This window comes from Equus caballus, chromosome 13, assembly GCF_041296265.1.
Source record: "Equus caballus isolate H_3958 breed thoroughbred chromosome 13, TB-T2T, whole genome shotgun sequence".
In the NCBI taxonomy this organism is placed as follows: domain Eukaryota; kingdom Metazoa; phylum Chordata; class Mammalia; order Perissodactyla; family Equidae; genus Equus; species Equus caballus.
The window spans coordinates 39,948,524-40,485,973 of NC_091696.1; the positions used below are offsets into that span (position 1 = coordinate 39,948,524).

Consider the following 537,450-nt stretch of genomic DNA (forward strand, 5'->3'; position numbering starts at 1 on the left):
AGGTTGGAAATCACTTTCCTCAAAATTTTAAAGACATCACTCTGCCATCTTCCAGCTTTTTGAGTTGCTACTGGGAATTCTGAAGCCGCTCTATTCTTACTCTTTGCATAGGACCTACCTTTTCTCTCGACCTTGTAAAATTTCTTTGAACTAGCTTTCTGAAATTCCGTGGCCATGTGCCGAGGTCATGGTGCGGGCGTTTTGAAGCTGGAAACACATGCTCCTCGCTTCTGGAGAATTTCCTTAAATTATTTAATGGATAATTTCTTCTCCTCCATTTTTTTTCTGTTTTTTTCTTTCTAAAACTCTTGTTATCCAAATGTAGGTTTTCTATTTTTAAAAAAATTTCTTCTTTCCTATTTTGCGTTCCTTTGTGTTTTCACTCTGTTCTGGAAATTTTTGTCAGTTTAAACTTCCAACCCTTTCACCAGAGAATTTCTTGGTGCTGTTTTATCTTTGACTTCTGAGGGATTTTTATTGCTCTCCAAATGCTCATGTTTTTAATAGCAGGTAGGACGGTCAGTGCAATGCCCTAAATATGTTAGAGTGACACCAAGGAGTAACAACACGCCTGGAACAAAGTGAACAAGGGTCAGTGTGGGACCCAAAAGGTCAGAAAGGTAATGGAGGGGAGGGGGCACACCTCATGTAGGGTCTCGTGGAGCCCTGACTTGAGGTCATGAAAGCTGGTGTCTAAGCCTAGCTTTGTCCCTTATTTGGAAAACTCGCTCAGCCTCTCTGAGCCTCAGTTTCCCCATCTGTAAAACGGGCTGTTAGAATCTCTGAGGAAACTTCCAACTCTAATAGTCTCATGGATCTTTAGCTGCATCAATAATCTTTCCTCACGGGAGAAAGATCACAATACTTCAGCTTGGAGGTATACACTGTATGCTTTTCTAAATGCTCATGTGTGTCTGAGCTCCACCCAGCAGAACAGAACTTTGACCTCTGAGGAAACTGTCAATTTGTGCTTAAGTGACTTGCCCAAGGTCACACAAGGAGTCAAAGGCAGGGTCAAATTAGAATGAGGGTCTCTGGTCTCCCAAGTTGAACTTTGATGCAGAAGCCATGAGCAAGTCAACCCTCTTGGCCATGACCAAGAAGCAGCTAACTCATCAGAAGGAAAATGCTGAGCCTGCCATCAAAGTCCTTCAAAGTCAACCTGCTGCACAATTAGCTGAAAGAAGGGGCCGTGCTGGGAGTCAGTGCACCAGAAATACATCATTACTTAGCAGCTCCTGGAGTGGATCCCATGAGCAAGGAGCCCACTCAGCTGGCGCGACTTTGCAGCCATCACGATTCTGGAGGACTGGACATCTGGACTTGAGCGGTTCAGCTTTCTCTGCTGTTTGAGATGGATTTGCCCTACCAGGGACCAGCCTTTGCTGGGTCCTCTCTGCTTTAAAGGACTGTCCTCTCTAAATTTACCTAGTTGATAATGAGAGGGAAGAGGGTCACATTGATGGCACCCAAGCCCATTCATTGGAGGGAGATCAGAAAGTGCCAGGAACACCATAATTGGCATAATTAGCAAGTATTGTCTTTAGGGAACAAGGATCAGGTTTTTCCATTTCAGAGTTGAAAATGCCCCATGATTAATTTCCTCCAGGCTGTTCCTTAATGATATGAAAAGCAATTAAAATAAGTAATCAAGAAAATCAAAGTGTCCTAAGTACTTTAAGATGGTAATGACAATAATGCCCAATAACGACAATAACCAGAGTTATATTTTATTTTTGCATTTTTTGATTATGTGCCAGACACTGTGCTAAGCATGTCAAAGCTTTATTTTATTCCATACCCATAAAGCCTCATGAGGTAGGAACAATTATTCTCACCGTTTTAGAGACAACTTCAGGTGAGTTGGTTAGCGCTCAGCTAGGTGCCCAAAGACACAAAGCATGGAAGGAGCAGAGACGGAATTTGAACCTCAGCTGTTAACCCTCTTAACTGTTGGGCTATGTTGCTTCTTAAAGAAAGCCTTCTTGACTATTGTCAGCTCTGAAGGACGTATTGAATACAAGAGAGGAAGTTTATCTTTTCTTTCCCAGTCAGTAAGAGAAGTCATTTCTTTTGCAATTTTTAAAATGTGGTAAGATATACATAACATAAAATTTACCATCTTGACTATTCTGAAGTGTGCAATTCAGTGGCGTTAAACACATTCACAATGATGTGCCATTGCCTAACCATTATCCATTCCTGGAAATTTTCATCATCCTAGACAGAAACTCTCTACCCGTTAAATGCTATCTCTCCATTCTCTCTCTCCCACGCCCTGATAACCTCTGTTCTACTTCCTGTCTCTGTGAATTTGCCTGTTCTAGGTACCTCATAAGTGGAATCATACAGTATTTGTCCTTTTGTGTCTGGCTTATTTCATTTAGCAGAATGTTTTCAAGATTTGTCCACGTTATAGCATGTATCAGAATTTCATTCCTTTTTATGATGAATAATATTTCATTGTATGTATAGATCACATTTTGCTTATCCATTCATCTGTTGTTAAGTATTTGGGTTGTTTCTATCTTTTCGCTTCTACAAACAATGCTGCTATGAATATTGGTGAAGAGATATTTCTTTGAGTCTCTGCTTTCAATTTTTGGATACATACCTAGAAGCAGAATTACTAGATCATATGGTAATTCTACGTTTGACTTTTTGAGTATCCACTAAACTATTTTCCACAGTGGCTGCACCATTTTACATTCTCTCCAGCAATGCACCAGAGTTCCAATTTCTCCACATCCTTGTTATTTTTGGGTTTTTGATAACAGTCATTCTAATAGGTGTGAAATGGTATCTCACTGTCTTTAGATTTGAATTTCCTTAACGACTGATGATGTTGTGTATCTCTTCACGTGCTTCTTGGTTATTCATATATCTTCTTTGGAGAAATGTCTGCTCAAGTCTTTGCCCATTTTGAATTGGATTGTTTGTTTTTTTGTTGTTGAGTTGTAGGAGGTTTTTTTTTTCCCGCATGTTCTGGATATTATTCCTTTATCAGATATATGATTTGCAAGTATTTTCTTTCATTCTGTGGGTTGCCTTTTGCTCTCTTGATAGTGTCCTCTGATGCACGAAAGTTTTTAATTTTATGAAGTTCAGTTCACAAATTTTTTTCTTTTGTTGCCTGTGCTGTTGGTGTCATATCCATGAAATTGTTAGCAAATTCAGTGTCATAAGATTTTCCCCTATGTTTTCTTCTAGAGTTTTATAGTTTTAGCTCTTACATTTAGGTCTTTGATCAATTTTGAGTTAATTTTTGTATATAGTGTAAAATAAGGGTCCAACTTTATTCTTTTGCATGTGGATATCCAGTTTTCCCAGCACCATTCGTTGAAAAGACCATCTTTCCTCATTGAATGCAATTGGCACCCTTGTCATTTTACTGTATACACAAAGGTTTTTTTCTGGGCTCTCTATTCTATTCCATTAGGCTCTATGTCTATCCTTACGCCAGTAACACACAATTTTGATTACTGTGGCTTTGTAGACAGTTTTGAAGTCAGGAACTGTGAGTTCTCCAGGAAAAATCACCTTACGTCACATGAGATGAAAATTACAATGTGGATTTGTCTCAGATCCATTAATGCCGAGGAGAGAGCCATCGAGCCAGTTTGAAGACTAAAGTTCCTGTTAGCATCATCCAAGCTGCAGACTTCCTCAGAGGCTTGTGCCTACCACTCTTTCTTTAGTCTTATAGATGGAGGAAGCGGTCAGGGATGGAGACCAAGGGGTGCTGGCAGGGGTGCGCCTTGGTCCAATCTTTTTGAGGGGGCATTTGGAAATAAGAATCCTAACCCTTGACAATGGGCTACCATTTGACCCAGGAACAGGGTTTTCAGGTAGAGTAAAAAAAATGGACTCACACAAAAATTTGCCTGCAAAGATGTTGTCAGGTAGAGGGGAATTCTCACCCCTTCCCCTCTTGAGTTCTTATGGCTGGATTAATAATAAAATGGACACCAGACCAGATTAACAGGATAAAAACCAACTTAATACGTACCTGTGGGAGATGGTAAAAAAATGATGCTCAGAGAGTGAACAAAGCAGGCAGTTTATATATATTTTTTTACACAAAGAAACAATAAATGTGTGAGCATCTGGCAGGACAAAGAAACTTGGGTTCAGGGTACGTAATTAGGTGAGGAATTTTTTTTTTAAACTGATCTTTATTATTATTATTATTTTTTCCTTTTTCTCCCCAAAGCCCCCCGGTACATAGTTGTATATTCTTAGTTGTGGGTCCTTCTAGTTGTGGCATGTGGGACACCGCCTCAGCGTGGTTTGGTGAGCAATGCCACGTCCGCGCCCAGGATTCGAACCAACGAAACACTGGGTGGCCCGCAGCAGAGCGCGCGAACCCAACCACTCGGCCACGGGGCCAGCCCTTAGGTGAGGAATTTGAGTGAAGTTTAGGCTTGAGGTAGTAAATTAGTAAAAATAACAAGGTTTTTTTAATGCAGGCTTCTTGGACCCAAATTCCCCAGCTCTGGTGATAAGGATGTCTCTGTCTCCTGGTGAAGGGAGGGTACCTTTCACATGGGCAATTTATTTCCTGTCTTCAAGGGGAACAGAGAGAGGAGGGTCAACATTTTACTAAGTCAAGTAAGTAACTTTAATTCAAAATAATCAATATGCCATTGTGGGATGTTTTGGGGCAGACTACCCTGGGCCCCAACAATGTTCAACCTAGCCTTGTTACCATAGCAATAAACAGCAAACACTTTTGAATGGCACTGGTTAAATTACAGTACAACCATACAATGGGATGCCAGGTGGTTGTCAGAAATGTGTTGCTGAAGCATTTTTGTAGATATGAAAAGAGATTAATGATAACAAAATTTAAAAACAATTATATGTACTGTGCAATTTCACAATCGTCATGTTTGGAGATCATAAAATATCCCAGCACACACGCACACATCCTGGAAGGATAGACACTGTTATTAATAGTGGTTATGTTAGGTCTGGCTCTCCAGGAGCAGATTCTGAGATGAGGATTTGTGTGCATAGATTTCTTAGGGGAGTGCTGCAAGGAGAGACTGGTAAGGGAAGGGGGAGCAGGACAAAAGAAGGGAGGAAGCTAAGCAAGGATGCATTTCCAGCCCAGTCCCACAGAAGGCAACTCCAGCCTGATCCTAGAGAAACTCTAGGGTGTAAATTACACCGCAGATTTGTTCTAACCTAAAGCAAGGAAGCTCAGCTTTCAAACTCCCTCACCTGGCGGTCTTTGGCCAAAGGCCATCTTGGGGGAATGGAAACTCCCAGGCACTCTGGATAAAGTCGCTCCAGTAGCCTGAGGGTGGTCCCCCGAGGTAAGCCCCAACCAAAGTTGAGGAAGAGGTGTGCAGAGATGGGAAAAGGGATCCTAGTGGGTCTGGGTGGAGCACCCCATTCAGCATTCTTTAAATTTTTGTAGACAAGGAAAAGGCAGTCTTTTTGTAATAACAACATGCTATTTAAAAAACTTTTATGTAGAGGGGCCAGCCCCATGGCCTAGTGGTTAAGTTCAGTGCACTCCCGGGTTCAGTTCCCAGGTGTGGACCTACACCACTCATCGGTGGCCATGCTGTGGCAGTGTCCCACATACAAAAGAGAGGAAGATTGGCACAGATGTTAGCACAGGGCAAATCTTCCTCAGCAAAAAAAAAAAAAAAAATTATGTGGAAACAAATACTTTTCAAAGTCCCCTGCAATCTCACATCTATTTCACAGAATTATGCTTAGTGTTCTGTGAAAAAGGCTCTTTCTCATGACTACGCTGCCCTGGCTGTTCTGGCAATATTCTAATCAAGCTCTGAAGCTTTAAAATCCTCATTCCAGGGAGAAAATATTTGCAAATGATGTTTCTGATAAGGGGTTAATATGCACTATATATGGAACTCATGCAACTCCATATCAAAAAAGCCCAAAAATTACAATTGAAAAACGGGCAAAGGGCCTGAAAAGACATTTTTCCAAAGAAGACATACAAAGCCAGCAAGTACATGCAAAGGTGCTCAAGGTCACTAATTGTCAGGAAAACGCAAATCGAAGCCACAATGAGCTATCACCTCACCTGTTAGAATGGCCATCATCAAAAAGACAAGAGATAGCAATTGTTGGTGAGGTTGTGGAGAAAAGGGAACCCTTGTGCACTGTTGGTGGGAATGTAAATTGATGCAGTCACCATGGAAAACAGTATGGAGGTTCCTCAAAAAATTAGAAATAAAACTAGCAAAGGATCCAGCAATCTCACTTCTGGGTATTTATCAGAAGGAAAGGAAATCTATCTTGTAGACACAGCTGCACCCATGTTCAGTGAAGCGTTATTTACAATGACCAAGACGTGGAAACAACCTGTCTATTGACAGATGAATAGACAAAGAAAATGTGGTACATATACACACATAATGGAATATTATTCAGCCATAAAAAAGAAGGAAATCCTGCCATTTGCAACAACATGGATGGACCTTGAGGGCATTGTGCTGAGTGACATGAGCCTGACAGAGAAAGACAAATACTGTATGATATACTTACATGTGGAATCTAAAAAAACCGAACTCATAGGAACAGAGAGTAGATTAGTGGTTGCTAAGGGCCAGAGGGTGGGGGAAATGAGGAGATGTTGGTCAGAGGGTACAAACTTCCAGTTATAGGATGAATAGTTTCTGGGAATCGAATGTACAGCTTGGTGACTTTAGTTAGTAATACCGTATTGTATATTTGAAGGTTGCTGCGAGCGTAGGTCTTAGGTGTTCTTACCATAACAGCAACAACAGATGGTAACTATGTGAGGTGAAGGATGTGCTAACTGACCTTATTGTGGTAAATACTTTGCAATATATATGTGTATCAAATCATCATGTTGTACATCTTAAATATATGCAACGTTATATGACATATTTCATAAAGCTGGAAAAAAATCCTGACTCCAGGGACTAATATATGTCATTAATAGCAATTAATACAATGAAAACAGTAATAATGGCGTGTGGAACCATCCTGTACATTAATGTTAGTAATAACAGTGACATATGTTGGAGCTCTCTATGGGCTTGGTTCTGGCTAACGCACTTTACATGCATCATCTCAATAAGCCCTCATAATAACCTTATGAATGGGTACAATGATTATCCCCATTTCCCAGATGGGAAAACCAAGGCCAAAAGAAGTTAAATAATTTGCTCCAACAAAGCCAGTAAAAGGCAGAGCTTGGACTCCACCCAGCTTTGCCTGGTACCAAAACTCACGTTCAGTATCATTGAACTGTGTTAGACCCCAATTCAATATGCTTCTCCTCTTATATTTTAAGAAACATAAGTCTTGAATTCTGATCATGGGCCAGGTCTTCTGTGGTTAAATTGTGCTCCTTCTTTTTATATGTAACCCCGAGAATATTTCTCTGCTGGTTTTCCCAGCCTCTTTGGACAAGCCATTTTAGCTTCTTTCTGTTCATAATCTCTTGAGAGAAGGGCTGATGTATTTGTAAAATAATGAACAAAGCCATCATTGTCTATGGACAATGCTTCCCCAGTGCATGCTGGGTTGAGCATTTTCTAATATTTAAACTTCAATCATCGCCTTCCCTAAATGACAGCTTTCTCTGATCGAAGGGGAAACCTTACCTCTTGGCTGCAAATATACATGGTAAAAATGGACAGAGGCCAAGAGGCTTATTATAATGTGAGAAAAGCATTTTCTAGGACATTAGAATAAGGATGATAATTTTAGAAATTGCCAAATAGGATAAAGGGGTGGCTTCCTTCTTCTTCAGAACGATTTTCCTTTCATTGTCAGCTTAAGTCTGAATTCCTGGCATGGAACTCTACATGACACAGGCTGAAAGAAACAGAAACAAACAGAGAGTCCAAAAGAAAGGCAGAGGATTTAGATAACTTCCACAGGTTAAATTTCTACCCAAAGATTAATTTGCTCGCCCCACACTCATAACTTTTCAGATTTCTGTTTGCTTATGTATGAGGAAAAAAAAAAAAACAATCTCGGCTAGGCTGAATCTAGCGATTAGTGAAATTACTCAGACATCCATCATTGAAAAACCTCCATTCCACTCAGAGTTGGGGTCTGTTCAGTGCCACCTGATAATAACTTTCTGCTTGACTGATGGCTACTAATTCTGAGAGCAGTGTATGAATGTCAATCACGAATGGAAACAGACACACAAACTCTGGGACCCATTAAGCCGGTTGCCATGATGGCATTCCCCAATATGTGTTGATTCAAAATATGGACTAAAGAGATTTAATTGCTGTTCTGGATGGGAAACATTGATGCTGCAAATTTGCTCTGTTTGGGGCACGCAGAAGAGAAAAGGGAGGAAATGAAGCAGAAGGACCTCGGGGGGAGGGTGAGAGCATCATGTCCCACTGACAGGTGCAGAGAACAGACCTAACATCTGTGAAAGGAAAGTCAAGTACTTAGGCACAAGGTGGTAGGAAATTAAAGCACCGAGAGATAGTTAAGTTGCTCAAAGAAGTAGGCTGGGAAAGCGGTTGTGTTGTCTCCATCAAGAAGCGGCTGCAGCTAAAAATATAGAGCCTACCAGACTTCCTTTTTCCCTCCTGTTTCAGCCCATTGGTGTCGGTTTGGTCTTAGAGCGTGGAAGGAGGTCTCACGGAGCCCAGTTACACTGTCTTGCACTGAAAATGAGCACTTAAAACTGAAACAGTTTTCCCAATGCATGTCTTCAGGGCAAATAGGTTTGGAAGAATTTCCCTCACTGTTCTCGTGGAGGGGTGGGGTACCTCTGCGACCAACCAGGCTAGAGTTTCGCTTGGTTTGTTTTCTGTTTAATTTTTCGGATAAGCAAACTGAGGCTTAGAAAGGACAGAGACCCTGAGTGGCAGTCTAATGTTATGCTCAGAAAAGTGGGCTCAAATTCTGAATCCGCCACTTGACAAATCACCAAGTGGTTTGGGCGGGTTTCCACCTCCCTAAGCCTCTGCTTGTTTTTTCTGTAACTGAGGATGAAGATGAGAATATTAACGACGTAGCATTTACGATTAGGACTGCCTGGGATGACGCATGTAAAATGCACTATATTTATTTAACGTAGATTTATTGAGCAACTTCTATGTCCCACATAATGTTCTGGGTGCTACGGAACCTTGCTTTTCGCCCTTGAGTGACAAACATAGCTGATAGTGGCAGCCACTGACCTTTACTGAGCATCTACTTTGCGCCAAGGTCCTGTGCTCACCTTTTACACACGCATCTCATTCTGTCCATCAGCCACCTGAGAGGCAGGCATTAATTTTTATCTCCATCATGTAGATGAGAAAACAGAGGCTTAAAGAGGGAAATGGAGGAACCTGCTCGAGGTCACACACGTAGCGGGTGGCTGAGCTGGGATTTGTTCCATTTTCTTTCCATGTATGTTTACAGAGCACCTCCTCTGGGTCATGCACTGTGCGACAGGCAGGGGATGCAGCGATGAATAAATAGGACAGGCTCTCTGTCCTGATGGTGTTTATATTCTAGTCGGGAGGCAAGCAACAGCGAATTGTACCAACAACGATTTCGTTCTGACCCTGACGACTTTTAGGAAGGAGATGTATGAGGGCTAAGCCTGGGATCTGACCTGGTTTTGGGGAGTGACATTTAAACTGAGACCTGAAGGACCAGCAGGAATCAGAGCGGAAGGGCAGCTGTGAAGAATGTTCCAGGCTGGAGGCCATTTTCACGCTGCAGTTGTTCTTCAGGCCTGTCCCTCCAGTCTATTAAAAAACCGTGCTGGCTCCAACCCCAGGTGTGGACGACTCCTTTTAGGGGCTTTGCCAGCTCCGCTGACAGCCCTGAGCCCTGACAGATGCATTTTCTCTGTAAGAGGGCTTTTGACATCTTTTCCTAGAATGAGTCTTTTTCCCGACCAGAAGCTTGGGATTGGCCGTTGGCTAATTGCGAGACTAAACTCATCATGTGTGCACGCGCGCGTGTGTCTTGTAGGTGTAAAAATGCCATTTTCAATTATATCTCTTAATCACCCCAATTCTCAGCCCCTTCTCAGGAGACGGGAAGTGAAGATGGATGTCTGGAGTGATAGAGAAGCTGGTGAGCTCCTGGCACTGAAACCTGAGTAACCTCCCTTTCCTCTCGACCACAGACAGAGAAACGCCCTCGACCTCGGGGCGGAGGAACTCCAAGTTGTCAGACACAGCCAGGAGAAGAAGGGGGCGGTTTTCATGTTTTCCCTTGGGAAAAGGAGGACGGCAGCATTCTCAGGCCTGCAAGACTGAATTAAAAATGAGAGGAGTGCGTGCATTCTTCTCACCTCTTTTCCCATTCAATTCTATTAAACTTCTTGTGACCCTTGGCTAGGAACTAGGGACTCAGACACTAAACGGGAAGGGGTCTCCTCCCCGTCCCCTAGCCTTCCGGGAGCTCTTAAGCGAATGCAGGAAACATATGCGTTTAAATAAGCAACTTTAACATGAAAAGGACTGTGCTCAGCGCCCACCCACCACAGTCCCTGCCTGTAATGGGCACTTGATAAAGTTTTGTTGAATGATTGAGCGCCTACGCGAATGAATGAATGAATGAATGAATGAAAGTCTATGAGAAAGCGCCAGATGCCCGTATGCGATTCACAAAGTATATGGTCAAAGTTTGCCCTGAGGATTGGGAGTTGATGTATATAGGACTTGACTAGATAAAGAAGAAAAGAGAAAAGAGAGAGATGGAGTTGTGGGAAACCCTGAGATTCAGCTAGGAGGCCCGATTTTAAGCTTGACTGTGTCTCTAGCTGCCTCAGACTGTTGTGGTGGGTGGTATAGCATTCTGCAGTGGTCCTCAAACTTGAGCATGCGTTGGAATCACCTTGGGAACCTGTTAAAACCCACATTCTGGGGCTCTACCCACAGTTTCTGACTCCGTATGTCTGGGGTGGATCCTGAGAGCTTGCATTTCTAGCCATTTCCCTGATGATGGGGACAGTGTTGGTCCCGGGACCACCCTCTGAGAACCACAGGCAGAGTGGTGTATAATAAGAGTTCTGGATTCAAACCACTTGAGTTTAGGGTTGCCAGCTAAAAACAAGACTCTCAGTTAAACTGGAATTTCATATAAACAACAAATAATTTTTTAATGTAAGTATGTCCCAGGCCAGAGGCGTCCCGTACTTTTATATGCTACATCTGGCAACTCCGTTGGGTTTAACCTCCCCCATTGCTGCTCTGGAGCCATGTTATTTAAGGCAAGTCATTTAACCTCTTTGAGCTTCAGTATCTCCATATACAAAATGGGGACGGTAATAATACCACCTGTCTCCTAAAGTGCTTAAGACGATGAAATGACCATCTAAAGGACTTCCCACAGAGCTTTGCCTGTAGCAAGCACTCAGTAAATGTCAGCTGTTATTACTCACCATTACCTCAGGTGAGTAACTTTAGGGAGTGGGGGGAAAGAAATATTATGCAGAGAGTGCTTTGTGAAAGGACTCTGTGATTCAGGCTTTTTTAAATTTTAAACCAGGAAATATTTCTCTTCTTAGAAAAGGTCCTTTTACCCACCCCCTCCCATTTCTTTAATAATAGATTATAAAAAATAGATCAGCTGATTAAATCTAAAAACTCTTTTTCCAACAACTCCCACTCTGGCCCAGGGCAGGATTTGGCTGTCCTGTCTGTGTTGTGCCTGAGTGTTAAATTTCTGAGGAGCTGGCAAAGGCAGGTCCCCCGGGGGTTAGACCTAATGCCTGTCCCTGAGAAATAGACACAGCCCCTCTCGACCTGCTGCTTGTTATTAAGAAGAGAGAGGAGGGGAGAGAAAGAGGGAGAGAGAATGCTTTCAATGTAGAATCAATTTGAGTGTGACTTGATCCATTGGAATTAAACTTTTCCCCTTAATTATTCCATATTTATTTCTACCTGGTTAAAAACTACTGTCTTAGCATCACCAAATCACAAAGTTGGAAGGGGTCTCAGATATTTCCTATTCTCAGGACTTCCATGTAAATATGTGTGTATTTATATTTATTATGTGTATACGTATGTATCAAAAGCTGGGAAAAGGGTGGGATGCGGATTTCCCCTGCATTGCCTGGAATCTCGGTCCATTTTGGAGGTTGGAGAGCTGTATCAGCCTGAAACACTCACTGGTAGGCTGAGTGATGCCGTGGGCCCAGGGTGGGACTGAAATGTCTGGACATTTCTTTAATCCTTGGTAAAATAAAGTTGACTAGATCAGTATTTTCCAACCCATAGGTTATGACCTATAAGTGGGTCATGAAATCAGTTTAAAGGGTCATAACCAGTATTTTTTCTTTTTGGAAGATAAACAGAATACAAAACAACAGAACTGAAAATAGAGTGCATTTCACTGTACACAGTAAGGGTCTATATCATACTGTGAAACTCTTGATACTGTTGGGGAAGAAGAAATTCCCCCTCTACCCCTCTTGAGTTCTTACGACTGGACTAAGAAAAATTGACATAGACCAGATTAACAGGAGAAAAACAAATTTAATATGTGCACACTGGAGATCACAAAAAAGACGCTTAGAGGGTGAACAAAGCAGGCAGTTTATATATATTTTTTACACAAAGAAACAATAAATTCGTGAGGATTTGAAGGGACAAAGAAAGTTAGGTTTGAGTGCTTAAATTACTATGGAATTTAAGCAGAGTTTGGGTTTGGGGTAATAAATTAGTAAAAAAGTAACAAGGTTTGTTTATACAGCTTTCTTGGCCCTGAATTCCCCAGCTCTGGTGATAAGGATGTCTCGATATCTCCTCGTACAGGGAGGGTACCTTTCATAAGGCAGATTTATTTCCTGCTTTCAGGGGGAACGGAGAGAGGAGGGTCAAAATGCCCTTTTTGCATTGGCTGCTTCTCAAGTAATTTCGATTCAAAATGTTCACTATGCCATTGGGGCATATTTGGGGCCAGCCTGCCCTGGGCCCCAATAATACATATGTGTATGTATGATACACATATGAGTCAAGGAATGCAGGTGGCTTCTAGAAGCTGGAAAAAGCCGGAGAAGGAATCTCCAGAAAGAACACAGGCCTACGGACGCTTTGCTTTTAGCCCAGTAAAACATGTTTCAGACTTCTGCCCTCCAGAACTGTAAGACGATAACTTTGGGTTGATTTAGGCCACTGAGTTTGTGGTAATTTGTTGCAGCATCCATAGCGAACTAATTCATACACCTACATATGATCCAGCCATCCCATTTGTAGTTTTCTACCCCAGAGGAAAATATGCACATTTGTATATGAAAGTTCTTAAATCTTTTAAAATCTATAAGTTGCCTCTCCATCTTTGATTTCTGCCATTTGTAGCAAACATCTATTGAGTGCCTACCACATCCCTGATCCTATTCCTTAGAGATATGCAGTCAATAACACTTATTTATCTTTCTTTATGGGGTATCTGATTGGTGCTCACAGGTCCTGGAGTTCCCTCACTGGATCCTAATTTAAAGAAGCTCTGTTCTTCCACGTTTAATTTGCGTGAAGTCCCTCGTAAGGGACCGTGATACCATGATCTGTCCTCAGAAACCCAGTGTGGTGTGCTCAGGACAGTTCAGGATAGTATGTGTAGTGAACATCTGCTCTCTTGCCTTCCCAGGATCCTTCAACTTCTTTGGGCAAAGACACCCCGATTTTCATTTGGGGCATCATCCTTCTTCACTTTCTAGATCATGTGGCTTTGCTGTGGTGGTGACTGACCTCACTCTGTGGCAACATGGCAGCCACATGTCCTGGGCCTGGCTAAATGGAGAACTCCATCTCCCTGGCCAGAGGGACTGGTTCAGGAATGGGCTGTCAGCCCAAGTCTTTGTGAGTCAGTGTGGAGATGTCTGGGCTGTCAAATCACTCATCAACAGGTTTCTGGGTGAACACAAAATCAGAGTAAAAGGAATTAGGTTATCTTCCAGGATGTTAACTCAGGCTAAGGGACAAGTTGGCTGGGGATTATTCTCAAGGGACATGGGTGATGTGTTTCTCATTGGGGGACATTTCTGGATACTGCTGGGAAAAGTCTGGCAATGTCAATGACTTTGCTCATCCATTTGGTCAGTGCATCACATCAGCCTCGGTGTATCAGCCGGCCAGGTCACTGGCAATGAGTTGGGATTGACTGTCAGCTCTCTGCAGGTCCCCTGCTTAGATTTCCAAGCTTTGGAATCTGACCCTACTTTACCTCTCCAACGACCTCTTCCATCCTTTCTATTCCCTTGAATAGGTATCTCTCTGCCTTACCAAATCCAACCACCATTCAAGCCCCTGCTCAACTTTTCCTTCTCCATTAAGAATTCTCGGGACCGGCCGGTGGCACAGCGGTTAAGTGTGCACGTTCTGATTCTCGGCGACCTGGGGTTTGCCAGTTCGGATCCTGGGTGCGGACATGGCACCGCTTGGCGTGTCATGCTGTGGTAGGCATCCCACATATAAAGTAGAGGAAGGTGGGCACCGATGTTAGCTCAGGGCCAGGCTTCTTCAGTAAAAAGAGGAGGCTTGGCAGCAGATGTTAGCTCAGGGCTAATCTTCCTCAAAAAAAAAAAAAAAGAATTCTCTGATTCTTCCACCTCCAGTGGCTTCTTCAGTCTTCTAACTGGATTGCAATTAAAGACAAACTCACGACAAACACTTGGTCCTGTTTTCTGTTATGTTACCCTGGTCTATCTAACCAGATTTCAAGAATTTTGAGGTCAGATGTACCTCTTGTTTGTATAGAGGGCCCGGCAGTCCTCTGATAAATATTTACTGTGTACTGAACGTTCAAGATAGACAAGGTCCCTGTCTTCAAGGAAGTTGTAATATAGTAGCTGGGAAAAGATAATAAAAAAGCGAAGAAATAAGAATGTGTCATAGAATGATGAAAATCAAACAAAATAATGGGATAATGAGTGTGATATTGTGATTGATAATAAGAAAGATATAATTAGTCTTTGTTCCATTTCTGGTACATAGCTCCTAAAATTCTTGGAATTTCCTAAGTGGTGAGAGGCAGCAAAGGTGTCTTTTGTTATGTTAATGAGGTTACTTTTGGAAAAGCACCTAAGAATGGGAGCTGGTTGCCAGGGGAGCCAAGCATGTGATTGGAGGGTGGGAACTTTCCATCCCGCCACCCAACCTCCAGGGAGGGGAGAGGGGCTGGAGGTTGAATCAATCACCAACAACCAATGAGTTAATCCATTGTGCCTATGTAATGAAGCCTCCATGAAAACCCAAAAGGATGGGGATCAAGAGCTTCTGGGTTGGTCAACACGTGGCGATCTGGGGAGACTTGGAGAGAACGTGGAAACTCCCTACCCTTTCCCCATACCTCTCCTTATGTATTTCCTCAGCTGGCTCTTGATTCATATCCTTTAATATTTTTGTAATAAACCAGTAATTTAGTGAGTAAACAGACTTCCTGAGTTCTATGAGCCACTCTAGCGAATTAATCAAACCCATGGAGGGGGTCGTGGGAACCTCTGATTTATAGCCAGTTGGTCAGAAGCACAGATGACAACCTGGGCTTGTGATTTGAAGGGCAGGGGTTGGGGGCAGTTTTGTGGGACTGATCCCTTAACCTATGGGATCTGATGCTATTTCTAGGTAGATAGTGTTAGAATTGAGTTGAATGGTGGGACACACAGCTGGTGTCAGACCATTGCTTGATGGTATGGGGAGACCCCCCCCCTGCAAACACACATTGGAATTGGGCTCAGAACCCAAAAGAATGAGCAACAGGAGACAACACTAATTAGGTGGCAAAGGAGGCTCCTTTGAAAAGGTGGCATTTGAGTGGACACTTGACTAATGGATTGATTGACTTCTTTTCCTCTTTTTGGTTTTACCTTGGTGGTTTGTGATAAGAACGCTGGTCAGGAGAATTTCTAACTTCCTTCCTACCTTTTCTTTTGCCAAAACCTTCCAAATAGCCTGAAATGATCCAACAGAGTGTGGTAGACAGCCTGTAAGGGGGCCCCCAGTGATTCCTACATGCTGGTATTCACGCCCTTGTGTAATCCCCACCCTTTGAGTGTTGGCTGGACTCACTGACTCACTTCTAACAAACAGAACATGGCAGAAGTGATGGAAGGTCACTTCCAAGGTTAGGTAATAAAATCTCTATGGCATCTACCTTGGTTTCCCTCTTTCTTTCTCTTAGGTCACTTACTCTGGGTGAGGCCAGCTTCCATCTCATTTGGCAGCTCACGCAGAGATCCACATGGCAAAGACCAAGGGCTGTGGCCTGCCAATATCCACCTGAGTGACCTTGGACGTGGATCCCCCAAGTCGAGTCTTCAGGTGAAGTTGTAGTCTCCTGGCTGACAGCTTAACAGCAACCACAGAAGCATGCTTGAGCCAGAGGCACTCAGCCAACCTACATCCAGGTTCCTGAGCAACAGAAACCATGAGGGGGTAAATATTTGTCATTTTAAGCCGCTAACTTTTCGGGGATTTGTTATGCAGCAACAGATAACTAGCCGAGCCAACAGCTGTGGTCACCTATGGGTCAGTATGCCGTTGCCTCTCTCTACTGATGAGTGAGGCAGATACCATTGTGTCCAGGCAAATATTCTTCATTAGACTAAATAGAAATCCCGAGGAACTCCTCTTATGGCCATTTGGGCATTTTCACACTGGATTGTAATTGTCTACTTAGTGGATTATTTACATTACTAGAATGTAAGCTTCACAAGGAAACTTGAATATTTTCTTTCTTTCCTTACTCCCAGTACCTTATTATCACAATTAACATGCTGAGAATTGAGACTGCTGCACATTCACTAACTCCCTTTATCTTTATAACAACCTTGTGAGAAAAGCATTATTATATCATAATTTTGTAGACATAAAACTGAGACAGAAAAGAGTTAAATTGCCCAAAGTGATGCCACATGTCAGTGGAGGAGCTGGATTTCAACCCTGGCAGTCTGGCTTCAGAGTTCTTAATGAACATTTAAGTAAGTGGGTGAGTGAAACTGATGTGTGACTTCTGATTACTGCCCCTAGGAGCTGGGTACCTCTCTGTCACTCTATTTTTTCATCTATGTTTTTATAATCCCTTTGTAGGGGAGGAAGACATTTCGTCTACCCACTGTGGGTTCTTCTGGCCAGAGAATGAATTAAATTCGCATAAGACAGAATAACAGGAGAAAATTAAACAAAGCTTTATAATATGTATACAAGGGAGAGGCTCAGAGAAGCTGAGCAACTCGCCAAAATGGTGGAAGCCCCTACCTTAAATATCATCTTCAGCTAAAGACAAAGGAGGATGTTGGGCGTGGGGGAGTCAGTTTCAGGAGGTTACCAGACAAGCACAGTAAACAGGAATAAGATTATTATGCAGATTTAAGTCCTTGCCTTCTGCATTGATAAGAGTTTCTAGAGATAAGGTCGTCCCCCCTTCTTCCTCGTACAGAGAGGGAGACACCTTTACAGATGGAGATTTCCTTTACAATGTAAACATCTCTTAACAAAGGGTAAGTAAATTCCACTTTTCAGTTGCTTTCCTGTCTGCAGTTTTTAAAAGTAACCAGCCCCACATAATCCTCATGCCAAAGAGACATATCTTGGGGTGGTTGATTCCAGTCCCCCACACCTTGAATGGTATTTGTTGTTAACATCATACAGTCTAACTTTGTTGGGCCATTTGTACGTATTCTAGAAGCATCCTATTTCCTTTTCCATCTCCCTATTCACTCTGCTAAGCCCTTCATAGAAGACTAGGCTTTCCTCTATCTTTTGGAATCTTTTATATTTAAAGATACTCTCCACCAGGCCTGTCAACATGTGAGTTGCAAGCAAGGCTGCTCAGAGGCAAAATTTTGACCAATTATCAGTTTAGGGAATCATGTAACAATAAACTTCTCTTTAAACAAATCAGAAGGTCCCAGAGCAAAATCTTTAAGCTCATCGCTTTGTCTGAGACTCTCAAGGGAACTCTGCCTCCGGGTTCCCACACCAAGACATTTCAAACAGACTCTCATCACTTTGTCTGGTTGCTGAGGCCCAGATGTCTTCAGAATAGATAACGTGGCTTCATTTGAGTTCTGCGAGATTGTACCCTGAAAACGATGATCACATTTCTTTCAAAAAATGTGGGCATTTTTTCCCCCAGTGGCTTCATTTGGGTTGTGATATAAGAGAAGCGTGGAACAAAACTTTCAATAAAAAAATTTGACTCACTCTCCATACTGTCATCCAGGCTTGGTTCGGCCTTGATGAATTCAGCACTTTAAAGGGTATGTCAACACAGTAAATTTTATGCCCTCAATAAAACTTGTGAGTGAGCTCAGTGAGAAATTCCAAGGTCTGGGAAGGCAATTAACGTTTGAAATATATATTGAGTTGTTTACTGCGACATATTATGTGGCCGCAGAGCTGTATCTGGGATGTCACCGGGGGAGAATTTCCCTAGGAAATGCAAAGTTTGCTTTTCAAATAACATTGACATGTCAGATTGCTGCCTGAATGTGGAGGAATGTAAGAAATGGCTACTAATGAAAATCCTTTTCTCTAACCACAACACCCATTCTCCTTGTTTTCCATTCCAACTGGCAATAACCTCCTGGAGGGTACTTGTTAACATTTTAGCAACTTAATTTCATTGGACCATTTATATCACTGTTGGTTGTCATTCTGTATGCGTGGGGGGTGTTTTCTTAATTGCTTTGACTTGAGTTCAAGCCCTAGCCCTACCTCTTAGTCTGTATGAGACCTTATTTGAGTCACATTACCTCTCTGGACTTCATTTTCTGTTATGAGAATTAAAATGAAGCAGCATGTTAAAAACTACTCTGTTAATTATAATGCGGTTTTTAATTTAGGAAGTCACTATTACTTCTTTGTGTAGCATGAACAAGCTGTTCTCAAGAATGGTGCTAACACATAGAGTGTGGGAAAATCCAAAAACGTAAGCTATATACATAATAGCCAGTTATTGCTGTATCAATGCTGTATAACAAACAACCTCAGAATCTCATTGGTTTACAACAATATTTATTAATTATATACTATTTTATTATATGGGTTTGTTTATTTTTTTGCTCATTGGTCTGTGGGTTGGCTGGGACGGCTCTGCTTCAGGATGCAAATTGAGTTTAGTCCTACTCTGTGTATGCCGTCTCATGACGATGACAGGAATGCAAGAGAGGTGATCAGAAACATAGGATGCCTTTTCAGTCCTAGGCTCTCAGTTCATACACCGTCACATTTGCCCACATTCCCTTGCCCAATATTAGCCGTGTTAATGGCCCCAACATCAATCCAATGACAGTGACCCATGGCAAGAGAGAAGGGAGACTTGAGGAGAAATAATAACACCTACATACAATATTGGTGTAATTAAAAAGAAGCTAAGGATCTGAGATGTTTATGTAAACAGGAAACATCTAAGAAACATATAGTTTTCTCTCTTTTATATTCAAGCCTCAAATAACTTGAATTGACCTTCCATTCTCTAATTCAAATAAGGATTGAGTTCTTTCTTTTCCTTGGATCTGATGAAATCATAGATTCTGGTTCCATCAATGACTCATTTCTCCTTTCAGAAATTCAGGGACTTGTTATTCAAGGGCTCCAAAAACTCTTTGGTGAACTGTGAAATGTCTATTTTATCGGCTCATCTTTAAAGGTCGATGACCAGTCAAGATGGTAAAAGAGTTAAGTATTGACTCATGTATTCAAATCAAGTGATCCTATGGTGTGTATGAGACGGGGAATCAGGAAGAAAGCCAGGGTTCCAGTCTCAGCTCTGCCACCAAATCTGGACAAGTCGGTGATGTTCTCTGAGGAATAATCTATGAGAAAAGAAGCCGACGAAGCTCCAGGGCAAATCATTCAAGGATGCTAACCACGCTCGGTGATCTCTCGGTGCAGAAGTCATTGTCTAAATAAGCATTCCCTTCCAAATTCAGTCGAGTCATTTTGCCTAAAAGTTGGCAGATGCAACTTGCCCCCGGGTGTGAACATTTTAAGGAAGATGTTTTAAATGTAGTGTTTAAAAAATCTATAACAATTATGCAGGGGTTTTTAAAGTTCATATAACAATTTCACTGCTTTTTGCTCATTAAGTATTTCTGTTTTTCTCATTGTTGATCCAGTAATTTCACTTCTAAGGAAATAATCAGAGATGAGGAGAAAGGTTTATGTACAAAAATGTTCTCTGGGGCACTTTTAAAAAATTAAAGTGAAAAATTGGGCAGAACCTAAATGTGTAATAATAAAGGACTGATTGGGTAAATTATTGTAAATCTACTTAATGGACTATAATGCAGATGTTAAAATAATGTTTTAAACAATTTTAACGACTTGAAAACATTCTCATGATATAATATTAGATGAAACATGTAAAATAAGGGAATGGGGATGGGCAAAATGGGTAAAGGAACACACGTATATAGTGACAAATGGAAACTAGACTTTCGGTGGTGAACACAATGCAGTCTAATCAGAAGCCAAGATATAATGATATACACCTGAAATTTACATAATGTTATAAACCAATGTGACCTCAATAAAAAAAAAAGAAACTTAACATTCCCCAGTACTCTCCTTTAAAAGGACCTATCTGGGGAACTTCTTGAAAAATAAAGATCTTTATAAGTAAAAAAAAAAAACACAGCAAAACCCCATAATATTGTGTAACCATCAGTTCTTTAAAAATGCATGTAATAAGATTATAAGGAAATTCAGAAAAATGTGAATAGTGGTTATCTCAGGCTTGTAAGGTTGTTAGTGCTTTGCATTCTCTTCTTACATTTTTCTGTATTTTCTGATTTTGACAACAAACATTACATTGAAATTTTTCATATTTATTAAAGTAATACAAGTACATAGTTAAGAATCAAAAAATCTGGGGCCGGCCCAGTGGCACAGCAGTTAAGTGTGCACGTTCCGCTTCAGCGGCCCGGGGTTCGCTGGTTCCGATCCCGGGTACGGATGTGGCACCACTTGGCACACCATGCTGTGGTAGGCATCCCACATAGAAAGTAGAGGAAGATGGGCACGGATGTTAGCTCAGGGCCAGTCTTCCTCAGCAAAAAGAGGAGGATTGGCAGCAGATGTTAGCTCAGGGCAAATCTTCCTCAAAAAAAAAAAAAAAAAAAGATAAAAAAATCTTCAAAAGCCCATATAGAAAAGGATCAAGTCTAGCTCCCCAGAAATAACTGTTCATACTTCCTCAGCAATTTATATGGGTATTTCCTTCCATATGCCTTTTTTTTTTTTTTCTGAAAGATTGGCACCTGAGCTAACATCTGTTGCCAATCTTTTTCTTCTTTTTCTCCCCAAAGCCCCCCAGTGCATAGTTGTATATCCTAGTTGCAGGTCCTTCTAGTTGTGGCATGTAGGATGCCGCCTCAACGTGGCCTGACGAGTGGTGCCATGTCCAAACCCAGGATCCGAACCAGCGAAACCCTGGGCCGCAGAAGCGGGAGCGCGCACGCGCACGCGCGAAGTTAACCACCTGGCTACCGGGCGGCCCCCATATGTCTTTCTAATATGCTTTCACCTCTATTCCTGCAGTCATGAGTTTCAGAAATTCCCCGCTGGCTTCTGCTTACAGTGGTTGAAGGCTTAACTCTCTTTAATCAACTTCCCCAGTTTCTCTTCCCACCTTTCATTGTCTCAACTTACTATGTCTCAGTTTGATTATATGAAAATCCTTAAATCAATCAATAATAACATTTACATAATTGTGACTACATCAATATTGTTCATGGCTGAACTATGTCTAGTTTCCTCTATATTTTCTCTGAATTCTCTAACTACTCAGTCAACCACCAGTAAACAATTTTCCAAACGTTCAGTCCCAAACATTCCATATTGTTGACCTTAAATAGCCAGTTATTTCTCCAGTAAAAATGGCTTAGTCAGAATAAGCAAAGAATTGCAGTTGAAGGTCGGCAATCACGGCAGCCACGTGCAAGTCCTCCAGCAGCAAGGGAGGAGAAACTCTTTTATAGAGAGGAAGAGGAAGTTGGGAGGGCTATTGTGAACCGGGTTCAAGGTGTAGTGGCTTTTCATTGGCTGAGCTGTGACAGTCTCTCATTGGCTGAGCTTCCTGCCAATCAAGAAGAGGAAGTCTCTCTTCTTCCTGTTGGGCTCTGCTATTGTTGGGTGTGAGAGCTTCCCCTTTTGGCCTCCTTCAATTGACTAAGGTGTCTGTTTATTAATTTGATAGTATGTTCTATCCATTTTCCCCTACGACGTCTCCCTGATCTCTCTTATTGGATGGTTTGCTCCTTAAGTTTATGGCTCTATCTTGTTTGGGACTTACTTTTGCTGGTCTGCCATATTGGATTCCTCAGATTCTGCTTGTTTCTTTCTTTACTCCTTCCTCTTGCTGGAGTACATCCATTTAGAAGCTTCCCAAGAAAGAATGCACGGGAGATAAATATTTTGGATCTTTCCATGTGGTGAAACGACTTCTGATTGACACAAACAGGCAGCGCTCCTGGGACCCAGGCAGAAGCCCAGAACTTGGTCTTGGCTAAGGCATTACAAAAGCACTCTGTCTCTCTCCCTCTTTCCAGCAACCTCTTCTTGAATTCCAGTTGGAGAAAAAAACGCTGGCTTTAGACCCAAGGCTTCCTGCAGACTCCAGATCCGCTCACACTCTGCCACCAGCGTCCATAGGGAATAAAGTCAGCTCTGCAGGATTGCCGGTGGCAAGGGTTACACACACCCAGAAATCACCATTGTGATCTCCATTTAAACAGCGGTGCCCCCGGAACCTGTCTGTCTGGCCTTATTCTCACAGTGACATATGGGAGAGACAGACTTATAAATAGGTTTAGGTCTGAGGTCACGTGTGGTTTTCATACTGAAAGTCTTTTTAGTGGAGAGGAAACAGCTTAAAACCTCCCGATGCTCTTTTTCGTCTTCAAACAGCCTAGCCCAGACATGCGGGAAATACAAACCCCCCCTTCTAAAACACTCACCTTCTTTCAAACCAGTTTCCCCGAGAAGTTTGAACAAGGAATCAATGGGAAAAGAAAATGATTTGGGATCACAGTTGAACGGCGGGCAGTTTTTCAAAGTGTGTTATCGTCTTGTAAGGGTGGATACGCTTGACTAGAGTGAGCGCCTGTCTGCCAGGGAGGATTTCCAGCTCAAGAACTCAGCACTTCTGTCTTTCCAGGGTTTGAGCTGCTCTAACACCTTTGCCAAAGTCATTGCCTCTCTTTAGAAGATGATAAGACGATACAGTGCTTAAGGCAGACTTGCAAATAAGTTACCAGCCCACCGAAGAATTTCTTTTGGTAACCAACCCCAACTTCTTTTTAAGATACACTCAGGTACCAAAGTACAGTGCTGCCACGTTCCTTTGTTTCCTTAACGTGATGCTCACTTGTAAGGAGTGACTTTAGGACCATACGTTTTAATTCTACTAAGTCCCTATTATGGGCTAAATTGCTGAGACGGTTGTCGAGCCCTCCTAAGATGGTCTCAGATACTAGAAGCTTACAAGTGAGAGAATAAAGCTAGAAGAGAGTAGAAAATAGTACTGTTAGTACTACTACTACCACCACCATTACTACTACCACTACTACTACTACTGTTGTTGCTATTGCTGCCACTGTCACCACCACCACCACCGCTGCCTACTACTATGACTACTACTTTACTAGTATGAGTACTACGACTACTACCACCATTGCTACTATTGCTACTGTTATTACTATTTTACTAGTCTTACTACTACTGCTGCTGCTATTACTATCACCACCACTGTTGCTATTAATACTACCACTACTCTCTGCTGCTACTACTACTATTGTTGCTACCACTGCTATTGCCACTACCACCACAACTATTTTACTATTATGAGCACTATGACTATCACCATTACTATTACTACTGCTATTACTACTGTGCTACTCTTACTATTGCTGCTGCTCTTACTCCTACCACTACAATTAATACCACTACTCCTACTACTATTATTACTACTACTATTGCTGCAACTACAGCTCTTACTATTATGGGCACTATGACTATCACCACCACTACTACTGCTGTTACTACTTTAATATTCTTCCTACTACTGCTGCTTCTGCTGCTGCTATTACTACCACCACTACTACTATTGCTACTACCACCAATACTATTGTTACTACTGCCACTACTATAACAGCTACTGATCTTGCTGCTGCTACTGCTATGACTGCTACTATTACTACTGCCACTGTGGCTGCCTTCTTATTTTTAGCACTGTCTATGTGCATATCATTCTCTCCACGTGATGTTACTTAATACTCACAAAACCTACCGATGTAGGGAGTATTGACTCCGTCTTGTCGAAGAAGATCTTGAGATTCAAAGAGATTAAGATAAATTGTCCAACATGACCCAGAGTGAGTGGCAGGACGGGGTTTGAAGCCAGATCTCTTTGACTCTATTCTTTAACACAGATGCTCTGCTGAAAAAAACCAAACACAAAAGCAATCACGGAAGATTCGTGTGCCTGGTGATTGTAGTTCCCGCATGAGAAGACGTGACTAGAGTGGAATCCCACAGGGAGACTCCTGTAACAAGGACCTGGGCGCAGGGGAACCCTTCCTTCAAAGGTCCCCAGCTGGGTCTCTCCCTCCCTCTCTTCCTCTCACACACACTCACGCTCAGAAATGCACACAGGGTATCTTTGAGCACACAGTTCACTCAGCTGACCTATTTAACTTCAGAAAGGAAATGAGCTAATGCCCTAGATTTCAAAGACTGACACGTCTCCCTTTATCTTTCTGCTCAGTGTTCTTATTCCAAACCCCAAACTCAAGTTGACAATATTTCTTCTTAATAGGCCTGTGCAAAGGAAACCTGGGGGCTCCATCTGCCTTCCCCTCCCTCCTTCCCCATCCTGGCTTCCACACTTATGCACAATCCACTTACTGCCAGGCAGAGCCTACAGAAGGGAAGTCCATTAATTATTCCGTTTGATAAACACCCTGACTGAGCCCTAATAATGATACCTTATCCTTACCGCTCTCTTACCACAAACACTTTACACACACGGTGGCATCTCCTCCTCACCACGGCCCAGGAGCTGGTACCATTATCACCCCTCTATGGAGGGCAGACAGTGAAAGCTCAGCTGAAGTAACTTGCCCGAGATCACTCTGCTTTAGGGAGCAGAAATAGAACTTCTCTATACTGTGCAAAATAATAATTTGACGGGAATAGTTTCGTGTGTGCGTGGGAGAGGATATACAGATAAATAAGACTCAACCCCTCGCTTCAAAGTTGCTTAAAACACTATTAGGGCAGAAGACGGGGACACAGTAAACAAAAGCTTGGCCTCAGGGTCTCAACCCTGGGAAGAGGGAGTCTTTGAGTAGGAGATACTCAGAGAGACACATTGAGCGATTTCCAATTACAGCTGTCTTGTGCATACTTTTTTTTTTTTTTTAAACCACTTTACTGAGGTATGACAGTTCTGGAGATCTATTGTGAAACATAGGGCCTATACTTAAGAAGACTCTATTGTATACTTAAAAATTTGCTGAAAGGGTAGGACTTGCCACAAAAGAAAATATAATTTTAATAAATAAATAAAAAAAAAAAGAGGCAGGGGGAAATTTTGGAGGTGATGGATAAGTCTGTGCTTACTTTAAGTTTTTTGTTTTTCTTGGTGAGGAAGAGTGGCCCTGAGCTAACATCCGTGCCAATCTTCCCCTATTTTGTATGTGGGATGCTGCCACAGCATGGCTTGATGAATGGTGCCATGTCCATGCCGAGGATGGGAACCTGAGAACTCTGGGCCATTGAAGCGGAGTGTGAACTTAACCACCATGCCACCTGGCTGGCCCCAGTCTGTGCTTACTTTTGAGGTTTGAATAAGAGATAATCAAGTCAAGAGGGAATGCTGCATCTGGCTGAAGAAAGAATACCTCTTTTTCCCATTATTTCCCCGATCTAGGGAACAGTATCTTCCCTTCCTCTCCCCCTACGCCTACCGGCCCTGCATTATCCTCTCCGCCTCAGGGTTCTTTGAGGAAATGGAATGCTGGTTGCATCCATCAGAGCAGGAGATATTGTTTCCTAATTGGGGCGGGGGGGGGGGGGTAGGGACACTGTCATTAAAAGCTCAGACCCCAAAAAGTCAGACCAAGCTGTTTATTGCAATTTGGTCACAAAAGACCTGAGTGTGAAGGTCACTGAGGGTGAGGGCATCTTTCAGCCATGTAGAAGGTGGTGAAAATCCGGGTGCCAGATCAGGCGTAGGTGGGAAGAGGGGGCTCCCAGCCCAGCAGTGAGCTCCAAGGCAGCTTTATCAGAACTCTGCACTGAGGTCACATGGCCCAGTCATTGATAAAATCGTGTTCTGATGCTTATTTGCAAACCTTCATTTTCTAATCCTTCTGGGAACATTCTGGGGGTGATGAGGCTCTATGCTCAGCCGGTCGAGGTTCCTGTCCCTAGCACATTAAAATCTCACCTTGATTTTGAGCCCTCTGTGTATTCTCACCCCTGCAAATTTTCTTATTTTTCCTTTGCCCCGGTTGTCACTCTCTCTTCCCTGCGGGTCGAAATCTAGTCCAGCCTTCAAGGTTCAGCTCATCTACCATTTCTTCTTTTTTATTTTCTGCTTTATCTCTGCAAATCCCCTCTGGTATTCAGTTGTATATCTTAGTTGCAGGTCCTTCTAGTTGTGGCATACGCCGTTTCTTCTTTTTCTGATTCCGTCTAGGAAAAAAAAAAGGAAATTCCCCTCTTCTTACCTGTCCATTGTAATGGCACCCTTTTGTAGCTGTCTATGCTCTGGTCAGCTCCTTTACTGGTCTGTGGGTTCTTGAGAATAGATTGTGTGTATCTGATTCATCTATGTGTGTCCAGCGACTGCGTGTTAGTCAACAGACAGGTAGTAATTAATTAATTAAACAAACAAAAATTTCGGGGCTGTCTCCTGTTTGTCAGATGCTGTGTTAGCCTCTGGGAATGTGTCGACAAAACCCCTGTCCTCAGAAACCTACAATCTAGTGGGAGAGGCAGGTAGAATCACACAGATAAATCTATACGGACACTGGAGGCACGCAAGTCCTTGAGAGCATTTCATAAGGGAGCTGATCTTACAGGGAAGGTCGGTGAAGGCTCGGGATGAAGTGATGTCCTTGCTGAGGTCTGCGGGGTGAGTGTCCGGGCGGACATTCCAGGTAGAGGAAAAATTGTATGAAGGTAGAGAGGCAGTTAGTGTAGCATGTTGGGGAAAGTGAAAAAATAAAGGGCAGTGTGGCCAGAGCAGAGTGTGATAGGACCAAAGAAGGAGAGGGGAGGCTGAAGAAGCAGGTAGGGACTTCAAGTTGCGGGCCATGGCAAAGAGGCTGGTCTTTCTCCCATGATCATGTGCTGAGCACAACATAAGGGGCTCCCTGAGTCACGGAGAATTTGGTCCTCCACACAGGCAGACTGGCCCTCGCCGTCCTCACGGCGTGTGCACGGATGAAGCAGATGTGGATCATCTTTTTCACAAGTCAGGGATCTCTCTGTGATGCTGAGGAAGATAGGCTAGACAGAGAAAATTCAGTGATGATGTCTTTGTTCTGTAGGCTGCCTGCAAGGAGATAAAGGAAATACAGTCTAGAACTGGAATGTCTTTTAATTTCCGTAAGCAAATGGAAAGGAGCTTAATTGGGCCAGGACATCTTCTCTGCTGTGCCCACTTTTATGATAAATGCAGACTGTCTTGGCTGACTGGATCCCTGCCCACGAGCACAGGGTGTGCTGTTTGGCAGAGAAGGGAATTCACATATGGGGCCCTCTCCTGGGCAGAGCTCTGTAGCAAATTCTCCATACCTCCCCTCTAGGTGTTTTATGAAAAATTCTTGATCTCATTTCCAATCTAATATCAATGGGGCAAGAGTTGGGGCAAAAAGAGGCTGAGAGAGAGGGTAGAATGAGGGATGACCTCTTTGATTAATGTTAGGTGATTTGGTGGATGTTAATGTGACAAGCACAGGAAGAGGAGATGTGGAGAGAAATGGATGAATTCCATTTTGACTTGTTTGGTTTGAGAGTCGGAAGGACACCTGGTTGGACACCGAGAAGGTAGCTGGAAATACAGCCCCGAGCTTAAGAAAGTTGAAGATTCAGAAATGTGGAAGCAACGCCTTCTAGGAAGGCTGCTTCTTCTGGAAACTGTGCCCTTTCCCCTTGCCCTCCAAACTCTGTCCCAGCTCCACTTATAAGATAGCTCCAAGTGACATTTGTAGGCATTGCTTCCCCACCATCCTAAAGAAAAAGTCAAGCAGACTAGACAAAGGGAATCTTAACCACAGCCACACAACCCTTCTTGGTCCACCTTCCCCAACTGTGTCATCAAGCAAAGCAATGAATGATTTTTTTCCATGTACCATCATTGATTTCAATTTTCATAACTTCTTAAAAGTTCCTAATGGTTAACAGTTAAGGAGGCCTCCAACCATTTCATTCGTTCAGTACCGTGTGCTAGTCACTGATGGACAACACACGCAATATCTTAACCTTCTTAGAGCTTAGAGTTGAGTGGGAAAGGGAGACAGATATTGAACTAATAATGATCAAATAACCATTTTCTACTGGATTTGTCATAAATGTTATAAGAAAGAAGTACAGAGCCCTGGGCATGTAGCTCAGGCTGGTCTTAGTGCCTGGATGGAGTGCGGTGCCATTTTCTGAGATGAGAAACCCAGGAGGAGGCCCGGGTTTGGGTGTGGCTCTCAGGGGATAAATAAGACTCAAACACATTGGCGCTCACTATGTGCCAAGCACCGTTCTAAGCGGATTACAATCATCCACTCATATCATCCTCCCAGCAACCCTGTGAAGGAGGGACCGTCATTATCCCCATTTTATAGATGGAGGTCTGAGGCACAGAGGGTGAAGTGACTTTTTCCAGGATCATGTAACTAGTAAATGGCAGAGCCAGGATTTCAAACCCAGGCTGGCTGGCCCCAGGATCCACGCTCTTGACCACTCTGAGGATGCAGACTCTCTCATGAGGCTTTATTTAGACAAGTTCATTTGAAGATGCTAGAGGGACATCTAAGTGACGATTGGATAAATGATTTCCTTATCATTTTAAATCAGTCTGAGTTGAGATTTCTGTCATTGCTGGCAAAGCATCTTAACAGATACAGACATGAATGGATGTATGAAATTGTAAAATTCCAGAGAGAGGGCTGGGCTGGTTGTTCAGCCTGGGTGACACCTTAATGTTCTACTTACCAACAGTGCATTTTGGGCTATATGCCCCCATCTCAGGAATTTCTCACTCTTATGGAATTTGCATGGACTATAGCGTCTTCTGGGAGACAAAGACATATAGGAGATGATTTTTCTTTTTAAAGTTAAATCCAAAGAGAAAGTCTGCCTGCCATGTGGGTGACACCATCCAATCACAGATTCTGCCTTTCTGTCCCCGCCCATACACATCCAGATACGCCTTCAGACTCTCTGAAATGACTTTGTTCTATGTAAGCTGAGTTGCACATGGTGATGGATGTGAAAACTGGCAAGTCTGAAGAGCAGAAAAAACAAGTGGAGCGAAAATAGCTCTCAGGGCATCGGATGCAGACTGCTCAGTCTGCCTGTCTTGGGCATCTCACGTCCCACTTGTCTTGCTGCAAATATTGTCCTTCTACCTTGTTTGAGATTGACTAAGACTGATCAAAGTCCTTTAAATGGCTCTTGTTGACAAGATTTGCTACAGAACACTTTAATGACTAAACAAAATTATGGTGCAATTTCACTTGATTGAAGAAAACTAAAATTTGTGCGATTTCCAGTGTACACATTAAGATAGCAACTTAAAAACACCTTTAAAGAATCAGAGCCTGGATTCTTCTGGAGAAGAGCATGACAATGGGTGTAGTGGCATTGTTCCCGGATTGGCTTCCCTTGACCACGGCCTCCTGCGTGTGGTTTCAGTGGCTTGTCTGCTTTTTCTCAATTGTCTAGACTCTTTCCCAATTGTCTAGATAGCTTGAAGGTGGCCAAGAAAACCCAGATGCTATTTGCAAGTAGCGTTCCATTTCTAGATGTTCTCTGGACTTTATGTCAGATTTATTACATGTGTGTCACTTTCCTGTTCAAATTCCCTCTGTGGCTCCAGTCTGAAGCTTCAGCCTAATGTCACCGACTCACCCTGTTAATCAGACAAAGCTGAGTATATTGCTTACAGCGGTAAGGAAGAACTCCACCTCACAAAGCGATGGATTGCCATTGTCTCAGCAGGTAGAAGGCAGTCATAATTTAATGGGAATGAAAGTTTGCTTTAAGATGTGGTCTTTCGAAGTGGGGGCCTGGTTAGGATTGGGTAAGCATCATCACGCAAGAGTTCAGGATTGGTGGACACCCAAGGTATGGATTTTGAGGCAAAGGATTATTTAGAGTGTAGACTTTTAATGTTTTCCATTAAAGAGTTGATGGGTCGTCCTCAAGTTCTTGTAATGAATACCAGATCATTTGCCCAGGCAGGAGACTCCTGGAGAAAGAAAACCATGCTAAAGATGTCAGAGGAATAGAACAAAGTCATGTTCAAGTAGACAGTAAGATGTAGTTTTGGTGCGCAGTGTCCAGGCTGAGAGTAGATGCTTTCCCTTCTCGCTCCCGTGGATAAAGTTCAGGATGCCGGACACACTCATGGGTCCTGTGTGACCTACCCTTTGCCTATCTTTCCATCTCCATCATGTCTTACTCTCAGCTTGCACTCTGCAGTTCCGCTCCCTTGGCATCCTATTAGCTCCTTATTCCTTCTCACCTCAGGGCCTTTGCACATCCTGTATTCTCTGCCTTGAATGCCCACTCTCTCTTCTATTATTTGTTTAGTCAGCTAAGGGCTCAAATGTCACCTCTTGAGGGAAGTTCCTCCTATTCCCAGTCTGTGTTGGGTTCCCTCCTTTCCAACTCTTTTGACACTCCTTACACTCTTCAGAACCTGTATCACAATAGCATGTAAATAGCAATTTTAGAATTGATTATTTTATGCTTGCCTCTGTCTTCCTTGCTGCTGTATTCCTAGGTTTAGAAGAGGGATTTGCAGCTAATGGATGCTCAGTGCATATTTGTGGAATAAGTGTTTGAATATGGAATGTGTCTCCTTTGATTTACGGGGAAAGTTTTGGTTCCATGAAACTGGAATATGAGCATTTCTTATAGAAGCCTTCCATGATATCTGTGCTCACTGTTAGGGGCTGAATTGTGTGCCCCCCTAAACTCATATGTTAAAGTCCGGACCCCTAGTACCTCAGAATGTGACTGTATTTGGAAATAGGGTCTTTACAGAGATAATTAAATTATAGTAGCTCACTGGGCTGGGCTTTCATCCAATGTGACTAGTGTCGTTATAAGAAGAGGAGATTAGGACATAGGGAGAGACACCGGACACACGTGCACACACGGAGATGACCATGTGAACACACAGCAAGAAGGCGGCCGTCTGTGTGGCAAGGAGAGAGGCCTCAGAAGGAGCCAACCCTGCCGACACCTTGATCTTGGACTTCCAGACTCTGGAACTGGGAGAAAATAAATTTCTGTCATTTAAACCACCCAATCTACTGTATTTTCTTATGGCAGCCTAGCAAACTCACGCACCCACGTTAGGCGAGGTCAGGAGCCTCTCTTCTGGGCAGCCCTTCTGCTTCCTTCTATCACAGCACTCATTTCTCTGTACTGTAATCGGGCTGCATCCAACTCTGAGCTTCAGGACTGATGGAACTCAGGCACCACTTCCTTCCTGGGACCTAGCACAGTGCCTGCCATACCTTGGGGCCTATTTGTGTTTGTGAAGTGAAGGCATCAACAAACTGGAATAAAATCAGGCTGCTGAGTCTCAGCTCTAGTTAAGTATTGCCTGGCAGGAGTTCAGTCAATCATTGGTTAGTTGTGTGTTGCACACATGCTGTCCATCAGTGCATGAAGTAGATACAAATGCAGTGCATGAAGTAGATACAAACCCTCGCCCTCTGGGGCTTACGTTGTGCTGGAGGAAGATAAACAATAGCAAGGTGAATAAGTAAACGTACATAATAGTGCTAGGACTAGGCTGAGACAACTGAGGCTCTGATTTTGGTTGCAAAACTTAGGGGAGTGTGCCAAAACATTAAGTAATCAACATAAATTATATCTTAAAGCCATGTTTTTTTTAAAAAAAAATTAACGCAAAGATATCCATGATGAACAAAATATTAAAATTTTAAGCAAAGACAAGATGCTTACATAGCCTATTAAGTGCTAAGCAGAAAAAAATAAAATCGAGGAGAAGAATAGGAAATGTGGCAGGGGAGAGGTGTTGAAATTTTAGGTAGAGTGACCAGCAAAGACGCCTACCTAGAAGGTGATGCTTGAGTGAAGACCTGAAGGAAGTGAGGAGCAATCCATGCTAATATGCGGGCAAAACTTTCTAGGTAGAGGGAACAGCAGGTACAAAGGCCCTGAGGCAGGAGCACACCTGGAGAGGAACTAGTGTGAGTGGAGGGGAGTGAGCAGACAGGAGGAACTGATGGGGGAGGAGGGGGCAGGAGCACAGGAGATGGGTAACAGAGGCCAAGACAGAGAGGGAAGGGACAGAACCCAGTGTTGCCAACCCTTCCGCCAACTTTTCTTAGAGAGACGGGAAATTAGGATTTAAAGTGACATTCCTTAATTTTTAAAGATAGCCCACTAATTTGAAAAAAGAATTAAAGACTGCACAGGCTGAAACCAGTGGTTCCCTACTAGAAGCGACTTTCCCTCCCAGGGGACACTGACAATGTCTGGAGATATTTGTGGTTTCACATCGGGGGAGGGGTGCTACTGGTAGACAGCACACAGATGGAGAGAGAGGCTGAGGAGTCTGCTACAATTCTACAATGCACGGGACAGCCCCCGACAACAAGGCGGGATCCAGCCCCAAATGTCAATAACGCCGAGGTTGGAAAACCCTGTGAAAAATAGAACAGGCCCGTGGCTGGAATCTGTTAATGAGGTCAGCAAATTTCTAGAAAGGAGCAGATGGGCCAGAAGCTCAGGGATGGCCTTCTTCCCTCCAGGCCTCTCAGAATGCCTATCCCCTTCCTTTATGCGTCAGCAGAAATGATTTTCCATCGCAGGCTCAACGCTTTTCCTCGTTAAATAATCACCGCCCACAGGCCCTCATTTCCATGTCTGTAACCACCCCAGGTACAAAAGACGCCCTGTTCACGAGAGGCAGATGGCCGTCAGGCGATTACAAGGCTATTAGACTCAAACCCGGGAGCCCCCTTATCTCATCCCTGTGGGCTGCACGCTCCAGGTCGGTAGGTTTGTGTCTATCTGTTCCTTTAGTTGCCCAGCCTGTTTCTCTAATTCTTGCGGGTGGAGCACAATTTCCTATTCTAGACAGGAGTGGTTCCATCGATATGTTCTAAGCAGCAGCAACATCCACCCTTTTTTGCATCCTGTATCCATAGCTGATTATAGGAATCACATTTCAATAGTCTTTTCCTCATTCAAATAAGTGTAACGATAAATCCTTTGGGATAGAATTTTGTTGTTATGCAAGGGTCTGTCTAGAGCACCTGTTTTTGGTCAGAAAAACTAGAAAAGAAGTGGTAAACTCAAAAATGCCTACAGAGGCCAGGCGGGAAATGGGAAGAGGTGAAGCGGGTCATGAAAACGTAAGTGGTGGGAACTGGGGCAAGTTGGAGGGGGCTCGCCCAGGCTAGAACAAGCATCTGTTCCTCATGTCCAGCCAATGGTGCAGAATGGCAATAGGGCCCAGTGTGGCAAGATCTTTTGACGTTTCAATAGAAATGTGAAATTTTAAAGTCATTTATTAGTTTTAATATACCCTGCAAGATTTCTCTAAAACCATGTATGTGGCCCAGATGTGGTTTGTGTTATCAGATGGTGATCTTTATTTGGATTCTTGGGAGCCATCTGCTTTCTGAATACGAGGTCCAGAAAGTTAGAAATGGGCCAGGTTAGGGAGGAGGGGCTGGCGACTCCACAGTGTGGCCCATTCAGAAGAAATGGTTTTCCAACCCCCAATGCAAAGCCTCATCGACCACTTCAGCATCATAATGGCCATCTGCGTTCCAGGCATCGTACGAAGGGAAGGACCTGCTCAGGGTGGCCTCTTTGTTTCTTACAGCACCCTGGGAGATGCTGCCTCCATTTTGCAGCTAAGAAACCCAAGTCTCCGAGAAGAAACCGCTCATGATGACGTGACAGGAGTGAAGCCTGGGTTCACCTGAGCTTTTATCTGTACCCTCTATTGACCAGAGATGCGGTCGGGAGCTGAGGATGAGTGTTTCTGAACTTCAGAAAGGCATGTGGTAGTTCTTGACCGTATCCATGTGGGCGGAGTGGAGCAAAGTCGATTGGATGGTCAAATGAGAATTCTAGACTCCTGAAACGCAAGAGGACAGCAGGGGCCGAGTTGGCTAGTTTGTCATTTTCCCGAGCAGCTCTCAACCCGTAACTGAAGGAAGATGGACGGTCAATACCCCGGTTCCCTCCCTCTCTTATGTGCCTGTCTACACCCTTCTCCAGGGCTCCCCAGCAGGATTGAGCCTTGGTTGCCCATGGATGTAACTTGCTCGATACCCTGGATCGGCTTCTTGTCCTTCCCAATCTCACTACTTTACTGTGTTCGCCTCTCCAATCAACTCTGCTCATAGGAATCCTTGTCACAGGGTCTGCTTCTGGGAGAACCCACACCAACCCACAGGGAACCCCAAGGTCTTCGGGTTTTGCCAAACTTGGGTTATATTCACTTCCGTTGACACCAGTCATGTCACCAAGCTTTCGCCATCTACATTATTAGACCACGTCTTCTATTGTCATAAGCAGTAGATGATAACAGGATTGAGCACTAGTTTTAACTCAAACGTACTAGGAGAACGATTCAAAAACGAGAGAGGCGGGAAGATATAAGTCAAGAGGATTTGCTCACAGAGAAGATACGTGATCGCTGTGGTCTCTGCCACGTTCCCACTGGATAAAGCACCATTGATTGTCCTATCGTGCAGCATTACCATTGATAACAGGCTCTTTTCTTTCATCTTCCTGTTTAATTTTCCCTCTAGTGACTTGAGAGGAAGCATTCTTTGGCACTGAAGATTAACTTTGGATTGTAACAAAAAAGATCCAGAACTCTTTTTCTGTTTCTCTGAACAGTCATTCAGGGACACAGTGTAATTGAATTAAGACACTTCCAAGAGGTGAATTACAGTATAATAATTCAGATTTTTCTGTTTAATGGGAGCTGGCCTGTGGCCTTGGGGCCACTAGATTTGAAGGAGTGAATTACTGCTCCATAACTCACAAGGTCCCGTTGAAAGAGACCCCAGTTAAAGAGAATTAACATCAGAGCATCAGGCAAAGGCGACCCAGGGTCTAATCTTAAGAGCTGAGGGGAACACAGAAATGAATTTGGAAACTTGGCTCCTCACTTCAAAGTCACACATCAGAGAATGATGTCAGGCCCACAGTAAAGAGGAATGGCCTCTCAGCCCAGCAGAGCTCTGGGGAGTTTTCACCAAAGTCCTGAGACTCATGTGTGCAAGTCTTGAGCGTTCCACCCTTTCAGATCTGATAAAATAACTAACTGGGCTTTAAATCTAGCCGGGACCCGGGCAAGGTGTTCAGCAGCTACCTGCATCCTGGAGGCAGAAGGAACAGTGACATTTTAGGGCACCCCAGTGTTCCTCTTTCTGTCTTCCCCCAAGCATTTTTCTCACTGATGCCTGAAATTCCACCATTCACAATTCATTTGTTTGGACATCCTTCTATTTCCTCTTTTTGAAAAGGTGTCGACATTATACATAAGTAAATGTATGGCACTTAACTCACAGACAGATTTCAACTCCACAATTTACAATCTGTGAAATCTTGGGGGAAATTGCTTATCCTCTTTGGGTTTCAAGTTTCTCACCTGTAAAATGGGGATTATAGTAATACTAATTTATTGGCGCTGTCATGAAGATTAGATATAAGAATGGACGTAAACGCTTAGCAAAATGTCTGACAGAGAGTAAGACTTCGATAAAGAATAAACATTGCTATTCAAAAATATCCTTCACGGAGTGATAGACATGCCAAGAATCACATAACTGACTGCATTCTTCTTTTAAATTCTAGGTGTGAATGTCGTTCCACGTGAGAAAAAAGGATGACCAATTCAATATAGGTCATAGATACCTTTTTCTAATATGGCACCAATGGATAGTTGCCACCTCTGAGGTTAATCTGACTTTTGGAAATTTCTGGGAACTAGAGAAAACCACCTCCACTGCAAAGGTTGCCATCTAGTCTAGGAGGTCAGTACCAGCCGACAGGACCCATCCCGTCCTCACTCCCTCTGAGACCTCTTGCCTGTCATCTGCCAACCTTCTGTTATCTGTCCCAAACTTTCACCTAAAGATAAAAAGAAAGAGCTTGTAATTCATCACAGTTCATTAAAATGAAAATAAAATTTATTTTGCATCAAAATGAGAAAAAAAATGCGACTCATTTATTATTAGCATATAAATGGCATTTTTTAATGTCACTCTCCCTCAAAATCACTTACATTTTCAATGATCACAGCACACAAAATTAATTTTTGATAGCCTTTTGTGATTTGGCTGAAAATTCTTATTTCTTTTCGTGCTTTAAACAGCAAACTGTATCCACTGCTATTCATAGCAAATTTTAGATAATGAAGCAATTAAAAATACATGGATTTAAGATCTTATCTCATTTTTCCTTTGGCCCATTTCTGCTTCATTATTCATGAAGGGCTATGTTTAATTCAGAGTTCGTAATTGCAGATATATCTAGTATAAATTGTGCCTCGTATTCTTTACCCATTTCAATTTATTTTAGCAAATAGATCTCTTTTTGAAAAAAAGTAGTGGTGAGAGGAGAGAGTATGATAAAAATGCAGAAATCTCCGTATGTGTGTGTGTGCGTTTTGATCGGCATATCCAAACAAGATCTCAAAAATGGTAATAATTGCATTTCCTGAGGGTTTACCGAGAGCCAGGCACTGTGTGGAACAGTGATATCGGCATTTTGTTCAATCCTAAGAGTAATCTTGTAAGGGAGGTGCAGTGGGTGCTCCCATTTCTTAGCCATGGAGACTGAGGCTCAAAGTGGTCAGAAGTCACACAGTTAGAAATGACAGAGACCTGGGATCAGAATCTGGCTTGTTTTTCTCCAGAGCCTGGATCCAAACATCCATCACACTGTCCCTCATCTCCTGGGGCTACGCGCATCTGAATCTCGAAGAGATTGGTCAAAAGCCTTTCAAATCGCTTTGCTGCCCCTCCTGAGAGAGTCCCCACTTCATAAAGTTGCTGGCTCCAGGAGCCTGTCACTTATTTTCTATGAACCCTAAATACATTTTAGGAATTTATCCTAGGGAAATAACAGAACACATGGTTTCTTGTAGTGCGACTTGTCACAGGGCCCTATATACCAATAAAAAGGAGAAAAAGAAAAAAAAGAGAAGAAAAGAAAAAGAAAATACCCCAAAATAGTTTGATTACAGGTTAAATAAATTCTGACACATCTATTCAGTATTACACTCTGGAGCCATTAAAAAGGACGGTGAGAATCTCAGATGACGGACAGGCAAGAATGTTCCTGGTGAATGGTTTACATAAAAATAGCAGGTTTATATAACAATACGTGTAATATACTCCTATTTTAATACAAAAAATATATGTTTACATATCTATGTACGTAAGAGGAAAGAGAGCATCCAGAACTGTGCCGTCCGGTAGAAATATAATGCAAGTCCCATATGTAATTTAAGATTTTCTAACAGCCGCATTAAAAAAGTAAAGAAAACAGATGAAGTTAATTTGAATACCATATTTTATTTATCCCAAAATGTCCAAAATATGATCTTTTCCGACCTGTAACCAATCTGAAACTATTCATGAGATATTTTACAGTTTTTGAATAAATCTTTGTAATCTGGTGTGTCTTTTTTATTTACAGGACAACTCAATTCAGACCAGCCACGTAGGGACCACCCCACAGCACAGGCCAGTCTAGAAGGATAAACACGATCTTTTATACACGAATGGTTGATCTTCGGGTGGTGTGATTATGAGGTATTTTTCCTTGGTTCAATATCCTTTTTGGAATTTTCTGATTTTTTTAAAAACAAAGCAGATCATTGATAAAACAATAAAGTTCTTTCCAATTTGGGGAAGAGATGTCTCTCTGGATCAGATAAATAACTCATCCAAGGTCATACAGCTAAGATCGTGTGGACCGAGGTTTTAAATGCTGCAGACCCGTTCTAGAGGCCACGCTCTCTGCCACCACCTGTACCGTTTGCCAAGAGGAGTACGGGACTCAGGGAATCTTACTGGCCTTGGTCTTCCTCACAGGGCAGGACACTCATGCCTTCACATCGCATCTTCTGCTCTGATTGCCTAGGCTCGGCGTCCCGGGCCCCTCCCTCTGCAGGACGGTGCCCACCTCCCTTCTCAGGCCTGTTTGGATCCAGCCCAGATCGCAAGCTCTCCTCCAGTGTGACGCCGCCCAGGCTTTGCTTTCTCTGCAGTGGCAAAAGATCACCAGCCTCACTTGATTGTACTCTGAGGTGGTCATGTTGACGCGGCGCCTGGAAAGAGAAATTGAACGAAATGGAAAATGTCTTTATTGACTCTTTTGCCCCATCAACACATTGCATTGATCCCCACTGTGTGCTCCTCCCTTGTGGAGGCTGCAGATACAGCGGAGAGCGAAAACGGGCAAAATCGTCACCCTTACGGGGCAGGAGTTCTGGAATGGGAGAAAAAAAAATGCAAGCAAACAAATTTGTAACATGGCAGGTATTGATAAGAGCTATGGAGATGAATTAAGGGGGAAAAGGGAGACAAAGGTGATCTTTACGTGGGATGATCAGAAAGGTGTGTCTGATTAGGTGACATTGGGCAGCTATGATGGGAGGGATGGGGCAGTCCTGAGGGAATTTGAGAGACAGTCATCCAGCAAGTGCAAAGGCCCTGAGGCAGGGGTGAACTTGGCATGACTCAGGAACCATGAGGGGCCACAGTGGCTGGAGTGGAACTTATTCTGCCAGTTCTGGAATTACGAAATAGAGGCTGAGAGTAAGTCATCAAGTAGACTAGAAAGATGTAATACACAATTTTAAGGTATTGGCATTGCTGTGATGAAACCCTTCTCGGTCACCTCAAAGTGTTGACAATGACAAATATATTGAGGAACATCAGAAAAAGAGGCTGAGTTACCTTCTGGGTCTACACAGTGTGGAGGCAAGAGAACAAGCTTGAGGGAGAAAATGTGAGCGGGGGGGAGAGCAGCAGGAGAGCAGAAACTCGGAGGCAGACGTAACCAAGAGGAACACAAACCCTGAAGAATTCACAAAAGTCTTTGGAGGATGTTAGATTCATAGGACTTGGGAGAGGGGCCCAGGCCAAATTTACTTAAAACCCAAAGGAGGGGCCGGCCCAGTGGTGCAGCCATTAAGTGCGCATGTTCTGCTTTGGCGGCCCGGGGTTCACCGGTTCGGATCCTGGGTGCGGACATGGCACCGCTTGACAAAAGCCATGCTGTGGTAGGCATCCCACATATAAAGTGGAGGAAGATGGGCACGGATGTTAGCTCAGGGCCAATCTTCCTCAGCAAAAAGAGGAGGATTGGCGGCAGTTAGCTCAGGGCTAATCTTCCTCAAAAAAAAAAAAAAAAAAAAAACCCAAAGGAAGGGGTGACCCCAGCTTACATCTGGGTCAAACTTTTTTAGGACATCAAATATTTGGAGAATCATGTCATCTTGATTTGGCTTCTTCTTATTGGATGAGTCCTGTGATTTAAACCTGATTTTTCAAACTGGTTTTTCAAATCTACGCTTCATAATAGATAGATTTGTGGATGCAAAGCCAAAGGATGCCTCATGAATGGGCTTTGTTAAACAGCGCGTTTCCTTGGCACAGATAAAATGTTATTTGGGCTAGAAGAAAGCTTGATTCAGGAAAATCCTCTGTATGCTACAGAGATGGAGAAAAGGGATGTTGGCGCTGCCACCCCACACGCAAATGACCATTTCTAACAATTCTTTACAGCGCACGCTTCTCGGCTGCAGGGAGGACGGTTTCCAAAAAATAGGTAAGATCCACTCTGCATGCCAGTTGTTGTACTGCCAGAAAGCCCTGCCATCTGGATGTCATCCTAATGTACTCCCTCCTTCACCCGGAGTAAATCTCTGTCATTGTGCATAAGCATTATAACATAATCTCTGGGCTCCAGGCCTGGCTGGCCACTGACTAGCTTGGGAAGGTTACCATAAATCCTCACGGTCTCAGTTTCCCCTACTGGAAAGGGAAAATAATTATTAAAATGAGGATGGATCCCGTTGAACTGAGGCTCGAAAAAGAGAATGCTTAATAGAAAATCCAGCCAATGGCCAACTCTTAATAAAGTTAGTATTAGATAAATGAAAACATCTAGACCATTGGCAGAGAGCTACCTGTATTTTGTTTTATTTGTTTTCCTTTTTTTTCCCCCTAGAGAAAAATGACCGGGACTCACTTTCCAGGAAATTACACTATGTTCAATGACTTCCCATCAAGAGTAGGCAATGTTCCGTATCCCGCTGTCGGTAAGTGTCAAATGGGCCCGTGTCAGACAAGGCATGGCTTTTAATCTCCCTTTATTTGCCATGTCACCTGTCAGTGACCTTGACTGTTGCCGGCTGTCTCACGTTCTGCAATTTACTGATAAGTGTGTTTACGGCTTTTGAAGTCATGTCTGCCGAAAACCACATCTGGTTCACCGCCGCCTCCACAGACACGCAATGAAATACAAAGGCTGATTCTGCAGTATACACAATCCATGTCTGTTTTCCTGGAGGATTCCAGATGGAGTGAATGTAGCAGAGGCGGTTCTTTGTTGGCTGGCCATCCTGGTGGAGAATGTGAGGAGAGGACCACTGGGTGTGACTCGAAGCCCTCGCTGAACTGACCCGGGTACCGTGATCTCAGAACGGGGTGGGAGAGGGAGCTCCGGCCCCAAGGAGGGCTGTGATGCTTTGAAACGCTCCTCCCTCTCCGCTGAGTCCACCAGGAAGCTTGGCGCAGAGCCCGTTGAGATTTCTCAAATGAAGTAACGTTTTCCACTCTATCACTTGGTAAACATAACGCAAGTGTTGATGTGGGGAAGAAGTCTAATGCTGTGGGAGTGATGCAGGAGGCATTTTATAGTTTATTAGGTTATGAATGACAGCACCTTTATTCAAAAGTCAAATAAAAATAGTTACCATTTACTGAACATCTGCTGGATGCTAGTCGTAAGTGCTTTCCTTGCCTGCACGTGATTCTGTGAGCTGGCTCTAGGTGTTAATATGTCTAGTTTACAAATATGGAAATCAAAACTCCAAGAGATAAAGCAACTTGCCTGAAGATGGTCTGTCCTTAGAACTTGGGTTGTTTCACACTTTTCACTATTTACATATATGTCATTTATATTGAGTATATGCCTAGCAGCTTAATTGCTGTGTCGCAAGCTGTACATGTGTTCACAGTTAGATACTCCCAATTCATTTTCCACAGTCATTATATCAATCTCAGCAGCGGAGCCAAATTTGAGGCTGAGTCTGGCTGACTCTGGCTCTACTATTTGTAACCACTGTAAAATACCCCACCAAAGTGCCAGGTACAAATAATAGGGACTTTTCTTTCTTTTTTTTGAGGAAGATTAGCCCTGAGCTAACTGCCGCCAATCCTCCTCTTTGCTGAGGAAGACTGGCCCTGAGCTAACATCCGTGCCCATCATCTTCTACTTTATATGTGGGACGCCTACCACAGCATGGCTTGCCAAGCGGTGCCATGTCCACACTCGGGATCCAAACTGGCGAACCCTGGGCCACCAAAGCAGAACGTGCGCACTTAACTGCTGCACTACCGGGCTGGCCCCTAATAGTGACTTTTCCAGGGAACTTTGCTACTGGCAAGTAGAGAGTTTTTGTTGTGGAGGCTGTTTTGTTTTGTAAACATTTTTATTAACATAAAACACATACAGCAACATGCATAAATCTTAAAGGAACAGCTCATTGAATTTTTACAAAGTGATTACTCCCATGAGACCACCGCCTAATTGAGGTACAGAACATCACTAACCCTCCTGACGGCTTCCCTCCAACTTTGTTCTCATGCAAGATTGTCTTTACTCTATCGATACTTTGTATTTCCATATACATTTTAGAATCGTGTCGTTACTTTCCACAACAAAAAATCCTACTGGGATTTTAAAATGAGATTGTATTGCATTGATACATTAATTTGAGAATTTTGTTAGGTTGGTATTTCTTCCCTAAATGTTCAAAAGAATTCACTGGTAAAACCCTCTGAGCCTGGAGCCATTTTGTGTGGGGGGCGGGGTTGGGGAGGGGATGGATCATAACGCAGATTCAATGTGCTCATTAGCTACAGGGGTATTCACATTTTCTGATGTTCCTTGTGTCAGGTTTGCTAAGTTGTTTTTAAAGAGAAATTCTCATTTCATCTAAATTTTCAAATCTGTTGGCTTAAGACTGTTGTACAACGTATGAAGGAATTATCTCGTCTGATAGAAATGTTCTAAGTCTTGATTGTGGCAGTGTTTCCATGGGAATATTCATTTGTCAAGACTTATTTAACTGTATGCTTAAAAATGGGTACATTTTATTATTTCACCTATAATTTTGGAAAAAATTTAAAAGTCCAATAATACCAGGGGTTGGCAGTAAAATGGGATACACTGCAGGGGAGGGAACACATTGGCACAACCACTTGGGAAAACAATCTGGAGATATATCACTTAGAAATTCCACCTGTAGGTACACGTTTTAGGGAAATTCTCCCACACATGCTCAAGGAGAGAGTACAGCATTTATCACAGCTCCGCTTGTAAGAGAAAAAAAGTGAAAAGATGTTACCATCATTCTGAGGGTAAATGGTGGAAAATATGCACAGTAGACTAGTATATCACTTTTAAATATAATGACTTAGAACTACATGTTTCTAAATGAATAAATCCCTCAGACAAATGAGTAAAAAAAATTGCAAAAGGAAAACCATAGTGGATGCCATTTATGTAAAATTTTAAAAACCACTATTCTTCTGTTTCTCCTCCATGGTAATAAAAATTCGAGTTGGGCACCAGGAAACCAGAATAAAGATTTCCTTGCAAGGGGGCTGGCCCCGTGGCCGAGTGGTTAAGTTCGCACACTCCGCTGCAGGCGGCCCAGTGTTTCGTTTGTTCGAATCCTGGGCGTGGACATGGCACTGCTCATCAGACCACGCTGAGGCAGCGTCCCACATGCCACAACTAGAAGGACCCACAACGAAGAATATACAACTATGTACTGGGAGGCTTTGGGGAGAAAAAGGAAAAACAAAATCTTGAAAAAAAAAAAAAAAGATTTCCTTGCAAGGAGGTGTGACCACGTCTAACTAGGTGATATCAATGGGATACGAGCTCTATTACCTGGCAGTGTCCAGGAACCTTCCTGAAGCATAGCTGATAAGAGCCTTTTTACTCTTCCACTGTCCTTTCTCATCTTCTCCTCCCCTTGGCTTTCTGTACTGGTTTTCTAGGGCAGCCATAATGAAGTGTCATAAACTGAGTGGCTTTATTTATTTATTTTGGTGAGGAAGATTGTCCCTGAGCTAACATCTGTGCCAGTCTTCCTCTATTTATTTTGTATGTGGGATGCTGCCACAGCATGGCTTGATGAGTGGTGTGTAGGTCCATGCCCAGGATCCAAACCTATGAACCCTAGGCCATTGAAGCAGAGCATGAGAACTTAACCACTATGCCACCGGGCCAACCCCTAAGCTGAGTGGCTTTAAATAACAGAAACTTATTCTCTCATGGCTCTGGAGGCTGGAAGTACCATCAGCAGGCTGTGCTCTCTCGCTGCGGCTCTGCAGGAGGAGCTGTTCCAGGCCTCGCTCCCAGCTTCCGGTGTTTCTGGCAATCCTTGGCTTTCCTTGGCTTGTTGACACATCACTCCAATATCTGCCTGTGTCTTCACATGACATTCTTCCCTGTGTGTCCAGTCTGTGTCTCTCCTCTTCTTATGAGGACACTAGTCATATTGAATTAACACCCACACTAATTCAATATGACCTCATCTTAACTTGATGACATTTGCAAAAAGCCGATTTCCAAAGAAGGTCACATTGACAGATACTGGGGGTTAGCGCTTCAACATATCTTTTTGGGGGACACAATTCAACACAACCAACAATGCCTTCCTCCCCTCCTGCTCATATTTCTTCTCTACTCCTTCTATCTTTTCTGTTGGTTGGAATGTGGATGTGATGGTAGGAGCTAGAGCAGCCATCTGGGACCAGGAAGTAAATTTTGAAATGGACTCCATGCATGGAGGAGCTACAAGAATGCAGGAAGCTGGGTTCTTGAAATGATAAAGAAGCCACATCAGGTCTAGACTATCTACCAAGACCTTTAGATAAGAAAGAAAGAAATATTTATCTTTTAAAACCCCTCCTCCCTTTATTTTGGGGTTTCTTTTACTCGAGGCCAAACCTACTCTTAGCGCACACACACACATTTGTGTTTACAATTTATTGGAATGTAAGTGGGAATTTACCAAACACTAGAACACAGGAAGAGAGGGCAGAATGGGTAACGACAATCAAAGGACACTTTAACTTCCTCTGTACTGTTTTACTTATTTTATTCAAAGAAGATAAAGCAAATACAGCAAACAGTTAATAGTTACGAATTCTAGAAGGTGGGAACCATAGTCACAAGTAATGATAATGTTAATCTCTGAATTCTGAGTTTTTAAATGTATTCCCCCAAAGTCCCCTCCAGCAATGAGAGGAGTCGCTGCACCTTCTACTCCGGGCTCACGGATTGGCTGGATTTCCCTGAGCACACTGGCGGTTTTCTTCCCTCTGAACAGGCTCTTCCCTCCTAGACTGCCCCTCCCCTCTCTCTCACCTGGTTGACTCCTTCGTGGCCTCCAAATCTCAGAGTAGGGTTAAATAACCGGTGACGGGCCATCTGGGGAACTATTTAGAAAACCAACAGAAGGTACCTTCCTATCTATCGCGTTCCATAGAGAGCACCTTTTTCATAGTTGTTTCAGTTACAAAAGTAGTGCTTGCTCATTGTCCAAAATGCTAAGACCAGTGTCACAAAACATCTAAAAGTAAAAATTGAAAGCTGCCCTTTATCATCTCCATTGTCTCACGGAGGCAACTGATTTGAATCAAGATTTAAATATTTTAAAACCAAACTATAAAGTGTTAGCATAAACAATTAAGAGGCTATTTTTTAAATCTAATGGTGACAAAGGACTTTCTTATGTGAAACCAAAGACAGAAACTTAAAATAACCAGACTGATTTTTCTGCAAGAAAACCAGTTTTGAAAATCCTACGTGAATGAAAAACTGCGAAAATATTTGTAACATACCTGATGGGCCAGAATGACAATAGCCTTAATATATAAAGAGATGTTTCAAATTAATAAAGAAAGAAAGGAATAATATGAATTAATTAAGAAAATAAATAAGAATTAATAAAACAATTTAGCTTTATTACACAAACAAGTGATTTTGAAAGGCCAAAATAAATGTGACTGATATATATAAATAAATAATAATACCTCCTGACAGAGAGAATGTGGGAGAAATTGGCATAATCGTGTAGCGCTGGTGGAATTGAAAATTAGCAAAACCTTCTGGGAGAAAATCTGGCCCTGTGTATCTAAGGCCTTAAAAAGATACATGATTTTCACTCAATGATTTCACTGTTGGGAATTCATTCTGAGAAAATCAAGGGGGAGATGTACAAAAAATTAGCTGCAAACATATTCCTCGCTAAGTTGTTTATAATAGCAAGGAAAATTGTAAACAACCTAAATGTTCAAATTTAGAGTCTTCATTAAGCAAATTACGGTACATGCATTTAATAGGATAGTATGAAGATTATTAAGATGATTTAATTTCTTAGGAAGATACTCACAATATATTAAGTGAAAAATGAGCAGATTAAAAAAATAGCATATATTGCGTGATCCAGCTTTTTAAAAAGGGTTTACACATGAGTGTATCATGCAGAAAAAAGACTGGCAGGATAGACATCAGTATGTGTTGGTGTGTGTGTGTTTATGCGTGTGTGTTGGGGGTTGTTGCAGAGCAGTGGGATTATGGGTGGGTGTTTTCATTTTCTTTTCATTCATCTATATTTGCAATGAGGAAAACTTAAAACAGGTCTCCTTTGAAGCATCCTGTCCTTCGACAAGATTCCCTGTTCTCCAGTCCTTAGAAATGCTCTCCCCGCGTGCTTTCACGGTGCGTTCTCTCATGAGACCAGTGTGCTGACCTGAGTCTAGCCTGCATTCTGCCGCTCCCCTCTGGACTGTAGCTGCCTTGAGGAGAAGACGTGCATGTTGCTTCACCATTGTAATTTTGATCTGTAGCCTGAAAGCTGTTAGTTGAAGGGTGAATTAAGAATATTCTGTAGGGGCCAGCTCCATGGCAGAGTGGTTAAGTTCGTGTGCTCCGCTGCGGTGGACCAGGGTTAGGATCCTGGGCACGGACATGGCACTGCTCGTCAAGCCACGTTGAGGCGGCATCCCACATCCCACAGCTAGAAGGACCTGCAACTAAAAATATACAACTATGTACGGCGGGGTATGGGAAGATAAAGCAGAAAAGAAAAAAAAAAAAAAAGATTGGCAACAGTTGTTAGCTCAGGTGCCAATCTTTAAAAAAAAAAAAAAGAATATTCTGTAATTTCGACTTTTAAGTAACTGTTTCACCTGCCAAGTTGCCACTGCTTCATTCCTAATTTCTAAAATTGAACAATCACAAATTATCTGAACTGGAATGATGAATTTTTTCAAACCCTGATTAAACGGAAGGAAAACCCGAGGTTGGGAGAGATGAAATGACTTAACCAATGTCACACAGCAGGTCAGGGGCAGCCCGGGATGAGATCCACTCACTGAACTTTCCTTCTAGGGCTTTCTACCGTGCCAGTTTGCTAAGGAGGCCTCCTGATCTCCCTTTGTTATCTGAGGAAATCTGACACACAGAGAGCTTTGAAAGGGGGTGAATGTTTCTGGGCAGGGCTGGAATCGGGCAGTGAGAAAGGAAGAAATCTGGGTGCTAAGGGGAAATGATTCAAAGCTTGATATTATGATGGCCCATTCGGTCTCCAAGTCTGAAATCCAATGTGTGTGTGTGCGCGCGTGTGTGTATGTGTACTTTGTGGGGAAGAAGATGCAAGAAAATTTCGTTTCAGGCAGCACGGCGATTCTGCCTTTAAGACCACCACTCTCTGACATCGGCCCCGGGCCTGTCGATGTCTTTTCTCTTGTGCGTCTTGATCTTCTCCTTCCCAGCTCCAGAATTTGCTGGGTCATTGCCCTCGATTTCCACCTCACTTCATCTCAATAGCCGCAGTGTCAGTGAGTGAATTCAGACTCCCAACTGGGGGCCCTGGCGAGTTTATTTCTGGAAATGGACCTGTCTTCACACTTAATGCAGTCTCTGTATACACAGCCTCAACCAACCGCTGGAAAGCAAATTGAGTCAAACAAGCAGTTGATCTATACGGGGTTTTGTCTATACGACACATATGTTCTCATTTAATCCTCTCCACAGCTCTGTGAGGGAGTAGGAGTTACTATACCCATTTTACAGATGAGAACGCTGAGTCTCAGGGAGGAGAGGTGACTTGCCCAGCGCTGTACAGTTCCCTGTCTGGGAAGCTGAGTGTTCTGGTTACCAGGAAGTGAAATTTGCTGTCCTCTCTCTGGCATTCACAGCGAACTTCAGGGTGGCTGACTTTGAAAAAAGGGACTTTAGCGTTCCCATAACACTTAGGAATAAGTTACTAAAACTGACTCTGGCTCTCAGCCTTAGCCCACAAGATTTGATGAGAAATTCCATATCAGTCATTCTTAGGGGACCCTTGTCCCCTCTTGGGGTTATACAAGTATCTTGGGACTTTTGAGGTATTTAGAAAAGAGAAGTAGTACTTGGTTCTGAGTTTCCCAGGGATGTCATTGTTAATGGTCCTTTTCGGCTGTGCCACGGTGCTGCAGAGGGCTGGCCCTGCACCATTTGTTCTGGGCGACTCAGAGATGCCCCTCGGAGCATCGTCTCCATGGACCACAGACTCAGCCACAGAAAGCCACCCCAGAACTCTCAAGTCATTCCTTACACTCACGTACAGTCCCCACCGAGGCTTCCTTTCCTTGCAGAATCCCCATTCCCAGTCTTGCAGACGTGTGATCCAAGGGTGGACCACTTCTTCTCTGTGCTAACTCCAGAACTCGCCTCTGCTCCTGAGTGAGGGCGCCCAAACCTCTAGGACCCCAGAGCCCTGCTCGCCCTCTTAAGAGGCAGATACAACTTTTATCATCCTCTCTTAATTTTATTTATTTTTGTATATTTTGAGTCTTAGCTTATATACAGTAAAATGCACCAACCTTAAGCATCCAGCTCAGTGGATTTATGCATAGGGGATGCGCATCCAGATCAAGTTCTAGAACATTTTTAGCATCTCAGAAAAATCCCTCGTGACCTTTCCCAGTCAGCACCCCCACCCTTGGCGGTAACCGCTGTCTGACCTCCATCACTATAGGTCAGCTCTGTCAGTCTTTGCTATTCAAATAAATTGAATCACGCAGTGCCTTCTCTCATGTCTAGTTTCTTGTGTTCAACATACAGTTTTGAAAATCATCCACGTTATGTTTTTCCACATTTCATTCTTTTTTGTTGATGACTAGTATTACATACAAATATACCTCAATTATATATTTTCCTATTCATAGATCTTTGCTTTGTTTCCAACTGGGACTATTATGAATTAAGCTCCCGTGAACATGCATGTACCAATCTTTTTGTGGACATATGGACTCGTTTCTGTTGAGTACCATCCTAGGACTGAAACCGCAGGGTCACAGAGGAGGGCTGTATTTAATTTTATTAGAAAGTGCCAAATTGTTTTCCACGGTGATTGAAGCGTTTTACACTCCCACCAGCAATGCCTGGGAGTTCCAGTTGCTCCACAGCCTTGCCAGTGTTTCTATCATCCTTTTTTATTCTATCTCAGCCTACAGGAAAACAGGACACTGTTCATTTCTCCATCAGAGTCACTGCCACATTGCACTGATTGCTCCTCCTGGTGAAAGAGACCCCAAAATTTAAAGTAGTGATTTTTCCTTTCCACTCTGGATTTCTCCCAACTGCCATCTGTCTTTCCTTGTACCTGACCCCAAACCTGACTTCCTTTAAGACTGCTTGAAAAGGAATATAAATCAAGTAGCTATCTCCATGAAATTCAAAGTAGAATGTGTAATTGAGAAATAGGTACAAGAAGGGGCAGTTTGGTGTAATGGGAAATTATAGAATTCTGGACTCAGATGATCCTGACCTTTACTGACTATATGGCCTTAGACAAATCATTTAATGTCACTGAGTTTCAGACTCATTGACTATAAAATACGGATAATGAGAATAAATTCATATCGGATGTGAAAGGGCATTTCATAGACTAGATACTTACTCTTAAATACATTTCACGTTTTAGTTTGTATCAGTCAGGATGGGCTGGGTGGTGCTGTGGTGACAAGCAACCCCCCAGTGGCCTAGCACAACAGAAATGTGTTTCTTACTCATGCTGTATGTCTAACACCGGTTGTTGGAATTCTCTGATCAGTTACTTAGGAACCCAGGCCAATGGAGCTTCCACCTGGACACTAGTTTCCGTAAAAGACAGCAATGAATGCACGCTGGGATAAATTTAGGTTTTGAGTCATTTAGTCAGCAAATGTGTACTGAGAGAACTATTTTGTGATTAATGGAAATACAGAAACAGAAGATACTGTATCTGCTTCCAGGAGCCTTACAGTATAAAAATAATGATACAACAACCACAACAATAGTAACAGTAGCTGCAGTAGCCAAGAGTTATTAAGCCAGACACTGTATTAAGAGCTTATTTATGCAGCGGGTATTTCCTAGGTCACAAAACTCAGATAGGTGAAAATGGAACTTTATTTTCCTATAACTGAATTTAATTTCACTCTTAAGCATCGACTTCCACTAGGCACTGGAAAATTGAATTAGAGGAAATGAAGTCACTTCTGGCTAAAGATTCAGTCTCTCTTGGATACTACTGTGTTGACTCAAGTTTCTCTCTCCCTTGTATTCCTTTCTAGCCTTCTCCCCAGACACGCTTGAAGTTCCTGGTGTGAAGTGAAGGCTTAGTATTGGGACATGCCAGACCGTGGGGAGAAGTAACACCAATGGTCATCTCCACCTAGTGTAGCTGTGTATCCTCTGCTCCTACTGCTGCTGACCATGGTTCTACAATAGCCTTTGGTTTTCAGGTCAATGCGTCCACACCCCCAACCCTCAACCATGAGGTCCTTATAGCCACTTCTGGGCCCTTCTTAGGAGGTTGAGAGCTCCCAACTGCCTTGCCCACACCCTACTGATATGATCAGGCTGCCCTCACTCCTATCCACCCAGATAGTCTCCTTGGCCTCTCCTACTCTATGGCTTGGGCACCATGTTGGACAAAAAGCTTCTCTAACAATCTTACAGACTCCTGGGAAACGAGGCAGTGGCTCTTCTGCTTTGAGATTCCCCCGAACTCATCTATGGTTTCTTTCATCATCCTAGACCACATTTACCCTGTTTATCCAGGGTCACCATGTACAATCCTAATGGTTTCAGATGACTTAAAAAAAAAATCTTTTCTTAAAAGATAGGCCAATTGGTGTTCCAGCTGAAGACGAAAAACAATCAATGCTGCTTTGTAATATGGATAATAATTATGCAAGTTTAGGGTTGAAATAGAAGAAGAGATCTGAAGCTGGAGTCAATATGAATTAGGATTCTGTGTCCATTCGTCATTAGGACTAATCAGTTGTTGGCTTTCAACAGAAAAGTCATACCTTGATTAGAGCTGTCGGTGATAAGGAGTAAATTAAAATGTGCTTGTGTTCCACTAGTGTATTTGAATTTCAAATCATCTGAAATCCTGGTGTGGCCCAAACTGGAAGCTTTCTCATATGCAAAAGGAGGGAGTTGGAACAGATAGGCGATCTTGAAGTCCCCCTCCAGCTACGAAGTATTCTCTTTGATAATAAGGAAGGTAAACAGAATCTTAATTCATTCCTTTATGACTTCATTTTTCTGCATCAAGGAGGAGTAGCAGCCAGTGTTTGGCATTTAAGGAAAACACACATTTATAATTCATCTATATGCAGTCATACACATTATAAATGTGAGACCAAAAGATACCTCCCTTAATAAGCAAGTGAGAATTTATGAGCTTGTTCTCACCCACCTCACTATCATTATTTACCTTATATTAATGGCTTCTCTACCCAGTAGACTGCTCTGAGTCTATTAACTTTTATTTTTAATGGCATCTTTTGGATTTGGGGCAAGCCATTGGACTCTCGGCTCATTTGCAATCTCTCCATTGATCATGAATGCCCTGATTTATGTCAAGGAGATGCGGTGGTTCAGTTTGAGCCTAATTTTGGCTCCCACTTGGATCCAAGGCATCTGAGCATGTCTTATGGGCCCATCAAGCATCTATTTGAACGAGCTGATTTTAACGGTGAGGATAGAGTTGTAAGGGGCAATTGAGAAGGGGGTTATACACAGGGTACCTTGGGAGAACAACATAGTTAGAAAGACTGCTAGCCTTAGAGACAGACATTCTTGGTCCCACTTCCTAACTCAGTGATGTTGGGCCAGTTACTTAAACTTTTTGGGTTTCGTTTGCACATTTACAAGATGAGGACAATTACTACTAGCCTCCCATGGTCATTTTGAGGGTTCAGTGTGGCACTGCATGCCAAGGGGCTTAGCATACTGCCCTGCAGAGAGTAAGGTCAATAAACCTTGGCTTCTGTTGAAATGTCTGCCCTTCACCGGGCCCCATTAACTTGTTTCTGAACCTTCTGTCACGGAGAGCTATAGGGAGAAGCCAAAAGAGCTGTTTTCATGAGGGACCATGTGAAATGTTAAGGCAGGTCCAGAGCCAAGGAAATATGAATTATTACTGTTCACGACCTCATTTGTCCCTCAGGCTGACGAGGCTTCGGGGAACTCAGGGTACATTTATATTTGCCTTCCCATATCCACACCTTTCCATTTGTCTTGGTGTTTTTCATATCGACAGAGGCACAAACTGGCTGGAAGGCATCCTCATGGAAAACTATTTCTCTACTCACAGAACACGTCTGACATCAAGTGTGTGGGGATTTCCCCCACACCAACCAATTCTCCAGACACCAACTGGGTGTCCTACAATTCATTTCTGACACCAACTACCCAGAGTTGGAGCAGATCCTACAGGTAAAAGGTTCAGATCCACAAGACTGCCCAACCCGTGCCCCACTTTAGATGTCAATTGCAAGTTCCAGCTTGTCATCTGTACTTCTGCCCAATGGGCTATAAATTGGAGGCTCCCACAATGCCCTCCTTTATACAATGGCTCATGGAACTCAGAGAAACACTTTACTTATGTTTACCGGTTTATTATAAAGAATATGATAAAGGATACAGATGAAGAGGTATGTAGGGTGAGCTCTGGAAAGGTCCTGAGTTCAGGAGCTTCTGTTTCTATGGTAGGGATGTGCCACCCTCCCAACACATGGATGTGTTTACCAACCTGGAAGCTCTCCAAACCCCACTGTTTGGGGATTTTTACAGAGGCTTCATCATATAGGCAGGACACGTCATTAACTCAGTCTCTCTGGAGGATGGGGGATGGGACTGAAACCTTGGTCTTTCTGGTGACCGGTCTCCATCCTGAAGTTGTCCAGGATCCCACCAAGAGTTACCCCACTAGAACAAAAGAAAATTCCAAGGGATTTAGGAGTTCTGTGTCAGGAACCAGGAGCAGAGACCAAATATATATTTCTCATTATTTCACATTCTGCTACACACTCATCAGTAAGAATAATCGCTAACATTTGTGAGCATGTCAGGCTTATGTCAGGCACAATGCCATGTGTTTTGACATGAATACCTCATCGAATCCTCAAAATAATCTTCTAAGAGAGGTTATCATTTTATAGATGAAGGAATGGAGGTTCCGGGAAGTGAAGTCATTACCCAAGGTCACGCAGTCAATAAATGAGGGATCTGGGACTCCAACCTTGCCTGCCCAGAGCGCCCAAACTTAACCACCCCACTATCAACACAGTCCTACAGCCCTTTTCAGCAACTAGCGCTGCTCAATGAGTTCAATCCCCACGTGGTTGACGCTACCGTTTCAATACTCCAAATGTTGTCTCTTCGTAGACTGGGGCTGCTTAGATCATTCACACAAATATATCCACCCAAAATGCTGGAGGAACTCCGCCTTGCGGCTCCAAGTCCCTTCACTTCTCTCACTCAGCACAAAGGCTTCAGGTGAGAGAGGATTTGCAAATGATGCTCACATACACCCGCTGACACCCCTCATTTTTTTTTTTTTAAGATTTTATTTTTTCCTTTTTCTCCCCAAAGCCCCCCCGGTACATAGTTGTGTATTCTTCGTTGTGGGTTCTTCTAGTTGTGGCATGTGGGACGCTGCCTCAGCGTGGTCTGATGAGCAGTGCCATGTCCGCGCCCAGGATTCGAACCAACGAAGCACTGGGCCGCCTGCAGCGGAGCGCGCGAACTTAACCACTCGGCCACGGGGCCAGCCCTGACACCCCTCATTTTTAATCAAGACATCCTCTTCTGCTACCCAGTTTTGACACTCGGCTTATGCAGCCCTCTCTGGTATCCAGACAACAGCCCTTTTCTCTGTTAGCAATTACCCTTCACTGAAGGTTCCAGCATCCTCACGCCTGGAGGAAAAGTTGCTGGAGAAGGACATACTTTTCCCCAAGCCCAGATGGTGATGGATGGCGACCATGGTGCTGTGTGTTTACCTACACTGGGCGGATTTTCCTCTCCTGCTGGAAGAAGGGGTCTCATTCTGCAAATGCACTAATGATGTGTAATTATCATCGCCACAAGCCTTCTACACATCTGGGCTAATGGCTCCAGCTTCCATGATAATTCTCATATTTTACTCAATTCTGTCCTTGAACGCTTCTGTGCTGCCCCTGGTAGGAGTAACAGTCGGCTTCTAGGTAAATTTCAGCATCCTGGATTGACACACCTGGTTTACAACATATGATGATAATAGCCATCGCCACACAAGTTTCAATCATGTCTTTACTCACAGGAGGGAGATGCTCTTGGTGGAATATTATTTCCGTTTTGTTAAAATTCGAAGCCATCTTAAAACAGCCCTGCCCGGCAGAAATGCTAACATCAGGAATTCATGAGCGATTGGACCCCAAGGTCAAGAAAAGGGAATGTGTCGTCAAATCCAGCCAGCCTTGCTTGTCACAGCAGAGCGGGGCTTTGGGAATTATTAAGCAGACATGGGAAAAGCAAAGGGGATAATGTTCTTTTCATGCAAGTGATTTTTCTCCATGCAAAAGGCTCTTCAGAGTCCATACGAGGTAGCTTCCAGCCATTTCGTAGATAGGAGATAGGCGTCTAAATCCTCAGACTCAGGTGTGAAAGAAATATCACTCTTTATTTTCCTTATTTTAACTCAACTGCATTGCAAACCCTCAAACTGCAATATTGGTATTACAGTGAGGTTGGTAAAAAATAATAATAATAATAATAATAATTTCAGTCAATATTGAACTTCCTGACCCCTAGAGTTCATTTAGTATTCGTTGAGTTGAATATTTTTAGGAGACACACTGCTGAGAGACGCACATGGTCTGTGGACCTTCTGCTTCTATTTCAAGCTTAGAGCCCAAGACGTTTTGGTTGGGCTGAGGGTCCCTGAGCCCCGGGTTCAGCTTCCCAAGGGGGAGTTCTTCATAGCTTATCCTTCTGAGTTCTAATTTTCCTGGATGCTGCTCCTGCACGGGACCAAAGTCCCCACTCTTTGAAGGACCCTCATTCTCCATCTGCAACCCCCTTTCCCATCTCTGGAGAGAATCCCTGACTCCCTCTGCCGGTCTCCACGCCACCCCTCCCCACCCCACCCCGAATCTGCTGAATCCGGCTCATCTCTGTCTCCATGTGAAACTTTGACAGAATGCGCTGATTGAAAAGCCTCTGCAGCCTGCAAAAATTCCTGAGCTCTCTTTGGGATTGAGGACCAAACATACAGCAACGAAAACGCAGATTAATAATTCAAAAAGCTATCCGCCACAGGTAGGAGAAAACCAAACCAAACCATCAATTTCCCCCCACACTTTCTCCTGCAGCAGTGAATATTCTGCAGGGCTCCGAGTCTGTGGTAATTGGAACAAGGATCACAGGGCTGCATTCCATTTTCTAATTGGATCATTAGCACTGCTTCAACCATCTTATCTCATGGGTATCCACCCTGCCTTTTATGGGGAGGGTGGGTTTTTTTCCACTCTCCTCCCCCACCTCTTAGATCCTAATTTTGCAAATAAGGACTGAGAAGTGGCATTAAGATCAGCCTCATTATCACATTTCAATTTGGCACCAGATTCGTCTTTATTAGCAGAGGCTGTGATTCTTTAAGCTCATTTGCATAGTTCCTGACGTCCTGGGTGTATTCAGGAGTCCCTTTGATGAAGGCATGAAGACGATCCTCTCTACACCAAAGGGCTCTTCATTAAGACACCCTGGAACACAGCGCAAAGGACTGCAGACTCCGTAGGCAGCTGGACTGCCTAGATTTGAGTTCTGATCAGCCACTTCCTGGCTGTGTGACCCTCGGCAAGTTGCTTAACTGCTCTGGGACTCAGTTTCTCCATTTGCAAAAATGAAGGGTATGTGGCAATAGCAGCTACCTGATAGCACCTATTTCATGACCTGTCAATGTGAGTCCATGTAAAACACTTAGAACAGTGCCCGGGACATCCTCTTAGGCATTATTATAACTATTTTTCTCTTTGTTAATGTAAACATTTTATTGAAGGGTGACATACATACAGAAGTGCCAGAATAATGAAGGCAATGCTCAATGAGTTTTCAAAACATGAGACATCTAAGTAGGCAGCACCCCGATCAACAAACAAAGCATTAGCAGAACTCCAGAAGCTCTTTTCTGTTCCCTTCTGCCTCTCATGCCTTTCCCCCAAGGGGCAACCACTCTTTTGGCTTCTAACAACTGCAGGTTCGTTTTTGCCTGTTTTTGGATTTTCTATAAATGGAGTCATACAGGATGCACTTTTCTGGTCTGATTCATTTTGCTTAATATTTTTGTGAGATTCATTCCCTGTTTTACTGGATAGAAAGAATTCATTTTTCATTGCTGTGTAGTGTTCCCTTGTGGGACTATGCTACAATCTGTTTATCCATTTTACTTTCGGTGAACATTTAGGTTGTTTCTATTTTTGGGCTATGAGGTATAGCCATGCTGTTGATCGTACACTCAAATGCACGTCTTTTGCAGAATTTGCATATATATGCATTTTTATAGGCCTGTATTTCAGCATGAAATTGCTGAGTCATAGGAAATGGATCTGTTCAACCTTAGCAGACACTGTCAAATAGTTTTCTGAAGTGGTCATAACAATTTACACTCCCTCCAATAATGTAAGCGAGTTCCAGTTGCCCCACATCCTTACCAACACTTGGTGTTGTCCATCTGTTTGATTTTAGCCAACCTAGTGGGTGTGTAGTTGTATCACATTGTATTTTAATTACCAAATATCTGCTATTTTATTTTACTTTTCCAACTTTTCATTCCAAAATAATTTCAAACTTATGACAAGTTGCAAGACTGGTGCAAATTTTGTATAGTCTTCACCCATGTTCACCAACTGTTAATAATTTTCCACATTTGCTTTGTTATTTTCTATTTGTATATGCATATTCTTTTTTTAACAATATGAGATAAGTTTCATATATCATGCGTCATTTACCACAAAATGCTTCAGAGTGTGTTTGCCAAGAACCATCTCTTAAATAACCACAATACAATGATCAAAATCAGAAAAATTCAACATCTGTACAATATAATTATCAAATCTATAGACTTTATTAAAATTTTGCCAAATGTTCCTATAATACCCTTTATAGCATCTTTTTTTTTTTTTAGGCTCAGGATTCATCGTGCATTGCATTTCATTTTCCTCTTTCTGCAGTCTGTTTTAATCTGGAATGTTTGCTCAGTCTTTCAGGATATTGGCATATTTTGAAAAGTGTAAGGATGTCGGTAAATTTTTGTTTATCGATGTCTCCCGATTAGACTCAGCTTATACCTTCTGCCAGATTACATTACATTACATCACACAAGTGAGGCTGTTCCCTTCTCAGTGATCATTCGGCAGGTGTATGACATTGGCTTGTCCATCTCTACTGGTGTTAACTTTGATCTCTTGATTAAAGTGATGTATGCCAGGCTTTTCCATTATAAAATTACTTTTACCCTTTTGTGATCAATAAATAATTTTAAGGCATATGCTCTGAGGCTATGTAGGTATCCTGTACCTCATCAGACTTTCACCCACTCATTTTAACTTCTCTTGATGATTTTTGCCTGAATCAGTTATTACCACGATGGTTGCAAATGGTAATTTTCTAATTCCATGATTCCTTCTCCATTAATTAGTTTGCATTCCACAGTAAGTGCTTTTCCTTCCCTCCATTAATTAATTAATCATCACCGTGGAGAAATAAGGTCGTTAGACAAATCAGGGCAGCGCTGTGATATATCCTGGAATAGTGGGCATGGCAAAGGAAGGCTTTCCCAAAGAAGCAACCTGGGAGACCTAAAAGTGGCTGAAAGAGGACCAGAAAGAGTGAGGCAGTGGGGAAAGCAGGTGCAGAGGCTGGGAGTTGGAAGAGAGTCTGAGAGAAGTTCATCGTGGCTGGAGTGTCGTGTGTTGGGGAGAGGGGTTGAGAGGCTGGAAGACGTGCCTGGGGCAGTCGCTGAGATGAATTCATTCATTACCTGGCTTTCCTTACTTGGAAGGACTTCCTCACTGTGCTCGCCCCTATATTCAAAGTCCTATATTCACAGTTCCCACTGTTTCTTTTATCTATTGCTTCTCAACAAATAATGCCCAAAGTTAGTGGCTTAAAGCAACAATGATTTATTATTTTTCCTGTCTCTGTGTGTTCGGAATTCGGGCAGGTTCTGCAGGGTGATTCTCCTGCTCCATGTGGCACTGGTTGACATCTTACTTGGCTGTCTTCTTGGCTGGGATCGAAGGTTGGAGGAGCTTCCTTCCAATTTCTGGGACCTCAGTGCTCCTACACAAGACCTCTCTCCTTCCACGGGATATCTCCTCTTTCAAAACCTAGCCTGAGCATCTTTACATCGTGGTGGCTGCTTCTAAGAGCAAAAGTGGAGGGTGCCAGGCCTCATAAGGGCTAGTTCCAGAACTGATACAGTACCACTTCCACTTTCATTCTATCAGTAAGTCACCAGGCCAGCCTAGATGTCACTGGGGGGAGAAATGGATTCTAGCTCTCAACAGGTGGAGCGGCATGTCCATACAAGGAGGGAGGGAATTGGTGGTAGCCATCTTTGGAGACATTCATGCCACTTCTTCCAGAAAGTCTTTCCTGACCTCTCCAGGCCCCTTTCCCACCAATGCATAACTGTTGTTGTGGGCCTTAGTTAGGACCATTTTTACAGCGCTTCATGCCATTTCCAAATTGTTCCAAGTGTCAACATTGTAGCTTCTTTAATCCCCAAAGAAGGCTCTAATTTACTCGAGCATAGTAATAACCAATAAATTTAGGTAATAATAATAGCATGTCATTTCTTGAATGACAACCATATGCCAGGCCTATGCTAAATACTTTACATTAATTATCTAATTATATCCTTTGAGGAAGATCTAACAATCTCTATTTTTTAAAAGAAAGGAAACATAAATTGCCTCAGGTTGTCCACCGAATTAGGAGCCAAGTTGGCATTGAAACCCAGGTCTGGGTGCTTCTAGAATTATGTTGCAACCTCCCTACATCTAGAATAGTCATTTATTGAGCACATTCTATGTTCTAGACCGTTTGCCTGGTGCTAGGCACCCAGAAATGTGTAAATCCCTGCCCTTAGTGTAATGAAAAAGGAAGATATATAAACAAATAATGACAACCCAATATTTAAGGCCACAACATGTTGAATTCTGGAGCAGAGGCCTATCAGGGGTCATCAACTCTGCCAGAGAAAGGGGCTTGGGGTGGGAGTGTTCAAATGGCTCTTGACAGTGTCAGAGCCATTTGAACGACAACTTGAAGGATAAGCAGGAATTCACTAGGTAGAGGAGGACGGGTGGGAGATCGCCAGGAGCTGAAGTTGGAGAAATAGGTTTACATGGTGAAGAAAGGGCAGGAAGGGACATCAACACCATTGAGCATCCGCTATAAGCTATCACATGCCTTGCCCCCTTGAATCCTACAAACATCTCTGTAAAAGTTATTTTCATATTCTCATTCTTATAGATGGGGAACTGAAGTTCAGAGAGGTCAACACATACCCAAGGTCACATTAAATAGTTTAGACTTTATCTTGTAGGGACCAGGAAACCAACAGGCATTTTCAAACCCAGAGCGTGACCCGAGCTGAGGGAGACACGAACGCGGGTGCCATATTGAAGTGATAAATGGTGGTAGAGGCTGGCATGGATTTAGGAGGCCTAGTGCCAGCCGTGAATTGATGAGGACCTTGATGAATTCAATGACAACAGGGTGGAGAGGAGGGGCTGAGTTTAGGTCACGTTTATGAGATATAATTAATGGGATGGAAGGACTGATAGGACATAGAAAAGAAGGACGAAAAGTCAAGAACAATTCAAAGCTTCCAGTTTAGAAGATTGTGTGGTTGATATTTTCGTCAATGAAGATACGGAGGCAATACACAGCCCAGCAGTTAAGTACACTCAGCAGTTTGTACCCTGGTCCTGCCCCTTACTAGCTTCATGACTTACTCTCTCTGAATCTCACTTTTCCATACCTGAAAATGGGGATACCCACCTCTTTAGCTGCATTCAATAAGCTAACACACGAACAGTACTTAGCACAGAGCTTGGCTCCCAGTAAGCATTTCATGAACATCAACTATTACTCATTCATTCAGTGAATATCTATTGAACATCACCCCCAGACCAGGCATTCTCCTAGGTTCTGGGGATTCAGACCAGGAATAAGATGGTCAAATTCTTGTGCTCATGGAGATTCCATACTTGAGGGCAACATGACGACACATAATAATTCAAAAATTAACTGCAGAGAATGCTAGGCAGACGAAAGAAGCCAAAGGGGCTAAGTGATAAAACCCAGCTGTCAGGAGAAACTTTAGAGGGGGAATAGTTCTTAACTGAACGTGACTTGCTCCAACCTCTCTCTAGGGGACATTTGGCAATGTCTTGAGACATTGCTGCTGGTCACAACTTGGAGGGAAGGGCTACTGGCATCTAGCAGATAGAGGCCAAGGATGCTGCTAAACATCCTACAAGGCACAGGACAGCCCCCCACAACAGAGAATGATCTGGCCCCAAATGTCAATAGTGCCAAGGCTGAGAAACTCTGAGCCAGGGTCATGAAAACCTCTCCAAGGGGGAGAGTATATTTAAGTTGCAAGTTTAAGGATGAGAAAGAACTAGTCTTGAGAATGCTGATGGAAGAGCATTTTAGACAGAGGGAACAGCATTTGCAAAGCCCAGAGGAGGGAAAGGGCTTCATGCATTCCAGGATCAGAAAAGAGGCCGGGTGGCTGGCCAGATGTGAGGAGGGGGGGTAATTTCTGTCTAAACAGAGATTAGAGGAGAAGTCAGCAGCCACATCAAGCCAGATCTCACACGCCACATAAAGAGTTTGTCTTTTATTCTAAGAATCCTGGGAAACCATTGAAACAAGGGGCCCACCTCTTCTAAAAAGCTCCTGCTGGCTACCCCGTGGATGGCAGAGGGGCAGGGAAAGGAGGCCACAGCAGTGACTCATGCACGAGATGATGACATCTAGAGTTTTATCAGTGGCGGTGGAGAGAAAGGGACAGATTAGAGACAGCTTTCGAAGGCAGAGCAGATGGCACCTAAGAGATACATTGGATTTTAGGGGTAAGGGAGAGAGAGAGAAATTAAGGATGGCTCCTGGGTTTTTTGCTCGAGCACTGAGTGGGTGGCAGTGGTGTTAACCGAGTTGGAAAGACATCAGGAGGAACAGGATGGGGTGGTGAGAACTGGGGGGCTGTTTTGCACTTGCAGGTTTGAAAAGCTGCTTCTCCATCCAAGCGAAGATGCGGGTACACAGCTCGATGCACAGGAGGTAAGGGCTGGGCATGGAAGTTCTCCCAGCATTCCACGTTGTAACATAGCTGGTGGCGTGATTCCTTCTTGACGAAGTCTCCTCGGGCAGCCCCCTGCGTGGAGACGCCTGAAGTCTCGGGAAGACATTTTCTCAGAATCATTGCCAAGGCCAACGCTGCGATATTTTTAAAGTGTCACGTCCTCCATGCCCCTGGTTGAATCGAGCCACACTTCTAATTAAGTTTCCACTTACAACCTCAAGGAAAGGGGAAAAAAATATCCTAAGGAATTGATCCCTACCTGCAAAGCTCTGGAATTTTCCATGGCTATCCTTTCTGCTTCCCTCTGTCTCTTCTCTTGGTCTCCTAAATGCCAGGAACATTTTCCTTCTCCACTTCTGATTGGTTTCAGAAATGGGGGTCTTGTGGTAGAGAATGTCTAGGAAGTACTGTTCTCAAGAAGTGGGGTCCTCGCAGACAATATGATCTATTGTCTGGAAGGTGATCACTGGATGAGTATTCAGGAGGCCTGAGTCCTCAGCTGGATCTGACCACGTATTAGCTGTGTGACCTTGGGCTGCCACTCGGCTTTCCGTTCTTCATTTGTAAAAATGGGAGATGACAATTCCCCTGTTACGCCAGCCTTTGTCAAAATTGAACGAGATAATGTGTCTAAGGTCTGGAAAGTGCTTTGCACTCTTTACGAAATCCATCACTTCTCACCACGTCCGTGGATTGCACCGCAGCCCAAACCCCCGTTAGGCATCACCCCAAGGGCTGCACAGCCTCGTGACTGCTCTTCTCGCTTCTGCCCCTGCCCCCTCGCAGTCTATTCTTAACACAGCAGCCAGAATGACGTTATAAAAAGATAAGTCGCATCGCATCACTTCTCGGCTCAAAACCCTCCTACAGCTTCACATCCCACTCACGGTGCGATCCAGAGTCCCCACTGGGCCACTCCCCACTCTCTCTGTCTGATTTCATCCCCTGCTCACACCTCCTGCTCAATCCACTTCAGCCACCCGGCATTCCTGATATTCCTGGAACATGCCCGGCAGCATCCCACCCCAGGGCCTTTGCATTTGCTGTTTCCTCTGGCTGAAAAGCCCTTCTGTCAGACAGCCCCGGGCTTCCTCCCTCCTGCTCGTCAGTCAGATCTTTATTGAAATGCCTCCTTCTCAGGGGGCTTCACCTAATTACCCTGACACAGATCGCCCTCTGCCCCGTATCTCTGTTCATGCTCTAATTCAGTCTCTTACATACCAAACTTTTTCCATATTTCTTCTGTGTCTTGTCTATCTTCATCCAGCGGAAAGTCCGGCCAGTGAGAGGGGTTTTTCTGGAGGGGGAGGTCTGTCTTGTTCACTACTGTATTCCAGCCCTTAGCATGCAGCCTGACACATACGAATGCTTAATAGATATTTGTTGTTAGAACAATGGACAGATGAGAAAATGGAAAAGCAGAATCTTGAAATAATTTGCCTGAACTTACAGATCTAGTGGGTGGCAGCGTAGAATGAGGAGCCGGGCAGTTTAATGCAAGAGAGAAGACGTGTTACCATCTAGATGCCTCCATTTCCTCAACTGGACATTTTAGGGGATAACGTCTGGCCTGTTTTCCTCCCAGGTCATTGTGAGAAGCAGAGGAAACATATGCACACATCTTAGGCTATTTGGGCTGTTTTAACAGAACACCACAAACCAGGCGGCTCATAAAGGACAGAAATTTATTTCTCATCGTTCTGGAGGCTGGAAGTCCAAGGTCAAGCTACCTGCAGATTCGGTGTCTGGGGAGCATCTGCTTCCTGGTCAACAGACAGCTGTCTTCTTGCTGTGTCCTCACATGGCAAAGGGGGGAGGGAGCCCTCTGGGGTCCCTTTTATAAAGGCACTAATCCCATTCATGGGGGCCCCACCCTCATGACCTCATCACCTCCCAAAGGCCCCGCCTCCTAACACCATCATATCAGGCGCTAGGTTTCAACCTATGAGCTTTGAGCGGACATAAACATTCAGTCTACAGCAGCACCGTCCCCTCAGAAGGTGCAAACTTCAGTACAGGCCACCCGGGAATCCACCGACGCTGTGTGAGCAGGCACCGTTCACAGACACTCTCTGTGCCCAGAGCCCGGCTCCTTTGGCACACCTGGTTTCAGAGGTGGACAGCTGCATCCACGCTCCAGGTGTCTCACTTCAGGTACAAACTGCAGGTACCTCCTTGCTCTTCTAGCCCCGCCCAGGCTGTCTCTGATCGAGGCGGCTCAGTTGTGGGCAGAAGTTTCCCGGCTGTGTGCGGGAGGTGGTGTCTGGGGCATCCGTCCTCAAGCAATGGGGGTCGGTGGAGAAATGGCCAGATCCCAGCTTCCCGGGATGAAGGTGAGGCACAGACTCCATGGGTCCGCGGAGGGTCTTCACAGGACTGTGCCCTGCCTGCCCACCGTGGTAACGGCCCCGTGGCACATTCTTGCTGTCTTTCCCTCCTTCCCCATCTCACTTTCTCCTCTCTCTTACTCCTGGCTCCTGAGTCACCTCCCAAACCTATTACCTGCATCCATGCTCATGTCTCAGGCTCCCCATTCAGGGAAATCCATAAAGGGAAGCTCAGGAGTTGAAATCAGACAGAACTGGGTTTGAATCCAAGTGCTGCCGTTTGCCCCTGCACCTCTGGGCGTGGTCCTTAACGTGCTTGCACCTCCCCAGCCAGCAGAGATGCTAATATGCACCCCGCCCGCTTGCCGGGAGGGGGAAGGGATGCACGAATTGCCTATCCTAGTGTCTGGAACATCACAGGCCATTAGAAAATGGAAGCTAATACTGTAATGTGACTGGACACACTCTTATTACCCACCTTTGTCATTTGAAGTAAGAGGTGAGGACCAGTTAAGGGCAGGAGGAAGATATGTCCTTGGGAGGAGGATGAAGGACCCTTAGACTCCTCCTGCTCAGAAGCTGCCACGGTGGAAGGGAGACTTCTGTTTCTTTCCCTGGAAGCTGCAATTCTCATCCGTCCTTCGGTATCTACAGTTCTGACATGTTCCATCAGCCAGGGGTATAAATATGTCTCATATTTATAACTAACACTCACATGGAGCTTTCAATGTGGCAGAAACTGGTTTAAGCTCTTTGCACTGTTATCAGTTCTTTATCCCTATTTCACAGATGAGGAACGTGAAGCCCAGAGAGGCTGGCCTACCTTTCTAAGGTCACACAGCTAGGAAAGAGCAAAGCTGGGTTTGGACCTAGCTGGTCTGCTACATTGCCTCTTTGCACAAGATCAGCAGAAGGGCTAAGAAGTGATTGGCTGCCACTCCAGCAGACAGGAGGAAAAGAGAGGTCATGGTTGCTTTATTTGGTAACCTCATAAATGATGCATTTAGCATAAAGCGGCGCTCCAGAAGCCCTCGTGCTCTCTTCTCTCTGCAAATTCTCACAGAGGCTGGGTTTCCATTCCCCACCCAAGATTTCCGCCTCTGCTCAGCCACTCCAGCCTCCAGCTTCTTGCCCTCAGCCAGCCGAAGCTCCCTGGAAAGACCAAAATGTAGTTTTCCTGTTGAGGAGAAGAGCAGAGTGTTCTGAAGCTGAATGGCACGGAACCGTGGAACTTAATGATCAGGCTGCGATGGCCCCGCCCACCAGGCAGGTGGAGAGAGAACGCCAGATGGAAGAGGCCCACTTACAGTAGCTATTAAGGTCTCTTCCCCTTGTCAACACTGACTTGCATGGAAGATTTGAAGTGGAAAATGGGAATTCGAAAATTATAGACAAAGAACGGCAATTAGTTTAACTAAAGTAAAAAGATGGGATAGAAAAACCCACCATTTTGCTAAGTAAGTCAGTGCTGGGGAACAATTTTACCAGGAAGTAAAAATAAACTGGTTTGTATGCATTATGGAATATGATATGTTTGGTTTTTTTCCTGCGTGTTTATGGCTATGTGTCAGGGTGAGAGCTGTATCAGGACCAAATGGAGGCACCAGGTGGGGGTCGGGGATGCAGGAGGTGGAGTCACATGGCCTGAGTTCAAACTCCGGCTCTTACCAGCTGTGCGGTGTTGAGCAGGTTACAAATCCTCTGAAACCTCAGTTTCTGCATCTGATAAGTGGTTACTCAGCCTTTTACACGGGGTTCTACTCAGGATGAGGTGAGGTAATCCACGTATGTTTAGCACAGCACCGGGCACATGGCAAGCTCTCAGTAAGTGATAACTGTGATGATGACGACAAATTTATAAAATGGGCAAAATCCTATACCTGGTTTCAAAGTTGTAGACACACGGAAGGGATGACTGAATCGGGCTCTCTGATGTGACTTTAAAAAGTTGGTGACGGGGCCGGCCCGGTGGCAAAGTGGTTAAGTTCACATGCTCCACTTTGGCAGCCCGGGGTTCACAGGTTTGGATCCTGGGCATGGACCTAGCACTGCTTGTCAAGCCACACTGTGGCAGCATCCCACATAAAATAGAGGAAGATGAGCACAGATGTTAGCTCAGTGACAATCTTCCTCAAGCAAAAAGAGGAAGATTGGCGACAGATATTAGCTCAGGGCCAATCTTCCTCACCAAAAAAAAAGTTGATGAGAAAATGAAGAAATGATGAACAACAACAATGATAACAACCACATAGGAAAAAAGTGTAAATAGGAAGCCATGGAATTTACTAATTGTTTTTCCTACTGAAGATTTTTATCCTCTATAGGATCATTGTTAAAAACATTGATCTTGACGTCAGACAAACAAGACTTTAAATTTTCACTCTATTTACTACTGTTGGGTGGTCATGTAATCTTTCTGAAGCTCAGTTTTCTCATCTGTAAATTGGGAGTAATAATGGTACCAGACTCATGGGGTTGTTTGAGGATTAATTGAGATAATGTATAGATAGCACTTTGCACAAAAATCAATAATTTCCTTTTGGCAGTTATCAGTAATTATTATAAACATGGATATATGCATGTGTTCATAAATGCTCATAGCACATAAAAATATTATTTTTACCCAACAGAATCAATTTTACGAGTTCTTCTGAGTATCCGGATGATGGAAATCAATAAGCTAACTCCAATTGATTGGCAATGTCTGACTGGGTTAAAATGGTGTTGAGAAAGATTCTGAGGTCGCATTTTGGCTCAGTGGGAAAGAGTGCCCTGATTGATTAATGATGTCTGCCACTGGCATGGAAATGGAGACTGGTAGTGCGTATTGTTTTTAATCGCATATTGGTCTTACGGAGCCTAGACTGTGGCCTCTACTAATTTTCTCTAAGGAAGATTGCACTAACTTGAGCCTGTGATGCTATTTTCTTTCAATATCTCTCAGAAAGAATAAAACTACTCTACCAACACTTATTGAGGGCTAACTCTGTGACAAAGCATACACCAGGTGCCAGAGCTATAGAATTGATTAAGATATCACCCCTCGTCCTCAAGGAGTCACTCATGTCTGATAGAGGAGACATACAAATAAATAAGAAGCAGTACTGGAGATAAGTGGTCCCATTGAGGAGCTGATCAGAGGAGTTGCTATGATGCGTCAAGGACAGAGCAGGTCATTCTGTCTGAAGCTGGTTGGGACAATGACAGGTGTTGGAATTGGGGCTTGAAGAATGCATGGGAGTTGCCCGGGGTAAGGCTGGAAGGGCATGCCAGGCGGCAGCAGCGTGCACAGAAGTCACAGGATAACCTGAGGGTGCATTTGGGAAGGTGCCTGCTGGGTTGGGGTGGTGGCCGTGGCTGGAAATGAGGGGAAAGCCTCTTTGAAAGTGAGTCAAATGGGCCTTGGGTTCTGGACCAGAGAAGCATCTCCCCATGTCCTTATTTGATGGGCTCCAGGTGGCACCAGTGAGCAGAGTGGGTCTAACAAGATCTCTTGATGGTTTTCTTCTCCTCTGTGTTTCTGTTCTGATTCTAACCACCCTGCCCCCTCCAACCCCTCTCTGTCCCCACTTCTCCCTCTCTGTTCCTCCCTCCCCGTGGCTGCCTCTCTCGCCCTCCCCCCACACCTGGCTCTCACTCTCTCTCCATCTCTTGGTCTTGGGCATAGTGTTGGGATCTCTTTCTCCCTCTGACAAATTCTTCTTTGGCTCGGGGTTGTTTCATCTTCCTTAGCAGGTGGACTCCTGGCATTTCTAAGTCTATTTTAAACACTCTGTAAGGCTTGATTTAAAGGAAAATCTGATTTTCACAGTTGGTGCATTCGTGCCTCGGGGACTCTTAGTGGATTATGTCCTGGAAAAGTTGTGACACAGCCCAGGCTCTGGGAGCCCAGAGTAGGGTGGGCCAGTGGGCTTGTAGCTGCTTCCTGCTGGATCACAGAGGGGTTGTGGGGGCCCAAGGGTCCCCAGGCTCTTACTTCATAGTAGAGTGCCAGCCTTGTTATTTTGTCCAACCTTTAACTTCAATATAAATCACCTGGGTCTTGTTAAAATGCAGAATTGAAATCAGTAGATGTAGGATAGGATCTGAGATTCTGCATTTCCAACAAGCTCCCAGGTGATGCCAATGCTGTGGGTCCACGGACCACACATTGGGTAGCCAGGATGTAGCACATGTGTCCTTTGGAACGCCCCTTCTGCCACCAAGCGCTCTCATTTCCTTTTGGCAGATGGAGTTGCTCCTTCTCTGTGCTGCACAGAGCCTCCTGGAAGATTTCTCATGGGCCTTTTCCCACGTTCGAGTCTAACGATCTCTGTCCTTGTCATTCGTCCGTTAGACCAAAGGCCACTCCAGGGCTGGCTGTGGAAGAATGAAAAAGCAAAAGAGAACATTCCAGGCCGGTAACTCCAGTAAGACAGTTGCATGCCGTGCACAGTAACTGTCACCTTCCCCAGTCCAGCATTACATGCTGTTGTAAAAACCAGCAGCTTTGCATCGACAGACCACACTTCTGGCCTTGCCTGGCAGGAGTGTGCTGCTCTGGGAACCTCTAAAACCCTGGACCAGCCCCCACACGCAGGAGATGTGGAGTTTCCTCTCTCGACTTCACATGAGCGAAAGGTCTGTGCATCCTCCTCCATTTTCATAATCGATTTCCTGGTGCTCAGATACCGACTCCTGGCCTGGGTGTGGGCTGATGCCTGGGTCAAGAGCGTGAGAGATACTGATTTTGCATGGTTTTTTCACGTTAACTTGGCCTTGGCAAAAGAATCGGTCAACATTCCAAGCCCTCTCAGGGCAGTTGAACGCCTCTCTCCGGGACTCTTTCTCCTCCACCTTTTGAAGGTGGTGTCTGGGCTCATAAAGCAGTTCAGGTGTTTCAAAGCCAAGGTGAAATGGTCTCTGTCCACTGCTCTCCTCTGTCCTCCCTGCCTTCACTGTGGGATTCTGGGTCCTGTCTTGACCTTAGGTGTCCTGTGCTGGTGTCCACTGCAGAGTGACCACTGTGACAGTTAATTTTATGGTCAAGTTGACCGGGTAGGTAAGGGAGGCCCAGATAGCTGCTGAAGCATTGTGTCTGGGTGTGTCTGGGAGAGTGTTCCTGGAAGAGATTAGCCTCGGAATCGGTACACTGAGCAGAGATCACCCTCGCCAATGTGGGTGGGTCTTATCCAATCTGTTGAGGGCCTGAATAGAAAGGCAGAGGGAAGGGGAATTTGTTCTCTCTGCTTGAGCTGGCGCATCCATCTTCTTCTACCCTCAGACATCGGCTGGGGGATTGGCTTCAGATTTGGACTAGAACTTACACCATCAGCTCCCCTGGTCCTCAGGCCTTTGGACTCAGATGGAATTACACCACCAGCTTTCCTGGGTCTCCAGATGGCAGGTGGCTGGTGGTGGACTTCTGGGCCTCCATAGTCACATGAGCCAATTCCTATAATAAAGCTCTCTCCCTCTCTCTCTATATATGTATAGAGTTATCCAGAGAAACAAAACCAATAGGACATATATCTATATATGTAGCTATATCTCTTATTATAGGACATATATATAAGTTCTAGTTCTCTGGAGTGCCCTAATATGTCTCGAGAGAGACACTATTGTCTCCTGATGGGCAGTAAGAGCCTATTGTGGAAGTCAAAAGCTGGACGTTGCTCCTTTCTCTTTGTGTCTATGCCATAGCTACCCCAATCCTTCCCAAAGCAAGGGATGCTCTGGCTGAGGAGAGAGGACAGTCATACATCTCAAGAATGATTGTAATCATATCTGGTGCGGTACCCAGAACAGAGTAGCGAATCCGTAAACATCACCTCTTTCGATCACTGCAGAGGATACGAGAGAGAGCTTCAGCATCTAGAAACTTTGGTCGGACATAAAATCCATCCAACTGGGATGAGGTATTCTGAAGAACCATCCTTTGTGGCAGGAAATAAGTGCTGTCTTGGAGACCGAAACCTAGATCTTGAGAAAAGAACTAATGTCACGACATCCTGCAGATGTGGCCAAGCTGCTACGGGACCCCGGGGCAGCTCAGTTCACAGTGGCGCATTCCCGTCTTTCCTTTACATGATGTTCAACAGTTCGTTTGGGAAGAGCCTCCTTCGCTCACCACAACTGCAGTCACCATCCAGCACTCGTCTCTCGTTGAAATTAATCACTCTTTAGATTCCTATTTTGGATTCTTGCCTCCTGGAGGCAGAGCCAGCAGGCATCTCTCTTGGTTTCTCAATTCTCCAGCTGGAATTTCTGAAGGACCCCGTGAGGCCACTTCCATTTCCATTGCCTTCTAACCCTCTGCTAAGTTCATGGCTCACGAATGAACAAGCACCAGTATTTCCCTGACCGCGTGGGCTCCCCGCTGTCACTGGGCACTCACTGTCGACAGAGAGCAGGTGTTCAGAGAAGACTGGACGAGCTGTGGGTGGTGAGGCAGATGCTGGGTTTGGCTCTGGAAGCTCAGACTCAGAACACTGAGCCGAACCATCTGAGACTCCTCCAGGAAACAGGTTGTGCAAATTTCGCTTCCCCCTCTCTGGGCTCATGCATATTCATTAGTAGAAAAACTCCAGGCCTAAGATAATGATTCACGCAGGAAGCGCCATTCTGAACAATATTATCTGGGAGTGACAAATGAATTTCTAATTTAACATGTGTGTTACACAAATAGATCACAAGAACTTTAAAGTCAAAGCATCTTTGGGAGTCATGCAACTTCTGTTGTAATGTAGCCTAAAATGATAGAGGAAGAAAGTCTCTCCACTGGTGGGCTGTGCATAGCTGTTCCCTTCAAAGCAGAGGAGAAATGAAAGTGGGTGCGATTTCAAACACGGCATGAGTCTACAACAGAAGGCAATAACAATGACCAAGAGTGAAAGAACAATGACACCAACAAAGAGCCAGCCACTGGCACGAATAACACCATCGTTTCAAGTTATTACTTGGGCATGAGCAGAATCCTCTTCTTTTTCTCCTACTGACAACAAAAATGGAGTCGAGGCCAGTTAGGTTCTTTGGTTGCTCCCTGAGAATCAGAGGGCAATAATTGCCAGGCAAGACTGAAGAGGGCGTAGTGGAATTGATTTGAGCTGCATTTCAATACCAGTTTCATGTTGAAATGTTAATTTACAGCATGATAATGTGATAGCCACACTATCTGCCCGTCTGCCGAGATTGGCCACTTCCAGCTCGTCAAAGCTGACAGTCAAGCATAAAATGGCTACTGTTAAGGAGCGCAGCTCTTTGAAGACTAAGCCATTTCTTAAAGTTCTATATTCCTGTCATCACTGCCCCCTCCCCATCCCTTTTCTTTCTAGGTGCTAGCATAAACCGATTTCCCATTCCCCCACCTGCTGTAGCATTCGTCTGAAGCCCATGGAAAATGCATGGTCTTCTAGAGCCTGGCTATCTACTCTGGGTTTTTCTTTTTTGAGCTAATAATGACATTTTAGAATGTATACTAGAGACCAGGTACTGTGATAAAGCACATTACCTTCATGACATCATTAAATTCTCATAACAATCAATGACAAAAGTGCTGGGACCCCCAAATTACTGATGAGGAAACTGAGGCTCCGAGAGCTAAGTGACTTGCCCAAGTAGGCTGTGATTGGCAGAGGCAGGAGTGGAGACCAGATCTGCTTGACTTCAGAGACCACCTTCTTCCCTACTAAACAACATAGAGCTAATGTTGTGGGGGGTTATCTTTTCAAGGATGAATGCAAAATCTTGACCAAGTGCAACCCTGGTGAAGGATCTCCCTTAGACCTACACACGGTGTAGGTATACCCGCTACACCATGCTCTGGGAGAACCAGGCTTATACCCTCACCGCTCATGCCCAGCAGAAAAGCTTTTGCTCTTCTCTTAATAGCCTCAGCTCTGATTGGGTCACCTGTCCAAAATTCAACCAATCACTGAGACCTGAGGGTGTGGTGCTGTGATTGGCCAGGCTGAGTCACATGCTTCCTGGTGGCGTTATGGATGAAGTCATCACTACCAGCACGATGTGCTCTGAGCGCAGAAGAAAAGTGGTGGGTTCTCTTGGGACAGTTGGGGTGTTGTGACCAGAAGAGGAAAGAGAGGCTGACCAGACAAAACCAACAGTTGCCCACTAAGCTTGTGAAGCCTCCTGCCTCCCAGCTCCTCTGGATGCTGAGGGTTTAGGAGACAGAGTGATTTGAGGAGAGACACAGAAGGGAACAGAAGATAGGAGGGAAAGCTAGAGAGGTTTGCTCAGAAATGGAAACACAGAATTAGAGAAGAACCAGAAAGGTTTCCCTTCAGCTTCTTGAGAGAGAGACAGAACCCATAAGAAGAAATGATTTAACAGCCCAGCTCTGTCTGATTCCCACATTCCATACCACATGGGCCAGTGGTCTCCCAATTTTCTTTTACAAGTACCTGGAGCTCTGGGAGGATTCCTTAGGATCCTTTAGAGGGATTTGGGGAGTGGGATTCAGGAGGAATCTCAGGCAGGAGAGCTCAGACCCCCTCCTGGCTTCAACCAGAGGGTCCCCACTTTCGTGTGTCTTTTCAATGCATTTCTGCATAAGACCTTGTCTGGAAGCAAGGGTTCTTCTGCTAAACCCTGCTCTACACTGAGATATTCTCATGAATAAAGTCCTTTTGTTTACCTCTATCTCCCACATGCTTAGTGCAATCCTGGCATACAGCAGGTACCCAATAATTGTTGAACTGTCAAATGGAACTGAAGGTGCTGAATGACAACCAGGGAAAGGCAACAGAATAAAATTACAACTGGAAAATCTTAAATCATGGAAAGGAAGCTAAGGACTTTGGAGACACATGGAGAGCTGGTGATGTCCTGCATGACGGTAGGACCACAGACAAAGGCTTGTCTACAAAGGCAGCTGGCCAGTTACTGCTCCCCTTTTGGCTTAGACACAGCTCTAACTAAACAGGTAAAAAGTTTGTGATGGGACACTGGTTGGTAATATCATTCTTTTGACATTTACCAAGAGCCAGCTATTTGTGCATTATCTCATTTAACTCTCCTAATGGCCCCATGAGGTGGATGCTATAATCATGTTGCTCACTTCACAGGCTGGAGAGACTAAGTAACTTGGCCAAGGTCATGGCTCGAATAGGGCAAGGCCAGGGTATAAATCCATCTGTCGGATTCCATGGTCCCAGTACTTAAGCACTCTGCTATTTGCTCTCCACATGAGAGTGCATTTATGTTAGTTCTGCAAAAATATCTTATGGTTTCGAGTTCAGGCAACACAGTGAGAGCAGCATTGATGAACTGAAGCCTCTTAGGTGGCCAGGATGAAAAGGATGCAGAGATGGATGGAGAACCTTTGTAGGAAGTGAATCTCTTTATCAAGGAGAGAGAAAAGAGCTTGGAGAATGAGGAGACCCTTCAGATCTCTTGAGGGCCATTGGGAGAAGGAAGCGTTAAGTTTGCTTTGGGTAGTTTCAGGGATAGAACTAGAAACACCACATCTTCTTCAAGTTGACAGATTTCTGTGCAATATGCAGGACAAGTTTCTAGAACAGTGCTTCTGAAAGGTAAGTGTGCATGAGAATTACTTGGAGGGCTTCTTAGAACACAAATTCATGGCCCCACCCCCAGAGATTCTGATTCAGTAGGTCTGTGCATCCTATTTGCATTTCTAATAAGCTCCTGGATGCTGCTATTCCCCGGACCACACTTTGAGTGCCCATGCCCTAGGCCAAGGATCAGCAAATTCTGTAAAGGGCCAGAGAGTTTATATTTTAGGCTTTGTGAGCCAAACAGTCTGTGTGGCAGCTACTCAACTCTGCCATTGCAGTGCAAAAGCAGTTAAAGACAAAATGTAAATAAATGAGTATGTATTCCAATAAAACACAGGCAACCAAGTCCTCCTGCCTCAGTTAGGCCTCTTAGGTGACAGCACAGAAATCACTGGTTAGTTTAACGAGGCAAGGATGTTATTACCTCTTCTCTTTGTCAGGCCACCACTGAGCCTATTACCACTATGGGCCATGGCCTCGTCCAATGTCACTGATGCTTTAAGAACACCCAAGGTCTCCTTTCTCCCAAGACATCTCTGAAGCCTTATCTGCATCTTTGATCTCAGTTAGAAGAAAGCAAAAAGGGATGTGTTCCATCTCTGCTCATGTGATGTCTGACGCACTTGAGCCGCCCTCCTCTGAAGCTGGACGATGTCTACACACATGCAACTTATGAGTGACAAGGAAAGCTGGCAAGACATCCTCATCTGAGTGAGCTCCATCCTTGTACGTCACTCACATCAGCAAGAGCTGCCCTGTGTTAGAGTTGATAGATCCAGACAGATATGCAACATGCCTGGGGAAGGTTCGGGCTCGTCAGCCAAGTCATCAGTTCTACAGCAAGGAGCATATGATTGAGCCCAACTCAGCGTCAAGCTCAAGTTCCCTGGATTGAGAAAACCCTCATGTCCAAGAAGTGAGGCTTTTCCAAATTTGATTTAACTATTAGTTTGAGATCACGATGGCTGAGTAACACTCTGTTTGTTAGAGTGTCAAAAATAATCCCAAACGTGGTCTCTTGGATGAGAGCTAGGACCTGTTTCATGAGGGAACTGATGTATATTCTCTCTCCAAAGAATTCCTTGGGGCAGCCTCATTCTACTTCTAACCCCCAATAAGCTATATCAAACACACACATGTGTGCATGTGCACATGCGTGTATGCACACACACAAGCATGCACACAGATTTTATTAAAGGACACTTTATTATTCATTATTATTTATTCATGCACACTCACAGAATCTCCAGAGACCCTGGCTTAGAGGCCATGGATTCAGGAGCATCGCTGAAATGACACTGTAGCCTTGTGCAAGTGGAGTTCCCACTGTGGCTACCCTGGCCCAGACATCCTGGTCCAACTGCTGGCACTGGGCATGGGCTGCTATTGCAAGCATCTCTTCCCTTCTTGCCCCTGGGAGCTAAGCATTCCTGCTGCCCCTTTCTCCAGAGTGGATTCCTTGTGGCAACTAGCGTCCATTTCAAAGTCTTGCACGGGAATGCCTGGTTGGCGGAGTCTTTGCCATATGGCTGTGCCTTCATTGCAAGAGCTGCTGGAAAGAGAGTTGTAAGCTTCTGCCATAAAGTGGAGAAATCTCCCAACAAAGGAAGTCATGCAAAGGAGAAGAGTGGTCAAAAAGAATTTTAAAATGCCTACTATACTTCCTAAGACAGCTTTGTGGGGTTACATTCAATGCATCTAGGGCACCAATCCAGTGTTTCTTCTCCTGTTTTCCTCTTCCCAGGTTAACTTCAAGTTTCCACCCATGTCTTCTACGTTTTTAGCCGGCAACACAGATGCCATATTATCAACTGCTCCCCACCACTGGCCCCTCAGGAAGAGCTTAATTTCTCCTAAGAATGGAACCCATGTTACAGTAGGGCAAAATTTGCTTTCCTCTGAAGAGAAGGGAGTCTTCAATTTTTAAAAACACATGGCAGGAAGCAAAAAAAAAAGAGAGAGGATATGAGTTGAGCAATTCATATTATAACAGGTTGACTTCAGCTCATCTAAGAATCAAAATTGGAAACAAATTGCTTTAAATTGCAGCAAGACAACTTTCTGGTTTTCAGGCTTGTGGCGACATGGAATTCCCTTCCTGGAGGTCTTTAGAGAATTGGCTGGATCCCCCAAGTTGGCTGGCATAATTACATCGTTGGATATGGAGATAGAGAAATAGATCAAATGGCTTTCGCATGTCCCTGCTAGCCTCGCTTGCAGACTGTTAATGTGCAATACCATCCTATATGGGATGACGGTGCAAAATGAAACATTCCAGTGCGTACAGGCACACAAGTGCATGCGTGTCTGGTGGGGGAGGCAAAGTCAGCTGGAACCAGGAACAATGGGTTGATTCTTGGTGTCGGTTAACAACTGCCTATTATCCCCTCTCCAAACCAAATAAGTTTTGCGATTGTTAGAGAAATTGAAATTGCCAACGAGAGAAGTGGGGGAGGGGGGCTCTAATCCTTGCCCTGACTCTTACTTAAACGCTGGCAACTTTCCTGAGACTCTAAATATGCTTGGGGCCCAGCCATTTCTCTGTAGTCTATGAAAATTAACTCAGTCCACAGGGGCTGCAATCACCACCCAAAACCCCAAGTGTGGGCTCTTCCTCCACACTGACAAAAATAACAGTTAATTAGGCTGCAACACCCAGAGGAAAGTGAACTCACACCACCAATCGCAGGGCGGCATGCAAAGTGTCACCATGACAACCGGCATTTACAGCTCTTCAATTTTAATATATCAAAGGCAGGGGATAATTTCCCAGTGAGAGTACACCAGAGTGGATTTTTTCCCCCCTTCCTCATTCTTTCTGCCAGTCTTTTGCCAATACGGGAGCTCTATTCATGTGGCAACAGGTTTGAAAGGAAGAGAAGCCTGTGAAAGCATTGAACACCTGGCATGGTACTGCTGGAAATGCTTTATGCCTTGGGAGGCCCAGGGAGGATGGCACAGCATCCTTCTCTGAGTCTAGGCTGGGTGGAAAGAACTCAGGGGCAGGCGAAGTGTGAGCTGCGAACCTTTGCCCTCAATTCCAGGTGAATTTTCTGTTTTCACAAACTTCCTTCCTCCTTTCCTTTCTTCCTTCCAATTTCCTTCCTTCCTTCCTTCCTTCTTGTTTTATTGAGTACTTCCTTGATACCAGACACCTAATAGGCATCATCTCATTTATTCTTCATGCCTACACTCGAAGATAAGTATTATTCTTATTTTACAGATGAGGACACAGATAGCTTCAATGCCCTAATCACACAGCAAGTTGCAGAACCTGGATTCGAACCAAGTCAGACCTCACAACCCACGGCCCTTGTCCTTTCTGTGACTTCAATATTATTAAAATGAACTCTCTATAAACGGAAGTAGATACATTTATTATTATCATCATTGCCCTCATCATCATGCATCAGTCAGCTATTGCTGCATAACAAACATCTACAAAAATCTCAAAGGGATACAATCATACTCCACTTTAGGATAGGGTGGCTCTGATCCTCACGTGTTTATTCTGGGGCCCAGGCTGAAGGGGAAGTAGCTACCCAGGGGAAGCTCTCCTCAGGGTGATGGCAGAGACACAGAGGGTCTGCCCCACTACACAAGCGCATTTCAAGTCCATCCTGTGTCATGTCTGCTAATATCCCATTGGCCAAAGCAAGTCACATGGTTGAGCCCAAAGTCAAGGAGTAGAAAAATACACCCTCCCTTTTGTGAGAGGAATTGCAAAGTTTTATGGCAAGAGACATATGATATAGAGAGGAGTGAAGAACTGAGGCCCAAAAGGTCATTCTATACACTTATGTCATCATCATCATCATCGTCATCAACCTTACCACCTCTATGGACCAGGTCTCCCTTTACCTTGATCTATGTTAAGAATAAGTGATTTCTTTACAAAGCTCCCCCAGTGTGCAAGTCATTCCTGGAGCAGCTAGGCATTCAACTGGATGAAGTTTTCCATTAAAAAAATTCTTTTTAAAGAACCTCATATATTGGTTTATCCCAATTTTTAAAATTATTGTGATGATTACAGTGCAATTTAATGTTTCTTTTGAATTGCTATGTATTTCATTTGATGCATCTAAAAACCTAATTTTTCTGAGATGGGGTCCATAGGCTTCACCAGACAGCTGAAGATTTCCTTTGCACTAAAGTATTTAAGATGCCTTGTCTTCATATTTTTCTCTGGCATGAGACAACTACTTGTAATTCGTAATCACAGCCCTGCACATTTGTAGACAACTTTACTGTTTACAAAGTCTCTGTCTTCCATCCTTACATTTTATCTCTCTAGTTATGGGGACCCACAAGAGACATACCCAGGACTGAAGGTCAGGTTTTGAATAGCCATTCCTTTGGTAAATGAGGCATTTACCAGAAATTGTGATAATTTCAATATCTGAACCTAGTAAGTGAGGAGGGGTCAACGTTACCTTGAGAATAATCTGAAAATATAAGAAAGTAGACTCATTTTTTTAAGAAATAAAAACTATTATATGGGGCCGGCCTGGTGGTGTAGTGGTTAAGTTTGTGTGCTCTGCTTCGTTGGCCCAGGGTTCGTGGGTTCAGATCCCAGGCACACACCTATACATTGCTCATCAAGCCATGTTGCGGTGGTGTCCCACATAAAATAGAGAAAGATTGGGAGAGAAAGAGGAAGATTAGCAACAGATGTTAGTTCAGGGCCAATATTCCTCATCAAAGGAAAAAAAACAGAAATAAAAACTATTTAAATTTTCTGTGCATGCTCTAAATATCTACATGTGTAAACCTTAAAATGCTGAAAATACCTTACTTGTTGAGAAACAAATCAAGAATAAGGAAAATCTTGAACTATGAAATATATTGAAAATGCAGGACTGTTTTCTTGTTTGGTTCAACTAGGCACACTAGACTAATAGAATGTTGCCTGGGAGAGATCGTTAAAGGACCTGCTTTAGTGAACAGATCAAGGAGGAAACAGTGAAACTGGCGTATCAATTTTGCTGACAATTGAACAGCTATCAAGTGCTCTAAAAAAGTTTGCTTAAACGTTCCTTTAAATTTGTTTACATATTACTGTAATCTGAGGAAAACATTTATTTGCCTTTTTTTTCATACAGTCTTATTCCCCACTGTATCTCCAGCATTTAGCAAAAAACCCAGTACAGGTATACGCTGAATAAATATTAACTGAATGAATGGAAATTTCTAGAAGAGCAAATCCCAGCTCTGGAATAGCTCAGAGTGCTTCAGAGTCTCAATCCGTGAGTTTTTCCCTGTTTGGAGGTAGCCCTGCAGAGAGGTGGGGCAGATGGGGAGTAAACAGAAGAGCAGCAGATGAAAAGGCCATCCTTGTTGCTGTGGCGCATGGGCACCAGGCGATTATTTGTTTTCTCTAATATAATGTGAAAAGTGCTAATGAGATTAGCCTTTTGTGATGAATACTAATATGATATGAAAACAAATGCTAATATGCAATGTGAAATTGCTAACAAAGGAGAAAATCGCTCATAAAATTCAATGGGCCTCAATGACAAATGCTTCATACATCCCTCTGGTCTGGCCAAGGCTGTCGCGTAGCATGAGAGTGACAGTAGACTAGGGAGAAATCATAGCAGAGGAGTTGCTTGGCGATGGATGGGTTTCAGTCGCTTCCTCCAAAATTACCTCTGTGTGGGTGGAGATGTCAGAGAAGGCCCACACAGGATACATACAGACACACACAACTGGGCTCGCAGGGTCTGGAGGGTCCAGCAGGGAGGTCTCTGTGAGGAAGCTAGAACACGCCGCTTTCCACTTTTGTGACAGGCCCGTGAACTTTTCCGGAGTTCTCTCCCATCTGGTGTGCTCTTGGCCTCTCTACAACCTCCTGCAATTGGTCAAGCAGACACGCAAATGGAAAAGCAGACACAGAGAGAAGTGACTTGCCTACGGTCCCCGCAATAGCAGAGCAGAGACTGGATTCCTCTTCTAGGTCTTGCCCTCCTCCTCCACCTCCACACTCCCATCTCTCCTCCTTCCTTCTTCTCTTCTTCCTCCTCCTCCCTGGCCACCTTCTCCTCCATCTCTTCCCCTCTGCATCTCATCTCCCCCGTCGCCAGCTCCTTCCCTGACTCATCCACTCCCTCTCCATCCACTGTTCCCTTCCTTCTCTTTCTCTCTCTCCTCTCTTTCTCTCCTTACCTTCTCCATCCCTCTTATCCATCACCTTCCCCTCCTCTATTTTCCACCTTTCCCTCTTTCTTCTCCATCTCCTCTGGTCTCTGTTATTCTTATCCAAAGATCATTTGCACCAGCAAAAGTGAACAGTTATTCTGAAAGCAGACTTTGCTTTGGGAGAAGCCCATTTCAGAAGGAATGTTCGAGTGAAAACTTGGCTCAGCTACTCATAAAATCTGTGAAGATGCATAACTTCTCTGAGCCTCAGTTTCCACATCCATAAAATGGATTTCCTTAAAGCGTGGCTACAAATAGCCACCCTTTAACTGCAACTATAAATATAGTCATGCATCACTTAAAGGGGACAGGTTCTGAGAAATTCATCGTTAGGTGATTTCATCTTTGCGTGAACATCAGAGTGTACTTACACAGACCCAGATGGTATAGCCACCATCATACATGGGGTTTGTCGTTGACCGAAACGTCGTTATGTGGCACATGACAGTATGTAGTTATGAGAAGTGTAATAGCAACTATTCAAAACTGGGCATGTGTGGGCAAGACGACTGGGAAGGAATATTGAAAAACTGAAAATGGCTTACGAGGGTGATCTCTTCCGTCTTCAAAATTTTCTTTCATAATGTTGTTTCATTGTATTTCTATGGTTCTCAACCCTGTCAGACCCAATGCTCTCTTTTTATAACTAATCTTTTGTGACATCCCCTTTACTGTCTTGAAATAAAATTCATAGATTATGTAACTCACTCACACACATAATTTCATAAAATTTTAATATAACGCCCTAACTCTATTATCAAGGAGAATGAAAGGAAGTAATTGATATAAAATAATAGGTATTTCAGTATGTAACTGCTTGACTGTGAATACAGAAGACGTGATGAAGTAGGCAGATGCTTGCTCCTGAATAATCTAGAATAATCGTGAATGGGATGCCTCCAGAAGCCAACTGCCACAGACGTGACTTATGGAGGACTCAAATACTTTGAGGGGCATTGCCACCAGTGATGGGGTTTTCTGAAATGCCCAAGAAGTGCTGAATTAAATAAGGTGAGATTTACAATTTAGTTTATAGAAATTTCGATGTAAATTAAGACCGTGAAAAACAACTTTTGTTCATGGGGAAAATAGAGTTTACAAATAAGTTTTTCATCTATTTAGTGTCCAGAGGCACATTAGAAAGTCAAGCAGGAAGTGGGGCAATTCTGCATGGGCTGAAGTTGTCCTCTTCGCCGCATGGACCTCACCCTCTGAATATCCATCGTGCCCTGCCACCACTGTTGGGACAACACCATCACCATCCCATACCTTTCCAAAATGCCTCCCAGGAGGTAGAATCTCCCATGCTGAGACCGCAGCTCTATTTTAATTACAAAATAAAAAGCAAACACTTCTGGTTTGGGAGGGCTCTGCCAACCTCTGGGCTGGCATCACTCTCTCATTGAGTCTAAAAGCAAGTGAGAATAGGGGCACTGATCCCACATCTAGAAAATTGAAAGTGAACCAATTTTTTATCATCTAACCTGACAGCTTCGGCACGTCTCTCCTGTCACATTCCTGTCTGTCCTCAGAGTCGCTGACAGAATCTTTCCACAGATCCATGTTGTTGCTAATAGGATTTGTCTCAGGCTAAGCGTTCAGCTTCTTGTTTCCTGAGAACATCACGGACACTCTCCTCTCCTGCCTGAGCCCAACCCTCGTTGTATTTCAGCTAATAAAATAATTCCCTGCCAGATGGTGGGGGAAAACAGCCCCTGAGAGAAATGATGGTGTTGTCGAGAAAGGCTGGACTGGTCAGTACTAGTTTGGATTAAAGCCAGACATTCCTAAGGTGAAACTGACAGCTGGGTTTGCGATGAGCAGTCCCATCTGGGCAAAGCCGACATTCCAGCACGCTGGAACTCTCCACTGGCAAATGAGCTTTATGCCATGCGAGGGATCCGTGGAAGTCTTTTCTGACATCACTGTTCTGTCTATTCCAGAGATGGGGGACTTTAGTAGGGCTTGGGATTTCAAAAGGAAAAAGTTTGGCTCAAGTTGAGAATTTAAGTCTCCTGAGAAAAAAGCTCTCTATTCACCCCTGTAATTCCAGCACCATTCTGGAGGCTGAATCCCTCATTCTAAGCCTTTTTCCTGGGCTATATCATCTTCGGAGGTTCTTCCAATTGCTCATTTGAGACTTTGAAATGTTTTCTGTTCTTTAGGGTCTGAAAGGAAGTCTTGGACATTCCTCTTGCCTCAACCCCTCCAAAATACCGTCTTGCGATAGTTCCCTATGCTTAGTTCCATCCACCCACTCTGTTCGTCCAACAAGACAAACTCATTCCTCCCGCCAGACTTTGGTCTTGTGGTCTTTTGAGCCCAGGATGCCTTTTCCCCAAATGACTTATTGTCATTATTCAGGACTTAGCAGAATTGTCATCTCCTCAGAGAGGCCTTCCTTGACCACCTTGTCTGATATAGCCTATCACTCTGTGGTCACTAGTAAGGTGACAAAGTCATTTATTGTCCAATTCAGAGCACTTATAGGAACAGAAGGGGCTCGATAACAATCGAGCCAGCCTTTAAACGAGTTTAAAGCAGGATAGTCCTGGGTCAATCAAGATGTGAGATGACCCTTCCCATTGCTCACGCCCTCTCCGTCACATCGCTGTGATTTATCACCTTCATGGCCCTCGTTATTAACTGATATGATTTGTTTACATATTTATTACGTCTCTGCTTATTACAACGTAAAATCCAAGCGGATGGGGATGCTGTGTCTCTGGTTCACTGTGGCACCCTCATCCTCCTGGATACTGTTTAGCACATAGTAGGTGCTCTATAAATACGCATGGAATATAATGTGTTGAATGTAAGGCACTACAATTGCCGTGGGTTACGTAGCTATAGGTTAGTTTTATCTGGCTACTCTTCTCTCATCATTTTGAACAGTGAGTCATAAAACCCACCTTTCTGTGCTGACCGGGAATCACGTTCTCGTCCCTATCAGGAGATTCCAGCCGAAGCTGGCTTGGGATCACTCAGCAGTTGCTTAGTTACCCTTTGTGGCCTCCTTGTTGGAATGAGGTTTGATGAGCCCAGATCAGGAAATAGTGCCAGGAGTGAGAGCTACTTACTCAACCTGATTGGAAAACGTCATGCTTTTGCAACATTGGGGGCATAAAATAGACGCGGTCCCTGTTTCTTGATTGGAAATGCCAGAGAAGCAATGCTGGGAAATAACACGCTGGGTGCATTGAATTAATTAGTGTGGATACCGATTGTGTAAAATCCAGTTATTGTGGAGTGGGGATTGGATTGCATGTTAATTAATATTTAAGTCCTTTGGAAGTGGCACTGAAGGAAGAACCCTCCTCCCCCGACCCTTTGGGTCCTCCACAGCCCATCCCCCACGAGATAGGATTTCTTGGGGCCCCAAACAGAAATCCCCTTATCACATGCAGCACAGATCACAGGCACGGCTTGCACTTGCATGATTTGCATTTTCATAAAGGAAGTGCCCGGTATTATGTAACTGTGTGTGGGTTCTGAGGGCTTCTAATGGGCCTCCCTTTGTACAGTTTCTTAGCAACCAATTGAAGTTTGTAAGCTGAAACAAAGAGACTCAAGTCCATCACTCCTTGAGCACATTCCTCTGAGTCTGGTCTGCTTCTAAGAGAATGAGCCTGGGGGATGCGCGCCTTTTCTTCTTTGCCAAAGCTCAGCAACCCTGTTCAATCATTGTTTCACCTGGGAAGGAAGAGGAAATGGGAGGTGGGGAGATAAGCTGGGCACTAGCTGTGCTCTGTCTTTAGAACTTCAACTGCAGCCAGGGGAGGTCTTCAGAGGAGTCAACCTGCACTCATTCATGCTAAAGTGAGGTAATGCCGCTACATAGTCAAGAGTGTCCTTTAGGGTCAGTAGGAATCTGTCACTTATCAACTGTATGTCCTTGGACAAATTACGTTTCTGGGCTTCAGTCTCTTCATTTGTCACACAAGGGCACAAATGATACCTTCCTCATTGGTTTGCTGAGAACATTAAGGTACGTCTTGGATTTAACAAGTATTTATCCAGGGTCAGGGTTTCCTGTGTGTCAGACATGGTTCTTGGTTATAAAGGCACCAAAGTACATGAAACAGACAAAAATCCCAGCCCTCATGGAGATTATATTCTAGTAGGAAGAGACAGACAAGACAAACACAAAAGTTCTATATGTTTTATATATAAATGTCCCTTGGCTATTTTTTATTCATTAACTCATCAATTCTGTTAGTCATCCATCTATTCACCTACTCGTTCATTTAGTAATTCAATGACTAATTCTCAGTCACCATCCATCCATCCATCCTTCCATCCATCCATCTTTCCATCTGACATTTCCTGAAGAAGGACAAGAATGACATGATCCCGTATTCAATGTAATAAAAGCCACAATACAAGTGGGTATAGACAAGGTTTTATTGCAAAGTTTCTTAACCTCAGCACTACTGCCATTTGGGGCCATATAATCCTTTGTTGCGGGAGGCCGTCCTTTGAATTGTAGGGTGTTGAACAGCATCCATGGCTTCTAACCACTGGATTCCTATAGCACCTCCAGCTGTGACAACCAAATATGTCTCCAGATATTGCCACATGTCCCCTGAGGGGCAAAATTGCCCCAGTTAAGAATCTCTAGTTTATAGGAACACTGTCCTCAGGACGGGAAATTAATCCATTAATCCACCACATTTGTTTAGAAAGGAAATGAATGCAAGACTTTAATTTCAGAGCAATGGCAGCATTTCTAGACATTTTGTTTCCTGGCAGTATTTTCTTGTGCCCCAAAGCACAAGGGTCTTGCAGACTTCTTGGAATTAGAAATAGAATCTTACCCCCTAGAATCTCTCTCCATCGCTTCTGAGAATTGTGGCCCATTCAGAAAACATCTGCAAGTCTTACTGAAGAAGTAGTTATGATAGAGAAAGCTTCGCTACCCTGGAATGCAGGGCCAGGCTTAGTGCCTTTGGACTCCTGCCCCAATTGTATCAATGACTCCACAATTACAAAGTTCAGCTCAAGATTCCTCAGTGGGATAAGAGCCGAGTGAGGTCTTCTGTCTAAGGAATTCTATTGAAATCAGCCACGTTACTTGATCCCCCAGCTTGATCAAAAGGAACATGCCTCATAGGGTAGCAGGTCGAGGCCAGAGCAGCCATCTTGGTCCAAGGTCAGCTCCTTCCAAGGTCAGCTCCTGAATACTAGTAAGGGAACTCAGCTGCCTCATTCCTCACTGCCCAGCCTGTGTTCATTCCCAGAGACATCTGAGTCACAGGAGGATTGTCCAGGAATCTTGCGGTGTCTTAAATACCTCTTGAATCTTGCCATTTCTCTCCATTCTCACTGCATCCTCTTTTCCCTTCCCCTGCATCCTGTTCCAGCTATCATCATTCCTATCTGGACTATCACAATAGCTTAGTAACTGTTCACTTCACACCTACTCTTGCTCTCTTCCATCCATCCTTTGCCCAGCAGAGACCAAAGTCTTCCCATTGAACTTAGACTAAGATTCAATCTCCTGGCCCCAGGCTACAGGGTTGTGCAGGATCTAGCTTCCTCTCCAACTTCAACACCAACTGCTCTCTTCTGTGTTCACTCCACTCTTGCCCCATCAGGCTTCTTTGCTCATTCACGCCTCAAAACCCAAATACCATTGCATCATGCTCTCCTTTCAGGCCCCTCAATCCTTGCAAATCTTCTCTGGCATCCCATTGTTCTGAGGGTAAGAATCCCAACAAGGCTTCTGAGTCTGCCGCAGCCTGGTTTCTACCCAGCACTCTAGCATCATCTCCCACAGTCTCCCACATCTGTGGTCTAGCTGCTGCGTCCTTTCTGCTTCTCATGTATGCAGGGCCCTCCTCATCATAGGGCCTTTGCTCATGCTGTTGTCTTCACGCTAGAAGCTCTTCCCTCCTTTCATGCCAGTTAATCCCTCATCTTACATCACATCTGAGTTTCAGCATCATTTTCTCATGAAGACTTCTCTTACCTCCCCGACTAGTTCCAATCCTCTTATTACACATTCTCATTGCATAATATACTCTCATTGACTGCTTCCCAGTTGCAATTTTACATTTATTTACATGCTTATTATATTAACAGCCGTCTTCCATGTCAGACTCTGAGTGCCACAAGGAATGGGACCATGTCTGTTTTATTACTGTTTCAAGCCCAGTGTCCAGTTTATGGCCTGACTCATAGTATGTGCTAAATAAATATTAGTTGGGGGACTAAATAAATAGTACTTCAGCCACTCCTCAATTACAAAGCCTTTTGTCTGCAGGATGAGACCAATATGAGCTTTTCTGGAACCATGGGAGACGGGTTGAGGATGGGGCAGACTAAGGAATTTGCAATCCATGAGGCATTGGGGCAGGTCAAAGCATCAGGAAATTGTATTCCTTGACACTCTCTTACCCCTTCCTGCTCACTCCTTTATCCTATATCATCCTATGTTACAAGCCCCTTGAGGGTAGGCATAGAACCTTTAATTTTTGTATCACTAGCACCTAGCTCAGGGCCCAGTATACAGCAGGTGCTTATCAAAGCTGCATTGAATGAATGGACGTATGCAACGTGGATTTAATGCAGATCTTACTGCCCGAGCTGAGGTTCATTCAGGAGGAATTCAGGAAGGGAAGCAAAGGTTTGAGATGGTTATTTATCAGCAGAACATGGTGCATGGGAGTTTTTCATAAAATGTATGATAGAACCTGAATGGTTTTTTTAAAGCTAACATTTATTGAGAACATACTTTTTGCCAGGCTCTGTGAGAAATGCTTTCTATGCATTACCTTGTATAAAACCAAGAATTTAATTTGTGGATGCTTCTTAATTTGTAGATGAGGAAACTGAGACTTGGAGACAAGTAATCAGCCTAAGGTCAGAGAGGAACCAGAAAAGCTAGTATTCAAACTTGGGTCTGACTTCCAAATTCACGAGCTTAGGCAGTTAGGACTTCTTCATTAACTCTGGGTCCATAAGAGAGTCAGTGGATACCTTTTGCCTTCGTGCCCTCACCTATTAGATGGAAGAGTCCATCCCTGCTCACAGCTCAAGGTTGAGTGAGCAGATGTATGCGTGTGGAAGGCATCAGGAATGATCCAGCCAGAAGGGGCACCATGATTCATTCATTGAGCTCGGGCTCCGCAAAACCCTGAGAGGGCCTGTTATCACACGACCTCCCATTTCTCAAGCCTCTGATGATAGCAAGACAGCAGCTTGCATACAAGGTGACCTTGAACTGCTACCTGCTTTCCAATTTCCAATGTCAGACTCTGTTTTATTAAATTATTATTATAATAATAATAATTGGAAGGACCTGGAAGGACCCCTTATACCTTAGCAGCTAATAAGTCGGGAAGACGTATTTTACTCTGGTTTCCACTAATTTGTTCTGCTCTGTGAACTTCGGTGTCTGCTTGTCCAATTTCACGAAAATTGGATTAATGAGTGTTAATTGGTGCTGACTCAGCTAGTTTAAAGGGGATCACGTCAAATGGAAGAGGAGCGTACTGGTGTGATGGGTGGGTACGGAGGCTTCTGGGAATCGGACTTCTGCATGGACGCCGATATCACAGGTTGCTTGTGGCACCTTCTTCCAAGCTACTCTTGTGTAAGACGACATTACCTCTACAGATCTTTGAAAGGAGGAGGAACACTTCTCCCATTGGAACAAGGAGAAGATTTGCTTCAGATGCTGGTAAGCTTGAGGATTTGGCCAGGATGTTCATTTGTTCATTCATTCATTCATTCATAGAATCTTTTTCAAGCACCTGCTCTGTCAGGCTCTATTTTGGGCTCCGGAGAACTAGTGATGAATAAAACAAAGTTTCTGTCTTCATGAAGCTAACAGTTTAGCTGAGGTAGGTAAATAACAATCCAATAAATATATGATATAATGTCAAGCAGCATTTCCATCCAATGCATCTATATTCTCTATTAAGGGTGAGAAAAGGTCATCTTTTTTAAAAACAGCTTTACTGAAATATAATTCACATACCATAGAATTCACCCATTTAAAGCATATAGTTCAATGCTTTTTAGTATGTTCATAGATATGTATAGTCATTAGCACAGTCGATTTTAGAACATTTTTATCACATGAAAAAGAAACTCTATACTCTTTAGCAGTCACCCTCTTATACCCCAACCCCCACCTCCAGCCACAGGCAACCACTAATCTGCTTTCTGACTCTATACATTCGCCTGTCCTGGACAGAGAAAGGGTCATCTTTTGGGAATGAGGGTGCATGGAAAGAGCCATTATTGTCCTCACCTCCCAAATGAGGCCTCTTGGACTCAGTTTCCCTTGGAGTTCCCTCCAGGATCCAAATTTTCATTGCTTTACAAGCTTGGTTTCTGGTGGTGGCAGGGGCTGCTGGCCAGGGTCGTGACATAGAGTCACTCTTAGGATCTTACCTTCCACCTCTCAGCCCTCCCTGAGGTCCCATGCTCCCAGCCAGCCAGCCAATACCGAGCATAAATAAGAATGTGTGCACACAGAAGAGACTCCAGTCTCCTGTGCAGTCACGTCTCCAAGCAGTAATAGGCATGTCATGTTCACAGAGGCCCTGCCTTAGTCCAAGTTGTCATAATTTCTCCCCTGGATTGCTGCAGTGGTCTGCTCTCTGGTCCCCTCATCTCCCATCTTGCCTCCTTTCCAACCTGTTCTTCCCAAGATACCAGGATAAACGTTATAAAGCATGAATCTAAAACACATCCTTCTTGTGCTGAGGAAAATCCCACATGGTCCTCAGGAAAGTTGAGTTTCCTCTTCACGGCCCACGAGGCCCTTCATAGCCTGCCACGGCCAGCCTCTCCAGGTCATCATTCACCATTCCCCCTTCACTGTCTGAATCACTTGTAGTTCCTGCAAAGTACCACACACTCCCTGGGAGGCCTTTGCACGTGCTGTGGCCCCTCTGGAACCCCCTTGCCTGCCTGTATTGCCTGGCTAACTCCCACTCATCCTTCAGGTCTTAGCTAGAGATTATTTCCTTTTGAGGCCTTCCCTGTTTCTTCACGATGTGCCTGTATTAGTTCTCTATTGCTGCTTAACAAATTATCCCAAAACTTAGCACTTTATAGCAACAAACACTTATGATCTCATATTTTCTGTGGGTCAGGAATTCAGGAGTCGGTGGTTCCGGATCAGGGTCTCTCCTGAGTTGTAGTCATGATGTTGGCTGGGGCTGCAGTCATCTGAAAGCTTGACTGGGGCAGGAGGACCTTCTTTCAAGATGGCTCCCTCACATGGCTGTCGGGAGGAGGCCTCACTTCCTCACCCTGTGGGCTGCTTCATAGACTGTTGGATGTCCTTACAACTTGGCAGCCGGTTTCCCCCAGAGTGAGGGATCCGAGAGATCAGAGAGGAGCCTCCAATGCCTTTTATGTCTGCAACAGACTGAATGTCTGTGTCCCCCCAAATTCATATGGCGAAATCCTAATGTGATTGCATTAGGAAGATGAGCCTTTAGGAGGTGATTAGGTCATGAGGGTGGAGCCCTCACGAGTGGGATTACTGCCTTTATAAAAGGAGCCCCAGAGAGCTCTCTGTCTCTCTTTCTGCCATGGGAAGATAGAGTGAGAAGATGGCGGCCTGCAAACTGGAAGAGAGACGTTACCAAAACCTGAGCTGCTGGCACCCTGGTCTCGGACTTCCAGCCTCTAGAACTGTGAGAAATAACTGTTTGTTGTTTATCAGCCACCCAGTGTAAGGTATTCTGTTACAGCAGCTCGAACAGGCAATGACAGTGTCCTAGGTTCTGAAGTCACATCCTGCCACTCCTATCATATCCTATGTTAGAAGTGATTCATTAAGTCCAGCTCACATTTAAGGGGAGGGAATTACCTCTACCTCTTGAAAGGAGGAGTATCAATGAACTCGTGGGCACATTTTAAAACCACCCTCGCCTCTTGTCTGTGCTCCCACAGCGTGCTGCACTTAACCCTAAATGAGCACTGAGGAGGCTGAGTTGTCACAGTCTATCTCCCCCGCTACTCCCCCCTGAGTTCCTTAAGGATGGGGATGGGTTTCCATTCGCAATTATATTCCTAGATTCTCCCACAGTTCCTTGCACAGTGCTTGGTAATCATTTGTTTGAATCGACGACACGTAAAGAGTATAGAACAGTGCTTCTCAAACTTTAATGTGCACACATGCAGGTCACCTGGGGGTTTTGTTAAAGTGAGGATTCTGCTTCAGTAGGTCTCCGGTGGAGCCTGAGATGCTGTTTTCCTAACAAGCTCCCAGGTGATGCTGATGCTGTGCTCCATGGAGCACACTTCGAGGAAGGAAAGTCTAGAACACATGATTCTATTCCCAGACAAGCTTAATAACCCAGCTGGGAAGACACTTCATCTAGCAAGACAGCTGGGGGCCAGCCACAAAGGGGTGTCAGTCTAGTCGTGGGCACACCTGTGGCATGTTGGGCTCACTCTCCCTTCGCTGGCACATATCATTGAGGAGAGATCAGTAAAAGACAGGCAAGGAAGGGTCTGTGTGATATAGAAAGACTTCCAAGCTTGTGTGTGTTCTCAGTTGGCTCTGGAATGTGGAGCTGGGCAGGGGTCGCTCATGTGTGGGCAAAGGGGTTGTGTAGCGTGAGCAAGGGCCAGGGGGAAGCTGGCTTACCTGCCTGGGATGATCCGAAAGAGAGGTGGGGTTGGGCGGTAGTAGGTGATGGAGTCCCTACCTCCAACCCAGAGAATTCATCAAGCCCAGTCTTTCAGGTGTGGTTGAAGCACAACTTCTGTGGGAGGCGGGGGGATAGACTAGATGATCTATTTGCACTATTCTTCCAAGTTCTTGGGATGTGCAATTCTAAGGGTCACATTTTAAGGAACACTGCATTGATCCAGAACATTCGGATCTCACTGTTATCCTCGTAGCTCTGATTTTAACAACGTGGGGCGCTGATGTGTGTGTGTGAAATCTGTGGTCTCAAGCCAGGCGATTATCTTCTTACCACGTGATGGGCTGGTGTAGTGTAAGCATCTCGTAATAATGATAATCCCCAACATATGGGAAAGGGGCTCCCATCCATTCAATCCAGTGGTTCCCAGCCCTGACTGTACATTGGAATCACCTGGGAGCTTTAAAAATTACTGATGCCTGGGCCCCACCTCCAAGGATTCTGATTTAACGGGTCTGGGGTGTGGCTTGGGCATCAGCATTTTAAAAACTTCTCCAGGTGATTCTATTGTGTAGTCATGGTTGAGAGCTGCTGGTTTACTCTTACCCAGAACCTTTCACTCACAGGTAAGGCAGATAAGATTATCCCCTGCTTTCTTTCTTTTCTTTCTTTTTTTTTTTTGAGGAAGATTAGCCCTGAGCTAACATCTGCTGCCAATCCTCCTCTTTTTGCTGAGGAAGACTGGGCCTGAGCGAACATCCATGCCCATCTTCCTCTACTTTACATGTGGGACGCCCACCACAGCATGGCGTGCCAAGCGGTACCATGTCCGCACCCGGGATCCGAACCGGGGAACCCCAGGCTGCCGAAGCGGAACGTGTAAACTTTACCGCTGTGCCACCAGGCTGGCCCCTCTTTTCTTTTCTTTTTTTTTTTTTTTAACAAATGGAAAAACTGTATCACAAAGTTGAGTGACTGGATCAGGGTCACACGACCAATAAGAGGGAAGGTCAGAACTCCAACCCATGTTAGCTGCTTTGTGCTCGTCCATTGGCATCACCAGGACCTATATATACGTATACATACATATACATTCTATTGGTTCTATTTCTCTGGAGAATCCTGATGAACACATGGAGCGATGGAGCAATTAGGTTTCCAGATAAAGGTCAGACTTTGAGTCAGGGTGCAGTTAGGCAGGGTCCTCTGTTTCTTGTGTCCCTGGATGTTCCTTGCTCTTCAGTCTCCAGTCTTTGAAGTTGAGTTTGGGCCAATACCTGTATAAGATGAATAAACCCTAGCCTCCCTCACGACAAGGTCAATGTCAGCGTCCGTTGGTGCAGGCCATGAATAGTCAAGATCGGAAAATCAAAGTTGGCAGGAAGGACTGTACTTCATTAGACCCAACTCTAGAATGTCAGTGTTCTTGGTTTTGAGCAATTCTTGATCCTGGAGTTCATCCAAGTTCATCTTCGGACACTTGCAACCTACCCGCCCACCATCCAACCCAATGAACTCAGCAGTCATCCACGAGAGAACGGGACTGAGGCTGGAGATGCTGAAAGAATTCCTATGATGATGAGGGAGCCCCCAAGACTTTACAAAAAAATAAACAGCATTATCTAGGAAATGGAGCCAATGTGCTCAGACACCACTTGGCAGAAAGAGATTGTGTTAAATCAGAATAATCGGGGGGAAAGTATTTGTAGTAACTGTTATCATAGCTGGCACCGAGCTCCTCTTAGGAGAGAACGAAGTCTAGAACGTAGGAGAGAACTTTTCTTCAGGTGTGGAATGTGAGGCCCGAGGGATTGGACTGCGAAGAGGCAGTGGGATGACAAGAGCTAATCCAGCATTTTGGGGGGTGGAGGAGAGCAGTCAGCAGAAGAGAGAAGATCAGGGAATAAAGAGAGGGAGACGGAAATGTGCCTGGAATCTGGACACTGCAGAAAGGAGACGGATGAGAGATTTCTGGGGCTTTTGAGAACCAGAGTATCTAATATTAAATACCAAATCATTCAAAACGCTTTCACGTAATCCAGTACCTGAAGGCATTGGTGAAGTCGTCTGTCCATACAGGCTGGCAGTGGTATTATGGGGAGGGACGGGTTGGCGTGCTTATTAGGGAGAGTGATATGGTGCAGAAGAGAGGAAAAAACACCTGCAGAATAGAGGAATGATCTGTAAAATGAACCAATTCAGTGGAAGTGGAACCCAAGGCTGTAGCTGAACTTGAGTCTCGTCCAGAATCTCTAAAGAGATTGGGGGCAGTGCTGTGTTGCCCTTGGTTCAGGGCATGTGAGAAAATCTCACCTGAATCTCGGAAATCAAGGTGATAACACTTGGTCGTGAATAGAGGCTTAAGGAAGACATCAAGTCTTAAACAGAGAATGATTGTAGAGACCAGACTAAGTGGAACGCCCTTGAAGAAATTATGGAAGGTGCAGCAGTCCAGTTCATTCATTCACTCAATTACTCATTCAATCATCAAACACTGCACACCACTTTACGGGTCAAGCCGTTTAATATGTACTGAAAATAGAGACATTGTCCCTCCTTCAGGGAGCTTTCCCCTTTGGGGTGTGAAGGGAAGAGGAGCTGAGATTAATTGAGCTCCTCCTATGTGCACACAGTAGGCTATGTATTTCACATGAGCTGTCTTTCTAAGATTCTCCCAACAGCTTCATGAGTAAGTAACTATTCTCCCCAACATGCAGACAGGTAAGATGAGACCCAGAGAGGTTGGGGAACTCGACTCCAGCCTGACTCAGCTGATCCATAATGAAACCAGTGTTTGGACCTAGGATTATCTGACGCCAAAGCTGGAGGAGGCCAGAGGCACTGGAAAATTGGTGGCAAGGGGTTCAGCCTTGATAGTGTGATTGGAAAAGCATTCTCCATATTTCCCAAGTCCCACCCAGTCTGCCATGACGCCCATGAGCCTGTCGGCTATGAGTGCATCCTACCACTGGACTAACCATTGCTTTCCTCATCAACGCCACTTTTAGAAGCTTAACACGCTGACTCAGCAGGGCGTGGCCACCTCCCCGCGGATGAGTTTGGTAGCATGTGGTATCTGGGTGCCTGCTGAGGGGACGGAGAAGATCCTGGGATTCCGGGAGGAGGATGCTACAGAAACGTGGAGAGAGATGTTGTCCTTCTTTGAAGGTACACAGGCTCTGCTTTCTGCTGCGAGTTAGAATCACCCACTGGAATTAGCAAGGGGCGGTTACATGGCCTTTTTAATGAGTCCTGTGCCCAGCTACAAGGAGAAGATGAGAAAGCCATCCTGTTGTCTTGTAAGCGTAAATACTCCACAACTAATTCAGTGAAGGTGAAGTCCTCTGCTCCATCCATAAGATATTCATTCAAAATGATTTGCTTGAGATAGGCACAGAACCCTTCTCCTTAGGGAGATATCTGGAAGCTGGGCGGAGACGATTTGGGCATTTGAGGAGTAGAAACGAATTGGACTGGCAAGCCGAGAAGCCACCTGAGCCTGGAGTTGGCTGTGGCAAGTGGATGGACATCTGTTGTTTTTGTCTCTTCACCATCAGCCTCTCCTTGGGGGGAAAATGCCCCGCTTCACTCTGATCACGTGATTGGGATGGGGCTGCCAATCACAGTTTCTTATCCAATGCCCTGGCCCCAGGGGTGGGCGTGTGATTCAGATTCAGCCAATTACAGCACCTTGTTTGCCTGGCCCCAGTGATAGGTCCAGGGTTGGGCATGTGAGCCAAGCTTGTTTGAACTATCTCCTGTGGCAAAGAGCACCAGGGACATTGATGTGTTTGTGTTGTGTAGTTTGAAGGACAAGAAGTAGAGACTTCTGGGGCCTTTTTTCTCTATCACGTGGGATGAGCTGTCTGGAGGGGAGAACAGAATCAACCTGGGATGAGCAGAAATAGAGACAAAGGGGACCGTGAGCATTGAGGCTCCAGTCCCCATTCTGGAGTCCCCTACAGCTGCCCTCATTCTTGTACTTTGCATCTTAATTCTCTCTTCTGCAGTTTCATCATGTGATAGATTCCTTTCCTGATTAAACTTCTTTGAGTTGGGCCACTATTACCTGCCAGTGAAACAACTCTGGTTCTCAGGCAAGTACTTCCCATCGGGGTTGGGGCAGCACAGGGTTTCCCGGCAGAACAGTGGAACAGACCAACTAAATATGAATGCCCAGGGTCAAGAGTCTCTGACACTTGACCTCAGGCCAGCCACGCCTCCTTTTAGCCCTGACTCTTAAGCTTCCACCCTTCCGACTTTCTAAGACCAGGTGAGCAGTGAGTTACTCTTGGTTTGGTCTCTTAGAGACCAGGCCCAGAACCCAACTTTCAGCAAGGCCTCAAGCCGGCCCTACCAAAGGCCTAGATGCTTCCACCAGAGGTATGGCTTTCGAAGCAAGGCCATCTCCACATCCCCTGGAGGCACCAAAGGGGTTAGCTGGGTGGGGGTGCAGGGGAGGGAGGGAGACACTCTAAGGCAGAATTTCCATTCCCACTTCAACCAGAACAGGCCTCTCAACCCCCAATTTCTAAGTCTCTTTTATATATTGGGGTTTAATGTACAATTTTGTTTGAAAAAGAGTTCTCTTTAAAAGAAAGAGAAAAAACCCTTGAAACCAGTAATCTGATGAACTTCAACCAACCACTACTATTCTCTGAACAAAAGGTGACGTGTGACAGTTCAAATAAATCAGTAGGAAAGAAATTACAACCAACCCTTTCATGAAAAAGGGCCCAGAAACATCATTACTGAAGGGAAGAATTACTGTTTACTTTACAATAACCCAAGGTTTACGAAATATTATCAATCAAATGTTAGATGTAAAGACAGCACCTTGGACAAACGACCCCACGCACAGATGTTAATTAATTAAGAGAGATGGCCTCATTCATTAAAGACTCATTGAGTGCCCAGACTCTGGACGTGCTGTAAGTGCTGGGAACCCCACAGTGAACGAGACACACACACACACACACACACACACACACATATATATATATATATATATATATGATCCTTCTCCCTGGGGAGATTTGAGAAATTTGTCCTTCCCTTGCAATCAACCCCTCTTTTAGAGAACTTCTCTTTGGGCAGAGGAGGGGGGAGATTGGCTATAAGGTCAGAGTGGAAAAAGGCTTTTGCCAAATGGATCCGGGGTCCATCCATCTTTCCAAATACAGTCACTTACCTTCTCCAGCCTATTTTGTTCTAGCCATAAAGTCCCATCTGGGTCTTAGTACCACTCTTTGCCTTTGAGGATTTTGAAGAGTGAATTAAGGCATCTCCACAACCCAGCCACCTGGGTACCCTCTACCCATGGCCTTCAGGGGCCACATATAAACATCGTCATGAGACCAACTGAAGGATGGAGACCAAGTCCTCCTAATTACTTGAGAAGGTCTCACTGGGGATAGGAAACCTTGGTTCTAGTTCTAATGAGGATGCTACCATGATGCTACTATCTTGGTAGCTCTGGGCAAATCACTTGACCTATCCGAGTCTCCGAATCTTTACCTATGGAATAGCGGGGCTGAAATTTGGACTTTCCCACGAGAAATCTGAGTTTCCATTTCTGGATGTATTACTTAAGGTAAGGCTAGCTGCTGTAACAGATAAATTCTCAGTGGCATAAGACAATGTATGGTTATTTATTTTCATGTCATCATCAAATAGTGGCGAGTAGTCAGGTGGCCTTCCGTGTGGCTATCTGAGGGCCCGGCTCCTCCTATATTGTGGCTCTGCCTTCCTCTAAGTTGAGAGCTATGTGAGGTTTCAAGAAGAGCAGTAGAATAGATTAACTAATAAATGCCCCAAATCAAGATGATTCAAAACACTTGAGCTAGTAAACGGGGAAGGAGAAAGAGAGGAGGCTCTCATGGAACGTTTTTTGGGCCAGGTCTAGAAGTGCCTTCCATCCTTTCCACCCACATTCCATTGGCCATAAGTTGGTCACATGACCACCCCTAAGAGCCAGGAAGTCTGGGAAATGTAGTCTAACTGTGTGGTGAGGAGGCAGGGGAAACTGGTTTGCTACATAGTCAGCCGGCAGGGTGTATAAAACTGTCGACCACTTTGAATGGCAGTCCCTCCTCGCTATCCTCCATTTAAAAAAGGGTTTAAAACCATTTACGTCTTCCTCACCCAGGGGAATCTTTTACAGGAGGGTGTTGCAGTAGTCTAGTTGAGAGATGACAGCGGGCTTGATTAGGGCGTGTGTCCACACATCGGGTTTTCCCAGGAGAGGCTCAGTTTATGCCTGCGGTCTCAGCAATCCATCCACTTGATGCCCATTTATTCTCAAAAGTAACGCAGTTTGGACGACAAATTATATAGTCACTCTAACACTAGGGGACGGACAGGGCAGCGAAGGAAAGAGAATAGAAGATTGCGTGAAGACGCATGACGTTGCTGAAAAGAAGCCACAGGGCCACTGTTCCATAAAGACAGTATTTTTTTTTTTTTTATTTTAAAATTCTGCATCTGAAAACACAGTATGACAGAAAGCATTTATATACACCTGCCGTGTTTTTGGTATGATACAGTATTTAATACATCCACTGTTTTCTGCAAAAAATTTTGCTTTGTCAGACAGAAACAAACTCCCCTAGACAAAAAAATACAGCTAAGGCACAATTTCGTTGTTGTTTTTCTGCTAAATGAAAAGACAGAACAGGTGCAAAAATGGGCGGGTAGTGCAATTGTCCGAGACTCACATTTTCTACCGCGAGGAAAAGCATTCGGATGATTGGAATTTTTATTACTGGTCAATTTCAGATAGTTCAATATCTCTTAAAATACTCCTTTAAATAAATAGCAAAATATCTACATCTTTCAGTGTGTGCCGTTTGAATTCTCTCTTTTTTTTTTAAAACTTTATTTACAGATTCTCTCTTTTTTAAAATCAATACATTACAAAATATTTCTGTACAGCTTTATGCATATTATGATCTATAACAAAATAGTTATTTTTAAAAACTATATCACAACATGTCTTTGAAAAAAAATGAGGGGGACGGTAATAACTTATTGTGAGGCCTCTAACAAAAAATACCCAAACAAATGCTATTGACGACATAATATTAAAAAAAAAAAGATGGAAGGACTACAAGGACGATTGCGCTCGATTCCAGTGAATTTCCTATGAAAACCCTGGGGTTGTCTTTGGCCTCCATCAGCCCTGGAGCGATGGGAGGGAAAAGGCGGGCTCTGAAAATCGGGAACACGAGATCCCTTTGAAAACACTGCCCATCCGCTGGGAATAGTTAATGCTATCACTTTCCAGGCGGGAAGAATGAAGCGATAAATTGAGAAAGTCTCCTATTTACCCTTGAATGAAGTACAGAAAGTCACCAAGTCTTTGGGGGACGGGGCGGGTTGGAAAGCCGATGTGAGCACTCTGCCAGTAATTAAGCCAGCCCATTAGAGTTGCAAAGTGCTCTCGGAGTGTTTCAGGACCTGGCTGAGGTTTAGATGAGCACCCAAGCCATCATTTTACCCAGAGGTAAAATCTAAGAATATTTTTCTTGAAGACGACGCTTCTAAGCAATTTCTATCGCATCCGCAAACGACAGATGGGCAGCACCTCGCTTACGAGGTGGCCACCAAAGCTTCAGGATGCTCTTTCTTCTCGGATGTTGGCGGAAATGGGAGGCAGAGGGTGGTCAGCTTACCAAAAATAATTTTAAGGCCACATTTCATAAAGGAGGAACCTAAGGCTTTTATGGGGGAGGGGGAGGAGGATAAGGAAGTCAGAGGAACACGAGGAATGGAGAAGATGGAGTTAGGAATGGGGGTGGCAAGAGGCAGAACCTGCTTTCTGGTGGGGTCTGTGGGCCGTGGCAGCTGGAGTACTCGCAGCCCGGTGCAGGGGCAAGGGAGGGTCACGTTCTCCCCGCGTGGGGCTTGGTGAGGACAAAACCAAAGACAATGTGAGGGGTAGACACAGGTGGCGCCTGAAAGCCCGCCTCAGTCTTAAGAGGGGCCAATACAGTATCTTGTCTGCAAGGTAAAAAAAAATAATCTTCTGAGACAGAGACAGAGACAGAGAGAGAAAGAGAGGGAGAATTTGCATAGATCGTACATTCAGCTCAAGCACATTTTGGACCCCTTTATTTCCCACCCAGGTAAACTTCTCAGCAGACACAATGAGGTAGCGCCTGTGCCAGACCCATGGGCAAAGGAAGGTGACAGAGGCAGAAGCAAAGAGGACACCCCATGACCGCGCACAGCTCCAGGATGCTTCCAAACAGGCTTCCAGAGATGTGGCAAGGTGGCTGCTAAAACTTGGGATCTGGAGAGTCAGGCTGTTTGACACACCATCCCCTCTCCCTGGATCCTCCCCTTGACATCTCTGTCTGGACAGGATGGAATTCTGGAAGGCATGGACCCAGGCACTTGGACCCCCTTATGTCTACAGGGCAGCAGTCAGGGTCTCCAAATTCTGTTCCATGTTCCCTTTAGCACAACTGTGTTGGGACCAGGAAAGCTGAACAAGCCTGTTCTCACCGGAAGCTTCTCCTGTCTCTTTGGGTTGGGAATGACCCTTCAGAGTTCAACATGAGCTATTCTCTTTGCCCATTCTTTTCTCCTCCACCAGTGAGGGCAACGCCTAATCTCATTGTAAACCACCTCTGCAGAGAGCACAGGTTGCTGGCCGTGCACAGGCTCTTTGCCCATACTCAAAAAGAAAATCATTGCTGACACTTAAACAATCAAATTTCCTATAAAAATGTGGGTTTCTGGAAGATTCCGCTACACTGTGCCTGCATTCTTACCTGCAGTGACAGACTGGAGCTGAGTGGCAGCTGCTCTTTTGGGATGTGTCATGTGCACGCCAGCAGACCACAGACCCCACAACTCCCTATTGTCTTATACCAATATGTTAGTGTCCTGGACCCCACAGACATTTGTGACCCCTCCCACAGAGTGCGGCCTTTGCCAACAGCTGTTTCTGGTATACCTCCCTTGGATGCTGGGAGGGGGAGTGTGTGTCCTGAGTTCCCCGTGAACTTGGCTGTGAAAGGGGTCTTTGCTCACGCCCCACACCCAGCAGCTACTTCTCTCCTGTCCTCTGCATTCACTCGGCAATAAGATCAGTGTTCCAGCCAGTGTCCTCCTTGCACCTGTAAACTAGGGAACCAGAAGGAGGCATGATCCACACAACCCAGGCACGTGCCCAGAGTAGCTGTAATCCACCTCTCCTGGGGGCGCTTGTGTGGTCTTGCTCATCCTCTCTAAACTCCATTTGCATCTTAAAAATTAAACTAACAATGGGAAATGAAGTCAGAATGACTTCTGATCCGACCAGAAAGACTTTTGTCCATAAGGGAGGAATGGGTGCAACTGGTTAAAACATGGGGCCCTGGGAAATTGCTCCCGTCCTCCTTAGGGACACGCTGCTCTGTGCATGGCCCAGGAAGTGGCAATTGGGAAAGTCGTCTGCCTCCTGAGCTCCATTTCTGCCTAAATATCCCCGGGCTGGCTGGGAAATCGTACAGAGGGCCGCAGCCTACTGACTGCTTCTACTCCCCTGAAACGGACCCCCGAGTCCCCTCTGAGCCCTCCTGAGGTCCTGGGACCTGGTCAGTGACTCGGCCGCAGTCGCTATGCTTCTGCAGACCGTAACAGGGTTTCCAGAGAGCATGGTCTCAGGCTGCCTGACCCACGGCCTCTAACAAGTCAATCATTCTCTGGCAGATAAAAAAAAAAGAGAGAGGTAAACTATTTTCCCTGGGGAAACATTGCCTTTTTTTCAAATCATCCTGGGCTGTGTTTGGAGTTCTTTCTCTTGTTTTTTTAACGAATGTAACATCCACAAAGTTAATGTCTGGTCCAAAAACAGAGATCACAAAGGAACACCCTGTGTGACCGCTCAGCTTCCCGAGTTCCTTGCAGGGACTGGGGAGTGAAGCCCGGGACAGGAAGGGGTTGGGGATCTTCCCCAGAGGAAGCCAGCTCTGCCTCTTCTCCACTTGTTCCAGGATGAAGAAAAGTCAGCAGTGCCAGTGGGTGCAGGAGGGGTGCCATCTTGGAGTCTGTAGGCTCGCACTGTGCATGGGGACGTGCCAGGGCTGAGCCCCCAAAGCCACTGCAGATGACCCCGTGGAAAACACAGAGTCCTAGGGGTCTGGCGAGGAGGGTGAAAAGGGAGCCCCCTGGGCAGCTTCAGCAGGCTCAGGGAGATCCTGGCCAGAGGCAGAGGCTGAGGGCAGAGAGAGAGGATGTGGCTCGGGCCTCTTGGCTCCCACAGAGTTTGTAAATCCATTTAGAGAGCATAGGGGTTTTCTGAGAAAGCCACTCTGAAGTCACTGGGACCACTGCTGACGGTGGCTCTCTCCTGGGCTCTCCTGGCCAGGTAGGACACCCACCCTATTCCTAAAATGGGTCTCTCCTCCTCACGGGCTTGGAAGCAGCCCGTTTCCCTGGGTCACCTTGTCACGTCACATGGAGGCCCATGGTTAGACTGGCCATTGAGGGTCAGCAATGCAAGAAGCAGGGATGGCTCAGGAATCCCAACCCCCACCCCAAACTGGAGGGCCAGATGAGGCTAACAGCCTGCCTGAGGAAAAGCAAGGCTCCAATGTTCCCAAGGGCACCCCACTTTAAGCCAGTGGATGATGCTGGCCACAGCTTTCTCCTGTTGGTGTCACATCTGCTTTTCTCTGAGGACAAGGAGAATGTAGGGCAGAGACAGAGAGAAACAGAGAGAGAGATAGAAAGAAAGACAGACACGAGGGAATGGGGAGGGGGGGGAAGGGCTGGGGAGAGGGGGCCTTTTGTGAATAAAGGCAGCTTCAGTTAGTAAGATAACATAATTGACAAGCTGCAAAACAGCACCTACTAATTAGTCATTGACTAAAACATATAAATAATAAATATCTAAAGTGTCCCTTCTCTCTATCCTCCATTGCCCACAGGACATCCTGCCTTGCTGGGAGGGGCGGGGGCGGTTTAGGGGGCAACAGCTGTCAGGTCATCGGGAGTGGACTGCAGTACCTTCGAACCCACACTGGAGAGAAACATGAGGCCTGGCTCTCCACGGGAAGGACAGTATGCAACCAGGGTGGGACTTTGCCAAGGGAAACCTGTCCTTTGGGGGAGGGTGGGATCAGAGGAGGAAGAGGGGCCTCTGGCAGCGGGGCTGCCCGATGAGCAGGGGTAGCCCTCCAAGGGGCACATGGCAAGGACACCCTTCAGGTTTCCGGTCACTCAAGCAATTGGAATAATACTATCGTTTAGGTTGTAAAGAACCAGTTTCCCATTTTGACGCTGTAGGTCAGACGGGCCCGTTGGCACCTCGGATAAGGAAGGGCATGAATTTAAAAACCAAATCTGAAATGCTTTTTCCTGGATGTGAAAAGTCTGGTCCCTGCAGTTTGGTCACTCCCAACAGCACCGAGTGTGCATCTCACAAAGGTCGAGTGTGCACTCACAAAGGTCTGGAGTGCCCGACCTCGGAACGGAAGGGCTCAGGCAGGCGACGACGGGTATTGCTGTGTTGTCCAGCTCAGGAGGTTTGCTCCAAACAGTCTATGTGAGTTGCATGGCCATGGTCCCCCAAGTTCCCACTGTCCATGATCAAAGAAGTCATGGTCTTGGTCTCCTGGCCTGTGAACGGCTGGGAGACTGGACGCTCATGCTCATAAGCATCCTCTCATTTCTGCCTTGAGGGAGGGTGCCCTGGACATCTGGCAGTCACATTTTGGGTGGACGATGGCCATGTCACATCAAAAGGCTTTCCTGCTCATCTAGTTACTAAGGAGGACGGCTCAACCCGACAACCCGAGAAGGGCTGGTGGGAGGCTCAGAGCCCTCCGGAGCCTACGACCTGCCGGGGGAGGGGCCCATGCGCGTGACTGTCAGTGCCCTGTCCTTGAGGGCTGGCACAAGCGTTTCCTGGCCCAGAGAGGCAGGAAGATGAGCCGAAGGGCGGGGCTGAAGATAACCTACCACCTGGGCAGTGCTTTCCAACTGGGCTTTGCAGAGCCCTTGGGTTCTGACGAGGTACCTTAGGAGATGCCCTTGGCAAAGGGACCACCCGGTGGGCTGAGCTTTGAGAAAGAACCTCACACTCCCCAGCTTCAACCAGAGCAGCCTGGATATCATCTGCACCTCCAACTTTTACTTACGACTGCGCTTGGTAAACCAAGTTCTGCTGCTCAAAATAAAAGTTTGAGAATCTCTTGTCTGGGGGCGGGGGTCGGGTCATCGGACGGGGAAGACAAGGAACCTATAGGACTTGAGGATCAACCAGAAGAGGTAAGACCACCACGGCGCCGGGACTGAGCCATCCCCGCCCCCAGTGGCCAGATTGCCAAATGCAGGTCATTGGCAGACCCTGCTTTGGCCTCCAAATCTTCCTTCTCCATCATTCTATGGCCAGGAGGGCCCCCTCTCACAAAAGGCACCCCCGGGGGTTGGAGGCCAGGGTCCAGGCCCCACCAGCCCTCTGGCTGCTTTCCCTTTGAGATCCACCACGGCCCATGCGTGCCCGGTGCTACCTGAGCCGGCCATCTGGTTTGACCGCCCCCAGCTCTGACTTGGGGTCGGGGCTAAAGGAGCTCCAGGCTGTCTGGCTGCAGGTCTGCATGACTGGGCAGGCGGTGGGGCCTGTGGCACAGATGTCCATGGCGGTCCACATCCCGCCCACCAGCGAGTCCAGCCAGCGCTCCAGCACGGCGCCGGAGGAGGCCGCGTTCCTGCGAGCCTGCTCCACCTGCGCGGGGCTGACAGGCAGACTGAGCACAGGGTTCAGGCTCTGGAAGCTCTGCTCCATGTAGGCGCTGCGGGGGGGCCCGTTGTGCAGCTTCAACGCCTCCTCTGAAAGCCAAAGGGAACAATGACATTCTTAGAAGGGCCAGAACTGGGCACCCGCGGGGGGCCTGAGACCGCTGGGTGCTTGGCATCACCATTCAATTCACGCCACAATCTCGGGGGAAATCTTTCAGCAATCCATCCCATCGCACGGATGAAGGGACTGAGCCAGCGAGGGCATTCCTTCAACAGTTATGAGCCCACTTTGTGCAGGGCGTGGTTCATTCATATATTCATTCAACACACCCTTATGGAGCACTTCCAATAGTCCAGACATTCATTTATCCAATACACACTTTAAACACCCTTGTGCAAGACATGCATTCAACACATATTTTCTAGATATCTACCATCTGCAAGGCATTCATTCATTTATTTATTTGATAAAAGATTTACGAAGTGCTAGGCTCCATTCTGTGTGGGGGAGCGAACCAGACAGTCAAGGAGACCACACACCAGTGGGGGGAGACTGAGGACAATAAACAAATAAACCAGTAAATAAATAAGATCGTTTCACTCAGTGCTAAGTGTGATGAGGGGAATAAATAGGCTACTGAGTCAGTGCAGGGGGGTGGCAAACCTTGGGCCGAATCCGGCCCACCACCTGTTGTTGTAAATAAAGTTTTATTGGAATGTGACTATGCCCATTGGTGTACCTATTGCCTATGGCTGCTTGTGTGTTACCACAGCGAGCTGAGTAGTTGAGACAGACACTGCATGTGGCCCACAAAGCCCCAAATATTCACTATCTAGCCCTTTATGGTAAGAGCTTGCTGGCCCCTGGGTCAGAGAGTGATGAGGGTGCTTAGATGGGGTGAGTAGGGGAGACCTCTCCGAGGAGGTGACCTCTGAGCTGAGTGCTGATCAATGTGAAAGAAGAAGCCACATGCAGATCTTGGGGAAGAGAATCGCAGGCACAGGGAACAGTGAGCATGGGGCCTCATGAAGCACCTTCCCCAAGTCACCCAGATAGTGAGAGTGGGAGCCGGGGTCTGAGGTGGGTTCTGTTGACCTCAAAGCCTGTGAGGAGCCCTGCTCTTGGGTGCTGAGTGCCCACCATGAACTCTGCATAAGGCACGGATTTCGGCTTCCATCCACGACGTGGTGGGTGAAGGGACCTTAGCAAGGAGTCCTGGGATGCAGGCAGCTTGGACCAGAGTGGGTGGGTGGGAGGTCCAGCTGGCTCTCCTAACAGCTCCGCCCTGCTGAGCACCAGGGTGTCACACGACAGCACGGAGACTGTAGTCAGGGGTCCGCAAGTCCCACACACCAGGGGGGTGACTTCTGACTTCAATGCCCCTGCCTCAGTTTCCTCATCAATAAAACAGATGGAGTACTAATACCTTCCTCATAGTTCTGTTTGCAATGATGATACGTGTCGACTCATAGAAAGTGCTTAAAATGGCGCCCGGCATGTACCAAGGGCTGGGAAAAGCTGAGCTGGGATCGTTAATGTTGGTGTTAGTACACAATCCTCAAAACCATAGGCATATGCACACACAGAAAACTACAGGGCTGGTTTATCATCCCTATTTCCCAGATGGGGAAACAGAGGCAGCTCTTGTTAGAGACAGGTCTGGGGTGAAATCCAGGACTGGCTGAGTCCAAAGCCAGAACTTGTCATCACGATACTGTACCACAGGCTTGTCCGCCCGCTGGAAGCTAAAGCAATGGTTTTTCATTTTATTTTATTTTTTAATTTGGGAGGCAGTCTTTCAAAGACTTGGTTCCCCCCTCTGTAAAATGGGGATACTCATCCTTGCACCAGTTAGACCCACAAGGCTGGTGAGAGGCTGAGACAGAAGTTCACGTGCTTTGTAAACAGTAAAGTAATATACAAATGAGACAGACCGTGACTGTTTCTGGGGCTTAAAGATGGGGAAGGAGAAGGCGCAGACGTTTAGGCTGGAGGAAAGAAACTAGATGTTTCTATTTTGAAGAAGTTGCCACTCATTTTATTGCCAAATACAAGAATATATATATATATATATATATTTGGTGATATATATATATTGGTGAGGAAGATTGGCCCTGAGCTAACATCTGTGCCAATCTTTCTCTAGTTTGTATGCGAGATGCCTCCATACATGGCTTGATGAGCGGTGTGTAGGTCCACGCTGGGGATCTGAACCCGCGAACCCCAGGCCGCCAAAGCAGAGTACACAAACTTAACCACTATGCCACCGGGCCAGCCCCAAGAATGTATTTTTAAAAAAGACTGGCCAGTGGTTCTGGTGAGTTGCATTTTATCAAATCAGCTTTTGCTATACCGCAGATAGCTGGGGTTAGAAGAAACCTCTTTCTGAGACAATGCAGGGCTCAGAAGATGATGTCTCCTGTTTGCTTGATGGCAGCTGTCTCTCTCAGTGGCCACCAGGAGAGCCTGGATAATCAGCAGGCTATTTTCTAATTGGTATGGTCCTGAGAGGGGAAGTAGGAGGAAGAAAGAACGTATGCCTGCCCTTCTAAAAGCAATGGGAAAACTCAGTTGAATTGAAAGCATGCCTTGACTAACACAGCCAAGAAAGTCATTCCTTCAGCTCCCAAGGCCCAGGACGCTGAGGGCTCTAAGGCTCAGAGGGGAACAGGTGGGAGAAAGGAGACTAGCATGCGTGAGCACATATCCTGTCTTGCTATGATTTAGCAGAGCTCCTCTCTTTCAAGTTAGTTGGGACCGTATTTATAAATCTGGCCCCAGCCCACCTTTCCCTGATGCTAGCAGACAGGGTGGGCAGCGCTTGTACCATCTGCCAGGAGAAGAGTCTGTGCTTTCTTTGGTTCAGCTCTTGATTTCTCTACCAGAGCCTGTTGATGCCTCCATCTCTGCAGAGACAGGAGGCTGGGGAGTGGGGAGACATCCCAACTGACAAAAAGCAGGACGTTCCAAGTGAAAAGAGCAGCTAACAAACGTTTGAACACTGGGAACCAAATATTGTGGTTGATGCAGAAAACCCTTATGAAAAATGAGGTTAATGTGGGAAATGCTATTACAGCCTCAGCCCGCAATGCTCGCCTCTATAATTAAATTTTCCTCAATTCCACCTCATCAGATTTCTTGAGATTACTAGGGACGCATCAGTAGCAAATTAGTCTTGATGAATCATTTTACAAATTGCATCGCTTCCACCTTCGTGTTCCCTGTCATTGGGACATCGTTAACAGATACAATTACCGACGATAGGGGGGTTGCTTCCAGAGGGGTAAAGGGACCCCTGGCTCATCCTGGGCATGGGTGGGAAGAGCCTGCCATCCTTAGGAGCTCCAGGAGAAAAAACTGGAAAAATCAAGACCCAGTGAATGGGCCCAGGCTATTTTACTTGGGTGGGGGTGGATTTTGGACCACTCCTTTGTCTGTTTAACAGGTACATCTGAAGCAGAGAGAAGACCACCATTTCCATTCTTCTCTGCCACATCTGGCTTTGGGAACCCCTAAGGATGCCAAGGATGAAAACCTACTTAAGGTGACACTCAAGGGCCCTAAGTGGGTGGGCTCTGGCCCGGCTAGTTCTGTAGGGCCTGTCTTTTGCCTGTTTCATAGAGGAGTGGAGAAGCACACTTCCATCTTGAGAAAACGTGAGGTCTACATCTTTCTGCCTGCTCAGCACAGAGGGTAGCAGAAGCCGACGGAGCTCACTTCGACACTCCAGGCGCTCCCTCCCTATCTTACAGCCCCCTCTCCTTGTGTCACTGACTAAATAGCACCCAGCCCAGACCTCTTTTTAGCTAATGGAGGCTGTAATGCATTTCTGGCTTCTGGGTTTGTGATCTGTTATATGGAGATGAACAATTTGAAATACTGAGAGACCCGGAAATCCTGTTTCTAGGAATCTTATTTTATGGATGTCTGCGTGGGCACACACAACTTTAGGTTCAAGAATCTTCTTTACAGTGTTATCTGTAACAACAACAACAACAACCAGAAAAGCTATGTGTCCACCAATGGGGGGAGAGATAGATTGTGGGTCATTAACCCAGTGGAAAACTAAGCAGCTGGTCGTTTTTATGTATACTGACTAAAGAGAGTGAAAAAGGAAGTTTCACAGCAAAATGGATCACTCTCTTTTTGAAAAATGACAATGTGTTCATGATTTATTTTGTGTATTTATGTTGTAAAAGCATTGAGAAACTTCTAGAAGGATGCACACTAAACTCTTGGTAGTGGTTACTCCTGGAGCGAGGGAGCGTTGAGCAAGGAGGAAGAAGTTCCTCGTGACAGGAGGAGAAGAGGAGGAAATAGAAAAATAAAAGTAACCCTTTTGGATGAAAAATTAAAAAAAGGTAGGCATGTTAGGAGTCTGACACCCCTCTCTCCGCCCTCCATGCCCAGTGGAAACCACCATCCTGGATGTCGTGTTAATAATTCCTTTCATTTCCCCACAGCCTTCTACCAACACATAAATCTGGAAATAATACACTGTGCTATTAGGAATAATTCTGCTCCATTTCTGCACAAGTCTCCCGGGCATATACCTCGGAGAGGAATTTCTGTGCGGTAAGGTGTGTGTATGTTAAACTTTACTAGGAAATGCTAAACCATTTTCCAAACTCGTTTTCTCACTTTACCTTCCCACCAGCCCTAGATGGACGTTCATCATTCTCCATCCTTATCACCACACGATATTGTCTAACCTTTACACACCTCCCAACGTGGCGGGGATGAAGTGGAAATCTCTTTTTAAATGCTTTTAATTTGCATTTCTCTCTTTGTTCATGAAGCTGAGCATCTTTCTGTATGTGTGTGGGCCATTTATGTTCTCTCTCTTTCTTTTCTCTTTTCTATCAAGGATTGGCTATCTTTTTCTATCAAAGGACAGAGAGTAAATATTTTTGGCTTTTTAGGCCATGCAGTCTCCATGGCAACTACTCAACGCCTACAATGTAGTCCCAAAGCAACCACAGTCAACGTGTAAAGGAATGGGTGTGTTCCATTCAACTTTGTTCCAATAAAACTTTATTTACAAAAACAGGAAGTAGCTGGATTTGGCCTGTGACTCATGGTTTGCTCTGATTCATGAGATTTCTTTATCTATTCTGAACACAAGTACTTTTTTTTTTATGTGTGGCAAGTATTTTCCAATAGCAGGGGGTATTTCTTTTTATCTAATGTATCATATTTTTGATGAACAGAAATTCCTATTTTAATTATTATTTTTTAAACAGTTAAGATTTGCTGAAACTCAGTATCTGCTTGGGTTTATTTCCCTTCTTGTCTTAAATATGACAGGCCTTCTGGAAGTCCAATGGGAGAGCATCTAATAAAGAGGTATCTAATACACAGAGAGGTGACATCACTTCAGTGTGCAAAAACAAGTAGAAAACCAGAAAGGTAGAAAATTAGAAGGTTCTCTTTGGTGAATGAGCAGGAAAAAAAAATACCAAGGGCAGAGAGCACTATTCTCAAAGGTGGCCCACATGCCCCATGCCTGAGCAGCACTGCCTGGCCAGGCGAAGGACCCATCAGGTCCCGAGGGGTGGACTCTACCCCCGCAGAGACACTGGGAGTACTCACCCGGTTTGATGGGCTGTCTATTCGAGAAGGTCAGAGGTGCAACGAGGAACTTGGTCTCTGCAACCGGCACCCAGTGGTGGAGAATTTTCACCGTCCAGACCCCAGGCCTGAGGGGCAAGTTCAAAGGGGGCTTGTAGTGGGTGAATTCGGCAGTGGACTCAATCAGGATGTCGTAGGTGGCTGCGATGATGTTGACGGGATCCACCCAGATGACGGTCACGGTCACGTTGGGGCCTTTCCCCCACTTCTGCATGCCTACTGGCTCGTCCATGGGCCCCAGGAGACCTCCAAAGTTGCGGAAGAGCCGCTCCTTGGCATCCCAGTCGGTGCCGACCTGAAACAGGAGGGCAAATCCTGAAATCGCTAGGCTGGAACAAGGGCGCTGGGTCCCAGAGAGGCCTAGGATCCCGGTTATTGGGTGTCGTATACCCATTCTACAGATGAGGAAACTGAGGCTCCCACTAAATCACCTGCTCAAGATTGTACAAGTAGTAAGCAGAAGATCCAGGATTTAGACCCAGCCTGGGGGATGACAAGGCCTGTTCATTAAACCTTTGGGCCTCCTACACCCAGTATATGGTTTGTGCTTTAGAAACAAAACCAACCACGCGCAATGAATGAATAAATGTCCACTTGCAGGCCATTCCAAGGAAACACACACCCCGCCGCTCAACAGGTACAGCTGGTTTCCACTTTTGTCCTTGGTTTCCAAGATTACGTATCTCCATTTAGTGTAGTCATTGGGAACAACAGTGGAGCTCAGGCTTTGGAGCTGCCCTGTCATAAGCTAGGAAGAAGGAGAGCCCTCAGCGTCGCCTCTCACTGGCATGAGTTCAAATGGCTTTCGTAAGAAGAGACAGCTTCAGCCTCCCTAAAGCATTCTGAGCTGGACCCCAGGGATGGACCATGGCTGTACATCCATCCTTCCTGCCAGCCAGCTGGCTGTGGTGTGGCTTCGACCCCTCAGGAATCCACTCTTGGTTTCCCTCCTTCCACCTTTGCCGTGTGCAATTATTCTCCACCCAGTAGCCAGAAAGAACTTGTGACACATCCTCTCGCTGCTCAATGCTCCCGTGGCCTGGTCCACGGCTCGTTCTGGGTGCCTAAGCACTGTGTTAGCATACAGTAGGCGCTCAATCAATATCGGTCGAAGGAACGAGTGAATGACTTGACCCCAAAATGAATTAACTGGGTAGATCCGATACTGAGCTCTGTTACTATTTCCAATCAACTTAAATTAGGGGTCTTCTGCTCCCTTAGGAGGTTTAGTGTTTCTGAACGCACAGCACGTGGGCATACTGATAACAGACAGTGAGCCACTGTAAGGCTTGCACAGCTCCTTCCCATGACCAGCATCTCTGATATGGGTGCATGTGTAGGCTGGGGCGCAGGTGTGGGTATATATGTCTACCCCCTGAGAAGATTTCATATGCGCAGGGCAAATGGGAGTGGGTTTACTCTCCTGGTGTTCCAGCCACGAGTTACTCTGTCCATCCTTTACCCAGGACACAGAGCTCCATGGCTAATATTTACCCAGAGGTTCCAGTGCACCAGGCCTAATGCTAAGCGCTTGGATGCATCAATTCATTGAATACTCCCGACTCCATGAAGAGGAGACCTTTGTCATGATCCTCATTTCACAGATGAGGAAACAGGCTCAGAGCAGTTAGATAACTTGCTGTGGTCAGTGAGAGGGAGAGCCAGCCTGGGGACCCAGGAAGTCTGACCCCAGGGGCTGTGTTCTTATGCACTCTTCTATATATTACCTCCCATTCATTCACTCACGAACTCACTCATTCATTCATTCGTTCATCCAACACACACGTGCCGATGCCTACCACCTACCAGAGCACTTGTATACATTCATAGGCTCACACCTCGCTTCAAGTCTCTGTCTTTAGAACCAGAGCCTAAACGTTAGGATTGAGGAGCCATCCTAAGGGGATCAGAGGTAGCGATTGCTGTGACATTTCTGCAGGGGCGGCTGTCCCTCCTAGAATTATGAAATCCTGGCATTTTCTGCCACCCTGTGGATTAGCAGGGACTGGCTGCTCCTGAGGACCCCTGGTACCTGGCGCAGTAGCTGGAACACAGTAGGAATTAAAACAATACTATTTATTAAAGAAAGAAACGCATGAGGGAGCAGGATTCAAGCTAGGTCTCAAGTCTTAGAGATTTTTCTAAAGCAACCCGATCCTTTTACTTTACATACAATCTTTTTCGGCTCCTCATTGCTCCCAAGTCCAGTGTCTTACCGTGTCCTGCAAGGTCTGGTCCGTTTTGGTCCGACTCCAGCTTCGTCTCTAGCCTTATCCCTCCCCTCGACTCACCCCCTCTCCAGGCCACCCTGGATTACTCTCTGCGCCTCTGTGAGAAGGGCTCTCTCTTGACTCTGATCTGGTGTCCACGCCTGCCTCTCTATCTGGAACAATCTTCTTTCCTTTCCCCACCCTCCTCCTGGCCAACTCTTACTCATCACCTAGATATCGACTGAGGTGTCACCTCTACTTAGAAGCCTTCCCTGTTTACAGGCGCCACTGAGGTGCTGCTATCTGTGTTTGCCCGTCATAGCTTTATTTTTTGCAGAGTATCACAACTTCTAATTTTCATGTCTTTCTCCCTAGCTCAAGACCATCAACTCCATGAGGGCAGGGGTATCTCTAGTGCCTAAAACAGTGCTGAGCACACAGCAGGTGCTCAATATCTATCCATCCATCCTGTATCTATCCATTATCTATCTATCTCTCCATCACCTATCATCTATCTATCTATCCATTATCTATCTATCTCTCCATCACCTATCTATCTGTCTATCCTCTATCTATCCATTATCTATCTATCTCTCCATCACCTATCATCTATCTATCTATCCATTATCTATCTCTCTCTCCATCACCTATCTATCTGTCTATCCTCTATCTATCCACTTTCTATCTATCTCTCCATCACCTATCTATCTGTCTATCCATGCATCCATCCATCATCCATCCATCCATCACCTATCATCTATCTATCTATCCATCATCTATCTACCTATCCATCCATCCATCCATTATCTGTTTATCTATCCATTCATCATCTATCTATCCATCCATCTATCATCTACCTATCCATCTTCTCTATCTATCCATTATCTATCTCTCCATCACCTGTCTATCCATGCATCCCACCTATCATCTGTCTATCCATCTTCTATCTATCTATCCATCAATCCATCCATTATCTGTCTATCTGTCTATCCAACCATCCATCATCTCTCTCTATTCATCCATCATCTATCTATCTATCTATCTATCTATCCCTCCACCACCTATCTCTCTCTATCCGTGCATCTATCCATGCATCCATCCATCATCTATCTATCCATCCATCATCTGTCTACATCACGAATGACTACAGGCTCAGCACATGGACACCCCTACGCACCCAGGCCCACCACACACAGACCCTCTAACGGATACTAACAAATGGATTAATGGTTACAAAACTACTTTGGGGTCCTACTTAAGGAAGGGATTTTTGACCAGTTAGGGGAGTGTGGGGACATTCCAGAACATCATCCTTGGATCCTCTGAAGAAATGCGGATGAACAATTCTCTTAGGTCTGGGTTCTAAAACCAAGATAACCTGGCAGAAGAGTTGTGGAGCTGCTGACAGTGGGAAAACTCCATCTTGTTTCTAACCCTAGGAGAGGGAGGAGAAAGTCAGCTGTCCCCTCCAAACATAAGGGGAGGTGGGGCTGCCTGAGATGGAGCCCCGTTGCTGTCACATCCTCTGTTGCCTTCAACATCTTCTCACCTGGCCTCACTGTAGAGGTCCACAACCATTCACCACAAAATGATCAATCATTCAAATTTAAGTACATGTTCAAGTTCAAGCTTAATGTACTGCTCCCCAGCTTCAAACCCACCAAAGGCTTCCCACTGCATTTAAAATATAACCTGAACTTCTTTCCAGGGCCTGCAAGATCCCTCTCAATCTGGCCCCTGTCTCCTCTGAGATCTCCCTCCTACCACTTTCCCTACTGCTCACTGTGCTCTGGCCACACTGGCCTTGCTGCTCCTTGAGTATGCCAAGCTCCTTTCTGGAGCCTCAGGACCTTTGCACATGCTTCTTCTCTCTGCTCAGAATGCTCCGGATCTCCCCATGGAGGGCTCTTTTACAGGTTTCAGTTCCAAAGTTATCTCCTTAGAAAAGCTTTCCTGAATGAATCATGCCATCAAAAGTAGTCACCATCAGCCTCCTAAGTCCTCAGTCATGACATGAATAAACTTTTATTTTCTTTATAATACTTGTCATCAGCTGAAATTTTTCTGTTCGTTTATTTGCTCTCTCACTGGCTGGCTGCCCCACTACACTGCCATTCCATGAAAAAAAGGGTCTGGTTTGTGGTTCACCACTGTCCCCCCGGCACCTCACACGTCACAGGCACTCGGTGACTGTCGGCTGAAGGAACGAGCATCTTTTCTCTAAGTCACTAGCATGGGAGTCCCACGGGATGGAGAAATCTATCTGAGCTGCTCAAGGACGCTGGCCACCTGCTGTGAGCCAGGCACCATGCAAAGCCCTGGGACGCGCCAGCACCAGGGACAGTCTCAACAGTGCACCAAGGGGCCCTGTAGTTCTTCCCTTCCTTCCTGTTCCATTTTACACCATTTGCCTTAAAAACAACTAAGACTTTAGCAAAAAAGCCAAAACACAACATTCAGGGCTCCATGCATCACATGCTGTTACTCTGCCAGGGATCTCAGTGGTTCTGACACCCAGGGTACCGGTTCTACAGCAGGAACCCTCACAAATCACTAGCCACGGAGTGGCCGACATCATTTGTCGTGGCCAGAAGTGCCCAGTCACCCAGCGGCAGGCTGATAAACAGGGAGAGCCCAGCCACCAGGCATCCATCTCCTTAATGGGACATTAATGTCTTCAACTGGCCGCTGGGGCCCCCAGCACGGGATCCAACTGGGACAGCATCTAATTGCCCCCTGACACCAGTTATTTACGGAGTGGGCTCCCATGGCAGCTTGAATCCAGCCAATCTATTTGGAGCCTTAATTGGAAAATGGTGGCTTAACAAGGAACTCCCACCCATGTCTGTTCAGTGCTCATTAGCAGGGCACAGGTCAGCCAGGCCAGGCCAGGTGGCTGGAAAAGGACCTGCAAGGAAAACATACGAAGGTAGGACACTTGCCCCCACCCTACCCTCAGCCCCTCAAGATACTCCATATTCTAAAATTGGACTCTTCATCTCTAACCCAGGAGCCAAACTCGTCGGGAATGCTTCACCCCAGGGATGGGTCACCTCTTTAGCTACCTGCTGACATGGGGAAGGCAGAAATCGGGTGCTGGAGTTTTGTGTGGGCAGCCCTCATCATGCTTGATCACGCTTCCCCTTCCTTCCAGCGTCACTACCGAAGCGCGTGCACGCACTCATTCAGAAATCTTGGCATCTACAAATGCAACGTTCTATTCCACGTGCTGGGGATACAGCAGTGATACAGTCCCAGCTCTCTTGTGGACAATCAACAAGTGATCAGAGAAATCAACAGGACGGTTTTAGATAGCAAATGCTAAGAAAACACAGTAAAATAAAGACGTGTCGGGTGGAGGATGCAGCTATTGTGGCATAAGTGGTGGGCAGGGAAGGCTTCTCTGAAGTGGCGCCATTTGGATTTAGATCAGAATAACAAAAAAGAAAGGGTGAGCTATGTGAAAAACTAGGGGAAAGCATTCTAGGCAGGAGGATTAGCATGTGCCAAGCCTGAGGCAAGAACAGGCTTGACGCGTGTGACAAAGATGCAGGAAGTATGAGTGGGGAGGAGAGTGGTACTGGATGAGGCTGGAGAAGCAGACAGAGGACAGATCATGTAGGGTCTGACAGATCCAGAGGCAGGGTTGATGTTACAAGGGTGGTGCTGGGTAAATCCATCAGCCTGGGGAGAAAAATAACTAAAAGCTGATTGTACCGGAGGGAGGAAAACTGCATTTCATGGATCTGTGCATCCATGCATCAGTCCATCTGTCCATCCACTGACCCATCCACCTGTCCGTCCACCCATCCATGCATCCATCCATGCATCCATCCATGTATCCATGTGTCTGTCCATCCATCCATCCATCCATCCATCCATGTATACATCCATCCACCTGTCTGTCCATCCGTCCGTCCACCCATCCATGCATCCACGTATCCATCCATTCATGTGTCCATGTATCCATCTACCTACCCATTCACTCATCCATTCACTGACTGATCTGGTGCTTATTTTGAGCTAAACTCTCAAAAGAACTGGCAAGACAAAAGCACAATGAGGCATGGGATTTGTGGCCAAAGAGACCTGAGCTCAATTTTGAGCTCTTCTTCTTAGCTACGATCCAGATAATCATCAGATCTCTTACAGCTCAGTTCTCCAATATGTAAAATGGGACTAATGCCACTACTTCATTAGGAAACCGGTTTGTTACCGGTCTATTACTAACATAGGTTTAGGAGTCACTGGCTAGGATGAAAAATTAAGAGGAATAGAAATTCTACTATAAAAAGTAGATGAAGGCTCCAGGTTAGTTTGGTCCACAAATAGTGACCACCCCTCTATTCTTCTCCTCCTGCCCTGTTTAAGAGGCTGGTTCCACTGTTCAGGGCTGGAGAACCCTCTTCAGGCACAGGGTGAGCTCGCCTTCTGGGATCTTCAATTCCCCTCCTCTTCCATCTCCAACTGCCAGTGTCAGACTGTGGCATAGAACCCAACATGAGGGCTGTAAAGGGTGACAAATTGTGACAGTGTTGGGCCTCTTACCTCAGAAAACTGAAGCCTCCCAAAGTCGCTGGGCGGGCTTGCGATCTTGAAGACTTTCTTTGGCATCACCCATGTCTCCAAGGTCTCAAGTTTGCTCACAGCCAGATTGGTAGCGTGATGCTTGATCAGAAAGCCCTGGAAGCGGTCAGCAAGGAAGTAGAGGTGGACAGATGCTGGGTGGCCCATTGGGTAGTACCTGAAAAACAGGCACAGTCTCACACGAGCTCACTGCTTAGCGCCGAAGGTGAACAGGCTCGCAATGGAGCCCCCACACATCACGCTGGTCCTGTTCCTAAAAGAGTCCCCATTTTATACAATGCTTACCATATTCCTTTGCATCATCCTGAAAGCTACTCCCTGTGTAGCTACGATCTCAGTAACTATTAACGACTTTTTTGCTGATTATAAATGAAAAACATGCTGACTGCAGCGAAGTACAATGAAGAAAACAAAAAGTACTACTTCTGCTGCTTCTTCCCATAGATAACGTCAATTCGTGGACATTTACTGATCCTCTGGCACTAGGAACTGGGAAGCGACCCCGATGTCATACTCACGCGTCTCCTTCCAGACTTATTTTCTATGTATGTATTTGCATAAATCTTACATTGTTGGATAACACACATACTGGCTTTATCTCATTTTTGCCTCATAGCATTTCCTGAGCACTGTCACGTCTTTGAAAAGTCTCTGAAAACATGCTTTTTATGTGTGTGTGCATACCCATTATTCCATTGTATATAATACCACATTTTATAGAGCAAGTACGCCATTACTGAGTGTTCATCTGCCTTGTATTTTTTTTCTTTTTTTTCTGCCATTCTAAACAATGCCGCATTGTTTAGATGTTAGTTTAGATTGCTTAGGATGTTGATCCTCGAGCAAAAATGTTTTTCGGAACCTCTCTCTCTCTTTAATCTCCACGGGGCTCTTTACGTCTGCTGCCCAGCTTCATCAGGAAGGTTATACTGATTTACGCTCTCACTGTTCTCCTCACCAACAGCATTGCGTATTATCCCTAAAAATTATTGCCAATCCAAGATACCTACAGAGGAGCACAAACAGGTAGCTCGTTGTTTAAGATGTATGTCTTTGATCCACAAGGGCGGGCAGGCGGAAAGGGGCAGGGAAGCTATGCAGAGATGCCCGAGGAGGGGAGGGGGCACCGAGCGGAGGAGGGAGGTGCCATGGATGGGCTCTTTGTCCTTCCTCCTTGTGAAAAAAACAGCTTCTGCTTCTGCAATGTGTAAATTGCACAGCACTTAGAGGGGCCGGCGGCTCCTTAATGGCAGCGTTCCACAAATCACTGTCCCCGCTCAGCCTTCCTTCCCTCTTGTCCCGATCTGGAGTTTAAGTCTTTATGTCCAATTATAAAGGCGAGGAAGGCGTCTTCCTCTGCTTCCGCGTGTCTTGAAATCACTGCCTTGTTATCGGGATGCCCCCGGGCTCTGAGGAAAAAACGTGCACTGTGTTTGACTGCTTGCTGGGCATTCATGGCTCATACCAATCCGCTTTGGGGCTGGACTCGGGGAGCGGAAAACCCTCCTCCTGGCCCGTGCTACAGAACTTTCTGCAATGATGGAAACGTTGTATATCTGTGCTTGTCCATTACAGCACCCACTGGCCACTTGGGGCTCCTGAGCATTTGAAACGTGGCTGGTGTGACTGAGGAACCGAGTTTTTAATGTCAGTTAATTTACACTTAAATACTGGCTTGTGGATAATGGTGACTGCGGACAGCATCGAGAGAGTCGTGGAAGAGTCCTGTGGTCACCTGCGTTAATTGGGTTAATTGCCAGTTCTTCACCTCTCCTGTCCCCTTGCTCTTTTCCACGTGACTTTACAGGTTTCCTTGCACCAATGAGGCAGACTCTGTTTCCCGCCCCAAACCTGTTTGGCCATCAGAATGTGGGAGAAGGGGTGTCGTGCCTCAAGAAGGCTTGCACGTTTTGACTCGCCCCTTTGCTTTTGTGTCATCACCACGAGAGCAGGCCTGGGCCAGCCTGCTGGAGGATAAGACACTTGGAGCGGAGCAGAGCCACCCCAGATCCGGTAACAACTGCCAGCCAAGAACAACGGAGCCCCCCGGACGTGCAGCTGGCGGCAGACGCAGGAGAGAATGCCCGCTGAGACCAGGAAAACCGCCCCTCTGACCCAGAGACTCGTGTGCTACGTAAAGCTTATCATTTCAAGATGCTGATTTGGGGCTTGTTTGTCACATGGCATTATTGCACTAGGGGAGTAGTACACTGTCAGCGTTTGTTCTGCAAGGTGGGTGGGGCTGGTGAAGGTGGAAAAAAAAGGAGAGCGTGTTGTCACGGGAGTTGAAAGAAGAAAGTGTTTCCAGAAGGGAGCGGCCAATTGTACGGGGTGCTGCTAACGGGTCAAGAAATGAGCGATGGTCAAGCGCTCTAGAAATCTAAGAGTTAATCTTTGATTGCTTGCTCTCCGTCATCTTCTGTCCAGAAATCCTGAATCCACCCTTGACTCTCCTGGGCACTGCCAGCATCCTGTCCAAGCCACCAACACGCCTTATACCTGGGCCCTGGCAGGAGCTTCCTCACTCAACTCCCTCCTATTTCGTCTGCTGTAACCTACTGCTGTCACAGTAGCCATATCCTTTGTCCCCTGCTTAAATGCCACAAGTAGCTTCACTTCATGCTTGCGAGGAAACCCAAACTCTCCACCTGGTCTACAAAGTCCTGCCTCTCTCCCTAGCTTCATTTGGTTTCCCTCTGCCCCAACCCACCACTTTCTAGCCGCATGGATCTTATTTTGGATTCTTGAACATGCTAAGCTCATTTCCACCTCAGGGCCTTTGCACAGGACACTCTCTCTACTGGGAAGGCTCTTCTTCTCTTATAATTACATGGCCGTCTGTGTCTTACCATTTTGCTTAAATGTTACCACCTCAGAGAGATCTTCCTTGACTGCTGAATCAGAAGGCACCAGCTCATGGCTACCACATGACTACCTTCTTTCTCAGCAGAGCATTTATCCCTGTTGATCTTTTGTTCTTGTGTACGTGTGCTTAGGTGCTATCTGAATGGGAGGGCCTTGAGCTCGGCGGCCTGGTCTGTCTGGGTCATGGCTGAGTGCCCAGTGCCTAACAGAGCCTGGCACGTAGCAGATGCTCAATCAATACTTGTAGACTGAGTGAACATTCTAGAAGGATTTTCTCTTGAATCCCTTGCTTCTAAGGTCCATCTGGGGTACATATAACCCAGGACTGAACACAAAGCCCTCTGGCGCCTCATCTCGACTGTATACGGTACATAGTAATTAAAACTAAGAAGAGAGTGAGTTTTAATTAGATGTAATACGATATGCAAGATGCAATACAACAAAAAAAGGATGCCAGATGCATTCATTTGGCCCAAAGGTGTTTTATTTTCTTCTTTAAATAAGGTGGGCATTGAAAAAATTAGGAGACACATTAAAATCTGGATTTCTGATTTGTCTTGAAAAATCAGATTTGCTTGGCAACTCCAAGTCTGCATTCCCACAGGGCAAGAATGTGCTGCGGCTCAGCGCCAGGGGCTGCAGGGGCTCCAGGGTGGCATGGTCAGCCCACCCTGCAGGGGCCAGCACTGACTGACACCTGTCACCTCCCCAGCCCCGGAGGGCATCTGGATTTGAGAAATTGCAATGAAATCCTCACACACTTATTTCTGGATGGCGCCTCACAATCAAACTTTATTTTCTTGTTCTCTCAATCTGGCATTTCGAAAATTTCTGCAATGAATGTGTGTTATTTTATAATGAGAAAAAAAATCAATAAACATTATTTTTATGAAAGGTCCTCCTAGGGACTGGAAAGACACAATTTGCATGAAACACCCAGAGAAAATGAGACTCTTGAATTAAAGTTTTTCACTTGCTGTTTCCCCAGATACCCCAGAGGAAGGAATTCACTCCCTTCTGCCTTTTGGGATAAGGGTCCTTTGTCCTGATTGATTTGCAGGCCTATATTCATAAATACGGCGGCTCTGCCCGCAGCAAGGCACAATGGGTTCTATTCAATAAAAAATGAGATAGAGGCCAAAGAAATCCAGGCCCCAGGCAACTGATGGCTCGCTTAATCCCCAAACAAATACCAAGAGAAAATGTCAACAACCCTAAATAAATTGGGGGCATCTTTTGGAATTTCCCGGATCATTTACCTAATAAAGTCTATGAAGCCTGGGGTTAGCCCTATGCTTGGACAATATTTGTCTCCCAAGCATCTGGCACTGTGCTACCTACTCAGGATACATCCTGTGGTTCCATGCACAAGGGTTCTGTCCCCGGACTAGCAGGGGGAACAGACCTGCACCGATGACCTTGATTCGCGGCACTGCGGCCACCGCAATGGGAGTGTTGGAGGTACGCCCCTGAGCTGAGTCCTGCTCCGCAGAGGGAGGGGTGGGCTATCACGGGGAGCTCTTAACAAGCTTCGCAGGGGAAGTGGCACCTGAGGTGACCCTCGAAGACTGAGAAAGGGGAGCCTGTGCACGGACAGTGAGGGCAGTAAGCAAAGGAAAGCACAGAGGGAGCAATGAGAAGTTAGATACCCAGTTACGGAGCGCGCGGCTCACAACACAGGAAGCTCCCCGTTGACTGCTTTTGGCAGCCTCAAAATAGGGGCAACTAAGATACCAACAACGGCATCAACATCCACTGAGTACCTTGTACGGAAAACACTGTTCAGATGGCGAGAACAATAATACCTAACTCATAAGGTCGTTTTTGAGGATTATCTCTTTAAACCTCACGACAACGTAGGCTGTAAGGTTTCTTATTATTCCCATTTCACAGATGAGGAAACTGAGGACCAGGGAGGTTAAGGACTTGTCCAGGGTCAACAGCTAGTAAGCAGAGTTGAGTTCAAACTGCAGGTCTTGGGTTCCTAACCCACATTGGTCTCCCTTTCCACTAAATCAGAACCCACAGCGAGACGAGAGAGAAGGCAGAGGCTGTGAGAAGATAATGAAAAATCGTTGCAGCCCTGCGGAAACCCAGCTGGCTCCACACGAGGCCCCAGACAGGAAACTTTCCATGTTTTCAGAGTTCTAAGGCACAAAATCGTTCCTTTCTTCTCCTCCTTCCATCCCCGGGGGGAGGGACATACAGGGGAGGTCTCAGTGGAGAGACACTGATGTTCACACAATTTTCTTTTTTTTTTTGCTTTGTTGCTAAAAGGGAGAGGTGGGAGGAAGCAGAGAAGTTTGAATAAGAGAGAAGGAATGATTAGAAGCACTTCCGGGAATCCATCCTAAGGAAATAATTGGAAAAGAGAAGGAAAAAAAAAAAGAGGTTTTCTGCAAAAAGATATTCATCAGAACGTTATTTACCATGTTCTGTTACTGACAACAGCTACAGGAAAAGGCTGGATTAAGCAAACTCTGGGATTTTTACTCAATGGAATATTTGTGGCATGAAAAAGGGTCATTATCACTATGGAAGCTGCAGAACAGCACGGGGAAAAGGGGCTAACATCATAACGCCAAGCCAAAAAAAAAGGGACACCAAATTCTTGTTGCAATTATGTCACTATCTTCAATGCAAAATGTTAGAGAACAGACTAAAAGACAAAACGAAAAGGGTTGGTCGGCTGAGAGAAAGGCAGGCAGGGGAGGGGACCATGTTGAATTACTTTCTTACCTTCCCCTCTTCTTTCCATGTATTCTAGAACATTCTTTCCTCAAGTGTCCACTGGTACCCGCTAATGGTAGGTGAGCTGATTCTAAGGGGCACCTGAATGTTTTAAATAATAGTCCTGCGTTTTAACGATGTGTTTGGTTGTATTTTTAGGTGCGCTAATAGTACGGTTATGTTTTAAAAAGGAGGCTTCACTTTCCAGAGATATATATTAAAATATTTATGGCTGAAATGATATGATGTCTGGGATTGGCTTCAATTGAACTGATCTGGAAGGAGAGAGAAAGCGGGTGAAGCCGAAGAGGAAACAGCATGAGCTGGGGCTGGGGGTGGTGGGAGTGGTAATTGCTAGAGCTGGGTGTGGGAGCATGGGGTTACACTCTACTCTCTATTTTGTATATACTTGATATCTTTCACAATAAAAAGTAAAAAAACATAGTTCTGTATTTTCATGGTGACATTCCATTTGAGGTCAACAGAGCCAGATAATATGGTGACAAAAAGCTTCCTTCTAAAGTACATATAATTGGTATAAAGAATGAGTCCACCGGGGCTGGCCCCGTGGCCGAGTGGTTAAGTTCGCACGCTCCGCTGCAGGCGGCCCAGTGTTTCGCTGGTTCGAATCCTGGGCGCGGACATGGCACTGCTCATCAGACCACGCTGAGGCGGCGTCCCACATGCCACAACTGGAGGGACCCACAACAAAGAGTGTACAACTATGTACTGGGGGGCATTGGGGAGAAAAAGGAAAAAATAAAATCTTTAAAAAAAAAAAAAAAAGAATGAGTCCACCCAAGGGGAATAATTAGGCACACATTAGATCTGGTAGTCTGAAAAGCTAAGGTGATGATGCCTTAGACTGGTCATGCTCTGAATGGTGGGATGGTTCTAGACGGTTTGTAGGCAAAGGAAGAGAGGAGGAAAGCATGGAGTCGACTTGCAGCCTCCAACGAGGAGGAAGGTCCCTCCTTCACATCCTCCTCCTGGACCCCACCCCGCCCCTCCTGCACCCCCAGGGCTCACCCTCCCACGGGCTCACCGGCAGCTGTTGTCCCCCTCCGAGTGCAGCGATGTCTCGGCCCGTCGCAGCCCCAGGCGGGCGAAGGAGTGGTACAGGGTGAGCGCCACATCGCTCAGGCTGTGGACGCCGTCCGGCTCGTCGTACACGTTCTCCCAGTAGGAGCGGAGGCCCGGGGTCCCTGCGGGGTAGTTCCCGTACAGGTAATAGTCCAGCTGCCCGATGATTTCCTGATTCACCACCGCTTCGAACTTGCGGGCAAAGAAGGTGGGCCGGGCTGTCTGCTGTGCTCACGGGATAAACAGAGAGGCGTCAGCAAGAGGGGTGGGGATGGGGGTGGGGGTGGGGTGGGGGTGGCGGTGGGGGTGGGGGTGGGGGTGGGGGTGGGGTTGGGGATGGGGATGGGGGTGGCGGTGGGGTGGAGGAACAGGGCTCTGCAGCCAGCCTGCCTGGATCCAAATCCTAGCCCTGACCTCTCTGTTCTCAGTTTCCTCTTCTGTCAAATGGAGATAATAGTAAGGGTGTCAGGACTGAACGAGTTAATATTCGTAAGGTGTTTAAAGCAATGATGGGCACGTAGTAAGCATCATTTAAATGTTTGTTAAATACATTATATCCTAGGTGTTTACAGCTGGGGTGGATCTCAGAAATCATTTTGCTGGAGGTTGAGGGCAAATCTAGCCTACAGATATGTTAGTTGTCCAGCAGTGTTTTAAAACTGAATTGGCTGGCCATATTTAAAAAGTAGAAGAGTTCACAGAAACAACTTTTGGCTTCCCTTTAAAGAGATCTAGCAACTCCAGGCACAGGTTCTTACATGGTAACAACTGGGTAAAGCTGGACAGCAGCTGTCCCTTTAAACGGGCACCAGCTCTTCAGCTCACTACAGTCCCCACCACTCCCTATCGCCTCCCTGGCATTGCAGCTGACTCCAGACTCACAGGAACAGCCCAGATTTACTGATCAGAATCTCTGGTAGTGGGGCTTAGGAATCTGTATTCTTAACAGGCTTTCCAGGTGATTCATTTATTCACTAAGGTTTGAGGACAAGTGCGAATGACACCTAAGCTGGCTGCACAGTAACCTGAATAGCTTTAAAACATTCAGATTCTGGGGTCCTTCCCCAAACCTACTGAGTCAACATCTCTGGAGATGTGATTTCGGAATCTGTACCCCAAAACGCTTCCCAGGTGATTATGATGCAGTTTGAGAACCATTTATGTAAACCGAGTTGTTAAGGAACCAGAGAGAGAAAGGGACTTATCTAAGGTCACACAGCAAGGGAACGGCAGAGCCAGGATTAAGATCCAGGGTCAAGGATGAAAGAAATAAGATCCTGAGCACCTGTGATCTGCCAGGTCTTGCCCTATGGTCTGGGGCAGGGATCAACAAACTTTTTCAGTAAAGGGCCAGATCATAGATATTTCCAGCTTTGCCACTCCTCAAGCTCTGCTGCTGTAGTGTGGAAGCAGCCATAGACAACACAGTGAATGAGTGGGTGTGGCCGTGTTCCAAAAAACCTATGTACAAAAGCAGGCGGTGGGCTGGATTTGGCCCAGGGGCTGCGGTTTGCTGACCCCTGGCCTAGGGCTATGGCAACAATTAAACCACAGCACCCTGCTCTGAGGAGCTGATGGTCTGGTGTTACTATTGACCTTAATGTGGGTCTAGCGTGGATTAACAGCAGCAACAGTGATTATAAGAACTGCTGACCACACACTCTCTGGAGGGCATTGCGTTTACGCCACGCCCGCTAATCCTCCCAACGCGCCGCAAAGCAGGTATTTCGATCCCCATTTCACAGAGGAGGAAATCGAGCTCAAGAAGGGGAGTGATTTCTACAAATGCACAGTTGTAAGATTCGAACCCGGATCCCATGACTCTAAAACCCAAGCTCCTTCTGCTGCATCCTCCTAGGGTCAAACTGTTAATTGAGTAAACCGGAAACCCTCATAACAAAAACCCTTGGCCTCGTTCTGACCATCCCATCCCCTCTGTCCTTCATGAACCCTTGGGAGCCCCCTCTCTGTGGGGGAGGGGTCAGCTCAGTGACCCTTACAGTGGCATTGAAAAGAGCTAGTCCACCCGGGGTTCAAACCCTCACTCTGCTACTTTCTAGCTGCATCTGTCTTTGGACAAGTCACCCAGGGCCTCAGCTCCCTCATCCTTACAATGGGTCTAACAATATGGGTACTTAGCACAGAGTCTGGCACCCAGCTATTATGATGTGACTATCCCCACTACCTCCTTAAACCTGCTCCCAGGGGCTTCTGAGTCTGTGTTTTCTGGGGCCTGAGGACCAGACTCAAGGCAGGGCAGTCTCCCTTCTCTGCCTGTGATTCTTTGATCATAGCTGGATCTTCTAAAAGGGCATGTTTCTATATTTATCATTCTCTTCCTCAGAGTTCTTTGAACGAGAACTCCGAGTGCCTTACAGGCAGCAGTTTCTCGAGTCTAGATGTTGGGGGATATTCTTGATCTTTGTTTACTGTGAAATAAAGAGCTGCGAGCACAGGATGCGGTCTCTGTGTCAGCCGGTCTTTATCAGAGACCACGATGTCCCCAGGATGCTGGAGCTGGAATACAAAGGCTGCTGCCCAGGGGCAGCCTGCGTGGGGCAGCGCTCCCAAGAACCAACACGGCTGCCTGCTCTAAGTGATGAAGGTTCTTTCCAATCAGGGCAAGGACTACTTGCTCTACAAAAGCGGGAATTATTTTTTTTCCCTTTTGAATAGGTCAAATATTCCCCCTGCACCCCTCTTTCTGCTCAGCAGATCCTTTCTGCACGGACCGTGGAGCTAAAATGTCACCCAAGTTCATGCCTAAATTAACATAGGTTTGAGGAGGTCCCTGGGCAGCCCTCAATCTGCCACCAAGAACAGGCCTAAAAAAATACTTATTGCAGCACCCGCTTACGGATGCGAAAGACATTAGGTGGGAACCTTGAAGGAATACGAACGAGGAGATGAAAGCTGCTCTGTGTTCTGTGCCTGTGTGGGCGTGAAACCAGATGGCAGAGGGGTCTGCTGCAAGAAGCCCAGGTCTGGAACTGGAAACACCTGGGTGGGACTTCTAGCCTACCACTTCACTAACTGTGTGTCCATGGACAAGTAAGTTCGCCCCTCTGAGCCTTGATTTCCCCACCTGCACGATGGAGAGGATGCCTACCCCAGTGAGGCCAACGCCCACAGATGGCCTGGCACACAGCCCGGGACAGGGACAGACAGATCCCCTACCTCTGCACTTCTCAAGCATAAATAACCTCCAGTCACCAGATTCTGACTCAGCAGGTCTGGAGCCGTAGAGATTCTGCATTTCTAACAAGCACCTGGTGATGCTGATGCTGCTGGTCCACACCCACACTCTGAGAAGCCCGGCTAAGAGGCTGGAAGTTCCATGCGGGCAGCCCGTGCCTGCCACTAGATGTTTCAGTTACGTGCCACAGTGAGGCAGCAGGGGCACCTCGGACTCGGTCATCAGCCTGGCGTTGTTGTCCCTGCCCTCCGTCTACATTAGCCATTTGGGGAACAGCATCCCACCTCCACGGGGTGGCCCTAGGGACCTCAGAATGATTTGTTTAGCCATTCCGCAGCATTCTGTTTGTGCTCTTGGCAGCTGGGGCTTGCGGCAAGGGAGAGAAGAGGAAGAAGCTCAGGGTGCTGGCCTGGAGGGGGCAGGAGGGGTGCTGACGTAGAAAGGAGAGAGGCTGTCCTCCTGGAGAGGTCTGGGGGCCCAGGCACCCTTGGGGCTCAGGGGAAGCAGATGGAGCATTTATCACCCTCCTGCTTCTGCTTCCAAAACTGTAAGCTGCTGGGCCACACAGAGATGCTGTGGGGACAGTGACATCTCTACCTCTTGTTACTCCTTTAAGTGCGATGCATCCAGAGTGTGGCGATTTCCAAACCTGGCTGCCCGTGAGAACTCCCCAAAGGGCAATCTATTAAAAATACAAATTCCTGGACCTCCTGGAGGTCAGCAGTTCTCAACCGGGCGTGAGTTTGCCCCCAGTGGACATTTGGCAACATTGAAGTCATTTCTAGTTGTCAGGACTGCAGATGGCTACAGGGTCTAGTGGGTTGAAGCCAGGGATGCTGCTAACTATCCTACAGGGCACAGGACAGACGCACAACACAGAATGACCCGGCCACAGCGTTGAGAGTGCTGAAGTTGAGAAACTCCACCTAGACATACTCAAGTTTGTATCCAGAAATATGTTTTTAGCAAATATTTCAGGGGATTCTGACTGAAAGGCAGTATAGAGAAACGGATATGAGTATGGCCTTTCGAAACAGATACACTAGGCTGTGTGACCTTGAACAAGTTTTTTGACCTTTCTATGCCTCAGTTTCCCTATCTCTAAAATGGAATAATAATATCTGTATCCATCTATCTTGCTGTCTGTCTATCTATCACATAAATTTGTCATGGGGTTATGGAGTCAATATAGGCAAAGTGGTTAGAATGGTCCTGGCATGGAGTAAGTGATCAAGAGATGTTGGCTATTGTTGACGTTGTTATTATTATTATCCACAGCCAGGTTGGATACTGCAGGGCTGACAGGTCTGGCCCTGGATGCCTGCAGAGGTTTGCTGGGAAGGTGTGCTTCAGGGGGCTGGCAGGGCGCTGTGGGCTCACCTGGAAGCGATGGAAGTCCTGCGGCTTGAAGTCATTGGGGGAGCAGCCGCACCAGTCCACGATGTGCTTGTACTGGCACTTGCAGCCCAGTTTGCGGTTCCAGTTGGTGATACGCAGGTTGTTGTCTACCATGGTGTCACAGTGGGGGCTGTTCTCCAGGACTGTGTGGAAGAAGGACTGGAAGGGAGAGAGGGTCCAGCCTGAGACCTCTTCCAGCCTCCCTCGGATGGGCTGGGCTGGGGGCTCCTTCCCTGGGACCAACTGTGAAGGGACTCTCTTGGACACTTGTCTGTTCTCTCTGCAAACAGGGTCAGCGGCCAGTCTGCTGCAATTCAAGGTACACTGGGTGTTTTGTCCAGAGTGACCTAACTCTGTTTAGAAGTCTACTGCTCTGAGTGTTTCTCTAAATTGTCTTTCTTCAGCAGCCTAGAATCTGATTTCAAGACATTTCATCACCCAGGACATCTGTCCACTCAGCAGAGAGGAAAAATTCCTCAGGGTATGTCAGCACATGGGGACCAGAGGAAAAGATGGGGACAATTTTCCAGAACACCATGGGCCAAAAGGGCTCTTGCTTTGCAAACAGCCAGATCTGAAACCAAAGGGATTCAGGTCTGAGGTCTTGAGAACAAAGACTGATGCTCTGGAATTTCACCCCTGGGAGAGGGAGGCCAGATCAGGGATGCATATGGCCCGGGGCTGGAAGGTGTCCCGGTGCCCTCCTGCCTCATCCTCTGCAGTAGTGTGACTACAACCGGGGGAGGGCGGCGGCAGGCTGCCTGCTGTCCGTGGTGCTGAAGCAGGTGCCATGGGTTCCCCCTATTCCAAGGACTCTTGGCCAGCCTCTCCTAGGAATCTGAGAAGGAGGCAATGTTGAAAGTGAAAAGAGACATCAGACATGGTTGGAGCTGCTGAGAGACTTCTGGAGAGAGAGAGAGAGAGACAGAGACTGACTTCTATTTGGATACTGTTTTATAAGCACCCCAGATACCAGGCAGATACAGTCTCCTCTGCTCTCTGCTCCCTAGGGGAAGCTGTGGGGAATACGTGTCCACTTGTTACAAACTTACAGCACAGGCTTCAGGATTCTGCTACACCGCTCCCCTGGAGGAGGTCTGAGACAGGGGAGGGCAAGGCAGAGGTGCTGGAATGGAGGAGGTAGCATCTAACAGGGACCCTGAAGTGCACCGTGCTTGCATGTGCTGGGGCAGGGGTGAGACAGAGAGCCAGAATCAGGATGAGCATCTTGATCAAAACAACCAAAGCCCCAAACAGTCTCTCCTCAATGGGTGGGTGGGCAAAGTGAGGCTCCACCCACCACCCCCAGCTAAGCGTCCTGTGATGTTAAATGACATGTCCGTGAACTTTGATTTTAAGCTTGAATTGTCTGCACACCCAAAGAGGTGCATATTCTCCATCAAGTGATAGGGAAAAGTACCCAGTTACCAATTGCCCTGTGTCTGCTCACAACGATACAGAAATTCCCTGCAAGATAATGGATGAGGAGGTTATCGGAATTGAGAGAAAAGGTGATTTTCGCTGAAATAGAATTAAAACCTGATTACTTAACATGTGTGCAGAATTGCAAAACCCGGCCCAGTGATGACAAGCCCATCATACCTCTGGAGTGACGTGGGCAGTCAGCCCCACCCAGAGCCTGGCACCGCCCCAGATGTTGGCGAGGGATGTGGAAACCATCAAATGAGATGCACTGTCTTGTCCAGCCTAGAAACACACAACCTGAGTGGTCCAGAGATGGGGCACTGCCAGGAAGGAACGGTGGACCATTTACAGGAGGTGTTATGGGCTCAACAGAAGCAGAACAAGCTGTGGAGTCTTCTGAAGTTGGAAATTAGGATCAAAGTGAACTGGAGGTCAAGACACTGAATCCAAAACCCCTGGCTCAGGTCTGATAAGGAGGCTGCTGGCATGCCAGTGGCAACACTTCAGTACTGGCTTCCTACCCATTTCCCAATGGGGCTGGGGCTGTTTCACAACAGTTGGCAATCTTACACGAGAGGGCTTCTGAAATGGACTGAATGTTTGTGTCCACGGTTGAAATTTTAACTCCCAATGTGATAGTATTAAGAGGTGGGGCCTTTGATTAGGTCATGACGGTGGAGCTCTTATGAATGGGGATTAGTGCCCTTCTAAAAGGGACCCCAGAGAGACCCCTAACCCCTTCCACCATGTGAGGACACAGCGAGAACTGCTGGTAGACAGTGCAACCCAGAAGAGGGTCCTCACCCAACCATGCTGTCACCCTGATCTCGGACTTCCAGCCTCCAGAACTGTAAGAAGTGAATTTCTGTTGTTTATAAGCCACCCAGTCTATCGTACTTCCTTATGGCAGCCCGAACTACGACAGCTTCCCACCCTGAAGTCTGAAAAGGGGTGACAGGCTCCCTGGAGCTTTTCAAAGACTTCCAAAAGCCAACAGGAAATGCTGAGTCCCAAGCATTTGGCCACAGTGGCTGTCAATGCAGGGGGCTAGTGCCAGTCCAGCAGAAGCCCTGGCTGGCTGTCTTTGGGATCACTGGAATTTCTGGTTTGACCGATAAAACACTATTGTCTGTCAGGGAATAATAGAACAATACTCAAAATTAGAAATGGGATTCTTGGTGTTAAAAAAGTTGTTATTACAGGATTGGTGACTGTGAAGGATCTGTCAAAAGTTGATGTGGATGTGTCCCCAAAAGGCCAGCATATACAGTTGTGTGAATTATGCACTGCACAACTCTAGGGGGCACCCTCAACACTGTAGGTATGAGAGGTTTATATTTTTTTTATAACAGTTTTCTGGAAAATGGCAGTCAAGTGTCTTGCTCTAACAAAATCAGTAGATCAGGATGATTTGATGACCGGGGGAGCCAAGTGTCTGGTGGAAGGGCTCCTTTTTGTACTTTGCACAAAGATGCTGTGCGTCTAACTCAATACAGCCTCTGTGCAGACTGGAGGGGAACCAGGGGCCCTGCTGCGACAGCAAGGTCCCTGGGAGCCGATGCAGTTCCCATCTTCATCTGGATGTTTGGAGACTATGAATTGTTTGGACCCAGTATCGCTTAGCCAAAAATTCAGCATCCACTTTGCTCCAAAGGCTGGAGCCAGCCCCTTACCTTTCTCGGAGACTTTTTTCCTGGACACTCACCTCGGCAGGAAGCAGGGTGTAGGAGTAGAACTGCTTCATTTTGGTCACCAGATCATCTGTGGAGAACGTCACATACTCCACAAACTTCCGGTTCAGCAGGAACCAATCGGAGCCGCCATCCACTGCAATGCCCTCGGGGATCCGCCGGTCCCCCAGGCGCCACATGTGGGCATCGCACTCCAGGAAGAGCCGGTCCAGGCCCTGTTTCCGGATGAACCTGGGAGAGACAACATAGCCCTCAGCCCAAAGGTGCCCCGAAAGAGTCCACCCAGAGTCCAGATGAAATGGCACGATCGTAGGAACAAAAGCGTTCACTGAGCACTTGCTGTGAGCCAGGCGCTCCGTGTGTGGTTTGTCACTCGATCTCCACCAGTGAGTTTGGTCACTGCGTCCCAACGAGGCAAGTCCTTTTATTACGCCCATTTGACAGATGAGGACCCTGAAGCTTAGAGAGCTTAGGGGACCTGCCCGGCACAGTTAGATGACAATGACCATCTAACCATCATCTGATCCATCTACTTCTTCTTTAGAGAACTCTTGAAATCACCTTTTCACGCTGTGGACACCTTGGCGGCTTGGTGGACACAGCGTATGGACCCTCATCTCAGAATAATACCCTTAAATGCATACAGCAAAATATACAGGGTTACGAAATATTTTTTAAAAACACCAGAGTTATGATATAGTAATACACGTGCTTCCGGATTCACACATTAAATATAGGATCACAAGATATTTTTTAAAACACTAAATTTATGATGATCACGTTAAATAACAAGCTTTTGTGGCAGGTCTAATAGCTACTGTAATTCTGAAGAGGTGAGGATAAATGATATCTGGAGGTATATGCATCAACGATAATGTGACACGAAAATACGTGATTCCTAACAGTTACTGCGAATGCTACTGGGGTTTGTTATCCACATTTAGCTAGATTTCAGTTAGTGTTTAGTGAAAATAAACATCATATTCTTCTCATCCAAAGTCACAGAGCCCCTGAATTCTATCCATGAACCCCAGATGAGTAACTCCTGCTCTGGAGTGTGTGTATATACAACTTTTGGGGTGGAGATTTTGCAAGGGAGGCAGGGCAGAATGGCGGTTCCTATTCTGTAGATGCAGAAATCAAAAGCCAGAGAGCTGGTGAAGCGGGTGTGTTGGGAGGTCAGACAGAGCTAGTGTGAGGCCTCTGGCCCAAACTCTCGTTCATTTACAGTGAGCATTAACTGCACCCCTACTATGTGCCAAGCATTGTGCTGGCCCTAATGCAGGTCAAGGAGAAGGAAGGATGACTCCTGCTCCTCAGCAGCTGGTGATCTCGTCGGAAGCTTATAGTCTAGAGGCCTCCCGACCCAAGTGTCTTGATGCTCTTCTGGCTCATACGACATAAAACGAACCATTTGAAAGTGTACAATTCCACAGCCTTAGTTCATTCACAATGGTGTACAATTGTCACCTCTCCCTAGCTTCAAAATATTGCATCACTCTGAAATGAGACCCCATGCCCATAAGCAGTCACTCCCCATTCCCCCTTGCCTCCAGCCCCTGCAACCACTAACCTGCTTCCTGTCCCTATGGATTTACCTATTCTGGACATTTCATATAGATGGAATCAGATAATACGTGGCCTTTTGTATTGGATCCTTCTACCAAGATAGGTTTTCAAGGTTCATCCACATTGTAATGCATACATCGGTGCTTCATTCCTCGTTTTTCTGGGAACTGCATCTCGATTTCACTTTGGACAGTCACCTATCTTCAACTCTCAGTTCACTTGGGTTTGCATCCCACCCCCAGCAGCAAGGGTGGGGACAGGGCCCAGCTGGTCGATCAGAGTATTCCATCCGGCTGGCCACCATCATTGGTTCAGGGATGGATGAGCACCTCAGGCCAAGTCTGAGATTGGGTCCTGGATTTCTGCTGGAACTACTGGGAAGGAGGGCTTCTCTATGGGATTTTTGTCTGGGAGAATGTAAGCCTAGAGCTGGTGGCAGCCATTTTGTCACCATGAGTACAGAGGTTGCCTGATAGCAGGGGTAACACAGAAAGAAGAGAAGAGCAGAAGAGAAAAAAGAGAGAGAGAGAGAGAGAGACAGACAGACAGACAGACAGACAGGGATGGAGTCTTGATGACTCTGCTTGAGAGCCTGGATCTCAATGTGCCTGACTTGCCCCAGACTTGTCAGTAAATGTGCTTAAGGCATTTTGAGATGGGATTCTGTCACTTGCAATTGAAAAACTCCTGACCAACACATTCCTGAACGATTTCAACGTTATCGCTGCCATGATGGATGCGAATGTTCTTAGGCCCCAGAGAGGGCAGGTATCCATGGCTGTGGCACCTACATGGCACCTGTTCCACTGGGCTGGCCTGCACGCCCCATCGTGTGTCTAGAGGGCTTGGCACCTCTATGGCAGTGCTCATCACTGTCTTCTGATTAGAGGTACCTGTCTCCTCCCAGGGAGATGCTTTCTCACTAGGACTGCTCTCGGCTTCCTCCTTTCTGCCTCCCTTACCAGTCCTAGGACAGAGCGAGGCAGCTGCTCAGGGAAAGTCTACTGTGATGACCAGACTTCAGGGCATAAAAGCTGGAGACAGTCCTGTCCTAATGGTCACGCTGAATTCGAGAGAGAATCCCGCTGGGCCTCCCACAAATCCACTGGCATCCAGTGGGGGAAGCTCACTAAGAAACCCACAGCCCTGGCGCCTTCTTCTGCGTAAGCAGAGGGCCTGCTCTTAGATCACGGTCACTCACTGAGCACGATGATGTAGCCCACTTAATTCTTAACAAAATCGGCGATTGTATAATAAAAATGGTGGTGACAATGATGCTGGTGAACAGACTGAATTCCGCTGAAATGTGCTTCTCATCTATGTTGCAGTGGGGCTCCATCAGTAACCAGCCAAGTGACTTGGGAAGGTGATGACCTTGAATCTCAGTTTTCCTTTTGGTAAAAATGACAAAGTTGGGCTAGGTCTGGGTTGTAAAGTTAAATGCCTACAGGGGACAGGCCGGTAATGTAAGTATATGAAGTGGGCTGAGTATAAGACAGCAAGGTGGGTGGAGTCAGCAAAGAAGTGGAGGAAGCATTTTCCAAAAAGTACTCAAACTCCTTTTTTTTTTTAAAAAAAAAAAAAGCATTTCTGGCTAAATAAAACACATTCCTAGGCTGAACCCAGCTCATGGACCACCAGTCATAATAACCCTCGGCGAGGGAATCCCTAAGGTGCTTTCCAACTGTGGGGTTCTCTAAGTCACTCTGTTATACCAGGAAGAGGGGGTGGGGCAGGCATTACAGACAGATGCATGGGAGCCCAGAGAAGGTTGACGACTTCTCTAAGGACACACACAAGGACAGAACCAACCAGTAGACTCAGGTACCCAAGGACCTTGGTCATATTCTTTCCCTAACACACCTTCCCAATGGCAAAAGCCAAGCTCGTTAGCAAAGCCATGTTCTTGCTGGGGAATAATTTGGTAAGGCTTTTCATCTATTCACCGTATTACTCCAATGACACAAAATTCAGCTGTAACCGGTTCATTAACTTTTTATTTTTGTTAGTGCTGTTGAGTCAATTCTGACTCCTAGTGATTGTGTGGACAGCAGAGCAGAACCCTACCTGGTCTTTCTGCTCCATCCTCTCACCTTCCATCACTCTATCAGACAATGCTCCACTGCTAGACACAGGGTTCTCATGCCAATTTTTTGGGAAGTGCGTGGCCAGATCCTTCTTCATAGTCTGTCTAGTCTGGAAGCTCTGCTGAAACCTGTCCACCATGGGTGACCCTGCTGGTATTTGAAATACTGGTGGCATAGCTTTCAGCATCACAGCAACACACAGCTGCCACAATATGACAACCGACAGACAAGCAGTGTGGTTCCCTGACCGGGAAACGAACCCAAGCCATGGCAGTGAGAGCGCTGAATCTTAACCACTAGACCCCCAGGGCTGGCTTCATTGAGTTTAGGAAAATAAAATTCTACCTCGACTCTGGCTGGTGCTAATTATAGAATAGTGTCCAGCTGGTGCACTTCACCATGATTAAAACTTTAAATTTTAGATAACCTATATCAAAGTTTACATGGTAACAAAGACTAACTGAGACAGAGAGAGAGAGGGAGGGAGGGAGAGAGAAAAAGAAAGCGAAAGAGAAGGAGAGAGAGAGTGAAAGAGAGAGAGAGAGAAGAAATACAGGTGTGAGGACTTGCAATTTTCTTTCTATGGACCAGCTTTTTAATTTCATGTTCCACTATATGGGATAATAGCATCATCTTGCAATTTTAATGTGATGTCCCAGACCATAATATCCAAATACAATATTTATGCAGTAATCTCCCAAATGAAATGTTCATGGGGTTGGCAGATCGGTTGCTGTATTTACTGCATTCAAAAACTGATAAGCTGCAAATGCATGCTTTGGTTAATTATGAGTAAATAGAGACAACCGATTCCCCGCGTCACAGAAAAGTTCCTGGGTTGAGAGGGGCGACCAGGAACTTAGGTCTGGACTGGGAGGTGGTGGGAGAGTCGGAGTGTGGGCATCTAGCAGGTGAAGGGCATCAGCTGCTTAGGCAGTGATGTTTTTTCCTTCTCTGTGCATTTGCGATAGCCTGAAAAGGTAAAGATTGGAAATCAAGGTAAATCGGTAAACACCTGGGTGTGTCTTTTCGCAAAGGCTGGCTCACCAGTGGAGGGTGCATGGCTCCCTCACCAGAGGGATGGAGGACAGGTTTGCAGCAAGAGGCCCCATACACAGAAGGTGACCACTGACCCTCTCCTCCCCTTAGTTTCATTTCCCATTGATGTGGTTACCTGGGACAAGTGGGTCAACAGGTGGCACCATACAAGAACTGACGCCACGGGGACCTGGGTACCAATCCTGTCTCTGCTCTCACTGACTGAGAGATGGGGCTGGCTTAACCTCTTGAATGCCAGGTTCCTCATCTGTTGGATGAGCCTCATGACACCTGTGCTGACAACCTCCTGCATCAGCTGTGAAAGGGTGACGGATGATGCTGACAAAGGGCTCTGCAGAGATCCAACCGTCAGCCCCTTACATAGTGATAACATCCCTCCCCAACCTCGCACCCCTGGTCCTCCTTTCAAGCTTTATTTTTCTCCATAGCACTTTTCACCTTCTACTGTCATACACAAGGTGTTTGTTTAGTTTTTTGTCTATTTCTCCTTACTAGATGTCAGCCCCTTACGTCTACCCTACGAGGGTAGAGATTTTTGTCTATTTTTGCTCACTGCTGCATACCTAGTTCCCCGAACAGTGCCTAGCATACACCTGGTGCTCAATAAATACTTATTCAGCGAATGAACACAGGGAAGAGTAACAGCCACGCCTGTCGGGCCATCAGGAAGTAGCAACCCTTCGTTAACCAGGTATCAGATCCTTCTAACGCGCATTTGAGACGAAGGCACTGAATCACAGAAAGGTTAAGTAAACTCCCCAAGGTCACACAGCTAGCAGTCCTGGACTTGAAACCAGGTCTGGATGATTCCAATGCGAACTCTTAACTACTCTGCCATTCTTCACCTGTCTCAATTCACCAGGGTCCCTGCAAAAGGATCCCAGTGAAGGATCTGAGAACTTCCACTGCCTCAAAAAGACACTGCCCAGAAATGAGAGAACGAAGAAAAGAGGGCTCACTGCTGCTCTTCGAGGAGGCTTTCTGCCAGACCTCACGAGGGCTTCTGTCTTCAGAACAGCTACCTAAGGGCAAAGATGGAATCACTCGCATCGGTTTTACATCCTGGACTCTTGGGGATGGTTGGTTTGCGTTCCTCAGATTTTTTCTCTACTGGCACAATATGGGACAAAGTCACAGCTAAATATGATCCACTGGGATGTCACAGGGAACAAGTCTACTCAGCTGAGCATCAGAGGAAATCAGATGGGAGTGGCGAGGAGGCTTGATTCTCACCCGTGGGAGAAGAGGTCAGTTAAGAAAGCATCTGTAGCCTTCGGAAATCATCTCAGAAAAGGCAGACAGTGAAGAAGTCTCTCGTTTCAGTTAATTCCCTGGCTACAATCTCGGCATATTCATCAAGTATGGACTTATTCCAGAACTGTCTTGTCCTATAATGAGTTCTAAAAGGAAGAACTCTGCCCCTCAGATTTTACAGCATGCTTGAGCAAGAAGGAATCTTAGTAATCAGCTAATAAAACTAACTCTACAGATTAAGAGAAAACACACACACACACACTGATACCCAGAGAGGAGGTATACCTCAAAGTCGTCCCAAATTGCCTAACTTACAAAAAAAATCTTCCCTTCTTCTCTTTTCCTGTCCAGTGATCTGTCACTGAACCCAGACAACTCATTTAGCCTAAGTACAACCTAAGCATTTTAGTTAAAAATAAAGTCATGGAGCAAAAGCATGAGAACCCACAATGTACGAAATCGGCCAGCTATGCGAATGGGCTCACACGTGACAGCAATCTGATGCAGGGGCCGAGCTTTGCGCCTGGCAAGTTTGGAGCCAGACTACCTCATTCAAGTCCTGGGTCTGCCACCAACCTTGAGCGACCTGAACATATGATGGCTCACTTTCTCACGTGGAAAATGATCAGAATAATCCCACCCTCACAGAGTTGGGGTGAAGGTTTAAATGAGATTACACATGAAGCGAAGTGCTCAGCACACAGGAAGTGCTCCATAAACGTCCACCATGATGCTTAACATTTTTCCTCCATCAACCTAGACATTTTAAATGTCTCTCTCTCCACTTTTCTCTTCCAGGATTTGGCAGACAGGCATGTGTAGGGCACCGCCAGGCTAAGGAGAAACCCTCTAGGTCCTGAAGAGCAGCGACATTTCAGCACCAAGGACAGAAGCCTGAAGCCCCCATAAGGACCCCCATCTCCTACAATTGTTTCAGGCGAGCGATGCCCATGGATGTGATGGTAACGGTGACAAGTGTCACAGCCGTCCTTCTAATTCTGTCGGAGCACCATGAATACAGAACCCTCCCATCTTTCTGAGCTACGAGTCAGCGAGGATTCAGCTCACTGGGTTCTTAGCTTGGCAGCTTCATCGGGCTCTGCTGGCCATTTTTCTCAGGCCCCGGGTGGGCTGTGGCCCTTCTTGACTCGGGCTGAAGGGAGCTGTCATGCCTCTGCTCTGCAGTAGCTGGAGGAGCAAGGGGTGTTGGGGCACCTGCTCATTCACCAGCTCTAAAGGGCACCCTCAATCCTCCTGGTCTGTGTGGTGAGAACATGATCGTGAATGAGATGGACATCATTCCTTACCTCCTTCTCTCTCCTCTAGAGTGAGAGATAAAAACCCGAAATAACATCTACCATTTATTGAGCACTTGCTACTTTTTAGGCCCTATTCCTCGCACTTAACATATATTCTCTTACTAAGCGTTCACCACAGCCCTATGAGGGTTCATTTTACAAAAGGAATGGAGACAAGAGAGGTTAAGTCATTTTCCCAAGGCCACACAGTTGCTTAGTGGTTAATGGGATTCAAACCTCCGTAGTCAGGCTCCGGATTCCACACTCTTAGCTATAACACTGCTCTAATAAATAAGTAATTAGACATAAAGAACTACAGAACACATAAATGCATAATTAGATGTTTTTGAAAAGGGCTATACAGAACAACCCAGAGTGCAATGACAGAAAAATAAAGAAACAGGGACTTCCTTAGGTGAAGGTTGTTGAGGAAGGCTTCGCTGAGGAGAGGGCATTGAAGCTCGAGGAGAAGGGTAAGAAGGATTTAGTCCTGTGAAGAGTTGTGGGGAAGAGCTTTCTAAGAGACAGATACAGCACATGCAAGAGACCCAACGGATGAAGAGAGGCTGGAGTGAGAGCTCTGGGAATGCCACGCTTTCCTGCCTCACTCAACCACAGGCAAGGCAGACTCGGCCGTGACTGGTGGAAGGAGAGCATCATCCACATGTACACGTGGCCTGGACGTGGCAGGAAACCCCACAGTGCACATACTTAGGGAATCAGTGGGCACAGTGGCCAGGAGTGCAGACTCTGGACCCAGACTGCCCGGGGTCCAGTCTGTTTCCCTGTGTTCAAGCTGTGTGTTGTTTCATCTCTCTTGCCTCAGTGTCCCCATCTAGAAAACGGGCATGATGATGACTCACTTACATCAAGGGGTTATTGTGAAAACCGAAAGAATTAACATCTGTAAGGCATTTAGGGCACAGAATAAACCCTCCACATCTAACTATTATCACACACCCTGTGTGAAGAAAGCTGACTTGAGTTTGACATTCAAAGATGGAAGAAAAAGCAGCCTGAGCGGACATCGTAAGTCAGGGGCCCACTTCCCAGGACCCAGAGTCCCCACCTCGGTGGCCCATGCTCTTTGCAGCACTGGGGGCCCCCAGTCAGCCTGCACCCGCAAGAGTCTAAAGGTCCACTGAAGGCTAATTAGTTTTCCACATTTCACACATTGAAGAAAAAATGTTTACTGCCTTTTGTTCTGATTATAAAAGTAATGCACGTCCTTCATAGAAGGCTTGGAACATAAAAAGAAAGCAAAGAAGAAAATGACATTCATACTCTACTTCTCAGAGATGACACTGTGAACATATTTTCCTTCTAGTCTTTTGTCTAACTTCTACGTGTATTGTTTGGAAAAAATAGAAAAGTTCCAGAGCTGACCTGAAAATCCGTGCGGAGGCCGAGAGTGGGTATGCACACACAGCTTGGTGTGGGCGGCTGCACGATGCTGACCTTTATTTTGAGGTGGCTGCCATAACTGGATTAAATAAAGTGGACAGGCGAACAGTGATAAACTCACCAGTTGGGTTTAAGAAAAGCAAAAGGAAACACAATCTGCTTTCCCCCCTGGAGATGAGAGATTAATTATCTCCTTGCATCAGTCATGGTGCCCCCAGACAGCTGGGGAGAGAGCCCTTGTCTAGATAAGGAAGTTGGCACCAAAGGGCCTCCTGAAAGCAGATTTGCTTGGAGGAGGTTCCTGGCCAGGCTCTCGATGGATTTGCCAGCTTTTGGCTAAATAGTTGCCTGTTTATACATCCAGGGAAGTTTGGGCCTGAAGATTAGTTCAATGTCAGAGAGAAGGAGATGCCAAAGCTGCTGGAGCTGCCACTCTGGTACCTGAGGGGGGCGTGTAGCCTCCAGCAGGTGGCATCCAGACCTGGGAACAGGAAGACATTGGCTTATGTCACTTCGACCGGAGGGCTGGGACCCCTCCTAGCTTTCACTGATTTAATTTTCTTACATTTGAAATGCTAGTTGTTTCCCTAAGGTTGTAGAAAGTGTTTCTAAAATGTTCATCATTTGTATACCATCTTCAAGATTTTTCTCCATCATCACCACCAATCATTATCATCGTCGTCAGCGTCATCATCATCGACTTAATATGCACGACTAATAGTTCCAAGAGCTTATCCATAGTCACTCATTTAATCTTGCAACAACTCTGCGAGGTTGGTCTTATCATCATTCCCATTTTACAGATGCGGAAGCTGACGCACAGGTAATTCACGTAAGTCACCAAAGGTCACACACCTAGTATATTCCAAGCATAATATGCATGAAGTCATGGGTTAGATGGGCTAATTATATGAATTTTAGTTTCTACACATAAGATCCATACCTAACTTTCCCAGTATGCCCATTTATGAGCCACTCGAAATAATCATGAAGACGCTTTGGGATATGTTGACTGTAGGAAATAGGGGGGGGGGATCTGATGTCCCTCCCCCACTCATTTAAAAAATGATTCTGCTTAGAGTCAGCAGAATTTTGCCCTTTCATCTGTACATCCCAAGAACTTAAAACTACAGGTCCTCTCAGATGCAGTCACTAATCACGGGGTGACAAAGAACACAGGTTTTGAAGTTAGGCCGAACCAGATTCCAATCCGAGCTCTGCTGTTTATGAGCCATAGGACCTTGAGCAAGTTAAAGTAATCCTCCAAGCCTCAGTTGTACTCATCTCTGAAATGGGATACCTGCCAAGTGAGGCTGAAATGAGATAACGTACTTCAAAGTGCCTGGCTCGGTGCCTTCCCGTGGAAGGATACCCAGTGAGGATGCTCTGTCCCCTGTAATCCCAACATCACTGTCCGGATCTTATAAAGATGAGGACATGGAAGCATGGAGAGTCAAAGCCATTTGTTGAAGTCCCACGCTGCCACATGGCAGAGCTGGCCTTTCGACACAGGTGGCTGGACTCCAGTGCTCGTGTTTTCATCACTACGCCACACTGTCCCAGGGCTCAGCGCGGGGGCCCTGGTGACCTCGAATCAGGTGGAGAACTTAAACCACCGAGGCAGGAAAAGTCCTCGAGAAAACCCTATTCTGGCCAAGGGAAATGATTTTCCCTTTCCATCTCCCTGTAAGGGGCTGTCCCCACAGACTGAGACTTGAGTGGGCTGCAGAGATCTGGGGATCTTCTCCGACGCTCCCTGCAAGGAGCCAGGAGCTCCTGGGGATGTTTGCAAAGACCCTCTTCTTCAGGCTGCAAGGAGACTTCGGGGTCCTGTTTCTGCTAGCCCTGCCGAGGCCATCAGGGAAAACGCTAATTGTGCTACGTGTCTTTCAATAGATCTGGTTACTTTATTTCGGGAGGAAAGCAAGGAGAAACAGTGAACACAACACCCCCCCCCCATCATTTAATTACAGGAACAGTCAGGACCAATTTGGCAGCTACGAAAATACTAGTTTGCCTTTATGCCATCTCTTCACAGCAGGAGCTGGAAGTCCAAATTGGCAGCTAAAGGCTGGAGATGGGAACAGAAGGTCAACACTGCTATTAGGAACCACGTGGAATTAAAATCTGAGGCACCCCGTGGCCTATTTTGTATCTCACTGCTTGCTTTTGTCCCTCCACATCTTGTTATCTTTCAAGCTCTCTGCCTCTGTCACATTGCCGTCTATGAGGGCCGGTCCAGAGGCATGGAGCATCAGAATGGGGAGGGGTGTCAGAGACCATCTTGTTTAACCCCCTTGCTTTTCGATGGGAGAAAATGAAGCCCAGAGAAGCAGAGTGGCTGCCTCTAAGCCATCCGGCACATTGGAGGGAAGCAGGACCAGAACTCAGAGAGGCCCCACCACGCAGGGATTGTGAGCTTGGGCTGGGGACACACTCACCTGGGTTTGAGGCCCAGCCCTGCCCTTGTTGTGTGAACTTAGGGAAGCTACTTGACCTCTCTGGGTCTCAAGTCCCTTATCGGTAAAATGAGGCTAATAAGTTGTGAAGGGTCAGAATTTGGAGCCAGAAAATTAAACCAACACAAAGGAAAGCAGAATAACAGAAGATAATGGGGGAAGGGGATCAAAAGGTACAAACTTCCAGTTATAAAATAAATAAGTCCTGGAGATTTAATGTACAGCATGGTGACTACAGTTAACGATACCGTACTGCATATTTGAAAGTTGCTAACAGAGTAGATCTTAAAAAGTTCTCATCACAAGAAGAAAAAATTGTCAACTATGTATGATAATGGATGTTAACCAGACTTATTGTGGTGATCATTTTGCACTATATACATATATCGAATCATTATGCTGCACACCTGCAACTAATACAATATTATATGTCAACTTAAAAAAAAGATAAGATTCTGGCCAGTGAACCGAATGGCTATTTGCTGTGTTTATTTTACTTTAACACTCTCTCAGAATAATAAAAAATAATTAAACAGCCAAAGAAAAAGAACTAACTGAGTCTGGGTTGGACGAGACCATTTGAACTGCCTGACCCAGCCATACCTGAAGTCAGATCCTAATGTTTTAGTTGCATTATCCGACAACTTCCTTTACAGCTTACGCTAAGTTGAGCTGGGTCTTGGTCACCTGCCACCAAAAGAGTCCTTCCCAACACACCGCCAGTGCAAGAATCTGAGCTAAGCCATGCCCAGCTCCACACACTGGGGAGAGGCAATGGAAGATGGCAGTGGCCAGGCTTGTTCATGCAGCAGGTAAGGCCTCAGCTGACAAAGAGGAGACACGGCAGATGATGGTATGTTGGCTCATTTTACTATTAAATCAATACTAAATTACTGCCCTTAATCCATCTAAGTGAGAGAACCCCAGCCAAGGACTCATTCCTGGGTGTTGGAACTTGTGAGCTTCTCTTGTACCAAGAGCTCTGGGATTTAGGGTTTCGGAGCTGTAAGCACAATCTCCTTAGCCCGAGCCTTCATCCTGTCCTGTGCCATTTGGGTACCATCTGTCAGCCACCGATGCACATCAACTAGATAGGATGTACCCACATACCCAGAGGCACAACTCTGGCCCATATACTATCTATTTCTTTCTCCCACCAGCAATAGTTTAGTCCTATGCTTATCATGGCAATGGCATCATCATCACCATCACCATCATCATCACGGGGCATTTACTATATGCCAAATGCTTTATATGCAGCATCTCATTTAATCCTCCCAACAACCTCATGAGTGTATGTCTATCAATATTTCCTTTGTACAGGTAACGGAACAGGCTCAGAGAGGTTAAGTCACTTTTCAATGCAACACAGCAAGGACATGGTAGAGCAGAACACCAATCCAGGAAGAGTAACGTCAAAGCTCATGATTTTAACCCAGTTCCTAGCACAGTGCCTGGAAACAGTAGAGACAGAATAAATACTGACTAGGCTGAAACAATATTAGGGTGGATATCATTCAGACACAAGTCTATCAACTTACAATGGCTCCTTTCCCATGATGGAACTTTGTTTGCACAGAGCATGTATTACCAGGCTACCTGGAGGGGAAGAAGGGTCTTCATTCTCTGCCCAAGGGCACAGACGCCAATATCTGGGCCAGTTCTGATACCTAACCACCTCCATGGACTCTTGCTCAGCTCCACCTCATTCCCACGGGCTTTGGGGCCAGAGAATTAGGTTCAAATTCTAGCACTTCCCAGCTGTGTGACCTTGGGAAAATCATTTTAGGTTCCCCAAGACTTCCTTACTTCTCCTGACAAATGGAGATAATAATTCTTATTTTTGCATTGAGTGGCTGTAAGAATGAACTTGGAGCCTGCAGGCAAAGGGTCCAGCAGAGCAATGGGCACTTAGTAGGAACACAACACACGGTGGAAATAATTCTTCTTGTTTATCCGCCCAGGGCTCTCCACCCTTGGCAGCTGGAACATGCTATACCAATCTGTGCTCATTTACAGAGCATCTTCAAGTCTGGGGGCTCCTTTTAAAGGTAGAGAATGCAGGCTGTCAGTAGGACAGGAACAATCCAGAAATAGTCCGCTGGATGAAATCAAAGTTAAAAGGTAGCAAAATGATACAACAAAAGGATTCTGGGGCTCCCTCTTGAAAGCTCAGGAAATGGAACCCACTGCTTGTTTTTGTCCCATCCCTGCTGTGGATAACTGGGAAAAATGAGTTACAGAGCCAGCCAAAGTGACACCTCCATCGGCAGTGGCGGAGAACACTCACAGCAGAGACTGCAAACTGAAGTGCCAACGGGGCCAGGAAGGGAAAGCGGACAGGTGAGGGCCACAGTGATGGGGAGAACACGGGCTTTGTCTGAGAGCCAGATGGTGACGGCCGGGAAAAAATTCAGCCACAGAGTTAGTGGACATTCTGATCTTTGGAGATGAACTGGAAATCTGGATTTTCATGGAAAATATTGTTGTTTTTAAGTGGGGCTATTAATTTTCCCATGAAGCACCTGAATTAAAACAAAACAAAACCAGCACGAGGGCCAAACAAAACCCATTAACAAGGTAAAATCATGCTGGGAGCTGCCAGGTTAGGCTCTGAGATCAAAGGGAGGAAAAGGCCCCAGGGCGTCAGGGTGACCCTGGGCTGGCTTTGAATGGCATTTTCTCTTGGGATGGTGAAGCTGATCATGTGATCTCTGCTACACGGGGCGCTCAACACAGCAACCCTTCTAGCCAATCTCTGGCCACAGAGATGTGGACTCAGCTTGAAGCTGGACCATAGTGATGTTATTTGGCTTTGCTCATTTTAAGTGAGGGAGGTGCGATGGAGCCAGGTTGGGCTTCTGGGTGCCTCGATCCCTGTCACCATCTTAGGCAGCAAGAGTGAGGCAACGGGGAGGGCACCGAGTCAGGAGACGGGAGTTCAACTCTGCTTGTATGAGACACTCTCCCACCAGAAAGTAAATTCCACTAGAGTAAGGATGTTGTCTTGTTCACTGCTAGCAGGATGCCTGGCACACACTTGGCACTCAGTGACTATTTGTTGAATGACTGGCTGACTGAATGAATGATCTGGGACATCACTTAAAATAGAGGCCTCAGTCTTTCAACTAATAAAATGGGAATTAACAATGGCTGCCCTACCTACCTGGAAGGGTTGCCGTAATGAGACAACGGATGCATGAAAGTGCTTGGAAAAAAGGTGTAAAGGGCTATGATACGATGAGACACATCTATTTTATCTCTGTATTGGCTGACAAGAGAGACCACTTCAGACCCTCCACGGAAAGGGCCGAAGCCCGCCCGTGCCATGCCATTCTCTCCTCCTCAACTCTTCTCTGGCTGCACCAAACCAGCCTAGAAGGAAGCCCCCAAAACGACTGCTCAGACTTGCATTTCCATTTTGCACAAAGGCAGGGGGACGAGGTATTACCTTGCATTGTCCCGGCCGTGTGACTTCAGGAAGTTCATATCGCGGTATCGGGAGAGAAATGCCACCAGCTGGTCATTTGTCCTGTGAAAACAAACCAAGAGGAAAGTCAGGGTCCTCCAGAGACCATGGAGACTTTGAGTCCTGGCTCCATTCTTTGTCACAGAAACCAGGTACCCTCCTTTCACAGCACACGCACTGATAAGGCATCCTCTTTCACAGGTCACCATCACGGGGTGTATCACACTACATTAAAATGGACTGTTGGTGAGTTTGTCTCCTATAGACTCCTATATCCTGAGAACTCCTTGAGGATAAGCACAGTGTCTTATTTGTTTTGGAATCTCCAGTGCCAAGCACCAGGCTTGGCAAACAATAAGTCATCAGTGTGTGGTTCACTGCCAGATACAGAGCAACCTCAGGGCTTTTGCACTTGCTGTGCCTGGGAAATTGTGCCCTGTGTCTTCCATGTCTGGTTTGCTCTTGTTGTCCAGGTCTCCTTTCCAACGTCACCTCTTCAGAGAGGCCTTTTCTGGCCACCCAACCTAAACTAGCATCTGCCTCCTCAACCCCACCTTTCTCACATCACTCTGTTTACATCCCTATCTTATCACCATTTGAAAGTGTTAAATTTGCTTACTCTAGGATGTAAGCCCCCTGAGGACAGAACCTAGTCAGACTTGTTCATCACTGGCACATAGTAGGAACTACATTAATGTGTGCGATGAATGAATGACTCAAAGTGAGATGAGTTTGAACTGACTCCTTCAAATGCATTTTGAAGAATGAATGAATGAATGAATGAATGAATACCAAGTCTTCAATAACCATTGGGCTACCAATAGAGAGAGCTTTAAAAAATATGAAGTGCGATACAAATGGATGACGTTGGTCCTGGCATTGTTATCCCAAATTTATCGCCATCAATCTCAGCGCTAGCAGTGTAGTCACAGCTAATCAGCTTGTGCACACAGCTGTGACAGTATTTTAAAAGGCAGTCACACAGGTCTCCATCTGCCAGAAACGCAATCGCCTCGGCCTCTGAATAAACCTAAACAGGTAAATGGTGCTGAAGTGACAGCTCCTTTGTCATCAAGCCTCTGCTCAGGGATTTTGACTCAGACCAAAGGGTTACCGATTGTTTCAAATTTGGAGAGCTGGTGAAGGCAGAGGAAGGACATCTCTGGGAACAGAATGGAGGCTAGACCTTTGCAAGGCAGGTGGGTGCTGTAGAAAGCCACGCCTGGGCTCTAGAAGCAGACAGGTCTGGAGACAGACCTCCCTCCACTCCTGACCCAGCCATGTGTCCAAGTGGAAGTCATTTAACCTCGGAGTGGTGACCTTCTCTGAACTCACATGGCCGTCCTGCAGACATTAGGCTTTCCATGCATATATATTTAATGGATATCTGGGTGGATTTCAAGGGCATATAGTAGGTGCACAATAAATGCAAGTTGCTCTGCTTTTTCTGCCTACCACCATCTGGTTCGAGCCCCACCCCCACCCCGCCCCGCCCCCACCCGCTTCACCTCCCTGCAACTCCCTGCAGTGGTGCGACGCCGAGCCCCTGCTCTCTGATTGGATGACTCGTGTTGACCAACTCGTAATTCCAGCGGAGTGGGGCACAAAGCAGTTAAGAGATGCTGCAGCGCAAATGAGCACTGCCATGTCCCATCCCATTAGTGAAATAAACACCAATGCAAAACCCGCCGTTTTCGCAGCGGCAGACGCCAGCAGAGCCCCGTGTGTCTGCAGTGAGGTAAATCCGCACAGACGCAGAGAGCTAAGCCCCAGGGATGCGCGCGGAGGTGAATCCCAGGGACGCAGACAAAGGCTGACCCCACGTGTCTGCGCCCTGGTGCACCTCCCGCGTGGACAGCCCCGCCCCTCTGCTCCGCGGCAGATCCCACGCATGCCTCATCCCAAGGCCTGCGGAGCTCGTGGGCAGAGGGCCTCTTGAAGTTGCTGGGAGAGGTGGAAACTAAATCGGCTTAGAGAAAAAAAATTAAAGCCATCTCTCTTTTCCAACCATAACGAGGCCCATTCCATTTCCGCGTCTTAGCGGTTACTATTTACCAACCCCCTTGCTACTCTCTGCGACAGTTCATTATTGTCGTCCTGATGAATGCGGGGACAAGTTAACCTCTGAATGAGTCCCTGGCAGCAGGAATAATAATAAGGGCCTCTCAGCGGCCTCAGTGGGAGGACTGAAGGGGCCGGCCGGGGCTCTGGGCCCCCCTCGCGCGCAGCCCCGGGCCTCCCAGGGTCAGCGGCTGCAGCTCCACTGGGCAGCCCCAGAAAGCGCCTTTCAGGGCCCGGAGCTGGGGCCATTTTCACATTTACCGCTTCACCGAGTTCCCATCTGACGGGGATGAATAGGCATTTAGCGAATTTACTTAGCAATGCTTCCACATGAAATCGTCTCAAAAGATGACATCTTGGGGGAGGGGGCCGTGCATTCCAGGCCCAGAGCTTGCGCGTAAAGCCGCTTTTCAAAGCAAAGCAGCCGTGTGCTTGGCTTGACTGGACTGGACAGGCAGGGGACCCCTGCCTCCCCCCTCCCCGGGGGCCCCAGCCCCCTTGCTCTCCCTCTGAGTGAAAAGCCTGCTGTGCATGCCAAGCCTGTTTCCCCAGCCCTTCTCCACGCGGAGAAGGCATTCGGCTGGGGACCAAGTCTTCCTATTGTTGCTTTCAGACGCCTGTCGATAATTGCCTACATAATATTTAGTTCTCTCGGGATAATTAACAGCTTGCGATCTGTTGACATTCTCCCCAGCTCCAGTCTGCTCTCTCTGCTGCTCTCCTTCCCCTTACACACATTTCTCACTCCTCCTTTCTGGTGGAGTCATCTGCCAAGTGGCTCCTACAGTGCGCATCCCTTGTGTCTGACTCCTCACCCATTTCCTTCCACCTTTCGTGGAAATTATTAGAAGGCATGTCTTCGTCTGTGCCTGGTTCCTCTGATTCGTGATGGGGACTCTGGAGCCCGTCCCTGTAGCCTTTGGAGCCACTGGGACATCTTTGTAGAAAGATGTAAATAAATTTATTTACCTTAATGTATTGGAACCATGTAGGAATCTCAGTTGAAACGAATAAATAAATAAATCATAAAATAAGCTCCCGAATCATGACCACTTATGGAAAGTCCACCATGCTCCAGGCCCTGGGGCGGACTTTTGCCACATTTTATTGCATTTGATATTCACAAAGATGCTATATATAATGCGAGTTTTATTCCCATTTTACAGAGGAGCAACTGAGACTCAGCGAAGACGCCCATTTAGTAAAGTGCGGAACCAGGATTGGAACCTGCTTCTAAATGTCACAGCTCCTGCTCTTCATGACTAGACCCCTTCTGCAAATGAATGAATGAATGAATGAATGAATGAATTCCACCCCAGGTGCAGGAGAGAAGATACAGGTGGTCTAATGCTCCCTATTCAGAGCCTGGTCTTTGGACCAACAGAAATGCTGTAGCTCCGGCTCCACTCAGGACCCGTTGAGTTAAAATGTGCCTTTTAACAAGATTCCCAGGTGACGTGTGTGCCCTTTAAAGTTGAAGAAGCGCCGCTTCCAGTCAAGCATGAAGATTGGCAGCTAATTCTCTTCCTCTTTCCTTCTTCATCTTCTCCCCACCGCGGCCTCCTAAAAGCCCAGACTTGCAGCCAGATACTTTCATCTCAATAAGCCTCAGGTGTTGGGAGTACGAAATAAAATAATGCATGTAAGATCCATGCGGTAGCACATGGCAGAGGGTAAGCCCTTGATAAATGTTAGCTGTCACTTAATACTAATATTATTGCCATCTTGAACACCAGAAGCTTAAGACATTTTGAACTGGGGACAGCAAATCTAAAGACCCAACCTGATTTGAACTTGGAAGGCTGTCTGTGCATAATACTTATGGAATGTTCTGCAGTGCATGGTTTGGGATAATGCCCCCCAGAAGGGACTTGTCCGCAGTCTCCTAGCTGGTGTCAGAGTTGGGAACTGGCTCCCAGGGGGCCATCGCATCATCGTGTGTGTCTATAATGCACAATGGCTCTGGGCATGAAGATGCACAAGAAGAAGGGCCCTAGTGCAGCTCTCAGGTCCCCCCGGTGCCCAGGAGCTCAGTCACAGCCGAGCCTGTCTGCTGGCAGCGTGGGACAGGGAGAGGAGGGGATGGGGCCTGCTCAGCCTCCACTTGGAAGGAGGTTGAGAGAGAGCCAGCTGCATTTCTCTGGGTCCCTCGTGCCCCCGATGCTCTGGCCCAGAACCCCTTCCCTGATACAGGATGCGGAGAAGAACCTGCCAGAGGTGCTCACGACCAATGGGGAGGCCGACAGTGCGAACGCGAAAGTTAAGCACAGAGTTTTTGTGAATGTCAGGATTCGGGATTTCAAACTCCCGATGCTGCTAGGTATGTACAGACCCCAAAGAGCAGCAGATTTAGCCCTCCTGGAGGCAGTGGGCGAGCCATTTGTGGAGCAGAAATGGGCATGAAGGGCGGTGGATGGAGGACTGTGGAATCGGGCAAGCTGAGGATGATGAAGGAGGAGGCAATTCAATCTGAGCTCAGAATATCCCGTGCCAGTATTTCCCCAACTCCTTCCACTAGTGTATCATCCACACAGCTATTTCATACATATGTTCAATTTAAATACCACTTCAGCTTTATCCTATGCAACCATATTCCCGATCTCGGATGTATCTTTTTTTCTCAAATTTCAAATTGTGGCAAAATACACATCACATAAAATCTGCCATCTTAACCATTTTAAGTGTATACTTCGGTCTTATTAAGCACATTCATATTGCTGTGCAACCATTACCACCATCCGTCTCCAGAACTCTTTTCATTTTGCAAAACTGAAACTCTGAAACCGTTAAACAATAGCTCCCCATTCTCCCCGCCCTCCAGCCCCTGGCAACCGCCATCCCACTTTCTGTTTCTGTGAACAGTCAAATTCATAGACTAGTCAACTCTAGGTGCCTCATTTAAGTGGAATCTGACAGCATTTGTCCTTTTGTGACTGGTTTCTTAGCACAATGCTCTCCAGGTTCATCCCCATGGTAGCATGTGTCAGAACTTCCTTCCTTTTTAAGCCTGAATAATATCCCATTCTGAGGTACCATTTTTAGTTTTTCCGGTTACACGTAAAAAGCGATAATGACTTCTTGTCTGTATACCTCCTAAGGCAATGAGGCCACCAGGAGCATGTGGAGAACGGTCAACTGTCCTGGTTTGCCCAGGACCGAGGGGGTGCCCAGGACACAGAATTTTTAGTTTGAAAATCAGACAGTCCTGGGCAAACCAAGGCCAGTTGGTGATCCCAGGTGTGTGGATCTACCAAGGGCTGTGTGAACACAGGAGAAAGGTCACACTCCATCCTTCTATGATAAGCCCATGAGTACAGAAAACCATGATGGTGGAAGCACCAACTGGAACCCTTTCCTATGCTTTCAAAATTATTATTATGAACCTGAGACTACAGCAAGATAGAGAATTAAATAATAGCAATAGCGATGCTATAATATTTATATCCATTTTTATTACACAAAAGGGAATACCCATGTGCATGGCTTTTTAATGTAATGATATACCCTGCTGTTCCGTCTAATCGGCACCTACAGGTGGCTTCCATCCTTTTCACGGCTGCACAGAATCCTATGGAATGAGCAGAGCCAATCCTCTAGTGATGGACACTTAGGTTGTTACCTTTTCTCTCCTTCTTACAGATACTGCTCCAATGAACATCCTTGCACATTTATCTTTCCATGTGTGGGCATGATAGATTTCTGTAGGATTAACTTCCTAGAAGATTGTTCATGCAATGGGCACTTTTTAGTCTCTCTTTGCTTTTGGAAAGACACATGACATGGACTGGGTCTGCCCCAAGAGTCAGGGGCATGGCTGGGGCTCACAGCGTTGCACAGAAACCAAGCTGGCTGCCCCCAGGAGCGTCGGGAGGGAGAAGGAAATTGCAAAGATGATGGAGTGGAGGATGCCCTATAGGGGCTGGTGGGCTTCTTGGGCAGGCTGGCCAGGCCTGGGCAGGGGCCTTCTGGCTTCCCCATGGTACCAACAACCAGTGCAACCCAAGTGAGCCTTCTGTCAAGCAGCGAGGGCTGTGGGGGTGCACAGAACTATCCTCTCCAGTGCCCAGGGCAGCTGCTCCAGCTGGTGCCCATCTGTCTGCTAACAGTCCTGGGATTTTCCATTCAGGTACCTCGGACAACACTGTTCAGAAGCCTGGCTGGAGTCGTGAGATGAGCAAGCACTGGGTCTCATTCCATTCTGTTTCTCTGACACACAGTGGGTGCTCAACAAATATCCACCGGCTTGCTTAACAAATGCCCACGTGGAGCGCTGACACGCCAGGCTCATGGGTGCGGCTGCCGTGCCCGCTCAGCAAAGCGCCTGCCCCACCGGAGCAGGGGCTCAGCCCATGAAGGCAGAGAGCTCCATCGTCCACTTCTAGAGCTGTGCCTTTGCCCATTCCATTCCATCGGCCAGGAATGCTCTTCCCCATGTCTTTGCCCAGTGAGCAGGGCAGATGTGGGCAACGAACCCCAGGGCATGAGAAAATGCTGGATAACAATGATTGCAAACAACTTTCCCTGTGTTGCCTACAAGGTGCTAAGTCCTCCTTTCCCTGTAGTGTCACAATAACCTCCTCCAGCAGGTACTAGTTTACTCGTGAACAGAGTAGGACATGAAGAGATTTCACGGCTCGGCCAAAGTCTCACAAGGGGTGGAGTGGAGATTCAGACCTCGCACTCCAGGTCCCCAGTCCGGGTTCTTTTCAGTTCTGCTTTCCTCGTGGTGAATAAGCTTCAGGAGTGTGTTTTGTTTCTTTAGAAAGAGAGGCAGGAAAGAGCAGAGGAAACCGCAGCCGCCTTCTGAAGCCCCTGCTTCCTTTCCGGGGGACCGTGGTCGAACATACGTTGCACATCAGGAACTGACAGAGATAAAACCTTCTGTCCCCCGTGTGGGTCTTTCTGCTGTGCTTGGCTGAAGTCTGAGCCCCAGCCACTTGATTTCCTCTCACTGCGTTCCATCTCACGAATGGGTTCGGACCCATTTTTCCACATGGTTTATTTTTTTGTGGGTCAGGGGAGTGACTGCCATCGCTCTCTCCTCGACTCTCTGCATGGCTTATGCTTGGACCTTACTGGAGTCTTCTTATCTACTAGGAAATCTCTCAGGAAGCCAGAATTCCAGAACAACAAGAAGAAAGGCCAAGAGCAAAAACACTGGAGATAGAGAAGAGAAATCCCTGATTCGAATGCAGACAAGGCTTACAGTGAGACGCACGTTTGCTAAGATACAGGGGAAAATGTATGGAAAAGCCAGATACTGTATTTCTTCCTGGACCCTGAGGGCATAATTACAGCCACGGTTGGGCACCCGAGGAAAAGGGAACTGGATAAAATGCTGCCCCAGCTTCCAGACTCCGCTCTATTCATCGTCTGGCTAGGAGTCATATACGTGTGATCACGCCCCCTCTTCTATCCTCAATGGCTCTCCATCACCTGCAGGACAATGTCCCGACTGCTTAGCAAGGCATGCAGGGTGGTTCGTGAGCTGGCCCTCATGCTCAATCTTCAGAATTACTTGAAGTTTTCTAAATGTTCTGTGCTGTTTCATAACTCTAAGACTTTGCAAGCTCAGCTTGCTCTCCTGGGAAACAGGATTTCCCATTTCTTTGACAGGTCAGTTGCCAGACACCTGGAACAGCAGTGGATAAGGTGATTACGGTCCCTAACCTCAAGTGGCACACAGGACAGCAGGGAAGGGAGACAGAAAGGTAGAGTCTTGTGATATGGGTCAAACATCAGGGGAACTAAAGCACAAGTCATGCTGGGGACACCAGGGGACAGCTCTTCCCTCTACACAGGCAGATAGCAAACTTGAGAACCACCTGGATGATAAAACCTCATCACTTTTTTTTTTTTTTTTTTGGTGAGGAAGATTGGCCCTAAGCTAACATCTATTGCCAATCTTCCTCTTTTTGCTTGAGGAAGATTGTCACCAAGCTAACATCTGTGCCAATCTTCCTCTATTTTATGTGGGATGCCGCCACAGTGTGGGTTGGCAAGCAGTGCTAGTTCTGTGCCCGGGATCCAAACCTGCGAACCCTGGGCCGCCGAAGTGGAGCATGTGAACTTAACCACTACGCCACTGGCCTGGCCCCAAACCGTATCACTTTTAATTGGATTTATCTTTTTGTTACTGATGAAAATAATGCAGAATTAAAACATGTTGATCGCTTTTGCAGGAACTGGCAAACCGTTTCTCAAAGCCTTAGCTTTCACAGAGCGTTTGTTAAGACACACATTTTTCATTTTAAACGTACATAAGCTATTCTAAGAGGCAGTTTATCTGACATTCCATTGGGGGACCTCTTCACATGTCAGCCCTTCTTCTGGCCGGCTGTGCTGGAAAGTAACTGACAAGCAGCAGCACCCGGAGGCCAAGCCCGATCCTAGGACACCACTGGAATCACAAGTAAAGAACTCAACCACGTGCGTATGTGTGAGTGTGTGACGTCTACTGGATCATATTGGATCATAAAAAAAAGATCGGAAACAGAGCTTTTGTTTTTTAAAGATTGGCACCTGAGCTAACATCTGTTGCCAATCTTTTCTTTTTCTTCTTCTCCCCAAAGCCCCCCAGTACATAGTTGTATATTCTAGTTGTAGATCCGTCTAGCTGTGGTATGTGGGACGCCACCTCAGCATGACCTGATGAGCGGTGCCATGTCCGCACCCAGGATCGGAACCGGTGAAACCCTGGGCCGCCGAAGCGGAGTGCACAAACGCAACCACTCAGCAACGGGGCCAGCCCCCTGGATTGTATTTTAATTCTCCAGAATGTGGTTGTCCTCATATGTCATGGGACATCTCAAATGGGCAGAACATTTGGTTGACCAAATTATGCATCCCCTTACAATGACTGATTACAACGAGCTACTTGATTTGGTTTGGGGGGGACAAGACAAGGCCTGCTTTGGAGGACAGCAAAAGATTGAACCTTAAAAGTCAATTTGGGGCCAGCCCTGTGGCATAGTGGTAAGTTTAGCACATTCCGCTTTGGTGACCCAGGTTCATGGGTTCAGATCCTGGGCATGGACCTACACTATGTATCAGGCATGCTGTGGCGGCAACTCACATACAAAGTAGAGGAAGATTGGCACAGATGTTAGCTCTGGGCTAATCTTCCTCAGCAAAAAAAAAAAAAAAAAAAAGGTCGTGATTTAAGGGGGAATGCCAAAACTTAGCTACAATGAATGTTTTCAGAGAGGTGTTTGTAGAAATTTCTGTCTGATCTTTGCCACTTTGTTGCTGTTTGATTTTGAACAAGTTCCTCAGGTTTGCTGGGCCTTCCTTTTCTAATCTGTAAAATGGGGATACCAGTGGTCTCTGAGTTGCTGTGTGGTGTGGCTGTGGCAGACACAGTTCCTGGCCCATGGCAGGTGTTCAGTAAATGAAAGGAAGTTCCTAGATCCTTTGCTTAGAAGTGCCAGAGGAAAGGCACGCCCAGCGTCCTCCACCAAGCTGTGACATCATCTCACATGCTTGTGTCCCTAACGTTAGTATACGTTATGTATGTTGAGGTCCCTTGACTCTAAGCTACTCGAGGGCAGGACCCTTGTCTGATCCATCTATATTTCCCCACTGTCCAGCACAGGCCTGAAACAAGGCAGGTCCTAGCAACCCTATGCCTCTTTCTCTTGGGGTCCCCATGTCCATCTCAGAGTGGCCCACCGAAACTGCTCAGGACACGTGTGCTGCATGCCAGAATGAGGGCCTTCGTTCATACTCTCCTAGGCTGGGAACACGCTTCCTCCATCTCTGCCTGGTTAACTCCTGTTTGTCTTCACAAGAACCAGCTCAGTGTCAGTTCAGCTGGGAAGAGCTGGCGTATAAATGAGAATGAAACTAAATTCAACTGAATTGATAAGCTCAACTTTCCTTTTGTGTGTCTGAGAACAGATATTTTTTCCTTCCACCATTCTATACTCCCCTGGGTTTGTCCAAATGATGGCAATGACATAATAATAATCTGTCCATTCCAGCTTCACCAGACAGATGTCCCTAATGCGCCAACATGAACACATCAGAATTCGGAGCAGCTAAAGTAACACAGACATGAGACCAGAGAGACGTAGCTTCAAGTCCCAGTTCCATCACTTACGAGCTGTGTGGCCGTGGGCAGGTCAATTTGAAGCTCAGATTCCTCATCTTTAAGACTTGGGATGATAACAATGTTTACTCTGTAGGGTTGCAATGAGGATTAAATAAGAGGGCACTCACTGTCACTTGCAACTGAAAAATCCTGGCTGATGCAGAAACTGGTAGCAGAAGTGGGATAATGAACGGTGGGCAAGGGAAAGCAACATAGATCTACTATATAAAGGGAAAGGAACACAGATCTACCATATAAAGGGAAGCAACATACATCTACCATGTAAAGGGAAGCAACATAGATCTACCATAGAAAGGGAAAGTGACAAACATCTACCATGTAAAGGGAAAGCGACATACATCTACCATGTAAAGGGAAAGTGACGTACATCTACCATATAAAGGGAAAGTGACGTACATCTACCATGTAAAGGGAAAGCCACATAGATCCACTATAGGTTGGGCAGCCCAGCCCACAGAATCCTTGAATGTTAACTATTATTACTGTTGTTATTATTATTGCTTCTCTAGGGCTAGAGTCTACATTCTGCTGGGGGTAGGAGACAACGAAGATCTCCGCCTCCCAGAACTTCAGGGTCAGGCCAGCTCAGATTTCAGCCCTGGGGCGGGATTGAGTTCGAAGGACAGCTAACTGTCACCAACCACCTTGGGCAGGCTGCCAGGTTTACCAGCCTGTCTGTCCTGGAACAAGGTCAAAATGCGCTGCATCACAGAAGAGAAGGCACACACTCCTCCGCGGCAAACCAAACTCTGAGGCCACCTCTGCAAACCTCAAGCAGACACAGATTCTCGGCTTGAGAGAGACATTCTGGAGGATAAGGATGTGCTGCACCCAGTAGGTTCTTTACCCACAGATTTCCAAGGCTGTTTGTTTATTTCAGAGGGCTGATGAGAAATTCAAAAAGACGACATAGGCTCGGAGGTAGTAATTTGGCAGTTCTTGGAGACAATTTCTGAAACGTTTTAAAAGAGAATTCATCATGCAGATCGGCGATTCTCAAACTGTGTCTGGGGCAACCCTGGGTTCCGTGGGGCAGCTGGGGCCTTGGGATGGCTCACTGGAGGTTTCCGTAGAGAGGAGCCTCTGTCACCTATTTTCCACATTGGGGTCTGGGGTGAAGTTTCAATTGAGAAAAAAAAAGATTTAGTGGCTTAAAAATAAAAGTTCGAAAACCACTCAAGAAGACGGTCAATCCAGATTCCACTTCTTTCTTTGGGAGGAGGGCGGAATAGAGATCCTGACCGAACGTCTGTAGCACGACTGGCTGAGCTCCATCCTCACTGACCGTCCGACCCTAAGCAGAGGCAATCTCTCTGAACAGTGCTCTTGCCTTCTGAACAATCGGAATCCTAACAGGACACGTTTCCTACAGCTGTTTTGACGATAAAAAGACTGATGCACTCAGGTTAAGCACTTAGCATGGGTGCTTGGTACACAGTAAACACATAATAAATCTTAGCTGTGTTACTGTTGCGGCTGTGAATTACATTTCCTTTCTTCTTCCCTCCCTCTCTCCGTTCTTCCCTGCCTCTTTCCTTCCTTCAATCTCTCCCTCCTTCCTTCCTTTCCTTCTCTCTCTCTCCCTTTCTTCCTTTTTCCTTTTCCTTCTACAAATTTCTGAGCGTTTCTTAAGTGCCAAAAACTGTGTTGAGTTCTGACTTGAGACATGAATTCAGCTTTTTCAACTGCTGTTATCACTTTGAGTTGTAGGCACCCATTTCAAGGGGGGGTAACTTAAACCTGGTTTTAGCTGACTATACATAAGCTCATGCATCTTGCTCCTTGGGTAAAGGTTGTCTATTTACAGGTATTCCTGAGGCATTTACTCAGGAGCAATACCTGAGTTGTACTCCCCTGGCGTTCCTACAGTGACTGATACGATGTGTCTTAAAAAAAAAGATGTTTAACAAACGTCATCCGGGACTCTTCCGAAGACCTGCTCACATATCACTAGGCTGGAAAGACGCTGGTATAAGTTCACTGATCACTGAAGTATCTTCCGCTGGGTTCTTTGAATATTTAAATGGTTTGGATTGTGAAAGAGGATTGTATTGTAAAACGGGATGTGTGCTTGATGAGGGCAGGGGTCACATCTATCTTCTTCACGTCATTACATCCCCGTTCATTCATTCAGCAAATATTTGTCACACTGTGAATGTACTAAATGTCACTAATGGGAACTTTTTTGTTATATGTACTTCACTACAATCAAAAAATACCAGTGGGACCCCAAAACTTCAAACTGAAAAAACAGTCACCATAATATAGTTACAATAATAACCATGCTTGGCATGTCGTAAATCTTTCATAGACACTACCCCTTACTCCTCACAGCCACCCTACAAGGTAGGTGGCCTTAGCTCCGTTTTAAAAGTGAGATTCTCAAAGCTTGGGTAACTTATCTAAGAACACTGACGATGATGACAATGATGATAATACGTATTGGGGATTTAAGTCACGGGTTCCAGGCACTTGATATATATTGAGTCATTTTGCCTTCTCAACAACCTCGTCAGGTGGGTACTATTAGCATCACCCATTTTGCAGATGAAGAGGTACAGAGAGGTTAAACAACTTGTGCCGGGTTAGACTGTCTATGCATATCAAGGCAGGGATTAGCACCCAGGTCACCTGACCTCAGAGTCCAAGGGCTTTACCATGGAGGCGTGGTCATGGAAACTGGAGGGAACGTGGACAGCTGAGGTCCTGCCTCCCAGCCGCCTCTCAGGGAGGATGGGACAGACTCGTACATGCCACATGACATCAAGGAATCAAGTGGGATCCAGACCCTCTCCCAGATGGCGTGGAAGCCAGCATGTGGCCGGACAAGCAGGACATGTCAACATCCCTCGGCCTGCTGGGCTCCCAGATGGGGTCCTCTGTACCCGGGCCAGCACCTCCAGTTAAGTGGAGAAGTGGATGAGCCAACTTTCGGATTTCCGAGAAACCATCATGGCTAATGGTTCCTCTGAAATGGACTCTCCGGCTCTTTGGAATGTTTTCCATGTTCACGCAGAGAAATCAGAAAATGCCTCTAGCTGACAGAAATAAGCAGACACAAAACCTGTCCACTGGTCCTCAATCCAGGAATAAGCCCAGAGATGCTTTTGGTAATTGTGGAAATGAAAACCATGCAATGAAGCATCAGTGAGTCTCCTGCCACCTGGGAATAAATGACCACAGACCCTGCAGCCCCAGCGGCGGTGTGCGGGGTCACCGCCGACCACCCATCTGCTCCTCCATTCCTTACTCCAGTAATGACTTCCCGAGGTCCTGCCATGTGCCAGGCACTGTCCCAGGCACTAGAGACACAACCTAAAAGAGACATCACTTCGGCAATCGTGGAACTGTCAACTTAGTGTGGATTTGTCCCTCAGGGTCACCCTTATTGGCATCATTTATTGAGCACTTTCTCTGTGCCAGGCAAGGCACTTCACATTTCACAGCTAATCCCCAAACAAACGCTGAGGTAGGGAGCAGCGATGGTTCCCATTTTATAGATGAGAAACCCAAGGCACGGAGACGGGGAGCCACTTGCTCAAGGTTTTGTGGCCAGTAAATGGGACGGCTGGACTCAGACTCTGGGGACTCCCCACATGCACGCTTCGGATCCCTTTGCCACACTTCCCGACAGCCTGAGCCCTGGCCTGGAGAGTTGCTGCCAGAGGACAGGAGGGGGCTTCCGGGTCCAGCTCCAGCTTACAATGTCTCTCCAGGAAACCCAGGGGCATGGGGGCTAAAAACACCATGTGCTGCAGAAAGGCCCAACACAGAGAGAAAATAACAGCAAAGAAAGGACAACAAAGAAACTCAGCCTGGTGGAAAGGAATTACCTGAACTATAATGGACATATGCACTAGCAGGATGTGAGCTATCCGATTTCCCCTCTTCCAGCAGCCTGGTCAGTCTCTACTTTTTTTTTTTCCTTCCTTTTTTCCCACTGCCAAGCAACTGATTACAAACTAAAGCCATCTCATCATGGCACTTTCCAATAAAAAGCTTTTCAAAAGTAACCTGTTGCTTTCAGGATAAACTTGGGCTCCTTAACATGGCTCTCAGGGTGCCACACCATCTGGGTGTGCTTATCTCTCCAGCCTAATCCTATTGGCTTATCCCCTTGCCACATCCTGTCCACATAAGCCTCTCCTGACTTGCTGCATGGGCGGTGTTCCCTCGTGCCTCAGGGCCTTTGTACATGCAGCTCCCTCTGCCTGGAACACTCATCCCCTATTTTTTCACCCACTTAATTCCTCCTCTTCTTTCAAATCTCAGCTCAAGGCACTTCTCCAGGGAAGCTTTCTCTAACACCCTATGAGAGAAGAGGTTATATGCACGTCAGTTGACTGTATTATAAGCATGTAAACTTCCTTCCTAACAATGTCCTGAAGATGTAATTATTTAATGGCCTGATCTGTGAGGGCAGAGATGTTAACAATCCTATTGGTGGCTGTAACCCCAGATCCTAGCAAATATCTAGCACATAGTAGGTTTCCAATAAGCACGTGTTGACTGACTGACTGACTGTATGAATGAATGAATGAATCAATACTGAGATCCTACAGGTGACATTTCATTAGAATGCATTTCCTAGTCATCACCTTGGTTAAAATTTCTCTCTGTCTTCCCAAATTGACATTGCAACCTGTGGCAAACTCTTGAGACCAATTACAGGAAGGGAGCTCAGACAAGTCTAGGCAGAAAGATGGTGGAGAAGCAGACACACAGGATCAATCAGATTTACAGAAAGAACAACAGGAACATGTGTGTGGTCACTCTGGGAAATCTTTGAGAATTAGCTGCATTAAGGCATTAGTCAGCACCTTGCCTGGTCGGCCAAGGAAAGATAAACGAGTCTTGTTCTTTGAGCGGGGGCAGGAAGCTGGGGAAGTGCTGAAATCAATGAGTCTCGTGATTCAACGTCATTAACCTTTTTGATTCAGATTGAGGAAGGTGGCACAGGGTGAATTACATTGCTAATGAGCACCAGGTATTTCTGACGGGTTTGTGCAGAGAAGGCTGGGGGGTAAGAACATACAGTATGCTCTGGCTGACATATACTGTGGGGGGGTTGGATAGGCCTTCTTTCACAGTGGGTGCTGTCATGGAGGACCTGCTGTGAATAAACAGCCTGGCTCCTCTTGGCTGGCCCTGGTCAGGTAACACTGATGGGTGAGCCATATTTCACATGCTGCTTTCCAGCTCAAGCTCAGGACTGGTAAGCCATGTAGGTTGGGGGAAAATAAAGGAAAAAGGAGACTGTTGTTTTATGTCGAGTTCAGATACCCTGGGCTAGATGGGAGTCCAGGCCAAGGTCCAAGGGATGTTGACCAGAAGGCCTTGGCAATCTCTACCGCTCTGTCTCTATCCAGGGTCCTGAAATCGGAAGCATTGGAGTTGATCACAAGCTCGGTTGACGGAGTCGTCTGAGATAATGCAGGAAAGGCCACCATGCATGGGAAGACGGGTGGGTGGGTTGAGAATTAAATCCGCAAGGGCTAAGTCATGCATGTTCTAGGCAAGGCCATTATGTGAAATGTGGGAGATCTGGCAGAATGGTCTAGTGCAGGGATCTGCAAACTATGGCCCAGCACTTGCTTTTGTAAATAAAGTTTTATTGGAACACAGACACGCCCATTCGTGTACATATTATGTATGGCTGCCTTATTGCTATAGTGGTAGAAGTGCGTCATTGTGACACAGACCACCCTGCCTGCAAAACCTAAAATATTTACTATCTGGCCCTTTATAAGAAAGTTTGCTGACCCCTTATCCATTATAATTTTTCTCTCTTTTTGGTCATTAATACACTTCCTTACAACTTTTTCCATATCCACCTTGTCAAAGCATCTTCCTGGCTCACTGTCCATATTTTTCCCTGGACACATTCCACCTGATGTATTACCCTTTCCCTTATCTGCTGTCTCTATCCTTCACCAGCATGGGGGTGCCACAGTAGTAATATGCTTTCTTTACTGCTGTCTCCCAGCACCCAGACAAGTGCCTGACATGTAGTAGGCACTAAATAAATGTTTGCTGAGTGATTGAAAAGCCACTCACCCCTTGTATTATTGCTTTGTTAACATTTTCTTATTTAGAGCAAGTTTTTTTAAAGAAAACTCCAGCTTCAGAAATCTGGGGTGTGTTAGTTTTTCCTTCTATGTGTTAATATAAATAAATGTTGATATTTTCAGAAACTTGTCTGCATACCACTCTACATGACCGTGCACACTGCGAGTGGTCTGCGGATGAGAAGGACATGGTTGGGTTTAAGTGTGAGCTCCATCTCACCAGGTGGCTGGCAGATTAAATGAGACCATGGAAGCACTTAGCACAGCACCCAGCACACACTCATGGCTGGATGAATAGAGGCAGACATACTCAGGGGAGGAGGCCTCTCCTGATAGATTAATTACTGACAAAGCAGCGCCACTCGGTACAGCAGCCATCGCTCTCAATGAAGCCCATCTTGGACATTGCCCCAGACGCTGAACGGTTCCAGGCATCCCGGCAAAGCAATTTGGATTAATGGGACCATTTAGCTGTAGGTGTCCAGAGAATGCATTGTTTAAGTAACTGGTTAGAAACTTCCCCAGGGCCGCAAACTTTTAAACAAAGATTGACTCTGTAATCAAAAACTGTTTGGCCTTAAACCATATTCCAGCATCCCAAAAAGCACAATTACGTTGAGAAAGGGGTGGCAATGTTTGTGCCCCTGGCTGGGTTGGCCAAGTAATGTTGACTGATGGACACAATTAAATTGCACTGAGGAGAATCCTTCTCTGGAGGAGGAAAGGATGCAGGAGATGGGCAGTGGCTCTTGGGAGCACAATTTCCACTCCTCCTCCACAAGGGAACAGGACACTGATGCGGGATTCCACTTCGCCCCTCACCCTGGGAGAAATGGCCAGCACCACCAAATGGTCTTCTCTTCCCCATTCTCTACTTTCCCATTAAGCAATGCTATGGGCACTGGGCCAAGGCCAGAATCTGGGTCCAGACACTCAATCTGGACCTGGGTGGCACTGTTTCACTTCAGATGGATGGGAGTGGGAGGTGGCAGGAGGTGATCTGGGGACTTTGCTCTCTGCCTTGACTTCTAGTTCATGACTATCCCCCAGGCTGCAAAACCTGTCCAGATGTCCGAGCCGCTTTCTGACACTGCCTGGTGGCTTCGTAGTGGCCACCAGGTTGCTCAGAAGCAGACCACTTGAGCCTACGGGTGGGGTTAGGGGGTGAGGTTGGTGAGGAGGTCTATGGGTAGACCTTTGGAGGAAGTTTCCAACTTGAAACTTCAGGAGATTGCAGCTGCACCGATTCAAGGTAAGTGCACGGGAGAAGGACGGTGTGTGTCAGCCCATTGCGGCTGAGAAGGCTGATAAACACTAAGGCTCTCTTCAGACAGCCTTGCACCAGGGAGGGGAGGTGGGGCCGGGTGGCTCAATGACAGATGCATTCAAACTTGGCTCAACTCAAGGTACCACCTTCTTGACTCACATTACGATGGGATTCCTCAAAGGCGTGTGCACGCTCTCTCGATCTGCATTTCCGTATCAGTACAAGGGTACGGAGATATAAAATAGAAGAGAGAAGGAAGAAGGAGAGAATAAAGAAAGTGACCACAGAAAAGGCCAGACCTTGTTTTTGTCTAGAAGAAATAAGTGTCCAGGATTTTTAGTTATCCTAATAATAACCATAAGAAAACCATCTCCCCAGCGCTTGGCATAAATGACCAAGTCTGGATCAGGCCCTGTGTTTCAGTATCTCTCATCTTTATAATGACCCTGTAAAGACAGCGCTGGGGGCTCTGGCTTTGCTTCCCAGATCAAGCCCCCCTGCCCCAGGTTTACCCAGGGGGAGAAGGAACTGATGGCATGATTGCTCAGTGCCAGAGAGACTACTTAGGCACGGTTATTAGTGGGCTGGGTTATCATCTGGTGAAAGCCCCCACTGGGACTCTATTCCTTTTTCTCACGTTTCTTGCCTCAAACCTGGGCTGTGCCTAACACCTTGGGGCCAGGACCAGCCATACTATTCCCTTCTGCCTCTTCCCTCCACGCGACTGGGTGGATGTGGTACGCTAAGTGTCCCTGGCAGGCTCGGCCATTTCTCTCTTCTCTATACCCATCGGCACAACGGAGCATCCTGGTCCCAACATTTAGCTGGTGGGAGGGATGAACATGAGGTTGCACGTAACCAAGCCTGGGCCATTGTGTTCCAACCCGGCTGTTTATCAGACAGCTTGTGGAGATGAACGTAAGGCAGAGCGTGGATTGCCATTTGGCTACTGTTCCCTACATGGCACCCTGACAGGCACCCTTATCATCTCCTCTCTTACAGGTGAGAAAACTGAGACTCAGGAAGGTTTGGATTCATCTGTGTTGAGATCATACAGCTAGCAGGCGGTGAAGACAGGATTCAAATCCAGATCAGGCTGACACCACGTGGCCTCTCAGGTGCCCTCGTGGAGTGAGGGATGGTGCAGAAAATGCCACCGTCGTTTTGGTTTGGCTGTGGAACAACTGTGCATATTTGGGGAGACAGCAGCCATTCCTTCCTAATTATGCTTGCTTGAGGCTAATATTTAAATGGGTGAGAATTCCATCAGGCACCACAGTTAGGCAAGTGGGGGAGGGGCTGGAGAGTCTGAGATCAAGAGGAACAGGATTTAAAGGAATTTGAAAGCCAGGACTGTCCCAGCTAATGCAGGACAGCTGCTTCCTCGGTCCATGCTCAGAGTAAACATAATTGGTAAAGCCCCGACCTTCCATCAGCCAGAGAGAGAGAGAGCCCACGTGGAGATAGGAACACTCTGGCCACGTGTGGTGGCCATGTGCTGGGGGTTGTGCTCCTGTGTGACTGGCTTTTGACCTGGGGGTCAACTGCTTATACAACACACTGGCCGACCTTGCTTGTGACGCAGCTGGGTGGAGCACAAAGCTCGCTGCACTCGGGAGTCAGCTGAGCCCATGTTGTTCCAATCTCAGCTTGGCCCTGCCACGCGGTGTGACCTTGGGCAAGTCACGCGAACACACTGAGTCTCGAGGCCACCCCAGGGGATGCTGTGAGGACTAAAGCAGAAAGTGACAGCAGCTTAGCAGCTGGCTGAACCCTGGTGACGCTGGACTCAGGTTCTAATGTGCGCTGCTTCTCTCTTCATTCCTGGACATTTCTGCCTCCCAGATTCTCATCCAGATGGAGAGAATGAGGATTTAGACGAGGGAAGAATTAGTGGGAGAGCTTCGGTCCAGAACTCCCCAGGGGTGCAATAGGATCTGTTGGTGAAGAACCCAGGTCATCTTCTCTTTTTCCTTCTCAGTGATGAAGCAGCATGGGCTTGCATTCCGGTTCTGATCCCCACCAGTCGTGAGACACAGGGCAAATTCCTTAACATCTCTCAGCCTCAATTTCCTCATGTGTAAAATGGGATGCAGAGATAGTATCTACCTGCTGGGGTTGTTGGGACTTTTTATTTTTATTTATTTATATATATATATATATATATTTTTTTTTTTAAAGATTGGCACCTAGGTTAACAACTGTTGCCAATCTTTTTTTTTTTTTCCTTCTTCTGCTTTATTTCCCAAACCACCCCCCCTCCCCCCTCCCCGCCCTGGTACATAGTTGTATATCTTAGTTGCAGGTCCTTCTAGTTGTGGGGTGTGAGATGCCCCCTCAACGTGGCCTGATGAGTGGTGCCATGTCCGTGCCCAGGATCCAAACCCTGGGCCGCTGCAGCGGAGAGCGCGAACTTAACCACTCGGCCACGGAGCCAGCCCCTATTTATTTATATTTTTTGGTGAGGAAGATTGTCACTGAACTAACATCTGTGCCAGTCTTCCCCCACTTTGTGTGTGGGACGCAGCCACAGCATGGCTTGATGAGCGGTGTGTAGGTCCACACCCAGGATCTGAACCCACGAACCCCAAGCCACCAATGCAGAGCACGTAAACCTAACCACTATGCCACCGGGCTGGCCCTGTTGTGACTTTAGATAACGCGTGGAAATCATCTGGCCCAGGAGCCCACACATGCTAAGTACTCATGAAATGCTGTCTAATATTATTAGCTACTGGAGTCTGGCAAATCTTTGGAGGGCTTCCCCAGGAACCTACTTTGAGAGTCCATTACTGACTACTCTCCACGCTGGTCAGTGACTCAGAGTGGCAGCAAGGAGGAGGAAGGAAAATTAACAACAACAACAACAATGACAATAATAATAATAATAATAATAAAAAAATAATCCACAGAGTTTCCATCTATTCTCCCAATGACTAGACCTTAACCCTGTCCCTTGGGCCCGTGCTCATCCAAGCCTCTGCTATCATCAACAAAACGGGGTAGAAACACCCCTCCCTCATCCCACTTAATCTTTTAAGACATGTTTTTCCTCCAGAGTGCCCTTGACAATAATCTCCACCTGCAGTTAGATTGAGCGGGGAGGCAGGGGAAGAAAAACAGACTCCACAGTGGGGATCACACACCTTGTGGACCACCCTGGGCTCACATCCAGATTCCCAGGATGTGCTTGGAGCATCCCAGAATGCACACCATCCCTGCTCTTGGCCACTGGCAGACAAGGCACATAAATGAAGATTTTGCTTGGCCAAGAAGCAAACGTGCTCAGTGCACTGAGCAGGAAGATGCCCAGGGTTGGAAATGTCCCATCCATAGACACAGAGACAGCTGCTGCCAAGAGGAATAACGCTGAGATCCAGGGAGGGAAAAGTTAGAAAGAAAATACCTTGCACAATTCAACGCATGGTGGGTCTAGGATCGGGTGAGACCATCAAACTGGCAGAGGATGGAGACCCCCATTTGTTTCTGAACTGGTAGCATCCACTCTCTCTTACGTTGTTAACAGTGGTGTAATTCTCTCTAGTGGAAGAATTTCTGCCCCACGACACAAACGTAAGGTCCACGAGGCCAGGAGTTTTTAATTGGTTTTGCTCTCTATTCTATCTTGAGTATCTAGAACTGTGCTGTTCAATATGCCATTTGTTTACATTTAAGTTAAAATCCAATCACATTTAAAATTTAGTCTCTCAGCCCCACAGAGCACATTTGAAGCTCTCAACAGCCACACATGGCAAGTGGCTACCGCATCGGCTGGTACAGTTCCAGAACATTTCCATCACTACAGTGGGTTCTGTTGGACAGCACTGGCCTAGAACTCTGTCTGGATCTCAATAAGCATGAGTTGGATGAATGATCAGGGGCTTTACTCTGCTGGCTAAAGAATGGACATAGGACTCAAAATAAAACCATGCAACTCTTTCCCCCAGGACTTTGAATTTTTTTTTCAGTAATGGGAGAACGGGAAAACAAACAAAACAGCCAGCAAAAACACAATAAGGCTGGAATGTATTTCAGCCTGATAAATAAATGAAAAGTAATAGGATATATTAGAGTCTACTAGGAAGCCATTTGGTTTAAAACTAATTCGGCCTGACCTTATTTTTCCAAAAGGGCCTGACGTGGCCTGTTAAGCATGCATTGTACATTTGCTTTAAACACTTACAATGTCCCAAAGACAAGAATGATGCCCCGAAAAGTAGGGACGTAGCTTCCCCTCCCATTGGTATTTCCTTTAGGATAAGCATCTCTCCCTAAACTAAGGGTTAATTAGTGACCTGCTGTGCTCACCTTGTGACCACTGACCTGCTGTGTTCACTCACCTGCTGGGCCAGCAAGGCAATCTCGTGACTACTGTAAAAGGGATATTCCTATCATATGTGATGTACGCTCTTCATTCCAAGACGGTCTATAGCCACCCTGTATGCCCCACTTCTTTGGTGCCCTTCCTTCCTTGGGGGAGGAAGGCCCCAGCTAGTCCTCAGATCTGGCTCCTAATAAACTCACCCCAATTTTGATTTATAGATTGGTTATGGATCATTTGCATTGACAAGCCAAACGGCAGCATCCCTTGGGTGACACAGTCACGTCATTCCTGCCTTTTGTTCTGCTACCTTTCGCACCGATGATGTGGATCCCGCCATCCTTCCGGAACGTCCTTCCTTATCTATGTCAGCCAAGATGCTGTTCTAAACCGATATGACCACTTTTGGCTTCCTGAGGGCCTTGATGCTTTTCATCTGAGTCCCATGAGAACTCCAAGAATGCCAGCCTCACTCCGTTTGTCCAGGCGATGCTCTGCATCAGGCCTTGCCTCCAGACAGCCCGAAGAGCCGTCCAACCTAAAACATAGCTCAGGAGACCCAAAACTGCTGGCAGGAGGAAAGCAAACTGCATTTCTGCAAAGGCAGGAACGCGCTCCATCAGGCTGAAAAATAACAAGGCTGAGGAAATGATTATTTTCCTACTAGCCGCAAACAAAACTGTGAACGGCATAATTACGGGCGTGTTTTCCCAGTTCCCTCGTGACCACCAGCATGAGCAGTTACACCCTTTTGGACTCTCACATTATCTGGGTGGAGCTTTCCTTGGATGGTGTCACACCAGTGGTTTTGGGGTCTCAGGAAAGAGCGTATACGTCTCTGAACATCCAAAGAATAAAAGTGGTTGGATGCTGAGAAAGTGGCCAACAAGGGAGAGGGTCACACCCAAAGATCTGAGCATTGAGCCCCCAAGTACGACTTCCCGTGAAGTACTGAGGCTACCGTATTTTCCATCATAGCTTTTACCTTGCCATTTATTACCGTAATTAGATGATCACTGTCTATGTCTCCCGTGGACCAGTGGCTTTCATCCCTCACTATGTATTCCAATCATCTAGGAAGCTTTCAAAGATATATAGATCCTGCCTCCCACGGGAATTTATAGTCAACCAGTCTGGGGTGGACTCTTGATATTTTAAAGAGCCTGATATTTTAAAGTTATTAAGGAAAATTTTCAATAATCACGTGGAACCCTGATTTTCCCATTGAGAAAGATGTCACGGGATGCTGTACTCCCTGTGGCAGGGGCCCCATCTGTCTTGCTCCCAGCTGTACCCCCAGAGCCTGGCGCATGGCAGGTGCTCAGGAAACGACTGTTGAATGAAGGAACTGGAGAACACCAGCTCTGTCCCAACATGGAGGTGACAGGATGGAGTCTATGCAAGAACCGCCTTCAGAGTGGACTCCCAGCAATGCCCACTCCAGACGCTGCTGGAGACCCTAGGACAGCACCGCCCCTCCCACAGGGCAGCCGCGTCCTGTCTGGACCCAGCAAGCGATGCTGGCAGGCTGCACTGGGTTGAAAGGTGTCCCAAAATTCACATCCACTCAGAACCTCAGAAGATGACTTTATTTGGAAATAGGGCCTTTGTAGATGTAATTAGTTAAGACGAGATCACACCAGATTAGGGTGGGCCCTAAATCCGAAGGCTGCTGTCCTTATAAGAAGGTCACATGAAGAGAGACAGGCATATGAGAAAGAAGGCCAAATGAAGACGGAGGCAGAGATGGGGGTGATGTGTCTACAAGGCAAGGAATGCCAAGGATTGCCGGCAACCACCCGAAACTAGGAAGAGGCCAGGCAGGACCCTCCCCTAGAGCCTGCACAGGGAGCAGGGCCCTGCCGACACCTTGATTTCGAACGTCCAGCCCCCAGAGCTGTAAGAGAATAAATTTCTGTTGTGCTGAGCCACCCAGTTGGTGGGGCCCTGGTGGTGTCTCAAGACAGTGGTTTGGGTCCATGGTCAAGCGTAACTTACACATCCACACGGGGGGCCCTGCTGCATTAGACCTTGTTGCCATGGATCCCCAAAAGGCAAAATTAGTAGGGTTTAGCTTGAAAACTTTCAGTTCTGTTTCCCCTGCCATATGCATGCACGCACACACAAACACTGCAGACAGAATGTGAGCCTAAGAGGGGCCGTGGACAAACACACTCCTCCCTTTGCATCCGATCTGCCCTGGGAGACAGGGCCTTGTGAAGGATAGACCATGTGGGGTCTGTTACTATTAGCCCAAACCAGGCAACGGTGCAAAATGCTTTTGGTTTCATGCCTTCCAGTGGCCTAACTAAAATATGCTAGCACAGTTTCCTGCCTCAGTAAACAAGACGTGGAAGAAAACCATCATGTCTTTTGATGATGCAAGACCTGGCACGGTCTCAGTGTTTGAAAACATTCATTTGCATCCATGCACTGGACACATAACCAGCTCCAACCAGAACCCCGGGGGCCAGGCGGTCATGTCCATGGCAGAGCAAGACCTGGGTTCCTTAAGCACACGTAACTTGCATATTCCAAATGCGAGAACATTCTTCACGTTCACACACAAGTTGGTTCTATCCTGTTTTCCTAGAAACATGGTCTTCCCAGTCTAACTTCGCTTTTCCCATTTTTGAAAGAGATGTGAGTTCAAGAAATATTTTACTAGTTTTTTCACAAGTAAAGGGAAAAAGGAAAGCAACTCACAGGATGATTAACTCCCACCCGTGGTGCCCGCACTATCCCACCACTATAATAATAACGGCCTTCATTATCGGGCACTTTCTACGTACCAGGCACCACAGTAAGCCCTTGACATGCAATATTTCACTTAATCCTCCAAACAGCCCTAGGAAACAGGTGCTAATATTACACCCCTTTTTTAGGTGGAGACACATGCAGAAAGCTGAAGCAATTTGTGCTGACTCACGCAGCCAGTTGGTGGTGGCACCGAATCTGCAACCAGGCTGTCTGTGTCTGGGGTCTAAACCAGGCTGGTGGCCAGTCAACACCAGTGAGTCTTTACTACCTAAGAGGGGAGACTCTGGCCCCCCAGTTAGAGCTGGGCAGTGGACACAGGGAGGCAATGTCAAATCATGAACAGCTCAGAGTAGCCACCTTGGGTGGTCCCTGCCGTTGGAGATGCCCTAAGTTTTCCCAGACTCCTAGAAGCTTCTGTCTTGGGCTCTCCCGCCCCTTTGAGAAGGTTCCTAAGTTTGCTCATCCTTCCTGGGATGGGAGAAGTGGCGGTTTTGGAAGCTGCAGATGGCGCAGCAGATGGGAAGTGAAAGCCGATCAGAGTTGCCCAAGATAAAACCATTCATCTGCAAAATTCATATGTTTTTGTGTGGGGCGACTTCACGAAAACAACAGCAAGACGAACCAGCAGTGCTTGATGCATAAAGTGCCTCTGGCCGTGAGGCTGGTGAAGCAGAGTGGGCAGAAGAACTTGGTGCGGGGGCCGTGGAAACGAGAGCAGGGAGCGGTAGATAGGGAGAAAGACAGATGGACGGAGATGCAAAGACCTGGAGCATTAAAGCTAAAAAAGCCCTAAATATGATGACTCTCTCCTCTGAACCCCAAATAGGTTGGGCACATGGTCTGAGAAAGGATTTCTGGGCTCCTTGGAGATACGAGGTTCAGCCTTGGAAATAGCGCAGGAACTAACAGTTGATGTTTATCAAGTACTTCCTAAGTGCCCAAACTCGGCTAGGTTCTGTTTTAATATTTTGATTTTGCAAAGGTTGAATTTACTTGCTGATGGTCACCCTGCTAATGCAGTGGCAGAACTCAGACTTGAATCCTAAGCCTCTGAGAGTCTGAGCACTCATCCTCTTGGACGCTGGAATGCTAGAAATCCTGATACCCCGATGAAGCTGACCTGGTTAAGGGGCCATGGTTAAGGTTTCAACTTGCAAATCAACACAGGGTCTCTAGGGGGCAGCCTCGAGACCTGACATGATTCTCCTGGGATGGGCCATAGGCACCGGGCCCGCCCACCTGACCTCAAGGGGACCCTGGCTGAGTGCCACCAACTGACCTAGGCTGAGATGACCTTGGGGGCCTGCACTGGAGGTCTGGAGGAGGAAGAGTGTGGGAATCTTGACCACAGTTCATCAGACTCGGGGACAACAGATGACTTTCTCTCATGGCATTCCCTGCTGCCAGGGGGCGCAACCAGTACCCTGCCCAGCCATGAGCTTGAGGGGTGCCACCGTCTCCTGCTCTGCTCTCTCGGTGGCCTGAGGCCATCCCATCACTTTGGGCCAGTTGACCTCCCCAAGGGGCCAACTTCATGCAGAAAGAGCGCCAACCTTGGAACCAGACAGAACCACTTTTAAGCCTCACTCCGCCCTGTATTCCTGACACGGCCTGGGGCCTCAGCTCGCCCTTGAAGGAAGCGCGTGCCACATTAGCTGCTGCCCTCACCCAGCATTCTGGGCTATATCTGAACTCAGTCCTTTCTTGGAAGATGGAAGGACAATGTTCCACCTCACCCTTGTCCTGGATGTCTCTGAGCTCACCTGTCCTCATTCTTTTATTACACTCTCTCGATGTTCAAATTTCTCAAATGCAACTAGCTCATCTTTGCCCCCAGTCTTGCCCAGGCTGTGCTCTCCCTCTGGAACTGGAGAGTTCTCAGCTGGAGGCGATTCTGCCCCTTGGGGAGACATCTGGAGATATATGTGGTTGTCACAAGTTGGGGGAGAGGCATCTGCCAGCATCTAGTGGGTCCAGGCCAAGGATGCTGCTAAACACCCTACAATGCACAGGACAATCCCCACGACACAGAATGATCCAGCTCAAGACGTCAATAGTGCCCGGGTTGGGAAATCCTGGTCTAGAATGATCTTCTCCCTCATTTGCCTGCTAATCCCTTCTTACCCCTCAGGTCTCAAATCAAAACTGCATATTCAGAGGCCTTTCTGCTCCGACAATGCCCCTCCTCCGCTCACACCACCTTCCTCTCTTCCCAGTCCTTTCTCACCTTGCTTGATGCCTCTCTTGCATGATTATCTAGTTCCATCTTCCCAACTAGGATGTGTGGTCCACCAGGGAGGGGCTGTTGTCACTTTCGTTCACTAAATGCCCGAATTGTACCCAGCACAGTAGTTGCTTAATAAATGTTTGTGGAATGAATGTTTGAATGAATGAATGAAAGTAAATAAGTAAAAATCTGCCAACAAATTTTCATAATCACCCCCTTTATCCCTGCTATCCTACTAACAAGAGAAACGGGTACCTTTCTAACCGCCATCATTTTTCTCAGGTTCCAGGGTGTCAGGTGTATCCTGCCTCAACTGATCAAAGATTGTGCCTTCCCCGGATCCCCTCCAGGGTCCAGGGTCACCTGGCAGCTGACGGGATGCCACCAAGCCCAGGACTGAAGGAGGGCACCATGAGTCATATTGTGAAGGAGACAGAAGCCATTTCTAGCTTTAAACAGAGGCCTTCCCTTCATGCCTGTATCTTATTTGAATCCTGATTCAAAACCCAAACGCCTGGGACTATGTGACCTCGATATTTGATGACATTAAGAGTGAGTGTTAACATTTTAGGTGTGATAATCATATTGATGTTCTGTTCAAAGAGAGCCCTTATCTTTTTGAGATGTATACTGAAATATTTACAATCAGACGATGTCTTGGAAATGCCTCTTCAGGGCTGACGGAAGAGGGAGAGTAAAGATACAAGACTGGCCACGAATTGATCATAGTTGACGGATGATGTCCATGTGTGGGCTCACTATACACTTCTTGGTACTCTTGTGCCTGTTCAAAAATTGCCCTGAGAAAAGTGTAGGGTTTTTTTTTTAAAGACGCCTTCATCCAGCTCTTCTGAGAAAGCGGTACCCAGTGTCCTCATGCCACCAGGGGAAGGAAGGCCCCTCCTTCACCTCCCCCGGGCATTTCACTTCCACTTTTCAGCCTTGTCAATAAATCCGGATGGAAGACACAGTGGAGCAAAGAGCTGCCTTCTTGATAGCAAATGTAGTTCATTTCCTTGCTCTTTATTGTTTTTCGCCTTACGAGCTCTCTAAAGGGGTTTTCTTGGCTTATGGTCTTTTTTTAGAGCAGATCAGCGTTTGTGCCAAGGGACAGACCTTCCCTGTGGCATCTGAGTTTCTCACCACCTCGAGGCTGCTGGCTGGTCCACCAGCTCCACCCAATTGTGGCCAAGCAGGCTGCAGGCCCAGAGCGGGCAGATGGTTGCGAGAAGCTCGAACTCTGTAGTTTCATGTGAAATCTCCCAATTTTAAAATGTGGGCAATCGATGCATTTGTTAAAATTTGATAGGAGACCAAAACAACTCACCCGGGTACCTTGAACAGTCCAAAGGCACCTGCTGGTGATTCCGCCTGGGCTGCTGCAGCCGATCCGCCCCCCCTCCACTCCGCCCTTTTCGCTTTAACTCCTAAGTCAGACCTTGTCCTTCCTCTGCTCGAAACGTGCCAGTCGTTCCCATCTTGGTTCAAGTAACAGCCAAACTCTAGAACATCCATGATCTTGCCCCAATTTTCCTTCTGACCTGTCTCTTCCTACTGTACCCCTCACCTTCTCTGTTCCAGCCTCCCTGAGCCCCACTGTTCCTCCAACACACCAGGTGTATTCCCATCTCGGGGCTCAGCACCTGCTGGTCCCCCTGCCTGGACCACTTTCCCTGTCGGAGTGATTCATCCTTCATCTTCTTCCATTCTTCTCAGTAAGGATGTTCCTAGCCACTCATTAAAATTACAACTCTCCTTAGCCGCCTTCTCTCTGCTTTATTTTTCTGATGTACCATACTACTTATTTTGTTGGTTATTTGTCTCCCCCACTTGCATGGAAGCTCCTTATGGGCAGGGGTTTCAGCCACTTTAGTGTATCCTTGGACAGAACTGGGACAACCGTACACTCAATAAATATCTGTCGAATGAGTGAATGAATGAACGGATATGCGAATGACTCTCAGGTCCAACGTGGATCCTGTGCTGAGAGATCTCATGGAGAAATGTGTAAGTTCTCCATGGCATCTCGCTGAGGCAGAAACCCATCTCTGGACAGGAGGCAAATGGCCTCTGCTCTGGTTCCACAGCTGTGACCAGAGAGAGAGAGAGAGAGAGAGCAGGACCACAGAGGAGGCTGGCTGGGGGCCCCCGGCCATCTTACCTGATGGGGTAGTCGGCGGCGCTGAGGTTGATGAAGAAGTCCCAGGGCCAGTCGGTCATCTCCAGGAGGTCCCGCATGCTCTGCAGGTATGTGGACAGGAGGCTGGCTCCCCCCCAGATGGTGGCCATCCGCCAGGGGGTGACACGGACATTGCTGTACTGCTTGGCAAACTGGAGCACTTGCCGATGCAGGTAATTAGAGCGCTTTTGGCAGGAGAGAAAGAGTGACAGTCAGCAGCCCAGAAAACACCAGATATGCCTCTTGCCCCTTGTCCCCTCGCTGTCCCTTCTCTTCTAGTTGACAGGGCTTCTGCTTTGCCAAGTAATGGACTCAGGCCTTGGTGTCTTTCTGCATCGCTACTCGAACCTTTATGAGTTTTTAAAATTTTATGTTACCTATTTCAAATGCAGATTCCCTGGCCTTGCCTCTGAGCTACTGGCTTACTAGGTGTGGGCTGGTGCCCGGGACTCTGCATTTTAATACAAGACAGATGCATGTGGTCTGAGGATAACCAGCTAAGACACCAGCTGTATCTGAACCTGACGAGTACCCTGAGAGGGGGAATTTCTCCATGACCCTCTCACAGGCCTGCTAGAAGCAGACCTACGGGACCATGCATCCCCTTCGGCTTCTTGACTAAAGACGTAATCACGTCACGTCAGCAGACCTCGGGGTCAAGACGGCTCAGGGGTCCGCAAGCCTGCTGCAGATTTTCGTAAATCAATTTTACTGCAACTCCACCACACACGTTCATTTACGTATTTTTTACGGCTGCTTTCACACTACAATGGCAGTGGCGAGTAGCTGTGACAGAGAGCACATGGGCCACAAAGGCTGAAACATTTACAATTTTGCCCTTTACGGAAAAAGCGTGCCCACTCCTGGGACAGCTGTCCACGCAAAGTGGCAGGCAACGCATTGGGCAGTGGGACGTTGAGAAAAAGAGGCAAGAAAACAGTGTTTATGGAGAAAGTCTAAAGTCACAGCTGGGAACTTTGAAACCAACACACACACACAGCATGTCAAGACCCAATGCTTGGAGAAGAGGCAGCTGTTCGGCCTGCGAGCCTTCCAGAAAGGGTGGCCGGCTTGGAGAGGGGCAGACGGACCGGCAGAGATAGGCCAGCCTGGGGCGAGTGGAGGGGGCTCCTCACCTTGTCCACGTGAATGTAGTAGAAATGGTCCTTGTGGTAGATGGACTTGAACATGCGTTGCAGCTGCCGAGACGCGCGGCCGTGGACCACCAGGACGAAGGCGATTCTGACCGGGTTGGCCAGCATATACTCCACCGAATCCTCGTCCCACTGAACGTTCTTGTTGGCTTTGCCTGGGAAAAACCAAAGAGACCACAGCGGTGGGGTGAGGATCGGCGGTCCTCTGTTGGGGGGATGGGGAATTTCTCTGATGTTTCTTCTTGGGGACATTCGGAGGGCCACAGTAGTCATATTGGGCCCTGAAACCTGATTCAACTTAACCAAGCATGTCCTGGACCCTCACACTGTCCTGGTACAATGGGGGTGGGAGACCCTGAGATGCATAAACCCTCTGGTTTCCAGCCCCGAGGACATCAAAAAGCTGATGGACACGTGTACACATATTAAACTATCAAACAAGTCAGGAGGAAATGAGAGGCGTAAGCGATGTATTTCTGAACCACAGAGGAAGGAGCAGTCAATTCTGAGTTGGGAAAAAGAGGCAAGTGCTGTTTTTGCCTATCCTGAACCCATTCTCCCTTCTCCTAATAGCATCCCTTTTTTTAAATTATGGTAAGAACAGATAACATAAGATCTATCCTCTTAACATGTTTTTAAGTGTACAGTATAGTATTGGTGATTATAAAGACAATGTTATACAGTGGATCTCTAGAACTCATTCATCTTGCAAAACGGAAAATGTATCACCTGATATTTTGGGGGCATCACCCCCCTCCTCCATTCTCCAGTCCACATGGACGGGGACGATCTGCCTCTGTGGTCAATTTCAGGGGTGGTCACAGAGCTTAGGCTTGGCCCATCAGAACACTGCATCTCCCGGGCCACAGCAGGTATGGTTCAGAGGTGGACATGGGCCTAATGAAGCTATTTAGCCACGAAGATAGAATTCTAGACTTTTGTTGGAACCACTAGATAAGACAGGTTCTCTTTCTCGTATGCATGAAACTGGAAGATTTGAAGAGCCCTTTGTCCCCACGGGAAAGAGGCTGCCTGGGAGGAAAGCCCACACAGAGGGCAGCACTGTTGAGTGATGGAGAGGCTCTAGACCCTCAGGACCCCGCCTGCGAGTGACGGAGAGGCTCTAGACCCTCAGGACCCCGCCTGAGAGTGATGGAGAGGCTCTAGACCCTCAGGACCCCGCTTGAGAGTGACGGAGAGGGTCCAGATCCTCAGGACCCGCCTGAGAGTGATATACAGGGTCTAGATCCTCAGGACCCGCCTGAGAGTGATGGAGAGGCTCTAGACCCTCAGGACCCCGCCTGAGAGTGATGGAGAGGCTCTAGACCCTCAGGACCCGCCTGAGAGTGATGGAGAGGCTCTAGACCCTCAGGACCCGCCTGAGAGTGACGGAGAGGGTCCAGATCCTCAGGACCCCGCCTGAGAGTGATGGAGAGGGTCCAGATCCTCAGGACCCGCCTGAGAGTGATATACAGGGTCTAGATCCTCAGGACCCGCCTGAGAGTGATGGAGAGGCTCTAGACCCTCAGGACCCCGCCTGAGAGTGATGGAGAGGCTCTAGACCCTCAGGACCCCGCCTGAGAGTGATGGAGAGGCTCTAGACCCTCAGGACCCGCCTGAGAGTGACGGAGAGGGTCCAGATCCTCAGGACCCCGCCTGAGAGTGATGGAGAGGGTCCAGATCCTCAGGACCCGCCTGAGAGTGATATACAGGGTCTAGATCCTCAGGACCCGCCTGAGAGTGATGGAGAGGCTCTAGACCCTCAGGACCCCGCCTGAGAGTGATGGAGAGGCTCTAGACCCTCAGGACCCCACCTGAGAGTGATGGAGAGGCTCTAGACCCTCAGGACCCGCCTGAGAGTGACGGAGAGGGTCCAGATCCTCAGGACCCGCCTGAGAGTGATATACAGGGTCTAGATCCTCAGGACCCGCCTGCTCCCGGATCAGCCTGGCCAGATGGAGATCAGCCACCATCATATCTTATTTTTCTTTGAAAGCCCAGATCCTACACTAGATCTGCCTGGATCAATGGTTCCAGACGTCCCTTATCCTGGAATCAGCCTCAAGACTCCTTTCCTCCACCTTTCCCTTGCAAATGCTCCAGGGGCAAGCTTTCAGGGAGAAACACAGCTTCCTGATTCAGTTCATTAGAATTCCAACTAGAGATCTCGTGATTTTCCTCAACACGGTTTCCTTTGAGTCTCACCTGATTTCTTATGGGTTCTAAGTTTATGGGGCCCAGAATATTGTCAGCGTAGGAGCTGCAGGTGGCTCAGAACGTCGACTGGGAAAGCTGAGAATTCAGACTGTTTATCCTGCAGATTAGGAGACTGGGAGCCTGTCTGCTGTCATCGCAAAGCTGAACGGCTGCCAAACGAACAAGGCTCCTCCGTGTTGTTTCAGAGGCCAGGATGAGACTAATGTGGATAAAGGCCCAATCGCATGGCCCTGCCTCCACGGCCTGCCTGATCCGCCTCCTGCAGACCGGTCACCCTGATTGCCCCTACTATCTCCCTCGCCACCTGGCCTTCTTTCTTTTTCCCTTGAGCAAGCTCATTTCTGCCTCAGGACCTTTTCACTGGCTATTCCTGCTACCTGGAACACCCTCTCCCTAGATCTTTGCGTGACTGCATCTTCTTGTCCTTAGTTCAGAGGTCAAAAAAAGGCCACCAGCCCCCCACCAGTCACATCACTCTCTTTCACCTTGCCCTATTTCAATTGACTGCACAACATTTAACACCGTCTGAACTTTAGGTATATCTGTCTACTCGTTTATTGTCTGAACATCCACTAGGACACAAACTCCAAGATAAGGGACTATTTCAGTTTTGCTTGTCATTGAATACACACCACCACAACAATATCTGGCACATATCTGATTCTTGGTAAAAAAAAAAAAAAAAATTACAGGAGGGTACATTTTGGTTCGGCACCATAATATTAACAACACCTCTTATTGAGCATTGATCAGCCCTCACCATTCATTATTTCATTTAATCCTCAGAAAAACCCTGCAAGATAGTGCCATCATCCCCATTTTGCAAATCAGGAAATCACAGCTTAGAGAAGTCAAGGGCTTTCTTTGTTCAAGGTCACACTGTTCTAATTAGTTCAGCTGAGATTCAAACCCAGGTCTGTTTCCAAAGTCTGTGCCCTTAACCACTAGTATCCACGACATTACCATATCCAGGACTGGGAAAAGTTTAGAACAATTCTGCTGGTTAGTTAATGAAATGCCTTGTAATTTAGTTATGGTAGTTAAGTAGGCATGCATTTAAGGACTGTCAAGGGCATTGTGGAGAGGATTCCTGTATCACGTGGGAGGCAGACTCCAGTGGCCAATAAGGTTACATCTTTTCATCCATCCACCCACCCATCCATCCATCCACCCACCCAAATCTAACTGCCTATCCATCTATATCCAACCACCCATCCAGCAAACCATTCAACTACCCATCCAGCAAAGCACTCAACAGCCTATCATCCTTAAAACTAACCACCCATTCACCCATCCATCAAACCACTCATCACCTTTAAAGCCAACCAACCATCCACCCATCCATCTATGCACCCATGATCCTTAAAGCAAACGATCCATGCATCCACTCTTCCATCCATCTAACTATCAACTCGCAGATCCATGCAATATTAACTTAGCCTATACTGCATGCCAAGTACTGTGCTAGGTACTAGAAAAATAAAAGTTGGGGAAAAACCCTTGCCTTTGAGGAGCTCTTAGCCCACCGGGGAAAATGGAAGAGAATGCTCGCTTGTTTTATAATAGAAACGTATTCAGGTTGCTCCTGGAGAGTGGGGAGGGAAGAACAGTCTGCCTGCATGGACAGGGGAGACCTCTGAGAGTTTAGCCCAAAGCTTCTGAGCCCATTTCTTCAAGCTCTCCTGATGAATCCTAATGTCTCTGGCTCCTTGGCTGTGCAATCAGTAGCTGTGATCCTGGCGCTAATTGGCATCTTGGCTCTGGTTGATGACACACCGGGCAGCAAAAGCTGTCTTAACCACTCTCTAATTTTCTCTCCAAACCAATCACAAACACGCTGGGCTTTCTTGGTGATCAAGGAGAGGGGTCCGCGTAGTGAGATCACGTCCCTTTAAACACGCATATGACAATCCATCCATCCATCCATCCATCCAACCAACCACCCAGCATTCTTAAAACCTCCTACTTGCCAGCCCTGGACAAAGCCTAGAGCATGAAGACGTGGGACGGGAGCCTGTTTTCATAAATGGATTATGAATGGATTAAGGAATGTGAGAATCCAAGGTAAAAAGATTACAATGCACAAGAAAAGCTTATATTCTCTTCCCCATGACTGCAGCCCAAAGGCAGAGTACTGGTCTTCCCCATGCTGGCTGGGACCTGTCTGCCGTGCTCAGAGACTCTTCATCAAACAAAGGGAGGGATGTTTAAAAACGATGGCTGCTTGTGCTACTTTTTTCCACCTGGGTTTCACTGGGTGATTTTTCAAAGGTCTAGACATTGTCCACAATAATTCCACTCTGTAGGGGCTCCTGCTGGCACTCAGATAACGCTGCACATCCCTGCCCCAAGGTCTCTGGGTGACAACGACCTGGAGTTCTTAGCAGTGAGGCTTATGGGCCTCTGGATCAGTCCGTGCTCTCCAGCCATGGATATCTCTCGCCATGTTGTTGAATGAATGAGTGACGTGCATTCTGGAAAAAGGGGCTGCGCTGATCAGGAGGAGCTGATGTCGCCCGAGGGAGGGCCCGCTAAGCATCAGCACCGTGCTGGGGGCTCGGCGTCCCTCATTATTTGGTTCTAGGAGGAGTACATTGTCATGCTCTGAGGCTCAGAGAGGTCAGTGCATTTCCCCAGGTCACACAGTGAGGGAGGACAGCATCGCCAAGCTCAAAGCTGACCCTGCTACTTTTACCCGCCCTCTGCTGGAGAAGAGAGCAGAGAGATGGGAGGGTTGGTGTGAGGACTCTGTGCTGACCTTTAAAGCGACTTGCGTGCTGACATTGAGGAAAGCCTTTTGTAACTTTTCTTTAGGGTTTTAGAAAGGAGAACAGATGCACAGACAGACAGACAGACAGACACAGACATAGATGCTTTCCTTCAGGAGAAGCCCTGGGAATCCAATGCTACTACTGCAGCCACACAGCCTCCGGGGTCGAAATCCAAAGTCATCCTTGGGTCAGACGGTGAGCAGCAAGGAGAAGAGGGGACAAAACCCAGAGTTCTCCCAGAGAACAGCTATCTGGGGAGAGGGGTGGGTGGGAAGGAACAAAACCATCCAAAGAAAAGAGACACACACAGAGGGAGAGATGGAGATGGGGATGAGAGGCAGAGAGAGACAGAGACAGAGAGAGAGAAACCTAGAGACAGAGAGACAGAAAGACAGAGATGGAGATACACATAGACAGAGAGACGCAGAGAGAGAAGGAGCAGGCATTCAGAGAGGCCACACACACTGAGAGAAAAACAGAGAGAGACGCACAAACTGAGAGAAAGATGCCCCCCCCCCCGCCACTGCCACATCCGGAGAGAGAAACATATAGAGACCCACACAGCAACAGCGAGGAAGACAGACACACACACAGACATAAACAGAGACAAACACATATAGTCAGACACATACACGGAGACAGGAAGAGACACGGAGGACAGGAGGGAGCCTCACTGGAAAATTGGATCCGCTCAACCTCAAAACGCTGCAGCTGTCTTCAAAAGCAAAGGCAAAGGAAAGTTCCAGAATCTCAGAATCAAAAATGCCTCCAGGCCTGTTCGGCTCCCATGTACCTCAGTCCTTTACACGTCCCTTCCTCTCCCCCCTCACCAACTCCCGCCCCCTCATCAGCCAGGGGGATGGAGGAAGACACTGAGGCTCAGAGAGGTAAAGCAACTTGCCCAGGGACCCACAGAAGTGGCAGGTCACTCTCAGGCTGGCTCCAGAACCCACTGCACCCGCCCCCGAATCTGGCACACAGTAGGATCGGGATGTGGTTTACCGAATAAACAAGAGAGTGAATGAGCGGGTTTTCTGCCCCCCAGGTGCAGCAGGACGGGGGTGCTGCCAATAACCAGCTGCCTATTTTTGCTGCACTTCCTGGCTCCTGTAACGACCCTTCCGGCAAGCCGCCCTGACACGGGGGAGCTGGAGAGAACAATCAACCAGACCACAGATGTGGGCGGCGAGGTGCCCCGGGGTGGGGGCCTCCTCTGCACCCGGGCCACCATTTCCGGACTGCGGTCCTGAAAAGCCTCCTACACTAGGAGTGGGATCTGCGATGGACTGTGGCGAGGTCGCCAGCAAGGGCAGGAACTGGGGAAATGGACTCTCTCCTCTCGTGCTGGAGGGAGTGGGAGCTGGCAGAACTTTGCCAGAGGTGATGTGGCAACAAGTCTTATAATTTTAAATAGGCGTGCCCCTTGACCCAGTGACTCACTCCTAAGAATATATCCTAAGGGAAGGAGAAGGCAAAAACGTAAGTCCCTATGTATAGGATATTCTTTCCTTCATTTATTCATTCATTCTGTGTGTCCTATGTGCCAGGCACGGTTCTAGCCCTATCAGAGGACACAACAGCATCCTTCCCCAAATGCTGCTTAGTCTAATGGGGTGGAAAGCCTATAAAATGTAAGCAAATAGAAAACACCATTGCAGATAGTGATAAGGGCTATGAAGGAAGATAAATAAAGTGGGCTAAGGGATGGGATTTCTATGGGTATGGTGGCTAGGGAAGGCTGATGTGAAGCAGAGACAATCAAACAAGCTCTGAACGAAATGAGGGAATGAGCCATGTAATTATCAGAGGTTGGGGAGGATTATGGGAAGCTTGAGTAGCAAGTGCAAAGGTCCTGGGGCCTTGCCCTCAATAGAGTTTATAATGGTCTAAAATAGGAATCAACCCAAAGGTCTTATTAAGACTTACTGATATAGAACATTGCCTATAATATATTAAGCAAAAGAGAAGTCCTAAAATGTAATCCCTAACGATTTAAAAGATATTAACAGAGGTTCATACAGTGGCATGACAGCTTTTATTTCTTCTTTATACTTTTCTGCACTATCTGAATTTTGTAAAATGGATTACTATTATAATGGATTACTATTATAATCACAGTAAAGGTGATCAATAATTTTAACACCAACTATTTATGGTGTGCCTATAACGTGTTAATTTTTGTGCATGATTTTTAAAAAATTTCTATCCAAACCTCTACAAGAAAAGAGTTATTATCTTCCTATTACACAACTGAGGAAGCTGCAGTTCAGAGAAGCCCCAGGCAGGAGGTGGCTGAGCTGGGAACGGAGCAAGTCTGTGATGCCAGTGTCTTATCATGGCCACTACGCCCCATCAAATTGTCCCCAACACAGAAAGAGGGAAATCTGTTCTGAGAGAAAGCGTGTCAGTTGACATCCAGCTGGAGCACAGATAATAATGACACGCGGTCAGCGTTACGTGTGTCTTTGCAGACTGAAACTCAACCACTGCCCAGCTCCTAAAAAAACCCTACGAATTTAACAATGTCATCAGATTCTTGTGGCACAAAACCGAAAGTAAGTGGAAGAATCAGAGAGATTAGCGGCAGCGGGAGAAGCTGACTTCAGACACATGTTAAAAAGCCAAGTTCGAGGGGGAGAATATCAAGTATATTTTTGCGATGCAGGCATGAAGATCAAGGATGGGGAATCGTGGAGTAACTAGCTGTGCCGTGTCAGGCCTGTTACCCAGACCCTGTATTTCTCAGTATCATCACGGGTCAAATAAGGACCACGTAATCCTCGGGGCCCACAGAGATGCTGAAGGTGAAGGGGCTTTGCACGGGTCAACGTGCTGTATCAGTGTCACGATGTTGGCAATGACCATGCTTGTGGTACCTCGTAGGAGTTCGATCTGGGAGGAGAAAGCAAGGCGCCGGGGCTAAGAGCGTGTGTGGCCTCTGGTCAGGCAGATCTGCGTGACCTTAGACCGGTTATGCAAGAGCTCCAGATCTCAGTTTTCTCGTCTGTAAAACGGGTGTGTTACAATCACAGAATCTGCCTCACATGGACAGTCGTGTCCGGTCCAGAGCACAGGTCCTGGGGTGCAGACAATGCTGAATAAACTATAGCCGCCATCACCATCGGGGTGAGCGTCATCATTTCTGTTTGGCTGTTTCCCCGCAAGGGTCAGGATCCAGTTGGCTTAACCAATGGGCCCAGCTCCAGGGTTCTGCCCCAAGGCCGAACAGGCTCCCCGGGGGTGGAGTCTGCTGCCTGCAGATAAACATCCACGCTGGGAATCTCCCTCTGCAGCATTTGCCTCAGACCACAATTAATAACAAATGCAAAGCGAAGGAGCTGCTTGACAGGAATAGCTCTTCCACCAGCAAAGCCCTCGATCCTATTTACACTCTGAAAGGGCCTCTGCGACGGGAGCTTTCTGACTTGGTTCCAAGTAGGAGGCCTGGTTAGGTCTCGGGAAGGGAGAGAAGTGGAAGCGAGGTCGTGTGCAAACGGGGCCTAGGTCAGGAGCTCCGGGCGGGAGGGCTGCCCGCCTCCTGCCGCCTGGGAAGGCATGGGCGCTGCGACTGACAACTGGCGCCCAGCTCTGCCTCTTCCCTGTGGGGACTTCGGAAAGACACCGCTCCTCAGGTCCACTCTGACCGTTGGATCTTCATCTACAAAGTGGGATGATCCCAGCGTAGTTCTATTTTTAATTATCTGAGGAGCCTCCAGACCGTTTCCCATGGCAGCTGCACCACTGTGCATTTCCATCAGGGTGAATGTGGAGGACGTGATGCTAAGTGAGATAAGCCAGTCACAGAAAGACAAACAGTGTGTGATCCCACTCATGTGAGGCATCTAAAATGGTCAAACGCATAGAATGAAAGAGTGGAATGGTGGTTGCCAAGGGGCTAAGCAGTAAGGGGCAATGGGGAATTACTAACATTGGGCATCAAGTTCCAGGCAAAGGGGCTGGCCAGGTGGTGTAGTGGCTAAGATCGTGTGCTCTGCTCTGGCAGCCCGAGGTTTGCTGGTTCGGATCCTGGGCGTGGACCTACACACCACTCATCAAGCCATGCTGAGGCGGCCTCCCACACAGAAGAACTAGAAGGACTTACAACTAGGATGTACAACTGTGTACTGGGGCTTTGGGGAGGGCAAAAGTTGTTAGCTCAGGGCCAATCTTCCTCACCAAAAAAAAAAAAAAAAGGCCTAAAAAAGTTTCAGGCAAGCAGATGAAGCAGTTCTAGAGAGCTGCTGTCTACCATTGTCCCTACAGACAATGATATCATGCACTTAAAAATCTGTTAAGAGGATGGATCTCATGTTAAGTGTTCTTACCAAAATACAATAATATTTACAGAAAATAAAGAGGGATGAGCCATCTGTCCCGGGCCCCGCTGGGCTGTGTGGTGATTCAGGACTGTGGACAGAACGTGGTTTCACACTAGCGGCAGGCACACTGCAGGGAGACGGACGACTCCTGCCACCAGGAGAAGAAACGCCGACAGGTTCTAGGTTCTTGGTCAGACTTGGGTGAAGCTGCCTGTTAACCACCGGGAAATTTCAATGCAGAATTCTGGTGCCTGGAACTTGGGAAATGCCCGGTGCCCAGGAAGAGGCCCCTGCTCCTAGTGGGTTTAGAAAAGGTGGCACGGTGTGGTGGGAAGAACACAGAAGGCCACCAGTCTGGGTTCCCATCCTGCTTCTGCAGTGAACCAGCTGTGGGACCCCGGGCAGGTCATTTCCGCCCACGCCTTCCTTTCTTTTCAGCTTTATTGAGCTAGAACTGACGTATAAAGTTGTAAGATATCTAAAGTGTATATCGTGGTGATCTGATAGTCGTCCATACTGTGAAAGGACACCCCCATCCATCCAGGTCATTACCGCGTCCATCACCTCACATATTTACCTGTTTTTCTTTTTAGCCAGAACATTTAAGTTCTACTCAGCAAATTTCAAGGATAAAATCCAGGGTTATCAACTATAGTCACCATGCTGAATGTCAGATCCTCAGAGCTTCCTCATCTTATCACTGAGAGTCTGTTCTAACCCTTCACCAGCATCTCCCTGTCTCCCCCTCCCCCAGCCCCTGGCAACCACTTTCCTACTCGCTGTTTCTAGGAGTTTGGCTTTTATTTTTAGATTCCACATCTAAGTGAGATCAGGCAGTATTTTTCTTTCTCTGTCTGACTGACTTCACTCAGCATGATGCCCTCAAGGTCCATCCATGTTGTCACTAGATAGACCACATTTTGTTTATCCGGACATTCATCCCTCGGTGGACAGTTGGGTTGCTTCCATTTTTTGGCTCTTGTGGATAATGCTGCTATGAACAAGGCTGTCTAGATAGCTCTTCGAGATCCTGCTTTCAATTCTTTGGGGTATATACCCAGAAGTGGAATTGCTGGATCACAGGGCAATTATTTTTACTCATTTATTTTCAAGACCCCATCACGCACTTTTTTTTTTTTTAATTTTATTTTTCCTTTTTCTCCCCAAAGCCCCCCGGTACATAGTTGTATATTCTTCATTGTGGGTCCTTCTAGTCGCGGCATGTGGGACGCTGCCTCACCGTGGTTTGATGAGCAGTGCCATGTCCATGCCCAGGATTCGAACCAATGAAACAATGGGCCGCCTGCAGCGGAGCGCACGAACTTAACCACTCGGCCACGGGGCCAGCCCCGCCCCATCATGCACTTCTTAACTCAGCCATTCTGCCTAGGGGCTGAGCTGAGGTCTGCATCCTGACCTCACCATTTACTCACAGGTCACTCTGTGCCTCAGTTTCCTCATCTGTCAAAGAGTGCTCACCTCCAAGGGATGCTGTAAAGACTAAAAGCTATAACTTGGGTGAAATAAGGTCACAGAACTCAACAGTGGAGAAGCCAGCTGTCGAGCCCGTGGGGTGCAACCCTGGAGCCCTAGTCCGCTGCACTGACACTTGGTAACTGTTCACACGGCTGAGGACTGACGGGCCAGGACCTGGCCTTGAGGGCCTCAGAGCTGGTGCTCTCAAATGTGATGATAGAGTTCCCCAAGGGAAGACTGACATGGCCCCCAGACAGGACATCAAATGGCACTTAGAGGGGGACAGTGATTGTCTTTTCATTTCTCATCCGGTCCTTCTGATGAGCACAGCAGTGCAGTCTCAAGCCGATGCAAACATGTCCCCAACATCACTCGCTGCCTGAACTTCCTTTTCCAACCGGGAGCGCTCTGCCCACAGCACTGGCATCTTGCACAGGCAACAGGTGAGCCCGTCAGCATTGAATAACACAGTTTTGATGTCACTGATTCATTTGCATGGTTGCTGTCTCTTCACGGCAAGTGATAGCAAGATTGGCACTGACGGCAGCGAGGCAAAATTACTTTGAAAATAAAATTGACTTAAGTAAAAATGAAAGTGAGGCTATGGCACTGAAAACATTATGAGAATAATAGGGTAGGTGGAATGTGGCTACGGCAAAATCATTAAGATGAGAGAGAGGGGAAGAAAGCTTGGGGAATATTAATTAGGCTCCACAAGCTTGCTAACCAACTATGATGGGCTGAGTTATTAAACAAATGAGGGGAGGTGAAGGCCAGGTGCAGGGTGACGCCCAGGCAGCCCCATACGTCATGGAAGGGCTCGAAGGTCCAGACTATGTTTACTTTCCTGGCTTCAGGGGCCCAGGAGGGTTTTGTTGGGAGTTTTCTGGGGTAGGCTCTGGCTGGAGCAGGGGCATTTTCCTTCTAGAGAGAGCCAGAGGTCTGCTGAGAAACACTGTCCTTTTGACTTTTACTCTAATTTCTTGAGTACTTAACATTCATGAGGTTCTCTCATAGGTTTTTTTTTTTTTTACCTCTCATAGCTATGCTGCACATGTAAATTGTCTCCATTTATGGATAACTGGCCCAAGCTCAGAGAGGGTAAGGAATTTGCCCAATGTCACAGAGCCGGGAGGTGGAGAAGAGATTAGGAAATAAACTGATCTGACTTCAGCTACCATGCCCCATGACCAGACTTTGCCTAGTAAGAACCGGGCCATTCCTGACTCCACTCAGGCTCCCACTATTAAGCTCACCTGAACCCCAAGCATCGTATTCCCCGAATGGCTTCTAAACTGTCTCCTCTAGATGGGGATTTCGCAACTTTGGCATTATTGACATTTGGGGCCAGGTAAGTCTTTGCTGTGGGAGGTGAGGGCTGTCCCGTGCACTGTAGGATGTTTAGTTGCATCCCTGGCCCCACTCACGAAAGGCCAGCAGTACCCTCCCAGTTGGGACAAAACCAGAAATGTCTCCATTCATTGACAGATGTCCCCTGGGAGGAGGGGTACAGTGACTCTCAGTGGAGAAGCCCTGCTCTAAGGCAGAAGTTCTCAAAACGTGGTCTCTGACAGCAGCATCAGCATCATCTGGGATCCTGCTGGAAATGCAGAACCTCAGGTCCCAACCCGCACGCACTGAATCAGAAACTCTAGGATGGGGACCCAGCAAGCTGGTTTTACAAGCCCTCCAGGTGATTCTAATGCAAGCTGATGATCGAAACCACCTGTGCAGGCCAGTGATTCACAACCTTGGTTGCACACTGGGATGACCTGAGCATCTTTTAAAACCCAAACCCACGCCTTGGCCCCACCCCCAAGCAATTCTAACTGAATTCATTTGGGGGTTGCCAGTGATGGCAAATTTTTAAGGCTCCCCAGTGATCCAATGTGCAGTCCGGGTGGAGAATCACGCTTCTCAAACCCCTTTAATAAACTGCATCTCTCAAGGCGGAAAAAAAATCTACCCAATCCATCTCTGGGTGCCACCTCAAATCCTCACGGCCTCCTACTCCGGGAGAGACGGACGGCTAGCGCACTCGTTATTTTTCTCCCGCTCTTGAGAAAGTGTCTCCCTCCACCCCCGACCAAGCACTCAGGAAATTTTCCTGCTCACTGACTTTTTTCCCCCCATTCAAGTCTGGAGTTATTAAACCACGGCCCGTGGCTGAACCGTCTTATTGATTTTATTGTCGAGGGCCCCGGGATATTCTAATGATGTACTGCTCAATAAATGGAAACTGGTGGGATAGATATTGATGGCCTATGGTACATTTCACCGCAATTCACTGGGTCCCAGTCACTTCGCCTCTTCCGCATCATCTGTGAAAACGCTGTGCTGTGGCCCGCCAGCTCTGGTCCATCCTGCTGCTGTTACCTTTCCTGTGCATCAAGGATGCAAGAGTGGTTATGATAACAGCTAGTCCAGTGCGCCAGGCTCCAGGCTGAGTGTTTTCGAACAGACGTTATCTCATTTACTTCTCACAGCTGATCTTTAGGGAGATATTCTGATTAGTCCCATTTTACCGATAAGGAAGCTAAGACAGAGTGGTTACCTGACCCGGCCGGCTAATTGTGGAAGCGGGATTCGCATCTCCATTTGTCAGCTACTAAAATGAGGGCTCTTAACTCACGCTACGGTGTATGAATGTTTGTGTCTCCCAAAATTCATATGTTGAAAACCTAATGCTCAAGGTGATGGTTTTAGGAGGTGGCCTTTGGGAGGTGATTAGGTCATGAGGGTGGAGCCCTCAGGAATGGGATTAGCGCCCTTATAAAAGGGGCCCAACAGAGGTCCCTCGTCTTTACGCAGAGTGAGGACGCAGCTGGAAGATGGCCATCCATGAATCAGGAAGCAGGCTCTCACCAGACACCAGGGCAGCTGGCACCTTCATCTTGGACTTCCAGCCTCCACAAGTGTGAGAAATAAATTCTGTTGTTTATAAGCCACCCAGTCTGTGGTATTTTGTCACAGCAGCCCAAGTGGACAAAGACAACCCCATAGCTATACCACGCAAGGAAACAACAGCTCCGACGGCATTTGAGGAACCTTTCAGATAGTTTCAGTACAGATTAATATTTCACACATTTTCTCCCCCTTCTCAAGCAGTGTATGCCCACAGGGACTACTGGCATTTGGGGAGAGACAATTCGTTGTTGGCTGGGGCTGTCCCATGCCTTACAGGACATTTAACATCCCCAGCCCCCAAAAGAGACCCTTCCCCTTTACGTTTCCCAGCGCCCCCTAGGGGATCAATATGGTTGTTGCTTGAGAACCACTCATCTGGCTGGGTGGCGGGAGGTTCCCAGCCAAGATGGCTCCTGTGGTTTTGACAACATGGGCCATCGCTGGGAAGGCAAGATGGCAAGTGGAAAGAAGTTTGGCTTTGCAATCAGAGCAACCTGGGTCAAACCATAGCTCTGCACTCATGGACTCTCTGAGGTCGGGCAAGTTATATCTCTAAGACTCCAGTTCATCCTGGGTACAACAGAGGTGAATGTTGACCCCTACCTCCTCGGGAGGGATCCATGGAATCACGTGCTCAGAAAAGTGCCCAGTCCAGAGCCGTGGTTCCGGACCTGGGGCACTTCTGTCCCTCCCACCCCGTTTCTTATGTGCTCTTTCTAAATTCCTGACCCACAGAATCCAAGGGCATAAAACAAACGTTTGGCGTTCTGCACTGCTGAGTTTGGGGTAGTTTGTTACTCAGCAGTAGTAACTGGAACAGGCACCTGTGACATGCCAGGCAGGCAGCGTTCTGGGACTGAGTAAGAGAGTCAGGAACATGCCACAAAGAGCCTCTGCTTATGAGGAGCAGACTGTCCTGCAGGGGAAGGCAGACAAGAAACACAAACATCTCCAGGACCATTTCCATGACGTGAAGACAATCGTTACTATTACCTTAAACGACGACACAGGAGCGACCGCATTCTATTTCTCTTCTCCCCGTTCTAGCCTCATTTCCCACTGCACAAGCCCAGCTATTCTGTCCTTGAAGCTGCCACACAGTTTAATGTCCTCAGACCCCTGCTTCTGCTCCTAACGGTGCTGGGGCCCCCTTTCCTTTTCCTAAGGTACTACTCACTATAAAGAGAATTGTGCCGCCCACCCAAATTCCTGTGTTGAAGTCCTAACCCTCCTACTGGAGACAGGCCTTTAAGGAGGTGATTAAGATTCAATGAGGTCATGAGGGTGGGGCCCTGGTTGATGGGATTAGTGCCCTTATAAGAAGAGACACCCGAGCGCTGGCTCCCTCCACCATGTGAGGATACAGCAAGAAGGTGGCCATCTGCAAGCCAGGAAGATAGCCCTCACCAGAACTCGACCAGCTGGTGCCCTGATCTCAGACTTCCAGATTCCAAAATTGCGAAAAATCAATTTCTGTTGTTGACAGTGCCCAGTCTGTGGTATTTTGTCATGGCGGCCCGAGCTGACTAATATACTACTTAAATAGGTCAAGGGATGCATTCCTTGGGCTAAGAGCTACAGGTTGAGTAAGGAGTTAACTAGGTAAAAGGGGAGGGAAGTGGGTGCCTAGGCAGAGGCAACAGCATATGCAAAGGCCCTGTGGAGAGTGGGTGTAATAAATGAAAGGACATGAAGGAGGGCCAGCGTGGCTGGAGCATGAAGGCCAAGACAAAGACCAGGGTGAGATGGGGATGGAAAGACAGCAGGAGCCCCATGCAGGGTCTTCAGCACCATGTTTTTAAAGGCATGCTTTGTTAAAAATTTTTTTGGTGAGGAAGATTGGCTCTGAGATCTATCACCAATCTTCCTCTTTTTTTTTTTTTTCCTCCCTGAAGCCCCAGTACCTAGTTGTATATCCCAGTTGCAAGTCATTCTAGCTCTTCTATGTGGGATGCTGCCACAGCATGGCTTAGCGAACGGTGTGTAAGTCCGAACACAGGATCCAAACTGGCGAACCCTGGGCTGCTGTAGTAGAGTGCGTGAACTTAACCAATTACCCACGGGGCCAGCCCTTGAGCACCATTTCAAGGACTGCAGTGGAAAAGAGCGACAAGCCACCACAACTGGCTTGTTATCGATGGTTGAGGAGTGGATTGCAGGCAAGACACATTTTGCAATTTGCAGGGAGGGTGGCACGAGAGGCCCGGCTTCATGGTGCAGACTGGGGGACAGGTGGGAGGCAAGGAGCCCCGGGCCCTCCTGCAGTCTGGCTTGGGGTGTCGAGAATGCCTGCTCGGCCCCCCTCCCTACCTTTTTGACCCAAGGTTGCTGTGTGCAAGTTCTCCTAACAGCCTTCCAGTCGCCTGACGTTTTCATCTCTGTCCTCCTTCCCTCCTCTCCTGAACAGACTCGCAGACTCAATAAATACTGCCACGGAAAAACTCAGTGACTCATCTATTTTTATTACAAATGGAGCCGCTGGAGGAGGGAACAACGCTTATTTACTTCTCAGGGTAAGGGTTTTGACAACAGGTTTATTTTCTCCAACTCTCCAAGGACTAGAAGAGTAACACTCTAAAGAAACAGTACATTAATTAATGCCGAATTGGTTGGAATTTTCCTAATAAAAATCCTTATAGTAATCACATTATGGGCCATTAGCGCTGCCTCCTGATCATAAACCGTAAATATGTTCTGCAGGTGCCTTCTTTTTAAAAAGGGATGTTGCCCCAGATCGTTCCCTATTTGTCACGCTGACGCCGTCACGTCACATAATCCAGATGGGGGTAATTAACAGGCTCACATTTGTGCAGGGTTTATGGCATGCTGGTCCCTTGGCCAAGCCTTGTCCACGCCTCATCTCATTTAGCCCTTGCAGTAGACTTAGGAGGTAAGTGCCACTATCATCCCCATTTCACAGATGGGGAAACTGAGCCACAGAGGGAGCGGGTAATCTGCTCAGGGCCAAACAGCTAGGAAGTAAGGGAGCTGGGATTTGAATCCAGGCAATTTGATTCTAGAATATTCTGCCATCCTGCCTCCTGAGAAAAATAAGTACCAGGTGGATCTCTAAGCACAGTGGTCCTTTTGGTGGACCCCACTGCTAACGTGCTCCCTGGTTTATTTCAACAGCAATGACAGCAATAGCTAACCTATACAACATCAAGTTTTGCTCCTCGAGAGCAGGAAATGTTTTGTTTCCTTCTGCCTCCCCAGGGCCTAGCCAAATGCCTGGTGATGATGCCAGGAGCCTGGGACACACTGAGTAAACTCCTGTTGAAGGGAGAAATGGATATGGAAACACACGTGCAAGAGGGTTCATGGCAATGGGTAACAGGGGGCATCTCAGTGCGCCTGGGATCTGGAAAGATCCATTTCCTGCACTGGCGAGACGTGGGCGTGGCCTCAGAGTGGGGCCAGTGATAGACAGATGGGAGACTGCAGCGCTCTGGGATTAGACCAAGAAGGAGCTCATTCTCAGCCCTGTTTGGCTTTACTCCTTGGGTGCTTTGGGTGTTTCCTTGATTTCTCTGTCTACGTAGATGATATGTGCATACTGTAGAAAATTCAAGCATATAGAACAATACGAAGAAAGGAAAATAAAAGAAAAAAACCTGGCTATTAGAGCATCCAGATATCACCACTGCTAACATTTTCCAAATATTTCTACACACACACATCAGATATAATCACACACAGTCATGTGTCGCTTAACAACAGGGATGCGTTCTGAGAAATGTGTCATTGGGCAATTCCTCATTGTGCGAACATCATAGAGTGTGTGTGCACAAACCTAGGTGTATAGCCTATTACACACTTAGGCTCTATGGTACTGATCTTATGGGACCACCGTCATATATGCGGTCCATTGTTGACTGAAATGTCGTGATGTGGCGTGACTATACTTCCTGCGTTGTCATACACATACTATTTTCAACAATATGCCCTTGACATCTTTTCCACGTCAAGGAATACAGGTGTTCTTTCTTTCCTTCTTCTCTTCCTCCCTTCACAGATATTCGCTGAGCATCTACTATGAGCAGTTGCCCCACCAGGCACTGGGGATGCACAGAACAAAACAGATACTGAACTTGTCTTCAAGGAACTCACGGTCCAGCGGGGGCAGGGTGGGGAGGACAAACCTATGTCACAAAAGGTGTTAGATGCACTGAAGGAAAGGTACAGGGCACGAGCAGGAGATCTAATGCGGGCCAGGTCTTCAGACTTTTCTGAAGAAGCAACAGAGAAGCCAAGATCTTAAACATGAGGAGGAAAGAGCCAGGTAAAGAGGGTGTCGTTTCAGGCAAAAGGAGGGCCACGTGTCAAGGTCTCGGGGAGGTAAAAATTGTACTTTGAAAACTGTCTGTCTTTTTACTTTCCTTTTTCTGTAGTTTTGAAACTTCAGTACTGTAATGACAAACATGTTGCATACGTAATTAAGAGTCATTCAGTTCTTTCTTGAATGCCTCCAAAGACAGGAACCTCAGTGCCGTACACAGCAGCCAGCCATACTTGTGGACGGTGTTGATTGTGCGCTATCTTTTCTCAAAAGATGCCTGCCACAAGATTTCATCCATAAGTCCTAATTCTGCCTTCAGAGATAGCCCGCTGCCTCTGCTGTGGACCAACCTCTCCAATACGTGGACATTGTTATCATGCAGTTACTCTGCCCCCCAGTGCCCTCCACATCCAGGAAAGTATGACCCCTCGCTCATTTCAGTTTGTTCCTACTACATTTAGGGTGCCCGTTCCCTTTGTCATGGTCCCTCCTGAGAGTGACTAGAGGTCATCAGCCTACGGTTGACATCTCTCTTGATTAAGATGCTGCATTAGCACAGCCTAAGATCACTGCAAAAAAAAAAAAAAAAAAATGTTTTTAAGGCTCCCGGGCATTTGACAGCACAAATTCATTCATTCATTCGATAAGCGATTACGAATGCCTGAGAGAAACCGCTACACCCTGGGGGAAACCGCACTTTAATGGGACAGATATGTCACTTATTTGAGAAATAACTATCAACTACCTGCTATCGGGTGACACACTCGGGGGTCTGGCCGTGGACCAGATGGACACAGTCCCTCTTCTCGTGATTGAATGCAGAATGAATGAACGCTCTGTCTTGGTTTTCAGCATCAGAGCTTCTCGGTGGGGACAACTGCCATCTGCCGTGTGTCTGTATTATCAAATCCCCTAATGTGTAGGTTTGGGAGTTCTTGTCCCAGTTCACCTTCCACCCCTCCTTGGTTAGCCTGGAAGACCAAAGATCCTGATTTCTCAACCATGACTTGGAAGCTTTCTTTAAGCTCTGGGCGTCTAAGAATACCCTTTGCTAAATAAGAACCCCTATAAATAAACTGGCGAGCAAAGCTCATCTTAAACATGAGCTAGACATTAGACTAGAAAGCTCTGGGGAGAAGGGGGATCACAGATTTTGAGACAGGATGGGGTTAAGATACACCCTGAAGGAGACAGGACCCACACTACTGCAGCCTCAGAAGGCCACCGACAGTGACAATTTAAATTAAATTAAATTCAGTGGGCTCCAAAAAGAAACACGTGTAATGTTAATTTCATGGGTGTACCAATGTGTAAACTGAACAGATGATACTTAAATGAGAAAGGCAGAGAAATGACATTTGGTTAAATAATGCATCAGTGGGTAGAATTTGTTGAAACTGCCGTTTTAAAAAAAAAAAAGTATGAGCACAATTGAAAGTTAAGCAAGCTGTCACCCGGGCCAGGTCACCTAAGGGTTCTCAATCCAACATGCTTGAGAGGGGCCGTGGCAGCACGGGTTGGGGGCAGTCTGGATGCATTCAGGGACTCGGCCAACGTCCTGGTTGACTTCCGAGGCCCTCCTGTTGGCCCGGGCAGACACCATCATCTCCTTGTCCTTTCAACTATGAATGAAATCTCACCCTGGGCAGGAAATGTGCCCGTGCTTGTGTATTTCCTTTTCTTTCTTAAAAGCAATGCGTGACACAAGAATTAAGGCATGTGAAAATGTGAAAAGACGGACTTTCTTTTTAATCTCTGTCTCCTGGAACACAGTAGGGCATCAGGCAATAAATGTGGCATGCGTGAAGAATATGACTTTCCTGCCTTGTTTTCCACAGTTATAGCTTTGTGGTGGGCACGATCATTACAACGCTGTCAGTACCAATGACCTCCAATCCACACTATTCCTCCGACCTATTGGTTTGGGGGTCCTTGTCCCTGTCGACGTGCCATCACTCCTTTTTAATACTAACGGAAACTAGTCCTTTGGTCAATAAAGCTCCATATGCGAAGCTGATCTATTGGGAAAAAAACAGGACTCTGCTAAAGATATTGCCCCAGGAAACAACTCATACATTGAGCCTGCCAGAAATATAATATTGATAAAAGCTCACATTTTGTTGAGCGCTTATCACATGCCAGGCGTAGTGTCAAATATGTTTTTGTTTGTTCTATTATTTTGTTGCTTTTTTTTTTTTCCATTTCATCCTCACAAAGCACAGCGAGGCAGGTACCACCATCACCCTAACTTCACAGAGGAGGGACAGAGCGGGACGGAGAGAGGTCAAGTCACATGATCAAGACCACAGAGCTGGTGGCAGAGCTGGCATCGGAACCAAGGCTGACGGGATGTCAGAGCTACCACTCCACTCTGCTGGCAATGTGTGACGAGCCTGTTTCAGGCGGCGGATGAGGAAAGGAAGGCGAGCGTGTCTCTGCCTCGGAAGCCTCAGAACACCAGACCCTGAATTAGTCAGGGCCACGCAGGCTCTGCCACTGGACACAACCCAGGCTTTTTGCTCACTCCTGTCTGCCCCAGCTGCTCTCCTGCATGGCTGTCCTCCAGGAGGTGACCCAAGCAATTCACACTGCAACCGTCATCTCACTCAGGGTCCTCTTACAACACAGAGAGGGCACAGGGATCAGTATGACAAATTCACACCCACTCTTGACCACCTTGGCCAGAAAGGAACCATCACTTCTGCTCACATCCCTGTTAGGGACACCCAGTTACAGGACCCTACCTGGAGCAGGGGAGTGGGTAACAGAGAGAACGTGGGTCCCCGGGGAGCATTTACAGTCGATGACACAGAAGCATAGTGAGTAATACTCTCAACTAGAGCATCTCAACCGGGGGCAATTCTGCCCTCCAGGGGACATTTGGCAATGTCTGGAGACATTTTAAGTTTCCACAACTTGGGGAGAGGGTGCTACTGGTATCTAGTGGGTAGAGGCCAGGGGTGCTGGTAACATCCCCCTGATGCACAGGACAGCCCCGTACATCAAGGGATTTATCTGCTTCAAAGTATCAAGTGCCAACATTGAGAAACTCTGCTTAAAACCAGCGATCCTCAAAAAGATGCACTGGGGAGCTGATTAAAAACGCAGACACCTGGGCTCCTCCTCTTGGGAGTCTCTCCTAGTGGTTTTCACAGGGCCCCTCCGGGATTGCGGTGACCGCCATTCACGGACCACACCCAGGGAAATCTCGCTGGGAAGGCGACACGAGAACCCAGGGTAGGCGAGAAGACACACTGGTGCAACTGTACCGAGTCACTCCCCAGACGTTTCAGGGTCAGCATGAGGCAGCTGTGCCAGGAAAAGAAAAAAACAGCTGACATTTGTTAAGTGCCTGCCTCCGTCTCTCTCTCACAAGCCTTGAAATGTAAGGAACATATTCTAAGACTAACTTGTCAGCCAACGACAACTAAATTACCAACCTCACCTTCCCCTGTGCCCCGTATCCCTGTCAGCTACGCAGCCACATTAACAGAGGAATGCTTCCTGGAGATGTATTTCCAGCATCGGGGAAGGTGACCCTGCTGCCGGAAAAAAGCCCTGTGGTCACATGTACTCCAGAGGGGCCAGGGGACTGTGGCTTGGCTAGAAATAACCCAAAGGGGAGGGAATGGAGACCGGAGCAGTAGCAGAGCAGAGTGAGGGAGACTCTTCACCAAACCCATTTTTGCTTTTTCCTCCGCATCCATTGGAATCGACTTCCCAGCATCCTTTGCAGTTACCTCTGGCCAAAGGGCTATCCACTAACCCAATAAAATGTAAGTGTGAGTAACAAGCCCAAGTTTTAGGCTTGACCCATGGATGCCTCTTGCTCACACTCCTCCTTGCTTTTGCCCCCTCCACTGTCTGGGTGCAGAAGAGCATGGTGACCCTGGGTACTAGTGCTGAAGCTGGTGGAGCCACAAGACGGAAGGGGCCTGGGTCCCTGAATCACTGCTTGGAGGGGAGCCAATCAGGAACACCCATTTTGGATGCTATAGGATGGAGAAAGAGGCCTCCACGTTTGAGGCCCGATATCTTGCTGGGTCTGCTATAGAGCTAATGTTGCACTAAGACGGGGAGTGCACAATGGAGCTCTGAAGGCAGAAGGGTCTGGGGCCAGTGCCTGCTGGCTGCGTGATCTAGAGAAGTCACAAGAACCTCTCTGAGCCTAATTTCCTCAGACAGAAAATAGAATAATACACTCTGGAGGAATAACCTATATGTTTTAATTAAAGGGTGTGGCACACAGTACCCATCTAGTAACTGTTAGCTTCTGTGTTGTCAAGTGTCAGCATTGGCCACCCCATTGGCAACCAGATAGAGACACAAGGAACAGCAAGGCACCGAGATGGGCAAAGGTGCAATAGTTTAGTTGTTAGCATAAACTTTCTATGATGCCTTGAATGAACAAATGGACGAACGAATGAACCTTGAGCAGCGTCACCTTCTATGAAGGTCACGCCTGTGAAGACCAAGCTCCCATTGAGGGCAAGACCCATATGGGCCTCAACTCATTCTCCGGCCCCGTCTTAGCAGCAGAGTGCCCTGCGTAAAAGACGACTCTGCAAACGTCTGCTTGTCATCTGATGCAGGTAAGCTACGACAATTTAGAAAACACGTCCTTTATTTTAATTAATTAATTATACCTGGACAATTTACTCAATAGTAAACCCCAAATTTCTAGCCCAGGGCATGATACATGGTGTACGCTGACTTACTATTTATGGAATAAATTTACAATCTCTTTTTCGACATAAGCAGACTTCACTTTATTATATTTCACTCCAAAACTACGGTGTCAGTTCCTGGAATAAGACTGACGAATGGGAGAAGCTACATATTTATTTACGAAAGAGAGGAAAAGGGCGTGGGGGAAACAGACAAGGCACAGGCACGTGCCTTTACATCGGCTCAAAAAACACGTGTACTTTATTCTTGAAAGTCAGGCCGGCCTCTCTCTGTGCGCTGGCTCTGTCACTTACTGCTCTGTGGTCTCGAGCAAATGGCTTAAGCTCTTGAAGTTTCCTCAGTTTCCAAATCTGTAAAACGGGTGTGGCGGAGACAGTAACAGCCATCCACATCCATTCTCTTCTATACGATTATCAATGGGACGTGGCTGCCTGGCTGGGACAGTCCTTCTTGGCCCTTCTTATGGCCAGATGAATGAGGGTCTCCCTTGTTTAAGACAGGGGTCAGCAAACTTTCTCTGTAATGACCAGGTGGTTAACATTCTGGGCTTTGCAGGCCAAATGGTCTCTGTTGCAACTACGCAACTCTGTCGTTGACCGAGAAAGCAGCCACAGACCACACCTAAACAAACGCATGTGGATGCATTCCAGCAAAACTCGGCTCACGAAACAGGTGGTGGGCTGGTTTGGTCTGTGTGCCATAGGTGACCAAGCCCTGGTTTAAGAGAAGCTCAGCCTTCCAAATATCGTCACTAGCCTTCTAGAAAGAGCCATCGGATCAGACGTTCTGTCCTGCATGACCTCATAAGCCACCAGTTCTCATAATAGACACACACACACACACACAGATATGTATATATATTTTTCTAATTCATAGCTGGTGTGTGTCCCTGAAATTCTCACATTTCCTTTCATATCAACTCGAGCTCAACTCGTGTCTGCCCTTTCACCTCACCTCCGAGGGCTAGGTCACTCCCCTGTGCCTTCCTCTCTTGCAGGACCATCTCCGTAAGGTGCGTGGCTCAGTACAAATGGAAACGTGGGACCCTCTTGTCTGACAATTATTAAGAGCTTCCAGGAGCCGGCCCCATGGCCAAGTGGTTAAGTTCTCGCGCTCTGCTTCGGCAGCCCAGGGTTTTGTTGGTTCAGATCCTGGGCATGGACGTGGCACCGCTCATCAGGCCATGTTGAGGTGGCATCCCACATGCCACAACTAGAAGGACCCACAACTAAAACATACAACTATATATTGTGTGGATTTGGGGAGAAAAAGCAGGAAGAAAAAGAAAGCTTCCAGAGTGCAAAACCAGACCTCAAATCAAACACAGCCCTTGGAGGCGTAGTCTCTGTGCAGCTTCCCAGGTTGCGTATCCGTCCACGAAGCCAGCCCTGCACGTTTGTATTACCATCAGCCAGTCCAGAAAGTTTTCCAACTAACTTCCTGACAAGTCCAGAAACTTGCCACCTGCTCGCTGTCTGAAGGGTTGTGGGAGAGGTTTTTACACATCACAAGAAGGAGGAGAAGAAGGAGGAAAAAAAAAAGAAACCCAATTTTCTTTTAGTATATTACTTGTCAGACAGTGAAATGGGATATAATTATGGTGTGACATTTCCAACAGCAAATATGTTCCACTGTAAGCAATTAACACCGGTCCTTTTGGCAGGCTGAAAAAGATTACTCAGAGACTGTGCTAAGTTACAATGCCCCATGAATAATAAATAATACAGAATCGCGGCTAAGTTGCATCCTAGGACCGAAGTTCAAATTTCTTGATGAAAATGGATTGGGTGCTGCTAACCCTCTGCTGACTTCGTGTGGCTTAAGCAGCTTCGGATCATGGATTCTTCAGATTTATCTGTTACTTATTTACCTTGCTCCTAAGAGCGTCTGCCACCTCTCCCTCAAAAAATCTGCATGTATTTATTTCAGCTGCTGGAAATCTGCCCAAGGCGGTGGGTTTGGAGGTGACCCTCAAGGATGGACAGGCTGGGGAGACAGCTTGTACGGAGACCTATCATCTTTGGTGGTTGTCATAGTTTAATATCTTTTCTTGAAGTCCCAAGATTTAGAAGAATGTACACCTAGATGTGTCCCCATCTTCTCACCCAAGCTTGATATACTCAACGAGAGGGCAGCCCCTTCTAACTGTATTTTTGCAGCTTGTGGGTCTCAGCAATGAAAACACCAACAGTTAAAAGGTACACACATACATGGAGGTGTTCAAGGCCACGATTATGTGCAAAGGCTTAGGGACAGAGTTTCTTGCCCTTGACACTATTGACATTGTGGGCTGGGTCATTCTCTGTCGGGGGTGGCAGCTGCCCTGCGCACTATAGGATGTTTAGCAGCATCTCTGGACTCTGTCCACTAGATGCCAGGAGCACCCTCCATGCAATTGTGACAATCAAAAATTGTCTCCAGGGCCCGGCCCCGCGGCCGAAGGGTCAAGTTCGCACGCTCTGCTTTGGCGGCTCAGGGTTTCCCCGATTTGGCTCCTGGGCGTGGACCTAGCACCGCTCATCAGGCCATGCTGAGGCGGCGTCCCACATAGCACAACCAGAGGCACTCACAACTAGAATATACAAATATGCACTGGGGGTCTTTGGGGAGAAGAAGAAAAAAAAAAAGAAGAAGATTGGCAACAGACGTTCGCTCAGGTGCCAATCTTTAAAAAAAAAAAATGTCTCCAGACATTGCAAATGTTCCCTGGAGAACACTAGTCTAGACAGACCTGTGTCCTCTACTGTGTGGCCTTGAGCATGACTTAATCTCTCTAAGCCTCAGTTTTCTTACGCGTAAAATGGAAAATACCATGACCACCTCATAGAGATACCGTAAGGATGGAGTACGACCTTGCACGTAGAGTGCTTAGTCTCGTGTCTGGCATAAAACAAGTGTTCAATAAAAGTTAGATGCTATTTCTTCAACTATTTACTTGACAAACAGCTACTGATCACAGTAAAGCTGTGACAGGTGCTGGGGATACAAGATGCATAAGCCATTGTCCCTGTCCCCACTGTGTGAGCTAGAAAAACTAGTGGGTGGTCAGACATGCAAAACAACAACCCCAGTGCAATGGGGCAGGTGCTAAAATGGAGGCATGGGCACAGGGCAGCGGGGGTTTAAAGAAAAATGCCCAAATCTTTGGAATTCATAAAGATGACACTTGAGTGAAGTCAGAGCTTTCTAGGCAGACGTGGGTGAGGAAGGGCATTCCAGGTGAAACCAAGGACAAAGGAGTTAAAGTTTCCCCAGATTAGGGTGAATCTCTGCCTTGTACCCACAAGGCGAACATGGGAAACAAAATAACCAGACTTACTGAGCTTGCTTTGCAGGACAGCAAGAGGACCACTGGTAAGAGAGTAGCTTGCAGACAGCCCTCCACCTAACTCAGCATCACAAAGGAGCACTGAGAAGCTAAAATGACCTGCTGCAGGCTTTAGATGTCACAGACTAAAACTCCACCGCATGCAACAGACAGAACCCTCCGGAATTTGCACATGTGATGAATGAAGAAATATGAAAGACAGTCGTGGCTGTGCAGAGAACTCCTAGAACTTCAGCCCCCAAGGCCACATGCTCCCCCTCCCCTACCTAAAACCCCAGATTAAAACCCCTCCCTTTGTCCCTTTGAGGAGGTGGATCTGAGTTGTAACTCCCATCTCCTTGTCTGGCTGCCTTTCGATAACAAACCCCTTCTCTTGCCACTAGCCTGGCGTTCCAGTTATTGGCTCTCCTGTGCGGCAGGTAAATGAACCTGTGTCTGTGTTCAGTAACACGGGCAGAGGGAACTGCACGTGCAAAGGCACGGTGGCATGAGTTACTCATAACTATCCAGAGCTCAGGATTGCCAGGATGTGAATTCCACAGTAGAGGAAGGGGAAGAGAGGGAGCAGCAGATGACAAAGGACTCCAAAATACCAACGCCAATGAACTCATAGCAAAGCTCGGTCCAAATCCTGCTCAGTAGAAAACAGTGCAGTGATCGATTAGTAATGTCTGCTTGGGCCCAGGAAGGAAGAATAGACCCCAGTCCCAAGCGTGCAATGTATTTACTGGTTTTGTGATGGATGGACTTTCATCAGGGGAGTGATATGAGCAGAAGGACATTTAAAAAAACTCACTCCAGAAGCCCCTTTTTTTTTTTTAAAGAAAAGATTGCAGGGGCTGGCCTGCTGGCATAACGGTTAAGTTCACATGCTCTGCTTTGGTGGCCTGGGGTTCGCTGGTTCGAATCCTGGGCGCAGACCTAGCACCGCTCATCAAGCCATGCTGAGGCAGCGTCCCACATAGAAGAACTAGAAGGACATACAACTAGAATATACAACTAGGCGCTGAGCCTTCGGGGAGAAAAAAAGGAAAGAAGATTTGCAACAGATGTTAACTTAGGGCCAATCTTCCTAAAAAAAAAAAAGAAAAGAAAAGATTGCAGAGAGGCAGATATAGGGCAAGACGAAGAGTGGGGAAGTGACCGTAATACATTGGGGAGGAGGAGACGGATACAGAAGAGGTTTAGAAGTTAAAATTGAGAGTGACTTCATGGATTTAAGGGGGTAGAGGTAACACAGAGACTCCTGGGTTTCCGGCTTGGGTACCTGGATGTTGGTAGTATTATTATTCACCAAGGAAGAATGTGGAGGAGAATCTGGACACAGAAAGATGGTGGGTTCCTTGTGGCACCCTGAGAAGCCTGTGGGACCCCAGGGTAGAAACGTCCACTGACTGCTGGGTATTTGGATCAGGAATCCAGATGAGTGGTAGAGGCCAGAGTCACTGGCTTACACAGGGCAGCTGTCATCACCGGCCAATCACTTATCTACAGCTACCCTGCTCCCCGAACCCCCAGGGAGGCCCAACTGTAAATGAGAAAGACAGCTCCTTCCAGTAGGATTCTTTCCTAATCTAAAACTATTCCCGATTGACAGGATTAGCGAAGGACATGACTGAGTAATCCCCTGCACATTTCATAGTCAACACGGCATTCACAGGATCCCTGTAATCCAATTAGGCGAGGCAGGAAGCTACAGCTTAATTTCTGACTTCATTGTCACTTGCTGGGGGTGCAGGCAAACCATGTTTGATAAGGTGTCATCTAAACGTTGGATGGTACACACAAAATGAGCACAGAACATGAGTGGAGGTGGAGGATGAGGAAGGGGCCAGGTGGCTGCTGCTTAGACTTCCTGTTTCCAACAGCCAATGGGTGACTTAGAACCCCGTGGTCCTCCTTACTAAGGCTTCTGATTGGGAGAGCCTGATTCTTCCTTCCTCTCTGTCCGCTTCGCTCCTACCTGACCTGTGAATGCCATGTGCCATCTATCTGGTGACTGGAACTGACCTAAGAATAGGACTGGTAATAATTTGTACATGGTTGCCTTTATTGAGTGTCCGACTCATACATGGTACAGTTGGAGGCACATTACATATGTTATTTCTCATTCTCACAAAATCCTTGGGTTGCACGGATGGCATCCTCCTTCAAAGGCCATAGAGCTAGTTAGGGCTGAAGCTAGGATTCAAAGCCAGATCCGTTTAATTCCTACAGCTGGTGTCCTTTGCCTCCAGCATCATGCCCTTCCGAGGTGGGATTCGAGAACTACCGTGCAAATAATGCACAATGGGCCTCCTGGACTCTGGCCAGGGAAACACAGCAGGCCCAGCCAGTCCTAGCCCAGTGTACACAGTAGGGCCAGCGGGCGGCCTGCTTGTGGGGTCCCAGCTGTGTGCTTTGACCTGGATGGTTGAACACGACTGTGGTTAAACCTGGGAGCAGAGAGAACATCGGGGAATGGCGACATCTCCAATCTCCATCACACAGTCAGGAACTTAGAGAGCGAGGCCCCAGGGAGGAAGGGCATATGCCAGGCGTCTCAAACTCCAGTAAGCACAGGGGCCACCCATGCAACGTCAATGAGACAAGCAGGCTGGGTGGGGGCTGTAGCAAATTAGATCGAGCCCACGCACCCTGCCTAACACAAGTGATCACTTCTTAGCGCCAATGGTTTTGCCATGGGGAATGCAGTGCTGTGTTGATAAATCTTTCCAGAATATTCCAGAAGGACTGATTCTTATGTTCAATATCTCAATTTTTAAAATGGTTACTAAGTCAAATTTGTAAAAAATCTGTATGTGAGCGTACCGGGTTGAACAGTGTCTCCCCAAAATGCATGTCCACCTGGAACCTCAGAGGGTGACCTTTTTTGGAACTAGGGTCTTTGCAGATGTAATTAGTTAAATTAAGACGAGGTCATGCAGGATTAGGGTGGGCCCTAAATCCAAGGACTGGCGTCCTCATAAGAAGGCCATATGAAGACACACAGGGAGGAAGGCCGTGTGACCATGGAGGTGGAGACTGGAGTGGCTCATCTACAAGCCAAGGAAGCCAGAGGACTGCCAGTAACCGCCAGAAGCGAGGGAGCCACGGATCCTCTTTCAGGGCCCCCAGAAGGAACCAACTCTGCCAACAACCTGGTTCCGGACTTCTGCCTTCGAGAACTCTCATTCTCCAGAAGGAAAGAATAAATCCATGTTGTTTTAAGCCACCAAGTTGGCGGTAATTTGTAATGGCAGCCCCAGGAAACGAACTGTGAGCCAAACCCAACACGTCTGTGAGAGGAAAGTGCTCAACTGGCCTCCACTAGTCATAGGCTGATGTTCTTGATCCTTTCTCTGCCCACCTCCTCTTCTGGATCCTGATCAACTCACTTCCTCCATGACTTCTGGATCCTGATCAACTCACTTCCTCCATGACTTCTGGATCCTGATCAACCTGCTTCCTCCATGACTTCTGGATCCTGATCAACCCGCTTCCTCCACGACTTCTGGATCCTGATCAACTCACTTCCTCCATGACTTCTGGATCCTGATCAATCCACTTCCTCCATGACTTCTGGATCCTGATCAACTCACTTCCTCCATGACTTCTGGATCCTGATCAACCCACTTCCTCCATGACTTCTGGATCCTGATCAACCCATTTCCTCCATGACTTCTGGATCCTGATCAACCCACTTCCTCCATGACTTCTGGATCCTGATCAACCCACTTCCTCCATGACTTCTGGATCCTGATCAACCTGATTCCTCCATGACTTCTGGATCCTGATCAACCCGCTTCCTCCATGACTTCTGGATCCTGATCAACCCGCTTCCTCCATGACTTCTGGATCCTGATCAACCCACTTCCTCCATGACTTCTGGATCCTGATCAACCTGATTCCTCCATGACTTCTGGATCCTGATCAACCCGCTTCCTCCATGACTTCTGGATCCTGATCAACCTGCTTCCTCCATGACTTCTGGATCCTGATCAACTCACTTCCTCCATGTCTTCCTCTCCATCACGCCCTCCTTCTTCTTTCTCTGGACCACTCAGATTTTCTCATCCTAACATTTCCTGCTATGGGCTGCCCCAAGTCCTTCCATGAGCAGCGGAAGCTCTGCCTCTTGGCCCTGGAATCTGTCTGCTGCCTGTTGCTCGTTGGAGCTGCTTCCTCAAAGGAAGCCACTGAGAAAGCCAGGGGCTTGTTTTCTCCAGGTCCCCTTCTTCTCCACAGCTTTGACACCACTGGGGCCACCTGCTCTTCTGGGGACCCACGGCTCCCTTGGCAGCCCTGGTACTGCCTTTCTGAGATCGTCCGAGCTCTTTTTATTACTTCTCTTGGCTCAGCAGTACCCTTTTCTTCATGCTCCAGCCCCTTTAACGTAGGCATTTCTGGCCTCTTCTTTTTTATATTTTAGCTCTAAATAACCTAATCCAGTGGCCCTCAACTGGAAGTGATTTTGGCCCCCACGGGACATTAATCAATGTCTGGAAACATTTTTTTTTTTTTTTTTTGGTGAGAAAGATTGGCCCTGAGCTAACATCTGTGGCAATATTCCTCTGTTTTATATGTGGGATGCCACCACAGCATGGCTTGATGAGCAGTGTGTAGGTCTGTGCCTGGGATTCGAACCTGTGAACCCCGGGTTGCTGAAGCAGAGTGCACAAAATTAACCACTGCACCACCGGGCCAGACTCTGGAAACATTTTTGATTGTTACAATTTGGTGGCTGGGTCCTACCTGTATCTAGTGGGTCAAGGCCAAAGTACATCCAAAGAGCACAGGATGACCCCTGCCAATAAAGAATGACTCAACCCAACGTGTCCATAGTCCACAGTTGAGAAACCCTGAGCAAACTTAGCCCCACTTTGATGTTCTCGATCATTTATCTCATGACCTGTGTTTCTCAAGGAACCCTAATCTTGAATATATGCTCAGGAGGAGAAGGTTCCTGCATTGCTTCTTGGAGATTCCCAGTGTGTGTTCATACTTGAAAGGCTCTGACAAGTCCTGCAGCCAAATAAAAACTTACTTCCCTTTGTTTAATCCACCATTTCCTAATGTATTTGACTACAGAAACCCCTTGATTAGGGAAAGCCACTAACATTCTTCTGGAAGAATCTACGACATCTAACATTTACTGGGTACTTCCTATGGGCCAGCAGTGCCCCAAGCCCCTCACCCGTCCTACAGGGCAGGCCTCCCCTCCAGGCAGTGGTGTGCGGCAGGTAGTGAGGTGCACTGACTGAGTGCAGGTGCTGGACTCAGGCAGCTGGCTCTGAATCTGAGGCCACACTAACGACATGTGTGACCTTGGTAAATCCCTTCATTTTCCAACCCTCAATTTCCTCACCTTTAATTGAGACTACATTTAGTATCCATGTCAAAGAGTTGTGAGGCTCAAGTCAGATAAAACAAAGGGCTTTATGGTAAGTCCTCAGTAATGTTGGCTATTGATTCATTGATGTTGGCGAAGATGGTGGTGGTGGTGATGATGGTGAAGATGGCGGTCATGGTGATGGTGGTGGTGATGGTGAAGATGGGGGTGGTGGTGATGCTGGTAGTGATGGTGATGATGGTGAAGCTGGGGGTGGTGGTGGTGATGGTGAAGATGGGGGTGGTGGTGATGATGGTGAAGATAGGGGTCATGGTGATGATGGTGGTGATGGTGAAGATGGGGGTGGTGGTGACGGAGTGGTAATGGTAGTGTCAGTGGTGATGGTGGCAATGGTGGTAGAGATGGACATGGTGTAGGTAGTCATGTCAATGGTAGTGGTGATGATGGTGATGTTGGCAAAGGTGTTGGTGATGGCGATGGTGGCAATCATGGTGATAATAGTAGGTGATGACGGTGTTGGATGATGGCAGTATTGGTGCTGCTAGTGATGGTGGCAGTGTTCTGTCTGGATTCTCCTTCCTCTTCTCTCTTGATCTAGTGAAATTACATGCAAACCTACAGATTTAGCTCAAAGACTATGACACTTTCACTGATTGCCTCCTTTGGGCAAAATCCTTCTCACCTGTTTTCTGTAGCATTTCGTTAACGCTTCTAACATACCAGCATGCGCCATATGCTATCAAGATTCCTGTACCTACCTGTCTCCCCTGCTCTAGAGGGCCCCCCCTTCCTTCCCCTGGCACATGCAAAGAGTGGCCATTTAAATACATGATGATATCGAATGGGGTAGACTACTAAGGCACCAGAACTTTCCAACTTGTCTCTCCCAACCCCAAATAAACAATGAGAAGAGAAGCAACACAGGAATCTTGCATCCCTACCTGCTTCAAGGAGACCTCAAGGCAAGCCCATCGTCAGCTTCAAATCACTCCGAGAATGGGGCCAGTGCAGAAGACAAGCTTCATCACAGGCCCTGACCACCTTGCTTGAAAACAGTGAGTGACATGCGCTGGAGCTGAGCACAGCCAAAGAGAGCCTGGAAAAGCAGCAGCCTAGCTCCCTGCGGCCAGCCTGTGCTGGAGACTTCCCACTGCAGGGACCAGCGAGAGTCCTCCTAGGAGAAATTTACCCAGGAACGGATGCTGCAGGAGTGGCTCAGGAGACCAGGTGGCCTGCAGAGATGACTCGCTTCAAAGGAGAGCTTGCAGGCTGGCAGCTCCGGGTCTGCCTAACCTGCAGACAGGTTGTGTTGGGCTCACTTTGGGTTTCAAATTAAAATAGCTGTCAGTTAAACCAAGAGATTTCAGACAAAAATTCAAAGGTCTTACTTTGAAAAAAATTAGAAGAGTGAGCGAGACTGAGCCTGCCATCCACATGGTAAGATAGTCTTGGGCTTTAGACTGGACCTGTCCTGTTTCCATCGGCTCCATGCATTCACGTCTTGCCTGGCCCCTCGGGGTATTCTGCGACCCTTGCATTAAGCAACACTGATGCATGAAAAAGCCAACTTCATACTGGTGCAGAGCATGCACTGGGAGTCCAGCAGATGCAGCTCCAAATCCTCGTTCTGCCTCTGGCTGGCTGGGTGACCTCGAGCCATACCGACTCTCTCTAAATCCTAGTTTCCTCGTGGGCAAAGCAAGGATGGTAATGACATTGGTTCCTCCATACTGACGATTCAACAAAACCATACACAGGAAACACACTGCATCACCCCCATAACGGAACTGTCTCAGCAGCGAGGGGAGCCCTGTTATCACCCCCATCTTGCAGAGGAGAAACTTGCGGTTGGAGGAAGGAAGTGACTTGCCCAAGAACTCCTAGCTTGTGAGCGACGGAGTCTGGGTTCAAATGCAGACGGCCTGCCTCCTGCATCCACGTTCATCACCACTGCCCACTCTAGGTGCCTCACTCCTGAGGCCAGTTGCGTTCGGGGGCAAAACCCTCCCTCCATTTCTGCTATTACAGAAATACACTCTCCGCATCCCTCTGTGCCCGCGTAACGTAACTGTTCCATCATGCCCTTGCCTCTCCCACGAGGCTGTAAGCAACTTGAAGTCTTGTCAGGCGGATCTACGCACACGGCCAGGGCTTGGCGCTCTGCCATGCCCTACCACTTGTTTTCCTGCTGAATAATGAATGAGTGCCTAATGAATTAATAAGCACAGGAGAAATCAATCAAATCAGCTGGTGGGTATGCAGTAGATAAAAACAACCAAAGAAACTAACAAAATCAGCTCATTGACTACCTTTTTTGACATTTCTAAAATCTCTCTTGGATCCGTATAGATCTCACAGCAGCACGCCAAGCGCCGTCCACTTGGGAATCCAAGGAGCTACACCCTGCGATAAATACAAAGAAAATAAACCATCTTCTCCCCTCCCCAACCCAAAGGCTCAATTCCACCACGAGTGAAATGAACCCAGTATTCTTTGGTGCAGATCCACGGTAAATGATGACTGAGCCCACAGAAACGTCTGTCTGCAAGACTGTGTTAGCATCCTATCATAATAAAATAGATTATGCTAGAGTAATGAATACGACCGTAACAGTTTGCTGGCAATTTAATCAATGCGTTCCTCAACTGCAATTGAGCAAAAATAGGTAACAGAGGATCATTTGATCTACGTTTTTGTTAATTTGGTGCCATTTGTCTTCTGGTTATTTTAATGATCTCTCATTATGAGAAAATGGGGGAAGTCCCTGGGAAAAAAAAAATAAGTAGACTCATCTTGCTCCATTTTATTCACTGCTTTGTTTTAGTGCGGAAAATAGCTGATTCCAATTCAGTTTGGGAATGGAGGTTCCTGACGCCTAATTAAATCTAGTTTTGGATTTCAGGAAGAAAAACTCCCTTATCCCAGACAAATCAGACAAAGCCCTTCAAGTCACACGTGAGGTCAAGCGTGTGGAAGGTGGCCTGGAGTTTGCAGAGGCAAACCTCCATCATAATAATGTTTGGGGTTTTTGAGGACCTACTATGTGCTAAGCACAGTGCTGAGTTATCTGTAACCTTTCTTCCCAATCCTCCCACAGATCCGGCAAAGGGAGGTACCAGTATCTTCATTTACAAATGGGGCTCCGAGAGGTCAGTGGCCTGCCCAAGGTCACACAGCTAGAAAGTGGCAGCAGCAGGCTCTGAACTCTGAGGACCCCATCCCAGAGCCTCCTGAGATTCCTCATACACATGAGAGGGATCATTGTTTCTCTGTCTCCAAAGATGCGCTGAGTCATAGTAGAAATCACGAGTTTGGGATACTGAGTAGAAAATTATCACAGATGCTTTCACAGCAGTTCCTTTAAGAACCGTGTCTCTCTCTCGATCACAGGATTTTCAGGTTGAAAACACGTCTGCTTAGTGCCTGCACATGTTTACAGAAAATCCAATGTGTAGGCAACTTTGCATCCTGAGCATCCTCTAAGTAACAGCTTCTGTCCAAACCCAGGCACTACCATCCCTTCATCTTTAACCACATACATCATTCTGTGTTGTTTTATCAGAGACTGCACTGACAGGCAGAAGGAGGGACCAAAGTCAGTTACGGGGTAGGGGAGGTCCTGAGAGGAAACCAGGGGGCACACTGGTGGATGGGACCGTTTCATTTCTCCTCATCCTGGGAATTCTGGAAGTTTCTCCCCACTTATCCACTGTCCTCCTGTCAACTGCTGTAGTCAGAGGTTGGAAATACAAAGCCCATGGGGGCCAGCAGGAAACCTGCTGAATGAGGAGGGCCCGGGGTGAGACCAGACTGAGCGGTGGGGACCACGGAGGAGAGAATTTGCCTCCCATCAGAACGAGGTCCCTTCTCTCAGCACCAGGCCGACGTCGCTACGTGTGGCACTGAAGGATTGGGGTTCCCGTTAATTTCAAGGGAAGCTAGAAATCTGGACAATTAAGTGAGGATCTCCAATTTTTAATTCTTAGTGGCCAACTCTGAAAATTTCAACATCTAGCCCCACATGCCAGTTTGCCAGGCTAAGAGGGCAAGTTGGAGTGTGGAGGGTCTAAATGCCTCTCGCTCATTTCCGAGCCTAAGTGGCTATCAGGGAGCAAAGATGACACCTGAACTGTTTGTTAGTGTGACTGACTGGCCTTACCAATTGGAACAGAGAATACAAAAAGGCGGCTGGATTTGCTTGAGGGAGGAGGGTTGAAAAGCTGGCGTGGGTTTGAGATGTCACGTGGGCGTGGGACATCTGAGTGGTGACGTCTACACTATTAGTTTTCTGGGGCTGCTCTAACAAAGTACCACAAACTGAGTGGCTTCCTCAACAGAAATGTATTGTTTCACAGTTCTGGAGGCCAGAAGTTGACATCAAGGTGTCGGCAGGGTCGGTTCCCTCCGAGGGCTGTGAGGGACAGTCTGTTCCACGCCTCTCCCCTAGCTTCCGGTGGGTTGCTGGCAATCCTTGGCATTCCTTGGCTTGGAGATGCATCACCCCGCTCTCCACCGTCATGTTCCAGGGCACTCTCCCCGTGTGCGTCTGTCTCGGTATCCAAATTTCCCCTTTTTCTGAGAACATCAGTCATATCAGAGGCCCGTCCCAGTGACCTCATCTTCACTAGATCACCTGCAAAGACCCTACTTCCAAATAAGGTCACATCCACAGGCACTGGGTGTTGGGACCTCAACACCTTTTTGGGGAAACAATGCAACCCATCATATCTACCCAGCAATGGAGGGTAGAATTCTGGGACTCTGAGAAGAGGCCTCATTTGGAACTCACCACAATTTAAGTTACTGTTCAAGGCAGAAAGTGTGTCAGATGAAGAACCACCTTCAGGCGAATCTCATTCGGGGATTGAAAAGATTAAAGATCCAAGCATGTGTAAGAATGTTGTTTCACAATAAAGCTTGATGCTCCTCACCCTTTAATGTCTATAAGTAGAAATAATGGTACTCAATAAAAAACACTTCCCGTTATTATTACTATTATTTGGAGGAGCTCCAAGATCAGATCCATGTTTTTCAGTATTTTTTTCCTCCTTCTCAGTCCGGAAAGAAGCTGAAGATATATTAGAGAAATTATTCACTTTTTTTCCCAAATGGAAATTTCTCACCCCACAAGTTGGCGTGCCTTGCCGCAACTCCTGCCCTCCCCTCCCGAGGCCCGTGTCACAGCCATGAGTCCGGGTTGAAGGCACCAGGGAGGTTGGAGGTCTAAGATCAATGCCCTTTGTCCCGACAGGTGGTGAATCAGCTTTTCAGGACCTTTCTCACGGCTTCCGGAAGTGCACGTGTAATTAGAGCCGCGTTGGGTTTCAGATCAGCTGTGAAGCGTGCCTGTGGCTACGGGTCTCTTCCTTCCTGCGACACGCAGAGGTGTAATTAGAATCCGGAGACAGGAATCATCACCATCCCTCACCAGCATTTTACAGTGATGATCCAGTATTCATTTGGGCCCAATTCCGCTCCCTGTGAGACCATGGAAGTGTCAATGCTGTGTGCCGTCTGTTGGCAAAACTCAGGGGCTCCTCTGGTGTCACCTGGGTGACACTATATTTAGCCAGTTCTGGACAAGCTAGCTGATGGCCCAGGAAAAAGGCAGGAAAGTGCTGGCAAGTCTTTGCCCTTATTTCCAAGTCACTACTAAAGCATTGCAGGTGGGAGGCCAGCTCCAAACCCCTCTGAAGGTCATTGTTCATTCATTAGCCATTCAACAAACACTTATTGAGCATCTGTCATGTGTCAGGCATCCCGCCTCCATACAGCATCTTTCCAGCGAGTGTAGGTGTATCTGGGACACAGGCTGGAAGTTTTCTATGACGAGTTGAAATCAGAGCGTTTTTTCCTCTGACTTTTCTATGCATCCACCCCATCCCTGAAAGTCAACCAAAATGCTGCAGAAACAAGTCTTAGTCGTTCCTTGTTAAATTTGTAATTTATTCCTATTAATCAGTTTTGAAGGCTACGGCAAACCTGTAAAATGCTGGCAGACACACTGGGCATAGCAAGCAGGAGCTTGTCGTCGAACAGGGGTCAGCATTTTCCATAAAGGGACAGACTGTAAACAGCTGAGGTTTGGGGGCCAAACAGCGTCTGCTGCAAGGACTCACTCTGCTCTGGAGGTTGGAAAGAGGCCACAGACAATACCTAAACGATGGGTGTGGCCGTGGTTTTACAAAAGCAGGCTGCAGGCCCATTTGGATGGAGGACTCCTGTCTTAGAGAACTTAAGTGACCCATGACTTTGAGAAATCAGGCGTGGGTTTTGTGATACCGTTGGACCCCACTAATTTGGAAAATTCCAAATTCCTTGTCATGGCCTCCAAGGTCCCCGCATGGCCAGAGCCCCGCTCTCCTCTTTGTCTTCATGGCCCACTGCACCTGCCACTGCTTACTAAGCTTTGGCCGTCCACCTCTCCTTTCTGTTCTCGGTCACGCCAATTGCTTGGCTACCTCAGGACTTTTGCACAGCTGTTCTTCCTGTCTCCAAAGCTCCACCTGAACTGGACTCCAGTTCAGTTCGGAAACTTCCTAGTCTCGGCTTTTGCAAAATAGCCGAGGAGATTACATTCTCTTACTAACCTTCACAATAGTGAGGCGGGTACAGTCATCAGCCCTATTTTCCAGACGTGGTAAATGGTAAATTGTCCATTTCAAGTGGTCCTATCAACACCAGCCAGTCACTCTAATGAACGATCCAGGTGTCTCCTTTGATTCCTCTCCATCCGTCATCTCGACTGCCAACCAACTGCCAAGTTCTGACAAATTTGCCTCCTGAATTATTCTCAGATCCAAGCTTTCCTCTTTCTTAATTGAACTCATCCTCGTTTCTTACCTGGACTATCCCAAAAGCATGCTTAGTGGACTCTCCACCTGCAGATTTCAACTCCTATAGTCCATCCATCTATCCATCTATCTGTCTAATTCACTCATCTTTTCATCCGTTCATACGTCCACCCATTTTTTCATCCATCCATCAACCCAGCCATCCACCCATCCATCCACCCATTCATCCATCCACCCATCCATCCATCCATCCATCCATCCACCCATCCATCCATCCACCCATCCATCCACCCATCCATCCAGCCATCCATCCATCTATCCATCCATCCATCCATTTACCCATCTGTTCATCCATCCACCCATCCATCCACCCATCCATCCAGCCATCCACCCATCCATCCACCCATCCATCCACCCATCCACCCATCCATCCATCCATCTATCCATCCATCCATCCATTTACCCATCTGTTCATCCATCCATCCATCCATCCATCCATCCATCCTGGGCATCTATTCTGTGTAAGGTGGGATAAGTAGTGCATAAAAATACAGAACCTACCTTCCTGGATATTTTAGTCTAATTAGGAAAACAGATGCTAAACAAGCAACCACACAAATACACGTATGTTACAAACTTGAATAAATTCTGTAAAAGAAAAGTCAAGGTCCCCTAAGAAAACATAACTGGATTTAAGCTCAGATCCAAGGAAAGACGTGAGCTCGCCAAGAAAGACATGAGAACAGTGTCTGGACAGGGGGACCAGCATGTGGGAAAGCCTTAGGCTGAAGCCTACTTTTTCTAGAGGCTGCAGGATGCTGGGGATCCTTGGCACGGTGAGCCATGGTGGGAGGAGGGGCGAGAATGACAGAAAATGAGGCTGGAGAGAGAGGTCGGGCAGATCACAAGGCGCCCCAAAGGCCACTGTAAGGAGGTGGATTCGCACTTGGTGCCACGGGCAGTGTTTGGTGGGTTTTCAGCAGACGAGAAGCCACGTTCAAAGTCCATCTGAAGGAAAACACTCTGGATGCAGAATGGAGAATCACTTGGCAGACCCGGTGGGAGGTGGGAGCTGCGGCCGCATAGATGCGAGAAGACGTGTTAGGTACGTATCGGCACAATTCACACAAGAGATGTTGGCAACCTGGCCAGGGAGGTTGCAGAGAAGACAGAGAGAAATGGACCAGGGAGTGATATTCAGGAGATAGAACTGAAAGGTCTCAGTGCTGGGCGCGATGTGAAAATGAGAACTGACTTTTTTAATCTCTTCAAAAATAAGCCTGAGCCAGCCTCCGTCACCTGAGCTCCTCAGACGGGAACGTTAATCCGAAGGATGATGATGGAAACAAGACAGGTGACACTGAATGAGCGCCTACTCTGCACCTGTCAGGTACCTTGTTACGTGTTTTACACGCATCGTGTCATTTAACAGAACCCATGAGGCAGATGCCACCATGAGTCCCATTTTACATAAGGGAACAATGAGGCGTGAAGAGGTTTAACAGCACGCTTGCGGTTCCACAGCTATCCTCTGGTAGAAACAGGATTCATCTTCAGAATCCCAAAGGTTAGAACCCCGTGTCCTTGACCACCATCCAGGTGGCACCTAGCTGCAGTACCCTTTCTGCAACTCTCAGTTTCACTAGGATCCTGCCCAATGTAACACGAGTCAGCAAGCCCCAACATAGACGCCCCCGGGGGGAGGAGCCTCATAGGATTCCAGATGCATAAATAAAGGCTGGAGGCCCAGCTCTACTGATCTACTGGAGTCTTTATTGCTCTGCAAATGCATTATTAATCAGCCACTGGGGTCCTCCCCATAGAGCCTTTTAAATTACTGTTAAATTCCTTGATAGTGTTTTGTGCACCTTAATAGTGCATTTCCTGTGTTCACAGCAATAAACAAGGGGAGGGAGGGAGGCCTGGATAACAGGTTAATTGCCCTTTGAGGTCTAGGCTGAGAAAGCAATGGCAACAGTGCCTCTAAATTCTCTGGGTTCCCGGCTGCGATGCTCATAAAGTCTTGAAACAAACAACACTGTCAAACCGAGTAGCACAAGCCGAGGCCGCGGCTCCTTCATGCCTGGCCTGGCTGCAGCAGCTTTGCTGGGTCTCCAGGTCACCTTGTCAGGGTCCTCCCTCCTGGGAGTTTTCAGTGTGAGTTGAGGGGGGCAGAGGCTTCACCTAGGATGGGACCTATGGGCCACGGGTGGCGGGTGGCAGCTTCCTTAGGAGGCACTTACCAACTTCCAGGTTATGACATGGGTGATGCTTTTAGCCGCACGGTGCAGAAGAGGCAGGTTAAGTATTGTGCCTTCTGCAATTCTCTTCCTGACCTACCACAGCTGAAAGGGCACAGACAGCTCGCTTGGAAGCAGGGGTCAGCAAGCTACGGCCCTTGGGTCTGTTTTGTAAATAGTGTGGGGTTTTTTTTGGTGAGGAAGATTAGCCCTGAGCTAACATCCGTTGTCAGTCTTCCTCTACTCTGTATGTGGGATGCATGCACAGCATGGCAGACGAGTAGAGTGGGTCTGCGCTGGGGGTCCGAACTGGTGAACCTGGGCGGCAGAAGCGGAGTGCACGGAACTTTAACCACTCGGCCCCCAGGCCAGCCCCCTAAATGTTTTATTTAATGGCACAGCCATTCACATTAATCTACATATTCTTCGCAAATTGAGTTAAGTAGTTAAGACAGAGACCTTTTATGCCCTGCAAAGCCTAAGATATTTACTATCAGGCCTTTTATGGAAAGTTTGCCAATCCCTGTTACAAAGCACAAATCAGATCATGCCACTGTTCCTGCTCAAAACCCATCAATGGCTCCCTAGTACCCTAGGATAAGGATGAAACGCCTTATCCAGACCCCAAGACTCTTCTAACTGGGACCGTGCCTAAGGCGGCCAGTCTAATGAGCACTCTCTGTGTACCCTGGCTGTGTGTGTAGACCTTGGACAAATCACCCAGCCTTGCTTAGTCTTAGGATCCTCGTCGAGAAAACAGGGTGGATGAAGCTTACCTCACTGGGTTAGAGTGAGGCTAGCTTTTTATTTTTAATTGCGGTAAAATACACCTAGCATAAAATCGACCATCTTAGCCGCTTCTAAGTGTACAGCTCAGTAGTGTTAAGCATATTCACAACGTCGTGCACCCAGTCTCTAGAACTCTTTCATCTTGCAAAAGCGAAACTCCACCCAGTAAACAACAGCTTCCCCTCGTCCCTCCCCTCAGCCCCTGGCAGCCACCATTCTACTTTCTGTTTCTAATAATTTGACTGCTCCACAGACCCCATATAAGTGGAATCAGGAAGTATTTGTCTTCTTGTGACTGGCGTATTTCACTGAGCATAATGTCCTCTAGGCTCATCCACGTGATAGCACATGCCAAAATCTCCTTCTTTTTTTTTTTTTTTAAAGATTTTATTTTTTTCCTTTTTCTCCCCAAAGCCCGCTGGTACATAGTTGTATATCCTTCGTTGTGGGTCCTTCTAGTTGTGGCATGTGGGATGCTGCCTCAGCATGGTTTGATGAGCAGTGCCATGTCCGCGCCCAGGATTCGAACCAACGAAACACTGGGGCGCCTGCAGTGGAGTGCGCAAACCCAACCCCTAGGCCACGGGGCCAGCCCCTAAATCTCCTTCCTTTTTAAAGGCTGAATAATATCCCATTGTATGGATAGGACACATTTTGTTTATCCATTCACTGATGGACACTTGGGTCGCTTCCGTCTTTGGCTCTTACGGATAATGATGCTATGTACACGGGGGTTTAGATATCTCAAGATCCTGTTTTCACATCTTTTGGGTACACACCCAGAATGGAAGAGCTGACTTTTATCAAGCACTTCCTAGAGCCAGCCTCTGCATTAACACTAGTGATCCTGGCAGCCAGTCTCAACTCAGGGTCCCCAAGAGAATGAAGCTCTAATGTCCTGAGGCATGCATCATTGCAGCACATTCGCTTTTCACCGATGCCCCCAGAATGGTACCAGTTATGCCCTATCTTTGGGAGAACTGAGAAAATAGTCACTCAATATAGCAAAAAACTAGCAACAACCTACATGTTCAGCAATAGGGGAATAACTAGTTAAACGGTGGTGTAGCCATACTCCAGAGTAATGGTCAGCCATTACAAAGAATTATATCGGCAGTACAAAAGAATGGAAAAATAAACATTATATTGGAAAAAAACAGAATTCGAGACTTAGGTCTCTATCTCCTGATAAGGATGCAGGTCTAAGACCTAGATACATGTCCAAATGAAGAAAGCAATTTCCAGAACTATCTATCAGTTTCATATAATTTTTTAATTTTCCCATCCTCAAACCACATTCAATATTTTTGCAAGTTCCAGATTCATGCATCAGTTTCCTATAATATATAATAAACTCCCAGCACAAAACCAAGCTCTCTTGGTGCAGGTGTCGGTTTAAAGATCTAAAGGAAAACAAAAACACACTTGCGGTGATTGTCCCTCAGACGGGACTCGTCAAGGTGGATTTTCACTCTATCTGTAGTGTTTTTGCTTTTTTTAAAATAATGAGAATGTATAGCATCTTGTTTGAACAATTAAAGAGATTGTAGCAAGCACACTTTCTACAGTATTTGAGCAAGTTTGAAAAATTTTAAAAAAATTCTGCTTTTCCTCCCGCTGGCCTGTCTTCTAGGCATCTTTTCACTTTGGCCGCTTGGAACACGACCAGGGACGGGCTCCTGGCAGCCTCCCCGTTGCTCAGGTGGCTTTTCGCTCTAACCGAGCGGCGCTCTGAGGTGAGCGATTTAATTTGCACTTTGTGGCTCATCCTCGACTCTGATTTAGGGCAACATAAACCCTCCTCGAAATTCCGAAGAATAAATGAGTTTACTAATTTCACCATTAAGAATTTATCAAAGCGAGCACCATTTCAGCCCTCCCCTAATCAATCACCATTTTCCCTGTTTATCTCCTCTTCAATTTTTACCAAGCGTTCTATACACATCAATTTGCCTCATGTTCTTCCTACATATGTTTTAAATTACTTTATCATTGTATAAATTTCACAGCCATTAAAAGGCTCTAATACCAGAATGGCTGACATGGTGTTAAAAATTGGATTCAATTCCACGGGGTAATAAATTGTGTCCTAAACCCAATCTCTCATGGGTGACTGAAGGATACAATGAAAAATTATTGCTTTGTCATTTTTACACTAACACAAATATACCACAGCGACTAGAAACCAGCTGGGAAACGGGAGGCAACTGCAGCCAACTATTTTTCACCCAAGACGGCTTCGCAGGCGGGTCCTGAGGGTCTTGGATGCGATCAGCCCCCTCCAGAAGCGGGAGAATTACCTGGCTGCATGGATCTCTGCAACAGACAGAGAGAGCTCGAGGAAGAAGCTATACAAAGCTTCCTTCAGCCAAAAGGCAGCTACTGCTATGGGCAGCAAAGCGCAGTGGTTGAGCACTAGCCTTTGGCATCAAAGTCTCTGAGCTCAGAGCCTGGCTGTGCTGCCGATGAAATGTACGATTCTGTGCAGGTTTCTTCGCCCCCTGTGTGTCAGTTTCCTGGATTACAGAGTTGTTATAAGAATAAATGATCTAATATGGCTAAAATGCTTAGGATGATCTCGGGCACTTAGTAGCCCCTAGATAGCATAATGATTTAAGCACAAGTTCTTGTACGGGACCTCAGCGCCCTGTTCTTTTCGGGAGCAGGGCAGGAGAGGAATGAACAGCTGGAGAAAGGTGTTAACATTTGCTCTGCATTTCCCTTCGTCTTTGGCGAAACTCGATTAGTCACTCGACACATTACTAAAGGCGCGACACAGCAGAGACGCTAAAACATGGGTCTGAAAGTCAGGCAGAACTGGGTTTCAGTGCGAAGTCTGCCACTGGCAATTGTGACTCTGGACCAGCTACTTGACCTCTCCAAGGCTCCATTTCCCCATCTGTAAAATGGGGTTAGGGAACACACTTTTCTCCAGGACCGTGGGGGAGGCTCGATGAGATGACTCATGTTAGGTGCTGAGCTCTGTGCCGGGCATTAAGGACATGCCAACACACGTGCATGTCCCAGGCTCTGTGCAGGGGCTAGAGATACGACGGTGATGCCAGACTGGACGCGGCCTCGTGCCTGAGGGGGGGCTGCAGACGACTCTGGCAACTCCAGCATAATGTGATGTGCACGCCAGAGGGGAGCAGCTAAGGTGATTTGGGGGTACACAGTCTGGGCACCTCCTGGAGCCTTGGGGAGGTGGAGCGTGGGGAGGGAATCACAGAAGACTTCCAGAAGGAAGCGATGTTGAAAGGAACTCCTAACCCTTGACCATGAACAAATTTGAGAGAGGAGAAAGAGCAAGCTGGTTTCGCCGGTTTGTGCACAAAGGAGGGACTGGCTGGTCCTTTCCTTTAGCACTTCCATCCACAGGCCACTAGCAGGGCCATGCCTGGGCCCTCTCTTTCTGCACGAGGTCCGTTTTCAGGGCCCTGGGTGGCTGACACTTAACCAGCTGCACCCAAAAGAAGGAATGGCTCACAAGGCAAGAACTCTGTCCTCTGTGAGTCACCACTCTCTGCCTCATCCTGGGGCGGTTTCTGGGCAAGAACTCATGGAAGCTGAGGCAAGCATCGCAAACTGCCCTGCCGTGGAAGTGGGTCCCCCCTGCCCAGCCTGGAGGCTTCCAGAACCAGTAATCCATTGCTGATTTGTAACAGGTGGTTGGTAACGATTTGCTGGTCGAATAGAGAGAATAATTAAAGTATTCTCAAACACAGTATTTTCTTTAGCCTCCTCTCCTGAGCCTTGCCCTCTTTGGCCTGATCTCCCCTTGGCTCTCTGGAGACTTCAGTTTGGTTCCAAAAAACATCTCTGCTCCATTCCCCTCGCTCATGGCAAAGACCTGGATCATCTGAACCCAGCAATTTTAGGAATTAAAATCTGACAGGGAAGACAACAGACTGACCCTCCTGGTAAGACTCAGAGCTCCCCTGGTAGTCTTGTTAGTTCCTCAACCTCCCTACTCCTCCTCCTGCCTCAGGGCCTTTGCACAGGATGCACCCTTGTTCTGGAATGTTCCCCCTCCCGCCCTTCCCCTAGTTAACTCTCAGCTCAACTAAAATGCAACCACGTGTCTGCAGAAGCAGCTATTGCTGTTGCAATTCTGCATTTATTTCTGTGATCATTTGATACATGGGTCTCCATCTTTAACAGGCTGCACGCTCCATGAGGACAGGGATTCTGTCGGTCTTCCTCCCCAGGGAATACCCCAAACCTAGTGCCCGACTTTGACAGTGGATGCTTGATGAACACCTGTTGAGTGAGTGAATGTGGAAGGGAGCTGGGGTCATACATTTCAGCCCCCAGTTGGCGGCTGGGCCAAGCCAGAATGGCACCTGCACAGAGATTTCTAAATGCTCCATTCCCATCACTTTCCAGGGCATACAGGCCTCCTCCCAGGGGCGGGGAGGCTGAGCCACTGAAGCTCAAAACAACTGTGTTGTCCTCTCACCCAGTGACGCTAAGACTGAGGCCTATGACGTGCGGAGCACTGGGTACTTAAGGATGAGGGAGACGGAGCCCTGACATCCGAAGGGCGGGGATGGCACAGAGACCGAAAACAGCAGGGGGTGCTTCCTCGCGGGCCATGTGCCATCTGAGAGCACACGCTGTGGCCCTATGGAGGACAGCTCCGCCTGCTCGCTCCCACCCTCACCAGGGCTCCTGTATCAGAACAGCGGATTCCCAAGGGTTCTTCCCGCTTCTGTGCTCACCCTACATCCTACTATCAACACAGCAGCCAGGGAGATCCTACCAAACACGTCAGATCAGAACCCCCACCCTGACCCTTGTGAAACCCCTCCAGGGGCTCCCCCAAGTCACGCCAGTCAAGACAAAATCCCCACAGGTCTGCGAGGCCCCCATCCCCTGCTCCAGCCGCAGGGCCTCTTTGCGGGTCCCCATCACACCTGCCCCGTCCGGCATGGCCCTCCTTCCCGCTTGAGTTTGCTCCCGAACACCTATCAGCCTCAGATACAGGATATCTTTTACCTTTTTATGTGTCAATGACCTGTCATCCCCTTCTAGAATGTAAACTCCACGAAGACAGTTATCTGTTTTGTTCATTGCTGTTTCCGCGGCACCTAAAACAGTGCCTGGCACATAGGAGCTTCTCAATAAATGTTAGTTGAACGAATGAACGAATGAATGAATGAACTCAGTATATCCAAAGACTAGCAGCCATTCCATTTGGGGGCCGCATGAATACTTAGCACATTCTTCCATAACGAGACCGAATCCATCTCTGGATTTTTTTTACCCACTGCTCTTTGGGTCCCTTAGAGATGGCCCCGTGACTTCCTTGCTCTTCCTCCCTTCATGCATACGACAGTTTGCCAGCATCCTGCATCCTTGTGTTTGTTGCCTGCCCCTCCCGGGACTGTAAGCTCCATGAAGTCAGGTCTCGTCTCTCTTGCTCATCTATCCCAGTATGAGCACCACGCTTGGTGTGGGCTAGCTGCTCGACACGTATTTGTCAAACAAATGAAACAAATTTCACATATTTAAGTATGCTAAGGGGAAGAATGATGTTCACATTGAGGATGAGTTCCACGGGTATCCCCCGGGTTCTCCTAAATTGTCACTGAGATGCACAAAAGTGAGAGGATGTAACATCAGGGGTTCATTCATTCGCTCATCGAGCAGCAGATACTTACGAGTGTCTAGCACGATGCCAAGGTCTAGAAGAATAGGTGATTCTGCTCTGACTTATTAAAAAAGGAACTTGCCAAGGGTAGAACCTGAATGACGAGTAATCCCCAATTGCCTGCGACATTCCTGGCAATGAAGGCTGGCCTGCCAGTGTCTCCACGTGCTGCTTCAGGGAGGGAGGGAGGGAGGAGGCGGTGCTAAGGGGAGGGTCACCGGGGGAGCAGTGGGTACAGGCATCCATGAACTCCAGGGCTGGCCCAACACCCAGGCTCCACCCCGCCACCCGGAAACTCAGGAGCGTCACCCCTTTGCCCAAAGCTTCCTTCTAGCCTCGAACAAAAGGGAGGCCGATTAGTCAGGCTCTCCGCTGAGCTGCTCCAAGCAGTGGTTCCCGAATGCCGGGTTATCAACACGCTCCCAATCCCCTAGTCTATAGATGTCATTGTGAGCACATGAGAAGGAAAAAAATCCATCTAACCGTGATCCTCTTGTCTCAAATACACTCCGCCTGAGAAGTGCTTATTTACGCATGAAGTTTCCGAAAGGGTGTCCCGGATGAGGACCGGGAAAGGCGTTAATCACGCTCCTTCGGGGGCTCGTGTTTGCATCTTCTTTCCACCTAAACCTTTCAGCTTCACTTCCAGGCATGCCAGTCAGGGAACAAACACAGCCTAATGACAAGTGTTAAAGTGAATGGCAGAACCGTGCAGCTGGGAGAACACTCCTGGGGGAACAGGAGGGGCTGGGGAGGGAGGTGAAGGGGCATTTACGATACTTCCCAGAATTATAGAATTAGCCTCCTAAAAAGCCTTGTGGGTGGCAGCTGGCTTTCTTTATGATTCCAAGACTGCTGGGGGTGGGGACACACTGTAGCACTTTAGAAGGAAAAGGCAAAGTGGAATTGGCCCATTGGGACTCACCTCCCAGTGGAGGACCTTGGGTATCTATTGGCCACAGCTGCCTAGCACACAGCAGGCGCTCAATCAGTGTTTGCTGAAAGATCAGGTGTGAGTGGTCTTTGTGCCCAAAAGAAATCTCTGAGCTCTGAACACCAACTCATGGCCACCTCCATCCAGTTCATTGGCCAAGCCCAACAGTGTTTTCCTACGACCCCATCTTCTCACTGGGACCACTGTAAAAACTTCCCCACAATTCCCCTGTTTCTAGTCCTTCCCTAAAGCTAAATCAGATCAGAAGTGCGATTGCTGGATCAATGTCGTATCTACTTTTCATTTTTGGGGAAACCTCCATACTGTTTTCTGTAGTGGCTGTGCCATTTTGCATTCCCACCAACAGTACACAAGGGTTCCAATTTCTCCACATCCTTGCCCACACTTGTTGTCTTCTGGTTTTTTTTGATAACAGCCATCCTCATCAGTGGGAGGTGACAGCTCACTGGGGACAGGGTCAAAAGAACTGAAATCAGGATCTCAAAGAGGTACTTAGCACGCACACGTTCATTGCAGCACTATGCCTAATAGCCAAGATGCGAAAGCAACCTACATGTCCACTGATGGATGAAGAAATGGAAAATATGGTATAGACTTCCAATGGAATATTATTCAGCCTCAAATAGGAAGGAAATTCTGCAATGTGCAACAACATGGATGAAGCTGGAGGACATTATGCTGAGTGAACTAAGCCAGTCGGGGAGGGACAAGCACCGAATGGTTCCACTTACACAGGGGCATCAAAATAGTCACACTCACAGAAGCAGAGAGTAGAATGGTGGTCGCCAGGGGCTGGGGCAATGGGGAATGGGGTTCAATGAGTATAGACTTTCAGCTGAGCAAGATGAATAAGTTCTGGAGATCTGCGGCACAACACTGTGTCTATATATAGCAACGGTGTACTGTGCACTTAAAAATCCGTTAAGAGGGTAGATCTCATGTTAAGCTTTTTTACCACAACAAAATAAAAGAACACAAATTTTTTAAAAAGTAGCACAAAGTAAACAAAGTCCCCCAAAATGAAAACAGATGATGTTAAAACTCTGTTCAGTTCCTCCAATGGCTCCCTCATGTTTGGACTCCTCACCACGGCCTGCCTGTCCCCTCGGATCGGATCCCATCCCCTTCTGTTCTCCTCACTGCTCCCTCTGCTTCAGCCACACTGACCTGGATGCTTCTGGAACATGCCAGGCTGTTTGCTCGGACTGTTGCCTCTTCCCCTGTGACACTGCCATCACTCGCTCCTCAAAGACGCCATCTGTGGCTACCTACCTAAAAACGTCCCCCTCTTCTGTCCTCTCCCACTGCTGTGTTGTCTTCACAGCTCTTACCACACCCTGGACCATAGGTCTATTGGTTTGCTTGTCATCTCTGATGGCTCCTATTAGGCAGGAGCTCCTTGCAGGTGGAGCCATCGCCCTGCACACCTCCCGGAGTCACCGTCCATCTTATGTCAATGGACACCGCACACCAAGCTGCGCAGGGAGAGGCCCTGAGGGACAAAGCACCCTCCGATTTCCCTCACTACTACATCCTCCGGTTCTAGAACAAGGATCGGTAAACTCCAGTCCACGGCTGCCTGTTTTGGTACCCCCTGTGACCTAAAAGCACTGCTTTTACATTTTTAAACGGTTCAAAAAAAGCAAAAGAATACTGTTTCATGACCCACGAAAATTATGTGAAATTCCGATTTCAGTGATCATCAATAAAGGTTTATTGGAACACAGCCAGGCTGGGCATTTATTTAAGGATCGTCTGTGGCTGTTTTCAGGCAGAGTTGAGTAGCTGTGATGGAGACCATCTGGCCTGCAAAGCCTCCTATTTACTCTGCGGCCCTTTTACAGAAAATGTACACAGAGCCCTGGCCTTGGACGTTGCCTGGCACTTAATGGGTGACCAACGGATGGGGTCTGCTGATCTTGTCTGGAGTACCCACGGTCAGCCTCCTTCCCCCCTCCCTAGGAAGCTCAAGGAAGGTCTTTGGGGTTAGTTTACTCCAACCCCAACAAACCGTTACTGGAAACCTCTTTAGTGGGCTTTGCTCCTTCCTCAGCAGGAGATAAAAAGGGTCCGACTGGGTCCTCTGCAAAGCTGGCCTTTTGGAAAGCAAGGCAGCCCCACCGGCTTGGCCAAGCTGTGCGAGGATCAACTTGGCTTCATCGCGCCACCCCCATTAGTGCGGTGCCTTTTAGCTCTTCACAGCTGTTGCCTCATTTTCTCATCACGAGTGATACAGCAAAAGACCTGGGAAAAAGCAGTGTCTCTGGCTGATAGATAGGGAAACTGAGGCACATACCCTGGGGCACTCAGAGTGGCCGAGCTGACATCCACGTCTCCATTTTCCCTCCCTGCCAGGCTGCCAGCCATGCTTTCTGGAAGCCAGCTACTCGTGCCGTGTAGTCACCCCACTGCCCCTAGGGTGTGGAGACGTACAGGAGACAGCCCTTCTGCAGCTGGTGATGCCATCTGCCCGTCTCTCTCTGCAGCAGGCGGCCAGCCTCCCCCCAGCCACCCCTGTCCAGAAGCCCATTTGTCCAGAGCCTCTGGCCTCCTGCAAAGGCTGATGGGTAAAGATGGGTTGCCAGGTGCACGGACAGTTGCTCTTCTATCAGAAACCCCCTTGCTGTCCATCTTCACCCCGATACTTGAGCGGCTCCCCCAGTCTGTGCAAATGCTTGCAACCCTGCAGCTGGTCAGCTGACTTGAAAGACACAGCCCTTGTTCGCCACTCCTCGGAGAACCCTCACCTGACGCAGCTGCTCAGGCCCGAGTTCCCGCTCAAGTGCAGCCACCCCCTCCCAGCCGATGGCTTTCTCTGGACCTTCTCACACTTTTCATCTGTCATTCTTCACCTGGACATCAGGCTGCTGTCACTGTGCTGGCTTTACCTGGCGCAGCAACGGGAGAAGAAGTGTGAGGGGACCAGAGTAACCATGGGGTCTTCCTCGGGACATTTTAACTCAAGATGGAGGGAGGCTGGTGGCCCGTGAGAGCCGTTGGAGGTAGCTTCCTGACAGTTAGTTGTTCTAAAGGTAACGAGGCAGAAAAGTTGCAATAGCTAGCACCAGAATGCCTCTTACAGGTTGAACAGTCTTTATTGGGAAAGCTATGTTTGCCCCCCATCAGAGTCGGTGTCCCCTAAGGCCAGGGCTTCTGGGGAAGGTGTGGTCCTGGAAGGCTTCCCTGAGGAAGCAGCATTTAGGCTGAGATCTAGAGCTGGAAGAGGTGGTAGCCCAACAAGGTGGGGTGGAGTGGGGGGTGCAGGGCAACAGCGGAGGGCGCTGGGATGAGCATGAGAGAGTGCCTGAAGCACGAGGGGCCCCGTCTGAAGAACAGAGCAGAGAGACGTGGCTGGGCCACCGGAAGTCACCATCAAGGCAGGCTGTCTCCTGACCCCTCTTCTCAATGCCCCCTTGGTTTAGACCACCCCCACTGCTAACACTACTGCCATCAGCCAAACACGCCCACTCTCCTCTTCCTCCCCTCTGCACTGAGCGTTTTGTATTCGTGACCCCATTTCAGCCAATAGCTCTGTGAGGATAGGATATGAGTTATCTGTGCCCATTTTACAGAGGAGGAAGCTGAGGCACCGGAAGGTTAGGGTCACACAGCTAGCAAAGGCAGAACCAGGATTCAAAACCCAGCAGCTGGAGATCTCCAGATGGAAAGCATCTTTTTCCAGCCCAGGCCAGCCTTGGCTTTCCATTTCCATGAAACACTGGGAGGTCCAGCTGCAGGGACTGGAGGCTCTCTGATGCTGGAGCCCAAGGAAGGGACAGGAGGCCGAGGAAAACTGTACGGGGTGGGATGGGGGGGCGGGGCTGCCTGGGGGGGAATGGGGGAGGGGTGGGGGCTGGTGGCTTGGCAGTTGCAGTGAACGCAGGAGGCTGTGGGAGGAAGGAGAGGCTGCCTTGGGTTAGAAATGATCCTCCCGGAGGCCAGCCTTGGGGGCTGATGAGATAGAACGCCCCCAACCTCACTGCCCCTCATTCTTAGCAGTTGTCAGCGGATGGTGCGCAGATCCGTCCTTTTCTTGTGAGAACCAGTGTCACCTTCAGGCTGCTTTCTCCAGGAGGGGGAGTGTGAAGCAGACAGCAAGGAAAGTCTCCACAGGTAGCAAACCATCTCCTGTGCTTCTAGACTCTTCCTTCTCCTTGAGTGGTGCAGGGGCGAGGGGACAGGAGGGGTGGGAGAGGTAGGAAGCGCAGGAGCCGTTTACGAAAGTCAACATTTCAAATCTATTTCCTTCCTCTGCCTTTTTCAGACTTCACGCCATAAGGGATTATTTCCTTAATTATATCCAACTTCTGGCATCATATTGGCTGAAGTTTGGGTGATGTTGAGTTTGGCAAAATGACAAGCACAGCGCGTACATCTGTGTGTGTATGCATTTGTGTATATGTATATTTACGCACAGATTGAATTTCCCTCCCCTCCCGCCTCCATTTCCTCATTTAGCAGGAAATAAAAGGACCACGGGGCTGGAGCTCAAATTCCTCCTAAGCAGAAGGAAATCCGGGTGTCATGGTTTCCAGAAAGGGAACACAATCTCCGTATGGGGTGTAATTACATCTTAGCTTTCTGCAGAAGAATAGTTTATGGCTTAAATGCTATTAATTGTAAGCCGTTTTGTTCCACGGGAAGTTGTTCATTGATAACTACCCAATTAGGGTTATTTTGCAATTAGTCTATTCACAGTAAATTTATTGCAAAAGGGGGAGGCCGTGGTGCAGCAAATTAAAGCATTGCCAGGGCTGGGTGTGCAATGGCTCTTAAATGCCAATCTTATTAACCAGCTCAGAGGTCCTGGGAGGGTGCCCCACCTTGGCTGATGCAGCAAAGGCCACAGGGGGACGGACCCTCAGCACACTCACACTGCAGAACCATGCTGGAGGTGTTTCAGGATGACCAGGAGAAGCCTGGGAACCCCTGGCCTCCCCTGACAACATCAACTCTCTTGTTCCCCATTAACACCCTCCCTTCTCCTCGTGACTATACTGACAACAAGGAAACACAACCTACAGGCTGCAGGCCATCCTTGAGGTCTGACCATTTTCGCTACAGTGAAATCTTTTGCCTCCGGAAGAGGGAGAGGCTCACCGGAAAGGATGCGGGCTCCATAACCTGAGTTCCAATACCACCTCCGCCATCTACCAGCCATGCGTCTCTGGCCAAGTAGTGAACCTCTTTGAGCCTCGATTTCCTCATCAACAAAATGGGTTGACAACAGACCTGCCTCGTGGGGCTGTGGAAGGATTCACTGTGATACAAGGCACAGTGTTGTATATCCTAGGATGCAGGATTGACATCCAGCAGGGGTCAGCAAACTACGACCCGGGGGCCAAAGCCAGCCCACTGTCTGTTTTTATAAATACAGTTTTGTGGGAAGCTAACCAAGGGCATCTACGTATGCATTGTCGAGAGCTCTTTCGTGCCACGAGGGCAGAGGTAAGCGGTTGTGACAGAGAGTACAGGGCCTGCCAAGCCGCTAATATTTACTCTCTGGCCCTTTACAGAAAAAAGCTAGTTGACCCTCGGTATATAGCAAGTGCCCAATATCATTTTCATGGAAAGGCATTCAATTCAGGCCTCCAACACTTCTTTGCCAGGTCACCCCCTGGTAAACAAAAGATCGTGGAAAAATCTCCTTCCACTTACTCCTACACTCTGTCTGCGGAGCCCCATCAAGAATATGGATGAGAACCACTCAGACGGCTCCGATTAGGGTTAGATAAAGGAGAAATGAACCTTTTCTTTTCAAACCTTACTATTTAAAAGGAAGTATTGTATAGGTACACATTTGTTATGAAAAACTCAAACAATACAGATGAACTTGAATCAACAGCTGGAGTGGTCCCCATTGCACCCCACCGAGAGGGGGCCGTGTGGAAGGCTTCCCGCGCATCCTGCCAGCCCTCTCGCTACCCACGTAGCACACGTGGCCGCATCCCCCCGACCCAAATCCTCCATACTGGGACCAGCATCAACAGAGAGGCTCGCGTTTGAAGTGAAGAGAGCTGAATTTTAGCTCAAGTTCAGCCTCTAATTAATCGTGTGACCTTGGATAAGTCTCCTCCCCTCTCTGGGCCTCGCATTCTTATCTGTCCAGTGAACAAGTGGATTAAGATTTCCCTAGGGGTCTTTCTGGCCTACTTTTCTTAGGGAGCCATTCTCACCATGCCCTGCCCTTTTCCATCAAGAGAGACAGAAGAACAAAGGATCTGTTCAGTGTAAAGAGGACACTGGGCCAAGTGTCCCCTCCTGCCTTCTAAATCCACCAACTGAGAGCCCCCACCTTCCATCCTGCTGCCCTGGGCCAGCTCTGCAGCTGGCTTTTCTGCCGCTCTGACCTTATGTCTCGACACCACGGAGGACCCAGTACCCCTGTCACTGCTCTGATCCCTCACTGCCTCACAGGGAGAAATCTGATTTATCACTAGTCATCAGCACACAGAAGACTGTCCAGCACAGGGCAGGAGGGAGGGAGAGAGAGGGAGAAAAGAGAGAGGGAGGGAGGAAATAAAGAAACAAGGAAGAAAGGAAAGAGGGGAGGAAGGAAGAAATTTGAGATGGAGGAAAATGGCAAGGTTGTTTTTTCAGAGCCTCCAAAGTCAACGCAACCAATTAGAAACCTTTCCAATCGTATTCAATCACAACAACATTCATGTCAATTCTAATCCTGATATTCCGCTGAGAGAGAAAACAAACCATATCAATACAATCACCTCGCCTCTGACAACTTCCACATCAGCCCTGATTTCACCGTATTTTATCCTTTGCCATAAGGGCAATCGGTTAAAGCTATAACAGAAGGTAATTTGATTTGGTACAACTTTTTTTTTTATACAAGACTTCAGAACTCAGGGAGTACTGAAACAAATCAGATCTCCTGTCCCAATTTGGGGGCTGAAAAAGAGGGCGGTCATTCTCAGAAAGCCTGAGCATGTGGGCAGAATGGGACTGAGTAGGAGGAAGAACGGAGGAGGAGATGCCTCTGCGGCCTCAGGGGCTGCAACTTACCTTCCAGAGGGCAGAAGCGAGTGACCTTTTCGGGCATCAGCAGCCCAAGCTTGTGGCGGCAGTAGGTCTCTCCGATCTCCTGGCGGCAGTGTTTGGACTTCGAGCGGGACAGGGCAGAGATGGCCTCCTTGCCCGAGATGTCACACTTGGGAGGCTGGTCATACTTGATCTCCGGGGAGCTGCCCCCGCTCTTCCTGGCGTGGGGCTGTCTGGGGACATCCTTCCCTCGGCTACTGTTCACTGCAGCTCTCTCACCAGGAGGCAGCACTTCATTGGTGCCTTTCCCGGGCAACGAACGTCCCTTCCCCTTCTCCTCCTGCTCCAGCTTCCGTTTCAAAACCTCCTTCTGCCTGCTTGGGGGCTTCTTTGCCAACTCAGGCTGGTGCTTCTGCTTTTGAGTCCTGGGTGCGAAGTTGCTGTTGTCCACATTCTCAAAATCTTTGGGGACCGAGTTCTCATTGTTGCTGTCGGTCCGCACTTTCTCTTTCGGCCGGTGAGAGAAGTAGGCATCCTGGAGAAGACAGGAGAGAGACACAGATGAGAAACTTTAGTGAGGATCATGCTAAGGAGGCTGGCCCTTGGAGAGTGGGGCACGCAGGTTTGGAAGGCTGGACCCCGGCTTCACGCCCTACCTTTGCCACGAGCTTAACTTCAAGTTAGACTTCTCTCTCTGGACCTCAGCTTCCCCATCTGAAAATATGAGATGTTCCGACCAGAAGCTAAGGCTTTTACAAGCTCCAAGGTTCTATGACAATGATGTTCGATGCTCGTTATTAATCTCACCACCGCCCTTTCAAGGAAGTTTCCTTGATAGTCTCTGCCATTGGATTATGAACATTTTGTTCCAGCCTCCTGTTTAAACGCCAGCAGAGAACACTGTGATGATTTACTTACGGGCTGGAAATGTCATAATAAAGTTATAAGGGGAGAAAATATTGGTGGAATTATATACATCCCATTGCCTCTAGGATAGGCTTGTAGATCTACGCCCACAAGAGAAATCAGACCGAGCCATAGATAACTCTGAGGGAGAGACATCATGGGATGTTTTGGAGGGAAATTCACCCTTTGCAGAAGGATCCTTACAACAAATCCCAAGGGGATTGCAAATTTGTGACACCTTGTGCTTGAGGTTTGGCTCTTGATGTTTGTACCTGGAACAGAACTGATTAAGTCACCGAGGGTCAAGAGAAAGGCCAGGAGTTGTTCTAGAGACAATGCATGGCATGGGTCTTTCCAGGAAGGCAGGCACTCCAAACTCAGCTCCTCCATGGTGAGGTAGGCCCTAGCCATTCTGAGCTCGGATCAAACGCACCATTCAACTAACCCTGCCTCATTTCCAAAGCACGTTGCTTCTGCTTAGAGCCCATTACCAAGGCCTTAACCTGCAAGAGCATCCACTGTCCCAAAGCTGTCTTCCAAGGGGACCTCTGAAGCCACAGAGAATGGCTAACTGGCTCCCTAAATCTAGCCCCGTCACTATAGACACACATAGGCCATGAGTAGCAATTCTGAGGGAAGACTTCCTGGTTAGTTTTCCTAAATGTGCCCACTGGCAGCTCCTGAAGAAGAGAATGGCGGACAGAATAGCGGAGGCAGTGCTGGTGCCGGGGAGGGGCTGACACCATCTGTTTTTGTAAACAAAGTTTTATTGAAACACAGCTGCACCTGTTCGTTTGTGTATGGTCTATGGCTGCGTTCATATTACAACAGTAGAGGTGAGCAGTCATGACAGACACTGGCTTGCAAAGCCCAAAATATTTCTATCTGTCCCTTTAAGTGTGCAGACCCAGCTGTCCAGGAGTATGAGTTTAGAAGGGCCCCCCTCCCCTGGGCTTGGTTTAGCTGACCCTGTCCCCAGTGCCCCCATTTGGCCCAGGAATGGTCTGGAGAAGAAGCCCTATGTGGCTGGCCCCTTCTTGCCTTTGCTCCATCTCCCTGGGCATCAAGCACCAACTTCTATTGGGAGGAGGCTGTGAGAAGGAGAGCTGCCACTAAGATCCCTCATGGCCACTCCGTAAGTTGGAGATTGCTATTATTCTCATTTTGCAGGAGCATCAGTTAACAAGGGACTTGTTCAAGGTAATCCAGCTGGTTGGTGGAGAAGCTGGGTTTCAACCAGACCATAGACCCCAGGCCCCGGGCTGCCAGTCCTGCTACCCACTTTCCAGAAGCTGCAGAGCCCTTCTGACCCCCATTACCTGTCCCCTTACGCACTGCAGCCTGGCTTTGGACCACAACATCTGGCTCCCTTCCCATCCACTCCCACCCAGCCAAGTGGATCTGGGATACGCCAGTCACTTCCAAATAGCCATGTCAAGGGCTGGCTGGTGGTCATCAGGTGGCAGGGAGTCACAGAGAGGGAGAGGACAGTAAGTAGGGCCCAAGAAGCACCAGGAGCTTGAGGCAGCAGGAGCTGGAAGGCAGTGGGGTAGGAAGAAGGAAATGAGATGCCAAGAAGGGAGAGCTGGGTGTGTACTGGGCCACAGAGCGGCTGCTGGTCCCATACAGGAGTCGATATCACATCCTGCTTGGTGAAGGGAGACCTTCCAGTTCTGACACCTGTTTGCGGCCTTTCTCACCTCCCCACACAGACTTGCAAGAAATCCCCCTTAGTGAGGTGCCACGCCTCTGTTCTTGTAATCTAAATGAACCCACTGAGATTCCTCTTTTCCCTTCTTTCCGTGCAGATGCCATGACGAATCCTCAGCGCCTCTCAGATGCATCTTCTGAGCACTCGCCACCCTGTACCCTGACAGGTACTGCGTATTGCATACTGTCAACCACCCTCTAAGGAGGTCCTCTCCTCGCCGTTTTACAGAAAGAGGAGCCGAGGTGTTGTTAGAACATTCTCGAGCACGTTTCAGGTGCCAGGCACTGTGCCAAGCCCTCAGATGTGATATCTCATTTAACCTTCAGAAATAACTTCTAAGGCAGGCCCTCCTATTCTCCCATCTTACAAAAGAGAAGAAGAAAGTGTGGGATGTTCAGTAACTCGCCCAAGGCCATCTGGGGGAGGCAGTGAACTTGTCCGATTCTAAAACTTGCTACAGTCTAGAGCCTCTTCCGTTTGACTGAGAGGTAAACCAAGGAGCCTTTAGCTCCCTCCTCTCCCGTGGGGGACGAGGAGGGTATCGCCCTCTTTGCTCCTCTTAGCCGAGGCTAGGATGGAGCTGGATGGGGGGATAGTACTCAACAAAGCTCTTGACAAATACTCCAGTTGTCTTCCTTCCAGGCCCATCACAGGTTCGTACTCCTCATCCCCTGCAAGTTAGGCACAGCCAAGCAACTTGTTGTGGCCAAGACATGGGATTGGAGCCAGAGCAGAACGTGCCACATCTCTCTTTCCCCCACAGCATCCAACCACACTCCCGATGGTGAAGGTCCTGCATCCCTGAGTGAGGCCAACACGGAGCAGAGACTCCACCAACCCTCCCATGGGCAGAAAGAAACCTTTCCGTCACTGAGATTCAGGGATCTTTGTTACTGCAGCATGAACTAGCTCATCTTGGCTAATATAGAAGGCCAAGCTGATCGGTTTTCTTTCTTAGGTATGGAGCCGATTTTTTTTTTTTTTTTTTTTGCCTCTAACAGTCAGAAAATCAGTTTGATGACTCCTGCTGTCCGAGAACATGAATTTAAATTCTATCCCTAAACCCACTTTCTAGAAGTTAACGAGAGAGCAGAGATTAAGCAGAAGACCCTCTGTCCAGAACAGCCACCCATGTCCTCTCTCATCAGACGCATCCTAACCAGCATTCTTGGGCTGTTCTCTTTGCGCCTTAACTGAGGATGGCAAGATTGGTCTCTGGAGCAGAAAACCTCCATAAACCACCGATTTCAAGAGCTCACATTCTCTACCACTTTCTGGCAGAAGCTCACCGCGCAAAACCAGACACGGGAAATGCCGCCATCAATGAAGCTGGTCTGACCATCTGAGAAGGGCCGATTCTCTGGTTAATTTGTGACCTCAGGACCAGGCACCATCATCAACTCTAATGTGACTCTTGATTAATACGCATCGTCTACTCAGAGAGGTCCCCCCAATCGGGATGCTTAGCCCAGAGCGGCCCCGTGGCTTTTCGCCTGGCCCCAGACGCGACTCGGAAAATTAAAAGATTCGAGTGTAAGAAGGGAGGGGAATATTGTGTCTTCTGGACTGAAGAGCTCACAGGTTTTAGGCAGCTTCCAGAAAAGTCCGTGAGAGGCACAGTCAGGGAGAATCAGGCATCACTCAGAGGCCTGCGGACTCGGCACGCTGCATCAGTAGCGTTTTCTGCAGTAGGCGGTGAGTTCTTCCTCACCTCTGCCCAACTCTTTTCTTGAAATTTTATTTTATCGTGGTAAGAACATTTAACAAGAGATCTGCCCTCTTAACAAATCATTAAGTGCACATACAGTATTGCTGTCTATAGGCACAAAGATCTCTAGAACTTGTATAATATAACGTAAAATAATATAATATAATCTTGTATAATTAAGACTTTACGATTAGCAGCCCCCCGGCAATCACCATTCTACACTCTGATTCTCTGAGCTGGACTATGTTAGATTCCTCGTATAAGTGGGAGCACGAAGTATTTGTCCTTCTGTGCCTGGCTTATGTCACTTAGCGTCACATCCTCCAGGTTTATCCACGTGGCTGCGCGTGGCAGGATTTCCTTCCTTTCCAAAGCTGAATAATATCCCATGTATGTAGAGAGCACATCTTTCTTCGTCCATCCCTCGATGGACACGAGATGTCACCTCACCTGCCCTCTCGCTCTTCATCTGCTCGCCAGGAGGCAACCAGGCCTCAGCTTTTCTCTCCTTTCCCTGGAGAACCAAGATCCAGAAATCCAAACTCAGTTGCCTTCCCTATAAAAACCACCCTTGGGAGATTTCCAGGCAAATACACACAGGAAAACCGTCATAGTCTCAATACCCACGTGCCCCCAGACTCTGACTTTCACACACCTCATGTCCCTAACCCTTTCAAGCCCCCAGGGAAGCAGGCAGTCTTAGTCCTAATTAAGGGGAGGAAATGAAGGCCCAGAGAGGTTAAATAACTTGCCCAAGGTCACACTTCTAGAAATGAAGTGACTCTGACTCTCCAGGCCTCAGTTGCCTCATCTGGAAAATGGGGATGTTGATAGTAATACTTATCTCAGGGGTATTTTGGTGAGGACAAATTATGTAAAACTTCTGGAACGTGCCCACCACCCAAAGCAGGAGGAAAAAGGAGCAGTAGACCCAGATTAGGTTTGCTACCAATTAACACTGGACCTCAATGGTCTTGCCCCGATGGTCTCTGCCCGGAGGACAGACTGACTATTATTTCTCCATTATGATCGACTAGCTGGGTCCCCTTCACTCTTAACGAATCCAACACTCTCACCTTGGGTTATTTATGCAAATGTAACCCTTTGACTTATTTTATTTAAATGTACTTATTACAATGATTGCACATTCCAGCATTTGTGTGCGAGCTCCAAAATTCTAATTGCTCTGCTGTTGCCTTACCTCTAAGCTGCTGCTAGAATCCATTTTTATTCCGGAGAAATAATTAAATGCAATAATGTCCTCCATTCCCATTCAACCTTGGGCATGTTTAGAGCCGATTTCAATCAGGTAGAAATATGCTGAACACAAGATGGCTCTGAGAGGCAGGTTACGTGACCCAGGCTGCTGCTTCAGAGACACCTGGGGGTCTGCCTCTGCCTTTCCCCGGTTCTCTGACATTCAGACTTTAAGATGCATCTTGACTCACTCCATCAACTGAATCCGGACCCCTTCATCCCGTTTCAAAGGGTGGAGGTGAGTGGCTGTGTTTTTAAAGCTATCCACCCATTGAGACACCTTCGCTCCTATTTCTGTGTATAAAGAACGCTGGACAGGAAGGGAGAAAACTTAAGGACTCGTCCTGCTCTAGCGACTATCCGATTTTCTCATCTGTAAAGTGACAGGTCCTGCGTGTGCGTTACTCAACAGTGTCTGAAGGAGCCATTCATCAATACGATCGACTAACAAAGTTCTGCCATTTCAGCTCATTGAGAAATAATTTGATGGACTCTTAAGAAACCAGGGACTGAGGAACAGATGGATGCTCCAAGGATGCTCAGGTCTTCTCCCTGCTGCATCCTTTCGTCATCATCTCCAGCAGCTCTGTGACCCGGGACAGATCATTTCATCTCTCTGTGCCCCAATTTCCTCATCCATCCCAGGGGGCTGACACTGGCACCCACCTCCTGGGAACCGAGAGAATCGATGAAACATAGAATACGGTGCTTGACACATGCAAGCTGTGTAAGGAACACGCATCTATTAGAAAATAGACATACAGCGCTGAAATGTCCCAGGCTCTGTGCCAAGCCCTCTGTGCGCACTAATTCATTTAATCCTCATGACAACCCTATGAAGGAGATGCTATACTATTCTCTCCTTTTTTTCGGATGGGAGCATGGAGGTTCAGGGAAGTAAAGCGACTCAATCCAGATCTAGGAAGTGGAGGAGCCAGGATCTGAACCCAGGCAGTCAGGGTCTAGAGGCCATGCCCACCAACATCACACTGTCTCTCAGGACTGATCAGCAATAGGGATGGTGCCAAAGGGAAACCCTGGCCAGGTGAGCTGCTCAGACGTGAGGGCGCCTGTCTCACCTGCTTGCTCACTCATCACGACCAGTTTACGGCTTCCTTTTGTGCCATGTGGACGCGGAGCCAGCTGAGTAGCTGTTTGCTATTGAATTCAGTGTCCAAGTCTTCATTCCAATCACAAAGGTGACCGAGGCCATTGGGAAGGACACTGGGGGAGAAGAGGGCCTCGGTGCCAGGGCAGGAGAATGGTGGAGGCACGGTGCGCCTGGCTGTGCCCAATTAGGACACGCAGTTACCCAGGCTGCCAATGCAAATAGACCTAACACGGGCCCGTTGCCCAGCTCATTCACATGCACAGAACGTGGCTTCACTGGCCAGCACTTAGAAACCTGTGGGCCACGCTGGGCACAGGCAGGCCCTGAGTTAATAGAACCCTAAATAATAAGTCTGGCACAATTTAGCAGATTTAGTACCGCTAACGGGATGCCTAGCATGGGAAAGGGAGCAAAGGAGCCGGATTTATAGAGCTGGCTTGGGATCCAGCCCCTGCCCCTTAACCCTACGATAGAGGGAAAGAAGCTTAACCTCAGAGCCTCGATTTTCTCATCTACCAAAAAGGGGCAAGAAGACCTACTTTGCAAAGGTGGTACAGAGGAAATAACATGGCACACGTCCACATCATTCTCATCAACAAAAGAACATTTCGCAGGATGCTCGGCACTCAAGTGACGCTTTTGGCTGGTGCCTCGTCCCTTGATGAGCAGACCTAATTCCTTTGGAGAGGTGGGGTGGTGAGCTGTAGTGTGTTCGAATCCGACCTGTGCCACTTTGCTCACTGGGTGAACCTGGGCACAGCACCTAACTTTGCGAGCCTCAGTTTCCCGCTCTGTAAAATGTGCATAATAACTAGTACCTACCTACTGGAGCTTTTCTGAGAGTTAAAAGAGTTGATACACGTACAGCACTTAACCTAAAGTCTAGAACTTAATAGATGTTAGCTATAATTTATTAAAATGGAATCCACGCCTACAACGATGGCCTCATGTGCTGTTTCTCAAAGTGTGGTCTGGGGACTCCTGGGGGTCCCTGAGACCCTTTCAGGGGACGCTCAAGGTCGAACTCTTCTCATCATACTATGAAGGCATTATTTTTCTTTTTCACTCATTCTCTCACAAGCACAGAGTGGAATTTTCCAGCGGCTCCATCACGTGTGAAATCGCAACAGATTGAAAGCAGAAACAAATGTGAGAATCCAGCTGTCTTCCATTAAGCCAAATATTACAAAGATTTGCAAAAATGTAAAACAGTGCCCCTCTTCTCACGAAACTTGTTTTTGTTCTGGAAAGTATATGTATTTTTCATAAAAAGTTTTACTTCGACATGTAATGGGTTATTATTGTTACTTTAAGAAAATTAAGAGATGAACATTTTAAGAATGCCTTCGTTTAAATTTCAATATATAGCAAACGATTGATAGACAAGCGCTTTTTGGGGGTCTGCAATAGCACTTCAGAGTATATGGGGGTTCTGAGACCAACAAGTTTGAGAACTGCTGACATGATACATACTTGTAATCCTAAATATCTACTCATGAATGAAATGAAAAGTTTAGGACCATTTTATGTTGGGTGTTTGGCTATATGCCAAGCCTTCCAATTTATATTTTATTCACACACACAGCAAATACACACAGATAGAAATCTAGGTCAAGTGGAAATGGGTGCTGATAAATACTTTTATAGGGAAAGAGGCCACAGGACCCCAGGACCCTGAAGTCCTCAACTGTCCTCTGGGAGGGAGAGTGATCTGCTCACAAGATCTTCCTCTTGACAAAAACTCTGGCCAGCCCCTCTGAGCCCCTTCTCGCCCAGGCCCCAACGCTAGCCTGGAAAGACCTCAGCAAACACTCCCATGGTTTCTGCCAGCTCAAGGCCACGTCCCCAGGATGACTCCAGCTCCCTTGGAGTGCCTGCCTGAGAAAACTTGAGGCTTCCAGAAGAACTCGGTTTGTCCCAGCCAGCCCTGCACACAGGGCCCCCGTGCTCCAGCCTCTGTGCAAGGAGAGGAGTCGAACTTGAAGAAGGGCCAGTTAGCAGACTCAGATGGGCTCCACAAGGACCAACCCCCTCTTCCTGTTTCTTCATCATTCTTTCCTCCGCTGACTCCCCACTCAGCCCCTCTCTACTCCCTCATTCTCCCTTTAAAATGCCAAGTCACCTCGGTACAAGTCGCAGGGGAGTTCAGCCCACGCTGGACTCCTTCCCCGATTGCCACAGTTTATTACCAATTAAAATCCGTCCCCTAGCTTTGTTCATCTTTGACACTGCCCAAGGCCACACGGCCTGGACTTCCACCCCACAACGCTGTGTCCTTGGGGCCAGGAACCCAGCGGAAGCTGCTCAGATCCCACGGCAGGCCTTGACCCATGCATTCCTTCCAGCCACATCAGGCCGATGTGGCAGTGACAGTCAGGTGCTCAGAGCGCCCCATGACTGTGGGCAGGTGGGTGGCAGGGGAAGGTGTGAACCGGAGTCTTCTGGCTCTTTCCATGTCAGACAGCACCACAGACAGACATATGTGTGCAGAGACACAAGGAGGAAGAAATGATGGCAGGGGGGAACAGGAGAAGAGGAAAAGGCAGGATTCGAGAAAGAACGAGGGTGCAAGGAATAAAGACAGGAAGACCACATTTACTACGCGCTGATTACTCACCAGGCTGGTGCTAAGCTGTTTCCTGGGGGATGGCTTGTTCAGTCCTCAAAACCACCTCCAACAGTAGGTCAGGGGTCAGCCACTACAACCTGTCACTAGTCTTTGTCCACAAAGTCCTTCTGGAACACTGTCACACCGCGTGGGTGAGGAGTTGAGTCTTTGCGACACAGACTGCATGGCCCCCGAAGCCGAGATCTGGCCCCCTGCAGAAAAAGTGAGCTCCACTTTGCTTCAAATGAGGAAAGTGAGGCTGGGCCAGGATCACTCAGCTTGTAGGAGGAGGGGTCGGATTCCAGAGGCAATGTGAGGTTGGAAAGTCAGACGCAAGGACGGAGGGAGAGAGGAGAAGAGCTTTCCAGAAACAACTCCGACCATCGCTGTTTTGGAACTAACGGCCTAAACACAGAAGGGGTTTCAATGGGGAGGCCTCATGACTGTGTTAAAAAGTAACTGTCCCTAAGCTTGGCCTCTTCTGAAATACCCTTTGAACATGGTTTGCCTAGAACTGCAACATTCCGTTATTCCACATTTACGGCCACAATACTCAGAAATGGAGGGAGATAGAAGAAAAGAAGAGGAGACAGAGATAGAGAGGAGAGAGAGAGAGAGAGAGAATGAGCAACCCAGTCTTGCTTCCATAACAAAGGCTTCCGGAAACCTTAGGACACAGTTTCTCAACTATGATACTATGGACATGCTGGGCTGGACAACTCTTTGTTGCGGGGGACTGTCCTGGGCATCGTAGGGTGTTCAGCAGCATCTGTGACCTCTACCCATAGATGCCAGTAACACCCCGTTGTGAAAACCAAAAACATCTCTAGACATCGCCAAGTGTCCCTGGGGCGCAAAGTTGCCCTTGGTTGAGAACCACTGCTCTAGGGGCAGATGCCCTGGAGGCCGAAGCTGGCAGACCTCAGCCGCTCAATCCTGGTTCCCCTCCAGGAACAAGAGCCCCCAGTGACCAGCCAAAGTGGTCAGGACAGCAGAGCTAAGCCAGGAAGAAAGACGGCCGGAGAAAAGGCTCGACTAAACCAAGGACAGGGGCTCCAGAGGGGAGACAGGGAGGGGGCTGCAGGGGGTCAGGAGATGCAGCGATCACATGGGGAAAGCGGGAGGAGGGTTAGGGCCCCTGGCTGGAACAGGGGTGACCCCGAGGATGGGAGGGGCATTCTTTCAGGCACTGAATAGTCCCTGAGCTGACAGCACATCCCTTAATTTAAACCAGAGGTCACAACTGGGCTGGGGGCCCCATGGTTCCATCAAGCGCACAGACATTTGGTTTGCTCTAGAGTAGAGTGTTTTCATTCGTTTGGCTTTTGATCCCAGCCAACATTTCAAAATCTGCAGATTTCGTCTGATAACCTAGATTTCTGCCTCCTCTTGAAACATCAGAGGACCTGACAACACTGGGCTTGGATTCCAATGCGTGACACTCGTCCGGGGCTGGGTAGTGACCCAGTGGTCTCAAGAAGGGGATCTGCTCTAAAGATCAGCCCAGCTCCCATCCAGCCTGGCCCATGTCCCCTCACCCACCTGCAGGCCTTGAGCCTGGCAGGTGCGACTCTGCTTGAAACTAAGGATCCAGGTTCTTCAAGTAATTCTCTGTCTTCTGAGCCTTGCCTCAGAGATCTCAGACCCCTTAACAAAACAGTTTATACCACGGTCTTCGATGGAGGTGGGACTGCCCTTCACGGGGTGTTCTGAAAGCATGTGGCGGCATTTGTGGTTGCCGCAGTGACTGGCGGATGCCTGGCATTAGTGGGTGGAGGAGGCCAGAGGCCTGGCAATGCATGGGAACATGCACGCTGAGCAATGCAGAGATGTCCTACATCCTGCAGGACTTCTGGATGTCCCAGATGTCATGTGGCTGAACAATTCATTTTTAACTACTGGGGCCAGGACTTTAACTCAAATTTACATATGACACAAAGTACCTTTGAATGATTTTAATGTAACTGGATTTCTTTTAGGAAAGTCACTACTGTTTAATTCAAGGGAAGATTTCCCATCCTTCACAGTTTCTCCACGATTTCGGGACATCACATCCTCACCATCCCTGTGTGCTGTGGCTAGGTCACCAGCAAACACACCTGTCACCCACCGGCATTCGGAACTACTGAATTCGCGATGAGTCAGCATACCTGACCTCTTCATGTGTCTTCTCCCCCCTAGCTAGCCAAAGTGTGGACCGTCGGCCAGCAGCATCAGCATCCCCCGGGAGCTTGTTAGAAACGCAGGCTCTCAAGCCCCCACCTGCACGAACTGAATCCCAATCTGCATTTTAACAAGCTCCCATTCAAGTGGGAGAAGCGCCAGACTAGTATTGTTGTGCCTGATCAGTTACAGAATGAGATATACATTCTTTTCATTACAAATTACTTTCATATATTCTTCATATCATTATGAGGGCAGTATATTGATCTGTTTTAGAGTTGTGAGTCTAAGTAGGTTATCGTAAGTATGGATTTCGTTTCGGGATAGATAAAAGGAATATTCCGAAAGATCTGTTGCATTAAGAGGGACTAGATCTGACAGGGTTGAGAATCACTGATGTATTCATTCCACAAACTTTGATGGGGAGCCTCCGCCCCGCCAGGCACGGCAGAGGCAAAGGATAGGAAGGAGAATTAAGACTTGCTTCCTGCTGTCGGTGGAGCTGAGACACAGGAGAGGGGAATGGGCGTGGACACGCATTATTCCAATGCAGGATGAGAGGTGAGGGGGCGGAGGTGGAGACGGATGCGTGCCATGGGTTCCTTCAAGAATTGGAATGGTCTGGGGTCCAAGGAGAGTGGAAGAGGTTTTCACAGAGAAAGCAGTTTTCCTGCCCAATCTTGAGAAGAAAGAGCACGTTCATGAGGCAGACAAAGGTGTCAAGGGCAGGAGAGACCCACAAAACTCCAACTTAGAAAAAACAACTATCGGGGCTGACCCCATGGCCGAGGGGTTAAGTTCGCACGCTCCGCTTCGGCGGCCCAGGGTTCCTCTGGTTCAGATCCTGGGCGCGGACCTGGCACCACTCATCAGGCCACGCTGAGGCGGCGTCCCACATGCCACAACTAGAAGGACCCACAACTAATATATACAACTATGTACCAGGGGGCTTTGGGGAGAAAAAGGAAAAATAAAATCTTTAGAAAAAACCCAAACTATCATCGCTAACACTTATTAAAACACTGATTCTAAGGACTGTGCTAAACACTTGACACAGATTATCTTTAAAAATCTGTGTTAATTAGTTCAGTGGGAGGAATCCTTTCATAAGGTCTATGTACATCAAATCATCACCTTATACACTTTACGTATCTTACAATTTTATTTGTCAGTTATACCTCAATAAAGCTGGGAGGGGGAATTTCCAGAAAAACTCTATTGGCTGGGTACTATGAGTACCCACATTTTACAGATGAAAGTATGGAGGCATAGAGAGGTTCAGTAACATGCCTTAAATCACACAGCATGGCTATAAAACCTACATGCTACTCCCAGAAGCTGCTAACAACTAGCCTTTGCGGAGAGTTCCGTGGATTTCCAACATGACCCCCAGGGGGCGACGCCACCTCCACTGAAGACCCTGGGCTGAAATCTTGCAGGAGGAGGGGGTCAGCAGGTAGAGGCTTACACGGACAATCTGGGTTGTAAAGTCCTCTTGCCTCACTGCCTCTGCCTGCGTTCCTTGGGACTAACCCCAGCTGCGTACCCCCCAAACCCCAAGATGCTACTCGTGATGGTTCCATTTCCCTACACATCTCTGTTTCTCTTGCCTCGACTCCCCGGAAAGCCCTCCTTGTTCTGGCCATCACCCTCTTAACATTCTCCCATCCAGGTCCTCTGGGAAAGGGGCTCTTAAGGAGACAGACAGGCCTCCTGTTGATGGAAGACATCCATCCAGCTTTCAAACTCATCCTTCACATCTGCTGGGGCTCCCTTCCCCCACACCCTGCCACAAGTGGGTAATGAACGGCCCGCTTGTGAGCTCATTACTGGAGAGTCTCTAAAGAAATGTAAATGCTCCCGGAGCCTGCGATATAAATAAGGACAGCCACCCGTAAATAAATAATATATGCATGTGCACGCGCACACACACACACACAAACCCAATTAATTTCTATCGGCTGAAAGCCCACGCCATTTGGGGCAGGGAGAGAGAGAAAAGGAAAGGCACTAATATTGCTCTCCACGTGATTTCAGAACTGAGCTTCCCCGGCAGCTGCCAATAAATTATTTTTACTATGTAGAGGTACAAATGAATATGCTGCTGTCGCCCCCTAAATCTCCTTTATGAGCGTGTGTTTGCCTCGGCCCCCCTACCGGGGACAGGGGCTTCCCAGCAAGTTTGCCTTGGCCAAGTTCCCCAAGAAGGCTCCAGGCTTGCAGGCCTGCTCCTTGCAAACTGGAGGCGCCCCGTTTGGCACTTCCTGTTTACAGGTGAGCTTGGCGTGACTCAGAGGACATCCATCTCTCCCGGAGGGCCATGGGGATTACAGTGACAGCAACGCCCATGCCCAAGTGCTTGGAAAATGATTTCTGCATCCTGGACCGAGGGCTGCTCTTGGTGGTGGGACGGGATGTGCCGTTCTTGGCTGCACAGTTCACCAGACCCTGACATCTCTAGCAAGCTTCAGGGTGGACATGCAAAACCTCATCACGACCAACTTTTGTGTGTACTGCCATCACCCAAAAGGAAAGTTCTGGTCACTCCCTTCGGATGGAATGAGTCCGAGGTCCACCTCTCAAACAGTTCTCAGCAAGGAGGAGGCGATGGGCAATCACAGTCACCGTGACACGCTGGACACCGTGCGCTGGAGTGGGGTTACAAGTGCATGTTCTGGAGTTGCTCTTCTGGATTTGAAACCTGGCTCTGCCACCTCCTAGCTGTGTGACTTTGGGAAAGTCAGTTGACCTCTCTGAGCCTTAGTTTCTTCCTACGTAAAATGGGTATAACAATATCTAAGCTTCACAGGTTGATGAGAAGGTATGTTGACGTAACAAGTGTGAAAACACAGAGTTGAGCAGTCAGTAGAAGGGAGCTGTTATCAACATCGTTTCATCCAAACTTGTACAGTAACCTTGCACGCATTCATTCATGCGTATGTACTGAGTGCCAAGGACGTGCTAACCACTGTCTTGGGCAGGAAGGAAACATCTAGGAACCAGACAGACAGATGCTTGCTCTCGTGGAGCTCACATTTTAGTAGATGAGACAGACAACCAGCTTACTAACAGCTCGATAAAAACACAAAGAGTCAGAACGTGTTACGAACACACTGCGAAGCACCTGCTATCTATTTTCCTCCATCCATTTTAAAGACGAGGAAACTGAGGCTCGAGGAGGCTATCTGAGCAGGTTGGGGAGCCCGGCCTGTCCAGCCCCGGAGAGCTGGGAAAGCACGAAGAAGAACCGTGAAGAGGCAGGGTGCCCGGGTGACAGGTGGAAGGGCTATTTCTCTCTCCTCTTCTCCTCTTGTCCTGGAGAGTGACATCCTCTGCAAGAGCATGAGCCATCCAGGCTGGGGAGATGATTTGCTCCTGGACAAACTCCTGGCTCAAGGCGCCGATCTGGGCACCTTTCCTGGCCGGAGCATCCACGCCCTGACTTCCACAGTCTGGCTGGATGCGGACGAAGGAGCTCCCCTTTCTCCTCAAACCACCCAGACAGCGAACCCAGCAGACGGGGTTCCGGGAGCCCTGATGGACCACGGTTGTTCAGGCCACTAGATGGCTCTTTCTGTGAACTTCACTGCGTGCAAGCTGCTGGCTGCACCCAGGTTCCGAAGACGGGCTGCTTGCTCTCCCTAAGAAGTTCTGCCGAGTCCTCAGCTTCCGGGGGCCCTCCAGGGTCTCATCAGGTCCTCGTCTTTAGTGCCCAGGGCCAGTCACTTTCTTTTCCCTTAAGGCAGCATTCCCATTAGGACTGACACTTAAGTCAGCAAGGCGGGGACCCCCACACGGTCTGCTACTTGCAGGCCAAGTGCCACAGTCATGGCAGGCTCCGCCACACAGCAGGCTCTGCTCCCCTTCCCTGCTTCACAATGGATTCCATCACCTGTGAGTCTGGACGTCCACTTCACACCATCCCATCAGCCACAAGCTACATGGGAGAGTGCCTACTGTTTACCCAACACCGAGCAAAATTCCCTCCTCTGACCCTGACATTTATTTTTGATGTAGGGGATGTCGTTATCCTCACTTGATGTGTGAGTAAACTGAGGCTCAGAGAGGAGGCAACGTGGCCCACCCAAGGTCACATGGGTAGGAAGGCACCAACCCAGGACGGTCTGATCCCAAAGCTCGTGCTCCTAACTTCACAGGCTCATCTGTCAATGGAGCCTCGGAAGTGTCCGGACTTGGAGAGGGGGACCAAGGCCAGCTGTGAACTTTCCCCTCCTGGTCGGGCCTCAGGAAGAGAACAGAGATTCCTCTGTTGCATCGAGGTGGCTGAAGAGACCAGCAGAATCCCAGCCGAGAGCAGGAGCTCAGGATTTGATGAGACGGTCGGTCCCTCCCTCACAGACCCTCCATCACTGCCGCCCGGGCAGCAGAGTCTAACCATTCTCCTATGTAACCCTCAAAACAGCCCCTCGAAGAGGGTGTCGCCCAGTGGCCAGGGGCAGGAGCACCGAAGCAGGCAACCTGGGTCCACGCACCATTTAAAAGCTGTGCAACCTCGGGCAGGTCTCCCAGCTGTCATCAGCGCACAGAATTGAGATGAGGATTAAATAAATCCATGCTGGGAAAGCATTTAGGACAGTGCCTGGAGCACAAATCCCAGCTGTTAATAGTATTCCTATTAGTTGGTAGGATTCCCTTTTTGACGGATGAGTAAACAGAGGCTCAGAGAGGTAAAGACACCTGCTCAAGGCCACACAGATCAGGGACTGAAACCACAGCAACTGACTACGAATCCCAAGCTCAGATCCACTTCCCAACACAGCCCCTCAAGCCACAGACGGGGAACCAGCTGCCCCCTGTTAGGGGTGAAACACCTAGAAAAAGGGCTGGCAGTTTCTCTGGGGTCATCTTTAGCAAGCCTGCAACTTCAGATGTACCCTGGGCTCACTCTGTGCAGAGAACAGCTGAGGGGGTCTGCTTCCCAATGGGGTCAGCTTCATCCATTTCCAGGCCATTGATGGTTTCAGCAGGAAGGCCAAAGAAGATCATGAGGGTCAGGCTGGGCCTCCCTGTCTTCCCCCTGCCTATGTTAATTATCGCTCGTAGCCAAGACTTGATGTGTCCATGGCAGCAATTACCGGACAACAGGGCCCAGCAAGTCCTGTTAGGAGTCAGGCGGAGGGCACTCGGCCTCTGCCCGGCACAGCCTCCTGAGGCATTGTTGAGGACCTCAGCTTCATTCAGACCCCCAAGGGGTCAGCCTGTTTCCACCTCTGTCTCTGCTCTCTCTCTGTCCCTCTCTATCACCTCCTCTGTGGTCAAAAGCCTGCCCACAGTCTGGGACATTTAAAATGTTGTTAAACTTCTGAAGAATCAAGGCAGTAGTAAGATTTAGTGCTCTTTTCTATTGTTTTCTAAAACGGATCTAAATATTTTCCTAATACAAATGTTCATCAAATATAGAAATTTCCAATTTAAACTTTACTTATGAAATATTTCAAACCACCCTGAAAGTACAGAAAATAATGTAACCCCCTCCCATGTACCAGTTGTGCCAGGCTTTACTCACTTCTTCAAAGAAATCAAACTTTACAGATGCAGTTGAAGCATCTCTCATTTCTCCCCATCTCAGAGGCCACTTCTGCCCTTCGCTTCAACGTGTTTATGTTTTCAGTAAAATATGCACGCATCCACTCTCTGGATTCTGTTCCCCATCTGCAAACTGGGCATGTTGAGCGAGGATCGTACTACCTAATGCTTTTCCCATTTACTTAGTAATTTTAATTGGCTCACACTTAAACGTGTACACTGATACTGTGAAAAGAGAAGTTGATTGCCATGGTTCCTAAAATCTGAACCCACGGAAAGGGAGAAACATTATTCCACTCCAGCTAGATCAAGCTGCCCACCTATAGCTATGGGCCCAGGGAGCAGGCTCTTCGTCGTGAAGGGAGATGCACAAGGGTTAGGTGTTAAGATGCCCGAGCACCAAGCTGAGACGTTCTCCTTGGTGTCATCAAAGAGACTGAAGGAGTGTCAAAAAGGCACTCACTTTCTCCCTAGATGATTCAAGGTTATTTAATGTCCATGGAGCACGGCCCCAAATCATCTCGGGTGCCACAGTGCGCCACATACCCCTCTTGGAATAACATGGGACAGGTCGGTCCCTCTGGTTCCTCATCACACGGGTGCACTAGGATTCGACAGGTCAGTGGGCCACACCTGAGATTACAGAGGAAGAACCAGGAGTGAAACCAGGCTCCCTTCTCCCGGTCTCTCCCAGTACAGGGGTGGATCAGGAGACCACGGGCCAACGACACCCACTGCCCTCCTCCCCCGTGAGGATGGCTTCATGCCAGAACACTCCATGTGACTTCACTTTCTGCTTCCCAGTGATGACGATAGTAACAAGCAGCACTTACTGTATGCCAAGCACCGTGCATGGGGTAACTCACTTACACCTCACGCAGCCCTGGGAGGCAGACATTGTCAGCCTTCCCATCTTACAGAGGGGGAAACTGAGGCACAGGGAGACGAAGTGACTTGCTGAAGATGCTCACCCCAGCTCCCCGGCCCCGGCCCGTAAGAAGCCACTGGCCACTGCCCTGAAGCCCCCTCTCCAGCAGCCAGGGGCTGCCAGCTGTCCTGTCCTAATCGCTGTGCAGATGTGGCTGCTTTGGGGAACAGGGAAGGAGAAAGAGGGAAGACATTTTTAGAAATTATTTCCGACAGGCAGCCAGATACTAAAATAACAACATTTGGTTTGTCTTGCTAGCTGGAGGCAAAAATCAGCTCTCGGGGAGGAGGAGGCTGCAGGCTGAGGGCAGACGAGGCTGGCTGGCCCTGAGTTGGCCCCATTGTGTGAGGGGCCCGGCACCTCCAGACCCCACCATGAAATGAGGCACTGGGAGCCACCAACTTGGCGCTCTCTAAGGAAGGCGTGGGGGGAGAAGGGGCTGAGTTTTTACGGGTATAAATGGGAAACTGGAAACTTCCAGTGAGCTGAAAGACCTTGCCGTACACGGCGTCTGATGAGCCATTTTAAAAATGACGTGTAAGACTGTCGAAATAGGACGTGTAACATAGGCCAGGCGACAGGGTGAATATCTACCTGCATTGTATCATTTCAGCCTGGCAATGATCCTGAGTTGTAGCTACCGCTGTTGCAAACCCCATTTAACAGACAAAGAAACCGAGGCACAGAAATGACAAGCCACCTGCCCAAGGCCACACAGCTAGCAAGTAGCTGATCCAGGGTATGAACTCCAGAGGCCACTGCCTCCAGACTTCACGCATTTCCCGACCTTTCCAAAACACCGAAGTGGTGCCCGGTCCCACACGAGTGGATCAAAATGAACGGGTGTAGCCTGTCCTCGCTTGGAAGGAAGAGGAGCTGGCCCTGGAAACTGACAGGCTGGCACGTCTGGAGGCAAAGCCAAGCCAAGGGGAGCAGATGGAGTCCAGGCGGCAGATGTTAATGCAGTTTGCTTTTTCCATATGCTTTTCTCTTCAGCTGTAATAAGTGAATTGTTCTTTAATATCTGTCAGGAGCTTAAGCTCTGAAGGCCGGTGGCAGTTACAGTCACTCAGAAACACACAAAGGGAAGCTGGCTGGGCCGTCCCTTCACATCACAGAAGAAGGTACAGTGTCAAGAAAAATGCCAAGTACTGCGTGGTCCAGGCCTGTGTACGTGTGTGCGCGTGCATACACACATGCGTGCACACACACACACTCTCCTGGCTTGCCTTGACAGCTAGATTCTCACTTGACATTCTAGAGCCTTTGAAAGCCCGTGTCAGCATCCTTCCTACTCAGCAATAAGAATTAAGTGGAACTTCAGATTTTGCCTTTGGAGAAAGAAAAAACAAAAGCTCCAATCTAAAAATATAAAAATGGCTCAAACCGCTCTGCTGCGTGGGACTTGCGAAGCAACCGCAGGTCAGCTTCTTAAGGAAGTACAGCAAGAAAACTCTAGAACCCTGTCTTCTGGCCTGTCTCTGGATCCTTCACGTGTCTTGGGTCGGACACACAGCCCTGTCACCCCCGTCACATGGGGCGTGGGGTTTGATGGCGGCGTCTGTGGACAGTATTTTTCCATGGATATTTCCACTGGACAACCACTAACTGACTCTTGGAGAGAGTCTCGCCAACTTCAGTCTTTTTTCAAGGAGGCAGCTGTGACCCTGTGGACAGCAGTAGGACTCCCCCGTGCCCTGAAGCCAGAGGAGTGACCCCTTGTCCTCACTATTTCAGCTCAATACAGGTGGGGTTAAGACATGAACTGAAGCTCAGCATCACCCCTGGTAAGCCAGGTGGCCTTGCCCAAGTTACTTCTAGCACCTCCAAGCCTCAGTTTCCCCATCTGTAAAATGGGAGGAAACAGCAGCTACCTCAATAAGTTTGTTGTGAAGATCAAACAAGAAAATGAGGTCAAGTGCTTTTTAGCACAGCGACAGGCAAATCAAAGAGTACTAGCTATTTTTTAATTATTATTACTATTCTATCTATTTTATGCTTACTACTACTTGTTTGTTCATTCATCCCACCAATGCGTGAGCACCTTCCAGGCCACATCCATTGTCCTAGGAGCTGAGTAGTGAAGGACACAGATTCATGGAACGTACATCCTACAGGTGGAGAGACGACACAGCCACAGACAGTCATAAAATACGACGTGATATGGGGCTGGGTCCTTTAAAGAGAGACAAAGCAGGGGAGAGCTGGGGGACGACATTCAGATGGGGGGCAGCAAAGACCTCTCTGAGGAGGTGGCATTTGTGCTGTGGCCCGATGGCAAGGAGGAGCCGATACCGGAGGCGAGAGGCACCAGGCAGTGGGGACAGTGAAAGTTCCCGACACAGATTTGAACTTGGACTCTCTGGGTGGCAGGAAGCGGCCCGTGGGGCGGGCACGGGGACGCAGGGTCTGAGGGGTGACAGCAAAGGAAGGCATGGTCTGATGGGGCCGGGCCTTGCTGTCCACAGAGAGGAAAGGAGTCGGGATCTCATTCTCAGAGGCTGGGAAGCCAGCAGAGGCTTTTCAAGCAGGGGAGCGCACCCTGCTCTGACTTCTGTCTCAGAACCGTCCCCCTGGCTGCTGTGTGGAGGACGCACGGACTCGGGCGGAGAAGCGGGAGCAGGGACAACGCACAAGCAGCCCTCGCCACGTCCGTGACCATCAGAACATACCCTGGGTGCTGCTCCGGCTTCTCCCTGACTCTGGGTGCTGTTGGGGAGGGGCTGGGGGCAGACACAAAGAACACAGGAGGTGACGGGAATTTACCCACAGTCTCTGGCTGCAAGCTTGGATGACCAATGGAATCACCAGGACCCTGCTGTGTTCTCACACCAGTAAACGGGCCTAAATCAGAATTCTAAGGAGTCGCCAGCACCAGGGGGGACAGCCTACTCATCTGAAGGATCCCAGAAGCCCTGAGTACCTGTGTGGGTGGGGCTGCTTCCAAGCTACTCTCGGCAGTCCCTGGTGGCATCCTTCTGGTGACTCGGAAGCGGAATTAATGACTCTGGCGTTTTCCACCAGATCTGATCCCTCTTTTGACCTGCGGCAGCTCCTGTTCCTCGATGGGCTCAGAGAGGGAGGCGCCCGCCTGCCGGGAGGTAATGGGCACCGCCTTCTTGCCCAGAACCAAGAATCAACATTTAGGCCCCGATGCCTGGAAGTCCTGCCTTCTGCTGTTGCCGTGGCTGGGGATGCAGTTCACCGACAAGCCAGCATGCAAATGACTCCTGCTTCTGTCCCCGTCTGCTTCACAGCCGTGCCCTCAGCAGACACGCTCCTCCTCCACTCCTGCAGAACTCTGCTCTCACCTCCACTACAGATCTTCCCACAATGCATTTGGGTTACTTGTTAGCATGGGTGTAACTCCATCCAAATACGCCCTTCTGAGGAGCAGAACTTATTCGGGTTATAACCCCCAAGGGTCTAGCCCCAAACTTGGTGCGTGTGCGTGTGCACACACATGCCCGTGTGCACGAGTATGTGAGTTACACTAACTAGTAACACCAGCAGCAGCTAAAGTATGGAGCTGGGCATGTGCCTCTCCACGTGTGCTAAACACTGACTTGCGTTATCTCCCTTAATCCTCACAAAGAACCTGTGACATAGGATCCATTATTATTATTCCTATTTTACAGATGAAGAAACTGAGGCTTAAAGTGGCTAAGAAACTCGCCTAAGGTCACACAGCTAGTAAATGGTAGGACTGGGGATTTGAACCAGACTCCTTTAAGCCACTAAATCAAGCCCTTTCACCAGCACACTTATGTGAACGGGTGGACAGAGAGGGGGTTATGGGTGGGTGGTAGTGGGCGGGAGGGTAGGCAGGTACTCGTATTAGATCATCAAAGAAGAGGACAGCAGATGGAAAGAAGGAAAAACTACATGTCAGAGAATCTCTTCAGGGTCTTGCTCGAACAGCGCCAACGTCCATCTCGGCTTGCTAACGTACAAGCTGCTCTTTTGTGCCATCCCAAACCACCCACCCACCCTCAAGCATCCACGGGTGCTCATCCACAGCAAATTCTTTAGCCCAGACTAAACTGTCACCCACACGGATCCTGAGTCATCACAGCACTAAAAGTGGCTTACGCAGTCAGGCGTCACTTAACGACAAGGATACGTTCTGAGAAATGCGTCGTCAGGCGATTGCGTTGCTGTGCGAACATCACAGATCGCACACCTAGAGGGTACAGCCCGCTACACACCTAGGCTGTAGTCGTACTGATCTTATGGGACCACCATCATAGATTTGGTCTTTCATTGGCTGAATGTGGCGCACGGCTGTAGAGCTAATATTTATGTGCTAATGAAATAAGCACCTCACATATATTAACTCATTTAACCCACACAATGATCCCATGGGTAGTTATTATTATTATCATCCCAATTTTAAAGATAAATACATTGAGGCAGAGAGAGTTGAAGTAACCTGCCCCAGTTTTCACAGCTGGCAGGGTAGGATTTGAACCCAGGTCATCTGCCATCTTAACTCCTAGCCATAACCATTATTTACTGAGGCTTTACACTGTTCTGAGCATTTTACAAATATGTCATATATGCAAACGTATGACACTGGTGCTATTTTCAAGTCTATTTTATAGATGAAGAAACTGAGGGTCAGAGAGGTCAAACTCTCCCAATGCCACCTGGCCCAGGACACTGCTCGCTCATACTGAAGCTTTGTGAGAATTACATAAAAGACTCCCCTTACTCTGTGCAGTTACAGCCTTGAGTCTAGGTGCATGCCTAGATGACTAGAGTGTAAGCTAAATTTTAGCTCCTAATTGCTCCCTTGTGCAGTGCACATTCTGGACAACAGCATGCAGAAGTACTTTCCCAGTTACTAAATGGCAGAACTGAGATTCCAACCCAGGTCTGTCTTGGATCTGGTTTTTAATCACTGTAGATGCTCCATCACCCACCTCAGACATCACTCCTTTCTCTTTAAATCCAGTTCTAGATTCAACCTCATCCAAAGCTGCTCAGAAAATGCCCCGTCCAGTATCCTTGAGTGGGCAAAAGCTCAGTGAAGGTGTGCTGGCCGGGAAACATCCTTCCAGAACAGACCCTTCCATCCCTTGGGGCTGTGACCACTTCATCAGTCTCAGAAAGACTCTGGGTTCACAGAAGGCAGTTCTCCCCTGTGAGAAAACTGTTGAGTCCTGGCAGCGGGTACCATGGTGGCTCTATCTCCCCACCCCCATCAGCAGCCACTCTGCAGAGCAACCCTTCCTGACCTATGGTGTCAGGCTGCGAGTTAGCCATCGTGAGGACTCTGCTCCAGGCTCCGCAGCCAAGAGCTGGCTGCCGGGGGGGAGTGCTCCCAGGGCCCTAGACTCCCAGCAGATGCCACTTTGCACTGAGGGCCCATTGTGCTGGGCTCCCAGAGAGAGAGGACAACGGATCCCTGCTCAATGTCCTGGGAGATAAGTCAAATGAGAAAGGAGGGAAGGGTAAGAGAGAGAGAGAGAGGGAGAGAGAGGAGAGAAGGGTGGGGGGGGGGGCGGAGAGAGAGAGAGAGAGGCTGGGCATCTGAAGAAGGAAAACAGACTCCAGCCCCAAGTCTGTCTAGAATGGAGAGACTGGTACTTCCGACTGGTAGTGGAAATAATAACAATAACAACAATAATAATAATAGCTTACATTTATCAATCACTTAGTAACAAAGACTAACACTGAGTGAGACTTTAATACGTGCCAGCGCTATGTTAAGCACGACTCTTCAACTGGGGAGCGCTAACAGTTATCTGTCCCTCCCCAATATAAGATGGTGCCCTCTCCAAGCAGGGGGGCCACACGATCAACGAATTGCCAGCAAAACCCCTGGAGTCCAACCCTGGGAGGGCAGCCTCCCTCAGGGAGCAGCTGGGATTTCTTACGTGCCTCCTACATGTCAGGTGTCTTGTGTGACTCTTTTGTTCCCACGGGGGCTTGTCTTCTTATGAGGATAGCAGACGGCACTGATGGTCCCAAGCAATGGTCTGCTCATGGGGCGGGGGGGGGGGTTGCTTTGGCCAAAAGAGTGTGGTGGGACTGACACTGCTCCCGTTCTGCCTGGCTTACTTCCACTCTCTCGGAACCCCATCACCACCCTGGGGACAGGCCCAGGCTTATCTACCGGGGGATGAGAGACCATGTGGAGGGGAGTCCACATGTCCCAGCTGAGACAATCCTGGAGCAGCCTATAGCGAGCTGATCCCCAGACACGAAAGTCAGCCAAGATCAGCGGGGCCGCCACTGAGAGCAGAAGAACCATCAAACTGACCCAAAGACCCATAAGCAATAACAAATAACAAAAAACGCCTACTGTTTTACACCACTGAGTTTTGGGGTTCTCTGTTAAATTACCCCAGTGACACAAGGAGCATTATACAGACAGAGACCCTGAGCCTCAGAGACATGAAGTGACTATCTAAGGGCACCCAGACAATAAGTCATGAAGCAGGCATTGGGCTCCATTGTCAGAGTTTTTATCCATGATGATCTAGACCAGGGATCAGCAAACTATTTCCGTCAAGGGCCAGCTAATAAATAGTTTAGGCTTTGTGGGCCATATAGTCTCTGTGGCAACTACTCACCTCTGCCACTGTACAGTGAAAGCAGTCATAAACCGTTATGTTAATAAGTGGGCGTGGCTGTGTGCCAATAAAACTTTACTTACAAAAACAAATGGAGGGCCAGATTTGGCCCCTGAACGGTAGACTGCCACCTCCTGCTCTAGACCAATCCCTGCACGAACACCCTTTGTATCAGCCTTTCTTCCCTTTCCTTTCCCTGCTGTCTCACGTCTTCCTTTCTCTAGGATTTCCATGTAAAACCCTTCAATTATCTTCCACCATTTTTGTACTCTACTCCATGACATGTGACAACTAACTCTAAACTCAGCAGCTTTGATTCCCCCGCGAGCGTGCGACTCCACTACCCAATTTCACAAATCTCTGTCATTTCCAAAAATCAGTTTGACTGATATGTTTTCCCAACGTTAGGTTGATAGCTCTCTGGAATCCCCAGGTATAGGAACTTGAAAAAGTTATGATTGTGTTCTCAATCCACAATCCAACACCGTCACTTCGACAGCAGGCGACGTAAATTACTGCTGTTCAGAATATTTTTAAAAGTTTCAGTTCTGCAGCTATAGAAATCTGACTTGCTCCAAAACAATTTTCCCTCCCCCCAACAAAAAAAATCCAGAGTGACGGAGAAGTAACTCTGAAACACACCCGGTCTCTGGGGCAACCTCTCTCCAAGCAGGAAAGGCGTGTAACGACGACTTCTCGCAGAGAATAAAAATCGGGGTTGGGGCAAATGAAATCCAGTGATTTTCAGTTTTAAGGATGTAAATCTCATCCAGAAAATGAAGTGTTACAATAGCTTTCAGTTTTTCCACCTCTTTCTTGCCCTTTCCACGTCTTCGTTGTCCTACTTAGAATACAGAACATTGTTGGCAATTAAAGCGGACTCTGAGCTTTGGCTATTTTTCTCCCCCAAAGGCAAAAAAAAAAAAAAAAAAAATAGACTTGAGAGTTTAGCAAAGGAGTTCGTCCAATTTCGAGGCTGAGAGCCACGTCTTGAAAATTTCATCCAAGGTAACTGAGGGCTGGCGTCAAAGTTTCCATAATTTTAAATAACCTTCTAAGTAAAAATCAAGATGTCTATCTGGACTGATTTTGAGTTTTCAAATTCTGAAGCTAGAAAGGCAGAGAAGGGCCCATCTTGTTTTTCATTATGGATCAATTTCATTTCCAAGAAAGGCCGGCCTTGGGCCCAGCACCTGGCATTGAGCGGCCATTCTTGGAGCTGCCATTACCGCAAAGACTAAGAACACAGCGGAAGGAGACGCCTCAAGGGACAGTGGCCCTTGGCTGCATGGAGCTCCTAGTGCATCTCGTGTCCAGAATGCCCTACGTGGCTGGAGTGCCCCCGACAGTCTGATCCCCCCAGCCAAGAGCCCAAAGCCTGCCACAGAGCGTGCACTTGTCAACGCCCCCAAAAGACTGAGTTTGCTCTCTGCGGAGGCCATGTCAATCACTACTAGCAAAATTATCTCCATGATCCAGATGAAGAAACCGAGGCCGAGGCCCAAGGTTCGCAGCGAGGGAATGTCGGAGCCGAGATTCACAGCCAGCTCGTCTGATTTCAGAGGCTTCTCTTAATCAAGACAAAGTGACTGACTTCGTGACTGATCCTACTTGTGCGGGTGACCAGGTACAGGTGGTGACAATGTCCTGGTGTCGATCAACACCCCTGGATCCGCCGCCAAATCCCGATCATCCTCAGGCCGCCTGACAATTGTCTTGTTTTAAAAGGACTTTCATGTGATGAGCAGCATGTAAGATATGAGACCCAGGAGGTCAGCAGGCGGGGGTAATTATTTCCCATTACGCAGATGTGGAAACTGAGTCCCAGGGGACGGGAAAGTCCTGCCCATAGCCACCAGTCCATTAACGGCACAGTTAAGAACAGATCACAGGTCCTGGGCTTCCAGCCCAGAGCCGACAGAGGGGCGTGGGTTTGCCTGGGGTCGAGTGCGCCATCTTGATTTTGTCCAGCCCTTACCCACTCAAAGGCCAGGAATCCTGTGAGCCCTTTGATTTCCCAAAGCTTTGAAAACCAAAATGTGCCGCTGAGTGCCTCACATTTGGAGTAAGCCGAAAAGGGATTCGAGGTGAAAGATGCTTAAGTAAAAGACGTACACAAAACCAGATACAGCTGCAAACTGTATCTTTATCTCAATAACTATTTACCCCTGCTTTTCTGTGTTACAAGAAGCCTTAAGCAAAACACAGTTCCACCGACCAAAACTTAAACAGAGAAAACACACAGGAGGTAGCAGGAAGCAGAGAAGGGAATCAAGAGAAAAGAACCCTAAAGGAAATTTAATTTGCCACCAGAAGCATGACAAACATCCAGAAAATTACCATAGGTCCTGGGCCCTTGTGAGAGGTATCTCTGAGCTGCCTAGCAGGCAATGCAAAGAGGGAAACACAATTAGTTATTTGGTTCTGTGTCACAGATGGGATTCCTCATTTTATGAAAAAAAAAACTGTCACCCTGCATTTTTCAGGGTCATCAGCTCTGACTGTATTCTGTTTCCCACGTATTAGTCAGTCTCCGTATCTGTTGAGCTGAGCTGAAACGACCTGCTGCAAGCCTCTGCTGAAAAGCTTCTGAAATCAGATGAGCTGGCTGGTCTGCACCCCCACCTCCCTTGTCTAGTCAAGTGTTTATTTACGGAGCATCACCTGAACAGACGGGTGATGAAGAAGAAGTTTAAAACCACTTTAGTAGGAGGCTGTGCCACCAGAATAGCAATTGGAAACGAAGCAGAGAAAACTCTGACTTTAAAGGGGAAGTGAATGAGAAAATGCACGTTTGGGTTGACAGCATCTCCACTGGGCCACGCACGGTTTTCCTGAAACCCTCTTCTGTCCCAAGTGAGGCCCAGCAGAGGAAGGACACCCCCTCCCCAATTCTTTCCACGCCCTACCCAGTCCCGCCGGCAAAGGATGAGAAGCCCATCCAATTGCTCGCAGCCCCAAGCACTGAGTGGCCCACATGACCAATGGGCAGGGACCAGACCCCGGCATGGGCTGCACCGCTGGCTCCGTGCAATGGAAATGTAAACTCAGTCAGGCTCCCTGAAGACATGGGAGCATGCCAGGGCCGAAATTCAGATCTGCAGCTGCAAGCAAAGAAGAACGGAGAACGTACTTCAGCAACTCAGTCCCAGAGCAGCCTTTTACCAGAACTCTGCACGAGGACACAGGGCAGCGGATTCCCGTTTGCTACTCTAGCTGATGTCCAGAGATCTCAGGAAACCAGGAGGGGAGAGGGGCGATGGGCAGGACGGGGTATCTGGCATCCCTCAGGTGAACACCATCGGACAGCACTGGAAACCTCCCGTTAACACCCAAACACCTGGTATTTAATCTTTCATTCTGGGCATCTCCCTAATGCCACCACCACTTAGCAAAGCCACTGTAGTTCCCTTCAGAGAGTTGTACCAATTAAATAACGTGACACTTTAGAGGTGTAAAGCTATGTATTTGCTCCCAAGCCAGAGGCTTGAGGGTTCTTGCTTAAAGATTTTAAATGAGAAAAGAATCTCCCTCTTAGAGTCAACATTAGCGACCACTGTTTGTAATTCAGAAAGGCCAGCCCGGAGCAGGTGCAGGTGAGGACCCCTGGAGATATCCGGGGAACAGCACTCAAATTCCCGCAAGGGCAGAGGGCAGGATGGGACCATGCTCCCAGCATGGGCTTGGAGAGGAATGGGTTTGGATCCCCTCTCCATCTCTTACTGCTCATGCGCTGTGTGATCTTGAGCTAGTTACTTGATCTCTCTGTGCCTCATTGTCCTCATCTGTAAAATGGGGCAAAGATAGCTACCACCTGGTGCAGAAGATTAAAAGGGATCAAGTGTTCCAGTGTCATTAGGAATCCCCAAAGCAAGCTCACACTTGCAGGAGGAGCAACTACAGGATCAGCGGCTGCTCCCCGACAGGGGTTCCTCTCCTGCGCAGCAGCACAGCCTCAGCATTTGCTTCTGTCCCACTCTTTAGAAGCCTCTGACTAAGACGGGGGACAGAAGGGGAGGGTTCTGGAAAAACTGGTTGCCTGGGCCAGGCCCAACTTGGCGGGGGTCACTGACAGCTGAAGACGCCTGTCTGAGGATGGGGCACCTCGGAGGCCGTCTCAAGGCTGCCCCACACGAAGGAGGAAGGATGGCCTTGCTGCCCGCCCGACACATCGGAAGACGTGTTGCTGCTCGAAAGTACAGAATAAGCAGAGTGTGGGTAACTAAACACTATTTTTATCGCCCTTCCAACGCTCTCCTGCCTCAGGCAAAAGCTGCTGCATCAGGCAGGATGGCAGGGCGCTGTTTATTCAGAGCGCAGGGTGGCCTGAATATCAATGGGGCCAGCGGGAGGCTGCAGGCAAGGGCTTCCAGGGGATGAGCTCTGAGCTCCGGGGAGGCCAGGAGGGGCCCCCATCACGTGAGGTGCTGAGCAGGGCTGGCCCTGGCAGGAGAAACACCCTTCTCCCCAAACCCAGCCCTGCAGCCAGCTCCCAGGGGAGGGCCCTGTCTCATCTCTGCCTGCCCAGGAATCTCCATGCCCCTTTTCCCCTCCGCACCAGGGGCAAAACTTCTCCTCCAGCTCTGGGCAAGTGGAATCTGAATTCTGAGAGTTTTGAGCTCCTTCAGGGCAGGAAGTGATCTCCCCCCTCACCATTATATTCCTGTGTCCAGACAATGCCTGGTGCGTGTATACAGCAGGCACTGGATAAATGTGTCATGAAAGAAATGTGATCCAAGGGCCTGGAGGGCACCTGTGAACAAGGCAGACAAAACTCCTGGCCTCATGGAACTCTAATTCCAGCACAGGGAGACAGATGAGCTATAAGAATACCACTATGCACAACTAATGCACATAGTAGGGTGGAAGAGAGCGGGCAGCAGAATGCTCGTCAAGGTAGGCTGTGATGGAGAGGGTGGGATTCAAGTGAGACTTGAAGCAGTGAGTGGATATCTAGGGGAAAAACATTTCAGGCAGAGGGAACTGCAGTGCAAAGGCCCTGGGTGACAGTGTGCCCGGCGTGGCTCACCTTGTCAGTGAGGACCAGCAAGGAGGCCAATGTGACTAGAAACAAAGCAGGAAACTAAGTCAGGGTGAGAATGGGGGCTAGATTGTATAAAGCCTTCTAGAACTGTGGGGTTTTGTGTTTGTTTGTGGGGTTTTTTTTGCTGAGGAAGATTTGCCCTGAGCTAACATCCATGCCAATCTTCCCCTATTTTGTATGTGGGTCACCGCCACAGCACGGCTGTCAAGTGGTGTAGGTCTGCACCGGGGATCCGAACCTGTGAACCTGGGCCACCAAAGCAGACTGCGCCAAACCCAATCACTACGCCATGGGGCCGGCCCCAAGAACCACGGTTCTTAATGGGGGCAATGTTACCCCTCATGGAACATCTCAAATATCTGGAAACTATTTTGCTTGTCACAACTGGGGGTGCAGGGTACTGGTACCTGGTGGGTAGAGGCCAGGGATACCGCTAAACATGTTAGATGCACAAGACGGCCCCCCTTCTCCCTAACAAAGATTCATTTGGCCCCAATGTCAACAAGTACAGATCTAGACCATTGTAAAGACTCTGGAATTTGCGCTGAGTGAGTTGAGACTGTTTGTTGAATGAATGCAGCACTCTGAGCCTGCACCAATAATGCCACAGATCGTAAATGCGGAGGCGTTTCATCTTCTTTCGAGTCCTTTCTCCCATCAATAGAGCCAGGGAGAAAGAAAAGAGATTTCTCTTCCTGCCAGAAGCGCACGGCAGAACTCCTGGTTTTGAAATGTCCCACTTTATGTGCAGCCTAAAAGGGAGCCAACTGTCTCCTGGCCTGGTGACAACTGAAGTCACTTCTTAGAAAGCGGGCTGTGGTAACAGGGAGGTGGCGGAGGATGTGCCCAAGGGAAAACCCAAAATCGACAACGACAAACATGTTTATTGGGACCCGGGGGTGTGACAGTGGCCCCAAAGAGACAAGCTCAGCGTCCATTTCTCCCCACGCGAAGACTCGAGGGCATGGGCTTTGCTGGTGATTTCTCGACTGTTTTCACCTCCGATTTCCAAATCCTGGCCCAGCGACTTCCAGAAGCCCACGGCCTTGCCCGAGTTTCACGTGGGGGATTAGAGCAAGGAGGACCCGGTCTCCCCCTCCTGCCTCTGGGTTTGTGAATAATCAAAGGCTAATTAGCCACAGCCCCATGGGACGAGGAAGTCGTCGTGCAAGACATCTCAGAGGCTCTGGAAATAAACCGCGAGGTGGATCTGACAGAAGGCCAGCAGGGATGGCTGGGGATGAGGTCAGCTGGGGCCCAGAGCCCGGGGCCACTAGGGCTGCGTTTCTCCAGGGCCAGGCCGACCCTTCGGCTCACACCAAAGATGAGAAGGAGGAGTCGTCAAGGATCTGGCCTTCCCCTGTCGGCTCACGGCTCAAGCTAATCAAAGCATGAAGAATCCAGAGGGAGCTTCAAGATGGGGAGGGCACAGGAATGACCTCCAGGCTGGCGTCAAACCGTCAGGGCTCCAATCCTGGCCCCTTCACTTCCTGGCTGTGTTAAAGGGTCTAACCTTTTTGAGTCTCAGTTTCTGTATCTGTAAAATGGAATCAAATGCAAACCCTCAGGGATTCCCCCTGGAAATCATTGTGGGGGGGAAACGGAGGAACAGGGAAGAGAGCAGAAGTCCTATTTACTGATTCTGGTGCACCAGACACAGTGCAAAAATGTCTAGACTTATTAGCTTATTGAATTCTCCCAACAAGCCAGTGAGGTGTTGGGTATCCCGTTTTCATAGGAGAACGTGGCGACCGACAAGGATTAAACCAATTGCTTGGGCCAGAGAGTGGAACCCCTTTTCCCCATGTTGTATTAGTAACACCACAGCACACACAGCACTCTGAACTTCTCTGCTGCTTTGAGGCCCCTCAAAGTCTCTGTGAAGTGTGAGGATGGGAGAAGGGGGTCCTGAAAAATTGTTCTACCAGCAGCCGTGTGACCTTGGGACAGTCAGTTTCCCCTCTCTGGCCTCGGTCTTCATCTGACAGGGAAGGGGCTCGACTGAAGGTCCTTCAGCTCTGACCTCCTGTGGTGCTCTATAGAGACCCAAAGTAAATGAGTAAATGCTGCCACCTACCTCAGGGCCTTTGCACTGGCTGTTCTCTATGCCCAGATATCCTCCTCCCAGATATCCTCATGGTTTACTCCCCAGGCAACTGCTTAGAAGACATCTCCTCCAAAAGCTCCTTTGCCCACCCACAGGCATTCTTTATCCCTCTCACTATGTTCCTTCCCATGCTGCTTATCATATCTGGGATGTTATATATTGGCTTATCCTCCAACTAGAATGCAAGCTACTTTGTTATATCCCCCATGTATCCATAAACCCTACCTAGTACGTGACAGGGATCGGGTAGACATCTGTTGAATGGATGTCTAAATGCATTAAATCCATTTCTGTGCACCTACTGTGCTCCAGGGAGAGTGGGAAAGCATGGTTAACCCCATCACCACGATGAAATCCAGCAACACGCAATTATCAACCTGGCCGCCATGTTTAATCGGCAAATCTGAGCTTCCAGAATGGGCGTGGGGGCAGCCGTAAGCCACAGCCTGACTTCATCACCAGACAAAGTAGGCTGGTGGGTTCTATTTGCACAAAATACTGTTCAGGCCTCTCCATCCCATCAACCTGCTCTTCAAGGATCTTACAGAACCAACCACTGCCAAACACCATTGGGTTTAATGACTCAGATGATTTTAATGGTGCAGCAGTCTTTAATTACAGGCAGCACGCTGCAGAGAGGGGCTGACGGCACCCTTCCTGGGTTCCCAGGCCCTCTTCTGCCTCCAGCTTTTCCAGTTGAGGTCACAATTTAGCCTGGACTCAGCCACCGAGAATTTGCCAGCAAAGTCGAGGAGAAGCGATTTTAATTTGCCCCCTGCGGATACTGAACCACGGCCACTCACGCTGGATTTCCCGGACTGCTAAAAGCTTAACCCTTATGCATGAAGGCCAAGGAGAGTCTGCAGAATGAGATCCTGCTCTTGGAGAAATTTCAGAAAGACCAGCGAAATGGGAAGGATTCTCCTTCCTGCCAACCTGGTGGGTGTCAAGACTCGGGAGATGCCACGAGGTTGCTGTATCTGAGCCCTAAGCATGCACCCAGGCCGCAGGAACGAAAGCTGGCTGCCCGGGCTTTCTTTTAACGAGATGAGAATTGAACTTCAAAAGCAAACGGTGCAAAACCTCGTAGGGAAATACCGGATGACAAAAGGGGAATTTGGTAACCAAGTGCCTGGAAGGCGCAGGAGTGGGGAGCCTCGTCTAAGTCAATGAGCGGGTCCCATGGAATCTGGGGGTCAAAACAGTACCTTGGTTGTTAAGAAAGTGGTGCAAATCGACCTGGAATGGCTTGGTTAAGAATTTCAGCTCTGGGGAAATGTTTCCATGCTCCCAACAAAATGCTATCTTTTAGCAAGTGTGTGGTGATTCCGTTTCTAGGAATTTAACCTTCAAGCCTGCTGACACTTAAGTAAATGACACTTGTGGATGCAGGCCTGTGACAGCAGAGATTTTAATTGCCAAAGACTGGAAATAACCCAGCCTTCACTAACTGTGTCCTGGTGAAATAACTTACGCTATGCTGATACAGATGGAAAACAATGCAGCAATTAAAAAGAACAAGGCAATCCTATATGGATGAAACTGAAGAATCGACAAGATATATACCTAAGTGAAAAAAACAAGACACATTACAGAGGGCGCAGTTTGTTGCCATGAGCTACAAGGAGTGGCTGGAAGCACAGTCTAGAGCCAGGACTCTTGAAACTGAATTCCAATTCTCTCTCACTAGCTCTGTGACTTTGGGCAACTCGCTGTACCTCTCTGGGCCTCAGTTTCTTCATCCATCAAATGGATCACTAAGAAGAGTTAATTTATCTAAAGTATGCATTCTCAACGGGGGTGATGTTTTCCCCCCAGGGGGGCAAAAATTAGTTCAGAAGATGTGGTGGTAAAAAAATCTTAAGATATTACAATCATTTGTGGCCTTCCAAAGCTAAACCCTACCCGATAAATCTTATCCCTTAGTATTTAATTTCTCTCACCAGGGAGAATTGAAATTAAATTAAAGTTTTCTTCTTAGGAGGGTGATAATGAAAAAAAGGTCGAGAAACACTGATCTAAAGTATTCCGCAGCAGGAGGCGGATGGGGATGACATTTACCTTGCCAACGTGCTCAGAGCCTTAAACAAAACGATGGCTGTCGAGGCCACAGTGCTGTCTCGTTATCTGGGCCTCACCAAAACGCCAGGGGGGGGGGGGGGTCAATGCTGCTGTCAACCCGCAGTTCTCAATGAGGAGCTGGGGTCCAAAGAAAATGGGACTAGGCCAAAGGGCAGAAGCAGAGCCTGAATTTTCGCCTGGTCTCCCTGACTGAGAGCTTCCCCTTTATGCTCTAATGACATCTGAAGACCACAGGGCCCAGTTGTTCATGCAGCTGCCCTGAGTCCACTCCAAGTCATGACAGGTCAACGCAGATGTCCAGATGGGTCCTCACCATTAGAGCATGAGTACACGACGGCGAGTCTAGCCCATGGACCGTTGTAGCAAACAGCCGGGAACTCCTGTCACATCCACTAGGAGGAAGCTTAGAGCTGTTCCACTGCCCTCACAGTGTCTTCTTGGCAGGCCGTCTGGAGAAATTTCCACCTGCCCCGAGCACTAAGCATAGCCCCGCCTGCCATGAGCAATGGTCTGTGTCAGTCGTCTGGACACAGCGTGGTAGAAGGGAGCACACTGCTTTCCCCACTGGCTGCCAGAAAGCTCCAAGCCAGCTCTCAGGTGCCCTCCAGCAAGGTCTTCGTGGCCCGTGCTTTATGTCAATCCTGACTCCAAGTTATGGTCCCACCGTCACGTAGCCTTCCTTTGGCCTCAGTTTAATGTACGTGACCTTATTTTGTTTTGTAAACTGCCTCCACCCTTTCTAGAATAGGGAGAGGTGTCAAGAGATGAATCAATAAACAAACACACGGAACTCCAAGAAGTTCTAGAAAAAGCCACCACTGGCAGAAGAACCCATTGGGCCTCATCACCCAGTTCCCCAGGGACTTTCAAGCGAGGCTGGCAGGTGGGGGCTGGCCCTTTGGCCTGGAATGGGTGAGAAGGAGAGGAAGGAGGGAGAACGGCAGCTTTAGTCATGGTGGTCTCAACAGGCAGGTCACCAACTGATTCCTTGGGTTTCTTCATTCATTCATTCATTCATTCATTCAAGACCTGCCATGTGCAAAGCACCGTGCTTCCTGAGCAGGATACAATGATGAACAAAGAAAATGACATGGTCCTTGCCCTCAGGAAGATTCTATTCAGTTCAGGGGTCAGCAAACGGCACCTGATGGGCCACATCTGGCCTGCCAGCCTCTTTTTGTACAGTTTCATTGGAACCCGGCCATGCTCGTTCATTTACATATTATCTACAACTGCTTTATCGCCACACCGGCAGAAGTGAGTAGCTGTGACAGAGACGATATGCCCCACAAAGCCTCAATTATTTACTGTCAGGCCCGTTACAGAAAATTTGCCAACCCTGACTTTTATTTGTGAGTATATGAAAAATTTTCCAAATCAACAAAAAAGAAATTCTGATACCCTCTCGAGACCCCAGTTTTCTCATCTATTAAATTGACAGGATAAGCGTGTCATCGTGAGGGTGAAATGACAGGACACACGGGAAGCCCTCAGAAATGAGCCTAGAACACCCGCACCCGCGATCTTCTTTGATTCTCGTTATTACTGATATGACGACGGCTGGAGTCAGAAGAGGAATAATTTCAGCCCAACACGGCTTGAAAACACATTCAGCCTCCTCACACTGATTCTCGGAATACGTACGATTAGCTGATCGAAGTCATCCTGGCATTTTACCATTTCTCTTGATTTTGAGATGAATATATTTTTGTTCACGCTTTCAACATTTCTGAAAGTGAGGCTTACCCTGATAATCAATGTATACACATGATTTGTTAATTCATATTTGTTGAGCACCAATTATGTGGCAGGCACTCAGGTCTATGTAACAATTTGTGAACAATAAATATATGGATGTATGGATATGTGTGTGTATATCTATAGTTGATAAGGCATAAATGATGCTCACTTGGAACCTGCATTGGAATGGGGGAGGCCAACAGTAGTTGTATATAGCCTGTCAGGTGGTAATAACAGCTATGAAGAAAAATAAATCAGAAGGGAGGGAGAGAGAATGGTGGCAGTCCGAAATTTTAAAAGCGGTGGTCGGATGGCCTCCCCAGGAGATGACCGTTGAGCAAGGACCCGAGGGCAGCAGGTGACAGGGTGAGCGTGCCAGAATTTGGGAGCACAGGCTCCAGGCAGAGGGAAGGACAGGCACCAGCCCAGGTGCAAAGATGCGTATCTCTGGCAGCGTGTTTTTCTCCCCCTCTCCCCACCAACGCCGTTACTCCCGCTCTGCTATCCTCAGATTACGGAAATGCCCTATTTGTCCACCAAAGGCGTGGTGTGGAATAATGGCACCGGCTTCTGGACTTGGGACTCAGGTGAGGTGACGGTCACGTTTTATTTCAGCTTATTCCTCAAGCTCAGCTCCTCTGAAATTGCTGACATGTTTTCTTGGCCCGAAACCTGCTGTAAGCCTTTGGCCAAAAGCATCACCTGTCAACAACCTAGGAAATCCACAGGTAAGATTTTTTTTCAAAAAGTCTTGGGAACCAAATGGGATGTAATCAAAGTTCCAGGACCAGTTAAGCCAGTCTCAGTTCCTTCTTTGCACTTGGCGAGTGAAGCTGAAAGAGAAGGTGTTTGTTTTCACAGAATGTTCTTCTAGCGTACGCGGGAAATAAGTCTATTTGTATATATCCCCCAACTTTACAGATACGCTGTACAGACAGAAAAGAGTACGGGGGTGATGAGGTCGCGGCTGTGACATTCCTCCACCAGGATTCTCAGCAAACTCACCAAGAACAAAGCCACAGACCCAGAAAAGAAACGGCGACAGCCTCTGGGTGGCAAGGAAGACAGGACCCCAGCAGCCAGACTTCGTTCCACTGACAACTCACAGTGACCCCGAATATTCTCCGTTTTACAGAAGAGGGGACCCAGGCTCAGGGAGGAGCTGACTGGAAGCTCGTCCCAGGTCCCTACGTCAGGATGACCCTGGTCTTGACGCTCTAGAACAGGAGGCAAGTCATTCTCAGACTTGGGTTCAAGTTCATGCATCCATCGTGAGTATAAATCTACCGTTCCTAATCTAACGACCTTCTCTGATTTCCACGAAAACGTTCTTCTGGATTCGAGTGGATAGCAGGCTAGAATGTCTGTGTGTGTATGAGAAAGAGGAGAGGAGAGGGAGGCCGGAGAGGGGAGGGGAAGAGAGATAAGCAAGGCTTTTTAGAAGAAACTCACTGAGGATGATGCGGACGGGAAGGGAGTGGAGAACAGAATCGTAAGGGCCAGTGAGCGTAAGGGCAAATGGCTCCATCACACCTTCACGTCTCTATCAGGTATCACAAAATCACAGCACAGCATCACAGCCAAGGACAATGATGGTGCCGTCGAGAACATTTTGCATTTTGGTCTTCAGCCCCTGTCATATAGGGCAAGAAAGAGGTGACACATCTTCCACGAAGACATGTTAAATTTTGTGTGTGTGTGTGTGTGTGTGGCACTGACAGAGGTCAGCTTTAGTTTTCTGGAACCTTTACTTATAATACAGAATACCTTCTTTCTTAACAGCGCTGAACAGATGAAGTGTTTCTCCACTAAGCATTCATAACTGTAAGACCCCACAAGCCCCAGACTCTGGCTTCCGGAGAACTTTTCTTTCCAGACGAAAAGAGCCAGGTCTCGGGGCCCACACATGTGGGGAACAGCCACTCCTGTGTGCCGACCCCCCTTCCAGCAGACGCTCTGGCAGCCACAGGGAGCCCGGGGTGGCGGGGGGTGAGCGGTTTACTCACTGCTTCTAACCCAGCTGGGACTCACCCCTCACTCCTCTGGCCTCGGGGGAAAGGCTCGCCCTGGGAGATGGGGTGCCCTCTCCAGCTGAGGACAACTGTGCACTTCCTCACTTCCCCTACACACAGGGAGTGAAGTGCACCTGACATGGAACAGCAACTAGAAAGTCACCCCGAGAGCCTCTGAGCACCAGCAGCTGGAAGTTCTTGACCCTCCCCTGGCGCGTGGGGATCAATTTCCCAGTAACTTACCAGGCGCATCCTCCAGGATGAGATTAGGCGGCGGTGTTATAGACCGAACGTCTGTTTCCCCCCCAAAATTCACGTTAAAATCCTACCCCACCCCATGTGGTAGAATCAGGAGGCGGGGCCGTGGGGAGGTGATTAGGTCGTGAGGGTGGGGCCCTCAAGAATGGGATTAGTGCCCTTATAAAGGGGACCCCAGAGAGCTCCCTTGCCTTCTTTTTGCCTCGTGAGGATGCAACAAGAAGTCGGCAGTCTGCCGCTGGCACCCTGACCTCAGACTTCAGACCTCTGAGAAATCAATCCCTTTTGTTTTTAGCCACCCGGTCTATGGTCTTTCACAGCAGGCCCAGCAGGCTAAGACAGGTGGGGATCCACCACAAGTGTATCCAAATGAAGAGAATTCAAAGGTAGGTGGTTGGGGGAGGGAAAAAGAGTGAGAGTATGAGAAAAAGTGAGAGAACCGGAGAGAGAGAGAGACTATACAACAGACAACCAAAATTCAGACTTTTTCAGACACCAGATTTTTGCCCTACATGCTGACTTTCTTCCTCATTTTACAGAGGAAGGTTTTGAGGCCCAGAGAGGCAAAGTGACTTGCCCAAAGTCACGCAGCTGGAGTGAGTCAGAGCTGAGCCTTGAACGTGAGCATCTGGTCTCTTCGGCAGTGCATGTTCTGGCAGTTGCTTGCTTGTGCTGCCTGGAATAAGTGGGCCAGCGCCTGGGGCCTGGGAATCCGTTAGTTATTTGAGCCTGAAGTTTGAATGCTCTATTTTCTGGAAGTCCAAACTACCACACCAGGGTATTTCTCTTTTTCATTACAGGAGTCATCTCTATTTTATTTACATTTGGCAGTGGAATAGATTTGAATCAAATGTGCTTGGGCACAGAGGAAATTTGACCTGAAAGGCAGTTTTTGTGGCAGGAAGAAAGCCAAGAGATATTTCCTGCCTTTCCAAGGTCCGTAACGTCCTGGTACAAGGGGGTCCATGCATGCATCTTTCCTAAGGGCTTCTCCGCACAGTGAGGTGGAAAATCTTTCCAATGACTCTGGCCCATTTGTAACTTTGCCCTGAATAAAAGGAGGGATTGATCGGGGCTTGGGCTGCTTCCACGCCCAGGGGCCTTCCTGCGCCCTAGGAGGCAGAGTCCGTGGCACTAGGCTCTGGCACAGCGCCTGGCGCCATAGCTGATACTGAGGAAACAGTGGTGGATGGAGGCAAACATGGGTGACAAGAAGAAATGAAGTTCGTGGAAAAGCAAATGTCTCGCTCGGAGCCTAGCATGCAAAGAGAGCTCAGGAGATATCTGCCCAAAGGAGAGGAGGAAAGCAGGAGGTTCAGAGAAATGCAAGGGTCCACAACAGGAGCTGTTCAACTTCAGCATCACTGATATTGGGACCAGAGGGTTCTTTGCTGGGGGGCTGTCCTGTGCGCTGCAGGATGTTTAGCAGCATCCCTGGCCTCTAGCCACTAGACCCTCTGCATCCCAGTTGCGACAACCAAAAATGTCTCTGGATACTGCCAAATATCCCCTGGGGACACAACTGCCTCTGGTTGAGAACGACTTGTCTCAAAGTGTCTGACACCCAGCAGGCCCTCACTCAGCAAATACCTGTTGGAAGAAGGCAGGGCCGAAGGAGCGAGGCGACGAGGCTGACCCGCCACCCTGGCTTGCCTCCGCTCCTTCAGCCGGCTCTTAGTCATGATGGATGAGCAGAACAGAGGCGGTCCACAGGCAGACAACAGCTCGGTTCCCAGCTGCTGCTAGAATGTCCTGTTTGTGCTCTGCCTTGTTAAGAGGGCAACTGTTCTGAGAACCTATGTTCACAGCCCTGAAGATTGCATGTGGCTGTCGCAGGAAACATGCACACCCCTCCACCTGCCTCTTATTCCTCTTCCTTCACAGGAGTCTTTGGAAGTGCTTCTTGTCCCCAGTGGTTTAATGTTCCTCCTTTGTGGATGACCCACTGCAGTCAAGAAGACGAAGAGGTATGGAGTTCAGCTGTGTGTTTGTGACTTGAGCTTAGAGGTGGAGAAATTCATGCCTCTCTCCAGCGTCTGAACATACCCTTTGGTGGATACTGAGGGAGCTACACAGGGAGGCAGTAAAATGCAGAGGTCACAGGGGCACAGGTCGAGGAGCCACTGGGAATGGAGGTGGCAGGAAAGAGAGGTCACGTGAGTTCAAAGGCAGCTGGGCTTGGAGGCTGGTGCAGGAGCACATCACCCCTATAAAGATGGAATCAGATGGAAACTTCTAGGACTGCCTTAAGGAAGGAGCTACAACTGAGCTGAATTACCGGACACTTCCTTAACATCCTCCTCTTCCTCACACCCCGGCTCCCATCCTTCTCCAAGTCTTTCATCCACTCCTGTCCGGCTCCACCATCACCTGAACCTAGACAAGAGCGGCAGCTTCCTGTATAGAGGTGCCCCTGTATTTACCCTGCCCCCCGTTCTCCCCGTCTCCACCCAGCAGCCACAGTGACCCTTAGAGAAGGCAACTCAGATACCACTCCTTCGCTTAAAGTCCTTCTATTTCTTCCTATTTTTCTTAGGATAAAGATGGAATTTGCTCTGCAGCATGCAAGGCCCAGCTCCTGCCCACCCCCGGCTTCCCCCCTCCCCCTCTTTCTCTTGCTTCTTAGCATTCTCTCCAGCTATTACCAGGTTCTCACTCCGATCAGGACCTTTGCACATGCCACTTCCTCTTCCTAAAATCAGCCTTACCCACACTCCACTTCTTCGTTTCAGCTTAAATGTCATTTTCCCAGGGGAAGTCTGCTGACCCTCCCCTGCCAAATCCCACAGCTAAACAGCCTCAGGACACTGAGCTCATCACAGCCTGGCTCAGTGACTGACACCTGTCCCCACCACAAGATGACGCTGCCCGAGGGCAGGGCCCACGTTGGTTCTGCCCACGAATGTGTCTTCGTTCCTACTCAGTTCAGTAAACGTTTGGGGAATAAATAAATGCACTGGTGGGGAGGAGGAAGAAACAGGCTTGTGCCAAGTTTAAAAAGTGTTCCTTTCAGGGGTCACGTCCCATGGCTCCATTCCCAGACACCATTAGGGTAAACAAGGCAACAGGGAAGAGCGTGGCTTCTGGCCTGCCTGGGGCGGGGGGAATAGGTGGCCTGCCTCTTCCCCTCCCCCTTACAAGCTTCCTTTTCCCAGGACCAGCTAGAAGCCGGGGCCTCCCTGCCCTCCCCCTCCGCCGAGAGAAGACCGGCTCTCCTGTCCGGGATAATCAGCCTCTGCAAACGCACGCATCAGTTCAGCAGTAACAACAAATCGCCAAGTTCCACTCCTCTGGCAGGGCAGGAGATGTGGACCCTGGCCCTGAGGAAGCCAGCAGCAGCAGCAGCAGCAGCAGCACCGGGGGGCTTGCTGGAAATGCAGACTCCCGGGCCCCACCCCCAACACCTGCTGAATCAGAAGCTGCATGTGAACAAGATCCCAGGTGATCTGTCAGTGGGGGAGGTGCTGGGCCAGAGCAGGCTCATCAGAACCACCTGGAAGGGCTGGGAAAACTGCAGCTCACTGGTCCCCACCCCACCGCACCGCACCCCTAGGTGCTGAGTCAGGAGGGCTGGGGTGTGGCAGGAGAATTGGCATTTCTCTCCCGTTCTTCGTGCTGACGTTGCTGGTCCCAGATCACGCTTTGAGAACCACCGAGCGACAGCCTCATGGGGGTCCCGGCAGAGCTCAGAGGGGCCCACGAAGACGTTCTAGAAGAGGGAATGTGTGAGCTGGAAGGATGGAGGGGAGCTTGCCAGGTGACAAGGGTTAGGGGAGCATCTTAGAGCGCACCGCATGAGCAAAACTAAGCTGCATGGAGCAAGGGGTTCAGGGGTGTCACTTGTCGGCTGTGCCCGGAGCTTGGGCTAGGGCGGAGGGAGACGGGGGGAGAAGGGAGGGGAGGGAACCAGGAGGCCACAAAAGCTCTGCTTCCTCTTAACCTGCAAGTTGTCTCGTGGCACAGCACCGCAAAGGCTGGAATACACGTCCTCAAACCCCCCTCCTCCTGGTCATCATTGTCACAGCCAACTCTCATGGAATGCTTACCACACATCACGCCCTGTTTTAAGGCCTTACATACATTAACATTTCTTTCTTTCTTTCTTTTTCAACTTTTTCAAAGAAATAATTACAGACTCACAGGAAGTTGCTAAGACAGCACAGAGAGTTCCGTGTTCCTTCGCCCAGCTTCCGCCAATGGTGACATCTTATGTAACTGCGGTGCCATATGAAAGCCAGGCCCTTAACATCGGTACAAGACTATGAACCAGAGCACAGACCTCAACTGGTTTCACGTTTTCTATGCACTCGTGTGTGTGTGTGTCACTGCTGAGTCCTCACAACAACCCTATTATGAACCCATTTTGCAGATGAGGAAACAGAAGCGCAGGGAGCATCAAGGACTTGCATGAGGCGGGCTGGGAGCAGACAGTGAACTCCAGAAGTCTGGCTCAAAGCCACTCTTCAGTCTTGGGGCTCAAAGTCATTACTCACTTTTGCTTCTCTGGCAAGTTCTGGTATTTATGCAAACTCTTGTGGATCAGGGATGTTTCTGGGAACATCCACATCTGAAAAGGACTGCCGGGTGCCAAATGGAGGCTCCAGGCCCAACCTGAAGGACCGGGTTCTCTGGAAAAAGCCCCATGGGCAGGGGCCGAGCAGAGAAGCTGGGGAGAGAGCGCTGGCCACAGATGCCCTGTGCTGTTGGCTCCCAGGCCGCCTGGCTCCCAACTCCAAGGTGCGCCTGTCCACCGGGTCCACCCAGGTACCTGGTCTGGTGACGTTTGCAGGGCTGTCCCGGGCTGTCTGCCAACATCAGGACCAAATGAGAATCTGCTGTTTCACGTCCCAGCCTCTGCCCTGGCGCCTGGCAACCCACAGAGGCTGCTTGTGGGCCAGGAAGCAGGAAGCAGTGAGCTGCTCGGCCTTCCTCTCGGCCAACTCTCGGCCCCTGGCCGCAGGGGCTGGGGTGGGGTGGACCGGAGTGGGGAGAGAGGACACACAGAGAGGCCTTACAGCACCAGACAAGGGCCCCCTCATGAACAGGGCCTCCAGCCACACCGCCTTAGTGGCCAGCGACCTACCAGACAGGGCCCTCATTTTGCTGCTAACTTTTATGGCCTGTTGGGCTCCTTAGAAGGGACCGCTCCCTGTGCTTACAAATATGTCCAGGCAATCTAGGCATGTGGACAGGGACGCTCGGACCCAAGCACACTGCTTGACTTGTGGCCAGAGCGGTGGGGCCGTGGGTGAATTCTTTCCTTCTTCCACGTGGCCTTCCGTTCATGTTGCTATAATGCTGCCTGTGTAGTTAGGCAAAAAAGGTGTCCTTTCATGAGGGGGAAAAAAAAGTTCAAACCACGAAAAATTAACGTTTAAAAAAATCCACTCCGGCGCTGGGAGCCATTTTGCCTGGATGTAGAAACAAGAGTCTTCGGGGACTGATAAATAACCTCAGCTCTTAACCTCTCCGAGCCTCAGTTTCCTCAACTGGAAAGTGTGGGTCAGGCTCAAAGGATCCCCCCCCCAAACTGTTACCCTCCCTGCTCTGTATGGGAGAGAGTGGGATCGCAGGGGCAGAGGTAAGGGGGATCTTTCACTTCTGTTCTGCCCAGAGATTCCAAACGCAGCCTCGGACATCCATGGGTTGATCATCAAAGGTCGCATCAATGGGTCATGGTCATCAATTATCAGCCAATCCGCTCTGGGAGGGTCGGGGGCACTGGACAGGGCTTGTCCAGCCTCAAGAACATTCAAACCCAACAGTTTTAAAACATTCTGCAGGTCAAACCAGCCTGGAGAACCCCCTAGCGGCCAGTTTTGATTTTGAAAGTCAACCCTTGGGTCCAGGAATCATTTGAACAACTCTGAAATCTTTGGGTCTGGAGATTCTGGAGAAAGCTCTGAAGCGACAGGCCCTCCTCGGGGGATGAACTGTGGTCCAGGACTGTCCACACGGCCCCCCACTCTGGCCAGGAGCTCAATGGGGCTCTAACTCCCGGAGCCTCCAGGCTCATCCATCACCGCACACTAGCCCCCCTGGGTGCCACAGAGGAGGAGGACAAGGGCACTGTCAGTCCACCCCAGCTGCACGTGGCTGGGTCAAAGTCATTTTTAGTGCCTGGCAGAAACCACCAGCTTCTAGATCCCAGAGTATGCATTACAAGTTCCCCTCAGAGCACCAGAAGCTCCCCTCTCACCCTCATCAATGGCTTCACCTTGAATGACACTGACAGATCTGTGCTCCAAAAGAACTCATACTAGGAGGGGGAATGGACGCATAATTAGCTGAGAGCAGCATGTGAAACCAAACTACAATTTACACCCTCCCATTCCCTAAAAGGAAGGCCTGCAAGGGAAAACACAGAAACCAGAAAAACCACTACGCTAGAGAAAGAAAATCAATAACCACGGTGGGGGAGGGGAAACTTTAAACACTGAAGCAAACAGAAGGATTCCAATTGACATTAGATGAGGCTCTGAGCTTCCTGGTGGCCAAAGCAAAAAGGGATGCATTGTATTATAGAATTCATAACGTGACACCTGGAAACTTAGTCACAGAAAGGAGAAAGGCTGGGTCCTGGTGTGATGTGACCGGCAGGTATGAGTGAGGGGGAAGCAGTACGTAATGAGGTCCAGAGGTGAGTGGCAGCTGGGCTAAAGTTGGGCCTTGGCTTTACTCCAAATGGCATGAGGAGCCACCTGTCGGTTTTGTGCAGAGGCATGGCCTCATCTGACTCATGATTTAAAGAACAGCTCTGGCAGCTGCACTGAGAATAGCCTGCTGGGTGGCAAAGAGAGAAGGAGGGAGGCAGATGTGGAGGCTACGGGAAAACGCCAGCCAAGAGATGGTGCAAGCCCTTTGGATGACAGCCAGTCTGCTTCCTGGGTCTCCACTCAACCCAAACTCAAGCCTCTCTCCCTCCCTCCAGCCACCTCGATCTCTGTCCGTTTCTTGTTCTGTGCATTTGTCACCTTGGGCATCTGCACATCCTGTGCTCACCACCCCCCCCCCATCCTTTGCATCTCGGCTTAAATGTCAGCCCCCCGGGAGCCCTTTCTCAAGCCCCAATCATATGCAGGACCTCCCTCAATTCCAGACTCTTCTGCTTCTTTCCTCCATCAAGACAAGGGTATGTCTTCCATCGCCTTTCCTCCAGCACTGTAGCCCAGAACCAGACACATAACAGGTGCTTAACAAATGGGCGAACAAGTGACCTCGATGAGGTAGACACAGAATGATTCCTAGGTTAGGAAATGGAAGCGTAGAGACATCAGGCAACCTACAGGTGGATCCCAGGTCTGACTCCAAGGCCAGGGCCCCTGACCTTCCATCCACTTGCTCTGGACTCAAACCAGAAGATCTTGCCCTGATTTTACTCTGCAAGATTCTCACCATTGGATTAAATCACAATCTTTGTGCCTCGACACGGGGCCAACGAGAGTGTGATGACAATCCGCAAAGTTCCCAGAAGATGCCAGAAGACGGTTAGGAAATTGCGGCCGTCCCTGGGCCAGGCCCCAGCAGGGTGTGAGAGCAAAGAGGGATCAGGCAAGATGCCACCAGGCAGGCTGGCTGGCCTTACTGCCACCATGTTCCACCGCTTGCAACACAACTACCCTCCCCAAGGCACACAGCTTTGATCTGATCAGTTTTCTAGGCTGCAGCAATCAAACAGTGGAATCCACAGGAAATTAAGCTTATTGACTGAGCCTTTGGATAGCACATGGAGAAGATATTTACACGTGTCATCTGGGCCCGGGGCCGGAGGTTATTGGCAGCGGGTATTTACAGAGTTTCAAATGACAGCTGGGGGCGGAAGCGTGGGGGACCAGCCACCCTGCCTCCCTACTCTGTGCAGATTTCTGAGTCGGGGTCCCTTCTTCTGAGGCCCTGGTCTACCCCCATTTGGCTGCCTTGGATAGTGGAAGGATTTGGGGTGAACCCAATTGTCTGCAGCATGTGGGATCTGAAAAACTGACTTTTAAACCCCAAGCGGGCTTAATGGGGCTCTCTTCATTGACAAGGAGGAACTGCGAGCGATGCCATTTCTGGGTGTTTGCCTCGTGCCATCTCTTCACGGTTCTTTGAACTAGAACTTCTCCTTGCGTCCTTTATGACGGAGAGGGGAAAGGCAACCTTTGAGATCCATGACTGCTACCCCAGGGGCCTGGGGAAGGCGTGCCCAAAGAAAAAGGAACCGTAAGTAAATAGCGACATCAACAGCTGATATTTATGGAACCCAGCGCACGTGCCAGGCGCTGAGAGGATATTTACATGCAGGATCTCATTAATCTCACGTGTTCTTTTGTAATTAGAATGAAATCCAAGCTCCAGATTGTGGCCTGTGAGGCCTTATGGGATCCAGCGCCTGCCCACCTCTATAAACTCCTCTCTCCTCTCCTCACTCATCCCCAGTTTCAACCAGCAGGCCAAGCTCATTCCTGCCTCAGGACATTTGCACATGCCACTCCTCTGTATGGAGTACTCTTCCCTACATCCTTGAATTCCATCTGTCTGGCTTATTCTCATCATTCAAAGCTAAAAGCTGGGCTCAAATATCACCTACCCCACACCAGCCATTACCCATCTCATCACTCAGTTTAATCTTTTTCATAGCTCCTTTCCACGTCCTTGAAGTTTTCTCACTCACGTCTGTGCTGAGGTGTTTATAGTCTGTTTCATCTCGCTGGGCTCCATGAAGTCAGGGAGCTTGGATTCCTAGTATGGCTGACGCCTGGAGCGATGCTGGCACATAGCAGAGCCTGAATCAATACTCGAGGAAGGAAGGAAAGGGGACCCGGGAGCTGGCACCTGGGTTTAGTTGATCTTACTCTAAAGCCTGGGTTCCTAACCACTTGGCTACACTGCCCGAGCACAGGACACCCTGCTGAGTCGGCTTGACTTCCAAGGACAACACCAGCCCCCGGCGTTTGTGGGGAGGGGGAGATTTCCCCACAAGGCTGAGACTTTATTTTGTCCTATAAACCACTTGGCTCCTCCAGCAAGGGCAGGGTGGGGGCCCGGCTTGGTTCTCACATCTGGCCGCAGGTCTGCTCCCTGCACGCTAGGATCAGGTTGGCGCCTCCACAAAACGCGACGTCGTGCCGTGCGGGCGCCAATGATGCAGACCCCCGGCGCGCTGCACTGGGAACCCGGCCCCGTGAACTCGTTAACGATTCTACGAATGTGTGTGATGAACTTCCAGGCGCTCTGGACAACGCAGAGGCAAAGCAGAAAGGCGCGGCGGAAGAAAGAGTCGGCTGTTGTCAGGAGGTCTGCTTACACCCTTGCTGGGGAGCTCCCACTTTCCAGGCCTCGGTTTTCACGTATGTAAAATGGGGATAATGATGACACATCTATTGTAAAGAGCTTCCTCCCAATGACGCATCATTGGAATGAAAAATATCTGTTACAGAGCCGGCACTTCACAGGCAGCTGAGAAACGGCCGGGAAAGGTCTATGAAATGCCTACTACGTTCAAGGTCAGTGGGCGCCTCCCCTGAGTTCTCTCTACCTCTTCGATCTCAGAAGCTTGACAGGAGGAGCCCTGTCTTAATTGTATTTTCCAGACCCCACATCCGAACACAGAGGCCGATCAATGAGCAGAGGATGAAATGGGGGCCATGCTGGAACATTCCACGTCAAAGCCACACAGCCTGGATCTGAATTCAGGCTCTCACACGAGTGGCGGGACCCTGGGGGAAGGATACGCTTCCGCCCCGATTCTGGGCCTTAGTTTCCTCGGCCATCGAATGGGACAACGGCTTGTGCCACCCGGCCTCTTCCTTCCTCAAACTTTACGTCCTCATGCCCTGCCTGTGGGACGTCAGGTCTTCCATCGCTCCAAGCATGCTGAGTCGCGGGGAGTTTGCAGGTGCTGTTCCCCCTGCCTGGAACAGTCTTTCTTCCTTCCTTCAGCCACTGGCTGCTTCTCATCCATCTCTCAGCCTCTCCCGGCCACCCTGTATGAAACAGCCCACTCCGCTGGATTTGATAGCAGCTCCTTATTAATTTTCCTGTTGCCACCAACGTGCAGGTATAAATTAAGTGCTGTTTACTGGACTCCTGTCTGTGTCTTCCACAGACGGCGAGACTGTTAGGCTCCTGAGGAAAGGGCCCACGCCTGTTGTGGTCTGCAGTGTTTTTCCAGAACCCAGCACAGCAGGAGCTCAATAAAGATTCAATGAGAGAACGGAGGAAGGCTTGGCCTCTCCTCCAACCTGCATGCCCTAAGACCTTGCTCCAACCCACTCTGCAGAGCCTCGAACACACCACTCCCAATGCCCACGTCCACTTCTTCCTCCCGCCCCCTAAGGCAATGGGGCTTGGGCTCTTGACCACCTGACCTGAGTCGCATTCCTGGTTCCACCTCTTTTAGCTGTGTGATCTTGGAAAAGTTTCTTAACCACTCTGTGCCTGAGTTTCCTTACTGTTCAAATGGGGTTAATGCTAACAGTACCACGTGGCACATAAACATGAGGGCTCCCTGTGCCTACCTCACCTGTCACACAGGTCTGACAGCTGTTCAACGAGACAGCGGTTCCCAACCCTGGCAGCCCATCAGAATCACCTGGGGGCTTTCGACGATCATGATGCCCGGGCGGCGTCGAGAGCAACGACATCAGCGTCTCTGGTGGGGCTTGAGCGTTAGTTCTTTCATCGTCCTCGGTGCTTCCAACGTGGAGCCGAAATTGAGAATGGCTGTAAGCTCCTCCCCCTCGAAGGACCCCCTCCCTCCAGACTTCTCCGCCTGCATCCTAGCATCAGGTTGCAGCGTTCCCAGCTGCCAGCCAGTCTTACTTGCTCTGACTTTTCTCTAGAGCGGTGGTTCTCAGCGGGGGGCAATTTCGCTCCCTAGGGGTCACCTGGCAATGGCTGGAGACGTTCTGGATCCTGACCTGGGGGCAGGTGCTACTGGCATCCAGCAAATAGAGACCAGAGATGCTGCTGACCACCCCACAGTGCACAGGGCGGCCCCCGCGGGCGAGAACTACCCTGCCCCAAAGGGCAACAGTGGCGAGGCCGGGAAACCTGCCACAGAGTTCTCCCTTCTGGGAGTGTGGGGACAACGGGCCTGCTGGCAAGAGGAAGAAAGAAGGAAAAGCAAAAGGAACTTACCATTACTGAGCATCAGCCCCCAGCCATGGGCCAGGCAGATGTTTCTAGAATAGTGACAAGAGCTACTGTTCTCTGAGCGCCTCCAATAGGCTGCAGCAGGTCTGACAAATCTTCCTTAACCACCAGGCACTTCGGGGTTAGTGGATATTGTCCCCACTTCACAAGGTTCGGTAAGTAGGCCAAGGTCATGAAGCTTGCACACAGCAGATCTAGATTTCAGCCCATTTTCTTTGACTCCAAAGTCAAGGCTGCCCCACCTCCCACTTCCGGGGCCTCACCTGTGCCAGGCAACCTTCTGAATGCCTTACATGTATAAACTTAATCTCCACAGGACTCTGTGAACTAGATACTACTATTGTCATCAGCATCAGCATCCCCATTTTGCAGCCCGGGACACTGAGGCAGAGTGGTGAAAAGGCACTTGAAGAGTTACCCACAGCTGGTAAGCAGTGGAGATGGGATTTGAACTCATGGAGCCTAGATCCAGAATGTGGCACACTCCCCCCCAACACTCTACTGCCTGTAAGAGAAGGATGAAAAGGTAGGCCAGACTCCTCCCTGCCTCAGCACCTTTGCACAAGCTGCTCCCTCCGACTCACACACCCTTCGTGGGGCCTCTTTGTCCAGCTAACTCTTCTTCACCCGTCAGATCTCAGCTTATATTTCACTTTCCTGGGACACCCTCCCTGACCCTCAGACCAGATGAAGTACCTTTGTTAAACTCTCTCCTACCTGCCCTTCTAGGCTTTCACAATTTACAGTGAACTCATTGCTCGTGCAAGCGTTTGATTAATATCGGTCTCCTCCTCTAGACTCCAGACTCTGTGCGGACAGGGACTGCGCCTGCCTTGATGAGCACTGTATCCCTGGGCACCTGGCATGATGCCTGGCACAAAAGAAGCGCTCAGTCAAAGCTTGTGGTTGAATGCACGAAACAGAGGACCCGCAGCCAAGACAACAGCTGGTGTCAATCCAGGCCATTTCCCCGTCCCTGGTGAGGGCCAGAGCCATCCAGTGGGGCCCTGTCCAAACACCTGGGTGACAGGTCAAGGCTGCAGAGCTCTCCAGGCGAGGCGAGTGGGGGCCATAAACCAACTCCCCGGAGCCATCTCTTCTTCCTGGCGGCTGGTCTTTATCATTTTCCAATCAATGCTGGTTGGGTTCTAATTGATTTTCTGTGATATCCCTCTCCAGAAGGGAGAAAGGCTCTGTTTACTGGGGCAGCACATAGAGGACAGCCCTTTTCTTCCTGCTGTATTTAATGCTGTTGCTAATCACGGAGATTACACTGAAACAATTACAACAGCTAATTAAAGAACAATGCGGTTTTTGGCATCTTCGAGCAGACGGCACCATCGGGAATTCCTAACTCGGGCAAAGGAGGGATAATTAAAACCCCGGCTCAACTCTCCCCACTCCAGCAGCTGGATCACGCTGATTAAACTGCAAATAAAACACATGAAACCAACACTTTGTCGTCTATCCAATTTCACTTAAAAGGGCTTGTAACCGATTCATAACAGAGAAGCCGTAAACAGCAAATTATTTAACTAAAGCCAGTTATGTCGTCATTGCTGTTTGCTTCGTTCGCAGCACTGGACTTGTGCATGTGGCCCAGGGGACGTTAGGCTGATGGAGTCTGAGAAACCGCTCCGAAGCTGATGCCACTCGCTCCTGATCACCGGCCACGGGACGTCACCACCAACCCACTGTTTTCTCTGGGCTTTTGATTCTGCTGGAAAAAAGATCAGGTATCGCACAGGTCCCTGGAAATGCCCAGTTACCCTAGCTGCTGACTCTACGCCAAGGAGAGATGGCAGGGATCGTGACAATGCCAAAATAGAGCTAACATTAAAAAAATAACAGGTTTAAAACATATCTAAGTTATTCGGAGCTGGCCAACTTCAGATCTAACATGCAACCAGCATCTATGAGGTAAGAAAGAGCCTTCCTCTTGAGTTAGAGGAAGACAGGCCACAATAGCTGGATACACAAGCATGTCTGCCTTAGACAGAGACACTGAGACCCTAGCTCAGATCCTGTTGACACAGTTCCCAACTCACTCCAAAAAGCTTGGTTGTGTGGTTGGCTAGCTCCCTCCCTCCCTTGCTGCCAAGAGATAAGAAGGGGGGAAAGTGAGAAAAAAGACAGGTCAAGGGAGAAAGAAAAAGAAGGCAGAAGAAGAAAAGGGAGGAAAGAGGAAATGAGAGACACTCTCATTGAAAGCAGCAAGAAGGGAGGGAAAAATAAAAATACCACGAGAGAGCAGACAGAGGAATTTTAAAAGCCCCACACGACCCGTGTGGATAGGATCTGAGAGCAAGCTTCCACCCCTCCCTGTGCTGTGGCCCCAGATGCTGGTTGGGTTCCAGAGTAATGCTTCTCCGTCCAGCCAAGCTGAAAGGTCTTTTTCTCCCCTCTCTACCTCAGGCTGAGAGTTTTGTAAAATAAAACAAAAGATGAAGTATCAAAAAAAGAGGAAAAAAGGTCGACATGCTTGGATACCACGCAATGTCCAATTACTGTAAAAGTTTCTAAAAGCTTGCCCTCAATTTCTGAACTCGCTCGGCACAGAGAGGGGGAAGCACTCTGTGACTGGCGCTGATCCATGGAGCACACTTGGAGTGGCTCTTTCCTGAAACATCCCCCACGGGCACCGGGAACGCACTTAATCAGACTCATAATATTCTATTTAATGTTCACCACATGTTGTTTGGTGACAAAAAAATGTAGGCTTTCAAATGCATATAAATGCAAGAAACAAAGGCCAGAAAGGAAGTCACCAAAGATCTCACTTCGGGACAACGATTTTCCTTCTCTCTTTCAGTCTACTTTTTGCAAGCTTTTTTATAAAATGCCAACTTTTTTAACATAAAAAATAATGAAAGTTATTTTTTAAAGACTCTGCATCTATGATGGCCAAGAAACAAAAGATGTTTTATTGCGTCATGACTTAGAGTTATTTATATATAATTATTTATGTAAAACGTTATAAGAAGTATATTAATGATTATATTATAAAAACATAATAATTGTCTATCACCTGGTTCGATAAAAGTTGCATAAGTGCACGCAGCCACATGATGGAATTTTATAGAGACGATAAATAAGATGTTTACAAAGAATTCTCTACGATTTAAGGAGATGCTTCTGCAACTGCATTGAACAACATCAAATTGCCAAGACTCAACCCTTTCTGACCCACAAAAACAGCAATTTCACATGGTTTAATCTAACACAATAGTAAATGGAACATGAAAAGTTCACATGAATACACTTTGAGATCAACTACGTGAAAAACGCACACGCATGGAAAAGACGGCTGGAAAAAATACACAGAAAACATGTGGCATGGTGATTTGTTTTCTTCCTGGTCATTTTCCAAATTTCCAACCATGGGAACGTATCACTTCTATAAGTGGGGAAAAAAAAGCCATCCAATTTTTTTTTTTTTTTTGAGGAAGACGCCCTGAGCTAACATCTGTTGCCAATCTTCCTCTTTTGTTTTTTCTCCCCAAAGCCCCAGTGCATAGTTGTGTGTCCTAGCGGTAAGTTGTTCTAGTTTCTCTATATGGGGTGCCGCCTCAGCATACCTTGATGAGCAGGGTGTAGGTCCGAACCCGCAAACCCCAGGCTGCCAAAGTGGAGCGTGTGAACTTAACCATGCAGCCAGGGGGCCAGCCCCTCAAATTTTTAATTTAGGGAAATTGCTGGCATTTTTGAGAGATTTTTTTTTTTTACCACTAAGATGAATACCATTAGAATCAATAACCACTTTCGAATACTGCAGAGAAAACTGGTTAAACTTGTGTGCACGTTTGTTGGGGAAAGGGGGGGTGAAAAGCAAAATGAAATTCCTCAGTATTAACTACTTAGACCACTATTTATTAAACTCGCTCATCATCCCTCAGCATGAACTGAGCTGGAAGCAGTGTCTCTGTGGAGGAGGAAGAGGCTGTGATCAGGAGGGACCTCAAGATCAGAGCGTCCCACTTGTCTGAACCTACCATCCATCCTCCTGAGATGCCAAGGCACCATCCTCAAGCGAGTCAGTTCCAGTTTTTGGGGGGCCTCAGTTCCTCCACTTTTAAAATGAGGAGTTTTGAAAGGCTGATTTCTAAGGTCTTTCCACGTATGACGTGTCATGATGCCATTCCATGATGGTCAAGATCGGCTACGTAAGTTGCAGGGCCCAGGGCAAAACAAAAACACAGGGCCTCCTACTCAAAAATTATTAAGAATTTCAAACCAGTGACGGCAGAGCATGCAACCAAGCGCACGGCCCTGCTGAGCATGGAGCCCTGCATGGCTGCCCAGGACACACGGCCGTGAGGCTGGCCCGGCGGGTGGCAGAAGGTGAAATACAACCACCAACCAAAACAAAAGTGGGTTTAAAAGCATCTGGCAGGCCAAGCGTGTAGATTTAAATAAGAGCTACTCACAAGGTAGATAAAACACCTGTCAATAAAAATAGGTCACCACGCTCTGTGGAATGATTAGAAACAAACGACTATTGCCTTTTCACACTTGATTACAATCGGTTTCTATTTTAAAACCGCATCTCTGAATATGAAATTGTGCTTTGATTTCACAGGCAAGCCTGCCTTTCCCAAGTCTCAGATTCCACCACTGTGAACCGGACTCAAAGAACGCTGCCTCCACGAACACCTGTGATCAGGATTAAAGCAACTCACAGCGAGCTCTAGCTCCTCAAGCTGCAACCTGAGGTTAAGATCTGGTATTTGCAAAGCGCAAGGAGCCAGCCACACTCATCATCTGCTTCCAGGGCTTGCCGCACCCTTGGCTTCCACTGGTCTGAACCCTGCAACGACAGGGCCAGCAGGGAGAGGGGAACAGGCCGGGAGGAGACCCACACACACGTGTAACCTTGCTTCCCCAGACCTCAGCCACAGAGGACAGCCGAGGCTAGGAGGGAGAGGAGGTGTCGCAGGTTCTCCATCAGACCCTGCTTCCTCTGTGTGCACTTCGAAGGAGCTGGATGATTTCTAGAGTTGAGAAGCAAAGCCAGCTGTTGGTCACAATCAGGCACATTGAAAACGGTGAGAAATAACAGGGGGTCAGAAATGCAAGAAGAGGAAAAATGATCAAAAAGCAGACAGAAAGATTAAAAAAAGGACTGGGGGCACTGAGTTAAGAGCTAGTCTTTTTTTTTTTTTTTTTTTTTTTGCTGAGGAAGATTCACCCTGAGCTAACACTGTTGCCAATCTTTATCTTTTTTTTTTCTGCTCGAAGAAGATAGCACTGAGCTAACATCTGTGCCAACCTTGCTCCACTTTAGATGAGGGTTGCTGCCACAGCATGGCTGACGAGTGGTGTAGGTCCGTACTGGGGATCCAAACCTATGAACCCAGGCCGCCAGAGCAGAGTGTGCCAAACTTAACCACTACACCCCAGGCCAACCCAGTGAAGAGCTATTCCTGATGCCATTCTTGAAAACCAGAATTCAGAAAACCCCAGTGCTTGAAACGATGGTGAGATTTCTTCAAGGAAGGTTTAACACATGCCCAGCATATGATGTTTCAGAATGTAGGGAAATGGGTGACATAATTTAGAAAGATCCCCTAGGGGTAAAACTGAACTCTCTCGAAAATTAGGATTGTCTTACCCCCAAAGGGTGCAGTTGGCTGAAGTTTTGCTGTCCACGTGCGTATGTACAATATATGTGCATATTCACAATTTATAGCATTTCTATTTACGTATTTTAAAACATCTTTCTTATCACAGGCCTTAGAGTCTAGATCAGGGGTTTGTAAACTTTTCCAGTAAAGGGTCAGACAGTGGAGCCTTTAATCTTTGTGGGCCATATGGTCTCTGTCACAGTGGCTCAACTCCGCCTCTGCAGCTCAAAGCAGCCATGGACAGTCTGCCACAAATGGGAGTGGCTGTGTTCCTAAGGAAACTCCACTTACAGAAACAGACAGCTGGCCAAACTGGGCCAGTGAGCCAGAGTTTACCAATCCTGGGTCTAGAACAAAGAACACAGGCTCTGGACAGGGCCAGACTTGGATTCAGACCACGACTCTGCCATTTCGTTACTCTGAGACTCAGTTTCCCTCTCTTATAATACGGGGATAAAATACCCACTTTGCTGGGTTATTATGGGCATCAAATGGAAAACATAACAGAGAATCGATAAAAGTTAACTTTCTTCCCCCAATAGTTACTCTTTCTATCAATGTATTTTTTTCTTCCTTCATCCATATGATTCTCTTCAGTCCACAATGGCCTTTCTTGAACGTTATCTCATTGCCCCATACCCTCCCCCTGCTCATGTTCCTCTAGTCTGGTAGACAGACATCATCAAACACTTTACTGATAAGAAACAAAGTCTCATGGAAATAGATATTGTAGCCAGAGGGGTAAAGTATGTTCGCAAAACCAGCAACCCCTGGCTTTGGGTCCGATACTTGTACAAACATGGACACAGATGAGTTTTTAGACACATCCACTGAGGAATCTACCCATGGATGCAAAAGACGCAGTCGACCTTCATGGTTAGGGGCGCAAGCTATGAGTCCCAGCTTGGGACCTACTGGATGTCTACCCCCAGCTAAGGCGCCTGCCTGCTCAGCTCGCGTTTCCTCATTTGTGAAATGAGGTTAATAATAAGGTAAGTTCTAAAAGGTCCTACTTCTCGATGTTGAACACTTACTACAGCATCGAGCACATAGTAGGTGTTCCATCACTATGTGTTGAATGGACCTATGTGGTGGTGAGGATCGCATGGGAACAGTATTCTCAGCCCCAGAGCCTGACACGGAGGGAGTGCTCCATAAATGGTCACTGCGTCAGTGACCGATCTACACACACACACACACACACATATGCAAACACTCTTATGGACACACACACAAGGACACACACAAACCCGGTTGTGAACTCCACGAGGGTAGAAACCATACTGACGCAAGCATGTGCTCACAAAAGAACTGTTTGTTCATTTATGAACATACAAAAAACACACAGATAAACAGAGAATTGCAAACAGCTGAGAGCTGGGCTGGGCTGCCCAGGGTCCTTGCAATTCTCCATCCATATCCACTGGTCCCCCAGAAGGAGCTGAGGAACAAGTTGATCCAGACTTGGGATTATGAAATTTTGCTGGCTGGCTGCCGGATTCCAGAACACCACCACCCACCTTGCTCAAAGAACCACACCACTTCAATCCCCCGGAGCTGTTCAGCAAAGCCGTGACTCCAGGATGCCACGAGGTGCCCAAGGCTGGGCCTTCCGTGGAGAACATCCCCGCCAAGATGGGGGATGGGCAAGGAGCAGTGAAATCCCGACACACATACTAGATGGCATGGGAGCACTGGAGGAGCCTCGGAGACTGCCCCTTGATCTGCTGGGATGGGATGCTGTGGGAAAGCGCCAACAGATGCCCGCTGTCCTGCAGGAAGGCATGCTTATGCTCCACCGGGGCCTGGCCAGTCCGCGGGCAGAGCAGGTGGGCCGCCCTCCCGAGACCCCCTGGGCTCCATGCACAGGCGAGGCCGCCTCTAAGCCAAGAAGACAACAGTCGCCTCTGGAGGAGGCAGGGTGGCTCCAGCTGCATGCAGCACACAAGGCCCTCTGAGGGCTGCTGGCCACGTCCCTCGCTCCCAGGCCGCAGCCTTCACTAGCCAAGGTAAAACCCTTGAAACTTGGACATGGCGTCCGAACGAGGGTGGAGGCCGTGTCCTCCTAGCATTACATAAACCAACAGCCTGACTCCTTGGCCCCAAAACAGAATGAGCCAATGTCTGCCTCTGGCCATGCAAAACCAAACCCTCGGTTAGTCAGTGGAAAGCAGACATGGAGGGCCAGACGTAGCCTTTGGCTGGAGGAACTCGGTTTGCTCAACTGACACATCTGTTTTTCATTAAATGATGTTCTTGATTTGGTTGGGGTTGTATTGCTGTTTTTGGGGGGGGGGGGCGGGAATTAAACCACCCTTTTGGAAAGAAGAAATCTGTGTGTATCGAATATGTAGGTAGATAGACACACACACAAATGGTAGATGCTCACATCCCCATTTCACTGATGGGCTTATCAAGGATCCGTGACGGAACTGCTGATAAGTACGACAGCCAAGACTCAAACCGAGAAGGGATGACTCCACGCCGCCCGCTTTTCCCCACCACACAGTGGTGGAAGGGCTGAACTTCATATGAAGTGCAGCCTTATCATCTGTGGAAAACCAGGAGGCTCTCCCACGGCCTGAATGTAACTTCCCTGCCCACTTTGCTCCCTAGGATAAGGTCGCCAGGTCAAACCCTCCCTATCTCAGGGACCGGGCACAGTTCCTGCTCGGAATTATTCCAACGGGACAATCACATCCTCTGGTGGGAACCAGCAGCCACCTCACCTCTTGACCCTACAGAGTCTGCCTCCCACAGCCCCCCGCTGTTGACTCGTCGGCAGGAGACCCGGAGAAAGCATGAGCCACACCTAAGAGCAGAGCGCCCACGCACCTGGGGAGAGGTGACAGTGGCTGCAATTAGAGGCAAAACCCTGATTAACTGAACTCAACTAACCAGAACCATCCACTAACTGAAATCTCTTCCTGCTGCCTCGGAGGAGACTCTGAGCTCAGAATCGAGAAAATCACAATTTAAGAAGAAAAATTGTTTCCCGAGCTTTTCTCAGGTTCGGCTTGGCGCCAGCCCAGTGTCCATCATCGTGAGAGCCATCTGTGTAACCTGAAATTTTCTCGTAGCCATGTCTTTAGGAAAAGTCAAAAGAAATGGGAGAGATGGATTTCAAGAATCTATTATATGTAACCCAACACATTAAAAATATTATCATTTCATCATGTCATCAATGTGAAAAAGCATCAATGCAATATGTTACATTACCTGGTTCCTACCACGTCTTTCCTGCACCCAGAGCACAGCTCAGCTGGAACTGACCGCATTTCCAAGCTCGGTAGCCCCACTTGGCTGGTGGCCACCATATTGGACAGCATGGCTGTGGAGCTAAGGTGTGAAGTGCCTGTTTAGAATGCTGATTCTGGACATTCACAACAAACTGGTCATCAGTCAACAACCGCTTGCTAAACGTCTTCGCCCAACTGGTGCATCGTGATTGACAGGCTGATCTTGGGCTCAAAGGGGTCTATGAGGACCTGGAGCAGGGGCTGCCAAGCCTTTCTCCATAGTCAGGGCCTTTCCCAGCAGAAAGGTGGCTGCAGTGGGACCTGCCTGCCATGGCTGCCACCCCACTACCTGCCTCTTTCTTAGACTTGCAATATGCAAGTCTTCTCCCCATCTTTCACTTAAACTCATACTTTAGAGCAAAAAAGAGTAAATCCTTCTCTGAAAAGGCCTTTTTCCTGCTAACCACCTAGGCATGTGTAGAGTTTGATGGTGTCTACAAAAACCTTTTCCAAAGGAGCGTGGAGTCTAGCAGGGGCGGTGACATATCCCATGCTAAAAAATCAGTTAATTGTGGATGCAATACAAACCAGCTGCTGACTGCTTGGAATGACGGCTACCCAACACAGGGAGCAGGCACCACGAGGAGGAAACTGAGACCAGAAAATGAATGAACTACCCACCCGCTGCGGTGGGATTCCAGAAGAGGACAGAGGCCAGTCACCTGTCCCAGATTTCACTCATCTGCTAACTTTTCCATTTTTACCCTAATTCATGTGGCATCTGTAGTTTTCTTTATTTACCACTGCCCTCTAAATCAACTCATCGATTTTTTTAACAAACTAATTTAAAAAGGAAAGACTACCCATAAATTGGAGGAAAAACAAGTATAATTTGCCATAAACAGAATGCAACTAGAAATATAAACAGCTATTAATTTCTTTAAGGTTTGTTTATGCACCGCGTGAATTATCTTGTGCGCCGCCAGTTCACATTCATCTCTTTGGAAAAGGCTGCCGTGGAGAAGCTGAGGCCTGGGGAGGCTGTCTGTAGGAGGAGCGGGAGGGAAGACCCCAGGTGGGGGGCACAGTATGGAGAAAGGCGCAGAGGGGGCCGTGGCTGGAGCACGCAGCAGGTAACGCACAGAGGAAACTGACACCCATGTAATTGAATCACCATAAACAGATCCAGTTACAATGGATTTAACACCCCGGGAATGCGGACTGACACACTTTGGAAATATTTTAAAAGCAAGAACTGAAACAATAGCCTTCTCCTAACTCCCAGTTAACCAGAAAACAATTAACCCAAGCCTCAAGTGCAGCTCCCCAGCGCTTCCCAATCCTGTCGTCTGATTGCACTTTTCCAGTGGGGAAAAAAAATCTTATTTCCTGGTCGATGGTGAATCCTGAATGCAGGTGTCCAAGGTCGGGGGAAGGGATGGGGAAGGGACAAAAAGAGATGCGCATCCAATCACAGGATGTTGACACTGGAACCCCATCCCCCACTGGGGTGTTTGTGTGTGTGTGTGTGTGTGTGATTCTCCCAGGGCCAACCCAGGCCCTCAAAGAGACACACATACGCTGGAAAAGCTCAACTTCTAAATTGGTCAGGGCGAGTGTAGCCAGGCTGAATTCCACGGAGGAAGGACCAGCCTGACCTTTGACCTGGCTGAGCCGACATCTGCAAATTTGGGGGCTTTTGCACGTGTGACAGAGCAGCCCCTCTGCCTGCCAGTGGCTGCCTCCTCCGGGCAGGAAACCTTGACAGTGACGAGCAGTCCCAGAGAAGACTCTTGCCTGCTCTCTCGAAGGAAGCGCCGTGCGGCTTTCCTGCCTGCAAAGCCAGAGACGATGCTCTAAAAACCCCTCACAAAAGAAAATCGTATGCTCCGCAACACGATGCTCGTTCGATGCTAGCACGACATTTTATAAGGTCGTATATAACACCAGCGTGGCTGTAAAAAATGATCATTCAGCCCCAGAAAGCCATATAAATCCCTGCAAAGTGTAGGTTTATTCTTTTTAAAAGTGGTTTAATTCTTACTACCTTTTGCCTCTGTTCATCCCTGGGAGACAGCGGCCAGCCCTGAACTTGGAGTACTGCAATTGCACCCGAGCTCCGGGTGCACGAGGCCACATTGCTAAGTCCGAGGAAGCTCCCCCACGGCTTGATCTTCTGGGGAAACAGGTGTGGGAGGCTCCTTCAGATCTTCTGCGCTCCACCTGCCCCTTGACAACCTCCCAAGATAGTGCATGAACTCCCGTGTTCAAGGAGGATCTTGTTTAAGGAACGTCTTCCCTCCAAACTCGTCCTTTATTCTCGCGTTCCTATCTCAGTTTTTTCTGCGCCCTCCTCCCGCTTGCCAAAATCCTGTTCTGTCCACTGTACATATTAATGGCTCTCAGATTTGTCCCCTCCTCTCCTTCACCACCGTCACCGCCCCAGTTTGGGCCTTCATCATAGCTTTTCTGGATTGAATGTCCCTTTTCTGGACCTCCTGCCTCCAGGCTCACCTTTCCAATCCATTCCCCAAGCAGCAGCCAGAATGATCTTCTCAAACGGATCTTGGACCCTGGTTACTCTGCTGCTCAAACACCTCCAGTGGCTCCCCATTGCCTGCCCGATGAATCTCAAGCTCCCTGATGTGGTCCACGTTAAATGGGCCTGTGTCTACCTCATCAGTCCCACCTCTTGCCATTCTCTGCTCCTCACCTGTTCACTAATACCCTATTTCTTGTGATTTCCTGATAGGACCCATTATTTCATCTCTGTTCTCTCTGTCAGTAATGGCCTCCACGTCCCCTCGTTGCTGCCTCTCCTGGCCTACTCTTACTCACTCTTTAGGACATGGTGGGGGCAATGGCTCCTCCAGAAAGCCTTCCAGGATTGTTCTGGGTTGTACTGGGGTGCTTCTATATTATCATAGACCTGATAACACCCCACGACGAGAAATATCAAAAGCCCATTTATCTTACAACAATTCAACTATAAATGGTCAGGACAAACAAGAAAGGACAGAGAAAGACAGCAAGATGACGCATTTAAAGAATGTAGGTCACCCTGTTCACCTTTTCACTCCATGAGTCTACACCATCTTGCAATGATGTGTCTCTCCCTCTAGCCCAGGGGTCCTTGTCCAGGTCTCCATGGACTCGGGGGTCCATGGAGAGAATTCTGGAGGTCTTGAATATGTACATATTTATTTTCATAATCGTTTTCACTAACTCTAATGAAATTTAGCATGTCCTTCAGTTACGAATGTAGGCACCAGACTACAGAGGCCTCAGATAGTGTTACCTGAGACCCTGGTGCCAAAAGAAATTACAGAGATTTCCATATCACAGTGCTTTAGTGGCAGATGTCACCAAATATTATTTATACTTGTCACTACTACAAGATTACAGTAGTTCTGAGACCTGCTGCCAAATCTACTTCTCTAATGTGTTAATAAAGATGCAAATGCATTATTACTCCAAACATTTGTTATTTTTATAGATATTTGGATAGCTGTATTTCAATACAACTGCCTTCCTTTGTAATCCTATGCATTTATTTTTTGTATTTAAAAATATTATTCAGAAAAGGAGGCAATAGCTTTCACCAGATGCCAGAGGGGTCCATGACACAGAAAAAGTTAAAACACTGCTCTAGACGGGAGCTCCACGGGCGCAGACCACCAGGTCATTCATCTTCCGATCCCTGGTACGTGAAGCAGGCAGGGGTCAGTGCATTTTATATGAACTGAGATGTTCTATCTATCCATCTTTTAATCTATCCTCCCTTCTTTCTTTTCTTCTTTTATTCCATCCTTCCATCTGCCCGTCCATGGTCTTCCATCCCTCTCTCCATCTATCTGATCCGGTCTACAGTTCTGACTATGGGCACCTCTGCAGTCGGCCCCCAGAAGCACATCTGTAGCGTAGCTGGGGACCTGGGCAGGAGGAAATGTGACTCAGTGTGGAAAAGGTGACAGCGCTCCCTTGACCGGCCTTGGGCATGTCACTGAACGTGCCTGTGGCTCAGTCATCTTTCAGGCGCCTCGCACAGAGCTCTGCCTCCAGCGCTCACACCACAGGCTGGGGCGCCAAGCCTGGGTGCAGCCGCGTGCCTGGGTCCAGGCCACTCGCTCCCCAAAGCCAGGGAACGCTCTGGCTTTTCGTTTTCAAAATATGAGTCGTTGAGCCTTAAAGGAGAGTCACCAAATTCACCAATCTGTGTGGCACGGTGGCTAAGAGTTCTGTTTCCGTCCCAATACCAGCTCCCCACTCACTCACCACGTGACATCTGCCCTTGGGTGAGTGACTTAACTCGCTCCTCTCCCAGCCTCAGTTTCATGATCTGAACGTGAGGATACTCACCAGGCCTCCTTCACAGGGCTCACCGGAGCACAAAGCGAGTGAACACAGGTCAAGTACGTAGCACAGTGGCTGGCAGACAGTAAACACCCAGCACATCTCTAGGGAGGCGGAGTGTGGGGGCGCTGCCATCCGGCACCCAGAACGGAGCCAAGGAACTCATCCACACATACCACCCCTTAAAAAGGCTTCAACCCACTCATCTCTAAAATGCAAATCAAAACGGCAAGACACTGTTTTTACCCTTTGGTTTGACACACATTATACAGATTGATAATCACCTGTGTTTTTAAGGGGGAAACAGAAAGTCACTTTGATGGGCGATGCGAAGACACCTCCGTACACGACAACTCAGCTCTGCTTGTCAACATGCAGACTGAGCACGCCCTCCGAGCCAGCGATCGCAAATGCAGTCATCACCCTACGGATGATGTACACACGCAACTGTAACAACATATGTGTACAAGAATGGCAACAGTGTTTAAGATAGGGGAAAAAAAAAGAGAAACAATCTGAATGTCCACCAACAGGAAACCAGTTAAATAGATGATGGAATATTTAATTCAGTCAATTAATATTTACTGAGCAGTTACTACCTACCAGACACCACGCTGGGTGCTGAGAATAGAGCTGGACGAAAGAGAAGGCAATGAAACACAACGAGGGAGAGCGGCACGTGCTGCTGTGCAATGAGGTCTAAGACAGAAAGGAACAGCAAGTTATTATCAAATGTTTCATTCGATTCCACTTCAAGGAAACAGAATCCATGCCTATGCACACACCACACACACACATCGCATGTTAATATGCACAGAAAACTCTGCAAGGAGAAATGGGAAACCTGTTAATAGTAGTTACCTCTGAAGACTGGGGAAAGTGATACGGGAATTGACTTTTCCTTTGATACTTTTTGTATTATATAATTTCATTTCTTTTTTATCATGAGCTTGGACTGCTTTATAAGCTTCCGATCCACAGGAAGTCCAGTCGGCTGACCTCTCAGAACAGCCCCAGAATTAAACCACTTCTCTCGGCCTCCAGCGTTGACACCCTGGTCCAGTCACTACCACGGCCCTGGATGTTGCAACAGCCTCCTCTCTCACCCATTGCCCTGTTCCTGCCCTTGACCAGCTGCAGTGAATTTTCAGCAGGGCAGCCACTGATCCCATTTTCAAAAGTCAAGCCGTGTCCTCAAAATCCTCTGATGGCATCCCAGCACAGAGCGAAAGCAAAGTCCTTTCCAGCTTAGACAAGACCCTAATGATCTGGCCCCACCTCTGCTCCTCTCTCCCTTGCTCACTCTTGCTTTGGCCACACTGGCCTCTATTGTGCAATGAACATACCAAGCACATCCTACCTCAGGGCCTTTGCACTGACTGCTCCCCGTTCCTCCAGCTACCTACAGGGCTTGCCCACTCATGCTCTTCAGTTCTCTGCTCAAACTGCCTCATTTCCATGTGGCCCTCCCTGATCCCACCAAAGTCAAAGGGCAACCCCTCCTCAACTGACCAGGCCTGGCCCACCCCTCCCCTGCCTAACTTTTCTCCTTAGCACGTGTCACCATCTAATATGAAATCAACTCACGTCTCTCATTACCATCTATCTAGAATCTGAGTTCACAAGAGTGGGGACTTCTGCCCTGTTCACTGCTGTATCTCCAGCCCCTAAAACAGAATCTGGCACATAGCAGGCACTCCATAAATATCCACTGAATGAACGAATCAATAACATAATAATAACAGGATAAAACAATATACTACGGATAACAGCAACTAGGAAAAACAAATCCAGAAAAAGATCTCATGTCCCAGAAAGAAAATCAAAAAATAAATAAAAATTACAAAAACAAACAGGTTTCCAGCCATCGCCGCCCTCAGAGAACAGGGTGGAGGCACGCCCAAGGAGAAACCGAGACATGTAAACAGCTAACACCCAGCAGAGCACACAGCGGCCGCTTGTTCTGGGCTGATGCTCTGCACACAGGACCCTTTCACGAGCCGCAGGGTGAAGACCAGCCTGTGTGAACGCAGGTCAGGGAGTCCAGGAACCAGGGAATAAATACGAGCCGAGCTGAACACGGTACAGCGTCAGCCCCAAAGCCACAGACTATTTCCGGGTGTCGGGCCAGCCCACACCCTCCTGAGAGAGCCAAACCACAGCCAATCTGCCAGCCCCACGCCGGCGGCTTCTAGAGGACCAGGCTCCAGGCCACGCCTGGGACAGCCCTCTGGCCACCCGGCAAGGAGCCTGCCACCTAAAAGCGACTCAGCCATGGTTCACAGATGGCCCCAGGGTCTCCGTCCCCCAGGAGCTCAAGGGGCCCCTCCCCTCTCTGTGCCTCAGGGTGTGCTGTTTTAAAATGGGAAGAGGAACCTCAGAGCTTTCTTTGTATCTGTCTCACCCACGCGGCAAGGCTCGGCCTGCGCTAATCTGTTCACAACCCCGGCCCACATGGCGTCACTTGAGAGCAAAGACTTAAAACCCAGTGACATTTACAGGGAGGCGTCCAGCCAGCAGACCTCAACGCAGCCTCCCCAGTACGCTTTCATTACACGGTCCTTGCAAGCCACACTTGGTTAGGCCCGTGGCTCTCAGCCACGGGCGGTTTGGCCCCTAGGGCACACTTGGCAATGTCTGGAGACATATTTGGTTGTCACAACAGGAGGGACGTGGGTGCTCCTGGCATCTAGTCAGTAGAGGCCAGGGGTGCTGCTAAACCTCCTACGGTGCACAGGGCAGCCTCCACAGTGAAGAATGACCCAGTCCCAAATGTCAGGAGGACCGGGCTGAGCAACCGTGGTCAGCGGATCAGCAGGCCGAACGAGGTTGTCCTGGGGAAGGGAGCCTTCGGTGACATCAGGCTGGAGGCAGAACACGGTTCACGAGAGCTTGTCGCCCCACTGCCTGGGGGCTCCTGAGATGGGTCTTGGCAGCCAGCTGCCTAAGGAAGCTGAAGGACACTCTCGATCAAGGTTCCACTGGCTGGCCATGTCTGAACACACCCCCGGCCAGACCCGAGCTTCCGAGGCCTGTGGGAGAGGTGAGGCCCAGAGGCCAGCAGCTGATGTCTTTCTTCTAGAACTGTCCTTGACTCTGCCTTTCTGCTGAGTGCTTGGCTGGGCTTCACCGTGGTAACGACACAGGCGAATGTCCCAGCCCGCACACAGGACTCAGCGCCTGGCTCAGCCGCCAAAACCATCCTGGTATTTTAACTAACGCTACTCCCCTCTCTGCAAAGAGGGAACCAGCCAACCAAACAGAGAAGGAAGAATGTTCCAGAACAAACTCCTGCAGAGCTAGTACCAATGTCCTCATCCTGGCCAGCGCACAGGCTGGGGAGACAACGTAGCGAGCTGCAAGAGCTTTGCTCCCCAGGCCTGCTCCCAACACGAGAGAAAGAGGGGGGACTGGTGTTTACAAGTGACAATGGGGTGCCCTCAGTTCTTCCTCTAAAAGGCCCTAAGGAGGTAGGTGTTGCTGTGGGTGCTTTAACTAGTGGGGAAACTGAAGCCGGGGTGGCTGAGAATCTTCTGGAAGGGGATGCATTCAGTGAGTGAAGAGGCCAGGATTCGAACTCAGGGCTCTAAGAGTAACACTAAATGCTTATGACATGCCAGGCACTGTTCTGTTGCTTAATGCATATTAACACATTTGATCATCCCAAAACCTGGGAGGCAGGTCCTGCGGGTACCCTCACGTGTTGTAAAGAAATGGAGGCATGGAGAGATGAACTGGCATGGGGAAGGTCTCAGGGCAAGGAAGCCAGGTGGTCTGCTGCAAAGGCCACAAGACCTTTCCTGCCTCGCAAGTTGCCGCCTGGGGTGGCAAGGTCCGGGCTGCTCTTGTCCACGCTGCAGCTGAGACCCTAAGGGGACTCAGATGTTTGTCTGTCCAGGGGGTGCCACAAACACTATGCCCCAGGGGCCTGTTGGGGGAGGTGCTTGAATAAAGGAGGCCATGTGGGGACTTTTATGAACAGGGGACCCTGGTGACCTCGGCCAAAGGTGACATCTAGAGGCTCCATGTGGATTTACCCTCCAGTTTTTCAACACTCCTCCAACACTCTTCTTCCCCACAAAGAAAAAAAAAAATCCTATAAAAACTTCTGGAGGACCAACAGTACCCATGTGCTGTCGGGAGACAGCCACGAGGAAACCCCTGTACCATGACAAAGCCACCTCCTGCCTCCCATCACCCATGCCCAATTATCATTGGGGCAGCGAGCATCTGGCAAAGACGCCACTCCAGGCCTCTTGGACAGCTGGCGGTCCCTACTGCTAGCCCTGAGCTGGCTGGGTTTTTCCTTCTTGGGACAATAAAATTGTACGCTGTCCTCGGTCCCACCCCTCTGGCACCTGCACCATCGCTAACCTCAGTTTTCCATCCCATCTTCTTCCTTCCAGTGGAAAAATAAGAACTACGGTTCCCAGAAGAAAATTAGAAGGGGGTTATTATTATTAATAAGATGTTCCTTTCCAGAAAGGCAATCAAACTGGGCAAGGAGGGCTGCACTGGCGTTGGAACTGGGGCCGGTCCCACCTCTCCATCCCGCTGGGAGAGGACATCTCGGCCCCCCGGCCAGGACCACTTGAGTTGGAGAAATGGCAACATGCTGGCCCTCCCAGTGGTTCTCAGGGGCACGAGGAGAGGTGGTGGCACTTCTGAGAAATCAGATTCAAATGCTAGGATGGTGATATTTCCTGGAGTTGTGACAGAGAATAAGAAAAGAAGAGTTTAGGAAGGCCTTGTTTGCCGGCAGAAATCATCTCTCCTCTCTGTCTGTCTGTCTGCTCTGGGGCTGCCGGGAGGAGCCGACGGCCTGCCCTGTGCCCCTTCTCATCACAGCCCTCGGTCCGTCCCCAGGTAAAGAGCCCTGCACTGCCTTGAAGCCGTGACAGCCAGAAAGGGTGCGAGTGAGAGAGAAGACTCAGAGCCTCCCGTCCTCTGCCTGGGGCATCTCTTCTCACTTACGTGGGCTCCCTGACGCTTTATTTAGCACAGTGGTGTTTAGAATATCTGTGTCTTGGCTTGGTTTTGGGGAGAGGTTGCCACAACAGAATGAGAGCTATGATTCTCTGCCCAGAAAAATGCTTATACACCCACAATTGGGTATTCAGTGTCAGGAGCTTCACCTCGCATCCATTTGGGGACCTCTCCTCAGTTTGAAGACCCCCTACTTTATCAAAACAGGACACGAGACGACAGTGACTCACCCTGGGAAATCCCAGGGGCAGTGCTGTGTTAGCAAGGGGCTGGAGGCAGGCCTACTGCCCAGGTCAGGGTCCCCTGAAGGAAACAGATGCCACTCTCCTAAGGGGCTAACCACAGAGACTTTACAGAGGGACGTGTGCAAAGGGAAACCAACAAAGGACGGCTGTGCAGCAGGGCTAGCCAAGGCGGGGAGCTGTCACCACCCCTGGCGTGATGTTATCAGATCCTGGAGAGAGAAGCTGTAGCTATGCGACAGGGTGGCCCAGCAGGAGCTGTGGCCCTGACAGGTAGATACAGCCAACCTACGGAAAATGACCCCCATCATGCTGCCTTCCCACCCGCCCATCTCCTGCCAGTGCCTCCGCTTGGCCGAAGCAATGAGAAGTCCCCGCTGATGAAATCCATCAAGGTGAGCCTCTGGGGGCCCAGAGAAAGGTGGACAGTGGATCTGCTGGTGGGCAGGGGTGGATAGAAGACACTCAACATGCTTCATCTCCCCCGAGACCTCTCTAAGACCCAAGATGGAATCGGCAAGAGGATGTGAGAAGAAGACGTGGGGCTGTTGGTCCTCCACGCTGAGCCTGACCCTCCCGTTGCCAGGAACCACGTTTCATATCGGACTAGCCCTGGAGGAGGAGGAGCTGAGGGATCCTGGTCTGCCACGAGGATGCTGAGCAAGTTGTTGAACCACTCTGGGCTGCCTCACGTGCCAAGAACAAAGGCAGACCCCAGTGGGCCCTGAGAAACCCCACGGGGGTGGGAGGCACAGCAAACGCGGCAGGAGATGAAGGCCTGGGCGGGGTTCCTCCCTTGTCACTCAGAAGCGCATGGTGTTGGACCAAACACTTAACCTCTCAATGCCTGGGTGTCTTCACCTGCAAAGGAGGGGGACCAGCCCCTTCCCCAGGCACTGCTGTCATGATTACACGACATCACGCATCAAGAGTGCTCAGCACGGTCCTAGGCACAGAGAGAACACGTGAAAAACATAACAGGAAGCAGCCCCCGAGGTCCTTTCTGGTTCTTAAATTCTACAAGTCTGGGCCCCGAGTATTGATTTCTACGTCCCTCATACACCTCCGTCACGCTGCTATTTGATGTGAAGGTGATTTTCTTGACTGAATTATCTCGATAACTAGAACCTTCAAACTCAGCCTGAACATTCTAATACCAAAACTCGCTCTTTTTAAGCTCCCCGGTTTGCACAGTCCTGCCCCCGAACCCCGTGGAGAAGACAGACTAAGCCTCCGAGATCTTGGTACGTCTGATATTTATGCCAAACGTCAGCGGTGCCTCCTCACTGAGCCTCCAGCTTGTAATTCGATGTAAATCCTGCGACACTGCCTTGTTGCTCAGCTGGCAGCAGCGCGCGCTTCTGCCTCAAGACTTGACATGGGGGGTGGGGCTCTGCGAGAAGATGCTGGAAGGGAAATGTGAGCGTCTCCTCCCCAACGTGCCATTGCTGTGCTCGCACTCTGCAGGGTGGACCCTCCCACAGCCTGGAGCCTCGGTTCCTCACCCTGGAATTCACTCCAGATGGACAGGTGTTTCCAAACCCACCTGCTTTGGGTGGCCGAGCGAGTGATCTCTGTCTGGCTCCATATTCACCTATAACCATAGCTATAACTATGCCTATATCTCATCTAATCCATATCCATCTGCATTTACACCCACACCTGCATCATCTCTCTATCGCTATCTAATCTATATTTATACCATATCTAATCTCTGTCTAATCTATATCTATATTTAGCATATGTACACATTGCGTTGTATACATCATCATGTACATCTATATACAATACAATGTATATGGACATTAGATATAGATTAACATATAGATGCAGGTTACATATAGATTAGATATAGAATTATATTTTTCTAACATATAATGTATAATTTACACATTACATCTAATGTATAATATATACACTATAATTACATCTAATATATAGTATATACATAATGTGTATATGTAATGTATAGTGTATATATACATTAATGTAATACATAAATTATACATAATTAAGTTATAGGTCTATAACTATATATATCTAATCTCTATTATATCTAATATAGCTATAATTTCTATATATCTTTGTCTATATCTATATCGTAGCAACAAATCAGTGAAGGAGACATGTTTCTAATCCAGCCTCTACCACTCACTGACCGTACAACTTTTAAAAGGAAACGTGTTCTCGCCGGGCCTCCGTCGGCTCATCTGTAAAATGGGGCTAAGATTCGTACCTGCCTCGTGGGGTTATGTTTCCTGATAAGTGAAAGCTAGACTGCCAGGTTCAATCCTGGCTGCTCCACTTGCTGGCTGCGTCAAGTAGCTTAACCTCTTGGTGCCTCAGTTTCTCCTCTGTAAAATGGGAATGACGCTAATACCTCCCAAAGGGGACAGTAGTGAAATGTGAATGAGTGAATCCACGGGAAGAGTGCCCAGCGCATACTATATGTCCTTCATGAACGTGAGCTAAAAACACTCAATTTACTAATCCCCGTACAATGTATGGTTCCCGGCTCAGAGGAAACACGTGCTCAATGCATGTTAGTTATTACTGACAGAGCAATAATTTGAAGTGTTCTCACTCAAGGGCTCAACTCAAACCTTCAATGTCTCGGGAGAAGCCGGCTCCCACCAAGAAGAGAGGAATGGTGATCGCAACACGGTCTATTTTTCGAAATGGTGCGTGTGGTTCCACTTTGGGGAACTTGCTGGCTATTTGTGGAATGTTGCATCACATCGCTCTTCCTGACTCACACGGACTAGAAAAGACACCCGTGGCCAAAGGACCACAAATCCTCCCTGAGAACGTTTCCACTGCCCGGGTCCAGCCTCCCTGCCCGGTGAGCCAAGTCTTTGCCAGGCAGTGCTCCAGCCGGTCACCTGCCTGCCCCACCCACCACCAGGGCTAATTAAAGACCCAGCAAATCAGAGCCAGGGGAAAAGATCATGGCAGAGGGATCTGGCCTGTCCCAAAACCAGCCTTGTCTGCTCCAGAGAGGTTCTGCTCCCCCAAGGAGGCCGGCGGGAGGGAAGCAGATGGGCTGAGAAGCAATTTGGTCTCCCCATCCTCTCAACAGATGCTGGGCACCATAAGAATTAATGGACTGGAGACTCAGGTAAGAGCCATTCAGAAGCTCCCTGATTACTCCCCAAACCGCTGTCTACGGAGCAAAAGGTTAATTGAAGCCCAGAGCTGGAAGAGAGGCGAGGAGACAGCAATTGCTTTAATCCTGAGAGTGAGGGAAGAGCTTCAGGAGAAAGAAGTGTGCACGGAGGAGGCTGCGGTCTGCCTGTGAAAGAGGAACAAGGCCTGCAAATCGAGTTATTCACAAGGCCTGCTCCACTGGTCCAGAAGCCTTTGGCCGGCCCCTCTCTGAACCCCAGCCAAGTATCTGGGCTTTTCATTGTTTTTTTTTTTTAACGCTGCACATTCTCTGCACTGTTGAGCCACAAATCTCTCAGGAAACCATCTCTGAGAGGTGTTTTCCCTTTGACATACACCGTGTGCATGCTCACACGCATCATGAGTCATCCCTGGGTGCAGAGTCAGCGAGTGACAGCACAGACCTACAGACTGTGGGGGATGGACATGCCATGGCCAGAGCTTGGGGGCGGGGTAAGATTAACCAGAGAGGGTGATGTTTGAACACAAACAGGAGAACACTAAGGAAGGAACAAATTACACGTTTCTACATGGTCACAACTATGTGGCTGAGACTGTCTTGGTAGAATAAGTTGTCCATAGGGCCAGTGGGCTTACGCAGGGTTTCTCACCCTAGGCTCTACTGACGTTTGGGGCTGGATAATTCTTTCTTGGAGGGAAACGGACCTTAGTTTGACTGGATGGTCCCAAATTTAAGCCCCTTTTCTTCTCTTCCTTCACACCTGCATGATAAGGTAATTCCTGATTCATCTTGACTTTCTAATGACACAAAGGCACTGAAGAAGCGTGAAGGAGCCAACACTTTAACTGATTCTAAGGAAAACTGGCATGATTTTTATAGGAACCCAGATATAATATGCAAAAAATGCAGAACACTATTACCGCGGTCTCCTTGCCTACTTAACTCTTTCTCAATCATAAGCTCTCAGCTCAAATCTCACCTTCTGAGCTTGAAACACCTCGAGAGACAGCCTGCCCACCGTACTCAGGCACTCTCGCTTGCAAACGTGCCTGCCTTATGTCTGTTCACTTATTACCACCTGAAGTTATGGGCGCATTTAATGGCGTGCAAAGTCACTGTCTGACGCCCCCAACCCGAATGTTGGCTCCATGGGCAAGGAACCTCCAGACTGTCTGGGTCACTGCTGTATCTTTAGCATCTAGAACAAGGCCTGGCCTCCTCTTGGCCCCAAAACTATTTATGGAGTAAGCAAACAGATGAGTGGATTTGCATAGGTATAATTTCTAAAGCATCCACTTCCTTCCACTGGCTACTCATCTTCTTTATGAGCTTTTGTCCACAATCCTCACGGCCCCAGCTTCACCGTCAAATGTGAATGTAACTCCCCCCCGTTATACCCCTAGTGAGTGGATCAAAGGAATTCAAGTTGTTGGCTGGTTGTTGAAAGCTGAGCAGTCAGTTTTCCTCCTGATGACTCTGGTCCTGAGAGGCTTGCTACCCTCTTCACAAATACCCAGACTGGCAAATCCTGACTCCAGTGAAGAGTTCCTTTATTACAACTCCCAGGGTATCGCTGCATTTTGATGTTTTGAGTAGAGGCCATTAACTCATTGACAGTAAAGCTGTTGGTCGGGGGAGGGAGAAGGGAGGCAGAGAAGCTAAAATTAAACGACAAGAGGCCTTGCCAATTGGAGCAGGTTCAGAAATGATAAACCATCTTGGGGATCAATGAGAAAGAGAGAATCGAATAATGAGTCCTCGAATTTATCAAAACACTATTGATGCGCGAGGAAATGTTTCACTTTTATTGTTTAAAAATAAATTTTCTATTGGATCCATTGCTTACACTATTTTACCCACACGTGTCGTAGCAACGCATCTGTCAAAGCGTTACTCACTGTGCCAAGCACTGTATCTATTAATCGATATATTCACCCACTCATCATCTCTCTCTCTCCACCTATTTATCTAAGTACATCTGTGGATGCCTGTTCAAAGCATTATCTATCTGTCTATCTGTCTGTCTATCCACCTACATCATATTGACCTTGGGTTGCATACTTCCAGCCCTTGGCTCCAGCTTTGCCTGAGCACTAGCAAACCTTTCCACTGGTCAAGGCAACATTTAGTTCGGAAAAAAACAGAATAGAGGTTGAGAAGATAGATGCCGATGTCATAGGGCCCTGAGTCTGACACTCACGGATGCTACGTGCTTCCTGTGTAACCCTGGACAAGTTACTTGATCTCTCTGACCCTTAGATTTGTCATCTGGAAATTGGGTATCATAAGAACACCCATGTAATGACGGCATTTGAGGATTCAATAGGAGAAGCCACTTCTTGGCAAATGGTAAATGAGAGTGGTGATCACGCTAATGCAGCCAACCAAATTCAAACTTCTTTCAGAAATTTTTTTTCATTTCTAGGTCACTTTTTTCCCGGGTAACCACCATGTGGAGACTAGGGAAGCATTTCCCACTGCAAGTCAGGGCTTCTTCGGTGCCCCCCAGGGACAGCCTGCTGAGGGGAAAGCTGACACGAGGGACTTAAACCTCACTTGGCTTCCTCATTCTATTAATCTGGCCGTTAAGCAGAGAGAGTCCCGCTGATGCCAACAGATGCACAGCTCTGCCGTGCTAATGGCAAGGCACGTTAGAGGAGGCCTCAGCAGCCAATCGATCCGTCTCCCCCAACTCAGAACAGCTGCACACGAGCACTGGGTGAGGACGGATGCAACAAATACCAGGGAGAGAGGGGCTGCACGGAGTGAAGGGGCCCTGGGTGGCCCAGTGCTCCTGTGCAGGCTGGGCCCTGGGCAAGCCAATCCACGAATGTGCGATGTAGGGACAAGGCTCGCCGTGGAATCTAAAAGGCAGGCCCACCTGTGGCACCTGCACTCCAGGAGGGGGCAGACAATGCCTTTCTTAGCAGCAAAGCGCACCAGCGGGGAGGAAGTGGGACCTGACTGAGGGCTCAGAGCACAGCTGCCACTTACCTCTGCATGGTTAGCTCTCCCAAGCTCAGCCACATCTGCCGTCTCATTTGTGCCATATGGGTAATATTTGGGGTACCACTTTCTGCCAGAAAACCCTTCCGTGGCCCTCTGGTCTGACCTGCCTGTAGGCAGCTGAATCAGATCCCGCGATGAGTCGCATGATGGGCTGAGGCCCAGCACAAAGCAGAATCTGGCCACGGGCTTGTGCCAACAGTTACAAAAAAAAAAAAAAACCAAAACATTTGCGCTTTGGTTGGGTTCTAATGTCTTCTTAACACAGGAAATCAGAACTCAGGGAAAGGCAACAACATCCTATGGCTCCCCAAAGACAGAGAACCAGATGAGACAGAGAGAGGGCTGTCTGAAGACAAACTGAGTCATCTCCCCAGTGGCACGGCACAAATGCAGAAAGTCCGCCTTGTGCCACGGGCTGGCTGCGGATGGAAGCCCACGTCCCTCGGGCTAATAGATGTGACTCTAAGAGAGGTCACTGTACAGGGGTGAGCTGTGACACTCACAACGTGCTGGCTAACCCATCAGCATGTGACAGGTCTTTCTCATGGAGGTTATGACGGGCTGACTGGGTGGTGTCCACAGTAAAGGATACAGGAGCATCAATGACAGAAGCATCCAGGGTGCAGCCACTCCACCCCGCCAGGAGATAAGAGCTGGCTTCCAGAACTCTGCACACAGCCTATTTGCCCAGGGGTTTTCCTAAGTCTAATAAGTTTTCCTTCTGGGGAAAGATGGATAAAGAGAAGGGCCATCATCTACAAACACACCCTGGGAATTTTCATAATCCATTGGGCATCCTGGGGAGGGACACGCTTCTCAAAGTATGGCACACATTCCTCCAAGAGTACGTTTAGATGATTTTCAAGGGCACCCAAAGGAGTCTTTTCACTTAATTTTATTAGTTTAATATTTACTTTAATGTTTTGCAAAAATATATAACTAGTCTGTCCAACTTGAGATTTTACCAGTATTATTGCTTGCCACATCATCTCTCGACCTCAATACTATTGACATTGGAGGCTGGATAATTCTCTCCTGGGGGGAGCTGACCTGTGCATTGGAGGATGTTTAGCAGCATCCCTGGTCTCCAGCCACTGGATGTCAGTGGTAACCCACCCCCGAGGTAAGATAACCAAAAATCTCTTCTGACACTGCCAAACGTCCTCCAGGCACGGGAGGTCAAAGATGCCCCTGACTGGGAACCATTAGCTTAGGATAAGTCTGCTTTTGAAGGTAAAGTTAACTTAAGGAGAAATGTATTTTTAGGTGACTTAGAACGGGCGCAATTCACATATGCCGAGCGTGGCTAAGGTGCTATGTCAATGGCGGACATGTGGGAAAAACCAGACCAGAGGATGGCCAAAGAGGCAGAGGAAACCGGGTCCTCATCCTCCTCAAAGTCACACCCACTGCTCTTTCCTGCCAGCTCTGCTGTCTCGTCATCCCTGAAGCCAATGTAACGAAATGTGTGTGCGGGAGAAATGAGAGGACAGAAGGGCACAAAGAAAACCTGAGAACCCACTTTCCCCACAGGGTCTGGCCTTCCCGATCAAGGAAAGAGGAGTAGGGTGGGTTTGTTCCTCATTCCCCTTGGGAAGTCCGAGGCTGAGGAGCCAGTGAGAGAGCAAGGAGCCACGGAGGAGGGTGAAGAGTGAGAGAGGCGGGTGGTCCTGGGCAGCGAGCTCCAGAAACCACTGGGGAGCTGCTGATGAGCCTCGAAACGTTCAGATCGGTTTGTCTGTCTCTGACACTCGAAAACTATTAGCTGTGGAGCTCTGGATGGGATCCATCCAGGCTGTCTTCTCTCTTTACTGGGGCAGGAGGACGGCTACGTGCCTGTCCAGACTGTCTGAGCCACGGAGCCAAGAGGATACACAGACGCCTCCAGGAGAGCTGGTGCGGCAACATCAGTGCAGAAATAAGTGACAAAGAGCAGGCAAGGTACTCACCTGCGTCTCCAGGGTGATCAGCGGACTTGGGTGTGGGTCCTGGGGGAAGAAAGGAGAAAACACACATGAGCCGTAGGCAAAGTTCAACCTACTCCCCCTACTGCTACTTATTTTAAAACAAAGCTACATCTCTTCCGGGCTCAAGCAACCCCATGGGAGGGCCACCCCAACTCTGTCTCCCCGACTCCACGAAATATTAGAACAGCCTGGTGCAATCTCCAATCTCCGCCAACACTTCCCCCCACACCCAGATGATCAAGGAGGCTCAGGTTTCTCATTAAGAGGTTAACGGGGCATGCCTACATGGAGATCATGCAAAAACGATGAAGTGGAAAGAAATAAAAAACAAAGCAGCTTCGGCGAATATCTCCAAGTGTATTCAAATCCTCTAAACGAAGGAGAAGATGGGTCCGTAAGAGGATCAGAAATAAACCAGAAAGAACATAAAGTCCCCATTGAGGCAAGGCCACCATGTTGTGTCTGATCTTGGAAAGAATGAGGGAAGGAATGAGACGGAGAGAAAAAGAAGAACTTAATTCCTGGTTCACGCAGCACATTCCAATGGGCTGGGGCAGACCCTTTTCAGGATGGAGAAGGCCAGAGAGAAGTCCTATTCATTCACTCTCTACAAAAGCCAATTGACTGGAAACGCTTGGGGGTAATGTCTCGGGTCATTACACATGAACTGTTGGGGTGGGGGGCAGGGTGGGGACGCAGGAGGAAGGGATGGATGGGGAGGGGGTAGCCGTTTTCAGCAAGTGGTTTCCAAGGAAAACAGGAAACCCGGCACATAAAGGCTATTTTTGTCTGCATTACGTTGGCTCTGAATTAACCATCTTGGATTCACGAATCCAGGGGAGCAACCTCAAGCCCCCTCTTACAGAGAATGGGCCTGATTTTAAAGCTTTGCTTCATCCAAGTAGATTTTTCAACACAGGCTTCTCGGAAGCCATGCAAATTAGCACCAGCCCACTGGCCTATCCAGTGAAGAAGAACAAAGTGGATGAATCGTGCTGTATTTGTCCTTCTGTGTCTGACTTATTTCACTTGTCATAATGTCCTCAAGCTTCCTCCATGTGTCGCATGTGGCAGGATTTCCTTCTCTTTTAGGCTGAATAATAACCCATGGTATGCATATACCATATGTTCTTGATCCATTCATCCATCAGTGATCGGTAGGGTGTTTCCATAACTTGGCTATTGTAAACATGGCTGTAATGAACATGGGAGAGCAGGCTGCATGATTCCACTTATGTGAGTAATCTAAAATAGTAATATAAATATAATACTATAATAAATAGTAATATAAAATAGTAATCTAAAATAGTAATCTAAAATAGTAAAATAATTTTTTTTTTTTTGAGGAAGATTAGCCCTGAGCTAACTACTGCCAGTCCTCCTCTTTTTTGCTGAGGAAGACTGGCCCTGAGCTAACATCCGTGCCCGTCTTCCTCTACTTTTTACACGTGGGACGCCTACCACAACATGGCGTGCCAAGCAGTGCTATGTCCGCACCCGGGATCTGAACCGTCAAACGCTGGGCCACCGAGAAGCAGAACATGCGAACTTAACTGCTGTGCCACCGGGATGGCCCCTAAAATAGTCAAATTCTTAAGAGCAGAGAGTAGAATGGTGGTGGCCAGGGGCTGAGGGGAGAAGGAACTGGGGAGTTGCTATCCAATAGGTATAAAGTTTCGGTTGTGCCAGATGAGTAAGTTCTAGAGATCTTCTGGTCAACACGGTGCCCAGATAACGATACTGTATCGTACACTCAACATTTTGTTAAGAGGGGAGCTCTCATATTAAGTGTTCTTGCCACAATAAAAAAAAAGCAAGAGAAATTGGAACAACTTAAAGCCCTACCCTAGGTGAAGTGTCGCTCACTTTCTCGATCACTCTGCTGCGGTATCTTTATAATGATGCCTAATTCTGATGCGCCAAAGAGGCAGGAACCAAGGACCATGCTGACCTCTGGTCGGTTCTGACGTCTCTTTCAGAATGAAGGATTCCTCTCGCCCTCATTCCAGCTCTGAGTCTAATTCTCAGTAACGGTGCGGCTCAAAGGGAACTGCCAGGAGCACAGTGCGCTCTAATTTTCACATTCTACCCACGCACGGAACAGTCCTCGCACCCAGGAAAACACGGAGGGGAACATTTCTCCCCTCTCCCCAGTCTTGGCCCATAAAGGAACCTGGAGAAGTCTTGAAGGAAAGATTTCAGACATCCCTCTTCAAACGCTTACCAGCTCCTTCACAACGGTGAAGACTTGGCGGCTGTGACGGCTGAGAACCTTCACTGAGCCACTTTTGTTGAGTGAGCTGGCTCGCTGCATCAGCCACCCTTCCTGCAGCCCCCTCTAGCCAGCTCCTTTATCACTTGTATGCACGCAGGGAGAGCTGACCCTGTACTTCCGGTTTCCCCATGTTAAGCAGGCACACTGTACAGGGCTCATCTTTGTCTTCATGAGGCAAGCCATCCCCTGGGTCTGTGGCGGGCAGCCTGAGTCACGCTTAGCGAATGAGAGCATGCGACATCTGCTCCCCAGCTCAGAGTCAGTCTGTGTGTGTCTGTCTCCCTCTCCATTCAGATCCCACCATCTAGATTTTGACGAGAGGATGAGAAGCGGCATTGCAGACTCAAACATTAGCCCCATTCTTAAAGCCAGGTCCTCACAGAGCATCGTGCTGGGGTGTTGGGTGTGTGCCCAGATTAATTAAGCTGTACTTCACAGCACATTTGGCTATTGTTTGGGGCTTACGCTTCATTGCTCAAAATCCCGAGGGAGCGGAGAGGGGAGAATGCCACCCTGAACCCCTAAGAAGAGGTTCACTGGAAACGACCTTCCTCGAGAAACTGCAGGAGACCTCTGTCAACTATGTTGACAAAACCAAGAGCCTGACTCCTGGATGCAGTGATGCACCAACTCTATTTGGTGTTCCAAGATCAGAGACCCCATGGGCGCTCCATGGTCAGGGATCCAATATTCATTAAAAAGCTTTTGGAAGACAAAAGCACAAACATTATCTATTTAACATGTTAATTACCTAGCCTGGAAGAAGATAAAGCGCTCACAGTCGCCATGTCCTTAATACTTAGGAGTCACTTGCTAACAAGATTTTGCTCCCCTCCCTCTGCACAACATTTGAAATAGAAATGCACCCCACAGAGGCTCAGTCCAGAGGATCCGAGGTATGACAATATATCTGCGAGGTCTCACTTTCAGCAACATCCTCCTTAATTGGAAAGGCTAACGAACTGGAACCAGGTCAATGATGCTGTCTGCCTAATCCATCGTCTCTGTCTAAATTGGGGCTCTTTGGTTTATAGTAGAGTAAATTCCTGTCTGTCAGAGGAAAGGTTCCTGGAGACCAAAGGGGAATTTGTGACGTGCTCAGATGCTATAGTGGAGAGCTTTTAGCATCTCAGTGGGGGTACCAGGAACCGCGGGATCACCTAAAGCAAGGAAAGCCCTTTCATATCATCTCTCGCAATGACTAAATTGGGGAAGTCAAATGGAGAACTAGGTAGACTGAATTAGTGGCCTTCATTCTTCACCACTCCCCGTAGCCACCCCCTCTGGTCATGGGACTTCGCATTTCTTTGCAGAGAGTGCTTCCCCATCCCTCGACCTTGGGCTTTGCCCATTTGACTTGCTTTGTCCAACGGGAGGTTTGCAGATAGGACATAAGCAGAACCTTGAAATGTGCTTGTGAGATTAGGCATAACCTCTTGAGCTTTCGCCAGCAGTATAAGAAGAACCCGGCCCAGGTACCCTGCTGGTCCAAGGAGCATGAGAGACACGTGGAGCAGACCTGGGCCCAACCTGCAGCCTGAATCCAAGCCCAGCCTGGATCAGCCAACCCCAGCCAACCTCCAGGCACAGAGAAAACAGGTGCTTGTTGTTTTAAGCCATTGACTTTCAGGGTGATTCATCATAAAGCATCACTGTGGTGATGACTAACTGATACAACTTCCCAAAGACTGACCTTGACAGAACCAAAACGTATTGTACAAACACTCCAGCCTTGGAATCAAAATGATACACACTCTCCCTAAGTCGGCAAACACATCCTGGGAACCTGAAATAACTACAACTAACAGCTATCATTTATTGAGGACCTACTATGTGCCAGGTTCCATGTGAGCCATACATTACACCAAGCAAAGAAATACTAAACTATTGGGATCTTGTCCTACCCATGAGTCTGCCTCCAGCCCTCTTTGCTAAATATACCAGTCCTTCTGAATTTATTTAGATGCCATTACAACAACATTTATAGAAACGATCACACAGAAGTCTCTCACCCTGAGACAAAGACAGTTTTCATTCCTCTGGTTTATCCTAAACTTTATCCCATGGGCATATTACTTTACCAAGGTTTAAAATAGTCACGAACACCAGTAATAAGTAGCAACTTACTAAGTTACTAGTTAAGTAATGGCTGATAACTTGTTAAGTTCTTACCATGTTCTGGGCACTGGCTTAACCTCTATATACATATCATTCCATTTTCCCCTTGTAACAACCCTATGAGGTACATACTACCATTATTCCCATTAGAGAGATGGGGAGATTGAGGACCAGAGAGACTGAATAACGTATCCAAGGTGACACAGAGGGTGCTGAAGTCTGGATTCTATCCCAGTGCCCTGAACTTGAGAAACCCGCGCTCCACTATTTGACAGGAGCTCTAGTGGAGAATACAATCCCACCTCAGATCCCAAAGTCATCTTACAACCTGAATACCATCTATCAAAAGAAAGAATTCTCGGGGCCGGCCCTGCGGCCAAGTGGTTAGGTTCATGCATTCTGCTGCGGCAGCCCAGGGTTTTGCTGGGTGGAGTCCCGGGCGCCGACATGGCGCCGCTCATCGGGCTGTGCTGGGGCGGCGTCCCACATGCCACAGCTGGAAGGACCCACAACTAGAAGTACACAACTATGTACCAGGGGGCTTTGGGAGAAAAAGGAAAAAGAAAGTCTTTAAAAAAAAAAAAAAGAAAGAAAAAGAAAGAATGTTCACAGCAAAAAAAAAAAAAAAAAGGCACCACCTTAACAGCCACTGGAATCCTTTTTTAGCATCTTTTTAAAAGGTAGTGGACGTGGTTGATCGAAATTAGCACACGTGTCATGACTAAAAATAAAACACAGACACTTTCCCAGAGCAGGAAACTGTGTCGAGTTAGCCAGATCCATCCTCACGTGTTTACAGAGCTCTGACTCAGTAGCCAGCACTGTGCCTGGCGGGTACCAAGAGGGAGACAGAAACGACTCTCAAGTGACACTTCTGTTCCCAAAGCGAACTGCTCAAGCAAGAGGCAGGGTCTGATTACAGGTCCTGGAGAAACGAAACTTGGTTGCAACTCACGAGTTTGGCTCCTAAGACCAGGAAGCCAGGCTTGAATGTGTTGGGTTTTTTTTTTTTCTTTTTATTGAGGCTATGATAGTTTCCAACATTGTGAAATTTCAGTTGCATGTTGTTATCTGTCAGTCACCACATAGGTGCACCCCTGCACCCTCTGTGCCCCCTCCCCACCTCCCTTCCCCTGGGAACCACTGATCTGTTCTCTTTGTCCATGTGTTTGTTTATCTTCCACATATGAGTGGAGTCATACAGAGTTTGTCTTGCTCTGTCTGGCTTATTGCACTTAATGCAATACCCTCAAGGTCCATCCATGTGGCTGCAAATTGGATGATTTTGTCATTTTTTATGGCCAAGTAGTATTCCATTGTATATAAATATATATACATCACATCTTCTTTACCCAATTATCAGTCGATAGGCACTTAGCTTGCTTCCATATCTTGGCTATTGTGAATAGTGCTGCAATGAACATAGCAGTGCATAAGTCTCTTTGAGTTGCTGATTTCAAGTTCTTTGGATAGACACCCAGGCTCAAATGTTTCAGAGGCCAAAGGCCTAATTTAACAAGCAATTACGCTTTCATAAAGAAAGGACAGCGAGGAGGAGGAATTTGTCCGTGATCATTCCACGCATGCATCAAACATTTCTGTCTCTCCTGGTCAGTGCTGAGACCGAGCAAAGCCTCAGCTTTTGGAAGGGCATTCTCCTCCTTCACCTTGAAGACATCATCAGACAGGGCTTGCTCTGGGCTGTTAAGCAATGGCTTTGGTGTGGAGGTGACAACCCTGGGACACAAGCCTTCAGAGCCAGATGCCCCCAGAGGGCCCATCAAGTCAGCAGGTAGACAAGGGGCCCCTGCAGTCCGACCTCACACAGACACACCCAGGAGGACATGCCCTCTGACTGGCAACAGAGGAGGAAGCTGCCACCACCAGAAGATGGCGTCTGACTCTTCATCACTATCGAACACAAAGAACCCCAGGAAATGCAACGAGCTCTTCCTGGGACCAGAGAGGGCAAGGAACAAAAGCCCACCCACAGCATTCCCACCCGCTGGAGAACCGGGTTCACCGGAGACCACCAAGTGCAAGCTGAGCTGGGATGCTAAGCCAGAGACCTAAATGGACAGTGTCACTTGTCCTCTGGGCCTGGCACGGGGCAAAGACGGATTGTTCAGCGGAAAAGAGTGCAGGTTTGGGGGTCCGCTCTGGGTTCCAATCACCCATGATCACTGTATTCGTGAGCTCGGGCTGCCAAAAGAAAATAGTGCAGACCGGGGGGCTTACGCAACAGAAACTGATTTTCTCACAGTTCTGGAGGCTGGAAGTCCAAGCTGAAGGTGCCAGCAGGGTTGGTTTCTCCTGTGGCCTCTCTCCTTGGCTTGGAGACAGCCACCCCTCTCCCTGTGTCCTCACACGCTCTTTCCTCTGTGCCTGAGCATCCCTGGTGTCACTTTGTGTACAAATTTCCTCTTCCTATAAGGACACCATCAGATTGGATTAGGGCCACCCTAAAGGCCTCATTTTAACTTAATCACCTCTTTAAAGGCCCTGTCTCCAAATACTACAGTCAGGTTCTGAGATACTGGGGTTGGCAACTCAGTGGACAATAACCACGCAGTAGACTGGAGACCTTGGGCAAACTTCTTAGCTCCAAGAGCTTTCCTTTAATCATTTACTCAAGGTAAACAGGCGGGTCTGTATTCTCCAACAGAGCTATTGCAAGATAGGAGAGCACAGAAGTTATTGTCCCGGACCTTTCTGTAAGTGAAAAAGGGCACTAGTCATAACTACACCAGCTTAACAGTGTAAACCCAGACCGTCTCACACAAACCCAGATATGCGGTCACCTCCTCGTCTCGAAAATGGGATGCCACTGACATCACGGGTGGTCGTAAACATTAAATAAAACCAGGTATTTAAAATATCTGGTACATGGTTAAAGCTTAAAAATAATCTTCCCTTGGTTTTCTTCTTCCAGACTTATGAAGGCTAAGACATCTCCCTCCACACCCAACCTTACTCAACCCCAATTCTTCTGACCTACAAGTTACTGCAGACACCAGCTGAAGCAATCCCACTGGGCAGCAGTGAAATGGGCCCATTTAGATACTTCGTTTCAAATGCTCACTGTATGCCAAGCACAGGAAACACCTGCGATCCTGCCAAGGGAGGTACCACGCTGCCCATTTTACAGATCAGATAACTGATGCTCAGTGAGGATAATTTGCTCAAAAGCACAGGGCTGATAAGGGATGGAGCCAGGACGGGTGCTCAACTTTGTAAGCTGCCAGAAACTGGTCCCTTCACCAATAATATCCTGGCATTTTGAAAAGTACCAACTTACTGAATCAGGATCCCTGGGCAAGGATCCAAAGAATCTGCATTTTTATTAAACACCCCTGGGGGAGTCTCACATATACTTCAGCGTGAGAACCCCTGCACTGTATCACGGGTAATTTAAACAAAACAAAGCATGCAAAGTGACAAAGACAGGCAGTGAGAAACCAAGGACAGGACCCCAACCAGCCGCCAAGTGTTGGATGCATGCGTGGGCTCCGGGGCTCACGCTCTGTGCCCCCAAGACACCTCCATGACGGGTGTGTCTTAGGCTGTTCAGGCTGCTATATAACAGAATACCATAAACTGGATGGCTTATCAACAACAGAAATGTATTTCTCGCAGTTCTGGAGGCTGTGAAATTCAAGGGCAAAGCGCCAGCAGATTCAGTGTCTGCTTAGAGCTTCCTGGTTCACAGACAGCTGTCTTCTTGCTGTGTCCTTGCCTAGAGGAAGGGTGCAGTACTTCTCTAGAGTCTCTTTTATGAGGGCACTAATCCCATTCTTGAGAACTCTGCCCTTGTGACCTCATGACCTCCCAAAGTCCCCGCCTCCTTAAAGCCGTCATGCTGGGAGTCAGAATTTCAGCATATGAATTTTGCGGGGACACAAACATCCAGTCGCTAGCAGGGTTCCCTTCCTTTCTCCCCACTTACATGCTGAAGGTACCCTCTTGCCCCAGGAACCCAGTCATCACCCTCCTCTTTCCAGCATTCTGTCCCCAGGAATGTCTGACCCCTTCTCAAGATCTAGTCCAGCAATTGAGGTGCTCACACAATGGGGCCGTCTGTCCAGACGTCCACGTGGGATTTCTCAGAGAGCTTATCTCGCACATCGGCGGCTCCTGCGACGAAGGCAGGGCACGTGCAGAGCAGGTGGCGTGGGGCGATGAGGGAGGGGTGCCAGCAACACAGAGCTCCCCTTGTTCTCGAAGAAAGGCTGCATTTGGAATGCGGAGACAGGCCAGAATCACACAGCACTCACCTTGTTGGAAAATGCAAACTCGCCTTTCAAACAGGACTCAGGAGAGAGAAGAGAAACCCCACTGAGAGGGCAGAAGAACTGACTGCTTTAGAGAGATGGCAGCAGATATGCTTGGGCCCTTCAAACCGGCTGGATTTTCCTTGCTCTGTCTGTCTCTCTTCTACGAAAAGTTGTAAAAGTTTAGAGGAATCTTTACTATTCTGCATTTCCTCCACATGTCCTAGTTCAGACCCCCAAACTGAGCAACAAAACCTCAAAATAAAGCTTTCGCTCTGGGAGTTGGTTAATCATCCACAGCCTTAGAAGATACGAGAAACCAGACACACGGAAACTTGGGAATTATTTTAACCCTTCTCCAGCCTAGGGTGTGCACCTTTGAGCAGAAATGGTTGCCAACTGTTGTATGTAACACTTTGTTCTGCGTATGCCTCAGGAGGTATTGTAATTCCTTACAAAGTACACAGAATTACAATTCTTGCAACTATGAGGTGTTGAATGCACCTACCTGAAAGATTAGAGGCTCGAGGTATGAAGTGTTAAGATGGGGTGGCCAACGGGTGGCCCATGGATGATTCACACTGGGTTTTTTTTTTTAGCCTGTGACAATGATGAACTATTTACAATCGTTGGCAATGTTTTAAAGCCAGGATACTTCACATGCAAATTCAGATTTTTCACTTCTCTTTTAAAAAAACAGGACATTTAGCAACATTGCATGTGCACTCCTGTAAGACAACACAGCTCCTGGCTGAGTGGCTGCTGCCCGGCCACTGCCAGCAACCGAATTTGTCACTCTCTGCATTCGTGCAATTTCTTTAGGGTCACGTGGCTGGTCAATATCAACAGTAATGTAAACAGTAGCTAAGATTGGGCTCACACTGAATTCAAGGCATTATTATGAGTGGGTTGTAAGAACTATCCCACTGATACCTCACAACTCTAGGATGTAGGTATTCATAGCCGCCTTTTACAGATGGTGCAACTGAGGCTCAGAGGAGAAGTAATTTGCTCAAAGTAATTTGTTAGTAAGTGGTGGACCAAGACAGCTTGGCCCTCGAGGATGCACTCCTGGACCACTAAGTCACGCTGCTTCCCAGTGGAACAATCGCATCATGAATTGGAATCACTAAATCAGAGCTCATGGTTCCACGAGCAGCTGGTACTAGGCAGCCCAACGGAGCACGGAATTGGATCCCACGCTCCTAACACCAGATCTTCCCATTGCCTTGCTACAGGTCTTCAGATGAATGACCTAACTCCTTACAGTAATAATAATAATAATAACCATCTCACGCAGCCACTCTAAAGATTCACTGGGTCCTGGCACAGAGTGCGTGAGCTACAAATGTTAGTTCCTCCTGGAGGACAAGGGCTAGCACTTCACAGTGTTCTGCTTTTCACAGCTCAAAGGCATTCCAGACCAGAAACAAGACACGCCACGTGCCAAGAATACACTGAGAAATGCAGCCTCCACCCAACAGAGCCAGACAAGAGGTGTCGATAGATCTCTCCAGGGCTCCACGTCCTTCTGGAGCTGGCCACCCAGGCTCCGTTTGGACACAAGCCTTCTTGGAGCTTAGAATACCAGCTACATCTCCAGCTGAGCCCAATAATTAGTTTTTCCCTGGCAGAGCCTGCAGCACCTACCAATTTTGCACCCACTTGCTGTGGTCACCAAGATGGCAGGCAGCCCAACTGGAACGAACGCTGCCAAGCGTCCTACACACACTGTCGAGAGTTCCAAAGACACGACGCTCTGCTCTACACCTTCTGGGACTGCAGGGTGGGTTTTCTGTTCCACGGGGAAATGGTTCATATTTGAGCCCCAGAATTCAAGACTGTGAGTGCCAGAAACAGGCTTGGAGATGGAGAGCGATGACTTCCCCATATGGTGCCCAAGGCGGATATTACTAAGCAATTACTCAGCCTCCAATCCTCAATACAGCCTTAGGAGCAGACATTACCAGTAGATTCTGGTTTTCCTAGGAGATGCAGCTTCCTTCTATCCCTGACCTGAGTCAAACCTATCATCTGCTGGTGAGGCACACGAGATTCAGGATGGAAAGCGAATTTCCTAAGGGCCACACACAGCTTATACCCAAACCCAGTCTAGAATCCAAATTTCTTGACACCAATTCCTGGGTTCATCCTTTTTGGCCAAAATAAATTTCTAGGTGCTTCGCTCCTCTCTGTTTCTTCGTTTCCTCTTCTTGGGCTCCCTCACAAGAGCCTCTAAGCGGGACATCTTTTGTTCAAAGCATAGCAAATTCCAGCTCTGGGAAAACTGTGATTCAGCAGTGCTCCACGTCTGGAAGGTTTCCAAGAGGCCACACACAGAACTGCTGATTCAAGCCTGGGAGAAAGCGGATTCCACGACGCGGGGCTCGGGGTGATGAGTGGAGGGCTGGCTCGGCATCAGCTGCAGGGGGCGCACCCCCAGGCTCCAGGCCGTGCCTCGGAACAGGGGAGCCTCCTTCCTAGGCTGGAAGAGAGTTGGATGGCAGGTGGGCCCGCAGGGGACAGACGGGCAGAGGCTTCCCGTACAGACAGTCAGCGCCCAAGTCAGGAGGTTGCAGACTCAGTGCCTCCTTCCTGCCTCCCCAGGTTTCTTCTATATTTAATATAAAGACGGTGGTAATGACCATGACAGCATTGAGGATGACGGCCATTATGATGGCTATCATTTAATCCTCATGAAGCCCCTTATTTAGCCATTTAGTGCATTATTTCAATAAATGCTCATTCCATCCTGACTGTACAGCCATAAATTCTGGAAACATGGATGATTTTATTTTATGCTTTTACCATTGGGAGATGCTCTCGATGACATTAGGTACTTGCCTCTGTTTCCAGACCACGGATACCATGCAGTATTGTTCCCAAGCTACAGAGGAAGAAACTGAGGGCCAGAAAGGTTATAAGACTCGCCCAAACGCCAGAGCCATGCCTGTTTCACCTTCCTATCTTGCTAAAAAATTTTTTTAAAAAGTAACCAAAACTCCTGGATGTGGTATGGTTTGACCGACACAGTGCACCATGCTGTTTCTTTTCCTTTTTTTTTTTAACTAGTTGCCGACATTTAAAAATTGAGTAATTTTATAATACTCAGATTTCTGACTTTCCTTACAATGTCAGAAGCTCTGGCCAAGTGGGCAGGCAGCCTGGCATGGCTTCCACTGCAGCTGAGTACCTGCCGCCTCCTTTAGATGGGGACACACCCTCCTCTTGGCCACAGCCCCCACCCCGCCCCCCTGGGCTGGGCCGTGGAAGCATCTGAGTTTGTGACCCCCCGTCTCTTAACTGCCGTACTCTATTGCTCCCCGCAAAAGAAGGCACCATTTTATCTACTGGGCAGCTTATTCAATATGACCCCACACTCCCCTCCAGTCGGAAGAAAGGAAAGTTCAGGAGCCGATGACCCGAGAGTCACAACAGAAAAGCTCTAACAGTCCACAAGCAAGGTGAGCACTGCAGTTTATTCATTTATGAGCCTCCAGCTGGAGCTGGATGGTCCTGACTTTTCAGGGAGCGGCCAGGCCCAGGCAGGGAGGCTGCGGGGGGTGGCGAGGCCGAGTGCGGAGGGCAGAACAGGAAGACGGCCCCAGCGCCCACTGCTTTCTCGCTTCCTGCACAGCCACCTCGTGCAGCTGCCCGTGAACTGGCTGTTTGTTCCCAGCTCTCCCGGAAGGAAGCGCTCTCATCACCCAAGACAACAGACTTGGCCGGGAAGCCAAGAACGTGCGCAGGGGCTCCAAGCCCAGCTCTCCTCCTGCACGGGGCAGCCCCAAAGCTGCCGAGACAGGAAGATGGGAAGAAAGCGCAGCCTGGGATAGAGCATCCTGTGGGCCGCTGACAAAGCCCCAGCTGGGGAAAAGGAGCAGGGAGGGGGGTGCCAGAGGAAGGGGGTCCGGTGGGGCACGCCGATTTCGTACAATGAGCTCCTTTCATCAGTGAATAGAGGGCTCTGCTCAACTCGGTCTCAATGGCTTTGTTTCTCAAACCACCCATTCTACACCCAGAAAGCCAAATTCGCCAGACCCCGTGCCAAGGTCAGGCAAGAGCCTGAGATCCCAAGCAAGCGATAATCAGCGCTCAGGAGACAGCCACTGGGCTCAGTGTTATTTCGCTGACCCCAAGGCGACAATGGTCCCCTTTTATTTGGACGCTTTTCTGCACTGGGGTTAGGGGACCCTCTCTCACACGCGTGATGACACGCTCGGCATAACTGTAGGATCTATTCAAGATAGGATGTGCTCCCTTCCTACGAACTTCATTGAGACGTCTGTGCAGAGGGGGCGAGGCAGGAGGAGAAAGGGCTGGAGAACCAAGACGTAAGTTACGTTTGGGGTCTCAAGCTGAGCAGGTGCACGATGCGCTGGGGCTCATCACTGACGACCTGGCAGCAGCCTCTCTTCTGCAGTCAGAGGGAGAACATCGTCGCCAAGGGTTTATGACACGGGTTGCAAACTGCAAGCTGGGGACCTACAGGAAGTGTTCGGCTCAGACACGTTTGGATCAGTCCGCGGCCCCATGTTTTCAAAAAGAAAAATGCGACACAGGATGCCAACACCTAAAGTTCGGGAGGTTTCACATAGAACTGTGAAGTTCTGGCATTTCTTGGAAAAGTAAAAGACTGGCAACATGAATCTATGGCCTCTGTAAGACCTCTGTCCAGATCTGAGGAGCGGTGGTCCCTCTTAGAAGGGGCGGGCGCCCCCCAGCTTGCCAAACCCTGCCCCCACCAACCCTGGCAGGACACGCTTCCCTCACTTAGGCTGCGCGCATGGCCTCTGTGGGTGGTGGAGTTGGCCATCTCCGGTTTTTCTAGACCCAGCACTTTCAGTAGGGGCCCTGGGATTAGAGATAAGTGTGGGCTATGGATTGTAGGCTGCCTGTGAAGCAAAGATCCAAGGACAATTTGACTCAAGAAGAGTATATGAACACACACCCAGAGACACTGGGTCAGGAGCAGAGTCCACGCCCACAAGTAGGGCTGGGGGGGGGGCGGTCCTGTGTTCTCCTCTCTCCCTGTATTTTGACAACTTGTCCCGCCTTCCCATGGCCAGGGACGATTCTTCTTCTTCTTTTTTTTTTTTTTTTTGAGGAAGATTAGCCCTGAGCTAACATTCGCCGCCAATCCTCCTCTTTTTGCTGAGGAAGATTAGCCCTGAGCTAACATCTACTGCTAATCTTCCTCTTTTTGCTGAGGAAGAATGGCCCTGAGCTCACATCCGTGCCCATCTTCCTCTACTTTATACATGGGACGCCCACCACAGCACGGTTTGAGGAGCAGTGCCATGTTGGCACCCGGGATTTGAACCAGCGAACCCCGAGCTGCTGAAGCAGAACGTGTGAACTTAACTGCTGCACCACTGGGCCGGCCCCAGGGATGATTTGCTTTGTGTTTATGCTTAATGAAGTCCTGGGACTGCCACCTCGACAGCGCTCAGTACAATCTTGTTGAACTCAAATCAACTAAACCTCCCGTCATGGTGAGTTGGAATCTAAGAGATGAAGGCTCCGAACCCGGCCAACTTAGATCTTTAGGAGGTTTCCCTGACTGCAAGTCAAGACAAGCCCTCGCCACAGAGACGAGCATTGGGAACGAAAGACGGAGCAGAAAGAGACGAGCTCAACCTACTGACTGGCTAATGCCTGAGAGGAGGAAGCAGAGAGGTCTGCCTTTATAGGACATGTAGCACATTGACGAGCCATGGTCTGTTGGGAAGATACGACACGTACGACTTTGTAACAGGAAAGAAGTTCCCAGTTTATCTAAGGATACAGAAACTCAGCAGAAACAAGGAGGCCTCAGAGAGTGAAGGCAGGTGCAATATACTTTATTGCAGCTTTTCCAGGTTGAAGATGGTGGATTGGGGTTTTACTGCACCTGCCTCTGCTGTAGGCGCCCGGGACCGTTCTTCTTCAGCTCTGTGAGTGTGTGTGCGAGTGTGTGTGCACACACATGCCTTTACGAGCCTTCACATGCATGCATATGAGGTCTCTTCCATCCAAAGCCTTTCTAAAAGGCTGCAGAGGGATCTGGAGGTTTCATTTGCGACCATCCCTAATTTTGGGCAATCCCCCCTGAGTTGCCCCACTTCTGGTACGAACTTCGAACGGCAGCTGGCGGAGGGGAATGCAGCCGCCAGAGAGACTGTGCTAAGCTGACCTTTATTCCAGAGCTCTGACCTAAGCAAGAAGGAAGAAAAGAGCGCGCAGCATTCCACTTCTGCACTTTGCATTTGGTTATAATTATTCACGCAGGAGCATCTTTAAACACCAAAAGGGGGAAATATTACAGTTGTTCCGATTTCACACGCTAACTGTGTTTACATGCGAACAGCATTTCTCAGGGACAATTATCTTATTACTAGCGCACTAATCTTTTCAATCTTTTCAACACAGTTTACAGCTGCAGACTTCAAAAATTAAGGCTAATTAAGACCCTGCTCTCAGCAGGTATGGTAAACGACTCACATTTGAACCGAGTCAAAGAAAAGCAGTTTGGGGAAGAGGGTGTGAAGGGGGCTGGGCACAGTGTCCAAGGTGGAAAGAAGAGATGGTATGGCTTCCATTGAATGGAGGGCTAAAACTCTCTCGATGCTAATATTCCAGAATCCAGGAGACAAGGGGAAATCGTATAGCTGCCATTAAGGGGAGACCTGTAGATATCAGGAGCGAGGACAGCTGGTCCGGCCCATTCCAGAAGGTGGGTATTTTTCATTCAATTTCCTATTTCCATTCATCATATCGTCCATGCTGAGAAGCTGGACTCGTGCATCAGATGACCTGTGCTCAAACGCTGGCTCAGCTGATTACTCTGTTTGACCTTGAGCAACTTACTTAACATCTTGGCGCCTCAGTTTCCTCATCTATGAGATAGAAATAAGAATAATACCTACCTCCCAGGACTGCTGTTAGAACTGATGGAATGAACATTTGTAAAGCACTTAGAATAACGTCTAGTTCATAATCATCATCAAAGAAATATTTCTTTTAAGAAGTGTGAGCCATAAGGCTGGAACATACCGAAACAACACCTGTTTTCTAACATGTTCCTGACCTCACGCATACTCGCTGCATGATGAGCCGTTTGAGAGCTGCTAATATATAATCGCAGATATATTTATCGTGTCTGTTGCCAATGCATTCTCCAATTATTTGTCCTGCTATCTCGTTAGGTGCCATATATAAAACCAGCCCCTTGGATCAGCCGGTACTATTCTTCGTTTTGTTTTGTTTTAAATCACAGGGAAGCAGTCCTCTCTGTGCAGAGCCATCGTGGGAGCCTGATTTACGGTCCAGCTTCTCAGATCTCACGCTCAGCTCAAGCATCCCTGGTTACGGCATCTGAGGAGCCACTAGCCGCTTTCTCCCAGTGCTTGGACCACTGCATTCCATAAAGTGCCTACTGTGTGCCTCGAGCTGAGCTTGGCCGTCCACAGCCCCATCTTTCTGGATTCTCACCCCAACCCTGTGAGTGAGGAATGGGGGTCAGGTAATGCTGACCCCACTTAATAGAGCAGGAAACTGAGGCTTGAAACAACTCTTTTGGATGCCACAGCTTGCTAATACAACAAAGTCACAATGTGGCACAAACAATTAACAGTCTCTCCTTCAAAACTGTCTTCAACTGGCTGCATTTCTCAAGAGGATCACTGGTACCAGGAGTAGAACTAATGGTAACAACCACCACCAGCACCAACATACACTACACATACTACCTGCCAGGCACTCTTCTCCACCACCGACAGGTATTAACTCACCTAATCTTCACAACCACCCTAGAAGGGAGGGACCATGATTTTTACAGCCCCCTTTTTACAGATGAGAGAACTGGGTTCAGAGAGGTTATGTAACATGCTGAAAGTCACACAGCTGTGAAGTCTTGGAGCCAGAGTTTGACCAAATCCAGGAGAGCTGTGCCCAGACACTCTGTTCTCCAGCCTCTCACGATGCCTGTAAAATTCGACCACTGTGTCCTTTTCAGTGAACACGTAAGGTCTAACGAGACAAACAGAATAGGGACTGATTCGATCATCATGTATCAAACAACTGATGACAAAATTAGTGACTTAGTTACATTTGTGCTACATGCTGCCAAAGAGGAGGATGAGGGGAGGACGTGAAACAGAGGAACTTCACCCAGGACGGGAGAGCTGGAAGACTCCGGAAGTGAGAATTAAACCGGGCTTCAAAGACACAGCAAGAGCCAACTTGTCTGAGATGAGAGAGAGGATATGCATTTTAGGCAGAAGGATCGGCATGAACGGAGGCTCGGAGGTGGAGAGGCACACGTACTCTTTAAGAAACAAAGACAAGCCTGAACCTAGAACGCTGAGGGGTGAGGGGCAGGGGCGCCGTGGGAGGAGCTGGTGTTGGGCTGGTTTGGGGAGCCCTGCGGGGCCTGGATCTTATCCAGAGAGCATCGGAGAGTCACCGACGAGGTTCAGAGGGGATGGACATGGGTCTCTGTTAGCAGCCAGCTTTCAAGACTACGACCGAGATCATAAAGTCGTGGCATTCCATCACTGACCCAAAGCCCCCTCCAAAAACCAACTCAGTGAACCAACACGCCAAAGATTTTCAAGATGACTTTCCAGTAACGTCTATTTCCCATTTTTAGGGATCCTAACACATCCCACACAGTCTGAGCCATAGGCTGCTACCACCTACCAACCTCTGCCAATTATCCCCTCCTCGTGACTGTTACAGACAAAGAAAACATCAGGTGGTGATAAGTTGTAGCATATTAAAGTCTGATAAAATGTCTTTCTTCTGTCTAGAAAAACAAACCAAAAAAATCGATCTGGTTAGACAAACGCCAATTTGCAATCCCGAATTCTATCGTTTAGTACAATGTCACAGGCATTTGTGGGTTGAAAGAGATGAAGAGCAAAGACATCCCCCCAACACACACACACACACCCCCCACCAAACTGATTCCACTACTACTCCTACATACTACTTCTTTCAAGCCCCCATTTACTGACACCTACTATGTGCTCTGTCCTCTGGTTTATTTCAACCCCATGACCACCATCCCAGTTTGCCTGGGACTGAGGACACGGGTATTCAGTACTAAAATCAGGAACATTCCAAACTGGAACAAGTTACTTACTCTACCTACCACAACATGGATATTCATATAAGGAAAACATGGGCTCAGAGAGGTAAAGACACTTGTTAACGTCACACAGCAGGTCAGGAGTGGGACCAAGGTTCGAATCCTACGTATGTGACTCCAAATCCTTCTGTAATAATGCCTAACATTTCTTGAGCACTCACTACACACTAGGCAAGGCGTTAAGCCCTTTATAAGCATTAACTCATTTAATCCTTACAACGTCTCTACGAAGTAGATACTATTCTAAGTCCTTCTATAGATGGAGAATCCTAGGCTCAGATTAGCTAATAACTCTCTGAAGATTCCCCAGCCAGGAAGTGGGGGGTCTGAATTTGAAAACAGTCTGGTCAAGAGCCTATGCTCTTAATTGCATTTTACCCATCAAACCACAGGGTAACACATCCCCACAACACAGGGCATTTTCTTTCTTTCTTTTTTTTTTTCTGCTTTTTCTCCCCAAAGCCCCCCAGTACATAGTCGTATATTTTAGTTGTGGGTCCTTCTAGTTGTGGCATGTGGGATGCCGCCTCAGCATGGCCTGATGAGCGGTGCCACGTCCACGCCCAGGATCTGAACCAGTGAAACCCTGGGCCACTGAAGCAGGAGCACGCGAACTTAACCACTCGGCCACGGGGCCGGCCCCAACACAGGGCATTTTTATATGTTTGTTGTTTTTTTTGTTGAAGGTAATTTTTTTTTAACAAACAGGAGAGATTTTACTAGATGTTTGGAAAAACAAATTGCTCCAAGTCTTATAGGCAACATGAAGCTGAATTTGCTAGTGGTTCGCTAACTTACAAGGCTCTCTGGGAAATGACGAAACCTGAAATGCAGTAAGCTTGCTGAGGCTGGTCATAGTCAGTGGCCTAGGGCAGCTCATGCTCCAGAGAGGCCTAGAACGCGCTCTTGGGGCCTGATGCCCATGAACTAAATCCCCGCTGGCCTGGTGGACGGCTTTGCCATTGGCTCACATAGCCTGGCACCGAATTTCCACACTTCAGGTAAAGAAGCCTGCACGAACCTTAGCTGCAAATGCCACGCGCTGGGGTATAAGGTCTGAAGACCCAGCCTTGAAAAGCGGGGGCCACTGGTGTTCCTGCAGGGTGTGTGCAGGCGAAGGAGACAACACCAAGGAAGGATGGTCATCGCTGCACGAGCATCAGTACCATTTGCACTGAGTACCGAGTGCTTTCCCCGGGCCCTGAGCCCATCCCTGACCGGAGCACAGAGAGGGAGAAGCTCTGGACCACAGCCAGTGCTGTCCTGGGGCTCCCGAGGGCCATCCTGCTGTGCCTTCACGATCCAGGCCAGTGATTCTCAACCGGGAGTGATTTGGGACATCTGACAATGTCTAGAGACATTTTTGCCTGACACAGTTTGGGGAGGGGGTGCTACTGGCATCTAGTGGGTGGAGGCCAGGGATGCTGCTAAACATCCTACAGTGCACAGGACGGCCCCACCACACAGAATTATCCTGCCCAAATGTCAGTAGTGTGAGGGTGAGAAACCCTGACTTGTGGGGACAGAGGCAGAAAACCGGAGCCAACCGCACCCAGCCACGCTAGAACCTTCCGCACCGCACCAGAGCACTCACACCAGGGGCCAGTCCTCAAGTGAACGGGGTGATCTCTCACCTGCTCATGGTTGCATCCGCAGGGCCTAAAATATGGACTTGGTGACTTTTCTTTTCTTTCAAAGAAAATCATAACCAAGGAACAGCCCAACCTAAGGAGCGCACAAACCGGCCAGATGTCAGGGAGGGGAAGAATGGCCCTGGCAAGGCAGTCAATGGGGATTAAGGGTGAAGGTTTTGGCAACTGCTAGCGGTGGGATTTCAGACAAGTTATCCAACCTCTGTAATTCGGTTTTCTCATTTTTCCTTTTTTAATTTTTTTTTTTGAGGAAGATTAGCCCTGAGCTAACATCTGTTGCCAATCCTCCTCTTTTTGCTGAGGAAGACTGGCCCTGAGCTCACATCCATGCCCATCTTCCTCTACTTTATACGTGGGACGCCTACCACAGCATGGCTTTCCAAGTGGTGCCATGTCCGCACCCGGGATCCGAACCGGCGAACCCCAGGTGGCCAAAGAGGAACATGCACACTTAACCGCTGCACTACAGGGCCGGCCCCTGGTTTCCTCATTTTTAAAACGAGGATAATAATAATAATACAATAACAGTATATACACGATATAGTCGTTATGAGGAATGAGAGAGACAATGGGTGTCAAGTATACAGTAAGTGCCAAATAAATGGCATCCTCTTCCTCCCCGCACCGTCCTCCTAATTCTTTTTATTTAACCCTCTAAAATAATTGCTATAATGCAGATACCCAGAGGGAACAGTGGGAGACGAGAATAAAGACACACTTTTTCTCTCCTGCTGTCCTGCAAGAGAATGAGCTTTTCTGTACATCTCACCCAGAAATAACTGTAGGGGAGGAGGGGGTTCATGGGGACCTCAGTGAGAACACTGATGACAGGATCTCAGCCTGTTGGCACCTCAGGAGGCCAGCTGGCCAGCCCTCTGCCCTCAGCTAGATAGGACGACCGCATCCCATAGTCCAGAGGGTAGGAGCTTCCCGTGACAGGAGTGAGACAAAAAGTCCCGGTTCCTTGTCTGGCGGGACAGCCAGCCTGCTCCACCCCTGGGAGAAGGGCTTTGAGAACCCCTTAGCTGGCTCATTGTCCCCTCCCCCCAGCACCCCAGCACCGCTGCCCACACACACAGCCCCACTGGGAAAGCTGTGTCTTGCACGCGATCGCTGTCACTCCACCCTTTCCATAATTCCCTTTTCCAAAGATAACCAGAACGCTCAGGGAGGCCCCCAAACCCAGACGCGACTTATTTCCTATTTCTGGCTCTCCCATGTGATGCCTGCGAGTCTTGAGCACTCCAACTCACACTGGAACCGCCTCTCTTAGAAGCGGGAGACTGAACGGCGGTTCTGAATCAGCCTCCTGGGGGTCAGAAGGAGGAAAGGAAATGCTTGACCTCGGCCGAGTTCTAGAATCAAGGAGCCACAAAGACCCTACAGACCAAGCATCTAGTAGGCAACTTTGAGGAGGATTCTGTCTCCTGTGAAATTAAAAATAAACGTCATCACTGTTGGAGGAACACTATGTGCGAGAATGTGTGTGTGTAAGAGACAGACAGAGAGGTAAAGAGATTGTGGGTCCCATACCAAATGGGTGTTCGCTTGTTCCAAGACATTTTTAATTAAAATAAATCATTTGAATATTATCACCACTTAACCAAGATACTCTGTAGTCTTGATGATGTCTACTGGATTTGCTCAGAGAGGCCAGGCCCTTGCAAAGAAATCTGATCGAAGTTTCCTTCTGGCCGGATCACCAGTAAGCGTCCGTTTTCCAAAACGTAGCCCTTTTGATGCACACCTGTACAATTTAACCTAAAATCCTAGTTAGTATTCCAGCAAGACACCTCCTTCTAATTGAGGTAATTTCTAGGAAGACAGAGCTAAAGGACTCCTCTCCTTCTAATAAAGCAATCATGGCTGCTATTTACTAAGCACCTATTATGTGCCAGGTACTTGATGCGCCTTAACTCTTCTTAATTCCCATTTTCACCTTCACGACAGCACCATAAGGCAGATAGCCCCAGCTCACAGCTGAAAACTGGGGCTCAAGACAGTAAAATAAGTGCTCCACTGTCACAGAGCCAGAAAGAGGCTGAGCTGGCGTTTGAACCCAGGTCTCACTGCAGGGTCCAAGCTCTTGACACAACATCCTATTAATCTCAAATTGCAGCCCACCTCCACCCTCTACTTTCTTGTTAGCATTTTCCCAGGCACAGAACACTCCAAAGAACTTAATTTTTGCCACAAGGGATACAAAACAAGGGACTGGAAAATCCCCCGTCCTATCTCAGCATTGTCACAACCGCTTGACAATCGCAGGCGCATGCAAAGGTGCTGAGTCTCAACTGTTCCATCTGTTAGATGGGTATAATTCCCAACCGCCTCTCAGGGTCACCCCCAGAAATAAAGCAGAACGCAGCCCAAAGTGCGTCTTCCCCTCCCAGATCTGGGGTCAGAGGCCACACATCTTCCTGCAGGATGTCAGTCTCAGGAATCTTTCAAATGCTCCCCGCCCCGGGGCGGGCAGCCCAACCGGCGTGCCCGGCTCCAGGGAGTTACCTCCTAAAATAAACCGTGCTAACTTCAGTTAGCGCACCCGCAAGGCTATATATAGAAGAAAACCCTCAAGAGTTCCCATCTGGCAGCAGCTTCTCCAAAACTCAGCCCAACCTGCTAATTTCTAAGGGAATCTGCAACCTCTGATGGGCAGCTTGGAATCAGAAAGGCCGGCGGCGAGATGGAAAACCCCCCTAGGTTAGTGCAGTCTTTCCAGGGAGTGATGCCCAGGGCTCCTGAGCAAACCGTGACCGCGAGAAAATGCAAGCTTATCCCCGGGAGGGTGCTGGAGGGAAATTAAGGTGCGGTGGGTGGGGCCAGGGGGAGCCACACCAGGTCTGCGCATGTGCGGCAGGCCGCTGGGCGTGTCCTGGGGCCGCCAGGTGATGGAGAGAAGGTATTCTGTGCGCCAGGCGCTGTGGGGATTTCTGAACCTCGGTGTCTTCCGAAGCTCACATCATCCTGGGGAGAGGCAAGACGCCAAGTGCAGACTCTCAGTTCTCCCATCTTTAAAATGAGGCATATGACTCCATCACACACACGCGCGCGCTCTCACACTTGCATCCAGAAAAGCCACACACACACATCCACTCTCAAGACACACTTAAAACGTTGGCATTTCCCCCTGGAAGAACATCCAGGAACTTGTTAGCAGTGATTTCTTTTAAGAGAGACTGGAAGAAGGGAGAGAAAGGGAATTCTATTTAATTTATATCTTTCTTTCATGGGTGAATTTTCGTTTCATGCTTATACTCCTTTTATTAAGGCAAATGCCACTTAAAAATGGAAGGATAGTACAGCCGTTCCTCTAGGAATTAAACACAGAATGACTATATAACCTAGTAATTCCACTTCTGGGTCAAATTCACGGAGACAGAAAGCGGGATGGTGGGTGTCAGGGTCTGGGGAGGAGGGAACGAGAAGTTGTTGTTGGAATTTCTGTTGGACTTGGGAAGATGAAAAAGTTCTGGAGGTGGATGGTAGCGACAGGTGCACATCAATGTAAATGTACTAATGCCACTGAAGTGTACACTTAAAAATGGTTAAGATGGTAAGTTTTATGTTATGCACATTACACCACAATGAGATATTTGAAAGAAAAAATGATAGAGCAAAAACCAATAAAAAGTGGTACTTAGGGATAAAGGGAGGGAAGAAGGTGGAGACACAAGGATCAAAGTAAGAATTCTTCAAATGCGTCTTGTTTTGTAGATTTGACTTTGGGCTCATGTAGAGGTTTTACCTAGTTATTAAACACACTTTTTAAAAAAGCAAATGCATTAGGGATTATTGGGGCAGGGGAATTAGGAATAACTTTGGTTTTCTTCTGGAAACTTCCCATGGGAGTAACAACCCAAATTTTCAAATATGAAAGAATAAACAAACTGTAGTACATCTTTAGCATGGAATGCTACTTGACAATAAAAAGGAGTGAATTATTAAGCATCGGTATGGCTGAATCTCAAAAGAAGTATGTTGAGTAAAAAAAGGCAGACAAAAAAGACTACGTACTCTATAATTCCATTTATATGAAACTCTAGAAAATGTCAACTAACCTATAGTGAGAGAAAGCAGACCAGTGGCTGCCTGTGGAATGGGTTTGGGGGTGGGTGGGTATTACCAAGGGGCACCAGGAAATTCTGGGCGTGATGGTCATCACCCAGTTATTGCAGTGACGATGTCATCAAATTGTACACTTTAAGTATGTTCAGTTTATCACAACTCAGTTATTCCTCAATAAAGCTGGACCCGAAAAATGTTGTTCAAAACTATTTAATGCTATTCAACTTAAAAAAGGGGGGAACTTATAAAAGTAACATCTTATATAAAATAAAATAACGGGGTTAGATTAGAACATTTCTAACTTCTAGCTCTGACAGTCTATGAAATTATGGTTCTAGGTTCAGGCAAACACTACAGAAGAAAATGGAAGACTTCTAGGAAATACCTTATTCAACTACTAATGATGACAGCTGTCATTTACTGAGCTCTGACTGCGCGCTGGGCCCTGCGCTTAATTCTCTATAAACCGTATCTCATTTAATTCCCGTAGCAAGCCTATGAAGCATCATTCGTATTCTTTGAACAGATGAGAAAACTGAGGCATAGAGAGGCCATTTGTCCAAAATTTGAACCAGGGCCGGATCATCCCAGAATCCATGCTCTTACCCACTGTGCCAGGCCCCTCCGTCAATGACTAGTGACCACCTACTATGTGCCAGGCCCTCTCTAAGGCTGGACTTACAGGACAGAAGCCACTTTCAACCACAAGGCTGCAAGAAGGGGCTCGAGGCCAGTCTTGGCACACTGTCCTTCATCTCTGGGGTGTGCAGGCACTGTCCCCCATCACAGGCACACAGAGAGCTCTTCCGAGGGCCAGATGCAGCAAACAGTGTTTTAAGGCCCCAGGGATTGTCTAAGGCAGCACTGCCCCATAGAACTTTCTAGGATGGTAGGTATGTTCTGTATCTGGACTGTCCAATGTGGTACCCACCCGCCACAGGTGGCTGCTGAGCACTTGAAACATGGCTGGTGCAACTGAGCAACTGAATTTCTCTTCTATTTGATCTTCTTTAATTTAGATGTGAATAGCCACACATGCCTAGTCGACGCGGTGTTGGACAGCACGCATCTGAGGGATTTCACAGTCCCACTGTGTCAGCGAAGCTCGGCGGGCAGAGCCGGTCGCAGGGGGAAGGTGGCATCTCAGAACCCGGGGTGGGGCTGGCTGAGCGTGTGGCCAGCGCAGCCCGTGGGAGATGAGCTCGGCAGCCCCATGCACTCCGGAGGAGCCAATGTGACTGCTCTGCAAGCATCTGTCCCCCAGGAGGCAGCCAGGGTGCTGCGGGCCGTGTGGACACCCACGCACCAGCCCGGGTGGTACCAGTCCCCATGATGGACACATTAAACAGGAAGTCCTGTGCAAGGGGCTGTAGTGCGTTACCTCCTGGCGACCCCTGAGGGAGTTACTCTCATCTCATTTCCCAGGGGAGAAACTGAGGCTCCGAGAGGGGAGGCAACTACTCAAGGACACAGTAACTGGCAGAGCCAGGATTCGAACGAGGGGATCTGATGCCAGGACGGGTTCCAAATCCCCATACACACAATCCTGTCTCCCAAGACAAAGGTACGCCTCGCTGCCTGCTCCGAGGCACGCCTGCCCGCTTCCAACAATCCGGTGGATGGAGAAGGGCCGGGTTTTCCCTGGAAGGTGCTGAGAAAGACACAGGCAGGCTCCGAGGGGGAGGGACAATGCCTCTACCCCAGTCGCTCGGTGCAGGGCAGCTCACAGGCCAGTCCCTCTGCCAGGAATGCCTTCTCCTCCTGGCCCACCTAGAGAATTCTTCTTTATCCTTCCCAACTCAACTCAGCCTTCTCCTTCGAAACCTTTCCTGGCCCCCTAACCATACGCTGACCACCCCCTCCTTTCCTAGCTCATGGCTGTCACCACCATCCCCGATGACAAGCACTTGGTAATTACTTTGTTCTTGGCACCGATCTTCCTCAAGATTCGTGAGGGCCACGGGCTGCGTCTCACCCACGCCTGTTCTCCCAGAGCCAAAGAGGGTGCCTGACAGATGGGCCCCGCACAGCAAGAGTTGACTTTGAACAGCAGTGATGGGATGAATGGCTTAAACAAAAGGAACATTTAAATTTTAAGAGTTGAATCAGGAACTGGCTACGTCAAGGGAGAGAGTCACTCATTAAGTATCTTTCCACACCTCAGGCCCTGGAGATGTTCTGTGTGTGTGACCCTGTGTGTGCTGTGTGACCCTAAAGAAAGCTCTTGACCTCTCGGAACCTCACAGTTCCCATCCATAGGTGGGAGGACACCAGATCTACCTGCTGGGGTTATCAGGAGAGTCACCTGAGCCACTGATGTATGGAATACACTTGGCAGGGAGCCCCGGCTCAGAAAAAGCACTAAGGAAATGTCTGCAATCATTGGCAAGCCTCCTAAAAGGATGGCTGAGGCATCAGAGCTGGTCCATGGGAGACCTCAAGGACTGGCCAGCTCTGGGCCCACAGCATCAGAACGGAAGCGGATCAGAGAGAAGGAGGTAGCCCTGCACAGCCAGTCCCCCAGAAACAGGTGATTTGTCAATGTCTTCCCCTTCACTTCCCGCCAAGTTCTCAAAGACCCTGTGCCCATTCGGTTTCTCAGCTGCCAGGCCTGGCTTTCGGGGGTCCTCACGCAAGAGGTCACCAACTGGTCACCCAGTAGCTGAAGCTGACTCTCAGACAGATTTTGCTTTAGGCCTGCAAAGCGTTTTCAAAATGTTTAATCAGTTGCCAACAGCTAAAATTCAGGGAGACCGTGTGTTCAAATTCTTTTCAAGGAAGGTGTCTAACCTTCCTTGAAAAATCAGGAGATCTGGCCACGCTGGGTCCCCACTTCCAGTCGGCCAGAGCCGAGAAGCAATTGTCCACTTCAGGTGGGGTGTGGGCGTCCTTAGTCCCCGTGTGGCCGCCACACTCTGCCTCCACCTGCCTTGCTCCGGAGGTATCTAATTTTGCAAGTTTGGCCAGAAATAGACACTCGCCCGCTGTTTTATTTAGCAAAAGCATTCAGCTGGGAGCAGGGAGCAGCTTCGAGTTTGAGTAAAACTCCTTACTCTAAACCCATCTCACTTCGCTTTGACATCACCCATATGTAAAGACACGGATGAATAAATGGTTCTGTTTAATAATAAACTAACCATGTCTTCACTGCCTCTCTCACAGAGAAAGCTAAAAATAAATCACCCGAGCAGAGCGTATCAATCTCCAGCGGACAGAGGGGTGTCAGGCGGTGCCAGCCCGTTCCCAGCATTAGGCCTGGAAGGAGGCCTGATCGCAGGTGACTGCAGAGTCCTTGAGGAATGCAGCAGCTGCGGAAACACGCGGACTTGAAGGTTCTCTGCATTGACTTAACGGTTCAAAGAGGAAATGATGGGGCAAAGACAGAACCAGATGAAAAGACAGACCTGTTCGTGTCCCTTTCGTGTCTCCTCTGAAATGTCACCACTTCCTACAGGTGACAGAGAGATGAAGCTAGTGAAAGTAGGTCCCCTACTCTGTCCCTGAAACACACACGCACGCACACGCACGCATGCACACGCACATACACGAGTGCACACACGCACGCACACACACACACACACACAGTCTGCCTTCCTGGAGCACTTCCCACAGCCTGCAGGGTCTTATTCATCTCTTCTCTTGCCCACTGTCTCTCTTCCACGAGATTACACGCTCCATGAAGGCAGGGCCTTCTCAGGCCTGATTCATTTCCAAACCCTCGTCTGTTTCTGGCACCTGACACAGCACTTAGCATCAAACAGGCCCCTCCCCAGAAAATCTGCTAAACGCATCTCTGCCATAATATAGCGTGCCCTGTACCATTTCCAGACTTCCAATGCTTACACCAGTTTCATGATTCTTGCCATATTTCTCTAGCACCCACACAACTTAGTGCTTGCTTCAACCAATTCTCATTTTTTATTGAAATATGTCTATTTAAAAAAAATAAAACTTTATGGCAGTATATTTAGGCAGTAGAGAAGCACTTGAAATCGACCAGCTTTGGAGTGAACCGTTGCTTATTAGCTGTCTGACCTTAGACAAGTGGGCTGATCTCTTTGTGCCTCAGTTTCCCCATGTGTAAAACACACTGATGAGCGAAACCTCCATATGTTGGGGGAAAGGAGCTAAAACATGGACAGTTAATTCATGACAAGTGCTCAGAATACAGCCTAGGACAAAGTAAGCTCAATATGATTACTATTCATATTAGTATGTTTACAGGGAAAAAAGCAGTATCACTTGCCAGATTAAAATAAATATTTGACAACTGAAAGAAAAAATGTCACTGATGTAACAGCTAAAAAAACACACTTTTGGAGACACAGGCTGAGCCTCTGCTTTGCCACGACCCAGATGTGTAAAACCCCCCATTCTCCCGTCTTTTAAATGAGGATGTCGGACCAGACCCTCTCTTAAGATGCCATCCACCTTCCAGCTCTGAATCTCAGACTCGCAATCCATGGATGACCCTACCTTAAAAGAAATAAAATTGCAAACCCTGAGTCTACACAATGAGAGCAAAAGGGAAGAGGTGAGGGGCGGGGAGAGAAGGTTATTCGCATTCCAAAAGGATTTGCTCTTACAAAAGGATTAACAGCAGAGTTGCCTTAAATAGCAGCTTAAGCCTTGTTTATGCATTACTAAAGGCTTGATGGAGAGGTGGAGGGGCCCAGGTACTGGGAACAAAGCATGATGAGGCCCAACCAGAAAGAAAAAAGCATGCCTGTTTTCTTTAAAATTACAGCGGATTGGGGCTGGCCCCGTGGCCGAGTGGTTGAGTTCGCGCGCTCCGCTGCAGGCGGCCCAGTGTTTCGTTGGTTCGAATCCTGGGCGCGGACATGGCACTGCTCATCGGACCACGCTGAGGCAGCGTCCCACATGCCACAACTAGAAGAACCCACAACGAAGAATACACAGCTATGTACCAGGGGGCTTTGGGGAGAAAAAGGAAAAAATAAAATCTTTAAAAAAAAAAAAAAATAAAATTACAGCGGATTGCACGTCAATTGCTCAAAGGACGTGCACCTGTATCCACGAGCCAGTTTAGAGCACTAATCCAGCCTGTTTATTTCTAAACCCCTACTATAAGAACATGGATAATTTATTAAATGTAAGCGCTTGTAATGTACCAGGCACTGTTGAGCACGTGACGTGCGTTATTTCATCTAATCGTCACGGCAACCCAACGAGGTAGGTGCGATTGTTACCATCATTTTATAGATGAGGAAACTGAGGCTAGAAGAGGGGATGTGATTCACCCAGAGCAAGTGGAAGGCAGAGTGAGTATTCAAGCCAAAGTACAGGAACCAGGCACTGAGGTTAGATTATAAAAGGTAGGCTTCTTGCCTCAAGGAGGACACTGAAGATCAGCCAGGGAGGTTGACAGATTCAGAGGAGGATTAAACACCCTGAGAGGGACTTTTATGGGAGCAGAGGAAGGGGATACCAAGGGTCCAGGGTGTGCCCAAAGTCAGGTATGACCTCAACCAACCCCCAGTTGTTAGCCCACACCCCAGCACCCCTAAACACTCAATGCCCAGATTCCTCTCCTCCGTCCCTCATGCCAAGGATACTCTCATCGGAACCTCTCTGAGCAGAGACCAGTGTCTCCTGGGGGACTCGACTCCCAAAGGTTGGGGGGGGGGGCTGGGAGGCGAAGAGAGAAAGAGGAACTCTGTTGCAGGATCTCTCCCAGTGCTGACACTGCCTTCCTGGGCTGCCTGAGGTTCTCACTGCCTCATTTTCCTGCCTTGAAAAATGGGGATATTAGCTACCCCCCACCTCCCTTGGCAGAGAAGAGCCGGCGATTAATCAGGAAACATCTGTGAAGCACTCCCAGCCTTCGGAGAGGGCACCTTGGGAGAGGAGCTGTGAAAACACGGGGAGAAGCTGTTAGCAGCAGCAGCAGCATCATTTCCATCAGGACATCTCCCGCCTAAAGACCAGCAGTGGCTCCCCACTGCCCAGGGGAGAAAAGGCACTTAGCAGCCTGGCAGGCAAGGCCACTGGTGCAGCTGCTGCCCTTCTCCTTGCCTCTCTTTCTCATCCCCACACGGGAGAGCCATGCCACCTTCACATTGTCACACGGTCACATCGTCCCCATTCTCCAGGGCCAAGTACCTTCCCTAACATCCAAGCTGGGGGCTCAACATCCAGCGCACCTGTTTTTGTTGCTGACCCCACTATTTCTCTTCTCCAAGGGGTTCTGATAGTACAGGTACACAAAATAGGGCTCTTGCACAAGCTTCTCTCTTCCCAGAGCTATAAAATGAAGATGCTACACAGCCATGAGCCAGTCTCTTCTCTCTCCAACTAGATAATAAGCAGAGTGAGGACCAGATGGAGTTCCAATGAAGTCCAAAATTCATACATGGAGCCTCGGGAAGCTGTCAACAGCACAGGCAAAGAATCTGGGTTCAGACAGACCAGAGCTCCCCATTCGGCCTCTCACCCCCTCCCTGAGCCTTCTCTGCAAAACGGAGAGCCCCCCATAATAGGCACTGTCAAAGGGACAACAGGTGTGGACTTAGGAGGGGGCCTTATTTGAAAGGGTTATTGTGAGGGCGAGAAAGGGACTATTGCAAATAGGGGGATGGGCCTCTTGCAACAGGGGTCGCTCTGATCCTAAGCTCTACAAGCACCCAAAAGGTAGGGGTTTCTTCTACAGAGAGGAGGAAATAAGACCAGAAGGAACTGGAACCGGGTGTGGGGAAACAAAATGACAGGGTTGGTTAATGGACAGATCAGAAGACGTCTTCCTTGAAAGCCGGCCTGTTCTCAGGAGGCGCTGTCTGCCGGCCCAGGCTGGGGCAGAGAGCAAGGCACCAGGGCTGGTGGGAGAAGAGAAGCTTAACCCAGGTTCAGTTAGCAAGAATTTTGATCTGCTGGAACAAGCACTGTGGGTAATCATTTATGAGGCAAAGAATGGGAATTGGGAGGGTGTGGGTCCGGCCTTGCCACAGGTAAACAGGGGGCACCTGTGCATCGTATCGAAGTCATCCGGAGCAGCACGGCTCTTTGCAGTGAGCTGTTTTCCAGAACACAAGGGGGTGGGGGATTCCTCTGCTCTTTTCCAGGAACACAGAGCTCAAGTACAATTCAATACTGTCAGTACTCAAGAGGTTGTCGTGTGGATTCAACGCGACGACCATGCACAGAAAGTGTTTGAAACAAACTCGATCCACACGGGCTGCTTTTAGTTTTGGCTAATGATTGTTTACTTCCAGGACAGTCTAGAAGGATGACTACTCGAGCCAGAAGGTAGAGAATGAGGTAGAGACCTTCTGGAGCTGTCTTGCAGATAAATATGTAGCCTGGAAGCGCGCTGTGGAGCCAGCTAAGGCACATGACGCCACAGATGCATGTTGAACTTGCTCTCTACTCAGCCCCAGGACATTTTCACGTCATCTCTTAAGCAAGACGGATGTTAAACCTAAAATACATTCAACCTAGCCTCTGGCCATTGACAAGTTAAAAGAAAAACAGAAAGTGAAATATACAACCCAACATGCCAACCCACCCCCCCAAGAATCAAAGCGGACAGGATACAAGACGGCATGGAGACCCAGGAGTTAAGAAAAAACGTGTGGCGGAAAATTCTCTGCTCACTTTTTATCCCCTGCTATAATCAGCGGCATGCAAACCTGTTTTAAATTTACCGACAGCTTTTTAAGCTGCCACCTAGCTCTTGAGGTATTTTTAGTCAAGCAGAAATTCATTTAGACCCTAAAGTCAGGAAATAGAATGGTGTCAGGTGTTGCTCTTACAGAATTCCGCTTGTGCCCTTTGTCAGCCGTATTCACTTCTCATTTGCACACAATTAAATAATCACTTCACCCCCTACTTCTTCGGCATCTTCAGCATCTCCTCACAGAGGGAGGAACGCCAGGGAAGTCAGCGCAAGTTAAGAGATCTGTTCTTAATCCGAATGAACGTCATTTCCATCCGGAGGGACAGACTTTGTGGGGGAGGGGGTTACAGGGTCCAGAGGGCCCTGAACCCACTGAAAAAGAACAAGTTCCACTTTCTCCACTCCAAACAGACGCCTCCAATGAGGCTGTGGCTATATATACATTTCTCGGCTGCCAGAAAGAGCGAGGCAGACAGAGGAGGAAGGAAATTAAAACAATACTGCCGGGCTGGAAGCAACACGAGGGTACCTAAGTCAATGGAGAACCGCCACGCTGGGGCTCAAGCCAAAAATGCAGGGGTCACCTTGATCCCTATCTTTCCTTCATGCCCCGTCCCCCATCCCACCCCCCCCCCTCCGGCCCCGTCCAAGCCATCTCCAACCCACGGGTGAGTCCAACGGAATCTACCACGCAAATGTGTTCAGAACTCCCCCCGCTTCTGATCTGGACCACCACCAGGCGAGGACAAGACCCGGGCATTTCAGATCACAACACCTTTCACTCCCCGTGGGCCCGTCTCCACCCAGCAGCCGGAGGGACCTTTACCAAATCAAAAACCAAATAACACCGGAAATAGCAAACCATCAAATATTCCCATCTCACTGGGAATAAAGTCTAAATGTGTCACCTTGGATGGCAAAGCCCTGCAGGATCTCGCTCCTGCCTCTTTCTCAAGCCCATCGCACACCGCAGAGCCGTCTTCCACTCTGCTCCAGTGCGCCTGGCCTTCTGCCTGTTTCTAGAATATTCCATCCCCTCTCATGCCTCAAGGCCTTTGCCCTCTGCCTGGAATGTTTTCTCTCCAGGTTTTCACAGGGCGTCTCTGGTCATTCAAGCCGGGCCCTCTGGGGACCACCCTCTCCATCACATCATCCTGCTTTAATTCCAGGGATGACACTTGTCATTTGAATATTTTCTTCTTTTTTTTGTCTAAGTGCTGTGTCTTGTTCACCACTGAACACTCAGCATGCACAACAGCATCTGCCCATAGCTGGTGCTCAAGAAGTATTTGTTGAATGAATAAATGATCATACGAAGAAAACATGGCTGAGGCACATTAAGGGACTAGGGGAATTTGGAGGGTGTGGTGTCGTTACAGAACATCTCAATTTAGATGTTAGTTTCACTAGAAACACACACTCCAGGGGGCCAGCCCGGTGGCACAGCAGTTAATTGCACATGTTCCGCTTCAGCAGCCTGGAGTTCACCAGTTCGGATCCCAGGTGCGGACATGGCACCGATTGGCAAGCCATGCTGTGGCAGGCGTCCCACATATAAAGTAGAGGAAGATGGGCATGGATGTTAGCTCAGGGCCAGTCTTCCTCAGCACAAACAGGAGAACTGGCGGCAGATGTTAGCTCAGGGCTAATCCTCCTCACACAGAAGAAAGCAAAAGAAATACACACTCCGTATTTAGAGTTTATAAAAATGTCAAATGAAAAAATCAATTCTCAGACTCCAGTTTTTCCAACCATATTTAAAAGCTTTCCCATAACTGGATCAGGTTTGAAATTTAAATTAAAATGAAATAAAATTAAAAATCCAATTTCTCATCACACTAGCCATATTTCAAGTGCTCAGTAGCCACATGTGGCTGGTGACCATGAGGCTGGATGGCACAGGTGGAGCCCACACTGCCCACCACATCAGTGGTGACAACCATTCCAGCCTCGAGGCCCGTGTCTGGGACAGCTGCTCTGGAGGACGAGACAGCAGCCCCACCCTCCCTGACTTATTTAACCTCCCCGTGCCTCAGTTTACCCACAGGCAAAAAAAGTCAGCACCTAGCCCATCGAGGAATTAAAAGGGTCAAATGAGACAGTGGATAGAAAGCATTTTGGCACAGTGCCTGGCACACAGCGAGGTTTCACTATAAATCATCCTAATCATTATTATGACTCATTCTGATACTGTGAGCGCTGCTGACAGAAGTACAGGACAAGACAGGTGCCCCAGTTAAACCGAAGCCAAAGCTCTAAAAAGCAGGGGCCCTACCAGGAGATGGTTCACAGCACAGACGACTCCCATCGGAGGTTCCTTTAAATACAGTGAAACCTCTGAAGGGCTTTTCAAATAGGAATCAATTTACCCTATTGACGGGGAATTCTTCAGGGACCCTTCCAGGAGGGACCCAGACCACGCGGGTCCTCTTTGTTCCTCTCATCTGTTCATCAGTTAATGGGAGATTCTGCTCATGAGTCCCTCCGATGGGCAGGGGGAGGCTGGGATGGTTCACAAGGCACTGGGGCAGAGAGATCCACGTTGTCGTGGGTCTGTCCGATTTCAGGGCCCCTAAGAGGACCCGATGTTCCCTGTCGGCCCCAAGCAAGCCCAAACCAGAGCTCCCACCCCCAGCCGTCAGCTGCCAGATTCTTGGTGCCAGGGGAAAAGAAGAACCTGCTTGGAAAAGTCTGGAGGTGCATCCCTGCAGCAGGCAGACCGTCCCAGTCTATCCGGAAAAGGTCGCAAAGTAGGGCGTTTTTGTAAATAAAGTTTTATTGGGACACAGCCACGCCCATTCATTTACATATCATTTCTGCCTGCTTTCCCACTGCAGACAGAGAGCTGAGTAGTCACCAAGGAGATTGAAGGGCCCTCAACTTCTAAAACATTTACTATCCATGACCTTTAAGAAGAGGTTTGCTCACCCCTGAGCCAATTCAAACTGGGAGGGATCAGATCAGGGAAGGCTTCCCGGAGGAGGTGACAACCTAATTTTTCCTAATTCTTGCTTTTCACAGAGTTCTCAAAGAGGATGCTTAGACCAGCAGATTCAGGGAACAGAACACTGTCACGGAACCCTACCTATATCAAATTCTAGGGCAGAAGCCACCAAATGGTGGCTCATGGGGCCAGAAACAGTCCACAAACCTGTTCTGTATGGCCCTCGTGGTGCTTAAAAACACTGGAGACGACATGGAAGACTGGCATATCTCATGACAATCTGCTTTTCTGACTTCTATTAAGACTTCTGACCTTCTGGTACACGGGAGGCCCACCCTCTCACTGAGCACCCTTTTGATGGAGTGCCTGGTCTCCAGCTCACCATGATCCCACCAGACCTGCTTCCCTCGCCTGTTTCCAATGGGTTCTGTGTCTATGGCCCTCCTTCCACTGCTGTCAAAGGCCTCTCCCACACATTCTTTGGTCCACTACCAACCCAGGAGGTAGCGCAATCATCACCACTTTACAGATGAGAAAATCGAGGATCAGAGAGGTTAAGGGACATCCTTAAGAGCGCCCAGCTGGGAAATGATAAAGCTGGACAGGAACCAGGGCCTCTGATTCTAGCTCACTGCCCCTCTTCAGACACTCGAACAAAGGATCAGTCCCCACGGGGATCTGTCTCGGGCACTCCACAGTGTGCAGAGCTCTCTCGCAGACACAAGGCCTTTGCAGAGAATACAGATCTGGGAGCCACGTAGGCCGCCTGAAGATGGAGGAGCATGTGCTCACCACAGGCCTAAGGAGGCTAGAGGGTAAAACGCTAGAGAAACAAGAACAAGAAGTGGGCAGGCCTCGGAGGTCAGAGGCCACAACTCTAAGGAGCCCAGCCAGCACTGACTGAGCAGCTGCTGGAAGCAGGTCACGGAGCGAGGCGTGGCTCCCCTCTGGGTTCACAGTCTAACCGGGAGGGTGGGAGCTGCACGCTGACAACACAAGGCCGATGCTTTGCTGGCAGGTGCTGGAACCTAGGTGGGGCGGGGGTGGGGTTAAGGGCCCACCCAGGGCCTGGGTGGCATTATACATACACTCGAGTCATTTTGTCCGGGGGCGGGTGGATGGCGGTCAACCAAGGCTCTCGGATAATGCGTCTGTTCCTTACGGCTGCCGTGACACAGGACCACAGACAGAATGGTTTAAACAATAGAGATGTGCCGTCTCACGGTTCTGGAGGCTGGAAGTTGGGCATCAAGGTGTGCGTAGGGGGCGCTCCTTCTGAGGCTGGGGGTGGAGAATCTGTTCCCTGCCCCCCTCCTAGCTTCCGGTGGGTGCTGCCCATCTTCCCGGTTCCTTGGCCGGGAGAAGCATCACCCCGTCACCTTCATCTTCACGTGGTGTTCACCCCGTGTGCGTGTCTGCATCCAAATTCCCCTTTTTGACGAGGACACGGGTCATATGCGATGAGGGGCCCACCTGACTCCAGTAGGACCTCATCGGAACTAACCACGTCTGCGACGACCCTATTTCACATCCTGGAGGTCACGTTCTGAGGTCCTGAAGGGAGGACTTCCACAGGACCATTTGAGGAGCCACAATTCAACCCACAGCGGACGAGTTCCTCAAAGTGGCAGGCAAGCACGGGGTCAGGAGCAGAGATTCTCAAAACCCTCCTTGAGTCCCCTCCCCAAGAAGAATAAAGACGCGGCTTCCCCTCACCCTCCTGAGCAGAACGAGAGCCCCCCGAGGTTCTGACGGTGCAGGAAGGACGCTGAGAACAGAGGGAGGGGTGTGGACAACTCCAGGCACCCTGCACGCGGGCAGGAGGCCAAGCCCTCTTCCCTTTTCACGACACCGTGGAAAACAGAAAACTCAATTTGTTTAAGAACAAACAGGCTTTAACCCGAAGTTCATTCTCCCGCCCAGTGACTCCTCAGCATCTCCATGAACAGCGGGAACAGGCAGCGAGCCCCGGCCACACACTCCGAGGGCCCTAGATTGGGAAAATAATGGCATTTTCTCAACAAATTATCTCCCAGCTGAAGTAATAAGTTGTTTATAGATATGCCAATTCAGATTTTCATCCCCTTAACCTACCTCTAAAAGAAAAGCAGCGTCGTCCCCACAGCAAAATGGCAGCACCTTAATCACCATGTTCCTGGCCCCCTCCGCCCCCCGCCACCCACGGCTGAGCCTTTATTAATTTTAAGCCATTGACAGAGTCTCTTTGGAAACTCTGTTTTCTCATCTCAGGTCAACATCCTCCTGCTCCGTTCCAATAAGAAACACACCGGCAGAGATAAAGTAAATATTTCTCTGGGAAGGAAAAAAAAAAAACCCAAATTATTGTGTTTTAGACACAAACACAAGGACCCAGCCAACCAATTTCCCCAGCGGCTGCCACGGAGTTGACTGGTCCTTGCTGGGGTTCACACTCATTAGGCAACAAGGAAATCCCAGCCTCAGACTCTCTCGTGGCACTCCCAGTCTTCTCACTCTGTGGCCATGTTGGTAAGGGGGACAGGTGTCGGGAGCTACAACAAGTATTCAATCAACAAACAGCGAGTGTGGCTTATGATGTGTGGGCACTGTGCTGGGTGATGGGTACCTCGGTGAATAACACACATCGAGTGCCTACTGCCCTCATTGAGCTCACAGTCTAGAAGGGAAGACTTGCAACCAACCAACCAATTGATAAAGCTGGCTTGTATGAAAAGCGACAAGTAAAAGAAACAAGGTGTGGAGTAAAGAGGGAGTGAGAGCGGCCGGCAACACTTGCCCTGAGATTTGAAGGATGTAGGAGAGTCAACCTCCAAAGAGGGAAGAGGAGGTCGTGCAGAGCTCACGGTCATCTTGTGCCAAGAAGGACAGGACGGGCGACTGCAGAACAGCGAGGAAGCCACTGGGGCTGCACCGGGGAGACCGAAGTCAAAGAGTCCAGGAAGATGAACTGAAGGGAGGGGAGAACGCCAAGGGCCTGGGGCAGGAGCTGGGGTTTTATTCCGAATGTCGCAAGAAGTCACCGCAAGGTTGCAGACCGGGGAACAACACAATCCAGGCCTCCCCCCCCAATCTCTCTCTCTCTGCTTTGTCTCTCTCAGACACACACACACACGCACCCCTCTCTTCTGCAATATATTCTTCAGAGTCAATTCTTTGACATCAGTCCTTGTTAAAGGCAACCCTCTCTGGAACGGATTCCATATTCCACTCCATCTCAGCGTGGATGGGTTCTTCCAGAGACCAGCTGGAAAAGCTGGAAGGGAGACAGCGCAGGAGGACACTGGGCCCTTGGGAACCAGAGAATGTTGTAGAGGAAGAGGCCAGGGGAGAGGGCTTCGGATGGGCTTCCCAACCCCCAACCCCCCCCACCACTCCCCGTCCTGCCTTGTGGTTGTGGGAACGGGCCAACCTCAGTGGTTCAGGGCGGGAGCGGCCTTCGTGGAAACTCAGAAGGGACGCCCTGCACGTTCGATTACTGCCTAAATTTATACGCGGGGATATACTTATGGGTACAGATTTAGCATCTGCAACCTTAAATGGTGGGAATGGTTACGATTTTCCCCAAGAAGTGGCCGGGACGTTTTTGAGCTTAGCAATGCAATTACTCATCGTGTTCTCCAACCAAGTCCCTGAAGGGACAGACAACTTCCTTTAACATCCTTCTCTATGCTTCTGGGCCAGTAACTTAACCTCTCTTTGCCTCACTCCCTGCATCTCTAAAATGGTAATAACAACATCTCCAACTCCAGGAGTTGGGAGGAGAAAACATAAGAATCCACGCAAAACACTCAGATAACGCCTGGCTGATCGGTCAGCGTTGACCGTTACACGAAGGGTCAACAGCTCTGGCTGTTATCACTGTTGTATCCACCTCTGTAACGTCTAGGAGCACTGGGAATTTATGGAATGTTGGCTGGCCTGTTGTCTCACGCTTGAAGATTTATTACAGAAATAATTGAAAAAAATAAAATAAAGGCCATGTGTTCAAAGATATTTACAATATTATTTATTGAGAACAACACCACAAACATCTAAATGTTCAATAAGGGGAGAATGGCGGCATTAACTAGAACACATCAACCCAATGGAAAACTATGCACTAAATACAATGATTAATACGGAGACTATGCAATTGTAAAGATGTCTGCAAAATGATACTAGGTGGACAAGAGAAAGGCCATGTACACCGTTTAAAAACAGTGGGTGTAGCTAAAGATGGAAGAGACTATGAAGACAGGAAAACAGTTGGTGGGTTGGAAAGGCGGGTCATGGGTGAAGTTTTTAAAAGATGGTTTAGCGTGTGGAAATACAAAATAAATCGTTTGCGAGAGGAATGAGAGTCAAACAGGTGAGGGCTTTATCTGGGGGAGGGTGGAACAGATGATTTCTCAGTAAAGAAACTCTCTCTTCTTGAAAGATGGGCTGGGGGGTTCGCCAGGATGGTGAACACCTCCATGGAAGGTGACAATGTCTGTCACTCAGCCAACAGCAGGTAACACTTATCAGGGCTCCCCAGTGCCAGACATTGTTCAAAGGGTTTCACCAGGATGACCCCCCTTCGTCCTCACATCCAACCTCGGATGCAGCTATGGCCACTTCACAGATGAGGAACCTGATGCTCAGAGAGGGTGAGTGACCTGCCCAAGGTCCCACAACCAGACAGCAGTAAAGGCAGGATCTGAACCTAAGACGCCTCCTCGAGGGCCCTCCTTCTCACCACCCCACCTCCAGGGACAGCCGGGAAGGCTGCCCGCTCCCAGCAGGAGGTGAAAGGCCCCTTTCCAGGACGCCTGGCCAGGAGGAGCTCCCCCTCGTCTCTATTTCAGACACAAGACGTCTATTGAGAGCCAGCCTCCTAGACCTCAAGCCTCAAGGGGCTGGACAGGCAGCCTGGAACGGTGGGCTTGCCCTCAGGAGCCAGAGGCTGGGGAAGGAGAGTCCACCAGATGGATTAGGGACAAAGAAGTTCTCTCTGCATTCAGACCGCAGCCATGGAGAATCAGGGAAGGCCCTCGCGGGACGGTGCAGTGACGTCAGAAAAATCCTCTGCGTGTGTGTGTGTCTAAGGGGGTTCTGGGGAGGGCAACAAGCATGAAAGAGTCAAGGGGGACACAGGGCACCGGGAGGGACAGACACCCCTCCCCAGCCCAGGTGGGACAGAACACCCTGGACAGCTCCAATGACACCAAAAGAGCCTCTGATGCTGTCCTTTTCGACCTCGGAACTCAAAGTGCTGGATTTTTTTTTTTTTTTTTTGAGGAAGATTAGCCCTGAGCTAACTACTGCCAATCCTCCTCTTTTTGCTGAGGAAGACTGGCCCTGAGCTAACATCCATGCCCATCTTCCTCTACTTTATATGTGGGACGCCTGCCACAGCATGGCTTTTGCCAAGCGGTGCCAAGTCCACACCTGGGATCTGAACCGGCGAACCCCGGGCCACCGAGAAGCGGAACGTGCGAACTTAACCGCTGTGCCACCCGGCCGGCTCAAAGTGCTGGATCTTTAGCTCAGAAAGCAAGAGAAAAATATGACACAATTGACAAAGCTGATGACAGAGAGAGGCACAGAGAAACTCACTCACGTACATGCACACCCACGCCCACTGGCACACGTGCACAGGCAGAACAGTAACAGGGCCATCCACCACTTACCTGGGGCCAGGCATTGCCTCGCTTACCCTTCAGATCTCTCCTGGGAGGCGAGAACAATGATGGCCCCCATTTCACAGGGGAGAAACAGAAGCTTCCTGGGCTAAGTTGCTCTGGCAAGGTCACAGGGTCACGATCGGAACCCAGGCAGCCTCTCTCTCAGGAACACACTGGCACACACAGCCAGGTACCCACAAACAATATTCAGAACTGTCTGCACACACAAGACATGCGCCGACACAGACAGACGTGGCACACAGATACAGAGACAGGCATAAATAGGTAGGCAGGGGGCTGCAACCGCCAACATTTGCACCTCCATCTCCATGCAAGGGCCGCCCCTCTGCACACCTCCAGGGGGCGCCTTCACACAAAATGCAAAGGAGACAGGTGATGTTGTGGGACACAAGCTTTCTGGAGGGATAACTCAGATGAGCACAACAGTATTTGGAGTTCCCCTGGCTCAACAAATGGCCTTGCCACCCAGCGCCACCTCTCTACACAGCTGACATCGCTGATCGACGTCCAACCGTGCAGAGGGCTATCTGGTGCCATGGAGGGAGGCCACTCCCGCCGAGGAATGAATGCGCCGCTTGTCGGCTCTGCCGCAGGCAGCAGCACAACACGAGGCCCTGTTTCTCCTGGAACTGAAGCCCTGCGTCCGTTCCAGCCCTCCTTTTCACATCTTTCTTCCCAGCAGACACAAGGCCCACTCAGTTCTGGAGCATTGGCGTGGCTGCCAAGGCCCGGCGGAGAGAGAAGGCCTTGAAAAGTCACTTTATGAAACATCCCAGCCCGCGGGGGCCAAGCCAGGAGGCCGACTTTCCAGCCACCGCACCCCCCACGCAGAGACGAGGGGCTCGGTCACAGCTAGCCCTTGTTCTCACCCGCTGGGAGCCCTGGGGAGTTGGAATTCACGGGGATGGCAATGGAGAGCCCTTGGCACAAACCCCGCTTCTGGCATCTTCCTCGGGGGTCACAGCTTGCTGTGGTCAACCGAGACAGCCTGATGAAGAGCTGAAAGACGTCCATTCACTGTGGGGCCTTGTGAGCTGGGAGACACCCAGGCCGACACTAAGGCCGGCAGGCTCTCTATCACCTGCAGTGGCTGAGGCAGACTCGAGGCAGAGAGGGCCTGGGGCCCGGAGCCAGCAGGAGCCAGGCGTGGGGGCCCTGGTGTGTGATGAGAAAGAGGAGGCAGGCAGAGGGGACACAGAAACTGCCCTTCCATCCCACCTCCCTTGTCCCAGGTACCTTCCAACTGTGGGGAGGAGGAATGAGGACTAAGATTTTACCTCTTCATGTATATTCATTCACTTATTCATTCATTCAACAAATACTGATTGAGCACCTACTGTGTGCTGGGTGTTAGCGTCTTAGGCACATACAGTGTTGAACCAGTCTCCACCCTCATGCAACTTATTCTCAAAATTCTCAAGCTCTCCCCAGCCCTTCCCCCAATTAGTAACTGTGTGACCTGGAGCACACCACTTCCCCTCTCTGTGCTTCAGGGAGCTCTCTCCTAGGGTTCTTGGGAATCACCATCTGGGAGCCACCAAATTCCCCCTAGGGGCCTGAACTAGACCGCGTTGGTTCCCATCATTTGCAGCCAAGAGTTCTGCCTTAGGAGATTAGGAAAAGAGAGCGGAGAAGATAAAAAGCAGGTTTGAGAAGGCTGTGGGAGGCTGGTCATTGCTCATCTGGAAAGCAGATGGGGAGACACGTGGAGAGAAGGAGGCCCTGGGAGGAGAAGCTGTATTCACTCCAGCCTTCTCCAACAGCCCCGAGAAGCTAGGGGTCAAAAGGGACCACAAGATCCTTTAGGACAAAGAGGAAGATGCTGAACAGATAAATGGTTAATTCAGAAGAAAACAAAAGCAGAGGCCTTTTCTTCTCCTTATGCATTCAGTGTTCATTCAACAAATTATCTGGTGTGCTTAGAATATGGTAGGCACTGGCGGGTGTGAGGATGCAACAGGAAAATACGACAAAAGAACAGAGAGTGTCTCTTCCTGCAAGGGTCATACAGTCTTTCAAAAGCCACGTGAACTCCCTCACCTCATTCATTCATTCACTCACTCATGTCTTGGCCTGCTCGCCACCCATCGGTGGGGCTCCTGCTCAAACAAGCCTGAGTGAAGTTTGTGTGGGGTCCCACCATGGGAATCAGGCAGGGCTGCATTCGAATCCAGGCCCTGATGCTCCCTGGCTGTGTGACCTTGAGCAAGTTACTTAGCCTCTCGGAGCCTCAGTCACCTGCCCTGTAAAATGGAAACAACACAGATTTCTTTTTATGGAATAAATGAGATCTTGCTCTTGTTATGTGCCTCCTGGGCCCAGGGACACGCACTTGGGAAGTGTTCCTGAATGGTGCATATGAATATATCACAAATATGAATATATCACAGATTCTCACGAAGTCTTCAGAGCGGAAGCCTCGGGAACTTCGAAGGGCTGCTCCTCCAGAGCCAGTCCCAGCTTCCCTGTGGTTCACACTCACTCCTCACACTTACTCCTGAGTTTCATACCTGATGCTCACGATAACTCACTCAGCAATTTCCTATCCAGGGACCCAATTTCCAGCCTCAAACTGGAACATTCCTCCAGTTTATTCCAAACCCACTGGATGGGACCACGATGTCCTCTCCTCGCTGATAGGTTTGCAGCTGCTGGGAGCATAAGCAGCCTTAGATAGTTGAGGGGGAGGGGCAGCAGGAAGCCCTCGTGGGACACTTCGAGGCCTGTTTTAAGTTCAGACGCCGGATTTAGACAGGACTGAGAACCCAAATTGGGCTCGAGAAACTGGGCCAAGAGATCTGCCCATAATGACATGTATCAAAACCAGAGAGCGCTTCAGTCACGGGAAGAAGAGATGCGAATTCTGGAGACCTTCCTCAGAGCCACCTTCTAGAAGGGACCAGAAAGAGCAGGAAGCTGCCAAAGGGTGTCCAAACCTCCTCCTTCGGAGCTCGAAAGAGTAAGAGGCCAACCTCCAACTGGCAATTTAATTCTATTTTGAAGTTTACTGGAAAGCAGAAAATAAGAAGGGGATCTGACAGAGGCCAGCAGTGCGAAGACAAGGAGGAAACTCATACACACGGATGTTAGACCAAAGCATTCAGAAGGCCCAGCCACTTGGGTCCCCCAGATTGCGACAGCCCCCCAAAGTCCCCTCAAACACAAGCACGTTAGCAACGATGTGCGTTCTTGACTTCGAGCCACAGTTGCCTTCCTGGCTCCCTGTGAAAGGAGACAAGACTGGGGTGGTCAGACATTGAGAAAACGCCCACTCAAATTACTCAGTTGTTTTTGAAGTATTGATATTTGAAGGGTGTGTGTAAGACAGTTTAGTTTCAGCTGCCAAGAACAGACTCAAAAGGAATGCACTGGGGGCCAGCCCGGTGGCGCAGCGGTTAAGTGTACACGCTCTGCTTCAGCGGCCTGGGGTTCCCTGGTTTGGATCCGGGGCGCAGACCTAGCACCGTTTATCAAGCCATGCTGAGGCAGGCGTCCCAGGTATAAAGTAGAGGAAGATGGGCACAGATGTTAGCTCAGGGCCAGTCTTCCTCAAAAAGACAAAACAAACAAAAAGAATGCACTGAATGACAGACCCCAAACTCCAGGGTCTTTGGGACAATCAGAGTCCAGCTCGGAGGCTCTGCTGGGGGAGCTAATGACCCAACCACACTGGGATTGACCAGCACAGCCTCTGCTACTGTCTGTGCCGGGCACAGAACCAAAACCTTGACCTCTACCGGCCGCTCTGAAGCCAACACCTCTATGACTGCCCTTCTCTCCAGAACAGTGGGCCAGCGTCCTCATTTCACTTGCTTCCTCATGAAATCCAGAAATACTGATACAAAAGGTGCATTAGAGCCTTAGGTGCGTAGAAAGAAAACCTGAACATCCCCGAGCCACCAGCTACGCTACACCTTGGTTTTCTGTCGCCTCTCATCATTGTCACTGCATAAGGCTTCTTGTGTATTCCACAGACTTCTGGAAATGTTCGAACGAAGGGGTTGGGCTGCTCGCTCAGCAATAAAGAAGCCGGGTGCTGTGACCTCCCTGCCTGGGTCTGAACCCTGCAATCCAGCCCTGGCTCCCTGGTGGACTGTGGGCAATTTCCTCAACATCCACCAGCAACTGTCAATGATCAGGGTGCGTATGTCAAAGGTTAGTGGTGGGGCTTAGACAGGCTAATGCAAGCCAAGCACCCAATGTGGAGCCTGTAACATAAATTTGTTCAAAAATATTAGTTGTAGCTGCTATTGTTGATGCCACTGTTAAAAATTAAAATATTTTACATATTAAAAATATATATGAATATATATAATCTATATATTAAAATAACATTATAACTCCCTTCACGGTGCTAGTTTCTTGACAGAGTGCCATTCAAGCCAAGAGCTATCTATTTAATGCAATTTGCTCCCCAATTAATTAATTACATTATATCCAAATTGAATTATATCATCTCACGCTCCGAGGAATGCTGACCATTTCACCTCGGGCTGCAAAAAATTGCCCCGCCACCAGAAAATTGCTTAGAAGCTGCCCCTGTCATTTCACTCGCCGAAAGTGAAGTTTGTCACTTTTTGAAGAAGTCTTTTGGCCGTGAGGCCTCGGGACACTGAACCGAGGAAAGTCACTTCTGGAGAGCAGATGAAAACACTCATTGGTTGGCTCCGGGTTTGGGGGTCATTGCTCAAGACGCTGAGTCTTCTGAAGCCTCTCTGATCTCTAAGAACACTGGTCAAAGAGGGCAAGCAGGGTGCCTCCTGCCAGGTCCCGTGAGGACCACCAAGCACCCACCTGGCTGTGAACTAACTCAGAGGTTCCAGAAGCCGCCCAAGAAGAAAACGCTACTGCCCAAAGGCCTCTGTCTGGTGAGGAGGACGCCCATCTTGCTGAGTTTGATGGACACAGTTAATCTAGCTGTTGAATTGGGATACCCACTGCTGACACTCAGCCCAGAGCCGAAAGGAGGCCCAAGGTGAAAAGGATGTTTTCTTTCCTCTGGCACATTATTTTTAGAAAGCCCGTTCAGACTTCTTGGGGGTGGGGAGACACGGCAAGGGGAACGAGATCTCCTCCCATGGGAACATGTCACGTTTATAATGGGCAGGCCTCAGGGCCTCTTCTCTCACACCCACTTGGCTTAAAGGGCATGTGTGAGAAGCACGTGCAAGATGGCTTCTCTGGGCCCTGAAATGCCCCCACAAATGCTGTGCACAGATCCTAGTGTTGAGGGTCCATACCCTGATGAGGTGGAGCCCATGTGCTCATGACCGCTGTTCAGCCGAGTCTCACTCCCATGAGAAACTGTGAACAGCACCCCTGGAGGTGGGTGGTGGGGAGGGCATAAGGTTCAGGTCCATGTGAGGTGGTCCTGGTGCGTGCGCACATACACACACACCCCCCCCCCAAAGATTCCAGAATCCCAGGCTTAACCCCTTAGCCTGGCCTCACTGCCCACTCTGTACTTAGAGGCCAGAATAAAACCCAGGTAAACAGATTAAACGTCACGGCAACCGCATTCCAACCTTGCAAATCCTAAGGGGTGGGGGGGGAAAAGACTCAATTTAAGATCAGCCTCTCTCGGGGGAGGAAGGAAGGGAGAGGGCAGAGGGGCTCTGGAGAAGCCAAGGAATCAAAGTTCTTTTCCGACTCGGATGGAAACGGGGTGGTCTCATACTTTGGCTCTCCCAGTCAACTACACCCGCCATCTTGGAAGGTGGCCCAACTGATGGAGCTCCAAGGGGATCTAATGATGCTTGCTTTCTCAGAAGAACACCTCAACGGGGGTGTACCTACAGGTTCAAGGTTGTTTTCCTGCTGGTCCCACTGTTGGGGAGAGGCAGGGAGGGGCATCCAACTTGTCAAATCCTACACCTGATTTGCAATCCAGACCATTAATTCATTTCTGTTCAGTCACTGACTCCAGCAACTAACATGAGCTGAGCAGAGCTAGAGGCTGAATATATAAAGTGACACTCCTCCCATTTTCCTCGAGCTTGGATACACCATGAGGCAAGGTGCACCCCGCAGAGCAATCCAACCTTCGAAGGGGCCAGCTTTGCACGCCTGAAGGCAGTGTCAGTGCTGTTCTTGGAATAGAGATATTTGCAGGGCCATCAGTGCTGGGAGAGAAGTGCACTCTGTGGTTCCTAAATCCTGTTTCCCATTCTTCCAGCTCACACCACACGTTCTCAGAACACCCTTCTGAACTCAGCTACAATGCCACTTCCTCCAAGAAGACTTCCATGATTCCCCAGACTGATCCAGGCCACCTATGCACACTTTCATGAACCTGTCTGCCCCAGTAGATTGCGAGCTCTGGGAAGTCAGGGATGGTGCCTAATTGCTCACCATTATACCCCCAGTGCCTAGCAGAGCCTGACACACAGTAGGCACTCAATGCATACAGCCCACAGAGAGGCAGGGTAACAGTCGGTCTAGTTGTACCCCAGGACCTGACACTGCTCAGAAACGAGGTGGCATTTCTGCTGACGAGATACTCATGTGTATTAACACCACACAGCTCTGCACTTGGGGGGACCCAGAGGCTGGCTCCACACCCTCCCAGGACTCCCCACCAGTTGCACCCCATGCTCACGCACAGGCAAGGAAGGGGTTGCTTGTTCCCATTGCATTTTCTTAGATTCTGTCTTTGTCTAGATGGCATCCAGGCATCACAGGGCCAATGATATTAACTCAATTTTCTTCTTTTCTATATTCTTGATGCTCTGGCATTTGAGGGCCTTATAGACCCCGGGAGAGACTGCCCCTCCAGCCAATTCTTAACGCTAACAAAGGATCAGCCAAGAGCACACCTTTTATATACAAACCAACCAATTCCTAGTCTATACCCCTCAACTACCACCTTCACAAGCCAGTATTTCCTCTGCCCTAAATCATCCATCCCAGGGCCAAGCATCAGGCAACTAGAGACCGGTCCCAGAGCCCAGAGGCCTCCGGACTATTCAAACTAGCCAACCCTACGCTGTTTACTCCGCTCTGCCTGCCTTCCCTCAGAAACCCCAACGAAGGCTCTGGCCTAGGCGATCCCCTCCCTCCTGTCGTCCACTTCCTCACCAAAACCTGCCTTTCCTCCCGTGGCCCCTCGCGGTGGCCACGCCCCTCGTTTCTAGGGGAACCGTGAGTAACAAGAAACTTTTCTTTCAATGGCATGGGCCCCTCTGCGCATCATTTAGCCACCTTTATGAATTAAGACCCGGGGACAGAACAGGGGGTAGACGTGTGGGTGGGTCTCCTTATGAGTGTCCTGCACCCCCCCTCACTCCGTTTACCCAATCAGCTAGTCTTGCCCGCAACCACAGGAAGCCTTGACACATGTAGTGAGAAACGAGAAAAAGAACGTTTCTGCCAAGCGTGAAAAACAAATCAGAGAGGGTAGCGTGGTGCCCTGGCTGAGACTCAGGAGCCAGATCGTCTGGGTGTGTTCGAATGCCACTCTGCCACCTCCCCAGCGTGGGCCCTGCCCAGCTGTTCCCACTCCGCACGGCCGACTCCTCACGTGCAGAGTGGACTCGCGACAACAGAAGGTGGATGAGGATTCAAGTACGTTAAGGAGGAATGCGCCCAGTGCGGAGGGAGCACCGTGCGGGCATTAACTGCTAGCATCCTCGCTCCCCCTTCCAATCAGACAGTCAAGGGAATTGGTACCCGCCCCCGTGGAGGGAAAACCATCCCAATGATTCTACCTTTCATTCAGCACTCACTACTCGCCCGACAGCACTCGCAGCACCTGGCAGAAACACCAAAAACCGGCCTCACATGCCAGCCAACCAGACGGGGATGATGATCACCCACCCCCATTTTACACACGAGAAAACTGAGGCTCAGAGAGGCTAAGTTTTCCCCGAATCACAAAGCTGGGAACCAGTGCACGCGGCCAGGATTTCTGATTCTAAAAACTCTCTTCTCCTCTTCCCACTTTCAACCTCCCCCATTTCCTGTCCCCTGACTTCAACAAATATACATTGAGCTACGTGCCAGGCGCTGGGCTGGGGCCGAGGACACGGCAGTGAGCAGCACGGCTTCGAGGAGCGTCTTTATAGATCTTACAGGCTCGTGGGAGAGAGGGTCAGATGGGAAAATCGCAGAAATGAACAGAGCGGTGCAGACTGAGAGAAGAGGATGATGGTAGATGCTGCCGTGGTCAGAGACAGCCCGGGGGGGCCTCGAAGGTCTCTGTCGAGAATATTCCAGGCAGAGGGAACTGCAGGTGTGAAGACTCCGAATAAGCGAGGGCTTGGCACGTCTGGCCAGAAGGCCGGAGTGATGGCTACTCAGAAGCAAGAGGAGAGCGGAGAGCGGTAGATGACAAGAGGAGAGCAGAGTTTCCCCCTCTACTCATCATTCCTGACATCTTGTACCAGAACATTCTTTGCTGTGGCAGCCCATCGTGTGCGCTGTAAGACGTTTAGCAGCATTCCTGGTCTCTACCCACTAGACATCAGGATCACCACTCCTCTGGTCATGACAACCAAAACTGTCCACCCATGGCCAATGCCCACCGCCACAGGGAGCCCCTGGGGCAGAGAATGAGATCCTCAGCCACCAAGCTATTTCAGGGTGAAACAGAAGCCCGTGACTACGGAATGCAGAATTGGCCTTTCCCTGACTTAGTTAGTGGAGAGGATGCACTCCACTCCTCTGGGGAATTTTGGGGGGAAAAGTAAATTCCTGTGCTCAACAGACTGTGAGCTCCCTGAGGGCAGCCATATGGCCCTTCGCCACCATGTCCCTGGGGCCCATGCCAGGACGGAGTATAGAAGGCACCCGGGAGTGTCTGAGAACAAGGGGAAATCTCGCTGGGGTCCAGCTTGCGTGGCCGGAGGCCTGGCACCCCTCAGCAGACGCTTGCTTTGAGAACGGCCCTGGGGGAGCTGCAGCCCTGCGGGCAACGTCAACGGTGCCCCCCCCCGCCACAGGCTCCTCAAGGGCCAGAATTTAGGCTCTGAGTTCTGCAGGAGAGCAGGACGGATTCACAGAGCTCTCTGCTGCTGCCCCTGCCAGCCACGGCCCCGCACAGTCCACACCTGCCTGATCGTAAACTGCCCCTTAAAACAAGGAAGTGAGAATGCAGAGGTGTGTTAACTACAGCCGGCTGGGTGGGGTTGAGGGGTTCAGGAAAAAGTCATGCAAATGAGCACTGAAGGCAAGTGAGGAAATCTAACCTTTGTGCAGCACCCACATGTGCTCTTGAGGGGGTGACTGGTGTGGCTTTAAAAATCAAATAATGACCAGGTGATATTTAAGTTCACTTGGAGCCTTCACAAGCCCCTGGACTGCACTTAACAGTTTAGGTAACACTTCATGGATAGCTTGCAACTCTAAAGGTATGGGATGCGGGCTCAGCTTTGGTGCTGGAGAACGGAGATAATGTGTGACAAGGGGTTAACAAAGAGGGGCCAGGTATGCTTCCTTTATTTGCTAATAACCACTTCCCAGAGAAAAGAAAATATCACTGTGCCAGGCTTTCCTGACTTATTCTTCATTGATCCCCACAATAGCCTCATGCAGTAAATATTATCCTATTTCCTAACTGAGAAAACTGAAGTTGGAGAGATTAGGAATTATGACCTTCATCATCCAGCTAGTAAGCCTTAACTTCAACCACGCTCCCCTCACTCTCTCAGCTCTAGCTATACCAGCCTTCTTGCAGTCCTGCCCCAGGACACTTGCACAGGCTGTTTCCCCGTGCCTCTATTACTCTGTTCTCCCTTCTTCACTCGGTTGACTCCACTACCTTCACATCTCCACTACCTTCACATCTCTACCTTATTCATCTGCCAAGAAGCCTTCTTTGGCCTTTCTCCAGACCAAACCACCCTATAAAAGCTCTTATCATCAGGGCTTGCTTTTCTGCATCAGGACTTATTAAAGTTACAATCTAACAAGAGCCACTGTGTGCTGGCTCCCCAGGCACCATGTATCAGATTCAAGAGGGCCAAAACCTCTTTGACATCACCCTCATGGAGAGGTGGGGTCTTATTCCCCTTGAAACTGGGCTGGCCTTAGTGACACATCTGACCCATGGAATGTGACCCATGGAATGAGGGATGTTCTGAGACCACTGGGCCTAGGTTATGAGAAGCTCCAGCTGGGACTCTGGAACAGTCACTCTCTGGAAACTCCCACTCGAAACCCAGCCACCATGCCGGAGAAGCCCAAGCCACACACGTGCTCTTGCTGGCAGCTCCCAGCCCCCAGCCAGCACTAACGGCCAGCCATGCGAATGAGACGCGCCGGGTATGAACCCCAGCCGAACCTTCAGATGCTGGCAGCCCCAGCCCATTTCTGCCCGTAACACATGCGAGAACCCAAGGGAGAACAGTCCAGCTAAGCCCAGCCAACCCCAAAACTCCAAGAGAGAATAATAAATAACGGTTTAAGCCACTAAGATTGGGAGCAATCTGTTACACAGCAATAGATGACCGGGACCCCACAGGATCCAAGACGACGTTGCTCACACCTTAGATGTACATACGGGAGGCAGCAGCTATGACCAGGGGCTTAATAAATATATTATCTATTAATTAAATAAAGAACTGAATGAGTGAATAACTAATGGTGGAGGCTGGATTCGAACCAGGTTACGTAACTCCAAATTCCCCTTCCCTTTTCTTTTAAACTATCACCTAATATTCCCTTGAAAAGGAAAACACCACTTTACTTCCTGTCTATCACATTTGCTACAGGTTTGGGAGGGAAAGGGGAATGCTTGACCTGAGCCTTGTCACAACAAAATGGTGGCCTCTGCAGCTCTCTACGCCAGGGGAAGCTCAAAGGGAAAAAGAAGCTTGCTCTTGTGTTGTCACCCGCTCACCGTGGGTCTGCACGGAGGATGACAAACTCATTCTGGAAAGGGCCACATAAATACGGCCAGAAGGCCTCTGTCTTAACTGCTGAACTCTGCCCTAGGGAGAACACTGCCAGAGGCGATGCGAAAAGGAATGGGTGTGGCCGTGTTCCGCTGAGCCTTTATTTACAAAAACAGACAGCGGGCCAGATTCGCCCATCCCTGGAACAGAGTAACACAGAGGGTCTCCCACTAAGGAGTGAAACGGGCAACGTCTCCGACAGATGTGACTCTCAGTACTTGACGTTGGATCATAGACAGCATCTTTCACTCTATTTTGGCACGGTCAAGCAAGTTCAGGGGCCAAAAAGGTAAGAAAAAGTGACAGCAAAACACTTAATACAGAGAAAAGTCTGATCCACTGACCTCCTTTTTCCTTCTGTAAATGGGGAGTGGGGGAGCCTGCTCCCCCGGATTTGAGTAGGGGGTGCCCTTGGCCAGCTCATGAGAGCAACGTTCCCTGAAAGCAGTATTCGGAAACCACTGAGGCAGCTCAATGGAAAGAGAATTTCCCCGGGGGCGGCCCTCAGTGAACTATCTGTTGATAAATAACTGAGGCTATGTCTGTTACAATGAGAGGAATCCACTCATTAATATCAGCCCATTCAACAACCGGGCTCAATGACTGGGTGATGTTTACTCAAAGCAGCAAAACACTGTCGAATGGCTGACTCTCTTGTCTTCCCGGGATCAAGCCTTGAATTTCAGAAAGTGCTGCTAGGTTAGCCAAAAACTGGCAAAATAATTGAACTTACATACACAAGGCACGGGGCACAAATTATGGCCTGTCCCCAAACTCTCAATGTCAGGGTTATACTGCTAATTTTTTAAACTTTGCATTTTAAAATAATTATAGACTCTATACATTTAATTTTTCAACGAGCCACAAAGGCCTGGCCAATGTTAATTCTCAGGCAACAGAAATTGGCTGTGCTAATTATTATTACCTGTAACGGCTCGATGTGTGAGCCACTCTTGAACTCACAAAGCAATTTTAAAAAACAGTATTGTGTCGTTTTATTCTTCGGACTGTCCCAGGATTACGGAGAATAGGTATGGCTGTTTTCATTTTGCAGACGAAGAAAGTGAGGCTCAGAGTAGGTACCAGTGACCTGCCCAATGTCACGGCTAGTAAGTGACAGAGCCGAGGCTGCAAACCATGCCTTCTAGCTCCAGCCCCGTTACATGAGGAACACCTCAAGCGAATGGAGTAACTCCTCTCCGATAATAATTAATATGCAACATCTCTTTTTATTGTTCTTGGCAAGGTTTAGCACAGTCCAAAACAACGTGCTTGGCTAATTATCCAGATTTTTTTTTTTTTTTTTTAGCTAAGGGTCCAAACGTTCACTTGGATGGGTGTGCATATTATTTGTTACACCATATTTTTAAAGGGAGGCGAATGTCCAATGAGGACCCGAGGACTTGGCCTGGAAGCAAATTTCAACCAAAAACATCAATTTACTCTCTGATTTTGCCTCCATTTCAACAACGGAATCTTTCTTGATTGACTCAATAAAACCCACTTCAGATTTAAACACCAGGAAGGGAGGGGAGTTGGCCCAAGCCAGATGGCCTCGTCTTTGGGACCTCACCAAAACACAAGCCAGCTGCTCTGGAAACAGCGCGCTTGAACCACCGGATATGTACACAGCGTCCCTCCCCCACGGCTGTGCTCGCGCCGGGGCTGTGTACACTTTACAAGTTGGTCTACCTTATTAGTCACCTTTCCAATCAAACATTAGGACTCCATGAAGAGCCCGTGGAAAATTAACAACTAGACATATATTTTGATCTTCAGAGAATACACCTGTGCCTCGCCTCTCACTGTCCTTTTGATGGGAGGCTAAGGGACAGAAGAATCATTGCAAGGTTCCGGAAAAATCCTTGCCAATAAAGGAGTGGCAGGCTGGATTTTCCAAAGATGATCGCAACTCTATCACCCATCTCACATGCTTTCCTGCAAAGTGACCTTGCCACCTACACCCCCCCTCTCCATTCCAACAAGGGGTGGGGTCTATTTTTCCAGCCCCCATAATCCGGGTGGGCCCTGTGACCACTTTGAGCCACAGAATATGGCAGGAGTGATGCTGTGCCAATTCTAGGCACAGCCTTTAAATTCGTGGCAGCCTTCAATTCCTGCCTCCTGGAGGCCAGCTGCCACATAAGAAGTGTCACTCTCCTGAGACCACGATGCTGCGAAAATCAAGCCACGACACGAGGCTCTGGAAGACAAGATGCAACACGGAACGTGAGGGAGGTAGAGGAGGAACAAGACATCAGAAACATGGACGAAGAAGTCATCCTAGAAAGCCGACCCTCCAGCCCTGGCTGCCGCCACACGGAGCCGAAACAAACCTCCCACAGAGCCCTTCCAACCCACGAAACTGAGAACGAAACAAAACGGTTGTTTTAAGCCACTAGATTTTCAGATAGTTTGTTATACAGCGATAGCGAACTGCAACACCTACTTTTCATTGAAACATAAGGTAGATCGACTGGAGGCCGCTGTGAACGGTTGCACAGTTTGCAGACTGCAAAGTGGGGGCTGAAATCTAGCCAGTGTCCCCGCCACGTCCTGCATGGTAGGACCGCACCGGCCCAGCCAGGCATTCCTCTAGTCCTCTGCTAACAGGGCGCCTTCCCAGCCCCGAAAAGGCCCCATACAGACTGGCAGTGACCAACTCAGCTGTCCAGAGTTGAGACTTTAGCCTGGGGAAACCTAAGAGTTTTAAGGAAAAAGGCGATCACCACGGCCAACTGAAGTGATTTTTCCCTGCCGCTCTCCCGGTGACCTCGCTGGGCTCCCCAGCTCTACCTGGTACTTCCTCCCTCTGCCACCCCCAAACGGGGGCTGATGCCCTCCCTGTCTGGTGGGTCTGCGCACCCAGCCGTGGTGCCTGTTGACGGATGCCAGGTGAAACTGCCCAGCCCAGGACAGAGCTGAGTGCCTCAGTGCCGGGCCGTCACCGCCCTGCTTCAAGGGCAGCCTGAGTCTGCTCCCTGTCACCTTCCAACAATGGCTGGCAGTTGGGCTCATTCAGAACCCATTAAGATGATTTTTTTCCTCCAAGGCCCTTCCATGAGGACTGAATAGTAATGAGGCTCCATTACAAAGTGGGGGGCCTCCTGCTGCCCTCGGCACCGGGCTGTGGCTCTGTGGGGACAGTCCTGTGTGCTGTCCTCCCCCCACCTCTCTCTCCCGGGCTTTTGAGCAAGAGTCAATATTGATGACTGTTATTTTCCGGAATGACGAAAGGCGAAAGGCTCACCAGGCCACGATGCAATGCCCAAAATCCACGGGAATCTAGACATCAGTGGCCGAAGCCATCTTTGCCCCCCAATGAGGGGCAGGAAGTCTGCTGGGCCTCAGTCCGACCAGTCGTGCCTGGGCTAAGAAGCTTTATATTTGTCCATCCAACCCAGGGGACGTGTGGACATCCTCCTTTCTCCTTCCTCTGAGAAGGTGGTGCATATCACTCAGACTTCAGAGCCAGAAATATCTGTGTTCAAATCCAGACTCTGCCACTTCCTAGCTCAACTTCTCTGGGTCTCCATTTTCTCATCTATAAAACAGAGGCAAGAACTAACACCTCCTAGCAAACCAAGGAGGACCGAACAGAAGAAGGACGAGTCTTCTAGAAATCATGGCACGCAAGTTATTCCCTGTGACTCGTGAACAAAGCTTTTTGAAAAAATTTCCATAGTTAAGTATTTATACATGGATGTATATTGGAAGAAAACATTAATTAAGGCTTCATTAATACCATGATTTTATGGATACTATAGCTTAATGTTGAGGTTAAGTAACAAGCGAGCGGATTTAAAGAAAAATATTAAGTCACTTTTGCTGGGGAAAATGTTACATGGATGCCATAAAAACACAGAAAATGAGGTGCGTAGATACCCACCCTCACCCTGTGTGCACACAGTAGGTATGGACACCACCACCCGGCGCATAGTAGTTGCTGGTAAGTGTCTGTTCCCTGTCCCTCTCCTGTCAGAGCAGTCCCCCCGAGGCTTGTGACGGCATCAGCCTCCACCCTTGAACTTGGCTCCAGCCTCATGAGGGCTTGGCCAAGACTTAGAAACAGGACGTGGGGTCCCCAAAGTCTTGGGGATTTTTCCCCGTGCCAGGGTGACAAGGAGGAACAGTCTTTAGCTCTGCGGGTAATGATTTCCTGTTAAGCACCTCATAAACAGCAGGGCTGGCCCACCTCAAAATTTTATTCAGGGCCCGCTATTCCCCACTCTTCCCCACCGTATGCTGCCCCTTCTCTGCGTATTTAACTCCCCGCTGACAAATGATGAGATCTGGATGCACAGATCAGGCAGGGTGAGAGCCAGCAAGGCTGCTCATTCACACTGTCTATCTATTTTAAGAGCCAAGAAACTATTTTCCTTGGACCTACCAATTCCATAGGACGCCGGGTTGCTCCCGTCCGAATGGAGGCCAACTGTAAATGGCCGAGGCCAGATGAAATGAGAAGGCCGATCAGCTTCCGTCAGACCCATGGACAAAGAATTCTTAAGCATCTATGGAGTGACTTTTCAGTTCCCAGAAACCAAAGGCCGCACTTAAAGTGCGGGACCCCAGTCCATATTCCAGAAAAGGCCCTCTGTGAACTGTTTACAAGAACTCATCCGACCGGGCCCCTAACTTTCACCTGCTGCTGTTCCTTCAACCTGTGGCTACACCTGGACCCTATTCACTCCGTCCACCCTGAACTGCTTTTCCTTCCCACAACACACCCCCAGACTGGTGCCCGCCACCACACCTTCGCTCAGGCTGTTCCCTGTGTGTGAACGCCCTTCCAGCTCCTGCCTCTCTAGCCAGAGAGCTTAAATACACCCTTTAAACTCAGCTCAGACTCAACTCCCTCCAAGCAGCCACCTCTGCCTTGCTAAGAGTCAATGCTCTTCCACGCAGCATGACTTCTGGGCCCCCCCTTGGCTTGTCACGTTGTTCCATAACTTGCTTCCACGTCTGTAGGTCTATTTGGCTGGGAGCTCTGTGTCCGATGTTCCCTACGAGGCAAGGAACGGAGTAGGTGAGCAACGTGTGTCTGGAGAATGAATGAAGACGGGAATCCCATGAGTGCCAGCAGCCATTCACTTAATAAATACGTTAAATGAGTGTGTACTATGCGCTAAGGAGACCACAAGAATAACAAAAGGAAGGATACACTCTTCTTTAAGGATAAACAAGGAGCAGGGACTCGTTCCTGCCCTCGCGGGATTTATACTCTAGATCCAAAGACAAAGTCAGACACAAATAAACGAGATTATTTCAGACAGCAATTAACGGTAGGGTGACAGTAAAACAAAGTCACGGCACGGAGCAGAGATCAGCGACCGACAGCCAGTGGGTCCAGTCCAGCCCGCCACCTGTTTTTGTAAACAGGTGTTACTGAAACACAGCAATATCCACTTATTTACATATGATCGATGACTGCCTTCGCACACCAAAGGCAGAGTTGAGTAGTTGCAACAGAGACCATAGGGCCGTCAAGTCTAAAATATTTACTATCTGGTCTCCTATAGAAAAAATTCTGCAGGGGCGGCCCCCTGGCCGAGTGGTTAAGTTCATGCACTCTGCTGTGGCAGCCCAGGGTTTCGCTGGTTCGGATCCTGGGCGCGGACACGGCACCACTCATAAGGCACGTTGAGGCGGCACCCCACATGCCACAACTAGAAGGACCTGCAACTAAGATATACAACTATGTACCAGGGGGGATTTGGGGAGATAAAGCATAAAAAAAAAAAGATTGGCAACAGTTGTTAGCTCAGGTGCCAATCTTTAAAAAAAATGAAAAAGAAAAAATCTGCAGATCCCTGGCATAGAGAGTGATTGTGGGAGAGGGGACTTTAAGTAGGGTGGACTGGGAAGGCCTAAGAAGGTGACATTTGAGTGAAGACCAGAACGATAAGAAGGCATCCGCCATGCAAATGTGTGGCAGGAGCAGTTCCAGGCAGAAAGAACAGCAAGTGCAAAGGCCCTGAGGCGGGTTTAGGCTTTTCTTATCCCAGAGACAGAGAGAAAGCCGAGGTGGCATAATCAGGTGGAGAATGGTACAAGACAAGACCACGGTACGTGGAGTGTAGGTGATGTGGAACCATCATGGATGTAGGATGGCCTACGTGATGTGGGCCATCATGGAAAGACAGAACTAGCAAGAGCTAACACTCATGAATAATTCTGAAAGTCAGTGAAGGTATCTGGGTTTTTGGCAACAAGCGATGAGATCGTCTTCACGGAAGAGGAGGATGATGAAGTCATCAACATCAACATGCACGATGAAGTCTAAAATATTGACAACTTTGCTCAAGACTTCTTTCCCACCAAAAACAAAGTCTCCCAGTCAATGTACTCAGTTCTGCCCTACGCTCCCCGCCCCATACCACATTCAAGCTTGTTCCAAGTGCTCAGGCAAGAAGCTTCTAGAACAGCTGAACCAGCAGGCCATACATGTATCTCACCCACACTACTATTTTTATTTAAAACACTCAGTTTCTTTTCTTACATCCATGTTTCAAAAGGAACTGCTGGTTCACTCTAAAATCACAGGTTTAAAATACCAGTTATATATATTTCCTTTAAATACAACAAAAACATTTTTTAAAAAATGGCCACCTGTCTACCGCCTAAATTCATCTCAGCTACGCTTTGGGAAACAATTGCTGAGGTCCGAATCTGCTGAAACCTCATGAACGCAATGCACAACCAGCTCCTGACGTCCTAATATTGGGGAAGGGGTGCTGTCGTGGTTCCACAGAAGGACAGAGAGGTCAGAGGGCAGCTTCGGGACCATGGCCCAAGCTGTGGAGTCAGACAGAGCTTAAAGCTGACCTCAGCTCTGTGCTCTTGGCCAAGTCAAACCTCAAGAGCGTCAGACTCGTCATCTGCTAAACAGACCTGGCTGTGGACTGCTGAATTAAGAATTAAGAGCCATGCATGAATCATCCTAGGACCTGACACACAATAGACACTCAATAAATGACCACAGCTATGAGGACAAACGTGTAATTATTTAAGGTGATAATTAAGATCATCAAAAGTCCTTCAGTCTCTCAAAAAGTGCTAAAGCACCTCGTCACCAACATGTCCGAGCTTCTGGGACTTCCACAGCCCCCGGCCCAGTCACCACCCCGCAGCTTTGGGGACCTCTTGGCGGAACAGTAGTTTTCCACTGGGTTCACCAAACTAGGTCTCCTTTTTCTTGCTTTCCTTTTATTTTTTGTTTCCAAAAGGCTCCTGATGAACAATCATTCAGAGGGGAGGAGGAAAGAAATTACAGCCATGCTCCTTGTTCTGGTCCCTGCTGGGTCGGGAGGCTGCTATTTCAGACTCAATCAGCTACCTGCAGGGTCACTGGTTGAAATTCCTCCCTACGGGATCAGGAGGAAGTGGCACCACTGGGACACTTCCACCTGTGACCTGTAGCCCGAAAACCCCAACTGCTCAGAAGTCCCAGGACCTCAGCCTAAACCGGGACGGGAGCCCAATTTCTTTAAAGAACCCCCTTCTTAGACAAGCAGCATCTCACACTGGCTCTGCAGGGAAAAATGCAACGTACATGCTCTGAAAGCAATTACATTCCAATGGTGAGGACCAAACACCGCCCTGAACTGGAGATCATCCGAACTTCACTGTGAAACGGCCTCGGCATGAACAGATTCACGTCCCTCACTGCTTAATTCAAGGAAACACTCAAAGTGGTCTTTCTTCCCTTGGCACAAAGGAAGGTGAGAGGAAGACAGCCAAGACACACGTCAGGCTGGTGATGACAGCGCGGCAGAGATAACAATCACGGCCCGGGATAATTCAGTCGCTGGCTAACAGGATGCACAGCGCTCTCTCCTCCCAGAAATGGTGCACTGGTGGGGTCTCTCCACCCCACCACTGGCTTCCAGCACCTGTAATAAGTGGCAGGGCCCAGGGAAAACAAAATCGGGGCGCCTTGTTGAAGAGTGATTAAGAATTTCAAGATGGTGACAGCAGAGCATGAAACCAAGCTTGGGGCCCTTCTGAGTGGGGGACCCAGCGCCCAGGGTGCACCCATGAAGCCAGTCCTGCATGTCCCCCTTCTGGGTGCCTCCAATGACCACGCTCCCGAGATCATCCCAACCTAATGAGACCCTAGGATTTAGAACCCAAAGCCTGAGCTTCATTTAATTTCTGTCACTTTATTCTAAGAGGCAGGATCCAAAGAACACCTGGGGATGAACAGCACTCATAACTCAGTTCAAAAAAAAAGGGGAATGTGGGGCTGGCCCCGTGGCCGAGTGGTTAAGTTCGCGCGCTCCGCAGCAGGCGGGCCAGTGTTTCGTTGGTTCGAATCCTGGGCGCGGACATGGCACTGCTCATCAGACCACGCTGAGGCAGCGTCCCACATGCCACAACTAGAAGGACCCACAACAAAATATACAACTATGTACCGGGGGGCTTTGGGGAGAAAAATAAAATCTTTAAAAAAAAAAAAAGGGGAATGACCCGAAGTTTATAATCAATGGAAAATGGGAAAAAATGTAAAAAAGCTAAAAAATTCTTAAAAATAAGTAAATAATACTAATAATTAGTAAACAGAATATGCATAATAATAAGTAAATAACATAAAAATAAAACCATTGCCAGAGCAGGGGTCAGCAACTTTTTCTGTAAAGGTCCAGGAAGTAAACATTTTCAGCTCTGCGGGTCGTAAGATCCTTGTCACGGCTCCTCAACTCTGCAGTTTGAGTGCCAAGTAGCCACAGACAACACATAAATGAATGGATGCGGCTGTGTTCTAAGACAACTTTCTTTCATAAAAACAGGCAGCTGGCCAGTTTGGGTCCGAGGGCCTTGTTTTGCTGACTCCAGATTTAGATCGGCATTTCTCAAATCTCAGTGTGCCTGTACATCACCTGGAGATCTTGTTAAAATAAGATTTTGGGGGGCTGGCCCAGCAGAACAGCGGTTAAGTGTGCACGTTCCGCTTTGGCGGTCCGGGGTTCACAGGTTCGGGTCCCGGGTGCGGACAGGGCACCGCTTATCAAGCCATGCTGTGGCAGGCGTCCCACAGATAAAGTAGAGGAAGATGGGCATGGATGTTAGCTCAGGGCCAGTCTTCCTCAGCAAAAAGAGGAGGATTGGCAGCAGATGTTAGCTCAGGGCTAATCTTCCTCAAAAAAAAATAAATAAATAAAAAATAATAAAAAAATAAGATTCTGATTTTGAAGGCTGGGTGGGGCCTGAGACCCTGCATTTCTAACACACTGCCAGGTGATGCTCATGCTGTTGGTCCAAGAACCACACTTTGCGTAGCAAGGAGAATACACTCAAAAAAGAAAAGAAGGAATAACTCCTCAAGAAGTGAAATGTTGGCAGAACACAGTATAGAAAAGTAATTTATTTTCTCATTATCAAGGAACAGAGTTATGCGATTTAAGTCCATCTTCAAGAGGGGAATACCATGTCATTGGCAATCAACAGTGGAGTTAACTATCATTATCAGAAAGCAAAATGCTACACAGTTTTTAAGCACTGCTGTGCATCTTCTGGCCGCAGTTAAGAAGGACATACACCAATCAATGCAGGTAAATGAATCCATTCAAAGGCAGGCCACGGATGGTAAGGCGTATTGAGCAATAAAGTTGCTGAATTAGCAACAGGGCGCTGCAGGACATTTTTTTATAAAAGCGATTCCTCTTTGGAACTAGACGGACAGCAGGGGAGCGTGGCAAGCGGGGCCGGACTGGAGGAAGGGAGCGGGAGCGAGGGACAGTGGCCCCTCTGGGCTGGTAGCTTATGTGGGAAGTGTGGTTGAGTCTCTTCTGGTGTGTGGTCAAGGGCCCAGTGAGGGCCTGTTTCCTCGGGCAGGTGGCAACTTCTGGATTTCACATGCAGAGGTCTCTAACAAACATCGTCCTCCAGTTCAGAGGAAGATAACAAAAGGAACAGATCCGCTCATTCACTGCTGGCGAGAATATAGAATGATGCAGCCACCCTGGAAAACAGTTTGGCAACTTTTTAAAAAGTTAAATAGAAATTTACCATATGACTCAGAAATTCCACTCCTGGGAATCTACCCAAAAGAAATGAAAATATACGTCTATACACCACAGATTTGTACACGAATGCTCAGAGCAGCATTATTCACAATCGTCCAAAAGTGGCAACAATCCAAATATCCATCAACGGATGAACGGATAAATAAAATGTGGTATATCCATACCGTGGAATACGACTCAGCAGTATGCCACGTGTACAGACCTCAAAAACATTATGCTAAGTGAAAGAAGCCAGATGCAAAAGACCACATGGGGTATGAGTCAATTTCTCTGAAATGTCCAGAATAGGCAAATCGACAGAGACAGACAGTAGATGAGCCACTGCCTGGGGAATGAATACAAATGGGCAAGAAGAATCTTATTAGGGTGATGAAAATGTTTTAAAACTAGATTATGGTGACAGTTGCAGAGTTTGGTGAATTTACTGAAAATCACTGGACAACAGCCTTAAAATGTATGAATGTTATGGTATATACATCATACCTCAATAAAGCTGTTTTAAAAAATCAAAGGTTCCCATTGCGTCCTTTCCTGTCTCATGTTTCATATCCTTAGTTCTTTTTCTTTTTTTGATTCTTCTTCTCCCCAAAGCCTCCCCCAGTACCTAGTTGTATATATATATTCTAGTTGTAGGTCCTTCTGGTTGTGCTATGTGGGACACCGCCTCAGCATGGCCTGATGAGAGATGCTAGGTCCACGCCCAGGATCCGAACCTGCGAAACCCTGGGCCACTGAAGCGGAGCATGCGAACTTAACCACTCAGCCACGGGGCCAGTCTCCCTAGTTCTTAAAATACTTAGGACTCCCATAAACTGCAACAGATCCAAAGACCCCCTGGTTATTTTGGATGGGGTGGGGGGGCAGGTCAATATACCCTGGAGATGGCAGGTCAAATGACTCGCCGAGGGAGGAAGATAAACAGGCAGGAACCAGGTCTTTGATTTTTACAGCAAGAGCGGAATTCATCTGTGGTCAGGGCATCATCCGGGCACAGGAGGGCAAGGCCCGCGAAGACGGCTCGAAGACCAGGGACCCCAAGCTCCAACCAAACCCAAGCCCACGAGCTTGTGAAGACCCTGGCCCCAGGGGAATCAGGAGTGAGGGCAGTTACGGCAAATGCCTAACGCATCAGTTGTAGTGGAGAAAAGAGAAAGAAAACTGGCTCTATTGAGAGCCAAATTCACCGCCTCCCGAATACACCCACAGCCACAAACTCACACAGCCACCCGAGACGGCACGTTCTTTGAAGCAGGCTGTCACCCTGAAAGTGAATCTTTGGGGCCACATTCCTATGCCAGAAGCAACTCCCACGTGCCTGGAAAAAACCGAAAACTCTAACTGGCAATATAGCTTTGGCCTTCCTCCAAATGGTACAAAAAATCTGAGCTATTACGACATTGCCTCCTTTGGAAAAACAGGACAATCCAAGTCACTCACAGGAGACAATATATTTCCAGAGGATGGAAAACCATAAAAAATAAGGAGGCAGGTTGGGAGGGGTTGTCTGGGACGATCGCAGTCTCTGCTGAAGGTTCCTTGCCTCGTTCACGTCTTCACTCCCACACATACTTGACGGCGGAGGCCGGCTCAAAGTCAAAGGCACAACTTGCAGTTGGGAACCAGGACATGAGCTGGCCCACATGCACACCCAGCCGCGGCCCTGGTCACCTGGGTGCCGGGCTCAGGTAACTGAGCCAACCAGGTACAGAAGGAACCCTGCCAAGGAGGCGTCAGGGCTGGGAGAATGGAATTTGGGTCCAGTGAGTGATTTCATGGCATCCCCTTTGTCGGCCAGAAGCTATTTAGATCAGGAACACTGGCTTCACAGCCAGAGGCCTGATAATCTTTCTCCCTTTTCATTGAAACAGAAAGTATCTAAGATACTGGAGAATACAGTAAAATCCTTAACTCCATTTTTTTTCTTTTCTTTTTTTTTTTTTTCTTTCCTAGTGGCAAGGCTGGATAAGCTTATCGAGTGCAGGCAAACTACATCTTAGCTCTGATCCCTTCGAGAAATCCATTTGGCGCCTTTAACATTTCATTTGGCGGATTGAATTTCGGACATGTATTTATGGGGCTGGGTTTGCCCTTAATGGAGTAGTGCATAAATCCCATTACAATATCCACTTTAGCGTGTTTGGGGTTTTCTAAGCCAGGGCTTTATTTAAGTGGACAGCCCAGAATAACCCGCTCTGGCTCAGAAACTTCTTTCCCTCTGGAACCAGGCTTTCCAGATTCTCTCCATCATCATCAGTGTCAAGTGATGTTTTAGGAAAAGTCCTTCTGGCACAGCTTAGAATCAGGCACGTCCCAGCCTCAGAGAAAGCAGTGACAGTGTGTCATCACCCTCCCTCCAATGAGTTACCAGGTTCCCTCCCAGGAACCACCTCATCCCACACCCCTCTTTCTTTCTGGAGATGGCCAGCGGAAGTTTGCTAATAATACGTACAACACTTTATTGCAGTTCTTAACTTTCCAACAAGGAAGGCGTATTACTTGTAATTTACGAAAACAAAAAAATTATAAGAAAAGTGAATTATAGGACAAACTGAGGAAAGAAAAGATTTGGGTTAGGAACCCTAAGTTAGCCAGTTCCTCTCTTTAACCCTCAGGTTAACCACTGAACAAAATGGAATTAGTGACCCCTTGCATTCCGGGCACACAGCTTAGTTACTCATTCCTAGCTCGGCTTTTCTTGGCGGGCTAGACGGGCCATTGACCTCAGGGGCGGAGGGGCGCGGATGCCACTAAGATGCCTTCTGAGTAAGTAGCTCAGGGTGCAGCATGGCGTCCACCACACGGGCGAGGCAGGGGCTATACCAGGCTGAAGTGTCAGCAGGTGACGGATGGTCTCCATCCTTCCTCCTGGGACCCGTCCTGAAGCACACGCACAGCTCTCCAGTCACCGGCTTTTCACGTAAATTGGCTCAAGAGCAGAAGTGCAAGGAAGGTGGTCAGCAGTGGGTCAAGCTCAAAAGCCCAGCTGAAGCTAACAGAGTGCCACCTGGCCTTCTGGGACCCTCTCTTTCTAAGGTGGGGAGTCCCCTGGAACCTGACAATCCACTCTCTGGTCACTTTGGTCTGCCACTCCAGCAAGTTTTTTTAAAAGGCGACAGCAGGTGCAGTAAATGAAGAAGTGTACATGACCAGGGGCTTTTGCGGCTATTTCAGGCTCTGTCTGTCTAAAGGCGGCTGCGGGTTTGGTTACATCTAAGTTTGACCTTAGAGCTTGCGGAGATAAACTCTTCTGGATGAGAAAAAAAATCTCGGGATTTTTTTTCATGGACTTCATGGATTGATTCAGCCAGTATTTATAAAGTTCCTGCTCTGGGCCAGGCTCCGCGCTAGGTGGAGCATCCAACGGCGAGCAGTGCAGAGCAGGCCCTGCCTGCAGGAGATGACATCTGGGGATATGGGACCAGGGGACCAGGGTGGGACCTGGGGAGAGCTGGGTGTCCAATGCCCAATGACACAGGCGAGACAGCATGGCCCCTCCAGACAAGACCAACAGGTGGCCAAAGGGAACCCAGAGTACCAAAAACCCAGCGCTCTCTCTCCATGGCTTAATCTTTGAAAGATTCTCTCACCTACTTATCTGTGAGCAGCTGGGGACAGAAGTTGTGCACAGTTATTGCATGATTTTTAGGTACCGCAGGAGGCACGAAACATACATGACTTCATTTACTTCCAACCAAAGGTGGGCAGGTACTGCTAACATTTCCATCTCAGAAATGAGGGAATCAAGGCTCAGAGAGGTGAAGTGACTTGCCCAAGATCGCACAGAGTGGGAGAGGTCGCGGGATTTGAACCAAGGTTGTTTGGTTCCAGAATTCCCACTTGCACCCATTATGCCAGCTTGCCTTTCACCAGCCTCTGAACATGGCAGTCCACACACAGTAGGGGCTCAGTCAATGTTTGCTAAATTGAACTCGATCATCTTATTTAAAGCTACTGCAATCACATTGGGCTTTTAAGCTGGGAACGAGGTCATTCTATAAAAATGGAAAGCAGAAATTTACCCTGAGGACTTTCCTGGAGTTAGAGGCAGGAGGCCAGAAAAGAATCTATTCAAATGACCACAGAGCTAAGACGTGGCCTCAATATATTATGATTAAATGAGATGTGCTGAAGAATTACGTAAGAGCTCAGAAACACAATTTAAGTCTCCACTGTTAAGCTCATAATATAGAAGCGTAGGGTTTTATGTAACTGCTTGGGTCCCACGGGCAAATGAAGACTTGTTTCCTTCACCTTCTAACATTCATGCTTTCCAGAGAGAAGGGTCTGGAAGGCTGTCCATAGGAAATGGCTGATAATGACCATAACAACAGTCACAGTAACTGACCCTCTGGTGTACTTCCTGGGTGCCAGACCCGTGCTAAATTATCCACCTGCATTATCTCATTTAATCCTTGCAAGATCCTTTGGTGGCTGGCCAATATCACGGGTCACATTTTACAGAGAGGAAAACTGAGTGAGGCCAGGCTCTGAATGCAGGCCATGTGACTGAGGGTTTTCAGTCCTCGGCTGACATTTGCAATATTCTGCTGCAAAGAACACTGGAGATTATGTCAAGCAAAAAAAAAAAAAAAGTTTGCCAAAATCCTGACATCTTAGACAGGAAGGCAACAAATCTGGGACCATCTGGGCCCATGTTGGGTATGAGCTGCCTGCTTCCCACTTAACGGCATTCCCCTGGTCCAAACTCCCACTCGCGGCCACAGAAACACACTTTTCCAAACCCAGCCTCCTCTCCCTCCAATCATACTTGGCTCCACTGAAACCAAGAAGGCATCTGGGGACAAGCGATCTTTATCTGTATCAAACGCTGATTGAGGCGGCTCCAGGAAACAGTCCCACGTTAAGCCAATGTGCACCATGTCACCCACATCTGCTTGGCATGCACGCGTGTCCACATTGCAACACTTGGAACTGTCTCTCTCTTGGAGCATCGCCCTGGACAAACATTGCCAAGTCCAACAAGACGGACGGCCTACGTCCCATGGAGCAGTTATCTCGGCAAAGAGAGGAGAGGGAAAGAAGAATCAGGTCACTCCTTCCAGACACCTCTCTCCATGTTAGAGAAAATTGTTCTTGGGGGGGGTGGAGGGGCGAGTGGCTTTCGGAAGTGTGCAGGAACATAAATCCGACCAGTTTTTAAAATAGAGTGAAATTCACTTTCCCAGACTCCGGCATAATTTCCTCAGGGCAGAAACATGCTTCAGAATACCTGCAGCCAAGGGGCTGAAGACTGGCTGCCTCTTGGTGCAGCCAGCCGTTCCAGACTGGACCATTCACACTCTTGTGCAAATCCCTGCCCTTGAGGGTGACCTGGATTTAGTGACTCACATCTCATGAAAAGAATGCTGCAAAGGCAACAGGATTTCACATCCAGGGTTTGGCTTAAGAAGACTGCAGCTCCCACCTTAGCTGCTCTCTCTCTCTCCTCCAGGCTCTCTTTCTTGCATCACAGGCTCCGGGGGAATGTTGCCTTTTTGTACACTGTCCTAGGGTGAGAAACTGAAGGAGGCCTCCAGCTGACCATTAGCAAGGAACTGAGGCCCTGGGTCCCGCAGCCTATGAGAAACTCAACCAGGTGGGTGAGCTCAGAAGCAAGTCTCCCCCCGGTTGGGCCTTCAGATGAGAACCCAGCTCTGGCCGTCAGCTTGAATACAGAATGAACTGATGAGATCTATCTTTTGTGATTAAAATAACACATGTTGCTTTAAGCCACTAAGTTTGGGTGTCATTTGTTATGCAGCAATAGGTAATTAATACAGTACCACATACAATCGACTTGAATACCGTTAATAATACACATTCCATGCTGTGGGAAACATGTGTCTAAAAGTAGAGACAGTCCATCTCTGTGTACCTCATTAAGACGAAGGTAGGTGAGAGAGCACTGGAAGATTCTAGAGCCAAAGCTAGGTCGCCAATCTGAAGGCAAGAGATGAATCTGTGCTTATTTTGTGAAGACAGAAATGAAGAGACACCATCGCGGGACCCATTCATAAACAGAGGACAAAAACTTTCCGGAGAACAATTTTCAACACGGAAACACAAACGAAAGCCAAACATCTACTGCCTTATCACCTCGTGGAGATGTGCTCACCCACACAAGTACGCCATAAGTTGTAAATATCAGAATGACCGTCTGAAAAGGATCCATAGCCACATTCATATCTACTTGGAGTCAGCACAACCGGATTCTCAGTCAGCTGCCTGCACTAGTTCTTTCTCATTCTTTGATCTTAATTATGGGGAAGAGTAGCAAGACTATGGGCGTTAGAGACCCGTGGACCTGGGTTCCGGTCCCACCTCTGCCCCTCACTAGCTGTGTGGTCTTGGGGAAATAGACACAGAATCTTATTTCATCTGCAGAATCTGGCTAAGGTCCACCTCACCACGTCATTGTAAGGATTCGAGGCATTTACATTGGAAGGTACTTATCATGGTCTATGGTATTTGGCTGCCCAATAAAATAAGTGCACCCTTCTGTAATCTCCTCCTTGGGTTTCTGCTATGATCTGTGATAACCCACGCTGGATATTTCCAGTGGGTGTGGGTCTCACACTTTAGGATCAAAAGAATCACCATGACATAGGCGTTTAAAGCAAAGGATGTTGACTGAGAAAAGCTAAGTTCCAACACTTACTAATGGTAAATGTGGTGCGGGCACCTAACCGACCCTCATCTGTAAAACGGGGATGAACAACACTGCGCCTACCTCTGTTCTGACGACTGAACGAGATAATGTACTTAGGGAGCTGCAATTGTGCCGGGCACGCAGTAAACATTAAATAAATGTCAGATGTTTTGCTAAAATTATTATTCATTATTAGTCCCACTATCATTATTTAATTCGTAATCAGTTAGATAGAGGCCTATGGGACAAATCCAGCCCACAGAAATGTTTTGTTTAGCTCACACCGGGTGTTATTAAAAAAAATACATAAATTTGAATTAGTCGCCAATATATATCACAGACTACAGTGAAAAATCCAAATTTCTGGATTCTTTTAAAACCCAAAAGAGCGGAAAAACCTGGGCCTGATTCTCTCCTAGCCACAGGCAGCTGGAGCCAAGGAGCTACTGTTCACTTAAGGCAGAGCATTCATTATTCCATTTGCCACAGTCCTCACCACTCTCTATAGCCCTATACCTATCCTTTAGAACATACTTACCTACCTCCCTAGCCTTAAGGGTATTTGAGGGTTTTGACTCTCATTTTAACTCCTTAAAGACTTGCCTTCATTTGAGTTTCTAAGGCCTTTTTTTTTTAATATCAAGTACTCTAAGTATCAATGGCAAAAAGAGATAATGAATACGATTAAGTTTTCCCTAAGGAAATCCACAGCAACAGTCAGTGCCAGATAATGGCCAAGGATAAAGATAGAGTCAGATAAAAAGGAGAATAAAGATCCAGCTCTCTACAATAACCTTCCACACAGGACCCAAAAATGAGCTGCCAGAACTTAAATACCAAATTTGTGCCCTCCTCTTGCCCCTGTGATGGTTAATGTTATATATCCACTTGACTGGGCTAGAGCATGCCCAGACCTTTGCTCGAATATTATTCTGGGTGTGTCTGTGAGGATGTTTCTCTATGACATTCACATTTCAATCCAGTAGACTGAGTAAAGCAAAGTGCCCTCCCTACTGTGGTGGGCCTCATCCAATCAGTTGAAGGTCTCAATAGAACAAAAAGCCTGACCCTCCAGAGGGAACTCCTCTCATCTGACAGCCTTCAAACTGGGACGCTGGCTTCTCCCTGCCTTCAGACTCCAACTGAAACACTGGCTCTTCCTGGTTCTGGAAACTGCCCGCCTTTGATCTAGAACTTAGACCATCAGTTCTCCTGGTCTCTAGCTTGCCGACTACAGATCTTGGGCCTTCACAGCCTCCGTAATAGCATGGACCATTCCTTATCATAAGGAATATAATATACATCCCATCGGTTCTGTTTCTCTGGGGAAACCTGACTGATATGCACCCCTCCCCAAAAAAGCTGTTATCGAATGGATGGTACAGAGCTTACAACTGATGGCGGATCACAATCCAAGAGCCACAGAAAGCCCCCATCTCTTCCGGTGAACTGAGGAGCAGGCTTAACTACCTGGAGGTTCACCAGCAGCTACAGGCCGACTGGAGGGGCTTTTCTAGATCCTGAAGGTCCCACGGCTCTGGATGTCCAGTGAGCTCCATGGACTCTCCCGCCTTGAAGGAAGAGGCAGAGGCCACCCCAGGGAATGCTGGGAAGCACTGCAGAGCATCCTCCCATGAGCCTTTGCAGCTCTCCTCCCGCTTCCCTCACCCCCCCAAGCCCAGCCGCCTGCACCCTTAGTCTCTCCAAGGAGAGAAGAAAGCAATGAAACCACCTGATTCCCACCAAAATGAGCGACTCCAGGGGTTAACCCTCGTCCAGAAGTAAACCGAAGGCGGCCTTGGGGAGAATGTGCATTTTCTTCTTTACGCATGCGCCTTTGTTTTCTCATTTTTTCTCAACGAACATGCGTTAACTTAATCAGCAAACTAATGAGAGTTATCGATTCAATCCGTGGCAGGCAGTGTGGCTCAGTATGTAGAGGCTGGGGGCACCGGAGACATACTTGCCTGGGTACAAAGCCTGGCTCTGCTCCGTGACCTTGAGCAAAGGTCTCCAACGCTGTCATAAAATGGGTGTGAAAACAATAGTTACCTCACGGGGCTGCAAGGATTAAAATTCAAGCAAAGGGCTCAACACGCGCTTGGCAAATAGCAAATGCTCATTAAGTGCTTACTGCCACTATTACTGTTGTTTCATCGTTATATATTTATTGTAGTTCTATCTAGTATTATATTTATATAATATAAATACATATTTTATGGTATTTATTGAGTGCCTGCTATGTGCCAGGCATTAGAAATACAGTAATAAGCAAAATTAAGCCTCTGACTCTATGGGTCTTGTTACCCTGCCTAGTGGAGGGTTAGGCATTATATAAACACACACACACACACACACACACGCACACACACACACTCGCTTCAAGTCATTATCCAAGGTGATGGGGGTAATTTCCACAAAAGGAATGAAGCAGGTAGAAATAAGAGGCCCTACTGGCTGGGAAGGGATGTGAGGACTAACTGACCCTCAGCATGGCACTCAGCGCCTAGAAGATGCTCAGAAAATACCAGCTGAGTTAGTTGACAGGGCTGACACAGACCAGTGAGAGAAAGATGTTCAAGAGCTGGGGCTGCAGACCCATCACTCAACTAAAGGCGCCCCCTCTCCTGGATGAGAGCACCACCGTGCTTCCTCACCATCATCCCTCATCTGGTTGACCTCAAAAGCCCCCCGCGGGTCTCCTTGCCTTCACTCTTGCCTTCTTTCAGTGCCCCCTGCAATGCCCACTACCCAGACGGATCTTTAAAATAATACTTTCTATTCTGAAATAATTTTAGACTTGCAGAAAAGTTTCAAAGATAGGCCAGACGGTTGCTGCGTACCCTTCACCCAGCTCCCCCTAATGTCCACATCTTGCCTGAACCACAGTTCACTGGTCAAAACCAAGCAACCAACATGGGTGCAACACTCTTCACTAAGATGCTAAATTGCAGGCTTCCTTCGGATTTCACCAGTTTTTCCACTAATAACCTTTTCTGTTCCAGGATCCAATCCAGAAAGCCACATTGCATTCTGTCATCATGTCTAGACCAGAAGGATTTTTTTTTTTAAAGCTCAAAGCCGATCATTTCCCCAGTTTAAACTCCCTAATGATTTCCCACATCTTTTGAATAAAGTCTGAACTCTTTGCCCTAGTCTCCAAGATCCACATTACTGAGCCCCGCGGACCCCTCCCTCCTGCCCTCCCCAGGCTCCCCTCACTCACTGGGCCCAGGCACACAGATCAATTGTCGCTCCTGCGAATCCCAAACTCAGTCCAACCTCCGCACTTGCTATGCCTTCTGCCTGGAAAGCTAGTTCTTCAGCTGCTCTCGTGGCTGGTTCCTCCTCCTGTTTAGGTGGGAGTGTGACTGTCCCCTCCTCAGAGAGGCCTTCCCTAGTCATCCCAGCAGAACCAGGCTCGCCCCACGGCAATCACCCTCTGTCACAGACTTCTTGGTCATTTTCACGAGCGTGCTTGTGGCTGCCTGGACCGATCCTATTTATATATTTATGACTGATGGTCCATCTTCCTCTGCTAGAGGAGGTAGGGACCTTGTCCATCTCGTTCACCATATCATTTTAAGCACCTAGGACAGTACCTGGCACACAGTAGGTGTTCTGTAAATATTTGTTGAAATGTGGGTTGAAGCAATGAACGGACGCAGGGAGGGCTTCTGTTTTCCAGGACTCACCGATGTGTCCCAAGGACCTAGAAGAGCGCCTGGACACATAGGAGGTGTCCAGCATCCATCTCTTGAATTAAATATTGGGCACAGATTTACCCCAAGAACCTAGCATAGTGCCTGGCACACAGTGGGTGCTCAAAAACAATATTCGTGGGATGAACATTATTCGACGGAATAGCATCCCTGTTCAGAGAAAGAGGTGACCACATCGGGCTACTTTTCTAAGCAAGAATCTCTCTCAAGAGGTTGCCAGGGAACAAAGCTGGGAACCTGCAGGACAGCTGCTCGGACATCTGTTTGGGAAGCGCAGCAGGTCCACGCTGGGCTGTGGGAGGTGGCGGCTGCTGCCAGGCCCACACGGCGCTCCGTGTCGAGCGACTCCCCCGCTTGCTCAGGAAACCGCAGCCACTGTCACCCAGCATGGAGGCTCCTCCGAGGCCCGTGACGCAAAGTCGCTGCAGAAAAGGCAGCTGATTAACACCCTCAGAGGGTCTATTGTCTGCATCCTGTCACCAGAGGAGAAACAGCTGTTTACAGTTTGTTTATGCGTCTCCCTCCGGAGCCTTTGCGAGGAAACACAAATGCTCGTTCTCCAGGGTACAATTCAGCCGCTGAAGGGAGCGGAGAAAACGGTGTTTATTTTTAACAGGATAAAGACGGGGCACTCTTAGGAAGTTTGGACACTAGCAGGAAGACAGCTCTCGGGGAGGTGCCAGGCCTCCTGGCGATGTCCTGCACAGTGGCAGCCTCTTGAGGGATGGTCGAGTCTATTTCCCCTTCCGACCAAAAATTTAGGCTCAGGCCGTGGGGGCGAGCCAAACAGTGGGCTCAGGTGAGCGCCCGTGGAGATGAGAGACCTGGAACAGCTCTTCATGCTTGAAAGTGAGAGAGCAAGGGACGTAGGAAAGCGACCACCTGCTATTAAATACGAGCGACATCCTATACAAGGCGGCCATGTACAGCTGTGTAGGCTGGGCACTGCACATAGTGCCCAGTGAGGGAGAAATCATCTAGCCTCACTCCACAGTCCAAGCCCACACTGTTCAGAGGAAGGAACACCTTTTCTCTGTACAAACATTGTTTTCTAGCCACCCATGCCCCTCCCTAGAACAGGCACTTTTCTCTAAATCACAGAAAGGCACCATGTAGCAGCCTAGAGGCAGACAGTGTCCACCAGACCAGCTGAAAACCTCCAAGAAGAATCGAGCTCTCCCTTCCTGCCCCACGCAGGGCTGCTCAAACGCATCCCAGACAGTAGCTTTCACCTCTGGTCCCTGAAGGCCCAAGAAAAACATCGCCCTGCGCCAGGCAGAGGCCACAGGGGCTGGTAAGGTTCCCAGTGGGAGCACATCCATGGCCACCATACTTCCTGGATGGGAGCAGCGACCAGTCCTGGAGCATCTGTGTTGTGATGCTGATGATGACAGTCACAGACCTCCCCCCAGGGCGGTCTTCGTCCCATCAGTCTCCCTGCTGCGTCCAGCAAGGACCCACAGGTGAAGGCAGAAATGGGAAAGGATGGGCCTTGGGACACAGCATCACCTAGACTGCATCACCAGCCTCCGCCTCATTCCCTGGTGGCAGAGAGTGCCAGGCCCTCACGCCGGAAAGCTGGGGTTCTAAGATGCCCCACCTGGCTATAGCATAGCCGAGCGCCTGCATGCACCCGGCTCTCAACACGCGTCATCCTTAAGACCTGCACATCCAGGTCACCCTCTGGCATGGGCGCCATTTTTTTCTTTCTTAGAGCACTTAACACCTTCTAACACTCTGGTCTAGATCAAGGGTTGGCAAACTATGACCCATAGGCTAAATCCTGCCCACCACCTACTTTTGTAAATAAAGTTTTATTGGAACACGGCCCTGCCCATTCATTCACACGCTGTCCATGGCTGTTTTCAAGCTTCAGGGGCAGAAGTGAGTAGCTGACACAGGGACTATCAGGCCCGCAAAGCCTAAAATATTTACTATCTGACGCTTTACAGATAACATTTGCTGGTCTCTGCTCTAGAGTGTTTGCTTACGTATTTATTTAAATGTTTATTATTTGTTATCTGCCTTTCCCCTCTAGCATGTTGACTCCACAAGGCAGGGGCCACTGTTTTGTTCATGGATACATTTCAAACTCTTAGAACAGAGCCTGCCAGGTACTAGGCACTCAGTAAATATTTACGGGATGGGTGAATGAATGACCACCAACGTTCACACTACCCCATGGAGGAGGTGACATTGTCATCCCAAGTGAGCCTCCAAAGGGTCCGGCAGCACTGAGCCGGACTGCACAGCTGGTCTGTGATGGCCCCAAGATTTGAAGCCAGGTCTTTCCACTAAACAGGGCAGACCTCTCTTTAAAGCGGCTGTGTGGCCTCTGAAACGTCACTGAATCTCTTCTGTGTGTAGCATCTCGTCTGTCCGTGCTTTCTCATCCCACCTTCCTCATGGCACTGTTCAGAGGACCGAATGAGGTAACAGCTGGGGCTTTATTTTATGTGCGCGTGTCTTTATTTATTTTTATGTTTAAATATTCACTTATTTAATCATCACAATGACCTTTTGAAGGAGGGACCACTGTCATCCCCATTTGACAGATGGTAAACTGAGGCAGAGAGAGGTAACATGACTGATCCCAGCTCCCACAAATAGTAAGGGGTGGATCCAGGATGCAAGCTCAGGCCGTTGGTTCCCAATGACCAGGCCATGCTGCCTCTTCTAGAACGGAAGTGGACTGAACAAGCCCCAAGGGGTCAGATTCAGAAAACCAGCGCTCCTCCCAATCCTGGGGGTCAGATCCGCGTTCAGAAAACTCCGTGTCTCCTCTGGCTTTTGTGGCTCATCAGGCAGGAGGCAGGTGGGAGAAGGGCCCCGAAGTCTGCCATCCAATGTAATCCTTCTACAGACCCAGGGATGTCTGAATTTCAGACGGTCTGGGGACCCACACTCAGAAGGGGCTCAACCAACCCTCGGTGGGGAACAGCCCAACCCACCCGGAGCCGAGGCCACCCTCCTCTTCTCCCACCCCGCAGCGGCCCCTCCATGAGGCGTGGGCAGCCAGCGCCACCTCCAAGTCCTGGGGCCATGGCCAAGCTCACTGGGCAGAGAGGGAGACTCCAAGCGTCCCCTGGGCTGGAGGGAGAAGGCAGCCCCCATTGGAGCCTATTCCTTCCCTCGGAGAGCCTGCAGATTGGAATCTCCTAAAATGGTTTTCACAACTCAGCAGCAATCAATTATTCCGACCTCACTTCCTACGAACTCAGAGACTGTCACTGTCACCAAGGTCATTTCTGGACTCTGCCCAACAGCTCTAGTCTGAGCTGCCAGGCAGCCCACTGCTTATTTCTTCCCTTTCTCAAAGACCCCCAAAGCCCGCCAGCCATCAGCCGCCTCGACACTGGGCAGAGACACGGGCAAGGAAGGAACCCTGGGTGCCCAGAGCCGGGGAGGGGCCTGACAGCCAGGCTGCTCCCAGCCTACATGACTCACTTCAGACTTTGGGGCAGAACGTCTGACTTCAGTTTAATCCAACTGGAAAACAGGGCTCAAGAATTCCAGACCCTCTGCCAGGCTCTGGGATGAATCCCACATTATTTTATAAACTGCTTTAGGCTCTGAAAACATTGTGTTCTGCACAAGGCGTGACCTGCAAGGGTCTCCCCGACATGCTGTCAGCCTGCCAAGTTCATGGTCAAGAACGGCTGGTACTTGGCAGGGCCTGATGAGCCATCAAGACCACCAGTAGCATTTTTCCTCCCAAAAGCTTGAGGCTATCTTTAGGAACATGTTCCCACCTCCCAGGGAGGAGAGAGATGCTCCCCGACACCCTTGGAAAAGATGTTCAGGTTCCGGCATGGGGTCCATAGGTGGACCAGCTCTGTCGCTTCAACAAGCATGACCTTGTATGCAAGCCACTGTTTCTCTCTCTAAGCCTCAGTTTCCACATCTGTAAAATGGGAGCAGAACAGTATCTACCTCCAGCGCTGTGGTAAGGATTAAATAAAATGATGCAGTGAAAACACTCAGGACCTAGCTTGGCACATCGTAGACACCGTGGCCTCTTAATTCAAAAATCCCGTTGCTTGTAAGATGCATCACTGACTTCGTAAGAGTTTGGGGGTGATATGGGTGTGTTCGGAAACATTAAGGAAATGCACACATCGAGTGTAATATTCATCCCAGATATCAGAAATCCTGTTTACTAAATATAAAAAATACACCTCTTAAAATGAAGTCAATTATTACTATTTTGATCATTATTACAATCGCTATACTGATTTTAGGTGAGAAAGCAGGCACAGAGAGGTTATGTGACTAAGGCCACACAGCCACTCAGACCTGAGCTGGGAATCAGATCCAGTCCCCACCCCACTCGAGAGGGAGGAAAGAGAGGAAAAGGCAGGGTCAGCCAGCCAGCTCCTCCCCCCTCCAACTCCTCCTCCTCCTCCCAGGATCAAAAGCAGTAATACTAATAAGCACCTTACGTGCCAAGGCACTGTGCTAAACAAACTACATATATTAACTCATTTATTTCTCCCAACAACCCTCTGAAGTAGATACCGTTATCCTCCCCATTTTACAGATGAAGAAACCGAGGCACAGAGAGTTTGCCCAACTTGCCTAAACTCACACAGCTGATAAATGACAGAGCCAGGGTTTGAACCCAGGCAGTCCAGCACCAGAGTCCCTGTGCTTCCCTCTTCCATTGTACTGCATCCTGGAACTGAGACAAACAGGGACCTATGCGGGGGAGGAGAGGGGCGTGGTATAAGAATGTCAGGCCACGCCCTGCTCACACCACACCCGGGGACAGCTCCCCCAGACCTGGAGGGCACATCCCCTTCTCCCCAGGATGAGGCCAGGTTCATGCCTCTCCTCTGCTCTCTCCTGCAGCATCCACGTCGGGCCAGCCGAGCATGCCAAAGCGCATGGGCCAAGTCTGCAGCCCCAGCCTGGGTAGAGACTCTGACCACAGCGGCCGGCCTCCCCCTCACCCAGTCTGCGGGCAGGAAGAACGAGAGGAAGAAGAGGGCAGAAGCAGATGGGACACCTGCCAGGCCTGCAGCGCAGAGGCCTCCCCCACGGGCAGGAGGGAAGGGGCATGGCCAGCAGCTGGGAGAGCGGACCATGCCCTGGTCCACCTCGGTCCAGTCAATTCTCAACCAAATCAAGAGTACTTAGCATTAGGTAACATGGTCGTTAAGAGCATAGGCTCCAGGCCAGCCTGCCTGGGTGAGAACACAGATCTGTCTCTTACCAGCTGTGCAACCTCAAGGGACTTACTTCCCTTCTCTGTGCCTCACCTCCTCTATCCACAAAACGGTGACTTCAACAGCTCACATCACAGGGTGCTGGAAGCATGGAATGTAAAATGCTTGGCACGTGGTAAGCGCTTAATGAATGGGACCCGCTATTATTCATTATTATTAATCATGATTATCATTTACTGAGCAACAACTATGTGCCCTTGACTGTAGCACTGGGGGTTCCCTGATGGAGTGAGGGGGCCAGAGACCAGCTGGGATGGGCATGAGCGAGGCCAAATAAGGTCTCCAAAAACTGTGGTTTACCATCAGGCAGAAGGGGATGAATTTGGGGGGAACAAGGCCCTTTTCTGCACACGGCCACACCCCACAGCCACCTGTACAAACGGAGTCGGTGGGTAAGCATCCTCGTAACTCCCTCCGCTGGGTGCAGGTCACTGCTGGACGGAGGGAAGATGTGTGTGACCGGGGCCCAGGAACCCAGAAGGACCTAAAACTGCAGAGCAGAAGGGACTCAGAAATCCCTTCGTCCATTTTCAAGATGAGGAGACAGAAACCTGAGAGGCTGCCCAGAGCCACATGCACAACAAGGACCGGTCCCCAGGTGTCCCAAGTCCCAGAAGTTCAGATCTCTTCATCCTGCTTTGTAACGTCTGTAAGCAATCCCAGCCCTGCGCAGCCCCCACCGCAGACAGACGCTGCCGCCGGGCCAGTCCGCTCACTCTGCACTTCTCTGGGTTGACCCTCCCAGGCTGGGGTCGGTGCAGGACATCACATCACACTAACACCTTGAGGATGGGACCCAGGACAGGTGAGTTTTGATACAGAGAAAAAGAGCGAGAAAAGTCGAGAGCTGGGGACATGGTTCTGGAGGGGCAGTCGGGGATCTGCAAAGCCCGTACGAAGGCAGGAGTGCTTTGGGTTGGAGACTGGGTGGCGGTGATGGCAGAGAAGCTCTGAAAAGACCACCAGAGACAGAAAGGCTTCGTACGACCCATGGGAAACTTCTTCATCTGCTCCAAGTTCCACCTCCGAATCATGTGATGTCTAAACCAGGCCGCATGTTTAGGTTTTAGGAGAACGGGGATGATGACCCCGCTACAGGGGTTCCCTGTGGGCCCTGGCTCATCTCTCGCCAACTGACATTTACGCCCTTGTTCACGAGGTCACACTCTGTCGCCCTCTTCCTCCAATCCAGGCCTGACCACCTTCTATTTGTTTCATCTTAAATGTCACTTTGCTGGAAAAGCCTGCTCTGAGGACCCCTCCCCCTCCATGACTCACTGTCCCCCTCCATCAGCGAGCCACAGGCGGGCACGGACCCTGGTCCCTGTTTTGTTCACTGCTCCAACCCCAGCTCCTAGGACCGTGCCCGGCACACAGCAGGCCTTCGGTCATGTTTGTTGAATGAACAACTACGTATATGCCAAGGTCCTGGGTAAACGCACATGGCCACACACTCACGGGAAACTTCTAGCACATGACACCCAGTAGAATACCCATGGACGTTACTAGGAATACAGCAAAGTAAATCCCCAACCAACGACATCTGCTTCCCATTTCTGCTGAAGAGCAGCCCTGTGCCTAACCGGACAGACGCCTCTTCTCCATCTGCCCAGGGACCCGTGCTCCAGCTCCCATCGCCCCCTCAAAACAGGTGCCTCCAGGACAAGGAGAACGCTGGCTTTACAAGACCCAGGAAGCCAGCAATCCTGGGGGCAAAGCTCAAGGGGAACCCGCAGGAGAAGAGTCAAGACATTCTACAAAACAACAAAATGCCCTCCCAGCCTGGATACTCTTAAAGGCAAGAGGAAGTTGGTCAGCTGGTCAGCGGGGGAAAAAAAGAATGTAAGGCTTGCCGTGCCTTGATGTGGGCAGGCTAAGTGATAACTTCTCCTAACCCGCCCCACCCAAAGAACACGAAACGACCGTGACTCCTCCTCTCCCCACTGCTTCCTTTACTCAACAGCCAGAACAGAAGCATCCAGCAACCGCTGGCAGTCAGGCACATGCAGCCTGTTCACAGAGTCTACCCTTAGGAGGAACTAAAGGAACGTTTTGTGCTGTTGAGTCGTTAGAGGATCTCAGAGAACAACGCAACCCTGTTTGTGTCCTGTTTCACCAATTTCTGTTTTTATTTTTATTTATGCCCCTTTCCTACTTTCTTTTGGTTTATTCTCAATGATTCTTTTTTTAATTTTTTCTTTTGAGGAAGATTAGCCCTGAGCTAACTACTGCCAGTCCTCTTTTTTTTTTTCTCGCTGAGGAAGACTGGCCCTGAGCTAACATCTAGGCCCATCTTCCTCTACTTTATATGCGGGACGCCTACCACAGCATGGCATGCCAAGTGATGCCATGTCCGCACCCGGGATTCGAACTGGAGAACCCCAGGCCGCCGAGAAGCAGAACATGCGCACTTAACCGCTGTGCCACAGCGCCGGCTGCCTGATTTTTTTTTTAAGAAATAAGTTAGACTCTCTTTAATCATGCTAATCTTGCACATTTAATGCCAAAAGCTAGAGTGCTTTTAAAATTGGCTATTAATTTTCCTCTAGGCATGGTTTTAGCCTCATCCCATAGGTTTTGATATGAGGTATTCTCATTTTCATTAATCACCCTATAACCTTAAAGTCCAAGTTTAATTTCTTCTTTAATTTAAAAGTTATTTAGGAGTGGTTGGTTTCTTTAAATTTCTAAGTGAATGCCTTTTAAGGGCTAATTTTTAATGTATCTTATTGTTTTATGAATGAAGCCTGGAAGATTTCTACTTTTGAAATCTACCAGGTTTCTTTTGAAACAAATTAATTACCAATTTTAGTTAAGGTATCTTAGAAGATATAGAAAATAGTCTTTAAAAAGAAAAGCCCATATCCTAGAATAAACATAGACACACACACAGACACACACACACACCCCTATCCCTTTGTAAAGAATTCCAAAGAATACTTACCAAAAAAGTTTTATCTTTTTAAAAGTAAACATCCAAACAAAGAAAGTAAACAAACCTTTAAGGGGGATGTAGGGGGGAAACTACCAGAATTTAGGGATTAGGCTTTTCCATCTAGGAATTCCACACCCGGAAAGCATACCCACCATGCCATTCCAGCTCTGCAGCCCCATTTTAAGGACTAAAACTGAGGCTGCCAGAGACCGAGTCAGATACAACATTACCTTTTAGCTGAGACCGAGTTTCAACCCCACTAACCCCTTCACCCCTGAATCCAACTTTCTTCCAAAAGAAATATGAAAACAGCGGCTAAACATCTTCTCTTGTGACATTCCTTAAGATTGCCCACTGCACAAGGCAAGGCTCAAAGGCAGGCTCCTAAAACCAGCAGGACTTTACTCCTGGGAAAGTGGGCTGGAAGAAAGGAAGCTGATGCAACTCTTTGATGAGCCCTAGAAAGAATATTAAGTCATTTTTCAGCCAGTGCCAAGCAAACCTGAAAGACGGGTGGATCCTAGGGAATCCTGACACTCTTCGCCCAGCCTGTCAGGGCCTCTGCCTGCAAAAGCGGGACGGCAGACGCGAAAGGACCAGAGTGCAGGAGCTGACGCAGGACCGACGCTGCTGAACAACACTGACAACGCACACGCAGGCAGCTCCTCGGGGGGAATCTCTGAGCTCCCATGCTGTGGCCACGTACAACGCACGCAGTCCCTGAAGGGACATTTCAGCGCAGTGTTTCAATGTAAGATGACACATGCCACTGTAGGCTAGAGATCTAATTGGGGACATGGAGCTGTGTTCATCTGCTTCTCAGCAAGAAAACCAGAGCGGCTAGAGAAAAACAGAAGTCAATCAAAGTGGAAAGCAACATCACAGAACCTCGGCTAATTCTGCCAGACCTGTTTTGCCACATAAAGATAAGAGTCCTTTGAACATTACGGCTTCGGTAGAAGAAATTAAACGATGGCACCAGTACCAAACATCAGGCACGTTCTCAACATCCTTGAAGGTACTAAGATGGAAAAACAGCGAGCCATTAATTAACTATGGTTCTACCAACCCGCTATTTTGCAAGACTAACTACTTTTTGGAAAGGAAGCCTTGTTCCAGAGATTCAGGACAGGAAGGAATCGCCAAGCTTTACTGCTTGGTGCGAAAAGTAAGACTTCCAAAGTAAAATGCACTTGTCAAATCAACCCATTAAAAAAACTACAACAGCGGTTACATGATTCCTCTCCCAGGTCTTTACCCAACAGAAATGGTCACCAAACATCTGTTTACCAAAAGACCCAGACAGGAATGCTCAGAGCAGCCCTTGTAATGGCCCCAAACTGGGAACATCCCAGAGCCCCATAAAGAGAATGGATGTGTAAACCGTGGTATATCCCACAATGAAATACTATACAGCAATGCGAATGAACAATTACAAACACATCAAAAAATACAGATACAGGGCCAGCAAGTTTTTTTTGTAAACGGCCAGATAGCAAATATCTTGGGCTTTGTGGGGCCACCTGGTCCTTGGGGAGACCACTCAGCTCTATCATTAGAGTGCAAAGGCTGCCATAGCCGGTATGTGAACAAAGGGGGCGTGGCTGTGTTCCAATCAAGCTTTATTTGCTGCGCACACTGAAATTTAAATTTCACAAAATATTATTCTTCTTTTGATTTTTTTCCCCCAACCGTTTAAAAAGGTGAAATCCATTCTAAGCTCACAAGCCATATGGAAACAGACAACAGGGGCCGGATCTGGCCCTCGGGCTGCAGTTTGCAAACCCCTGATAGGATCTCGCGTAATCAATCTCATCTCACACGGTGCCAAGCAAAACAAACCAGGCACAAAGGAACACAGATGGAGGATTCCGTGTCTAAAAAGAGGCAAAAGTAACCTAAGGGGTCAGAGGTAGTGACAAAGGTTACCCTTGGAGACGTGGGGACTGGAAGCAGGAGTTAAGAAGGATCCTGGGGGGCGGGGGTGAGTCGTAATGCTCTGGGCTCAGGATTGGGGTGCTGGTTACTCGAGGGTGGCCACTTGGTTGAGCTGTGCGTTCACGATTTGTGCACTTTTTCTGTACGTATGTTCTTATTTCAAGCGAAATTTAACAAGTTGTTAAAATCAAGACAAGACTGGTCAATAAGCTCCAACAACAGAAGTGTAAACGGTATCACAGCCAGCCAGTGAAATTAGCTCCGAATCCTTCACTGTGGTCAGGTGCCAGCCGATGCTAGAGTATTTAAGAGTATTTAATAATAAAAGGCAGACGTAAATGCTTTTCCTTGAGCGGTGATCTCATTTGCTTCTAGGGTGAGATGCATTTCACAGTGTAAGGGATGGTGCTCCCATTAGATTCCGGTCAGGTGGTTTTCCTCGCTATTTGCGGGAAATGATGGTGTTTGCCCCATTACCAGCTCCTCTTCGCATAGAAACCTGCTATCGATAAATACTGTGAACACAAACAGCATCTGGCAAAACACGTGGCCTTGAACCTGCAGCAAGACCTGTGCGGGACCCACACAAAGGAGAAAGGTCAGACCCGGGTTCCATTTGATTCCGAGAGAAAATGCAGTTAATTAGTTTTTCTCATAGTCAGCAGCTGAGTCGCACTGAAATCCGTGCTTGCAATTATAGCGGTAATTATTATTTTAATACAAATCAGCAACTTACCAAAATATGGCCCTGTGGATGCTACCTCACCGCTGCCGAGATTGCATAGACGGAGGGCGAAGGCCGCCACCCCTGCCCTGCTCTGTGTGCGTGGAGCAGGGGGAACCTTGGTGAGGGTCCTTCCACCTCGGCCAGACCACCAGTTTCACCGGCGCCCAAGCCTATGATCACTTTCGTGCCCGCCCTCTCTTTAGAGATGGAGAGACACATTCTGTGCTTTACAGCATGGTTTGACCTTGGGTGAGCCACTCACTGCTGGGTCTCGGTGGTTCCATCCATGCAATGGGCAAACAGTACCAACTCTCCTGAAGAATTCCTCACCAGAATCGCCTTCCTCAAACATTCTGTGCAGCACACGTGGGAGGTGACACACGGGCTCCCGGTCACTCTGCCTGAGTCCAGATTCCAAGTCCACTGTTCTGTGCATTTGGGTAATTCCTTACTCTATGCCTCAGTTTCCTCATCTGTGAATGGGAATAACAGCAAAAGGTTGTCCTAATGATTAAATGAGATAACCCACGAGATGCCTGGCCCAGAGTGGAAATGTAATAGACAAGAGCACTTATTATTACTATTATTATCATCATTAATTGGAGAGTTGTAAACTCAAATCCCAACAGCGGTCTTGCAGATGACACAAATGAGCAAAGCAGACTGTTAGGCCCCCTGGCAAACGGAAAGGGGGGGGGGTCTCACATAGAGGGGCACCCACATCTTCTCCCCTCCCTCAAACTGTTACTTCTTTGGGAATAAAGGCCAGAATTTCCATTTTTTTAATAGGAACTCCAAATTAGATTTTTATTTGAAATCACTGATTTTTAAATGTTGGCCAGTAATTAAATTTTTTTTTAATAAAAAGAAAAAAAAGATGAACAGGAAAAAAGAAAATGCTACGCTGCCATGATTCCATCGGCAGCCCAGATCGGACCCACAGAGAAGCAGGTGTCCTTTGTCAGTACTTTCTAGGGTCCGTTTGTGTGGGGGGTTTATACCACCTGCTGACTCCAGTAAAGAGTTTGCTTTCTCCAGATGATTTTTTTTACCCTAACTTGAAATCAACAATTCAAAGAAACCCATGCACCCCTATGTTCACTGCAGCATTATTCACAATAGCCAAGACACGGAAGCAACCCAACTGCCCATCAACAGGTGAACGGATAAAGAAGATGTGGTATATGTACACAATGGAATACTACTCAGCCATAAAAAAGACAAAATCATCCATTTGCAACAACGTGGATGGACCTTGAGGGTATTATGCCAAGTGAAATAAACCAGACAGAGAAAGACACATACTGCACGATTTCACTCACATATGGAAAATGAACAGACACATGGACAAAGGGAACAGATTAGTGGTTACCAGAGGGGAAGGGGGTGGCAGGGTGGGCAAAAGGGATAAAGGCACACATATGTATGGTGACTGTTACAAACCAGACTATTGGTGGTGAGCACGACGCAGTCTATACAGAAGCTAATAAATAATACTGTACAGCAGAAATAACACAGTGTTATGAACCATTATGACCTCGATAAAATAAGTGAAAAAATATATATCATTATTGTTTAATGATATAGAGTTTCAGTTTTGCAAGATGCAAAGAGCTCTAGAGAGGGATGGTGGTAATGATTGCACAACAATTGTGAATGTACTTAATGTCACCGAACTGTATACTTAAAAATGATTAAAATGGCAAATTTCGCATTAAAAAAACAGGCCAAAACAGCAGTCAGCCTCTCAACCTAAGAAGAGTTAATAATCAAGTCCACGCCCCTTTGCAAACCGCCCAGCTCTTCTCTGAACAGCCCCTGTGAGGTCATCTCCACCCTCTTCTCTGTCATCACCTCATCTTCTAAACAAGAGAGAATCAGATGTTACAATTCCAAAACTAGTGCTCAAGAGGACCACGAGAAAAAGCAGGTAATGAGGGCATTTTACATCAGGAATGGAATCTTCCATGAAGCCTGATGACGAGCAAATGGGGCTCTCTTGTTTCTATCTTTTATATCAGCTTCCCCTTCTGAGCTGGGGATAAAAGAGAGAGAGAGAGAGAGAGACAATGAATAGGCTTTTATTTCAAACAGAACATCTGCAAAGCATGGTCCTACATTAAAAAATAAACAGAAGACAGCCACTAGCCTGGGAAAAAAAAAATATTTCCTATTACATCTCTAATTAATAAAGCCCCATTTCACAAGAAAAGAGGAAAAAAAGAAAGAGAAGTTTTTTGCATCCCCAAAGAGAGGATGCTTAATGAGGTAACCACTGTCTTAGTTGATTCATCTAATCTCCTTTTAATACTATCCTTAAATAATGTCTACATTAGCTCTCCATTACCAAAAACATTTGTTTATTTTATTAACGTGAGTCTGGTGGAGTGCTAAGACTTGGGAGAAATTAGCACGCCGTCCTTGGGCTCCGTTTTTTATTGCTTCGTGCCTTGCTCATTACAACACGATTAGCCGTCTCCACTGCCCTTTTGAATTGCTGTTCGCATTCTACTGTGGTTCTGCTGTCCTGGTTCTGAACAGGAGGGTCTCGGTTCAGGGTTAAGTTAATGTGGTCATTACGGGCCCATTTGGGGATTCATCCATCACGGCTAATTCCATGTCCGACACATGGGGGACTCGAGCACAGTCAATATGCAGCGAACGCTCAGCAGGAATTCAACAGACGCACACGAAGGGTCAGACCTGAGGCCAGAGGAGGGCTTGCGGAGCCCCATAATTGTAGGAGCAACGCAGACGGCAACCGGGAACATCAGAGAGGATCCAAGACAGAGACTTCCACTCAAACCCAGCGCACAGTCCCTCCCAACGTCTAACCAAAACAGCACCACCATTTACCAGAGGAGCAGGGGGTCTTCAAACTGGTTAAGCCAACGGTGACCAAACCTTGGTCATTTCAGCATCTCCTTGACAGTCATTTGCCATCCAAGTAGAGGTCAGGATTAGGATCAGAATTAGGGTTTGGTACTATTACTTACACATTTCCATATTTTAACTGACAACTTTTATTCAAATTCCACTTTATCCACATGCTAAGCACTAAGAGCTCCAAAGCCGTCATTTTGATTGGTTATATTTATATATTTCCCGTAATAAACATTTAAAGAAATACACAGCTAATACAATTTTAAAAATATTCACCCAGGATGCAGGGGAGGGGTGCATTGGGGATGTCATGGATGTCCCGATTCTTGATATGCGTGTGGGTTTCTTGGGTGTGTTGTTTGCAAACATTCACCAAGCTGTACATTTAGCAGAATGCGTGCACTTTTGTATATATAGTACATTTTGGTTAAAAAAAGGATCTAGGGGACCAGCCCTGTGGCCAAGTGGTTAAGTTCATGCTTTCTGCTTCAGCGGCCCAGGGTTCTCCAGGATTCAGATCCTGGGGGTGGACCTACACACCACTCATCAAGCCATGCCATGGTGGCATCCCACACAGAAGAGCTAGAATGACTTACAGCTAGGACACACAACTATATATTGGGGCTTTGGGAAGGCAAAAAAAAAAAAAAGAAGAAAGACAAGGATTGGAAACGGATGTTAACTCAGGGCCAATCTTACTCACCAAAAAAAAAAAAGTATGTAAAAAAACTTCTGCAAAATTTAAGAACTGAATAAATTTCGTACAGATATGACTAGAAACTATTAAAAGCTGCTATAATAAAGACCATTTGCCTATGTAGCACCTTCAATCACTGCTGTGTCAGAACTGGGGTGCGTACTACACTCGGGGATTCTGGGGGTCAGTCTGCAGTTACTCTGGCAAAAAGTGTCCATGCAAATAAGTCCTCAACCAAAAATAGGATCTAGTAAAGTAAAATTAGGCCACAGTGTCCAAAATAATCCTCACCCATAGCCTCTTGCTTTCTCTCAGCACCCCAATTGTTTCCGTTCCTGCACTTGTAACAATTTAACTTTTTTAAATGTTCTTGTTGGCCTTTGGGGGTCATCCTCCCCCCAGACCATAAACACCCGAGGGCAGGGCCACAGCCATCTTCACCTGTACTTGCACAGCGTCTGGCACACAGTAGGCCCTCAACCACGCTGTCGAATCAATGGGCAGACGGATGGGCGGGTGGAATTCATTCATTCATTCACGGATCGTTCCCCAGCGACCACAAGAAGGTGTGAGGGAGCGGAGCCCACTGGTGTGAACGCCCCACATTCTTCTGCTCTAAGACGGGACCCCGTCTTACATTCAGGCAGGGTTTCCTGAGCCTCAAAGTGCTTTCTGATCTGGTTATCAGATGAGACCCTCACAACCCAGTGAGGGAGGGTGGGCTTACTCACATCATCTTCCAGAATGTGCCAAAAAGACACAAGGAGATGAAAGTCACAGTCCATCCCTGACGGAGTCGGAACCCAACCCAAGATGCTCCGGAATGTTCCACCCTTCCACCAGAGCCCGCCAGCTCTCTGACAACTCTCAACGTCCCCACACACGTTATGGGGGGGGCAAGGTTGTGGGGAGCCCAGAAAGGGGAAGGCGGATGACTGAAAATAGCATATTACCCTCACCCCCAACAAAGGGGAAACGAGTTTACCAAATTGTAGAACGCACGATTCTATTTTTGTTGAGGACACTGGCTTCACAATGGCCTAGTGCTTCTAAGAATTTGCATATCCTGGGTATACTCCAACAGCGAGGGAGGGAAGAAACCTCGGCCAGGCCCAGGGGAAAGCAACGGCAGCAGAGGTAAATAAGTGCTGTGAATAAACCACACAGGGATAATTGAAAGGTGACCACAGATACTTATTTTTAGCTCAGCACAGTGAACGCCGAGACCTTCCAAACAGAGGTTGCAAACTCGACAGCTTAAAGGGGCCAGTCAGGTATCAGAAGCCAAAGCAGAGTCCTTGGGCGGGGGGCTCTTGGGAATCCGGAGGGTCTCAGGGAAGCCCCTCCTCTGCTTGGCCACTTGCAAATAAGAAAGAAGGGGCCCAGTGCTGCCAGATCTTGTGACTTTTTAAAGGCATTCCAAAAACCCACAGCGTTTTATAGCATTTCCTAATGCTTAAATTTTGGTGCCTTTCTATTTTAACATACTGTGTGAGCCAAACAAAACCCACCCAGGGCCATGAATCTGGGGGCGTCTCTGGCAAACATCCCTCACCGCGAGGCTGCGTCAGGAAGGAAGATGGGAGCATGGACCACAGGCTGGAGCTGAGCCTCACCACCAGGCCCTTCCAGGGGGGTGCCTGCCTGGCTCCTGCACTGCAGATGAGGACACTGAGCCCCTGAGAGGTGCAGTAACATGTCCAGGTCACACACATATGAATGGCAGAGCCCTGCCTCCCACCCCAAACTAAACATCACGTGACACACCTCCCAGGCCCCACAGCATCTGACCACCTGCTCCCCTTGCAAACCTGGGGCGGCTCAGTGCCCATCTCTGGGCTCCTTAGTCAGCTCTAAGAAGAGCTTGACCCCTGTGAGTGCAGCAGTCCAGGCCGCATGGCTGGCAGTTTTGGGGGTTTCCAAAGGGCCCTGAATCACACTATTGCTGGCCCCTACCTGTCCAGAGGACACCTTCCTCTTGTGTCCCAGAGGTCATCATGGGAAGGGGATCAGCAAGGAACTGGGCTAGGACGTGGGAGGAACGTCTGTTGATAGGCCGTTTATCAGCCGTGGCCCTAACCTTACCTGCTGGACTGATATTCTCCCCGAGGGCAGCGAGCACACCTGTCCTGTTCACAAAGACAGGTCCAGAGCCAGGTACAGTGCCTGGCATGCTCTAGGTACTGGAGTGGGAGATGGGTGGAGGGACAGGTGCATGCCTGCATGGAGAGATGGATGCATGCTTGCATAGATAGACAGCTGCACACATGCATGCCTGCATAGATAGATGGATGCATGGGTAGATGCATGCATGCATGAAAGGATGAGAGGGAGGGGAGAAAGGGAGGGCCAAGGAACCAAAAAGGACTTACTGACTCTAAATTGAGTAGAGACTAGGAATGCATCCTTTGGAGTCACCACCAACCTTCAATTCCTAGTCTGGCCACTTCTCGGCTATTTAACTTTCATCTAACTTATTGCCTTCATTTTTATTATTTATAATCAGTAAAACAGAGATGGGACTAACAGCCCTTAATTTGCAGGATGTTGTAAAGATTCAATAAGATCATGTCTTTCTAGAACTTCCACAGCGTCTAGTGCATGGAAATCTTCCTCCCCTTCCTCTTCATGACCTTTGCATCAATCTCTCTGCCCCATAAACTTAACTCCTGTGGGTTTAAACAATGTGCCTCGAGGCCAGGGATTACAGCCAAGGAGTCCCTGGGAGGAGATGCTAGTCATTAGCATCCACAGACATGCGAGCCAGGATTAGACGGCCAGATAAGCCAGCAGTCACCTGGCCGGGACACGCCAGGCCCAAGACAGACCAAATCTATTTAGCTGCCCACAGATGGCCCTGAAGGGGGAGATCTTCCCCCTAAAAAGACTGGAGAATGCCCTTAGGGTGCCACCCCTTTGCCATCTGGCTGGGACGGGACGTCAGGGCTCCCAGGCCCTGATACTAACAATGCCAGTCTCCCTGCTCGCTACAGCGTCAAAGGGGTTAAGACGACACACGCGCCAGCCGCGGTCCCTGCCACCTTCTTTGTAACCTCTCTGGCTTCCAATGAGGGAGGAGGCAACCCCACCACAGGGATCAGAGGCAAACAACCTGATGCGTATCTGCGGGCAAACGGGCCGCTTCTGCTGCAGGCGGAAGGAAGGAAGCGCCCACAAGATACCCGGGCTGCGTGTTCTTAGAGATACCTCGCTGCATCGCCCAGGCTCCCGGGGCCAGTCGTGGGCTCCTCCGGAGAGAACCACAGAGCCGCTGCGTGGGATGAGCGGAGCAGCAGGAAGCCAGCTGCTGATGAAGGAAAGGGTGTTTCCCCCAGCCAAGGAGCCCTGCCTGGTGCCCTCTCCCCCTCCTGCCCTGTCTAGGAGGAGCTGAATTCAAAACTCCCTACTCTGCCCGCCGGGCAGCTCAAGTTCCATCATTGCCTGGTAGGCACGATGCATATTTCACTCTAGGGTGACACCTTCTTTTCCAGGACCATAAAACGTCCTCGGGGCTGGGCATTATGACCGAATCAATCACCCATGTGCCTCCTTAAATGAGTGCTGTGGTTCCAAGGTTGGGGACTCCCACGAGATGCTTCTAAGAGAGAGGCTGTAGGGCAGAGCAGTTAAGAGCATGGACAGCCTAGGTGCAAATCCTGGCTGTGCCATTCATAACCGTGGACCTTAGGAGCATGAGGCCTGGATGAGTTAACATTGGTAAACACCCCGACCAGGGCCAGGTGAGATATGAGCATCATGACTGCTGGCTGTTGAAACCATGATAGTACCTGCCCTGAAGGAGTAAATGAGTTAATACAAACAAAGGACTTGAAACATCATAACAGCCATCTAGGCATTATTATTACGATCATCCTTCTATTTGTCTCATTATTTACAGGTCTGCTTCAAAGAAAACTACCTATCTGCTCCTTTTTGAGGGTTTGCACTTTTTTTTTTTTTTTGAGGGAGATTAGCCTTGAGCTAACTGCTGCCAATCCTCCTCTTTTTGCTGAGGAAGACTGGCCCTGAGCTAACATCCATGCCCATCTTCCTCTACTTTATACATGGGATGCCTGCTACAGCATGGCTTTTGCCAAGTGGTGCCATGTCTGCACCCGGGATCCGAACTGGCAAACCCCGGGCCCCCGAAGCGGAATGTGCACACTTAACCGCTGCGCCACCGGGCCGGCCCTGAGCGTTTGCACATTTTTAGGAATCTGCAACACTAAGTGAGAAAAGTGGTATAAAGATTTTCAGGAGTGACTTGGCTGCATTTAGGGTTTTTGAAAGAACTACATGGACAAGGTGCTCAGAAATCTATACGTCAACTGGACTGGGGCAGGCCTGGGGCTGGACCCACGTCTTCTACTCCCCAGCATGGTAATCTCAGGGAGCAAGCTGCTTCACCTCCCTGAGCCTCAGTTTCTTCATCTGTGAAATGGGGACGGCAACAGTCCTATCCCACAGAATCAGAAAGATTCACTGAGACAGGCAATATCTGCAAAGCCCTCATTATTCCTGCTACGTATCTGGCACGCAGAAGACCTGCAATTTCTAGGCTGGTGTCCCTAGCTTCAATTTTCTATTAGTTGGGTAATATCTTCTTCCATCCTGAACTTTGTTTTTGGTGAGCATTTAATAATAGAATGCATGCAACACACCTAAAGGATGCTTGGCATACAGCTGGCACTCAATAAATGTTAGCACTCCTCCCTCTAGCACATGCCATCCTGCTCCAAGGCTAGTGCACACAGAAGAAGCTAGATGCATTCTGCCGTCTTGGATTTCCCTCAAACCGTACTTTGCGTGGGAAAACACATAATTGGACAAAATTGCTTATTTTGAAACATACTAAGAATCTCTTTTTAAGAGCAACAGCTCACATCTGAGCATTTCTTATGTGCCAGGCGCAAATCGATTCATACGTATTATTACATTTAATTCTCACACAATCCTATGAGGTCACCCCAATTTACAGAGGATCGAAGTTAGAAGGACTTGCCAAAGATCACGGAGATGGCAAACGGCAGAGCTGGGATCTGAACCCACATATGTCAGACTCAAGGACACGTAATGGAGGTCTCTTTCATTTGCACCAGGGCCTGGCACACATTTCCTGTGACTTTTTCTCCTATTCCCACAGCCCTTCTTTTGAACTTCGGTCTTGCTGGATTTGAGTTTGTGTTTTATTTATTTTTCATCTTCCCCAGAGAATTTTCTCTTTGTTTCTGATAGATGGGGACTGGGATCAATAGAAATGAGGAGATGCAAAAGGAAAAAGAGAGGGAGTTATCCTAAGTGACAGCTCTTAGGGCAGAATTAACCAAAAGACAGAGACTCGGTCAGCCCTGACCCGGGCCATCCAATTATGTGGGCACTGTGCATTTCAGTCTTTCTGCAGGGAGAATTATGGCCCCACCAGTTATAAATAGCTCTGGGTGGGAGGGCAGCCCCTTACTACAGAGATATCCTTAAGGATATTTTATTTTCTAGGGAAAACATGCCCACACACACACACACACACACACAATGATGTCAGGTATCTGCTCTAGCTTAAGACACCAAATTTCCTTTTCTGTTAAGACCATGGATCAAAGTCGGACAATCTCTAGCAAACAGTAACTTTTGCCTTGGCTTCTCATTTGCACAATAGCAAGCATTTGTCACTCAACTTTCTGGAACATTAAAAAAACTTGACAAACTAGAGAGAATATCTAACGTGTTAAGACGACTAAATATATATATATATAAAATTTATACCCATATATAAAATTACATATACCTATGCATAAAATTTCTACCTTTATTTATCGATTTTACTTAACATTTTCCAGTATATGATTAAGCAGATGGCAACGTGTGCAGTAAGATAAATATTGTTCAATGCTGCATATTTCTGTATACCAAGTGTATTGCATTGCTCAAGCAAAATAAAACTCCATTGAGAGTGTGAAAACAGCAAACCATCAAGAAAATACCCTCTGGTCTCAAAACATTTGGATAGAAAGAAAAGCTACGCCTCTGAGCCCGTTAGAACCAGAGGCAATCCGGATACAGTGAACCCATTTTTCAAAGTCACTGCCAATGTCTGAAAAAGTCCTGAGTTATCTGAGTAATGTGAAGTATGAGGAATTTCTGCCGAAAAATCAACATTTCAAAGGAGTCAGACAACACAGAAACCCCATTCTACTTTAAGAGAGAGAGAGTGTGTGTGTATGTGTGTGTGGAAGGGCAGTAGAAAATTAGGTTTCTTAAATGAAACTTAGTGAGATCAGTTTATCTAAGGGCACAAGCAATAAATCTGAGGACCTCAAGTGGATCAATAAACATTCGTTACATTAACACACACAGCTCTCTTTCATTTTCTCCAATTCTATTCAGAACCTGTAGCGTGATCTTTCTGACGCCCTCCGTCATGTTTCTGCTCCCTTTATAAGTGAGCCCATCTGTTTCTTAAATTCCGAGATGACAGGAAAATCCACAGCTTACTGGAGACCCAATGCAGGCATCAGTGTCACAGCCACAAAACTCAGCTGCAATTCACGCAATGATTCGAATATTTAACAGCTTTGAAAGAGGCTGAGAGGAAAAGGGGAGCCTACAAATCTTCTATGGATCTGCCCATCTTGCCTCTATCCTCACGCTCTCTGACTCTGTTGCTTGAGAAACTGAGTGTCTTCTTGGCTTCTTAAAATGCACCAAAAATACAACTGGGTCCTTCCACTGGGACGCAGCCCCCCAAACACAAAAGAGGGGAGTACAGAAGCCTTGGGAGGGTGGGCACAGGAAGCAGCAAGGTCTGATTTGGAAAGTGCTCTGTACACAACGCCTGCCTGACACTCTGGGACACACCCACCATCACCACCCGGGCCACAGATTCCCCTTGCACGTGACAACCACAACTGACGACTCCACCCAACTCCCGCCCGCAACAGAGCCCACAGACGAGGCATCATCTTCCAGGCTTGTGCCTCAGCAGCTCCTTACAAGAGCCATCTGGAAAATCACAGCGAATTTTTTTTTAATGTCTCACTCCCGAATCTCCCTCCAAAGCATCATGCCAGCAGCTTCGCCAAGGTCTGCAGACAAACCGCATGTTGCAGGGGCCTCAGAGGCTCGAGAAATGGTCTGGTCCTCGCCTAGCCTGCAACCCCAGCTCCGGCGACACGAGACTTTGGGAACAGCCTGCCCCCTTCTGGTCTCCTTGAGCTCACGGAAGGGCAGGGGCCGGGTGGGCACAGTCGGAGGAGGACAGACCCGCGCTGCACCCAGCATGTCTGCACTGTAGTTTCAGGAACTAGCAGGACATAGGGGTAGATGTTGGGGGAGGGAGAACAGAGGAGTCGCAAAAGCAGATAAAATAAAATCCAAATCCCGGAGAGAGAAGAGTGAACAACAGCATGGTAGACAACCACAAAGAAGGGAGGAAGACAGGAAAAATAAAAAAATACATAGTAGACGTCTATAGCAGAAGGTAAATAAATGGAGACATTGGGAGATGTGGCTGGGGGACAGTTAACTGATCTTGAAGATTATGAAAGCGGAGTTTCAGGAAATCAAAGCAACTCTGCGGCTAGAACTGGAATTCCAAAAAGAATAAAAAAGGAAAAGTGGCATGCTCCCACCCACCCCTCCAACTGCAAACCTCTCTGTGGCTGAGCTGGGAGGTGAGCGACTAAGACACTGAACTGAACGCACAAAGAGGGGGTGTAGACGGAGTATTCACAGCGTCAGGGACTCAGGAAGAAATCAGCCAGCCAGGCCTCCCGCCTTCTTTCCGCTTGTTGCAACAGGTGGAATTTGCACCCAAAAGGCGCCTCCTGATGCCCGTCTGAACCCCAGATGCAAAGGAGACACTAAGTCTCCTGTCTCTCATGTCCACCCTACGTGTTCCCACCCTGGACCAGCAGCGCACATCCAGAACTCCTCCCACCCTGCCTCCCAGCAGGGCTCCGAATCCAGAAAGAACTTCTAATTGCATCTCTGCCCAAACACATCACTATCCACTCCAAGAGTTCCAAGGCAGCGTCGGGGAGCACCCTTTGCCACAAACAAGAGGCCGCAGGACTTTGAGAATGTTCTGGTTCTCCATCAGGAACCTCACTCCACTCTCCTCCCCAAAAACGGGGGAAAGACATCTCCCAGCTACCCACACCGAACAGCCAGGAACATGAAATGCCATCGCATCACGTCTTGGGGCTGGCTCAGCCCGCAGGCACAAAGGGCCATCCTCCGGCAAAGAGGGTTACTGTTGCCTCCAAAGAAGTTTAGCAGATCAAAAAGCACCACGCTGTGCCGAAGGCAGCCTTCAGTGAGGGCTCCCAAAGTGACAAGTGACAGAGACGTGCATTCAGTGCCTGCGGATCCTGAAAATACCCCCTGGTGTCTAATGTCCCCCAAGGGCTGGGAGAATCCCTGTAGGCAAGTGGTATGATGAAGACACAGACAGACACACGCCACATCGTTATGCCTTCAGACAGACACTCACATGACCGGGTGCTGAGACCCTGGCCCAACGTTGGAGACTGTGACCTCCAGACCTGTGTGCTCCTGGTTCAGTGGGCTCAGCAAGGCGGCCCAAAGAAGGCATGAAAGGCATCCCTGGAGAAGTCGGGGACAGGAAGACACCCAGATGGCCCCAGAAGATCTGTGGAAGGAAGAGTTTCCAAGCACAGAGCGTTCACATCCAAGAAGGGCAAAGAAAATCCACAGGAGCCGAAGTCATGATTGTGTGGTCAGACACACGGCTGTTGACAGGAACCAGCTACACACAAGACAGAGTGCCAGAGACAAGCATCGAGAAGGGGCCGTACCCGGACACTGGAGAGCAGCCCGCAAGGAAAGTCGGAGAGGGCACCAGGAGAGGGCAAGGTTAGAGACGGAGGAGACATCCAGAGATGGGAGACCGGAGACCCAAAGTAAGACCAGGCACCCAAGACTGAGTCTTGATTCAGAGACACGCTGGGGACTTGGGGCACCGATCCCAGACCCCCTCTCGGGCCAGGCAAAGACAACCAGGAGGCAAGCAGGGGACGGAGTGGTCTGCACTCGGCTCAGCAAAAACCAGAGATGCTGCGAGCAGCACCGGAGCAGCGGCCAAGGATCCGCGGCAAGATCCACGCACTCAGACAGGGAGCAAGCCGCCAACACCCACATGCACAGAGCGAGTCGGGGCGCCAGCGAGAGTGACGGGGAACAGGAACCCAGCCAGGCTCCAGGAACCCCCAAAGCGCTTCCTCCGGAGCTAACTTCCCCAGACCCCAAGGGGGCAGACCTCAGAGTCGGGATGGGGCAGCCCACGGCGCCTGAGCCTTGCCAGGGACCCCACCCCGGCTTCCAGGGGAAAGAGATGTGGAGCCAGCAGGCTTGGGGAGTCCCAGTCTGAAGATTGGGGTTCCAGGGCTGGGGGGCGTGGGGTCGGGGCTGCCTCTCTTCTTCCCTCCTCTCTCCCTCCCTCCCTTCCTCCGGGACGAGAGCCGAAAGGGCATCTTACCAGCGCCCGCGCGGGCAGTGACCCCCGGCTGGCCGGCCGCTGCGCCCGGGCTTCTCCGGGGCCGCCTCCCCGCGCGCGCGCCGGGGGCCCCCGTCCTCCGCCGCCGCCGCCTCCTCGGGCTGCAGCCGGCTCGGCGGGCAGGTCCCGGCGCTCGCGGCGCGGGGCCGGGGCTGGGGGCGGCTGCTCGGCGCCCCCGCGGCGCTCGCCGGCCCCGGAGTCGAGGCTGCTGAAATTCCACACGACCAGCGTCTGCAGCAGCAGCACGGTGAGCGCCGCGAGCAGCGCCGAGTGCGAGCGCCGGGCCAGCCTCCGGGCGCACGGCGCCGCCACCATCTTCGGAGCGCGGCGGGCGAGCGGGGCGCGGGGACCCCGGGCGCTCGGGCCGCCCCCGCGCTCCCCGCGCCTCCCGCGGCCGCCGGCTGCCGCTCGGGCTCCCGCTCCGGCCGCCGCCGCCGCCGCCGCCTCGGCTCGCCGCTGCTCCTCCTCCTCCGCCGCCGCCGCCGCCGCCGCCTCCGCCGCCGCGGCGCGGAGTTTTCAGACGGGCAGGGACCCGGACGTCACCAGGAGGAGGGGAAGGCGGGGAGGCGGGGAGCGCGAGGCCGCGGAGGGGGCGCCGGGCGCGCGCGCTCGGGAAGGGCGCGCAGGGAGGGTGGGGGCCTAGCGGGGCTCCCCTCCCCACACCCCTCCTCGGGGCAGGGGGGCCGGGGGACCCGCAAGGGGCCGAGGGGACGCGGGCCGGGGTGGCGAGGGGCGGGGCCTGGGGGCGGAGCGAGGGAGGAAAAAGGAGGAGGGAAAGGAAGGGGGTGGGGGCGAGCAGAGAGGACAGACACCCCCAAGACACGAGACGGAGTCGGGTAGGGGAGAGGGGCTCAGTTCCCGCGACAGAGAAAAAGGGGCGGGGGAAGAAAAGCAGAGGGAGCTTTGGGGGAGGGTGGGCCCGCTCAGAATCAAGGGGAGGTGAGGAGCATCGGAGGGTCCTGAGCTCCTGCCTTCCATGTGGGAAGCAAGCACGAGGCCGCTGAGTGCAGCCGGCTCCTCGCCCCGGAGTTTGCGAGCCAGGGGTCTTCCGGGGTCACAAAGACCGCTGGGCAGCTGGAGCCGGGAGAAACGGTTCTTCAGGAGCGTCAGAGCCACAGAAGGGTCTCACGCAGCCTGCATCCCTGGCTTATAGGGGCAGGGGAGAGGCTATGAATGAGTCTCTGAGTGACTCCTGAATCACTTCCCACCCCCTAGTGCCAACGATGTGCTAAGCTCTTCACTGAGTCACTTCTCCGGTCCCTAAGGACGCACAAGCCAAGAGACTCCAACCCCAGTTGGCAAGCAAGTGCTTTAGCGAGGAAAGGGAGACCCCGTGGAGTTTCTCCACCTTTCCGGGCTGCAAGCCCCAAAGTCTGGCGCCCCCCCCCCCCCGCCCCCCGCCCAGCCTTTCACCAGGTCCTTCTTCCCATCCGTCCTGAAGTCTGCCTTCCTGTCTGCACAGGGCTCAGCTCCCCGGGGAGGGGTCTTGCCTTGGAAAGTGGGCTTCTTTCCCATCCCGACTGGACTGTCCCGGTGACCTTGAGGCAGAAGGACTCCTCCCAGGGCACGAGCTTCCTCCTCTGTCAATGAGGGTTGAGACTGACGATCCCAATGGACTCAAGTTTCATCCCCAGCCTTCTCTGACTCAGTCTTTCCGTTCCTTGTCCTCTCGTCCAGGCCTCTATACACAGCAGCCTGAACACATGGAGAGTGCATCGAGGGAGTGGGTGTCCTGGACAGGACCTAGCACTTTCCAAAGACAGCAGCAGACCGAATCCCCAGTGTGTGAATGGAGGACTCGGGATGAAGGCTTTGCGTCTTGTCCATTATGCTTTGAACCCTCAGCCTAACTTTTAAAGGGAAGAAAATGGGGGCCTAAAGAGGATCCATCAGAGAAGGAGGCAGGGAGGGGAAAGCGATCATTTCATCCGCTCAACAAGTGTCCATGAACATCAAACTTGTCTCAGGCCCTGGGCCAGGTGCAGGGACCCAAAGGTGAGTGAGGCTTAGTCTCCCCTTCCACAAGCTCGGGGTCTAGGGGAGAAGCCACATCTAGATGTCTGTGATATCATCATCACTTTGGAGATACACACAAAGTGCTCATGGGTTCCTAGGGGTGGGGCGGGAGTGGCCACCAAGAAAATGCTTTCTGGACCCATGTAATAAGCCAACCTACTTCTCTGAGCTGGGAGTGTAAAATGACAGCTAGTGGGGATGCTGAACTCCAGACCAGACTCAGCCTTCCAAGGATCTACAGCCTGGCCAGGCATAGAGGCCTTCCCTTTGGGCTCAGCCCACCTAACTAGGAGTGAGGTAGAAGAAGAGAGACAAGCTCCTACAGCCATGAATCTTCTGTTGTCTGTTTATCACTTGAGAGTATTTTGTTTATTAGTAATAAAACACCTATTCTAACTCTCTGAAAAATAGAGTTTATGGGATCATGTAACTGAACGTTCCAGAGGAAAGACATCAGGTGAGGTTTGATCCAGCAGCTCGGAACTATGACCCAGGATTTCTTTCCTTTCCATCTCTCCTCTGTCTTTCATGGGGTCTGCTTCATCCTGAGGTTCTCTCTTCATGTCGCAAGATGCCTAGCATCAGTTCCTGAGACTACTTGTATCTTTTATTCATTTCTAGCTCAGGGGAAGGAGGGTCAGTATTTCCCAGCATTCTCCTCAAAGGTCCAGAGATTCTCTCTGATTGAACTAGCTTTAGGTCATAGGCCATCCCCAAACCAATCACTGCGGCCAGGAAGACAACGTTCTGATTACTTTGACCAAGGTCGCCATCTGTCACCTCTGGCACTGAGGAGAAGCCAGCTTCCCTGCAGCCACCTGGACGTTCTGTAGGGATCAGGATCTTGTAGGAAGGAGGGACTAGGTGCAGGGAAGGCAGCCGCCATTATCCATTCCATGCAGCCACAGTGATGCTACACGACCTTGGGCAAGTCACTCTCCTCCCAGGACTTCAGTTTCTTTAGTGCCAAATGAGGGACTGGAGGAGATGGTCCCCAAGATCATCATGTCATGTCCCCCGGACTCTTCCTCAGTGTCCAAACAGAGCTTCTCGTCCCAGCAGAGGCCTCGCTGAGGGCTCTGAGCACCTCTGCCCTCCGGCCTCCCATCTTTGCTTCAAGGTCTCGCCTGCATTTTCCCGCTAAGCAGCAATGATGTTTCTGCTTGCTGTGCATGACACGTTTAACCACAGTCCTTTGGGGCCTATGCTCTGGGTCAGCTCCCTCAAGGGCCACAGGCTGAAGGAGGGAGGTTAAGGACTCGTGCCCTCAAGTCCCTGGAGAGAGAGGCAGTTGTTTGTATCTTAACTCATAAAAAGCCGTGTGAGAAAGAGGTTTAAAAGCTCCGGGCAGGTTATGGAGGCCATAAACAGCTTCTGTGAGGTTTGTAGGATGAAGAGGGACCCAAGACCATATTCCTGCCTCCAGACAGACAGACAGACAGCACCTCCGGCATCTCCGTGGAGCCTGATGGAGAAGAAAGAGCCGGAGTCCCGCCCGAGACTCTGGCAGAGCAGCTGTAGCAACAGCAGCAAGTTTCTTTAGAATTTTTAAAGCTCATTCAGTCATTCAACACAGATGTATTGGACCCGATTATGCGCCAGGCGTCATGCTGGGCAAGCAAAATAGAGATATGAAGAAGGTCCCCTGAGGACTTTTTCTTTTTAAATACGGTTCCTACTCTGGAGTGAACTGAGAACCAGAACTCTAAAGAGGTACCAACCGACGTGTGGGGTTCCCTCCCCATCTCCACCCGCAAATCTTGTTTCCGCACCACGTTCAAGTGGGGGGGGGGGGAGGAAATCAATCAGTCAACTACAAGTTGTAAGGTGCTGGGTGTGCCCACTGCTAAGTGAGGGGCTGTGAGGGAAGTCAGAGGGAGGGGGTCTTCACCTTCAAGGAGCTGTCACACAGCTTCCCAGCTCTCCCGCCTTTTAACTGAGACTTTTAGCATCAGTTGGTCACCTTCTCTATGCCTCAGTTGCCTCATCTGTAAAATGGGAGATACTAATAGGATCTTTCGCATAGATTTCTGATAAGGATTAATGAGATAACCCGTGTAAAGATTCTTTTCTATGGAGACTGGTACATAGTGAGGGTTCAGAAAAATATTAGGTATTATTCGTTTTATTAATAACAGTAGGGCAGCATCAATTATGAGTGTCCAAAGATATCAGAGGGGAAAAGGGGAAGTCAGAGAAGGCTACCTGGAGGAAGCAGCACTAAATCTAATTCAAGCTAATTCTCGACTTTGATAGAGGACTCCAAGTACCCCAAGGGCCAGGACCTTGTCTCATTCCTCTCTCCTCTCTCCGGCACGTTGCTGGGGTCGTGGAATGCACACCGGTCACAGGAGGGCAAGCGGAAATGAGCCCGGTGCGTTCCTCCAGCAGCAAGCCAGCGGGCCAACTGGTGCTTCCTGGAACCCATCACCATCTCAGCACCCTTTTAGTTGTGTGATTTTAAGCAAGTCGCCTAACATTACCGATTCTCAATATTTTCATCTGTAAAAGGTGAAGAAAAGAATACCTAGGTCCTAAGGCTGCTGGGGGGCAGAGGATCAGGATGTTGGACGTAGGAGTGTCATGTATTTCCTGGAAGATGTGGGCACCGGCCACTGGCGGAGTTGAAGGTCCATTCGGTCACGTTGGCAGGCTGGTGGGTGGAGAAATGCTCTGCCCTCCCCTCAGGCAGTCCTGACAGAGGGGACCAGAGGGCCAGAGCCTGACGTGCCTCCTTCAGAATTTAAATAAACTTCAGCCAGAGACTCAAATTTAGTCAAACACATGGTTATTTTTTATCATCTTAATCACGTGTCTGTTTCTTTTTGGTTTATTAGAGCCTGTTTTTACCCAGACTCTACAAATTGACCCTGACTGTGCTCTTAAAAAATTAAAAACCTCCGCTTAGTTTCACTTCTGCATCAAACAGACAGCGTAAACATGGGTCACCTGTTTTTGAGTCTCCGTGGGAGAGTTTGGCATCGAACATCGTCCCACCGCGACCTATCCCTGAGTGTCTCGGCAAGCACCCGCGAGCACCAGGATTCCTGAGCACCTGGAGGTGAGAAAAGCCAGGATGCCGAAAGCTCCCGGGGCTCCCAAAGCACCTGCGGCCACGGACAGACATCACCCGTACCCCGCCCCGCCCCACCCCGCCCAAGAGAAGGAAACAGCCTCTGGTCAGACCACAGGCAGAGGCAGGCCCTGCCGGATGCCCAGCCCAGCTGTGCTTCTGAAACCTGCGGTTTTTCCAGCGAATCCTCCACCCGGTGTATCAGCAGAGGGAGCTCTAGCTAGCAAATAACTTTCCTCCGACCGCATCCTCTCCTGGAGAAGAGATCCAGAGAGAGCAGGGAAAAGCAAGCGCCTAAGGGGAGCTGGCGCCCCTGCCGTGCAGAAGGAAACCCCACCAGTCGGCAAGGGCGGGGCTTGGGGGATCGGGGGAGGAGGAGAGACCCCTTCCCCCAGCCCCCCCCCCATGAAGAAGGAAGTGAGAAAATCAGAAACCACCGAATTTCTGCAGAGGTTGTCTGGCCTTGTTCTGCCCCAGCACCTTGGGTCCCCGGGGGCTCACAGCCTTTCTGCTGTCTTCCCAGTGCATGATGTTCAAGAAGGGGACACACTCCCCGTCCAAGTCTCAGACTACCTTGGCAGACATTTTTTATCTTTAAAATAAATGTTTATGGTGTGTCAGTGGTGCCCAATCTGCTTACTAGGGCTATCAGTTTGGGACTGTGCCCAGCACACTAGTGATGATGGGGTGGTGATGATGATGATGATGGTGATAATAATGGTGATGATGGCGATGATGATGGTGCTGATGGTGGTGGTGATGATAATGATGGTGATGATGATGATGGTGTTGGTGATGATGGTGATAATGGTGATGATGGTGGTGATGGTGATAATGGTGATGATGGCGATGATTATGGTGCTGATGGTGGTGGTGATGATGATGGTGTTGGTGATGGTGGTGATGATGGTGGTGATGGTGATAATAATGGTGATGATGGCGATGATGATGGTGCTGATGGTGGTGGTGATGATAATGATGGTGATGATGATGATGGTGTTGGTGATGATGGTGATAATGGTGATGATGGTGGTGATGGTGATAATGGTGATGATGGCGATGATTATGATGCTGATGGTGGTGGTGATGATAATGATGGTGATGATGATGATGGTGTTTGTGATGATGGTGATAATGGTGATGATGGTGCTGATGGTGGTGATGATGATGGTGCTGATGGTGGTGGTGATGATAATGATGGTGATGATGATGATGGTGTTTGTGATGATGGTGATAATGGTGATGATGGTGGTGATGGTGATAATGGTGATGATGGCGATGATTATGGTGCTGATGGTGGTGGTGATGATGATGGTGTTGGTGATGGTGGTGATGATGGTGGTGATGGTGATAATAATGGTGATGATGGCGATGATGATGGTGCTGATGGTGGTGGTGATGATAATGATGGTGATGATGATGATGGTGTTGGTGATGATGGTGATAATGGTGATGATGGTGGTGATGGTGATAATGGTGATGATGGCGATGATTATGGTGCTGATGGTGGTGGTGATGATAATGATGGTGATGATGATGATGGTGTTTGTGATGATGGTGATAATGGTGATGATGGTGCTGATGGTGGTGATGATGATGGTGCTGATGGTGGTGTGATGATAATGATGGTGATGATGGTGATGGTGGTGATGATGGTGCTGATGATGGTGATGATGGTGGTGATGGTGATAATAATGGTGATGATGATGGTGCTGCTGCTGATGATGGTGCTGATGGTGGTGATGATAATGATGGTGATGATGATGATGGTGTTGGTGATGATGGTGGTGATAATGGTGATGATGGTGATGGTGAGAGTTAACATTTATTGAGCACTTACTGTGTACCAAGCCCTATCTGGAGGACTTCAACACATAATAGTCACCAAATATTTATTGAGAACCTACTCGATACCGAGGACAGTGCTCATGCTGGGGATTCAGCCATCAATAAGACACGTAAAGTTCCTGCCCTCGTGAAGTTTGCATTCTAGTGGGGCAGACGGGCCAAGACAAGTAAATAAATGTGTAAACAAGTAATATCAGAGAGTGATGAGCACTATGAAGGAAATAAAAAGGGAGAGATCTGCCAGGATGACTAGAATAGGGCAAGTTTAAACAGGCTGGTAGGGGGTCCTCACTGAGGGAGTGACATTGGAGTGTTTCGTGACCTGTCTCAGGAAAAGCAACTGTTTGGGGAGGCTGGTTCCTTTTAGGCCCCAGCATCCTCAGTCAGCTGAATCAATAGTGTAGATCACTGTGTATATGGGCTATGGTGCTGTATAAATGCAAAATGCTCCTTAATTCATAGTAGTTTTTTTGTCATTTTGGATTTTCTCAAACAATAATTAATAAAAACTATTTGCATGGGTGTGACAGAGTAACGGTGTGGGTTAGGAAAAAGCCCTTGGAAAACGTTAAAAAGATACCATCTTACAAAAGAAGGGTTGAGAGAAACAGGCATTAAATCTCAAAATTTTTTGCCCAAATACCCTTTTATTTTATTAACCTTAGCTCATCCCTCTCGAAGGTTCTCTGTCTTACAGATGCTTCTGTCCAGCCCCTGTATCTTTAAGTTCATAGGCCCAGCCTTGGACCCCCAAACTCATCTTCCCCCGTCTTGTGTGCAGCCTCTGCTCTGCACCCACATCTCAACGCGTCTGGTACCTATTGCGATTCCTCAGTGTCTCTCCAGTCTCTTTTACTTGTACGTCCCAGGAATCCATTCCAAAAAGACTTATGGGAAAAAGGGGTTTATTGGAAGGCCATTGGATTTGCTAGAGTTTGTTAGCTGCCTACCAAATACCCATTGTTCCCCTCTTGCTTGATAAAGAACCCTTGACAAAGATTTGTTGGAGGTGATGATGTGCCCAAGCAGAGAGCAATGGTTCCCAGTCTTCCTTATAGTTAGGGGTGATCAAAAAGAGGACAGTAGACATCATTGTGGAGGTTCCAAGAAATTCTTTGGGGGAGGGTGCTAAATCAGTTGGAAGGAGTGCCCTTTTGCCCCCTGCCATTCCTCTTCTTTCTCTTTGGAATGTAGAAAGGATAGCTGGAACTCCAGCAGCCATCTTGTGAGCTTGAGGATAGAAGCCAGTGCTGGAGGTGATGAGCCAGAAAGATAGAAGCAGCCTGGGTCCCTGATGTGCTTGTGTGTATATAGTCCACCCGTGGACTTTTTTTTTTCGAACCCGAGAATGAACCCTGCATTAGTTGAAGCCACTCAAGCTGAGTTTATGTTTCCATAGCTGGTACACTGAGGTGCGTGATGGACTTGAACAATCTAACTGAAAGACAGTCAGAGACAAAGCTAGGCCTTGGGAAGAGCTGGAACCAGACACGCAAACACATAAGTCAGTCCCTTCATCTCTTGTCTCTGCTTCTCTCTCACGGCAGAACAATGCACATGGTAAGACGCCTGGCCGCCATAGCTCCTGAGTGGCACATCCCACAGCCACATAAGTAAAAGGTTCTCCCTCTACAACCAGGGGCCTCCAGTGGGCCCTCCGTGCTGTGTTTTGCTAGTCCTGCCACTCTCCCGTATGTTAGCCGCTCGCTTGTTCACACTCCCTCCAGTTCCTGACATCCCCCTCCTGCCTCACTTCCCGATGGCCCTGCTTCCTAGGTCACTGGGGAAGGAGGAAACTACCGGAAGGCAGTTCCCACAGCTCCCCCACCTCACTTCCCCACTCGCCTGCTTTGGGACATTGACTAAGCTTTTAGGGACAGACGATCCAGGCTCCGCGTGAGACCCACTCCTCCATCGCTAGACTCACCCTCCCTCACTCACCTCTCTGTGGACCTCGTTCTAACGCCTCCCTCGTTCTTTCCTTTGTCACCGTTTCCCCACTCAACACCATTGTTCCCTCCAGTCTCCAAACTTACTGCTATTTTCCCGATTAAAACAAACCAAAAGTCCTCTCCTGGCCCCACTTCCCTCTCCAGCATGTACCCCAAGTTTCTGATCCGTTTGCAGCAAAAGTCCTGAAAAGAGTTGTCTCTCTCGCTGTCTCCAATTCCTCTTTTCCCGTTTTCTCCTAATTGGGGTTTTAGCTCCCCGCACCTCACACGCACACTAAAACCGCTCTCACTCCTCCTCTCTCTCCCCTCATGTGCTAACCCCTCCCCTTTTCTCTCACTCCTCCATCACCCCGGCTTCCTTGCAGTCTCTGGACCACGCCAGGCAGGCCAGCCTCACAGCATTGCCCTGGTTCTTCCTTCTGTCTGGAATGTTCTTCACTCGGGGATCTGTGTGTCTCCCTCCCTCTCCTTGTTCAAGCTTTTGCACAGATGTCACCTTCTCGTTTAAGCCTTTCCTGATGAGCCCAGTGAAATTGCGTGCCCCCGCCCACACTCTCAATCGTGTTTGTTTTCCATAGCATTTATCAGCTTTCATATACAAATCATTTATTCCCGTTTTTGTTTTATGGCTGTCTCATCCCAAGATAAGCTCCATGAGGCCAAGTTTTGTCTGTTTTGAGCACTCCTCTACCCCCAGCACTAAGTGCCTGGCACGTAGTAGGTGTTCAGTTACATTTTGTTGACTCAATGAGTGAAGCACTTTCTCAGTCATAGTCTAAAAACATCTTAGCAAGGGGGGTTGATTGTTCTGGCTCCAGTCTGGAGCTCACCTGGGACCCATGGACTGTGGCTGCAGGAATGGGATCCCATAAGAAGATGGGGAACCCACATTAGCCGTGTAATGAGGGGGCAACTCACAAGAGGAGGGCCAGCCATGCTGGGGATGTCAGATGCAGGGCGATGGTTGAGAGCGAGACTCCGGATCCAAACCGCCCTGGTCTGAGTCCTGCGTCGTCTTCTTACTAACTCTGGGAACATGGTGAGTTGTTTCACACCCGTTTCCTCTGGGAGGACATCTAACCCTCCTCCTGGGAATGACATGGGGCTTAAATAAATGAATTAATGGTAACAAGCACTTGGGGCAGTGACAAGCACACAGTAACACCAAATACAAAAGCTGAAAATCTGGGGCCGGCCCTGTGGCCGAGTGGTTAAGTTCGCACGCTCTGCTTTGGCGGCCCAGGGTTTTGCCGGTTCGGATCCTGGGCGTGGACATGGCACCACTCATCAGGCCATGCTGAGGTGGCGTCCCACATAGCACAACCAGAGGCACTCACAATTAGAATATACAACTATGCACTGAGGGGATTTGGGGAGAAGAAGAAGAAAATAAAAAAATAAAAAGAAGATTGGCAACAGATGTTAGCTCAGGTGCCAATCTTTAAAAAAAAAAAATCTGCTGCTTTTAAAAGAAAAACTGAAAACCTTTAGAAAAACAATGAGAACTTGATAAAATACATATGTAGTTGAAGAGATCAACATGCTTCTTTTCCATATCAAGCAAATAAATAGAAATAAAAATAAGTAAGGAAATGGAGAAATTGCATTGTGCAACCTACAAACTCAATTTAATAGCTATATACAGAAATATACCTTAATGGAAAATAACTATTGGTTTCTAGTATCCATGAAATCTGTCATACACCTGGACACAAAGAAGCCTCAACAAATGAAATAAAAGAGATTTTGCTCAAGCCAAATTCTCTCTAATAATAATCAAATAATGTTAGAAATAGATTTTTATAATTTAAAAATTGAGCAACACAATCCTAGACAACAAAATTCAATATTTTTAAGGCAACTAATAAGAGAAAACTTTATAACAGGATCTATGGAATATGACAAAAGCTGTAGTCAGAGGAAAATTAATAGCCTTCAATGCCTTCATTAAAGAATGACAAATAAAACAATACAGGAACTTGTTATGAACTCAAGGAGGTTAGGATAAGAACAAAAAAAACTAAAAGCAATTCTGAATAGGAAATTAGTAATAGAATCTGGATGCAATGGAATAGAAAGCACGAATAGCAGAAAGGAAGAAAAATTCAAAAGCTCACTTCTGAAAATACCAGATTAAATCCTTCACAAGTCTGATTAAGAAAAAAAGAAAATATAGTCCTCTCAAGAAGAAGACTTAACCAAAGTCACAGAAGAGAGGAAAAATGGAAGAGAATAGCACATGCAATTCTACGGCAACACATTTGATAAACTAGGTGAAATGGCTAATTGCTTGAAAAAATATATAAAACGACCCAAGAAAAGGTAGAGAACTTGAAGAAACCAATTGCTGAAAAAGAGATGAAAGATTTAGCATCGAAAAAGACCCCCAGATCAGAGAGGTCCACAGCTGAGCTCTACGTAACCTTATGTAAAAGAGATTGCGCCAGTGTTATTCAAACAATTCCAAATCCTGCCCAGTACTTCTCAGACTTGTGTGAAGGATAGAATCACCTGGTGAGCTTTTTAAAACTAGTGATTTCCAAACCCCAACGCTAGAAATTCCTATTCATGTGGTCTGGGGTGTGCCAGGTAGAGCAGCTTTAAATAGCTCTCCGGATGATTATAAGATGCAGCCAAAGTTGATAATAACCTCTGCCATGGGAAGTAATGAGGAGTGCTTCCATTCTTTCAAAACCCAGTTCTGATAAAGATAGCACCAGAGAAGAAAGCTATAAATAAATTTTACTTATGTAAAGACAAGTCTTTTGACTAAACTACTAGCATCAAAGAAATAAAGTGTTATGATCAAGTAGAGTTTATTCCAGGAATTCAAGGCTGGTTGGAATCAGGGAAAGTACTAACGTAATCCATTAATTGCATCAATCTATTAAAGGTGAAGCTGGGAAGCCGTTTGATTAAATTCGGGACTCATTCCTATTGAGTCACCAGGTAAAACATTAACAGAAAAAAATCACCTAAATCTAATGACAGCTATTGAACAAAGAAACTGTTCAAAATGGTGAAAATTAAAATGTTTAAATATTGATAGAAGTTCTTGCAAATGAATTAAGATCAGAAAATAAAATAATGACTGTAAGCATTGGAAAAGAAAAGCTTAAACTCTCTTTTTAATGATGGTTTGCTTGTATGCTAAGGAAAACTAGTGGATTCTAGAAAAAAAATAAGCAAAACGAAACAGTAATCCTACTAGAACCAATGAGTATTTGTAAGGTGATTGGAAACAATAAAATTATACAAATATTATTAGTTTTTCTCTATACTAGCAATAACAACCTTGAAATGGATATGGGGGGAAATTAGATGGAAAAAATATCCCAGTCACAATAGCACCAACTATCAAATAACTTTAGAAATCACGTAAGAGAGGCTCAGGAATTATACAAAGAAAACTATTTTTAAAATAATCTTTAAAATCTCATTGAATTTCATAAAACAAGACCCACTCAAATAGAAATAGATAGTATGTTCTTGAGTGAGAACATTGATATAAAATGTGAATCTTACCAAAATTAATGAAATTAGTTTACATTTCCAGTATCAATTAGAGTATCAACAGTTTGCTGTTAGTGGTGGAGGGAGGGAAAGAAGGAGACTGGATTAGATAAATGGAAGAGGAAATGCCCTAAAATAGCCAATAAATAAATAATTGGCCAGGATAGACTTGCCTTAACTTATATCAGAATATACCATAATGTCAAATGTAAGCAAAGAAAAAAATGGATCACTTGGATCTCTTACCGAGGATTCAATACAGAACAAAGGTAATATTTGAATCCAGTAGGGAAATATGGTTTATTTAAAGCATGTTGCTGGCCCACCTGATTTGTCTTTGGAAGAAAATAATGTGGGGCTCTTATCTTATGTCATACACAGGAAAATTCCAGATGGATTAAAGTCTTGAATATAAATCAAACAAAACCAAACAATGAAAATTTCAGAAGACACAGAAAAAGAAGGAGAAAGCAACTCTTTAAGAATAAACTACAACAAGAGAAAGAAGAGGTTGGGGGGTGTTGACTTGAGAAAGGGGAAGATAGTTTTGAACAAATTGAGCCTTATAGATGGGGAGAGAATGAGAAAGATGTCTAGCATGGTGAAAATATCAATGGCACACTGGACAATTATTTCACAACATAAAGGAGTGAAGTACCAATCCATGCTATCACATGGATGAGTCTCAAAGACACGCTCAGGACAGAAGCCAGACACAAGACACCGTGGACTGTGTGAGTTCATTTATATGAAATGCCCCGAATAGGCAAATCTATTGAGACAGAGAGTAGCTTAGTGGTCACCAGAGTTTGGGGAAAAGGGGAGAGTGGGAGTGACTGATAATGGGGACACTGATTTGGGGATGATGGAAATGTTCTAAAATTAGATTCTGGGAATGGTTGCATAACTGTAAGTATACCAGAACAGGTGAATTTCTACAGTATGTAAATTATATCTCAATAAAGCCATTGGAAATATTCATGCCACTAAACCCACCTTTATTAAGTCTGAAAAACATAGGGTATCCTACTTCACCAAGGATATAAAGGGTAGATTTCCTTTTTCTAGAATGGCATATACCACTGCAAATAGATCAGTTGCCAGAAATCTAAATGAGAGATCAGTAAACTGGCATCAGCTTAAACTTGGAGTGTGCATCACCTTGGTAGAGGAACGGCCTGAGGACGGAATGTTCCAGATCTGGAGGCAGAGTGCACTGGGTTCAAATCCCAATACTTACTCCCCGTGTGGCACACGGCCTCAGTTTACCTATCTGTAAAATGGGGAGGGGATTATTGTGAGAATTAAAGTCGGTGATGTACACAAATAATTTAGGTAATCCCTGGCACATAGTAGGCCATCAATAAATGTGATGTATATGATGATGGTGCTGGTGGTAGGGACTAGGATTGGAGAAGGGAAAGAGTCAAAGAACCATCTTAGAAATAGATTTATTTTTATTCATTGTATTTTGTACATACATGTATTTATTTGTATCTAGAGATATTTTATTTTAACATTCACACTATTATCTGTAGTGAGTTGTCATTTAAGAAATTAATTATGTAAAGTTCCATGATTGCTGGAAAGAGACAACATTGCTGGCTTCTCCCAAAGTCCCTTATTAAACTGGATGGAAAATATATAGTATCTTTAAGCTTTCTAATCAGCATGCCAAGATCACAGAGAAGAAGACTAAGTGCCATTTGTAGTCTGAACAACACTCCTCTGAGTTCCTTTCTTTTTTTTTTTTTTTTTTTTGCAGGGAAAGATTCACCCTGAGCTAACATCTGTTGCCAATCTTCCTCTTTTTTTTCCCCTCCCCAAAGCCCCAGTGCACAGTTGTAAAGTTGTAGGTCCTTCTAGTTCTTCTATGTGGGACACTGCCACAGCATGGCAACTGACAGACGGGTGGTGTGGTTCTGTGACCGGAAAGGAAGCTGACCGCCGAAGTGGTGCAGGCAGAACTTTAACTACTAGACCATCAGGGCTAGTTCCTGAGTTCCCTTCAAAGACAGCAGAAACCCCTCTGAGCGGCTTGCTTTGGGAGGGCCCTATATATGGAGGTTCCACAGCTTGGGGAAAGGAAGACGTTGCTATAGTCCCACACAGGCATAGCGTTCTACGTCAGAAAGGAAACTACTAGTTTTTTAGGGCAAAGAAGGAGATGTGTTTCTTCGTATGGTGCAAAGTACAAATTTTTGTTTAAAAATCCTGCCATAGAGGGGACTCGTGGGTGCCTTTTAGGATGCAGTAAGTGTTTTATACCTTGATCTTGGTAGTGATACACTGGGGATGTGTGCGTAAAAATTAGCTGAACTCTATCCTTAAGATGTGTATTCTTTACCACTTTATGTATTTTATATCTCCATGGGGGGGAGAGAAAGAGAGATTTGGAATCTAACCAAATGTTCCAAGGAAACACTCGTATATACAGAATAAAAAGCTTAGATGCAAATGCAGCCATCACAGCATCTTCACAAAAGCAAAAGATCAGAAACAACCTAACTTTGAACAATATTGTCAAATGGTTAAGTAAATGATGGCATATTCACTTATTAGAATATTTATGCATCAACTAAAATTGTGCACGGAGAGTTTGCAAAAACACCGAGAAATGCTACATTATACAGTTAAATTTAAGAAAAGCAGAACATAAAAATCTTTGTATACAATACATAAACAATTATACGCTAAAATACACATAAAAAGTGACAAGAGGGAAATACCTCCGATCTTAATGCTGACAATCTTTGAGTGGTGAATGTATGGATGATTTTGTTTTCTTCTTTTGGATGTTCTGCATTTCTAATAAATGTGTTTAATTTTCATAATTGTATAAATATAATGAATACTCTTAAATTTGTAATAGAAAAAAGCAAACGTTGGACCAGGAATCAGTCTTGCAGTGACTAAATAGCATGGGATGTTCGGAATTGCAGACTTGATGTCGGATGCTGGTCTTTTTGCTTTAAAAGGGCAGTCATTCCTACGGCTAAAACCAATTTCCTAAGGAGATCACCATCAGCCTCAGCGTTACAGCTCAGTTGCAGCCTCCTGACATACAGTTTTGAGATGTGCCTCCTGGTCAGAAAATAGTTGGCTATGTTCTACCAATTAAGGATTTCTCCTTCGTTGCCAGAATAAGCTCTTCAGATAACTTATACTTCTGGGAAGTCTCTGTGCAGCCAGCGCTAAATAAAAATGCTGTAACTAAAGGAGATTTAATCTCCCAAGAGGAGATCATATCGACATACATCTTTTCAGAGGAGGTTCTTTTGTACCTATAGTTATGAACCTTCCAGGTGTCCTCTGAGACCTTCAACCACTGTGGAAAGATCCACACTATGGGAGGAGGGACTTGGAGGAATTTGGGCTTGATGTTTGCACAAGATTGCTGGTGAAGACATAGCCGATGGCAGTATTAACCTCATTGCGTTTATCCTTTAGGCATCCGTTTATTAAGTATTTATGAGGACCAGGCCTTGTGCTAAACTCCATTATTTTTAAGCTTACACTAGGGGTTGGCAAATAACTTTCATCTTGCATGCCAAATTTGATCATTTGCTAGTGGTGGCCTAGAGTGCTCTGCTGGAAAAGATTCTGGGATTGTATCCAAACTCAAATGAAAAGAGCAATGATCGATTAGTAATGTCTGCTGTTACTGTGGAAAGGGAAACAGCGGTGTACGTGTCACGCATTTGCCATGCCCGTTGGATTATTTCTGCCAATTTAATGATGGTCACTTAAGGCTTGACACATTATCTGTTTCATACAGGTTGGAGGAACTAAATTTCTATCCAAGTTAACATCACTGGAGAAGCATTAAACAGAGGTGGAGAAAAGAGAGTGAATATTGGCCATCTATTGCAGGCTAGATCTTGTGCAGTTTTCTTTACCTGTAACGAGTCATATAATCTTCCCTTTGAGGTGAGCATCATTATCTCCCTTTCACAGATAAAGACCTCGGCTAAGATAAGGGAAATAACTTTCCAAGGTCCCACAGTCAGTCACAGCAGAACTACCCTTCCATCCAATGAGCAACCCGGGCTTAACATCTAACCAGATAAAATATGATAGTGCCCCCTTCTTCTCAGAAGTTTAAAAACCCATTCTACTAACTTCTGATAATTACTTCAGTTAAATGGGTCCCTTTGGAGACGTAGTCAATCCATTTGGTTCATCAAGACAAAATAAGGCACCGTCTGTCTATTCCACTTTCTGTTCACCCCAAGACTGGCTGGTGTCATTTTGTGAGGGCGGTACTCACGTCACAAGAGCGGCAAGCCCATAGCTTTATGATCTTACCTACATTCTATGGATGAGCCCCAGAAAATCCAGCTGACCCTCTTTTCTCAGTCTGGTTCAAAGGTCTATGATTATTTGGTGGACCTGTCATCACCCCATAAAATCACATATAATTACATCTTATTACACAGTCATTATGTGCCCATTCCTCTGCTAAGGGTGTTCCAGCTGAACCTTGCCTTGCTTCCTCCTACTGTCCCTGTAACATAGATCCCATAGTTGTCCCCATTAGACACAGAGAGAGATATGAGACTTTAGGGTCGAGCGATTTAGTCAGAATCACATATCAGACCCCAAACTTTTATGGCTTCACTTCCATTTAAACTGTTTAATCAACTTCGAGTTCTTACCAGTTTCCAACATGTCTTCCCTAGTGGGTCACCCAGGAAACACCAGTAGAGGAGTGGGAAACGGAGGCAGGGCAGGGCAGGAAGTCTATACAATGTATCTCATCAAGGAAGTCGCCACTGTGGGAAACTGGCATTCAATCTCGCTTGGAGAACCCTGAGAAACACCCCAAAGGGCAAGGGAGCTGGGGTATGAATACACCAGGTCCTAGCAGTTAATGGTTGAGGGCTTCTCTCAAGGGACCTGAGTTCCATGGCACTTCCAGTCTGCCACACTTATGGCCAGAGTGGGCTCTGGTGGCCAGAGAGCTCTAGGACCGGAAGTGGAAGCCAGGGAGCCTGTGTGGAGACATAAGGGTTTAGGGGATGTGGGCAGGACATCAAGGACTGCCACAGTGTCTACTTCCCTTTCTTCCTCTTTTTTTTAAATAAACAACTTTATCGAGGTATAAGTCATAGACCATAACATTTCCCTCTGTTAATTTTACAATTTAACAACTTTTAGCAAATTTGCCCACTTGTGTGACCATGGCCATAACCTATTTTCAGAACATTTTTATCGCACCAGTAAGATCCCACATGCCCGTTTACAGTTAATCCCAGTTCCCACTCTCACCGCCTGGCAACCACTCCTCTACTTTCTGTCTCTATGGATTTACCTTTTCTGGACATTTTACGTAAATGGAATCATTCATCATGTGATTTTTCTGTGTCAATGAGAAGGTCCCTCTCCAAATGGCTCGGGTTGCAGAAAGGAAGTAAAAGCAAGATGGGTGAGTGCCTAGCAAGTAACTTTTTAGTGTGTGAGATGGGGACATTCTAGACAAAGCAACCAATGGTGGCTTACAATTGACAATTAAGGGTCACTCCATGCTTGGCTTAGAGTTCCATCTTCCCCAGGAAACATTTGCTTTTGAGTCGATGTATTTTAAAGACATCTTTTCAACACAAAGGATGGGCAGGAAGCAAGCTGCTGGGTAAGGGACCTTGAAGCCCATTAACCCATTAACCTCAGCACTGAAATGAATGGGACCCACTCAGGGACTCTTGTATTGTTCATGTCAGTTTCCGATGGTCTTGGGAGCTGAAGAGGCTTAGTCTTTGGAAGTGATGCTGTCCAGAGGGATCTTGGGTTATCTGGTCTGCCAATCACTTTGCAGTTTCCTTCCTGTCTTCATAGAAGTGAATAAAATAGAAAAAACCTTGATGGAGGACAACAAAGGGAGCACAACTGGCCAACTGGTCAACCACAGTCTGCATCCTGCAGAACTGCCGCCTCAGGGCCTGAGACCTCCTGCCCTCCCTTGTGTCTGTTGGGTAAACTGGTTACAGTTCCCCACACACGGGGGCATAATTGGCCCATGACTAACTGTCTGCGGTGACAACCGCTGATAAACGCAAATGGGTTAGGATGTGGGATGTGGTCCACACCATCTCACCCAAAGCAGACTCTGACCTTGCTGCTGAAGGTCATTTTCTCCGAGCTGCTCCTGCTCCTTGATTCTGGACCAGCCCACGGAGTGGGAGCTTGACTGTTGTCCTTTTTGGGATTCCTGTCATGTACTATTTAGAAACACTCCTTTTTCTCCTTCGCATTATGAATGGATTGAGAAATAGGCACAAAAAGAAATAGCTAACTAAAATATCAGCCTTAGCGTTGGCAATCCAGGCTGGAAGGTATGGCTTGGAGCTATGACCACAGTGGGGCTCCCTGGTGTCTGCCCCTGAGCATGGATCCTAGGATCCAGTAAAGAGGAGCAGCAGGAAAGCAGAACACTTACCCAGCAGCTGCAACGGAACTGTGCTGGGCCCCAGGGGTGGGGACAGAGAGAGGTGGACATCCTCTCCTGTTTCCACAAGGCCAGCCCCACGCCCTGACCCCCGTATGCTGATTCCATTTAAGACACCCTCATCCAGGGAGAAGGCCAGTACCCCAAAAGAAAGCCCCTTGGGCAGAGCTCAACCATCCGCAGATCCCAGCTTCTCAATCCTGCCAACCAGACATGTTATTTCTCCCCTCTTGGAAAGGCGGGAGGGCTCAGATGGATGGAAGGATAGACACGTCCTTTCCAATAATTCCAGTGGTGGGCATGGGGGTGGAAATTGCTTTTCTTTGGGCTAATAAAAATGTTAGATTAGAAGGGAAAAGATTTGCCCTACAGTCCCTGTCAATATAACTTTCTGCCTTATGTCTCTTCAATTCTCTCTTTCTCTCTCTCACACACACACTCCTCCCCATGAGTTAAAGGACTTCTTTGGATTCTGGTCCTTTTAAGATGATAATTAATTTCTCTAAATCTTGGTTTCTCCAAATATAAATTGAGGGACTGTTTCAGCCTCATTTTCCCATGACTCCAGAATCTATAGGAACTTTATTTCAGTCAGAAGGAATTTTCTGAAGAAAGGCTTCATCAGCTGAAGATTGTACCCCTTAAAAATACCCTCTCCCCGTCTGCTGGCACTTCCAGCAAACATGTAGCATAGAACTTGCAAACTCATGTCTACAGGGCCCCGGCAGGTTACAAAAGTGAGTTAAAGGGGCCAGTTGTAGGACAAAAGGGAGAGGTGGGGACTGCGGTGAACTGGAGAGCAAAGGCTGCCCAGTTCTAGGTAATTTCTGTTGTGCAAAAATGAGGTCTCTCGTTGCCCAATTTCCTTATATTTCAAGAGAAGGAAGACGTTGGCATTTATTTTTGTGGGCAAAATCCCCAGATTTTTAAAACCTGGCTCAGTTTTTAAAAACACTGCTTAGACCAAATAAAATGTATCTGCCAGCTCCATTTAGCCCACGGTCGGTCACACACGATTCTGGTCTGCAGTGGCCATGTGGATGGCGACTTTCTTACGTCTAGGACCAGCTGTAGTAGGAAAAGTAGATGCTTACGGTGTGAGCATCAGTGAGGATCAGCAGCTCCCCAGTTTCCTCTGTACTGCCTGTAGTGGTGTCTCAAATTCCACCACTAGGAATGTATTCCCTAATCCTCAGGGATCATCCTCGTCCAGAGACCCCCAGGAGGCTGCAAATGTCCCTGGGAGAAGTCCCACACATAACATTGTGCAACCAGCTTCCGGGGGCTGATCTTGCTCTCCCCCACTGCCCACCTTAGAAACAGTCAGCATGTCAGCACATCCCCTCTGACCCGTAGACCCTTCAAAGCATTGATGAGTGACCGATTCTACTGCAGTTTTCTTGGAAGAGGGAGGAAAGGCTGACATTGCCTTCTGCACATCAAAACTTCTGACTAATCCCCTCTTAATCTTCCCCATGTTTCCCCTTCTTGGGACAACCACCTCCTCTGATTGCCACCTTCAAAAAAAAATCCTCCTCTAGTTTCTCCAGTCAAATTGGTCCTGTCAATCTCTATATGCCTCCAAGAAAGCAACATCTGCCAATCATAATACTGACAGCCAAAATTATGGAGCACTTAGTAAGACAGCACTGTTACCAGCACTTTCCAGGTATCTATGTATGGATGTATGTATTATTATTTCCAATATGCATGAGGAAACTGAGGCACAGAGAGGTTAAATAACTTGCTCCGATCATACAGCCAGTAAGTAGAGAAGTGGGATCAGAAACCAGAGAATCTGACTCTAGAGTCCACACTCTTGAGAAGAGGCTGGCAAATTTTCTCTGTAAAGGGCCAGATAGTAAATATTTATGGGCATACCATCTCTGTACCACTATGCAACTTTGCCATTGTAGCATGAAAGCAGCCACAGACAATATGTAAATGAATGGCTGTGTTCCAATAAGCCATATTCACAAAAACAGGCAGCAGGCTGAAGTTCGCCAGTCCCTGCTCTTGAGTACAGCACATTGCCCAGCAGCACAAACCTCAGAGCGGCCCCAGTAGTGACCACCTGTTCTTCCTTCCACCACCCACCTCCTCCACTGTTCATAGTAACAGCAGTGGCAGCAGCAATTGACTATTGGCTCGAGACGGACACACATGGCAATCACATGTCAGGGTAGGGTTAGGGGCCTACGATTTATCCCACCACCCTAGTTAGCAGATGTGATGGTTAATTTTATGGTCAAATGGAAGGGTGCTTTGGGATGAAATTAACATTTAAACTGGTGAACTTTGAGTAAGCAGTTTATCATTTATAATATGGTGGGCCTCATCCAATCAGTTGAAGGCCTGAATAAACTAAAAGATGGACCTCCCTGAGCAAGAGGGGAGTCTCCAGCAGACTACCTTTAGACTAGAACTGTACCATCACCTCTCCCGGGGTCTCCAGCTAGCCGGGCTGCACTGCAGATTTGGACTCACCAGCCTCCATAATCATGTGAGCCACTATTCCTTATAATAAATCCCTTCCATATATATATATACACATCCTTTTGGTTCTGTTTCTCTGGAGAACACTGGCTAATACAGCAGGCAAGATCTTAGCTAGATGGTTGAGAATAGGAACTTGCCTGGGAGGAGGGAAAAGAGTCAGAAGTGCTAAAACAGGAAGACGAGTGCAGGCAGAGAAGGTGGGAGACCCCAGCTGTCCTCTCCCTGGCTTTGCTAAGGTCTGGCTCAGGCCCCTGTGGTCATCTCTCGATGAAACAGTCGTCACTCCAGAGAATTCCTGCACTGATGCAAGTCCAGGACAGCATCTGGGGTCTGAGTGATGTGGGTGTGGATGATGGGGTAGTATAAACACCTCCTGATGCCATAATCTCCCCTCTTCCCCATTTTACAGTAGTGTTTCTCAACACAGTTTGCCTATAATTGCAACATTCCATTATTCCACACTTAGGGCCAGAATACTCAATGATGGGAAGAGACGGAAGGAGACATGGAACGGAGGGAGAGAATGAGAATGGACAACCCAGTCTTGCTTCAACGACAAAGCCTTCTGGATACCCCAAGGGCGTGGTTTCTTAACGTCAGCACCACTGACATTTGGGACCGGATCCTTTCTTGTTATGGGGGTCTGTCCTGTGCATCGTAGGATGTTTAGGAAATCCCTGGTCTCCATCCATTAGATGCCAGTAGCACCTGACCACCCCCTCCCAACATTGTGACAACCAAAAATGTCCCCAGACATTGCTAATGTCCCCTGTGGGCAAAATTGCTCTTCTTCGTTGAGAACCATGAAGTTAAAGTGAAGTCATTCCTGTATGCCTCTCAAAAGTCAAATTGTTTATATCCGGGGAATGATGGGCTCAAGGCAGAGGATGCTTACAGCCCACTTTTACGGAGCATTAATTGTCCTTGATGCTAATTTAAAGCATTATCTTTATATTAAAACAAATGTGGATATACTGCAGAGTAGACTCCCAAACTTAAGGCTGGGAAGAATTTTCCTGTCTGAGGTGGGGTGATTTGGCTACGCTCCCGGAACACTTGGCAGGTAACATTTAAATTTCTCTGCCTTGGGGGAAGCTAATAATAGCTACCCTTTATTGAGTGCTTACGATGTGCCAGGAGCTCCTCGTAGGGACTCTTTCCCATTTGACGCTCACAGCCTGCTATGATGGGTCCCATTCTGCAGATGAGGAGAGTGAGATCCAGGGAGGTCATGAAACCCGTTCAGAGACCAATAGTTGCTAAATGATGAAGCTAGCATTGGAACCTAAGTCTGTTTCACTAAGCTGCTTCCCAAAGAGCTTCTGGAAAAATCTATGAAAAGGTAAGGAATGATGAACCACCAAAGGCGATATCTTGGTGCCGGTTGGTAGGATGGCTTAAGGAAAAGGAAGACTGTTGAATCTGGCCAACCCTTAGCCCTGTCTGGGGTAGAGACGGAGAACGTTCAGGGGCTGAATGCTGAAAAGCAACGGATTCCCAAGATGGCACCAACTCCTTGAATGAGAAATGGTCAAACACTTTGGTGGCATTGATTTAAGACTCCAGAGTCTCAGACTGAGGTCCTGCTGGGTTGCCCCCTCAATCTCCAGCTGGGACACCCCTTCCCAGTCTTCTCAGCCTTCGATTTATAGATTCTTTCCCTCTGTTTCAGCAGTGCCCTTGCGTGAGTATGGAGAAGTGTCTTCCTAACTTCACTCACTGTAGGAACTGCTACACAGACGAACTCCTACAAGGACTGTCACCTCCATGGACCACTCTTATTCTGATTTGCTCACTACCTTTGTTTCTTCAAATGGACTTGTTCTTTTCAAAAACGTCCATTTATTCGAAAAGGAAACTTTACATTCGTTTCCTAAAAAGAAAAGCTGGTTTTCCTTGCCCTGGCTAGAAAGTCACTGAAAAAATAAATACAACGAAAATAATTAAGGCTGTTACACTCTAGTTAGTCAGCCAGAGAGCTGTCTTTGTTTAAATGGGAGACCTCTAAGCTTGGGAGAAGTGTTCAAGTCATCAGCACCTAGCTGAGACTTTCCCCCTGGTGTCATCAGAGTAACTGGCAGAGATCTGAGAAGGGAATCACTTTCTCCAGGTGTCATCACTGCTGTCAGTGTTCAGGTCGTGCCCGAAACCACACTGCTTATCAATGGTATGTGTTTCACACCTGAGGAAACACAGGTGGGGCATTGCTATGGGCTTAATTGTGTCCCCCACAAGTCCAATGTGGAGATCCTAGGCCCCCGTATCTCAGAATGTGACTGCATGTCAAGATAGGATCTTTGAAGAGGTAACTGAGTTAAAATGGTGTCGTTATGGTGGGCCCTCATCCAATCGGACTGGTGTCCTTAGAAGAAAAGGATGTTTGGGCACAGACATGTACAGAGGGGAGACCATGTGAAGAAACAGAGAGAAGGTGGGCATCTATAAGCCAAGGAAAGAGGCCTCAGCAGAGACCAACCTTGCTGACACCTTGACCTTGGACTTCCAGCCTCCAGAACTGCGAAAAAATAGATATCTGTTGTTTAAGGCACGCAGTTTGTGGTAAGTTGTAATGCAGCCCCAGAAAACTAAGACAGGGGTTAACTGGGGCCCATCTGGGTTCCAACTGTCTGGGTTCAAATCCTACCTGTGCCATCTGCTAAGTATGGAACCTTGAGCAAGTTACTTTCTCTCTCGAAGTCTAGGCTTTCTCATCTTTCTAAGCTGGGGTGAGGTGACAATACAGTCTCCATCATGGAATGGCTGAGTATGAAACAATACATCCAAGATGGCGCCCAGAGTTCCCGGCACAGAGTAGGGCTCAAAACAACAACAAAAGCAACGAGAAAAATTAACAAACAAAAAACGCAGCCCAAACTTATTGTCACAATAGTTGCAATACTTCCTGGTCCCTGGTAGATCTGAAGATGTCTGAAGATGATCAACAAGGTTATCAAGATCTAAGGAGTTTGGTGCTAAGGCCTGAGGGCTCCATCTTCAATGCTAACCGACTGGGGGGTGGCGGTGGGGATAGGAAACAAAATAATCACTCCTCTTGCCTCTTCCCCAAAGTGACTCAGATGTTTTAAAACCACCCAGTTACTGTGTCTCCCACCCTCTCCTCTCCACTCAATTCCTCCTTCATCAGGACGGGTCTGTTCCCTCTGAACCCAACACCCCACGCCTGAATCTTTCAGTGTCTTTTGGTACCCCATTTATCCATCCATCTCTACAGACCCCTTAAGCCTCTTACCTGGGTCCCACCACTTGATATTGTAGAGCCTGGCTTTGAACCCAGGCTGGTGTGATCCACGACACATCCCAGGAGTGACAGAGAATAGAAGAGGACTCTGATTTGCCAATAATCATGATTCTCCCATTAATTACAATTCAGCATCATTAATTATAGTGACAAGTGCTAGTGATTCAGTATAATATATAGTTCTTGCTACCACAATAATGGCGGTGATGGCATCTATTTCCCGAGCACTCGCTACGTACCTGCACTTTACATGTATATGCCATGGGTTCCTCTCAACAACACGCCAATTCTTCTATCCGCCCAGTTGATATACGAGGGCACTGGAACGTAGGGAGCCCCATGGTACAGCCAACACATCTACAGGTCCACGGATCCTGAGAAAGACCTGAAGGAAGGGAATGGACAGGTGAAAATAACGTCGGAGATGAGGGAGAAGAAATAAGGAGGTACTTCTCTCATTTTCTCATGGGTCCCCTGCACCACAGCAGGACTATATTCTCCAAAATTCTCTGCTTTCCAAGACTCAGGGAATCCTTCACCTTGGAGCTAGGATGGTTCCTGAGCTAACGCAGCTGGGTTGGTTTGCTAGCACTGCCTTCACAAAGTGCTAGAACCCGGGTCGCTTACACAAAGGCCTCACCTCCAAATGCCTCCACTCTGGGGGCTAGCGCTTCAACACGTGATCTAGCGGTGTGAGATAATAGAAAGTATCTATATTGGTCTCTGCCCCCCGTTCCCAGCATAGGGCTCCTAACCCTTATAATGTCCTAGGTGATAAGAGCACCAGCAGCATCTTTTGTTCTAGGGAGGTGACACTGGTGGGTGGCTCCTGCATGGGGCTAGTTGCCAGAAAGACCAAGCCGTGATTAGAGGCTTGGGATTTTCAGCCCCATCCCCCCATTCTCCAAAGAGGGGAGAGTGGCTAGAAATGGAGTTAACAATTGATCATGATATGTGAGGAAGCCTTCAGAAGGTCCCCAATGTATGGGATTCGGGGAGCTTCCAGGTTGGCGAACGCATCCATGTACCAGGAGGGTGACGCACCCCAGCTCCATGAGGACAGGAGGCCCCATGCTCAGCATCCTTCCACGCCTCGCCCTGTGTATCTCCTCATCTGGCTGTTCATCTGTCTCCTTTATCACATCCTTTAATAAAGTGGTAAACATTAAGTATTTCCCTGAGCTCTGGAAGCTGTTGTAGCAAATAATCAAATCCAAGCGAGAGGAGGTCATGGAACCTCTGACTTGTAGCCAAGTCGGACAGAAGTTGTGGGTAACCTGAGGACCGACCACTGGTGACTGGCATCTGAAGTGGGAGACAGTCCTATGGGACGAAACCCATAACCTGTGGGATCGGATGCTATCTCCAGGTAGACAGCGTCAGAATGGAGTCAAACTCTAGGACACCCAGTCAGTGTTGGAGAATTGCTTGGTGTGAGAAAACTCCCCCACACATCTGGTATTAGAAGTGTTGTGAGTGTGGCACAAGTGTGAGAGTAAAGGGGACACACAGAAAGAGGGCTCAGTTTCTCCCAACATGGGTGGGGACACAAACGTTCAGCCCATCACAATGGCCATCTCCTCCCTCTGTCTCTTCACATCTTCTTCCCTCTTGGCGTGTCTGTTTGTGTCCAAATTCCCTCTTTTAATAAACACACCAGTCATATCAGATTGGGGCCCACCCTAATGACCTCACTTCAACCTCTGCAATGATTCTATTTCCTAAAAAGGTCACATTCTGTGATACCAGGGTTAGGACTTCAACACGTATATTTCAAGGCAACACGATTAAACCTGTAACACCAGCCACATGGCTGTGCATCTTGGGCTTAAAGACCTCTTAGTCTAGCCTCCTTTGCGTTCAACATCCTTCTCCAATAGGAAAACATTCCCCAATCTAACCCAAACCTTGTTGTGTCGCAGTTTAAGTTCGCTTCCTTTCATTCTCCTAAGATAACAAGATTCTCTCCTTTTCTTTTTTGAGCCTTGTTTTTGACCCTCGCTGCAGCTGAACGACCATTCTGCCTCCCCCAGTTTCAGGACACAAAGAAAGGGAACCGAGAGGAGAGATGGGGTGGGGGAGGGGTGGTAAGCAAATCATTGTCTTTAGTTCAAAATGTGAGCCAGACGCTATCAAGGACTAGAAAAGGAAGGTGTGCTCATAGTTGCGGTTCAGAAGCCTGAGAGCTTCGGTTTAAAAATAGATGAACTGAAATAAACACTGAAAGCTAGTCAGATGGCCCCGAAATAGAGTGGTAATTGATCTAATGCAACTTTTGCCTAGGATAACATCATTATTTGTGAAATTATGTCAGTGTTGCTGCTGCCAAGTCAGCAGGCACTTACAGGACGTGACTTCTAATTTAGGAATCTCACTATTTGTGGCTCATCTTCGAAGACAGCAGGAACTCAGTGGACACCCGGTCGCCAGACTTCTGAAAGCTCTAGTTTGAGCTTGAAATTTGTAACATTGATGTGTGGAGGCGGTCCCTGTCCAGGTGTCCCTTCTGGGAGGGACTCACTGCCCATCTCCAGGGAGTGTGGCTCCAAGACCGCCTCCAGCCGTCACCCCCTTCGGGTCGGCCTCGGCTGCAGAGACACAGGCATCAGATCAGCCCACAGCCTGTGATTTCATGAAGCAGGGGTTTGAGCTAAGGGCCCACTTGGCCCACTCTGCTGGGACCCAGTTCTTGCTCCTGAGCTGAGACCTGCCTGCACGGCGAGTCCCCTTCTTGCTCTCTCTATCTCCAACCTGCTTCCTCCCCATTCCTTTCCCAGGTGTCGATTCCTAATAAACACCTCGTACGTACCCCAGCCGCCCGCTCAACATCTGCTTCCAGAAGACCCGACCTGCCACAGGCGCCTCAGCAGTTTCCAAAGTCAACACGCATTTCCACCTGTACCTGTTGCATCCCCGAAAGAGAGAGGATGAGATCGTCCCTTTGTGACTTTGTGGGGCTGGCTGTAAAATTCTTTTGTGGAATTTCAAGTGGAAGAATCTTCTAAGTTATTCAAGAATCTAATTCCAGATTTTCATTTCTTCGGCTTACGCAAAATAAGGCACATGCATAAAAATTATTGCAAGAAAGGACAACTATTCGTTTATTTACAGTTTTGTTTTGTTTTTTTCACCATCGCAGTGGTCCAGGACTGTCTGGGTACTGGGGACGCTGTGTGAATGAGACACACAAGGATTCTCAGAGCTTAGGTTTCGTGGGAGGAGACAGGCAATCTACAAATAAATAAATATATTAATGAGGAAGTATAGACATTAAAACCCATGAAGAAAATAAATGGGGGATGGTAGCCAGTGTATGGGATATGGGAAGATTCTTTTGATTGAGCAGTCAGGGAGGGCTTCTGGAAGAGGTGGCAGCAGTGTGGAGACATGAAGAACAAAGAAGATCCAGGCTTCTGCAGAGAAAACTTTTCCTGGTGGAATGGAAAGGACCTACATGTTCCTCCTTGAAGCTGAATTTAACCAACAGCATCAGCTAATGGATGGAGGGGACTACCCTGCCTTTAGAGATGGTCAGCTGGACCACTGAGCATCCTTGGTGGTCTCCATGGAGACTGATTCCAGGGTTGGATGGGCCACAGAGATTTGGCCCAGGATGGAGACGGATCATCATAGCGATTCTTAATTCTCACATTAGACTTTTATCCCGAAGCGGTGAGGAAAGTGTCTTGCCTACTCCCTTGGTTTATGTTGTAGGTCAGAGATGGCATGGTGCTCGATTAGCAGGCGTTTAAACAATCCCTTATCATCTTTCCGGGGCTTTCTTGTTTGATTTTTTTTAACTTTGTCCAATTCTCAGCAACTCGATTTTAAAGGTCATTATATTCTCTGCAAAGATGAATCAAGGGATGAGGTCATTTTTCATCCAGGGAAACTCTTTAGTCTTGCTTGCTGTCATTTCCACGCCCTGCAGATGCTGATCTGGGTTTTAAAAAGACAATTCTATTTCAACATAGTATTCTTTGGGGGGAAAAAGACTGCTTTCCTTTCCAAAACTCAGCTTTGCCTTGCCATCAAAGGAAGCCTTTGTATCCCATTCGTCCCGCTCCTATCTGGAAGGGCAGCTGCGTGCTCTCACATCCTACTCCAGCTGCAGAGAGCCGTGGACTTTATTATAATCACCTAGTCGAAGTATCTGGAATTGTATAGAAAGAGACTGGTTCTATGTTGCCATAATTTATGACAACGGCCTGAATAAATCCCTAGACATGGATTTTCTGTAAAACCCTTCCTTGTGAAACTTTGTTGCACTGCAGAATGAAAAGAAGACAGAGAAGGACAGGGAGAAAGTGGCAGAAGTCCACAAGACGTATATAAATCTCTAAGGATGCCATTTCCATTCATCATTTTTACTGTAAAGACAGGGGGTTTATTTGGATGGAAAGAAGAATGAATCAGAGTGGTTTTAGAATCTAATGTGAAGTTGGCTTGTAGCATTTCCCTCCGATCTTTCTGCTTCCTCAACATCACCTGGCTATGGAAGCAGGAAGGATGCAAAGAATACTTTGTATCAACCCTGGAATGTTCTGTGTTGGGATGGGCATCAGCAGGCAGAGGGAAATCTCCTTTTTGTGCCTTTTGCTGGGGACATTCATTGGTCTATGAAAGTTTAGGAATATAACATTGTAGCAGAAGTATATTGTAGTTATCCAAATCATACTATATGAGGTGGGTAGTAGAGAGGGTGAGAGAGGGAAGAGATGGGAAGGCAGACAGGGAGGGAGTGAAGCAGAAGGGGGCCAAGGAAGAGGATGGAGAATCTTTTTAATCGTATAGATTATTTCAGCCTCCATCCCGCTTATAGCCTGAGAAAGCAGAAGATGGAAAATGTGCTTATAGAGAAGCCTCCATTTGTTGCTTTGCCGCTCACAGTACTCGCATTTCCTTATCCTGAATGCCAGGCTGCTGGGTTGTTATTTTTTTTTTTAAAGATTGGCGCCTGAGCTAACAACTATTGCAAATCTTCTTCTTTTTTTTTTCTTCGTCTTCTCCCCAAAGCCCCCAAGTACATAGTTGTATAGTCTAGTAGGTCCTTCTGGTTGTGCTATGTGGGACGCCGCCTCAGCACTGTCTGATGAGTAGTGCTAGGTCCGTGCCCAGGATCCGAACCAGGGAAACCCTGGGCAGCTGAAGTGGAGCACGAGAACTTAACCACTCGGCCAAGGGGCCGGCCCCCAGGATGCTGATTTTGGTCAGCATGATCTCTTCAACACAACTCAACCTCTTCATCAGTTGCTCACCCCAAGACACAGTGGGCTCTTCAAGATGGAGGGAAAATGGACTATGTTGGACACACTGAGACACTGTCCACTTCTCCGCAGCATGGGTGACTTGAGAGGACTTTTAAGGGACATTTTGAGTCTCCATGAGAGTTTCTTGATATGATGACTTTGGAATCTAACTGCCTCTCAAGATCCTTCTCTACTAGGGTCTTCCTAAGTGAGCAAGTAGGGGATGAGGATTATGGAAGGGTCAAAATTTATTCATTAACTGTTCACAAAAGCCTTACTGAGAACCTCATCTGTGCCAGGCGCTGTGCTGAGCTCAGAGGATATTACGCGATGAAGCAAAGAGAAGTAGCACTGGTTTTTTCACGCAATCTCACAGCTTTACAGCTGGAAAAACTCTTGGAGGATATCATCTATCAAGAACAATATTGAGCAACCTTTTATACACAAGGACTGCTTCGGGGAAAATAAACATATTTACTGGCCACAATCTTGTGGTTCATTCAAAGTGAAAATAGTTTTCTTGAGTTCCTTGGTGGGAAGGGGGGACATTCCTAAAACTGAGCTTACTTACTTGATTAAATGGAAGGCCAAAAGATTTGGCATTGCTTTTTTGACCACTAAAATGCAAATATTTGGGTATATTTGAGAAGCAGCCCCATGGAGCTGGGTTTCACATTGTTGAATTTGAAATTAGATCATGGAGTCTATTCCAAAGTTTAGGCAGGTCACTCGTAGCCCACAGGCTGCGGTCCCTCATCCAGGAGGCAGTGAATGGGACGCTGTGCTTGATTTCACTTTCCATCCTCCACAGCATGTTGTGCGATAACTGAGTACCTCTCCTGGGTTAGGTATCTGTGTCACTTAGAACTTGTTTGATTGCAAGAGACCAAAAGAAAAACTTATGCAAGAAAATGTGGAGATGTAAAATCTCACATGAATTCAAAAGCCCTGGTGTTAGTATTAGACATGACAGAATTCAGATGTTCAAATCATTTCATGAGTACTCCACTTTTCCTTTCTCTCAACTCTGCTTTCCTCTCTGGTGGCTTCACTCCTGGGCAAGCTTTCTCTGTGTGTGTCCACAACCCAACAAGCAGAGCCAGGTTTATACCCTCCCAAATCCAAGTCCAGTAGAAAACTGACTCTATGTCATGCCTGCCTCGGTTCTGGATTTAGAGATATTGAACTCTGCCTAGCTTTGAATCACTCTCAGTAGTCTCATTGGCCAGGATGGGTCTATTGGGTAGAAATAGGGCGAGATCCATGTAAAACATAGGACAGAGAATGAAGAAGAGTGATTCCCTAAAGAGAATTGGATTGCTATTACTGGATGAAAGGTGGTGATCCTGGAAATGCAAAGACTCTCTACCATCTTTTCTATCTATTTGACTGTTCATCCACCCACCCACCCACCCACCCATCCACCCACCCGTCCATCCATCCATCCATCCATCCATCCATCCATCCACCCACCCACCCACCCATCCATCCACCCACCCGTCCATCCATCCATCCATCCATCCATCCATCCATCCATCCACCCACCCACCCACCCATCCACCCACCCACCCACCCATCCACCCACCCGTCCATCCATCCATCCATCCATCCATCCATCCATCCACCCACCCACCCACCCATCCATCCACCCACCCGTCCATCCATCCATCCATCCATCCATCCATCCACCCACCCACCCACCCACCCACCCATCCATCCACCCACCCGTCCATCCATCCATCCATCCACCCACCCACATATCTATCCATCCACCCACCCACTTAGTCACTCAGATAACTATCTAGTTAGTGACTGCTCTTCCTTTACTGTAGAAAGCAATTAAACGTTCAGTGCACAACAAATCTTAGGAGTTCCCAAACTGTTTTTTAAATGAATGAATAAATGAATTTCTTCTTATTCTCATTTTACACGTAATGTAAAGGTGGATCGCAATAGCTAATGCCAGCGCTGAGCTCTGCACCCATGTCCCTAATTATATTTTTCTCAGGAAGATGTTGCCGCATCTGCCGGGGAGTAGGAGAGTCCCGACAATGCAGATGTGTTTAAATTATTGCCTAAACGCAATAGCATAATGCAAGAGTATACTTATCTGTGGTTTTATTAACCAGTGTTCATTTTCATCCCAGAATCATATCCATCTTTTCAAAAGCAAAGTTTACTCTCATTATAATGCCACATTGCAGAAAAAAAAATTGTAAATAACAATTTTAATGTCAAAAGCTAGGTACGTTCTGTTATTGTGCTTTGCTCGAATCTGTGAAGCTATTACCCAAACTATTGAAATATGCTTCAAAATATATGTGTTAATAAGGCTTTAGAGATTACTATGATATTGGTGGAGAAAATTAGAATGCGGGGCATCTGCAACACTTTCCATGAAAAATACTTTAGTACAGACCCAATAAAATTTAAAGCTGGGGGATGGGAGTTGGGGTGATCAAACATGTCTTCACCATCATCCTTAAGATTTTTTTGAATATATTTATAAATTCTATTTTGCCAGGTTTAGGTGCCTTATAAGCCCAAGCCTATTTAATACATATTTTACTTGGATTATAGCTGTGTTGTCAGAGTGTTTTGCGCCCCTGCATTCCAAAATACGAGTTCAGCATGAAATTTACGATTCTTGGTTTCTTCACATTGTTTAAGGGAAAGAGAAAGAATGAGAGTTCAGACTCGACTTCATTCATTTGCTCAACAAATATTAACCGAGCACCTCCTAGGTACCAGACACTGTTCTAGGACACAACAGTGAGTGAACCAAACCGACGCAAATCCTTTCCCTCGTGGGACATAGAGGGTTTAGTGCCAGGTTCTGGCATTAAGGAATGATTCATACTTCAATGCATCCCTTGCCCTCTGTGGGCATCTGCTTTCCTACTTGTACTATGAGAGGTGAGTGACCTCAACACCAACCAACAACAGGAATAGCTTAAAGAACTAAGCTTGGGAAAAGGAAAACTCATGGAGGACAGACCTGTGTGGCCCCCAAGGACAGAAGGAAGACTACTGGGGAGAGAGCTCAAGAACATATAAGGGGCTCAGGAGGCACTGAGTTCTTTGTTACGGAAAGTGTGAAGAAGAGGCTGGAAACGAACTTGGCTGGGATGCTGGATAGGGCACACATATCAGCCTTCTAAAAACCCCTTCAAATATGAGTGTATAGGCGTAATTAACACTACCCTCCGCCATGTTGGTACTGCACCATTTGCACCATGGACCATGTGGCCTCCATGTTTGCTGCAATAGGAGAAGAGAGGAAAGGAGGAGCCCTCTTAATTTTTTTTTTTTTGAGGAAGATTAGCCCTGAGCTAACTGCTGCCAATCCTCCTCTTTTTGCTGAGAAAGACTGGCCCTAAGCTAACATCCATGCCCATCTAGGAGGAAGCTTCTTAACTACCTTGGCCAGGAAGTAACACCAGTCATTTCTGCTTATAGCCCATTGGCCTTAAGGAGTTACATGGCCCCAAACTAACTTCAAGGAAGGCAAGGAAGTATAAGGGAGAACATGAATATATGGTGAGTACCATCTCTGTCAAAGTAGATTTTGTAAAAATGGAGATAATTACAGTAATATGTATTTCAGAGAGTTATTTTTAGAATTAAATGAGCTAAAATGGATTAGCTCATTTAATCCTCTGTCACCAGTGACTGACATTCAAAAAAAGTGAGCCTTTTTTTCATCCTCTTCCTCTTTTCCTTGACTTCAGAGAGCACCATGTTACCTGGCAGGACCAATTGAAAAGATGCTCCGTAGAGCTCCTGGGAGGAGTCACAAGAAAGGGGTTGATCTTACATACACATCCCCACACCTTGACTTGATACCCCAAATTCCACCATTAGAACCACATTGCAGCCTCTTTTCACATCCGTAGGCTTGGAGTAGCCAAGGGACGTGAGATCAGGAGAGTGGACATGAAAAGACCAAGTGGGAAGCTGCCAGTGACAATTTCAGCCAGGCCAACCCTGAGCGTGAGCGAGGCAGCAAGGCTCAAAGACCCACCACCCATGGGCTTGTTATTACATACATAGCCGGAAAGGCTGTTTCCCCTTCGTGGAGCCTCCTGGGTGCAGGCTGCCCATCTGAATTTGAAATGAATTCGATTTAGCCTCCTGTAATTGCTTATTTGATTCCTGACGATGACAAGCAGTTAGAAGGGAAATTGACATTCTGTCGTTTTGGTTCCAATGAACCAAACGCCGATGAGTTCCCTCCTAGGTACCTTGTGGCAGCCGGGCCACCTGCTCTTCCTGTACAGAGAAATTAGTGAGCACGAGGAGCTTGGAAATATAGAAGCCCAACCCAGGTGTCTTTTTAGAGCATCTGAAATGGATGAATAACACAGGCAGTCAGGGGTACGCCCGAACCACCTTTTCTCCAGCGAATACAATAGATCTCCTTTTGGAAATCACTCAGGATGGCTTTCTGCTTTAGAAATACGAATTCTCTCACTTGTTATCCAAAGGTCCTTTCTGTTCAAGGTCATTTTTAAAAAAACATTTCATACAATTTAGAAGTCCAGAGTCTTCCCCAGGAAATCATAAATGGCCTCACAGTTCCGAACACAAGAAAATGTGTTTGTTATGTCATAGCTACCCAATGCCCTCTTCATCCAAGCCTTTATATGACCACCATGTTCTGAAGGATGCCCACAAAGCTGAGGGAAAGGGGAGCCCATTCAAGTTAAGGAGACGCCAATCAGGCGAATGGGATGGGGCTTGACAAGATTCTCAGAACGTGGTTGAAGGGTCTGCAAGACCCTTGAGTCTTATTGATGAAAGAATAAAATCCATGGGACCTTAACTGGAGGGCCCAAACGTCACTATATCCATGAAAACCGAGCCTTCCACGGATCTTGGAGAGAAGTGATTCAGGTGATAATCGTGTGAAATCAACGTGAGTATTAAACCATAGAGCAGAACTTCTCAATGGGGATGATTCCACCCTCCTTCTTCAAAGAACCTTTGGCAACACAGAGATATTTCTGGTTGTCACGTCTGGAGGGGTATGACTAGCATCTAGTGAGTAGGGGCCAGGGATGCTGGTGATCCTACGATGCCAAGACAGCTGCCCTCAAGACAGCATGACCTGGTCCACAGCGTTGACAGTGCTGAGGTTGCAGCTGCACACACACCAAGGGGCCAGACACAGGGAAGTTGCCACTTTTGAGAAGTGACGTCTGCCGATTTAGGAAAGACAGTTTCTGCTGGTCCTGGGAAAACTTCGTAGCAAGTCGAGAAACGTGGAGTCCTTGCTCTCCTCAATACAGGTGTTCCCAAAGCTGCTAGAGAGATCTGGAGCTTACAGACCCGATGCTACAGGAGGAGGTCACGTACATGGACAAGGACCCAGACCCCTGGCCAGAGCCATTCCTTGTTTATCTGTCTCATAGACTGGCATTGAACATCAATTCTGGTTTGGGGAAAAAGAGAACTCTTCTGCTAATGAAAAAAAACATGCAGCTTATCTGGATGTTTATTGTTACTTACCAGAATAAAATTCTACATGTACCAAACCACGTAAGCTGCTGTATGGGCGCATATAGCTTTAGAAAGTCGGATCCGATTATATTGGACGCCAGCTCCAGGCTGGAAAACACCATTAGGAGCAATCTCAAACTGAGAATCTTGCGTTTTACACCCAAGTGTTCGGGTTTAATAAGAGTTTAAATGTGCTCACCCATCTATTCATCCCGCTCACAAATATTTCATGGGACCCACTGTGTACTCAGCACTCTACTAGGCTCTGGAGGAGATATAGAATAATCAGATTGAATCATTTCCTAGAAATGGCTAAATCCTAGTGGGGGAGAAAAAAATATTTAAACGATTAGTGACACTCTGATTTCTGCATTTAACGGATATATTGAGCACCGCCTACGTGCCAGGAACTCTTCCAGGCGCTCGAGAGCAAGCAGCAGCCAAAACATAAAAATTCCTCCTCTCGTGGAACTTATGTTCTAGCTGTAGGAGACAGCACAAGAAGAAATCAAGCAAATCAATGTGCCATTTATACTGGCTAGTGATGAGCGTTTTTAATAATAAAGCAGAGAAAAGGGATGGAGCGTGATGGGAAGGGGCTGCTGTTTCAGACTGCAAGGTCAGGAAAGGTTTTTCAGAAGAGACACTGGGGCAAAGAGCTGAAGGTGAATCAAGTGAGGCGGTGAATCATGTCGGGTTCAAGGGGAGTGAATTCCAGGCAGAAGGGGACAGGTGGGCAAAAGCCCTGATGAGGAGGTCCCTGGAGTGTTCAAGAGGCAGCGGAGAGACAGACCAGTGTGGCTGGAGCAAAGGGAGCAGTGGGGAGAGTTGGGGGGGGGGGTGGGCAGATGATGCCATGTGACCTGCATCACTGAACAGCCTCACCTGGAAGCGAGCATCAACAACAAAGGAAAGTTAACTCTGAAAAACCAAACCAAACCCAGCTGCCACAGCAATGAAATCAGGCAGCCAGACCCACAGTCCATTCCTCCCGGGCATAAGACACCTGACGCACAGTTCACTCAGCTGGATGGTTCTTGGGCTGCTTCTATGTGGAGAAGCTGGGGGTTCCCTGCTATTTCCAGTGAACCCAAGGAGTCAGGGAACACGATGCGGGTCGGCCCTGCTAGCCACCTCTAGACCACACCGCTCCCTCTTTTTGACTGCCCAGCTCCTTCCTGTGTTTGGGGAATTCCCCTGCTGTAAGTTCCCGCTTTTACTGCAGAAGCCAGATATCACTTTTCCCAGCTTCCCTTGCAGCTAGAGTGAAAGTGTGTAACCCAGGTTCCACCCATCCGATTGCTTGTTTCAGGCTTCGCCTATGGAAGCTGGGACCGCTCATAAAGGCAGCAGTTTTCATCCAGCTTCCACGGGCAGCGGGGGCTGATGGCTTCGTAGAGCATCCAGGGGCTGGCATCACAGGGTCGGCGGGGCCCTCCTTGGGGGTGGTGACACCTCTGCTGCACCAGCTCTGCTGTGTGAGTTTAGAGATTCTCTTTGGCGTAGCCTCAAAGCCTGGTTCTTCCCACCTGTGTGAGTTTCTTAGGGCTGCTGGAACAAAGGAACACAAACCTGGTGGCTTCAAACAACAGAAATTTATTCCTCCACAGGTCTGAAGGCCAGAAGTTCAAAATCAAGGTGTCGGCAGGGCTGCGTTACCACTAGAGGCTCCAGAGGAGAAGTCATTCTTCGCTTCTTCCAGCTTCTGGTGACTGTTGCCATTCCTTCATTTGCAGCCACATCACTCCAATCTCTGTGGTCACATTTTCTTCTCCTTTTCTCTGTGTCTTCTCTTCTGAGTGTGTCAAATCTCTGGTTCCTTCTTATAAGGACACTTGTCATTGGACTCAGGGCCCACCTGGATCATCTTGAATGATCTCCTTACCTCAAGATCCTTAATTTAATTACATCTGCAAAGACCCTTTTTTCCCGATAAGGTCACATTCATAGGTTTCGGGGAGTAGAATATGAAGATATCTTTTGAGGGGCACCATTCAGTCTACCACACCACCTCCTGGAGAGCCTCTGAGCTCACTAAATTTTAAGACATTTCTTTTCTGCTTGTACCAGCCTGCATCGGTGTCTGTTGTCTGCAAACCAGAAAACTGACACTGACATCTCCCTGCCTATGTTTTCATTCCGTGTCCTCAGATAGGACAAGGGGCCTGGAATGCAGCCCGGGCTGGGGTCCCAAGCCTGAGCCTCTGGTCTCAGCAGGCATAGGTGACTCCTGACCTTCCCGTTTGCTCACCTTGACTCTCACCTCTCTGTAGAGGAGCGAAACGCTTGTGTCAGCAGCCCTGCGGTGGAGACATTTTCTCCTAGGCTAAAACACATCTCCTGGCCTGATGAGATTGGGATGCAGACCCCACTACAGAGAGGCCGGCTAGGTGGCCAGCCTCACCACATCAACTATTTATGGCTTTGTTAAAAAATAAAAACCAGCTCCACCTCACCCACAGAAACCTACAGAACAAGCATAAGCCGTCAGAACGCTTCTGGGGAGACAGCAGTGTCTCCTCTGCTCTCTGCGTGTTATTGCTCTGACTTTTCAGCAAGCACGGACGTGCGTCCACTCGTGGGGTGAGAGCGGAGTCTCCAAGGGAAAATTCCCGTGAGTTCCTGGAGCCCGTTTTAAGGAAGAAAACAACAACTCAACAAGCGCGAGACGCAATACAGCATGGTGCTTACACACTTGGGCTCGGGAGCCAGAGGGACCTGGGTAGAAATCTGAAACCTGGTACTGCTTACTAGCGGTGTGACTCTTAGAAGATTATTCACCTCTCTGAGCCTCAGTTTTCTCATCCCTGAAGGATATTAACGCCTACCTGGTTTTGTTTGTTTGTTTTTGTTTTGGTGAGAGTTAAATAGATTCAATAAACTTCTTAGCTTAGTGTTGGCACATGTGAACAGTGGAAACATCTAAAATTCCTCTGCCTCTGTTTTCATCCCTCTCATCTAATAGCATCGTCTTGAATTCAGTTATCTGTGGATGTACTTCCTCTTGTGCTGTACCCTATAGTGCCTGGGACATGATAGCTATTCTGTGAATTTTTGGTGAATAAAGCTACATTGTGTTGATGGGTGTGTACTCTGTGTTTAATGGACCATAAGGTGACAAAACTAGATTGATCATCCCATATTCTAGAGCCTTATTTCTCTGGCTCCATCCTAACTACAATGGCAATAACCCCAGTCACCACCTAAAGCTCACCAAATACCAGCAACCTCACCATTTCTAGGAGTCTCTGGGGGAATGTCTGGCCTATTCGCAAGCCCAGTTTGCTTGGCCATCATTTGAAGCCTGCCGTTCTCTTTCTGCTCTGCACTGCCCCCTACGGGCGAGGGGGTGAGCACACACGAGTGCCAAGGGTGATGAGATGGCGTTGGAGCCACCCGGCTACTCCAAATGTCCCTGTAGAAACAAATATTGCTGAGCCCACCAATGACCATTGGGGTACTCAGCATCCCCAGAAATGTCACCAAAACAACCCTTTGGGTTTTGATTCCCTCTTTACTGTGGCCTATGCTTTTTAGCATTCATGCATGAGTCCCATGGGCACAAGAAGGATTGATCTGAATTTCAAGACCTGTGCTGGGTTCTACCTTGCCTTTTCTTCCCGTTCTGGAACCAAGGATGTTGGTAGTTAAGAACCAAGGCTTTGGGTGTGTGGGTGTATATGTGCATGTGTGTTATACACAACAGGAGTTTAAACATTGTCTCCATCATCTACTAGCTCTGTGACCCTGTCTGGCTCACATAATCTTTTTAAGTGAGTTTTATTATCTGCAAAATGGGGGAAATAATTATATCTTCCTCATAGGGAAATTTAAGGATTAAATGAAATAATGACTGCAAAGGGGATATCCTAGCATACATTAAGTGCCAAATAAGTGCTAACTATCATTTCTATTTCCTTAGGTGAATGATTTCCCTAACGGCTCTACTGTCCCCTGTGCAAATCATGGCTTTTCGTTTTTGTGCCACATCTACCAAATATTTGGGGATGGAGTGAGAGTCAAGTGGTGGCGGAGAGGATGGGGGAAGAGCCTTTCTAATATCTCGGAAGAAGAAAATAGTAAGTATCAGAAACACGCTAATACTCTAAAGATCAGCTATAGAACCAGCTAGAGGGATTGTGAAACTCAGAGTATGAGAGAAAACGTAGTGTAATTGTTGAAAACCTGGACTCTGGAACTCAATAGCCGAGTTTTCACTCCAGTTCTGTCCTTAATTAGCAGATGCTCTTGGGCATCTGCATTAATCTTCTGTGCCTCAATTTTTTCATCTGTAAATAGGGGTGTCAGCACCTATTTCATAGGATTCCTATGAGAACAACTAAGTTAGTTCATGTCAAGCATACAATGCAGTATCTGGCATATAGTAATTAATCAATAAATATTAACTATTGTTATTAATCCTACAACTGATTAATCAAGAAGAGAAGACCTTTAAAAAGGAAATCCATTAGTGCTACTCTGTGGATAGATCTGTCTGCCATGTCCAAATGGTCGGTGCCCCCAAAAGGTTTCAGTTCACTAGATGCCCAGATATGCAGAAATTCTGGGGTGAACTACCTAAACCCATTGCTCTCTGGGTAAACCCGTGTACAAAGAGCTTACGTGTTGAGCTGGATTTTTCTGTTCTTGCAATGCACACGTGTTAGTTGCTGAGAATTTTCTACTTGCAAAGCTGATGAAGCGGAAGATGCTGCAGACTGTCCATGAAATCTTATTGTGCCCGCTATCCAGACCTGGGGAGTTCAACAAGGTCATGGCGCCCGTCTAGGCATTTCACGGAATGGTCCAGGAGATGAAGGAGTTTCTTAGGGAGCGCTGGCTTGCAAGCCAAAGAAACGGACTCAACTCCATTTAAGCTTGATCGGAAGTATTCAAGAGCATCTCCTAGAGCATCTCCTTTGAGCTGGCCTCAAAGGGTCTAGAACCAGGATCTGTTCATATCGGGGTCCAAGCCCACTCTGTTCTCTCTCCTTCTCATTCTGGGGCTGCATTTTCCCGCCGCTCTGCTGCGCTCAGCTAATTTTTTTTTCCTTCCTCTGCAGAACAGCCTTTTCTGCCTTTCTTGCCCACGACCCAAACGTGGCCACCCCATTTCTCTCCATGTTCTTTCCATTTAAGCGCCCACAATGAACTGGTCGGAACAATGAAGTCTGACCCAAATTCCCAGGGGAGAATCCGATTGGCCCATTTTGTGCCCTCTGGTGCAATCCTATGCTCAAGGTGGGGTCAAAGTCACATATCATAAACATGGCTGCAGGAGTTGACCCCATGGGGTGGGGTAGATGTCAGGTCATAGGATGTAGGCTGGAGACAGGTCCTTAAAGGTGTCTGCCCCTAGACAAAGCAGGAGAAGAGGTCAAATAGATGCAGTGATTGGCAATGGCTTAGGCTTTGGAAGGACCACTCGGCAAGGATGCACGTCAGAATCTTCTGGGCATTAAGCTGGCCGTTGGCTAGTTCAGGTCAGTCCCTCTGCTCCTGCTTCCTGGCGTCTAAGACTCAGGAAAGGACCAGGCAGCTTCACAGGCTCACAGTGTCCCACGCCACCCTCTCTGCACTCCTCCAAAGGGTCAGCCTCTCCCTACACGAGAGTGTTCGCCCATACCCATCCCTCTGCCTTGAATACTTTGCCCTGGGCCCCCTGGCCCTACACTTTTGAAAAGCTGGCACCCCATCATCCTTCAGGGCTCACCTTAAATTCATCTCCATGGAGAGACTGCCCTCTACACCCTTTATTTTCAAACGTCTCCACGTTATACATACCCTGTATGCTCCCTTCATAGAATGATCATAATCTGAATTAAATGCTTATAATAATAGTAGCTAACACCCACACCATATTTCCTGTGTGCTGGCTATTTCCATAAGAGATTTGTACATGAGAATTTAATCCCGAGATCCTCCAGCAAGGAATTAGCTCCTTGCTGCACCCTGAGCCCCTACTTCCTCTTGACCCCAACGTTCCGCTGCTTATGGGTTGGTTACTTATTCACGATCTGTCTCTCCACTCAATTACACACTCCATGCTGATCAAGGGCTGTATTGATCGTGCCCACTCTGAATCTTTATCACTCATTAGAATGCCTGGCCCTAAGAAATTATTTGCAAAATGAATAAATGAATGAGCCCATGAAAACAAGAATATATTAACTCCTCTAAAAAAGAAAGGCCCAAGATGCATGTCTGCGTGACAGCAGGGCATCAGGTCAGATGGTTCTTCCAAGACTTTAAGTGGGTGTATGTGGGACTAGAGAGGGGGGCCTTCTAAAAATAGCACTAAGAGAGGACCAACAGAAGAGATTCTTCTCATAGAAAAGCTCACTGGCTTGCTTTCTGCTGCTGGCATCCTTATCCTGTGCTCCTCCTATGCCCAGCCTCAGATTGCCAATTGGAACCTCATGGAACTGCTTCCATCCATCAGAGGTGGGAGCAGCTGGCATTGATAGTCAGAGAGCTCGCCAGCAAAGCAGTGAGTAGAGACGCGTGCGATGTCCCGAGTGCAGAGCTTAGGCATGGGGCGCTGAGGGTGGCCCTCCTTCCCCCCAGGTGTTGGGCAGGAATAATACAGAGGTTGTGGGTGGAGGACATGGACAGGGGCCCGAGGAAGGGGCTCTTCCTCAACATACATCCAGAATCCTACTCCTTCCCATTACCTCCACAGCTACCAGCTGGACCGCCGCAGCCACCGTCATCCCCACGTGGGTTACTCAATGGCTTCCGTATGGTCTCCCCTCTTCCCTCCACCCCCCAGTGTCCAGTATTTTCTCAACCCAGCAGTTAGAGCCACGCTGTTAGAACCTACCTTGGGTCACGTCCCTCCTCTGCTCAGAACCCTCTGGTGGCCTCCAGAGCTCTCACAGCAAAAGCCAAAGTCCCTACAGTGGTCTACGAGGCCCTCCGTGATCCAGCCTGATGACCCCTGCGACCTCATCCCCTGCTCCTGCCCCTGTCATTCACCCCGCTCCTGCCCCCTGCTGTCCCTGATGTCCGTTAAACGCACAAGTCACGGTCCCGTCTTCAGGACTTTGGTCAGGCTGTTCCCTCCTCCTGCGATTCTCTTGCCCCAGAAATCTGCTTCCCCAAATGCTTCACCTGTGTCGTGTCTTTGCTATCAATGAGGCCCACTCACCCATTTAACAGTACTTAACATCACAGGCTGACACCCCTTGTCCCACTCCTGACCCCCGTTCCCTATCCGCTGTCCACAGTACACACCACTTTCTAACATACTCTATCATGTACTTATCTCTTCAGTTACTTTATCACCTGGCTCTGGCGTTCAGATCGAGCTTCGTGAGAGCGTCCTTGCATGTCATGCACGCCGACTCCCAAGCATCCAGGACAACACCTAGCACCTAATAGGCCCTCCATCAATCTTTGGTCACTGAATGAATGAAGAATTGCTAACCTCCGTTCATTTGTTGAAGGCTTGCTATGCACCTGGCACCGTGCTAAGTACCTTTCCACAGATGATCTCATTTTACACACACGGTTGAATAGAAGTGAACCCCTTTCTGTGACCTATGAGGTCCTTCAGATCTGGTCCTGCCTCTGTCTCCGTCTCGCTCTGTCATTCTCATCCCTGCTCACCTGCTTCAGCCGTGAGCTGGCCTCCTCTGCTCCTCGCACGCATGGAACACAGCCTGGCCTCACCGGCTTTGAATTCGCTTTCCTCCATTGGAAACACGCTTTCTGAGAACTTCACATGACCTGTTCATCCCTCGCTTGATTTAGGTCTCTGCTCAAATATCGCTTTCGCCTGTAAGGGCTTTGCTGACCGCTCTACTTAAAATAGCACCCCCGTCACTCAGTCTCCTTTCTCTGCCTTATTATTTTTTATAGTACTTATTATATTAACTTTAAGTTACATGTTCATTCATCGGTTTCCTTTCTTCCTTCCACTGGAAAATAAGGGCTGAAAGTGATTCACTCATTGCTGTAGCACCAACACCTGGAACAGCGTCTGGCACAGAGGAGGTGCCCAATAGATCCTATTGAATACCAGCCCAAAGGTAGGCTCTATGATCGCCTTCGGTTTTAGATGGTGATCTGGAGGCTGAGAGAGGTTGAGTAGATTCCCGAGGTCATAGCAGAGAGCTAGGAAGAGCTAAGGTCCTGGGGATATTCTTAAGCACTGTCTTAGTCTCTCTTCTAAAGCATCCTAAGAACTCAGCTCAGTTCTTGCATACAGTGGGTGATTGATAAGTTAATAAATAAATTCTGGAAAAGTGTAAAATCATGAGCAATCTTATTATTTAGAGTCTAGGACACATCCTGAGATAGCTGAAGACTATAAGCTCCTGGAGGGCAGGCGTTGTGCGAACTTGGACACGCGACTTGAGCCCCAGGCCGCTTCTCTCTAATGATAGCTGATGTAAGGATTAAGTGAGTGGATGAACGTGATGTGTTTAGCACAGCGTCTGGTGTAGTAAGGTCTAGTTATTATTAGGAGTTGTCTTCCTGTCTCTCCGTGTGGTATAGTACCTAGCACCTAGTAGGCACTCCAGAAATAATTGCTGTGGTTCTAGTCTTTGAAAACGACACATGAGGGGATGCATTACTATTCAAAAATCTCTGCTACTCCCTCTCCATCCAACCCCCTGCCCCAGGAGGTTTCATACTTCCCTGACGCTTTGGCATCAGGCTTGGCCATGTGACTGGTTTTAAGTCCGTGAAATATGAGCCGAAGTGATGTGGCCTTGTCTCTCCTATGAAGATGCTTTAAGAGCCATTGTGTGGTTCACTCTGACCTCATTTTGCCTTTGACACGAGACCAGCAGCATCCCAGATGGAGGCTGCTCCAGACACACCCTGGACCCCAGAACAGAAGCCAAGTTGAAGCAGAGCCGCACCTGACTTGCGATGGACGTGAAACATGAGCAAGGAGTAAACCTCCGTGGTTCTGAGACACTCAATTTCGGGGTCATTTGTTACTGCAGCATAGCCACACCCGTCCTGACTGATACACTGTGTCATGTGATTGTAATACTCGTATCCGCTCTGGATTCTACAGGTTTTTGCACAAAATGCATGTGCGTGAAAACAACCCTGTAGATGGAGCAGAATGGTGGAGGGTGATGAAATGGAGAATATTCCAGCCTGGGCAGGAGAACCACAGATAGACCACGTAGTCAGGAGAAGAGTAAGCAGTGATGCTGGTGGGGATATGAATGAGGAAGCGGAAGGTGAATATATTGAATAACTTTTCTTCTGTTTCTCCAGATCACTAACTTTCATTATTACTCACACGGTAGGTACAATGACATTTACATACATTGTTTTTCATTGAAAAAGAGCCCGACAGTGAAAAATATATAAAGAATATAAATGTATAAAGTGATTATGGAAATCTCAACCCTACTATGCTCAATTCCTCCTAAAATATAATTCCTGGAATTGCATGGCATAGATCCTTTGCATTGACATGCACAGATACTTTTTCTAGCATAAATAAATGGAATCCTACTATATGTATTATTCTGCAATTTGCTTTTTTATTTTAACCTAGCATTTCTTGAGATCTTTCCATGGCACTCTGTAGAGATCTATCTCATTTTTATAATAGCTTCATCTTATTCCATGATCTGGATGAAGTGTCATTTATTTAACTTTTCCACTATTAATGGACATTTATAGCCATTTGAATTTTTACCTCCTTCTGTGATTCATGGGCTCCAATAGCTCCATGAATGTCAAGCTTTACAATGTGGCAGTTTAAATGACCACATTTTTCTCCTGCTGAATTTGTAAATATCTCATCAACAACAGCACGGGGGCGGGGGGGAGGAGAGAGCGTTGGTTATGGACGCCACATGCATGGAGGGCCATGGCAGCTCCTTTGGACGTGGAGGCCCTTTGCCTTGACTGTCTTTAGGGGGAGGTAAAGGCTCCCAGAAGACCTGCCTTCCCCACCCCTGATCCCCTTTCCCTCTCTCCCCTCCCAGGCATAGAAACTGTCCACAGTTCCTAGGAAGATTCCAGGTCAAAGTGCTTCCTGTTCTTTGGCCCAAGAGCCATATCCACTTACAAATGGAATCTTGATTAATTTTCCATTTGTACTTGGGGCATTTCCCTAAGCTCTTTGGTAAGCCTTTTCTTTATTTACTTACTTTTGGTTTCTTGCTCTCTCCATTTATCTCTGTCTGTGTCAATCCCTGTTTCTGTTTGTCTGCCTATCTCCTTCTCTCTCATCCCAAGACACAAAATTCCATCCTCGGTAGATAAAGAATATATCCTTATTAGTTATCATAAACAACATTGCAGGGGGTGAGGGAGCAGAACATATCGACTCTGGGAAAACCAGACAAGAATTCACAACACAGGGTTTTCCAGGTGCCTCACCCAAGGCCTCATGCCCACTGGAACATCCCATACTGTCTTGTTGATTCGACGATGGGGCCCTTACCATGTTGACATTTCTAAAGCCAGCATGTGTTCTATAACAAAAGTTTACTTTTTAATACTATTTCTAAAATAACCAATGGTATTTTATAATTGGAGTAAATTCCTGTAAGTAAGAATGATTCACTTTCCCCTGCTACTAGGAACAGATGACAGGATGACTGCAAATGAAACGTTGAAGGGCACCAAGGAGCCAGCTATGGCTCTCCTCCCTCCAGCCCCCCCGCCCCATGCTCATCATGCCTGAAATGTCCACTATTCAGACCCTTTCTTAGGAACCTTAAGGAGCCTTGGGCTCCAGGGCTGGTCCCCTGGCTTGGCAAACCAAAGCGTTGGCACATCCTGGCTAGAGTGATTGGCTCAGGGCCAGGCACATCATCCAAGCTGGACCACCAGGACTTCTCCTTGGAAAGGTCACAGCACCATTAGGAAAAAGGTCTTCTTGGCTGGTAATAAGCTAATAGAATATATAGGTCGAGGGCTGGAGGAGGCCATCGAACCCACTGGAGATGAAGCCAACCCAAGACGTTAGAGTCCAAAGATGGAGAGAGGGATTTCCCAATGCCATTGTAGAGCACCTGAATCCAGCTGTGCCTGAAGCTAGCCAATCACATTTAAGCCCATTTGAGTTGGGCTTCTGTCAGGCGCAACCAACTCTGTCCCAATGACTACAGCTGCAAATCTGTGCTGCCATGGAGCAGGGCTGGAGCCTGCAAAAGGGGAAGGAGGGAGATGGGAAAGCTTGGAGCACGGGGCAAGGGGACGAAGGCATGGTAGGATGGGGGAGGGGAAACATCGTAGGGCACTGAGGGGGACTGTGTGACAACAACGCGGCTGTGAATAAGGATGTTCTCGGCGTGGCCTCCAACGCCCTCCCGGTTGGGTCTGTCTCTCTCGTTCCCCCTTATTGGACAACTCTATCCCTTTTGCTTCCTGTCCCCTCACCCTTGGACAGCCTTTCACATATTCCCCGCACCCTATGCAGCCCTTTCTCAGGGCATGTTCACATGTCTTTTATTCCAGACTATTCATGCCCCACTGTTAGCGAATGCCTCCAGGAGCCCTGAACTCAAAGATCTTCTCCTAGGGAGGCCTGCCCTGACACCCACACCAGGAAGACGCCCTGCGAGCGACTCTGATGGCACCATCTATCTCTTCTCCCTAACACTCTCCCCATCTGTAAGGACACGTGTGAGCATACATACATGTGTGTGATTATCTGGTTAACGTCCTTCTTTCCCACTGGACTGTAAGCTCCCCAAGAGGAAATCTCTGTCTCTATCCACAGTCCTACCCATGGTGCCTCACTCATGCCTGCCACTTAGTAGGTGTTCGGGAAATATTTCCCGGGTGAAGGAATCAGGGCCCCCCTTGGGTTGAGGTCTCCCGGGGCACATAACAGATAAGAGGTCAGGCTCTGGAGTCAGACCCTTGGGTTCCAAGGCTGACTAGCTGTGACCTTGGGAAAGTCACTTACACCTCTGAGTCTCAGTTTCCTCATCTGTGGAGTGGGGATAACCGTGGTACCCACTTCCCAGGGATGCTGTAAAGATGACATGAGCTATAGCTGTAAAGCATGGAGAAGAGGGCCTGGCACATGATCAACACAGAATAAAGGTGAGCAATGTTTATTCATACCAGGTCCCTTTAGCTGCTGCTAATGGTGAAAGAACCAGTCTTGTGTCCCCAAAGGACTGGCATTCCACTCTGGTCTGTGGATGCTTCAGGACAGCGTGTTCCCTTGTGTCCCCAAGCCACACTGGAACAAGAACAAGAACAAGTACAAAAATCCTGGACGAACGATGAGTTGTCTTGGACCAAGATTGTGCCCCACCGCAGCCCATGGATCCACGGACCAGCCATGTTAGAAGCATCAGCTGGTGTCTAGAGGATCCTCAAAGACAGTACTTCTCGTGCTTTCACGGACTCAAGAACCACCTGGGGCATCTTCAGAAAGTGCAGATCCTGATCCCGGAGGTCTGAGAGCCCGTGTTTCTAACCAGCTCCCCAGCGATGCTGATGCCCCTGGTCGGCAGAGCGTGCTTTGAGAAGCAGTTCCCAGCGTGCCGAGGAAGCTGGCTGGCTCAGGTGCCCTGCCCTGGGTGAGAGAGTGGGTGACCGACAAGGAAAGAAAATGACCTGAAATGGAAATAAATGCTGTGTACCACAATCTCATTAATGTCTAAAATTAGATTAACGTAATTAAAAATTTAAGAGCTAGATGAAAGCATGTCAGTCTGAAATCGAGTGCTGAATTGTGCTGTGGCCCCTTTAGCTTTTTCCTTAACGTTCTGTGCTAATGGGTATTTCAGAGACTGCTGGGTTATGTCTTGTTCTTTGTGATTTTTCATTATCGCCCGACACCTCCTGTTGGCGCTGTTTTCGACATGACTTTCCCAGGACGTGGCTGCCATGACTTTGAAAATGTTCAAGCACGTCGAGCCTTTGCCCTCCCCTCCCACTGCCATCTGGGCTCCTTTGGGGTGAAAAGGAGGCTTACTCACTCTAGAAGCCGTAGGTGTGTGCCTAATATGTGTTATGCCAGTCATGGTGACCGGCATAAACATTATTGAGATGCCCATTTCATAAGGAAAGAAATAGAGGTTCAGAGAGGTACACTAAGCTGCTTGGGGTCACACAGCTAATTTGTGGGAGAGCTGGGACGTGAATGAAGTTCTTTTTGACTTTAAGACATCCATATTCTTCTCATGGCCTCTCTGAAAAATAAGCCATCATGGGGCTCCAGTACAGGGATGTGTGGGTGTGTATGTGTGTGTGCATGTGTACGCACATGTGTATAGGCAGAGAAGGGAGGCAGCAAAGAGAGAAAGAGAGACAGAACAAACATCCAATTATAAAATGTCTGTCTCTGTTTTTGCTTAAATTGCCGTATTGGCCCCATTACCAACTGATATAATTTACAACATATTTTAACAGAGTTGGATGAAGGGATGTGTTCCCCCAGCAGAGTCGCAAAGCACTTATTAGCTCGGGCTTTAATTCTGGTCCTGGAGCCTTTGAGTCTGTTCTCATCCAACAGGAGATTAAGATCCCGAGAGTGAATATTATCTTGGCGACATCCCTGATTGCCACGGCTGTAACCCTGGAACGGAGAAGGTTGTCCCTTCTCTCCGCCCTGGGCAGCTGCACAGCGAGGGCACACGGGGTGGGGGCTCCGTGGAGCTGGGCGTGGATCACGGTGGCTGTTCTTTCATGGGCATCTGTACTCCTGCCAAGCGTCTCTCCGAGACTCCTCAGAGACTTGCCATTTTCCCAAAACATTGTCCTGTAAACGCGATTTCTTCAGTGAAGTGAACTCTTTTCAAAGAGTCCTGGGAGAGATCTTTGCCTCACCTGGAGTCAGACTGGAAGGGCATTGATGGAAGTCGGGGTGGCTTGTTAAAGGGCTGCTGACACGACCCGAAGGTTACCACTGTCATGTGACCTACTATGTGCCGGCCAGTCTTCCATGTGCTGAGACTACCACTGTCAACAAAGCTTGGCTTCTGGAGGGGGAGACACTAAAAATGCAGGTAAATCGTAACATGGTTCAGCCTCTGGAAAATGGTTGGGTTCCATGGCAAGTTAAACATAGAATTACCATATGGCCCAGCAATTCCACTCCCCAAAGAATTGAAAACAGACACTCAAAGAAATGGTGCACAAACGTGGCACTATTCACAACAGCCCAAGAGGTGGAAACAACTCCAATGTCCATAAAGAGATGAATGGATAAACAGAATGCAGTATATCCATACAATGGAACATTATTTGACCATAAAAAGGAATGAAGTTCTGACACCTGCTACAACATGGATGAGCCTTGAAGACATGGTGCTAAGTGAAAGAAGCCAGACACAGAAGGTCACATGTTGTGATTCCATTTATATGAAACATCCACAATTGGTAAATCCATTGAGACAGAGTGGATCAGTAGTTGTCAGGGGCTGGGAGGAGAGTGGAGTGGGGAGAGACTGCTTAATGGGTGTGGAATTTCCTTTTGGGGTGATGAAAATGTTTTGGACAGAGGTGATGCTTGCACAACACTGAAATATACTAAATGCCAATGAATTGTACCCTTAAAATATGTGAATTTCACCTCAATTACAAAAACACAAGTTAATACAAAAATTTCAGATAATGAAAAGAACTAATAGGAAAATGAAGCAGGATCACGGAGTGAAGAGTCAACAGGGATGAAAGGCAAGGTGACATTAGGAGAAATGGCTAAAGAGGGTCTCCACAAGGGGGCAGCATTGGAGGAGCTGGACTGGAGAGAGAAAACTGCCAAGATGGGGGACAAACTTTACAGGCAGAGAGAAGAGGAACCGGACAGGCACTGGGGCAGGAAGGAGCTGGGCCTGTTGGATGCTGGTGTGACCGGAGGTTGTAATTAAATGGGGGCAAGGCAAGAGCTGAGAATGTGGGGTAGGTGGGAGCCAGATCCTGGAAACGCACCTGGCAGGTGAGCAGCTTGTCTTTGACTCTGATTCACAGGGGGCGCTGCTGGACAGTGGGACTCAGGTGACATGGACCAATCTGCATTTTTTAAGTTGAGATAAAATTCACATTACACAAAATTAACTAATTAATTAATTTTAAAGTGCGCAATTCAGCGGTGGTAAAGTACATTCACAGTGTTGTTTAACCATCATTTCTATCTGGTTCCAAAACATCCTAAAAGGAAACACCCCATCACTATCTAGTTCCATCACCTCAAAGGAAAACCCTTTACTCATCAAGCAGTCACTCCATTTCCCTCCCCCAGCCCCTGCTAACAACTGATGTACCTTCTGTCTCTATGGGTTTCCCTATTCTGGATGGTTCATATAAATGGAATCATACAATAAGTGACCTTTTGTGTCTGGCTTCCTTCACTTAGCCTCATGTTTTCAAGGTTCATTCATGCTGTAGCATGTGTCGGAACTTCATTCCTTTTTTATGGTCAAATAATATTCCACTGTGTGGATATACCACCTTTTGTTTATCCATTCCTTTGTTGATGGATCCATGAATTCTTTCTACCTCTTGGGCTATTGTGAATAGTGCTGCTATGAAGATTTTTGTAAAGGCTTTTGTTTAAACACCTGTTTTCAGTTATTTTGGGTAACTACCATGGAATGGAATTGCTGGGTCCTATCGTTACCCTGTGTTTAACATTTTGATCAACAGCCAAAATAGTTTCCACAATAGCTGCTCTATTTTATATTCCCCTGTATTGATTTGCCTTTTTAAAAAAGAGCTTGTCAGCTGCTGTATGGCAAAAAGATTATAGGTAGGAGGTGGAGGAGGCAGAGAGACCATTTCAGAAGCCATTGTCCAGGGAGGAAGTGACAGTGGCTGAGACTTGATTAGCAGAAGTAGAGTGAGGAAAAGGGGACGGATTCTAGATTGTTCTGGAATCTCCTGGCTTACAACTGAAAACTTCAGGTGGAATTCTGGCTCTTAGAAAAAAATTGTACAAAGGCAGCTGTGGTCTGACTTTGAAGTGAAACGTAGAGGGGAGATTGGAGTTCCGGGATGAGAAAAATTCTTTGGAACTTGAGAATTCTCTGCTCAGTGATTGGTGAGTATGCTTTGTAGAGGAGTAAAACTTCCATTATCTTGCTGGCTGGCTTGAGAATCCCTCTTGGGGATAAAACTGTCTTTTTTTAGGAATACACCTTGATGCAGAGCTGGGAGGAAAAGGGAGACCCTGAAGTCATCAGTCAGTAAACACAAAGTCAAGTAAAAGCAAGGTTTAGTGGTTCTCCATAATTTCCCCTAGTGCATCTGGGAGGAGAGAAAGAAGAGATGAGAGTAGGTGAGAGAGGCATTGGTTAGGCAAGTGATGGGGCTTCCAGAAGACTATTGGCCAGAGAAGAAGCTCCAGTGAGCTTTGTTGAATGATCTGGCTCAACGCCCTGTGAAAACACAAGGAAACTGAGTCCCAGAGCAGCAAAACACTTGCAAAAAGACAGTGATAATAAGTGGCAAAACCAAAAATCAAACATCCTTTCTCCTTTTCTTTTGCTATGGAATGTTTTCAAAGGGTTTCTTTGAGGAGAAAGAAATAAATACCCAAGTTGTACCCCCTCTAAGTTGATGCTCACATAAAAGGAAGTGAGGATATCCACCCACCCATCCATCTACTCATGCATGCATCCATCCATCTATCCATCCATTTACTCATCCATGCACCCATCCATCCATCCATGCATCCTTCCATCCACTCATCCACCCATCTATCCATCCATCCACTCATCCACCCATCCATCTATCCATCTACTCATCCACCCATCTATCCAGCCATCTACTCATGCATCCATCTATACATCTATCCATCCATCTATTCATCTATGCACCCATCCATCCATGGACCCATCCATCCATGCATGCATGCATCCATCCACTCATCCACCCATCTACTCACTTGTCCACTTACCCATCCATCCATTTCATCATTAAGCAAATATTTATAGCAAATTTACTATGTAAGCTGAGGTTTGGGGTTGTCACAAGGCAGTCCTGCACAGCCTTATTGGCCATGACAAAGAACTTGAATTTTATTCTAAGAGTAACGGGGACCCATGTAAGGGTTTTAAGTGGGGGTGGCCTAATCTTATTTAAGTTAAAATGATTACTTTGGTTTGTGGATGAAGAACTGAGGGAGCAAAAGGAGGATCAGGGAGATGCAGTCTCTAAATAACACCGTCCAGCAATACCACTGCCTTCAGCTACCTGGCCTTCCACACAGTTCAACAAAGACGTATGGTACTGCTCCTGGGTACCAGGCCCAGCACTCTGGGTCCAGAGATGGCCAGGGAGTGTTTCCTGCCTTCCTGAAACTGAAGCTGCAGTGGGAGAGACAGAAGGAAGCCAGCAATTATGACCAGGGGTAGGACCTCAGGATACCCAGATGATGTGACCGCAGAGGGTGGGAGGCCCAACCAAACCTAAAGAAGCAGAGGCATCAAGGAGAGCTTCTTGGAAGAACCAACATTTAAGCTGAGGATCTAAGCATGGCTGGGGCTCAGCTGGGGAGGCTGTTCTTGGCAAAGAAAACAGCATGAGCAAAGGCACTGAGGCATGAAACAGCATGGCTTTATGTAGAGAGTCATGCGATTTCTTTGGGAAGGAGGCAGAATATTACTACATAGATGTGTGTAAGTGGTGTGTGGGGGGGTACACGGTGAGCAGTATTGGTGGGTGGCTGTGGGTGGGAAATGAGAGTGGAGATGTTGGCTGGGGCTGGGCAGGACAGATCTTCTATGAATACAACTCAGATGGTACTAGGGAGCCACTGATTATGAAAGGGACAGGCATAAACCTCCTCCTCCCGCTCCTCTCTCAGTGAAGATGCATAGTCTGAGCACACGTGGGCAAGAGAGGGTATGTTTTAAGGCTGAGGCCTTAGGAAGCAAATTCAGATGCTGTTTGTTGGTATAAAGTGTACGTGTGGGGAGCATATATCCAGAGCCAATTATCTCTCTTGTAGAAAATAACCTTTGCTCCTTTTATACTAATAATCTATTTGTTTTGAAAATCTATAAAATACGGGCCACGAAAATGAACAAAGATTTAAACCTGCGATTCCGTCACCTAGTGCTAATTCTGTTAGTATTTCATTGTATATCTTTCCTGTCATTTAAAATTACATAATCATGATTTTTATACAAATGAGATCATAGTCTGCAAGCTGATTTATTAGTTGCCTTTTCACCTAGCAATATAGCCTTAACAGCTTCTGCATTCATTTCCCAGGCTGCTGAAGCAGAGTACCACGACCTGGGTGACTTAAGAAAAGATATTTATTGTCTCACAGACCGGAGGCTGGAAGTCTGAAATCAAGATGCCTGCAGGGACCTGCTCCCTCCCACACCTCCTGGGGATCCTTCCTTGCCTCTTCCCAGCTCCTGGTGGTTGCTGGCGATCCTTGGCATCAGCTGTATCACTCTGATCTTTGTCCTTGTCGTCACCTAATGTTCTCCCTGTGTCTCTGTCTTCACACGGCCATCTTCTTCTAAGGACACCAGTCACATCGGTTTAGGGGTTCACCTTACTCCAGTATGACCTCGTATTACCAAGTTATATCAGCAATGACCCCATTTCCAAATAAGCTGACATTCTGGGCTACTGGAATTTACACATCAACATATCTATTTATTTTTTAGGGAGGCGGAACATAATCCATAACAGCATCTCTTCGACTGTTTACAATATCAGTTTTTAATGGCTATAAAATATTCCATTTCACGGGCGTGCAAATGTCCAGGGGACAGTCCTCTTTCACACTGACTATGATCTGTCTTTGTCCAGCCCTGTGCAGTGACAGTGGCCATCACCTTGACGTCAACCATGCTGGCATGGCCTAAACGCACCAAAGCTCCCGCTGCCCACCAGTTCCTACTGACAAAGAAGGGCAGTGGACTCAGTTTCTTGAAACACCCTTTAAAACACAATGGCCAGAACACAAAAGGGAAACCTCGAACAACCAGAGCAGCCGAAGGATCAGAATTTCCCTTCGTGCAGTTGCAGCCCATTCAGATGCGACCACGGTTTGGAACACACCCAGCGATAAGCAGTGATTCATCAGCTCCTTGGCTGAATCTAATAACCGGTTTAATTCAACCTGCTTTAGGAGGGTAGGCGGAAAAAGTTCCAGCCCCGGTTTCGTAGGATGTCACCAATTATCTCTAAGGATGTTGCAACAGACTAGAAAGAAAGTTTGGTGCTTTGTTTTCAATCACAGAACCTCTCTTTTCTGAGCAGGGGAGCTTCAGAAGCTGGTCTTGATGAAGAGAGAATGACAGTACGTTAGCGTTGTAAAGGGGTTTTCATAGACGTTCTCTCATTTGAGTTTCCAGATGAATAACCCAGCTCGACAGGGCAGGAGCGTTGTTGCGTGGGGGCTCTGGGGTGCCTTGACTTGCCCAAACCCGCTCAGCTTCTAACCATCTCCGCAGTGGGGAGCTCAGCACTGTAGACACCATCTTATTTAATCTTCCCCCAAAACACAGGAGGAAAGGCCGTGCCCTTCGCCCTTCTAGGGAGGAAAAATTAAACCTTAGAAGTCATGCTGCCTTATCCAAGCTCGCACAGCTAGTAAGTGCCAGGGCTGGGTCTCGAACCCAGGCTGCCTGCCTCCCCAGGTCACGTTTGTGACCACTAGGCTCCCCTGCACAGAGCTGAGACAGGCTCCTGACGTCCCCGCTGACTCCTGACTCTTTTCTCCCCGTGACCTCACTTGGTTCAACAATGGCAGTTTATCTCTATTTTCAAACAGACGAGATAATACACCCTGGGGAGCACTGCCACCCTGTTCTGTTACTTATGACGGGCAAGGACGTTTGGTGGCAAGGCCTGCTGGGGAGCATTTATGCTGAAAACGGGGATATTATTTAAAGATTTGTCAGATCAAGGGAATTAGTGACCTGTCCCTGGATAAAAGGGAATCTTTCCTGTGGGTTCACAGGTCCCCAAAGTGTTGATGGATAGTCTTTAAGGGGATAAACGTGTGAACCATCTTGCGAGCATATGCATTTTTCTGGGAGTTACTCAACATCACTCCTGTTGAGAATTTATAAGCTCAGCGTGACCCAGAAATAACCCCAAACCAAAGACAATGCATATTGTTTCATATTTGTATGGCAGGCTTTCTGGAAACAACTGCGGTTTTCTATTGAGGAAAGTCTATTGTCTTTGAGTATCGATATTGCAGGAGACAGAGCAGTTAAAGAGAATCCAACGCGTGCAAACAGCAGGTGCCTAAGAAGCAGGGGTGTGGAAGAGGATGCTTTATAGAGAGGAGCTCTGTGCACTGGACTGAGGAGGAAATGCCGTGATGCATCCAGAGGCCTGGATGCTCATCATCCAGGCACCATTGCCCAGTGACTGGGGGCTCCACCTCCACAATACACCTGGGACACTGCCCTTCTCCTCATCTCTGCTGTAAGCACGCTAGTCCAAGACACCAGCAGCCAAGCATGGTCACAGGTCTCCCTACATGCAGTCTTGGTCCCTTCTTTCCATTGGTCTCACACGAATCCTGCTTCCTCTTCCTTGAAGCCCTCCGGGATGTGCCACTGCCCTCAGAACACATTGAAGTTCCTGGCGGCAGCTGCAGAGCTGAAATGACCTGCCTTGTGTCACAGTCCCTCCCTCCTTTGATCCACTCCAGACACACTGCCTTCTACCCCGGAACACCGCGAGCTGGCTCCTTCCTCAGGCCTCTGCATTTGCTGGAATCTTCTGCCCCTAGATCTTTGCAGGGCACGTCTGTCTCATCAGTCAGGTCTCTGTGAGATGCTGCCTTTTCAAGAAGCTTCCATCCTAAGGACCCCATTTTAAGGCAACGGATGCTTGCTTGCTTTCACAGCCTCTATCACCATTAAAAATGATCTTTCTTCACTTCCTTACCATCTGCCTTCCCCCATAGGCTCCATTGGGTGGTGTCTGAAACTTAGATCCTCAATAACTATTTGTTGAGAAGGAGAGGAGGGGCAGGTGGGCAGGGTCCTCCTCAAAGTTGAGGCTCGCTGAGATCCCAGCTTCCTGGGCGCAAATCTGGAGCAGACAAGTGTCAGAATTGTTACACGGAAATCATTACTTCCTCCAAAGCACGGGAGGCTCATTTTCACCCCATTTAGTAGTGAATTATGTTACCTGCTGGTGAGGGTGACGCCACGAGGCCGCCAAATCGTCCCCTCATTATTCACAATTGAAGCGATCACGGCTCACTGATGGTGTTCGCCACAAAAACCTGTAGGAGAGCCAGGCCATTTGGCAGCTAGCGCGCTCCCAAGAAGGCAGATCAATTTCCGTTTGATTTGTTTAAAAAATAACAAATAAACAACGCGGGCTGCTTGCAAGGTTTGGGTTCCTCCTTTTGCGAAATTTGGGGAAAGGACGCAACTTGAAATTGCTGGTTAGGAGAGGACGGGCAGAGCACATCCACGGCTCAATCGGATTCCCCTATAATCATAGCTAATAACTGTATTTTTCTACTCTGAGACAATTCTGTTATTTTAAAGCTTCTAGTTAAGCGAGCTAGGTAGATGATGCTCCGGGGCTGGCCACGGAGAAGGCGCGTCTGAGAGGCAGCTCTGAAGCCCATTTTTTCCCACTTTGTTCTCATTTTATCCCAGGCTGATGGGTGACCCGCTGACACTCGTGGGGAGAGATACCGGATGAGGGAAGATTTCTTAAGAAGCCCAGAAATGCACACGTCTCCTTGGGATACAAAGGGAACTCATATTTCCTTTAGGATCATGAATTTAAAAGGCTTCCCCACCTCAATTCACTGTTAATCTGGGCTCTTCCCTGACCTGTGTTCCTCCCTGAATATCCAAGTCTGTCCCTTTCCCAGCTAAATCCTCCAGTCTTCCCACTGCCCTTAGGATGCGCCTAAACCGCGCTGGTGACTTGCATGGCCCTGTTGGCCTGTCCCCTGCCTACCGGCTGCATCTTCCTTCACCCACCCACAACTTCCCGCACTTTCCTTCATGCTCCCAATAGAGTGAACGATTATCTGCATGTGGCAGAGGGGTCAAAGTGACGGACGCTTGGAGCCAGAATGCTTGGTTCTAATCCCAGCTCCACCACATATCAGTTGCGTGACCTTGGGCAAGTCATTTGACCTCTCTGGGCCACAGGTACCAAGTCTATAGCGTGGGGCTAGCAGAAGCATTTGCCTTGTACGGTGGCTGTGAGTATGAAACGCATCGATGGTTGTACAGGGCTTCCGGCAGAGGTTGGTGGACACAGCATGCCCAGTAGAGGTTCGTTGTGAGTATTGCTCCTCTAATGTGCTTTTTTTCTCTTTGCACGTGCTGCTTCCTTTGTCTGGATCACTCCTTCCACCCCAATCCCTTATTCTCCTGTCTGACAACTTTCAATTCTCAGCTTAGACATTACCTCTTCCTGGAGGCCATCCGGATCCCATATCTGTGGATTAGGAGCCTTTCTCCGGATCCAACAGCACCCTCAGCTTCCTCCATCACAGACGTCACCCCCAGTGTACTTTAATCGCCTCTTTATGTGTCTGTCTTACCCATTACACCAGGGTTTATCAACCTCAGTACTACTGACATTTGGGGCCAGACCATTCTGTGCGGCAGGAGGCTGCCTTGCGTACTGTAGGATGTTTAGCAGCATCCCAGGCCTCCACCCGTTAGATGCCAGTAGCACCCTCCCCCTCCATCCCAGTTGTGACGAACAGAAATGTCTCTGGACATTGCCAAGTGCCTCGCGTGGGGGCAGCTGTGAAATCGTCCCTGGTTGAAACCACTTTAGACTATAGGCTCCAGCAGGACAGGAACTGAGTCTGTCTCTTTCATCCTAAACCCCTAGCACCTAGAACAGCACCGAGTACTCTCACCTGGTCCTTAATAAATGTCTGCTGAATGGATGAATGGAGATTCTGGGCTGCAGTAGCCAGGCTAAAGTCAGCAGCCCCGAGTTCTCATTCTGGACATGCGTGCAGGCAACTGGTCAGGTGCCCTGAAGCCATCATTCCTCTGAGGGCCTGAGTTTGGTTCTCTGAAAATGACGCGTGAGCGTGCCTGCTCCTCTGAGCATAGTGGTGAAAGGCAGCATCAGCATCACCGGGCAGTTTGTTAGAAATGCAAATTCCCTTGCTCCTGCCCAGACCCAGTGAATCGGAATCTCTGGGGGTGAAGCCATGAAATTCGTGTTTTTAACAAGCTCTCCAGGGAAAGCTGATTCATGCTTCAGCTGTTCATGCCCATGGCTGGTCTTAGAATTCACCCGGGATGATTTTTAAGGATACGATTCCTGGGATGCTGGACCCCCCAGCCTGATTGCCTGAGCAGCTCTGGTGGCTGTTGGCATTTTTCACCTGCCGCAGGTGATTCCAGCGCACAGCTAGGATTGAGACTCCCTCAACGCAGAAGCCGGTTCTAAGGCTCTGTGCTTCTCCTGTTAAATCTTCTGGAAAGTGCATTAACTCTTTCAGTCCACCAGAGGGCCATTTATAAGCACCGAGAAGGGACAGGGTTATCATTGGGCACAGGGCACATCTGGTCACGGACCACAAATACACAGGTAGAAGCAAGTGTCTGGGACTTTTTCTCAAGTTCTACCTGGAAAAATATCCAGGTCAGAGTAAGAAGCATCAGAAGCGACTATAAGGCTTCACCCAGGCTCCTTGCAGCCATCCTAGAAGAGCAAAGAGGGATGAGAAACCCTAATCAGGATTCTCTATTCGACCCAATGGTTTTAAAAGCCATGTCAAGAATCTTCGAACAAAATTCATTTCTGAAGCCCTCCACACGTCTGGGTCCATGAAAGCTTCTGACTTCAGAAGGTCGCTGCAGCTCAGTGTACAAGGACTGGATGTGAAGTCAGCCACACTTGTGTGTTTCTGAGTTAAGCCACTTGCCTCTTGTGGACCCCAGATCTGAAATGGGGTCACGACACTTACCGGCCGAATTGCGCTGAGGGTCAACCTAGGCGAAGAAACACTGGCTCAAGAAGAGCTGCTCAAAAACTCCGGGGTTTCCAAAGTGTGGCCGCCAGACCAGCAGCATCACCTGGCAAATTAGAAATGCAAATTCTCCGGTCCCACCCCAGACCTACTGAATCAGAGGCGGGCAAATGACTTCCCCTTTCTGAGTCTCAATTTTTCCCTCGTGAAGCTGGAATAATAGCAGTGCCTATATCCCAGAGATCCATTGCAAGGATGCAGTGAGTTCTGCACGTACACCGCTCAGCATAGTAACGGCATATAAGGAGCTCGATAAATGGTAGCTATTATTGCTATAACAATTATTATCTTCAAAGCCCCTTGTCCCATGCAAGCCTCGAAAAGAAGCTTTTGTTAAAACTCTGCACAAATAACTCTTGTTGGACTTTGCAGAATGCCATATTTTGGCTCAGGATGCTCCCAGTGGAATACAACATACCGATGGGAGTTGCGGTGTACAAATGTGCTATGCTAATACGCCAGCCAGCTTTGTAACTCATTTTGAGAGAGGCCATTGCTCAGAGCAATACAGCTATTTATTGCAGGGTCCTATTATGGGGTGTGATCTATTTAAGTCTATCCAGCTGTCAGAAAGATGGGCTTTCCCAGCACCAATCAGGAAAAGGAGACAGGCTTGGGGCAGGGAAAACAAACGGTAGACAGGACTTGAAAAATATTCCACTCATGGCTAGAGGAAATGTAAAAGATGCTGAGGGAAGGAAACCGAGTCATCTCTGAGTGGCTTTGCAGCAGCAGCAACAGCAGAGAAATTTCTAGATGAATCTTCCACGGCAGAGGACTGTCTGATGTTTGTGAGCATCCTTATGGGGAGCTGGCAGAGTGAGCTGAATTTTTAAGGTGGGGGAAGGGAAGGTGGGATTGAAATTTACCTTCATGCATTGTAAGTTTCAATGATCAGGGTGAGAAGCGGGGAATCACTCATCTGGAGACGGTTCACCTTCAGCGAAAGTGGGTTTTACTTCCTTTTTGTCTCTTGTGAGGGACTTTCTCTCATTCAGATCTGAGTCTCTTCCACTGGCCCCAAACACCTAAGGGCCCACCTTTCTCTGAAGGTTTAGCTGATCATTAGTGAAAAAGAAATCACAAGAAACGTGTGTATCTGTAGTTAGCAAGGTTTGAGAACACAAACTCATACAATCCATAATAATAAAAAAAAAAAAACAGGTAGTTCAATTAAAAATGGGCAAAGGAACTGAACAGACATTTTTCCAAGGAGGCATTCAAATGGCCAACAGGTACAGGAAAAGATGCTCAACATCCCTCATCATCAGGGAAATGCAAATCAAAACCACTGTGAGATGTCACCTCACACCTATTAGAATGGTTACTAGCAAGAAGACAAGAGCTAATAAGTGTTGGTGAGGATGTGGAAATAAGGGGATCCTTGTGCACTGTTGGTAGGAATGTAAATTGGCGCTGCCACTGTGGAAAACAGGGTGGAGCTTCCTCAGGAAATTAAAAATAGAACTATCATATGATCCAGCAATTCCATTTCTGGGTATATATACAAAGGAAATGAAACCAGGATCTCAAAAAGATATCCGTACTCCATCTTTGTTGCACCATTCTTCATGACAACCCAGACATGGAAACAACCTAAGTGTCCCCAGATGGATGAATGGATAAAGAAACTGACAAAGAAATATATATGTATATACACCCACAATGGAATATTATTCAGTCACGAAAAAGAAGGAAATCCTGTCGTTTGTGACAACATGGATGAAACTTAAGGGCATTATGATAAGTGAAATAGGTCAGGCAGAGAAGGACAAATACTGTATGATTTCACTTATATGTGGGATCAAAAATAACTGAGTTCATAGAAACAGAACAGATTGGTGGTTGCCAGAGGTGGGGGTGGGGGTTGGAGAAATGGGTGAAGTGGTTAAAAGGTACAATCTTTTAGTCACAAGATAAATAAATCCTGGGAATGTAATGTATAGCATGGTGACTATAGTTAAAAAGATTATATTGTATATTTGAAAGTTACTAAGAGAGAAAGTCTTAAAAGTTCTCATCACACACAAAAATTGTACCTATGTGAGGTGATGGATGTGTTAACTAAACTTATTGTGGTGATCATTTCACAAAATATATGTATGTCAAATGATTGCCTTGTACACCTTAAATTTATATAATGTTATATATCATTATATCTCAATAAAGCTGGGGAAAAATAAATAGAATTCAAGGAGAATATATTATTCTTAAGAGATGCATGCTGAGCTATTAGGGGTGAAATTTCATGACATATGCAATTTACTTGCAAATAGTTCAGAAAAACATTTATGTATGTGTGCGTGTAGATAGTGAGGGCAGAAATTATAAAGTGACAGCAATTTTGAATCTCAGGTGGAGGAAATGCAGGTGGTCACTGTCCTACTCTTTCAGCCTTTCTCTGGAATCTGACTTCTTGGGTTCAAGTCTCCACCCTTCCACTTACTAGCTGTGCGATGACCTTAGGCAAGTTATGTAAACGCTCTGTGCCTCAATCTCACCATCTTAATATGGGGATTATCATAGTGACTACTTAGGATGAAACAAGTTAATGTGCTTGTAACCATTCCTTGAGTGGAGTAAGTGATCAATAAATGCTAGCCCTATAGTTAGCTGTTTGTGATGGATAGATGATAGATGATAGATAGATAGACAGACAGATAGATAGATAGATAGATAGATAGATAGATAGATAGAAGGACGGATGAATGGATGGGTGGATGGATGGACAGACGGATGGGTGGACGGATGGATGGACGGATGGATGGAAGGGTGGAAGGATGGGTGGATGGGTGGATATATACATGCATTCTTGGATAAATGGATGGATGGAGAGAGGCACATAATAGATGGGGAGAGGAAGAAAGAAAAACTAGAAGATATACTCAATAGCAAGAGCATATGTGCATTTTCTGTTTTATTCTTTATCATTTTCAATGTCCTCCAAGTTTTCTGCATTTGGCATAAATTACTTTATCAATGAGGTAAAAACTATTAAAATAAATGCATAAATTATATAATGCCCACACCTGGATTCCAGCCTGCAAACACATCTGGAAGACTTCGTTTTCTCTCCCCCAAGTGTGTGTTGCCCCTTGCGGTCAGGAGCAAGAGCGTGGAACAGTGGTAACTGAGACCTAGAGCCATCACCCGGCACCCAGAGCAGAGATGCCCTCTGTTCCCTTCCCTCTGCTCCTTCTCGCTGGGGGAGGCGACCTCCCTCCAAAGTCAATTTCAGTGCAATCTCATTCTAAGTGGTGCCCTTGTGGATATGGGAGTCTTGTTCACCCGAGGATGGAGCCTCCCTAATGGGCCTGCATGTAGAATAGGGCCTGGCACCTGGATTGCATTTTAAACACATTCCTCACCATTAAGCGGCCGTCATCACTCAGCCGATTGACGGCCGCGTTGCCGGGTCCTTGCTGCCCGGAGAGAAGCTCAGCCGGTCCATCCGGCCCGGGCATCCTGCCAAGAACCTCCAGCTGAGAAGCGGCCACTCGTAGGTCACCACGAACCAGTGGGGTGACCCAATGAGGAGAAATCGCTCTGTGTCCACAGCGGGCCCTCTGTGAATCCAGATGAGAGAGCCAGGCCGTGAGGGACCTTCCAGCCAAGCTCCTTGGAGGCAGATTCTGCTTGGAGTAATAATAAGTGCTTTCTTTTTCACGTGCATCTCTCTACCTTGCTCAAAACACTGCATATCTCCAACACATCTGGAACTTTCTTTACTTAGGATCTTTCCCCGTGCAAATCCTTGTCTCTGGAACATTCTTTCCTCTGCTGGTCCCCTCTCACTGTATGGGTCACCTCCTCAGAGAAGCTCTCCTGGATGGCACAATATCAAAAAGTTGCCTTTTGATTATCCTGGATCTTGATACTGTTTTTTCCTTCCTCAGTGCCTCACTTTTGTCCTTTATAAACAAGGGTAGCAATTGTCCTGGGCATTCTCCATCGCCCATCCTTTCCCATGCTGCTCCGTGCTCCCGTGGGCTGATCGATGGTTTTCCCCGTGTCCTCTGGCTGGATTCAGTCAATGAGAGGCTGGCGGAGAGGAGATGCTGCTATTTATGCCCCCAGCTCCCTTTCTGCAAGGTGGTGGCTCTGATGAGCAGTCAGGTCCTAAGTTCTAGAAACCACTCTCCACCGTGCTCCTTCAGCACCAAGAATGGTCACAGCTCCCTGAGGTTGCCAGCCCCTGGGTGCCTCAGCGTCCCTTGTTGGCTTCCTGCCCACCTCTTTGTAAATATTCCCTTTGTTGCACTCACATCGGCACTCACACTGTGCCATCTGCTACCTGCCAGCATTCCGACTCATGCAATAATAGTATCAATCTCACAGGATTGTTGTTGTTAGAATTAAATTAGCTTCAGTGCGGGATACACAATAAGTGCTAAGACTATTTGCCATTATTATTTTTCTTCTTCTCACTTGCCACATTTTGCGCTTATTTGTGTGCTAATCGTTCACTACCTTTCTCTGAAGGTACTCTACAGTTTGCATGAAGAGGGAGTTCATGGCTGTGGCCAGTTGTTCAATCTTTGATGACCCACTTCCTGGTGCGCAATAGACCTCAAAAAGATATCTGATGAATGAATGAATGAGGCTGGTTTTCACTTTCAAAGCACTTTGATGTATTATGTTGAATTGTGTAGTATTGCTGTTATTAGAACATTTTTGTCTTATAAAGACAGCAATTTCCTAAGATAGTACTTATGACTTTATGCCCTTTGAGCCTAGGTAGTTAGCAAGCTGAGGGATATAATCATCATTTTATAAGTAATGAGACAGGAGAAGAACAGAGGGAAAGCAGAGGAAACCGCTGACCGCAAACCTGCTCTGTGCCCGGACTCTGTTAGGCATGTGATGGACCCAACTTAGTCTAATTTTCACAGTGATTCTCAGAACGGCATTGCTATCCTGTAGTTCACAGACGCAGGACCTGGGGACAGAGCTTAGAGGACTTGGCCCTGGCCGCGCAGGTAGGTGGCAGAACCAGAATCCAATCCTGATGGGTTTGGCTCCGGATTCTGTGCTCTTCCCACATGATAATTCTCCCATGATGCGTCCTGGAGAAACTGTTACACATGCCCGCAGGGAGAGGCATACGCAGTATCAGGTTGTAACAGTAAAAACAAGTGGCAACAATGCCAAACATCTCTCAGTGGCAGAAAGGATAAATAAACTGGAATCTTAAACTCTGAAATTATAGGCGGCAGTTAAACTGAATGAACTGGAGGTCCCTGCATCACCTATCGTGTGGAGGAAACAAACGCGGCGTGGATGAATTGACAAACTGCCCAAGAATACATCAGTATAATACTGTCTCATTTCAGGGTTCGCAAATTTGCCAAACATTACCATGCACCATTTAAGGCTACAAATATGTAAAATAAATGCCCAAATTCGAGGGACCCTAAGCACCAAATTCAACATCGTGGTGAAGGCATGGGGATGATACTGGAGGAGAGGACCCAGGGTCTCAGTGGTTCCTGTGATGTTTTCCTTAAGCGGGTTAAGTGTTTGTTATATTATTTTATACTTTTTTTCTAGAGGAAGTTCTTTATTCATACGCAAGGGGTGCCTTGCCTAAGGTCACCCAGCTGCTTGAGGATGGAGCAGGACAAATACATATACTTTTGGACTCCTAGTCCAGTGCTCTTTCCCATTCTCAAAACCATTGAAGATAATAAATGGCCACAAGTATTATTATTATGCTTCCTCATTGCTACAATTAAGTGTCATGACTTTATCCCGGCATTCTAAGTTATCTTTAATTCATCCCTTTATTCATCCATTCAAAAGAGATTCATTGAATATCTATGACGTTCCACGCACTGTTCTAGGCAATAACCTACCTTTCCTCCTTTATCTTCTCTCCACTAAGTCATCTGCCATCCGACACATCCCATCTCCAATCTCACCACTCGAGTTCTTCTCTCAAACCCAAACTGAATACTATTCTTTCCATATTTTTTCTCCAACTCTTTCTTTTGCCTGAAATAGCCTCCCACTCTGTATCCACCCAATAACTCCTTATCCATCATTTAAATCCCACCCTCCATCTTTTACCCAAAAATATGTATTCAGCCCTTCTATGTGTCTCCCTATCTCTTGCATCAGACGGGAGAACCCAGGGGCACACAGACCATGTATGGCTCCTCCTTGCACCTACAGGATATGTTCTGCATGGTCAGTGCACATCACCTGCTGACCTGTGGGAAGGACGAGAAGCCCAAATAGTAATTTACAGCCTCTTCTGCCTCTTAGGCTTAAAATATCCGAGCCAATAATCTCCAAATATTTTTGATCGTGGACACCTCCTTCAAAAAGAGCAAATGGGCACCTCATTATTAGAATATATAAATTCTACGCTCAGCTATATACTCTCCAAATGACAATGCCCATCCAAAACAGAGCCATTGCAAAACATGAGATCAACATGGAAAGATCAACAGAAATTCTAACGTTTCCAGCCAGCACCCCAACGGATCACGTAGCCTGTCCCTGTTCTCGGGACCGTTGGCCTAACCTCAGAAGACGACTGACTCTTTCTGGTTTGCACGGAGTAGCTGTGAGCATCTTCCGGGGAAATGCAAGGCATGTTGGCTGCGATGACAGAGAAGTATTCGGCCTGAGGTTCTTCCACCTCTGTTGCCTCCCATGATGTTGGCATCTCTGTTCTCTGGGTTCCTCGAATCTTGCTGAAACCAGAGAAGGGCACCTGACAGCTAAAGGATTACCTACTTTTTTCTCCTCTTGTTTGCCTCACCCATTCCCTGGGATTCAGCAGCAGACTGTGGAGCTGGTCTCAATTTGGGAGCTGGCTATGAAGGTGCCAGGCCCTTATCTTGCCGGGGTTTTCTTGCAGATGATGCAATAACTTTTACTTCTCAAGGTAGGTGGGGGATTTCTGTGAATGTCTCATGCTTTGGAAAAAGCAAGGCTGCCAGGAGACGTGTCCAGATATTGTTTCCTTTGGAGTGCCACAACAATTTACAAAGGGCCCTGCCAGCTCCTCCCCCATCCCACTCAATCCTCATGCCAAATGAGATCCAGCTGCTTCCCAGCCATCCCCAGCCACCCACCAGATCTGCAGGGAGCAGCCCCTTTGGAAACTGGCCAGCCTGTGTCTCTGAGCCAACACCAAGCCTGGCTGTACACATCATCCAGACCTAGGGTCTCAGCAAACCCTCTGCCCGGTGCCCCGTTGGAGTGGCCAGGGTCTTGGAAATAAAGCCACCAGATGCCTCTCTAAGGTAACCTACTCTCCTCCTGGCCTGGGCCCTGCAGGCCAATTGGGGTGACCAACCCTCTCAGTTTGCCTGGGACCGCCCCAGGTTTAGCACTGTTCAGTTCATCCTGTGTCCTGGGAACCCCCTTAGTCCGGGAAGGACCATCTAATTTGCAGAGACCGATGCAAAATGAAAGTGCAGAGCCCTTGCTCAAAAGTTATCGAGAATTTCAAGACTGAGGCAGCCGAGCGTTAAACCAAATGGGGTGCCCTTCTGAGCCTGGGGCCCCGAGGGACTGAACAAGGGGCAGGCCCTTGAAGCTGGCCCTGCTCCCGGGCACACCATGACTGCTGGTTACCATACTCCAGATACAGAGACCCAGGAAAGAAAACTTGTCATTATTTCCACAAGGTTGTCAGTTTCTCGTAGCAACAGGCGCTTGGGAAACAACAGAACTTGCCCCCAGCTTCCTCCCACCCTCCCACCCGTGCCAGAACTTTCTAAAACACAAAATCATGCCATTCTCCAACTTAAATCCCTTTAACACTCTCTGACCATCTATGGTATTCTCAACAGTGAGTAATAATTATACGACAAAAATTGCAGACTCCTAGTATTGACTTAAATTATTTTTAATATACCGTGTCTTAAATAGGTACCACCATAAAACTTGGCATAGATTTCATATGCTAATAGTTCTTATACAATGATAAAGCCAGGTTTATAAATTTAAAAAAAAGTAAGACTATAGAACCAATAAAATTCAGATTAATAGCATAAACTTAATGGGATGGATGAGGTTGTTTTGCCAAAACTAAGGTGCCCTGGCAGAGTGATTGTGGGCCGTGTTGGCTGCTGTGAGTGGGTTCTTTTTCAGGGGTTTCTCCCTTGTGTTCTGGTCCCAATGGCTTGGTTCTTCCATCGCTTTCCTCTCTCTGAACAAGTTGGGGTACCTTTGTTCAAATACCCTACCCTGATGCTGTTGGACCCACACTTACTACAAAACCACCCTTGACGGCTCAAGCCCACTGCTGTTCCTTTCCCATTAACCCACGACAATGAAAATGAAAGACGTGCTAATTGGTGCCAGTGAGATCACAAATATTAATGCAAACATGGGCATTGTAACCCCATGGCAGTGCCAGGTTATTCCTGGGCCACACACATGGCCTAAATAATGCCTATATTAATTTTAAAATTATCATTGAAATAATGAAAAGAATAAGAACAACGATAATTAGTATTTATGGAGCAAGTACTCTGCGCCAAGCACTGTTCTAAGGAGTTGCCATGTAATAACTTATTGAGTCCTCAGAACTCTAGGAGGCAGGCACTATGATTATTGCCACGTTACCGATGAAAGAACTGAGGCTCAGAGGGGTGCCGTTAACTTGTCCTGAGTCATCTCACCAGAAGATTTCTAAGAAAAATCCTCAAAGTGAGCACACAGACCTGTGATGAGGCCTAAGGGATCCTGAGGGGTCCTTGGGCTCCTGGCTGGGATCACTAGCCCACAGAACGAAGTTCAGATTCCTGAGTTTGCCAGTGAACAACCTTCGTCTTGCCCGTTGACCTCCCCATCTTTATTCCTTGCTGCTCTCCATCTCGTTGCACATCTCTACTACTGGGCTAGCAAAACCCCAAGAGGGCATCGGCTCTCTCGCATTTTTTTGTTCTTTTTGCTCATAAATCTCCTTTTGCCTGGAATGTTCTTGACCTTTCCCACCTGGAAACCTCCTACGCATACTTCAAGAGTCTCAGTGTCACCTGTCTGGGATGCTGTTCCAAAATAAGGCAAGGCTGATGTCCCTCCTTTGGGTTCCCACAGCACCATGGTCTCACCCTCTCTTCCCAAAGACACCATTAAGCTCCCATCAGCCCCTGCACTGGCATCCAACAGAGTGAGCTGGCCAGATCCTTCCCCTTTGGAGATTTTAGCTGCAGAGGCCCAGAGTCCATGGGAACTTGAGGTCAGAAGCTATACTGTAACAATAGTTGACATAGATTTATTTAGGGCTGAGCCTTGTGTCTGGCCCTGTTCTAAGGCCTTTGCATATTTCACCTTATTCTGAACCCAAAACAATCCTACATGGCGGGTACCATTGTCTCCCCGTTTTACAGACAAGCAAGCTGGTGCACAGAGAGGATGACAGGTCCCCCACCGTGGTAACAACAGTGGCAGCACCAGTGGGTGAATTCAGAGTCCTTACTCTGGGCCACGATGCTCTACAACCTGTTTTATTTCAGAAGAGCTGAGACCGAGACTGGTATCGTGGCAAAGCCATGGGCAAACTGAAAGTATATAGGATCAGAAACTAGAGGTGACAAAAAGGAGAAGCTGTTTCATAGAAAGTAGACAAAAGTACAGATAGGACAAAAGTCAACCCAAGGGAGAGAGGCAGAGGGTCCTCTGTCTTCAGCTGCCAATGCCCCAGCCACTGCTCAGGATGACCTGCTGGACTTCTCGTCTTGGAGCCCAAAGTTTCCAATATACCTTTTCAATTCACATGTTTTTCCTACTTGACTTAGACTGAGTAATTTTTTTTCTTGCCACTAACAGTAAAAAACCAAAAAAACGCTGGAACTCCACCAGCCCCATGAGCACTAAGGCCCTTAGAGATGGTATTCATTTTTGCTGCACCTAAAAGGAAACTCACCTGTTGGCCCAATATTTGCATGCCATTGGCTCAATATTTAAATGAAATATTTGGGTCATACTTACACCAGTTATTTTTTAGCATAAGTATATCCTATGCAATTATATTTAGAACAGACTTATACTAAAAACTTACTTGTTGCTTATCTGAAATTCAGATTACTTGGGTGCTTTTTATTTTATCCAGCAACCCTAACCTGGGGTCCTGTGAGAACTGCAGAATCTCAGGCCACCTCAGACCTGCTAAAGCAGAATCTGCATTGTAACAGATGATTTGTATGCATATTAAAGTCTGAGAAGTCCAGCTAAAAGATGGCAGACAAAAATGATATAATAACTCTTCCGTCATCTGGGACACAAACTCTTCCTATTTTTTCACTCCAACATCCTTATTTTATGGTTTGTATTCTTAAAGTCACTTCATGGTCCAAGAGAGCTTCTTGGGGTTGTCTCCATAAGCCTGGCCTCCAAGTGGAAGCAAGGGGAAAAGATCAAGAGCCATTTCCTAGAAGTCCCACCCAATGGCCTCCACTCACATCTCATGGACTGCTCCCACCTGCAAGGGAAGCTGGGAAATGTAGTTTTTCTTTTTTTTTTTTTTTAAGATTTTTTAAATTTTTTCCTTTTTCTCCCCAAAGCCCCCCAGTACATAGTTGTATATTCTTCGTTGTGGGTCCTTCTAGTTGTGGCATGTGGGACGCTGCCTCAGCATGGTTTGATGAGCAGTGCCATGTCCGCGCCCAGGATTCAAACCAACGAAACACTGGGCTGCCTGCAGCGGAGCGCGCAAACCCAACCACTCAGCCACGGGGCCAGCCCCTGGGAAATGTAGTTTTTCAATTGAGCCCAGGGTGCGTCTGCGATATAGACATGCGTGTGTGTGTGTGTTGTGGGAGGGGACTGTTCTTACCCAGCAGATAAGAAATCTCTGCCATTCCTTTACTCTGAGATTTGCAGTTAAGAAGATCTGTCCAGGTTGACCAGGAGGCTCTGACTAAGGCAAAGGGGCAGGGAAGGGCAACAAGACCCCCGAAATTAGATTACTTTAAAGAAAGAGGAAGTCCTAGCTGGGTTCTAGACTTGGGATATTTATAGCGCTCAACTCAATAATAGAGTCTATGGTTTCACAGAAAAGAGATATTTTGGGTACAGTCTTGAGTGATGCAAGAAGCCCCTGCAGGCTCAGGCACCCTAACACCATGCTTGTGTTTCTAAGACCAATGGCTGATTGCAAGAGCATTCAAGAGCTGTAATCTTATAATACTGAGCACGAAACGCCATTGGCTGTGCTGAACCCCCAGGAAGAGGGATTGTTGTCCCTCAAAAAACCACTGCAACTTCCGTTGGGATTTGGGTTACAAAGTGGAGTATCGCTGAACTGTGTGGAACCAATCTTCAACAGCGACGTCCTGTGGCCACAGGAAGCAACCGCAGTGATGGATGGATGAGGCGGCAATGCTGTCTGCTCGTTGTTGAAGATGCCTGATTCTGTTTAGACTGGATAAGCCGTCTAAGCTTCAGGACCTCTGAGGATGGTCTTAAATGGAGTACTGGCTGTCCCACTGGTAAAGACGTTCAAGTGTTTAATTGGAAACAAAAATGAGAGGTGAACACATTTGCACCCTGAGACTGAGGAGCAGAGAGAATCAGTGTGGTACTGGGATGGCAGAGCAGATATTTTGGTGAGGACAACTTTTCCATTGCCCATCAAATCTCACCCCTCAGGTCGGACTAGGCCAAAATCATAGCTACTCTGGGATCTTTTCAAGCCAAATTTCTCTCAAGTAATGCCAAACTGGGTCAAATCAGGGTTCCTAGACGTTTGTTATACACAATGCCAAAACACACTTTCAAAGCGAGAAGCATTTCTCTTCAAAAGCAGTTGAGCATGGCAGGCAAGTTATAACGGGAATTAGCCTGTTGCATAGGATGGAGCCTTGTTAACAAACTCCCTCTCTCTAAGCGACATTCTTTTTGAGGCAATTTGCAGAATAGAGATAAAAATCTCCTCTGCCAGATTACAACTCCTCCTGGAGGAATATGCAAGGACCCACCTATTCTCCTCATGGTGGGGGGGGGGTCCTCCAGCAGATGGGCCTGGAAGGGTGAAAGATGGATGGAAATGCCTGCCTCCTGGCTAGGGAGGGGACTAATGAGAAGCCACAGTTTGAAGGATATGCCAAGTGGCATCAATGAGAAGAGGGAGGTAGTGCCCCAGTCCACAGGCAAAGTGCCTAGTTGGCCAAAAAGCAAAACAAACAAAAAAAACCCCCACTTTCTATCTATTTAGAAGAGGGAGAAGAAGAAAGAGAAATGAACGAAAAGGAAGGGAAGGAGTAAGAGCTGTTGGAATCTAAAGGATTGAAATACCAAATGGAGTTGCCAAAATCCACCTGAAGTGTTCACCGTCTGTGATTCACCAGTTACGCATGGCTTCAATTTCCTTTGAAATCCAGAGATGTTTGAAAAGAAGACAGAACAAGGCGGGCCCGGGTCTCATGGTATCCCTCAAAATAAATAAAGTTGCCCATATTTTTGGTCACCTGCTCTGGATTCTCAGTGCCTGGTGGATTCCATCAATGGTAGATGGCAAGGTCATTCTTTGGAAAGGGTTTGTGGATACCGGAACATGGATCTCAGGGTCTCTAACGTAAAGAGAGATTGTAACCAGTTGGCTTCTACCTTTTAAGAGGCCCTGAATCCAGACTGTCTGGAAATAAAATAGGGAAGCCAGCTCACTTCTACAGCTTTTCAATGTCATTACAAAGCACGGCTCTGAGCATCTGTTCTAACACATATGCATAACCAAAGCTTCATTTCATCGATGCAGGTCCCGATGCTGGTTTGAAGAATGCTACCTTTGTTTCTCATCTCCCAGAGCTCACTCTTCCCAGAATTCAGAGTGAGTCAACACCTTGAGGGTGGTCTCCATCACCTCTCTGACCTCCCCTCCCCCACGTGCACTCCACTCCAGCCACACTGGCCTCTCCATCATCTCTTGAACACGGCAGACAAGCTCCCACCTGAGGACCTGTGAACTTGCTGTTTCCTCTCTTAAAATTCTCCTTCTCTGGACACCTGCTTGCTCCCCACGTCCTCAGGGCTCACCTGGAACATCGCCTCCTTGACAGCCCTACCTAAAGCTCTAAACTGCCCGTTGCTTCCTAACTCCCTTGTCTACTTCATCATTTCCCCCCGCTAAGCACTTATTCTTATCTAATACAGTATATAATTTACTGGTTTAATGTAAGCCTTGTCTCTCTCCCCCAACTAGAACGAACGCTCTATGAGGACAGGGTTTGGTTTGTTCTGTTTACTGCTCAATCCCCAGCTGAAGACAGAGCCTGCCACGTGGTAGGCCCTGAATAAACCTTTGTTAAATGAACTAGTAAAGTCATAAACAGGAACAGGCATTCAGGCAATTCAAAAAGCTGAGAGTGTAGCAGAGTCTGGAGCTGGACAGTCAGTGGCGAGCTGGGGCTCAAGTTGACAAGGGATGCCCCAGTGTACCTGTTAGAATAGGTCCACATTGGTCCCCGAGGAAGAACCAGGGTCTATGGTCAACACTAGGACCTTCCTGGGGATGGCATACCTGCCCCGCCTTGTGCCACACCTTGGCCAGAGCCAGTGACGCGCCTCCAGGGCCACTTGCTTTGATCTGGCATTCAGGGATCTCCCCAGCCTGGCACCAATCAGCGTTTACATCCATGTCTCCAATTCTTTTCTATACTGTATTCGCTCATTCAACAAAATGTCTCAAATTTTATCTTAAAATCCATCCCAAGTTTGCATTCAACTCTACTATATGGTCTATAGAATATTTTTCTTGCCAGAAATCTAGTGTTTAGCTCAACTTGCTCACCTTTGCTCATCTCAATGGCGTGTCAGGGGACTCCACAGACTTGGGGGATTTCTCAACATCGAGGGCCCTTGAATGTACTGAGAATGACAGAGTTTTCTTTGATGGCATTTGTTAAGCAGTGTGCAAAACATAATCCCGGAGCCCAGCCAAAGGCAATATCTACCCTGTCATTTAACCCACAGTGCACATCAGTATATCCACCATATCAGCACAATGACGTGCACACAAACATGAACACACAGACACGCAGAATCAAACACATACAAGACACAAGCGTGCAGACACATACACAAGTGTAGACACATGTGAGGCCAATATCTAGAAACACATTGAGTTTCTTGGTCTAAGTTCAACGAAGCTTTTAATGGTCTGCCCAGACTGTCCTGGAAGATGAAGTTGAAAGACAGCAACAGCTTGATGCTTAATGGGAAGAGGCATGAATTCTTCACCCTAATAGGGATTTCTTTTCCTTTTTCTTTCCCTGGAATTGACCGTCTTGACCAAAACACAGTTTTGGCATGGTTTTATGATGAAATAACCATAACCCAAACTTATACCAGGCTCTTCTGACATGCCCTTACTAAGCTAAATTGTGAAGTAATTTACCAATTTATAAGGATTATTTTAAGGGCAAGATTTTCATTGGAGATCTGCTGCAGATACAGTAGGAAATGACTGTATTCAGGGCTCTGCCTTGAGAAGCAATAGGTAATCATAGGCAGCGATAACTCAAAAGAGGAACATTAAGGGTGGTGCCCCTGATAGTACAAAGTCACCATAACTGACCTGTCAAAGGGAGGTAAATAGGGAAACACGCTTGTTTCAGGGGAGCGGGTGGTAAGGAATCTCATTGCTTTCTTACTCCTTCTAGTTTCTTACATCCTCTGCCTCTTCCAGATGCTTCTTGCTGGAAACAATCTCAAAAAGCTTCCTCTATTATTTATCTTAGTTTAATATCTCTGGGACAAAATGCACACATATGCATGCACATACACACATGTGTACACACACAAACATCCACTGGACTGGAAGTTTTCAGGAAAAACTTTTTGCGGTTTTTTTTTTCAGTGAAAAGCAATGTGGCATCAGTTCCAAACGTGTTGATAAGACGCACCTCAGTCTATCTGTGAAGTGAGAACTTTTTAAGGAAAGGAGGAATTGTCCTCACAAAGCCCAAAAAGAGTATTCTTTTCCATTGATCGTCCTAACCAATTTCCACTATGTAGAATTGGTGTTAAAAAAAAATTAGCTGTTGATACCATTCAACAGCAATTAGGTGGATTTTTCCCTTAACATAAGGTGCACTTGTAATTTTTCTCAATCTCATAATTAAAAAAGGTGCTAAGCTATTCACTGCTTTATCAGTGCCCGGTTCTGAATCAATTCACTTAGATTTCAAGGAGCATAATGGAACATCTGTTGTTCCTGAAATAAACAACAAAATCTCAACGACCCAGTCAGCGTGCCTAAGGTGGCGGGAATAATGCGTATTTGTCCTAGCAAAGTTCACCTGGGGCCCCCTGACCCAAAATATCTGTGGAGAGAATTCAAGAGTTTGGGCATTGGATAGGAACAATTTGCATATCAGTTTTAACTAACTTCCACTGAAAATTTAGCATTTCAGTCAATTATGGATATAAACAAAAACGAGAACGGAATTAGTAATATGTGACTTTTCACTTATAGAAATCACTGATAATTTATGTCAGATTACAGGTTCTTTTGTAACCTGCTGTCGTCCATTTTATGCATTGAAAAACATCATTGTAAGAAGGAGTCCGTGGGCTTTCTCGGACTGCGAAGGGCTCCATGGCATATTAAGGGTTAAGACCTCTGTTTCAGGGGACCTGGGTCAGGAGCAAGGTCAGAATTGGCACAGCCGGTGGTGGTGCCTGAAATCCCGTAGGAAGGTCTTTTTCCTGTGGGCCTTGAAGGTGTCTCCACCACCCAGCGAAATGCTCATTCTCAGACCCCTGGGGGGAATGTGTTGCTACTGTATTTAAAGTTCTCTTCAGCATCACCAGAGGTGCAGGCAAAGGAGAAAACGGAGATCTGCACGGCTCCCTCATCCTTCCACATATTTTAAAAGTGGGACCATATTCTACGTCAGTATTTTGTAAAATTTTTCCTGTAATATTCTGATAGTAAGCCTTGATTTGAGTGCTGATTCTGTTCCAACAGGTCAATAACTTGACCTGTTATCTCATTTAATTCTCACTACCACTCTTTAGGGGTGGGGGGTACTGTTATGAACTCTCATAAAATGGTGGTTAAATGAATAACAGCCATTATTCATTGAATACTTACCATGTGCCAGCACTGCTTTCAGAACTTTGCTCATCGTCTCAGATACTCCTGCCCAAAGCCCAGAGCTAGCTTTTATTATTATACCATTTTACAGATGAGAGAACCAAGACACAGAGAGATTAAGTACCTCACCCAAGATCACATAGCTAGAAGCTCACAGGCGGAACATTCTGGGCCTCAGTGGAGGCAGTCTCGCTCCTGAGAATCTATTCTTAGCCAGCATGCAATCCGGCCTCACTGTGAACTTTTGTCCTAGCGATTCTTGGAGCATACTTGAGTTTTAGGGCTGTGGCATCTTTCCTGGAATTGGATGTCACTTTTTCTTCCATATCGGGTGTATGATGAAGGGTGAGTGCACCATTTCTTCAGAAAAGCAGAAAAACAAAGTAGCAGCATTAGCAATTCCTCTTCTATTGGTCTGTAATCGGGCCACAACTTTAGGCTGTGGCTCAAACACCCGACCTTTCCTTTTTCATTCCAACAGCTTCCAGTTCAGGGCACCCATTCAGCCAAGCTTCCTTCCTGGGAGTGGTCACACGCCACCTTGTGACCGAGTGGGGAATTGCACTCTCCCTTCGTCCAGGGGGGACATCCCTGGGGGAAGGGCTGGGCTGGCTGAGGCTGAATTGCATCCCCAGCCGGGCACTGATAAAGCAGGAGAACGAAGATCATCACTGAGGCACTGCCCCCAGCATCTGGGTGAGGTACCCTCAGTCTTCACTGTGGATGCATCTCGATGCCTGATGGAACTGTTTTCACGGTACATCTGGCTGGGGAGATGTAACCACAGCCGCCACCACGGGCTCACAAAACTAAACAGTTTTTCCAAACGAAACTAACTTCCTGAGAAAAAAATATGCATGAACAAAACATCCTTGTAATTTTTTAAATCTAAAGAATCCCGATAAGCGAATCGCTCTTTTTATTGAAACTCTCTGTTTTGCACTAGGCAGTGAGCTAAGTGTTTTGCATACAGCGTCTCATCGACTCCTTTTTTATCAGCTCAGAGAGCTAAAGAAGTTATTCCTCCAATGAAACTGAAGCTCAGTGAAGCTAAGACGACATCCAGGTTCCCACATATGGTGTGTGACACAACTGGGAGTTGAGCGCTGGTCTTTCTGACTCCAAAGCCCAGTGTGGACTACTGTGCTATACTCCCTCAATTACACACACAGACACACACACGTGTGTGCATGAACACACACACATGCACACATTTAAGGATGTAAAAGATCAGCTATTTAACTAAAGTACCATCTATATGGCAAACATATCATCAGAGTTAAAATCTTGTGCTATTAATGGGAAGACTAGTTATAAGTTGGAGGAGAGAGAGGGCTATTGTCCACTACAACAGGGTTACAATGGAATTTTTGAGGATTTGGCTTTTATTGAAAATATTGTTTTAAGTCAAAAAATGCTAGTAAGTAGAATCTGACAGCATATGAAAAGGATTATATACCATGGCCAAGTGGTATTTATCCCAGGAATGCAAGGGTGCTTCAACATAAGAAAATCAATCAATCTAACACAACACACTAATAGAATCAAGAAAAAACATATCATCGTCCCAAATGATAAAGAAAAGGCATTTGACAAAATCCAACACCTTTAATGATTAAAAACTCTCAGAAAACAAGGAATGGAAGGGAACTTCCTCAACATGATAAAGGGCCTTTATGAAAAACCCACAGCTGACATCATACTCAATGGTGAAAGACTGAAAGCTTTCCCCCTAAGATTAGGAACAGGACAAGGATGCCTGCTTTCACCACTGGTATGCAACATTGTACTGGAAGTTCAAGCCAGAGCAAATAGACAAGAAAAAGAAATGAAGGACGTCCAAATTGGAAAAGAAGAAGGGAAATTATGTCTGTTCACAGATGACATGATCTGATATATAGAAAGAATCTACTAGAGCTAATAAACAAATTGAGAAAAGTTGCAGGGGGAAAGATGAACACGACTTGTATCTATACACCTGCAATGAATAATCCAAAAAGGAAATTAAGAAAGCAATCCCATTTAAACAGCATCTAAAAGAATAAAATACTTGGAAATAAATTTAACCAAGGAAGTAAAAGACTTGTACTTTGAAAACTATAAAATATTGCTGAAAGAAATTAAAGGAGGCTTAAATAAATGGAAAAACATCCTGTGTTCATGGATTGTGCCCATCTTAACATTGTTAAGACGTTGTGGGGGGTGAGAATTTGCCACCCCAAAATGTGTGTCTTTGGCTTGATTATTTTTAAGGACAAAAGACTCAGGAAGAAACTTTGACCTTCTCCCTAACTGCCTAAAAGAATTTAAGATAGAAGGCCTGTTTGAGGAAGGAGCTATCACCATAGAGAACTATGGTATAATGTGAACCAGGTGTGGTAGACAGGGAAGAACCTCGCAAGACCCATTTGATCAAAATCCTCCCCATGTCTCGTTGATTTTGTAAGGTATGACAAACATTTGTTTACCAACCATTTGCTTTTCCGTCTCTGTGTGAATTGCCTCCCTTCCCTTTGAAGTCCCAAACCACTACTCCCAACATCATCCTTTGTCTTTAGCTGAAGAAGGTATTTAAGGTGGTGGCTTTGGCCATTTTAGTGAGTTACCCAGTTTTCCTGGGTTTCTCCCATGTGTACACGTTATTAAATTTACTTGATTTTCTCCTGCTATTCTGTCTCATGTCAATTGAATTCTTAGATTAACCAGAAGAAGCTAGAGGGTAGAGGAAGAGTTCTTCCTCCTCTACAATGTCAAAATACAGACAGTGAGCTACAGAATCAGTGGTTACGAAATTTCAATGGCCTTTTTTGCAGAAATGAAAAAGCCATTCCTCAAATTCATACGGAATTGCAAGGGGCCCTGAATAACCAAAACAATCTTGAAAATGATTAATGTTGGAGAACTCATGCTTCCCAGTTTCAAAACTTAGTACAAAGCCATGGTTATTAAAACAGTGTGATACTGGCATAAGGACAGACATATAGACCAATAGAATAGAATTGAGAGTCCAGAAATAAACCCATACATCTATGGCCAATTGATTTTTGATGAGGATGCCAAGTCCATTTAGTTGGGAAAGATTACTCTCCTGAGCTGTTGGTGCTGGGAAAACTGGATTTCCATGTGCAAAAAATTAAGTTGGAGCCCCACCGCACACCTCAAACAAAAATTAACTCAAAATGGACCAATGACCTAAATATAAGAGCTGAAAGCATAAAATTTAGAAGAAAACGTAGGGGTAAATCTTTATGATCTTGGATTTAGCATCAAATTCTTAGATATCATACCAAAAGTGCTAGCAAAAAAAAGCAATAAATTTTTCATATGTATGTGCATATCTCCAAGATTAGGGGAGAACAAACAATAAGAATAACTTTTTAAAAAAACTTTTTATTGAGATTATGATAGTTTATAACCTTGTGAAATTTCAGTTGTACATTATTGTTTATCAGCCGTGTTGTAGGTGCCCCACTTCACCCTTTGTGCCCACCCCCAACCCCCCTTTCTCCTGATAACCACTGATCTGTTCTCTTTGTCCACATGTTTAACTTCCAGATATGCGTGGGGTCATACAGAAATTGTCTTTCTCTATCTGGCTTATTTCACTTAACATAATACCCTCAAGGTCCATCCATGTTGTTGTGAATGGGATGATTGTATCTTTTTTTATGGCTGAGTAGTATTCCATTGTGTATATATACATCATATCTTCTTTATCCAATCATCAGTTGATGGGCACTTAGGTTGCTTCCACGTCTTGGCTATTGTAAATCATGCTGCAACACACATAGGGGTGCATGGGACTTTTGAAATCACTGATTTCAAGTTCTTTGGATAGATACCCAGTAGTGGGGTGGCTGGGTCATAGGGTATTTCTATTTTTAATTTTTTGAGGAACCTCCCTACTGTTTTCCATAGTGGCTGCACCCGTTTGCATTCCCACCAGCAGTGTATGTGGGTTCCTTTTTCTCCACAACCTCTCCAACGCTCGTTACTTATTGTTTTGGTTATTTTTGCCAAGGAATAATAACTTTTTAAAGCCCCTTCAACCCAGCAGTTGAATCCCAGCTCAGATGTGAGTCAATGCCAGGAAGGTCTGGAGATTGGTTTTGGTTGATTGACATGTTAGCCTTCCAAGCCATAAATGCAGGATGTTCTTGAATTTATTAGGATACTGAAATGCAGAGAGAATAAGTGATTTGTTTAAGATCATACAGCTAACATATGGGAAAATGCCCACCAGAACCTGGTTGAGTTCTCCCTCCCAGGAAGTGCTGGGAAAATTATTCATTTGTAATTTGTAGTAACTCAGTCCAGGGCTGGTCTCTAGTTTCCCCTGCTTTTGGGAAAACTTCCTCATGGGGAGTGTGAAGAGTGTGGGGGAAAGGTTGCAAAGAGGATGCTTAAACTGCTGATAATCAAATTGCTTTTAAGTACGCTGGAGCTCTTTAGAAGGATCCATTTATATTAAGAATGAGTATGCTAATTGCAAGCCATTCTTGTGTATCCTTGAGGGATCTCTATCTGTAAGCCTCATTTGAATTACTCTCTTCCTTAAACAAACATCTAGGACTTGAGACTTACTGATCTTTGGCACTGAGTCTGAATTGCCAAGAATTTTCTGTAAAGATGAAATGATTCAGGTAGAACAAGAATGGAACTAACTAGCATTTACTGAACTTAGCATGTGCCAGGCAAGGGAGCCTTATTCTCAGCTGGTGCCTAAAATGAGTAGGGTTCAACTCTTTAACAGATCAGCCCCTCCTGAAAACAAATGGACCCAACCCCCCAGTGCAGAAATAAGAAAGGGATGATTCCTTGGAATTTCACAGGTTGTGAAAGGAGAGGTCTTACATCAGACACCACATACAAGAGGAAAATCTCCTTTAAACACCTGTTGTGGTGTGTTTTTGTTTTGTTTTGTTTTTGCTGAAGAAGATTTGCCCTGAACTAACATCTGTTACCAATCTTCCTTGATTTTGTAGGTCACCGCCACAGCATGACCACTGACAAGAGGTGTAGGTCCGTGCCCAGGAACTGAATCCAGGCTACTGAAGCAGAGCCTGCCTAACTTAACCACTAGGCCACGGGGTGGGTCTCTGTTTCTGTTTTTTTTTTTTTTTCACCAAAATCTTCTCTCCTTGCTGGTTGCTTCACCTTTTTCTAGCCTCTTCCCCAAGAGCATCACAAAGGAAACGTCTTCCATGATCCTGTGCAGTCTAGCTGTGCCTCCAGATTGTAAACCTCTCTCAGGAGGACAAAAGCCAGGTTGTCACTGAACAGTGACAATCAGAACTATTTCTGCAGGGCAGTTGGCTGCATGTGTGTGTGCACGCATGTGTGTGCATGTGTGTGTGTTGGGTGATTCTCACTTCATTTGGAATCACTTATGTTACTTCCTTTGCTCTTTAAAACAACCCCAAGAGATCATTTAGTCCCATTTTACAGGAGAAAAGTCTGAGAACAATTTGGTAACTTATCCAAGGCTGCACGACTTGTCAGGGGCAGAAGCCACGATGGAAGACAAGCTTGGTTCCAATATTGATGATGTGAAAGTCTGGCTCCAGAAATGGCAGGCCATGGAGAGAGCTTTCTTGATTTCCTAGCAGTGGGTGAATTCTCATCTCTACCATTTTGGACCTTCTTCAACGAGCCCTTGGTGAGTGGTGGCCAGCTGTGTACTAGGGTTTCTTGAGGAACTTAGAGTTCAAGCAGAGTTTAGCAAACTACAGTCAGCGAGCTGGACCCAACCTGCTGCAGGTTAATAAAGTTTTCCTGGCACACACGGGGCCGTTCCTTTACATATTGTCTTTGATTGTTTGTACACTACAATGGCAAGAGTTGAGGAGTTGTGACAGAGACTGAACAGTCCTCACATGTTTACGATCTGGCCCTTTGCAGAGAAATGTGCCAATTCCTGGTCTAGGCAGTCGACTGAGAGGTCAATTGGAAATTGAACCCCAGAGCATGAAGGGAGGTGGGAGGACAACATGGTGAGCTGTGGGACTTCCCATGAGTGCAGCTTTGTTGTAAAACCACCGACAAGGGGTCCTCAACCCTCCATCTCCCTGTTTTCCGCAATGTTCTCAGCACCTTGAAAATAACCAATTAATGAATTAAGTCAACATAGTTAGTTAGCACTTGCTATGTGCCAAGCTCTGTCGTAGGTGCTGGGGCTAGAGCTCTGAGCAAAACAGACCAAAAAGCTGAGCATGGAATGTGGGAGGAACACAGGCCCAAGTGACTGGTGTCAAGCGAGAGCTCAGAGCAAGGTCCTGGACAAGGCTGGGTGGGAGGCAGAGGCAGAACCAGGCTCTTGTGGGTTTATTCCACCTACAATGGGAAACCACAGAGAACTTTTAAGTAGAGTGAAAGGTGGCATTATCTGATTTAAAATGATCATCTGGCCACTCTGTAGAGAATAGATTATTAACGGAGGAGGTGGAAGCAGGGAGAACAAAGAGGATGCTTTTTGCAGTCACTGAGGCATGAAGTGGGGGCAGCTTGAGTGGGCTGGTAACAATGGAGATGGAGTTGTTTAGATGGGGGATATATTTGGAGGTAGAGCTAAGAGGACTTAGGGGTGGTTAAGATATAATGTGGATCTAACAAAGAAGCCCAAAGCTTGCCAGAGGCTCCCCAAAGAACTGAGGATAGGGTGACAAGTTGTAATAGGATTTATTATAATTCCCACGACCTGTGCACACAGGCAGGACAGAGCAGCAGGCAGTGCCCAGGTTCTCCTGGCGAAGAGGCTGCCATTTTGTATCCACCAGGCTCCTCTGGTCCCTGTTCACCACCGCTGCAGAAACAGGCAGATATAGCATCAAAATAAATGAATCTCCTCATACCAGGCAGCTGGCCTCCTCGCAGAAGGATGGATTGGGCTGGTTAGAGAGAGCCCGACATTTGTGTTGAGGATCCATTAATGTCAGCCACAGGTTAATTCCAAGCAATTTCCAGGTGATCCAATAATTCATTAAACTGACGAAAACAAATCTTTGGAAAATCGAGCCGGTGACAGAGAGAAAGCCAATGATTTATTGTGTGGAGAAAAATAAGTGTCTCCTGTTCCATTCTTCAGTCTGTTGAGGGAATCGAAGTGTGCAGGAAGAACACGGTAGGTGTGAGTTCTACTTAATGAGCATTGTTTGGGCCCAGCATAGCATGCCCTTCACCCTGCTTGTTTCATAAAGCATTAAGGTGGAAGGAAGCATGATGCAGCAGGAAGACGTGGATATTGAAGTCAGGCAAAACTGAGTGAGATTCCTACTCTGCCAGTTATTAGTTTCTTTGACCTTGGGCAAGTGACTTCACATTCTGGGCTTCCATTGGTTCACCTCTTCAACTGCGGTAATCATATATTTTCTCCTATACTCAGAAGAGGATATAATAAATGAAATTTATGGAGCACAGGGTCTAGAACATTATAGGGGACTCAATAAATAGCCAACATGATAGTTATTGGTGATAACAGAGAAGAGGAGTGAACTTTTTCTTCCTTTAATGGACATGCATGCTCAACATGAGCATTCTCACTGTGGCTGCAAGAATGCTGTGGAATCTTTACTTAGACATCCAAGGACAGCAAAGTTTCCCAAGGTAAATTTATTGGGAAAAAGTGGGAAATCAGAAAACTAGGAAGATGGGTGATGGGATTTGGGAGTTGCTGGCAAATAGGAAGAAAAGGGTCTTTAGGTTTAAATAAAAAAGTAAATGAAGGAAAAATTGAGAGTTTTCTTCCACGTGGCAGTGGAGAGGGTGAGTGGCATGAAGGAAATACTTAGAAAATAATGTTGCAATTGGTTTGAAAGCTGGATGAAGAAGATGATTTCTATACTTAGACCTGTAACCTCTTAGATGTGGAATAAACCTCAGAAACCAGTGGAAGAACTGATGTTCCTTACATGCCTGTAATTCTGGCTGTCCATCATTTTTTCCATCACCTGGTGACAGCATTTCTATATTCCTTAGGGTCCCACCCCTCCCAAGGTGCATACATATCCCATTTTCTGTATATGTCCTTTGAGCTTTTATCAATGAGAGGTCTATCGTAGCCACAGCAACTCTAGAAAGGAACTGTGACATTCCTCCACCAAAAATACCCGAAAGCCACAAAGATGCCTGAAAGGGATGTTTCACCATGGATTTCTGTTCTCATAAATGGATCCGTCCTCTAACTAAATGTATTTAGGGATTTATGAGGATCTGTTGGAAATCTGTTAGACAAACCTTAGTTGGAGTCCACAGACCCTAAGAGTCTTCAAGAGGAACTTTAAGCTTTGGCACTACCATAGCGGGCACAAGAAGCCTTTGACTTGGTCTGTCTTCAAAAAATTGAAAATTAGTTTTAAGTCAGAGAAGGCCTGGGAATGCTTAGAACATAATCCACCCCCATTGGAAGTGTGTACACAAATATTCACCAGTTTTTCCCTCCAGAGGACTATACTCTTCTGACCCACTGATGTTAGGGTTATCCATATGACTTGCTTTGGCCAGTGGCCTATGAGTAGGTGTAATGTAAACCATGTTTTAGCAGAAATTTTAAGATTATGAGTTCCTATCAGCTCTCTGTCTCTTTCCCTTCTTCCTGTGAATGTCATGGGGCTTTAAAAGGAGCTGTTCCTTCAACCTGGATCCTGGAATGAGAAGGTATGAGGAGATGGAGAAATAAACCTAAGTTATTGTAAGCCACTGAGATTGGGTTCACTTGTTACACAGCATTACCGAGTGAAAGCTAACTGACCCAACAGCAGAGGCGTCATTAGGCAAAAAGCTGATCATTAAACATTCTAACAGAGGCCAGGGATTTGTTTCTAATGCTAAATGCCTCAAACTTAATCCTATGGAATACTGCTTCTGCTCTAGACTCTCTCATGTACGTCAGCACTGATCTTCAAGAGCGACACAAGAAGCTAAGGAAGAAGCCCAAAGCCCCTTATTTGCCTGTTGACTAATCATTTTGGCTGAAGTACCTGCCAGGCATTGTCTAGGTGCTGATATATATTATCTAATTTAATCTCTACGGCCGTCCATAAGTGTTACTATCCCCATTTCACAGATGATGAAACTGAGGCTGAGGCATTAAACCACTTGCCCAGAATCACACAACTGGTAGGCAGCACTGGAAAACAGAATCAGATATTTGTCTATGTCTTTCATGACTTTAGTTAGTACCAAAAAAAACTGATTTAAGTGGAGGAGGATGTCAAATAATATGAAAACAGCTTTTACGGACCACGTAGAAATATTGGGCTGGGGACCTCCTATATAATAATGTGATGGAAAAACCTGAAGCTAAGAGGCCAGCTCACAATCCTGACCACACGGAGAGTGAACAAGACAAGCCAACACCGAGGACCAGCCCTTTCATCCACCGTGTGTAAACTGGCTTCTTGGGAAGATCTTGCGGAAAGTGGCAGGAACGGAGAGTGAGAAGACTCCACTTCTATTTTGAGAGTTTTGTCCTTTCCTTCAAAGGGAAAAAACAACAGCTTTTGTTTAAACTCCTAAACAAACTGTTTACTCTTCTACCTCATACGGTGTGAAACTGAGAAAGGGGTGGTGGTACACGTTGGATGGTAATTTTGTCCTCAGCCGCTGCTATTTGTAATGCGATGGAGGAATTTAATTAATTACCACTGACATATGTTTGTGCTAATTTATAAGACTGGTTAGCTTGCACATCGCATCTGAACTCTTGTCCGTCTAGAGGGCTTCCTCGATGTAAGGCAATCGTCTACCTTGAAGCAAAAGAAAGAATGAAAGAAATCTCAGAATATCTTAAGTTTGGTGAGTCCTGATGGGTTCCTTCCCAGTGGTTCTCAACCAAGGGAGACTTTGCCTCCCACAAGAGACATTCGGCAATGTTTAGAGACATCTATGGTTATTACAATGGAGAAGAGGGGCAGGGAGGGTTACCGTGGGAATCTAGTAGGTAGAGGCCAGGGATGCTGCTAAACATCTTACAATGCACAGGACAGGCCCCACCACAAAGAATGATCCAGTCCCAATATCAGTAGTATTAACTTTGAGAAATCCTGAGCTAACTCAATGCTCCAGTTCTAACCAAGGTTCAGAGAGGGAAAGTGGCTCACTCAAGGTCACACAGAAAGTCCATGGCAGAACTGGGCAGCAGGATGATCTGAAGCCATTGGAAGCACAGGCTCTGGAGTCTGAATGTTTGGCTTCAAATCTTGGATTTGAGTCTTACTAACTAGGGAAATCAGAGCAAGTTACTTAGGTTCTCCGTGGCTCAGTTACCTTGTCCATAAAATAGGCATAATAATGGTGTCCACTAATAAGCTTTTGAGGATAACGTAGTGAGATAAATCATGTATGGTGTAGACTTGGCACAGGGTGTGTGTTCTACAGTCATGCGTTGCTTAACGAGGGGGATACATCTAAGATATGCGTCATTAGGTGATTTCATCATTGTGTGAACATCATAGAGTATATTGACACAAACCTAGATGGGGTAGCCTACTACACACCTAGGCTCTATGGTACTAATCTTACGGGATCAACATTGCATAAGCGGTTTGCTGTTGACCAAAACATTGTCATGTGGTGCATGACTGTATTTATTGTTAGAATTCTGTACCTTCTTAGCAGCAGGATTCAGGGTAAGCTAAGACACGTCACTATAATGATTCCTAACACAGGACAAGCAACTTCTATTCCAACCTTGTTAGCCCTCCTGTGTGCAGTTGTGGAGAGGTCTCTGAAACACCGAGGACCACTTCAGTGGTGTCTCTGATCTCAGGATCCAAGGAGAGAGAGTACTGGCCCTGAGGAAAGGGCGTGTGCAACAGTGGGTAAACACTTTTCTTCTTTAGATGGATAACCTCAATGCTCCGATTCTTATCATTTTATAAAGCGAGAGAGGGTGTGGTATGCTGATTAATGCTCCTCCATCCCCCAAAGATACCCAAGCCTTGATTCCTGGACCCAGTGAATGTTCTCTAATGTGGAAAAAGGGACTTTGCAGCTGTGACTAAGTTAAGGATCTTGGGATGGGGAGATTAGCCTGGATTATCCGGACGGACCCTAAATGTAATCACAAGGGTCCTTATAAAAGGGAGGCAAGAAGGTCAAAGGAGGAGCAAGATGAGAAGATGATGGAAGCAGATGGAGAAAAGGCCACATGAGGCATGGCCATAAGCCAAGGAATGAAGACAACTTCTAGAATTTGAAGAAAGCTAGGAAACAGATTCTCCCTTAGAGCCTATAGGAGGAACTAACTATGCTAACACCTTTACTTCTGCTGTGTAAGACTCATTTTGGATGTCTGGCTTCCAGAATGGCAAGAGAATAAATTATTTAAGCCGCTACATGTGTAGCAGCAGCTTTAGGAAACCAACACAGAGGGTTACCGATGGGCGAGGAGGGCATGGTTGCCTAGGGGTCTGAGACTCCTTCTGGGGAGAAAGGGATGGAGATGTTGACCTTCAACTCTGAGGCTCAAGGTTATAGGATATCTCTTCTGACCCATGTGGCCATGACTGGGGTCAGTTGATGGCACAAACCATGAGGGACATGAGTGCGTGGACTCACCATGGTGGGAAGGAGAAGCTGAACTGGGGGTGAGAGTTGAGAGCAGGCTGAGTTCATCATAGAGGGGAGAGTGTGGGGCCATGGCTGAGACCTTTCTGGAACTGATGCTCTGACACTGCAGATATGAGTTAGGAACCGTGGCCTCTGTCATGCAAATCCTGGAACGCATGTTGTCCTAACATGGTTGCGATGACCATAAATGGCAGACCTGAGAAACCACCGCTTGGAATGTGGTGGTCAACGCACAGTGGAAGTGTGGGCTGGGGCTGTGATGGCCAGGTTTGAAGGCATCACCATGAGGGTAGGAGTTACAGTAAGAGAGAGAGAGACAATGGAACCACACATGATTTCCAACAAGTTATCAGGCTAAGCTTAGGCAGACGGCATCTTCTCTTGCTACAAACAAATGGTCAGGCTGGATAACACATCATAAAAATGTAAAAGTACCTACCCAAACTTAAAAGTCAGAGAGGAAACTCACCAGGGGTCAGAAATGAAGGTAGAGATGAAAATCAGGGCTGTAAGGGTGGTGCATGGGGGTTTGAGATCTGCTTATGGGCTATAAGGACTGGAGTTTGGGATATAGATATACTACACATGTTCAATCGACCCTCATTATTTGGGGATTCTGTATTTGTGAATTCGCTTACCCCCTAAAATTTATTTGTAATCCTCAATTCAATACATGTGGTACTTTGGATGTCGTTCGCAGCCACGTACATAGTTGCAAAACTTTGAGTCGCTCAACGTGTACATTCCCAGTTGAGGTCAAACACAGTCTTATTGTTTCTGTTCTTATATTGTAAACGTGTCCTTTTTGCGTTCTGTTTAGTGCTACGGTTTTGTGCATTGTTCTTCTTTTTATTGGTGATTTCACTGTTCAAAATGGCCCCCAAACGCAGTGCTGAAGTGCTGGTTAGCATTTCTCATGCAAGAAGGCTGTGATACGCCTCATGGAGAAAGCAGCTGTGTCAGATAAGCTAGATGTCAAGCAGGAGTTACACTGCCACTGGCCGTGAGTTCAACGTTAATGAATCAACAGTCCTATTAAATAAGGCGTCTTTAAACAGAAACACGCATAAAACAAAGTTATGCACTGATTGATGAAAATGTGACCAGGGCCCACAGGAACCTAACCTGTATTTTCCTTAGGAGCAGTGGTTCAGCAGTCACGAAATTAGCGTTCTTGCAACTTTATGGTACCTAACTCTCACAAATAACAAGAATTGACTATAGACACACACACACCCTTTTTCGGGTCTCCTTTATGTTCCCAGCAACCTGTAAGGTAAGTTGTGTTATGCCCATGTGACAGATGAAAACACTGAGGTCCCGAGAGGCTGAGCAGCTTGCCCACGATGGCGGACAAGGAGCGATCAAACCCAGTTCTGCCAGAATTAGCCATGCACGCTCTTGCTACAGAATTTTGCTGATTCTAGAATTTGCTGATGGAATTGAATCATGTTGAACACTCAAAAGCATCGCATTTTTAACGAAAGTGGCTTTTTCTTGTTTTCATCCTTGCCTGCCTCAGAAAGAGGTAGATTATAGGGTGATCAGCTTAAGCAAAAGACATCGCCAAGGATTATTCTTTAAAATTCACTTTAGTGCACCCAAAACAAGACAAAATCCAATCCAGCGCATCGGGGGAAGCAAGTAAAAGTTGAAACACATCTTTTTAACCTAGAGGAGAGAGTGAATCTTAAATCAGTACAGCCATTCCATTTTTGCCTTTCTGTTGATTTCTTCATTTCAGCAAAACACTATTTTTTTAGGTTTAGCTAGGCTTTTTCATAATTTTCTAGGGTGAGATTTCTATGCTTTTGTTTGTTTTGTTTGAGAACCTAATGACTTCTTTCACTGCCTTTTACGTCTAATTGTCCCAAACAATCGTAAGCATGGTCTATAAACCTAGCTCTTCCATTGATCCATGTGTTGGCCATGTGAAACGTTAGAAAGGAGATGGTCACGTGACCACAAGACGGCTGCGCACACACCGCCCTATTTCCTTACAATTGACTCTGGCCTCCCATTCCACACGTAGCTGGAAAATTTAATATCTGCTCCAAAATTTCTGCAGGTTCCAGGTTCTACATGCTTACGGTTTCCTCTGGTTCTAATTTCCTGTTAATCTCATCACAACCTCACTCTGGGGAAACCAATGCAGAGGTGGATGCGAGGAACTCTTCCTCAATATTCTGAGCCCCAAATTCACAGAAGACATTTACTTGGGTGAGTAACAGTCTTAAAGGAAAGTTGGAGGTGATGGATGACTTCCACCCAGCACGCAACTTGAAAATTGATTTTTAGGCACATGTGACCTAAAATAATGCTTCAGCTATTCCTATTTCTGATTTTTTTGGAAAAAAAAAAAGCCATTCCTGGCCCTTTTGCTGGATGTGACTTTTTTGTGGCTTTTTTTTTTTTTGCTTCTGTGACTTTTCCCTTTTCTTCTCTCTCTTACTTCTCCCAACCTAAAATTTCTGGATCACAGGCCTGGTCATCGATCTCTTTGTTTTACTGTCCTTCCACTCTTAAAGCTTATTATCAAGATATTTTTCTAGAAAAGACAGAATCCCATAAATAGTATTCTCATGCCAGCTATAAAAATAACATTTTCACTCCTTTTTATGGATTGGAAGCTCCAGAGAAGGGACAATTTGGATGAATTTATCAGGGATTTAAAGAATCAGGACTATGAAGGTGAGTCTGAAAAAGCCACCCCACGAGGACAATTGAATTTTGCATCTTTGTCTGCTTGACATTATGCCTACTGCAGTTCTCAACTGACTGTTCTCTTTTCTAGGAAGAATGTGGGTCCAGTTCCCAGTCTCAAAGGCTGTCACTTTCAAGGAAAGATGGTGAAATTCACTTCAAAACGATGGATTGCATAGAAAACGTGAAAAGATGGAATTGCATTGATTGGCCCATTTTTGCCATGTCTTTTCTCACCATTTTCCAGATATATGGGCCAAATTCTAGTGGAGAAGAATTGTTCCTTCATTCCAAATAATAATTTTAATTCTAATAATCACTAACACTTACATACTGCTTACTGTATGAGTGCATTACATTATTTAACTCCTTTAATCTTCACCATGAACCAATGGGGCAGGCACTATTTTCATCCCCATTTTACAGATGAGAAAACTGAGGCAGAGAAGTCACCCAAGGTGGTTTGCAAACCAGGGCAATTTGGCTCCAGAATCCACGTTCTTAACTGCCATGCCATCCAATCTCCCTCTGATTTCACAAATACCGGTGCCAGAGGACTGCTGAGTCCAGTGACCCAGCACACAATGATTGGAACATCAAGGTCAGGGGTTAAACCCTGCCAGATCCTTCAAGTGTCAGCCTAATGCCATTCCGCACAGCAGTCTTCTCCAGCTCTCATACCAGGATAGTTTCTGCTATCACATTCTCACTTCGTGTGTACTGTTTGGTGACCTGTACCATAACTGTAGGTAATTATTTGTGCCATTACTGTATCTCCTCAGCTAAAATGCAATCTCCGTAAGAAGGTGGATCATGTTCCTCTTGGTCACCATTGGATTTCCAATACCTACAGAGTATTTGACACATAGTGTGGCTTCAACAAATATTTGCTTAGAGCATGCATGAATGGATGAGAGGGGTCATAGATGAGCACCATGCCAACTCCTTCTAGAACAGGGTTTCTCAAATTCAACATAGTTGACATTTCTGGCCAGATAATTCTTGGTTGGGAGGGGTGCTGTTGTACACATAGTAGGGTGTTTAGCAGCATCCCTGGCCTCTACCCACTAGATGCAGTAGCGCTACCATCTCCAGTTGTAACAACCCAAACTGTCCCCAGACATGCATGACCGACTGAGCAAGAGGGTACATGGATGATCAGAACGCTATCTCTTATTCTAGGGAAACAGAGAAAAGAGCATTTTCCAACAGTTGACCCCTGCTAATAACACCGGCTTATTATGAAAGTGACCTTCTGCAGATTAAGATCTTTGGGAACAAATACAGCAAGGGGGGTTTTATTCAATAAAAGCACCGCTCATGGAGAGGTACATACATAAGCAGGTGGTGTGCTAAGTGTTTTACTCCATTATCTCATCTGGTTCTTATCACAACTGCATGGGTGACAGGCCCAGAGAACTTAGCAACTTGACCCGTAAGTGGAAGACCTGGGGTTTGAACCCTGGCCGGTCTAGCAGATGGGAAAGCCTTTGCTGTCAGTCACCAAGTTATAAGAGGCCTTTAGTGTTCTTGATGGCTTATTTTTGCAAACATTTCTACAAATGCTCCAACTCCATTCACGGGAAGTCATCTGGAAGACAAACACACATGTCTCTGTGCCTAGAACAGTGCCTGGTGCTTCAAAAATATTTGTTGAATGGATGGATGGTGAGAAATGCCTTTCCCTCTCCATGGTTATTCAAATAAAGTTCCTGTTACTTATTAAGGGTGTGTCTATTGCTCTCGGATTCTTGTCCATTTCTACACCAAGCAGTTTCAGGAAGCCTTCAGTCATCTGAGCTTCTGCCAGATCCCGTGCCTTCCACACTTGCCCTTCCAATTGAAACCACTAATTAAGATATTTTTCCTAAGATGAGAAAGTCCTCTCTCTACTAAGGTGAACTCATAGTAAAATTCCCACTCCTTGTGTATGTGTATACTTTTCTTTCTGTTTTTTTTTTTTTTCAGTAGAGATCATTTCCCCCATTTCACCAATGGGAAAAAAATAGAGCTGGTTCAGAATGTCTCTTAAAGCTCATTAATAGATACATGTTTTGCAGTAAACGCTTTTCTGTACTTCTTTTGCAAACTACGAAAATGAGCGATGAAGACTTCCCCTAAGAAAGCAGGCAGGATGATGTCTTCTGAGTCTCTTGCTTTCCTTTTGGGTTACAGCCGATGCCCGGAAATGCTCTACCCCACTGGCTGCTGCCTCGAGACAGTAGGTGTGAGCCAAGAAAATCTATTCAGCCATTTGTTACATCCAAAAACTGCATCAGTGAGATAGAGAGCCTCAAGCCACAGGGCCCGAAATGCAGATCTGAACGTTCTGGTGCTTCTATTTTCAGAGGTGCGGTGGGATAAATGGCATACACGAGGTTTTGGATAGAAAATCTGCAAAAGAACAATCAAAATAGCTCCCACTGTTGATTCCCTCCTCCTTAGTCCCCCTGACTCCAGCCTGGGCCAGGGAGGGACTGAAGTGACGGAGGAGAAAACAGAGGTGCCATCGGGAAGAAGGAGCTTATCGTGCATGAGTGGCCTTGCGAGGTGTCATACATTCTCTGAGGGTCGTATTCCTCCCCTGATGGAGTCGGCGCAGACAGACACACCCTCTAAAGAGATCTTGTCTCTGAGCTGAATACTTCTCGAAGAAAGAAAGCCACAAAGAATACAATGACTGTGTCAATTCTCTGGTCTCTGGCAGTAAAAACCTGCACTTGAATGCTATGCTGGGATAGTCTTGGGGACCTGCGTGGAGTGACTGAGCTCTTGTAGGTTGCAAGAATGGCTGAGGAGTATCGTGTCTGTTTGAGTACTTGTTCCCCTCCTGGAAAACAGAGTCCTGGGAGGAAGATGCTCTGACTGTCCCATTTTAGAATCCAAGTTGCACTGAGCAGAGGGCCAGGCGAATAGGACGGGGTCATCAGGGAGAGAGGGCAGAGGCAGGGAGAGAGACCAGGTCTGTAGCATCAGCCTGGGAGCCTGGCTCATCTCCACTTCCTTTAAACCAGGAGCCTGAATTTTTTTTTTTTTGGTGGACCCCTTTGGTGGGCAGATGAAGCTTATAGAGACCTTCTCAGAATAAGGATTTGAAAAAAAAAAATCCATAAAATACATTACATTTCAAAGAAACTAATTACACTGAAAATCAGCTATGAAAATATTTAAGAAAATGCATGTGTGAAATGGCAACAGGTGGGCTTCTTCATTAACATGCTAAAAAAAAGAACAGATCCAGTGGTGAGTCTAAAGACTTCATAATTTTGAAATAGTGATAAGTGTAAATGATATTTAGAAATATCTGCAACACTTGTATCATGATAGCTGTGATTGCCATTGGTGACATGGTCACGGCTACACCAGTTCTGCTGTGGTTTACTCCCTCATTCAGCGAAGGGACATATGCAATTTCAATCAGGAGTTGGTGAAAATGAAGATGCATTTTATTTTTCCTCTCCGAGTTCATGAATTCTACTGGCAGGTCAGGCTGGAAATCTCTGCTTCCAACCCTGCAGGGATGCAGGGAGCAAGTCCTCAGACCTGTGCTCCTTTGGTCCACATTCATTCCCTCCACCCTATCTTCTTGTCTCGTGGGTTGAAATGTATTTGTTCATGTGCCGATGATTCTCAAACGTCTACCTCCGAACCTGGGTCTCTCTGCAGAATCTCCTTCTTCAGCAGCTCCACATGGCTGTCTTGTTGGCATCTCATACCAAATGTGGCCAAGCGGGCTCCCCATCTTCCCCCTTCACACCTGTCCACCTGCAGTCGTGCCCATCTCGGGAAATGGGGCTCCATCCTGCCCGGGGTCCTGGCTGAAGAACTTAGGGTCTCCCTGAGTCCTCTCTTTCTCTCCATCACCCACGCCCAACTTATCACCAAGTCCTACCCATTGTACTTTCAAAACTCGTCCTTGCTTCCTGCCACCTCCAAGGCTGCCACCTGGGCTCGGGCCACCCTCATCCCTCGCTTAGATTATTGCAATAGCTTCTTAACCAATGCTTCTTCTCCTCCTTCACCTCCCTAAAGTCTGCTCTCTGCATGGCAGCCAGAACAATCTTTGAAAAGCAGAAGTGATGCCATCTGTATCCCTCCTCTGTTCAAAACTGTCCAAAAAACTTTCCATTTCACCAAGAGTCAAATGCACAGTTTTGACCATGGATGACAAGACTCGGACACCCCCATTAACCCTGACAGCATCACTCAGTCAGCTCCAGTCACTTTTTTGTCTCCCGTTGTTCTTCAAATTCACCGAGCCAATTGCCACCCCAGGGCCTTTGCTCTTGCTGCAATTGTGCAGTAATGCTCTTCCAAATGTCCACGTGCCTCCTCACTCCCTTCAAGTTCTAGTCAAATATAATCGTCTGGGTGGAGCCTCCCCTAGCCACCTGTTATGGGCTGAGTTGTGTCCTCCCTAAAAATTCATATGTTGAAACCCCAGTGTGTCAGAATGTGGCTGTATTTGGAGATATGGCCTTTAAAGAGGTAATGAAGTTAAAATGAGGCTGTTAGGGTGGGCCCTGATCCAATCTGACTGGGGTCCCTTTAAGAAGAGGCGATTAGGACAGGCTAAAGGGACAGCAGGGCAATGCACGCACAAAGGGACGGCCGCGTGAAGACACAGGAAGAAGATGACCATCTAAAGACCAAGGAGAGAGGCCTCAGAAGAAACCAACCCTGCCGACACCCCGATCTCGGACTTCCAGCCTCTGGAACTGTGAGGAAATCAACCTCTGTTGTCCAAGGCCCCCAGCCTGTGGTATTTTGCTCTGGCAGCCCTGGCGAATGATTATACCACCCTATATAAAACAATAATTCCACTCTCCCTCCCAAGACTCATGTTTCCCTCCTTATCCTGCTTTATTTTTCTCCATCAGCGCTCATCACCATCAAATGCACTAAATATTTATTTGTTTTGTTTGCTTATGGTCCACCTTCCTTACTGGAATATGCCTGTTACGATGGCACAGACTTGGCTTAGATTGTAGACGGATGTCTCAGCACCCAGGGTCCTGCACTCAATAAGTATTTGCTGAATGAATGAATGAATGAATGAATGAAATGGTTCACTTCCAATGAAATTCCTTTTCTACTTCATAAAGGTCACAGAAGCCGCTGTTATTATTAACATTTGGAAATAGAGGGATCATTCCACATTCCAGCATGAACCAGAATGGGCCATCTCAAGATCCTCCACTGAGCCAGCCAAGTAGGGCGCAGTGGCCATAAAGGGGACCTAAGCTGGCCCGCTTCCCTCAGACCTGAGGCATGTTCTTTCTCACCTGGGCAGGTAGGCAAGGAGTTGTTCTAATTGCTAATGATACTATTTCCCATTTTTTGGGTTTTAAGTTTACGCAGTTCTTTCCCATACGTTAGATTTCATCTTCTCTCCTACCGCCTCAGAAAAAACTAATTATTAACTCAATATTTGCATACGATTTTATTCCTACTGTGAGCAGAGCACTTTGAGGTAGTTATGTGTTTATCTATCTCTGCTGCGGGGGTGTGAATTGCTAGAAGGAAAGAATGTTTGTATTCTCAGGGACTAGCGTAGCACCTGGCAGACGGTAGATTCTGATTCAGCATTTGTTGATGGTATTATTATCTAATATTTATTGAGTTATCCCAATTTCCTTATATTAAAATGGGGATGTTAGCAACAGCAGCTCTTAAGGTTGCTGTGTTAACGTAAGTCAGCCCCTGAGCACATGTCTGGCATACAGTAAGCACTCAACAAGTGTTAGCCATTGTTGTCCCTGTTGTTGGCGATGTTGTCACTCGAGCATCTATTTATGGTACTAAAGTGCTTTCCTTGCAACAATTATGTGAGATGATAAACCAGCCGTATTCAAGATAACAGTTAACAGTTATTGAGCAGCTAATAAATGTCAATTTGGGGGATATTTTAAAAATGTGTTATTTTATCTAATTTTCACAGCAACCCTATGAGAGATACTCTTACAATTCTCAATATAGAGAAGTGGGAACAGACTCAGAGAGATTAAGTGACCTGCCCAATGTCACACAGCAAAGCAGCAGCAGAGCTTGGATTTGAATGTGAGCCTCTCTGACTCCCGGGTCTTAACCACTATGTTGTGGTGGGTCGCATCGTCCTCATTCTAGGAAAGTAGAAACAGAGAAGTGGAGAGGTCAGTTAAGAGGACCAAAATCACGTAGCCTGTAAGCGTCAGAGCTGAGATTTGAGATGACATCAGTTCCTCTGAGTTTGGGGGCCAGGGGTGCTGGCTGGGGTTTAGGATGCCCTTCACAAGCAGACGGGGTGATCCAGGGGATGGCCAGATGTCCGAGTGAGCCCGTGGAGGTAAGTTAAGGTAGTGCTGTAAAACAAGTCTGAAATCTGAGAGCAGGCTGAACACAACCAGGCACGTCCTCCATCCTAATGGGACGTGACACAGCTAATTAAACAATTAATTATGTGAGGGCGGACTGACAGGTGCTTTAAGGCGCAGGGGGCTCCAAGGGTTCATAACAGGAAGTCCTGACTGAGTCTGGGTCAGAGGAAACCACAACAACAGAGACGCATGGCTTGCAGCAGGGGGGCTTACGGCAGTGGGCGCAAACCTCACTCCCTTGGGGGCCGAGAAGAAGTGAGGAGCATCTCCCACAGGAGTCAGACTTTGCAGAATTCAGTGACCTCTTGCATTTCCTTTCATCCATATGATTTGATTATTGGGAAATGCCACACACACCTTTCTACGGGGACAGATGTGTGGAAAGAAAGGGAGGCAGGGTTAATATTTTTTCTTCTGGTTTATGAGTTTCATTGATTTTTCTAGAAGGAAAAGCCTTCTCTTTGACCTTGTTCCCACTAAGTGGGTTTGTTTGGGATGAGGAGTCTGGCAGCCACTCAGAGACAGATGACCTGGCCCTGTGCACCAAGGCAAGTCGGGAGGCAGCCAGGCAGGAGGACGATGGTGGGGACAAGCCCGTGTGCCTGAAATTATGACTCGCCCGCTCCCCAAGGCCCACATCCTACTCATCACCAAGTCCTGTCAACTTAAGTCCCAAATCTCTCCCCAGTCGGCCCATTTCTTTCAGCCCCATTGACATCTCCTCAACCCAAACTGCCATCTCTTCCTGAAATAGACTCCTAACTCGGCCCTCAACCTCCCCTCTGGTTTCCTTCCAGTATCTTCTCATTTGGGTCAGCAGAGTGACCCTCGTAAAATGTACTGTCAGTCATTGTCACCTCCATCTTCTTAAAACCCTTCAGTCCCTCCCCATTGCACTTGAAATAAACACCAAAAATCTTCACCTGGGGAAACGACCTAAATGTCCATCGATAGGTGAAGGAATAAAGAAAATGTGGTATAAACACACAAAGGAATACTATTCAACCTTAAAAAAAAGAAGCAAATTCTGCAATATGCATGGACCTTGAGGACATCGTGCTAAGTGACATAAGCCAGTCACAGCAAGACAAACACTGCCTGGTTCCACTTATACGACGTATCTAAAATCGGCAAATTCATAGAAGCTAAGAATAGAATGGTGGTTTCCAGAGACTGGGGGGAAGGAGAAATGGAGAGCTGCTAATCAATGAGCATAAAGTTTCAATTAGCAAGAAGAATAAGCTCCCCAGATCTGCTGTACGACATTGTACCTACAGTCAACAATACCGTGTATGCCTAAAAGTGTGGAAGGAGGGTAGATCTCATGTGAAGTGTTCTGACCACAATTTAAGTTTTTTTAAAAAGTCTTCCCACTAATCATCATTTTAAAGTCGAAATTTAATGAAGGACCAAAATCTTGTATGCCTCGGTTCATCTGGGAAATAGGCACTTACTAATTTATTCCAGCACGTACATTATTAATAAATGCCGGCAAGGTATTATGGACTTGATAAATTCACAATTAGTGTTTTCTGGGATTGGGATGATGGGACTAAATTTGTTTAACACGTCCATAAAAAGCATATTGGCTTTTTGTACTCATGGTTGTTGTCTCATGGTTGTAACATGGCTGCCACAGCTCCAGGCATTATGGATCCATACAAAGACAAGAAGGAGAAGGTAAAGATGGGGGACCCAGGGCCCTGAGCGAGGATCCTTTTGCTTCTTTCTCCTTTGATAAAGGAGGCAGTATTTTCCAGAGTTTCCCAGCAGGTAGCTGCTGATGTCTGATTGGCCAGGACAGCGCCATATGGTCGTGCCTGGCTGCAAGGTGAGCTGGGAAATCAGATATCCAGCAAAGGCAAAGAGAGGTGGCTGAATGGCTTAGAGCAGCCGTAATTCATGCCCTAGAGCTTGCATATTGCCCTCTCTTAAACAAAACTGAGATTCTATTAGCTGCAAAGAGCATTTGCCATTGGGTGGGAGGCAGGCTTCGGTTTTATTGTCTGGAAGTGACAAAATGGCAGCCACCTCTTGGCTTCAGTGCCGTGGAAGCTACTGCTTGTCCTAGCTCAGCCTCCTGTTCTTCCCTCAGACATTCCCAAGAAGATGATTATGCAGAACAGCAAGACCTTTCTTCTTTCCCCTAACATTCTCCCGAAATAAGACTGCATTCATAATTTGTTTTCTCGGTATGGGCCATTCGGTTGCAAAACGATATTCCAGTCATAGCACGATACTTCCCTTCCTCATTTACATTTGCCATTGGTTTAATTATGCTTTTCAGTCAGAATGCTTATTAATTTTATAGACCTACCTGAAAATTAAATTGGATAAATTTCTTTTGCTTGGTCCCTTGAAAAATGTGTTTTTCCAAGCTGCCGCTGGAACCCACTTCAGCCCGGTGCAATTTTGTTCCTCTTTAAGTTCATTTGCAAATAACACTGTGTTGGTTTAAAGGGTATTCATCATTTCTGAGCAGGAGAAACACCGCAAAATGCAGCCCAATTCAAAACAAAGTAGGAGGACAATGAAGAAAATTGTCAAATATTTTATTTTCTCATTAGGGGGGGAAAGCCATTGAGCGAGGCATAAAATTTCCCTTTGGATTCAATGAATCTGCCTTGCTTATGGAGGGAACTCTGTGTTGGGCTGAAAAGAGTCAGTTAGCCACAAAGTACAGAAAGGATATGGAGCAGGGGTGTCTCCACTGCCCGGGGCAAAGGGGGGCAAAAGATGAGAGCAGCAGGTGCTGCATTTACTCATTAAACATTTACCAACCTTTACTGTGGCTCAGGCACCATGGTGCTAGCAATACAATTAAGACATGGTACCGACTCTCAAGCAATGCACATTTTCACAGGATGGACAGGTAAACACACAGTGGCGATGAAGTGTGGTAAGTATTAGGATGGAGAAAAGCACAGAACCCTGCAGAGGCCAGAAGCAGGGCCACAAACCCCTACAGTGAATGCACTATGAGGGCAGGAAACACATTTATGCTCTGTGTGCTGTGTCTCCACTGCCCAGCCAGTGCCTGGCATAGAGATGCTTGACATTAGTTGTTGAGATGAACGGGATTAAAACGAATCAGGCCTGGGGGCGTGTGTTAATTAAGGTGATATTAGCTGCTATGACAAATAAACCCGTAAATCTCAATGGCTGTAACACAGTAGAAGAGAGAGAGAGAGAGTGTGTGTGTGTGCGCGTGCATGCTGTCTCCAGCTTGCCAACTGCAGATCCCGGGACTTCCCAGCCTCCATAAGGGCATGAGCGAATTCCCTATAATAAATTTCTTTCTCTCTCTATATCAACATCCTGCTGGTTCTGTTTCTCTGGAAAGCCCTGACTTATACAACAAGCAACCCAGATGAACCGAACAAGTGAACTCACTTTGGTTAGTGACTACTCATAAAACGGCAAGGTTATAAAGATCACACACACACACAAAAAGCTATGACTGGGAGAGGAAGAAAAGAGCAAGTAACGGAAGCTTTCACATGAAGACTAAAACAGAAGAAGGTAACCGGCCCCATCTCTTGACTCTTGTCCAAGCTCTGAAAACCCCTGAGAAGATGTTCAAATCTACAGAGCTTGAGTTATGCAGGGTGAGTAAGTTCTGGAGGTCCATAGAACCGCATGGTGACTATAGTTAATAACACTGCATTGAATACTTGGTATTTGCTAATAAAGTAGATCTTAATGGTTCTTACCGAAAGAAAAAAAAAATGGTAGGGGCCAGCCTGGTGGCATAGAGGTAAAGTTCGCACATTCCCCTTCAGCGGCCCAGGGCTCGCCAAGGTTCGGATCCTGGGTGCAGACATGGCAGTGCTTGGCAAGCAATGCTGTGGCAGGCGTCCCACGTATAAACTAGAGGAGGATGGGTATGGATGTTAGCTCAGGGCCAATCTTCCTCCGCAAAAAAAGAGGAGGATTGGCAGCAGATGTTAGCTCAGGGCTAATCTTCCTCAAAAAGAAAAAAAAAAGGTAACTATGCGAGGTGGTGATGCATTGTTAATTAGCGTCATTGTAGTAACCATTTCACAATGTGTACACATAGCAAATCATCACACTGTACACCTTAAATATACACCATTTTTATTTGTCAATTATACCTCCATAAAGCTGAAAAAAAGGGAATATTTGTTAAAAACAACAACAACAAAGGCACCAGCAGTCCGCGATTCTAATCCTGGCTGTGCCTTTAAACCACTGAGTGATGCTCCTCAAGTCCCAAATGCTGCAAGACCTCAGTTCCCCAGTGGACCAGGAGGGACTCGAATCCTAAGGTCTGCAATGCCTCCAGAGCTCTGAGAATCCACGGCTGTTACGGAGCTTGTGAATTTTCACCAAGTTTCCTGAAGCCGTGCGGGTGGTCCCAGCCACAGGAAGAAGGAAGGCAAGAGAGGTCTTCCCGGTGGGACTTCAGAGACCAGGTGGATTCTGCCTGGTTTCCCAGCCCAGCTCCACCACTGCGTAATAACGGTGGGCACTTTACATAATCTCCCCGTGCCTCAGTTCCCTCACCTGTCAAATAATGTCAGCGCTGGTGAGATAATGGTAGCACGGACCTCATGGAGTGCGCCGAGAGAATTAAGAGAATGGCTTTCACTCAGCCCTTACAACAGTGCCTGGCACACAGATGTCAGCTATAGTTATTGTCGTCATTCCTATTATCATTATTATTTCCTCGTTTAGAAACCTGAATGGTTGACCCTTTGCTTTTAGTCTATTTTTGTGTCTTGTTTCCCCTGACAATTTTATCCATTCCCTAAATGGGGGAAGGGTGTCGTGCATGGTAGGTGACGGGCAATGACGCAAAATATAAAAGTAGTTTCTAGATGGAAACGATAGACATGACTGAAAAAGCAGGAATAACTAAAAATTAGAATAAAAAATTCAAGGGCACCATTCATGGAAGCTTCTAGAAATATCGAAATGATAGTGATGGATAAGAGTCAGTGTTGTGGGGGAGTGCACGTTGGGGGTCTGACGCAGAGGCGTAGCCTGAGGGAATTTCTCTGTGGTGATGGAACAGTTCTGTACCCTGACTGTGGTGGTTACATGAATTTATTCATTTGATGAAATTTCATAGATCTACACACACACACACACACACACACACACACACGGCTGTATGTAAAAATGGACAAAATCTGAGTAACATTTGTAGTTAGTTAATCGTATCCAATGGGAGGTACTTTCCTGGTTTCGATGGCGTCCTGTGGTGACGTAGGATGTTACCGTTGAGGGAAACTGGGGGAGGAGTAGCTACTCTCTACTACTTTCCCAACTTCTTGGGAGTCAAAAAGTATTTCAAAATAAAAAGCTTTAAAGAAATTACAACAGCAGGAGGGAAATAGAAAATATCCATTTCACAGGAACAGGTGAGTACAAGACATAACAGAAAGTCAATTCCTAATTTTTCCGGCAGATTTGATTACAGAATCAGAATAGGTTGGACCATATTTGAAGGAAAACTAATTACCTTGGGTTATCACCAAAGAGTGACTGACTTTGCTGGCACCAACTTGGCCACAGACACCGAGTGTCGCCTCCGTATTACCACGCTAGGGCACCGGTTCAGGGAGGGAGGTGAGTGAGCAGCTCTGGGGGTGGAGCACGTGGTCCTGCTGGAGGCGCGGGAGGCAGATCTCGGCAGAATCAGAAAAGGAAGCAGAGAGGAGAGGTTTCAGATGTTGCCTGAGTGTGTAAGCCAGAGTGTGGGCGTTGGAGAGCACCTGGGGTGCCACAGGATTCTCTCCCACTCACCCCATCACCGGGCTGTGTGTCTACCCCAGGCTTGTTGACTCCATACTCTAGGTTCCAGTATCTCTGAAGGACTGGTTTGAGACTGGGGCACAAAGAGGAATCCTCTCACCCTTTCTTTGCTGTGTTCACTGCTGAGATGATAAGAATGTGGAGGATGAGGCTGATGACAGCAGCAGAGCCAGAACCGGTGGCTGTGTGCCTGGCCTTGTTCTCAACACGTTACATCATTCTTACTCATTTAACCCTAACAACCAACTATGAGGCGGGGACTATTATCCCCATTTTAAGAGTCAGGCAACTGAGGCTCAGAGTGGACAAATAAATTGCCCAAGGTCACACAATTTATAGTTGAGACCTGAGTTTACTCTCATTACGATCAAACTTCTTTCCTTCCTCCCTGATTACGAGGGTCTTCCTCATGGCTAAGGGGAAGGGGGAGCACAAGGATTAGAAACTTTTGGTTTTCAGTCTTCTTTTTTCGTCTTGCTTCCCCCAACTATTTTGCACATTTCTTAAAAGGGAGGAGGATGTCATGGTATATGATGGGGAATAAAATAAAGGAAAATATAATATTAATATAATTATAATGTACCATATATTGTATTACTATAATACAATTGATATGTTATAATTAGTTATAATTAATTATATTATAGCATATTATGTTTTACTATACTATAATATAACATAAAAGTAGGTTTAAGGATACTTTGGAAATAAGCAGACATAATCGGGAAAACAGGCATAACCAAAAACCAGAATCAAAAGTACAGGGTGTGGGGCTGGCCCAGTGGCATAATGGTTAAGTTTGTGCCCTCTTCTTCGGTGGCCTGGGGTTCCCAGGTTGGGATCCCAGGCATGGACGCACATACTGCTTGTCAAGCCACACTGTGGTGGCATCCCACCTAAAACAGAGGAAGATTGGCAAGAGATGTTAGCTCAGGGCCAATCTTCCTCATCAAAAAAAAAAAAGTACAGGGCACCATTTATAGGATATTCTCAAAATGTCAAAATTACAGTGAGAGAGAACAAGTTAGTGGTTGCCAGGGCTGAGTGTTGGGGGGAGGGTGTGGTAATTAAGAGTATTGGACCTATGTCATTTCCTGTGTGAAGAAGGGAATGTCCCCACCATCTTTTTGTCTTCTAGGACACCTAAACTGTGTTGGGTGCCCAGGCCATATTCTATAAATACTGGTTAAAAATGAAAAAACAACAGAAGACAAAAGTAACTTTAAATCCACCAACAAAAATGTTATTAAAACACAGTACCGACTTTCCAAAAACAAGTTAAAAAAAAGAAGCAACCCAACCTCTTTGCAGAAGTTCATAAAAATTCCAGTGCACGTCAAGACGGATCGGATCCTCAATTATAAATGAGACGTTAAAAGGTAGACAGAGCCCCTGAAGCTCGAGTGCACCACGCAGCATCGCAGCGGATGTGAGGAAAACTGTCTGCCCACATCGACGGCATATTTATAATTGAAGAGTGTGAGCATGCAAATGAGAAGGAATCAACACCAACAGGGATGCCTGAGAGACATCAGTGAGAATTACGGCAATTAAGCACGTCGTCTCAAAGGAAATTAGACTGTTCCATTAATTACAATGCCTTCAAGGGAAAGAGGTCCCAATGAAATGCAATAAATGAAAATATCAAGAAGAAAATTAGTGGGAAGAGAAGACGGAAGTGCCAACAAGAAGCTAATCTCAGAGGTGGTGATGGGGTAAGAGAGGGGAGAAAAAATACTGAGAGAGTGAATATTGACAACTAACAGCAGGTCCACCCAGGCTCCGTCCTCCTTCCTTCCTTCCCTTTCTTCCTTCCTTCCTTCCTTCCTCCTTCTCTCCCGTCCATCTCCTTGTCTTCTTTCCTTCATTTTTCTTCCCTCCCTCCCGCCCCTGCCTCCTTCCTTCCTTCTCTTCTTTCCTTCCTCCTTCTCTTCCTTCCTCCTTCTTTCTTTCCTTCCTTCCTGCTCTTCCTTCCTTCCTCTTTCTTTCCTCCCTCCTTCCTTCTTTCCTCCCTCCCTCCCCCTTTCTTTTCTCCCTCCTTTCCTCCTTCCTTCTTCCCTCCCTTCCTACTTCCTTGCTCTCTCTCCCCTTTCTTCCATCCCTCCTTTCCTCCTTACTTCTCTCCTCCCCTCCACACCTCCTCCGATCCTTCCTTCTCTAGGGCCTCCTTCCCTTTCTTCCTTCCCACCATCCTTCTCTCTTTCTCATCTCCTTCCTTCCTCCCTTTGCTCTCTTCATCCTGCCTTCCTGCCCTCCTTCCCAAATGTCTTCCATGTGCTAATTCCTAAGGGGGCAGTGACAAACGAGGAGCCATCATCATTCCTCCCACAGAAAATTAGAATCTGCCTTAGGATGCCCTCAAAAGCCAGCTGCTGTCTGGCCCCATCTCCCCCACCTCTGCCCTTTCAATCAGCTGCCAGACCCATCAAGGCAATCTGTCCCCAGGCAGTCCCAGGCGAGGATGTTCCTGACCTAATGACACTCTAATCTCTCTTGCTTAAAGTTCTCAAAAACTATATTTCCTTGTCACCTCAACTTGGTAATGAAAAGCTTGAGCTTCTGCTTTTGGTACTGATGCTAATTGATATTGAGGCTTTTGTCATTGATCCAGACCCTCTGGACGCAGTGTCGCTCTACTCTGTGTATCCCCAGTCTGACTCCACACCACACCCATCACGGTGACTTACCTCTCCAGCCTCCAGAATCCCCCTTTGCCTCGGCAGGAATTATGAGTCCTAGTAACCTACAAATTCCTCAGCCCCCATCCGGGTCCCCATCAAACGTTCTCTAGTCTCCCTGTGATCAGGACAGTTGCTTTCTATAATGAAAACTGTCTCAACTTCAATCATTCATGCTTTTTGTTACAAACACATCATCTGCATGATGATTTACTTAATACGGCTCTTAAAAAATTGCCTCATTTTTAATTTAAATATGTTAGCCTCATCTGAAGCAATAATATCCCAAATCAGGGCTTTGCCATACTAGTTATGTATATTCTTTCTTGTAAATATTAACATAAATGCACAACTACACAAATTAAAATGTCCATCCGGGTGCCTCTCTCCACGACAGCAGCCCCTGCCGCAGGAAACACTGCTGGCGTGAGAAAGCTTGGGCTCTGGATTAATTACAATCTGATTTGGCTCCGTCACTTGCTGTGGGAACTTGGGCAAACGCCTTACCCCCAAAGCCTCAGTTTTTCCATCTGTGCATTGGCTGGATTTACATCTGTCTTCCCAAGGGTTGCTTTGAGGACCTAATGTGTATATTAGGATACATGATCATTTCTTTCTTCTAGGAGTATGACTTCCATCTCCCCACCCTGTGCGTTCCATTCTCTGAGAGCCTTGGATAAATTTCAACACATTTTTTTTTTTGTAAATACTTATGAGATCTCCATCCCCCTATATGTTTTATTAAGTGGTGGTATAAAAAAGGTGAGGGCATCTGACTTTCTTTCAATGAACAGAAACTCCTTGAGAAACGGGCAATATTTCATAATTCTCAGTATCTCATGATGCTTGCCTGATGCCAAGCATATGGTGGTGTTCCACCAATACCTACCGACCTCTCGCCTGATTTCTCATCCTGCCCAGAACGCTGAGCATGGCCACGGTGGGGCCCTGCTGGAGGGGTAGTGGTGAGGTCGGCTCACGTGTCCCACGGGACAGTCCCGGCTTGAAGACAGGGCCGTCACAGGCCTGCCATCCCTGGTACCAGTTCCCATCTGTGTTTCTATTTTTCCTGCGAGAGTAGCTTTCTTGATCTCGTTAATTCTCTTTTCCATCTTTGGCATGGGAAGATGATATTAGCCATGCTTTCATGCCTCCTGTGTTTTGCAAATTACACGATTATTATGGATGGAATGACAAGAGACACCGTTTTCACCAAATCACAGCGAAAGCCACGAACTGGGCTTCATTTAAATGGTGGGGTCAGTGGGTAGTCTGGGGGTTCGTTTACCGGGCCCGAGGGCTGCAAAGGATGGACATAGAACCTCCTCTCAGCAGAGACAGTCCCATGCAAAGAAAAGCCACGATTCCTTTCCTCAAACGGTCTTATTTTGAATTCCTGATGGCACTTATAGACTTCCTAATAAGGGGATTTTTTTCTTTTACAGCAATTGCATTTGACGATTTTTTCTTCTTTTGATTGAAAATTAGTTTGAGGAGGTCTTAAAAGGAATTATCTCAGGGATTCTGGAGCTCAAGATTTAGAATTCAATAAGCACTTTATAAAAAAGAACTCTGTTACGCTGCTGCAAAGACAATGCAAATCTCTCTCATGCAAGTTCTTTTAGTTCGATAACTAATTAAATTCACAGCCACCCGACAACTGAAAAGTTCCTCCTGATCTTATCTGCTAGTTAGAACTCTTTGCAAGAGAAGGAGAAAGAAAAAGAAAGGAAGTGGTTTCTCCCTAGACTGTGAGCCCCCCAGAGAAGGGGCCCCTTCATCTCTAGGGGTCTCCCCAGAGCTGAATAGGGTATCCAGAACACAGTAGGTGCCTAATAAATGTTGACTATTGAACAAAATGAATGAATTTTATTTGTCTTAAAAAAATTTTTTTATTGATGTATGATAATGTCCATATTCAAAAGGGCACACCACCTAAGGGTACAGTTTGATGAGTTTTTACAAACTTGAATTCACCTGCATAACTAGAACCCAGACCAAGAAAGAGAACAATATGGTAACCCCAGAAGTCTCCCTCTTGACCCTCTCCAGCTGTTACCCCCAGATATGACCACCATCTTGACCTCTAGCAGCAGACTAATTTTGCTTCTTTTGAACTTTGTATAAATGGGATCATACAGTGTGTCTTCTTTTATGACTATCTTCTTTTTTTTTTTTGGTGAGGAAGATTGGCCCTGAGCGAACATCTGTTGCCAATCTTCCTCTTTTTGCTTGAGGATGATTGTCCCTGAGCTAACATCTGTGCTAATCTTCCTCTATTTTTTGGCATATGGGACACCTCCACAGCATGGCTTGATGAGTGGTGTGTAGGTTCGTGCCTGGGATCCAAACTTGTGAATCTCAGGCTGCCGAAACAGAGTGCGCAAACTTAACCACTACACCACCAGGCCAGCCCCTGTGACTATCTTCTTTCATCAACATTATGGTTCTGAAATTCATCCATATTGATGCACACAGGTGCAACTTGTTCACTCTGGTTGCTATGTAGTACTCTGTCCTAGGTGCTAGGGACTGAATCTTTGTGGTTGCCCCTCCCACTTCATGAGCAGAAGCCCCAGTCCCCATTGTGATGGTATTGGGAGGTGAGGCCTTCGGGAAGTAATTCAGCTTAGATTAGGTAACGGGGGTGAGGCCCTCATGATGGCATTCATGCCCTATTAGAAGGGGAGGAGTTATGAAATGTTCTGCTTCAGATCATCCAATATGTATGATTTTTCTGTTGGGGTCTATCCCTTGGAATGGAAATGTTGGGTCATAAAGTGTGTCTATTTTCAGCCTTGGTAGAAACTACCATTGTTTTTCAAAGTGTTTGTAGCAATCAACACTCCCAGCAATAGTGTACATGAGTTCCACTTGCTCCATATCCTTGCCAACACTTGATGTTGTCAGTCTTTTGAATTTTAGCCATTCTGGTGGATGTGTAGTGAGAACTCATTGTGTATGTATGTGTGTGTGTTCTTTTTATTTTGAGATAATTGAAGATTCACATGTAGTTTGTAAGAAAGTACAAGGAGTTCCCATGGACTCTCTGCTCAGTTTCCCTCCATAATAATATCTTGAATAACTGTAGTACAATGTCACGACCAGGAGACTGACACTCATACAATCCACGAGGGTTTGTCCAATTTCACTTGACTTTGTGCATGTGTGTTGTCTAATTTTATGTAATTTTACCACATGTGTAGACTCAATAACCATCACCACAGTCAGGACACAGAACGGTCCTGTCACCAGAACCCCTCCTGTCCCCTCCTACATCCACTGCACCTCCTTCCCTTCCACACACCCTCATCCCTGCAGCCACGAATCTGGTCTCCGTCTCCGTCATTTTGCCATTTCAAGAACGTTAAACACATGGAATCATACAGTATGGAAAATGTGGAGATTTGTTTTTCTACTCAGCATAATTCTCTTGCGAGCCATCAAGTTGCCATGTGTCAGAATCATTCCTTTTATTGCTGAGTAGCATTCCAGGAATGAGCTTTTAAAAAGACAATAAGCATATATTCTCAAACAATCATTGATGGTGGTTTCATTGATTTCTTCATTCACACAGGATGATAAAATAGATTGTCTCATGTTCTTTCATTTGTTCATTAATTACACCAGCATTTATTAAGTACCAACTGAGTGCCAAGCACTGCGCCAGATCCTGGGCACCCAAGAGACGTAAAAGGACTCTGCCTGGAGGGATTTTTCCTAGAGTCTATGTGGGGAGACAGGCTTATCAATTTAATAAGACAATCCAGCATTACAGATGCCATGACGGTGATAGATACATTTCATTTAGGAATAAAGAAGAAAACCTCTGACTCCAAGAGGATGGGGATGGAGAATGAGTCCAGGAGATACTTTGTAGGGGCATGACGCATAAGCCAAGTCTTGGAAGGTGGATGGTCTGCCTGATGGCTTTGAGTGAGAGAGGAAGAAGGAGCAAGAACAGCCGGGGTATAAAACGGAGTTGAGAAGGAGTCTGTACTCAATGCAGAACTTAGCACACCGTGCTGGCTAAGCCCGAGAAGTGGGTGGGGCTGCTGAAGAGAAGGACAGTTGGGGAATGTTACCGTTTTTCAGGAACATACATTATCGGAGACACAGATTCAAGTTGTTGCCCAGATGCCATCAGCAGAATCCTACTTACTCCATGTGTCTTACTCCAAGTCTTGCGCACCCCAGCCAGCTGCCTGCACTTCCTCAAAGACCCTTGCATCAGGCACAGCCAAGGACAATCACTCAAGTTCCACACTGTCTCAGGAGTCTTCACCTCTCAGTTGTGCCTACAACACGGAACACACACGTTCATCCATCCACTCATCTACTCTGATGTTCAACACATCACATAAACTATTTGATGCTAAGCTTTCTTTCTTGCCCCTTGGCCCAAAGTGGGAATGAGGGGCATCCCCTAAGTAATAATAATTCAAGTATTTGTTGCTCTCACTATGGTACAGGCACTGCTCCATGCCTTCCACATGGCCCCTCCTCACAACAGCTCTAAGGTGGGCACTGTCCTCACACCTAATTTTTAGACAAGGAAACTGAGGCACAAAGGGGTTAAGTGACCTGCCCAAGATTATGGAGCTTACGAGCAGCAGGGTCAGGTTTCTCTTGTACGATCAGTCTTTGGAGTCCATGCTCTAGTGGTTGGCAGACTCCTGGAGAAGAGGGGCATGGGAACTCTTCCTGAGACCCGAGAGGTCTCTAGGACCCCGGGCTCAGCCAGGGAGGGGGCAGCCCACCTGGCAGGAGGGGCTGGCATGACAGCAGATCCAGAGGTCATGTTCCTACTGCATCAAGGCGAGCTCAGTCCTCCATTTTGAGAGTCTCATAGGGTGGGGTGAGGGTCCCCATCAGTCTCCCCGGCATCTAATCCAACCCGCTCAAACCAAGCCTTATGTTATCATGACAGTTTCAGCCCACAAGCATTTCCTAATTTAATCACCTAAAGAGAATCTCAGTACTTTGTATAGAAAAGTGAGGCAAAACCATACCCAAGAGGCATTTTCTCTGGCTATGGTGCTCTTTTCCATTTCTGGATATTGGCACACGCTGTCCCTCTACCTAGATGGACCTACCTTTTCCCTCTCCCCCTTGTCCTCATCCAGTTACCTCCTACTTCCTTAGGATGCCAGCCCAAGCATCAATGCCCAGGGACATCTACCTTGTTCAGAGCTCCTTATTATATATTTGCACAGTACCTTACATTTTCCCCTCTGAGTTCCTATTACAACTTATAATTATATATTTATGTGATTATCTACTTATTAAATACTCTTCTACTAAAATTTAAGAGTGATAGAACTGAGACAATATTTGTGTTTGCTTAGCATTTTATATTGATGGTGCAGTACCTGGCACATCGTAGGTGCTCCATAAATGCTTGCTGACTGGATGCAGGAATGAGCAGGTGGACGAATGGAAAATTGATGGAATGAATGAATGAATCACCAAGGCTTCATGAAAAAGGATTCGGTGTTTTGCAATGACATCAATTCCCTGTGCTATCTTGGCCATCGTTGGTGTAATAGGCTTCCTGGACACCCAAGGCATAGTCTTTCAGATGAACTCACATGGTGCCCAGGCTTCTGTGCACCCTGCCCAGCCCAGCCCCACCTGCCTGGCTAGTCTGTAACTCAGTCCCTCAGTTTGATTTCTACCACCATCTCTTACAAGCGGGAATTGCTGATTTTCTCTAATTAAGGCTGGAAGGATGGCTTCCTGAGTGGGTAATAGATTTCCAGAGTTCAGCATTTCATCTGCGCAGCCCACATGCACTCAGAAACGGGGCACATTCATTAAGAGAACGGCCAGACGGCTTCCTCTTTGGGTGCTTGTTTGCCTACATTTAATGAATGAATAAATAACATGCCTATTCATTACCAACTTTTGAGTGGAAATAATTGCTGGGTTTCCTCATTTGCTTGGAATAATGTTCTCTGCGTTTGGAGCGACTTCTGTCTCGGTCACGGCAGTATTTCCTGGTCAAGGGGCCAGAGGTGTCCTCCAGGGGCTGACGTTCACCTCCGGCTCACCTTTGAGAGAAGCAATCACTCTTCTTGTCCTCCAGGGTCCCATCCAGTGCACTGGGAATGCGCATTTGTGGAAGGAGACCCTGGGACCCTAAGAAGTAAATGAGACTGGTAGGCCCATTAATTCTCTGAGTACACCCTGGGGGCACCTGGGGCATTATAATGTAATTACTACTAAGAAAGCCTCAACTCCTACGTACTTTGCCAAAAAGCATTTTATAGACAAGGAAGTACTGGGTTGTGCCCTCTCTGTGCACACGGGCCTAACTTTGGCCACAGGAAGCCAAGAGGACCATTATGGTGACTCTTGGTTGACGAGGAGCAAGTGACCCTTGAGAAGTCATCACTCATCTCTTAGTAATGAATCATTTGCCAAGTGCCGATGCTGGGCATGAATTAAGGAGTACCGGATCCCTCATCTCCATCCTGGATCTGTACCATTGTTGCCCAAATGGTCTCACAGCCTCTTTTACCACCTCTGCCAGTTTATGTTCTCCATGGTTGCGCAGTGGTCTTTCAAAAACACACATCTAATCACAACACTCCCCTATCCCCTACTGAGAATCCAGAGCTTCCCTATTGACTGTAGGATTCAGTACACAGTCCTTTGCATGATGCACAGGGCTTCCATGGACCAATTTGGCCCTCGCCCACCTCTCCAGCTTCATTTCTGCCTACCCTCTGTTCCACTTACTCAACTGCCTGCCACGTGAAACTGCATCCAGTTCCCTGAAGGTTCTCCATGTTTCCCACCTCTATGCCTCGGTGGACACATTTTTCTCCATCTCTTCTCCATGACCATCGTGCACTCTTCGAGATGCTAGATCAGGGAACACCAATTCAGATCCCTAGAGAGGACAGGCAGGTCTCACAATTTTATGATGGGAGCCGTGAATAATGTTATAGGGAATGGTGGGGAGTGTGACAAACCAGAGAATGTGAGCCCTCTCTATAAGGAGCAGTTACCACTCAGCAATACCTAATTATGGCTGTGAGGCAATGTGGGCCCGGTGCTTTCAGATCCACTATTTTTCAAGAGAAGTTGGAGATCTGGGTTTTTATTTAAAGTCTTCCAATTTTTAAATATGGTACACTTCTACTTTTTAATTTAATTTTTAAGATGTGGGAGCCAATCAAAGTGAGTCTGGGCTCTGAGGGCAGTTCACAGATGCTAACACTTGACTACTACTCAAAATGGACTCTTCCTTGTCTTGGAAAGGTTAGGAATATGGCACCTCCTCAGGGAAGGCCACCCGCCTCTGTGTCTGCATTACAGCTGGCAGCTCCACTGAGAACTTCAGGGACCAATCTTTGTGTCTCTGGGAGTAACCATTGTTCATGGCATGTAGTGAATGCCCAGTAAATGGGGGTGGATAAATAAACATACAAGCAATCAAATGAACAAATGAATAAAGATAGATTTTTTTTTTCCATCTGTAAGCTTATAAATTGCACCCACTTCAGAAAGACTGAGGGGTGTTATCATATCTTTTTTTTTGGTGAGGAAGATTAGCCCTGAGCTAACATCTGTGCCAATCTTCCTCTACTTTGTATGTGGGATGCCACCACAGCATGGCTTCATGAGTGGTGTATGTCCGTGCCTGGGATCCGAACCTACAAACCTGGCTGCCAAACCAGAGCATGATAAACCTAACCACTGTGCCACAAGGCCAGCCCCTGTCATATCTTTTTAATGGTCGGGAAAATAACAGTTTTATACAGCTAGTCTTCAACCTTGGTCATAAGAGGAGTTGGCATCCACCTGTAGAAGAAATTTGCAAGAGAACCCTTGGCCCCATTGCCTAAAAATATCCACCACCTATTGGATCTGAAATTCCCACATTAGCACCTTTAATGGATCGCATCATAGAATAGCCCCTTGGAGGCATCCTTTGGGAACTAGCCCTTCCTGGCAGGAAATATAAGAGGCATTGTCTGCTCCTGCAAGTTACTATAAAGCTATCCTGGGTTCTTTTCCCATTTATGCCATCAACTCGTCATGTAATCCCCTCTCAGGGTCCCAGTTTCCCCATGTGGTAGGGGAGAATTTAGGTCCAATGATATCCGAGGTCTCCATCATTCCTGACATTTGATGTGAAATGACATTAGACAGCTGCTGTCTCAGACCAGGTCAGAAACTCAAATGCATTCGGGCTGGGTGTGGAATTTGGCAAACTGGAAAGCCCACGGTCATTGCAAGAGGCTAGCCACTGTGCGCCTCCAGCTGACTATTGCCAGGTAGGGGATATCAGCCCAGTTACCTGATCATCTGGCTTTTTAAAGAGAAGCCAGAAATCCATGATTTTACAGAAAATATACCAATTGTTTCAATGTTGGCAGCTAAATCAGTTAAACAAACCAACAAAAAAACCCTTTACATTGACTGTACGTAATCCATCTGTGAACCAGTCCCTGGGAGGAAGGGAATGAAAGCTGATTGGCTAAACCTCCAATGCACATCCACTCCTCTCTAGACGACTCCTTAAGTCAAAATCAGGAAAAATTAGACAAAAGCTACAAACATCTGCTACAAGACACAAACCGAAAAGAGAATATCGCCAGGCTCCCCACTGGCTTTTTTTCTCCTTCCTAGAGCCATGGGTTGTTTAGCTTGAAATTGCTTGATGTGAAAAAACCCATAACCTGTTATAAGCAGACCTTTCCTACCCATATAGGATTCCTGCAGCCTGTTCTCGAGAAGGAGGCAGCCCTTAATGATCCATGTATTCCCCCTGCAGGTCTATGCCAGCCACTGAGGGATTCTGCTCAAGGAGACTGGCTCACCTCTCAGTAATTCTGACTTCTCGGGGACTGGCTTTTGTTTGTTTTCCCCTCTCGAACGCATACATATTTCATTCCAGCGGCTTTTCCACATCAGCAAAAATCCGTGGTACCAGCCCCAGATTCCTCACGGGCGCTGGCTCATTCCTGATTAACTCTATTTATATAATTTATTTCGGTTGCCTGTTTCCCATTTGGGAGATCGATACAAATTTAACTGAGAAGCGAGAGTATTTGCAGCCGCTTCAAGAGTTGATCAAATGCAGCATTGGGCTGCTGACGTACTGTCTTGGAGATATCTTCCCAGAGACGGAGGGAGGGAGAAAGGGAAAGGGAAGATGGAAGGAAGGAAGGAAGGAGGGAGGGGAAAATGAATTGAAAAGAAAGTAAAAGGAAGGGATAGGGTGGGGCGGAGGGCAGTGAGAGAAAAGAACAAAAAGGAAAAGAAAAGTGGCCAAACCAGCTCTCCAGCTTTCTAGTTTGGTTGGCAAATGCCATGCCCTCTGAGCCTTTGGCTCAGCTTGTCTACAGACCTCTGCATGCTGAGACAAGACCAGAAGTAAGTCACCCCCATTTTGACTCATATTGGTTCCCAGGTGAAGCAGGAGGACACCGCCAGCTCATTTGTGCACAAGTTTTTGGCTGTTGATACGTATTTCAAACAGCAAGCCAGTACCAACTGAGTGATTCAAACGCCTTCGGGATGCTGGTGCCCTGCCCCCCAGCTTGGTGTGTAATCACCCACAATGTGAGTTGGCTTCACTCATGCTCTCCTTGTCAGTGACCAGGCTCGAGAGTCCCAGCCTTCCTGACCTGGACCAAATCCGGCATATTGCTGGGGTGGGGAGGGGTAGGCAGGAATAAAGAATTCTTTTGTCTAGATTCAGTGGCCTTTTTTCCCTTAGTCCTCACAACACTGCCTGTGTTTTAAAGAGGAGAAGATGGTTGTAAAAGGCATTTTTTTCCAAGGAGAGCTCGTGCCAGGTCATGCAGCCAGTCAGAGGAGCGAGGGGTCAGGAGTCATGGTCTGACTCTGCCTTTCTGAGGTTCTGAGACAGGAACCAGCCTAATAAGACAGGGCCATCTGCAACGCTCCTGGCCTAACAAGATAAGACCCCTAACCAGTCGGTAAGCTAGGAGAATCAGATAGAGGTCACCAAAATCCACATTCTGCAGCCTCTGGACTTTCCTGGACTTATGCACGCACCCTAGCACCCAGGAGTCCACTGCAGGTGACCCTAACCCTATTAGCATGGTAAAAATCACACCCAAGGGTGGCGAGCTAGCATGCTAATGATACATGCATCACATGAAGCGGCATGTTGAACAACAGCGTAGGAGCACGTACAACCCCACCTCTACATGCCATGACAGGGCACTCCTCCCCAGCCTTTGCCTAATAAAAGCCCTACAATCCTGCTCCTTAATGAGCTGGTCACCTGCCCCTTTCCTTTCTACACCGGCTCCCTTGTGCTTGCCCTGTGCACAAGCTAATAAACTTTTGCTTTTCTACTCCCATTTGTTATCTCTCTTGATTTCTACCCTGGGGGACAATGAGAACCCAATGTGCCAGTAACAGTTGGCCCCCAGGCCTATGACTCTGTCCTCAGCACTGACTGTGGCATCTCAACCCACGGGGAAGGCGTTGGTTAATTTAATCAGCACAACTGTATATTTGGCTCTTGGTCTGGAGGGAAGCACAGATTCACACATCAAATCAGACAGAGAAATCAATTCTGAATAGATTGAATATGGAAATGTAGAAAAGAAATGAGAAAGAAAATAAGAGACTCTATGAATAAACTCAGAATGGGGGAGACCTTCTTAAGCTAGACAGAAAGTCTAGAAATGGTAAAATAAATGATCAACAAACTGATTACACAAAAAAGTAAAATTTAAAACCTGATCGACCAAAGACCACACAAAAATCAAAATGATAGACTGGGATAGAAGATTTCCAGTGCACGTGATTTTCAAAGGGTTAATATTCCTAACAACTAAAGGGTTCCCATAAATTGATAAGAGAAAAGATAAATAACCCACTTTAAAATTGGGCAAAAATCACAAACAGGCAATTCGTGAGCAGGAGGCCATTAAATACGTGAACATTGCTCAACCCCTCTGATAATCAGGAAAATGCAAATTGAAGTCACCAGGAGTGCCACTTTTCTCCCATTAGTGTGGCAAAACATTAAAAAGATTGATAACTTCCGGTTCTGATGAGGATGTGGAGAAATGGCAATTGCGTGTACAACCGGTTGAAACAGCATATACCTTTTTGCAACGTAATTCTAGCAATATTTCTTAAAACTCAAAATATTCTTACCAGTAGGGCCAGCAACTCCCTCTTTTTGAAGTGCATAGTCCAGAAATAAAAGGTGTGCAGGGGCTTCCTTGTACAAGGACACATAGGCACATGATAGCATTGTTTTTAATGGCCCCTTCAAAGAGAGGAAAAGGAAAATGCAAAAGAGAGAGTCAGATGATAGAGAGACAGACAGAGACTGAGAAACATTCTGAATGTCTGTCAAAAGGAAGAAGGCTTAAGGAAATATAGAAAACCCAACAAGATAACATAATGTACTCGTTTAAAGCAATGAGTCAGATCTAGGACAAAAAGCGCAGAGTAACAGATTTACCTTGCTTCGTGCACGATGCTGAGAGTCAGGGCTCAGAGCCAGGCTACGTGGAGTTGATTTTCTCCTTCAGCCCTTATTAGCTTGCAAGCTAATTGACCTCGCTGTGCCTCAGTTTCCTCATCTGTCAGCTGAGGAAACAATTGAGGAGGTTAGAAAAGTTAATTACACTAAATAGCTAAGCACTGCGCTTGAGACCTAGTCAGCTCTAGCAATTGTTAGCTATTATTATTCGTAACGTATGATTCCACTTTTTATGATGCAACTAAAAAAGAAACTACCCATAGATTTAGACGTTCCCAGTGTTTGAATGAGAAAATAAAGTGGGGGTGCGGGTAATATACCAGACACAGCAGAGGTGGGACTGAAAGGGGGAGATTCATCGCTGCCTCATTATATTCTTCCTGTTGAAATGCCACAGCTGATACAGCTGATCTTCAGCAGTTAGGCAACTTCTGGGCTATTGCAGTTGTTAAAATACTGAAATATTGTCGTACCAGTTGGTAGAGAGTGTCCCCCACTATGCTGACCACCTGGGTCCATTCCCAGGGTTCCCCCTCCCTCCGGCGTTCCCTATGATCCAGCAGGTAAAGGGTTAACGCCTTGTCTGTCCAGGGGTCTCCAGATGCCAGCTCCAGCCTCAGGCTGAGACCTTGTCTATCACAGTTGTGTGTTCTGAATATCACTCCCGGAGACAGCCATGTATTTACCTGTGCAATTTTTTTTTCAAAAACATCAATAAACTATAACACGGAATATAACGCGAGCCTACGTTTCTGCATCTCGCTGGTATTCACTAAAGCTGAAGCTGACTTGTGTGATTTGCAAACTACCTTCTCCTCTACCCGACCCTCACCCCCACACCCCCTCGCCCCACAGTGATATTCAAATTACTCTCTACCTGGAGGGAGCATGGTAAATAATTGAACCTCTGAAAGAATATTAAAGAACTTAAAAAAAAAATCACCTTAAATATTACCTACACAGGCTTTTACTGCAACCTACAGGGTGTCTTCCTGAATTTACTGCTCCAGATCTCTTGAGCCCAAGCAGTCTTTTAGAATAATACCAGGAAATGAATGCCTACCTGGTAACGCGTTATAATTTCTAGGTCTGGCGGTGGATGGGAGCCAAGCCCAGGTTTGTACAAGTTGGAAAAGAAGAAAATGTCTCTAGTTGCAAATAAATATCAGTGCCAATAACAGATTTTAATGTACTATATCCCCAGAAGCCTGGTAGGAGAGGAGTGAGCAGACAGATTAGATAAGAGGTCGGGAAGGGCAAGGCAAGTCCCTCTAAGCTGCCTCTGTTATAGGAGGGGACAGTGGGACAAGGGGGAAGCAAGAGCAATATAAATGGCAGGCGCTGTTTCACCACCGAAAATATCTTTCGGGACTTCAGAGGATAGTCTGAGGGGACCCATTTCACAGATGTGGAAGCTGAGGTGCAGCGAAGTTAACCGTCTTGCTCAAAAGCAACCAGCTTTGGTGGGCAGGACGTGAAAGCGGCTACCTCCGTCACTGAAGTCCACACTAGTCCACTAAACGAGGCATTTCTATCTCTGAGAGAGAGAATGGCACAAAAATAAGTGAGATAGGTGGGTCTCTGAGATGTTTTAGAATCCGCTGCATTTGCCAGAGCCCTAAATTAAAAATTTGCCCATTTCTGGGGACGCAGTTTTTAGCTCGCGTCATGTCCCAGTTAATTCAGGGCCGACGGATCTGTGTGTTGATTTGGCAAAGCTTAGTCTTTCCCCGAGCGGCACACACCCCCACCTTGTTCCGGCCACATTCACCTGCTCTTTGCCGCTCCCTGTGCAGTGAGCGAGGTTAGGGGTGAAGATGCTCTAAGGACACTAGGCATTCCCATCATGTCCCTCCAACGTTGGACTGGAATGAAGGGGAGGAGGGAAGATGGAGTGGGCACCTCGTGCTCCTCGGAAGAGATGCTCTATGAGTTTATACAGGGAAGCGATTCTTCACCTCCTGAAATGGCATACAGTCGTTAGGCAAAATGTTACTTACATGCTCTGATTTTCTGGGAGAGGTTTTTTCCTCAAATTCTCGAAGGGATCTGTAGGGCAAAAGCGGTTAAAAACCCACTGTCACAGGGTCTCTGAATCAACTGTTAGGACATTTATCTCCGTTCAGTCTTCCTTTCATTGAACACATACTTGTTGACATCCTACTATGGCGAATCTTGGTCAGGTGCAAGGACTGTGATGGGGAGCCAGACTGATGCTCCCTCTGTCATGGAGCTAGTCTTTGAGTGAGGGACACAGCATTAAACGACTCATGTGGTGGCTCATTCATACGATGGTGTTAAGGGCTTCAAAAAACAAGGATGGAGTGCAGAGAAGATCTGTTTCCTGGTCTAGTCTGGTGAGGAATGGATTCCTTGAGGCGGTGATATTCAAGCAGAGCTCTGAAGCGTGAGTAGTTAGGAGTAAACTGGAGTAAAGAGTGTTGTAAATTCTGGCTACTCAAAGTGTGGTCTTCAGACCAGCAGCATCAGCATCACCTGGGAGTTTGTTAGAAATGCAAACGCTCAAGCCTCAACACAGATGTAGTAAATAAGTATTCGAACTTTTTAACAAGATCCCCGGGTGATTTCTATTTGCATTGAAGCTTGAGAAGTGCCGCTCTGAAGGGAAGGAAGAGCGTCTGAGGAGCTGTAAGAGGATCGGATGTCCCTGGGACTTAGAAAGAGGCGGTGGTAATGGTAGAGATGAGGCTGAGAGGAGCAGCGGCAGACCACCTCAGATTCTTGTAGCCGTGTTAAGCAAAAAAGAAATATTCGAGGGCAAATAAATGATTATGCTTTTGGTAAGAACTTTTAAAACTTATTTGGCAGCTTGAGCTACGGAGTTGTATATGCACAGTGAGTATGGAAAATAGCAAATGCTGGTGGTTATCCATCTTCCTTGTGACACACACCACACATCCCCTCTGTTTCCTCATCTGTAAATCTTGTGGGGATAACAAGTCCTCCATCGCAGGGCTGTTGTGATGGTTTAATGGATCATTGCCTACAATGCTGATAAATCGGGGTTTGATGCATAGGAAGTATCTGACAAATGAGTTTACTTATTGATTCCACAAATATTTGTTCTTGTCTTTCATGTTAAGCCCTGAAATAGGAGCTGAAGATGTCACAATGAATAGGAAGCGATCTATAGCCACAGGGAGCTCAAAATCGCTTGGGGGAAAACTGAGACTCAAACAGGTGATCATGATAGATTGATAAGCATGAAGACTGAAGAAGGAGAGGAGGCTGTAGGAATGGACAGGAGATGGAGAACACAGAATGCAGGGAGCGAGGGCAATGCCTCGCGGAGGAAGGGATGTCTGAGCTGATCCTGAAGAATGAGATGGAGTCAGCTAGCTCAAGAAGAGGGCGGTGAACACAACCGACCCTAAGAGGCATGTTCAACCTCCAGAACCAAAAAGGGTTAGATATCTAGAATATACAAAGAACTCCTGTAAATTATGAAGACAGGAAACCCAATGAAAAAATGCAAAAACCAAAACAAAACCCATGAACAGATGATTCAGATATGGAGAAACCTGAATTGCTCTATGATGTAGGAAGAGATGCTCAAACTTTAATAACTAAAGAAATTCAACTTAAAGCAATGAGATGCCAGCTATCCATCAGCATGGCAAAATATTAGATGGGTGGCAAATGCCAAGAACATGGAGCCGGGTCTCTCCTTCCTTCCTGGTGGGTGTGTAAACTAGCAAACCATTCAAAAAATCTATCTGGCTGGGTTTGGTGAACTTAGGCATGCGTGTACCCTATCACCTTTTAATCGCTCTCCTAGGTGTATACCCCAGAGCAGTTCTCACATAGATTCGTAAAGGGATGAGTTTGGAACACCAAGTTTGTTTGTAATATCAAGATATTGCAGGCAACCCAGGTGTCCATCATTAGGGGATTGAATACGTAAAATGTGATAAATACACATTACAGAAAATCATACAGCACGAGGAAGCCACAAGCTAAATATAGAGAAAGCAGTATGGATAGCTCTTAAAACAGTGTTGAGTGAAGAAAGCCTCAGGATGAGGTTTATAACACAATACTATTTGTAGTAATTAAAAACATTCACAATCAAAATAACTGCATATTTTACAATATTTATAAACATATGTCAAACACATGGGAGAGGGAAATGATACTGGGGACTAGGTGTACACAGGAAGAAATAAATGAAGAATGAAAGAAGACAAGGACCATCCATTGACCAAGTATGATGATGTGCATGGACTAGGAAATATGATGAACTCAGCCCTATGCTCCTGAGATCCAATCATCAATCGATCAATTAAAAAAAGAGTAAAAATCAAGTGTTTTAGGCAGAGGGATAAAAGTAAAATTCCCAGAGGCAAAAGAAGATATGATGCCTTCTGGACACAGAGAGAGTTCAGTAGAGCTGGAACAAAGAATGCAAGGCAAGGAGTGCTGAGTTCTAGCATAGGTAGAGAGGAGATCATGGAAGGTCTCAAAAGCCATACTAAATAGTCAAGACTTATCCCAAGGGTAATAGGGAGCCACTGAAGGATTACAGGTGATATGATTTCGTTTTTAATTTTGTTCCAAACTCTAGCAATGCCATCAGCAAGGCCATCCTTGAGTCAGAGGTTCAGGGCCTTTATTCGTATTCATGTGGTGTATTTATCGAGTGTTAATGGAATAGGCTTTGGGAATCTTAGCACCCAAATCATGGACTTAATGTTTTCCTACTTTTAAACCAATAATGAAAGTCATTGATGCTTTCACCAGTAGTAATACCTAAGGGGCAATGTACAGAGTCACACTTACTATGTGACCTTGAGCAAGGTCACCTAAACTCTGAACAAGAGTTGCTCTAGCTTCTTTATCAGTAACAACAAAACAACACAAGTACTTCCTACATCCAGTCACTACTGGAATTAAACAGGAATTAATTCTAAGTCTTCACAATAACCTTATGAGATAGATATTATTTACATTATATATGAAGAAGAAACCAAAATGGAGACAGAGATAAGTACCTTGCCCAAGGTCATTAAAAGTTAGTGATGCATAGGCTAAGGCTGAAACAGGCAATTCTGTTCATAGGCTGTTTGAGATTCTATTCTGTGAACCACATCTCCTTGTGCACCTCTTCCATCACTTACTTCAAGGTTTGTAGTGTTGGATGAGCTACTGCATATAGTATGTTTGGCACACTGGAACCTAGAAATCTAAAATGAATGACCTGTAGGCTATATCGGAAAGGTACACATGTTTTGTTTGACCCGAATAGTTAAAATTTTTTTTATGTAATTATAGTCTATATTTTGAAATCTGAAGATATTACATAAAATCCAGAATTTTCATTTCTCGTGAAAAGTTGGAAAATTTGGCAAGGCTGGACTCCCATACCCTTCTGGAAAAATCAATGGGAGCCAATTAGCAGCTATGCATTTAAACAGGGCATATTCTTTTCAATTTTCCACAGTCTCCACCACTCCCTAATGTACCAGCGTTATTTCTCTTATTTGCTTTAACTGTCTAGCCATAACAGACTTTGATGTTATAACTCCAGTAGTGGGCAATAAATGGCCTAATCACTGAGAGGATTGGGCAGTCCATGGTTTTAAAAATCTAAAGATTGACCTATCCCAGAATGAGAATCAAAAGTAAAATCTTCCTAGAGATTTATCTCCCTGGTCTCAACTTTCATCGGTCATTTCCCTTTTGGCCTTAAGTTCCTCTTTTATAAAATAGCCAAGCGGCACCACAGTAAACACCATCAAAATGTGAGCACTGGAACTGTTCCCTCAGAAGATGAACACTAGCCTTGGCTTTTCCAATAACTCCCTATTCATTCAAACCTAATTACAAAATGATTTTTAATCATTGGAAAATAAATTCACTCTTCACGTCAGGAAATGTTAAAGCCCTAATTTAATAGCAACAACTAAAAAAAAAATACCTTCTAATGGATTTGCACTAAGAAACAGAACACGGCCTGTGTTGTCAGATGTTCAATAATTTAACTGCAAATGAAGTGTGCAAAATACAATATTTCTGTCATAAACGACCCAGCTTGTCACATAATAGACTTTTGAAGAGTCACGTTTCATGACACTGAGCAGTGTTATGCTGGAACAGCACAGAAGCCAAATTGTAGTTTAGACGTTCCGTTTGCTTATGGAGAAAAGGATGGAGTTTCACGTCACCCAGTGGCAGGGAGCACAAAAATGCAAGATTTCTCTGGATCCTGCCCCTTGAAAGCAGTGGCTGGAATTCATCGATCCAACTGGATAATATAACTCACGTTCAACCTTCCCTATGCCATGAGATGTGGTTTGGATTACCTTTACGAGTCTAGAGGGATTTTGTGGGTCCTTTGGTATCACTGACCTTGGTAGACAGAATAATGGTCCCCGCCACAGAGGTCCATGTTTTAACCCCTGGGACCTGTGAATATGTTCGGTGGCGTGACAAAGGGGAATCGGCGTTGCAGACGGAATTCATTGCTAATCAGCTGACCTTAAGACAGAGAGATTAGCCTGGACTTTCCAGACGGGACCAATGTAATCACACCTGTCTTTAAAAGTAGAAGACGGAGGCAGAGGAGGCGAGGCAGAGGGAGGTGTGATTATGGAAGAGGGACAGAGATGAGATGTAAGAAGAACTTCATCTCCCATTGCTGCCTTTGAAGGTGGAGAAAGGGAACCATGAGCCATGGAATGCTGGGAACTTCTAGAAACTGGAAAAGGCAGGGAAATGGATTCTTTCCCAAAGGCTCCAGAAGGAATGCAGCCCTGTAGACACCTTGATTTCAGCCTGGTGAGATTTCTCTAGGACTTCTGACCTACAGAACTGTAAGAGAGTAAATTTGTATCATTGAAGTCACGTGGCTGGAGGTAATTTGTTACAGCAACAATAGAAAACTAATACGCTGATACTAAAACCATGTCCATAGGAAGAACAGAGGAACTGGCACACAGGCTTCTTTACCTCAAAAGTAGTAGCCAAGGATACAGACACATGACATCACCATCTTTCCTCAATTTTACAATGCACGTTTGTTTTGTTTGACAAATTTCAACATTTCTCAAATCAGGATGTAGCTCACAATGCAAGATACAGTTAATAGAGTGATTTTTTCCCCAAACCTTTCTAACAAAATTGAAAGCCGTCATTAAACAGATCGTACACTTTACAATCTCCAGCACCTTAAAATCATACAAGGAGGAGTCGTTTCGAGAAGCGAGCAGGTGGAACTCAATTCAACGAGCATTGAGCATCTTGTCAGCGCAAAGCGTGTTGCTAGGCGTTGAGGTGGGCTGGACATGGAAAGAGAATTGCTCTTGTCTCCAAGAATTTCACGGACAAATGGAACAACGATCTATGCAAGACAAATTATACTAAAACTCAGACTGATGTTATGTTTAAGGCTCCAAATAGAAAATGCTATGAGGTCGGGGACCATGTGTGCCCAGTTTACCTCGAAGTCCCCTGGATCTGGCATGGGGCCTAGAAGGGACTCCCTGGCTGACTATCAAGACTGTATTACACTTGTGCCCATTTTACAGCTGAGGAAACTGAGGCTTAGAGAGAGTAATAATTTGCCCAAACTCACACAGCTACTGACAGCTTAAGCCAGGATTTCTCAGCCTCAGCAAGACCAATATTTGGGGCTGGATGACTCTTTGTTGCGGAGGGCCGCCCTGTGCTTTGCAGCACGTTTAAAAATATCCATGGCCTCCGGCCATCGGATGCCAGGAGCACGCTCCCCACCACTTATGACAACCAAAAATGTCTCCAGACATTCACAAATGTGCCCTGGGAGGAAGGGGACAACATTACTCCCAGTTGAGAACCAGTGGCTTTTAAAGAAAGGGACATCCACATTAAAGTGTGTGCGGTCTTAAAATATGTCCACAAAATCTTTGCTACTCTTTCTTTAAAGAGTTGGTGCCTAATTCCTCTCCTTTTGAGTATGGGAAGCACTTAGTGACTTGCTTCTAATCAATGGAATATGGTGGGCGTAACTGGGACATAGAAGATTAGGTCATAGAAGGCATTGTGGCCTCCTCTTTGTTCTCTCTCTTGGGTTGCTCTCTCTAGAGGAAGTTAACTGCCAGGGCACAGGAACACATAAGCAGCCCTCTGGAGAAGTCTACACGGCGAGGACTGAGGCCTCCTGCCCACAGCCATTGAGCAGCTGAGGCCTCCAGTCCATTGCTATGGAGTGAGCCATCTTGGAATTAGATCCTGCAGTCCCAGTCAAGCCTTCAGATAAGTGAAGCCCAGCTGACATCTCGACTACAGTCTCATGAAAGACCCTGAGCCAGACCCACCCAGCTCAGCTACGCCTGGATTCCTCACCCTCAGAAACTCTCGGAGATAACAAATGTTTGTATTTTAAGCTTTGGAGTACTTGTTATGCAGCCATAGATAACTGATACAAAATAAATGACAGGTTGAGCGAAGGAGTAAACGGTCTAGAATGGCTGGTGTTTGGGGTGCACGGCAGGGGGCGGGAAAAGAATGCAAAGAAGGGAACCTGGAAAGGCAGAGAAAGGTCAACCGCAAAGCACCTTGAAAGGCATACTCAGGAATTTGATCTCCATGTTTTTTTTTTTTTTAGGAAGACTAGCCCTGAGCTAACATCTGCTGCCAATCCTCCTCTTTTTGCTGAGGAAGACTGGCCCTGAGCTAACATCCGTGCCCATCTTCCTCTACTTTATATGTGGGACGCCTGCCACAGCATGGCTTGACAAACGGTGCCATGTCCCCACCTAGGATCCGAATCGGATGAACCCGCTGAAGCGGAATGTGCACACTTAACCGTTGCACCACCGGGCTGGCCCCTGATCTCCATTTTGATGACACCTGGGGCCATAACAGGCCAACAGGACTTGTGCATTTTTCATCTTTGATAACAGAAATCTGGGTGCTTTTCTGTTTAAGTCTGCCAATGGCTTCTCACTGCTTTAAGCATAAAAGATAACGTGGCAGCCTAACTTTCTGCCACTCTGTTCTGGTATCACCCCCTTCCCAATAGACACACACACACACACTCCAGACACTCCTTCCTCCCCTTCCACACTTCTCTTCTCTTGTATACTGGTTCTCTTGTGCTTTCTATACTTGCCCTTGTCCTGGGTACCTCTCCCCATCTCTGCCTTTTGGACCACCTAGACTAACTGTCCCCTTATTTGAAAGCCTTTTCTATCCTTCCCAGTCTGGGGAGGTGCCCCCATCCCCTCCCATTTCAGTCTGAGCAGCTCTTTCTCCCAACACTCATGCACCTATTCCGGACTAAATGGACTATTATTTGTTGATTTCTGTTACTCTTTCCTCCTCTTGGACTTGAGATCCCCAGGTTCATTGGTTGCATTTTCTTTTTTAATCTCTGAAGGCGGTAGGTGTCTAATAAATGTGTGTTGAACAAGCGAATGGATACACGATCATTGAGCAGTTGCCGCCTGCCATATCTGGAGAAGTCCAGACTTCTCTGCGGTTTGGTGGCAGGGTCATTTGTCTTTGCAGGTTTCTGAAGAGAAATAAGCCCAGCGTTAAGAAGTCTTATCTTGCTCCGTGGATGTATGTCCCTTGTGTTCCGGCTAGACATAAGCCCGTATATAGCAATAGCGGTCTCGTTCTCCTCCACAAATCACTGGACCCGTTCCTCTCAGAGCAGACCGAGAGGCAGTACCCTCACTTTGAAACACGACCCAATTTCACTGACTCACGGGCACAAACCCTAAGATGTTGGTCCCTTTCCACTAATATTCCCAAGTCTTTCCTCACATGACAGGAAAACAAAAAATATCCATAACCCGGATCATTTTCAAACAAGTCTGTTCCTGTTAACTGTTTGGAGCCCATGAACTGTTTGCTGTGGGGTCTGTTAGTTTTTGTGAACTGGGTTTGGCTTAAGGATACCAGCTGGGGCAGAGCTTCTGAAGGGCCTCAGAGACATCAGCGCAACACGCAGAGGCGGGAATTTGAGAATTATGTAGGACGGAGGTCAGCACACTGCAGTCTCCAGGCCAAATCCAGCTCTATTTTTCATGGCCCTTGAGCTATGAATGGTTTTGACATATTTTAATAGTTACATTAGAAATGGTTATATAAGGACCTATGGAATATCTTCGATTTTGCCTCTTGGCTTGCAAAGCCTAAAGTATTTACTATCTATGGCTGTTGAGGAAAAAGTTGACTGATCCTGGACGTAGAAGGAGACAGAAAGAATCCCTCAGAGATGCAATTTGGAGAGCAGACATGTCAATGATGGATTTTTAAGTGGCTTACAATGGGGTGTACCATGTATCACCCCTTCTCTGTATCCTTTAGGGAATCTGTGTTATGCCTATATTAGCCATTAAGACTCGTGAGTCATGGGTTCTTTGGTGGGAGCAGATGGGGAGACTCAGCATATGTGTCTGAAAACAGAGAGAGGGCGTGCAGAAGCAGAGGCTGACATACTAGAGATTGGCATCATCTGGTCACTCATGGCCACCCTGTTTATTATCCTTAGGGTCTCAGGTCAGGTGTGGGAGGAATGACACAAACTCACCACACTTTCTCTCTTCCTACTGCCTAGACAGGCTCCAGCTTGCTGGGTCTTTCTGGCGCTGTCCTTTGAGAGGGCATGTCCCACCCTCCCTTCATCACGGGGTCCTCTCCTCTCCCAGCAGCCCATCGGTCCGAGCACACAGCCACTTCTCGCGGAGAGCCCTCTCACCCATCAGGGGACGATAAAGCCTGGCAATCATTTTGGCTTTTCCAGACTTAATGTTCTCTGTCTTCAGGTCCTTCCTGCCCCAGTGGAAAGCGTAAGGATGCTATTTTAAGACATCCCTTAGTACCAAAATACCACTTTGAGACACTCATGTCCTTCCTTCCAATAATCTCTTTTGTTTAAAGCATAAAGAACTTTTCAGGTGGGGCAAGTCGTGGCTTCCTCTGGGAGGCAAGCCGAAGGGCAGAGGCGGGGTTCTCACAGTATTTCTGCCGCCCCACAGCATCCGCGCTTTCCAATTCATAGTGCTGAGGGCAGTGGAGAGTATTTGTCTTATTCAGTTTCCCACTCTCGTCTTCATCAACTAGGGACCGAGAAGATGGGTTACCAGGAAGCCAGGCTTCACAGGATGGAGCCCCAGGGTGAGAAAGGACAGGCTGATAATGGCCGAGTGGGCACTCAGCCCGGCCACAGGGAAAGAACTGGATGACGTGAAAAGCAAGAGAGAAGAAAGGGCGGTGGAAATAGGTTTTCCTACAATGGCAAAGAGAATTGGGACGGTATCTGAAGGGAGCATGAGGGGTGGGTGTCTAGTAACATCAGACAAACCATCAGATATTTGGGAAAATGAATGATGAACACAGTGCCCCATAAAGTTTTAGGTCTTTATTTCCATCACTGTGTTCTGCTCTTCTAAGCATTGCTAATATTTATCAAATGCTAACTAAGTGTCAGGTATGATGCTAACCCATTTACAAGATTCAGCTCAGTTACGGCAGACAACCATCCTATAGTGCAGGAACCATTGTTAACCTGGATTTACAGAAGAGGAAACCAAAGCTCAGAGAAGTCAAGCCACTTACTCACCATCACACAGCTCATGAGTGGCAGAGCTGGGACTCACACCCTGGCCTGATCCCAGAATCCGAGCTCATAAGCTTTCCATTAGATCTGCTCCCCCAAGGAGTTCGACTCCAGGATCTTGTCTCCAGGGCTGGCTGGACACCAGCATATGCTTTGGAGAAACCAGCTCCCATAGACAGATGTCTAGATGGTGTTGATATTATAAATGGTATTATAAAAAATAAGGATACGGCTTATAAATCAGGCGAAGGGAAGTTATGATTCTTGTGGACACTGTAATCTATCTCCCTATAATTGCCTGTATATGAAATGCCTGCATGAGGTTATCAGAGTATTCCCCGAATTATGTGTGAAGGTAAGATTGCAATTTTAGCAACCCTTGTTACACAAACCAAAGCAATCTGTTCTACTTTGACACTCTGACACCCCTGGCTTGCAAAAGGGATGGAGGCAGGGATGGACAGGAATTTGTCCATATTCCTGTTCCAAACGAAAGCATGAAGGGTTAACCGTGAGGCATTCTCCCAGCCCATGACTGCTCCTGCCTCTAACCACACTAAGGAAGCAATCTTGGAGATACTTAAGGAGAAAACCACAGCTCCGTTTCTTTAAACCATCTTTAACCTTTAGTTCTAGAAACCCTAATTAAAAATCAATTCTGTGTTTTGTAGTAAATCTGACAGTAATTCTGTCTCTAATGGCAGTGGCAAGATAAATAGTATGTCAGGTAAACTTTGCAGGAAAATGATATCTTCATTAGCAATTTACTGGGTGTGAAATTTCTACCATGATAAAACATTCCCGAACAATACAGGGTAACTGGCCCCTTACACAAGGCAACCCATTCGACTAATTAATGGGGGACACTAGTGGGATTAAATGTCTACTGCCCAAATTATTTTAGTGTTCACAGCAGAGTTATTTTGTATGCACCTTGCACAGAGGAAATAAGTCAGGACCCAAAACAATAAACAAGCTGGCATAACAAGATGATTGCAGCCTATTGCATTCCAGAAAAATCTAATCTGATCTCCTCAAAGCACTGCAATCTTTATTGTGACTGTAAGGGTCCCAATTCATCAGCCCATTTCAGCAAGCTATCCCCGCCCGTAATCATTCACCTTCTGGGTAGCCTCTGAGCAGGGATCAGCGTTAGAGACTGGCAATTCATCCCCAGTTCTGTACCCCTCCATCAAGATTCTTTGGCAGTCTCTGAAGTAGGTTGGGAGAGAAAAATTTGTCCTATACGTGCTGGACCGCCAGAGAGACTCCCTGAGAAGGAAAAGAAGAGGGCAAGCAAAATTCTCCAGCTCAGCACAGAGAGAGAATAAAACACAGCCTCACACCTTGTTCCTGCTAAAATCCCAAGAATGTTGCCGATGCTCTGTCAGATTGTGACCAGCGAAACAGGCAAAGAAAGGGTTACTGAGGTCAAAAACCAACGAGGTCTGTCAAATGTGCTTCAGAAGAAAGAAACTATGTGTTCTGTTTTGCAGAAGTTGCCATGCTCTCTTTTGCAGATGTTGATATGCAGAGAAACACTTTGCCATAAGACTTCTGCAATATGCTCCAGACCCAAGCGTCCTAAAATTACCTTACACTTATTAGCATCTTCAATTCTCCTCCTCAAGGAGGGTCCAAAGAACCATTTTTAGATCATGCGATGTATGTAATAGCATGTTTACCTGCCATGCCTGCACCCTAAATGAATACAGCTGTTACACAGTTGTTACGCAGTTGTTACAAATAAGCCTTGTAGCTTTGCTGTCTTGTATATAAAGTCTCCACCCGCTCTGTGCTAGGGGAGACACTGCATTGGGAGCTGTCTCCAGTGTTCTCCATTATTTGTGCAAGCAATAAACCTTTTCTTCACATACTCTGCCTTGTTTGTGCTTTTCCGCTCCACATTCACCAAGAGATGAACCCACTGAGTTGGGATACAAGGTCAAGGTAGAATGGTGAAATATTAGGACTAACAGGGATACAGAGGGAAGATGCTTACATTTACTGAGGATCCACTGCATGCCCAGGCCTTCAAAATCATTTTCTCATTTAAACCTTACATCAAGCTCGTGATATAGATGCAATTATTAACCCCTTTTTCAGATGAGGAAACGGAGGCTTAGGGAGGCAAAGTGATTCACACAGGCTCACTAGTGACTTCTAAACAAGATTATTTAAAGTAGCAGTTTTCAAGCTTTTTTTTATGGAGGTAAAATTTGCATAATATAGGGTACTAGTCATTGACTTTCAGTACATTCACGGTGTGGGGCAAATATTACTTCTATAGTTTAAAGTATTTTCATCACCCCAAATGAAATCTAGTCCACATGGAGCAGTCCTCCCATTACCCCGCCCCTAGCCCGGGGTCCACTAGTCTGCTTTGTGTCTCTACAGAATTTTTAAAAGGCAGTGGAACCGCAACCTGAGAAATAAAAGAGAGTAGAGCTGCGCATTGAAGTTGGGGACAGCATCTCGGAGCTTTGTGCCTTCAGTCTTCCCGGACCCCAGAGGACCCCAGAGGCACTGCTCCAGAGCCTTGGGGCTTTAGAAGATCGTAATGGGGGGTTTTTGGGAAAATCTGCTATAAGAGACTTTGTCGCTACCTCATAATTATTTTTTTTTTCCTTTTCAAGGGAACAGATGAGACCGTTAAACCGTGGGAAATGTTCTTAAGCAGAGATGTCACAAGATCTCTGCCCCCTGTGGAATGGGAGCCTGCATGTCTCCACTGGGGACAGATGAGTGACACAGGTGTAGACCCTGGTCAAAGCATTGTGTTTAGGAATCCTTCTCGGTGGTTTTGCTTGTTACATACATCTCCATAGACAGATGGGGAAAGAACTTTATACTTCGGATCTCAGATAAGGCAAAAGGAAGATGTAATTGGAGTTTACCATGGACTCATCATTTCAGCCCACAGAAAATAATAAAAGTGTCAGAACACAGCCCTTCCTTTTGCTGGAATGGTCACCTGATACTCCAACCAGCAGGCTCTGGTGTTGAAGCTGGTACGACTCCATACGATTTCCATTGGTACTTATTAATGGTGAATTGGAGTCATTCATGTAGCCAGCATGTTAATCACTTTGCATGCTGTCCCTCACCCGCATCTCTTGGCGGGCTTCCACAGAGCCTACTGAGTCTTTGGCTCTGCCCCTTGACTGTAGGTTGGACCAAGGATATTCAAGAAATCTAAGTCTAAATTAGAATAGCCACAGCATCCTTTGGGGATTGAGAATGTGGCTCAGGAGCCCTCGGCAGTTGCTGTCGGGCACTTGAATGAAGAGCCACACAATTCTGAGGCTTGCTTGGCTCAAAAAGACATAGCTGATATGTAGAGAGAGAAAGAGAAGAATGACGCAGACGAGCCCTCAGAAAGACACAGCAGGGAGACACTGGTGTCCCCCATCCAGCCACACATTTAAGGTGGAGATATGCATCTGGTCTCTTGGATTCCCAGTTCCAGTTCTCTGGGACACATGGCTGAAATTCCTGCCCCTGGATTCTGAATGATGCCCCACCGTATGGGTCAGGGTTCCTTTGGTTGCAAATGCCAGAAACACAACTCAACTCCTTCGTGCACCAAGGGAGTGTATGGCTTACAGAGCTTCTAAGTCCAGGCTCGAATGGCTGCAGGTGCTCAGACAATGTCATTAGGGTTCTCCTTTTCCATCTCTTGTGTCTGCTTTCCTCTGGGTTGGCTTCTTCCTCCAGTGGGCTCACCAAAACTCCTAGAAGTTCTGTCTTAGCAACCGTAATGGAGAAACTACCCCACATTCCCAGTAGGTTTAGAAAAATTGGGGGGCTGATGCTCATTGGACGGTTTAGATCATGTAACCACCAAGGAACCAAGACACTGGGTGGAACATGCTGACTAGTCAATCCATTCTTAGAACTCTGCACAGCGGAATCAGCCTCATCCGAACCTTGAGACTAAGGGAAAGAAAGCAAGGGATGCTACCCAAAGGAACATTAGGGGGCAGTCCCCATAACACGGGTGCTAGGCAGGCAGGAAGAGGGAACATCTGCTACACCCCAGCCTCCCTTCAAAAAAACCCTTGTTTTAAGTTAGTCCAACAGGTTTCTGTTTCTGACACCAAACAGTCCTTGACTAAATATCTAGAAAAATGTGTAGAAAATAAAGATGAGTAAGACAGATTTCAACTGTTAAGGACCTTATCTTTTAAGAAGGATGATAAATCCAATGTATGCAAATTGTACATGACAAGTAAAAACTTGTTCCAAAGGTACGGAGGACCCCAGGATTTCAAAGGCAGTGATACTGGTTGAGGTAAGCCGGAAGTTTCTCACGGTATTTATTTGGCTTGGGACATAAGTAAAGAGTGGTTAGGGATTCAAGTAGATAGGAAGGGTATTTCCAGGTAAAGAAAATGGCATCACCAAACACCTAGAGGCTGAAAATACACAGTACAAATAGAGATGATGAATCTCACCCCCCGGAATGCCTCTTGCATCTATTTCTCCCCAGCTCTGCCACCAGCACCTCAATCTAATGCCTCACCCAGATTCATGGAACATCCACCTTTGCTCCATTCCTGCCAGCTGGACCAATCTCTTTCAAATGTAAATCTGGTGACAATGATACCCTCCTTGTCCCTCAGTACGTTTCCCATTGCTCTGAGGATCTGGATTAAAATTCTTCCCCAGCCTCCTCTCCTTGTGCATCAGCCCATGCAGCCATTGGATGTTCTCTAAGTCATACGGATTATCCAAAGCCTCAGACACACTGGGGAAGCCACCTGAAATGCTCCTCCCCTCCCCAACCCTTCACATGCTCATTAATTTATACCTTTCCTTCAAATCTCTACCTAAAGAAGACCACTCTAGCCAGGCTAGTTCGGATCTCCCTATGACGCACACCCAGTGTCACCTTATATTTATCTTTATTGCCTTAATTTCAGGTAGTAAATAAACCTTTATTTGTGTGATTATTTCATCAATGACTCTTTCTTCTACGGCAAGGTTTCTCGATCTTGGCTTTATTGACATTTCGGGCCAGATAATTCTTTGTTGTGTGTGTGGAAAGGGGTTGTTCTGTGCACTGTAGGATATTTAGCAGCATCCCTGGCCTCTCTCCTCTAGATTCCAGGAGCACCAAGCCTCCCCCCAGACAGCCAAAAACATCTCCAGACATTGCCCAAATTCTCCTGCGTGGATGGAATGCAAAATTGCCCCTGTTGAAAATGAAGGGGAGCGGAATTTGCCCCCCCAAATATGCCTTTTTGTCATAAGCATTATTTTAGGCTGATTATTTTTAAGAAACAGACACAGGAGAAGCTCTGAAAACCCAGTAAAAGTTACTCTTTTGTAAGAGACATTTACATTTATAGGTGGAATCTCAGGGTTAAGGAGTCTCCCTGCTCTAACCGGAAGGAGATGACCTTATCTCCAGAAACTCTTATCAATGGAGCAGGCAGAGACTTAAGTCTGCAGAACATACCCTCCTCTCCAGGGCTTTGTCTGAAAACTTCCCATGAGTGGCTCCCCATCGCCCAACATTTTCTTCTGTCTGTAGGGTGGAGGTAGTATTTAGGGTGATGGCTTAGGACATTTTGAGGAGTTACTCACTTTTCCAGGGCCTCTCCCATGTATACAGGAGGTATATATGTCATAAACTAATGTGATTTTTCTCCTGCTGACCTGTCTTTAATACAAAGGGGGTCTGTCTCAGCCATGAACCTAGAAGGGTAGAGGGACAATTAATTTTCCTTCCCCACGAAAACCACTGCTCTGCACTCAGGTCTACTATAGGTTCCATGAGGAAAGAAATGAATCCAATGCACGGTAAACGGAGATATGTGGTTCTGAACTCCAACTGCACTTCAGAATCACTTAGGGAGCTTTTAAAAATTCTGATGCATGAGCTAACCGCCTACCAAGTAAACAGGAATCTCTGAGGAGATGGGGTGGAGGGATAGAGGTCTAGGCATCCGTAAAAAATAGAAAAATTCCCAGGTAAATCTCTTGTGCAGTTGGGGTTGATCATTGCAGAAGTAGGTGTCCATTTGTTGAAATCTTCGCTGGATAAATGCAAGGGAGGGATGGAGATAGTGAGGGAGTGAGAGGTGTAAGGAAGGAGAAAGGGAGGGAGGGAGAGATGGAGGAAATACAGGGGGAGAAGCAAAGGAAGGGGAGAAAAGGAAGGAAAGGAAAGAAGAAAACAAAAGTCTCTGGCTAACCTGAGACTCACAAGAGAAATCTTGTCTATTAAGGCTGGAAATGTAAGTTGGGACCATATTTAAAGAGCTGTGAATATTATCTTGCCATACTTGGGGTAGGCAATAGGAAGTCAATGAACATTTCAGAGCAAGGATGCTCAAGTTCAAAGCAGCATCTTAAGAAGTTGAGTGGATCACCCAGCACAGATGGGAGTGGAGAAACCCAGGAACCAATTGCACCCTAGGAAAAAAATTGGGGATGATGAGAAATGGAAAGGAAACAACAAGTTGCAGAGTCTCTACAGGAAGAATAGCAAGGTGAATAGAGGAAATTAGTGCAGGGGCTGTCCTTGGAGATCCATGTGCCCATCATTCTGCAGTTTAGTAAGGAAAACAGAGGTGGAAAAACAGTTACTAATGTGATGTTACAGAAGGTGAAGCACGGGGGGCGTCCCTGGAGTACAGAGCAGGTGCCTAACCTGATCCCAGGGGTCAGAAAACACTTCTCAGAGGAAAACACCTTTACGTGAGAGCCTCCAGGGTCAAGGGTAGTAGGGGCATGGGGTGGGTAGAGAGTGAGTAAGAGGGATGGGAACTAGGAAAGCATACTCAGATTAGGGCGAGGCAAGAGCAAGGTGAACAGTGACCAATGAGGCAAGAGGAGCCTTGCATGACCATGGAGGGCCTTAGAGCCCCCTTCAGGATTTTACTCTTTAGTCTAAGAGTCGAGATACGCCATGGAGAGAAGGATTTGGAGCAAAGTAGCACACCACGCAGAGTGGCATTTTTTTCAGATCTCATTTTTGCAAAATAAAAATGTAGACAAAGAAAGAAGTCCACTAAATGTTTCCAAGGCTTCGAACCCACCTGTGTGGGAAAGAGAATGGCCATTTAAGCAACGATGGGGAGAAGAAGCCAGCAACCCGAATTATGGGACACAAGGTATCTGAACATTTTCTTCTGTTATTTTATAAAAACTTTAGGTTCCCGGCACAGGGTCCTCATGCTGGCAAGAGTGAAGAAGAGCCTCACATTTTATAGGCCCTACAGATTGTGCCTGGATCGCTCCTTGCCTGCAGCCACTCATGTTTCAGTAAGAAGAGCCTGGTTTGGATGAACCAGGGCTCCCTTCAACTCTGGCCAGCCAAGAATCTCTTCCAGGCAGTCTCTCTGTGTCCCTGAAGAATTTCAACAAAGAAAGAACACGGGGCTGTGGGGCCAGAACAAATCCAACTTCCAACCCCCACCCCACAACCGACCAGCCGGACAATTTCCTTAACTAACCTGAGCCTCAGTTTCCCCACCTACAAAATAGGATGACAGATAAATTCCCTGTGTCGTTGTGAGAATCAAGTGATAGATAACATTTGGACAGTGCCTAAGAAAGTGGTGTCAGGGAATAAAGGCTGATTTTCCTTCCTGTCTGAATGGAGGCAAGCGGTCTAGGCGGAGCCATCGCCAGCTTAAGCTGTTTGCTGCCACAAACTATGATACCCCGAACAGCCGTTTCCATGATGTAGCATTAATTCAAAATAGTACAGGTGGCGAAGGCGTACTTGAAAGATGCTCTCATTTGCTTAGGAGCTACAGATGAATGTTCACAGGGTGGAGAAAAAACATTCAGGACTCCAGACAATAGAAATATTTGAATAATGACAGAGCCAGAACATTTGTAGCAGGTCAATAGACCACTCTTCTCTCCCCAGTAAATTCTCCATCTTGAGCTCCTATAATATTGGCATCTTTGCTATGAAGCAACTTCTGATCTATTACTCTTATGGAGGCGTATTGAATGCATGTGAAGGAGAATGTTGCTTTATTACAGACCAAGGGCCTTGTGTTTATGATTTACGGCATGGTGGTGTGTGCCCACCTGATATCATGCACAGAAGTGACAAATCGTACAAAGGAAATGAACTTATCTTGATGCCGGGCCTTGCGTGGATAGCCAGGACTCTTCAGATTGCAAGTGACAGACACACAACTCACAACAGCTGAAGGAAAAATGGAATTATAAGGATGCTGAGGAATCTCGTGAAAGGATGGAACAAACGAGCCAAGAAAAAGGCAGGAATGCAGGTGGGCCTCGGGAACTGTAAAAACCAATGATTCAGACATTGGGATTCTTGCCATTTCCTGTAGCATTTGTCTGATTGTTTCCTTATTCTTCTCACTCTCTAAGGATGGGTTTTGGCGACCAACACAGCAAAAAATATGGCCTCTGACAACTCTTGAATTTTCTACTTATGATGTTGGTCCTCCGAGGGATGCTGAGCTCATTCCCTCCACGCTAATCCAAATGGCCTTGTGAAGGAAGTCATTGGCTTATCTTGGGCCACGTGACCATTCCTGGGCCAATCAGCTGTTTCGAGTGCAGAGTCATGTACTGTGATTGGCCCACTCTGCATCAGATGCCTACCCCTGGACCAATTCACAGTGGCTGGAGATGCAGGGTCATTTGAGATCATGGTCCTTCAAAAGATAACCACACAGATGTTGTAGGCAGGGGGGCAGTTTCCAGAAAAAGAGCCGGGCTGGACAGGCAAAACCATGGGTGAGCTCTACACTTCTCTCCTGGGAGTAAACCTAGGGAGGGCACTCTTTCCTCCCCTTTCTGTCACTTATTTATTCATCTCCTCATCATTTATGCATTTGTTCGAATACCAGACACTTATTAAAGCATGATCTGTCAGGTTGTGGTCATTTTCTGGGTTTAGTGTGGAGCAGAATTCTCCCCCCTACTGCTGATATGTTTCTAAAACATAGAGACCTTCACTCATACTCTTCGATGCCTCCGCTAGAGAGGGACTAAGCCAATCCGACAGTGCGCAGGAGCCTGTAGGCCACTTCCTACCAATGCTCCCGTTGAGAAATCTATTCTCTTTGAAACACCCAGCACTGGACGGACAAATGTCACAGAGATCTTCCCAATATCTCAATAGTCACACACACACACACACACACACACACACACACACACTCGCTCTTGTGCACCAGGATGCCCTACTAGACATTGAGAAATCACTTGATTTTCCTCTAGGGAATAAAACATTTTGCTGGCCAAGTTCACTCTATTGTACTGACTCGCCTCCTACAAGGAGACCTATAGTGGAAAGAAACCTGAATTCAACCCCGGTACAAACTCCTGGGGTTTCCTTGAACAAGAGCTACTTGCTCTTTGGCCTTGGGTTTTCTCATCTGAAAAGTGAAGAACTTAGATTTGAAATAAATCCTTGCAACCAGTTTTGGGGGAGAAAAACCAGGTCCTAAATTTTCAAAACTCAGGCCTCCTGAAGGAATCTTTCCCTGACATTCCAGGTTGTGTTGTGGGTCCGGATTCTTTTCTTTGTTTTTTCCCTGTTGTCATCGTCTTTTACCTCCCTGTGTTCCCTGGTACACGGTAACTTCTAGAAGACAGAGACCACCACTTATTCATTATATGCCAAATGCTCAGCACAGAATCTGGCATATAATAGACACTCAGTAAATGTGCATTAAACAAATGGATAGAGGGATGAAAGACACAATGTGTAGGCCAACCTCACTTGTCCACAGTTATTGTACCCTGTTCTGAGCAAAATGGCGACTATGTTGACTTTTGCAGTGTGAGTTTGCAGATTACAGAACTTGCTACCAGGTGCATTTGGCAACGCCAGGACACAATCTGGTGGTCGCTGTGGAAGGGGTTTACCACTGGTATCTAGAGGGTAGAGGCCAGAGCTTCTGCTGAATATCCCATAATACACAGGACAGGCCCCCACAACAAAGAGTGGTCCAGCCTCAAATGTCAACAGTGCCAAGGTTGAGAAATTCTAAGATCAATCAACCTCCTCCACAGCCCTATTATTTTTATTATTGTTTTAAAATTATTATTATTTTTCTGGAGAGAAAACTGAGGAATATGTAGTTTGCTCAAGCATCAGAATGGAGATTTGAACTTCAGTCTTTTGAGTCTAAAACCTGTGCTCTGACCATCTGTCCTGTAGCTCTTGGCAGGTCTTACTTCCAAGGTTGAACTAAATAGGGAGCTTTGCAGTGACAATCTCAAACCTACTGAATATGCCAGAACTTGAAAATGTCCTGCTGCTCCAATATCAGATTTTTACCTCGTTTATGTGAGAAACTAAAGACGTTACTTTGGCCAGAGCTGGGAGTATCTTTAAATTGAATCCGGTTCCCCCTATTGAAACATAATAAGTTTTCAAGTAATCTAGTCTCTTCATTACCACCACCACATCCAGTTGTCGAAATCTCTTTCGAGTTGGTAGTTAAAAGGCCCAGCCACACATTCGTTACATTCTTGTTGCCCGCTAAAATGCTTAGCAACCACACAAACATCACTCAGAATCAAATTATCAGATGTACCGACAAGATGCTCCTCGATTTAATAGTGTGGTAAATGATGGCTGGGAGACGTTCTTTGAAGCTGTGGAGGCAAATGTGAAAGCTAATTCAATTCTCAAATGAATAAAAGTGAGAAACTGTTCTTATAAACCTGATATTG

General features: G+C 47.4%; 1 protein-coding gene and 3 long non-coding RNA genes across 4 annotated transcripts; 3 read left to right on the forward strand and 1 right to left on the reverse strand.

Annotated features, from left to right (window-relative positions):
• The first annotated feature begins 67,734 nt into the window (after positions 1-67,734).
• LOC111767638 (uncharacterized) lies at positions 67,735-76,378 on the forward strand. Its single transcript, XR_002799452.2, has 2 exons — positions 67,735-68,123; positions 76,242-76,378. It is a non-coding gene; the product is annotated as an uncharacterized lncRNA (long non-coding RNA).
• Positions 76,379-96,271: 19,893 nt separating this feature from the next.
• Positions 96,272-399,779, reverse strand: XYLT1 (xylosyltransferase 1). Its single transcript, XM_023616263.2, has 12 exons — positions 399,277-399,779; positions 304,307-304,345; positions 228,903-229,413; positions 174,116-174,288; positions 172,962-173,164; positions 143,966-144,046; positions 129,399-129,615; positions 126,251-126,427; positions 121,637-121,899; positions 114,958-115,153; positions 108,161-108,494; positions 96,272-102,657 (listed from the first exon to the last, which is right to left on the reverse strand). Exons 1-12 carry the CDS (start codon positions 399,607-399,609, stop codon positions 102,335-102,337), a joined length of 2,850 nt encoding a protein of 949 aa, XP_023472031.1. The 5' UTR covers positions 399,610-399,779; the 3' UTR covers positions 96,272-102,334.
• Positions 266,937-272,105, forward strand: LOC111767549 (uncharacterized). The gene is made up of 5 exons (XR_011424786.1): positions 266,937-267,027; positions 267,181-267,261; positions 267,442-267,577; positions 268,526-268,608; positions 269,797-272,105. It is a non-coding gene; the product is annotated as an uncharacterized lncRNA (long non-coding RNA).
• LOC111767554 (uncharacterized) lies at positions 399,407-405,003 on the forward strand. Its single transcript, XR_002799317.2, has 3 exons — positions 399,407-399,541; positions 400,972-401,289; positions 404,148-405,003. It is a non-coding gene; the product is annotated as an uncharacterized lncRNA (long non-coding RNA).
• The last annotated feature ends 132,447 nt before the right edge of the window (positions 405,004-537,450 follow it).

Excerpts from the sequence above, each read along its gene's own strand:
- XYLT1 (XM_023616263.2), bottom strand. The coding sequence starts at position 399,609 with ATGGTGGCGGCGCCGTGCGCCCGGAGGCTGGCCCGGCGCTCGCACTCG. Across the intron at positions 144,047-172,961 it reads GCCGCCGACTACCCCATCAG|GACAAATGACCAGCTGGTGG; the intron begins GTAAGATGGCCG and ends TTGTTTTCACAG. Across the intron at positions 121,900-126,250 it reads AGGACTTCCATCGCTTCCAG|CAGACAGCCCGGCCCACCTT; the intron begins GTGAGCCCACAG and ends CCGTGAGCACAG.